Source organism: Thermobia domestica, chromosome 13, assembly GCF_964235325.1.
Source record: "Thermobia domestica chromosome 13, izTheDome1.hap1.1, whole genome shotgun sequence".
Lineage (NCBI taxonomy): Eukaryota > Metazoa > Arthropoda > Insecta > Zygentoma > Lepismatidae > Thermobia > Thermobia domestica.
In genome coordinates this window covers 66,405,800-66,888,557 of record NC_137466.1, presented here as the reverse complement: position 1 = coordinate 66,888,557, position 482,758 = coordinate 66,405,800, and the positions used below count along the sequence as shown (strand labels likewise).

Here is a 482,758-nt window from a genome sequence, read left to right as displayed (position 1 = left end):
CAGGAACCGGTTTTCGGGTCTGAACGGATCCGGTTCTAGAAGATCCGTTTCCGGAACTGGTTTTTCGGATCCAGGTCTGGAACCGGTTCCGGAACCGGTTCTGAAAACCGGATCTCCAAGAACCGGTTCCGCTGGAACCGAAACTTTGTGACCATCCCTACATTAAACCCGAACTGCTGGCAGGCTGTGAACAGTGTGCTAGATGAAATGGTGGAAGCGACAGGCAGGCACCCAGGCTTCGGCCGCTTGTCTCATTTGGCTAAATAAACTGGGTAACTGGCAAACTCATTGGCTAAACAGGCAAACTGACCAACTCATTTGGCTAAACACCCACTGGTAGACCAAATTTTTTTCTGGGGGCACAAGCGGATGGTCCTCTTTGACTTTTTTTAAAGATGAACTTTGTTCTTCCTTTACGGGTCTTTAGGGGCTTTCGAATCCAGGTCTGGAACCGGGTTTTCAGATCCAGATCTGGAATCAGTTCCTAAGATCCGGTTCTGGAACCGGGTTTTCGGATCCAGGTCTGGAACTGATTCCTAAGATCCGGTTCTGGAACCGGGTTTTCGGGTCCAGGTCTGGAACCGGTTCCTAAGATCCGGTTCTGGATCCGGGTTCTGAAAACCGGATCTCCGAGAACCGGTTCCTCGCGGAACAGGTTCCGCCGGAACCGGAAATTTGTGGCCATTCCTACTAAATATGTGATGTTCTAATTGTATCTCATCTTTTGCCTATGAAAACTGCAACACCTGACCGATTATTCAGTAAACTAAAAGCAAATGAAACATACACTGGCCAATAAAAGCATTATGACCACTCCTGAGGCGGCTCGTAAGGGAAGTGACTCGAGTAAAAATTTAAGTTTTATTGCTTGAAATTAAAAGAATAAAATTTTGTTAATGTACTAATTGTTGTATACAACAATTAATACATTAGAGAACTTCTATTCCTTTAGTTTAAAAAGATAAGACTAATTTTTACTAGCGTAAGTTCCCTTACAAGCCGCCTGTGAACAACTCGCTACTCATTTGAACGAAATGGTTGAGCTGACGTAAGGGCCAGGAGGCACAGAACAGCCACTCATCAGACTGTGACAAGTTATCTCACTCGATTAGTCAGTTGTGTTTGTGCGTTGAATGGGGAAGGACGGCGATAGGATTAAGAGTTTAATAGGGTGGCCAGACAGCTGGGAAACAGTGTCGGAAACAGTGCGATTTGTTGGGTTTTCGCAATCTCCCATGTTCAATGTCTTTCAAAGATGGGAAAAGAACGGTGAAACCAGCATCAAATCAAACTACAAGAGTTGAGAAGACCACATTTCATTAAAAATGTCGGACGTCGTAGAGTCTCGAGGTTGGTGCAACAGGATAGGACGAAAACTGTGGCACAATTAATAGCAGACTTTAGCAGTGGACAAAGCACGAGTGTGTCTGAGCATACAGTTCACCATACATTCTTGTATTATGGGCCTTCGCATCTGATGACCCACACGTGTACTAGTGCTAACCAACAGCATAATCCTCAACAACTTGAATGAGCACGTCCCAATCGTCATTGGACCGCAGAGCAATGGCACAACACTGCATAGTTCGATTAATCACGATACTGCCTTCATGACGTCTTCCAAAGTAACAGCTGCTCGAGGCATGTAGAGTAGGATGACGTCTGGCCAGTAATAGCTTCATTACCATTTGGGAAACTTTCACATTTTCATCCTTGAGCCCAGTAGTGCGTGTGGGAGACTTCAGGACGGCTCTTAGCTATGGGCAGGTCATTGCTGATCACTTACACCCATTCATGTTAGACATATTCCCCCACTGGGAATTACATCTTTTAGCAGAACAGCGCTCCATGTCACAAGATCGACGTTACGGTGCAGTAGGTCGAGTAGCACAGTGGTGAATTTCAATTGATGCAATGGCACCGAAAATCATCCGATCTTAACCCAATCGAACACCTTTGGGGTGTGTCATTGGACGTCAGATCCAAACAGGGCCGGACTGGCAACTAGTTGGTTCTGAATTCTCAACCCCCCTCCCAACTACCACTACCCCATTTACTCACCATTTTCCCACAATAAAAGCACAATATTATCTTAGATAAAGTACACATTTCTTTAGTAGCCAAACCGTACATTACACCATAAAGATCATAATGTAGAATCAGGGTATATGCTATGTAACAATATTTATGAGAACAACATAAACAGTAATCATTAGCATATTTCTTTCCATCTCGCCTTGGGATGACTGAGATTTGTAATTTGTTTATAAAGAACTACGGACAAATTAATTTACAGTCAGCATTAGCGGTTTCAGTATTCGTAAACAAGGAGTACGATAAGCTGCAAAACAACGCCCCCTGCTAGCTAGAAATATTTTTCGAGAGAGAACAAGCACAACAAAATATTCTTGTAAGGACATGAATATCAGTAAGCACTTGTGGCTCACGAACTATGTCAAGTACTCAAATTGGGTGAACCTTGTATTTATGCAAATCGCGTACACATATAGGCCTACAAGGTGGTCCTAATGGAATTATCTACTATGGTTGAGACGTGATAATAGATCAGGAAAGAAATTATCAATAGTAAATCTTAATATTACTACCAGAAAGTGGTGTACTGAATTTTCATTTCGACTTAACGTAATTTTATTCCAAATTTATGTGTATATCCAGTTCTCACTGTAATAGCAATTGTAGTAGGCAAATATACAACAACTGTGAAGCCAGATTCAACAGCGGTCACAGTTTCATTTAAAAGAAACACTTACGTACAAAGAATTTACTAAATTTTTTAATTATCAATGCTGTAGATTCAAGAAGTCGGAATTTATAATTCACTCGTTACAATAGCACTAACTTCCGTTCCCATGTTAATTTTCGAAACGACACGATAAGGACATACAGTACCTCGGAGTATGACTTTGAATAACTGACCACGGCACGACTTCTTGACTGATAAAATTGACAACTACTGAAAGATGAAAGCAAACACTCATGAGTGATTCAACAATGCCAAGACCAGGGGATCTTCTTACAGAGGCGACACCGTGATATCATAAATCATGAAAGTGATCTCAGATCTCTTTGTGTTGGGTTTCAAATTGTTATTTTTCCTAGGACAAGAAACTAAACTTTCAAGAATTGTATTGTCAGGCCACTATACTTTCTTCTTCTTTTATATTCCGCACTGCAAAAAATACATAAACTAATTTTAGACACAGTAGGACACTGTACACTTTACCTACACTCTTTGAACACTTCTAGATGACACATACGTATTCACCCCTTGTAGATACTGTGTTGTCCAAGTATGTCTCAGATGCAAGGGCGTCCATGTTGTGGTTTCCAAGGGGGGGCAAGTTGTATAAGCGACGTTTCAAATACAGTTTCAAATTTTGCTGTAACTAATGTAAAAATTCTATTGGGTTTTCGATATTCCCAAGTACAATTTCCTCTTACGGGGGGCAATCTCCCCCCTTGCCCCCCCTGATAGGCGCCCTTGCCCAGATGTATGTACAAAATGTGCAAAATGTATGTCATCACTTTGTTTTCGAACTGTTTGCCTAGAAGTGTTTTAAATATGCCATACTAGATACAGTTGACGGAGAAGGAACGCTTCTGGACACGCAAAGCACACTTTATTAACACACACGATATATTTTCCCCTCAATACCTGACTAAAAGTGTTTAAATGCTGTTTTAAATTTTACAGTGCGCGATAGGAACCCCCTACTGGATTTCACTATTGTTTTTGTTTGCACCGACATGATTCTGAAGCTGGTATAGCCCATTCTTACTTTAAGGCAGCGTTTCCCAACCGGTGTGCCGCGAGTGAGCCATTGGTGTGCCACGAGGAAATTGAAACAAAATTATTAATCATATAGCAATCAAATTGCAAGACATAGGGAAAAATGTACATTTGTATTTCACATTACTATGAACCTCTACTATGAATCTACAATTTTAAGTTTCATATTTGACTTACTTTCCTGTACATTTTTAACGTTGAAAAAAGTATTTGTTATCATTGTTATGATCATTATTGCTTCTTTATTGTTGCAGACAATTTCGTAACTTGAAATTTTAAAATATCATTCAATCCTTTCGACAAAGCAAACGTGCATGCAAATTACCTACATCTGTGTTTTAAAAGTAAGAGATTTGTTTGCTCGTTCATTATTTAGTGTTCTTTCTTCTTTGTGAAAGGTTGGATACAGTCTTCGAAAAAGGAATTGTATTTTTAGAAACCTGAGTCCTATATTTCATTGCAATTGTTGTCAAGTTTTAAATTAGAATGGAAAATATGCATAAGATTTATCACGGGGGAAAACCAGTTATCGAGCTTTCTTCTCTGTGAGGAGATCAGTAATCACAGAGAAAAAAAAAATACCACTGTATTTTATATTTACTAATAATAATAATAATAATAATAATAATAATAATAATAATAATAATAATAATAATAATAATAATAATAATAATAATAATAATAATAATAATATTAATAATAATAATAATAATATCTATATGTGTGTGCCGCAAGAATTTAAGTTACACCTGTAGTGTGCCACAAGTTGAAAAAGGTTGGGAAACGCTGCTGTAAGGGTACGTGAGTTGCAACAAAATAATAATGAAACGCTCAAAGAGCTTGATGTATGCAGATTACCACCGTGACTGTTCACAAGAATATTAATTGTCGCAAGCGTTTTCTACAATTTTCTCTTCCTCCTGACCTTCTCTCTTTATTACAATTTTCATTTGGCCCACTTTTGATTTGGTCCCTATCTGGGCGGCAATCGCCGCCTAGCCACCTGGGCCAGTCCGGGCCTGGATTTAAATTCATCGAATCCTTCCACAGAATAAACAGTAACTAAGTGAATTGTGTGTGCAGGTTTGTCGTATCTCATTGTTTCCATACCAAACAGCATTGTTGCTGTCCTACGAGCAATAAGTGGACACAGGTGGGTATCCAGAAATTTTCAATAGGGGGCTGAAAATTTGGGGTGAAATTAAAGCGTGATGAAGTCACAAAGACGGTCTTTTATTTTTATCCTTTTTACATATATATCTCCCCCTCCCCCTCCCCTAGGTTCCACCGTAAAAGTGAAATAACGAAAACAATCCCAGGCGCGAACCTTATCTATGTTGAAAGTTTGACCAAGATAGGTCTGGTGGCTCAAGATTTTTTGTTTAATTTATTTTTATAAATTTCTCCCCTCCCCTTCCCCTCCTCTAAGTTCTACCGTTAATGTGATATGATAGAAAAAACACCTCACGTCCAAACCACATCTATGGTTTTTTTTTTTTAATATTGGTCGGGTGTTTTAAGCGTGATGAAGTCACAAAGACAGTCACTTTTACTTTTACTTTTTTTACATGTATCTTTCCCTCCCCTAACCCCTTCGTTGCACTGTAAAAGTGAAATGAAGAAAACATCCCTGGCCCGAACCTTATCTATGTTGAAAGTTCGATCAAGATCGGTCGGGTGGTTCAAGAGTTAAGTTTATTTATTTTCATATATTTCCCCTCCTCTAAGATCTACTGTCAAAATGAAATGATAAAAAAACTTCCCAGGTTTGAACTTCATATATGTTGAAAATTTGTTTGAGATCGATCGGGTGGTTCAAAAGTAATTAATTCACGAACACAGTCACTTTTATTTTTATATTTATTGATTTTTGTATATCTCCCCCTCCACCCCCTCCCCTACGATGCTCCGTCAAAGTGAAATGATAAAAATCATCCCAGTTCCAAACCTCATCTTCATTGAAAATTTGATCAAGATTGGTAGGACGGTTCAAGAGATTAACGCTTCTTTCACATTGAAGCGGCGATTTGCCGTCGCCACTCGCGGCAGTTTGCCGCGTGAGAAGTGTACCCTTTCATATTACGCAGCGTTTTGGCGCTAATGAAAAGTATGCGAGCAGGGTTGCTGTGCAACTGAAGAAATAAAATCTTGTGACTCTTGTCGTGCTGTGGTGGTTGCAATGGTCAGACGCAAAAATTGTCTTCTACTCGCCTTGTTAAGACAAAAAAAAGTAAGAGACACATGTGGGTTCACTTTTTTTTTTTTTTTTAATAGAAGTGGTATCTTGGAGGAGATTTTTCTATGCTGTTTTCACAAATGATAGACTTGAGCGAAATAGCGTCCAAGTTCTAGATATTTAAAATACTATACCGATATTCACCTGTTGTGACTGGGAAAACCAGGCAAAGTTCTTTCAAGATAGTCGGTAGTTGAGATCTATCCCAGAATCACAAGTCAAGAAAGAATTTTTTTTTTTTTTTTTCAATCTTGAACATTGAAAGCCAAAAACGTCAACATGTTAATATTGATTAAATAATCAACGAATTCCTCCTCCAAACGATTTACCGGTTTGGCAAGTTGTGAACAAGATTCAGAAGTTTTGATATATTACCTGTAAACATTTTACATGTTATTTTATTTAGAAAGAAGCTGTTTCTGTTAAGAATTTTCTTTTACTTCCATGCAATTGCTTAGTAATAATTATACTAAATTACAATACTGTTATTATATGCAATTTTGTTTCATAATATGAGCAAGTATGGTTACTGATTAGATGGAACATTCAGTCAAAAATATGTTCCCTATAAATTTTACGTATTTATCATGATGAACATGGAAACAGAAGGCCCTTTTGACATTTTTGCGGCGAGGCCCTTGCGTCCTTAGTTACACTACTGCAGGCAAAAGTCGTGATTCAGGCGATCCAATGACTCATGACTTATAGACAAGGGGCGCCCATGTTGTGGTTTCCAAGGGGGGGGGCAAGTATAAGCGACATTTCAAATGCAGTCTCAAATTTTGTGGTAACTATTCTAAAATATCTAGGGGAGACCGGGGCTATTTGAGTCAAGGGGCTATTTGGGTCAAACTTAAGAAAAAAGGTCACTGCGCATTTAATATGCGCACCAGTACGCTGAACCTACGTTCAGTTGTGAGTTCGTTGGCTAAGGGAAGGTTGTGTATATCTTTGATCTTCAAGTTTCTTATCGCTTGCTGTGAATGTGCGACTATTCTGAGCAAGGTGAGTTGCAATACTTCATATTTTGCTCTGATATAAAATTGTGTTTCTATAACATAAGGCGCTGAATCTGTGTAAATGCAAATATTTGTAAAGTTATTACCGTACGCGTAAAACCGAACGTCCACATGTTATAACCGCAAGTTTTGGTGCTCTCCTCTGTTTCGTGTGAAAGTAATACGTTCCTACGTAAGCTTTAGCAAAATGGGGTTATTTGAGTCGAAAAAAATGGGGCTATTTGAGTCAATGGGGGCTATTTGAGTCAGGTGTAAACTGATGTGAATATATTTAATTTATGAATCTTAATTTTGTATTATGATTCAGCCTCTTATATGGTAATGTATGTAAAACAAAACACTTTATTTTCTTTTTAGATGGTACGGACATACAAACCAAAACATAAATACAACAAGTGGAATAATGAAGACATGGAAAAGGCAGTGAAAAGTGTAACAAAAGGTGATTTGAGTTTGCGTGGAGCTTCACAGCTCTGCAATGTTCCTTTTGAAACTTTGCGAAGAAAAGTGCAGATCGAAAGGTTGAGACTAACTTTGGGTGATAATAACGAAATAGTTCAAAATGCAAAACCGAAAGTCATAGGACACCCCACAGTACTGACAAACGAACAGGAGGAAGAGTTGGTGTTGCGAATTATGACTCTTGCGGAAAAGGGACTAGGTTGCACCCCTGAAACCATTCGAAAAGCTGTGCATCGATATGTAACGATAAATCAAATTCCGCATCCTTGGAAAAACAAAGCATTAGCTGGTGAGGATTGGTTCTCAAGTTTCATGAAAAGACATCCGAACTTATCATTACGAAAGCCTGAGGGACTTTCAAGAGCCCGTGCTGAGGGCGTTAATAAGGAAGCAGTGAGTGCCTTTTTTCAACTGTTGAAATCTGTTTCTTCGACGATTGGTGTCAACACAAAGCCACAACGTATATACAACGTTGATGAAACAGGTTTTCCTCTTAACAACAACCCAAGCAAGGTCATTGCCAAGAAGGGGAAAAAAGAGGTGGTTGCTCTCACTGACGTCGAAAGAGGCGAGAATGTCACCGTAATAGTTGCTTGCAACGCAGTTGGACAATACATCCCACCATTTGTTATTTTTAAAGGTCAGCGCATGAGAGAAGAATTCATAAACAATCTACCACCTGGTTCTCATGTTTCCTTATCAGATAGTGGTTACGTTAATGAAGAACTGTTTGTTAGGTGGCTCGAGTTTTTTCAAACAAACAGGGTTGAGGGAAAATGTTTATTAATTTTGGATGGGCATATTTCTCATTGTTCGCTACAAGCTCTGGAATTTTGTGAGCAACATGACATTCAACTTTTGTGCTTGCCACCTCATAGCACTCATGTATTACAGCCTCTAGATAGAGCACTATTTAAACCTATGAAGACTTTTTATCATCAAGAAGCTACGAAGTACTTTTATAACATCAGTCCATCAGAGCCCGGAAGTTCAGGTGATAATCGAATTACGAAAGCCAGTTTTGGAAAGATATTTAAGAATACATGGGATAGAGCAGCAATTCCATCATATGCTATACAGGGATTCAGTTGTACAGGCATATATCCATACAACCCAGATGCCATTCCTGAAGATAAGTTTCTTCCCGCCAGTTTATTCAACACTACTGAATTTGCAAGCAAAAGAACCGATATCACTTGTACAACTCTCACCTCTCCGAAAGATACAAGTTTAAGTTCAACTGCAGGAGTTAAAACAACAGCAGAGATTCCCTCTTCAACCTCAGCATCAGAATCTGAAGAACGTCCATCAGCAACACCATCATGCTCAACATCGACGTTCTTTCAAATTCTTCGCACTCCTACAAAAAATGTCAAAAGTATCTCTACGAAAAAGAAGCGAACTACTCGCCTACTCACTTCTTCCGAAAATGTCCAACAACTTCGTATAAAACGGAAGTTATCAGTGAAGGGATTTGGCAAAACTGGCTCGAAAACGAAAAGCATTAAGAAGACAATACTAAACAGACCTATGACCTCAAGTGTTACGTATGCTGCACGTGATAATGATAGTGATCAGAATAAATCCGAGGACGATGTACCATGCGGATTTTGCAATGTGAAATATTACTCTAAAGAATCAATCGGTAAAGGGGAGTGGATTCGCTGCCAATATTGTAAACAATGGTACCATGAGATATGTGTTGGAGCTTATGGGAGAAAACAGTTTGTATGCGGCAAGTGTCTCTGAGTTTCACATTTCTCGATAACTTTCATTGTCTCGTATTTCAGAAGTTTGAGAAACAGTGATTTCTCTGATGTTCGTATAAAAAATAATTATAATTCTCTTAGGTTTCTCTAGCACAAGGTTTGGTTTTTCTCTTACTATACATTTGATTTTAATGTATAGGACTACTAGTTAAACGTGATTTTAAACACAGGTGTTATTGTCAGTTCAGTTTTTATTTTAAAAGTTAAATTTGAACTAAATTTTTCATTATTAATGTGTGTTATTTTTATTTACTGAAAATTAATGCAGAAAATGTAGAATAGAAAACGATACGACGTTTCTTTTTATGTTATTTTGTCAGAGTTGCCTTTTTTCTTTGCTTTTACAAATGTTTATTTCAAAAAGGATAAGTCAAACTACTCGCAGACGAACCTGTATGTGTATGGTATTATGTAACAGATAAGAAAATAAATAGCCTTGTATTATTAGGACGCTGAAGGAGTTTATTCTTAACACCCTTTCTTAACGCCCTTTCTTAAAGATTTGCTCTACTTATTTTCTTTTCCTCTTGACTTATGTTTTTACAAGTTATATATAAAAGGGTATAATTTAATAATATATATGAATACTAATGTGATTAATGTAAACAATGTTGATACAGTGAAATACCCAAATAGCCCCCTGAGAAACCCAAATAGCCCCGTGATTTTTGCTAATCTCGAATTCTGCCATTTTTATTTTAAATTCGTTTCCTGAATTTCCATGATTTAACAGGTTCTTTATTCTTTAATATGTTGTACTATAATAATGTATGTTGATCATGGTCTAATTATCTAAACTCTAAAGTGCGTCATTTTTTGGAAATTTTGAGTTTTCCCTTACTATACTCAAATAGCCCCGGTCTCCCCTATTGGGTTTTCGCTCTTCCGAAGCACAATTTACTACAAAGGGGGGGGGGGCGATTGCCCCACCTTGCCTCCCCCTGATGGGCGCCTTTGCTTATATACCGTACGTAGTATGGCTGATGAGATGAGACAGAATCCAAAATTATGGTTCTGTTCCTTTAATTTTTGTTTAATATTGTCTAGAGATGGGGTATGGAACAATTGACATCAAATTGAACAAAATTTTGCTTGAAATTGGTTCTAATGTAAAGTTTTTGATAAAATAAATAAGCAAATAAAACATGGTGCTAAAAAGTGCGTCATTTTTTGTCAATAATTCGCAATTGATAGTTTAAGTTAATTTATTTATTTATATACTGCAGCGATTCGTAACCCATTGGTGGTTATCTACTGGTGGATCGTAATGATTTGTTATGGTTCTTCTCTGTTTTCTTTGTTCTATTTACTATACGTTGCTGATCTCAGACTCACTCCTCACGTCCAAGTCTACCAATTCGCCGATGACACAGCCAGAGTTGGCGTGGGTCAATGAAAACTTGACCCACCACCCACCGTGACCCACTCTTACCCACGATCCACCGTGACCCACCACCCACCGTGACCTATTCTGATTCACCAAAATCCATCGTCATCAACTTTGAACATGATCCACGGCCTCTTCTGTACTGACTAAAGAGTTTACACTTGTAATAAAACATGACAGTGAAATTGTCACTAATCGGAGTTTGAATTTCTAGTCAATCGCTCAAGCACCGCTCTGTCAGAATAACGGTTGATCTGATCTTTATGATATAAAATGGTAAAGTATTTGTCAGTGAGGAAATTGAAACAATTCGAGGTGAGGGGAAATTAGTGTGTGCGTAAAATATACTTGCACTAAGAGAGTATTCTTTCAAGTGTTAATTTCTGAACGCATTCCAAAAGAAACTTCTATTCGCAGGAAAATACCCCTGTACAATATGGAAAAAGTTATGGTTTCTCATTTCACAGTATTTTTCTCACAAAAGACTTGAAAAATCAGTTTTTGATAGTGTATAAAGGTGTTCGGGTACCCTATGTGAGAGCATCTCCATAAAGTATGCTCTGCAATCATAGGCGCCGACACAAGGAAAACATTGGGGGGGGGGGAGCTCAACCACTGTAAACAGGAATTTGTTAGATGTAGGGTTAGTTGGTTGAAAACCAACTGATTTTAATCAGTGATGGATTTGGGCACCTTCCAGCCTGATCCCCCACCTCAATTCTGGTAAACAGCTTTCATTCGTTTTCTCCCCAGCGGCGCAAATCGAGGGACGGGCAAGACATTCTGCCGTAGTATTTTTTCATAAGCGATGTTCAAAGTATTTATGAAATTGAAAAACAATGCTGTGGAGAATCAAGGGAGCAGAGTTGTCTTCAACATTGGGAGGTGGGTAGATTTGAGGCTTATTGTGAGGGAGTGGAGGAGATGAGACTCATATTACGGTAGATGAATCTGATTTCTAAGGTGAAATTGTTGTATATTACATAGCAGGTGATGAAGTAGTGGTACATATAAGTATTACAAACCAGTGCCGTGAACACATTCTGAAATCTGAATACATGCAAAAAAATAAAATAAAATAAAATTAAAAAAATACACATTTCAAATCGGATTATTGGGGGGGACAGTCCCCCCAGTTTCAAGATTGGGAGGAACATGTCCCCCTCAGCACCTTAGGTTTTGCGCCAGTGTTTCTCCCTATTTACGTTCCTCGTTTCTGTGCGCCAACAATGAACTACTGACAGCTCGTCACAATGCAGTTGCAGCCTTCCTTGCTGGTGTAGTGGATATCACGTGTGCCTTTGGTGCAGCCAGAGTCCCAAGTTCGATTCCCGGAGGGACAGCATTGAACGACAGTGGGTCGGATTTCACCTTAAATTGTAGGTCCACGTCTCATATAGCCTTGCTGCTGTAAAGATACACTGAATGATAATCAACTCAATTCAAAAATATAGTTGCAACAATTCAGAAACGACAATGGCTAATAAGTCATTATAACCAATAAACTGTTTAGCCTTTTATCTCATAGAATAATAGGTTTAGTTAATTTCTCAACGGATATCGATGGAACATGACTATTTGCCCTTTAATGAGAAGTGTCCGTAAAAGGAAGTGTTTTCTCCCACAACATATTCTTGCAGGAAAGGACAAAAAAAAAAAAAAGTTTGTTCACATTATGGGGCTGTCCGTTAAGAGATGTTTCACTGTATAAATATTGCCAATATTTGAATGATACAGTACGGCTTTCAGCACCTATATTTACCTGTAAAATAGATATAATATTAAGATATGACTAGGGTCTACCAAATTTTAAATTTCTCATTAAATTCTAATATTATGTTAATCTAAACTCACTTATGTTTAATTGACACTTTCTTCCATCCAGGTGCAAGTTTGTAGGCGGCAAACGGAGAATTACTTCTTTTTCATAGCAAAGGTTTGCCTGTGGATTTCGATGCGCGTTATAAATTCGTCTGCAATAAGATCAAGATCGAGTGCTGCAGAAAGTTCTTGATGACAATTTAAAATTGCTAACGCGTTGAGCAGTTTTTGTTCCATAATAGATCGTAGATAGGACTTTAGTCGTCTTAAAGAAGAAAAGGATCTCCCCGCTGTGCAAGTGGTGGATGGTAGCTTAAAAAAAAAAAAAATAAAAAAATAACGGTGGAATATGTATCCCTTTTGTCAATCACGGACAGATTCTTTCTGCACTTTTTTCGTTCTCACTAAAAAACGATCCATTTTCCAAATTTGCAATAAACACTATTTACCAGTAAACAGTGAATGAATAAATAAAACTAAAACACTTCACTAAAACTCACATTCCTCTTCTTCTAGAGAACAAACGATAACAAGTCACCAGAATAACGTTTTCTTTTTTCTGTCAACACCAGCGATAAACTAAAACACCGACACGACACGAAATCTTCGAAACAAGAAACAAGGGATGTATACATTACTGTCTGCGTTTTCTCCACAAAATGATCAAAACCCAATATGTGAAAAATATAGAAAGAAAGAGAATCAGAAGAAAGGGACGGAGGCAGCTTTGATTTTGTGCAACCAAGGGTCATAAACCCCTATTTCTGCAAACTGGGGTCATAAACCTCTACATAAAGTAGCATGTGTATTAAGAGTCTTCATCCCGGCGAAATTAAAATACCTCTAATTTTACAGTAATTATGTGATATCTTCAAATAGATAAAAGATAATTGAAATATGGAACAAGTGCGCCCTAGACAATATTATTTTGCGTGAGATACCGTTATCACAAGTCACTTAGTGGCTTTCCGTTTTCAACTGTTTAGAAACGCGAAAATAAATGCCGATTTTGAAAATGGCTCGAAATCGAAAGCAGATAAGTGAGTCGTGAAAACGGTTTCTCATGTAAAATATTATTGTCTAGGGCGCTCTTGTTCGACATTTCGATTATCTTTTATGTATTTGAAGATATCACATAATTACTGTAAAATTAGCGGTATTTTAATTTCGCTGGGATGAAGACTCTTAAGGGCTAGCAGGGGAAAGTTCAGTGGGCTTCCAGAATTCCTAGGAAAAAAAAGGCACACTATACTTGTCCTTACATCATATACTAATAAAACGACGATAATTCTTTTACTCTCTCTGTTTGCTTTGATACTCCAGGACGACAATGCTCATCAGTCCAGTCACCAGTAAAGAATTGAACCTGGGAGCGGGAGGGAAAAAACTTAAGAACCATATAATCTCTTTTCTCTTTTCAATAAAAATTCTGAACTAAATACTGCTCTGAAAATGAAGATGCACCTGAGTAGTCAGTTTTCAAAAAACACTAAGTCTGGAAAAAGTATTTTGAAGAAATAAAAACACGAAAACAGAACTGAAACATTGAGGGGCTCAGCCCCCTCATCAGTAACATTGGGAAGGGGGCTGAAGGGGACTGAGCCCCCAGGTTCCGGCTCCTATGATTGCAATTATTATGAATATTTATTCAAAGTAGTTTACCTAAAGCAAAGAAGAGGCTTACTAAAAAATAGGTACAAAGTTGAATAGCACAAATAAGCCATTAGTAATACAAGTATACATTTTCCATAAATCGTAATTTTCCACTTTAAAACAAACCTGAAATAGGGTTTATTTCCTGTTGGTAATTTTTTCGTGGTAAATCATCGGCAGCGGAATGATGTCCATCCTTCAGCCAAGAAATAAATAGCTCGTCTAGTTTGAGCTTGTCTAGCGGTGGGCCATTCACATTGATGAACAAGTTAGATAATGTTTGATCACTTAGTCTATTTCTAATATCAGTCATCTGTAAATTCATAAAAGGAAATCCCCGTTCGCACTCTGTCGTGGAAATTTATAATACTTCTACCCGACTTCTGCAACTCCTCATCGACAATCTGCTTGTTAGACTTAAGTCTGATAACGATTTTTCTTGGTCAGTTTTGAAATACTCAGCAAGAAGTATCATCTCTCTATCACCATACAACATCTTTTCCATATCGACCATGTCAGTTGGCAATGTCGACTCATGGAGAACAAACTTCATCTACCACGCCTTCGATAGGGAATCTTGTGAATAAATTATCAATTAAAGCCTGATAAACTGAAGATTTCTTATTTGTTTATAAATTTAATTTTTGTAATTACACATGAAGGTTTGATGCCATTACGAAGTTCCCTCTCCCGTCTAGAAAGCGAAAGAAAACGTGGTTCCTGGAAAGTGTTCAAAGGTGAATGGGAATTTCTCTCCTTTTTCCGCTTCAATTACCACACTGCTGTTTGCCATGTGCCAAATTACGATGAATTTCAATTAAATTATCATAGTATAATTATTTCCTTGTTGAATTATAGATACTTTTCAGTGGAAAAAAGGATGAAATTTGAAAGTTCCAAATCAAGGTAAGTAGACCAACGTAAAGGGAAAAAGTGTAAAATTTTCCATATAATTATGCGTACAATCCAAACTTAAAATTTCCGTGTAATTAAGCTTACAGTACAAATTTTGTTTATTTTTCTCACAACTTTATGGGTTGATTGCCCTGTGCTGTAAGGGCTCCATATAATAAACATAAGCTTCAGCAATTATTATAGTAGAAAGCAATGGATATATGAAGCCATGCACTGTAATTGTTTGTTTCTGATTTATTTCTTAAATAACATCGATCTTAAATAACACCAACTCACTACCAATTTTCCATATATAGAAATTGCCCCCCTCCTTAAAGAAGAATTTAAAAATATGCTAGGACACATTCTGTTTATTTTCAATAAAGAGTTAATACACTGAATTTCACCTCAGTAAGTATAACGGCTTGCGAGATACTAATTTTTTTTTTTTCGCAAAAATTCGGATCTTCACCCTCCTTAGGATATGTAGCTATTATAATGAAAGCAAAACATCCCAATTTGGATTAAGGCCTAACTACATACCAAAAGTAATTTCATTTGACTTTGCAATTCGGCCGTGATGATCAGGCACACATAGTTACATTCAGTTTTTTATATAATAATTTATATATTACAGTGATTCAAAAATGTATTTTTTTCAGTAATTAGCTCCTCTAAAAACTCACAGATCTCGAAAGCCAAGTAGTAGTATAAGTCTTATTGTTATTATTACAATTAAAAATATCAATATCCAAAAGCGCCTGAAGTTCTTTTTTCACTTGGTTAGATATACTCACCTCAGGTAAGTAGACAGAAACAAGTGGAAAAGGAAGGGAAATGAAGATCTTGGAAGTAAAACGAAGACAAATTTACCAGTCTTCAGAAGATACTGTCTACAATGCAGTGAGCAGAGAGAGTCGGTAGATCATACTGAGTCGGTGGTTTGCAGTGGGTCATGGTGGGTGGTGGGTCACGGTGGGTGGTGGGTCGCAGTGAGTCATGGTGGGTGGTGGGTCACAGTGGGTCACGGTGGGTGGTGGATCACAGTGGGTCATGGTGGGTGGTGGGTCGCAGTGGGTCACGGTGGGTGGTGGGTCACAGTGGGTCACATGCCGTTGACCCACTCAGAAAACTTGACCCACTTGACCCACTGACCCACCGATCCACTGACCCACTCCATCTCTGAACACAGCATTTCTCACAACAGCTCGCACTATCCAGCGTATTAATAGACTCTTGCAGCCAGCTATCGACACATTTGTCCGTTGGTTTTAGTTCTGGAGACTCAGTATTAACTCAGCGAAAACACAATCTGTAGTCTTTCTACCCCCACGTAGACGATCCAGAGTGTTTTGCAATCCGAATTTATTAAATATTCACGTGGACAACACGCCAGTTCCTTTCACATCATCTCTTACTTACCTTGGGGTGATATTTGACTCAAAGCTTACGTGGATTCCGCATCTTAAGAAAATTGTTACTCAAGCTAAGAACAGACTAAATCTACTTAAACGTTTAGTTGGCACCAGCTGGGGTTTACGACCACCTACTGTCCTCCACACTTACAAGGCTTTTATGAGGACTACTTTAACCTATGGCCATACAGCTTGGGCCGCAGCTCCCGACAAATTTTATAAACAATTGTCTATAATGGAGTGGCATGCTTTTAGATTGGCCTATCGAATTCACTTACCAAGCCCAACCAGACTTCTCTACGATCTCATAGACTTTCCACCACTGCTCACCCATCTAGAACAGCTTCGCATTCGTTACATCATGAAACGCCTTGATTTACGACACCCCATGCTTCAGGATATACTACGATATGACCGAGACAATGATGCACCGCCACGATACGTCGACACTCCGCTCCAACACTATCTTACACTGTATCACTTGCAAATGGATCCTGCCGATCGAGACCCAGAAGTATTTGCTATATATCATCCACGCCATCTATCACCTTTCATCTATCCATCATATGCACAGTAATAACCAAATAACATGGGCCTCCCCTGTCTACATCAGTTCCTGAATAGCTCCAGGAACAGAAGATAACAACATCCGTTCACTAACAGAACCTAGTGTTGTGGCGTCCAGTACAATTCATCCTCATTTTCATCATCATTTCTAAATATTATTTCTTTGAATTGTAATTCCTGTTACTGTTTTTCTTATTTATTATATTCAAGCACTTAGCCTTCATGCAAAATGCACATATTACCTTTGTGTTGTTATTATTATTAGGTTTTTGTGTCACCTGTTTCAACTTATCTCTATTGTATATATGTTAATTACTTAAAATAATGTATGAATAAAAAGAAAACCCCTTAGACCAACCACAATTTCTGTAGCCTCTACATTTCTAATAACACTTCCCCGAAGAAAGGGCGCAACCCTTGAACCGGGTAGACGACAAAAAAAAATAAATAAATAAAAAAGAAAAAAGAAAGAAAGAAAGAAAGAAAGAAAGAAAGAAATGATTTGTTACGAACTTACGGATTGCTATATTTTTCGGTATATGATTATAGAACGAATATTCGGAAAAATTTGGTCACCCGAAAACGTAAGTAGCTTATTGCACTCTTCCCAATATGATTGGGTGAAACGAGATGACGTTCTCGCATCCAGGTGAAAAGAAAAGAAAAGAAAGAAAAAAATAAATAAAAGTATCAGAATACACTTGACGCATTTTCACAGTTATGATTTAATTGCAATCAGTGGCGTATTTACGATTTTGTTTCGGGGGGGGCTTTGCTAACTTTCGGAGGGGGCTTTGCCTGAAAATGTGAAAATTCTGCAAGATATTTCGTGTACTTTACTATAGTAAGTAAGATTTCGGGGGGGGGGTTAAGCCCGGAAGCCCCCCTAAATACACCACTGATTGCAATTGAGCACAGTCTTTCCCTGATAATTACGAAAATAAATAAATGAGGATATCCATCAGCTACCTCATTCCCTGTTTATTTAAAAAAAAAAAAAGCAGCGAAAATTCGACATTTAATATATTTTTGGAACGATCTACAGTATAGCAATTTGCAGGAGCAAAAGTGTGTACTAGGGATGGCCAAAATTTTCTGGAATAGGAAATTTCACTTTCTGGATTTCGGAAAAATCTATTGGGCAAGATTTTTAAAAGCCGCCCTCACACCCTACCAGAGTTAAAACAGCGGATTATTGACAAAGTGAATGCCATACCCCGCGATATGTGTGCAAGAGCTGCTCGAAACTTCAGGGATCTTCTAGAACAATGTAAGAATTGATGCTAATGGCCGCCATCTTGAGGACATTATTTTCAAAACTAAATGAATGTAAAATTATATATTGTACTAATTTAGAAAATAAAAACATTTTTTCTCTATACATCCAGATTTACTTTTTATTGCTCCTTAAAACTGCTTAGTTGGTTCTGCCGTACTCTTTATGTTCTGATTTGTTCTGTTCTTGCACTCTCTCCGTAGAAAGCCCAACAGTTGCAGCATGTTTCCTTGTAGAACGTTTTGAGAACTGCAAAAATAGACTGTCCCACAGCCTTGATATTCGAACAGTGATCCTGTTTTTCGAAATTTCTCGATTCAGTGCAAGATAGTCTTTCGATCAGGAACATTTTCATTACGTGCAATAGCAGACTCTTTGCACTGTAATCAGAGAACAGCTCGTTTTGAAAAAAACGTTTCGACTGTGTACGCATTGTGAGTTCCTGACCATACCATAATGACGACTAAAAATGGCAGAAGAGATGACCGGAAGCAACTCCACTGAAAATGCTACAGCCGATCAAAAAGTAGGTGATTTTATTGGGCATTAGGCCTATTTAGAATAATTGTATTTTCAATTGTTGTGTAATTTCAAAGAACAATAGAACAGAATTGCAAACTATCTTCAATATCATTTTATATTTTTGAATAAACATGTGACTATCTCCAATACTTTTTTTGTATTATTAACCTTTAAAACAGACATGTGCATGTTGAAACAGAATGTGGCCCAGTCACAGAGTACTTAACTGACGTCGTGGGTCGTATGAGACAATGTGTAACATTTTCATGACAATCGAATGCCCATATTCAGTAGAGAAACTCTATAGGGATGCTCACGAGACGAGTCGAGACAGAATTTTCCTGACAAAATTCGAGTCGAAACACAGCTCTTCCAATAGAGAAATATATATTTTTCGAGTCGAGACATTACTGTCACAGCACATTTTCGAGACGAGACAGTCTCAAATCTTGTCTCGTGCACATCTTTAGAAACTCATTCATTGTATTACTTTAACATCACAGTAACACAAAAGCAAGAACGAAAACATTTTACTAGAGGAGAAAAAGGAAAATCTAGTACTTACTTTCTTACTTTTGACGAAGTTCGAAGCATAAAGATCAGGGAAAAAGGTATCGATGTAGAGAAACGTTGGTTTCTGTGTTGCTTTCTCATCTCTGCCAGGTCGCAAGAGATAAGTCTCACATTATGCGGACGAGAGTTGGAAACTTTTCCAATTTAGTGTAAGAGATTACATAAAAAATACATTTTAAATACTGGATCAGGCTGACCGGATTTACGAGTTCAGTGGGTTGGACCCGGCCCAGGGGCCGGGTGTTGCACATGGCTGCTTTGAAATTTGGATGGTTTTATTGGGTCACCCTGTACATTTAGTCAAAATAAAACCACGTTAATAACAGAAAACACAGATGAGGACATAGGTTGAGAAAGGAGTAACCAATCGACCATTTTATGTTTGTTTTTCTTGTAACTAACTTTGTAACAACAAACAATATATAAGAATTTTTGAAGCTCGGTTCTTCATTAATTACAACATGAAACTAATAAACTACTATCTGCTTCTAATATTTTAGTAGCCAATAGAGAAGAGGAGAAGGTACCAGTCGGATAAGTACAAGAGTTTTAAACTAACATTTAAACTCAATTTTAATACTTTAAAACAAATTTTATTTCAGACAATTTGTATTTTGATATGATTTTATACTACATAGACCAGTTTAACAAATATATGCGGCGAAATTAACAATATTTATTTATTTATTTTTACATTATTTTACTTACCCGTTAGTTTAAAGCATTTCAACTTAAAACAGGTTATTCTGATTCATGTGTAGGCCGTTTTGGGTTACAGTTTACGCTCTATTGGCACACTATTGTACTTCAACATTGAAGCAAATCTGTCTTCAACATTGGGTGGGACGGGTAAGACCGTTCCCATATATATATATATATATATATATATATATATATAGGATCTACTCGTGTATATTTTAAGCGATATTCAAAATAGTATATTTATGAAGTTGAAATGTAATGCTGTGGAAGATCAGGGGAGCAGTTGTCTTCAACATTGGGAGGCAGGCAGATTTGAGGCTTATTGGGGGGGGGGGGGGGAGATGAGAATAATATGACGGTAGATGAATCTGATTTCTTAGGTAAACCTGTTGTATATTATACAGCAAGGGATATCAATTTCATCTCACTTTCCTTTGTGGCAGTTGGATACAAATCATCACATTTCTTCCCCCAAAAAACACATTTCAAATTGGATTATTGGAGGAGACAGTCCCCCCAGTTCCAAGATTGAGGGGGACATGTTCACCTCATCCCCTCAGGATTTGAGCCAGTGTACTTCAAACAATTATAACATTATAATAATCTGAGTGATATAGTCGACTGGACTGTAAACCTGCGACTCTAATCTTTTATAACCCGAAATGGTTGAAACGAGGAAAGGAGAAGATGCTTTAGTGAAAACTCGGACGTTTTAAACTACGCATCCAGATTTGTTGCCTATAAAAATAAATGCATGGAATCAGTTTTTTTTTAATAAAAAGTTCATATAATTACATTTTATATGTACGTAATATAGGGAGCAATTTAATACTTTTGAGTACCTATATTTTTTTTCAGACAATTGATTTATTTAGAAAATTATTTATTCAGTTTTCTTTGAAATGAAATGAAATTTTTACACATTTTTCTTCTTCGAGTTAGTTAAATAAATCTTCCTTGCTCTGTCAAAAATTAATTGGCAATATATCTAAAAGGTAACATTTTAGGTAAATAAAATTTAACTATTAAAATTATATAACTATATAAGAAAATTAAAATGTTCACGAATTAAACTCATTGAAATGGTTTTGAAGCAGAAATTAATAGAATTTGTCCAATCGCATTCCAGTTTATTTCAAAAGAAAGTAGAAAATAATTCTTCCCCATATTCAGTAAATTAATGGTCTGAAAAAAAAAAAAGATGGTGCCAGTATTGAGCACTCTTAATACATAGTCTATAGGGCCAGATCCAGGATTTTCTGATGGGCATACCAATAACTACTACTACATTAAATTTAGTTCACTACACTGAATTAAATTTGAACTTTTAAAATGCCTTTAGACATTTATTATGTGAATGAGAAATATTGTTTTGCTTAGTGAATTCTTTTCCTTCGACCTTCAGAAAATCGACTTAAACTCATAGGTGGAGCTAGGAATTGTCTGCTGGGGGTAGGAAGACCTTTTAGTCAGTCTCGGAGGTTTTGGTAGGTGGCCATCTTATAGGCTGCATTTTAATATTTTGTCAAAAGTTGGGGGGCAATGCCCCTCATGTCCTCCTCCCCATAACTCTGCCCATGCTTAAACGATTATTGCTTTTGCAAAGTTCTGCCTCCTTTTAAGCTCCATAACGGCAGAAAGTTTCGGAAAGTGTTGCTATTTTCAATGCTAGCTTTTACAATTTAGAAAATGTATATTTACAACGAAGGGGGAAAGGAGAGTGCACGTGCACCAGTACACCGCCTATATATGTATGTATTCTTTGTTGTCTTCAAGTAATTCACTCTATTTCAAAGTAATAGAGGAGTTATCTGAAAATCCTAATGTATTTTTATAGATTTCAAATGAATTTATTATGGTACGTAGATTATAGTATCACTATTGTCTTTTATGGATATTTTAGTAAAGCAAAAACATTACGTTTTTTAGTCCCTAAACATACTAGTAATGAATTTATGATTGTATGATAATGCTAGTACTACAATTCCCACTACTAATAATAATACGTAAAAGTATATAGAAATGAATTGACGAAGTGCAACTCTTATACGAGACAACATGATTTTTTTTAAGCGCAATGGACCGATGATGCAATAACATTCCATAGTGTAGAAAATTCTTGATTGCTCGGTCCGTCTCTCTTTTTCATGATCCACGTTTTATCTTTTTCTTCTTTATTTTTTTTTCTCTAAAAAGTAAAGTGCGGCATAACGAAGATGACAAGAAAGAAAGTGAAGGAAAGGATGTTGCAACGAGTTTAAGAGAAAAGACGAGATGCTAGAAGAAGTGGGTAGATGAAGGAATAAAAAAAAGGAAAAAGAAAAGAACTAAAAAATATGATGATGCAGAAAGTGGATATAGTGGTGTCTGGCGCCATTCTTTTGGCTGCCGCCATGTTTTTCGAAACGCGTGACTCTCTTTCTTCCTTTCTCTCGTCTGGCTCCAATATTCTCCTCCTCTTAATCTTTGCGCCACACCCTCTGCATCCAAACACTCCTTTCCTCTTCTCCAAAACCGTCTGCTATCAAAAAACAAAAAAAGTGGAAGACAGTAAAAGGTAAAAGAAAAAGAAGAAAAAAGAAAGGTTCTTCCCAATCTCTGGACGTCTTCTCTTCCATCTGTCCTTAAAATGTTCCCACAACAACGAGGAACTAAATATGTTTAAAAAAAAAAACCTTTGTTATATTTTGCTTCTGCCGACATATTATATCCTATGAAACAACACATATCCTCCCTGAACAGAATCAATGATATTAGACATTGCATTATTTATTATTATTATTATTATTATTATTATTATTATTATTATTATTATTATTATTATTATTATTATTATTATTATTATTATTATTATTATTACTATTATTATTATTGGTGGTGGTGGTAGTCTTATAGCAGCAGCAATAGCAGAATGGTAGATGGGTTACTTTCGGTATGTACGAAAGGTTACCCACGCTAGGAAATAAGATAATTTCCGTAAAAATGAAACGAAATGAAATTTTTCAGTTTAGTGTCCCACGATTATGCCCTTCACGCTAAACGACACGAATAACTCAGACAAGTGAATGATGGTGGAAGAATCGGTGGAATTAAAATGTAGAAGGAAGCGGGAGAACCCGCGAGAAAACCTACTCGCTGAGAAAGTAAACGTATGTGGCGTACGTAGGTTACATGTGTAAAACCTGAAGTTTTGGATTTAACGTACAGCAAACGTATAATTGAAAAGGTATATTTTTTACGTACTTTCCGTATAATGTTCCGAATAAACGTACTTTCCATAACGAAAGAAATGCATGTAGGCGGTCAGGTTCTCACATACAGATGGACTATGTAACATATAGTTAACGTATGTAATATACGTTTAATACGGACAAAATCTCGCGGCCGAAACATCGCCGTCCAAAATCTCGCCGGCCAAAACCTCGCGTGGCCAAACTTCGCCGCCCAAAATCTCGCGTGGCCAAAACCTCGCCGCCCAAAATCTCGCGTGCCCAAAACCTCGTCGCCCAAAACCTCGCGGGATAAAATCTCACCGGGCCAAAACCTCGCGTGGCCAAAACCTCGCCGGGCCAAAACTTTGCGTTGCCAAAACCTCGCCGCCCAAAATCTCGCCGGGCCAAAACCTGGCCACCCAAAACATCGAGTGGCCAAAACCTCACCGCCAAAACCTCGTGGGCCAAAATCTCGCCTGCAGCTTAATAAAAATTCACTGTAGTATAACAATATCTCTGCTTTTCTTATTAGTAAAATGAGAAAAAGGAAGGAAGAGCTTGGTGTGGTGAGAGTAGGGGCGCCGAAATTTCTAGCTACGGCTCTATATAAATATACCCTCCCCCCTCCCTTTTGTTGTGCCGACAAAGAGAAATTGTAAAAGACATCCTAGGCTCGAACCTCATCTATGTTGAAAGTTTGATTGAGATCGGTAGGACGGCTCAAGAGGTATAATGTAACAAACATAGTCATTTAATTTATATATATATATAGATTTCCAAAGCATGCATTAGAATTTTTTTGTCATTATTTTAATGTAATTATGTGTTATTACTAAATATATACATATAGTAATATATAGAACATTCTACATTGAAGAAATCGTCGTGAAGAGGTTTTATCCTGACGACATTTCTTCCCAGGCGACACTACGTCTCACTTAATTTAGACCAGGCGAGATTCTGTGTCGCGAGATCATTACAACGAGGTTTTGGTCAGGCGAGATTTTGGCTATGGGGATATTTTGGGGCGCGAGGTTTTGGAAGACGAAGTTTTGGCAAGGCGAGGTTTTGGCCCAGCGAGATTTTGGCCCGCGAAGTTTTGGGTGGGGAGGTTTTGCCCAGGCGTGGTTTTGACCCCGCTAGATTTTGGCCCGCGACGTTTTGGGCGGCGAGGTTTTTGGTCAGGCGGGGTTTTGGCCAGGCGAGATTTTGTCCCGCGAGGTTTTGGCCAGGCGAAGTTTCGGCCCGGCGAGATTTTGGGCCGCGAGGTTTTGGGAGACGAGGTTTTGGCCAGGCGAGGTTTTGGTGCGCGAGGTTCTGGCCGCGAGGTGTTGTACCCAAACCATGCATATGTGTTAAATATTAAAGCCGTTAAAAAATAGAACAAATAATAGTTCAAATTTTATTAAAAATCACATTGATATTTTTTCTCTTAGCATAATGAGCGTGTTTTCTAAACACTATTAATTTATCACTACTACTAATTTTCAATAGTTACAGTCTACGAAAGGCTGTTTGTCCGAGCGCGTAGTGAATGTTCCACTGGGTAGTACGTGGTGAGCTCATCAACTCTCAACATTGGTGTTACTGATGTTTTTAGACATCGATTCCTGTTCATAACTCAAGTAATTCAGCAACTGACTCATGATTCTCATATAAACAAACGAAGTTTTTTCTCGCATTGGGTATTGAACCTGGGTTCACGCGCATAGGGTTTTCTATACGACAATAGTTTAGGCTGTCTCGTTTCAGAAAGTTGTAGTGAGGATAGTGTCTATTTGTATTTGAAGAAATCTATCTGATTGAATGCCTCATTACCGAAATTGTCTCTTACGTGTTGGGGGGGGGGGGATTCAGTGAGAGAGCTCTTGTCTCTAGTGCATAAAATCTCTGGTTCGACTCCTGGCCAAGTAAGTTTCTGGTAGACAACAATCGTGTCCGCACTGAGAAAAAATTGTTTATCGGACAGCGGTATATTGTACAAATATACGGAATCCTTGTGTTTACTACGGAAATCAGAACGGAGCCTACGTTATACATATTCTACATATGCACATTCCCTTTTCCCTCTTAGATATTACATCATGCAGGATGTCTTACATCTAACAGTCTTTCGTATATTACATACGTATACGTATATTGGTTATACGCATTCGTGTATTCTATTTGGTAGAAATAGTGTAGAAGAGTCTACAAATGAAATATGGTATTTTGGTAGATGCATCCCGTTAGGCAGATGATATGAGTCTTGGAAAACCTAGAGCCAGGCCCGTATCCGCGGTGGGCTAGGGTGAGAAGCCCCCTAAATTTTCACTGGCCTGCTAAAATTTTCAAGGTAGGGTTGCAAATGAACTATAATATGGTTGGGTCGGCCCCCCCTAACTTCCACCGCCCCCCTACATTTTTGGGCTGGCTATGGGTCTGCCTAGAGCTATGGCCGCACGCAGCAGCGGGTAAAGGGTACAATTTTCCCCTGGATTTTAAAAAAGGTGTTCAATTGTTGGAAATACATATTAAAACATATTAATTTGCTCTCACACACTATAGTACTCAAATTTATTTAAGGTACTTAACACGGATATTTCTATGTATGTAAATAATTGTTCTTTTATCTTATATACTGTATATACTGTACTATGTCCACGCGTGCATCAAAGTGCGTGTGTGTGTATTCTCCCATCCTCTACCTTGTGACAGTCTTTTGCTCATTCTTGAAATCGGTCTTTTGCCTTCCCTTGGAATCGGTCTTTCTGCCTTCCCTTTGAAACGTCGTTTGCTTGCCTTCCCTTGGAATCAGTCTTATGCCTTCCCTTGGAATCTGTATTTTGCCTCCCCTTGGAATCAATATTTTGCCTCCCCTTAGAATCAGTCTTTCGCCTCCCCTTGGAATCGGTCTTTTGCCTTCCCTTTTAATCGGTTTTTTGCTTCCCTTTGGAATCGATCTTTTGCATCCCTTTGGAATCAATCTTTTGCCTTCCTTTGGAATCGGTCTTTCTGCCGTCCCTTTGAATCGTCGTTTGCTTGCCTTCCCTTGGAATCAGTCTTATGCCTTCCCTTGGAATCGGTCTTTTGTCTCCCCTTGAAATCAATCTTTTGTCTCCCTTTGGAATCAGTCTTTTACCTCCCCTTGGAATCAGTCTTGTTCCTCCCCTTTGAATCGTCGTTTGCTTGCCTTCCCTTGGAATCAGTCTTAGACTTTTATGCCTTCCCTTGGAATCAATATTTTGCCTCCCCTTAGAATCAGTCTTTCGCCTCCCCTTGGAATCGGTCTTTTGCCTTCCCTTTTAATCGGTCTTTTGCTTCCCTTTGGAATCGATCTTTTGCATCCCTTTGGAATCAATCTTTTGCCTTCCTTTGGAATCGGTCTTTCTGCCGTCCCTTTGAATCGTCGTTTGCTTGCCTTCCCTTGGAATCAGTCTTATTCCTTCCCTTGGAATCGGTCTTTTGTCTCCCCTTGAAATCAATCTTTTGTCTCCCTTTGGAATCAGTCTTTTACCTCCCCTTGGAATCAGTCTTGTTCCTCCCCTTTGAATCGTCGTTTGCTTGCCTTCCCTTGGAATCAGTCTTAGACTTTTATGCCTTCCCTTGGAATCAATATTTTGCCTCCCCTTAGAATCAGTCTTTCGCCTCCCCTTGGAATCGGTCTTTTGCCTTCCCTTTTAATCGGTCTTTTGCTTCCCTTTGGAATCGATCTTTTGCATCCCTTTGGAATCAATCTTTTGCCTTCCTTTGGAATCGGTCTTTCTGCCGTCCCTTTGAATCGTCGTTTGCTTGCCTTCCCTTGGAATCAGTCTTATTCCTTCCCTTGGAATCGGTCTTTTGTCTCCCCTTGAAATCAATCTTTTGTCTCCCTTTGGAATCAGTCTTTTACCTCCCCTTGGAATCAGTCTTGTTCCTCCCCTTTGAATCGTCGTTTGCTTGCCTTCCCTTGGAATCAGTCTTAGACTTTTATGCCTTCCCTTGGAATCGGTATTTTGCCTCCCCTTAGAATCAGTCTTTTGCCTCCCCTTGGAATCTTTCTTTTGCCTTCCCTTTTAATCGGTCTTTTGCTTCCCTTTGGAATCGATCTTTTGCATCCCTTTGGAATCAATCTTTTGCCTTCCTTTGGAATCGGTCTTTCTGCCGTCCCTTTGAATCGTCGTTTGCTTGCCTTCCCTTGGAATCAGTCTTATTCCTTCCCTTGGAATCGGTCTTTTGTCTCCCCTTGAAATCAATCTTTTGTCTCCCTTTGGAATCAGTCTTTTACCTCCCCTTGGAATCAGTCTTGTTCCTCCCCTTTGAATCGTCGTTTGCTTGCCTTCCCTTGGAATCAGTCTTAGACTTTTATGCCTTCCCTTGGAATCGGTATTTTGCCTCCCCTTAGAATCAGTCTTTTGCCTCCCCTTGGAATCTTTCTTTTGCCTTCCCTTTTAATCGGTCTTTTGCTTCCCTTTGGAATCGATCTTTTGCATCCCTTTGGAATCAATCTTTTGCCTTCCTTTGGAATCGGTCTTTCTGCCGTCCCTTTGAATCGTCGTTTGCTTGCCTTCCCTTGGAATCAGTCTTATTCCTTCCCTTGGAATCGGTCTTTTGTCTCCCCTTGAAATCAATCTTTTGTCTCCCTTTGGAATCAGTCTTTTACCTCCCCTTGGAATCAGTCTTGTTCCTCCCCTTTGAATCGTCGTTTGCTTGCCTTCCCTTGGAATCAGTCTTAGACTTTTATGCCTTCCCTTGGAATCGGTATTTTGCCTCCCCTTAGAATCAGTCTTTTGCCTCCCCTTGGAATCGGTCTTTTGCCTTCCCTTTTAATCGGTCTTTTGCTTCCCCTTGGAATCGATCTTTTAACTCCCTTTGGAATCGGTATTTTGCCTCCCTTTGAAATCCGTCTTTTACTTCCCTTAGAATTGGTCTTTTGCTTACCCTTGGGATTGGCCTTTTGTCCCCCTTCTAACCTTTGGAAAAAATCGTGGTGGCATCCCTGTCTATAGAAGAAGAAAAGAAAAGAAAAAAGAAAAGATTAATGTAATAGGAAACTTGAAGAAAAGCTGCGAAGAACTTGGGATGAAAATACCTACTAAAGAGGCAATAACAGTAGTAATTTGATGGAAGCAGTCTGTGTCAAGTATTACATCTCTGATATAGGCTATTTATGTGATGGGCAAGATCGTTGTTTGTTAGTAACAATGATGGAATCAGTCATTAACTTCGTGATCCGGGACTCGGATGACCAAAAAGCAGTTAGACCCATGACCAACCAAACTCGATAACCTGGTCAGAACCATGGCAAGGAATGATCCGATCTGACTCGGATAGGTCCGGAGTGATCCTGTCTGACCCGTAGATGAAACATCATTATACGCACGGGGAGTATGTGTGGGGCTACTCATGCAATTCTAACAAACCCGATTCTCATCTCTCTCATTGCTTTTTCAGTAAATATAATTTTCTTTTTTGCTTGTAGTTTGCATTTGTGTGTCAAACATTACACTGATAGATAACAAATCTTATCAAAGTACAAACGATTCAGGATTACTGAAAATATAAATTACATGTTTTTCTTATGAGGGATCATCAAAGTTTAATCCGAACCACATAAGTTCCTATCGAACCCGGCTCTCACACGCCAAACGTGCGTACACTAACCACTTAGCCATGAGGTATGCTCTGTTAATTATTTTTGTATAGGATATGTTCAAAAATTACACATAGCAAGGCGAATAAACACGAGATTATGTTTGAAATATTTAAAACATCATAGCTTGTTTAAGAAACGTCACACCGAGAATCAAACAAACGGATTTTCAAGTGGTGAATATACTTATATTAATCTTCAATAATCCTGCAGAGCTGATAATTCGGCTACTTCTGGGTTGTCGGGTTTCTTTGGGTCACAGGATCTGCCCGGGTCACCGGGTCTGTCTGACTCATCAGGTCAGACCGGGTCTGAGAAGCGAGATGCAGACCAGACGACCCGAACAAAGTTGTGATTAAGTGACCCGGTGACACATGAACCATTCCATCAGTCTGTGACGAAACACATGCCTACGTTCTCAGAGTGGTTCGAAATTTGGTTTTCATAATTAGTAATGTAAGAGATACATCTGTGTTGTCAGAGTTGTTCGAGATTAAGCTTTTACAGTCAGTGACGTAAGACATATGGCAGAATTCTTCGACAAATTCACGTGAAATTTCTTTTTTGTGCCTAAGTTTTCTTTTTTCTAGAAAATAAAAAGAATAAGTTGAACGTAAAATTTCTGTATAAATAGTTGTGTACATAATTTAAAACGTGTTGTGAATACGTGAAACTATGTTAACTAGGATGAAATATTAACGACAACTAAAACCAAATGACTGATAAGCTAATTGCCTATATGAAAGAACAAACTTTAAACATCGAAGAATATCTAGAAAGCAACATTAACATAATACCTGTACGTATACAATGTAGTTTTGTTCTTCTCTACAAAATTTCAATACTTTGTGCATTGTTTTTTTTTTTTTTTTCAGATTTGCACCAAATTATTTTGTGTGGGATTTTTTTCGTCTCCATTTTCCTCCTCTTCAAACCATAGCAGTCACTTCAACGTATGCAATAATAAAGGAAATGAGTTTCGTTTCAGATTATGTAGCTATGGTAAACTTCAACACTATGAAAATTCAATATTAATACCGGAAGTAGTAGGGGTATAACTTCCGGCTGTAATAGAGAGATAGTGTAGGAGATGGAACCTGATGTGGACACTCAATCCATATTTAAAACATTTTCATCCTATCTCTTACAGTTATTAGTACGTAGGAGTCAAAATTGAAGTCGGAAGAAGTTGTATTTTTCTTACTACTTAATACTTTGGTAGAAGCGGATCTAGGCTCAGACCGAGGACATTAGATCCCCCATGTTTTTGAGTGACAAAATCAAGCTATTATTTATGCTTTTGGAAGTTTATAGTCAACTCATGATATACCTATCATAGTCTCGCTGCCCACCAGTTTTTAGCTTCTAAATCCGACACTGACTTTGGTAGAAGAATATACTTGAGAATATGAAATCTATTCTTTGGGTTCGGAATCCACACCAAATGCCTTTTATCGCCTCCTATTATTGAATTTTTGCACTATGGGAGGCAACTTTAACTTTTGACTTGTGGTCATTCTTATTCCCTATTCTGAGCCAGACTTTTAATTTCCCTCAAGTTTTTTTTTCTATATACGTATATTTCACTATTTGGTCTATATACAGTTGAACATTGATAACTCGAATTCCTTGATAAGTCGATTTTTTTTTCACACTCTCTTGAATTCTCCTTAACACTCAGTGTTTTAAAAAAAAAAACTCTGTAAAGTCGAATGTTTAAAAATTACAACCTCTATAAGTTGAATTTTAAGGGCTTCAAAATTATACTCAAAACCTCAGTAACTCGAACCTTCGTATCTGTGAACCTCTATAAGTCGAAATTTACCTTTATACGTCGAATTTCTCTTGATATGACCTCAATAACTCAAAGCTATAGACCTCTATGCTTTTAACTAATTGTCACTGTTGCTAATGTGTACTGTAATTGTATTTTACTCATGTCTAATATTTTATTTTTTACTAGTTATCTTATTGAATTTAAGGAACTTTGAAACTTCGAGTTATAAACGTTGAATGAATAAGGCTTTGAATTATAGAGGTTATGTAATCACTTTTCATGAGGAATGCGAAACCTCGGTATCTCGAATTTTTGTTGTGGCCACTTTGATAACTTGAACCTTACTCGAAAAACTCGGTAACTCGAACTTTTATCTATTCCCTTCAGTTTCAAGTTATCGAGTTCCCACTGTATATTTCAATTGCAGCATTCCTTTGAATACTTTCCCTTCTGTCATTTCCTCCAAAGAGAGAGCGTAATTCATTTATATCTCATAATATGTCCAATCTCTTCTTGGAAAGCAATCTTTCCTAATTTTTAAAATTCTCCTTTTGTGGATCAAGTATGGTATTCTGTATGCAGCAGAATACCTAGGTATTGTTGCGCAAGAGAAGAGACGAGATAGAGCTCTTCCAATCAAGGACGCCGATTTCTCTGTAACTTTGGGGGAAGGAGGTCCATTCAGATGTGGAACTGGATATTCATAAAAAAATACAAATAACAATAAAAATACATATTCATAAAAATACGTGGGGTCCCACATGGGCTTTGGAGGGGCCCGGGCCCCCAGACCTCAAGGATCAGTGCCCTTGTTTCCAATAAAAACAGATATATATCGGGTGTTGCAAAATAAGTGTTACAACTCTTGAGAGGTGACTCCTGCCACTGAGACAAGAAAAAAGTTATCTTGAACTTTCGGCTATCGAACATAGTTTCGGATCTACAAGGTGCCGAAAAAGTGGGAAAATGACTTTCGGACGCCAATAGTTCGGAAACTATCCAACATAAAGAGGGCGGGTAAAAAATTCACTGAAGAAGTCATACCTGCTGTATTGAATTTTGCATGTTTCACAATCCTACCATGCACGCGCGAGGGATTCCCCAAAGGAACGTAGGGAGTCCCGGATAATCTGCCAAATGAAACTTGGCCTAAATGGATATGAATTGATAGGCTTTCTACCAGGTAACAATAATTCGTTTGTATTAAGTCGATATCTGGAACAAATACAAAATGGCGGACACTTTCATGCCCGTTGTGTGTGGTTGCATAATCGCCAGGTACGGATGCTGGCCAATAACGTTCTGAGTATTAAGTGTAGCGAATTTGTAGTCAAATGCTCTAGAAAGACATCTGGAGTGTCGGTAGAGCATAACAGATGAAGCAAGGTGATTCACATGTGTGGAAACACTTAACGAAAAATGCCCAGAAATGCACTCATACTCAGTAAATGTGAGCTCAAAGCGTCGGAAATGTAAGGATTAGCGTCAAGAACATGAAAGCTATTGCTAATTCAACAATAATATTCCCTCAAACCGATCCAATATGATGTGCGCGGTTGCATACCAATAAGGATGCAACAACTGAGGCCAAGTTGAAATTGTGCAATTGGACTCACAAAGAAATTGGGTAAACTGAATGAATGTCACTAGTGGAATCACATGATCGATATTGAAATGTGGCCAATGTGTGTGTTGATATCAACATATAGCTAATGGACAAATGTCAACATGTCGCACTACTGCTGGGATACCGTCTCACGTGCGAAAAATAGGAAAATAATGTTGTACATTCTGCTATTACATCTGGTGCACCTTTTGGTAGAACGTAACTAGAATACGATTGTATCAATGTCCCTCTTTGTTTGGGACATTGTCCCACAGTCGACACATATGAAAAGAAATCTCTTAATGCATGGTTCAAATTCCGATAGAGCGTGAAAATAACAAACTTGTATCATGTCCCATGTCTTCTGGGACATATGACGTACTCGAAATATAGGAAAATACTTCCAGAAATTCGTATCTTACACACAGTGCACATGCCAAGACAAAGACGAAAATGAATCGATTTGGCACATTTAACACTGCAGCTGGAACACCATACATATGGAAAATAAAACAACATGAGAAATAGGAAGAAATGTCTTAAAGCTCTGTGCAGTAGGGTGACAAAATGAAACACACAAGCATGTCGGGAGGCTGTACAAGAGCGCTTGCCAAACAAAGTGGGTACTCCTCAATAACATGAATACAGAGAAAGTGAGACTCCTTCGAACCTCAGGGCTAGAACGCTCGCTTTTGCTAGCATGGTCGCAGTTTCCAATCCTACTGGTAGCCCACGCCCTCAAATTCAAGACCCGAGTAGTTATTTTCCTATTTTTCGCACTTGGGACGGTGTCCCAGCAGTAGTACGACATGTTGACATTTGTCCATTAGCTATATGTTGATATCAACACACATTGGCCACATTTCAATATCGATCATGTGATTCCACTAATGACATTCATTCAGTTTACCCAATTTCTTTGTGAATCCAATTGCACAATTTCAACTTGGCCTCAGTTGTTGCATCCTTATTGGTATGCAACCGCGCACATCATATTGGATCGGTTTGAGGGAATATTATTGTTGAATTAGCAATAGCTTTCATGTTCTTGACGCTAATCCTTACATTTCCGACGCTTTGAGCTCATGAGTATGAGTGCATTTCTGGGCATTTTTCGTTAAGTGTTTCCACACATGTGAATCATCTTGCTTCATCTGTTATGCTCTACCGACACTCCAGATGTCTTTCTAGAGCATTTGACTACAAATTCGCTACACTTAATACTTAGAACGTCATTGGCCAGCATCCGTACCTGGCGATTATGCAACCACACACAACGGGCATGAAAGTGTCCGCCATTTTGTATTTGTTCCAGATATCGACTTAATACAAACGAATTATTGTTACCTGGTAGAAAGCCTATCAATTCATATCCATTTAGACCAAATTTCATTTGGCAGATTATCCGGGACTCCCTACGTTCCTTTGGGGAATCCCTCGCGCGTGCATGGTAGGATTGTGAAACATGCAAAATTCAATACAGCAGGTATGACTTCTTCAGTGAATTTTTTACCCGCCCTCTTTATGTTGGATAGTTTCCAAACTATTGGCGTCCGAAAGTCATTTTCCCACTTTTTCGGCACCTTGTAGATCCGAAACTATGTTCGATAGCCGAAAGTTCAAGATAACTTTTTTCTTGTCTCATGGCATAAAGTCTAGGAAAGGAAAACGGAGAATGAAAGCCTTCGAAACGTGGTGTTACAGGAGAATATTGAAAATAAGATGGATGGATAAGGTATCAAAGGAAAAAGTGTTGGAAATTGTGTGAGAAAAAATAACTATGCTGAAGACTATTTGGAGAAAAGTTTGTAGGATTATTGAACACATTGTGAGAAATGGATGAATCATACTATGAAGGGAATGGCAGAAGATATGGATGAGTCATACTACTTACTATGAGGGAAGATATGGATGAATCATACTATTGGCTATGGAGAAAATGGCAGAAGAAACAAGTAGCAATGTCACCTGTACACCACGTGAAGGAGTTTGGATTCTATGGAACGATATTATCTCAATTAATATTGAAACAGGAAGTTGTATGAGATTTCTACCATTTCCATTTTAGTAGAGAGATTAGAATGAAGACGGAATACAACTCCTTAGATCGTTTAGTTGGTTGCAGAAAACCGATCCTCGCTATCTACTGTGCTTCCATTTTTACCCTATAGCGGTCAACATTGAAACCGGAAGAAGTTGTTTTCTGCCCTTTTCAGTTTAAATAGAGAGTTAACTCTTAACTACTGTGGTGAAAATAAGTTACACTTATATTTAAGTGGGTTGTGACAGACCCAACTGTTTCATTGGTAAATATTGACCTTGTTTAATTTTTATCTACTTCCACGGCTTAGTCCGTGTTCTTTTGTTTCCTTTTCGTATTACGAAGTTTCCACCTATAAATATAAATTCGTTGAACGATTAAACGCAAATCTGCTGAGAAGTTACTGTTATCATGTTGAAAAATATGAAGCCGAATGAGGCTTTTTCACGAAGGTAAAGAATCTGTTTTCTTCTTGATTTTCTTACTATTTTTATCCTCAGATATTCAAGGTAACACTGGACTGAAAATAAATCACCCTCTTCTTTCAATTGCGAGTATTTCCTCTTCCAATTGTGTTCAAGACTCTCCTTATTATTTTGTTCTTGTCAAGGCGTTTCCAAGTAAATCGTACTCTCACATACATACTTTAACAGATATTTGCACAACGATTTTATTCCTATTTGAAAATGAGCTAGCTGTAGAAGATAACACATTCTATAAAGGCAATGGCGTATGTTGCATTTTTTTTTTATTGATAGCTAGCTACGGAGTAACTAGCACCCATTGCGTACCCTCTACTAGGGAAACAGATTTCATATAACACTGTTAAACAACGAAAATGTAAATTGAACAAAATCAGCTAATTCTTATTGATTTTGTGGTGCTGATCACGAATTTGAAAGTTATTTCCGAATATTAGCTCTACTTTTCGTTTTACAGGCATGTCTAATAATAACGCTTTAAAAATAAATATATTCGCTTCGTTTGGGGTAAAATGTTACACTGATCCGGCAACACTGGAGAAACTATATGAACGCTTGGTTTCATTGTGTTCCTTATCTCAGTAGTGTTCTGCTATTGTTAGAAAAGACAGGTTTAGTGCAGTTATCAGCGTTTTGGGTGTGACGTTTGTGTAGTGCAGGACATAAAAATACAACTACAAGTACGCAATACTGGTATTTCGAATGTATATTTTTCAATAGTTGTCGGAACTATTTTAAGTGACATTTTGAGGATTTCAATAAACAAAAATGCCGCGAAATTGTGTAAACAGTGCGGATAGCTTCTGCTACGTGTGTGGGGAAGTGACATTTTCCTCACAAAAGCAGACTATAACACCACTAATAAGAAAAGCCTATCAATATTACTTTGGTTGTAAAATTGGAGACCAAGATGAATCTTGGGCACCCCACATTGTGTGTAACACTTGTGCCAGCAATCTAAGAAATTGGATTAATGGGAAGGGGCGCTCAATGCCTTTTGCAGTGCCCATGATTTGGAGGGAGCCAAGCGACCACATCAGAGACTGTTATTTTTGTATGGTTCCTTCCGTCAAGAAGGGAATTTACACGAAGAAGCGGGCATTGATCTATCCTAACATTCCTTCTGCAATGCGCCCTGTTCCACATGGAGAAGGACTACCTGTTCCTGACCCACCTAAAGAATACGATCTTTTTTCTGATGATGATCAAGAAGTTGAAGCTCCTGAATCAAGTACTTCGAAGGACCCTACGTTTGTTGTAGAAGAACCTCCATGTGAACCACATAGACTTACTCAAGAGGAACTAAGTGATCTAATCAGAGACTTGGACCTCTCGAAAAGCAAAGCCGAAATTTTAGCGTCACGCTTAAAGCAATGGAATTTATTGCAGGAAAAAGTAAATATTTCAGTGTATCGGAATAGGGAGATGTTCACTTCATTTTTTACTATGGAAGACACACTTGTGGCATGTACAGATGTAAATGGTCTCATGAGGGCACTTAAAATTAATTACGAACCTACGGAGTAAAGGCTCTTTATAGATTCGTCCAAGGTGAGTTTAAAGGCAGTGCTTTTACATATTGGAAATGAACTTCCTTCAATTCCTGTCGGTTACGCAGTTCATATGAAGGAATCTTATGAAAACTTGAAACGTTTACTTCAATCCATTAAATATTACGATTTTCAGTGGCTCATTTGTGGTGACCTTAAAGTAATAGCACTGTTGCTAGGTATGCAGTTAGGGTATACAAAGTATTGTTGCTTATATGTGAATGGGACAGTAGAGATCGTGGATCTCATTACCGCAAAAGTGATTGGAGTACCAGAGAAACTCTTCAGCCGGGAGTGAAAAATGTGCAGCATGAACCACTGGTAGATCGTAACCGAATTTTGCTTCCCCCTCTACATATTAAATTAGGTCTTATGAAAAGTTTTGTTAAGAGCATGAACCAAGAGGATGAGGCCTATAAGTACCTAAGAGGACAATTCCCTCGATTAAGTGATGCCAAAGTTAAAGAGGGTGTTTTCATAGGGCCACAGATTAGGCAACTATTCAAAGATCACAAGTTCGACGAAATTCTCCAAGGTGAGGAGAAAGCTGCGTAAGAAAGCTTGAAGAGTGTTTGTTCACAGTTCTTGGGAAGACACCGAGCAACAAATTACAAACAACTGGTAGCAAAGTTGTTATTGTGCTACGAAAATCTTGATTGCAATATGTCTCTGAAACTCCACTTTCTTCATTCACATCTAGATTTCTTTCCCGAAGATTGTGGAGCAGTAAGTGACGAACATGGTGAGCGTTTCCATCAAGATATTGTAGCTATGGAGAAGAGATATGAGGGAAAGTGGAGTTCTAACATATTGGCCGACTACTGTTGGACTATTGCAAGGGATGCTCCAGATGTAACCTACAAAAGGCAAGCCAAGCGAAGATGCTCAAAATAAAATAAACATAATCCTGTACAAGGGATCACTTGAAACTTTTGTCTACATTGCAGTGTAGTTCTTGCACAAAAAGGTATTTGTACATACTTTTCATTTTTTGATGTTAATACTGATTTTTATTACGGAATTGTTAATGTTTAACTTGACCACGGTTACTTTATTTTCTGTATCGCTGTGAAACTGGTATTTGCGCAATTTTGAAAAAGGAAGTACAAGGGTATAGAAAGCTATAGGTTAGGGTACTTCTTAACTCCCAGCTTATCACATCACAGTGAAATAGATAAAAAAACGTGAAATATAGGTTTTTACAAGGATTTTGCTTAAATGTTCTATAAATATTAATACATTTGTATATATACAGCTACTATTGTACAAGGGCGTTTTTTTCACAACCTGAGGTAAGAAAATTCTTCTATTATCATTTCCTTCCATATTATGCTTAAGTGAATGTAAAAATCGCAATTTCAAAGAGTTTACATACTTTCGATCAAAATTTGTTGAACGGTGTAGTGGGAAGAATTTTTAGCTAGTCAAAGAGATATTTATTTTATTTAGTATCGATAAGCATTTCTTAAAATCAACGTAGATAATTTGCGAAAGGAAATGGGAATGAGGTTCTGTGAACATTGGGTTATCTTCCGTCCAGGGGCGTCTCTGGACGTGATAAGATACGTAAGGAGATCCTGTTAGTAACAAGCGGATTTACTGAGCATGATATGAAGGTGATATGTGCGAAGAGATGTTTGACGTGCTGGGAATTCGGATGAGGTCATAGTCGGAATGATATGGAGGGACAGTATATTTATACAGTGCGAAAAGCAATGAGAGAGGTGTAGGTGCATCGCAGTGGTTTTGTAAGTAAAGAGTGTCGTTATAAACTGTTTCGTAGAAGAGAGCATATTCACTGTCATAGCATTGGTTGATATATTTGAGTCGAAGGGCTTCGAGGTGGTAGAGAAGGTGCGGGAAGGTAATGCAGTCGTATAGTTCACCGGTTGGACTCGGTAATTTAATGCGGTATGCTAGGAGGAGAGCATGTCTTTCAATTATTAAGAGCTTTCCGTAATGATTTGCGCTTGCTGATATCGATGCGGTGAACCCATACGTAAGAACGGGACAGAGGAAGACCTTGTACGTGTTGATGATTGTAGAGGATCGGAGACCCTACGTTGTACCCGTGAGACTTTTAAGTAAAGTCAGTCTGTTCTTGGCTTTGCTTACGACCGTAGCGAGGTGTGGATGCCATGTGAGATGCTGATCAAATGTGATACCCAAGTAAGTCGCTGTTTTCGGGTGGTATATGTCAGCATCATTTACTGTAAGGGCAAGACGAGATGGGTTTCTATGAATCCTTGATCGGCTTTTTGGTGGAATAAAGACTATTGCCTGGTTTCTGGTGGCGTTTATTGTCAAGCGCCACGTCAGAAACCAGTCGCTAAACCGACGAATGGCTTCATTCATCTCAGTGTTTATTTGGGGGATGGTCGTAGCTAATGCCAAGAATGCCGTGCCTTCGGCATATTGGAAAGTGTGGACATTTACAGGTAACGACATAGATCAAATATAGATCAAATAGACATAGACGTAGATCAAATATGAAAGCAGTATTAAGGCTGAGCCTTGGGGGATGACACTATGAAGAAATATAGGATAAGATACACTGGAATTGATGTAGACATAAGCCAGACGGTTGGTAAGAAAGTTATAGATGAAGCGGAGTTATGTGATAGGAAGACGGAAAGAGAGAAGTTTGTAAAGTAGTTCCATGTGTCATACTTTATCAAATGATTTTTCAAGATCGAATAAAACTAAACAGGAAGGCTTTGAAGAATTATAATGATTAGTGATCATGATGAGGCGTAGTAACTGATCATTAATACTATAGCCTGGTCGGAAACCGGCTTGATGCAAAGGAAGTAAATTTTTCGCCGTTAAGTGAGTGTGAATTCGATTGACCAGGATGCGTTCCAGAATTATGCTGAAAGTTGGAATTAATTGGATAGGCCGGTAGGATGATACGGTATTGAAAGGTTTGTGAGGTTTAGCAAACATGAGTGTTTTGTAAGTTTTCCACTGGGCGGGAAGATAACCTGCGCTGAGAATGAAGGTAAAAATAGCTGCTAAAAAGTATAGTAAGACGAAAGGTGTTTCTTTGACATGGCGGTATGTGAGTCAATCCAGACAGGAACAGTGTTACGTTTAGGAGCTGTGACGGAATAGATATATGTTGCAGTGATAGGTGCAGTGAGAGGATGATTGTACAAAGTATGACTCGCGTTTGGTTGAAGTTCTGGTGAATTGATGTTAAACCTGTGTGTGGGATGTCTCCGAGGAATAGAAGCTTCGGCTGGCGTAAAGATAGGCTGCAGATAGGTTGCGAAGACGTCTGCTCTTTCTTTATCTGTCTGAAGAGGTTGATCATTGTCTATTAGAGGATAAGCAACGGAGTTCTTGCGACCGGTAAGCATATGAAAACGGTGTCAGTATCTGGATAGATGTGCAGTATCAGCCAAAGTATTGCAGACTTTTGTCCACTGACGGAGTTTATAGGCCTTAACATAATTGTGGACTGTTTGCTGAAATTGATGATGTAAGCGCAATAACTCTGGATTTTCGGTACGTTTGTCATCTCTGTAGAGTGTTCGTGAGCGTCTGGGAAGTAAATAATTGGACGGTAGCGTTGGATGAAAACCATGGAATGTAATAGTCGGTATAAAACGGCTGGTTGCATCTTAGAGTGCTGAATTTATTGTATCCAGAGAATTATAAAGGTCTTCTTCCGTTTCTGGTAGAGCTGGATTTTCAAAAATGCTATTGAGATAAGTATGATATCCCGTCCAATCGGCTTTATCAAAGCGTAATGTTGTACGAGTGAAGGAAGCTAGCTATGGTGATGGACGATATGAAGATACGAGGGATAATTTGACGGGAACATGATCACTACCAAGCGGATCTAAAACTGTGAGATTACAACGTACGGAGAGATTGGCAGAAGTAATGTAAACATCCGGGGTAGTGTCGGAAATCGGTCGTGTAGGATAAGGCAGATTACGGAATGTGCCGGTTGTTTCTGTTACAATGAAGTCGAGAAATTGCTCCTTCTGATGAGCCGTTCGACTATGAAAATTGGTATCCTCCATGATGATGTAAGTACGGAAAGTGTCTGAAATATATTGAAAGAAATTGAGAGAAATGGAGTGTCCAGAGCAGATATAAATGGTAGCCAAAGTTACATATAATTCTGTATAGCATACACTAGTGATTACATATTCCGGTAGATTTCGTGTTGGCAGAGAATGTTGGCGATAAGCAATTGTGTGAGAAAACCCAATGCGACTCCACCATCTGCACGGCACATGGGCATAGTACTGTCAGCCCGGTGCAGTGTAAAGCGGGCAAGTTTGCAGTTTTGTAATGGCTTCAGATGTGTTTCTTTCAGGAGAAATGCGTTGACATATTCTTCTAGCAATAGTTGTTCGAACAGCGGTTTATGAGATTGAATATGTTAAATAAACAAGAAAACTAAAGCCATAATGATCGGTATAGAGTGAATGAGGTTTATAAGAACTAGATTGAACGACGGTTGCATGGAAGTAAGCATATGGACCTGAATATGTAGCATTAATGGTAACATGAAGAGATGCCTGAGCTGCAAATTGGATTTATTGGAGTATATTGTCGTTGAAATGGATGAATGTTCTGCATTACTACAGTGAAAAATACAAGAAGCTGTTCGATAGTGATAGGTTAGTACACTGAGGTAATAGGCGAAGATTCAGAAGATTTAGTTTCGGATGTTCTGATAGGCACAACAAGTTCAGGCTAGTCTCATCAGCTGGTGGTCTAGCTTTTGCATTTGTAGCTGAACGTGGGATGTTGCTCAGGACATGTATTGCATATAGGTGGTTTTTGTGTATTTGGGCAGACCTTAGTATAGTAAAACCCGAAACAAAACGCCATGTCGGTTGATTTGGACAGTTAGATGTTGGATGCGAATTACGTATATTTCTGACATTTTTCGCATCGAAGCGGGAGAGGTTGGGGAGTGCGAGATGCCTCAAACCGGTGTCTACGTTTGAAGATGAATGCCCCCGAAGTTAGTAGTTCATCAATGGTTTCTTGATGCGAGGTAAGAACACGCATCATGTAAAAGCATCGGTCCCATGTTGTTTTTAATACGTATGCATTTAGTAATGACATGGCCTTCCTGTTTGAGCTCTTCTGTAACCTCGTCATCTGTGATCGACGGGTCCACAAAAGGTATAACAACAGACAATGTAGGCAATTTCCGTGGAGTGGTGGCTGCTTGGTTCGTTTGTCAGTTAACCGTGTCATAGTAGCTGTTTTGCCGAAGATTTCATAGCTACAGCTGTTGAGAATTTTATAGGCCAATTTCTCATTTGGTGATTTGATGATGATGCGATTGCGAGTAGGTATAAGCTCAGAAATTGATGTACGAGGCACGTACTTACAGAATTGCTACAGCAGAATTTTGAGATTGGTAAACTTAGGATCAAACTGTTGAATTAGAAAACTGTATACCGGTGAACATTGCGGTGTTTCTAATGGGGGAAATTGCCGGTCGTCTCCTAGATCTATCTGAAGTTCAGATTCAGAATCGCTAATGGTGTGTGCTTTCTTTGATGGCTGAGACAGAGTTGATCGTGAAACAGCTGGTGAACGTGAGGGAGATCGAGATCCAGTTGGAGATCGACTAGTGCCTTGAACACATTTATGGTTTTCTCTGCGTTGCCTGTCAAGAGCAGCAGAGTCAGTTGGACCTGGGATGATTTGCAGTAATCCGCAATGCTGATATGGTTGTGTCGGAGAAGCCATGGCCCTATGTTAGGAAAACACGCAATGGAAGAGCAAGCATAAGAAGTATTCGTTAGCCGGTAGAGATGCCTAAGTCGTCAACTGATTTCGGTTATCTCTGCCTCCGAAGAGAAGAGTATCAAATAAATTGTGAAGCCAAAAGAAATAGCAAGGTCGTCAAGTGTTAGGATCAATTACGTCTGTTAGCCTCCTTGGAGGTTTAAAATCAACTCTACAATTGTTTCCTTGAACCTCAAAGAGGCAAGTAATCCAACCGTATATAAGATGGGGATGGAAATACTAGGTGACTCCCTGCGCGGGAGACCCAGGTTCGATTCCCGGCGGGAGCTCATGTGGTTCGGATTCCACGTTAATCAGTAGGTCCACGTGTCATATAGCCTCGCTGCTGAACGGGACGTTAAACTCAAACTCAACTCAATTCAACTAAGTGACTCCCTTATTTTTCTCCACCAGCTACGGATACCCTATTTTTAAACCTGGTTAGTGCTCCAGGTGGCCAGTTCGTATGTTGCATCTTTTTCTTTAACTGTCGTTCATTCCCATCTTGCGATGGGCGGGCTGTAGGTTACGCCTTCTCTTTGGCCAGAGTGATGCTTTACTGTTTGGTGATTAATGGGACAACCCAAAAGTACAAAAAGCATAAGAAACATAATAGCAATTTACACTGGTTGGTACCTAGAACATGGTTGTGGTTGTCTAATGATCCACAAGAAACTAATAAAAAAGCATAATTTTAGAAAATAAAGCATAACGGATAATTTAAAATACATAACACAATTCTTCGAAAATTCCATTAGAACAATTCTTGGAAAATTCTCTTTCACTGCAAGTTTAGCATACTGTATTCATATTTTTTTAAAAACAACTGGTATTGTATATAGTTTGTGAACATCTTACGTTCACTGCGTTACGAGTCACCGGTGGCTCGTGCGATACTTCATTTCTATGCGGTGCCGGTGTCGTCATCTGTGGAGAGAAGCTCAAAGTAAGATCTGTGCACGAGTCACTACTGACTCGTAACGCACGGTGGACAAACCTTTAACGAGACACACGGTGACTATAGTATAGCACTGAGATTAAAAAAAAAAAACACCGAACAGTTTTATACTCCCGCAGCGAACGTGTTAAGTGAGTTACTTTCTCTGGTACAAAACTCATGTGTACAAGAATTGTAAGTATGAAATTGTAAGTATGATGATTCGAAATATACAAAAAGTGTACAAGAACTCCACTCTATATTGTTATATGTACCTCTTGAGCTTGAGCACTTTCAGTACTTTTTGGTGGCATCTTTTACTTTCCTTTCTGTGTATATGCACCTCTAAGGCGAACTCCAGTGATTAAAAGCTGACTCGGGTAAAGCGTATCTCTTTACAGTGCATTGAGTAGAAAGTTCATTAAATATGAAAGAAATTGGTTGCATAAAATATTTATAAATAGATCAAGATATTTAGAATATTTAATGTATAGTAAATATTATACATTATACATGATTAATGTAAAACAATGATTGATATTAACAATAAAGCATAATTTGGGAGAAAATAAAGTAGAATTAAACAAAAAAATAAAGCATAATGTGGGTTCCTCTAGTGATTAAAATGGTGATGGTAAACAGGTTGCAATAGATTTTGTAGATTCAATCAGAAAATGTTTACTTAGTAGTAGGAGATTTTCAGTTGCATTATTTGAAGTAACGTGTAAGTAATGGAAGTCTTTGTCTGTGTGTCTGTGGACGGGTTATGGTGAGTTTAGCCATAAAAACGGTGCATAGGTGACAATGTAAAGCGTGTATTGGAGCCAGACTATTAGAAATATGAATGAGAATTGTTTGGGAATATTGTTTGCTCTTTCGTATATTGCTAGGAGAGATGGTCTATAGGAAGATATTCAGTACGGAGGAGAGTAGGAGTCTAAGAGGTCTGTGATTGTAATATGAGATGTAGCTATGTAATGCGTAATGTATCGTATTCGGAAGCTATATAGGTGATCCAATATAGGAGGCATTGTGGTATGTTGATAGATCTCGTCATTTGAAGTTTGATAGGACAGAGAGTAGGCAATGCGTAAACCTGGCGCTAGAGGAGTTGAAGGTGGCCATAAAACTGAGGAGTCGCTAAAAGCCAAGCTAGATGTCCGTAAGTCATAGCTGGTGGAGCGAAAACTTTGTAGGTATGGAGTAATACTTTAGCATTTAAGCCCCAGGCTGTGCCTTTTAAGTTTCGCAATATGTTTAAACGACGGCGGATGTTTTTCTCGAGACCGGCCAGGTGTGTGCGCCATGTGAAATGTTTATCAAAATGGACCCCAAGATATTTAACGCTATTGTTTAACAAGATCTCTGAGCCCAGTACCGTAATATGAAGATGCTCAGGATTGCGTATGGGACAGTACTTGTGATTCCTGCGACCCAAAAGTGCCATTTGTGTTTTGATTGGTTTAGTTTTAGCTTCCAACGTAAACACCAGGAGATTAAGTTATCTATTGCTGCTTGTAATTGAAGATTGATGCACTCTCTAGAGGAGCCGAGAGCGAGATAGGCTGTGTCATCTGCGAACTGTAGAGCATGAATTGGAGGTGACGGAGAAGGCATATCGGCTACGTATAGGATATATAGAAGTGGAGAGAGAACGGATCCTTGAGGTTCTCCTGCTCTTAAAAGAAATACTCTCTGGCGGAGTTGTATAAATGCATGTCTCTGACAAAGAAAATTGGTGATCATTCGGACGTAATGAAGTGGGATAAGGCGTTTGAGTTTGAATATCAGCCTCTTGTGCCAGACGGTATCAAAGGCACGTTGTATATCAAAGGAGGTAAGCACAGATGGAAGGTGCTTATTATAGTGGTTCATTACGAGCGAAGAAAGTTTGAGTAGTTGGTCTCTAGTGGCAAAAAAAGGTTGAAATCCTGCTTGAGTAGGAGGAAGAATATTTCGGTCGGCGAGAAAATGATGAAGCCTTTTAACTAGAATCCGTTCCAAACTTTTACAGAATACGGAAGTTAAACTAATGGGTCTGTATGAGATTACGTATGCCATATCTTTTCGTGGTTTTAAGAATACTATTACTTTATCGAGCTTCCACAGGCTAGGAAAATATCCTGTTGCAAAAATGATGGTATAAATAATGGCTAGCAGTGTATAAAAGATAGGTGGCGCCTGGGAAAGTTGGCGATGAGTGATTGAGTCTGCACCTGGTGCTGTATTAAGCCTGCCGTGTAGTACATCATGGTTATCCAGTGGTTATCCAGGGCTAGGAGGCCATCGGTAGCGTCGATTGGATCACCAAACTGGGCTTGCAGTGATCGTTGAGTCGGATTGCCTTCTAGTTTAGTATGCTAATGACAAGGATGCGCAAAAATTGGATCGGAATGGGGTGTGAAAAGTATGTGGCAAATGCTGTTGCCTCATCGGTGTCGGTAGTTGGAGCCGTGAAATTTACGACGAGAGTATATTACGAACCATGTTTCTGATAAGTCAGTCGTTTAAATAAGTTCCAGAATTTCGTCGGGTTCCGCTCATTCTGTAGCTGGTTACAGGAATTTCACCAGGTAAGATGATGCTATGACGTAATGCTTGACCATTCTCTGAAACTGCTTGTGGAGATGAAAAAAATATGGATCCTGTGTTCTTTGGTACTCGGTAAGGTATGCATGGGAACGATCCAGAGGGGTAATGGCATATGGAGGTAAATTAGGCCGGGGCGAATGAGAAGTAAGTTTAGGTATTGCATGTTCGGTGGCATCAGTAATTACTTCCGTTAGAGTCTCTGCTAATAGATCTATTGATTCAAAAGTGGTAAGAGTGAAATAAGTTTTAGCGAGTCTGGCGGTGGTGTGTGTTTGATACTTGGTCCAATTGGCCTTATGGAAATTGTATTTCGGAGGTGAAGATACTAGAGTTTGGTGCGAGCTGGTTGTTGTATCGTAAGAAGAATCGGAAGATGATCATTCCCTATGGTTCCCAGAACTTCGATAATAGATGAAGTCAAAAGATTATTTAAAAATATTACTACATCCGGAGTGGTTCCACTTTCGGAACGTGTGGGTTGTGGGATGTCAATGAATGATACATTGATGGTTAGTAGGAAGTCTTGAAAGCTTTTTTTTTTTTTTTTTTTTTGAGTTGCAGTACGAGAATGGTAATTAAGGTTAGCCAGTAGAGCGTACAACTAAAAATGGAGGTCCAGATACGTAAGGAAACGATATGGCAATGGCTGTGTTGATCGGACATAAATAGTTGCGACTGTGATTGCTCGGTCTGCAAAGTAGACGTTGGCAATGACGTGTTCCGGATATTGTTCAGAATGAGGTAGAATAATGGAAGGTTTCGGTAGGGAACACTTGAGAGCTAAGGCAGCACCGCCTCGGGCTACATTCTATGGTAAATCGGAACGGAGTAAATGATAATTAGATATATAGTAGTGGCTGGATTTTTTCAGAAATGTTTCGTTGTGAGCTATATAGTCGACATTGTGAGCTGCTGCCATCGTTTCCAAAAGTAATCTGTTGGTGAGTAGAGAGGGTATATTGTTGAACGTGATACGGATTATACTTTTCTGCCGAGTTGGAAAATTCATGCTCTGTACCAGAATGGAAGTGAAAATAGGTGTATAATCCGGAATAGGTAGCTGGCATATGCAAATGGAAATTATCAAAGAATGCCTTTTGGATATGTTCGAGAATTCGCTGGTCCTTCAAGTAAAAATATATTTTGTTATGTTGCATTTTTTCCTTCAGCTAGCCGAGGCTATAATACTCGCGCTGAGTCGTGAAGCTTGACCTAGATCTACCGATTTCACCACCCAATAGAACGCGAGGGTGTGTTCCGGCCATCAACCACCACCCATCAAATTTTGTCAGTGTCGTCTCTCGCGCTACACGGAAAACATCTCCCGAGAGTACTGTGTTGTCGGATTGGCGTCAAGTTCCGTTTTGTTAATTCTTTTTTGTTACATTATCTTTTCGTTGTTACTATTTGTGCTATTGTTACCATTTTAGAATAGTGGTTACAGTAGTTATTGTTGTGCAGTGTTATTATTGGTAATTTTAAATGCCTTTTTTATATACTGGTTTCCTATGCCTTCAAAGTTTGGCAACATTGTTGGTGAATTTCAGCTGTTTGACGTTTCTCCAAGTGTGCGCTCGGGAAGCGGCTCCACGAATTGTTCCGAAATTTTCCGATGTGTTAGAGCTCAAGCAAAATATTTCTATGATTGGTTTAGAGCCCAAGCATCACGAATCGGCGCGAGTACTATAGCTACTATTACCCGAAGAGGGTTACGCCCTCTATAGGGGAAGAGATGTTAAGATGTATTATGCTGTTCAGGAAGCAGTGGTTGGGATATAAGTAGATATATAAACTTTATTGTTCAAACTATAACGGTCATTATGGCCTTTAACCATAATCATGAGGTGAGAGAAAGACATAAACTTCAGTGAAGGAAAAGCATAACTGTGAGTGACATGATGTGAAAAGATGAAATGAAGTGCGAAACACACTACAACACATAGGTTCTGTTAGTTGGACAAATGCAGGCTATCTTCTCGCCTAGGGGCGATGGTAGACATCAATGAAGACATAGGAGCCCTGTTAGTACAGAAGGTGTTACTGTGCATATGATGGCCATATGAGGTAGATGAGCGTCTGTAGAGTATGGTTCATAATAGACGGTGTCAGGATCGTCTGGAGGCAGAGTGCAACGGTATAGAGTGAAGAGTAATGAGAGCGGAGGGAAAAGAGCTGTACTGGGGGAGATACTTCGGGCGTGGTCTTCAAAAGTTTTTGCAGAAGTAGGTGATTGTTGTGCAGGCTCTGGGTGACATATTTGATGCGGAGTATTTCTAAATGATACAAGATGTGTGGAAATGTAAGTCTGTTATAAAGTTCTTGAGTGGGACTCGGTAATTTGATTACGAAAAGCGATTCGCAAAGCATGACGTTCCAGGATGCGTAATTTCTCATAGTAGGGAATGGGAGCAGATATCCAAGCTGTAAATCCGTACGTGAGAACAGGACGGAGAAAAACCTTGTATGTGTTGAGAATTGTGTGAGTGTTTAGTCCCCAGGTAGTTCCAGCAAGACGTTTCAGGAGATTGAGGCGAGAGTATGCCTTCTTGGAGATATCTTTTAGATGTACTGTCCAGGTCAGATGCTGATCGAAAGTGACTCCAAGATATTTGATACTGCGAGTAGGCTGAGCAATACATCTTGCACTGTGAGGTGCAGAAATCTTGGATTTCTGTGGACACGGGAACGATGCTTCGGAGCAAGAAAGACAATTGCTTGAGTTTTCGCAGGGTTTATTTTTAGTCTCCAGTGGGAGCACCAGTCAACAAAGGCATTGATAGAATCCTGTAGAGTCAGATTGAGTTGGTGGAAAGTTTTCCTTGTCGCAAAGAAATCAGTGTCATCGGCATACGGAAAGAGTTTAACTGTAGCTGGAACAACAGGAAAGTCGGAAACAAAGAGAATATATAATAACGTCGACAAAGCAGATCCTTAGGGAACTCCAGAATGTAGAAAAATGGAAAATGAAAAACTGGAGTTGATACAGACGTATGCCAGTCGACAAGTGAGAAAATTAAAAATGAATCTGATGTAAGCAATAGGCAAGCGGAGCTGTTTGAGTTCATAAATGAGAGCGGGATGCCAGACCTTATCGAATGCCTTTTCGAAGTCAAACAGGACCAAACAGGATGGATTGCCTGTGTTAAAGTGATTATAGATGGAATTTGAAAGGCGAAGCAACTGATCATTTATGCTGAAACCAGCTTGTTCGAGTGGAATGACGTTGTGTAGTGCCAGGTACGAATGAAGACGTTTAACAACGATGCGTTCTAGTATTTTACTAAAGGATGACGTTAGTTGAATAGGGCGATACGAGCTGGCAGAGGCAACAGGTTTGTGTGATTTGAGGAACATTAAGATTTTTGAAGTTTTCCAGTCAATAGGTATAAAGCCAGTGCGAAGAATAAAGGCATAGATGAGACAAAGCAGATATAAGACTACGTACGGGCTTTCTTTAATGTGTCGATATGTAATAGAGTCTATGCCAGGGGCTGTGTTGCGTCTATCAGCTACCGCTGAGGTGATGTCACAAATTGAGATCGGGGCAGTAAGTGGATTGTCTTCGGGTAAAGTGTGATGAACATTAGCCTGTAGATGAGGAGAATCCAGATTGATTTTGTCGACTGGATGAGAACGATGTGGATATTCAGGTGCGAGAGGTGTAAAATTGTCCTGGAGATACCTGGCAAAGGCATTGGCTTTGTCTGTATCAGTATGAAGCGGAGTATTGATGTCGATGAGAGAGTATGTTGTGTGAATATTTTGACCTGTAAGTTGCCGGAAACGTTTCCAGTACTGAGTAGGATGTGAAAGAGAGCCGAGATTATTGCAAGTTTTCACCCAGCAGTGCAACTTGTAAGCTTTAAGGTAGTTGTGAACCGTTCGTTGCAATTGCCTGTTATGTTGAAGAGAGTCAAGGTTGCCAGTTGCAGCCTAATTTCTATAAAACTGTCGGGACCGTTTTATCAGTGGTAAGTATTGGGGTAAAGAGGATCGAAAATTTGAAACGGTAGATTTAGGGATGTATTTGTCTGTGGCATTATGCATAATAGTGATGATAGAATCCAGAGCATGAGAGAGTTCGGATTCGGTGGTTGGTAAAGGAAGATCATGAAGATATGATCTGTAGGTATTCCAATCTGCTTTATCATAGAGGAAGGTAATATGGGGAGGAGGTGTCTGTGAAATGGTATTGCCATGAGTCTGAATGACTAATTTGATTGGAGCATGATCACTACCATGAGATCAAGAATGGTAGCAGAGCTACATTGTGATATGTTACTCGATGCATTAACTATTGCATATATTTAACTCGTCAGGCTGTATCGTTTTGAAAGTTATATGTATAAAGCACAAAAGTTGTAGAGAAGCAAAAGCCAATACATATTAATTGAGTTTATCGTTCATAACGTTGAATAATAAAAATACTAACGTTTATGCCTGGTGGAGTATCTCACATTGCAAAAAATAGTGGTACTTGCTTTAGTCCCTATTAATCTAATGGGAGTTCACCCATGCTATGAGAGTAGACAAGAAACTGCGCCATCCATTGAGCACCTTTAACTTTAAGAAAAACATAACGACTGCTGGAGTTTATAAGACCCCACTAGTGCAGTGGTCGTAGTTTGAATGAAATTTAGTACGTAAATTTAGCAAAAAGGGAATGTTTCGCTAAAAAGTGAAAATCCAGGAAAATTTTTCGCGTTGATTGATTGACCAATATAAACCAATAGAATAGCAATAGTTTGTGTATGGGGGTATCTGTTCAAAGTATATAATTTGCATCCATTGTTGGCTGGGTATTTTAGGGTATATTTTTTTGCTAAAAAAGTGAAGTAAAAAGTAAATAGATAGAAGTAAAAGGTGAAGTAAAAAGTGAAGTAAACAGTTAGAAGTAAAAAGTGAAGTAAATAGATAGAAGTAAAAAGTTAAGTAAAAAGTGAAGTGAAATAAAAAGTGAAGTAAATAGATAGAAGTAAAAAGTGAAGTGAAGTAAATAGATAGAAGTAAAAAGTTAAGTAAAAAGAGAAGTAAAAGTGAAGTAAATAGATAGAAGTAAAAAGCAAATGAACAAAGCAAATGTGGTTGGCACTTCCTTTAAATTAATCTTATCACATAACTTCTGTCATATGTATTGAACATTCAACAAACGTAAAGAAAATTTGATAAGAAAAGAGAAAATGTGTCAGTTGAGGGAAATTTTGGAGTATGTTTAGTACAAAGGGTCCAGAAGCACTTAAAAACACAAAATTTACAGGAGACATGAATGATGCAAGTACTTAGACGTAACATAACGTAACCAAATCTAACCTAACCTAACATAAACTAACCTAAGCTAACCTGAAGTAACCTAAACTAACCTAATATTAGTAGAAATAATCGAAATTCTATCATTTTTTGGGAACGTATGCAGAACCCCTACACTAATATAATGCAAACTAAACTAACCTAAACTAATCTAACCTACTCTAAACTAACCGAATGGGAACAGAAATTACCAAAATTGTAACATTTTTTTAGAGAAAAGAGCTGGACTCCTTCTGCTAAACATAGGCCGAAATTTTAAAAAGGAAACCTAGGAAGAGTGCACCAGATTAGTTAAAGATTAAGATAGAAGTTGGTACCTATTCTTAGAACACTAAATAGATTCCAAAGGAACCGCTTCTCGATTACTTTTATTGGTTTTATGCCTTTATGAAGGTCAATATTTGAAACCGGAAGTTGTACTGGATTTCTATCGCTTCCGGTTTCAGTAGAAAGTTAAGCATGGGGATTACGTGTATTCTGGAGAACCTTAATAGCTTACAGAAAACTGCTTCTCACTTTCTGCTATCATTTTTGCTCTCGTATAGTGAGAAACTTAAAATTAATGTTGCCAACGAGACGTGAAGTACATTTGTAAAATCGAGACGAGACGACAAACATGAACAATTTCGTCTCGTTTTCCAGATGAGACAATACATTTCTTGAGTCTAGTGGGTAACTCTAGTTCACCCAAATCTTGTATCTCAAATTCAGTTTTAGTGTCGCATGATTTATAGTATTTTTTTTAAAAGCTATAAATCGATAAAGTAATTGTACGAACATAACAAAGAGCATTTATGAACGTTTAAGTCGTTACATAACATACTCCAACAGTGAATATGATTTAAATGTTGTGATAGTACACCCTTCGTGTACCTCTCGTGACTCGGAAGGGTTCTGATATCTTCTGGATCAAATTAAGAAAATAAAATCAGGACATAGACTTTATATATAAATTGGCAAAACGATACGAGAAACGATTTTCCAAGAACCGAGACGACTTGTACAAAAATTTACGAGACGGAACGAGAAAACCTTATTTATCATCTCGTCTCGTTCCGTGGGTAACGTTAGTTAAAACCGGAAATGATAAATTTGTACCACTTCTGGTTCCAATACCACCTCCATCAACGAACTCAGTCCCGAAACTTTTGACCCTCTTTATCGAGGCCAAAATTGATGATATATCAAGTAGTTCTTAATTTCCTTTTGTCATCTGGAAGGACGGTCAGGCGAACAGATCTGATTTTGTTTCCCAGACGGACGGATATACGAACAGACATGATTGTCTCCCGAATGGGCGGATATACGAACAGATATAATTTTGTCTTCCAAACGGGCGGGTATACGAATAGATATGATTTTGTCTCCCAGATGAACGAATATGCGAATAGATATGATTTTGTTTTCCAGACGGACGGATATATGAACAGATATGATGTTTTCTCCCGGACGGACGGATATACGAACAGATATGATTTTGTCTCCCGGATGGATATATGGTTGAATATTCGATCAGATCTGATTTTGTTTCCCAGACGAACGGATATATGAACAGATCTGATGTTGTCTTCCGGACGGACGGATATACGAAGAGATATGATTTTGTCTCCCAGATGGATATATGGTTGAATATTCGAACAGATCTGATTTTGTTTCCCAGACGGACGGATATATGAACAGATATGATGTTGTCTCCCGGACGGACGGATATACGAACAGATATGATTTTGTCTCCCGGATGGATATATGGCTGAATATTCGATCAGATCTGATTTTGTTTCCCAGACGGACGGATATATGAACAGATATGATGTTGTCTCCCGGACGGACGGATATACGAACAGATATGATTTTGTCTCCCAGATGGATATATGGATGAATATTCGAACAGATCTGATTTTGTTTCCCAGACGGACGGATATATGAACAGATATGATGTTGTCTCCCGGACGGACGGATATACGAACAGATATGATTTTGTCTCCCGGATGGATATATGGATGAATATTCGAACAGATCTGATTTTGTTTCCCAGACGGACGGATATATGAACAGATATGATGTTGTCTCCCGGACGGACGGATATACGAAGAGATATGATTTTGTCTCCCAGATGGATATATGGATGAATATTCGAACAGATATGATTTTGTTTCCCAGACGGACGGATATACGAACAGACATGATTGTCTCCTGAACGGACGGATATGCGAACAGATATGATTTTGTCTCCCGGAATGATATATGGATGAATATTCGAACAGATCTGATTTTGTTTCCCAGACGGACGGATATATGAACAGACATGATTGTCTCCTGTACGGACAGATATGCGAACAGATATGATTTTGTCTCCCAAATGGATATATGGATGAATATTCGAACAGATATGATTTTGTCTCCCAGATGGGCGGATATAAGAAATGATATGATTTTGTCTCCCAGACGGACGGATGTACGAACAGATATGATTTTGTCTCCTAGACGGACGGATATACGAGCAAATATGATTTTGTCTCCCGGACGGACGGATATACGGACAGATATAATTTTGTCTCCCGAACGGAAGGATATTCGAATAGACATGATTTTGTCTCCCGGACGGACGGAAATACGCACAAACATGGTAAATGTATAAAGGGGCTTTGGTAAACCAAACTTCTTTCAGATACTCAGAGGAAGGACATGACAGAACAAATAATACTAGATATAGGCTAAATAAGGGGAGCTACAAGAAAATTAAGAATTCGGTTGAAGAGAGGAGAATGGAAAGTTGCGTCAAACCAATCGAGAAAATGATGATCCAAGAGGAAAAGAAGGTCCTATATGGCCAAATTATTCGCTGGAACCTCCGCTCCGCCATTGTATTTAAAACACTATTCTAATTCTAAAATATGTACTGTATTAATCATCATAATCATAAGTATTCTGCTATTAGTGGCAGGTCAGTTCTCGCAACTGAGAAGCTTTCATGCTCCACAGTCCTCGGCTATTAATGACCTATTAAATTGGTTTGACTGTAAAACCCTTAAAATTGATAAAAACACCTTATTGGTTATGTGTGTCAATAGTTTATAAGTAAATGTGATTTTCTTGTTTAATGACTTCAATAAAGCATATGTTTTAATTTACGGGGGGAAATAATTTCACACTTGCTGCACACTTGCATAAATCACACACACGTTGGTAGTCACTGTTTCTTTTCTCACGCTGCTTTAAATGGTGAATGCTCTTGTCTCATTGGTTTTTCTCAATAGATTCTCCGCCAGAGGTCAGTGAATACAAGTGGCATCGTTGTGGAAAATCTTCCAGGATGACCTAACAATCCGGTTTCCCGCTGGGCTTCAGAGTAAGGGGAGACTCTTCAGGAGGTCCCGCCTGCAGCTACGACTCGTGCTGCGCTCTAGTGGCGTCACGTGGAACTTCCGGCGCACCCTAACTACCCAATTGTTGGTGAGGGAGATGAAGGTGAGTCTTGTCGTCTGCTAATGAAGCCCATTCACACAACATTCTCTACACATGAATGCACCAATGTAGCAGCTACTCAGGGGAGATGAGCTCGTATGTATCTCACAGTGTGTGAACGAGATATGTAAGCCTATGTGTGGGCCACATACATTACGTACACTTCACTATGTCAACGATGCTTTGGAGTGACTAAATTTAAAGTATCACCTTAACCATGTTACTGATAGTTCTACTTAAAAGATGCATTGCTTCAGCAAAGTTCATTGATATATATACCATGTTCCAGAATTAAAGAAATTAAGCGCGAAACATTCTCTTAGGACGCTAGTGCAGTTGAATCTCCATTCTCACACAATTTTATGGAACTTATCTTTTTTGTTTAGCCACCAGGATCAGACATAATAATTATATTTCCTAGCAATTCTTTTAGACCACTTACCAGAATGTCCATTCTTCACACGGCGAGAATACGTTTCATGTTGGACATAAAGAGCATCAAAACTGTCCCCAATCAAGTTAGGGTCCCCAAAAACTATGAATTCGACACTAATATCGGTCATTTTCTTTCATTTTTATATACATATCTTCCCTCTCGTCGTCCCCAAGTTGCACCATCAAAGTGGAATTAATGAAAAAATCCTAGGCCCGAACCTCATCTATGTTGAAAATTTGATCGAGATAGGAGCGGTGATTCAAGAGTTATTAACACTTTGAATGCTGAACTTTGAAGTGCTGGCTTTCCCAAGAATGCTGGGCTTTTTTGCAGCATTTTTAAAACATAGCAGTATCACAAAATCTAAAAAAGCTAAAATAATACAACATGTACCGTTTGAAAGTTTAGAGCTTGCTCTTTATTTATTCCAACCACAAAAGGATTACAAATCACAAATAACATTAACACGTATTGCAAGGAAAAAGGATGCGAATATGAGAATTATTAGGGCTATCTCAAGGTTACTCACCTGACATATTTGATATTTTCGTCGTCGAATAACTTTCTTTCCGCGTCTAAACTGAAGCGTATTGAATCGTCCGACAGGTTTCTTCTCGCCATTTAACATTCAAACAATAAGCACATGGCTTTTGAAACGTCTGTGAAGTTGTCCCGCCCACCTAATGAATTTTTCTTTTTCTTATCTACATCGTTAGTTTATCGTTAGTTTACGTTAGTTTTGCTAAAATTATCGTTAGTTTTGCAAAAATAACGATTTTATTCGAGAAATAAATGGGCAGGCCAACTTCACGGTTCCCCGCCCACAAACGAATTTCAAAAGTTTTTCATATCACATCGTTAGTTTATCGTTAGTTTACGTTAGTTTTGCTAAAACTATCGTTAGTTTCGCAAAAATAACGATTTTATTCGAGAAATAAAGTTTCCCGCCAACTGGGAATTAGCCCGCCCATATTGAATTCTCATAAAATTCCAACTCATATCGTTAGTTTATCGTTAGTTTACGTTAGTTTTGCTAAAACTATCGTTAGTTTCGAAAAAATAACGATTTTATTCAAGAAATAAAGTTTCCCGCCAAATTTGAATTAGCCCGCCCATATTGAATTCTCATAAAATTCCAACTCACATCGTTAGTTTATCGTTAGTTTACGTTAGTTTTGCTAAAACTATCGTTAGTTTCGAAAAAATAACGATTTTATTCAAGAAATAAAGTTTCCCGCCAAATTTGAATTAGCCCGCCCATATTGAATTCTCATAAAATTCCAACTCACATCGTTAGTTTATCGTTAGTTTACGTTAGTTTTACTAAAACTATCGTTAGTTTCGCAAAAATAACGATTTTATTCGAGAAATAAATGGGCAGGCCAACTTCACGGTTCCCCGCCCACAAACGAATTTCAAAAGTTTTTCATATCACATCGTTAGTTTATCGTTAGTTTACGTTAGTTTTGCTAAAACTATCGTTAGTTTCGCAAAAATAACGATTTTATTCGAGAAATAAAAGTTCCCGCCAAATGTAAACACAATTACATAGCAGGCATACGCCTATCATGTTCCCTCAGGTACAGTACATGAGAATGTGTCCAGTATGTGCCTTATATACATCTTACGTATGCCTGTTATGTAAATGTGCTGTTAGGGTTTACATTTGGCGGGAACTTTTATTTGTCGAATAAAATCGTTATTTTTCCAAAACAAACGTTAATTTTAGCAAAACTAATGTATACTAACGTTAAACTAACGATATGAGTAGGAAGTTTAAGGGAATTCAATATGGATTGGCTAATTCACAGTTGGAGGGAAAGTTTATTTCTCGAATAAAATCATTATTTTTGCGAAACTAACGATAGTTTTAGAAAAACTAACGTAAACTAACGATAAACTAACGATATGAGTTCGAATTTTATGAGAATTCAATATGGGCGGGCTAATTCACATTTGGCGGGAAACTTTATTTCTCGAATAAAATCGTTATTTTTGCGAAACTAACGATGTGATATGAAAAACTTTTGAAATTTGTTTGTGGGCGGGTAACCGTGAAGTTGGCCTGCCCATTTATTTCTCGAATAAAATCGTTATTTGTGCGAAACTAACGATAGTTTTAGTAAAACTAACGATAGTTTTAGTAAAACTAACGTAAACTAACTATAAACTAACGATGTGAGTTGGAATTTTATGAGAATTCAATATGGGCGGGCTAATTCAAATTTGGCGGGAAACTTTATTTCTTGAATAAAATCGTTATTTTTGCGAAACTAACGATAGTTTTAGCAAAACTAACGTAAACTAACGATAAACTAACGATATGAGTTGGAAATTTATGAGAATTCAATATGGGCGGGCTAATTCCCAGTTGGCGGGAAACTTTATTTCTCGAATAAAATCGTTATTTTTGCGAAACTAACGATAGTTTTAGCAAAACTAACGTAAACTAACGATAAACTAACGATGTGATATGAAAAACTTTTGAAATTCGTTTGTGGGCGGGGAACTGTGAAGTTGGCCTGCCCATTTATTTCTCGAATAAAATCGTTATTTTTGCGAAACTAACGATAGTTTTAGAAAAACTAACGTAAACTAACGATAAACTAACGATATGAGTTGGAATTTTATGAGAATTCAATATGGGCGGGCTAATTCACATTTGGCGGGAAACTTTATTTCTCGAATAAAATCGTTATTTTTGCGAAACTAACGATAGTTTTAGCAAAACTAACATAAACTAACGATAAACTAACGATGTGATATGAAAAACTTTTGAAATTCGTTTGTGGGCGGGGAACCGTGAAGTTGGCCTGCCCATTTATTTCTCGAATAAAATCGTTATTTGTGCGAAACTAACGATAGTTTTAGTAAAACTAACGTAAACTAACGATAAACTAACGATGTGAGTTGGAATTTTATGAGAATTCAATATGGGCGGGCTAATTCAAATTTGGCGGGAAACTTTATTTCTTGAATAAAATCGTTATTTTTTCGAAACTAACGATAGTTTTAGCAAAACTAACGTAAACTAACGATAAACTAACGATATGAGTTGGAATGTTATGAGAATTCAATATGGGCGGGCTAATTCCCAGTTGGCGGGAAACTTTATTTCTCGAATAAAATCGTTATTTTTGCGAAACTAACGATAGTTTTAGCAAAACTAACGTAAACTAACGATAAACTAACGATGTGATATGAAAAACTTTTGAAATTCGTTTGTGGGCGGGGAACCGTGAAGTTGGCCTGCCCATTTATTTCTCGAATAAAATCGTTATTTTTGCAAAACTAACGATAATTTTAGCAAAACTAACGTAAACTAACGATAAACTAACGATGTAGATAAAAAAATGAAAAATTCGTTAGGTGGGCGGGACAACTTCACAGACGTGCTTTTGAACCCTGGCGGTAACAAGGTATTAATTATAATCTTCACGCCATCTATTGGCGAAATTTGGAAATAGGAAGTCCAAGGGAGATTTTTTAAAACTGCTAATTCCTTATAATAAACGAGCAAACCCATTGAAATACGTTTGTAATCACATCACGTATAAATACGGAATCCGCAGTTTACAAAAGATCAGCTACTCCGTAAAAATACGGAGTTATCACTCAAAATATTAACTCACAAACATAGTCACTTTCCTTATATATATATACAGTGACGTATTTAGGGGGGTGGCTTCCGGGCTTAAGCCCCCCCCCGAAATCTTACTTAGTATAGTAAAGTAAATGAAATATCTTGCGGAATTTTCACATTTCCAGGCCAAGCCCCCCCCCCCGAAATTTAGCAAAGCCCCTCCCGAAACAAAATCGTAAATACGCTACTGTATATATATATATATATATATATATATATATATATATATATACCTATCAATGTGTGTTTTATTTACCGACAACAACGTAATAATTCTTCAATCCCAATCTATTCTCGTTGGTATTCTCGCCTCGAATATAACTGGATTCTACAGGGTTTTCATAAAGTCTGGACGGATTTAATTTGCTTATAATTTTCATTAAAGTGCTCATAATGAAATCAAATAAAGTGCAAACGGTAGCGGAAGGATTAAATTTTTAGTTGGTAACACTGTTAGATAAGCGGCAACTCTGAACACGTTGAGAGAGGGAGAGGGAGGGCAAGGGTCAGTTTCTTACCAAATTCTCCTTTCAGCCATCATGTTCTCAGATGAGGCAACCTTTCATGTCTCCGGGAAGGTTAACCGACACAACTGTCGCGTTTGGGGCACGGAAAATCCAAAGGAATTTGAGACACATGAGAGAGATAGCCCTAAAGTGAACGTTTGGTGCGCTGTGTCCTATGATCATCTGATTGGACCGTTCTTTTTTGAAGAGGAGACCATGAATGGAGATTCGTACCTGGATGTGTTGCAGAAATACCTCATTCCGGAACTGGAGGCACGTGGAATCCAGAACGACATCGTGTTCCAACAGGACGGGGCACCCCCACACTATGCAATCAAGGTGAGACAGTTCCTTGACGAGAAATTCCCTAACCGATGGATTGGCCGCGGTGGCCCGACCGCTTGGCCGCCAAGATCACCCGACCTTACCCCCCTGCGACTTCTGGCTTTGGGGTCGTGTGAAAACGGAAGTTTATGCAAAGAAGCCAAGTGGTTTGGAGAACTTAAAGGACAAAATCAGGGCGTCTGTGGCTGGCATTTCGGATCAAACACGGCGGAACGCTGTGAGTGGATTCCAGCGCCGCCTATGCGAATGTGTGGACGTAAATGGCGCCCAGTTGGAGGTGTGGCGGTGAATGAACTGAGCTGGTGCAGATTACAGGTAAAAATTTAATACTTCCGCTACCGTTTGCACTTTATTTGATTTCAATATGAGCATTTTTATGTAAGTTATAAGCGAATTAAATCAGTCCATACTTTATGAAAACCCTGTACTTTGACAATTAGATTCAGTCAGTACTGGAAATGAACATAAAACTAAAATTTTTCAATTTCGGTAAACTTAGATCTAAGAATTTAAAAGTTGTTTACAGACAAGGAATTCCTAGAATTACTGAATCAATCATTATCAAATTTGATCAGAATGTAGAGGGTGAAAATTTAGGAAACTAGTTAGTTTTTGGACCCGATACTCAAACCGGAAGTGTAGAACTTACCAATTTCCAGTTTTAACGCTATTGAGCAAAAACGATAAGAGAGAGATGTGGTCTTCTGCAATCGATTCACTAGTTAACAAAGGTTTTGTTACATAAAAGGAAATACCTGTTCTTAAAGGAACTTTTTGCGCTGAATTCGAATATGCACTCGGTTTTTCTCCATCACGTACGATTTTCCCGTAACAGAGGGATTTTCGGGAAAATCCCTCAAAAATTTCCCTTTTCGTTTATTTTACACCCCAAGATCTTGTCCCCTTGCATATACTAACATAGAAATTATACCTAAGTATACTTTGATTCATATTTAACAAACCCTCCAAGTTTCGTAATAATCGCTTTATTCTTTCTAGAGAAATAAATATGTTTGTACACCCTCCATTCCAAAAGAAACGGAACGTTTTAAAAAAACAAAAAAGCAATGTACATTTTGGAACAAATCATTTTTATTAATCAATGTATTCCCCTTCTGCATCGATACACATATTTGCACGCTCCAACAAGTTGTCAAACGACTTCTCCATGTCCTTTATTGGAATGGTCTTTAGGACGGCGGTCGTCGCCTTCTCAATGGCATCAATCGATGCGTGCCACTTTCCTTTCATCGCCAAATGCAGTTTCGGGAACAGATAGAAATCGCACGGAGCGAGATCTGGTGAATAGGGCGGATGATGCAACCGAATAATGTGATTTTTGACCAAAAATTCAGTTACAAGTCGCGAACGATGTGATGGTGCATTATCGTCCAAAAGAGTCCAACTGTCGATTTCGCGATATTCGGGCCGAATACGACGATTTCTTGCCAGCAAACGCTTCATGACGCCCAAGTAAAACTCTCCAGTGACTGTCTGGCCGGGCTGAACAAATTCTTTGTGGATAATTCCTTTTGAATCGTAAAAACAAATCAGCATCACCTTAACTTTTGACTTCACCAAGCGACTTTTTTTGGGTGTTCCTTCATCCGGCGCTCTCCATTCAGCACTTTGCCGCTTTGTTTCGGGCTCATATTCAAAACACCACGTCTCGTCACCAGTTACAATCGATTTCAAGAAGTTTCGATCCTGCCGAGCACTTTTAACGATGTCTTTGCAATGCGCAAGTCGATCAACTTTTTGGTCTTCGGTGAGTTTGTGTGGTACAAACCGCGAATTAATCTTCTTAAGGCCCAAAACTTCGGTCAAAATGCGGTATGCGGTTGTTTGAGGAATGCCTAATTCCATTTTAATAACTTTCACCGACGATTTTTTGTTATGTTTGATGAATTCACGCACTTTTTCGATGTTTTCTTCCGATAATCCGGTTCTGGGACGGCCTGATCTTTCGTCATCATCCAGCGTCTCTCTACCCGATTTGAATCGCCTGAACCACTCGTAAACTTGCGTACGGGATAGACACTCATCACCATATGCATTTTGTAGCATTTGGTGCGTTTCACTAAAAGTTTTACCCAGTTTAACACAAAACTCAATTGCAGCTCGTTGTTTGAAACTCATTTTCCGACCGATGTACACAACACACTGACAGTTGAAACGCAATAACTTTGTTGCCGTGCATCCAAATGTCATGACATTTATACCAGTTGTCAATGAGGGACTCCGCCATCTACCGGTAAAATATTACAACAGATGGCACTAGTGGTACTATTTGTTTTCAAAAGTTCGGTTTCTTTTGGAATGGAGGGTGTATGTATACTGTGTGTACTGTTTATTGCACCTTATAGTAATGCTTTCAGATCTCTTAAGTTGAGGTAAAACGTTTTGCTTTATTACCACAAACACATATATAAAATATAATACAATATAATTTATAAGTGCGACAATTTACAATAAACAATAATACAAATGTACCAAAAGGTCATGAAAAGACAATCAAAACTATCACAATATATGAAACTTCCATTGGGTTACAAAAACGTACACTACTTCCTTCTTTTGTAAGAAATGTTGCATTCTCTAACAAGACCCCAACAATAGTCCCCCGTCATTGAAGGATCCCATCGTCCCTGGTACCTTTTCTCCATTGCCATTATATCTTGGTGGAATCTTTCCCCCTGTTCGTCGCTGAGAGCACCTAGGTTACAGGAAAGAAGCTGAGGTGGGAGTGCAAAAAGTGGATTTTTAAAGACATCCTACAACCCAACTCTTTGTATTTCTGTATCATGTCCTGTACGATTTCTGTGTAACTCTCAGCTTTGTTATTGCCCAGAAAGTTGCGCACAACACACTTAAATGCTGTCCAGGCAGCTAGTTCAGCACTGTTTAACTTGCTGTCAAAGCTATCATCAAGCATTTTTTTCCCTAATTTGGGGACCAATAAACACTCCCGCTGAAATCTTAGCATCACTCAGGTTAGGGAACTTATTTCGTAAATACTTGAAACCTTCACCAGATGTGTCCATGGCTTTGACAAAGTTTTTCATAAGTCTTAACTTGATATGAAGTGGCTGTAGTAATATCTTATTAGGATCTACCAAAGGAGCGTATTTGACGTTGCATTCTCCAGGTACGTAATTCACTCTAGGTTCCCATTCCTTCACTTCATAATGTTTATCATCAGCTCGGCTATCCCATAAACATAAAAAACATTGGTACTTCGTGTAACCGCACTGCAGTCCTAATAAGATACCAACTACCTTGAGATCACAACATATTTGCCAACAATGGTCCTTGTAATTTATAAGATTTAGCAAAGTTGACATGGTGTCATAGGATTCCTTAATCTTCACTGAGTGCGCAAGTGGTATAGAAGGTTTTTTATTTCCATTATGTAAAAGGACAGCTTTAAGGCTGACCTTTGACGCGTCGATAAATAACCTCCATTCTTCTGGAACGTAAGGAATTCCTAGCTCCGCCATCATCCCATTTATATCCGTACATACGCACACATTATCTTGCATTGAGAAATAGCTTGAAAATTGAACATGCCTTTTCCTGTACACTGATATGTTGTTGACTACAGCAATACAAGTGTGTTGTTGACTATTGTAAATATTCATTTTTATGTCTGTGTTTGTAGTAATAAAGCAAATCGTTTTTACCCCAACTCAGGAGATCTGAAAGCATTACTATCAGGTGCAATAAACAGTGCACACAGTATACATACAAATATATTTATTTCTCTAGAAAGAACAAAGCGATTTTTACGAAACTTTTAGGGTTTATTAAATATAAATCAAGGTATACTTAGGTATAATTTCTATGTTACTATATGTAAGGGGACAGGAGCTAGGGGAATAAAATATCTGAAAAAGGGAAATTTTTGAGGGAATTTCCCGAAAATCCCTCTGTTACGGGAAAACTGTACGTGATGGAGAGAAACCGAGTGCATATTGGAATTCAGCGCAAAAAGTTCCTTTAAGATCAGGTGATTTTTCTCATGTAACAAACAAAAAGTTTAAATTTGTTAACTAGTGTTATGTATTTCAAAAATACATTACATCGCCATCCTCAACTCTCTACTAAAGCCGGAAGTGGTTGAAATCCACTCCAGCTTCCGGTTTCAATATTGATCTGCATAGAACAGAAGCGATAACAGAAACCAAGAAATGGATATTTCGAATCGATTTAGCGTTGTAAGAATAAGTACTATCTTCTCTCTTAACCCTATGTTCAAACCGGAAAATGGCAAAAATCAATCACTTCCGGTTTTAGCATTGATTCCCGTAATAGATAGCAACAAGCGGTTTTCTGTAATCAATTAAGTGTCTAGAAATTATATTCGATCTCCACTCTAATCTGTCTACTAAACCGGAAGTGGCAGAAATCAACTAAAAACAAAGCATCTGACATATGTTGTACACAGTTTTTTCTTTTGGTTCAAGTAAAATGACGGCCAAATTTGCGTAAGATTTTCTAAAGCAACAAAATCATCCCCGGAAGTAAATTTAAGTTAGTATCTAACTTGGAATGATAATAGACTTTCATTTATAATAGACCTAAGTGTGTGTGTATTATTATGGTGTGCAACATCTTTTGAGAGGGAAAGAGAGGAAAAAAAGTTTTAAAGTCTCAAATAAGCTCTCTGGGGCATGGGACACACCATATTTGATAAGTGTACACTCATGTCCAAAATAATTGTCGTAGGCTATATCTATAACTGTCTTCTTGTAAGAATATAATTTGATAATGATTTTGTGGGATACTTTTAATACTGATACTATGTGTATAATCGGAAAACTTCGGCATAGAAAAAAAAAACTTTCAATTTGTGATATGAGGGGCTGCCCCCATTTTATCTTAGTGTAACTAAAACCTGATTACTGCACAAAACTCGAAGTTTGCTGCACAAAATGGCACAAATGTTCGGCATAGAAAAAGATTTTAATTTGTAAAGTATATGTGTATCTGTGGGGAAGAGACTTGAGTGTAATTGTTTTCGTGTCGCATGTCCGGGTCGTAGTGTCTAATCTCAGATTGCTTCTTTCGTGTTTGCCCATAATCCCTATCAATGTTTCCCACAGTCACACTTCTCCTTCAATCTGTAGCTCATGCTCTTGCATACCCATGTTTTCTCCTAATTTGATTCAGATATTGGACATTTTTCTACTCGAAACAACTTCATTGCGTACAATATAGGGTTTCTAGTCAAATTTCTTCCTTCAGTGGTATGGAATATCCTACGTATCTTATAAGGCTAAACTTGCGCTGTTCTTGCTTATAATAATGAAATATTAGATACGAATGATGCATTTTGCCTTTGACCGAACCTTAATCCGACATTTCATTTTCAGGTTACGGACACTTTTGTCCCACTGCGACAAAATTCCGGTGACCTCTAACGCCGCACTTGGGAGCATTTGTTCCTATTCTCAAATTGCTTCCTTTGTCCTCGCCTATCATTACTCTTGGTCAGTTTCCAGGTCACGGATACACCTGTATAAAAATTGATGTAGCTATGTATGTATGGTATAGCATAACTCTGGAAAGCCTAGAGCAATTTTAACTAAACTTGATGCACGTATTACTTACAACCGGGAATGGAAAACAGCGGGGCCAGACACCCCTAGCACACCTAGTGCTGTAAAATTTCCGGAAATTTTGAACCGGCTGGTAAAAAACCGTTTCTTCCGGTTTCTTTCCGGAAAAATTGGAAAAATTGGGAAAATAACAAATATCTTCGTATTATTTTAGTTTTACTAGTAATGGAACGTTTTTTCTCGAATGCGTGAAAAATGTAAATTGAGAAATTTCAATATTGTGAATATTTAGAAAAGAAGCATTAGAAAATAAAACTGTTGTAATTATTCTTGAAAATTAATAGTCTGCACTCATTTGCTTTATGTGTCTTTTAGTCGTTTATTCATGGTTGTGCATTAATTACATAATTTTTACGATTGGATACACATCTACTATCCTGAAGCGTTTCTGTTGTAACAAATAGGGCTCTTGCATGAAACTGAGTTCCTAATGTGCTCTTTGATTTGGTAAAATTTTGTTAATTTTAACCAAATTACTTCTAAAAGGAAAGAGCAGTAGGCAAATTTCACTAATACTGATGCACTAAGATATATAATTACTATTATTTAATATTCAAATACAGACTTTAATATAAACTTTATGTACAAAATTTTGTATGTAAACAAATACCTGTTTTCTAGTGCGACAAATTATCTACATATATAAAAATGAAAATGACTATATTTGTAACTTAACAACTCTTAAACAACCAGACTGATCTCGATAAAAATTTTCAACATAGATGGGGTTCGGGCCTGGGATGGATTTTACCATTTTAGTACTTCCCGCAAAGTGGAGGAGGAGGGAGATATATAAAAATGATGCAAAATGATCGATATTAGTGTGAATCCATAGTTTTCAGAGCCGCTGAGATAAACAGTGGCATTTCCGATGCAGTTTAAATCCAAATTCAACCCCGAAACTTTAGGGCGGGCGAAGGGGGTGATATATATATATATATAAAATATGATTGAAAATGACCGATCTTAAAGTCGAATCCATGCTTTTGCGGGGTCCTGAGATGAACATTAACATTTCCGATGCTGTTTAAATAAAAATTCAGCGCCGCAACTTGGGGGGCGGGAGAAGGGGTGGATATATAAAAGTGATCGAAAATGGCCGATATTAGTGTCGAATCCATAGTTTTCGGGGTGGCTGAGGTGAACAGTGACACTTCCGATGCCGTTTAAATCAAAATTCAACCCCCATTAGTTACTCCTAAAGGGGGAGAGTGACATGTAAAAGTAATTGAAAATGACTGATACTAGTGTCAAATGTATAGTTTTATGGGTCCCAGTGGCAGAGCGTTGGCTCAGTTGGCGCGGTGGCTCAGTGGCAGAGCGTTCACCTCCGGTGCTTGGGGTCCCTGGTTCGATCCCAGCTCGCGCCGTGTAGGCTTTGTGGTGAACAAACATCGTGCTCGTGGGTTTTCTCGGGGTTCTCCCGTTTCCTCCCATTTCATTCATTTCTCATAATCACCGTCTCCTTTAGCCTAACTGGCATAATCGTGGGACGTTAAACTTAAAGATTTCATTTTATTTTCCATTCTATCACGCTGCTAACTTTGAAGGAGGGGTACAAATATATTTGTTGCCACAAAATTTCCCTATTCTAATTCCCAAGAAACATAACTACTCAATGATCTTAACTGTAAACTAGTAAATATAAAATAGTTTTCATTTTAAAAGCAAAATATAGTAAAATATTCGAAAATTTTAATTTTTCCGTTTTTCTTTCAAGCTCGGGAAAAAAACTATAAAAATTTCCGGTTTTTTCCCAGGCCTTTACAACACTAAGCACACCTAGGAAAAATTCGAAGTGACTTATAAATACCCGTTAGAAGTGACAAATTCATAGTATTGGGGGTCACTGAGGTGAATCATGATATTCCGAATGCCTTTAAGTCCAAGTTCGAATCCATAGTTCCGGGATGGCTGAGATAAATAGTCACAGTTCCAGTACCATTAAAGTCCAGATTCACCTCCATCGGCATGGGATAGAGAGAAGAAAAGATAAAATGTTTAAGATAACCAAGATATTCTTGAATTTATAGTTTTTTAGAGTCGCTAAGCTGTTAGTTGCCAATCCTGATGGCACTTAATCCCAAATTTAGTCAAGAATGGACATACCAGCTAGCATGGAAATTTATAGGGGACACGCCAAAGACGTTGCTCATGATTATTGTTTTACTCAATTCTTCATTTTTTGGCAGGAGCAACATCGAAAGAGAGTTGCTTGTTGCTATTTATTCCGTTTGGTTTTATTTTCTCACGCAAGTAATGTCGGAGGACTTCAAGGTGGTCTTTATCATGTCACTTCGATTAAGGTTTGTATTCTATGGGAGTAGAGATTTACAAGAGTTTTCCCGAAAGTAGAGTATTTTATGGATTTGTATCATTATAGTTTCATTTTAATGCTTATCCTAATGGGGAAGGGGATTAAAATTTCCCGTACACTTATTCTCTCCGTGCGAAGAACAAGCATTTGGTCTAATATTTAATAAGGGGATACGTCGAAAACTATAAGAACATAAAATTACCATAAAACTTTAGGATCAAAAAGTGTCCAATTTCTAAAGTAGAAGCTCCAGCAAATTTGAAAGCAAGGGGAGCATATTACTCGGGGTTTGCGGCACAAAACATTGGCATAGAAAAAGTTTCTCTTTGTCAAGTGGGGAGTTGGGGACGTAGGCCACAGCATAGTTGATAGGAGCATATCTTGTAAAAAAGAGCAGCACGAAACTTGGGGTTTGTGGTACAAAATTAGCAAAAGAGTCTGAAATACAAAAACTTTCAATTTCATAAGTGTGGAGCAATATGGATCTTACATATTTGATATTAGGTGTCATGGGAATGGGGGCAGCACAAAACTCGGGAGTTTCGCCACAAAATAGCACAAAATTTTGGCGTACGTAAATCTTTCAATTTCTAAAATGGAAGAGCTGGGTACGTGGTCTCCAGCATATTTGATTGTGGCAGTCTTGGGAAAGGAGGCATAACATTAGCACAAAACGTTGGCATGGAGGAAAAAAAATCAATTTCTGAAGTGAATGAGTGTGAGGATATGGGCTCTACCATCAAGGGCGCCGATTATGCCAAATATTGTATATTCATAAATACAATATTGAGTCCCACATGAGCTTTGGGGGGCCCGGGCCTCCTGGATCCCCCCAGGATCGGTGCCCTTGCCTATCATATTTTATAGAGGGATATATGGGAAAAGGAATTAGGACATAAGTCGGGCTTTTCGGTACAAAATTTTGGCATAGGAAAAACTCTCAATTTGTAAAGTGGGGAGCCTGAGAACAAGAATCTGTAGTTTCCTGCATTATTTTACAGCGTTGCCAGATTATAATAGAAGTAGAGCTCAGTAGACACAGTCCTTTTCTCGTTTTCCTTTGTTATCGTTTTCGAGTGCTGAAGTGGTTTGAAGAGGAAAATGGAAACAGCAGAAAAACTTCCATACTATTTAATGTCGGTCCGATACTCGAAAATTTGTACGGTATATATAAAGTATTGAAACTCCGTAGAAAAGAATACCCTACACAGCACATATATTAATGTTAATGTTCTTTTAAATATTCTTTAATTTTTAAAGTTCTTTCTGTATATCAAATAATTCCAACAACTGGGTAGTTTAATGTTTGATTTCATTTCACGTTATAAAGTTTCACATGTTCACCACAAAATAGTTTAAAGTATTTACACGATTACTTTCTAACAAAGTTCATTAAGTTCGACTTATCCCTTTATTATCATTATTCTAATATAGACGATAATTATATTTGTTGTACTGTATGGTTGCGAAAAATGGTCGCTTACATTGAGAGAAGAACGCAGGCTGAAAGTAGTTGAAAATAAAATCCTGAGAAATGTTCAGACCCATGATGGACGGGAATGGGGAATAGTGTAAATTTCATAAAGAGGAACTACATAATTTATAAAGTTTACCAATCATTGTTAGGGTCATCAAGTCTGGGAGACTCAAGTGGACCAATCATATAAACAGAATGGAAGAAAATAGGAAGGGTTTCAAAATTTCAACTGGAAGTCCAATCGGAAAATGACTATTAGTGAGATGTAGGCTCAAATGGGAAGACAATATTAAGATGGATCTCCCAGAAATAGGAATACAAAGTAAAAAGTGAATCCAATCGACCAAGGATAGAAATCAATGGAGAGCTTTTGTAATGCGGCATTGAATCTCTGGGTTCCATAGGCCATAGATTTACTTTATTTATTATTATTTTGAAAAACTTGTGGATATGTAATATTTTCACATGAATGCGTAATACTTCCCTGATAACACCATAATCCCTTATGGTGGTTACTATGGTTGATTTCGTTAACTAATTGTTAGTCTCTGCCTAAGTGTGGAGTAGATGTCAGCCATTATCAACTATTATTGTATTGCTCAATTTTCGTAGTGTTGTAAGCTTAATAATATTTAGGTTATACAGAAAATAACCTTTTATTCCGTATTTTTCCGTGGTATTAGTATAATTAAATTTAACTTTTCATTTAATACTATCAGATATATTTTATTAAAATCCTTCTTTGTTTTTAAGGTGGAGTTTCTTAGAAAAGATCATGCTCGGTTGAGCGTAGGTAAGTCATTTCTGTCAAGTTACCTCTGTTTTTGTGAGAAGTACTATCCTCTTTACTCAGTTGGAGGCAAATTTACATACCATTAAGTCATTTTACATGAAGCTTCATGATATTGCACACTCGTCTTCATTTGTACTGACTGAAAATGGCATCGTTCTTTAAACTACAAATCCAAATCTATACCAACATCTTATTTATAAAATCGGTTCAGCCATGTTTGACACCAATGCGAAGATACAATTACTGTTATTCACGAGTACCGAAACACCACCTCCACGCAAGCGTAGGCCGCTGCTATCAGTCTTGAATCGTGGTGTCGATCCTACGATCACAGAGCAAAAAATTCTAGATGAACTAAAGACTGACAACGTCCATCCTACTCGTAAAATTCGCATTAAGAGTCTTCATCCCGGCGAAATTAAAATACCGCTAATTTTACAGTAATTATGTGATATCTCCAAATAGATAAAAGATAAATGAAATATGGAACAAGAGCGCCCTATACAATATTATTTTGCGTGAGGTACCGTTATCAAAAGTCACCTAGTGGCTTTCCGTTTTCAGCTGTTTAGAAACGCGAAAATAAATGTCGATTTTCAAAATGGCTCGAAATCGAAAGCAGATAAATGAGTCGTGATAACGGTTTCTTATGTAAAATAATATTGTCTAGGGCGCTCTTGTTCTACATTTCGATTATCTTTTATCTATTTGAAGATATCACATAATGACTGTAAAATTAGCGGTATTTTAATTTCGCCGGGATGAAGAGACTTAAAAATGCCACAGGATCTACATACATGATTCGTTTACTAATAGACGACAAAACCCTTATCGACGACCTGCTTCAGAATGAAGTTTTTATTTATTGCTGTCACCACAGAGTTGACACCATCTAGAGCACCAACGCCTCTCTCTCTTTACGTTCGTTGCGAGAATTCCCTCATTTAAAACTCGCATCCAACTCATAAGTGTACTCTTGCGTCAGTCTGTTCTCATTGTAAAGGGCCGCATAACTCAAGAACTGTATATCCATTAATTAGCTTTCTGTCTGCAACACCTGCAATGGCAATCATCCAACTTACTCCTACCAATGTAAAAGTAAATCTAAACCTCTACCTGACAAACCTGAGACTGTTGTCCCACTCCATTTCCACACGTCTTCCACTTCAACAAATGTGTCAACTAGAATTCGAACTTCGCTTCTACCTCCTCCAACTGTGGAAAACATATTACAATTTCTTTTTCAGCGTGACACTATTCTTACACATCCCCTAAAGCAGCAAACAACATTTTCCAGATTCATATGACAGCCACTTATTCCGGACTTTAGGTATATTCACATTTCCATTTTCATTCAGAATCTACCAATCATGGACAGAGTGGACAGGAACAGGAATAGAAGAGTCGTCAAACTGCTATGTACTAATATTAGATCGCTTAAAACTAACAGAGCTTTTCTTGAAATCATGGCTTCATTACACCAAGTCTGTTGCATTACACTCAACGAAACCTTAAAAATATCAGACCGTTTCTATTTTCCACATCACCATCCGTTTCGTTTTGATCTTCCTCAAAATATTGCTCGTGGTGGACCCGCTCTTGCTATCAAACACTTATTGCGTCACAAACACTCATCCTGATCGATACTCCGAACATGTCAGCACGAGTTTATTCTCCAGCACTAACTCTGATTTTGGCAACTATTTATGTTCGGCCCATTTAAGCTTTTACGTACCTTGACCTCAATTTTAAAACTTACATTATCATAACCGACATAAACTACCATTCTAGGACAGCGGTACAGCAACAGCGCTTCCAGGACTTACTCCAAACCACTCAAAGCTCTTGCATTCCTCTTCCAAATCACTCTCGACCTGACACTTGAGGTGGTCATAGTCAATAATCTGTTAACTGTGGGCAGGTATCACTTGCCTGTCCTTCTTACAATCACTCCATCTGGCACTCATTTTACAGAATCACAAGTTTCTAGCGTGAAATATAATTTCGCTAAAGCCAACTGGGACAAATATCGTCTTTACATCTCCGAGCAGCTTCTATCTGGTGTTACTAGTGCTCTAAAATCCAAATTCAGCCCCCATTAGTAGTCCTGGGTTGGGGATAGTGACATGTAAAAATAATTTTAAATGACCGATATTATTGTTGGATTCATAGTTTTTGAGGTTCCTAAGTTCATTCGTGACAGCTTTGATGCCCTTTATGTCCAAAATGAAACTAATTCTTCCCGTGCGAAGAACGGGTGTTCTGCTATTATTAAATAAGAATGTGAGATGGGAATGTCCATTACGCTCGGTGGCTAGACATTGCTCAAAATAGTTTTTTTTTTTATCGAATAGAGTTTATTTTCATTAGTCTTGTTCCGCTCCTCTTGCCAATGAAAGTAGATCCGTTGAAGGAAATATCTATTGAGTTATAGTCGAGAAGCTTAGAAGGCATTGACCTTTCGGTCAAAGAGGAAAATATCAAGCAAGGTCTTAGAAACTGTGCTTTTACTAATAAGAAAGATTGGATTGGTTCAGAACAAGATAAATTATAATTGGAGATTTTGTTTATAAAGTAGCCCTATGTATGTGATAGCCACGGATTTCAAAGACGAAAGAAATCTTGAAGAATTTGAATATTGTACAGTTGTTCGTTGTAACAAGAGCCATAAGAAAATTAGGTGTGCAATAATTGCAAATTCGGAACAAGGCGATCGACTTTTATTCATTATTCATAGATTTTTTTTAGTGCCTCAATTGTTTTCGTGAACAAATACAGCATGCAAATAGCAATAGCTTCTAAAAATCGTGTTCGAAGAACAAAACGAAAAGAGCTTCGTCCTATTTCTAATGCAGAAAATTCTATTTTCTACTGTTTAGAATGAAAATTCGCGGGCTAAATGCTTTTCCGATGTGAAGTCTATGCGCATCCCGTTTTTCGGTGATAACTCCTCAATGGTATGTCCAATAGGGACATGCGATCCCTTACAACACTCAGCGCGCTCTCTCGAATCACCATGCATCTCGCCTAAGTCGAGTAAATAGGGACTTCGCTCCAATAATTTCCAAACTTACTGTATGGTGTCAAAACTTACTGTACGAAGAGTATAGAGTTTTTTTTTTTTTTTTTTTTTTTTTTTAACTAAATGGGAAAAGGCACAATGCTTGGGAATAATCGATTAACCTTAAACCTTAAATAAATGAATAAATTCTCGTCAGTTTACCTCAGTGCCGTGCCGTGGGGAGGCGAGCGGGTCGACGGACCCTGGTGCCGAAGTAAGGGGGTCGCGAAATTCGATAGGAAAAAAGAAAGGACATACTATACATACTATATAAAACGGAAGGAAAAGTAATGAAAAGTGCCCAAAGTCAAGGAAAAGCAGGATTTATTTTTGAAAATTTTCTTACACTTCGCGTCAACCACGGTGACACTTCGCGGAGGTCTGTCGATCTCACTCGTAGATATGTACGGGGCGCCGCGCCGTCATATAATCTCGCTCCAGGCGCTGATTTTCCACTGCACGGCACTGATTTGCCTTCCCCGCCTTTCAAACCTTCCTCGTATATGTCAATCACTTTTAATTATTAATGAACATGGGATTGAGTGACTTTTACGTTTCTCGTGCTCTTCTAATTTTAATTGGCAGTAACAATAACGTTCTACGTTGAGAATTAACGATATTTGCAATAAACGATAATAAATTTTATGTGGAAAAGATACAGTGTCAATTCTTAACATGAAATTAAGTAGCAATTCCTGACATACTGTGTGCAAGGCACTACACATTGGTTCGATAAGTTAGCATGAGAATTCCCTTGGGGTCAAGCATCACTTTACTTGTCGGCCTGTTTGGAGATGATTATCAGGGTTCTAATAGTATATTACCTTCATCGTCTGAGAAATAGGAAAGGTTTTAGTAAGGGAAATAGTCTAAACTAAAATTTTAATTACCTGTTAAAAATAATTTCTAGTAACTTTCATGTAATTTGTCAATAATTGCTAGACAATTTCACATTAACATTTCATACATTTAAATCTTTTCCACAGGAATTTTATTATCACTTACTGTAAGTATCGCTAATTTTCAATGTAGAACACTTTTGTTACCACGAATTCAAATTAGGAATAATGGTATAGGTGACATCTGACGAGCACGAGAAACAATATTTGTTCAGAATCCAACGTTTATGGCTAATTGAAAATTATTGATCTACATAAGGAAAGTTTGAAAAGTTTCAACCCTAACATAGAAGGGGGAGTGGCGCCATTTGGACCTTAAGGAGAGGGATTGCCCCTTAAGTTTGAGATACATGTAAATTTTTCAATGATATAATGATATATTCATTCATGAGAAACGTAAACTCTATATTACAAAATTGAAAGTGACTATGTTAGTGGCTTAATCACTCTTGAACCACCCGACAGATCTCAATCAAATTTTCAACATAAATTGGGTTCGGACCTGAGATAATTTTTATCATTTTACTTTGACGATGCCACGTAGGAGAGAATGATATATATAAAAATGATCGAAAATGACCAATATTAGTGTCGATTCCAGTTTTCCGGGTGGCTGAGATGAACAGTGACACTTAAGCAGCGCCGTAACTTAAATTTTTTATGGGGGGGAGACAAGCATTAATACGCGTATTTGGGCCCCCTAGAAAAAGTTGTTTTTCTAATTCTTGGGCCCCCTCTTTCCATCTTTCTCTTACTCTTTATGGGCTGCCCGGAGACTGTGGGCCCTCCCACACGGCAAGGTCTGCGGGGCCGTTAGTTACATCCCTTTGCCCGTTGCATACGTGACAAATTAGTTAAGGGAACAATATTGGCAAATCTCAAATTCACACGAATAAATATTATTTCCTGGGCCCCTAATAATAGACATTTTTTACTGAAAAGGGCCCACGACTCATTTTTGTTTTATTTACCTTTTGTGTGTTGTTTTGTTTATGTATTGTAGTGATCCTGTTTGATGTTTTATTTATAGCCTAATATCATGTTCGTATTGTATATGGAGTAAGAAAATTTTGTCTTAAAGTGGGCCCCCTCGAACGGAGGAAAGCTTAGCTGAGGGGCAGTTGCCCCTCTGCCCCTACAAGTTACGGCTCTGCACTTAGAAAAATAAGTTAGCGTGCCTCGCAACATGGAGGAGGGAAGGGGGATATATAAAATCATCGAAAATGACCGATGTTAGTGCCGAAATCACAGTTTTTGGGGTCGCTGAGATGAACAGTGACACTTCCGATGCCGTTTAAATCCATTTTTAATCACGCAATATGGGGAGGAGGAGAGGAGAAATATAAAAATGATCGAAAATAACTGATATCAGAGAGCGCTTTAGTAATAGTAAAAAATGACTAAGGAAACATATTACTAATTTTTCTTAATTTGACACAGCTAAGCGAGTAATTAATGCTAGTTCTTTATATCAGGAAATCTTGCCTCCCTCAAACCTGAAATGGCGCTACTGGGAAGAAGAGGGAGGACAGTTACACTACAATTGATATTACTTGTCCCTTGTGACAGCTCGCTGCGCGCACGTGGTGCTCAATGCTGCGTTGCCAACTTTTGCGTCGAATATTGAAACTACACGAGTAGAACAAGTGAATTGTTTCTTGTTCCATATTAACATTTACTAAATGTAGAATGCTAAATGACACAAAATTCAACTAAAAGGAATGCTTTCAATAACCACCAGGTCCACTACTCAAGTTGACATTCGACTAAAAGAATGTGCATTTGTTTATATTCAAACTGGCAACGTGCGGAGAGGGTGGAATGTTTACTACTACAGAGCGAGAGAAATGAGCCACTATAATTGGCTGAACGCGCTGTTGCCATAGAAACATTTTTTCTTGACTGATTGTTATAACCACGTGGAGGAAGGAAAAAAATACAGGAAAGCAACTGTCAGAAGGGACAAGTTGTATCAATTGAATTATAGACGAATAGTAATACCAATGTGTTCAGTATATCCCTCTTGCAGTTCAATACATTTCCGACAATAGTCCTTCAAAACTGTAATCGTATGATAAGTTGCTTTTCTGTCTCGAAACCACGTGTTAACGGTATCGATGACAGCGTCATTATTTGCCCAAGTTGACGTTTATACTGCTGTTCAGCTGCACGCCTTGATTCTATTTAACAAACTGTTAACATATTTCATGATTTCTTTTCGCCCAAATAAGCCGTTAATTTATTCGTTGAAGTGTTTTGTTAAAATAGAAGATCTACTTCACTAATTTGTTGTTTGAAATATTTGCTTTTACTTTATAGATAGCCGATATACAATAACTCACTTTTATTTTTCTTTCATAAAAATGTGAGACTTATAGTTGTAAATCCAAAAATATCTATTTTTCTGTTTAGTGTTAGCCACGGCTGAAAGTGAGGGGGGAAGCGGGAGGACGCGATTACCGCACTTCCAAAAATATCTATGGCGTCCCTACACTTTCTAAAATAATAATAATAATAATAATAATAATAATAATAATAATAATAATAATAACGGGCAAAGATAGGCACGTGGGATGGCGTGACGTCATCCGTCTCCATACCTCTTCAGATCCACTTTTACCCCTGGTGTTAACTTGGAACTGAAAATTATTGATTTATCCTTTTATAAAATGTTAGAGTGTCAGCTGTAAACCCAAAATTGCCATTTTTTTCTTTTATGAAAATTAGAACCTCAACTATGATTCTAAAATTACATATTTTTTTGCCTTTTATGAAACTTAGTTTTAACTGTGAATTTCCAAATTGTAAATTTCTGTTTTTGTAAATACGAGAAAGGATCGAAAACTAAGGCCACAAGGCTAATATTTCTGGAATTTCGCCTGTTATAGAGAAACGAAGAGTGTGCGGTAATTTTAATACATGGAATTGGCAACTGTGAAGAGCTTCAGCCACCTGCCACCTCGGCGCTAGTTGTAGGTAAACACAAACAATGACTTGTTTGGAAAATTAGTCTCGCGAAGAAGTCCGCTCAATTATTCGATTTCTGTGGGTGAAACATGTAACCGCGGCTGAAATTCACAGCTGGTAAGGGTTTACGGAGAGACTGTAATGTCTCGTCAGCATGTCGTAGAATATTGTCGAACGTTTGCGGTTGGTAAAGAAAACGACACCGACGAGGAGCGCAGTGGCCGGCTCAGGACGACATCAATATATTTGAACATCATCGAACATCCTCTCTACAATTCGGACTTCGCTCCAAGAAACTTTCATCTGTTCCCGCACTTGAAGGGGCACCTCGGAGACCGTCACTTCGCTTCACACGAGGAGGTGAAACACTTCATAACACCGAGGCTGACACGTAAGGACAATATTTTTACCAGGAAGGAATCTTCAAACTCATCCCACGATGCGACAAGTGCCTTAACCGTTATGAAGACTGTCAAAAAATAAATAAATAAAATAAAATAACCTAATGTATGTATGTATCTGTCGGCTGTATTGATTGTATGAAAAAATACATATACGCGTTTCATTGTAGGGTTTGTAACCTTACTTTCCGATCACTCGTCGTATTAAAATCTTAGCTGTGGATTCAAAATTGTAGATTTTCTCTTTAATAAAAATTAGAACTTTAACTGTTTACATAGATTTGCTGACTTTCCTTTTATGAAAATAGTGTTAGCTGTGAATCCAAAATTACTAATGGGCCCAGTGTTGTAGTGCTCAGCTCTGGTGCTGGAGAACCCTCGTTCGATCTCAGGCCAAACTAGTTTATGATTAACAACATCCAGTTTACAGATTCTCCCATATTTTCCTTTCACCAATTCTTTAGTAATAAGAATTTCATTAATCACCCACTTCCTTTAGACTCAAGACCATAACCATACGACATCAAATTAATTTTTTTATATTATTCTTTCCCTAAATAGTTTTTTCTTTTAATTTTAAATTTACAGACTTACCTGAGAACTCAAAATTGTTGGTCTTTCTTTTTGTAAAACTTGAATTATGTTTTCTTTTTTTCCTTCTTTCTTTTTTCTTTTTCTTTTTCTTTTTTTTTTTTGTAAAAATTAGTATTAGATTAATTATAATCTAAAATTGTTGATTTTCCCTTTCACGGAAATTAAAATCGTAGCTTGAAAAATTAGAATCTTAGCTATGAACCTCAAAATTGTCAAGTTTTGCTTTGGTAGAAAAAGGAAAAGAAAAGAAAAAGAAAGAAAGAAAAAAGAAAAGAAAGAGAGAGAAAATAAAAGAAAGAAAGAAAAAGCATGAAAGAAAAAATAAAAGAAAGAAAGAAAAAATAAAAGAAAGAAAGAAAAGAAAAGAAAAGAAAAGAAAGAAAGAAAAAAGAAAAGAAAAGAAAGAAAGAAAGAAAGAAAGAAATAAAATAAAATAAAAGAAAAGAAAAGAAAAGAAAGAGAAAAAGAAAGAAAGAAAGAAAGGAAAACCTTCGCTCTGAATCCAAAATTGTACCATAAACCAAACCATTAACGTAACAGTCCAGTTTATGGGCCTAAGCCTGCTTCAAAATAGCGGCGAGCACTTGGTCATCGTGCCGCGACGTCCCATTCCCAAACAGGCGTATCACAAGCTTTCTAGACGTAGTGGCAGTCATGTTTTGTTTTCACGTAACCCCCAGTTTGCCTCACGACGCTGGGTAGACATCGAAAATTGGGAAGGACCGGCCGGGAATCGAACCCAGGACTGTGCGGACAAGAGTAAAATTGTACCATAATGATCATAATACACAAATATTGTATCGAACACCCAAGTTTCTGTCCTTTCCCTTATTTTGAGGAGCGAGAGTGGCAGAACCCTTCCGTTAATAACAGACCATTATATGTAAGCTGAATACATCATATAGTTCTGCATGTATACAATATGTAAAACACATAACAACACTTCAACTCTTAATAACAATGGTAAAGTAAAACTTCGATAACAATACTTTCAATTTTCTTTCATATCAATGGAACATGAGTCACGTGTGATTTACTTAGTTCTTTTTTTTTTTCAACATGACAGAAGAAAGAGAGAGAGAGAGAGAGAGAAGAGGAATAAAACATTGTCCATTGTTTTTAATCGTATCCATTGGTTCATTTCACTTTCAATTGAAACGCTCGACCAGCATTTGAGAACAAAATTGCTGCTAATCATATGAATCACCGATAACCATACATTTAATCTGCAGTCACGGGAATGAAGACTCGTTGGTCCATAACCAAAGAGGAGAAGAGATGCCAATTACCTCCCTCCTCCGTCCAACACAACCTTTTTACTATTCACAAAAATCGCTCGCTTTAGTGGTGACTTAAAAAAAAAATAACATTCGCAGTGAGAATTGAACTAAACACAAAATCACAGGATCAGATCAATGTTGCCAACTGAATACAAATTCTGTTAATTTTTTTTAGCATCAATGTTTAGTTTTTAACCAAGTTCTATAAAAAGAAATTCAGTTTGACCCGGTTATATATAGGGATGCGCACGAGACGAGTCGAGACACGATTTTCCTGACAAAATTCGAGTCGAGACACGGCTCTTCCAATAGTAAAACATACATTTTTCGAGTCGAGACATCACTTTTACAGCACATTTTCGAGACGAGACAGCCACCCATCTTGTCTCGTGCGCATCCCTAGTTATATAAAATTATATAAAACTTCTCAACAGTTGACACTGTTCATATCGTAATTAACCTACTACACTGTATGCACGTTCACGCATAATTTCAACACTAATGAGCAGTCCCGGGTTCGATTCCCGGTGGGGATCCTCGATCGAAAAAGTGTAAAAAGCATTTTCAGGCAAGGCATCCTGAATGAGGTTTTCCTGGATTTTCCTCATTCACACCAGGCAAATGCCAGGGTGGTACCTAGGTACCTAACTTACTGGCCCCAGGCCTCTTCCTTCCTTTCCCAATCGTTTCTTTCTTACGGGGGGCGCGGTGGCTCAGTGGTAGAGCGTTCACCTCTGGTGCTTGAGGTCCCTAGTTCTAACCATGCTCGCGTGGTGGACAAACTTTGTGATGGACTCGACTTTGTGGTCGCTCGACTTTGTGGTGGACAAACACCGTGGTTGTGGGTTTCCTCGGTGTTCTTCCGTTTCCTCCCACTTTCTTCATTCTACAATTTCGTCCATTAGTCATCATCGCCATCTCCTTCCACCTAGCCGGCATAACCGTGGGACGTAAAACTTAAAGATTTCATTTTATTTCCTTTCTTTCTTCCTTACCTTTCCCCGGATAGTGTGCTCGCTGAGGGACGTCTTCTCTCATACGTGACGGGCTAACATGGCCATAGCTGCCGAAAGCCCAGAAATCTAATTCCTAAATCCTTCAATGCAGGTGTACCGATTATTATTATTATTTTTTTTTTTCAAAGAGTATACTTTCTCGAAGGTTCCATATATATTTTATCGTGAGCCAGGGACGCAACCACTCGGAGGGGCCACCGGATTCGGACTCCACTCACCAAAATTGATAATTCGACATACATTTGTACGCATTCTTAATAAAACTATTACTTGTTTGAAAGAGAAATGATTGACGTATCCTAACGGTTACATCTTACACTTCATTTATGCTCTTTCCTTTCTTATAAAATACAATTCATTTCGATCATTTTCTCTGAGAATATAATTAGGTGGTAGAACTTAGCAAATACCACTTATCGCCTTTGCGGGTGTACAATACCACCAGTTCAATACCACATAGACATGTTATTTTGTAGTATTGAACCCCAGCAAACCTTGGACCACTCAAAAAAAAAAAAAAATCCTAGGTGGGCGCCTGTCGTGAGCTAATGAAAGTCTTTAGAGTTACGCCATGAACTCTTCAACAGCTGATAGTGTCAATAACGAGTGTATGTCCGCTTATAATTCCTATAATTGCCTGAACCCAATTTTTTAATAAAATATGTTTGTTCATAAATGTTTAATAAGCCGACATACACTATTTTATAGGAATCTAGTATTCCATCTTTAGTTTACCCAGCTCGCGCCAAGTGAGCTTTGTGGTGGACATAGACCGTGTGCGTGGGTTCTCTCGGGGTTCTCCCATTTCCTCTCACTTTCTTCATTCTACCATTTCATTCAGTTCTCATCATCACGGACTCATTTAACCTAGCCGCTATAGCCATGGGATATAAAACTCAAAAAGATTTTTTTTTTAATCTTTAATTTAGGTATCTAACAGCTACTGGGGTAACGAAAGAGTATGAGAAGTAAACCAACTTAAAATAAAATCAATCGAATTAAAAAAAACAATAAAAACAGAAAATAATAATAATAATAATAATAATAATAATAATAATAATAATAATAATAATAATAATAATAATAATAATAATAATAATAATAATAATAATAAAGTACTTTTAAAAAGAAATAATTCATTACTATTTTCAATAAAAAATATTTTAAGGTCTGTCCCAAACAAAAAAATTAATGCCTATATAAAGTCAGTAAGATAACAATTTTATGTGGCATCAATTTGCTTGGATTCGCACCGACTTCAACTTTACACACACATATGACGCTTTGTTAAAATGTGACGCTTTGTTAAAATTAAAGATATGAAATTCGTAAGATAAACTCTTACTTAAATTAACTGAACACATATTTCAACGTTTTTTTTAAAAAGCTTTGAAAATTTCACTCCTAAAGGACGAAAGAAGGCGAGTTTCAACAATATAAAAAATTATTAATTTGTGCAGTATGCAGAAAGTACCCAATTTACTAAGGTTGAAGATGTGAAATTTTATGTATAAACTCTTCACTTAAAAAAAAAAAAAAAAAAAAAAGCTCTGAATTGTTGCAGCGTTTTCGAAAATTATGCTTCTAAAGTTGCAGAAGACGGTCAGTTTCAACAATATCCAAATTTCCGATTAAAAAAATATATTCATTACATCTTTGTCTTCCTGTGCGAAGAACGGACACTTGTACTAGTTTTATTATCAAAACGCAACTTTTGAGCTATCAGTGCGTATGAGTTGGCAATGATGAATGTTTACCATTTATGATAACAGTTAAAAATCATATAGGTGGTACACATATGTGTGGGTGGGTGTTTTCTTCTTACTTATTCTCCTCCTCCACTTAGAGTTTTTTTTTTTTTCAACTATCACGTTTATGAACAAAGGAGGCACAAAACACAATAGACTATTGAGCATGAGTGAAAACCAAAATTGGTATACCTATTCCTTTAAAAGAATCACCCAGTCTCTTCCTCCTTCCCAATACTGTAGCCTACGTGTATCGCTTACTCCCTATATTTAAAGCTAAGGTGTAACTAAACTATACTGGGAAGGAGATGCGTGTATTGTTGATTTGGTAAAAAGCGGAGGATGGTTTAAAAGGAGGGGCAGGTAGATATTGTAGGTGGTATTACAACGAATTTGGTCCTATGAAAAATCAAGATAGAAATGGATGACGTCATTTGTTGGGGGTGATCCCAAATCCTATTTCCCTCTCGACCCCAAAAAAGAGAGAGGAGAGTGCGCTTGTATTGTGGTTATTTTAAAAGGTTCGGAAAGAATAAGCCAATTGCTATTTTAAATTATCGTGTTTGGTATTCCCCGTTTACATGACCAAGTTTTTAAAGCCAATAAGTTAATTATTCTTCATTGTTTTTATCTGTATCGTCAAGTTTCTCTTGCTTATTCGTGGAGAGGAGAAAAGTAAGAAAAACATGACGAAGATAAAGAGGGAGGGAAAGGATAAAGAAGAAGATCGTAGGCAAAAGATAAAACAGCATCCCTCTTATTGGACCAAACAACCTTCATCATTCTTCCCTCATGTTAATAGGAAGAAAGATTGAAATCAAGTGCTATTCTGTGTTCATCCTCCATTTTTGTGTAATTATCTGCAATAATAGTTCTGTTGAACACGTGACTCTTTTGATATCCTACAGATCTCTTAAGGTATAATCAACCTACCCCTCTCTTGCACCTCCCAGACTTTTGCTGAATACTTGTTTTGGTTGTATTTGTCAGTTGCCAATTTCTTTTTTTTTTTCCTTACATACTTGTATATATAAAAACCACAGCAACAATAATTGCATGTTTCGGTTTCATGACAATTAAAAAAAAAAAATGTCCTGTTTCAATCTAGTCTCTCTCTTTCTCCCTCTGTGTATTCTTGAATCATTTTATGGTAGAATGATGTCTTTCAAAATCAAAACAATTACAGATTTATATATAAACTCTCCTTGTGCCACAAATTTCTTTGCGGTTATCGTACAACAAGTAGTGCATTTAACGTTCTTTATGTTGCAAATAGAAAAGAAGGGGAAGAATGCTTAATTCTACATACAGGGTAATTATAAATGATTCATCGGGTTTGAAAGGATTGTATTAAAACTGTATAACACAATAACGAACGATGCATAAAAAATATACAGAAAGTATTCAAGTTTCTGATGTGCTGTTATAAATGTTTGATGTGGCTTCCTTTCGTCACACGATACTGAACGATGAACTCACACTTCGTTAGACTGGACGATATGCTCAAGGTGACTTAAAACTTTCTCCATGGTCTCGTAGATCTCCCGATCTATAAGTTCGTGATTTTTTTCCCTTTGGGGGCATGTGAAAGACACAGTGGATGGACCTCCACTACAAACAGCGTATGTAACCTCCAATATCGCATTACAGCTACTAAGTGGCGGCTTTAGCGGGTAGGCTGGGTAGGCATTGGCCTACCCAGAAATTTTGAGAAAATATATAAGCGCTAAAACATACAATAAAGAGTAAATATAGTTTCCACTATTTATATTAATGGTAGATAATTATTTAACAAATAGCATCAATCACTACTGTAAAAGTAATTTCCTACTGTTATTAACCAATCATATGTGTATATCTATGTATCCATAAGCAAGGGAGCGGGCCTACCCAAAATTAAAATCCTAAAGCCGCCCCTGCACCTACCTATACAACAATTCATAGGGATATGCTGGAGCGTGTGTGAGGCGAACTAGACCGCCACGTGGAGCAGTGATAGAGTGTTTACCTCTGGTGCATGGAGTCCATGGTTCGATCCCTCAGCCAAGTAACTTTGTGGTGGACAATATCGTATCCGTGGGTTTTCTCGGAGTATTCCCGTTTCCTCCTACATTATAATTCCACATGTTTTTACCATTATCATTCACTTGCCTTAATCTTCCGCCTCCCTTAGCCTAAAGGGCATAATCGTGTCACATTAAACTGAAAGATTTCATTTCAATTCAAAGATAGACCACTACATATGTGTGCCGTGTGACGAAAGGAAGACATATCGAACAGTTGTAACAGCATTTCTTGGACATAACTTGGACAGTGTCTCTATATTTTAATGTATCATTTATTATTGCATGTGCAATATATCTATGTTTACTGTAATACAGCCCTTCCAAACTAGATATATAGGGGGCGTGGTGGCTCAGTGGTAGAGCGTTCACCTCCGGTGCTTGGGGTCCCTGGTTCGATCCCAGCTCGAGCCGTGTTAACTTTGTGGTGGACAAACACCGTGCTCGTGGGTTTTCTCGGGGTTCTCCCGTTTCCTCCCACTTTCTTCATTCCACCATTTCATTAATCTCTCATCATCACTGTCTCCTTTATCCTAACCGGCATAAGCGTGGGACATAAAACTTAAGGATTTCATTTCATTTTCAAAGATTTCATTTTCATTTCATTTATATATAATCTCATATATATACACACATAATACCGGTACTACATGAGCTGACATAAATTATTGAGCACTTACTGTAGGGCTACGATAATTAAATTTGGCATGATTGTAGCTTTCCTAAACTAACCAACAGAAACATTATCAAAAGTGAATATTTTTAATTTTTAGGGAATCTAAAGAGGGGATGAAGAATTTCCCACGTTATTTAAATGGGCCTTTTTTTGGACTTATAATCTCATGTTTTATAAGTACTCAGAATTTTAATAAAAACTTGAAATTCGGTATGGTTGTACGTCTTCGTTAGCACTACCTAAGTAAATCAGTAAAAATAAAAATTCCAACATTAGAGTGGTTTTATAGGGAACTGAAAAATCTTTCCCATGTTATTTATATGGGACACCTTTTACACCCCCAAATTATTGAGCACTTCCTGTAGGGCTACAATGATTAAATTTGACATTATTGTAGCTTTTCGGGACAAACCCACAGGAAAACTGGCAAAAGTGAATATTTTTAATTTTTAAGGGGTCTAAAGATTGGATGAAGAATTTCCCCATATTATTTAAATGAGTAATTTTTTGGACCTATAATCTCATGTTTTAGGTACTTAGAATCGAAATAAAAACTTGAAATTCAGTATGCTTGTACGTTTTCGTTAGCGTTACCTAAGCAAATCATCAGAAATAAAAATTTCCAACCGTACAGTGTTTTTTATGGGGAACTGAAAAATCTTTCCCAATTATTTATATGGGACGTCTTCTACACCTCAAAATGTTTAGGCACTTCCGGCATGATTAGAATGATGAAATTTGGCAAGATTGTAGCCTTCCAGGACTAACCGACAGGAAAATTGCCAAAAGTGAATATTTTAAATTTTTTATAGGTCAAAGGGGGAAGAAGAAATTATCATGTTATTTAAATGGACGTTTTCTTGGGAAACAATCTTTTCTTTTCCTATTTTAACTATCTAAAAGATACGATAGAATTGTGGGTTCAAGAGGTGCGAGGCCGTACGCCGAGCAAAGACAGTGTGTGGAGGCGAAGCCCTCGGATGGGCAGATTCAGGAAATATGAAGAACAAGTTCCCGAAATTCACTGTTGATGGAAAGGGTGATAGATAAGAAATGCGAGGCCGTAGGCCGAGTAAATTCGGGGGTCTGGGAGTGAAGCCCCCAGCTAGCCAAAGACTAGTGTATACATATACAGGGTGGTAGGAAACTCCACCGACAAAATTCGGGAGGTGATTCCCGACACCGAAACAAGAAAAAAAGTCCTTTTGCACTTTTCTCTAGGACACATAGTTTCGGAGCTACATGATGCCAAAAACGTGGCAAAATACACTTTAGAGCGCTATATCTTCTCTATTTCGAATGATAGAGGCAAGGCGGCATGGTCACCTCAAAGGAACGAAACCTGCCCTATTCAAAGATGTATGTCGCAATCGTGAAATCAGTGCACAAGGGATTCCCCAAAGGAGCGTAGGGACTCCCGGATAAACTGTCAGGTAAAGATACTTCAAAATAGGCGTGAATGGATAGATTTCCCACCTGGTAACCATAATTAGTTGTACCATGTCGAGATCTCAAACAGAGACGAAATGGTGGACACGTCATATTCGCTATGTGTGGTTGCATAAGGGTCTTCACCACAGCGAAAATTAAAATACCGCTAATTTTATAGTTTTCCTGTAATATGTTCAAAATAAATACAAATATTGGGAAAGCAAAACCTTAGTACGCTAGATATTATGATTCTGCATGTGATACAGTCATTACAACTCACTTATCTGCTTTCCATTTGCAGCTGCCGAAAGATTTAATATTTTTTGCGGATTTTGTAAATAGCGGCACACCCAAAGAAGATAGGTGAGTTGAGATAACGGTATCTCATGCAGTATATTATCTAGTGCACTATGTTTTTGTTTTTCCAATAATGTTATTTGTTTTCAAGATATTATAAAAAAAACTTTGAAATTAGCGGTAGTTTCATTTCGCTGTGGTTAAGATCCATAACCACCAGGTACTGATGGTAAAGAACAATGCAGTGGTATTAATTATTCCTGCCAGGGATACTATGTTATTTTCATGATGTAAGCAAGGAATAATCTCTTACGTGAGGGTGATTTCCCCTGCACTCCATCGTTTATTCGAACATTGCTGACAGCAAAACATTGACTATTTTCGGGAACACTTCACGGTCACCAACAGAGGGCCATAGCTACCATACGGCTAAACCACACTAGATACGTATTTGCCTCGAGAGGACCCCCAAGTTGCCAGTCCAGGTCATTCCGATGCACAAGGAGTTAGCACTGAAGAAACACTGAGTGCACAACCAACAAACAATACATCACCATTGAGCAGACCTACCTTGTCTGTCAAAGTCATCCGTGAAGTTGAAGTGGGCAACTACTACGTTATGTGTTGTGAATCACGTTCATAATGTAGTGTGTTGTGACAATGGCCCATTACACCCATCAGGAACAGGCCGAGATGATTTTTTCTGCATGGAGAAGCACATGGAAATGGTAGGCAGGAAGCCCGATTACACTGTTCAACAAATTTTGATCGAAAGTATGTAAATTCTTTGAAATTGCGATTTTTACATTCATTTAAGCATAATATGAAAGGAAATGATAATAGAAGAATTTTCTTAGCTCAGGTTGTGAAAAAAAACGCCCTTGTACAACAGTAGCTGTATATATACAAATGTATTAATATTTATAGAACATTTAAGCAAAATCCTTGTAAAAACCTACATTTCACGTTTTTTTATCTATTTCACTGTGATGTGATAAGCTGGGAGTTAAGAAGTACCCTAACCTATAGCTTTCTATACCCTTGTACTCCCTTTTTCAAAATTGCGCAAATACCAGTTTCACAGTGATACAGAAAATAAAGTAACCGTAGTCAAGTTAAACATTAACAATTCCGTAATAAAAATCAGTATTAACATCAAAACATGAAAAATATGTACAAATACCTTTTTGTGCAAGAACTACACTGCAATGTAGACAAAAGTTTCAAGTGATCCCTAGTACAGGATTATGTTTATTTTATTTTGAGCGTCTTCGCTTGGCTTGCCTTTTGTAGGTTACATCAGGAGCATCCCTTGCAATAGTCCAACAGTAGTCGGCCAATATGTTTGAACTCCACTTTCCCTCATATCTCTTCTCCATGGCTGCAATATCTTGATGGAAACGCTCACCATGTTCGTCACTTACTGCTCCACAATCTTCGGGAAAGAAGTCTAGATGTAAATGAAGAAAGTGGAGTTTCAGAGACATATTGCAACCAAGATTTTCGTAGCACAATAACAACTTTGCTACTAGTTGTTTGTAATTTGTTGCTCGGTGTCTTGCCAAGAACTGTGAACAAACACTCTTCAAGCTTTCCCACGCAGCTTTCTCCTCACCTTGGAGAATTTCGTCAAACTTGTGATCTTTGAATAGTTGCCTAATCTGTGGCCCTATGAAAACACCCTCTTTAACTTTGGCATCACTTAATCGAGGAAATTGTCCTCTTAGGTACTTATAGGCCTCATCCTCTTGGTTCATGCTCTTAACAAAACTTTTCATGAGACCTAATTTAATATGTAGAGGGGGAAGCAAAATTCGGTTACGATCTATCAGTGGTTCATGCTGCACATTTTTCACTCCCGGCTGAAGAGTTTCTCTGGTACTCCAATCACTTTTGCGGTAATGAGATCCACGATCTCTACTGTCCCATTCACATAAAGCAACAATACTTTGTTTACCCTAACTGCATACCTAGCAACAGTGCTATTACTTTAAGGTCACCACAAATGAGCCACTGAAAATCGAAATATTTAATGGCTTGAAGTAAACGTTTCAAGTTTTCATAAAATTCCTTTATATGAACTGCGTAACCTACAGGAATTGAAGGAAGTTCATTTCCAATATGTAAAAGCACTGCCTTTAAACTCACCTTGGACGAATCTATAAAGAGCCTCCACTCCGTAGGTTCGTAATTAATTTTAAGTGCCCTCATGAGACCATTTACATCTGTACATGCCACAAGTGTGTCTTCCATAGTAAAAAATGAACATCTTCTCCCTATTCCGATACACTGAAATATTTACTTTTTCCTGCAATAAATTCCATTGCTTTAAGCGTGACGCTAAAATTTCGGCTTTGCTTTTCGAGAGGTCCAAGTCTCTGATTAGATCACTTAGTTCCTCTTGAGTAAGTCTATGTGGTTCACATGGAGGTTCTTCTACAACAAACGTAGGGTCCTTCGAAGTACTTGATTCAGGAGCTTCAACTTCTTGATCATCATCAAAAAAAAGATCGTATTCTTTAGGTGGGTCAGGAACAGGTAGTCCTTCTCCATGTGGAACAGGGCGCATTACAGAAGGAATGTTAGGATAGATCAAGGCCCGCTTCTTCTTCGTGGAAATTCCTTTCTTGACGGAAGGAACCATACAAAAATAACAGTCTCTGATGTGGTCGCTTGGCTCCCTCCAAATCATGGGCACTGCAAAAGGCATTGAGCGCCCCTTCCCATTAATCCAATTTCTTAGATTGCTGGCACAAGTGTTACACAATGTGGGGTGCCCAAGATTTATCTTGGTCTCCAATTTTACAACCAAAGTAATATTGATAGGCTTTTCTTATTAGTGGTGTTATAGTCTGCTTTTGTGAGGAAAATGTCACTTCCCCACACACGTAGCAGAAGCTATCTGCACTGTTTACACAATTTCGCGGCATTTTTGTTTATTGAAATCCTCAAAATCTCATTTGAAATAGTTCCGACAACTATTTAAAAATATACATTTGAAATACCAGTATTTTGCGTACTTGTAGTTGTATTTTTATGTCTTGCACTACGCAAACGTCACACCCAAAACGCTGATAACTGCACTAAACCTGTCTTTTTTAACAATAGCAGAACACTACTGAGATAAGGAACACAATGAAACCAAGCGTTCCTATAGTTTCTCCAGTGTTGCCGGATCAGTGTAACATTTTACCCCAAACGAAGCGAATATATTTATTTTAAAAGCGTTATTATTAGACATGCCTGTAAAACGAAAAGTAGAGCTAATATTCGAAAATAACTTTCAAATTCGTGATCAGCACCACAAAATCAATAAGAATTAGCTGATTTTGTTCAATTTACATTTTCGTTGTTGAACAGTGATTATACAACGATCGATATCCCAATAGACGCTAACCGCATCATATATCATTCGCAACGCTGTTTCGTCGTTTGTGTGAGACCGGAGCGTTTCACTCTGTCATGTATGACACGGGAAGACCACATGAGGAACGCACTGTGCATACCGAAGAACGTATTTTACGACATGTGCTCGATGACCCGAGTGTAAGTTCCAGGGAGCTTGCCCATCAGCACAATGTCAGTCATGAGAGGATGCCAACAATTTTTACCCCTATCATTTGCAACGGGTACAGGGATTTTCCTCCCAGGCTGGACTTTTGTAATCAAGTTCTCCATTTGGTGGCAACAGCTGTCGGTTTTCTCTCCTCCATTTTGTTCACAGATGAAGCCCAATGTGGAAGGGATGGTATCCAGAATTTTCATAATAGTCATCTGTGGTCTGTGGATAATCCACATGGAATGGTACAGACCCACCACCAGCACCAGTTTCGTATCAACGTTTGGGCAGGGATTCTGGGTTACCATCTCATTGGATCAGTTGTTCTTCCACGACTCACTGGGCCTATCTATTTGAACTTCATGCGCGAGATACTTCCTACACTTCTGGAGGATGTGCCGTTAGTCTTACGACAACGTATGTGGTATATGCACGATGGTGCCCCGGCGCATTTCTGTCGCCCCGTGTGTGATTATTTGAACACTGTTTTCCCGGGCAAGTGGATGGGCTGTGGTGATCCTATGTCATGGCCTGCCCGGTCGCCGGATTAAAACCCTCTGGATTTCTATTTATGGGGGAGCATCTCAAAACTGTTGTTTATGCTACTCCGGTACCGGATATCCAAACGTTGGAACAACGCGTCCGAGCCGCTTGTGACGCTTTGTGGGAAGAACCAGACACGTTTCAACGTGTGCGCCCGTCTGTGCGACAACGTCTCAATGCCTGTGTTCAGAGTGGTGGACGTCATTTTGAGCATCTTGTTTAGTGTTACCACAGGTAAGACTGTTGTAAGACTTCTGAAACCTTTAGTGTCATTCTTTATGATACTTATTCATCACGGACACCAGTACGAGCTGTAGTGTATCATCCTTGAAAATACAGTGCATGTTTGCCTGTACGCATGCTTACTTTTGTCCATGTCTTCCATGCCTCAGTTGTCTACTCGGTAGGGCCTACAGCGATTCTCGGCCCTGCAATGTCTGCGTACTCTGCTTGTTGCGGACCGCTGCACCAACACCCATGTCCGACGGTGTTCCCTTGAATTGATTCCCGACGCTGCTATGGGGAATCCCCACTTTTCCAGCTCTCACCCCACAATTCGTATGGCCATAGTACTTATGTCTGTTTCACATTTCACTGCCCCTACCATGTCTGCCTTGCGGAATCCCTTTCTTCCTGTATGGACTCCCATTGCGCAGTTCCATTTGCTCCATCTGTTTGCACCATCAGTTCCCTTGATTATGATTTTCATTCTCATTTTGTGGACCGACGTCACTATCTCAATTCGTTCGGGAGATATTCTACTTTACCCACGGTGTATGGGCGATCTTTGCCTCGATTCCTGCTGGAACACGCCGCCTCTTTCGACTTCTCTTCATGACTTCTTTCCTTGTATCCAGTTGTGGAGTCACCTCCCGAAGTGTATTCACCCACACTTCATATCCACAACTTCATTGTTGATCACCATCAGTATCTAGTGATTATGCAACCACACATACCCAATATGGCGCGTTCATCAATTCATCTCTGTTTGAGATCTCGATATGGTTACAACTAATTATGGTTACCAGGTGGGAAACCTATCCATTCACGCCTATTTTGACGTATCTTTACCTGACAGTTTATCCGGGAGTCCCTACGCTTCTTTGGGGAATCCCTTGTGCACTGATTTCACGATTGCGACATACATCTTTGAATAGAGCAGGTTTCGTTCCTTTGAGGTGACCATGCCGCCTTGCCTCTATCATTCGAAATAGAGAAGATATAGCGCTCTAAAGTGTATTTTGCCACGTTTTCGGCATCATGTAGCTCCGAAACTATGTGTCCTAGAGAAAAATTCAAAAGGACTTTTTTTTTTTGTTTCGGTGTCGGGAATCACCTCCTGAATTTTGTCGGTAGAGTTTCCTACCACCTTGCATATATATATAATGTACACGATACCTGTACATGAGCGACCTTTGATTAACAACACTAACCTTTGATCGCAATATTATTTCACTTGATTTAGGATTTAGGATTTAGATTTCTGAGCTTTTTGAGTCTAAGGCCATTTAGCCCGTCACGTTTTGAGGGATGACGTCCCTCGGCGAGCACACTATCCGTGGAAAGGGAAGGAAGAAAGGATAGGGGAAGGAAGCAAACGGCCTGGGACCTATAAGTTAGGTACCACCCCGGCATTTGCCTGGTGTGAATGAGGAAAACCTCATTCAGGGTGGCTGGCCTGAAAAAGCGTTGAGCAAAGTTCAATTGATTAGTGATTAAATATCCATTCTGCATTAGAATGTCTGGATTTTATCAAGAACGATGAATACTAATTCCTAAAGCATCTTAATTTATTCATAGTATTTTATTTCTATGTATTACTGTACTCCAAGAACATTTTCATTATGACATCTTTTAGTGTCGGTACTCTTCTTCACAGAGGCACTGAAATTACTCACTTTAGAAGTGATCTTCTGAAACCACTGGACTTAGTGATGAGAGTGCGCTAATAAGCTCTTATTCTTTTATTGAGTTTTCGGTACATTTTATACTATATTTGAACGAAAGAGAATCATAAGTTAAAGTTTTTACTTACGAACGCAGCACCATCTCTTATACATTCGTTTCAGTAATAAACTGACGGTCCTCAAGCTAGGATTGTATCCTAGATTACATTGGATTAACATTACCTTCTAACATGTTTTCGTATGTGGTAAACAACTTTCGGAAGTATACATAAGTTTAAAATACATATCTACAAATCTGGTATATTTGATAATACAGGCTAAAACTTAGTTGAGTTTAGAGTTGACCATAGACGGAAATAGCCTGCAGGCCAGAGATCACCTGAATTTTTTTAGTAGACGAAAATAATGTGATAAGATTACCTCAATGTACGCAAAATCCTTTTAGTTGCATTTGCATTCGAAAATATTAAATAGTGACCATTTTCTCCGCGAATCAAGTTTTTAAAATACCATGTATAGTCATGGTGCCTGGTAGAAATAAAAGTAGTTAGACCACTTATGATAGTGAGTAGTAGTACAGCGGCCTCCTAAATTGCACTATATACGTTTCTCATTTCACTAACTTCATTTCAATAAGTAATAAAAAAATTTATTTAAATAAATAAATAAATTTGTTAGCTCAAGGAACGGAAAGATAGGAAGTGTTCGGGTTTCCAACTCCGAGATCACATCGGCCATTAAGTTAGGTGTACGAATTGGAAAGGACTCGGCTCTGGCCTTAGGAAAAGTACCATCCTGGCATAAGGCTGACGGGACTGAGGAAGACCAGGCAAAATTCACTTGGGATGGTCGGTCTGAGCAGGTATCGTGTCCATGTTTGAATTATCCAAATGTTGCATTGTAAGCATTGTTGTTTTTATATCATATTTGCTAGGTCTATAAGACAAGTAAATAAGAAATTACATAACATCCTTAAAATAATTAAAACATAAATAGGAGAAATATCAGAGTTTTACGTAATACAAAGATACTTATTTTGAACTCGACTGGACTTATTTATTATTAGACCTACATTTGTAAATTGCTGTAATAAGCTGTAATAGCTACTTATTTTAACTTTTCAAAAAACTATAATTTCTTATACCTTGGAATAAGCACTAATACTACTGTATATACAACCAACAATAAAAATAATAAAACAAAATATTCGGGGAAGCAAACCACAAGCGACAAATAAAATAAAAAAAATGCCTTATATAAAAGAAACAGTTCAAACTTATTGGATTAGTGTGTCTTAAGGCGTCCAAATTTCGATTCCAGTTTTACTTAAAAAAAAAAAAAACAACAACAACAACAACAACGACCACAAGCGCATTTTTCTCCACCTTTCATGGCACACGTTTCGTGGGACCATCTTTTACAAACTGGATATTTTGACCAATATGCCTCCCCTGCACTGAGGGATCATAATTTAACACAAAGTACACATTCCTCATGATTGTCATCATCAGTAGGATCACAAGAACTGTCACTATCTTCGTTCAAGTCACTCGCTGACTCTTCGGATTAACTTTCTAATTTGTAGTCGCGTGATATCCTTCTCTTTGGCTGTTTCGATTGAAGTTTCTTTGGCTGCCGTTGGAAGGCAAACCCATTTCTAAATACTTGCAAGGATGAGGTAAAGGCCAATTGTGATTAAGTAGGAGCAGCTTCTAAATCGTTTTGCTCGTCTGCTCGCAGTGGCGTAGCAGCTGCCCCCGCAACCCCCGCAGTGCGGGGGGGCCCCGAGGTATACGGGGCCCCGAAGTCTTGCGATGAATAAAGATTTAAAGAAGTAGAGCTTTAACCTTACTTCTGTCGGCTTTACAACTAGGGCCTCTTCTCTATACTTTGCGGGGGGGGGGGGCCGCAAAAGTGTGCTACGCCACTGTCTGCTCGTAACTACTTTAGTCTCGCATGGGTTTCAACCACGTTTGTTGCGATGCTGTGGCTGTTGTTGTTGGAGGGACGCAATACTACAATTAGTACTGTCGTGCTGTTCTCTTCGCTTTGCACTTTAGCCCTTTCGGGATCCGGCGTTTTTGGGGTATTTTTTAGACTTTCAGTCAAGCAGCTACTGCATCGTCACTATTTATCCTAGGATCATGGTTTATACCTCATTCTCTTCAGAATGAAGCTGGCTTTCAAATGGTACCACTTGCATGCTCATACTGTATACCAGGAGAGGGAGAAATGATGTCAAAATTTTGGAGGGAATTTTTTTCACACTTTGGGTCCCTCTGGAACGGCCCTGTGTGAACGTAGAGATCTAAAAAAACCTGATAAATAGTACTTGGTATACTAAATGTGTGTGCCAAATTTCAAGTTTCTATCTTGAATACTAACAGCGGGAGAAATTTTATCAAGAATTCCCACAATGCCCCAAATTATCGCAAAACACCATGATCTCAGGTAAAAAATTTCCTCAGACATCTTTATTTGTCCTAGGACTATAATCCGACAATCATTCTCTTCAGAATACAACTGCCTTTCAGGCGGTACCATTCACATGTCTCCATCATGTATCTAAGGCGGGAAAATCCCGAAAAAGGGATTTTTGGTCTAATTATCACTTTTTTAAACTTTTAGCCCCTCTGGACCCCCCTGTTTTAACGCAGAGATCTAAAGAAAATCTGATAAATACTACTAGGTAGGCTGAATGATTATACACAATTTCAATCTTCTAGGTGCAAAAGTAAGCCCGCCAAAAAATATATATACCGACAATGTACCATATTCCCGCATACAGAAGGATATTTTGTAAAAATTCCCTGAGACATCCCTAATTACCCTAGGGTCATGTTTCGCCAATACTTCTCTTCAGAATAGAACTGACTTTCAGACGGTATGACTCACGTGTCTCCATGATGTATCTAAGGCGGGAAAATCCCGAAGAAAGGGATTTTTTGGAGAAAAATCATCCCTTTTTTCACCATTTTGCCCCTCTGGATCCCCCATGTTTTAACGCAGAAATCTGAAAAAATCTGGTAAATACTACTCGGTACATTAAATGTTTGCGCAAAATTTCAATCTTCTACGTACAAAAATAAGCCCGCCAAAAAATATTGAACATAGGCTTCATAAGAGAAAATATATATTTTAAAATTATGACGTCATCACCTCCTATGTCTGGATGCAAGAAGGTGTGAAACCATACGTAACGTGTTCTACAATGGCTCTGGACTTGAAAAACAAAAAAACCGGACGAAAAAGCTCAAATAGGAGAGTTATAACGCAATGTACCATGAAACACCCGTATGGTACAAATTGTACCATAGGATCCCCAAGACGACACGGCAGTTGCGACATCAGCATTCAAAAAGTTTCTTTCATGACACACAAGGGGATTGAGTGCATATATTATTGTTTCTCTGAACTATTAACTGCTATTTTAATAGTAACAGCACGGTTATATGTTTTTCCAATAAATGCGGAAACTTAATACATTGTAAGAGACCGAATAGGGTTAAAATGAGGAGCAAACCATAGACGTGCCTCATCAGAATAATAAGCCTTGCATGGATGCATAAATTTGCTTATATCCATGCACTCAAAAATCCCTTAAATTTCCTTATATCCATGTACTCAAAAATCCTCTAAATTTGTTTATATCCATTCCCTCAAAAATCCCTCAAATTTGCTTATATCTATGAACTCAAAGCGTCCTAGAGAATATTATTTTCCATGAGATACCGTTATCACGAGTCACCTATATATATATATAATCTAAGCTCTACAATAGTATTATTGTACAAAGGAAAGAAGAGAGGAGTAAATATGAGGTAATAACTCTACAATTTAGTCTATAGCATGATTTATGATTTCAACTTTTCGTGAGGGGACGCTCCCATTAAACACCCAGTAATCAAACAAACTATGATTTATTTTTAAGAATAGGAGCGATAAAGTTTAGTCCCATTAACCCGTATTATTATCGATCAAAGTTGATCGCTTTCATCCCTCCACGTTTTTATGTTTGAATGGCACATGATAAACAAAACTGACCATACCAATGCCATAACTTGGAACTTTTCCTCGGAGGGCAAACCCATCCCATTAGAAAAATATTAATGTTCCCTTCCCCCCATAGAAAAATATTAAATTGGGACTCCTATTAAAATATGAAATATGAAATTTGGGTCCCAATAATATTTAAAACCTTAATAATTTTTTTCATTACTTCTAGTGGTTTCAGTTGTCCACTAAGGTGGTTTATTAAAGTAGGGTCAATGTTACAATACATAATAAGTCAAAATGTAAGATCCGATTTCAGAAATTTATCCTGTGAAAACTAATAGACATATGTTATTGTGAGAGATGTGCTAAGAAAGGTATTTGTTAACGTTTTCTTGAAACATATCACAAGTGTTCTATGTGTGAACACCACGGCAGACATCTACCTGATATTCTATCTCCTGCAAAACCTTTTCTGGCATGTTGCGGTGGGTGTGTCTGATTTATTGACCACAACATTTTCTTGGCCACCGCCATAACTATGAGGGCTACCAACTTCACATTGTAACGAAATATACCACTCAATACCACCAATATATCCACCAAATTTCATTGAAATATCTCAATGTTTACTATATATTTACACAGAGAAATATCCGTTCTCCGGACAATGGTATATTGCACAAATAAACGGTATCCTCTTGCTTACTATAGAAATCAGTACGGAGCATACGTTATCCGTATGCTACATAGGCACTGCCCTTAGATGTTACATCATGCCGTTGCAGGATGTCTGACATCTAACAGTTTTCCGTATATCACATGTACTATACTTATGTTACATTCCTCAGCTACGTAAATTTGTATGTGAGATCCTGGCCACATACATTGTTTCATACGGAAAATACGTATAGATGGAACACTTATACAGAAAGAATTATAAAACATCCGTTTTCAGTTACACGTCTACTGTACGTTAAATCCAAAAACTACAGGAATTACGCATGTAACCTATCTTTTTAAGTACGCCACCTACAATTTTTTCTCAGTGTATATAAAAAAATCTGTTAAAATTTTGGTATAACTTGGTCACCGCCAGAATTATGAGGGTTACCAACTTCAACTTATCACGAAATCTATCACTCAACATCACCAATATATCCACGAACTTTCATTGAGATATCTCAATATTTACTATATATCTATATCAAAATTCTGTTAAAATTTTGGTATAATTTGGCCACCGCCAAAACTACGAGGCCCACAAACTTCAAATTTTCACGAAATATATTACTCAACATCACCAATATTTCCACCAAATTTCATTGAGATATCTCAATATTTACTATATATCTATATCAGAAATCTTTTAAAATTTTGGTATAGCTTGACCACCGCCAAAACTATGAGGGCCACCAAATTCAAATTTAGCGGTAGAAAGTGGAAGCACTGTGTGGAAATTAAACTTGAAAATTAACCATTATAAGCGTATGTCTCACAATAACATTAGTTTTGAAATCAGGAACATCATTTTGACTTACCCTGTATTTTGTTCAGATAACGTGGCAGCAGCAGGGTAATTTTTTCAGTTGCTTCTTAAATGGTATGGTGAGCCCATTCCGTGCTTCACAAGTTAAATTGAGCCTAGCTGGCTCCGTCTCCTTTAGCCTAGCTGGCATAATCGTGCGACGTAAAACTTAAAGATTTCGTAAGAATTATCATATAAAGACTCAGGAATCTCTGTAATGCATTTTTATATTCGTTGGTGCACAAATATTTTCAGATCATCAACAATTCTTTGGTGTTTAAACCAAAAGAAAAGAACCGAAGAAAAAATGAGAAAAATAATAAAGAGAACGGGAATAAATAGAATGAGTAAATTCTGATCTTTCCCACTATGTTAAATAGTGTTTAGTATGTAGTATTGGGTGTTGAAATACCGCCCACCCATGTTGACTCCTGGCTTTACTGTTTACCTGCTGCATGAGAAGAAAGAACGGAAATGGAGCCTACTGTGACAGCGAGATGCAGTGGCAATTCTATGTTTACAGGGATTCCCACAGACTTCAACACCGTTGCCCTATCTACAGTCAGTAATTAATCTTCAGTCCTTTCAAGACTCTCTTTTCTTTTTCTTCTTCTTAAATTCATTCTCTTCATCTTTTTCCTTTCTTTTCCGAACAAAGAATCAAAAGTGTTAATACATTCTTCCTGATGTTTCACCCCTTCTTGCCTTTCTTAGCTTTTCTTTTTTTTCTTTCTTTCTTTCTTTCTTCTTCTTCTTCTTATTTTGTAATAAACAAACCACAATTCATATTTGAATGAACTTGACAGGGCATAACAATTGAATATTATTGCACTTTTGTTAAGTACAAAATATATTTAAAAAAAAAAAAGAAACAAAGAAGAAAACCTCCATAAACGAAATGCACCATGAATTGAGGAAAATGTACAGAAGAGGATTCATGACAATGTTGCTAACTTATATAGTTTTTTAAAAATATTTTCCCTTTCTGAATACCTAAAAATTTCCCGCTATGAACTCTTTAAATTTAACGTCCCACGGTTATGTCGCTTAGGCTAAAGGAGACGGTAATAATGAGAGATGAGTGAAATGGTGGAATGAAGAAAGTGGGAGGAAACGAGAGAACCCCAAGAGAACCCACGAGCACGTTGTTTGTCCACCACAAAGTCCACACGGCGCGAGCTGGGATCGAACCAGGAACCCCACGCACCGGAAGTGAACGCTCTACCACTGAGCCACCGCGCCCGCCCTTTCCCGCTATGAGAACACCAAGTACAAGTTTTTGGGACGCTTTGTCAAAAACAGGTTGACTTTCTGGAGGAAAAAGCAGGCTACTTCAAAAAAAGAAGGAGGTTATCAGTTCATCCCGTTCATATAAATGTTCTGGATATATTCACTCGTAACTTCGCGATAGGTAAGACAACTCAGATGATTCATTTTGTTTGTTTGTTTGTTTGAAAGAGTATTATATTTCACCGCTGGACCTATATAGATTTCTTTAGAATCTGATGATAATCTTTGAAGCTTGACTATGAAACATGTCAACGATTGCTGGGTTAATTATGGCAAAGTAGCATGGTTTTAGGCAACCATACAGTCTTTAGCGTGATTTTGGTTGCATAACATCACAGTGGTTGTATTGCAAAGTTTCGTAACGCTTTCATAATACATTATGCGATTCTGTTGTTTGTAATATTTTAAACAAGTGGGTTACATGTGTGGAGTTGATTAAGATTTAAAAAAAAAAAGTTTTATAATTATCAGTAGCCAACGTACTAGGTAACATGCAATGTTCTACAAGAGTTCTAGAGAAGGGATGTCACATCGACAGTGGCATCGAAAACTAATTTGTCCCCACCCCGCTCCCTTGGGTTTTGCGGTTTGCAGTGATTTTTCACTTTGAAGTTATACTTTAAATTCTGATATGATAATACAAATATTACAGGAAAATAACGAATTTGTCATTGCATAATCACGTATACATTATATGTCTTACTTACAGACACTAAACTTAATTTTAAATAATTTAGTCAATTAAAAGATTTCGAGGTATTCAAGGAGGGAAAAATAATTGATGTTGCTTACTCTCCTCAACTTTTTCTTTAACTTGAATTTCTCAATCGATTCTGTGAAAATTATTCGGTCTTGTACATATATTTATTAACAGTGTAATTTGAAACTAATACACACAAAAAAACTCAGTAATGGTAAAAAGTTAAGTAGCTTGGTTTCTAATATATTTAAAATATTTATTAACTTGTAAAATAGGGACACGATACAATGAAATTCAAGTATGTGTTGAATCACAATGCATTCTATTTCGATCATTTCTAAATAAATTAAGTAACTTATTCAACCATTTATTTTCGGCACCAAGCGCTACAAATTTTAGATTTTTGGATTGACTCGAGAACTACGCATGAAAATTTACGATCAAGCATATTCCCAGTATTTAGTTCCGCTTACCCGTTATACCTCATTATCCATACTACGTATTATTTATCTTCTTAACATCATAAGGAAGAGCTTAATGAAGGTGTATTTCATTATCAGTGTAATCGACATAAGAGGCATAGCTTTTGTACGTGCAGGATGCATTTTTAGATTTACGAAGAAATTTCGTTTTTATCCATTTTCTCGTAAGTGACATATGACGTTTTATACTCACGCATACCATTTTGTTCAGCTGAATAAGGGCTATCAATTCGTATGTATCTCATTTTTGGACATTTGTCTCATTAAAAGTTAATAATACTTTTTTTCTTGTTTCCTTTATGCTCCTAACATACTTCACTTTATCACAACAGAAGTCTCCCTATCTAATTCTTAAAACGTGATTTAACACCTAGCGCAATAGCCATTACTGAGCCAGAATCTAACAATCTACTTATGACTCTCATATCTTTGAGAGCAGCACATTGTCTCCCCCTGTCTGTTAATGCTAGCTTTCTAGACCGGAACTCACTATCTTTCTTTCAAGTAGCTCTTCAATTGTCCTCACAACTCTGACTAGATTCTGCAATGCCACAAATGTCTTGTGAGTAAACTGTCACCCATCTTTCCTCTAACTAAACCCGACCTTTCCTTGACTTCGCTAGACTCACTGAGAAAGGGTATTCCAGTGCGGTTCCAGCATTGGTATTATTTAATTCTCACAGAAACAATTTCTTTTGTAATTTAAGTCCCTTCTGGAAAATGGTTAGTTTCCTTGTCTTTGGTTGGGAGACTAGATTTTATTTTCGGTAGGGAGTACGTATGTATGTTTCTGATCTCACACTGTAAATTCACTTTATAGCCTCTGTACTGAAAGGGACCGTTGAACTTTAAAGTAAATAATTTATACAACAGTATTAGCAAATACAGCGTCATGAGAACAATTGAGGAGCTACTTGAAAGAAAGAAGTCGCGACTTTCAGCCTAAAAGGCTAGCATTAACAGTGAGGGGAGTCGGCTAGTATAGGCCCTCGAATTCGAAGGGCAGTTTTGCCTGGAGTTGATTCTTTCTTTCTTTTTCAGCATTAGCTTATAATGAAGTAATTATTGTAATCGTCATTGGGCTGAACAAAATGGCATGCGTTAGGATAAATCGTCATGGGTAGTTTTCGAGAAAGTTGACAAAAAACAAACTTTTATGGCCTTAAAAAAGAGAATCTAATTTCTAATCATCAGTATCAGATGCATTAAAATAATCTATTAAGTTAAAAATTGATGTTAAAACATACCTCATCAAGCCTTTCATTATGGTGCCAGCAAGACGACAGTATATAGTGTAGTTAAGAGATATAATAATCTAAAATTATTATGCTTTCTTAAACTCCACTTAAAAAAAAACTAAAACTTTTAATTAATATTGAAATATTTTTGGTAGAGATAAATAAAAATTGTCCAGCATAAGCCCTTCACTTATTTATTATAAAATAAGTTTCTATAAACAATTTACAAAGTTTCTTTGTCACACAAAAGTGTTTCCAAGATAAATGGATCGTCAGCTCACAGTAGTGGCTTCAGATAATAAAGGTTCTATTAGAGTTTGGTTTACACGGGAACTCCTTCGCTCATTGTAGCCTCCAGGAAGTGTTATTAAGTGAATCTCGTCTATCCACAGCGACCTCGGGAGGCGGTTATAGGGATCCTCCGTCGCTCTTGCAGCCTCGGGACGAAGATTGTAATTAGGATATCTCATGGCAGCCTCCAGAGATAAGGTTTGGTAAGAATTCTCCTTTGTTCATAGTGACTTCTGAAGAAGGTGTTGTTAGGTTAATAATCAGTCATTAAATGATACTTCTGCAATGCCATGGTCGTCTTTTGTGGGTTTCTCTGAGATGTTCCTCCATCTTCGGTTTACTCCGAACCAACTTCGTGTCTTCCTGGTATTCTTCTACTATCGTCTGCTTGTAGCTGTGTTTGTATACAATAACATGAGTTTATAATTGAGGAGTTCTATGTAATAGGGGCCCATACCGGCATAGACCCTTTTTAGAGAGATCACATTTTAAAATTCTTTGGTATTAAATCTATAAACCTGCAAAATTTCAATCCGATAAGTCTCGATGTTGCTAAAGTGAAAGAATAGTGGTCATCGTGTGTTGCAGTTATGTTGGTGGGAAATTTGTTTAAACAGCATTGCACACGTCGCTCTGTGCTAGCACAAGTTCGCACGAGTTCGAATATAGTCCTAAGAAACAAAAGAGACAGTCAAAAAGCAACCATAATTAAGGATGCGCACGAGTCGATACACGCTTTGTAAAATTCTAGACAAACTTATCTATCGACTCGAATTTTCGAGTCAAGGCGAGGCTGCTCGTAAAAATCTCGACTCGACTCGAATGTCTCGGATGTCTTTCTATAATTTTTAATATTATTTTGAAGAAAGTATTCACTCAGAAACAGCTTTGAAACCAATTCCAGCATTTATTACTTTAGAAAGGTACAGAACGCATAAACTTAATAGTTAATCTTTCAAGATCAAGATTTAATTTTCAGCTCAATTCAGTTAATTAGTGGAGTGCTCGCCGTGTGTAGAAAGGGGAAGGCGCTCGATCTATCTAAGTTTGACCGAGGGCAGGTTCTAATGGCCCGGAGACTCGGCACGAGAATTTCGGAAACTGCAGGACTTGTGTTCGAGGGGTGCTGTGGTGAGTGTGTTCAACAAGTGGCGAAACCAAGGGAAAACGACGTCCAAACGTCGAAGTGTTGGGGCCCCCCATCCCATTACAGATGTCAGGCGTCGTAGGCTGGGCAGACTGGTAAAACAGGACAGGCAGCGAACTGTGGCGGAATTAACATCAGACTTTAATGCTGGGCAAAGTACAAGTGTGTCTGAACACACAATGCACCGAACATTCCTAACGATGGGCCTCCGCAGCCGACAACCCATTCATGCCCAAATGTTAACTTCACGATATCGGCAACTACGACTGAAATGAACACGTTATCATCGCCACTGGACCTTTGCGTAGTGGCAGAGCGTTGCATTGTTTCATGAATCCCAATACCTTCTTCATAATGACGATGGGAGGGTGCGAATCCGTCTTGTTCCAAGGGAACAGCTCCTTGACATCTGTACTGGCGGCGGCTTAATTATGCTCTGCGGAACAGTCACTGAGCATCCATGTGTCTAGTAGAGCTTGAACAAGGCACCATGATGGCCGAGGCGTATCGCACACTGCTTGCAGACTACGTACGTCCCTTCATGACGACCATGTTTCCTAACGGTAGTGACATTTTTCGACAAGATAGTGCACCATGTCACAAACCCAGGAGAGTGATGGAGTGATTCGAGGAACACAGAGGCGAGTTCCAAGTGATGTGCTGGCTCCCCAACTCGTCGGATCTGAACCCAATCGAACACATCTGGGATGTGATTGAACTTGACGCTTCACCCCCCTCCCCGGAATTTATGGGAATTAGGTGACCTGTATGAGCACATGTGGTGCCAACTCTCTCTAGGGATCTACCAAGAATCATTGCGTCCATGGCAAGACGCGTCACCGTTGTTATGCTTGCTAAAGGTGGACATACTGACAACTAGGTAGGTATCATAATGTTCTGGCTGATGTGTGCGTATATTTTAACTCTATATTTTGTCTCGACTCGAATGCAAGTCGAGTCGAGACCCGAGTTGAGACAGAAACATATTTTCGAGTCGAGATAACACTTTCTCGAGACGAGTCGAGACAAGCTTAAATCTCAACTCGACTCGACTCGTGCGCATCCCTAACCGTAATGCAAAGGTAAAGAAAAGGAACTCATTTTAGAGCTTTATAACAAGTAGTGGCAAAGATATTTCTGAGAAGCAATTTGCATTAGTGGACAGGTGCTGTAAAGGTAAATGTTGCAAGAACCTAAATGCTGAGAGGATCAAGAAGAGTTGTTTGCCCAATTTTATTGAAGTAGTTCAAAGGAACAACAAGATGCCCTGCTGTCAGGCCTACTACAGAGTAGACGTATTCTACCAAAGAATGAGTCGTACGGAGTTTGTTCTCTTTTCTGGACCTAGATGATGTTGCTTGCTAAGAGGAAGTGTTCCATCAAGCCCAAACTGTAAACCAAGAACCAGACAACGGGGATGCAGAAGATGATCTTCTTGAGTATGTTTTACCAGCCCTTCATAATACATAGACTATTTCCAGTGCCCAGGACTGTTACATGTCCGGTTTCTACATAATACATGGTCTACTTTAAAGTATTATTGTAACACGCATATTGTTCTGTTTACTTTATACTGTGTTCCTTACTTTGCAATTCCATTTCTTAATTCATTTTCATAAAATGTGTCACACACTGCTGCAAGAATCCTGCAAAGTCGTTCTCTCTAAAAAGGGCCTATGCAAACCTTTTAAAAAATATTCATATTTAAGTTATAGTGAAACAAATTGTTATTATTATACTACATTGACTTGGTCCCTAGTCTCCCGTTGCAAGCGCTGCTATCGTCTGAAGGAATTCCACTCACTTTATCTTGCTTAGCAACAGCCGAACCCTTATTGGCTCAACGCGAGGGTGTGTGAGGGTGTGAGCTTTAGTTCGCATTTTTGCCACGGCTCAAGACACTTTGGCAGCACTATAGTTTCTTTGTGTTATGTAGAAGAAAAAGAATAAATCCTGTTTCTCTTGTAGGGTGGACATGTGCGAACGTTAAATAAAATAATATATCTATGTTTGAAATGTTTACATGCAATTTTCTCAAAACATGGTTTCCCCTTATAACATAGGACTCCTCAATTGAGACATATATTTGTAGAAGTTGCATACTAAAAGGGGTAGATTCTTACAAAATACTCAGAGCTGTACATATGATGCGTTCCGGCTGGTAATGGCGAACTCAAAAAAAGGTTACTACTGTACATCCAATCCGAACGCTAGGAAATTAATCTTCCACGTAAAATGTTCGAATTAGTAATAGTAATACCAAACTGCTCTGTGCCAGCCAGTTTTTTCGCCTATGTGTATAATTTGTGAAAGTTTTTCCTCTTCCCCATAGAAAGTACAGTTTCAAAATAAAGGGACGATTATTTCAGCCCAGTCAGAGCTCATTTTCAGGTAACAAGTCTTTGTTAAGTTTGCTCTTTACTATTCGAAATACTTCATATCCAAAGGGTAAATAGAGAGGGGCCAGGGGGAGCAGAACCCCATAAAACACTATTGAACCTAGAATACCATTTGATCATATGTAAGGTTCTTTCGGTTCTCAGAAGCAAGAAGCCATGCTTCCTAGCAAAAGTGCTGATATTCATATATATTTCTTGTAAATACATATATTTTTTACTTTATGAAAGAAATTTTTACTTAATAAAAAGTCCCTTTCTTTCCTTGAAGATAATTACGTTCGTGTAACACTGATCAAGTGTGACACAAGGCTCAAGATGGAAAAAGATGTATGGCAACGATTTCTTAAATTTCCCTCTAATCTAATACTCTCACACGAAAAAAATAAAAAAAGTGAGTTAAAGAAGTTTATCTGAGGAGAAAAAAAAAGAATAATAAATTCTTTTTGGGACAATATGAACAGGAAGTAGCTGGCGTTGATGGACAGGTAAAAGAAAGAGAGAGAGAGAGAAAAAAGGTGGAAAATGAAAGATACAGTAGCACCTGTTGCAGCAGGAGTCGTAGAAACAATGCTGATAGAAGAAACAAAAGCACAGCAGGAGATGTAAAGGAAGTGATGGACCCCTACTGTTAGTGGAAAGATGCCGACGTTCAAATAGAGAAGATCTCACGCTGCTGGCTTTTCTTTCTTTCTTTTTTTCTTTTTTTTTAGGTGAAGAATAAATAAAAAAAAAGAGGTCTTGACAAATGACCCACCGTGATTGCCTTTTTAAACTCAATAAGAAGCCATATTCTTTCGCCTTCATTCTATACAGCACCATTAATAATATTGTATTCTGGAGTACCTTTCAACCTTCCTGGACTAGTGCTTATAGTCTCGAGAGGCAATGTCCTTTCCTTTAACTAATGAAGACTTATATTTTGCCTTCTGTATGCCACAACAGAAATTGTACGCTACTGGCCACAACCAATAGAATGTGAATTAAAATTTGGTTTTAATTTCTCGCTATTTCTCTGTAGGATAAGCATGTTTGATAAATGTAAATAATTGGTTACAGTTTCTGGAAAACCTTCTTATTACCAGTTTTGCCATTTTCTGATTCACTTTCAGTATAAAATTATAGAACAATTACTTATCAATGTAATGGAAATATCAGTGAAATGAAATATTTTAGTTCCATAGTGTATGCTCCTTAGGCTAAAGGAGACGGGTGATTAATAAAAGTGAATGATTGTGAAATTAATTTTTTGGTGTTCTTCCACGGAGAATCGAACCAGAGACCACGTATACCAAAAGTACACATTCTAGCCACTAGAACACCAGATAGGGCTAATGTAAACAACTGTAAAAGTGTTACCAGGTTAATTTGACGATGGAACAACTTTCGCCCTTGAACATTCCTGGTGCGATGTTGAATGGAGCAGCCACGCACCCAGAAATTTTTGTTGGAGGGTCCAATACTGCAAGCCACTACACTGTAGTATTGAACGGGTTTTATTCTGTACCTGATAAGTAATTGTAAGATACTTCCACCTATATTTTCAGGAAAAAGTTATAGAACTAGGTTGTTTTTACACTGCTTGACAAATGCTAAGGAACAGTGTCATTTTTCGGAATAATTCAGAATAGACATTGTGGAAAGAAATGAATGTAGTAGAGACCGTGTGCAATTATTCAAATGGAAAATGGTACAGATTGCGCCACATGGAAAAAGAAGAAAACGAAAAAGCAAAAGGTACTGTTTGGAGCATGTCCAAACAGCTACACAAAATGTGAATCCTGCCAGAAGGACAGATATGAGTACTTCAGTAAGATGTGTAATCTCTGCAGACACTAATGCACATTCTGCATCTGTTTTTCATGCTGTCCACTAAACTAGTGAGAAGTCCTTTGGGGATATTTCCCACTCCTGTCGCAATGTGGTGTCAATTCTTGCACATTTCGGACTCGTCTGCCAAGGATATCCCAGGCATGCTCAATAGGATTAAGGTTGAGAGAGTAAGTTGGCCATTGTATATGTGCAATATCTTCACATTCAAGTATTTCTGATACTTCAGCGATTCTGTGTGGGTGTGCATTGTCGTCCATAAACAAGAAGTCCGGATCTACCGCATCCCCCCAAAAACGAACATGATTCAGAAGAATCTCTCTGCAATATCGCTGCGATGTTACACTACCTCGCTCAAAGATGTGAAGCGTAGTCCTACCATTGTGCATAATGCCTGTCCACACCATCACGCCTTGGCCATAGTGATCACGTTCATGATCATTCTATTGTCATAATGTGATCCCCGCTCTTACAGTAACTGGTGCCCATAATAACTTGCGACAGTGAAATGGGATTCGTCGGAGAACATCACTTTGGTCCACTGTTGCTGATTCTAACCAACATGTTCCTGACACCGCTGTAATCGTTCACGACGATGGCGTGGTTGAAGTGGAAGGCACTTAACTGACTTCCGCGCATACAAACTAATCTGATTCCTCCTGATACCGCCGCCAACACCCAGTATGCTTCGTGATTCCGCGGACCATTTAAATGATTTTTAATAGTCTATTCTATAGTGTATGAAACAAAAGCGTATAGCATCACTTCTATTGTGCATAGACATGAAGTAAAAAGTATTTTGTTGTCTCTAGGGTCTCTAGGGTCTCTAGTTTAATGTTTTGTGGCATTCATGATATTTTTTAAAATTCAGGGGGACCACGGGGCAAAAGCCGAAAATTATAGAAAAAAGGAAATGTTTTTTGGGGAACCACCCCCAAAACACCCCCGTTTTCAATTTGGTTTGTAAATAATTTTATTTGAAATGTAGTTACAAACTTCCCAATGCGAAATCTGTTCGGTTTAGGTGTTAGGACGAAATAGTATTATTACTATAATTTTTTATTTTTATTAGTATTAGTATTATTATTAATACTAATAGTAATAATACTAATACAAATACTAATACTATTAATATTATTAGTATATTTTTTATTACTATGGGTGAAGAGATATTCGACACCCAAACGAACCAAAAAATCCGTTTCCCAACCGGCCAGTCGCATGTCACATCGGACCTTCTGCATACGCCAATATAATGGCTTACTATTTTGCAGTGGCGGTTTCTCTTATGTTTGCATGTTTGTACAAACGTCCTTCCAATATTTTCAATTTTTATTTGTGTTAAATCACTTTTCGTTTTATTGTCAACATCATCTTTTCTTAAACAAGTGCGCATGAAATGGGACTGGCTAGTTGCTTTCTGCTTGAGAGTTTGCCAAACTCCCCAGCTTAACATCTTCTGGACCACTGCGGAGGGTTGCGCAGTAATTGGGGTTATCACGCTGTGCACTGCCTCATAAGGATCCATATGCTTGCAGATCTTTTGCAAACAAGTCTACCAAACAAAAACAGCTTTTCCAAAACATAACGCTTTGGAACTGAAACTTCTCCACCGCCCCTCCTCCTGCAGTATTGGTTGACACGGTTCTCGCCTGAGGGGAATAGTCTGTTCCTTTGTGACAATGTTGCGTACCGTAACCAAGTCGCCACAGAGGGAAAAAACTTGCGCCTTGCTTAAATACGAGATTGGCAAGTGATCGTAACTATTGGTTCTGTCAACCAAGTAAGGTCAAGGCAGCTATGGAGACAGTAAAGGCGACCCTGTGAAGAGTGAAGACAAATTGAGGGTGTCGATATTTAATACGCTCGTATCTGAACTAAAAATTTGGCAGCATAGATACAATGTTTTCCTTTTCATATGTGCCTGGGTGAATGAGAAAGTTGGAGAGCAGTAAAGCGGGAGGCGGACTTTGTAGTGTTATATGTTTGTGTGTATGTATGTGTGCCGGTCTTTGTTGTTTATTGGAATATTGTTTGTTGTAATTACATAATTACGTGTCTGTCCCTGATATACGTGAACTAACAACGCAGTAGCAATGAATTCTGTAACGTCTCTGTTGAATTAGCTGTTTTCGAAAAGAACTTCAGAAGCAAACCTACTTGTGAAAGACATCGAAAGATCGATTCCGACTCTCAATATAACGCAAGTAATTAGAAGTCAGAAACGAACATTTACAAGGAAGTTTAATCTCAACATGTACAAACAGCATAAGTAATTATGTTAATGTGAAATTAAAAATGCTTTGTTTGTTTTCCTTGTTTGTTGTTCGGGGCGGGGGAAGATGCATGGAGTAAAAAAAAAAAAAAAAAGGCGTGGATATCCACCATCTGCACGACAAAATAAATAAATAATTTAAAAAACATGAAAATTCGTCAGCTCCTATAAGACACGTTCTAATCTCACTGTGTTGGGAAGTGTGAATATTGCTGCTCAACTAGATGCTGGTTATAGGCGGTCCATTGAGAATCACAATCAAAAAAGTGACGCAAAACAGGTACGTGCTCAATATAATCATCAATTGCATTTGGTTTCCTGGCACCTTCGAATTCGCTTTAAGAGGACATGATGAAAAACACTCTTCTTCAAATCGAGGCGAATTTCGAAGATTAATTTCAATGCAGAACTTGACAGCGCTCTCAAGTGTCATTTAGAAAACGCAACAATTTTCAAGAGTACATTAAAAATCATACAAAATGAGCTTTTTCACTGTATGTTTGAAGCATGCCATGAAGAAATCGCTATTATTATTTATACTAACTATTATTATTATTATTATTATTATTATTATTATTATTATTATTATTATTATTATTATTATTATTATTAAACTATTATTATTATTATTATAATAATAATAATAATAATAATAATAATAATAATAATAATAATAATAATAATAATAATAATGAAAAAGGAGAGATCATCTATTGTGCACCACCTAAAATTCAAAGCAGGAGCCCCCACTGCTATTTTGTCAATGTAGTGGCTTGCGGTATCACCGATACTTATGCGTAGCATAGTTTGGAACTATAATAAACGTAAAACTCTTATATGATTTTTTAATCTTGCTCCCCCCTCTCCCCCTCTAGCAAAATCTGAAATAATGGTGCTGTCACACGTCCTAATTGTATAAAAGGATGATTAGGTTCAACCCCCCCCCCCCAAAAAAAAGTCCAAAAATCAGACGTTCACCAGTCTATACATATCGTTGGGATACAAATTAAAAAAAAAATGATAATAAGTAAGTATAAATCCTAACAAAATCGAGAGCGAAAAACGAATATTTTTATAAACCTAAAAATGGGATACTATAAGATAATTGCGCCATCTATTAAGAAGAAACTAATGCCTGAAGTATAAGTTCACCAAACTTTTCTCTATGATACTAGCAAGACGACTGTAGATAGTGTAGTTAATAAAATATAACAGAATTATGAATAACTTTTATGCATTTTTCGTTTAAATAGGCCTATAGTATTTTTCAGAGAAGACGTATAGTAGGGGAGCATACGTCATCTCGTGGTAGCTTTCGTGAAGATAAGATGAGGGAGTGATTTTATTATTATTATTATTATTATTTATAGGAGATTTCTGGTGAATAATTTCGATGATGATACTGGTGCGTGGCGTGTAGACATGATGACGTCATCAAAATGGCGGACAACTCGATTTAAGAAATAAGCATTATCTCCCTTATTTATGGACCGATTTTCTTTTCTCATAGCTCATTTTAAAGAGAATTAAATTTCCTATTTTAAAAAGTATCTAAAATTAACAGTATCGGAGTTATTTTTGCGTATTTCATAAATAATTGCTCATTTATTCATCAAATGTCAGTTTTCACAAAATGCCGTTTGAATTGGAGATAAGGGAATAGAGATATCTTTGCTGTGTGGAACAGCTGCTCGGGACGAAAATATGTCAGGGTACTGAAGTTGTTGTCTGTTCTTGTCAGTGTTGGATTTAGGTTTGATGGAGCCCTTGAATATAATGGAGCCCTTTATATATATATATATCTAGCTTTCTTTGTCATTTTGGGGTTTGAATATATGCTATATGATAATTTATGGACCTAATAGATATCTAAATACGTTTATATATCAAATATGTATTTCATTAACTTACACATTGATCAAATTACAACATTTACAACATATTGCAAAATTCTTTAGAAGCAAAATGCAGACTCCTAATCTAGTCTCTGGAAGCTTGCTATAACATGAAATAATAAGAGGTGTCAATATATTACGCAAACTGCTAATACTTGTATAGGGCAAGTCAAAATGATGGACGCGAATTCTGAAAGTTATTCTGTGAAATCTAATAAATATATGTTATTGTGAGACATGCGCTTCGAAAGGTTAACTTGCAAAGTTCAGTTTCACTCAACATTTCCACTTGCTACCGCTAGGAGTCAGCAGCGAGCAGTTAAAAAAAAATGGCGTTGAATGGAAGGCAGAGATCTTTCTGTGTGCTTTATTATCATGTAAACAAATCAGTGATAAGTGTACACATGACTTGACGCCATGTAATTTCTTCATGTGGAGTTTTGTAAAGGACCATGTTTACGTACCACCACTTCCAACAACATTGAATGACCTGCGTATCCGCATCACAGCAGCCATTGCTGATATTAGGTGATATCAATAAAATGGAGAAGTTACTCATTAATCCCAATTTTGTAGTAGTTGGTATCAATAAAAAGAGAACTGAGCACTACTCGTCTCGGCTGACCTCGAAGGAGCCACGCCCTTTTGAAGTAACCACACCTCTATTCTCTAGTCGAGTAACTACTCCGCTTTTGATATCAATAGAAATCAAAGACTCCTCTGTGATGCTAGTAACTTCTCCAAATTTGTGGAGCAAGCTAAATAGGTGACTCCGTGTTAAATATGGCAGAGTATATGATTGTTTTGCTACGTAGAAAAACTTATAAACTGCATAGAAATGTTGCAAATGGAGATTACAAAAAACATTATAGGTTCATGAAAGAAAATGTAGAGTGGTTATTTAAGAGAATCAATCTAGATTTCGGGTGGTGCACTACGTAATGACAAAAAGATGCGGGTTTTCTTGCGTTACGTGAGTAACCCGGAATTCCAGGTCGGATTGTCAGGGGATTCTGGTGTGGCTCAAAACACTGTGTCTATTACTACTACAAGTGTAATGGATGAGATTATTGCGAAATCTGAAAATTGATTGTTTTCCGGAAGTGTACGTAATATGCAAACAGCAAAGGCAGAGTGGCAAGAACAATATACATTTCCGGGTGCTATCGGAGCACTTGACTATACACACGTGGCAATAAAGGATCTAGTATTTTGGAGACGAATACGCTAATAGGAAGAGCTCCTTCGTGGCTAAGCTGTTAGCGTACATGCCTTTGGCATGAGAGACCCGCGTTCAATTCCCGGCGGGAGCTCATGTGGTAGGGATTCCACAAAATCAGTGGGTCCCGTCTCATATAGCCTCGCTACTGAAAAGGACGTTAAACCAAGGTGACCAAACGTCCCGTTTTAGCCGGGACAGTCCCTTATTTTCAACCGTTGTCCCGTTTTTTTTCTGATTCTCAAACGGGACGCCTAAATGTCCCGTTTTTAAGCAAACATGACCCAGGTGTCCCGTAATTATTATTCAAAATATAAATGGTCAATGCTACTTCTACACTCTTCCGTACCAACACTCATTGGGAAGGTTCAGCCGTGCCTAGAACTTCGGAATATTCAAATGAGAACTGAGTGTTCTGTGGTTCAAGTGGGAATTGAGTGTGAATTTTGAGTGTTGAAGTAGTTAAAAGTATTGTTCGGTAGTACTTAAGTTAGAAACGCTGTGTTATCAATCTTACTTGTGTATTTTGTAAATTGAAAACACTGCTAAGTCCCAAAATGCCATGTGGAATCCCCTCCCCCGTCGCCGATTCGTATGCGTCCCGTTTTTGAAATTAAAATTCCTGGTCACCTTGCGTTAAACTCAAAATCAACTCAACTCAACGTTGATTCGAAGGGTGTATACATGAGAATGTATATTTTTTATGCCAAGGTGAAAGGGGACAGGCAATCGGGTGGACGTGCTGTATGATGTGACTGGCTGAACTTTTTTAAAAAAAGGAAACAAAAGGGTCAAGTGTCTGATATCGTTCTTAAAGCCAGTCTACAAAGACCTTGGACAACACGTGATATGCGCTTGTCGTGTTAATCTTGATATTGCTGTATTCAAATCAACATCCATCAGCTCCAATAGGTTCGTTCTCATGGTTTCAGTGTTACTTTCTTGTTTCCCTTTCTTTCTTTTTTCTTTCTTTGTTTTATTTTTTCTTTTTGTTTTATTCTCGCTCGAATATTAAAGATTCTCTTTTGGATTTGTGGCTCAGTCGTAGATGTATTTGATATTTCGTTGCATTTCACTGTAATTGCCTTCAAAACTTCGGCTTTCCTTCGTTTATTATCTGGTAACTGTGACTTTGAAAGTAGCACTGGAAACTCTTTTATATCCACAAATGCACTTTGATTGAAACTGTCGTTGCTACTTGCCCCTTCCGTGGCGTTTAGGATACTACGCGCGCGACGGATCGGAGAAATGAGTAATCACTTCTTTTATTGATACGACTCACTGCTACGCGCAGAGGAAACGCGAGTGAACGTTCGTAAATCTGGAGCAGTCTAGACCTAAGTAGTGGCTAGTTTTATTGATACAAAATTGAGAGAGGAGATTACTCCAGGTGTAGTTACTCCGATTCTTGAGCAGGACTTCTCAGGAGTAGTTACTTATTTTTATTGATATCATCCATTAACCGCAACATGTTGTAAAAGGTTTTGTAATATATAGCCCTATATCATCGGATTAATATGTGCCGTGTTACGCGAGGTGCTCACAAAGAGCATTTGTGAATATGTTCCTTATTTTTATGGATATCATCCATTAACCGCAACATGTTGTACAAGGTTTTGTAATAGATATACTATCGGATTGATATGTGCCGTGTTATGCGAGGTGCTCACATAGAGCATTTGTGAATATGTTCCTTATTTTTATTGATATCATCCATTAACCGCAACATGTTGTAAAAGGTTTTGTAATAGATATATCATGGGATTGATATGTGCCGTGTTACGCAAGGTGCTCACATAGAGCATTTGTGAATATGTTCCTTATTTTTATTGATGTCATCCATTAACCGCAACTTGTAATAGATATACTATCGGATTGATATGTGCCGTGTTATGCGAGGTGCTCACATAGAGCATTTGTGAATATGTTCCTTATTTTTATTGATATCATCCATTAACCGCAGCATGTTGTACAAGGTTTTGTAATAGATATACTATCGGATTGATATGTACCGTGTTATGCGAGGTGCTCACATAGAGCATTTGTGAATATGTTCCTTATTTTTATTGATATCATCCATTAACCGCAACATGTTGTAAAAGTTTTGTAATAGATATACTATCGGATTGATATTTGCCGTGTTACGCGAGGTGCTCACATAGAGCATTTGTGAATATCTTCCTTATTTTTATTGATATCATCCATTAACCGCAATATGTTGTAAAAGTTTTGTAATAGATATACTATCCGATTGATATGTGCCGTGTTATGCGAGGTGCTCACATAGAGCATTTGTGAATATGTTCCTTATTTTTATTGATATCATCCATTAACCGCAAAATGTTGTAAAAGTTTTGTAATAGATATACTATCGGATTGATATGTGCCGTGTTACGCGAGGTGCTCACATAGAGCATTTGTGAATATGTTCCAAGAAAAATTTGACAGATGTTTTATAACAGAATATGTCATCACAGCTTAAAGTAGTATCTGGAACAATATTCAGGTTCCTATTCCGTGGCAAGCATTCTTGCCTCGACTCTAAGCTTATAGAAACAAACAAGTTAGCCATTTAGCTACAAAGAGACATCCTAACTGAAAAAGTGTCCCCATGTTCGGGATAAATTTTATCTGGGAGTCTTTTAATTTGGTGGTAAATTTAACATATTGAAAACACTGTTTCTTTAAAGAGCCATGTAGAGGCGTGGCTATATAAAAAAAAGAAAGAGAAGAAAAAGACGAAAAACTAATATATAATCGTTAGAGACGTTATTTTTCGTGCTCATAGACAACAATGCACCGAATGACGCCAAGAGGTCATCTTCTCACAGACGTGATGCGTCATTGTAGGTAACGACTAAAGCCAGGCAACACTTAAGAGTACGAGCTTCCGTCCTTTCTGACGTTTCTTACACCTCGTATAAAATAAAAAAGAAAAAAAGAATGATGAAATTATAATAATAACAATAGTAAAAAGAAAGAACATCAGTAGCGTTCATTACAAGTTTGAAGACCTCTTCACTGGTCACTTTTTTTTTTATATATATATATATGTGTGTATGTGTGTTACTGACAAAGTTGTCAGATTACTAACACTGTTGTTGTTATAAAAAGGTCTCCCGTACTGCCGAGTGGATAGCAAAAATAATCGAGGTCCGTTTTCGAACTCCTATAGGGGAACATGTTTATGTCTAAGATTGTTCTATCAGGAGGTACATTCTCGCCCAGATAACTACTACAACTATACGCGGCCACTAACCCCATTACAGAGGGGATAGCATTTACAGTTTCTCTGCTTGGTGCTTCAAAAAGGGGTACGACAGACGAAATTAAGAGGCGGAGCAGAGTAACGTAATAAGTTTAGAATTTGGATTAATGATACTACGTAAAGAAGAATCGAGTATTACGAATCTGATATACAGGGTGAGTCAAAATTAGTCTGAGTCTTTGTTATACAGAATCTCAACCTGCCCACCAGCACAATTAATGCACATAAACCAGCGTTCAACAGTACAATTTAGTGCCCGAACACAATATTCGGGCGGAATATTGGATATAATACCTTTTATTCTGGCCGCATCCTTTATCATACCCTATAACCAGAAGTCACTGGGTGTGAGATCCGGAGATTGAGGAGGCCATGCCAACGGTCCGCCACGACCAATCCAACAATTTGGGAAAGTTTGATCAAGATAAACGTCAACAGCACGAGCCAAATGAGGCGGTGCATCATCATGTTGAAAATAATCTTCTCGTCTAAGTTGTAGCGGCCACGGCACAAAACACGTTTACCTTCGGAGATGCACGTTCATGCTCACGAACGATATATGTATTCTCACTACCTCAGAAAATTGTGTTACGATGATTAACATGACCATTCGTATAAAAGGTAGCTTCATCTCTGAAAATCATTTTACTAACAATGCTCGACTGCATCAGTGACATTTCAGCTAGAATCTCACAGCATTCTACTCGTAACTGTTTCTACAGCGCAGTCAAAGCATGAACGATTTGTAGGTGATATAATCGCATGCCAAGGTCCTTGGATAGAATTCGGTCCACTGTCCTCTGTGGAATCCATGTTTTCAGGCTGCAACGTCTCGTCGATTTTGATAAACTCCATAGTATTGAGTCCTGCACAGTAGCAATGTTTAATTCACTTCTGCCGGTTCTGGGTAACCCGGCATTTCAGCGATACTTGTCTGCTACTGATCCAAATGATACAAACTTGAGGTAAATGCGATAAATTGTTAAACGAGTTGGTGGCCATCGATCTGGAAATCGTTCTACAAAGCTTCGACGTATTTCTCTTGCCGACTACACAACTTCCATTAAGCTTGCTACCACTTTTCTGTGCTCCAATTTGAGTCTATCAGCCATGGATCAGCCTGTAATAGAAAACAAAACAAACTTCAGATTGTTCACACAACTTGGACTCACCCTATATTTGATCTGTGCAAATGGCAAGTTTGCGAGCTGATTTCCTTGTTTACAAGTGACGTCAGACGTATGGCACGGTTGCCAGAGGTACTGCTTTTACGTGAGATTTCTTTCTTATGCATCAAAATTTTCAAGATAAACGACAATTAGCATTGTCAAGTGTACACCACGTGAAGAAGTTTTGCTTGTATGTCGTGATATTTTCTTAATTGCACATAATATTACAACTAATAATAATCTATTAAACGGCAATCGATTTCTACCATTTCCGGTTTCAGTAAAAAGAGATCAGAATGAATTTGGAATATACGGATCTGATAATAATAAAGACTTTGTAATATCGTGCTGACATTAATTCAGAAACACGAGACCCGAGAAATGCTGCGGTAGTGAATGCTTAACTCTAGTTGATGAAGTTCAGCAGGAGTTCCAGTCAGTTTCTGATAAATATGGGCGTACTGTGGAAAAGAAATTATCTATGTGAATATTATTGCCAGAAACTCCGACTACAAACCAATTGAAGCCATGGGAAAATATCCTTCAAAGAGGGGTAATCTCAACTTGACAGTAATAAAGATACTGAACTTGATCTTCTCTATAAATATTATTCAATATCATCTATTGATGTTAATAGGTGATTTTCTGGCTATAAATGTCACAAACCGATACCAAAAAAATGAAGAGAAGCATCTTGTGATATACTGTAAGGCTAATTACGGGCTAATTTAAATCCCTAAAAAAGAACTTTTTTTTACGATGGAAATGTGTAGAAAAGTGACCCTTGTATAATTTTGTGCAAAGTAAATGCACTCTAAAATACAAACTGAAGAAAAACTAGAGATCCTGTTCTAGTTTCATCGTTAATGAATGCTAATGAAAATTGATCGTTAATGAAAATGAATGATTCATTGGTGGAATCAGAATGTGGGAGAAAATGGGAAAACTGTTATCAACTTCAAATTCACATGACCTGAAATCGAACCAGAAGACCTCTAACAGCAGAGTTTGAGTGTTCTTTCACTGAGCTGATGTGTTCGCAGGTGAACAGTGTGACAAGTTAGATTATTTCCAGATCATGTGAAATTGTGGAGGAATTTTATGAGTTTTCTTCGGGTTCTCTCCATCTTCGTACCAACCAGTTTTCATCATATTTTCAATTATTTCACTCTTTCTTGCTATTTCAGCAGCTTCATTTTAGGTTTTGTTTCGGGCAGGGCCGGATCCAGGAGGGTGGCGATTCCCTCTTCCCCAGAAGAGGAAACTTTTTTGTTTTATATATAAATAAAACCCATCCTAGAGTTTGGAGCTCTTAAAAGTAGCTCTAAGTAGCAGTATTACATTTCCAACCGTATTGGGTTATTTTCCCATATACGTTTTCCTCAAGCCCAGAAACTGTGGGACATTTCCTCCTCAAGTGCCTTATCTTGATGTTGATCATAAACTAGAAATCCAAGACAGCGGTACAAATCTTGGCCAATAACCAGAATAGGGGGATATGATTTCCATTTGTGATAAAATAAATGCAATATTGCCACTAGTCAGATAAAATTTTACTATTAAATTTTAAGAATGAAGGTCATTTATATCACAGGACATCTGAATATTCTTTAACTATATAGACTACACAAGCTTTCAACTTAGGATTCAATCATAGCAGTTTCCACGTTTTCAGTATCCCATTTTTGAATTACGAAGACAAAACTGTGTATCTGTAGCAAGGACGTACGCAGGAATTTATTTCGGGAGGGGTCTAAAGCGTTTTGGGGGGTCCAAATACAATTTGAAGCTAAATTATATGAAAATTTCTAAAATTGCTCCTAAAAGTAGACTACATTTACCAAAAAGTCCGGATTTTGGGAGGTCCGGATCCCCAGAAACCACCCCCTGCGTTCGCCCCTGATCTGTAGCATTCAAAACAAAAGGTTTCTTTAAATATTTAATAAATAATTACAGGCGATATTGTTTAAAATAATCCTGTACGCAAGATTGCCTCAGTAAATCACATTAGTTTCGTGGCTTGTGTATAATTTGAATGAGCTGTATTGAAGAAAACTATAGTAAATTCTCCAGTATTGAAAACAAAACAATATGGTAATACAGATCTCGATAAAATTCAGTCACAATATTAGTTTTAAAACATTTATCATTGTTTTGACCAAGTAATATACATGCATCACAAGATCTTTTGGTCTAGTTGACAATGAATTATAGGATAGATTTCCTGTAAATAAATCCCTAGGAGTGCTACCCATAAATTATTTATTATTATAGCTATGTTTAATAATAATGTTATGACCTCATAAATTTATCGTGTTATGCTTAGTACCTAAATATATCATATCAAAACTCTTACTATTCTATTTCTTAGTGCTTCCCATGTTCTATAAAGCATAATAATGCCTTTGGCGTATTTTAGATTTATTTCAGAATGTAAAATAACATCAATTCTACGTCGAAAGGCTTTTAAAAGAAAACTGTTAATTTCTTTAGAATTAGTCATGTTTTCAAATGATGAAAATAAATTTAAATAAATAAATAGGTATTATAGAACTTCTTTTGGGGTTACGACACAACTGTAAGTTCCCGACAGTTATAGCTTCAAATCACTGAAGACATAAGCGATTTTAATGATAGAAATAATGTTTCTTCTGAGTGCAAAGTCTTAAGCGCTCAAGGAAACTTATTTACTTTCAGTTTCAGATACTACCTGAAAGTCTTTTCACTCTGAAAGATTAACAAGTAAAAGAAATTTTGGGGAAAAGCCGGCCAGGAAATTATCGTCTTGAAAGGATTCACCAAAGGAACGGAGGGATTCCCGGTCATGCTGTAAAGGAAAGTACTTTCTAAGTGGTGTTTTTAGCCGCACTCCCTACGATGTATTATTTTTAACGTGTTGGCCTCTGAAGTTCATGTTCCCACGCTTTCGACACTCTGTCACTCCTAAATGGGACGGAATTTCCCCCATATTCACTAGGACTTTTGTTTGCTTCTTTTTAGGTGTACTATCACCCGTCCAAGTTTGTCCACGTAGTTACCGTTCACCCTGTATATATTGAAAGTATTATATTTTATTAATCTATTAAGATTGAGAAAATTAGCTGGCGTAATCAGGATATACAGACTCGGAATTTAAATCCAAGATCTCATGATTGAAAAAAACACCGCAAACTGTTTACCTCACACTCTTTTAGCCTGGTCTTATACATACAGAACTACTAGTAAGATTCATGTCAACTATGAAGTTTAATAGCAGAAAGTGTGACCAATAAACTAAAGTTTGAATTAAAATAGATCATTTCCTTCAAAAATGATAATAATATATAATTTATTCAACAAATATTGGAGAAACAGTGTCAATAGAAACTCGGCAATTGATTAATGTAGTTTCTCATTATCCGTGTGACTTATTCCATATCACGCGGTGGGCGCGGTGGCTCAGTGGTAGAGCGTTCACCTCCGGTGCTTGGGATCCCTGGTTCGATCCCAGCTCGCGCCGTGTGGACTTTGTCTTGGACCTCGTACTTTGTGGTGGACAAACACCGTGCTCGTGGGTTTTCTCGGGGCTCTCCTGTTTCCTCCCACTTTCTTCATTCCACCATTTCATTCATCTCTCATCATCACCGTCTCCTTTAGCCTAACCGGCATAACCGTGGGACGTAAAACTTAAAAGATTTCATGGATAAAACGTATTTCAAGGGGACACATTTTTATCATCTCTTTCAATCTTCAACAAGAGAGAAAAAAGTCTTCCCTTGCTCATCCAACCGAGAAATGTCTTTGGAAGTAATCAGATAAGAAATTTTGCAGGTGTCCACTCAGCCGTGGACTCAACACCTCTCGTTATCTTTCGATCAGCTTTTTCTTCAAGGAAGTGATTCATTGTCACGCATTAAAAGTAACAGGAAATCACTAAATAGTTCATTTTTAAAATACTGATTCCATTTCACAGGTAGGGAGGTATATGAAGACACAATTATATATAAATCTCCAAAATTGATTTATAAATTAGATATTTAAAACAAAAAAAATCTGTGCATTGAGATTTATATAAAATTCGTTTATATGAGTTTTACACTCGTAAGCAACAAAAGCTCAAGTTGCTATTTCGATTCAAATAGTCTAATATATATGATAAATACATATTCCTTTTTTGATATGCGAGACGGGACATAGTGGATCTGAACCACTACTCAAGTTTGTATTTCCCCGGTTAATACGGTTCTATAATAATATCCGGAGGAATTGGTGCGTACATAAATAATCATACAAAATCAAATTCCTCGTAACGAGGAACAAATGCATCAATAATTATGTGACCATTAACTCTACAATTAATTAGTAAATCAAAAATCATGTTATATGAGTATATGGTAGATTTTTCTCACTACTGTTTCTCGCTTCCAAGAGATGGCTTAGGGGAGCATTTACATCCATTTGAATATACGTATATACTCGTACTTTGAATTTTCATTATCTAAATATAAGTTTAGAGACCAGATTCAAATAAATGCAATACCTATAAAAAAAACAGAGTTAAAGAATAAGAATATAAATAGATTGTTCAAATGGAAACATAGAACAAATTACTAGAATACTTTACGATTTATGAAATTTTAGAAAAGGAGATGCTAGATGACAAAAATTGCAATTTTTGAATGTGGTTCAAGTACCAGAAGTAGGCTAAAAATACAAGCGGATGTATCCCAACAGTCCTCTCACGAATCGAACACTAACATTTAGTATGTTTAAAGCTTTGAATTAAAAAAGTAAAAGGAAAGAAACTTTTGGATGTTATAGTACGCAAGAGATAAAAAAAAACACATGTTGTACTATATCTAATTATTTATTGGAGGCAGTTAGTGAGGCCAGTGGGACCATAGGTGTTAAAACCTAGGATCATGTGTCTCTAATGGTGTCTTCTCGTTTGACCAATTTTCTTGTCGCCTACTGACTTAACTACCAGTTTACACTATGATTTTTATCTCATTTTAGACGGCGAAATGGTATGTCCATCTCACTGACGCTCACTCAGCAAAGCATATTTAGTCTGATGGAATTTCTAACAGAAATTTATTAAGAAGATGCATTTCTCAGAGTGAACAACAGCACCCACAGCCATCTGTAACAATATATGTAGTGACGAGGTGGAAAATTTTCCGCTATATTTTTCCGGAAAATTTTCCCTTCTAAAAAAATAAATCAGTAATCAAGTAACAATTCCTCAGCAATCATAAAATTGGTTAAATTCATGTACAGAAATGTAAAAAAGTGAAAGATCGTTTAAAGAATCTGAACATTTGCATGGCTCACACAATTTTCAGTAGTATGTAGGAACAAGTTAAACAATTATTCATGAATCGAAATATTTTGTCTTATATGGAAAAATTGAAGAACTTTTTATGAGTCGGAAAATTTTCATCATTTTGAAGCAAAAGGTAAAACAACTTTTTGTAAATCGGAAAGTTTTATTGCTCTGTAGAAACAAGTGAAAGGAATTTTCATAGATCGGAAAATTTTCATCAAGATGTAGAAACAAGTGGAAAAAACTTTTCATAAGCCGGAGAATTTTGGATATTATATATAGTGATGTTAGGTGGAAAATTTTCCACTATATTTAACTGCACATTCAGCTACAAAATTGAATTTCTGTAGAGGAAAGTTAGTCAGCAACAAATTATAATTTTTCAACTAGCTTTCGGGAACCGGAAAATTTTCTAATATTTCAAGTTGGGAAGTAAACTTTTACACAGTGTTTCTCTCTCTCTCTCTCTTCATCTGCGAGCTCCTTCGTTGCTAAGCGGTTAGCATACGCGCCTTTGGCATGGAAGACTTGGCTTCGATTCCCAGCGGGAGCTCATGTAGTTCGGATTTCACGTTAATCAGTTGGTCCCGTCTTATATAGTCTCGCTGCTGAAAGGGATGTTAAACTCAAAACCAACTCAATTCAACCTCTCTCTCTCTCTCTCTCTCTCTGTGTGTGTGTTTATGCAAAGAGCAGAGAACATGAGCTCGTAGAGTACAAATATCCCATTCTATTAATTAAAATTTCAATTTATTAAAAGTCATGAATATTTTCCGATTCATAAAAACATACTCCACTTATTCCTACATCGTTGTTTAGCCGTAGAATTTATTGGTAATAAATATTCTCTTAAAAAGTTTCATGAAATGAAAATTTAACGATTCTTCATTTCAAGAATGTTTCAAAAACTTCAATACGTTCTTCCCTCAGAATCCACCTTTGATCTTACAATATTAGATTTCGTCAGTTTAATACGCATAAGACGGTTTTCTCATAGCTTTACTACTTTTATAGATTTACATTCTGCAACATTTAGAAATAAGTAGATATAAGAGAGAGAGAGAAACACTATGTATTATAAATTTTTACTTCCCAACTTGAAATATTAGAAAATTTTCTGGTTCCCGAAATCTAATTGGAAAATTATAATTTGTTGCCTCTACAGGAATTGTAAAATGAAATGAAATTTTTGAGTTTTACGTCCCACGGTTATGCTAAAGGAGACGGTGATGATGAGTAATGAATGAAATGGTGGAATGAAGAAAGTGGGAGAACCCCGAGAAAATCCACGCACACGGTGCTTGTCCACCACAAAGTTCACTTGGCGGGAGCAGGGTTTGAACCCGAGACCCCTAGCACCAGAGGTGAACGCTCTACCACTGAGCCACCGTGGCCCACTACAGGAATTGCATATCTCAATGTGTAGTTAAATAAAGTGGAAAATTTTCCACCTAACATCACTATATATAATATCCAAAACTGTCCGGATTATGAAAAGTGTTTTCACTTGTTTTTACATCGTGATGAAAATTTTCCGATTCATGAAAATTCCGTACATTTGCTTCTACAGAGCAATAAAACTTTCCGATTCACAAAAAGTTGTTTTACTTTTTGGTTCAAAATGATGAAAATTTTCCGACTCATAATAATTTCTTCAATTTTTCCATACAAGACACAAAATATTTCGATTTATGAAACATTGTTTCACTTGTTCCTACATACTACTGAAAATTGTGTGAGCCACGAAAATTTTCAGATTCTTTAAACGATCTTTCCATTTTTAACATTTCTATACATAAATTCAATCAATTTTATGAATACTGAGGAATTGTTACTTGATCACTGATATTTGTTAAGAACGGAAATTTTTCCGGAAAAACATAAAAGAAAATTTTCCACCTCACATCACGGCTAAACAACGATGTAGGATTAAGTGGAGTATGTTTTTATGAATCGGAAAGTTTTCCGTTTCAAAATACTGAGCAAATGCTAGGTTAGTACCTTGATCTAAGGCTCTGGAGACCTTCCTTTCACTCCTTTTCCAATGTTGTTTTCATCTGTTGATTACTACAGTGTAAAGTGGCCTCTGAGGATGTATCTGGTAGCTTATAGTAAATAAACAATAACGACATAATATATCTTTACGAAACGTGTGGGTTAATTTAACTACGGCCTTACAGTCCCAACAGATAGCTCAAGTTTTAATATCAATTTCCTGACTTTTAAATACTATTTTTATATTGTTTTAGCTTCCAATTGTCTCATGTATGTTCCCACCGAGAATTGAACCTGAGATCACATGAACAAATGCGAATATGTTAAATATTTTTGAACACTTTAATATACAAAACACAAAAGGCTTCAATGATACGATGCATTAATATGTTTTGGTTACGTCCTGCCATGTATGATAAAAGAAACTTGAGGGTGAAGAAAAATAACAGAAATCTCTTTTATATTTACTCCTTCAATAAACTCCCGACCTCAGAAGGGCAAGCCATAAAGTACGTGATAAAGTCATACAACGAACACTTTTATTAATACTAATATTACTACATAACCATATCGCTTTCCTGAAATTCTCGTGTGTATGTTTAAAAATCTACTGTTGTTCCACGCCAACCAGTCTATATTTTTGTTGTACCTTCGAAGTGAAAGATATTCATTATTACATTTGTTGGACTCTAGTGAGTCAGAAACTACAATTAATAAAGTGTTTGTTTTGTCTAGTATTCCTGCGATTAGAAGGGCCTTATCTAAAAGATATTTCATTTGTATATGAGAAAATAGTAAAGTTTATTTTCTAAGAATAAAATAAACATTTTCAATGTGAAGCTAACATTAAGTTTTGAAGAGGAGCTAAACAGAAGAATTTGTTACCATTTACATCAGTTTTCAGACAGTTCACTATACTCTGAAATGGGAAGAAATCAAACTTGGAAATATTTTACTAGACTTCGTCAGAAAGTGCAACATGTAAAGAACATTACAAGGTTAAAATAAAATAAAGAACAAAGGTAGCACAAACGTGTTATGGAAACATTTAAAAGCACAGCAACCTACTATATTAGTGAATCCGAAAAAAAAGTTTTAACGAATTTTAGATATTCAATTTTATCATCACAATTTCAGATGTAGGTTTGGATACGAATCAACATCTGAGATTCGAATTTCGGATCCAGATCCGAGATTCGAATTTTGAATCCAGATCCGAGATCCGGATCTGAGATTCGGATCCGAGGTCCGGTTCTAGGTCCGGATCCGACAAGATCCGGATCCGGATCTCATTGGGTCCGGGATATCCGGATCCGAAAATGTTTGGCAATCCCTACCTAATATTGCTAAAACTTATACTATTCAGAGAGATAAGAGATACATAGTATCAAAAATATGTTTCTCTAAGTATAATACTTGACTCTTTGACTATTGGATGGGCTTCGAAATGGCGATAATAAATGCTTTAAAAAAAGTTTCGGACCGAGTGTAAATGTGAAAGGCTGTTTCTACCTTTTGTCGCAGTCTGTGTGGAGGAAGATTCAAGCATTAGATTCACGAGCTGTATACAAGGAAGATAAATCAGTGCGTACACGTAGTGAAATGATTTGTGATTAGCATTTCTAGCAGTGAACCAAGTTGAAAGTGGCCTGAGATATATATATGTAATGTAGAACGTATTGCAGAGCGTACTGAAGAATGAGGAACAGCAGACAGACTTGATAGATTATTTTGACTTATGTGAGGAAATCTTTTGTTGAACTCAGTAACTAACTAAGGAACCGAACGGTAATGGCATTATATCTACCAGCATAGAATGAATGTTGTCTATCACGTACGAATAAATTCTGCGAAGCGTAAAACAAAGACTTCTCGCACTTGATTGGACATAAGCATGTGAATTGTAATACGAGGTATCAAAGAGGACCCAAGTTTTCGGAGCTACAATACAAGAGCAGACGGAAGTTGGCATTGAAAAAAAAGCAATACTTCGATTTGAAAAAGGTACTCAAAACTTATGCACTAGTCTAATTGGCAATAAACTAAGGAAAACTGATTTCTAGAAAGTGCAATACATATTATATATTTAGATTAAAACGCACCTGAGATGTGATTAACGTGCATTAAATTGTGAAAGTAAATATTTTTGTCTTATTACAGGGCCCACAACAGTTTGTCATATAGACAAGTATAACTAATGTAAAACTTTGAAGATAGAGAAATAAATACGTTCCTTTCTTGGGACATTGAATCCATATGAGAACAGTGGCGGCATTTCAGATTCTGTCAGAGAGGCAAGATTATGCTCCGACAAGAGCTTGACGTTTTTTGTTATATATTAGTATAGGCTACATTTTTAAAAAAATGTATTTCTCAAACTTAAGTAGGAACAATTGCTTCCCTGCCCTCCCAAATGACGGCCCTGTATTAGAAAGTCATTACTCGCTATATTTTACAGTTTTTGATCTTCGGTGATCACATTTTAAACCGGAAGAAGTAAGAAAAATTAAACTCTTCCGGTTTTGTAGAGTGCTACGAGCGCAAATGATATGATTCGTTGAAACGCTGAACCAATTTCCAAAATCCGTTCGTCCCTATCTATTACCGTTTTTATGGTACGGCTATCAACGTTAAAATAAGAAATTGTTGATTTTAACACTCCCGGTTTCAATAGAAGGTTAACGGAGAAGATAGCATGTATTGTTGGAACGTTTAATCGATTCCAGGAAAACATTTCTCGGTATCTCTCGCCGTTTTTGCTTAATGGAAATCAATAATGAAACCAAAGGTACCAGTGAATTTCAAAAATGTTCGATTTTAGAAGAATGTTAAAAGTAGAGATGATATATTTTATTGAGAATTTGATTCAATTCTAAAAATACAGCTTCTAGCCATGTACTATCGCTTTTTGTTCTATGTCAATCAACGTAAAGCCCTAACTTCAACGTCCATACATTTCTACAATTTTATAAACTATTCCCAATGATCAGCAATAAAAAATTCAAAGCAAGAATATTTATTTGAAACATATACTAGACAACTTTAACTGGAATAGCAGTGAAGTTTGGAGATTCATATATCTATATAATTGTGCCTTTATATACCTCACTACCTGTAAAATGGAATCAGTATTTTAAAAATGAACTAGTTAATGATTTCCTGTTATTTTTAATGCGTGACAAGGAATCACTTCCTTGGAGAATGTTTATAGTGATCTTAGAAGAAAAACGCTGATCGAAAGATAACAAGAAGTGTTGGGTTCACGGCTGAGTGGACATCTGCAAAATTTCTTATCTGATTGCTTTCAACGACATTCCTCGGTTGGATGAGCACAAGGAAGACTTTTGCTTTCATATTGAAGATTGAAAGAGATGATAAAATGTGGCCCCTTGAAATGCGATATATCCGATTTCATTTCATTTCATTTCATTTTTTATTTCATATCACAATACTTTACCCAGCACTTTTAAATTTAAGGAATTTAAAGGATAAAGATAAATCAGTGTAGTGATTCTGCCTTGAGATTTGTTTCTAAAGAACAGTTCAATGAATTGATTCTAAAACAGACATTTCATACTGTGCAGATATACCTTACATTCATTTTCCGCTGGATTAATATAAAACATGTAACATTATGGAACATTTGCAATTTTGTTCAATAAAGTATGATTTTATTTGACATCCTGCTATCCTAGTTATCAGCAACAACTCAAATAGCAAGCACTGAAGTATCACCCCTCTTCTTTCATGTATTAGTTAAGAATTTCATTTGTTCTTTTGGTTAATAATCATCAGATTAAGAAGAAAGACAAGACCCTGAGGAAATGACACCATTTCGGAAAGTTGGGAAAATAGACAGTTGAGTAAATAACCCTATTTCATTACAACCCACCACCCCCCTCAAAAGTCCGTCCTCGATCCGCCCCTGGTTTCGGGGTGGGGACAATGAGGCAGTGTTCTCCAACATAAGTTAAATTTCACTATTTTCTTTAGTATATTATTATGCAATTGATAAAAATGCGTATGTGTATCAAACTACCTCTTCATGCAGCCCCAAGTGACAGGCCCGTATCCACGGGGGATCTAGGGGACCGGCCCCCCTAAATTTTTGCTGCCCCCCCTAAAATTTTCTCGGTAGGCTTGAAAATGAACTATGATATAGTGATAAACTATAATATGGTTGGATCGGGCCCCCCTAACTTCCACTGCCCCTCCTAACTTCTACCGGGATCTCCTACATTTTTGGGCTGGCTACATTCTTTTGCCACTTGAATGCTTCTTATTTAATGTAAGGGACATTCAGTGGCGTATTTGGGGGGGCTTCCGGGCTTAAGGCCCCCCCGAAATCTTACTATAGTCAAGTATATGATATCTTGCAGAATTTTCACATTTTCAGGCAAAGCCTCCCCCCCCCGAAAGTTAGCAAAGCCCCTCCCGAAACAAAATCGTAAATACGCCACTGGGGACATTGAAACATGAAACTTTCTTTTTCTTTAACGTCTCACGATTATGCTTCGATTCTGGCGGAGACGATGGTAATGATACACTGTAGGAAATGGTATAATGAAGAAAGTGGAAGGAAACGGGAGAGAACCAAGAAAAACCATGCACATGGTGTTTCCCTGCCACAAAACCTACTTGAAAGAGAATGGATCAAATCAGGGTGCACATCCACAAAAGCACTCTATCACTGGGCCACCGCATTTCTGAAACTGAAATGCCATATGTTACATCTAAATAATTCTTCATTTTATCCAAATTTTTGGAATGTTAAACATAAAAATTAAAAAAATAAAAAAAAAAATCTGATGCCTCTGTTGAAACTGACAACATTTGCACTGAGAAAAAAATGCAACAGATGACATTTCGTACGTATTACTGATACGTGTTTAGAGATTTTATTAGAGAAACATTTATTTAGCAACAGAAGACCTTATAGCTTTTAGAAGTTAAGTATTTGCATCTGAAAATGTACAGATGACTTGCAGTAACTCTTTTTTTCTAATAAATTAATAAGATATTCTAACGTTTGCAGGCAATTGTAGATATAAATTACACATAAGAAATTTGTTATAAGCGTGATTTGTTCTTTAAGTATTTTAAACTGTCCGTGCATAATAGGGTTCTAACACGTCCAATAAAAGAAATAATTGATAGCAACCACACAATTTCAGATTAATATAGTAATAACCAGTCTTGGGAAGTAACGCGTTACTTCTTGAGTAACGTTTCCTAGTAACTAGTAACACCTTACATTTTTTCCAAAGTAACTGCAAGGGTAACCCGTTACAATTTTTTTAAGTAACGTACCTAATTTGCGCTACTTTTGTTTTTGCGTTACATTTCGGATGAGTAACTACAATATCTGTATTATTTTTTTCGGAAACATATTTCTTTCGTATAAGTAAGTTTTTCAGAATGGAGTAAAGGAGTATGAACTATGTCAGTAACCAACAGTCAGTCACCGACACACAGAGAAACAGATATGATCTTAATGCCACTTGCTGCTTTTGAAAGATGAGAACAGCCTTAGGGAAATCACGTGTACCGATTGCAAGCACCTGGAAGATTTTTGTCATAAATTTTGACAGTTCCAAATCAATACATTCAGTGAGTGAACTACATGTGCAATAGTAGTCTAGTTTACATTAGTTGTTGGTTTTATAAAGATAGAGAACGAAAATAGTTTACCGCTAGAACATTTGAAAAAAGTACTTTCTCTTAAAAGCTGAGGGGGGGGGGGTGAACAGAATTTAAAAGTAAAGTGTCCGAAGTGCATCGGCGAAAAATATTTATTAACAACCAGGATTTCGTCCGCAAATTTGAGAAAGCATCTAAAGATAAGTTCTTTAAAATATATATATAAGTTAAATTTCTAGAGTAGACTGAAACAGCACACACAAATGTTTGGGATCAAGTTATTGTCCAAATGTTAATAACTTGCTTACGCGTGCTCGTAATCAGGGGTAAAAGTGGATCTGAAAAGGGTAGAGGGGCGAATGACGTCACGCCGTTCCCCGTGCCTATCTTTACCCATTGTAACTTTTTTAGGAAGTGGGGATACGCCATAGATATTTTTTGGAAGTGGAGTAATGACATCCTCCCACGTTCCCTCTCATTTTTATCCCTGCTCTTAATAATATTATATTGATGCTTTCTTTAATGCTTCATTCTTGCATAGTGCTATTCTGTTTATACTTATTGAGACTTTAGAAGTTGCAATTTCTTAGGGGAAAAAACGTTTCAACTGCAAGTAAGTAAGAAAAAAAAGGTAAGATTTCATTTTCTCGAGAGATTAATACTTTAAGTGCCATGTGCATATATTTTATACACACTTAGTCTATTACTTTGGGCCATATACATATATCGTCGATCCAATGCCAAAACCGCGAATGTGCTAAATTTGATTTTGAGTTATAAGCATTTTAATATTCAACTTACTCCGAACAATCAGTTTAGGAATTGACGATAACTTCTAATATACTCATATTTCACAAATGGGACTTTGGTATTGGAATCGGTGTGCCCCAAATAACATGAAACTGCACTTAGATGAAAATAGCAAAATTTGCACATTCACGGTTTTGGCATTGGACCGAAGCACACTTCAATTCATTCAATAGCCCAACGAATGATTCTGGCCGCGAAATAAACCATGTAACTTTCGGTCTTGGCAATTAAAGTGTTGAATAAAGAAATGTATATTGAGTGTAGGTGAAATAGGACGTGTAATGTGTTGATTGGTTATCTTGAGAATGATATAGTGATTTTCTGTTATATACTCTTTCAACTAGAATAAGAAGGTTGTAAATTAGTCAGAAAAACGTCAAAACTTCGATATAATTGTAAAAAAAAAAAAATCTAGTAAACTGTTTTATAGGATATGATTATCCTTATAAATCAATAATTGAAGACTCGCTGTACAAAACAATGTAAGTGCCAAAAGCAATAGTTACTGTAACAGTAGACACAAAAGATAGTAAATTATGCCCAAGCGTTACAAAATAGAAAATAATATTGCTTAGAAATAACAAAGTGAAGCTATGTATGAAAATCTAACTAAGGCATAAACGTATTTAAAAAATAAAATAAGTGAAACAATTTCAAGGTGGCACTTACATTGTTTTCTACAGCGAGTCTTCAATTAAGAATCATGGCTAATATAAAAGACTGTTTTTAATTTTCCAAATACTTTTTTCTTATTATTTGTCAACAAACATGTTTACATTATACTACAGCAACCACAAATAGGACTGTAAACAATCCTACACTTTTTGTACGCATAGACTGCAAGGGCTTTGAATCACTTCTTTTACATGTATATGTGCATGCAACAGGAATGCAAATTGTGTACAAAATGTGTGAGAAAATGAAGAAACTTCCAAAGGTGCAAGTCATGCACATTTCTTACACGTTCTCACACTTCGCACTGTTCCTGTTGCACACATAACCACACACACACACACACACACACACACACATATATATATATATATATATATATATATATATATATATATATATATATATATATATATACGAGGGGGACCCAAAAGAAACCGGATTGAAAGAGCGCTGCCGTTCCTAGGCGTAGTAGAGAGTTTTCCTGCTAGGTGGGTCTAGTAGAGACCTTTTCAGATCAGTTGGCCAAGCGGCGTCTGCGTAGGAGGTTAACGTTTGATCGTATTATTGTTTTTCTCAACTGTTCTTGTTTGCCGCCTGCGAAATCGTTAAATCGTTTTGGCAGATTCAAAGGAACAAGGAGTGTATTTGTTTCCTAGTTGGAAAATCGGAAACGGAAACTTACCAAATGCTTCAACAGGCTTTCAAGAAGTCACTATGAACCGCAAACCAGTTTTTCAGTGGTTTGGGCGCTTTAAGTGTGATGAGGTGAGTGTTGAAGACCATGCTCGTTCTGGGTGCTCTTCATTATTTCGAAACGACGAAAACATCGAAAAAATCTCCCCCAAATCAGCGAGGATCGTCGTTTCATGATCGATGATATTTCAAAACAGGCAGGAGTGAGTTGGAGCTCGTGCCAGCTGAGGTTTTGAAAATGAGACATGTTGCCGCTAAGTTTGTTTCTCGCCTGCTTACACAGGATCAAATCATTCGTCTGAATTTGAGCCAGGACTTGAAAAATCAGATTGAAAGTGATCCAAACTTTTTGACCAACATGATGACACTTTCCGAGAATTAAACAAAATCTAAAAGGAAAATGTTTTGATGGTGTAGAGGCTGTAAAAAGAACTTCGCAAAGCGCATTGGACGATATAAAAGTTCCAGAGTTCCAGAGGTGCTTCAAACAGTGGGAAAGAAGATGGGAGAAATGAATCTCATTTAATGGAAAGTACTTTGAAGGAGACTGAAAGAATTTTTTTAAAAAATATAATAAATTATTTTTTTTAGAAGCAATCAAAAGTCGTTGCAGTTTACGCGTAAAAAAGTGAACGAATTTTATAGTGGACTATAACATTTCAATAATAAAGCACTATTTATAGTTGCTGTCTTTCTATCTATCTATCTATAAATTATGGATGGGTGCCATAATTTACAATATACAGTAAGGGATTAATATGAATAAACTGTGACTGAGATGAGTTGAGTTCAACGTCCCTTTCAGCAGCGAGGCTATATGAGACGGAATCTAGTGATTAATGTGGAATCCGAACCACACGAGCTCTCATCGAAAATCGAACTAGAGTCTCCCACGCCGAAGACGCGTACGCTAATCGCTTAGCCACGAAAGAGCTCCAAAAAAAACTGTGACTGATGAGCAGGCCTAACCTTTTTCGGTTTTAATCTTGATCGGTATATAGTAAAAATGGTAATAGATTGATTGATTGATTTTAGTTTAGCATCCCTTTCAGCAGCGAGGCTATATAAGACGTGGACCTACTGATTAACGTGGAATCCGAACCACCTGAGCTCCCGCCGGAATCGAACCCGGGTCTCCCACGCCAAAGGCGCGTACGCTAACTGCTTAGCCACGAAGGAGCTCAAAATGGTAATAGAGTTCCACTGTTTCATCTCACTATATTCTCCCTCTATTACAACCGGATCTGGTAGAAATATATTACCACTTCCGGTTTTCATATTTAATAAGAAAATGTCACGCCATTAGTAAATATTAATCTAATAAAAATCACTTGCCATATGAACATTAAAATTTTTGAGCTGGCAATGAAGGATAAGGGTAAATGCATTATTAAGAAGAATCTGGAGGCAGTGTGCAATTTAAAGGACCCTGCATCACCTTATGGACATTGGATTTTGGTGGAATTGCTTGAAGCCGTGATATGTTGTAGGTATTGTGATCCTTAGAAACAGTCTTAACAAGCACAACCATCAATCGCTGACCGTTTGGCCACTACAGGGCCACTTTTCTGAAAACAGCAGAAGTGATATTGTGGATTCCAATGAAAATGGCTGAAACCGCGATATGTTGTAGATATTGTGATCCTGAGAAAAGTCTTATTGGACACAACCACTAATCACTGACCGTTTGATCACCACGAGGCCACTTTTTTTTAAAACGGCAGAAGATAACGGTATTTTGGATTTCGGTGGAATTGCCTAAAACCGTAATATGTTGTAGATATTGTGGTCCTGAGAAAAAATCTTAACAGGCACAACCACAAATTACTGACCATTTGGCCACTACGGGGCTGTATTTTTGAAAACAGCAGAAGGTAACAATTTTCTGGTATTTTTATGGAATAGTATAAACCGTGAAAAAAATTTATATCTCATTCTCTCCTACAACCTGGAAAAGAGATGGAGACATAGACATTTAAACATAGATAACATTCAGAGATTCATCTTGTGGGACAAAGGAAATCCCGAAAAACCCTAGATAGAATGACCAACCCGGTCGAACCTCCATAAAGTGAACAAATTCTCTACCAACTGACCTACTTTGCTCGGTAGTCACAAATTAACAATTTTTTTCAGGATCACTTCTACAGCATTTCACACTTTCATTCATTTTCACCGAAATCAGAATAGGTATATTACTATCTTCGCGTGTTTTCAAAAAAGTGGCCCTCCCTGTAATGGTCAAACTATTATTGATTGGTGGTTGTGCCCATTAATTTTTTTTTCTCAGGACCACAATATATTCAACATATCACAGTTTCAGTTATTTTCACCAAAATCCAGAATATCATTATCCTCTACTGCTTTCAAATATCTGAACCTGCAGTGACCGAACGGTCAATAATTGATGGTTGTGTCCATTAAGACTTTTTCCCACGATTAGAAGATGTACAACATAAGACAGTTTCATTCATTTTCACCGAAATCCAGAATATCATTATATTTGGCTGTTAAAAAAAAAAAAAAAAAGTCCTGTAGTGACCAAACGGTTACTGATTTGTGGTTGTGCACATTGAGATGTTTTTCTCAAAATTATAATATCTACAACATATCACAGTTTCAAGCAATTCCACCGAAATCCAGAATATCATTATCGAATGCTTCCAAAAAAGTGGCTTCGTAGTGGCCAGTGGCGTATTTAGGGGTGGCTACCGGGCTCAAGCGATTGGTGGTTGTGCTCAACGGTCAGTGATTCGTGGTTGTGCTCATTGAGACTTTTTCTCGGGAACACAATATCTACAACATATCATGGTTTCAAGCAATTCCACAGAAATCCAATTTCCATAAGGATTTTACGGGGTCCTTTGTATTGCCATCATCAGTTTCCTCTTAAGTAAAAAATAGTTTCTGCATGATGAATGGTGGGCAGCAGGAAGAACAGTGACGTCATTTCAGTTTTTGCTTGAGGGAGAGGGGCAGAAGCCTAGATGTCAGTAGATATTCTGGTCTTTCATTGGTATATTATTATCTTATGTATTAAAATTGAAACAAATGTCAAACTCAAGGGGGGGGCAGGTTTCACCCCTGGAGCCCTAAATGACAACCCTGAGGAGAAATGCGGATAATTGTTGACCGGAAGTTCGAGGCAGAGTAACTTTCATTCTTGACCGGTTCAAAAATGAATTTTCAGGTTGTATACACTATGACAAACGAAACTTCTGTACACGATGTGCAGTGTGACACTCCAGTTTTTTTCAAGAGCTCTTTCGTGGCTAAGCGGTTAGCGTACGCACCTTTGGCGTGGGAGACCCGGGTTCGATTCCCGGCAGGAGTCATGTGGTTCTGATTCCACGTTAATCAGTAGGTCCACGTCTCATATAGCCTCGCTGTTGAAAGGGATGCTAAACTAAAAATCAACTCATCAACTCCAGTTTTTTCAATGTAATTTCAGCATAAATTTCATCATTCGGGACAGGGATTAATGGTTCACTGCCAATATGGAGGAAAACCCAACAGCATCATTTCAGATGTTGCTTGAGGTGGCGAACCCTAAATATCAGTAGATTTTCAGGTCTATCATTGCTATATTATTATCTTATAGGTTAAAACGTATACAAATGTCAAGCTCGAAGGGGGCGATTGCTCCGCTCTGGAGCCCCAAATGACGCTCCTGGAAAGACCTAAGGCTTCTAATTCTTTTGACTTCGGTACACACAGAAGATGCGTCATTCTCCTGCCACCTTTACCCCTGAGATTTCCCCAGGTAGGTTACCCATTTATAAGAACTTCTGAGGCACTTTGGAACAAGGGTAAAGTAGAAAATAAATCTACTCTCTCAGCACAGAGTTCGAACTAAGACAATGGACCAGGCACGTAGCCAGAATTTCGTGAAGGGGGGGGGAGGTCCGTGACATGAAATACTGTGGTCATCACACCAGGGGATCGATCATTCTAAACAATTTTACTGGAACATATATTGGTTCGTTTAACCAGGATTTCGTAACGGGGGGGGGGGGTAACATGAAATTCTGAAGGCCCAGGAGCTCGATCAATCTGAACTACTTCACTATCAACTTATATTGGTTTGTGAGGATATGTTGGTAACTATTTTAATAAACTATGAAGAAATCTCGAGTAAAATAATAATAAAAAACATATTGAAAAAGATTATACAATATTTACATCCTTCCTCTGTTTATTCAAATATAACAATTTTCCTTTCATTATGACCTCAACCATTATAAAAAGTACATACTCAATAATGTCTTGTAAATATTCTGCAATATCTGTGTTCCTTTTTCTGTTGAATCAAATGTTAACAGAACTTTCTTTCCACATATATTTTTGTTTATATTATTCCGCCAACTATTGTCTGTTTCAAATGACAGATTAAAGGAGCAGTAGAAAATTGTTTTTGAAATAACATGTTTTATATTGCAAGGATGCGATGACGAAAAATTATGATAAAAAATGTCCATGCTGATACACAACGGCACTATGCTTTCGGAAGCTTGAAATCTCCCTGACTAGTAGCAGAAATTCTGAGAATTCCGCAACTTTTCTAGAAATTTCAAATTCTCTGACTCTTCCAGGAATTCTCGGCCACCTCGCAACCATGTATTGCAAGTAATACAAATTTCATCATAAGAAAGAGTAACCAAAAGCTTCCTGTAGTTTATTTTTAACGCTGATCCTTCTTTTTCTCATTTCATTTTGTTTCATCCTTCCCTAATTTTTTTTTATTTCTGGTCTCGAAGGGGGGGGGGTCCGGGGGGTCCGGACCCCCCTCTTGGCTACGTGCCTAAATGGACGATTCAGCCCGCGGTCTGGAGGGGCTAGCCCCCAGTTTTTTTAGTTGCTAAAATAATTGAAGCTACTATTCTTCATATATTTTTGAAAGTTTTATAGTAAGCGTTGCCTTTTATTCTTTATGGGATTTTTTTTTTTTGAAACATTGGAAATAATTTTAATTGCAGTTTTTCTGTTATGCAATATGTAAAGCAATACTTGAGGTTCACAATGTCAACACCCAATCTTAGTCATAATGCCCATCGGGAGAGAGTTAAGTTGGAAACTTCTGCAAATGCCCATGAAAAATTGTAAACTCATGATGTACTTATAGTCTGGATTCTGACTGCCTCTCCCTCAGTTTTTACCTTCTAGATCCGTCACTGAACTAAGGTAATCATTTCTATAGATAAATCCCTTACTGACTACGGCTCCGTGACTTTAACTCATGTTACTTATCTTTGTACTTTAATGTCTGACTGACATTACCTATGACTGGACAGTGATGTGCTAGTTTTCAATTTTTTTCAGAAAATTCACATAGTAGATGGCAGTATCTTGAAAATTAATTACTTGTCAAATAGTAATGGTCTGGATAACTTATAATTTCGTATATTATATGTAAGCATGCTTTCTAAAATACTGGAACAACCAAGTTGCTAGGAATAAGTTAATTTTAAAAATCACAGCCATAATTAATGGCTGTTATCCATTCGCTTTTACATTAATATTGTTTGTAAACAATTATATAAAACATTTGTAGCTTGCAGTCACTAGGTCTATAATTATTTAGTTTTAATTGTTAGCTGTTGCATAATACAAATGTGGAATAAGTGTTGTAGATTACATGGAAAGCATTAACGTTAAGAAAGGCCATGCACCTTTCAAGAGACATAGCTCCCGAACTTTTCAAAAGTTTGTTCGAACAAAAATGAGTGAGGTACAGTGATAATTTCACATCTCCCCCTGAGAGAGAAATTTCATTATATAGGAAATGAAAATACGTAAGAGGTCACATATGGACTTTCGACTATCGGATAAAATAACGTTAATTTTTTAAAAATATTTATTGAGATTAATAACAATTCAAAATCGAAAATATGGCTGGATAAATTCCATAGCTCCGCGGAAAAGGGGAATTTTCCCATGAATCACCCTTGAAATAATTATTGATGTAAATTCTGGTCCTCATGTTCTCGTACATTTATTTCTAAAACTAAAATCTTCGTTATTACTGTCGACAAAGAGCAGGTCACGGTGGATCAGTGGTAGTTTATCTCTATTGAATGGAGTTCGTGGTTTTATACAAACTTGAACCAAGAGTTGGGCAAAAACACAGTGTGTGAGTCAGTCTCCTGTTTTGTTCCAAATTTTTGCCAAGAGGCTATGGTTGGACAGAAAGTTTATCATCGTGTATATATATATATTTGGTCTAGGAATTAATTCGTGCGGGTGGACAAGAGATGGCGCAACGAACGGAGCGTCCCACAGTTCCGTGTATCCACACATGTGTTGCAAACCCCTGTCATCGCGTATCGTTCGTAGTATAGGGCAGTGGATTAAAGCGTCAACAACACCAGTTTGTAATTAAGTGAACATGGCGCAATTTGTGCCTGATAAAGTGTTTTTGCGGGGTGTCCTGCTGCATTACTTTAACATGCAGAAAAGTGCGACTGAAAGTCATCGTATTTTGGTGGAAGTGTATGGTGACCATGCTCTAGCTGAGCGAACGTGTCAGAAGTGGTTTGCACGGTTTAGAAGTGGTGATTTCGGCTTGGCAGACCAAGAGCGAGCTGGACAGCCAAAAAAATTTCAAGACGAAGAATTGACAGCATTGCTCGAGCAGGATTCGTGTCAAACGCAGGAACAACTTGCAGCAGCATTAGGCGTTGATCAAACAACAGTCTCCAAACGCTTGAAAGCCATGGGAATGATTCAAAAGATGTCACATTGGGTTCCACATGAATTGAAAGACAGAGACGTTGAAAGACGAAAAACCATTTGCGAATTGCTGCTTCAACGACAGAGCAGAAAGGGATTTCTGCATCGAATTATTACGGGTGATGAGAAGTGGATCCATTACGAGAACCCTAAACGAAAAAAGGCCTGGGTGAAACCAGGTGAACCAGGTCCATCACAACCAAAACGAGATATTCACTGTGCAAAGGTTATGCTGTGCATATGGTGGGATATGAAAGGTGTGGTGTACTATGAGCTGCTGCAACCGGGTGAAACTATGAATGGAGAACGTTATCGACGACAATTAATGCGTTTGAAGCAAGCTCTGGCCAGAACACGACCAGAATGGGAGAACAGACATGATAAACTTATTGTTCAACATGATAACGCTCGCCCACATGTCGCAAAAACGGTCAAAACCTATTTAGAAAATGTCGGATGGAAAGTTTTACCCCACCCGCCGTATTCACCAGACGTTGCTCCTTCGGACTACTACTTGTTCGTTTGCATGAACAACGATTTGATTGGACAGCGGTTTACTTCTTCAGAAGATATCGAAACATGGGTCTCTGACTGGATCGCTTCCAAGGATGAGGACTTCTTTCGCCACGGAATCCGTACATTGCCTGACAGATGGGCGAAAGTGGTGGCTAGCGATGGACAATATTTTTCTTAAGGTATTTATGTATTTTGTGTTTGTACTACAGCTTCAATGTGTGCGTACCAACCGCACGAATTAATTCCTAGACCAATATATATATATATATATATATATATATATATATATATATATATATATATATATATATATATATATATATATATATATATATATATATATATAGATATATATATATATATATATATATATATATATATATATAGATATATATATATATATAGGGTGTTCTAAAAATAGCGCCCACGGACCACAGAGCATTATTCTACAAGTTAAAATATATATACAAGCAAGGATCCAAGGGGAGGGCTATATACTGGTGCTCAGGTATACACTGGACAAAATGGGCTTCAACATATATATATATATATAGATAGATAGATAGATAGATAGATAGATAGATATGAATGATCCTTATTTTAGACTTAAGAGGTTTTTTCTTTTTAAGTTTCACACCTTAAAATGATTCCGCATCAAGCAAACCATGAGAAAACAGTAAGAAATAAGGTATTAAATGATGCCAAAAGCGAACTAATATTTTCAATGCATTTACAGTATACAATATAAGGGAAAGGTGCCATGTAAGTTTGGAATGACAATTGTACGTTGATAAACATATATTTGAAGGTAATTGCTAGTAAGTAATCACAAAACTAAGTTCAAAATAACGTCAGATTTTTTTTGTGATGAAAAGCTTTATCAAAACGATGTCACGTGATCCTCATTCCATTATTTTTTTAAAATCTGGATTCAATATGGAGGACTTCAAGATGGCCTCCATGATGGTATTATACAGTAACATACACGGTTCTACCTCATTGCCCCTATCCAAGATATGAAGTCACTCCCTAAAGTAATTCCAAACTTACAATGTATCTTTGCCTGATATTGTATACTGTAAATGCATTGAAAATTTGAGTTCACTTTGGACATCATTTAATATTATTCAATTGAGCTAATTTTTATCATGGGATACTTTGGGCTTGTAGGATATGACTTTAAAAAAATCCTTCAGAATTCGAAAAATAAAGACCACCATAATATATATATATATCTACTGTATGTATATATAGGATGTTCCTTGATTAAACAGACAAATTACGCATACATTTTCAGCACATCAATACAAGAAGAAACTTTATCTGTAACTTTGGTCGAGAAGCCTCATTACGGAGAAGGATCCAATTTAAATTAATTAGTGAAATTGGTTACAAAATGACTTCACTGAATAAAGCAACGGACAAACTTTGCATTTGCGTCCAGAAACACAATAAAGTTTGTCTGCAACTTTATCTGAAACACCTAATTACTGAGATGATCCAATTTAAGGTAACTACCCTATATATTTAAAAAAAGTAGTGAATTGAGTCAAATTCTTCCAACATGTACGCAGATAAGTAAATCTTGTTTTCATTCATCAATTGGATCAAATAGATTTACTTGACCAACAGGAAGTTCTTCCTCCCTCATATTTCTAGCCTCTATAATCGTGTTTCACTTGTCATTGCCAATCTAAGAATATCTTTATACCTTTCTTCTTAGAGACTGGAAAATAGTAAACTTTCAAATGATTAGCGCTTGGTACGAAAATAATTATAATCAGAATTGAGCTGGAAGTTGAGCGTGGTTTTCTGTTCAAATTTATTTACATTATGACTTAAATTCAACTCTTTGTTCACTAACCCATTATAAACTTCACTAAGCTTGCTCATTTACAACTTTGATTGGAGTTATACTCCATGGTTACGGAATTCAGCTATTCCTGGAATTTCAATAAAGATAAAGATTTAAACTATATTTTAAATTATACATTAAGTGCAGTAATTTAAAGCTTCAGAAACTACTGTTTATTGTATACAGGCCATTGGTTTTAGTGATCCATATAACGTATACATATAACCACCAAGTATCAGGTAACTCACAGTATATGGTCTAAATTCCAGCGTTAATCTCTGCGAACGACAACGAAAATATTCTTAAGAAACAGTTAAATATTTCCTGGAGACGTGACTGAAGTGTTTTCTCGGGCTATCAGTCACGTAAAAATATTGACTAAGAAAATAATCTTCTTTTTGATTAAAGTTTAGTGTCCCTTTCGGCGGTGAGACTATATGCGATGTGGACCTACAACTTAAAGTGGGTCCGAACAACATGAGCTCCCACCGACAATCGAACCCAAGTTTCGCGCATGAAACGCGTGTACACTAATCATTTAGCCATGAGGGATACCTACGAAAATTATCTTATAAATCAAATCTAAGCTGTAAACAAAATAAAGGTACTGATTTGCGTAGATTTATTGTATATAAGGTAATTAAAAATTAAATGTAGATATAATGAACATTATCATGTAAAACGTGCTTTTAATTTTGACTTCAGTGATAGTATTGAATAATAAATTACAAACAGTTTACTATGTAAAACATGACTTTTAATTTTTACTCCATTGACACAATTTAAAAATGAATTACAAACATTTCACTATGTAAAACATGACTTTTAATTTTTACTCCAGTGACATAATTGAATAATGAATTACAAATATTTTACTATGTAAAACATGAGTTAATTTTTACTCCAGTGACACAATTGAATAATGAATTACAAATATTTTATCATGTAAAACATGACTTTTAAATTTTACTCCAGTGACATAAGTGAATAATAAATTACAAACAGTTTACTATGTAAAACATGACTTTTAATTTTTACTCCAGTGACATAAGTGAATAATAAATTACAAATATTTTACTATGTAAACATGACTTTTTATTTTTAATCCAGTAATAATTGAATAATAAATCACAAACATTTTACTATGTAAAACCTGACTTTTAATTTTTACTACAGTGATAGAATTGAATAATGAATTACAAATATTTTACTATGTAAAACATGACTTAATTTTTACTCCAGTGACGCAACACACAGAAGTATACTTCTATATATTTTGTTATGCAAACCACTGCTTTTAATTTTGACTCCATTGACACAATATGCCTGGGTATAATTAATTCTATATATTTTACTATATAAAAGTTGACTTCTGATTTTGACTTGTAACCTAGATATATTTAAATATATTTTATTAATAAAATATACTTCCTCAATTTGACCCTATAAACATACTATACCGAGGCAATATTTAATACAATTTGCTATGTAAAACATCATTTTTAACTTTGACTTCAGTGAATAATATACCTGGGTACAATTATATACCTAGATACATTTTGCTATATAAGACATTACTTTTAATTTTGACTCCGTGACGCAATAGATCTGAATAGAAATCTATATACTTTGCTACATAAAACATTACTTTTAATTTTTGATCCCAGTGACATAATAGACCTGAGTACAATTCTTTACATTTATATATATATATATATATATATATATATATATATATATATATATATATATATATATATATCTGAATTTTGGCTTCAGTTACACAGTAACCCTTAACAACATTGCATTCATTTTGTTCCACAAAATACGGCTTTAAATTTTGACTATGATTATAAGACAGCTGTCCAAATGGTTGTGTTACATCTCTTTTAATTTTGAATTTGGTTACACAGCTTGCCTAAAATATCATATACAGTTTTCATAAATAAATATGAACTTAATTTTGACTTACTTGACCAGTTAACTTGAATAATAAAATCATACATATTTTGTTACGTAAAACGTTACTTTTAATTTTCATTTCAATGACACAATTGTATTAGAGAAAAATAAATACATTTTATTGGGTAAATATGCCATCTAACTTTTACTTTGGCGACATGATTGATCTGCGTGTGTATAAAAGCAAATATTTATTTCTTAACTTAAAAAATCCCATTTCATTTTAACTCTAGTGACACAGTAGACCTGGATAAAATTCTACACATTTCTCTACGTAAAGCATTAATTTTAAATTTCATTCCAGTGACAAGGTACACCAGCATTAAATTCTATACATTTTATTATTTGAAATATGACTTCTAATTTTTCACTCTGTAATACAGATGTCGTATTTTATGTGAAATATGGGTTATAGTTTTGACTTACGTGGGACAATTTAACTACATAAAATTATGTACACCGTATTACGTAAAGTATGACTTAATTTTTACTTCAGTAAAATATTTAACTTGAACAATATCAGATTTTGTTCTCTAGATCATTGATTTTAATTTAGATTTCGACTGAGATAGCTCTATTAGATAAAATGATACATATTGTTTCTTTAAGCAAGTTCTATAAATATGCCATTTAGTTTTACTTTCTTGGCACAACTGACCTATGTAAAATCAAATATTATTCACATCTAAAATATTCCTTTTCATTTTGACTCCAGTGACGCAATAGACCTAGGTAAAGTTCTGTGCATTTTGATGTACAGCAGACGTGTGAAAAATTGTATCTACTGTGTAAAGCAATATATATATATATATATATATATATATATATATAGGCGCGGATCCAAGGGGGCTTATAGGGGCTATAGCTTCCCCTTGACGCTCAGGTATACACTGGATAAAATGGGATTCAATCCTGCTTTACACTGGATAAAGCGGCAAACCATGTTTTAGCCTCTCCCTTGATCATATAGATAGATAGATAGATAGATATAGATATTGTTTTACAAAACGTTACTTTTAATTCCAATGACAAAACAGACCTGAATAAAATATTATATAGTTATGTTAGAGCTGTCTTATACTTCTATCTCTATCAGGGCAATTAATCTGGATAAAGCCACATAGAAATATACTTTGTTATAGAAACAAATCTAAATTCTGACTTCATTTAACATTGATAGTTTCAGTTCAGTGAGTGGGTAATATCACATACATTTTTCAATGTAAAATATGTCTCTTGACTTAAGTGGTACAGTCGACCTGAATGGAATCACTTTATTGCGTAAAATATTTTTGTTGTGTTAAATATTTTTCTTTCTTCTGTAATTTTAACAGTGGTGAAGTTGACATTTTTAACTCTAGTTAAATATTAATCATAGAACCGGTTGTTAAATGTTAATCATAGAACCGGTATTAAATACTGTACTAACTAAATAACCAAGTGTTAAACACTAATCATGGAAGCAATTGTTAAACGATTTGAATGACACCACTGATTACAATGACGTAATCCTGCTTTCGGTAAATTGCGTTCCATTTGGTTTATATTCTAATTATGTCACTTTTTTGGACTACACTGTATAATAGATTGCATATACAAATTACGTACTATGAAGTTTATATTTGTACAACTAATATTTTATTTTCAATCCAGGTCGATAACAAGGCTCTAGCTAGTGATGGTTCCAAAACCGGTTTTTCGGTTTTCTCCAAAAGCGGTTCGGTTTTCACCGAAACCGGTTTTGGTTTTCTCCAAAACCTGTTCAGTTTTTCTAAGTATCCGGTTTCGGTTTTTTTCAAAACCGGTTCCGTTTTTTTTTTTTCAAAATTGGTTCTATTTCTGACCAGAATAGTGTTTTGTTGTTCTCCGCAAACCGATTCCATTTCCACAGAAATAATTTTATGTGTTCTGCAAAAGTTATGAAGAAAATCGAAACCGATTTCGGAGAAAAATCGAACCGCTTTTGGAGAAACCGGTTTTCGGATTTCGGTTTTTCTAGAAACCGGTTTCGGGTTTTTAAAATAAAAAACGGGTTTTGTCCATCCCTAGTGTAAACTTGAGTGACAATTTCAGTGTCTAACCTTCATTATTACCCTCACTATAGTCATCTTAATTACTTTTACTTTATCTTTTATTGGTGTAAGACTTTGCTCCATTCTTAACATTTACTGGACTCAACAAATTGTCTTCCAAATGTAGTGAATGGTTTGTTGTAATTTGCTAAAATACTTTGAAGTTCACTATTTTGGTTTCTGTAAACATTACTATGTTTCCTAGAATAGAAAAGAAACAAAGAAATTACAAAAACAATTTTCATTATAATATGCCATTATAAATCATTTTGGTAATTCATTTTTCATTATTAAGCTGAAAAATTGCACAAATATATTATCTTCTACTTTAAAATCTTTTATTTTTAACAATTTAATTTCCTACACATTTTCAAAATAATTTGTAGAATTTGCAACATACCATATGAGAGAGTTATGCATTGTGTTAATTAGATATCTCAAACAGACATGTCAGACACCTATTGGTAGCATAAAATATATTCACATGATTGGAAACGTATGAGTAGGCCAATGACGAAACCCGTTAAATCCACTTTGAAAAAAAAAATGAGATAGTGGTTGCCCTGGAAACCTTAGTTAGAAAGCAATTATTTCCAAATAGTATTCAGTAGCAAAAGCCATTTTAACTAGTTGAAAGTTGACATTAAAATATGTGCTAATTTCTAAAACTTGTTAAATCCATAATGGCTGCAGATGCAAAAGCAGGTAAATACACCTTCCACATTCAGTTTCATAAATTGTTAAATCGCAAGCCTGAAAGTAACGTCTGGAGAAAAGCAGAATTAAACCCAGTTAATTCCATATTTCAAACAATTTGAGGTTTCGTACTATCTAAGATTATTTTAGTAGTGTGACTATTTATTGTAACTCTTGTTAAATCATTTTAAATTTTATTTGACAAAATTTCCAATCTGTGCTTTTCTTATTGTTTTGTTTTTGGACTGAGAATTGAGACAATATACGTCTTAACCTAACTGTTCGTGACACGTTTCTGTGCTAATCGGATTTTTTCTAATAATTACTAGATCAAATACACAAAACATCGAAAGAAAACGATACTGTTGGCAGCGATGATCACAATTTTGTTGCTCAGAAAACACCAAAAATGTCTAGAAAACGTGTACGACACCCGGAAAACTGGAAACTGAATGTAGCCAAAAAGTCAAAGTAAGTGAACTATCCTATGGTTTGAAGTTGTTTGTGTTATTTTTCAAAGTAACTCTTTTACTTTGAGGAGAATATTGTTGGGAGGGGTTCCTCTCTAAACAGTCTCTTCACCTTGAGCAGTATCTCTTTTCAAAAAACGCTCTTGTCAATTAATGTTCGAAATTATAACATGCGTCATGGTACAACATGTTAAAAGATTTTGCCACGTATTTACCATTTCTGATTCTCTTTCTGCCACTGTTTTGCTCAAAACTAAAGATTTGCACATTTTGTTTTGCTATATTTTAAATTCATATATTGGGATAATTGTCAAATTGGTATCCATCCTAAGTTAGTCCATAAAATTTACAAACTCTTCCAAAATATAGTCATTCAGTTTAGAAATACATATGAATAGGTGTAATTACCTAAAATTGCATATAGTTGCGAAGGGTGTTAGCATTGAAAGTAGCTCAAAGCTTAAGTTTTACAAAGAGATTATTGCAGAAATACGAAGCCGAAAAAGTGGTGCTGCACCAAAGGACGACGACGATATATGAGTTTCCATTTAGTAGAAGTTGATGGAGAGAAGTATTTATATAATTCAATTTTTTGCTCATTTGGATCAGTTGTTTTCAATTCAGAACAAAATTAATGTAGCATTTGTGTATCAATATTCATTTGTGCCAATCTGTGCAATGTGTAATTGATAATACATTTTTTTTCAATATTTTAGTAGACATAATACTGATTTCTGACTCTGATTCCCTTTCTTTTTAACAGGGTTTATATCTTGAGCTTCAACAAAAATGGCCGGTCATCCAGATGCAAAAGCTGTTATTTCCACTTTCATATGCAAAACCTGTTAAATCCAAACTATTTTCTTCAATAACAATTCAGAGAGTAGTGTGATTATACAGCTTTCGACAGACCAACGTTGACATTATTCTTTCTTTTTTTAAATAGTTTCTAATGCTATTTTACATTTATGACGTGTTTAACCAGTTTTTCTCGATTTGCCACAAATTTTAAAATGTGGGTTTAACGGGTTTTGCTTTACGCCTCTCATATATATTGGATATATTCACAGGCATCGATTCAGCGGGGTCCGAGGGAGACCACGATTCTGAAATGAAATGAAATCTTTGTTTTACGTCCCACGGTTATGCGCCTAGGCTAAAGGAAACCGTAATGATGACAAATGAAATGGTGGAAGAAAGTGGGAGGAAACGGAAGAACCCCGAGAAAACCCAAGCACACAGTGTTTGTCCACCTCAAAGTTCACTTGGCGCGAGCTGGGATTGAACCAAGGATCCCATGCACCAGAGGTGAACGCTCTACCACTGAACCACCGTCCCCTCACCTTTAGTATCCTAAAGTTTGCTTTGCCCTTCATAATGTAATAAATTTGATTGATTCATTCTGGGTTTAGCGTCCCTTTTAGCAAGGAGGCTATATGAAAAGTAGAACTACAGCTTAACGTGGAATCTCAATCACATGAGCTCCTTCCGGGAATCGAACCCGGGACTCGCACACCAAATCCGCATACGCTATCTGCGTAGTCATAAGGGAGCTCTCATTGATGTCTTGTTAGACGATATCTGACAGCTAAACATACAGCTGAACAGCTTGAACGCCCCCCCCCCTCTAAAAATCGGCGCCGCTGAGTATATGACAGAAATTTCATGCTGGATGACGGACAAAATGGGACACGCTGGATCACCTGGCACACCTGGTGCCAGAGGATCAGAGTTCGATCTAAGGCCATGTAAAATTATGGTGGACCACATAATGTACGTGTTGTTTTCGGGTTTCTCTCGTTTCCTCCAATATTTTCATTCCGCCAATTCTATCATAAATCATAACTACTCACTTTTACACGGAATCGTTTTTCTCCTTTAGTCTAATGGGCATAACTATGGGACGTAAAACTAAAAGATTTGTTTTCCAATTTCATATTAGATATGGCAAACAGAAGTAGGCCCTAACTAATAATAGAATAGACCAGCAGTAGTCAATCTATAATAGACTGAGGACCAGGACAAAATAAGAACCATTCTTGAAGGCCAGACAAATTAAAAATAAATAGATAAATTATTTAGCTATTATTTACCATTTACGGTAGCTAAAATAAAAACTTATAAAATGAAATAAAATGAAATCTTTCAGTGTAACGTCCCACGATTATGCACGTTAGAATTCGAGAGACGGATGATTAAGGCAAGTGAATAATGATGGACTAATTGGTGGAATGAGATTGTCAGAAGAAACGGGAGTACCTCGAGAAAATCCACGGACATGATGTTGTCCACCAAAAACTTTGTCGAGGATCGAACCAGGAACCCTAAGCACCAGAGATAAGCGCTCTACCACTAAGCCAGTAGTTGTTCCCCGCAAGCAGGGGTGTAACAATAGAGGGTAAATGATGGTCTGTCACCCCAAACAACTTCTTTCCCCTCAAATGGAATTCGTCGGTTAAATGCTTATTTAACATATTTACTAAAAAGGCTAATGAAGAATGTCTATCTAGGACAAGATGAAGTGTCCATTCTTTGTACAGGAAGAATTAAGTTTAATAATTATAAAACGATAAGTTTGACTATAAAAAATGCCCTCTTTTCCTCTTCAGAAGCGGAACTTTCGGAAACGCTGTTCGTCTATTGTTGATTATGGGTTTATATATCGAATTTCATAGAACTCAAGCAAATCCCCACATTAGGCAATTTCTGAATAAAAAGGGTCGAAAATTTTAATACTAGAGATTGTTCCCTTTAGGATTCGAATTTTTGAAAATACTGAAACACTTTTTCTAATTATTTCAATTAGAAGTCTATAAACTGTATTGTATTATTGTGCATTCAAGTGTATTGTTCAGTCAAGAATAATCAGTTTCATTAGTGCAATGGTAGCTATCAAAGAGCGTCAAGTTAAACTGTTATTCGATAAGCGTACAAGGAGTGTCCGCACAAATGGCAGTCAATTCTATCAATGTCTACTTACAGAACCCTTTACGGGGATCTTTGATAAAATCAATTGAATTCTAAGGTATACGCCATTTATCAGCGTTTTTGCCATACGAGGGGTTTTCAACAATTTCTTCGTAGTGCAGCATCGACAATGGAATTTAAACACGTTAATAATATGGTGAGCCAAATATGTATTATTTCAGCTTGTGACAACTGTTCGTGTTTACGACTTTTCTCTTGAACTTCGGTTGAATTTATTGGAAAAAACCACTTAGTCAATATAGTTAAGTGATTAAAATTGAACGGAGAAATTAGAGCCTGCCTTTTTCTTCAGGTATTAATAGTGGTGTTCGTCTCGTACATTTAAAACTTCAGAAACACGTTTCATCTAAATTGATTGTCGCAGGTTATAAGGTAGGGGTTTCGTACGATAATCAATCTCTCAAATGACAGTTATGGATACTTAACAGGAACTCAGAATTCAAAACAATATTAAGGATCATAATCTCGCCATCAATGATACAGCCAACTTCAGGTATAACTACTAGTCATATACCCACTCTGCAAGGTCCTCAGGAACTTCCGCAATTGAGGAAGAGTACTCTGTTCAGGGGTAGATCCAGGACGGACTTCTGGGTGGGGGGTGAGTTGTAATACTGCTACTTAGAGATACTTTTAAGAGCTCCGAACTCTGGAATGGGTTTTATTTATATATGAAATAAGAAAGTTTCCTCTTCTGGAGGGGGGCGATTGCCCCCCTGGATCCACCCCTCAGGCACATAGCCCCCCCCTTCGAGACCAGAAATGAATAAAAATAAGGAAGGATGAAAAATAAATGAGAAAAAGAAGGATCGCGTTAAAAAATTTTAAAAATCAGGAAGCTTTTGGTTTCTCTTTCTTATGAGGAGATTTGTATTACTTCAAATACATGGTGGCGAGGTGAGCGAGATATCCTGGAAGAGTCAGGGAATTTGAAATTTCTAGAAAAGTTGCGGAATTCTCAGGATTTCTAGAAGAGTTACAGAATTCTCAGAATTTCTGTTACTAGTCAAGGGGATTTCAAGGGAGATTTCAAGCTTCCGAAAGTATAGTACCGTTGTGTAACAACGTGGACATTTTTGTCATAAATTTTCGTCATCGCATCCTTGCAATATCAAACATGTTATTTCAAAAACAATTTTCTACTGCTCCTTTAACCTGTCATTGGAATATACAGTAGTTGACGGAATAATAAAAACAAAAATTTATAGGGTTCGACTCCCGGCGGGAGCTCATGTGGTTCGGATTTCACGTTGATCAGTAGGTCCAGGTCTCATATAGCCGCGCTGCTGAAAAGGGACGTTAAACTCAAAATCAACTTTACTCAAAAATTTATATGGAAAGAAAGTTCTGTTAACGTTTGATTCAACAGAGAAAGAAACGTGGATATTGTAAAATATTTTACAAGACATTATTGAGTATGTAATTTTTATAATAGTGAATATGTACTTTTTATAATAGTTGGGGTCATAATGAAAGGAAAATTGTTATACTTGAATGAACAGAGGAAGGATGTAAATACTGTAAAATCTTTATCAAGACGTTTATTATTATTATTATTATTATTATTATTATTATTATTATTATTATTATTATTATTATTATTATTATTATTTTTACTCAAGTTTTCTTATAGTTTGTTATTAAAATACCAACATATCCTCATTTTATTGTCCTAACAAACCAATATATGTTGATAGTAAAGTAGTTTAGATTGATCGAACTCCTGGGCATTCAGAATTTCATGTCATGTCCCCCCCCCTCTCCCTCCGTTACGAAATCCTGGCTGAACAAAGCAACATATGTTCCAGTAAAATAGTTTAGAATGATCGAATCCCTGTTGTGATGACCACAGTATTTCATGTCACGGACCCCCCCCCCTTCACGAAATCCTGGCTACGTGCCTGCGCCCCTGACTCTGTTAAACTTTTTAACCACAGCCCTCCCAAGTATTATTGTAGCACCTACACCCCTGTAAGTTTGTGAACCTATTCCCCTTCGGCTCTCTCAAATACTAGTCCAGCACATTTATCCCTGGAAATTTCTAATGAGAAAAGTGAAGAATCTCATACATTATTATTGACGACAGACGCAATCTGGAAGATAAAATAGTTTCTCAGCAGCACCCAATAGAAGCAGAGAACAGCAATCAACCTGTACCTAGTATATTACATAATTTGAGTAAATCTCTTCTTTCCCCCTTACCTTCTCCATTTGCGTAACAAATGTCTTCAGTTATTAGCACAGAGATATGTTTAAGTTTAAACTTATACAGTAACGGTTCACATATCAGACGGTGTTGAGCACTCATTGCCATTGCCATTAAAATCCGAGTGACGGCCTCCGTATTAAGGATGGTCTAAAGCCACAAAAAGTTTGTTTCTGTGATAAGCGATGGCGTTGCTATCGCCCTATCTTTTCAATGTAAATTAATATTCACAAAAAACGACTAATAACTTTTACAAATACTGAACTATGTTCTTCACTGTTAGTCTGTTTGAAGATTATGACTATACGCAGCAATTGTTTCGTGCAGATTTTCGAATTGTTGACTCGTTCATTGTTGAGTTCAACTAATTGTTTCAGAGGAATTGAATGCCTCCCCCTTACCATTTGTTCTAGGAATCTAGAATTCTGGTATTTAGTAAAGCATGATGTAGTCTATAGGTTCCAAGGTGACAATTTTTCGACATTTTGTTCTTTCCATTGTTGCAAGCTTTTAATTGTTGTAGAGAAATCCTATGCCTCTCCCGTTATCATTTGTTCTAGGACACTGAAATTCTGGCATTTAGTATAGCGTGATGTAATGTATGAATCACAAGTTGACATTTTTTTGAAATGTTGTTCTTTCCATTGTTGTAAGCTTTTAATTGTTGGAGAGGAATCCAATGCTTCTCGCGTTACTGCTTGTTCTAGGACTTTAAAATTCTGGCATTTAGCAAAGAATGTAGTAATGTATGAATATTACGGCGAAAATTTTATTATGTATTTTCGTTTCCATTGTTGTAACCTTTTAATTGTTGTGGAGAAATCTGATCCCTATCCCGTTATCGTTTGCACAAGGACAATGAAATTCTGTCACTGAGTACAGAATGAAGTCATATACGAACTTCAAGACGAAAATTTAACAGCATTTTGTTCTTTCCATTGTTGTATGCTTTTGATTGTTGAAGGAACCCAATGCTTTTCCCGTTATCGTTTATTCTAAGATTCTGAAATTTCGGCATTTGGTATACCGTGATGTAGTGTATGATTCATAAGGTAATTATTTTTCGATATTTTGTTCTTTCCATTGTTGTAAGTTTTGAATTGTTGTAGAGGGATTGGATGCCTCTCCCGTCATCGCTTGTTCTAGATCTCTGAAATTCTAGTGCAGGACCAAGTGATCTATGAGGTTTTAGATGAAAATTTTACTACAATTTATTCTTTCCATTGTTGTAAGTTTGCTGCTATGGTAGTCTGCTTACCTGCCTGCTATAGTAGGCAGACATATGGTAGTCTGCATACCACACTACATCTTGTGCCAATTTAGCCTTGTGCTTACAATCAATCATGTACGTTACACGTGCCTGCTATTCGAGTTGTGGAAATATTGCATGACTTATGAGTCATCCTTGAAATAATAATAATAATAATAATAATAATAATAATAATAATAATAATAATAATATTTGAACGTCTACTATCATTTTAACTATCTCTATCAGATGGTAGATCTTGATAACGAAAAATAGCTGAAAAAGCTTAAGAATTTACTATATAACTAACTTGCTGAAATTTTATGTAGGAACTTATGGGAACTAAGATTTTTTTGAACATATCTACCGTATATACAAAAGTTGTAACATTGGGAATCACAAGCACTACACGAAAGCAGAATCTATTTCGGGATTACTGTACTTAAGGGAGGAGAGCTTGAGCCGAGACAGTCCCTTGTCTACGCCACTGCATAATTAATCATCAACTTTGGTACTTTCATTTACCTAAACGGGTACAGATAACTGCGATTTTGTTACTACCCTAGTAACTCCTACAATACAACTACAGTATGTCCGAGTATGATATTATTTTTTCTCTTTAACATCTTTTTCGTTATACAAAGGCGAATTCAAACTAATGAACTTCTTAAAACATTTTTTTCTTCTCTTATGAATAGTTTATGGCGCATTTCCTACACCTTATGATTCTAAGTTTGCGCAGTGTCAAAACCTATGTTTCAATTGCAAGTAATAATAATAATAATAATAATAATAATAATAATAATAATAATAATAATAATAATAATAATAATAATAATAATAATAATAATAATAATAAAGTCATGTGTGCCCGGTGTATTAAGTCATGATTTGAGGGCCTGCTTGATCTGGGCCCCCATTTTTTTCTTTTTTTTGTTAATTTTTCATAATCCAGGACGGTAAAAACTAAACAAACTACGGTACAATCCGGTACAAACGAAAATCTTTCAAATGAGCCCACTAAATCGTTTGTACAGCGGGGGACACTTCTAAATGGTACACCTTAGCCGTAAATCTCCATATGGCTGTACCATTTAGAAGTGTCCCCCGCTGTACAACGTGGTGGGTGGATCAGGTTCACACAGCCCCCAACTTTGTTTTCTTAATTTTTCATAATCTATTATGGTTAAACTAACACTCATTGTGGTACAATCCAGTACTAACCAAGTACTTTCATATGACATACAAAAGTCATGTATACCCGGTGTATTAAGTCGTGATTTGAGGGCCTGCTTGACCTGGGCCCCATTTTGTTTCGTTAATTTTTCATAATCCAGAACGGTACAATCCGGTACAAACGAAAATCTTTCAAATGAGCCAATTAAATCAATCCTAGGACATTGTGGGGGGCTGCATGAACTTACCCCCCTCCACTTTGTTTTCTTAATTTCTCATACTGCAGTACAGTACAAACAAAAATATTAGCGGTACAAACCGATACAGGCGAAGTACTTTTTATTGATATGCGAAAATCATTTGTACCGAGAGGTTCACAAAGTTGACTGTCGTGTCTAGGGATGGGCAAAACCGGTTTTTATAAAAACCGAAAACCGGTTTCTATGAAAACCGAAAAACCGACATTTCGGTTTTCTCCAAAACCGGTTCGGTTTTTCACCGAAACTGGTTTCGGTGAAAACTTTTCGAAAATACATAAAACTATTTCTGTGGAAATGGATTCGGTTTCCGGAGAACAAGGAAAGACCATTCTGGTCAGAAATAGAACAAATTTTGGAAAAAAAATTGGAATGGGTTTTGAAGAAAACCGAAACCGAACCGGTTTTGGAGAAAACCGATAACCGGTTTCGGTGAAAACCGAAAACCGAAAAACCGGTTTTTGTGCCCACCACTAGTCGTGTCACATTTAGTTTGTTAAAATCTGGCTACCCTGAAGAAGTCTTGGGCCCATCCAAGACTAACTTACTGGATGAATCCCTTCCCTTTAACCTTCAATTGATCAACAAGTTGCTAGAATGCTAACGACATCTCTTGGTGTCATATAGGAGACAGTGCATCTAGTGACAATTACTAGTCTAAGTGTCAAGTATTAGGAATTCGGTGAGCGACAGACTGAGACGTCTTATGTTTATATGATAGGAGTAAGAATATCTAAGTATTTTCATCTAGATATTTATGCAAACCCTAATTCCTAAATAAGTCAAAATTTGCATATTAAAGTTATTCTCAGATTGAAATATTTGTGCTTTATAAACAAAACAGTACAAAAAAGTACTTGCCCATCTATATGTTTTAAAATTGAAAACTATTTCACTATACTTAACCTCTCAGTTCACTTTAATAGATTTAAAGGTTAGAAAAGGAAGAAGACCAGGCAGGTAATAATTTATATTTATCACTATATTAATTAGTTAATAGATAAACGTACCTTATGTTTAAATTTTAAGTTGAAAATGACCAATATTGTTTTAAGTCCTCAACATTACGTTCTTTCTTCTCGTCACTGAATATATTTTTTTAAAAATCAGCAGTTGCACATTAAGGCACCATCTTCAATATTTTTTTTTTCCTTATTGGCTTGTTCTTATTTATATGTTTTCTTCATCGCTGAGTTTCTGAAATTAATAAAAGATGCCTTAGAAGTTGAATGACATAAAACAAGAAAACATTTTAGTAGTTTCTAGGATATCAATAATTTTTTTTAATGGCATTGTTTAGATTTATGACATAGTAATTATTGAAATACCAATTGTCAGTTACCGAACCCAATAAAAATTTTTAAAAAATCTAAATTTATTATAATTTTGGCAGTACAGACATTCCTTGGAGGGAGAGATAACTAGTCGCAACTGCTCTTTATTATACAAGCTTACTGTTCCTGGCTATTTACGTTAGTATAAATATTCGTATAGAAGACATTCTTAATGGTAAGTTCAGTCATTCTTTTACGCAAGAGAATGTGAACAGAAAAAGTTCAAAGACAGAGACTTTATTAAGACTGTTATTGGTGGAAATTACAAGGAATGAAGGAACGAAAATGCGTCCAAGTTCGTTGGATATGACGCATGAACAACTACAACTTCGGCAGAACGGCTCATACGAAGGCTCAAGCAGTACCCTCAGTTTGGAGGTCATAGTAGTACAATCGAGCAAATATATTTATAATAGAAGCAGAAATTATTTGACTCACAATAGGAGTAGAATTATAATTGCTTTATAGTAAAGGGTGTCCCACAAAGACCGCAACTTTTGAAATGTCCGCCATTTCTGTTCCAGTAAGTTGGTAGCACTGAACGTTCCATGATTTTCATCTGTTGTAATTGGGGTTAGTAGTCATCTGTTTTCTGTACGGGTAGGAATCAGTGTGTTGTCATAGTGAAAAACATATTACGAATATGGTGAACGTTGTGCAGGGACTGTTCGCAAACTCTGTGGAATGTTTGGTCAGGGTAACTCACCGGATAAATCGACTGTGATGAGATTGATTGCTAAATTAGCACTGCACACTTTAGTACTGCAAGAGGGTGATATATCGAAGACTCAGACACTGAAGTGTGGACAAACAAACGAGAAAAATGTGAACAATCATCACTGTGTCTCATCGACGTCAATCGACACAATGTATGCATGCCACTGTCTTTGAGCGGGACCGCATGGTCTCTTAAGAGAAGGTGACTTCTCGCATCACAAAGTTGAAAGTAACATATGTTGTTTTCCCACGAGACGAGAGTCGGAAGGAGAAGTACTTCTTTTTCTAATTCAAGAGGAGTCAAGAAACATGACAAATATTACCTAATTTCCGAAACGAGACGAAATTTCACGAACCTCGTCTCGGAAATTAGGCACCATCACTAACTCACTCAAGTCTTAGATCTGAAACATTGTTTTAGTATTACTTAGTATAAAATCTTTAAATTGATCAAGTGCAGGGCCGTGCCGAGGGGGGGGGGAGCGAGCGGGGCGATGGCCCCGGGCGCCGAAGTAAGGGGGCGAAAAATTCGGGAGAAAAAAGGAAAATATAGGAAAAATTGCTTGGAATATACGTATGGGGGCGCTGTCATATACTCTCGGGGCCCGGGCGCTGATTTTCCACGGCCCGGCCCTGATCAAGTGTTTGCACGAACATAATGAACATTTATCAACGTTTAAAGATTCATAACTCACTACGCCATATACTTCAATAATAAATATGGTTTAAATGCTGTTATATCTCTCTTTGTGGGTCTGTATAGCACAGAAGGATTCTGATAACTTCTAGATCACATTGAGATAAATATCAACCTGGCATAAATTTTGAACGAAACGAGAACAAATTTAGAAAACGAGACGAGAAAGAATTTCTCGAGAACCTAGAGAAGACGAGATCTCTATAAATGTACGAGACTAGACGAGAAAACCTTATTTATAATACGAACCATGTCTTAATACTAATCATGTTATAAAGAATAAGGAAAAAATGCCAGAAACGACAAACATTTCGCAGCTCACAGGATCAGTCGAGTATTTTGCCATTAAAACTGTCGCGCCTATACAGGATGCGCCGCCAGGACGAGTGATGCGTGTGTGCAAGCAATAGACAAGAAAGAACTGTAAGCTGCGATGATCTATCAGTGTTCCGCGCAACCGGACCGTGTTGCACTATTGAGTGATGCATGCTATTTCGACTTCTATTAGCTGAGGACAACCTTATAGTGACAATTATATCTGGGAGATACTAGAGGTCGGCAAAGTCATAACCTTCTTTCAGACTGCTGATACCACATTTCAGCAGGGTAATGCTCGGGCACATGTATCAATGAATGTGAATTCTACCGTTTCCTACCTCTTTCTCATTTACTAATTCTACCATCACCAATAGTATGTATCTGTCATACGAAGCAACTAACGGTTACTCTCTATACATATTGGTTTCCGTCCTATAATCTTCTGCGTTGCATATGTCTTCCAGTGCTATCAGCGCAGATCAAAGGACTAGATATGAAAAAAAAAGTATAGAATAGAAAAAATTTACATCAGTGTTTGTTACAATAAAATTATGTGAAGATCGGCAAAGAGGATAGCATCAAGCCTTAGCCCCGACGAAGAGTACCCATTGGAAGTACTGGAAATATCGGCTAAAAACACATAAAAAGCAATATTATTACGTTAGTTGTTGTTACATTATTAGAATGTGTTCCATACGCCCAACAACCAACCTTTACATGGTTGCCTATGAAACAAGTAGTGCCGTTGGAGGGTAGCATGATAACTTGTAGCTATCAGCAGGTCAATGATGGTCATGTAAACTCATTCATATGAGTCATGTTTTCAGTTGGAAATAGCATCTTTGAGCGGGACAACGCTCCTTGTGGCAACGACAATGTTGTGCTGCAGTAGTTCGAAGAGCAAAGAGGTGAATTTTAATTGCTGCAATAGTCTCTAAACTCTTCCAATTGAACGATTTTGGGATGTCATTGCAAGTAAGTTCTCAGCTCATCTCCCCCTTTGTGGAATTTATAGGAATTAAGTGCCTTGTATGTGCAGATGTGGTGCACCATGTCTCCAGTCACTATCAAGGTCTCATTACTTCCATGCCAAACAGCATTGGTACTATCCTGCCTCCAAAGGCGGACATATCAGATATTAGGTAGATGGTTACAATGTTTTGGTTGGTCAATATATATATACTGGTTCTAATTTAGTTTACAGGTTATACATTACTTATATAGAAACATGCATTCATAATGCACAGTATCATGAACACCCTATATATTTTCTTATAATTATATTTCAGTAGAGGTTTAAACATCGATTCTGAAAAAAAAGAAAAGAAAAAGCACAAAATTTACCCATAGCCGAAAATGCGTCTTTTTAACTTGCGAAACTTTCTTTCTATTATCCTATTTATTAGAGTGTTGTGAATGAAATACCCGCCTTAAGTTAGTCATTACTGAAAGCAAACAAGAAAGAAAAGAAAAAAGAAAACTGCAACACCTTTTAGTTAAAATTATTTCCGGACGCAGCCAAATGCTTTTGTCATCTCTCAGCCAGCGACTAGATTTCGTGGAGAAAGAAGCCTGGAGTGTATGATGCGAAGTCCTTTTCAATAGCACGTTGCACTGCCCGATCATCACGAAAGATCTGCCCTCCCAAAAAGTGCTCGAAACGCCAAAAGAGATAGAAGTTGGTGAGACAGACAACAGGAGAATGCGTTGGATGTCGAAGCGTATCATACTGATACTCATCTAGACTCTGCAACATCCTCTGAGTGACATGTGCGCGTGCATACTAGTGCAACATATGGACACCATATCTTTTGAGCATTTTGGTTGCTTGCAGGCAACGTTGTTGTACAGTTCACGTCTTTTAAACAATTCTGGAAGCTTGCAAGCAAAGTTGTTGTGCATTTTATGTCTTTTGAGCATTTCTGTATGCTTCCGGCCAAAATTATTGTGTATTGCATGTCTTTTGAATATTTCTGGATGCTTGTGTGCAAAGTTGTGCATTTCATGTCTTTTTGAATATTTCTAGATGCTTGCGGGCGAAGTTGTGTATTTTATGTCTTTTAAACATTTCTGAATGCTTACGAACAAAGTCATCGTGCATTTCATAGAGCTTAGGAGTGTAATGTTCTACAATGATGGTTTTGCCTCAGCGGAGAAAGTGATGGATCAATCCCACCTTAAATTTTCATACAAACAACAAGGTTTTCTAGAGGTTTTGGAAACCGTCTTGGACTTCCAATCACTGTCCTGACCGTTCATGATTGTTGTGGAGATCCATTTTTCATCGAAAGTAAAAATCTGATGCAGAAAATTTTCTTGATTATTTCTTTCACTCAGAGAATTCTTGACACGTGTCAATATATGTGGCACCCATAAGTCCAATGTTTTCACATTACCTATTGCACGAAAGCGAAGAACGATAGAGATACGGTATATGCCTTACTCGTCTGCAATAGCACGAATACTTTTCCGAGAGTCTGCTTCCACGGTATTTCTGGATAGTTCATATGAACACGATCGTGTCCACGGGACTCACTTTACAATGCTATGTTACTAGAACGACCTAAGATACTCACTTTGAACTAACTTCACTCAACCTTACTCTCACGACATCATTTCTATCTCACGCTCATAATATCTTTGAGATGTCACTCTCAAAACATTATTTAGACATCACACTCACACGGCTCACAACCTCTTTTCGATATCACGCTCTCTTGACCTCACGCTCACGTCATTTCGACACCATGCTCACTCTACCTCACACTCACATCATTTCGACATAACGCTTACTCGACCTCACTCACAACATCATTTCGACATAACGCTCACTTGACCTCGCACTCACATCGTCAATTCAACATCACGATCAGTTCGACCTTACGCTCACAACATCATCTCGACATCACGCTCACTCAACTTCACACTCACATCATCATCTCGACTTCACCGTCACTCAATCTCAGGCTCACATTATCAACCCAACATCACGCTCACTCAACATCACACTCACAACTTTCCTTTGACATTACGCTTACTTGACTTTACACTCACAACTTAATTTCGACATCACGCTCACTCGATCTGACGAGCGAAAATCCCAAACTTATGAGCGCCGACCTCATGACTTCGGGCACCTTTGAGTGTGAGAAACCAATGGAGAATGGTGCGTTTATCACTATTCCTAACCCAAATGCACTATTAATGTGTCCTCTGTTGTTTTTCCTCGGCTTGCTTTGTGCGAATATGAATTCGTAAAGAAAACTCACTCGCAATTGTAGGTGCACTTTCATACGACTCTGTTCAACAGCAATACACTACCTCCTGACTTTCTGGGTACCCTAGCAAATTTCTTGGACGTGTATATAGTTTATGACTTATACGCGTGACTAGTTCATAACTATTTTGTGTTGGTAAAGTGAGTTTCTTCGTCTCCACAGACGTCAAAGCCGACATTTAATTTGCACCAATCTAGTATATAAATAAGATACACATAAATACAGAAGAATACTCTTACTAGTAAATTTAAATGATATTTTATCAAATAAAATGTTTCAAACTCCTCACCTCTTCTCCATGACACCTCTTTAAACAGAGATTTCCATTTTCTCTAATCCCAATTAGATCAGGGTTTTAAGCCTGTGAAAAAATGGACAGATAAAGTATAAATAAATCGAGTTAACCTATATGATATAATTTATAGAAATTGTGTTTAAAAAATAGAGTTAATGAATGGTGTTAGTTGTTTTAAGATTAACATCCCCTTTTCAGCACCGAGATTGTAAAAGAAGTGGGTCTTATGTTTAAGTTCTAATCTGAACCACCGTAATGCATTCATTTTTTTTAAATGTTCTTCCATCGAATATCGAATCTAGAACCCCGTGTACTGAAGGTGCAGTAGATCAGCGGGGAAGAGTTGACGATTGAATTGTTCTGACGGTAGCAGAGCACTCACTTTCTATTGCGAAGGATCCCTAGTTCGATTCGTTCCATGAAATTTTGTTTTAGATAACATATTGTTCTGTATTTTCGAGCAACGAAAGTTAGTATGGTGATCTTAGAAAAAAATCGAAATTTCAACGTATTTACACGTTTCATAGCCCAAAGATATCGAAAAAAATGATTTTTCGACCTCAGTCCCTCCGTTCGTACTGATGTACACTCATCTAGAGGCCATACCGTTCAACGTATCGAGACCAAATTTTAAATTTAAGAGTTTTATGTGTTTGCCCAGAAGGATTTTTCGAACTTTCTTTCTACACCTAAAACTAAGGGGTAGTGTGTGGAATGGTGAAAATAAAAAAAAAATGCAATTTTCTCGAAAACGGCTCCAGCAATTTTTTTTTAAATTTCAGAAATCGATTTTTCAATAACAATCCCATACTGTGATAAAAGTCATTTCTCGTGAAAAATCGAGAAGAGTTAGTTTACTCTACGCGGGTGAGGTTTCTTTTTTTTTTTCGAAAAAAAAATCCTAAAATAAAGTTGATATTCTTCATATTTCACAATGGGATGCCATAGCCCGTTTCTCTTGAAAAAAAAATACAGGAATACACGAGGGTAATTTATTCTTGGAATTGAGTTTTCTGTATGGTTTTCTCAAAAACGATTCATGTGATGTTGTTTATATTTCATAAATAAACATTAATTAATAACCTGATATATGAGATAACTTTCTTTTTCTGAAGAAATGTACGACACCTAACTTGTTCTTCAGGACAAGAGTTCTCGGTTGATTTTCTGAAAAACAATGGTCTAGGCAATTTTGGTAGTATTTCATAAATAAATAGTTTATTACTGATAATATCGTCAGATGAGAACCAGACGAACGTAACTGCATTTTTGTAGGTTTACAGGCAAGAGGACAAAAATATTACTTTCTTAGAAAGATGTGTTTTTAATTAGATGGTAAATGAGTTACAACAGATGATCGACAAGGAGAACATATGGCATTACGTTCCATTTATACTAAATGGGGCTTTCAAAATTATGTCCAACCATGAAGAAAACTAAAACCACATTTTTGGAGTTACGTTCCTCTGGTTCTCATGCGACTATATGGTATAACTCGTTTGTCTTGAAACAATATACGAGGGGTAGTTTATTCTTGAAGGTGTGTTTGTTCGGACGATTTTCTCAAAACAACTCCGGCGATTTTGTTCATATTTTATAAATAAATATTTCATTATTAATCTGATAATATGGGATAACTCATTTATCCTGTAAGAATGTACGAGGGCTAGTTTATTCTCAAGGATGAGTTTCTATCTAACGATTTTCTCAAAAACGACTCAGATGATTTTGTTATATTTCATAAATAAATGTTCCATTAATTATCTGACAATATAGTATAACTCATTTGTCTTGAAAGAACGTACGAAGTGATGTTTATTCTTGGAGGTGCTTTTTGCTCGATTTTCTCAAGAATTACTGAGGCAATTTTGTTTATATTTCGCAATTAAATATTTCATTAATGACCCGAGAATATGACGTAATTCATTTATCCTGAAAAAATATATAAGCGGCGGTTTATTCTGAGGGCGGTTTTTTTTTTTTCTCGAAAAACGACTTGCGATTTTCTTTCATATTTCATTAATAACCTGTCAATATGTCATAACTCATTCGTTCTGAACAACTGTACGAACGATGGTTTATTTCTGGGATGAAAATTTTCGGACGATTTTCTCAAAAACGACGCAGACAATTTTATTCATAGTTCATGAATAAATATCCGATTAATAATCTGAGAATATGGCATAGCTCATTTGTCCTGGAAAATCTACAATTAGTAGTTTGTTCTTGAGGGTAAGTTTTTTTAAGACTATGGTACTTTCTCAAAAACGATTCAGGTGTTTTTGTTCATATTTCATAAATAAACATTTTATTAACTTTCGTATAATGTTGCAAAAATCATTTCCATCAGAATATTTATAAGGATTAGTTTGCTCTTGGTGGTGAGTTTATTTTTATTTATTTATTTTAGTTTTGTAAAATATGACACGCTATTTTGTTGTTATTTTATAAATATATATTTCACTAATAACTCCAGCATATAAGTTATTTCTTATGAAAAAAAACTACAAGGGATAATTTAATTTTTGGGTGATTTTCTTAGGGTGATGTTTTCCCCGAAAGTGCCTTATAATTTGGATCGTATTTTATGAGAAAATATTTCATTAATAACTGAGGCATAACTTGATTTAATTTAAGAAATTGGAGCGACAAAGTTTAGTGCGGTGGTCCGTATATCTATTTTATTGTGCTTTAGGAGGTAACTCGTTTCCTTACAATTTTATTTTAGATATTGTTCTATCATTGATCTGAAGAGCGTAACTTTAGATTTTTCGGGGGAGGGGATATGCATTATGAGTAGTACATAATCGAATCACAGCAATTGTAAATGTAGCAATACTCCAAATCCACTTTTAACAGACCGGGCAAAATTCGGCTAAAATGCAGTTATGATTAAGTAACTAATTCTGTGGAATTCGAAGGTTTAATGCCACATTCAGAAACGATCTCAGTTGATTTCTGCCCTTACCCAACTGAATCAAGTTTCTACTCTGTATTTCTATTTCTGCAAGATCTGTGTTAAACACAGACGATTAATATAAAATTTAAAGAAATGCATATAAGCTCCCTAACAGCATCCTACTTATTGTCTGGATTATAGTAACAACAATTCAGTGCATATTTGTTTATCTATCACTTTCAATAGATTAGTCTATTATTATTACTTTCCATCTTTTCTAATCAAGATACAATGATATGAGTACAATGTCACATTATAAGAATGATTGGCCTCTGGATCATATGCTACAAAATACATTTCTATAAAGTTATATTGTATAACAACCTTAGAAGTAGGGAAAATTATAGGATATTAGTTGTCTAATTATATTGGCAACTTTTGTCAGAATTTTATTTTATTTGAATTAATAATTGAGTCTTCGTTTGCATTTTCAACTTCTACCTACAAGAATTAGATTTAAGTCTCTAGTATCAGAAAGGAAGTTTAGAACTAGTTTGGACGAAGCTGATCTCTCTCTTTAACGACTTTCGTGAAATATGAGGATTGTGTCGTTTCCGGATACAATGAAACAATTTGATTAGGTATTGGCTGTGCAAAAACTTTCTCTTCCTTGTCCCTGTGAATCTATCGTTTGAGAGTGCAAAAATGCTCTTTAGTTAGAATTAAATTCAGGAAAATGTCATTTTGAGATGAATTCTAGGAACTCATTCATAGTGTTAACCTATTAAACAATTAACTTTGTTAGAAGCTAATTAGATTATGGATCATTAATATGGTCGCCTAACTACAATTTTCGGCAAAGAGAAATTAAAAAATGTTAAGAAAAGGTTTTTGCGTTTACTCTATTGTAAAAAGTATAGTGTGTAATCTTATAGAATGAGAATTCCCTATAATGAAATATTAAAATAATGCTAGTTCAACCCCTTTTATAAAAAGCGTGAAAGATTTGAACAAAGTTTCCTTTATAAATTTATGAATGGTAAAGTTTAAAGTAGTAACATTTTGAATACGATTTCTTTAATGTAGGTCAGTGTAATATAAGAATATGGAACCATTTTAGAAATAAAGTTTCTAAGACATTCCGGTGTAAAAATTCATTATTTTTTCAGGATTTTATGTGATTATAACGAATTGGCAAGAAATTATGATTTGGACTTTAGTTTCAAGACAAGTAAATATTGTAATATCCCATGTGATGTTGTAAACAAACAATTCCACATGTCAGTGTTTACAAACACTACCACGTGGTTCGGCAAGAAGACTTCACACCAGAGAGACCTACAATCACTTGCAGACGACGGCTTCTAGCCCCTCCCACGGAGCAGAAGACGACATCGGAGCAGTAGCGCCACCGCCACCCAAGGAACCCTATAAATTGGATGGACAAAGGCAATTCAGTACCAGTTTTCTGGTGACCCTCCTCTAGCCTGCTACGGGATTTTAGGAGTAACCTACCCCAGGCCTCTAGCCTGCTACGGGACTAGCCTATCCTTCTTCCTGTCTTAGCCTGCTACGGAGAACTGTTGGCCACTTAACCTGCCTCTGCTTGCTACGGAGCATTAGTTCCTTAATTCCCCTCTGCTTAGCCTGCTACGGGGCTCTGTGGAGATCCTGTCTGCGACCTTACGGTCAAAGAAACCTATAACTTACCCTGTATATTAGAAAAATTATTAGTGTAGTATTTTGTAAAAATACTTTTATAGTGAAAGCTTTTAAAATAAAACTGGTAGTGGGAGATCGATTCCGGACACTCTTTTTATTAAATGCTCTACCTATACCTATATGGGACAAAACTTTACAATATAATACAGTAGTAAATTATGTAAAATGCATTAAGATTGCAAGCTAATTGTTATAAATTCATTCAAAAGTTCTAACATAACCTACATGAGTGTTAATGTGTGTGTGTGATATGTATCCGTATATGAATGTATTAATTGAAATTGTGTATGAATAGATGGGTAAATGCGTTAATATGGATTTGTATGTAATAAGGATGCGCACGAGACGAGTCGAGACAGGATTTTCTTGACAAAATTCGAGTCGGAACACGGCTCTTCCAATAGAGAAACACATTTTTCGAGTCGAGACATCACTTTTACAGCACATTTTCGAGACAAGACAGCCACAAATCTTGTCTCGTGCGCGTCCCTAGTATGTAATGTTCATATGTATTATTCCTTCATGCTGTATGCTATTTGTAATATTCATTTACATATACAGTACATTATATTTTATTGTAAATAAACATCGTAAATTAATTTTTGTGAAAACTCTTATAATTCGGGTTCCTGTTGGAGTTAGGTATTATATCATAAATAAATAAATAGTATCTTATCTAGTGGTACGTAAAATGAGGTGATTCTACCAATTTTGAGTACATAAAAGTGACTGAGGTAGCTCTCAACCAAGAAGACACAATTTGAAGATCGGACTGACATCTGTGAAATATGGTAAATTTATGATTTTCGAACATTAATCAACTTCAGGTGGGTATTTCTTGTCTTCAAAAAAGTTCCTAATGACCACATATCACTCACTTTGTTTTATTTCATTTTATTTTTATATATATATATTTTATTTTTTGACACAGAATCTCTATTGTAATAGTGTGGAGTTAACAGTGTGACTGTGTGTATTAACATGAAACTACACACTGAAATACTTACTATTGACATTAACATAATCCTTATTATAATTATTAATATCATTTAAGATTTTAAAAATGTGATTTTTTCACAGTATCAAAGCAAGGACAGTATCTCTTATGTACCGTAAGATTCATTCCAGCGAACTTACTTTGTATTTGTCCGGGTTTCTTCGCTTTCCTCTTCATGATGGTGCTTGCAACACTGGGAGAAAGAACTTTCTTACACCCATGGTGAATCACCATTTCAAAAGTCCATCCAGAATTCGAAACCTATATAATACACAAATAAATAAATGATTAGGTATATTTTTAAATTAATTGCGAGTAAACAGAATTCAAAGTCCACAACAGTTTGTTGACATTATACAAACAAGTTTTGCACCTTTGCAATTCAATGACGCAATCTTTCTTAGAATTCTCGTGCTCTAACCTTTTTCTTAAGTGCCGAACTAGTCATTGTAATCTTTCAAATTCCGTCCTCGCTATTCTTTCTTACCCCCAAAATTAGTTTGTTTCTTTCTGGCTGTAGTTAAAGAATAAGTTGAAGCTTATCTGTTGTAGCAGGTGGTGATCAATATTTTAAATATTGACCTTCATATAGAGTCAAAACGCAAGTTATATCAGAAACTGTTGTTCAGAAGCGTCTCAAGAATAGGTTCCATTTCCTTCGCTTAACTCTCTATTTAAACCGCACTTCCGGTTTCAATGATGATGGCTATAGAACAAAAATGGCAATAAATAGTGACAAGTGTTTTATTATTATTATTATTATTATTATTATTAATTCAGCACATCAAAAAAGATTCTATCTCTTTCTGGCTATCCCTGTGTTAAGACCGTCCAGTTTAAATATTGGTCTATCCATAGACCAAAAAGTGGTAAGAGATATTGAAAAGTGGTCTTTCGAATTTATTGATTCGCAAGAGAATTTTCATTTCGACCTCTACCCTTGAATGTAACCGGAAGGGTGGAAACCTACGGTTTCAGATTTCAACACTAATCACATAATGAAAAGCGGTAATACATAGACAGAGACCTGGTTGTTTAATATTGAGTTAAACCATAAGAATCAGGGGCGGATTCAGGACGGACTTCTGGGGAACGGTGGGTTGTAATACTGCTACTAAGAGCTAGTTTTAAGAGTTCCAAACTCTGAGATGGGTTTTATTTATATATAAAATTAAAAAAAAAGTTTCTCTTCTGGGGGAGAGATCGCCCCGATCTCCCACTCTGGATCCGCCACTGATAAGAATAGTTTCCATCTCCGACTTTACTCCTCAAGTGTAACCAGAAACGATAGAAGTCTAGTATTACTTCCAGTTTTAATATTATTTTCCATTGAGAAAAAAGACAAAAGATTTATATAACAATAACAATAATAACAATAAGAGATAACAAGAAAGAGTTTTTGGCATGGATTCAGCATCCGATGAACATATGTTGCATCTCTCACACTATTCCTCTAACGCTGCCGGAAACTATAGGTGTGTTACAATATTGAATTCGCATAGTGTCAAACGAAACTAATTTCTTTTTATTTATTTATTTATTTTATTTTTATTTATTTATTTATTTTATTTTATTTTTTATTTTATTTTATTTTATTTTATTTTTTTTTTTTTTTTTTGTGTGTGTGTGTAAAGGGTAGTTTTCTTACAGTTACGACAGTTGTTTATGCATGCTGATGAAAGAACATATTTTGTTATTCGAGAAAGAAATGTGTCAAATACAATGTCTCAAAATAGTAAAAATATAATCAGGCCATCCTTTCCAATATCATTCCAGGACTTTCTTCTTGTCTCTTTGTTCTGAGATTCGTTAAAAGTAACATTAACACATTGACTGCGCACAATGATTTCAGATTAGTATCCCGGGCACCCACGTATAGTGGCAGTATGCTCATCAGCAGCCCATAAAGAAATATTCGATCAATAGATGCCTAGAGACATAAATATTATGTATTACTTATTTTATTTTTATAAGATCTGCAACCTGACGCTAAAAAGTGCGTGAACTACATGTGGCTAATGAGGTCTCAGGTGTACATATTTACGTCTAGGCTCAGTGAGCCATCCTTAGAGAACGGAGACACGGGAAGGGATATTTACCAAGATTATGGGACTTCAAATTGAGCTAAAGAAAACTGAAGCTTATGAATTCTTTTCGTAAGGAACCTTTACAGAATGGACCGTTTCCCATCACATTATATGAATTACAGAATCAAACCACCGGTTCTAGCTATAACAATTATTGTGTCCCCAAAATCAAATAAACTTTTTAGTTCGCGTCCTACGATTATGTCCTTTGGTATGAAGGAGACAAATCATTAAGAGGCTCTATCACGGCGAAATTAAAATACCGCTAATTTTACAACAATTATGTGATATCTTCAAATAGATAAAATATAATCGAAAAATGGAACAAGAGCTGCCTAGACAATATTATTTTACATGAGATACCGTTGTCATGACTCACTTATCTGCTTTCGATTTCCAGCCACTTAGAAAATCGGCATTTATTTTCGCGTTTCTAAATGCCTGCAAACGGAAAGCTACTAGGTGACTCCTCATAACGGTACCTCATGCAAAATAATATTGTCTATGGCGATCTTATTCCACATTTTGATTACCTTTTATCTATTTGAAGATATCACATAATTACGGTAAAATTAGCGGTATTTTAATTTCGCAGTGATAAGGTCTCTTAATGAAAGTGAATGATCGTGAAATAATTAGTGAAATGAGAATGTAGAAGTAAAAGGAGATACCCGAAAAAACCCATGGACAGGATGTTGTCTACCACAAAATCGTGTGGCTTGGATAGAAGTAGGAACTAGTGCTGTCGAAATCGGTTTTTGAAAAAAGTGAAATTTCATAAAACCGAAATGTCGGTTTTGAAAACCGCATTTGCGGTTTCGGTTTTCAAAACCGCTTTTGCGGTTTCGGTTTTCAAAACCGCTTTTGCGGTTTCGGTTTTGAAAACCGCTTTTGCGGTTTCGGTTTTGAAAACCGCTTTTGCGGTTTCGGTTTTCAAAACCGTTTTTGCGGTTTCGGTTTTGAAAACCGCACTTGCGGTTTTCGGTTTTCAGAAAACCGGTTTTCTCAAAAAACGAAAACTGCAAAAGTCACAAAAATTCGACAGCACTAATGTCAAGTAATGACGAGAAAACAGCAAAGAATCTTTCCCATCTTCGACTCACAGTTGCCAGATGGAGGAAAAAATGCGCAAAATTTGCAAAGGGAAATAAGATATTTTTTCTTAAAATGTCTTAATGTGTAGGAAAATTCTTGTTTAGTATACTTATACAATTGGCAGAATAAAAAAAAATAAGTTGCAGTTTGTCACAAAGAGGCACGGCTATCGTTATTGGGAAGTAAAATGATATACAGTAGAATAAAATATGATCGGCGTTCCCTTCACGTATGAACTATTGCAGGTGTCTGGGACTTGCGATAAGAAACCAGTCAACACATGCAAAACCACAACATTCTCATTTATCGGAGTGGCAACAAATCAACAATAAAATTGTGTATTGCGATCTATTTTTTTCTTTTCTTTTTTTTTTAAGAAATGGAGGTGGTGTTTTTTTGTTAACATAAGAAAGAGTGGCAGTACTATTTAAAAACAAGGTGAAAGAGTAATGATAATATAAAAGATCTGTCTAAGTGGATGAGATTTCAAGTTGGATTTCATGTGTTGCAGGTGTAGTGATCTTAAATAGGGATACACCTTATTTTCTATTTAGCTTAGTGTTGTCATATTACCCGATTTTTGAGGGTACCACCCGATTTTCAGGTTCTATATTCGTCCCTCGCTTAAACGTATCTTAATCACGAAAAACCACCCGCATTTTGGGATTGAAGAAAAATCTAAGACGACTTAATGGATAAAGTCTTGGCATATTCAACGTAAAGCGCTACAACTCTGACAGTCTTAACCGCTACACCTCTGATTTTTATATATTTCGTAAACTAGATCACAAGGAACACGAATCTGAAGGATTTTTGACATTCCGACTTCTGGAACTCGAGATATTAAAACTTTAAGTTTAATATAGATATATTCTCTATACGAAAAATATTATGTCCTGTGAGATATATAAAGGTAACCAAGAAAGTTCTGTCGCTTTTTGTGGAGGTTTGTGTTCAATTGATCCTCACACCGTGAGTTAAATGCGAATGGAGAAAAGGCGAAGGTCAGATGTTGGTGTGGGTATATCCAACACTCTACCTTTTTGTGGCAGTTCAGTTACAACGTGAACTTGTGTAAGGACAGAGTGAATATGGAACCTCCACAGAGCGTCATAAGGGCGTGTATGCTGTACGAGTTCAAACTTGGGTCAAACGCCATTGCAGCGGGGCGGAAGATATCTCAGGCCTTTCGTGAGGGTGTCGTGATTACGCAGACACTGCAAGGGTGATTTAGAAAGTTTAAGGACGGTGACAAAACACTCACGAAAGACGCACCGCGTGCCGGAAGACCAACACATGTACAAAATGAAAATCTTCAGGTAGCAATTGAGGCGAACAGCGGAAGGACCTGTGAGAAACTGGGGCTAACATTCAATGTGAGTGGAGAAACCATCCGGCAGCACTTCCATCAACTTGGGAAGCAGTACAATTTGAGTCTATTAGTCCCACATGAATTAACTCTGGGCCAGAATTCTACGCGAGCAGACACCTGTGTTTCTTTGCTGTCTCGTCTGAGAAAGGAGATATTTCTGGACAGGATGTTGACATGTGATGAGAAGCTCCATGGCGTCGTCCCCACTGGTTAAAATCCCATGAACTGGTTCCAAAACAGCTGAAACCAGTAATGCAGCAGAAAGTCCTGCTGTGTGTTTGGTGGATTGCTCACGTCATCGTGCATCGGGAACTGTTACCGGCTAGTCAGAGCAGAACATTAATGCAACTGTTTACTGTCAGCAGTTGAGCCGTGTTCAAGAAAAACTCAAAACCCTGGAGCCAGCACTTCTCAATCGCTAAGGGGTTCTCTCGTTACGGGACAACGCTAAGCCCCACATGGCTAGACACCATCCTACGCCTTGGATGGGAAACACTATTGCAACCGCCATACTCCTCGGACATTGCACCGTCCGAATATCACCTGTTCCATTCCTTGCACACTCACCTTAGAGAATTCCAGTTCAACTCCGTAGTAAAAGTGCAAAATACACTTGATACCTTCTTCGCTTCACGGTAAACCAAGTTCTACCGCGAAGGAATCCATGCCCACCCCGAACGTTGGGAGAAGGTCGTTGATACTGATGGGTACTATTTTTGATCTTCCAGGTACGTCTTAGGCAGGGATGTAGCCACGGGGGGGGGGGCATCGGGGCCAGCCTCCCAAATGATTTCCTGGCACTCCTAATGGCCAGATGTTAAAACATCATCGTGAGATTACTTCGCTTCAGTCATTTAAAAATAACAAAGTTTACATATAATTAATAATTTACGCTAAAATAGTATGGAAAAATAGTATTTTACCATACCGATCACAAAATAGTATGGTATTTCTTCCTTATAGCCATCCGAAAATAGTATGGTATACTTTTTGTGACAGCAGATTACTCAATTTACGGCGATTTGTATTTGACAGTTTGAAGACAAACGTTTTGACAAGGTACTATAAATTCTATCATAAAACAATGGTACTAAATCGTAAGTACATTATATTATTTATATGCTGTAATTAGTGTTTTAAGAAAACTTTTATCAGATAGAAAATTTGGTGAAAAGCAACGTTTTTATTCAGTTTTTCAGTTTGGAATTAATTCCCTTTTTTGAATGCTATTTCGTGTAAAACAGTAAGTAAGATATAGCTGTTAATAAAATAATTATGTCTTTTTCGTCACGAATAATAAATAACATTTTTGTCAGAAAATCTTAAATAAATTAAGTGCAATTTCAAAGAAAATCAGTCTTATGTATAAAAGTAACCAAGAAAGTTCTGTCGCTTTTTGTGGAGGTCTGCGATACTTGGCACTCACTGGCGGCGGGGTTTCGTCGAGTCGAAACATATATCTCGGGGTGTTGAAGTTACCACCGCGTAGCAGCGACCAGCGAGAACTTTGTTTTGGTCCGCACTTCTTAGATTCTTTGCGGAGAATCGTGAAGGAACCAACACGAACTATCGCCAGTCATGTGCATGCGGTTATTATTATATATTATTTTTTCCTGGAGAATTGTTCCTAAAGTGAGCTCCGGGGGTCAAGAATAACCTCTGCCTCAACATCATGAAATGAAAAATCTTGAGATAAGTGCGATAATTGCATGAATTTAGATGGCAACTGTCATCGATCATTAGAAAGTGAGTATGGGGGAACTATGAAATAAAGTAAATAGACACGCGTGATTTTGTTACAAAATTACACACATTTTATCTAGTTCCAAACAGTTATCGTCGAATATACACGGTTAAAGGAGCACTCTGATTGACCCAATTAAAAAGATCTTAACGATTTATCCCTTTACAAGCGACGTTTCCTTCATCGCCTTCGTAGCGAAGTAGGAAGAACACTTGCCTAGTAATCATAAGGTTGGTGGTTTGAGTCCCCTGCCGGGTAATTTTTTTGATACTTTTTAAAGTGTTTTTTAGACTCACCTTAATGTAACTAAATCACACATATAGCCGATTTAACATTTAACGTTTGGGGGAGTAAGTTTATGGTTCGTTGGTGCTTTGTCGCGTCTCTGCCGCTGGTGGTATAATTTTCAAAACGGTAGAGGGGCCACCGGGAATCGTCGCTGCGGCGCCGCCAATGTTTGGCGAGATGTCGCTAATTGCCCATTTGTGGTCCACCGACGCTTACGGCATGTGGACAATTCAGTGTGAGTGGCGAAACCATTCAACAGCACCTTCATCAACTGAGAAAACACTAGAAGTTGGGTCGATGGGTCCCACATAACTTGATTCCGGGTCAAAAGGCAACGCAAGCAGACACCTGTGTTTCTTTGCTGTCTCGTCTGAGGAAGGAGCCATTTCTGGACAAGGTGTTGCCATGTGATGAGAAATGGGTCCTGTACGAAGTTCCACGGCGCCGTCATAATTGGTTAGCATCCCATGAACGGTTCCAAGACAGCCGAAACCAGCACTACACCAGAAGAAAGTCCTCCTGTGTGTTTATGAACTGCTCGCGGCATCGTGCATCGGGAACTGCTACCAGCTGGTCATCGCATCAATCAACTGTGTACTGTCAGCAGTTGATCAGTGTTCAAGCGAAACTCAAAACTCTGGAGCCAGCACTTCTGAATCCCAAAGGGGTCCTTATGTTACAGGACAACGCTAAGCTCCTCGTGGCTAGGATGACCCGGGACACCATTTTACGCCTTGGATAGGAAACACTATTGTATACGCCATACTCACTGGACATTGCACCGTCCGATTATCATCTGTTCCCTTCCTTGGACAATCACCTTTAAAGGATGCCAACTCAAATCCCAAGTAGAGGTGCAAAATGCACTTGATACCTTCTTCGCTTCACGGAACACCAACCTCTACCGCGATGGAATAAATGGCCTTCCAGAACGTTTGCAGAAGGTTATCGATGTATTCTTAATCTTCCACATACGTGTTAGGTGACATATGAATGGTGGTGGGTGAGAAAGCGATAGAACTTTCCTGTTTACCTTTATAGATCGGTTCTGTGTATTGAAATAGTTATGAACAAAGGTATAATGTTTGGTCGGGGCAGTAGTTCTTGGTAAACATAATACAAACTATCTGTAATATAATTTATGAAATTATTATTATTATTATTTTGTTATTAATAATAATAGTAAGAAGAAGAAGAAGAAGCAGCTGAAAACAGTGCTTTTAGTTTTCTGGAAGAAAACAAAAAATTTCCAGGTTTTTTCAGGCTTCAAAAACACTAGCTGCAACACATTTTTTTTTTAGATCGTAGCTCGCCCCCCTTCAAAAACGACGAGCCCCTCCTACAGAAACCTGCTGGCTACACCCCTGGTCTTAGGTGACATATCGATGCTCTAAGGTAATAGGTCAAAAAGCGACATAACTTTCTTCGTTAATTTTATACATACCATGTAAAACTACTGTATAAGTTCTAGTATCTCGAGTTCGGGAAGTCGGAATGTCAAAATTCCTTCAGATTCGTGTTCCTCGTGGTCTAGTTTACAAAATATATAAAAATTAGTTTTGGTCCAGTTTGCTTCCGTGGTCACTTTATGTTCGAATATCTCGAGATCGGAAATTCGGAATGTCAAAATTCCTTCAGATTCGTGTTTCTAGTGGTCTACTTTACAAAATACATAAAAATAAGGTGGGGTCTAGTTTGCTTCCGTGGTCACTTTATGTTCGAATATCTCGAGATCGGAAATTCGGAATGTCAAAATTCCTTCAGATTCGTGTTCCTCATAGTCTAGTTTACAAAATATATAAAAATTAGTTTTGGTCCAGTTTGCTTCCGTGGTCACTTCAAGTTCGAATATCTCGAGTTCCGAAATTCGGAATGTCAAAATTCCTTCAGATTCGTGTTCCTCGTGGTTTAATTTACAAAATATATGAAAATCAGGTGGGGTCCAGTTTGCTTCCCTGCAGCCGAAAAGTACATTGGAAGTGTCATCAAAGAAGTAACTTCAAAAAAAAAAAAAAAAAAAAAGTGCGAAGGATCCAAGGTCAGTATTTGTAACACACAAGTTCACATCAGTACTTACGGTTTAGAACTCCCCACTTTTCTGACTTTAAAATATTGCAACCCTAATTTAGCTGTGACTTGTACAACCATCGAACAATCCCTTTCGCACAGTGCTGCATATATTACCATAATAGTCTTGGAGCAAATAAAAAGAGTTAAAACACAGACATAAATCAATACAATTGTCTCGATCGATAAATGCTTTCACAATTGTTAAAAGGCGTAATTAAAAACATCAAACATTGTTTCTGCTTTGAAAAGGACAAACAAGGTTTCGTTCATAAAACCGCAAACACGGTTTCAGGCGGCTTTCGCTTTCAAAAAGAGCTTCTACGGTTTTGGTTTTGAAAACCGCTTTTGCGGTTTCGGTTTTGAAAACCGCATTTGCGGTTTCGGTTTTGAAAACCGTTTTTTCGGTTTCGGTTTTGAAAACCGCATTTGCGGTTTCGGTTTTGAAAACCGCTTTTTCGGTTTCGGTTTTGAAAACCGCATTTGCGGTTTTCGGTTTTCAGAAAACCGGTTTTCTAAAAAACCGAAAACCGCAAATGTCACAAAAATTCAACAGCACTAGTAGGAACCACAGCACCATAGGTGAACAACATCAAAGGAGATTTCAATGCTCGTAGCTAAAGACGAAATAATACTTGCAAGTCACTGATGACGTAGTTGTGACGACGCCAGCTTTATTTCTTCGAGGGGAGCAAGTGGAGTAGCAGAGACATTTTTGGGGGAGTAGATATTTTTTTTATATACTGAAAAACAATAGTTTTGTATTACTGTGCCTACATTACATTACACTAGGGGCGGCCGATGCTACCCGCCCCTTGCTCTCTTCTAGCGTCTTCACTGTGGTGATAGAATGAAGATAATGAAACAAAATAGGAGAACTCAGGAACGAAAGACCAAAGGCGTGATCTTTTCCAACACAGACTAGTATGGCTTAAAATCGATCCAGAAGCGAGAGCTTTACCTTTCAGTGAGTGTACCTCATTCAGGTATTTAAAATATATTAAATAATTATAATTTTTTACATTTATAGATATATTCTTGTTCTATCAATTGTTTTCCTTTTTCGAATTCATACAAATTCATTATTTTTTGCTTCCTAAAATGATGATGTCACACTCCTCGTTTTCTTCCCCATTGACATCCTTGGCGACGTCCCTCTTGTCCTCGAACAATAAACAACAAACAACTACCAGAACCGCGACAACTTCCTGTGCTGGAGGAATAGAGGAGCAACTAACCGTGGAATATGAAAGACACTCCACACAAGGAAATTTCTTGTCACCTCTCAACTTCTCAGAACGAAGAATGAACGAAAGGAAACAGATTAATAATAGGCAAACATATTTTCTCACGTATTATAAACAGTGTATCTCGTCTTTCATGTGTAAAGCAAGCATCACTCTCGTAGGACTTTCATATTGTTTTCCCCTAAAATATATATATACAGGGTGTTAATGAACTATACCGACAAACTGTAAGAGGTGATTCCCCACATCAAAATAAGAAAAAAAGTTCATATGGATCTATGGCGAAGAGTGCATAGTTTCAGAGATAGAGCTGTCCAAAATCGCGAAAAAGCCAAATTTCAACAGGCCTTATTTCGAATTCCAGAAACTGGATGGCTGTCCTTATCCAAATGACAGAAAACTTGAGCAACGATATTGCATTAAATTTTACCAGAAGCTTGGCAATACTCGAACGGAAACTAATCAATCTGATCGGTGTAATGAATTTTGAACGAGAATTTGAGCATGAGAAAAGTGTCCTCGAAATTTGAGTCAGGCTTTCATCACCAAACACAACATTCCTGTTTATCGTCAGGTTCCTTATTCACCCGATATGACTCCGTGTGACTTTTAGCTATTTCCCAAGCAAAAAATGTCACTAAAAAGGACTCGATTTGAGTCAAGAGAAGACATCATCCGGAATGCAATGGCACGGTTCTCACCATTCCAAAAAGTGGGTTCCAGAAGTGTTTCCAACAATGGCCGGTGCGCTGGGAGAAGTGTATGCATTACTAAGGAGACTACTTTGGAGGGGAATAGTGTTTCTGATTCCCAAACCAATAAATGTATTTTTGAACACACCTCGTATATAGGTATAAAATACAATTCTTAGGTATTAAGAAGTAAGAGCTCCGTGGCCTTAGGTCCAATGTTACTTGCTGAGGTTGCATCACTCATATAACCATAAGCTTGAACCGCTGTCTTTCATTATTTTTTAAAATATATGAATTTTTAAGAGCTGTACCAATATTCCCTTGTGCTGAAGAGCACGAACACTTTTATTTTCAATTAAACATTATTTTTAAACTTTACAAAAAACAGTGTTCTTTGTTGGGCAGAAACCAATATGTGTGGGTTTCCTCTTGGTTCCCTCCTTTCCTCCCACTTTCTTTATTCCACTATTTCATTTATTATCATTAGACATAAAATTTTTATTGCATTTAATTTTTATACTTTCATTTTTTAAGGTTAAAAATAAGTGGTTTCGCAACCATCTACGGAACCTAAACCAACAGTCACGCCTAGTAATCACTATCGTCACTGCCAATAGTAACAAACAATATAACTATTTTGGAAGGTAGGTATGCTAAAACTTACGGAGTATTCTTAAATGAGCTAATACATCTTTTAAAAAATCTTTAATATTCTATAATGAGTAAATTTAAGTGCTCGAAAATTAAGACCTTTAAATTTGTACTCAGATTCCTGAACTATAACAAAACGACCTAGGAAACAGCTCATTCGTTGGCATTCTCTGAACATGATATGGTTTACTTTCTAGTTTTCTAATACAGTCGAACCTCGTTAGTACGAACCTCGATAAGACGATTTTTTTCAAATCCTCTTGAAACTTTCGAAACACTCATTGCTAAAAACACCTCTATACAATGTAGTAATTAGGACAAAAACCTCCACAAGACGAATTTTTTGTGATTTGGGCTAGGACTCAGTAACCTCTATACAACGAATATTCTTAGCACAGAACCTCTACAAGACAAACGCGACCTCTATAGGACGAATTTCTCACGCTCCCGACATCGATAGTGTGTAGCTTTCAAAACAAATAGTGACTCAGACGAGTGTCTCGACATGAAATCGCAGCGGAATGCACTCCATCCATCCCTCTTCCTTCCTCTGTCATTGTTTGGCACATACCTGTGCAGTGTTCAGTACCGTTTCGGTTGCGTTTTTTCCTTGTTTTGTGCGTGTGTTAATAAGGCGATGGCGAAAAACAGACAAAAACGGAGCTAACAGTGGAGTTTAAGCGTAAAGTTTTGAAGCATGTGCACTGAGAAAAAAAAATTGTAGGTGGCATACTTAAAAAGATAGGTTACATGCGTAATTCCTGTAGTTTTTGGACTTAACGTACACCAGACGTATAACTGAAAACGCATGTTTTATAATACTTTCTGTATAAGTGTTCCATCTATACGTACTTTCTGTATGAAACAATGTAGGCGGTCAGGATCTCACATACAAATGGACGTATATAGCATATAGCTGACGAAGGTAACATAAGTATATACATGTGATATACGGAAAACTGTTAGATGTCATACATCCTGCAACGGCATGATGTAACATCAAACGGCAGTGCCTATGTATCATACGGATAACGTATGCTCCGTATTGATTTCTATAGTAAGCAAGAGGATACCGTATATTTGTGCAATATACCGCTGTCCGGAGAACGGATTTTTCTCAGTGTGGAAGAAACCTCAATAACACGTACAACGGCAATATCAAACTTCGATAAAACGAACCTCTTCACTAAAATACTTCGATAAGACGATTTTTTTCCCTACCCCTTGAAATTCGTCTCATCAAGGTTCGACTGTATTTATTACTATTGGCTTTAAGTTATTCTTTATTGATTAATTTGTTTATTTTTAATGTAAGGATCCCAAGGAAGATCCTGAGGGTAATAGGATAGATTTCAGTCACGAGCCACGAATTCGGTCATTCGCAGTAAGGCATTGACTAGACTCGATTTGCCTAAATTAGTTCAGAGGAATCTAGAAAGTACAACAAACTGAGAAAACAATCAGATATGAGTAGGTAAAACACAGCCTAACTGCTTTGAATGAGACAATGGAGTTCCTCCTTACCGTCTTTATAACAATAATAATAATAAAATAAAAAGTCGCTTTTTGATTATGATCAATAGTATATTGTAAAATTGTCCTTGTGTAGGGGTACCTAGAGTTTGGTAGAGTAAATTACATGTTCCAAAGCAAGGTATAACTGAGGTACAAACAATTCCGACAGAGTTCCAAAGCAAGCTAAGCGGAAAAAAGGAAAAGTTCAGAGTTTCAAAGTAAACTAGAGGTTTTAGGTTGAGCATCTCTTAAAGCTCCAGGCAAGCTAAAAGAGGGGTGAGGAATCGCAAGCTGGTGACTGTCCATGAAATCTTCTTCGTTATATAGGCACTCCGAAAGGCGGCGCTGCTGGTCTCTCAATGATTGTAGGTGTCGCTCACGTCTCCGTCGTCTGCAGTTTGTGGTACTCCAACGTAAGGTGTAGCACTCTATCGTAAAGTGCACGTGGTTATTGTTTATAAATAGCAGCACGTGTAAAATGTTTTGTGAACATAATCAAATCTTGGGTGTTTGTCAGAGACATACACAGGGGTGGGTCCTGGGGTCCAGACCCCCCTGAAATTTCGACTTTTGTGTAAATTTAGCCTAATTTTAGGGGCAATTTTAAGAATTTTAATATAAAATACTCTCATATTGAGTTTGGACTCCCCCAAAATAAATTCCTGCGTACGTTACTGTTGCTTGTAAACACAATTATGTGGTACGTTACAATATTATTATTCATGGGGATGGGCAAAGCCGGATTCCAGAAAAAAAACAAAAAGTATTTCGGTTTTCTCCAAAATCAGATCTATTTTTTTTTATCGAAAACGATTTCTGTAGAAAAGTAACCCGATTTTAACACCGAAACCAGGTTTTGATTGAAAAGTCAACCTATTTTTAAACCGATTTAATACCGAAACCGATTTTTTTAAAATAGGAAATCGATCTGCTTTTAAAACCAAAACTAATGGTTGATTGAAACTCCAAACGGTGAAATCAACATTGTTTTCCGAAAATTTTCAAAAACTATTTTCAGTTATTCTAAAAAATTGAAAACCAAAAAACTGATCTCTGTTTATTGTTCTTTCTTGAAGTTTAGCATACCTTTTCAGTACTGATGCTATATAAGATGTGGACCTACATTTTAAGGTGGAATCTGATCCAATGTAATGTGTTCAATGCTCTCACACCCAAAATCTAATCGAACCCAGTAACCTCGTACAACAAAGACGCGCGTGTTAGCCACTGGGCCAACCTACATATTCGTGTATCAGTAGGAGGGATAAGTTGGATAACCGTGGTGTCTGATCTGCAGTGATATTCAAAGAAAATTGAAAATGCATGTTGACAACACTTCCGTGTCTCATACACGACGTTTCATACCTGTCTCATTTTTGACATCGCAATATCCCATTGTTGTTTTAGGGAAATACTAGCAGAATACCCGTTCTTCACACGGGGAAAATACGTTTCATTTTGGAATAAAGGGCTGATTTTGGATTTAAATGGCATCGGAAGTGCCATTGTTCGTCTCAGGGACCCCAAAAACTATGAATTCGACACTAATATAGGTCATTTTCGATCATTTTTATATATCTTTCCCCCTCCCCCAAGTTGCACCATCAAAGTGAAATGATAAAAACCATCCGAGCCCCGAAACTCATCTATGTTAAAAATTTGATCGAGATTGGTCGGGTGGTTCAAGAGTTACAGGCCCGTATCCAAAGGGGTTTAGGTTCCCCCTAAATTTTTGCTGCCCCCCTAAAATTTTCACGGTAAGCTTGCTAATGAACTATATTATGGTGATAAACTATAGTAACGTTGGATCGCCCCCCCCCCCAACTTCAGCCGGGCCCCCTTACATTTTGGGGCTGGCTACCGGCCTGAAGAGTTATTAAGTCACAAACTTAGTCTCTTTCATTTTCTTATGTATCTTCATTTATTCTTCTTCATTTATGTATACAGTAGACTATTTTTAATTCGAAGTCCAAGGGCACACGAAAAAACTTCGAATTATCCAAAATTCGAATTATCCAACAACATTCATTTTCACATATATAACAACAAAGAAAACAAAGTACTGTGCATCAAAAACATATTCATATTGTGTAGACTTTACTTTTCAAGTAACTTATTATTTGCGTGATCGAATACCGCAAACTAACAAGCGACATTGACTCCACATAATTCAACCTACGTGTACAATGGAAAATATAGTTACGTACGACACTACAACATACATTGAATAGCCCAAACAATTAAACACCAGTAACAATTTGAATATTCTGTTCTCACTTTTAAGAAGTCGTAAACCTCATTTGTTTAAATTTGATTGTTTTTGTACGGTCAATAAATCTTGAATTTCATGTATTGCGTGGAATACGATATTAATAATTTGGTTGACTTTATCAATAATTCATCTTAAATTTTCAACCAATTCTGAAACAAGATATGATTGGCACACGTTCTCTATCTTCACTTCTTCCCCAACTCACCTTCATCTTTATCATTACATAGATTTTCTATTTATCTTTTGTATTACTCTTTCCTATGGCTGCATCTGGATAACAGAAAACAGGTTAAAACTGTATTTCTCTGTTTACATCTGTCCAACATTAAAAATTTTCAACTGTATTTACTTCGAATTATCCAAAACATAGGTTCAAAAGTTCGATTTATCCACAATTTTTTTACTATTGTTTTCAATACAGTTTTCAAGGGGAATGGACTTCTGTTCGAATTATCCAATATTTCGAATTATCCAAGTTCGAATTAACGAGACTCCACTGTATATCTTCCCCCTCTTTCTCCCCTATGTTGCTCCGTCAAAGTGAAATAATGAAAACGATCCCAGGCCCAAGCTTCATATATGTGGCAAATTTGATCGAAATTAGTCTCGTGGTTAAAGAGTTATGACAAACATGTTATATATATATATATATATATATATATATATATATATATATATATAATTGGAAGATCATCAGCCTAGAATAGTTATTGCACCGTTACTACGTGCTCTTTAATTTGTTGTAAATTTGTAAACTTGGTCAGAAAAGCAAAAATGCATGAACTTAGATTAGGTCTAATTGTAAGAAATAAATTTGAGGTTAGAAATAAGCGAGACGAAAAAAAAAAAAAAAAACTGCTATCTATTCACCATCACACATTGATACAATGCTATGGAATAAATGTTCATAATTCTCAACAGTGCGAACACAGATAAAAAGCAGCCAATGAGAACTATTTCCACTCAGTTGTAACACGTTTTATATCCACACCGAGAAATTTCATTCTTTCCCATCTTCACTCATTTGTTTTCTTTCTTTTGCCACCTTCCGTTTTGCTTCTTAGGTGGGCATTACAACATCAAGAACTAATCTTCACATTTTTAACAATAGAATATACAATATACTCTCTGTATATATACTAGTAGAGTTAGCAGCAATAATAAAAATAATAATAACAACAATAAGAACATATCTTTATTATCTTGAGCGGAAAGTAAGAAGCTCCCGGAATTTCATTAGGATTTGAGAACGTTAATTGTGGTGCATCCGCACCTCATCATTCGTTCGTAAGCATTGTTGAAGAAAACGTCAGAGTACGCTAACACCACTTTGTATGGTCTCTCATAAGGCTAACGAGACGGAGACACGCAATCATAATACACACGCAAAGAAAAATGAATATAATGAAAAATCGTTTTGAGATTCCTTTTAACACAGGGTGGGAAATCGCCAAGTAATTATATGAACAACTACAGTAGCTTCTTCTAATGTTTGTCAGAGGCGAATCTAGAAGGTGAAAACTGGGGGGACCATTCAGTATTCAGATTATTGTATTATAGATATATCATGAGTTTACTATAAACTTCCAAATATATTTAAATAATGGCTTAAATTATTTTTGTCACTCAAGAAACTGAAGGGGGGGGGGCTAGAACTTTCGGTTAGATCCGCCACTGAGTAGTGTTCACTTTATATTATAAAATGTTTCCATTGCCCAGTTTACTTACCTCCTTCGCACGATTTAAAATTGTTAATAAACCCAGATTCAACATACCTATGTATTAGGCTCAGGCGTGCACTCAGAAATTTTTGTTGGGAAAGGTCCAAGTAGTATTAAATAGGTATTATTCTGCACCCATAATTTAATTGTAAAATACTACTATCTATATTTAAAAAAAAAAAAAAAAAAAAAAAAGATAGAACTAGATTGTTTTTATAAAAGAAAGAGTTCAGATAAAGTAAGACCAAAGTTTCGTACTCTGTTAAACACGTATGGCTTTATTGAGAAAGTGAGAAATGTATGTTGAAGTGGAAAGTTTTCAGGAGGTCCGAAGCCGGTGGACCTCCCGTGGCTCCGCCCCTGATAAGGCTATTATCCAGTACCAATAAGAATCCCAATTCTTTTAAGAAGAATCCAATCCTTCAGGTACACTCAATTCTAAGAGTCAGCAATTCTCTAAAGAATCCAATCTTTCAGATGCGCTTAACTCTAACAGATTCGATTCTGTAAATCAGTGATGCTCAACTTATAACGCACTGAGGGCCAGAACAAAGTAAGAACCATTCTTGGGAAGCCATTCTTCATTTTCCTTTACGTCATGAGGTGGTGCTTAGCGAAATTTGCTTGTCATATTGCTGGATTATGGGTAACTTGCTTCTTGTTTTAGGTGTCTAGGTCAATTAGAGTTAGTATTACGAGCATTTGAAACTAATTATATGAAAGCTGTATTTTAAAAACTCGCCCCGGTACCAATGGCCTTACCTTGTAGAACGGACTTGGCAACCAAAATGCAGTATTGGGGAAAATATTATCAGGTTGATTGACTTTTTTAGTTTAGCGTCCCTTTCAGCAGCGAGGCTATATGAGACGTGGACCTACTGATTAACGTGAAATCCGAACCACATGAGCTCCCTCCGGGAATCGAACCCGGGTCTCCCACGCCAAAGGCGCGTACGCTAACCGCTTAGCCATGAAGGAGCTCAAAATATTTTCAGATCTGAAATCTCTATACAGGTATGCTCGGTTACACTCTTCATGTTACGCATGGAATTTCTTTTTTTTTAAAAAAAAAAAGAAAAAGAATAAGAAAAAAGTAACGAAAGAAGAAAAAAGAACAAATCATATGCTTTTTCATTTTTATTTTGCGGACTGCCACTGGGCCATAACCAATGGCGCCCATGTTGTGATTAACCATAACCTGATAACCTGATGGGCGCCCTTGGCCATAACTATTCTCAAGAACCCAATTCTTTGGATGAATTTAATTTTAACAGTCACTAATTCACCACAGAATCCAATCCTTCAGATGAACTGAATTTTTACATGTCTCGGTATCCTCTCCCCGCTGACTCCAGGCCCGCAAGTCATCGCTAATGGAAGTATCACCATTGATCTCAGCGACCGCGAAAACTATGAATTTCACACTAATATCGATCATTTTGGATTACTTTTATATTCTCGGTAATCCCCTTCCCCTGGTGACCCCGGCCCGCAGTCGAAAAGGGTGAATTTGGAAGTTAATGCGATCGGAGTTTCACCATGATCTGAGCGACAGCAAAAACTATGAATTCAACACCAATATCGGCCATTTTTTACTACTTTTACATATCCCGGTAAACGCTCCCTGAGAGCCCCCTGGTTCGAATTTTGAAAAAATCGCTTTGCCTTGGTCTGGGGCCTGGACCAAGGTATCCGTGGCCAAATTTTGGTAACTCTCTGGTCAGTCGTCTGGTCCCCAGACCGCACACAGACAGACAAACACATAAACAAATTCTTTATTTAATTTATATTAGATTAGATAATTGTTTAAAATTTACATATTGCTCAAACTCAGGAGCAATTGCCCTTCCAAACGAAGGCCCTGTTCATTACATCCAATACGATTGTTTTAATCAGTAGAGGATTCATTGTATTCATTATGACTTTTCAGCCAACATTATACATTGGACGAATTATAACATTCTTAAAAAGTTAAGATTAGGAATTACATTTGTGAGCGGTCGGCATCTATGGACTTTTTTTTTAAAAAAAAACCGTCATGTATGAAGGATGATGTCCCTTGGCGATTATCGATGAAATGAAGAATTAAAGGAGTGATCTAGGATCTTTTATATTTGGTTATGATTCCGGCATTTGCCTGGTGTGAATTAGGAAAACCTAGGGAAAACCTTGCTCAGAACGACTGGGGTTTAAAAGGCTTTTACGCCTTTCTGACCTAGTCTTCCCACCGGGAATCGAACTTGGGACCGCCCGCATCAAAGGTAAGAGCGTTAGCGGTATAATGTTTTATTTTCTGTCTCGGCCGATATTATTAATTACATTCATTATTATCTTGACTAGTACAGTATTATTTATTTGTTTTCAGTATAATTGTATCGATTACATTTATTATGATTATTTCGACTGAGTACTATCCTTTATATTCATTATGACTCTGTCTATTATTCCATGGAGTCTATTATGGCATATTTGCCTCTACCAATGCAGTAGAGTACCGAAAACTTGGGATAATGCGGACCGAAGGGTGGCCAAGTATGTGAAAATGCTGGGTTATCGGGAATGAGATTAAAAAAGAATAAATACGAGTGTTTCCTCAGAAAATACAGTACTGTACTTGTATGTATTGGTTGTTTGAGAATATAACAGACAATAAACTGCCCAATTACCCTTAAACATAAGAAAAGTGCGTATTTTATGAAAACATAGAGACTTTACTATACATGAAAATAAAACGTAATGAATACACACTGTATAGTAATTTACCTGAAAAGACAAACCTCAGGAAAAAAATTTAAACGCAGTGGTGCTATTCAGCCGGTTCGCACCGGTTCGCGAGAACCGGTTGTGAAAATATTTCGAGTTCGCAAAACCGTTTGTTATATCCAGACATAACAGTACATTTTAGCCAGTTATGCCCATGAACAGTAAATTTTAATTTAACCATCTTTGTTTTTAGAAATTCTTACAGCTACAGGGTTTAAAATATTGTCTCACAGAACAAAGTATAGTCGTTTATTTCTTAATCTCAAATGCTCAGATATTAAGAATGAGAATTTTGGTTATACGAGCGAGGTGGCGAGGGTTATTTATATTTGAAACACATACATACCATTATCAACAATTGTCGATCCTTTGCTGGATGATGGTCTTCCCAATACTTTTTGACAACCATCTACTGTATCTTGGACAATTCGTTTTCAATATATTCGCAGTGCTACATAATTTCGTCGCATCACCGTGTATTACCGTATGATGCTGTGTAGGATGCTATTGGTCACTCGTGGTATCCAGAAAAAATACTACCACGATAGCGAAAATAAGAATCAAGGTGAAAAAATATTACTATTATTTCAAGAAACTTTTTTTTTTTTTTTTAAGGGTCGGATGCCGCAATAAAAAAATGCTCAGACTTTGGGTTACAAAACAGTCTTCCACTTTGCTTTCAGTGGATCATTCTCCAGACCTTCTCAGGTTTCGGGTCATCCTATCCTTGTTTCTGAGTGTGTAAGAAAAAAATGTCCCTTGAAGAAAAGGCGCATTGGCAGCAAAGAAAACAAGTTCCAACTATAGAAATAAATTAAATACGAAAGTAATTCACAATTCCATTCATAATAAAAGGAATTGTGAAGTATACTTTCGTATTTATTGGGCTTCTTTTATGAAACTATAATTACTCATTACAGGACAGAAAATGCGATACAAATTGAAATTTGTATTTGTAATTGAAATTTGTATCCCAAATCAAGGTGACCAGAATTTTCACTTGCGAAAACGGGACGCATACGAATCGGCTACGGGAAGTGGATATCTGACTTCCAGATTGCATTTTGGGACTTAGCAGTGTTCTCAATTTACAAAATACACAAGTAAGAGTGATAACACACCGTTTCTAACTTTGCGTGTACCACACAACAAATAATGGTTCCCGATTGCAAGTTCTACCCAACAAGTCTTTTAACTAGTTGAACACTCAGAATTCCCACTCAATTCTCACTTGAACCACGAACACTCTATTCCCATTTGAAAATTCAGAAGTTCACGGCTGAACCTTGGCAACGAGTGTTGGTACGGAAGAGAGAATTTGCATTGACGATTTATATTTTGAATAATAATTACGGGACACCTAGGTCATTTTTACTTAAAAACGGGACATTTAGGCGTCCCGTTCGAGAATCAGAAGAAAACGGGACAACGGTTGGAAAAAAGGGACTGTCCCGGGTAAAACGGGACGTCTGGTCACCTTGTCCCAAATTTATATATAGACAGAACCGGTTTCTAAAAATTAGAATAGCACCACTGCTTAAACGGGTCTGCGTGCAAGGTTTTTTGACCCTGTCAGGGTGTGGCTGGGTTATCGAGTGCTGAGTTTTTAGGATTCTACTTTATAATTAATTACGTTCATTATGATTTCTCCAACAACACTATTTATTGCATCCAATATCATTTCTCGACCAAGAGAATACGTAAGTGCATCTATTAATGTGTCATGAACAAAAGCATCCATTATAACGCTTAGGACATTTTCCTTCAAAATAACGTCCAACCATGAACTTTCCACATTCAAGAACATTGCTTATAGTAGCCCTTTCTTCCAGTGATAAAAACAATAACAACACTGCAAGACCTCTTGTGTCTATTAAGAGAAACACTTTAGGCAGTGTGTAATTGCAATATATAGAGTGTACTCACACTGACGAATCTTTTAGTGATATCTCGAATCACGATTTAGAAATAAAAATTTAAGGATGCGGAACAATGTAGATTTTTTCATATTACTATTGTTATTATTATTATAATAATTATTATTATTATCTTCTTTCGGATTCCTTTTCAACAAGGATAACATCAACCGTAATTAGCAATTATTTACATATTAACAAGTTCACACTATAATCTCATATAGATGGGAGTAATGATGAAATCAACACAACTGGTAAGTGGAACAAAAACGCGTTTTTCTTCCAGCGTTTGCAGTTTCAGAGGGAAGATGGGTGGCAAGTGAACACACATGAAGAACACACATAAACGGAAATGAAAGAGTATTGTATTATTTGAATCATATGAGATATTTTTGTAATTGTTCTAAATGATTTATCTTCTGTCAAATACTTCCACTTCCGCTTTCAATACTGGAAATTAACTTCTCGGCATAATCATTGTGTTTATATATATGTATGTAATGTCAGTGTCTTGAAAGTCTGGTGTATCTTTGAGTATAGCAGTTCTAATTCTTCTTTCTCCATTGTTTTGAGGAATCTTAATTTTAATAAAACCGTGAACTTCGTTTTATATTCAACGATTTATATGAGTGATTTCTCGTTTCAAGGATAGAATAAGTGATTTATTTGTCAATTACAGTCGTAAATTGCGTTTTATTGTATAACACTCGCGTTATAAGGATATTACGTTTTAAGCAAAATAGGAATTTACATTTCACTACTTAACAGTACTCACAAAGGAGACCCTAGTTCATTTGTATCCATCTTATCCATCTTTACTACATATAATATCCGGAAATCCCTCGCACCGCCATTGCACAACTGTAGTTAATTGTTTTGCCAATATTCAGCTGTAAAGTTTATTTCCCCACGTTTTTTGGAAGGCTTGTAACTACTCAACTGTTTACTAACTCTATGGCCTATGTGGGTTCGATTCCCGGCGGGAGCGCATGTGGTTCGGATTCCACGTTAATCAGTAGGTCCACGTCTCATATAGCCTCGCTGCTGAACGGGACGTTAAACCCAAAATCAACTCAACTCTATGGCCTATGTATAGGGTTGCTGTGTTTCAGAAATGGAAATCCGGAACACCATTAAGTTACGAGATTCTTTGAAATGTTAAAAATGTAAAGAATTGTTATATACTAATTTACTTTTTTCCATTACATACAACTGTGCAAGTAGTACGTAACCACATTTTTAGCCATTTTAGTAGACCCAGTGTTCATAGTTTGAGGGAAATTTCTCTGATCTAGGGAAATTACATGGGTAAATTTAGCGAAAAGGGAAAAAAGGGAATTTTTGCGATAAAACGTCAAAATCCAGGGAAATTCTCGAGCTGTCTGATTGACCAACATAAATGCTTACATTTTCCTTTGTTCTTTGGAAATGAATCAATGTAATAGCAATAATTTATATGTGTGTGTGTTTGTTCAAAGTAGCATAATTTGCACCCATTCTTGGCTGGGTGTATTTCTGTGCATTTTTTGTTAAAAAAAAAGTGAAGGAAAAGTAAAACATAGAAGCAAATGAATAAAACAAATATAGTTGACACTTCCTTTAATATAGCTGAATTAATCTTATCACATAATTTCTGTCACAGGAATTGAACACTCAACAAATTAGGGAAAATTTGATAAGAAAAGGGAAAATTTTGTGTCAGTCGAGGGAAGTTTTCTTACGGAAATCTACGAAAATGAGTAGACCTCTTCCCTAGTTAAGCAAACGTAAGCAGATGATTTATCCCCTCCCCCTGCTTAATCATTTTTTTTTAAATATCTCAGGATGTTATGTTTCGTTGCTTTCAGAGTCTATTTTCTCTCACCTCATAAGCCTCTATTTAAAAAATATATATATATTAAAAAAAAAACATACTCCAACATTGTTCCATTGTTGTCTGTTCAGTTTTATTAATTAAAACAATATATTTCTATTCTTGAGTGGTAAGCGGAAAATTACAAAAAGCTATCGGTCAGGGATTATTGATTTCAAAATTTCAGAAGCAAGATGCAAATTGAAACAGAGTACTACTAAAGATAACAAAAAAAGATTGAGAAGTAAAACCTTTTGTCTCTGGCCCAATGAAACGAATGCTTCGTTCAACGTCAAAGTAGTTAAATAATGAACTTAATTAAATTCATGTTTTATGTATTCAAGATTTTCTTTTCAACTTTTGACTTGCCATAGTCAGAAGTTGAAGAGAATAATCATATACCTAATCCTGTGATAAAAGCAAAGTATAATATTCCCTTCCTTTCTTCTTCGCTGAAATCCAGGACATTTAAGCGCCCCGAGAAATATTTTCGGGAAGCCGGAACGCAGATCTCACGTCCGTGACGGTCCCGAATTTTCCGGCACGAATGTCAACCCTAGACCTCCTCTGGATACAGGCCTGGCTCTATCTACTGCTGAGCTGCCATGCCACCCCCCACTCCCACCGTTGAGAAGACCTAGGTGGACAATATTAAGATGCATCTTGCAGAAATAGAAGTACAAAGATTAAACTGGATCTAGTTGGCTAAGGATCCAATGCAGGGTTAGTTTGTTTATTATGGTATTAACGATATATATTTTGGAGGCTTCTTGCAGATGTGCTTATAAATAATCTTCTAGAGGTTTGAAAGTGTAGTTATAATCAGCTTTAGGCTTACCGGATATAAGATTAGAAAACAAAATATTCACTTCCATGAAACTTTTATATTACCAGTTCGAACAATTCCTTAAAAGTTAGCTCACACATGTATATAGCATGTTCTGTAGAAAGGTTTTGTTTTACTCATGTAAATTTATTTGCTTGCATAATATTGAATTCGCTGCTACAAGAAAATGTAGTAACAACAGCGATAAGCGCCTTCATGTACGATGCTTTTACAAGCGCGTATAAATCATTAGGTAACCACTCCCCTTTTTTGTAAGGCAAAACAATTGATTAAATTCTGCAACTTGAATTCATGAGAGTTGATTTTCTATCTTCAGACAGCAGGTTGCAGTGACCCCTCGGGAAAGGATATTTTATGTGTAAAGAGAGGGGGGAAAAAGAGTTTTTTCTTTTTTAAATTTATTTGTGCCTTTCACCTTTCCATTGACACGCAGCTGGCTGATATCTGAAAATAACATCTTATTATTGAATCTTATGATAATTAAGCTTATGTACACCTTCGATCAAAGAAAAATGATCGAGTTTGTTTTTCGTTGTTTTAATCGGCTTCTGCTTGATTTTTTAAAAAGTGATTACGATTGTTGATGGGAATAACTGTAAATAACGTAGCCATAGAAAGGCTAAGGAGATGCATTAACCTTCCCTAAATAATTAAAAGAGTTAGTTTTTGATGGCTTAAGTTCCATTATATATATTCAGAGGGTACAACGAGATACTTTGTATCGGTCGATAATTACTTGTATCTTGGGCAGAAAGTGCTTCTACACAAGCACTATACCTGATATAATGTTACTTAAAAATAACAAAAGAAGAATGTTTTAATATATGTAAGAAATATACATTATTATTGTATAGTTGGTTGCTATGTCGTTGTTTATAGATACTTAACTAACATGTATGATTACAAGACAGTTTGTGTGAATATACGTTAAAAGAGAATCAACGAATAAATTATCTAACACTTATCTTGGACTTGTAATTTCAATAGAAAAGGTGATACTACTAGTGAATATAATTAGGGTATACGGAAGATATTTTAAGGTGTAAACGATTACTGCCACTAAAAGATTTACTTAAATTATTAGCCGAACCAGGGTTGACGACTACCTTTGGTGAGTCGTTGTAAAATTTTTGGTTTACCTCACCCGGGATTCTTGTAAATTCAGATCCCGAAGTCTAAAGTAAGGGTGAATTTACCTCTGTAAGAAGGTTCATGAATACGAACTCAACTATTCTCAGAAGTGGCAGAGTAATCACAAGAAAAATTATGATCGGTGAGATAGTAGAAAATGAAACTGTTGACAGTGTTAATAACGAGCAAAATATAGCTCCCATTACACCCGAAATGTTGACCTTAGAAGACAAAATTTTAATGGCATTACAGCGACAGGAACAAAGCCGAAAAGACGATTTAGAAGCCATGAAGCAAAATTTGGCTCAGATGTCCAACGAATTAAAACAGACGATACAGCAGAAATCCGAAGAATCAAGTAGACAATATGAAGAATTGAGTAAAGGATTAGAGCACATAGATCAAAAGTCAGAAGAATTGAGTAGAAGATTAGAGCAAATAGACCAAAAATCAGAAGAAACCAAACAATCTGTTATCCAGGCGGTGAGAGACATCACATTACAGTTTGATGAAAAGCTAAAAAGATTATCAGAAGATTGCCAGGATAATTACAACCATGTAATCCAAGAAGTCAATTGTGTAAAAAAAGATTTGGAAGTAATAGAATCTTCTGTTCGTCAGCAAAAGATTCAGGTCACAGATAATTCTAACCAAATACGTGCAAATACTCAATTGATATCTACCTTACAAGAGGAAATTAGGACGTTACAGATTAAGGACAACGCATACCACAACAACATGGTTAATGATCGTTTGGAGTTCCCTTGTTCACAAGAGATGACATCGCATTCACCCGCAGCAGATCAACGTGGACCTTACGTTATCTCTTCTTCAAGTAATCCATCCGATGAGGACATTATTTTGGAAGGAATTCATCCAAGGAATACAGATGGGCGGAAAAGAGATGGTGGAACCACACATAACGCAGTAGGTAGAAATTATCACTCAACACGTACACGAAATGGTGAAAGGAATGTAAAGTTAAGTGTAAAGATGAGCGAAATACGTGCTATGAGTAAGTTTAGTGGTAAATGTAATGAAAATGCTACTTCTTTCCTAGAAAAATTTCAGGATGAGTGCAGTATAATGTGTATAGATAAATCGCAATATATGAAACTAATCCCTCATTTATTACTCCCACCATGTTCTTTATGGTTTAAAGCAGTACGAGATCACGTCAATACATATGAGGAATTCAAAGCCGCGCTGATTGCAAATTACGAAAACGACTTTTTACTTGCAAACAGAGATGCCACGATTAGAAACCAACCTTTTAATCCTCGTTTGCACAAATCTGTTGTTGATTTTGTTGTAAATACGTATAACGAATTAAAAGTCGTAAATCCACTGCAATCGGAATCTAGAGTGATTGCATCTATTCGAAATCTACTACCGTTTAAATTACAACAGATCTTGTTTTCTACGCAGTGCATGAGTTTTAATCACATTAATGCTTGTCCAATGTTATGAAACTCAATACCAGGCATTGAATCATCAAGCGGGAATAGGTAAAATTAAAAACAATTCACATCACCTTGTACCTGTTCGTAATCTAAATGTCCGTAATGTGAACAATACGGAACATAACCTAAATCGAGCAAATTTAAACAATCAGAACGATCAAAATAGACAAAGATATGTTGGGAATTCACCTAATCTAATTAATCGTGACAATCCTTATGTCAGACCATATAACCAAAGTAGATTCAAAAATAGACGAAATACATGGCGAAATTCCAGAAATACGGTAAACTACATGGATAGACGTAATCGTAATTCAAGAGATGGCACTTCGTACCAAAATCAAGATAATGACACAATTCCTGTACAGATTAACAATGCGGGACATAATCATGATTGTGCGGTACAATGTACTTTATTGGAACCATATACGAGTATGAATTTAAACTGACTGCAGCTGATGTGGTAGGGGTTAAACCCATATCAGCTATAGATTCTCATGAACATTTATCTTCAAATTTATGTGATAATGTCAAACCCATATCAGTTATAGATTCTTATGAACATTTATCTTCAAATTTATGTGTTAATGTCAATAATGAAAACAACCCTTATGACTTTGAAGTACAACACATTAAAGGAGTAGGTAATGGACCCGTAGATACTTTATTACGTCTGTTTCAATAAATGATAATTTTCAAATGATTTTAATTCTTTCTTATTAATGTGAAGAATTATAGTTCGATTCATAATTGATTAAAAGCAAAGGTTATTTATATTATATTGATTTGTGTTGAAACTTAATCGTCAAAGATTATGTTAAGTATAAGGTTCATTCTATTAAGTTAATTATCCGACGACTGTCTACATGCGCCACCTTATATGTTACTTGAATAAGATTCTTCTGTATTCTGACGCCTCATTGATACGATGTATACATTAAAAATATCATCTAACGTAGTTGTTATATAATGCGCCCTAGAAAGATCAAACATTGTTAACACCACCGTTTTTAATAATGATTGAAACTGTTGATCATTGTGATTTATGTTTTAAAATGAAATTATTTCTTACGTTTTTGACTTCGCACCCTTCGTTGATTATATTAGTAAGCGACGACGTTTTTATAATAAAAGATAAATATTCAAGGAATAAAAGACTTATTATAAATGTATTTATATGAAGGAAATTTAATAAAGTTATATACGAGGGTCGATCAAAATGTAAAGGACACAATTAATAGAATACCATTATTATAAACGGACCAGTGGTTCTTAAATATAAAAGTCAAGCTACCTTGTAACTTTTATATTCAGTCCCATCATCGGGCGACATTTTATACAACGAGATACTTTGTATCGGTCGATAATTACTTGTATCTTGGGCAGAAAGTGCTTCTACACAAGCACTATACCTGATATAATGTTACTTAAAAATAACAAAAGAAGAATGTTTTAATATATGTAAGAAATATACATTATTATTGTATAGTTGGTTGCTATGTAGTTGTTTATATATACTTAACTAACATGTATGATTACAAGACAGTTTGTGTGAATATACGTTAAAAGAGAATCAACGAATAAATTATCTAACACTTATCTTGGACTTGTAATTTCAATAGAAAAGGTGATACTACTAGTGAATATAATTAGGGTATACGGAAGATATTTTAAGGTGTAAACGATTACTGCCACTAAAAGATTTACTTATATTATTAGCCGAACCAGGGTTGACGACTACCTTTGGTGAGTCGTTGTAAGGGGAGCAGGAAGATTAGGTATAGGAAATCTCGGCTTAGGAAAATTTGGTGTACGGAAAACTAGGTATGGGGAATGCTAGCTGTAAAGAAAGATTCGCTGTAGTAGACCGTAGAATCCTTAGAAATTTAACTTTGAGGATAAAGGAGCGTATTAGTTTTAAGTTCAAATTTTGTGTAGAATGTACTTTTACTGTCTACTATAAGGAATTTAAAAAATTGTGTTCGGAAAATAATTTGAATTCGAGATTTCGACGTATTTTAACATTTCATGACACTTACATGACGAGAAATTAGTTTTTCCATGTCTGTCCGTGTGATTTAGCGAAGCGACTATCGCTACCAACCGACATTTAACTTGATACTTAAGTTTTTATGCTGTTTTAGAAAGTGTCTTCTAGAATTTTCTACTTCCAAAAATAGATGTAGGCTACTAGAGGAGTAAAGTTGAAAATTGCAGATTTTTTTGGAAAACAGTTTAACTATTTTATTTCTATTTTATAAATAAATATTTAAAAATTCTTCAAAAACGATAGTTTCTTTATTTTCATATGTTACTCAAAGGTGTGAAAATAAATGCCTCAACTAAAGTGTCTACGTCTGATTAGAAAGAAGTGAATATACCATACCACTTTATATTGTCCATCCCACTAACACTTTTTAAAATCAATATCTTCATGATCTTACACATGTATATTTGTTCTATGGTGTATTATATAGAAGGCGCTTTAGTTGTTTCTATAAATTCTGTTTCTATAACAAATTATACTAATCCCTCACAAAAGACATGTAAGAGATATTATACCCAATGCAAATAATAATAATAATAATAATAATAATAATAATAATAATAATAATAATAATAATAATAATAATAATAATAATAATAAATAATTAATAAATAAATTTTATTTACTTGAAATACGTAATAACACTTTATTCGTTGCATTTTATGGTGTTTTCGTTTTCACAATATGAAGTTATCCTATAGCGGTAATATGCAAACAGAATCCATCTTACACCTAACTTTTGCCAAACCAAATCTTCTTACATTGAATTTTTCTAGACCCTATACAGAGACTCAATACAAAAAGACATTTTTCTTTTCTGTGACGCAACATCACTTTTTCGGGACTATACAACTTGAACCGCTGTCTCTAACGCAATCTTAATAGGAAGAAATGTAATAGGCATCTTGAATGAGGAGGCACTTCGTTTCGCCTATCTTTGTAATAGGCCTACTTGTTTTCTTACTTTAAAAAAAACGTACAAATAAACAATTTTTAGTAATGAGTTTATAATTCAACTTTTGTATGATTTTTTTTAAAATTATCTTTTAATATGAAAATTTATTGGTCTCTTCCGATAGTCACGGGAAAACAAAACAAACGTTTTTTTTCATTCATTTGACTCGTTGTGTAATAATAATAAAAATTGTAATACTAATACATGTAATTAGAGAACAAACTGCGTTGTTTCTGTGAGCATTTTTCATCTGAAATGTGAAGAAAACGAATGTTTATTTTGCTTGGAACACTTTTCCCTTTAATATATATCTTTTAAAGCCTTTTCAGCGTTACAATTCGCTGCACAATACACTGGATTTGCATGATCTACGTTTTTCTTTTATCCATATTTTAATGTTAAAAAGGCAAACTTTTTTTTAAAAAAAAATAGTAACGTTATGAATTCACATACAAAGAGATGTCATTCCACACAAAAGAAAAACTTTGTATCTTCCTCTCTCTCTCTCTCTCTCTCTCTCTGTGTGTGTCTATAGTTCATCTTGACACTCCTCCTTGTAGAATCTAAAGTTTACTCTTGACAGATGTTCCCATTTAAAAAGGGTTTTTTCGTAAGTTTGTCTTGGTTAAAAGGGACTTTTTTTTATTTTTATTTTTAAAAAAAGGAACAAAGTTTGTCTTGGTTTCAAAGTTCTACGCCATAACCCTTTAAGTTTTTTTTTCGTGTTTCCTTCATGATTTTGTCATATTTCTTTCAAGCTTAATTATTAGGTATTGTATTTGCGTTTCGTCATAGAACACCCTAACTGTGTCTACTATCATATATGAAGGTATCGCAGACAAAACTGTGTACGCATGTATGAATACATATATATCTGCATGAAAGAACCCCGCTGTTTCTCATCCTCTTCTGCAGTAGTAGTACAGACAGAATCCTCCGTGATGGATTCTTTATAAGCATAATGACCTGTTTCTTTGTGATAATGACAGGAGAGTAGCTTCAAGTGCTACCTGACGGAACGGGGGAAGATCTGGTAACGAAACATTGTAAGTCTCTCAGTTTGGTATACTCTGTAATCAGAGATCATAAAATAATCAGGTACTTACTTATGCATGCATCGATATCCATACGTACGGAATATGGCTTTTCTCGTTTTCCTTTTCTTTTCTTTCTTTTTCTTTTCGGAATGAAACATGGATGGTTTCATTCATTTATGGTACAAACTGAGGCATTCGCCTTACATTTCATTGTGTTTCGCAATATGTATGTATGGCCTCCAACCTTATACTGTAACTACTGTTACTAAGTAATATTTGGATGGTTGTTTGCTCAATATGTTCAAATAAAATGCTGAAAATTTCTGTTACTCGCATGTTGAGAATTGAATTGAAAAAAGGTTCGCGAATTCTGTAGTAGCCTATTATTAGCGTTTAATTCCAATTGATTGATCTCATTAACCTGAACAAAATTATGTTATCTGTCAGTGTACATCCTTATGTGTTGTTTATGAGAAAATAAATTTACAAAAAGAAAATTGTAAACTTAAAAAGTGATAGTGTAAAATAACCACTTCACCAATCACAGTGAAACTAATACTGAAGAATACTCCATATCAAGCTTCATTCAATATGACACAAGGCGACAATGCATTAACAGGTACGCATCCAGAAATTTTTGTTGGGAGGAGTCCAAAGTTTGGGGTGAGGGTCTAAATAACACAAAACCACTACGTTTATTTAGTATCGAATGGGTAATAATCTACAGCAAAATAAAAAGAAAACTCAATTTTACGTACTGCTACCTATATTCTTAACAAAAATGATAAAATTAGATTCTTTTTATCAGAAAAGAAATAGTACAGATGATGAGTGAGATCAAGTATTTAGTTTATATCATCATTTCTCTGATAAATAAGTATTGTTTTATTAAGAAAGTGAAAACTGAAAATGAAATATATCAGTTATGCCGGCTAGGCTAAAGGAGACGATGATGATAAGAATGAGTGAAATAATGGAATGAAGAAAATGAGATGAAACGGGAGAGCCCCGAGAAAACCCACACACACTGTGTTTGTCCAGAACAAAGCTCACTTGACGCAGCTGGTATCGAACCAAGGTCCCCATGTACCAGAGATGAACACAGTACCACTGAGCCACCGCGGTCCCTTATTAAGAAATATATGTCGAGCCATGAAGTTTTTGTTGAAGGGGTGGGGTACTGACTGGATGAACATCCCCACGCAGGTGCGCTCCTGATGCATAGTGTGAATAATGCGATATAGTTCGACATTAGGATTAGTTGTAAAACTTTTATTTTTTAACTATTAATATTGTTTTGACATAAGACATACATGAATTGATAAGCTCCTTCGTGGCTAAGCGGTTAGCATACGCGCCTTTGGCGTGGGTTCGATTCCCGGGAGCTCATGTAGTTTGGATTCCACGTTAATCAGTAGGTCCGCGTTTCATATAGCCTCGCTGCTGAACGGGACGTTAAACTCAAAATCACTCACGTCAATTGATAAACATATTAAAGTAAACAAAATAAAAATCCATAAGGCCAAATTCTCATGCGTAGTTTTCTAGAAAATCGGAAAAAAAATTTTATGACTATAAAATATATTTCGTTCATTGTCAATAATAATTAATACCGGTAGTTTTCTATTCCGCTGAAATAGATTGTTTATTTATACTGTGTAAACGAAATACTCTGTGTGTGTATATAAATAAAATACACCAAAAGTGGCAGTTTGTATTTGTAGTAGTTTGTCTTCCTGTACCGGTGACACATACTGCTACCAATGACGTAAATACAACTTGTAATCAAAAGGGGCGCAGAAACCGCTCACTTCAGAAGTTCATTTAAAGCTCTTTAATTTTGATAAAGTGGAAACTAATTTACTCTACTAACCCATTGCTCTCGATTATAAAGACAGGTAGGATAGGTACCTATAGATTCACATACCAAAGGCTCTTAAAATAGTTTCAACGATAATATGATTACTATAGGGGCATGGTAGCTAAGTGGTAGAGCGTTCACCTCTAGTTCCTGATTCGATTCCAAGTCAATTGAGTTTATTGTGGACAATGTCGTGTCCATAGAGATTCCTGAGGTTCTCATCCGTCTACTTTAGCCTAAGACCCGGCTATTTGAGGCGATCGCAAAGCGTATTTATTGCTCATGCGTACTCTTGGAATATGCTGACCATGTATTTAAATGTAGAGGGCTAATCATAAACGCGAAAGCAATAAAAATCGCTGAGAAAACGTCAGCTCGAGTGTATTTGGTGCTGCGTCTGCTGTTTAACCGCCTGCTGTTTAAAAGATTTCAAAAAGAAGGGGAAAAAAGGAAAGACGTGTTGCCAGGCAAAGGGATTGTAGCAAGAAACAGCTGCTTGGAAGATGGTTTGTGCAGAGTATTAGAACTCTGCTATTACACACCTGGACCTGGCAAAAAGACCTGGAAACCTTGACTGGCTCACAGTATGATTTACACATCTGGTGAAAGTAAAATTACTGAATAGCCACTTTGGCCGCGTTCGCTACAGAGGGTAACGCTTTCTCAACTAGCCTAAGACTTAAGGTAAGACGTAAAATTGAGAGATTTCATAATTTAAGATTCTTCATCTTGCAAGGATTGCAATTCTATTACTTCATTACTTTAAAACAGCATATTCTGTCTAACAGGACTTCGCCATGGCTATGACGATGTTAACCATGCTTCAATCTCTCCGCAAGCTTTAAGGTGAGGGACGTCCACAGGAAAGTCATCTTAAGATAGAAGTTGGTACCGGCGACGCGGGATCCGTGTGTACCCCAGCACTGGTGGAACGTCAAGCAGATGGTCCGACTTCTCAAACATGCAGGCACGGAACATCAGTGGGAGGAAGCCACTACTCAAGAGAACATTTCAGAATGTAATATCTAAAAGGAATTCTTATTGATGCAAAATATCACTCGCGAAATGAGATATATCATAAGGCGTGGGAGAAACAATATTCACTAATATCCATAGAAACTGTCGGTAGGACACAGTACATGATCCAGAAGACTGACGAAGCAACAAATGGTTAAACGCAGGGCAATCAAGAAACAAAAACAACTGTATCCGTCCTCCATACTCTCAAATATGCATTTTCATACAAAGACAAGTAAAGCGCTATTTGCCTCTCGAAGTGACAGTCCGAATTTTTGCGAAAAATTTAGTATTTCAAGAGCCGTTCAACTTAGGGAACTTAGATTCAGTATATTTCCCAACCTTATTTTATTACAAGTATTAACTCTTCAGTCAATGAAGAGAATGGCGTGGATCATGGGCCAGAGTTGATGACGATTGGTTTTAGTGGGTGATAGATCGGAATGGGTCATGGTAGGTGGTGGGTCAGAGTGGGTCATGGTGGGTCATGGAAAGTAGTGGGTCAGAGTGGGTCATGGTGAATCATGGAAGGTGGTGGGTCAGAGTGGGTCATGGTGAGCCAGTGGGCCATTGGTCAAGTTATCATTGTCCTACGCCATATCTGACCAAAATGATCACGCTAGTCAGTAAATAAAGCGAATGCTTTGGGTTCTCGTACGTTGAACAAATGGAAATTAAGTTATATTTTAATGGAGGATTTGAAACGTATTTTTTTACAAGAATACTGCAACAGATCAGATAGTGCTCAGTAACTTAAAAAAAAAAAGAAAAGAAAAGTGCTATTCACAGAGGAAAAGGAGAAGATTGTCCTCAGGGCAAGACGGAAAGAAAAATACGTTGATTTATTCTTTTTAAGAAAGACGTGAGAGGCAATCTCTTTCACATATCCATACGTGTAAAAGGATATTACATGAGGATAACCATGCGTACATACTTACATTCCTTGTTTCTAGCAGCGATGCCACAACCAGATAAGCCTGGGGCATGGTAACTTGAAGACTAGTAGCAAGTAACTCATCCTTCCAATCTCTTGCTAACAATGAACGCGATACCTATAATTATATCACGCAAAGACTCATTTTAAGAACATTCGCCCCTGTTTTCCAAACCATGTGACAGACTTCCCTTCATTCTACCCTCCCCCCCCCTTCACCAGACTCACTCTTTCATACACGCATATATATACTTAAGAATATAAATACATAACTTTACTGAGATTAGCATTTGACTGTGGGAGCTGATGCCCTCAAGTTTTGAATGTGTCTCTTGTAAAGTACGTGTATTATATTATCTTATAATAATTTAGCTTTCATGTTAATACGAAATTAACCTTCAAACTGAACTAATTAATCAAATAATTTGCACATAGACATGTATATAACAGCTTGTTAAATGGGTGTTTTCTTCGTATAATAGTCATTTGAAGACTTTTTTTTTTCGTTTTACTTAATAAATGTGGTACTAAACGTATTTCTCGAGGATCGTGCACAATAAAAAAATTTAGTTAATTTAAGGCAAAATAAAGTATTAATCTAGTAGACACTTTAAATTAGATAAGTATTTCATTTTAAATTTAATATTTTTACAAGCAGGGTAAAAATAGAACTGAGAAGGTAGGGTGAAGCATGAAGTCACTTCGTTCCCCGTGCCTTTCTTTGCCCATTGTATCTTTTTTTATGAAAGAGCGTAAGTGGAGGAACGCCATAGATATTTTTTGGAAGTGGAGAGATGGCCCCCCCGCGTTCATCCTCACTTTTACCGCCTGTTTACAAGTAATATGTTAGTCACTTGGAGAAATGTCATCGTTAACAGAAGACAATCTTCTATTTATTTGTGACTTTACTTCTTTTACAAATCTTCTTCTTTTGCATTACAGCCCATTGTGGGCTTGGGTTAGGGCATCCTTAACAACGCCTCGCAATTGGATCCTACCCCTGCTTTGCCATTCCATCCCTGAATGCCCATTACACACAGGTCTTCCCCGGCGTCTTCTACCCATCTTCTTTTGGGTTGTCCTCTCGCTCTCTTTCTTCCGATAATATTTTGGCTGATCATATTGTATTGGGATTCTTGTATTGTTCACTCGTATGACATACCCTATCCACCTGATTCTGTATGACTTTGCTATGCCTGCTATAGTTTTCATTGTTGACTAGCTGACCTACAGGGTGGCCCGTAATTATATATATGACGTTTCAAGGACTCTAGTAAACAAACTAGCATCATAACTTGAACATAAACACATTAGTCTCATACTTTTTTCCCTTACAGGAATTTTAATATCTGTTCTCTATGGCATAGTTCACCAGTGCGCAATCCAAATCGATACATGCCTGGAGACGAAGAGCAACGTTGCCAGGCCACAGGCAGCTTGACAAACCAGTACTAGTATCATGTGGTACTCTTCTGTGATAGCTTCCCGTAGTTCGCCCAAATTGCATTTGTGATGTTGATACACTTTATCCTTTAAAGCACCCCATAGACCCACCTCGACAGATCCAACGGTTCGGGAATAGTTCATTAAGCCCTACCATCCTGTTTCGCATACACTAACGGTTCTAAGTCCAGTGACCGTTATCCTCACTCTCAGGCTATACAGTGTTGTCATACTGAAACGTTTTGTGTCCAGAATTACAAATACTACAGTCAGTCAAACGTCATATACATAATTACTTGCTACCCTGTATTTCATGATTGTATCTTTGTCTTCATATCTCATCATCGTTCTTAATTGTACCGTAAATTCTTTTGAAAATTTTCCTTTCAGATATTAACAGCTATTCTGTAGATCTGCATGTGAATTCCCACACTTAAAATTTTATACATTTCTCAAATTTGTTTCCCTAAGTGGTATCTTGGTTCTGAACAATTTTTCGTATTTGTAATAATATTTGTTGCCAGCCTGTATTCTGTACCTTATAGTCTACATTACATCATGGACACTCTTATTAAGTATCCTAAATAATTTAACTGTTTGACGCTCTCGAAACTATAAACATAAAAAAGAAAGTTCTGTCGCTTTTTCACCCAACCTTCGAAAATTAAATGAAATCTTTCAGTTTTACGTCCCACGGTTATGCCGGTTAGGCTAATGGAGACGGTGATGATGAGTAATGAATGATATGGTGGAATGAAGAAAGTGGGAGGGAACGGGAGAACCCCGAGAAAACCCACGCACACGGTGTTTGTCCACCACAAAGCACCCAACCTTCGAACATCGATATGTCACATAAGACGTACCTGGAAGATCAAAAATAGTCCCCTATCAACATCGACGACTTTCTGCCAACGTTCTAGAAGGCCATGGATTCCATCGCGATAGAACTTGGCGAGCCGTGAAGGAAGAAAGTACCATGTGCACTTTGCGCCTCTACTAGGGATTTGAACTGGTGTCCTTTAAGGTGATTGTCCAAGGAATGGAACAGGTGATAATTGGATGGTGCGATGTCCGGGGAGTATGAAAGATGCCATAGTATTTCCCATTCAAGCATAGAATGGTGTCTCGGGTCATCCTAGCCACATGGGGCTTAGCGTTGTCCTGTAAAAGAAGGACCCCTTTGCGATTCAGAAGTGCTGGCTCCAGAGTTTTGAGTTTTTCTTGAACACGGCTCAACTGCTGACAGTACACAGTTGCATTGATGCTCTAACTAGCTGGTGGCAGTTTCCGATGTATGATTCCACGAGCAGTCTACCAAACACACAGGAGGACCTTCATCTGGTACAGTGCTGGTTTCGGATGTTTTGGAATCGGTTCATGGGACGCTATCAATGATGACGCCGCCGTGGAGCTTCGTACAGGACCCACTTCTCATCACATGTCAACACCATGTCCACAACTGGCTCCTTCCTCAGACGAGACACCAAAGAAACACAGGTGTCTGCTCGCGTTGCCTTCTGGCCCGGAGTCAAATCATATGGGACCCATCTACACAACTTCTAGTGCTTCCCAAGTTGACGTTGGTGCTGCCGAATGGTTTCTCAACTCACACGAAATTGTAATCCCAGTTCCTCACATGTCCGGTCAGTGTTCACCTCAATTGCTAGCTAAAGATCTTGATTTTGTACATGTGTTGGTCTTACGGCACGTGATGCGTCTGCTGCACTGTCCGCGTAGTCACGACACCCTCACCAAAGGCTTGGCATATCTTCCGCCCCACTGTAGCGGCGTTTAATCCCAGTTTGAACTCGTACAGCATACACGCCTTTATGACGTTCTGTGGAGGTCCCATGTTATCTCTGTTCTTACGCAAATTCACGGTGTAACTGAACTGCACAACCACGTAGTATGTTGGATATGCCTACACCAACAACTGACCTTCGCCTTATCTCCATTTGATTTCAACACACGGTGTGAGGGTCAATGGAACATAGACTTCCACAAAAAGCGACAGAACTTCCTTGGTTACCTTTGTATAATGATTTATCTTTAGTTCTTGTTCATTGGTGCACTTTTCTGTACGGAAAATTTTTATAGCTTTGCTGTTCAAATGAAATAAAAAATGTTATGTGAAATGAGTAATGAAACAGGCTACGAAATTCGTGATTCGAAAAATGCCACAGCCGTGATTCACAGTCGACGAAATATACTCATACACATAGAATGTATTTATGAGGATGTTAGTGAAATTCTAACAAACATGATTCTCTCCTCTCTCTATCTCTCTCTCTCTCTCTCTCTCTCTCTCTCTCTCTCTCTGTGTGTGTGTGTGTGTGTGTGTGTGTGTGTGTGTGTGTGTGTGTCCTCTCACTAAATCTCCAGGACTTCCTTTCTCCCTTGTTGTGTGTATTTCAAAGTATTGCACTGAAAGATAACTATAAAGTCTATCAGAGGAAAAGAATATGAGAATAATATAAAAATAAGGTACATTGTTTTCTTATGAGGGATCGTCAAAGATCAATCGAACGAGTATGCAAAGCCTGCCACGTAAATTGTAAGATATGCCGCAGAGGGAAACTGTTCAAAATTACTGCATTTATTTTCCCTTTGGAAAGGCGAACAAACATAAAATTGTGTTTGAATAAACAAGTTACGGTACTCTTGATTAAGAAAGTCAGACATGAGTATTCGAGATCGAGTAGACATCATTAACTCACTTTGAAAACATTGTACTAATGATGTAGTGCTGATATTACGGCTGTCTCCGGGACATCGGTCGGTTTAGGCTACTGGATTTGAGAAGCAAGACCCGAACTAAACGTTCTGATCCAAGTAAACCGAGTACCCTTGCTTAACAAATGTCATCAGTCATCATCATCATTATAGGTATGCTGCCATTATTGGCAGTAGCTTGCCGAAACTGAGAAGCATCCAGCCTCCTCGGTGTTCCGCTAACCTCTTCCTCTGCACGTACAATTTTTTTCTTTTGATATCGTCCATCAACTGTAGTTTCCCTCTCTTTCCTGCCACCATACTCTCTAAAACGCCCCTCATGATACAGTTCCTTTTTAGCCAATGTTCCAACCAGTTTTTCGTTCTCTTCTCAATAATATCAAAAACTATTCTTTTCTCCCCCACCACTTCTAATATTGTCTTGTTCGTTTTTTGCTCGACCCAGCTAATTTTCTACATCCACATTTTGGAAATTTCTGGTCGTTTTTCATAATTTTTGCGTAATGTGGATGTCTATGTTTTATGACCCATATAGTACAATACTTCATATTACGCATTTTATCAGTCTTTTCCTAAACTCTTTATTCAAAGTCCCATAAAATAGTATTTTCTTCCTCCTAAAGGCTTCTTTCACCATTCCGATCCTTGCTTTTTTTTTTTTTTTCACGTTCACACTTCATATCATATCACTAATAATACTACACAGCTATCGAAAACTAGTCACCTGTTCTATTATCTCCCCTCCTATTTCTATATTTGACACCCACTCCTTCGTTCCAATTACTATGGCTTTTGTCTTTCTAACATTTATTATCATCTAATATTCTTCACAGCCCTTTCTCAAGTTTTCTAATATGCTATTAATTTTCCCTTCAAATTCAGCAACATACACCATATCATCTGCAAAACGTATACACCTACCAAAATGGCGTCTTAAGCTCTTTTCCACTATATCTTCTAGATAAATATTGATGAGAAAATGGAAGGAAGCTAGGGAGATAATGAAGGCAGGAGACAAGGTGATGAATTGGAATGCAGGATTCTCGATAAATAAAGAGTGGGAGAAAATTGTGCTTAAAGAAGAACAAATGAAAAGGAAGAAGGAAGAAAGAGAAAAAATAATAAGGAAAATAATAATAATAATTAATGTGCAGAATGTATCCAGCGAAAAAAGTAAACTTTTAATTGGACACGTGTGCAGCTAAAAAGTGAAAGTGAAAGCCACAAAAGTGTTTCTTTTCAATGAAGGGGCGGAGCCTAATTAAAAGTTGATCTCCGGGGAGTATATAAGTGGTGACAAACTCCCAAGCAGCCAGGAGTGGAGGTCTGATGAAGACACAGTTATTGTGTTGAAACTGTTACGTGATACTGTTTTTTTACATATTATCACATAGCCTTGCTCAGTGTGTTATTGTGTATTAGTACAAAATGGAAACAAGGCTTGATATAATACTTATAAATATTAAACAGTGTACACGAGAGATATCATCCTTGTCGAACTCCCCTTCCAATTGCACTCTTCTTTGTCATTTCCTGGCCTATTCTGACACTTGTTGCTTCGATCTTTCCATTCCAACACAACATTGTTTAGAACTCTTAACAACAATTCTTAATTCACGCGGTCAAAAGCCTTTCTTTTTTTATTAATACGGTAAATACAGCATACACTTCTTTTCCCTTTTCTAAGCCTTTCATCGATCGTGGTCATCACTGAAATATCCTAAATGCTAACTACTAGATTTTAAATAGATTCTTATTATTGTTAATTTCAATTAATCTGCCATCTATCTTCATGTAAGTTTAACATCACTTGCGGATGATTATAAATAACATTATCTTGGGCGAAATCAACAGTCACCAAAGCACATGAAGTCACAATTATCTTACAGAAATTACTGTTCAACCAAAATAGCTTTCTAGAAATCTTTACTGTTTTAATTTAGCAGTTTGTAAGTACTTAAAAAAATTAAGTTGTAAAATTTTAATATATACTAGCTGAACTTGCCGTGTCTACACAGCACATCATTCTAACATAAGCATGAATATTGTTCCCATTTCCTCATTACATCTACCTAGGTATAGAGACACAAGTGAAGGGCAGCAGGAATCATAAAGGGATTGAATTACTATAGATGAGAAAACTTTCAATTACTTTTTTTTTATTATTATTATTGAACGAAACATTCCATAGGCCTTTGAAGCTGCCAGCATTAAATTGGTTTCGCCCTTCAGATAAAAACAAAGCGCCTGCAATGTCCGTCAACCCGCTGTACGTAGCTCTTCTAATGGTTGCATAACACAAGGATCTCAACCTTAGCAATGTTCTAGAGACAATATTAACTTTTATTGGCCGAAAAGAACTACTGAAACGTTGAATAAAAAAATGATGTATGAGAACTGACAAATGTACATAAAGTTTGGAATCGATCAGCGAAAATGTCACATTTTTAGAACTTGTAGTTTCCGAGATTTCATTCTCAAAGAGAATTGCCCACAAACATATAAATATTTAAATATTACTATATAGATTATTTGATATAATAACATGAAAAAATTGATAGATATATACGTTTCAGAGAAAAAACTCTATTCTGTGTGACATGATAAGTGGTATGGTGGAAGGAAAACAAAGGAGGGAAAGACGAGGACTTTAATAAATAGGCCTTGTTAAAACAGATAAACTATTACATTAAGATAAAGAGAAATGAAATTTTTAAGTTTAACGTCCCACTATTATGCCGGTTAGGCTAAAGGAGACGGTGATATTGAGAAATGAGTGAAATGGTGGAATGAACAAAGTGTGAGGAAACGGGAGAACCCCAAGAAAACCCACGAGCACGGTGTTTGTCCACCACAAAGTCCACACAGCGCGAGCTGGGATCGAACTAGGGACCCCAAGCACTGGAGGTGAACGCTCTACCACTGAGCCACCGCGCTAAAATAAAGAGATTAGCTGATGAAGTTGTTGAATAAAAAGCTCCTCAGTTTACGAATGTGAACGTAGCAGGGCCACTTTTTAAAATTATAAATATTTGCATACCATACGTTTGTACCGATCTGTACCGTAAAAATTTTCGTTTGTACCGGTCTCAAATTCAATAAAATCGTAAAATAAAGTAATCCTGCTAAGTTCGCGTGAACATAGAACTATTGACTAGTTTCTTAAATTTGGAAAATATGTGAATTTTAATAACAATTATACAAAAATTTAACGGAAACAGAACACGAACCAAACTTTATTTACGAGTATATTGTAAAAATAAGATCTGTTTTTACATCTACTATTTAAAGTGCTTAAATAGGGTGTATTCCTTAAAATGCAGACAATACATAGTCATAAAATAAAGCGAAAGACTTATACACAACAAATAAGAAAATAAATTCACATCTAAAAATTGTCAATTACTTCAACTGTTTTGTTAACTATTTATTATTTAGCAAAAAAAAAAAAGAAAAAAAAGAAAGAAAAAAGAGAAAGAGAGAAAGAGAGACAACGGAATTCAGTAAACTTTAAAAAAAATATTATTATACCTTCAGAAAGTACTTTAAAGTCCAAATTCACGCAAAATGTATTAGGAATGTACATAAAACATAATTTATGCAAACATACTGTATAATCTTTCTTATAGCAGAAACATTACTTATTTATTATACATGTATTTTAACGTAAGCATTTATGTCATGTTTATCGTTTATAAAAGATTTAATCATACTCTAAAATAAAAGTTCTACTTCATCTTACCTCTGCTACTTTTAAATGAAAAGAAAAACTATTTAGTCTTGGATTCAAAATGTTTTTGAATTCCGATCACTACATTAAACTCAAATGTTAGTTGGGGGCCGCGGTGGCTCAGTGGTAGAGCGTTCACCTCTGGTGTATGGGGTTCCGGGTTCAAACCCTGCTCCCGCCAAGTGAACTTTGTGGTGGACAAACACCGTGTGCGTGGGTTTTCTCGGGGTTCTCCCATTTCCTCCCACTTTCTTCATTCCACCATTTCATTCATCACTCATTATCACCGTCTCCTTTAGCCTAACCGGCATAATCGTGGGACGTAAAACTCAAAGATTTCATTTTTTCATTTTCGAGGTTCTCTCGTTTCCTCCCACTTTCTTCATTCCACCATTTCATTCATTTCTCATCTTCACCGTCTCCTTTAGCCTAACCGGCATAACCGTGGGACGTAAAACTCAAAAACTTCAAGGCGGGAGCTCATGTGGTTCGGATTCCACATTAATCAGTAGGTCCACGTCTCATATAGCCTCGCTGCTGAACGGGACGTTACACTCAAAATCAACCCAACTCATCAAAAACTTCAAATGTTAGTTGTTAACTTGAATGAAAGAAATGGATAATTCCAAAAATTTTCATCATACTCCATTTTTGTGAGTGTTAAAAGTGTATCTATACATTAAACCTTAAATGGGAAAGAATTGCGAGTTTTTTTTTTTTTTTTTTTTTAATCCGAATGTCAAGCATTTACACTGCAGTGTTCAAGCAATTGAACACTGCAAATACACTGTAGTAGTGAATTCTATTGACACGCTGAATTAATATTACCATATAATCAATCTGCTAACATTCATCTGTAAATAAATTGTATACAAACTGTTTGGAAATAGAGGTGGAAGATATTTTATTCGTTTCTCGAGTAAGACTAACCAGTTTTGGAATTCTTCGTAATGGAGATTTGCTGGAATTTTAAAAGATGAATCAATCACTCGTACATTTACTGTTTAATATTTTTCATTTGTAATGTTTAATTATTGTCTTCGTTTGAAGTTATATTGTTCTCATATGCCAACACAGTGACCGAACATAATCCCATATTAAAAAGTGATTTCAAAAACGAAAATTATTGAACATTAATGAATATAATAGTGTAATGATTTTTCAGGAAATATACAAAAGACTGATGTTTAAAAGAATTTGATACACATATTCAATCCTAAAGTCCTGAAAAATTGCAAAAAGCATTTTCGTGAATTTAGAATTACAGAAGATATATCTTAAAATTTCGATAACCATGCTTATAATTGTTGAAATATTCAACAACATTTTTCTTCACTAAATATTTTTCTTCTTTCATTTGAAGAATCACATTTGGAAATCTTTTTGTTTAATTTAAATAGGACAATATTGATTCGTCAATTATGCGCAACAGAAAATTAATTGAGCACAAAGACTTGTTTCAAATGAAACAGTTTCCATACTTTGTGAGTCCTGGTGCTCCCAACGACTATGAAGTCTGTAATTATAACACATAATGTCCTATGTTCAGATAATTTACACAATGTTCTACTCTGTATATTTAATTGATTGCCGCACTGCCTAGGTATTTTTGGTAACGCGGACTACCAAGTGGGAGGGGATTATTTTGCGCCCACCTGTTAAGATTAAATATATCTTGAAAAAAAAACAACAAATTAGAAACTCTTTTAAAAATCTACAGGGACTGAAATGAACCGTACATAGAATAAGACTAACAGCTATTTATTATACTACCATCTAGAAGTGACATTTCTAAATGTCAGTCACATTTCCTACGAACGGGAATGGGGTTACTTTGTGCCCAACAACTTAAAATATCCGTTTATCGGCCGTGCGCACCAACGAAGTTCAAGTGTTGAACGAGGATCATAGCCAAGTTCAGTGAAAATGTCTGTTGCACCAACAACGTTCAAGGATAAGTCTCGGTCAAATGGTAGATGAACTTGGTTTTAGCTTGAACGGCCGACTTTGGGGGTTTAAACTTCGTTGATCCAAGTCAGTCTGTTTACATTTTATAATGTCTTTGTATTTTTCCACTAATGAAATTCGATTCTCGTGATCGGAGAAATTTTCTGCTCGTGGTTTCATTATTTTTTCGTAGATACAATGTATATCAATAAAATGAAATAAATGTTCTGAAGTTCTAGGAATACAGTTCATTTTTTTAATTTTCAGGTAAAGTCTGTTAACTAGCAAAAATAAATAAGGAGGATATGTAGCTAGAAAACCTGCGATGCTGTAGCTTTACAATAGAGAACCCACTAGAAATAAACTACTGTGCGTTTTTTTTTTTTTTTTTTTTTTTTTTGACAAAATTAGCTCAGCATTTTCGACAATGTACTTTCTAAACAATTTTCGAGTAAAGATTAACGTTAGGAGGGCATACAAGTTATGTCAATAAATACAGTATTTCCTATCAAAATTCCATGCAAACAGCGTAAAACATATCCAGTTATTCCTCGTAAAACTCATTATCCAGTTATTTCCAGAGTGTTATCAAACAATTGCGTTCAATTGTATAAGACACATAGAAACTTAACTACTATAGTGAAAGCTACACGTCTCAAAACCACGCACCAAACTTCGCAAGCTACTCATTACAAGCTATTTTTGAACCTATTACGGTTTACGCCCAGGTGAAGCTGCTGGGCTATATTCGAGGTGCGTACGTAGAGAACATGCAAATTTGAGATGGTAGGTATACGTGTAAGCAAATTAAGGGTTCACTCCAGCAGACAGTTCTACCAAATAGAAAATTTATAAATAAAAAACGACGTGAAATATTTTTCATGAAGGAATGAAAATGTGAATATAAGTAATTACCATCTATCACAGCATATTGATGTTAATTATTAGTGATAAAGAAATTATTGTATGTGTGTGCTCTTTCACTGTCCTCGTTTATGTGTATACCCCGTCGCTGACGTGCCTGCTCCCTATGGATGCAACCGCTCGGGCCTTCCTACTGCGCTCCTACTCTAACTCGGTTAGATAGCATTCGTGGTTTTTAGTGGCCACCTAGCATAACTTGCTATACGCCCACATTTTATTTATACATTACTGAGCCATCCTAGTCAATTCCCAAGTAGTAATGGAGCTCTTCATTTAGTGCATGCTCTGCTAAAAGAAAGCTCTAATCTAACCTGAAAATGTAAAAAAGTGTCAAAATTTGGTAGAACCGTACAAAAATACGTACCAATCTGTAGTAGGTGATCACTACAAGCTAGTTTTGCATTATAATTGCATAATTATGAACCATACGTTTTAATGCTGTTTCTATAATCACAGATTACTTACATGTGTAACGAATGTATTTTGAGAAATTGCACCGCAAAACAGGAGAGTGATATTTTCCACAGTGGTCTTTCCTTATGCACACACCACCATCGCTAATGTGCCTTCTTTCGCGGACAAAATCATGAGCGATCCCTCAAATTGTGCCCTGCTTCGAGTCGGAATAGATAAGATAGGTTGTTTTGGCCATTTAGCACAGATTCGTGCGTGGTTTTTGCACTTATTGTATTTATAACATATAAGTTTGCAAATATATTATAAATGTGTGCGTAGCTGGTGGACAGGTGAAAAACTAAAAATGCAGAAGTCGTTAGATCATAAATGGAAAGAATAAATGGTAGCGCTCCTCAACTTTACCTACGCAAACTAGGAATTGTAGGCAAACGCCAACAGAGGAAAGGATGTAAAAGGCATTAGAATAACGTTTCCACGATGAAATATGAATAACTGCTGAATCAATTTTCCCCATCAGTGGATTCCAAGTTTTTTTTTTTTTTTTTTTTTTACTTACTTTTTATTTTCTAGTGGGGAGTATTTTAATATACTGGGGATGAAATGTACTAGGAATCCACATTGAGGGCTATGGTCACGAGGAATTTCATGGTTCTCGCGGAGAAGTTCCCCCCGGTCAATTCATGAAATCACCACTGGTCCATATAGATCCACATTATATTTGTTCTTTGTTATAAGTTTAGTGTAATCTTTATGGTGCAGTTTTACTATAGGGGCTACGGATCCACAGATTGTAAAATATATGGAAAATATTGCAGACGTCTTTAATTTGTCCATTTTATGTCGAGAACAGCGTGCAGTTTTACTATACGTATCCATAGTATAAGTAGTAGTAGGAACGAATCAGAAGCCCCGCAGGGGTTAGTTGGGTTCTCTTCTCGACATAAAATGGGAAAATTAAAGATTTGCCCATATTTCTCTATACATTTTGCAATCTGTATCCGTATAGTAAAACTGCACCGAGAACAGAACCCAACAAACCCCTGCGGGACCTCTAACCCTTTCTTACTACTAATAGTTCTACTACTTACACTATGGGTTCGTATAGTAAAACTACACGCTACAATCTAATCTAAAATATACTACCAATATTGTAACACCAAGTATTACTCGATTATTTTATTACAGGTATAATTTATTAGTCCATTCTTTGATTATGTATTCAGTCGAGATGCACACAATCTCGAGATTCGAGAACCTCGGCACGCGGTATACTTTCTTCATTTGTTACTTTGTTAAACGAAGTTTAGAGACAAAAGATGACAACCAATCAGAGTCGATTTTACAAATTGACCGAAGTTTACTTAAACGAGGTTTACTGAACTTCGATTTTCAATGGTGCAACGAAAGTCTGGGAACCACGTTTAATCTTGAGAGTTTAATGTTGAACGCTCGTTTAAACTTCGTTGGTGCACACGGCTGTCAAAGACAACATTAAACTCTCAAAATTAACAATTAGTTCACAGGAGAAGACTAACCGCCAAATTCAGAAAAGGCAGGATACTGCTATTTATTATACTGCCATCTAGGAGTAACATTACTAAATGTCAGTCACATCCAGGGCCGCCCACAAGGGGGATGTATGGCGCAAGCTGCGCCATTGAGAAAAAATTTGGGGGGGATTTTACTCTACTTTCGAACTAGCAATTTTACTGTCGGAATAGCATTAAAACACGATTTTGAGAAGCTAATTTTCAAAAATTTTCCGGGGTGAACCCCCGTACCCCCTCTTCGATACTCGATGAGTGAAGTACCGCGCAAGTAGCCGCATGAAAGGAAAGGTTGGTTCGTTTTAAGAGAGAAGGGCCGCCCACAGAAGGGATGAATGGCGCAAGTTGTGCCATCGAGAAAAAAATTGGGGGGAATAAAAAAAATTGGGGAAGAATTTTACTCTAATGTCGAATAAGTAATTTTGCTGTCGTCAGAATAACATTAGAACTCGATGCGATTTTTTTTTAAATCTCGAGAATGAATCCCCCTTCCCCCTGCTTAGAAACTCTATGAATGAAGTACCGCGCAAGTTGCTATATGAAAGGATGGGCTGGTGGGTTTATCGCTTTGTGGATATATCTGGATCAGTCTGGATCAGTGGGTGAAGAAAGGATTCATTAGGCCTTACAGGTGTTTGTTGAATATGTCTGGTTTTCCATACCTAACAATATTATACCAGATACTTCTGTCATTACCAGCAACGAGTTGCTCAGCAGAGAGGATTATGAGTAAAGTAAAGATTGTAAAAAATAGACTAAGAAGCAGCATGGGAGATGTATGGCTCTCCGACATGCTTGTCCTTTCTTCCGAAAAAGACATTTTAGAATGCATTCCCAACAGCGATATTATAGACAAATTTGTTTTGTCGAGTGAGCAAAGAAAAAAATTATTACTCTATAAAGGACACCAAGGGTAGGTTAAGGTCACCACCACGACCAGTAATAATTTAATCCAAGAAAATCATTCCTGTAAAAAAAAAAAAAAAAAAAAAAAAAAAAAAAAAAAAAAAAAAAAAGTATGAGCGCCCTTAAAAAGAAGTGAAATCACAAAAATGAGCGCCAAGTTCTGGTGAACAACAGTTACAAACACTCAAGGAATCACTTTCAAATTTAGATTTGAAACTTGCCTATGTTGTCTGTTGAAAATTATAAAGTAGTTTGACCTAATTGTGAGCTAGTGGTAACCATACAGACAACAGCCAAGTTTCAAATCTAAATTTGAAGTGAGCCAGTGAGTGTTTGTAACTGTTGTCCACCAGAACTTGGCGCCTATTTTTGTGATTTCGATTCTTTTTAAGGCCACTCGTACTTGGCTCTTTTACAGGAATGTTTATTGTTGGATATCACTTCTTTTTGTAGGCTAATTTCGAGGATAACATTTTCTTTTGGTATCAAACTCAGTAACTTGTAACTTGCGTCTTACTTTTCATGTATATACAAGGGAATTATATCAATATTTTGTAAAGAAAAAAAATAATACTACTAATTGTAAAAAAAGAATACCTGTGCCATACACAGTGTGTAGAAGTTTTTATACCCTTCAATAACCTTATAGAACATATTTAGTATTGTACACTACCAAGACTACTAATAAAAGTAATGCCATTTTTATAATTACTACTGCCCCTACTACTACTACAAGCATTCTATAATACTACTACAGGAAATAAAAACAACAACAAAAATAACAATTACTAGTACTATAAAAACTACTGCTACACTGGGCAATTGTTTTTAGAAGACTTGAGTTTTGAGGAGGGAAGAGATTATTAGTTTTGGGGGGAGTGCGCCATCAGCTTTGGGGGGGATGGGCACCCCTGGTCACATCTCCTACCAACTTTGTGTTCACCAACTTAAAATAGCAAATTTTATGAGGCACACTTACGTTCAATTTGAACCATCGTAAGGTAAGCCTATATGCTTTAGCTAAACATGTTGAGAAATAACATATTTTCTTATAATTTTAAAGAAACGATTATAAGGGCCCATTGGTAGGCCGAGGATTTTAAGTTGTGAGTATTTATTGGCACTGAAACATGCGATCTGAAAATTATCGGTGCCGTACAAATGAGAGAACTGCAAGTTATTGTTTCTGTCCAGGAAGGAAAGTAATAAAAGATTCGTTTTAATATATTAAAAACAGTACTTTCACAATTGATAAGGCAAACACCGTTTTGTAAAATTTCCATATCAAAATATTCTTTAGCAATCATTGTTCATAATCTATACACGTTTCTACAAACAATCTTAGTTGACATTATTTCTATAATAGAAACCGAATTTGTATCTGGAGTTACACTGTCAACTTGTTCCCTGAACTTCCCACTGTCACAATAGAGAACTTCCCACTGTCACTAAACGCATGCAATACAGAATCAATAGCACATGCATTTTAGTGCATATATATATATATTTTTTTTTTAAATTTCCAACTTTAATAGGACGACATTCCATACCGCTTTCTAAATGACCTTTCTTAGTGTTTATTCTTTTGCTACTTATATCGAGCGTTAGATGTGATTATTATTATTATTATTATTATTCATTGTGTATAAGTCGTTCACTTCAGTTTATTTATATTGTTTGCACTTTAAGTAAAACACCCTATCAAGCATAGTCCATGTCCTTTTACAATATAAATAAAGTTTGTTTTGTATTCTGTATCCGTTGAATTTTTATGTAATTGTTATTGGAATATTTATATTCTTAAAATTTGAGGAAATTAGTCAATAGTACTGTTATCCTCATGTGAACTTAGCAGGACCACTTTATTTTTCGATTTTCCCGAATTTGACACCGGTACAAACGAAAATTATTACAGTACAATCCGGTACAAACGAAAATTATTACAGTACAATCCGGTACAAACTCAGTACAAACGGTTCGTACAAACAAGTTTTCAGATTTCTAGAAATTGGTATTCTGGTCCTGCTAAGTTCACGTATTCACCTGAACTTACTGCTAAGTTCACGTATTCACCTGAACTTAGCAGGGTCACTTTATTTTTCGATTTCTTCGAATTTGAGACGGGTACAAACGAAAAATTTTACATTACAATCCGGTACAAACGCAGTACAAACGATTCCTAAAGAAAAATCTTCAAATTTGTAGAAATTTGTATTCTGATCCTGCTAAGTTCACGTGATCTTTCATCATGCCACTTTGATTACAGGGTTTATATCCTAAGTGGGTAGGGGTTCATTTTGTTGTTGTTGTTGTTGTTTATTCCAAAAGCAGATTATATTACGGGTTTTATCATTATATTTTCATTGAAATGCGTAACCTAAGGGGGGAAGGGGATCAAATACTTTCTTTCCATAAACCTACTCTCCTGTGCGAAGAATGTCAATTTCAACCAGTTATTTATATTAATAGTACTTTTACAGCATCCATGAATGCTACACTTCTTACTATTAAATTATTATTTTCATATCAACACTGTTCCTCATATTACAAGGCACTGTGGGGGACCACGATAGCTCACTGGTAGAGTGCTTATCTCTGGTGAGTGAGGTCCCTGAATCGATCCTCGACCAAGTAAGTTTGCGGTGGACAACATCTCCGTGGGTGTTCTCGGGATACTCCCGTTCCTCCCACGTTTTCATTTCACTAATTCTTCCATCGTCATTCACCCGTCTTCCTTAGCCTAAATGGCATAATCGTGGGACGTTAAACCGAAAGATTTTCATTTCGCGACGCTGTAATTTAACGATATTACAAAGCAAACAAATTGTCAGTTATATTTTGTAATTTTACACAAAATATACACTGTGTAAACGTTACGGTTTCTTTTTTTTTTTTTTTTTAGAAACCTTTGTAAGTTAACGAGTGGGTGAGGGGGGAAGGATGTTGCATTTCCGAAACAGTTAACGAGCTCGAGTTATCTGATTCGATGTAAAAAGTGGTTTCGGTGCATTAGTCGTAACTGATTATAGTGTTTTTAGCCCACTGTTCGTTTACCAATAGTACATTAACGAACTCATCAATAACAATAACACAGATTACATTATAAAGAAAGTGAAAAAACTATAAACAACATAAAAAATCGCATCCATTATACTCACCGGTCATACTTCCACTACCATGATGGTTGTTCTTTCGTCTTCGCTCCACGAAACACTGAAGGCTCTGCACTCATTGTAACTGTCAACAGCCCTCGTTATTTCAGAGAACGGCCATATTTGATTGACCCCTTTCATACATGCTTTGCCTATAATTAAAACAAAACAACGGTAGATTATCAGCGGCAGGCTCTGAAATTACCATTCAAATCAATAAAAAAAAAAGGAATTACCCCCCTCTATCCCCCAAAAAACGAAGGCAAAAAAGAAAAAAACAATACACAACTATGCATGATGCCCTGGCTTCCTTGTAATTTACTGTCATCTTTCCACAAAATGATGGGTAATTTTTTAAGCACCAAAATACAAGAATTAATTAATTATGGAGAAAATTATATGCTATTGCTCAAATTCTAGTGACACGGTGTTTTGCAGTTTTTTTTTTTTAACCATCCAAATAATCACAAGCAAACAAACACAAAAATAAATGTAACAAATTCACACACACAAATACACACGGTTTTCCAAATACGACCTCTGTAATTTGAATGATAATTAGATATTGATTGTATGTTGTTTTGGTTTCTCTCTCTCTCTCTCTCTCTCTCTCTCTCTCTTTCTTTCTCTCCTAAAAGTTTGTCAACAAAACTTAACATCGTAAATGAATAAAAGTTGGTGTTCAAGTGTGAATATCTTTGTAAAATGAAAATGGTACAATTGATATATCAAGTGTCAGCAATTTAAAAAAAAAAAAAAATGCTACATTTCGGAGATATGGTAGTTGAAAAGTTGGTTGTCTTTATTTCTATAGATAAACTACATTAACTTGGCACCTAATCTTCCGTTCCAAGTGCTGCTATCGGCTGAAAGTAATTCCACTCCCTTTCTCTAAGGCTCTCTCACTTAACAACAGCTGAACCCTTATTGGCTCAACGCGTGGATGTGTCGAGGGTGTGAACTTTAGTTCGCATTTTTTTGCCACAGCTCAAGACATTTTGGCAGCACTATAGATAATTATCTTGCAAAAAGGGAAAAAGAAAAGAAATGAAAGAGAAAGAAAAATACATATTTTGAGATTTTAATAGATTTAATGCTTCGTGATCCTTAAAGTATAGAAAGGAAAAAAAATAGTGATTGATTTCGCCATATACTGTGTGCAGGAGTCTGAGTAGTAAACTGTTCAATGAAATTTTAAACAAATATGCATATTATTATTATTATTATTATTATTATTATTATTATTATTATTATTATTATTATTATTATTATTATTATTATTATTATTATTATTATTATTATTATTATTGTCATTATACAACTTCTTCAAGTAAAAATAACAGAAAACTTCTTTCCTAAAATTGCTCTCCTCCCTGTATTTGAGGTGTACATATACGAGGGTGAGTCAAAAATTATCCCCAATTTTGACATAACACTTGTTACATTGTTTATACTGACCTATGTCCTTTTTTATTTTATTGGTATGCTGTTATGGTCATGTCATCCTGTGAAAGTTTGATCCTAATTCCTTTATTTCTCTTGCTTTTGTTGCTTATAGATCATGGCCGCTCCATTAGAAGTTTACACCAAAGAGGAAGAATTAGCAGTGATACAATACGGGAACACAATACGTGAATAGTGTCTTGCCGCAACAGATGGTCTACGAATGGATTTACAAAAATGGTGTGCACAAGTGTTACGAACGAGAAAGGAGCTGGACGAGCATCTACGGCCACAAATGATAACAACATTGAGAGTGCACGTGACATCGTTCCGTTAGACACTCCGTTGCGGCAAGACACTGTTCCCGTATTGTGCCGAAAGTCTTTGATGGATTGCGGCCCCTGATACACCTTCCGGCCTCAGAACCCGGATCACTGCTATTGTGCTGCCAAAATGTCTTGAGCCGTGGCAAAAATGCGAACTAAAGCTCATACCCTCACACACCCACGCGTTGAGCCAATAAGGGTTCAGCTGTTGCTAAGCGAGAGAAAGCGAGTGGAATTACTTCAGCCGATAGCAGCGCTTGCAACGAAAGACTAGGGATCAAGTCAATGTGGTATATTTATAATTGTTCCTCTTTGGTGCAAACTTCTAATGGAGCGGCCATGATCTACCTGCAAAAAAAAGAAAGAAAGAAAGAAAGAAAACGAAAAAGAAAGAAAGAAAGAAAGAAAGAAAAGAAAAGAAAAAAGAAAGACAAATGGAGGAATTCGGATCAAATCTTCACAGGATGACCACAACAGGATAACAATACTATAAACGTGGACAGAGATTAATATGAACAATGTAAAAAGAATTATGTCAAAATTGCGGATAAATTTTGACTTGCTCTTGTATACATAGTATTAATCGATAGAGGGAGGATGGAGGCTCAATGTAAAAATGATTTTTTTTAGTTTTACGTCCCATGATTATGCCAGTTAGGCTAAAGAGACGGTGATGATGAGAGATGAATGAAATGGTGGAATGAAGAAAGTGGGAGGAAACGGGAGAATCCCGAGAAAACCCACGCACACGGTGTTTGTCCACCATAAAGTTCACTTGACGGGAGCAGGATTTGAACCCGGGACCCCAAGCACCAGAGGTGAACGCTCTACCACTGAGTCAGCGCGGCCCTAGGCTCAGTGTAGAGCTCTTACTTCTGGTGCGGATCCTGGTTCGATCTCTGACGAAGTAAGTTGGTGATTTACAACACCGTGTTCGTGGATTTTCTAAGGTACTTCCGTTTCTTCCCATATTTTCATTCTACCAATTCCTTCATCATCATTCACTTACCTCAATGATGTGTCTCCCTTAGTCTAAAGGACATAATAATGAGACGCTAAACTGAAATATTTCATTCCATTTTTTAAAAAATAATAGTATAGTTTTAAACTAAAGTACTTTCAACACATCAGCTTACTTCGTGAACACTGATAAAGGGAAACTTGCTTATTGATTCAAAACAATATATTGCGTTGGAGGAAATATCTCTTACTTAAAGGAAATAAAACGTTATTTCTATTCGTAATCAATCTGAAATAGTGTTTAGCAGATGACATTTACGTGAAACACCCTGTTGACACCACCTTACGATTGAGGGTACTTGTTGTGCTAGTCTTCAAGAAAGAAATTTGTATTTCCTCACTAACTGCTATAACTACATTACATCGGGTTCACTACTTGCCCTGGTATCACAAGCACCTGGACAGATGCAACCCAAGTTACATGTAACACTAACCAGAAAACGACAGTTGGTAAGCCTGCCTTTGTGAAGGAATATATATACTGTACTTACATATTTAGGATTCACTTTCAAGTACAATGCATTTTTGTTTCAAAAGATCAAATATATTTCAGTCAAAAATTTTCTTGTAGGCTTTATATCTGAAGAACTACATATACTGTAACCAAACCCAAACTATCACTTAACTCAGTATGATGCGCTTAGTCCGTAAAAAATACGAAAACTCGATTTAGGGGCTGTTCAAAAAATGTGTGGCCTCTGATTCAAAAACTAATTATTGGTCAAGGCCGCAATCTTTTGATGTATTTTTTGGATTATTCGTAAAATTCTTGACCAAAATCGCAATCTTTGATCCATTTTTTGGATCACTCCTAAATTGTATTAGTTTATCTTGATTTTTGTATAAATGCCATTAACTCCATACAAATGCTTGCTTAATAGCAATAATATGACATTTGTGCTGGACAGAACTTTAACTTCAGGATGTGTTTCATTGATTGCAACATGAGTTCTGTGTTCTATTAGCAGTAGGTCACCATAATCGATCTGTCTATTAAATTATGCATAAAGAGAAGATTTACTAATGAGCCAAAGAAAATAAGTTCTGAAGTTTGAAGCTCTTAGAAATATGGAAGCCCAACACTTGCGGTATCGACATTTGAGGTACAACTGTTCAAAATAACTTCTTATTCACCAAGTTGAGAGAACACATTTCAGTGTGTTCAGTTAGAGGAGAGATACACAGTCTTAACTGTTACATAAATACCTGGCCTTATCAAGTATAACAAACAAGTCAAAATAAGCAACAATGCATTTGTGATTTACTTTCATGTTTTAAGAGTTCAATCAACACATTAGAGATAACAGTAAACGTTTTCAGACAGAATACAATCTATAAGATTTTGATACGTTTTTACATAGGTATATAACTAATAATGAATACTGTACAATAATCATACAAAATAATAATAATAATAATAATAATAATAATAATAATAATAATAATAATAATAATAATAATAATAATAATAATAATAATAATAATAATAATACATCGAGTCCTTTATAAGAAAAATACTCCAGTAATAAAAACAAAATGAAATGAAATCTTTAAGTTTTACATCCCACGATTATGCCGACTAGGTTAAAGGAGACGGTGATGATGAGATACGAATAAAATGGTTGAATGAAGAAAATGGGAGGAAATGGAAGAACCCCGAGAAAACCCACCCACACTGTGTTTGTCCAACACAAAGTTAATTTGGCGCGAGCTGGGATCGAACCAAGGACCTCATGCACCAAAGTTGAACGTACCATTAAGCAGTAATAGTAACAGCTTATAATGAATACAAAATGCGTCTATCGACTTGTCGGTCTATTTTACAAGTAGCTACAAAACAATAGATATAGGGTAACTGGCTACAATAACGCCAGGGATACAATAACGCCAGGGATACAATAACGCCATGTGTTTTTGAACTGTTTACAGTACAGAAACTAAGCAGGTGGCATCAGTCTGCAATGTGCCAATGCATAGGAGGCACATCTGTTGTTTTCGCGCGTGAGTTGATTTCCTATGGTGTAATGTGTGTGTTGTGCAGTTTTTGTTTTATCAATTCAGACCAGAAAATTGAGAAAAAAGCGTAAGTAAAGTTTTTGAAGTCTTTTTTATTACTATCACTACAGGGGCGTAGTGTGTAGGAATTTAAACGGTATTTTTAAATAAAACTCAATGGTCAATAACGAGCGTATCGACTGTATATACATGAGTCAATGTGTTATTAGAGAGCAGTGGAACGATGGTATGTTTATTGTGTTGTGTGGCTGCAATAACGCCGAACGCGATGGATGCAATGGCGTTACTGTCGGAGTTAAAGCTGCCACACCTCAGAATGCAATATCTGCTTTTCAAGCTACTGGCATATACCCATGCAATCCTTTAGTAGTCCCAGAAACAAACTTTGCACCAAGTACCATCTCTTTAGTGTTTCCGACACAAGATCCTACTGGACAACAATCATCAGTTATCCACTGAAAATATCAACAGTCCCCAGCCGTCAACATCATCTGCACGTATCCGTGATCCTGTAGCTAATGCTCCGTCTCAGTCTTCTCACTTTCTTTACATTCTCCAGTAACAGCTATTTCACTGAACTTATTTCAACTCCAAAAATTAACAGATCTCTTCCTGGAAGGAATAGATCAAAAAACGTCGAAGCAGTGGTAGTGACTAGAAGTCTGTGTAACGAACGTCCTAACGTGAAGGATAATGTGTCAACTTTGCAACCGGGTGGACGAAAGAGAGTACTTATAAGAAGAATAGCGAAGGTTCGAAAACATGTCATCGCAAAGATAGCTCCCACTATTGCGTTACTTACAATGGGTATTATTACGATGATACTGGTAAAATTATTGATTGGTTGCAATGTGGAGTCTGTAAGGGGTGGTATCACGAAACTTGTGATGACTATTGCCTCTTAATGGACACCGCTATTCTTGTTCCATCTAATTATACTTGTTTCAACGTATCTCAGTTCATGGGTTTCATGATAAGTAATATGAATAATGATAACCTGGTGCTATTGTAACCATAGTGTATGCAATAAGGCCATTTCACTTTGCGCGACATTTTTGTGTATTACTTACACTACATATATTTTTCCAGGTTCTTTGCACTATGTTGTTATCAGTGAACACCAAGCCACTAAACAATGCAACATTTATTTTTTTCCGTCAAATATTAAGTGTGAAATCCTCGAAAAAAAAAATAAGAATTGTAGCTGCAATAATCAAAGCACTAGACAAAGTAGTTGCTTTTCTAAAACAAACAAAACTTACTCCAACTAATGAATGTATGATATTTTTCTCAAGAATTTCTAAACAATTTTTGAGGTTATATATTCAGTTAATGCATTGTCTATTATTTGGCCCAACCTTATTATACTGATGTCACATACGTTTTCCTTGCAGGTTTAAAGTTATTTTATATTGATAGTCGTTGTACAGTCAACACTAAAGGTAATTCTCTTCTGAGTACTATAACTCTATCAGATCAGGTGCAGTATTCCGGTTTCAGTACTAATTTTTGTAGATCAAAAACTGTAAGAAATATCGAGATGCACTTTTTGCAATCGATTCAGAATCCCAAGGGTAGGAGCCATCTCCTCCTTTAATTCTGTATTGAACCCAGAAGTGGTTAAAATTAACCATTTTAGGTTTCAACATTTCTCGGAATAGAACAAAAATGGTAATACATCGTAACAAGCGTTTTTTTTTTTTTTTTTTTAGTTGATTCAGCGTATTAAGAGAACGTATCATCACAACTCGCAACCCTCTACCAAGACCAGAAGTAGTTGGAATTTACTTTTTCGAGTTTCAATACTTATTTCCAAAGAGCCAAAACGGTTAGAAATATAAAGATGTAGTTTTTTGCAATTGATTCAGCTTCTCAAGAGTAGGATCTATTTCCTGCCCGAAAACTCTATACAAATAGAAAATGATTGAAATTAACGATTTCCTGTTTCAACTTTTATCGCAATATAACACAAATAGTAAGGCATAGCGAGTAATGGCTTTCTGATATGGATTCAGGGTCCGAAATACAGATCTGCTTTTGATCTTATTAATCTATTGCAGCCAGTAATTAGGGTCTATAGATGTAATACTCAAGTCTGAGTATTTAATTCCCATAGTCTAAAAGTCTACCATGGTTTCACACTGTGAAACGAAACTCACTTGTTTAAATAAGGAAAGCTTCGATATTTTGGGAAATTTACTCCCTTTGGCTAATTTCTAATGCAGTCAATATACCTCTAATAGTGTAAAGTTAGTACCTGTATTATACAGCTAAAAGAAAACTTCTATTCATATATCCAACCGTAATTGCGAGTGAGGATCAAGGTTACAAGACCGATATTTCTGGAGTTCCTTCTGTTAAGGAGGAATGAGGAGTGTGGGATAATTTTAATATATGGAGTTGGCAACTGTGCAGAGTTTCAGCCACCCGCCACCTATGGCGCTAGTTGTAGGTAAACAAAAATGGCGAGTCGTTTGGAAAACTGATCTCGCGGAGAAGTCTGCTTAGTTATTCGATTTCTGTGGGAGAAACATGTAACAGCGGCTGAAATTCACCGGTAGCTGATAGAGGTTTAGGGAGAAACTGTAATGTCTCGTCCTCATGTTACAAAATGGTGTCGAAAGTAGAGAAAACTTCACCGACTAGGAGCACAGTTGCCGATCCAGCATGGTATCAACAGATTTCAACACACCTGAGACATCATCGACCACCCTTCCTACAGCCTGGACCTCGCTTCAAGCGACTTTCATGTGTTCCCGCACTTGAAGGAGTACCTAGGAAGTCGTCGCTTAGCTCCAGACGAGGAGGTGAAATACTTCGTGACACCATGGCTGAACACGTAAGGACATGATTTTTACCAAGAGAGAATCTTCAAACTCATCGCATGATGCAACACGTGCCTCAACAGATGTGAAGACTATGTCGGAAAATAACCTAATGTATGTAGTATCAGTTGGCTGTATTGGTTGTATGAAATAGTATTAAAAAAATTCACTGCAGGCTTTGTAACCTTACTTTCTGATCACCCTTCGTAGCTCCTGTAACGGTCGTTAATCTTAAAATGTTATTTGAATTATGTTTCTTCTGGGTATATTAAATTGTGTTGTTTAAGTATACTGTGAATATATTTTCTTCTTCTTTAATAACGCTGCCACGAAGGTTAGCTGCCCAAAGAGTTACATCCTATATTTGGGGTATTTACTATTTGAACTTTTATACATTCAAAGAAGTGCTGGAATCATTTCAACATTAACAACGAAAGGGCAGCAAATAATTATGTTTTTGCTTTGTAATTTCACTGTTTTTCAGTGCTGATGGTTAATAATCTATGGTGGTCACGATAACTCGTGAAGCCTGGGCTATACGCCAATCATAGAACTCGTATGACTCACGTGTAATGTATCGGACGAATAAGGTCGATTAGCGGAGATGTCTTCCGAATGGTTGAGAAAACTTAAAACAGCAGAATTGTGCTAACAATGTTGCCAAATTTAGAAGACATTGCGAATGATCGATAAAAAAAGAGCGAAAAAATACGCTTAAGAACTACGATAACACGAATACTAAGATTAATTGATTAAGAAATTACATTGTGTAGGTAGAATTAACAGACAGCAAGAAAACTACTTTGTAAGAAAAGTAAATGAACTTAGAAAAAAACCTCGAAAAGTGATTCAACATTAAATCAACGATAATGCTTTTCACTGCATAGAATTTTAAAGTATAATGTCCCAAAGTCCGAAATAAATGCTTCATTATGTGTCCAAATACACGTCTCTTTACAATAGTGGTGATTAGTAATTTTGTTCCATAGATAGCAGAAAGTAGCAAGTGTTTCTGATATGTTCAGTTTGAGCTTCACGGTGGAAGTCGTTTGTAATCTCTTTTGCTAAAATGATTCTAATATTAGCGTCTCTTTCTTTTATTCAGTATTTTTTTTCTTTCTTTTATTCAGTTTTTAATAATTAAAGTTGAAAACATATAAACTGCAGAAAGTTACTTAATTTCAATGAACAAATAGAAGTAACCGACCTCAATAGAAGAGTAAGATATCCGTACTCACTTTTGTATGTCTAACCCAACCAGAAACATATAGTGTTGCCAACCTGTGGGAAAAATTCCATATGGTGGGTGTTTTTGACCTTATTTTCTCGGAACGGGATAAAAAGCAGCATATATGGGGGTTTTCGAGAAGATCGAAATTTACGGAAAATTTCGGCTTATTCATTTAGATATTCCAAAAAGTGACTAACACAGAGAAATTTAATTTTTAACATTATAGCATAGTTTTAATTCATATAACGTAGGAAATTCACACATAAAATGGGATTTTCTTTGCCTCTCGACATGGGATTTCATATTGTTTCAGGTTGGCATCACTTTAAATAAATAAATCCGGATATTCCCATTTCTCAATGAAACTACCAGTAAATGAATTCTCATGGTTCCAGAGAAAGCGTTACCTTCTGCGGCCCGTTCATCTTCCTATGGGAATGGAATTGCACATTAAAAATAAAGTTGTACTATTATAGGAGCAAATATCCTCCTGTGTTTTTTTTGGTATTGTAATCAGTGGCGGATTAGCTCAAAGCTGGGAGTGCCTAGGCCCCCAGTTTTTTGAGTGAAAAAAATAATTTGAGCTATTATTCATATATTTTTGAAAGTTTATAGTAAACTCATGGTATAGCCTACCTGTCATAGTCTGGGTTCTGGCTGTCCCTCCCCAGTTTTTACCGTCTAGATCCGCCACTGATTGTAATAGATTTAGTTATACTTCATTGAAACGAAGGATCGTGACTTTTCCTCCTGGTTATGTGGTAAGAATTTTTAAAAATAGTATGAACAATGTCAAATAAAAAGGAGCAGATGAAAGAATGGCAAAAAACAATGATCACAACAGAGAAACCCGACGATTGAATGTGGACGTCTGAAGAATTCACTTTTTTTTTTTTTTTTTTTTTTTTTTTTTACAGAAATACTTCCTCATTCATCGACCAGAAGGTCAATACAGAGAAGCTGTGTGCCATCTGTGCCACAACAAATTAAGGACCGTAAGTCAGAAAAATTTCAAATTGGGCTGGCGCTTTTGTTGCATGCACAAAGGATACAGGCTTCGAAATTATTTGGGTGGCAAGCGTCTCAAAAGAAAATGCAGCACTACGTGTGCAGAACGATACTCACCGCTCCACAACACAATTTTCGAGAACACTTATTTGACATTCACTCAGATCCTTCATCTAGTTTACTTTTGGTTAACAAGAAGACTAGCGGCAAATCGATGTTTTCGAAAGAGCTGACGCCATCTCTACACACGCAAGAACAACCGAGGTCGAAAACAGAGATTCCCTATGGGCTGGAATATAGGATATAGGAAAAGACACTGGATATTGCTTTGTCGAAATCACCGAAACAAGGAATGTAGAAGTCCTGGAGCAGACAATCCGTGACAGCATTGAAGAAGGCTTGACTGTGACAACTGATCATTGGACTGGCTACAACCATACATACAAAGTACTTATGGAAACGTGCAAAACTTACCAGAAAGGATCAAATCATTCACAGTGCTTTTACAAAACTGAACATGAAGATCACAAAGGAAGAGGGCTCACGTAAGTTCGAGCTTATAAAAATAACACCAAATCATTGTGAAAATATGTGGGGAAAATAAGACCATACATCAAATATGTCCGTTTATACAGAAATATAGAAGGAAATCTTATCCAATTCGCATCCACCTATTGCGATCAATTTCTTTACTTCCAGAATATTCTCAGGCCTTTGAAGTACAGTCATAAGGGTTATACCTTGAGAGATTGATAGTTGATCGACATTCGGGACGTGTATTCTGGCATTGGAGGCGTACGAGATGAATATCCTAACGAAGAAGGAAAAAAAAACTTTGGAGTCTACTTCGTTGAGGAGCCTCGTGAACATGACATACCCTCACTTAAGATAGATGTTTCTGGGAATCGCTTTGAATTAGCTATTTTGCCACTAAATTATAGCTACGAGATCGCTTCCCAAAATACCAACATCCATCAACTCAGCCTCGGGGCCAATCTCTCGAAGAACTAAACATCCGATCTCGTGTTGCACTCAGATGCATTAGTTTGCATCACACACCAGAGGATTTTGATGCATTTCTTCCGATTCTTAATTGGGTAGGTGAAATTTTCCAATCTATTCAGCATCAAGATCTCATCTATCTCTGGCAAACTTCACAAGGTCACCCCTCAAGAGACGAACATCATATGCATCGACACCCTCAATTGGCACTTTCTTGTTCAATGATTTCACAGCTCCACATATACAAAGTAAATGGACTTAGTAATTGTTGGTTTAATGCTGTTAGCTTTGCTCTCTTCGGTTGTGAGTTTTATGCCTACTTTTTACGACTCTATACTGTTAAATACATGTGTGAAAATCGAGACTGGATACTCACTCCTCGAAAAGATCCTCAAGACGAAGTTCAACGTATCCAACTCTTCATCGACAGAGAAGATGCTCTCCTGAATTACATATATCATAGTTTTGAGACCGTCTCCGAAGAAAATATAAGTGAAGATGGAATAGCCGAAGAAGGTTGGGGAGCAAATATCCATATGGTTATCCTCGCAAGAGCATTTTGCAGACCAATTCGTTGCTATAGCCCAAGTAGACGAACATGATTAGCAGCGATTCAACACCGTCATACCATTCCAAACGAATTGACGAGAAATGACCACCGATATACACTTGATTACCAACAGCATGATCCCTTAAGAATTTAAGTTCTTGATGCTTACTTGGAGCCACTCAACAAAGTCCAGGAAGAAATAAACCTTCATTTCTTTACTTATAAATTTGACTATTCTATTCATTGTTATACTCTTATGCAGGGGTTAAGAGTTAGGGGAACGCGCGGGAACGCCGTCCCCCACCTCGAAAAAATATGTACGGCGTCCCCCAGTTTCTAAAAAAATTACAATGGGCAAAGATAGATAGGGGGGACGGCGTTACGTCATGCCGCTACCTACCGTCAGCCTACCTTTTCAGATCCACTTTTACCCCTTCTCTTATGTATTAAACGTATGTAGTGCCAGTTTGTATTATTGAGTTAATAAGTAAATAAATATGATATTTATTGAGTTAATAATTAAATAAATTTGATATCAGTATCTGATAAGTTGTTAGGCGAGACGAGGGGAGCACCGCATCAAGACCATATGAGACAAGATCTAGTATTACAAGAGTGATCCGAACCACTACTTGGATTTGTATTCAAGGCAGGTACCCTGATTGGATATCAAACCCGCTACCAAGCGTACAGAAAGCACTCACGTTAGTCACTTGTCCACGAAGAGACGTTTTAGTAAGTTAAGCAATTTTCAGGCTTTGTGCTATACGGTTCATATACGTACCGTGGTTATGATGGCTCGTGAGGTTTTGCGCTTTACATCCATGCGCAACATCGTGGTTATGAAGGTTTTTGAGGTTTTGTGTTTTACGTCCTTGTGCAACATCGTGGTTATGAAGGTTTTTTAGGTTTTGTATTTTACGTCCTTGTGCAATACCCTGGTTATGAAGGTTTTCAGATTTTGTGTTTACGTCTTTGCTCAACACCGTGGTTATGAATGAGAAGGTCATCTATTAATCTGGGTTTTGAACAACGATAGAATTGGTGAATGCACAGACCATTATGCAAGATCAACTTTCAGATAATATAGGCCGTCCCCACCACACTATTTCACCTCCAAGAGGCTTAGATTACAAGACGACTCCACTGGTCCCAGCATTAATAAGTTATGATATGACTTGAATAAACATATACACTTTATTTTCTTTTTTTAAAAAAGAAAGTGTTCTTTTGTAAGTTACAAGACAGTTATGGTTGTTCGTTTTTATCGGAAAGGAGAGGAAAAAAGGAAAATGTTCCATTCAGTATTATTGAAGGGTAATATTATGCAATTTCTTCGTTGAATGACTGACCATGCATGTAACAATCAATCAATCAATGTAAAAAGGTACTTTTTTAACTGTCTCAATCTGGCTGTTCTGTCCGTCTCCCTTTCGCTTTGACACTATACACAACGAGTGAGCTGTTAAGAATTTGTCGAAGGACGTGTACTAGAGCGGAAAAATGGTTACAGTAAGCAAAAATTCAGTCGATTGCCGAAGCCACAGCTTTGCCAATTTGACAGTTGAATGCCCAAAACCACTGGACTGGTTGGGTGGGGTGGAGTAGGGAAGGCGCCACCTCCCATTTCGTTCTCTCTCTCTAGTTCTCTCGGATGGAAGTTCTTGTAGTGAGTGTAGTGGAAACACTTCGTCTTCTTCTTCTTCTACTCCCTCTTTTCACGCTCTTGCAGGGACATCAAAAACGATGACATGCATTTTGCAATTGCCGTGGGAAAATATGAATGCAGAGTTAAGAGTCCTCAACCCAGAATGCAACTCTTGTTGGCACAATACTCAATAATAATAATAATAGTGGTAGCTCAGTGGTAGAGCAGTTACCTCTGCGGCAAGGGGTCCCTATTTCGATTCCTCTGCATATGAGTTTGTAATGGATAATTCTGTGTCCGAAGATTTTCTCGAGGTTCTCCAATATTCTTGCACATCCTCATTTCAGCAATTATTTCGCCATTAATCACTTTCATTAGTCATTCGTTTCCTTTAGCCTTAAGAGTCTTCACTATTGCAAAATTAAACTACCGCTAATTTTAGAGTTTTCCTGTAATATCCTCAAAGAAATAAAAATATCCATAAAACAGAAACATAGTGAACTAAACAATACGATTTTGCGTCTGATACCGTTATCACAACTCATCTATCGGTTTTCGATTTGCAACTGGAGACAGATTTAACAGCTTTTGCGGATTCTGTAAATAGCGGCATACCAAAAACAGGTAGGTGAATTGTAGTAAAGATATCACATGCAGAATTGTATTGTCTAGTTCACTACGTTTTTGCTTTTCGAATATTTTTATTAGTTTTGAAGATATTACAGAAAAACTCTGAAATAAGCGGTAGTTTAATTTCACTGTAGTGAAAACCCATAAGAGACCTCATCCCGGCGAAATTAAAATACCGCTAATTTTACAGTAATTATGTAATATCTTCAAATAGATAAAAGATAATCGAAATGTGGAACAAGAGCGCCCTAGACAATATCATTTTACGTAAGATACCGTTATCACGACTCACTTATCTGCTTTCGATTTCGAGCCATTTTGAAAATCGGCATTTATTTTCGCGTTTCTAAACGGCCGAAAACGGAAAGCCAGTAGGTGACTTGTTATAACGGTACCTTACGCAAAATAATATTGTCTAGGGCGCTTTTCTTCCACATTTCAATTATTTTTTTATCTATTTGAAGATATCACATAATTACTGTAAAATTAACGGTATTTTAATTTCGCCGGGATGAGGCCTCTTAAACGAATACTAAAGTTGTCCCGCGTAGCGTAGTCGCTAAAACTCTCGCCTTTGACTTGAGTAGTCCCAGGTTCGATTCCCGGTAGGGACACTCGGTCGAAAAGCTGTAACAACTTTTTCAGGCCAGCCACCCTAACTGGTTTCTCGCTCATTCACACCAGGTAAATGCCGAGATGGTACCTAACATAGGAGCCCCAGGCTGCTTCCTTTCTTCCTCTCCAATTCCTCGGGCAGTGTGATCATCGAGGGACGTCTTCCTTCATATGTGTGACGGGCTAACATGGTCATAGATGCCGAAAGCCCATAAATCTAATTTCTAGTTCTAATTCTCAAAGGAATAATAGTAGGATATTAGACTATCCATTTTATTCTTTTTATGTTTAATTATGGAACCAGTTCTACTTTCCAGTAAAGCAGGGCTATCTAATTTGCAGGAGCACTCAGAATTTCAAGCACTTTCAGACGATATTCACGATTCCAAAATAAAGAAAGACAGTTGAAAAGTGTCCTTAACTTACACCAACGGCACCCACAATATATATTAATACAAAATAAGCATAATGGCAAATGTAAAATGTATGTTATGCAAAATTAATTAAATTGTTGTTGTTTAATGTTGGGAAATTTAGGCGTCCATTTTCAGCACCGAAACTTCATGAGACTTGAAAGTACAGCATAATATAGGACATCAATGATTTCAGGGGGTGCTCAGAGCTACGAAATTCCCTTCGGTTCAAATCTCCAATCATGCTCAACAAGAATTACCAGTACTTTTCCAGTACTTTAAATCCCTGTGTATTGAAATTGCCCCCGGGGGAAATGATCTGCAATCAGAGGTAAAAGTGCGGGGGAACGCGGGAGGATGTCGTTTCTCTACCTCCAAAAAATATGTACGGCGTCCCCCCAATTCCTAAAAAAAAAATTACAATAGGCAAAGATAGGTAGAAGGGACGGCGTGACGTCATGCCGCTACCTACCGTCCTCCTACTTTTTCAGATCCACTTTTACCCCTGTCTGCAATCATTATTAATGTGGGATCCAGATCACATGACCTTTCACCGGGAATAGAACTTGGATATTTGCACCAAAAGTGGTATTTCTTACCATTTGGCAACAGGGAATTCGCTACTACATACTCTTATTTCAACTAATAGGAAATACTAGCTTTGTATGGATATAATTTCTTTTTCGGAAATAGAAATACTTACCATCGAAGAACAAAAAGAAATGGAGGGAACTGCCTTCAGCTGTAGACGAGAACTCCGTGGGGTTCATGTACCACAGGTTGATTACCACTAAAATAAATGTAATGCAACTGCATGCAGCCTACAGATGCAGTGACCTAATTTCCTGTACGTGAGAGTAAAATATCCCTAATTGCAGATTGTTTGCAAGCGAGAGAACAATTGGCAAAATTTATCCATATAACTGTGTTTACTCTTTCGTTACAAGAAGAAAAGAAATGAGCCTTTGATAGAACATTCCGCCTGTGGATAGAATGGCTCTCGTAATGAACATCGCACACTGATTGCTTTTTTCTCATAACAGCAGGAGATCTTATGGAAGGATTACTAATACGAAAATGTGGCAAATGCCGACAAAGAGATGGCTTTCCCACTCCCTGCTGGCACTCGTGCATTCGTGAGCTACTGTTTGGCTTCCTGCTGAGATGCCACGTTACTGACGAAAAGGGTAATGAAAATCTCAATTCATTTCTATCAGAAGAGTAGCGTTTGTTGCAAAGATTTTGTATGTATTAAAATTTGATATACATAAATCACTAGATAGTATGGAATGTAATTATGTTTTTAAAAAAATGCAAGTAGTACATGATATAATTCCTTGAAATAAGAAGGGTTCAATTTCAATGCAATAAGATCTAGAGAATGTAGCGCTTCGATAAGAATTATTGTGAATGAAGACATATAGTTCATAGGCACATCAACGGTTGCTTTAAACCTTCAAATGGTTTGTTTATAGTTCAATGAATCACGCTACCGTCACCAATGTTACTAAATGAAGACAAGGAAGCCAATTTCTCTGTAAATTTGGAGGGGGGGGGGGAATTCAGATGCAGAAGGTATATATATGAGGATTTTAAGACAAATCGCATTCAAATTATGCCAATTATTGTATATTCATAAATACAATAGGGGGCCCACGTGACCTTTGGGGGGCCCGGTCCCCCTTCCCAGGATCGGCACCCTTGAATGAAAACATTTACGTAAATATAATCAACAAAATGTTGTAAAGCGAATCTAGACAATAATATCTAGGGAACGGTATGTTCCATATCGTTGTTTCTGTCATTGTTGGAGCTAGATATTGTTTGCTATAGTATGATGGTTTTCAATTTAAAACAACTAAACTTTGCTCAACTAGTCATTACAAAGACACAGTGGCGTATTTATGATTTTGTTTCGGGGGGGGGCTTTGCTAACTTTCGAGGGGGGGGGGCGCTTTGCCTGGAAATGTGAAAATTCTGCAAGATATTTCATTTACTTTACTATACTAAGTAAGATTTCGGGGGGGCTTAATCCCGGAAGCCCCCCTCCCTAAATACAACCACTGCAAAGACATCTAGGGAATGTAATGCGTCAAATTTGGGAGATATTTTGTTTCTGACCTTCGTTGAAAAAGGCTTAATGTTGCGAAAGAATTTACCTATCTCCTTATTGTAGTTAGTTTACTGTGAAAAACATATTTCAATAATCTGAGAACGATAAATTCACAAGTATATATACAAACCTTTCCTGTAATCTATTTTTTGTTGGTAATTTTAGCATGTAACAGAATATCGATTTATGAATATCTTAAAAGGGCATGGATGTTTGTTCCAACTACATCTTCAAAGCGTGCGAAAACAGCTATAAAATTCAAGATTTTTTTTTTGGGGGGGGGGTATATAATATCGAATCCTCTTCTGGTGTTTTGTTCAATACATGACAAAATTAGTAATTTTGAAAAGAAAAAGCAATGTATGTTCAAGATGTTATCAGAACAAGGGTTCGATATTACAAACTAAGAATTAATTTCAACTTTTATTCTTATGGATATTATGCACGTCGTAGGTGCAACGCTTATTTCGTTCACTTTTGTTTTCTTTAGTTAAGTAGTCTTTAACAGCAGTGGACCAGTGTGCACTCTAGTTGCATCCATCCAGCAAAAATTATTGCTAGCCAGTGTGTGATACAGTTTCCAGCAATTCGATGAAAATTGGGTCAATATATATTGACTAGCAAGAATTCTTACAGGATCTAGCAAGAGGGCACAGGTGTGTTATTACCGTAAATCTTGTACGGTAATAACACATCTGTGCTTTTTTTTCAAAAACGACCCCTAAATATTACGGTAAATTACCGTAAAATATACGGTACCAAATTTGTTTCTAAACACGGTCAATATCATTTTGCTTCTAAATATACGGTCTGCCGTTTTTATGAAAAAAACGGTGGTCCGTAAAATTTAGGGTAATCGGATGGCAGCGAGAGTTGACGGTAATCGGTCAGTAAATTTAAGGCGAAATTTTTTACAGTGTACAATTGTTGCAAAACATTTAAAATAGTTTTGGTCAAAAAATATAGCTATCTTAATTTGAGCAATTACAAACCAAAATACATAGCTCATTAAAGGAACGTATCCATTATAATTGATGCTGTTAGACATGGAAAAAGCGTTCGATAAAGTCTATAACTAGAACCTAATATAAACTAAAAAGTTTCAACTTACTGTGGAATGCATCAGATTAATATATAATCTCATTGGAATTGCGTATGTTCAAAGATCAATCCTTCCTTATTGTGGTATACCCTAGAGATTTGTTTTGTGCCCTCTGCTATACAGAGTGGTCCAAAAGTGTGGAAACACCCAAATAAAAAAGAGGATTTCAAAAGAATTGCAAAAGTAACACTGTGGGTTAGAACTCCAGGTGGAAAAAGCTTTTTTTTTTTTTTTTTTTTTTTTAAGGATATCTGATGTTGAAGGCTGCCATCTTGAAACCCGCAATTTTGAATTCATTTTTATTTTGTTAAATGGAAACCATATGGACCACCCTTATATTTCTTTCACTACAGATTTCCCACAGTTACCCGATAAAACACGTAATATTTTTTGTTTACTCATGACTGTCATTCTAGTATGTGGAAAATCCACCGAAAATACGTACGAGGCTATTTTCCAAATTTTCCTGTCCGATATGAAAATATCGTGCCATTGGTAATAAGTTGTTAATGACACAGGCATCTTCAGGTCGGAGCTTTTTTGAAAATACCCTCATATATGTGCAATGTCTCACTGCTGCACGACCTTATTGCTTGATTTGTATGATGGTGTAACCTTTGGAGCCTAACTATCAGTGCAAAGAAAACACAAATAATTATTTTTCTTTCGAAACGATGTACAAGTAAAGTCCATCTCAATCCCTTACAGTACAGGTTGCTCGCAAGACGTAACGAGGCGTTACGAAGACAACCCTACTTTCTTGGTGTACATATTTTGCATTAAGTGGGAAAGTGAACTTCGGAAAACACATAGAAAAAGAAATTATTAAGTTTACAGTCAACAGTGTGGGAAAGAGAAAATCACACTGAATTAGCTAGTCGTATAAATTAGAAATGTTAAGGTACTGAGCATTTTTTATTATTTTTTTTTATTTTAATGTATCTCTGTTAGAAAGAATAAAGATTTCTGTATTCTAGAAAAACTTCGGCATTTTCTCAAAGGTACTAACTGAGATATTAAATGTACCTTATGGTCCATTCAAATGTAACTGTGTTTAAAATTTATCTTTAGATGCTCATTATCAGACATACTGCTAAAAGCTTATGGCTCAGAAACGAAGACGATTTCGCCTTTACTTGGTTTCTGAATAGAACCAATTAAAAAAATAGATAACTTAAAAACATAGTAATATGTATCATTTGAGTTAGAGATTTTGTGTGTTATGTCCTTGCGGAGGACCAAGGTTATGAAGGATACAACCAACTATTAACGTAGATTTCGAGTCACTATCAGCGTTTTAATCTGCTACAGTTAATGGTTGCACATACCGTGATGAAATATAAACCCTTATAGTATACGTAATCCATTCCCCACCACACTATGGGGCCGCGGTGGCTCAGTAATAGAGAGTTCACCTGTGGTGCATGGGGTCCCGGGTTCAAACCCTGCCCCTGCCAAGTGAACTTTGTGGTGGACAAACACCGTGTGCGTGGGTTTCTTCGGGGTTCTCCCTGTTTCCTCCCACTTTCTTCATTCCATCATTTCATTCATTACTCATCATCACCGTCTCCTTTAGCCTAGCCGGCATAACCGTGGGACGTAAAACTCACAAATTTCATTTCATTTCTTTCCCATCACACACTATCTCGCCTCGTCTCTAAACGAACTGGAAAACCCGGCAACAGGAATTGTGAAAACTGAACACATATAAAATCATCAAAGTAAAGGCATTGAAATGGCAGAGAGTCGGACATGTTGCAAGTAAAAATAAAATCTTTCAGTTTAACGTCCCACGATTATGCTCTTTTTACAATATGTAAAGAAACACCTAAAGTTATATGAACTTGGGGGCTTGATGAACTTCTTCGTACGCCTCTGGTGTAACGAAATCAGTAAACACTGAGAAATAAGGTGGTAAACAATTGCCCAGAATAGTTATTTGTGATGGACAGCGGGTTGGAAAGACCTTCATCCAGCAATGAATTAAGAATGGTAGAGTTTTTTTATTATTATTTTTATATACATGCCTGTTGCAAAGAAGATGATTTACGTATGTAGATAGTATCTCTGCAAACGGGTAACACTATTCCACCTTTAACATCGCTCCAGCGGTTACATCAAACGTTCTTTGGACTATAAAATGCCCATTGTCCACATTTCTCTCCCTCACGCACTCACACACATACAGGAATATACATACATACATACATATTGAGAGAACAGAGGAGGAGAAGGGGAAGAATTGCTACACCGCAAAAGCGCACACCATGCGTGCATCACAACCATTCGTGTTTCTATTGTTGTTGTACATACAACAATAGTCACTTCATCATTACGGAGTGTGACAATAGAAAGCAATAAGTGAACAGGAAATCGTTACACTGATTCTTTCGTTTTTTCTTTGCTTGGTTTTTCAATGAAAAGTTTACATTATCTTCAATAATAAAAAGCTTTCAAAACATTTTTTTTAAAGTGCTATTTATTTATCGTCATAAATAAGGTAGATATGACATACTTGAAACAAAATCATTTTGACATAAAGTTGGAAGAGAAGCATGCATTTGTCCTAAAAGAATACCTGAAAGTAGTTTAGAAGTTTATCTGACCGCATTGCTTCCAAACGCCATTTTTGGGGGGCTTTTTAAACCAGATTTCACTACTTCTTATTTCAAGTAGATCTTTCCAATTGTCTCGCGATATTGGATCAACACTGCAAGCTATGTATGCCTTTAAGAATCGAATTCGATATCACGCGCTGAAAAGGCACAGGTTATATGATTCGGCTATACGAAACACCAAGAATAAAGTAAAATGTATTATTTTGGGGGCATGGGATGAATTGTCGAGTAACTAACTGAATGACAGGTGTTCTCCCTACTATATTTTTCGTGTCGCTTAACACGCATAAAATAAAGAAAGACGTTTAAAAAGAACACACGAAAATGTACTAAATATTGACAACACAAGAGAACTTCCAATCAGTGGCGTCATTTGATGAGCGCAGGGGGTAGTTTCCCCCCTCCCTGAGTCTCAGAAGTACATACTTTTGTATGCCAATATAGTAATTAAAAACTTGAAATTCTTACGTCAGTTTACCATCTTTCTCCCCCCCCTCCCTGACAAAATCTAAAATGACGTTACTGCTTCCAATCAGCGATGATTTAAGATTTCCACGGGGGGATTCGAACAAACAAGGAGAGAAATGAAAGCAATATTGCTAAAATACTGGCAATCCAAATGAAAATGAAATGAAATCTTTTGAGTTTTACGTCCCACGGTTATGCTGGATAGGCTAAAGGAGAAGAGTTGAGCAATATATGAATAATGTTCCATGGGGAATTTCTATCCAAGCCACCTTTCAAAAAACCATTACAATTTACAATAGAGACAGATAAAATCTTGGGAGACGAGACGTTACAATCATGACACCTTTTCGTGAAGATATATTCTTGTCTCGTCTCTCGTGGGGAGGGCAATCCTAGAGAAATGTATGCGCCTGTAGACCCTCACGCTTAACGCCAAAAATTCTGTTATTTCCACTTCCGACCAGGGACTGTACATACACTAAAACAGAGATTCCTAGCCTTATTTGCTTAGTACCTCCTGAAAACCTTCGTAAATTCTGTATGTTTTTACATATTATTGCAGAGCATTTTTTTTTTTTTTCAAATGGCCATCACAAGTGGTGTATTATTCATAATTTCACAGTTTTTTTTCAATAGCTTGTCCCTCCGTTGTACACTCTGCACACACTCCAGTAGGGCCCTCACCCAGGTTGAGAACCATTGCACTACAGGAATACGCAATAACTAGTCTACTACAGATTAAAAAATTGCTAAGATATTCCTGATGATTCTTAGCGACCAGGTAACTAACGTTCCTTCCATGTCCTCCCATGTTCGCTACCTTGTAAGGGTTCTTGCTTTTGATTTAAAAACAAACGAGTACTATGATAAGAGGCAGCGTTTATGACATTTGAAAGTGGTTTCCTTTCAACTCTGGTGGCAAATGGAGAGGGATGAGGTGTGGCCACGTCTTTTTACAGAGAACTATAATAGATGTAACTGTCACATGTACACCTGCATGTGCTGTTGTCTATTTGCTTAGTAACATCCCTTAACACGCTCCAACGCCACACCACGGTCTTCGTTTCATTCGGCACGCCTACACGCCAAGAACTGTGTCCCACGCTTTAGTTCGGATTCCACTTTAACAGTCTCATATGGCGTTGAAAAGAGACGTTAAACTACAATAAGCCATAATTGTATGATTCAATGAATTGTCCTTTTTTCAAGCATGTTAGCTTGTTATTACATTCATAAATACTGTGTGATTGCTAATATATTACGCGGCAGGCAAATTGACGTTTAGCATGACATGCTATTTCCAAACCTCTACAGAGAAATTTGCTTTGTTGACATTAAGATTGTAGTCTGATCATTAAGAAAATACAGCATGTCATCCGAATCTGACTTCAACATCAAAGTGTTCACAATGTCACTGGAAGCGGGTTGGTCAATGTAACAGCAGCATTCAAGATCAAACGTCAGTTAAGCTGCCGCACAAAATAGTAAAATAAAGTAACTTGAATTTCTTTGCAATTTGTGTTTTAAATAATTTATGAAAAAAAAAAAAACATTAAACTACTTGTTCAGCAAGATATCATTCTCCTTTAGGAATGAACTACTCCTTGTGTATATTGTAGGACACACCATCGACCTGATTCAATTCCTAATTTATTTCAGGAAGTTTGGATTCCACTTTAAATTGCAGGTTTCGTCTGATATAATCTCTAATCTCAGTGCGGGACGCAAAAAGTCCAAATCAACTAACCAATCCTTTCAGAGGTATCTTCATAGTACTGGGGCTGAGAGGTAAAATATGCCAAGTCACTTTTTGGCCAAAACTGAGTTATCATATTTTTTCTTACTTACATTGGCACGAGGGACACTAGGAACGTTTTGAGATGTGAACAACTGGAACACAGTAAGTTTAAAAAAAAAAATCCGTCAATTAACAATCGACGCAATTCTACAAAATATTGACTTGAAAACACTATTTCGCTTCTCCACTTTACTTCTCAGTCCCAAAGATGAATCACCTAGTAAAATACACATTTTTACAGATGACACCCAAATAGTGTTATTCGAGAAACAACAAATCTCGTCTTATATCGAAAGTGGGGCGAAAAGTACCTTTCGAGATGAGGTTATAAACATGGCAATTCTCGTTTTAAACGAGAAATTACACGAGTCTCGTGGGTATACATAACTTCATTCAAGGCGTTAGATCTTTAACACTGCTTTAACGTTACATGGTTCATGGTATGAAAACTGTAATTTCAGAAAGTAATTGTAAGAACGCAAAGAAAAGCATGTATCAACGTTAGAGATACGCAAATCATTTATACAAGGGCTTTCGTATTAAATTTGAGATAGTTGTGTCTTTCCTATTATGGTGTGTTTCACAGCTTAGAAACACGTATATTCCAATTATCCCTTCCTGAATTTCTGGGGATATAGTATAAGATTTATTAAAAAAATAAATAAAAAACATGATATTGTTTAATTAGTGATTTACTTGAGTATATCGCTCTCCTCTTCGGTACCGAGGTCATACGAGACAGAACTTACTCTTTAAATTGAGATTCGAACCATTACAGTTTAGTTCATATCCATGGCTATTACCCCCTCTTAGGGTCGAAATCGAAACCACAAGCATTGAGCGAAATATATTCGGTATCTACCTATTAAAATGCTGCAAAACAATATAAACGCCTTAACTCCAACTTCTAACTTATACTTTCAAACTTTTGATTTACGGTTATTTGTGATTTCACGTTTAACAAGGACAAATATTTTGTGTATGTGTACTTTAACACTGCAGTTGTCGCGCGTTCTACTATTGTAGAACAGGTGTTTTATTTTTAGAATCCTGAGCAATTGGCAACACGCTCGACCTTAGGCGGTTACGTACCTTTCTCCGAAAGCCTTCTGTACATTCGAGTCAATTTTCAGTGCTTGTTGTAGCACCTGCTCAGATTTGTTCCATGATTTCATAAGTGTTCTACTATTGTAGATCGCGCGACTATTGGCGTACTAGTTTATTTCGTATTAGTGAGTTATTTCGTTTTATATTTTCACATTTCTTTTGTGGAATACATGCTTGTATATATTTGAAATGTCAGAATATCAAAGAGAACAGGTGAGTCTTTGGTTAGAACAGGCAGAAAGTGACTGTGAAAGTGCATTTGAGATTGAAGGCATGTAGGAGCTCGAGGAAGATTTTGATGGAGAAAACGTTGAGTGCAGTGATACCGAAGATGTACAAGCAATATACAGGAAGAAAAAGAATAAGAAAACATACCAGTACAAGCCAGCATTGAAGTCATGGATCTTGCTGCACCACCTTCTCTCGATACTCGTGCGTTTTATATCGGTAGAGAGAAGAACATAGAACCTTCTCGCTGGTATGTAGATCACATAATGCCAAGAAACCCACGAACTCGCAATTTCAATATAATACCAGCTTTTCATAGGCTTGGCCCACAAGGAATCTTTTTATGCCTAATTGATGATGAATTGAGGAAAAACGTAGCTGGTGTTAATGCTCTTAATATATTTAGAGCAAATAAGAATAATGAGAGTGTCAGACGAAAGAATTTCCCCCATGATCTAGGTTTTGATCTAGGTCTATAAAAGCAGCAATAAGCCAACGTTTAGCCGTGGAATCCTTGCCAAACGAGCTTCGACGTAGAGGAAGACTTCTGATTGGCTTCAATGAAGGTGTTCCATTACCACAAGACGGAGATACTGGGTTTGGAAAATGCGTCCTTTGTTACCTTTCTCGCAACAAGTCAACAAGTAAAAACTTTTGGAAAATGCCAGAGATTTGTGTGCCCACACCAGCAGAAAATCGTGTGTGACGATTGCTTGGAGTAAACAGTCAGTCAAGAAGAGTACATCATATCATTCTACCTGTACGATGTATAATAAAAAAGATTTATGCTGTTATATGAACACTTATACCGAAACACTTGCTCGATTTTCAGTTCAACATTGTCATATATTAAATACAATATACCAAATGTTTATTTCTGTCAATGTTGTTGTATTAATCAAGCAAAATAATTTTAGATTATTTTAAAACGTGTATAATGCTATAACTAACATACCCAAGACCGAATATCGCTAAAAATCATATCGCTATAGAAAAATACTGATGTTCTACAATAGTAGAACGCGCGACCACTTACGTAAAGGTGGAGGGCGCGACCAACGCAGTGTTAAATAAATTATTTAAATATATCTTTTTCATAAAGTGTATTTTTTAAAATTATTGTTCAAAGCCTTTGTATTCCCTTAACTATTGCGCAATAAAACGTTACATATTATAAATAGTGTACTATAAGATAGAGTTATGTTTCAGCTACAACCCAAGACATTGATTCATTTATCTCGAGAAAGGTAACAAATAAAAGAAAATATTTGATTCGTTTTATAATGAGCACACAAGATGGCACTTACTTCTAGACCTTACTAGAACTGCTCATTTTTATGAAATGTTTATTTGTATGTGAAAAGTATTTTAAAGTAACGATCTAATTACGAAATAGATAATTTATTTGACCGTTATTCGTGTTATGTTTCACATTTTATTCAAATATTAACTTACATTTAAGACAATAGATTTGCAAAGTGGAAACCACGTTAAATGAATCTTGTAGCTGTCATAAAAAAAAAAAAATCAACCCGATCTTTCTATTTACTATTTACATGTTACAACTTCTTGAAGGCAAGAAAGGTTTCTCCACACATGCAGCACTGCACTCTAGTGGACAAACAGTAAACCTTCTCATTAAAAACGTGTATTTTGGCGCACTTCCCCTCCCTGTCCAAAAGAATCCGTTGTTTCGGAAGCGGCGAAGCTGGTTTTTCTTTTATGTCAGCGGTAGGGCAATAGCAGGTAGCAAGAAAGACGTCCCAGAAGATTGCACACTATTCGACTCCTTGCAAGATGGAAAAAATGTTTTATGACCCTTTCAAGACTATGTGTACACGGTGAAATATGGTAGGGTTTCAAGATTTTTTTTTTTTTTTTTTTATGACAGCTACAAGTTCTTCTAATGTCACAATGTGGCTTTAAACAGTAAATAAAACGCAATGTGTATAATGTTCCAGTAGTGAAGCCAGCGGCAAACATAATTTGGTTAAATGAAGAACTAGGTTGAGGGATAGCAACTTATAGTTCACTTAAAACAAGAACATCGGAAGGTGGAATACCATAATTCTTGCGTTGGTACAGGAAAGTATTGAGGGGACAGCGTTGACTCTATTGTAAACCTTTGCTACGTGGAATCCCTAGTACACCAAGCTCTCAGTGGCATGGTGACTCACTGATAGAACGTTTACCTCCGGAGCATTGGGTCTCTGGTTCGATCCCTGACGTAGTAAGTTTGTGGTGGATAACATTGTGTCCGTGCGAATTCTCGGGATACTCCCATTTCCTCCAACATCTCATTCCACTAATTTTTCCATCATCATTCATTTGCCTTAATCATCTGTCTACCTTAGCCTAAAGGACACAATCGTGAGACATTAAGCTGAAAGGTTTCAAAATTTTCACCAAGCTCTCGCCAAGTGGTCTTTTCTGGTGGGCAAATGCAGTGTGCTGAGTTTCCTGGAGGTTCTTTCCACTTTCTTCCAGTATTTTTTTCACAAAATGTTCCGGGAGGCACACTTAATATTTGGAGGAGTATATATTATTTTCACACGGTACTAGAATGTTCCGGGAGCACACTTAGTATTCGGAGGGGTATATATTATTTTCACACGGTACTAGAATGTTCCGGGGGGGCACACTTAGCATTCGGAGGGATATATATTATTTTCACATGGTACTAGAATGTTCCGGGGGGCACACTTAGTATTCGGAGGGGTATATATTATTTTCACACGGTACTAGAATGTTCCGGGGGGCACACTTAGTATTCGGAGGGATATATATTATTTTCAAACGGTACTATTCTATTTATTACTATATTATAGATGTGTTATTTTGGTCTCTTCCGGGGGTCAGTCTCAGAACGCCGGGGATGCAGTGCCCTCCCCCCCAAAAAATAAACATGTCTGGACGAAACACTGATTTCTTCATTCAGTATTATCATTATCACCGTCTCCTATAGCCTCGGAGCGTAACATTTGACGTTAAACTAAGATAAAAGTAAAGGGTGAATGTTAGTGGCAGGCATCTTATTTCTGTAGCGAACGGGCAAACAGTTGATACCGAATTGATAAGAATGCTTCAAACGTTGTTGGAGAAAGCATGTGAAGTTTTTCCTGCTTTGATTATGAGCTCTGAATGATATGCAACTTCAGTGATAATTTTCATCGAACGTTTCCGTACCACTACTCTTAACTTATCTTACATTCAATTGGATCACACACGCTATGTAAGCCAAAACAACAAGCAAGTAGCTATAATACCAAATCGCTGTAAGTTGTAATAGTTCAGCACTTTCCCACTAGAGGCGCCTCAGTACAGATCACCAAGAGCTACTGTCTGTTACTCTACAACTTTACGAAACTTTACATCTGCGCCATCTCTTATCCATTTTGCGAAGCACTTCAGAATGTCTTCCAGACGCTAATTAAAATACTTAAAAACTCATAATGGCGGTAGTTAAAAAATAATTCTTTTTACTGGTTTCGAAAGGGAAAACTTAACTGAATATTCTACTTATTTGTTTCTCATAATTATCACCAGTTAATTTAAAATCTACTTCAATTATATCTTCATTATTTTATTAGGCTCTGGGCACATTTATTGAATACGGTAGACTGTTATCGTTTTAAAACCTCAAAGACAACAGTTAGATCCTTAATCTCGGTTGAAAATCAAATCTATTTTTCATATTTAATCAAACAGGCAAGGAAACAAGCATACACTAAAACAAGCACACTATATGCCATGTAAATAATCATATGAGCACCCTCCTGGCTATATGGTTAGCGTACGATCCTATTCGGGGTGAGAGATCCGCGTTTGAGTCCCGACGGGAGCTCGAAAAACATGTTAAGCCATAGGCCCACGTCTATTATAGCCTTGTTGCTGAAATGAACGCTAATCAATACTTCAACCAACTAAATAATCATATGAAAATCCTATTACGTTAAAACTATTTGAGTCCAGTGTTTCTTGCAGACATATTTTTTGGGGAGCACTGCCCCTCGAGCTGTAAGAGTGTCCCTCGGAGAAGACCAAAAAATACCCTATAATATAATAGTAGATAAAATAGTACCAGCAGTGTGGACCCCCCCCCCCCCCGAAACATTTTTTCTGAAAGAAATACTGAGTCATTGAAAAACTGCGTATTATTAGAGTCTAATTTGTAGGCCTGTTTGAACAATTATTGACCACATATCCGTTATTCGGATAATTATTCAAACAACTATTGGCAGGCACGTATACAGCAATTTATTTTGTGGGTACAAAGCTTTTCGGAGGGCCCAAACTCAATATGATGAAAAATTTATAATATCACTCTTAAAATTAGACTAACTTTATAGCAAAGTCGAGATTTCGAGGGTGTCTCCGGAACTCCAGGACCTATCCGCTGCGTACGTCCCTGAATACTAGTTAACTAATGGTAGTACGTGTGTGAATCTGTTAGGAATATTAGTGTCACCTTCAGAAGATATACAATCTGGTCGCTAACAGCATTTTTTCCCGTATACAATACGTTAATATTTTCTACAACATTATTAGTGTCTAACGAAAAAAAAAAATATCAAAAAATGAGGCATATATCAATTGATAAAACTTATTGACATGAACAGAATGATATGAGTCAGTGTAAAAACCTCATACGTATAGTTTGCGAGAAAATAAAGAAGAACCTATTAATTTGTAAACCTAATAAAAAAAAATGAGTGTTGCACAAGATCCAAGCCTCTTATTGAAGTGAAACTTGATCTTTTAAAGCATAGTCCCATTAAGTTTTTTATTCGGACACTAGCAATACAACAGACAGAACATTGTGTATGTCTACATGATTAATGAAGTAATAAACTAAAATTGTCATTAACTCTCACTAAAATATTGTTCAAATGTAACATATAATGTATCAGTCGATAAGTTCATATCGTGTTGAACATTTTTAAAAAAAATGTTTGAGGGTAAATTTACATGGGTAATTTTTTCATAAAATCAGAAAACACAAAGTTCTGTAGCACTAAAATTCTTTTTGTTCGTTCCTAATAACAATTGACAGATTTTAGTTTGCTGAAATAAATTGTTCATGGACTAACTGTACTGTATTATGTAGTAAAAATACATTGTTTATTAGCAGATTGTATTTTATTTATTTATTTATTTATTTACGCACGTACTGCTTGTAAACAATATGTGTACGAACAGAAAAAGAATTCTCAGTAATTATTGGCAACGAACAGGCGTACACCCAGAATTTTTTGTTGGGAGGTGTTTGAAGTTTGGGGCTCCAATACTATAACATACAATGTCTGTATAGTATTGAACCGTATTATTTTGCATCCAAAATCATCATAAGTAATTGTTAAATGTTACCACCTATATTATCAGAAAAAAGATGATAAAACTAGATAGTTTTATAAGAAAAGAAAGAGTACAGACAGGCCCGTATCCACGTGGGGGCTAGCCCCCCTAAATTTTCAGTGGCTCTCCTAAAATTTTCACGGTAGGCTTGCTAATGAGCTATAATATGGTGATGAACTATAATATGGTTGGGGCGGACCCCCTAACTTCTACCGGGCCCGCCCTACATTTTTGGGCTGGCTACGGGCCTGAGTACAGATACAGTGTAAAATCAAATTTTTCTATGCTACACCGATCATTTCTCTCTTATAAGTATAGTTTTATAAAGGAAGTGTACAATTATATGTCGAGTTACGATTTTTTTTTTGGGGGGGAGGGGTCTGGGGGAACCCTATGAATCCCCGTGTGTGTGAGACCATGGGCAACGAATGACGTACTTCTTAGCGCCATAAAATTTTGATTTTCCTGAAAACTTCGCATGAAAAATTTTCTCTCAAGTATCTAAAATGTTAAACGTGCTGTCATCTATCGTTTGATTTATGTATCAACTTTGGACAATATTTTAGTTAAACACAAAGTAAAGTTTAATTGTAGAGGCCTAAATGATATCTCATTAAGTACACTATGCACTGTCGTCTTGATAGTGTTATAATGAAGAGTATGATTAGCGCATAATTCAGTTTATGTTTTATGTTAATAGGTGGATAACGTTATCATATAATATCCATTTTTAAGTTTACAATAGTTTTTTTTTTAAACTGCACATCAAGTATTATATTCATAATATCTATTGATTGGTATGTCTCTGCCTTTTTTTTTTTTTTTTTTTGTCGTAAACTAATAATGATACGTAGTGTTAATTTACTTTAATAATATTGTTATTCAAATTTTAAAATTTTAAAGTTACTATGAGTGTGTGTCAGTTTCAATTTTTTTTAAAAAAAATCATTTTCCAATTTGTAATTGAGTGTGGAGGTACTCTCTATAACTCTACTCTTTATAACACTATGCTCTTTATAAATCTATTCTTTATAAACACTAAAATTTACTACAGCAGGGCTTGGTTATAGCAACGTCGGTTCTTGCGACACTGCGTCAAATCTTGAGTGGGACCCAAATCATTCTTCACGCAAGGCAAATTACTTTAACCATTCTTAGCAGGATGTTCACAAATGCAACAAACTTGTAGACCTAATTATTATATGAATATATATCAAATTCGTAGCTTGTGTGTAATATATAGGCTTGATCGAGTATTTCCAACCTTCAATGCCTGAGACACATTACATAACAGCTCAAATACTATACAATACTCGTTTATAACGACATTACTTTTTTTTTTTTTTTAAGTGGTGTTGGTGTCGTAAACGAGGCTAACTGTAGTTTAATGCTACAGGAAACATTGAAAGGGAAAACAAAAATACAACTCGTTTTGTCTTGTGAAGTTAATTAGAAATGGAGAATTCGTGATAGCTAGGTAGATTCTTCACTTAATTCTTCCCCATCGTCTTAAAATCGCACGGCACTTTAGTATGCTGCGGCAATTCTGTTCATTATTTTTGAAATAGATTGATATTTGCTAGTGTTTATTTATTTTATTTGCAAGATAATCAGAAAATTATTGTTTCAATCTTGTAACTGATTTAATGCTATTTAATGTGATACAGTAGGATAATGCTGTTTAACACCCTCATTGAAATGTTATTATTGCTTTGAAAGTTCTTTTTAGACGAACCACGATTTTTAAAGTTTCGAGAATATATTTTAATTTTAAAATATTATATCATAAATATTTCTTATTCTAGCTTTCAGACCTATGTATAATTTAAATTTTAAAGAAAATCAAATCAAAACAGACATTTAATAATGATTCGTGTTATAGTTTCTTCAATACTTGATTGTCTTCACTTTATGCCTGTATCTCATGAAGGTAATCATATTTTGAACTATAGTATAATACAAATAATTAATATTAAGTGTGTTCTGGTCATATATTTTATTTAATACATAATATACATCCAACAGTACATTCCCATCTATCCAGCCTAGTTCCAAATAAATGAATAAGAATCTCCATACATGGGCGCCCATATTTTGGTTTCCAAGGAGGGGGGGGGCAAGTATAAGCGACGTTTCAAATATAGTTTCAAATTTTGCTGTAACTAATGTAAAAATTGGGTTTTCGATATTCCCAAGTACAATTTCCCCTAGGAGGGGCAAGCACCCCACCTTGCCCCTCATGATGGGCGCCCTTGTCTCCGTAATAAAACGAGAAATATCTATTTTTTAAAACGATCTGCTCGTCTTTAACGCCTTCATAAGAACACGACTTTACCAAGGAAAACCAGTCATCTATCAAGGATTTTTTTGAAACACTATAAACTATGGGCCGTATTCTGAATCGTTCTTACTTGGGATTAACGTCATACTCAGGGTGCGTTCGTTAAGTCCGTAGTATGACGCTAATCGCAAGCAAGAAAGACTCTGAATGAGGCACTATAAGTTTTGACTTTCTTTTACGCCTACCTTTTGATATTTGTGTAATAGTTTGTCAATGAACAGTATCTAAGGTAAGTTATTTATTTATTTATTTATTTATTTATTTATTTATTTATTTATCTTTTATTTATTTATTTATTTTAGAATTAGGCCTACATTTTACTTGATGCCTCGTTTATTTTAAGATCGTAATATGTACACTGTACGCCATTTTATATTTCCTCCAATCAATTTAGACACTATGGGGCTTATTCAGACTTGTACTTCCTTTTGATTAGTGCCGTACTAAGGGTTTGATTTACCGCATGATCCAATCGTTAGTCAAGCTCTTAGTATAATGCTAATCCCATGCGATAGGCCTATATGAGTATGAATAAGGCCCTATAAAGTTTATCTTAACATGTATAAAATATTTAAGTTCTTGGGCTTCGTTTTTCCGTAATAAATTTTTAAACCGTCCAGTAAAACAACATAAGAAACATTTATAAAGTAGTGACCTAAAAGGTCAGAATAAAGAAAGTCTATGAATAAGAGCAGGTTTTGCATATAAAAAAGTGCATTTTTATTGGTATGGGTGAGTTAGAAAGTGAGAAATATAGAGCTCCAGCCAGGGGCGCACCCACGGGGAAGGGGTCAACCTGGTCCGCCCCCCCAACCCTAAAGAGAAAACTTCTTAACTCAAAATACATTTGTACACTCTCTCAATAAAACTATACTTGTTTAACAGGGAAATGATTGATGTAGCACCAATATTTGATCTTACACTTCATCTGTACTCTTTCTCTTATAAAAACAATCCAGTTCTATCATTTTTTCTCCTCAAAATATAGCTGGAATTATTTTACAGTTACATATCATCTTTTCGGGTGCAGAATAGGCCTAATACCCATTCAATATTACATAGACGTAGTGACTTGTAATATTGGACCTCCCCCTAAAACTTGAACCCCTCCCAATAAAAAATTCTGGGTGCGCGCCTGACTCCAGCTTATCCGGCTTTTTTTTTATCCAGCCTATCCTTCCACCACACTAGGCCAGATAGTCGGGAGTCTACTGTATTATCAATTATATTATAATACGATATATATTTATTTAATTCATTATATAATTGTGTTATATAAGTACCTCAATCTTCCTTGAATTCGTAATGTATCACTGGTGCTACGCGTAGTTCCATCAGGCCAGTAGAATGAATGTGTACGACCATTGCTACACATGGTAGTCAAAGTATTAAATGGAAATTTAAAGTTTCTTGATAACAAAGTTATTACATATACACACTATACTTATTAAAGATAAATTTATATTATTAACTTGGAATGAAAAACACATTACATTACATTAACATACATTAGCAAAGATATCATCTTAATAAGAATGTTTGAAGATTACCTTGTTTACTTTTTAACATTAAAACAGTAGGTAAGAAAAATTCAATGTGTAATCATATATATATATATATAGTAGTTTATGCAGTATATTTATTAGGTATATATATATAAATAGGTTTATTTTATGGATACTAATTCTGAAATATTAATTTGACTTCTTTTGAGAAAACAATCTTTGGGTTCTTTTTATTTAATATGAAATAATATTTAATATATATATGTATTATATTTAAGGAAAAAGAACGTTTAATTTTACTACATTGCACGTAGTTCTGAAAAAAAAAAAAAAATTAGTATAAACGTATTAGAATCACTATGTGTGTCACTGTTAGGATTTTTACGTCACGATTAGGAGAAATCAAACAACTATAAATATCATTTGCTATTTAAAAGTGTATATTTTAATCTTCAGTGCATAAATGAATGAACGATTGGTCCCAGTAGAAGAAAAATCTTCCTTCTCGATTTTCTCGAAAACTACGCCACTTAGCATATTACCAAACAGCAACAAATTTTTGATGCCATAAAAATATTTCTTCTGAATTTTCTCGAAAACTACACCATTTAGCATATTAGCAAATAACAACTTACTTTTTAAACCCATAAAAATTCTTCCTTCTCGGTTTCTAGAAAACTTCGCTACTTAGCATATTAGCACACAACATACTTTTAACGCCAACAAATTTTTCCTTCTCTATTTTCTCGAAAACTACGCTTTTTAGCATATTAACAAACAACAACATATTTTATAATGCCATAAATCATTCTTTCTTCTCGATTTTCTAGAAAACTACGCCACTTAGCATATTAATAGGTGGCGCGGTTATCATTCAGAATCAATTTTTAGGTTGAAAAATACTTATATATATATATATATATATATATATATATATATATATATATATATATATATATGATATATAGCGCTAGCGGGTGTTCTAAAAATTGCGCACACGGACCACAGAGCACTAATCTACAAGTTAAAATAAAACGAGAAATAAGTAGAATTGTATACCTTTCGGGTCCTCGTCTGGAGGTGCGAATTGCATTATGTGGCAAAGACGCAAATAAAGAACTCTAGAAAAGATCTACCAATCCATCAAGTAGTTACATCAATTCTTTCCAGATGGCACTTGAAGTCGACAGACTTCGAGAATAGTACCACTTATTATCATAACAATCGATGTAATTGCTGGACGGATTCGTTACACAGTCTTAATGGTTCGAAGTTAATCTACGATGTTGTCACTTGATGAAATATTTGATTCCCCATAGCGGTTGAAGGAGGCTCCGGAGGGTGCTTTATTTTGATCTGTATAATAGATAACTGTGGTCCGTGGACGCCCTTTTCAGAACACCCGATATATGTATCAAGTACTAATTTTTTTCAACTACATAGTAATACAGTGTGATGAAAACATTTAGTTTGTTAATTTTATAATTATTAACACTAAAAATAATTATCACTTACAGTAATTACTTACTTCATCATCACCAGAGAATGTTATTTTACCAATTATTTACTTTCATGAATTTAAAAAGGATATTAAATTAAATAATTATAAAGCAGTATGTTATTAAGTTGCTTACAAAATATTATAAAGTTGGTTGAACTATTAAAAAAATACTTCTATTCCACTTAAGAACTGCTGCTGCTAGTTTTGCATTGCTTCCAGTTATTAATTTGTGGAGAAGTTGATTTAGGGTTTCATGGCAAATATTCATCAATAAATATAATTGCATTTAGGAATTAATTACGATAAGTATTATAATAACAATTAGGGTCTATTTTTTGATATTTTCTATAATCGTTTTGCACATTTTTATGCGTTAGTTTCGTCAGAGGTGTGCAAACATTTTTTGTTTTCGTGCTCCTAACGATACTTTCCCGTTAAAACAGCTACATCAACATTTAAGCTATCCTCAATCAGGGGCGGATCCAGGGGGGCGATCGCCCCCTTATTTTATATATATAAATAAAATCCATCCCAGAGTTTGGAGCCCTTAAAAGTAGCAATATGACAACCCACCCAGAAGTCGGTCCTGGATCCGCCCCTGTCCTCAATTCAATAATTATTATCGTGATCAAGGCTGGATTAACCATTAAGGAAAGTAAACACAGGGTATTAAGTCATTTAAAGGAAGGGAGCACCACAGAAATTTATCATATGGTTCAATATTGTAAATATGGTGAGGCTGAACCAGAATCCACAAAAGGGCACCCAATATTACAAGAAAACACTGCAAACAAATATATGCAATAATATCAAGGTCAATCAGAGTGCAGACCTACGCCAAGGGTCATGAAATTGAAGGGAAACAATCCCCCTACATTAATCTAAAGGAAATCAAGGGAGTTTGTGAAATTTATATATTTTCTATACCAGGCGTGCACCGAGAAATTTTTGTTGGAAGGTGTCCAAGCTTTCAGAGTGGATCCAATACTAAAGATACGCCACATTGACTTGATCCCTAGTCTTCCGTTGCAAGCGCTGCTATCGGCTGAAGGAATTTCACTCGCTTTCTCTCGCTTAGCAACAGCTGAACCCTTATTGGCTCAACGTGTGGGTGTGAGCTTCAGTTCGCACTTTTGCCACGGCTCAAGACATTTTGGCAGCACAATACAAGTCTTTAAGACTAAGTCTACAATTATTCTGCACCCGAAAAGAAAATAATTGTAAAATACTTCCATCTATATTTTCAGGGGAAAAAATTACAAAATTAGATTGTTTTTATAAGAGAAATAGTACAGATGAAGTATAAGATCAAATTTTCATGCTACATCAATCATTTCCTTTTTTTTTTTTTTTTTTTTTACAAGTATGGTTTTATTGAGAAAGTGTACAAATGGATGTTGAGTTAGGAAGTTTGGGGGGGCCTGGGTCCAGTGGCTCTCGTGGTTGTGCCCCTGTTCTGCAGGACGTTAGTGGAAAACACTCCTACTTCGTCAAAAACACAACCTTTTTAGCAGAAATAAAATTAATAATAAATTAATTTTAGCAACCAATCTGCATCTAATATAGCCTAGTAGCCTAGGTGAAATTTCTTGTGTCCTGGTAACCCATCCCACTACAGAGAAAATACATGGATGTTGAAAGATAAGCAGAAAAAATGGTGTCGGTGTCTGCTATCAGTTCCTTGGTTTATATTTTCGTTGATATTAGTGGCGCAACCCAGTGGCGAAACTCAGTTGCTGTGTATGAAAGGGCTGTTGGCTCTCACTGATATGAAACACAACTCCACTGTTTCCAGTGCTCGAAATAACGTATCTTGCAGTGTAGCTTCTCCATACTTTTGGGCAAAACTAGTTGTGAAACTAGCACTTTTTCCCATAGGTCCATATGAAGTTATTATTATTATTATTATTATTATTATTATTATTATTATTATTATTATTATTATTATTATTATTATTATTATTATTATTATTATTATTATCTTGGTGTCAGTAATCACCTCCCAAACAATGTCGGTGTTATTTGGAAACACCCTGTTTAAGTTATTCCACATCAAACTATGTTTGTCTCGTTCAAAGCAGCTTTTTTAAATGACCCACATCACCGTGCTCTGTTGTTATCTTAATGATTATCACAGTTAATATGATTCTTATAGTGAAATGGCCACATCGATTTCTTTTAATGGGTTAGTCCCATCTGAATTAAATTATCTAAAACAGGTCTTCGACGAAAAAAAAAAAAAAATGTGACTTCTTACTACGACATATTTCAGTTATTCTTTTATTTTTTTATTTTTTTTTCTTTTTTTTTGAAAAAAAAATAATGTTGGTAGTTAAAATGAAATAAAAAGGAAGCTATATTTTAAAGCGTTAACAAATTTTAAAATATTAATATGGTCAACTGGACAGCTTATACAACATATGAATATTCTATGTAGTATTTTTCTAGAGAGGAAGGAGGGGGAAGAGAATGTAAGGTAAGTACGCTCAGTAAAGGAGTGGTCAAGATAGTATGACTTGCTTTCTAATATTGAACAATAAATCTACACTTTGAAGTTTTTTTTTTTTTTAATGGAGTACAGTAATAGCCACGAAAAAAGTTTTTCACGTGTGATTGTATAGGAACTTAACTTACACTTCGTAATTAATTCGTGGAGAAGTGCTCAAAGACTTCTTGGAAAACGACCTACATCAAACCAAACTTCCTCTGGAACTGAATGAGACTGAATGTCGTGCAGGAATTTCTTTTTCTTTCCTTTTTCATAATACAGATGACGCTTTTAAATATGCAAATATGGATATATGTATATGACATTGTTTCACAAATCACGTTAGACAACATTTGAGAGATGCTCAAAAAACTAGGTAAACCGTTTATAGTGTTATGAAGTAATAAGACAATTGTCTTCGTTTCTGAATAACGAGCTATCTACATATATATGAGAGAATAAAATTTCGAGACCTCTTAGCACACTCCATACTCGCCTTACAAACAGGACTGAATTCAATGTGTAGCGTCCCTAGATAGAAAGGTGTTTTCTATCCTTCATCCCTTCAAAACAAAGTTTCAAAAATATGCATTATGTGTATTGCTTTGTTTGAATATTTTGTTTAAATTTTAATGAATTTTAGTTTCAAATTTGTTGTTTAAAAAGAAGGTTTGAATTCTTACGAATTTACTTTTTTTTTTTTTTTTTTGGTGGGGGGATCAAAATATCCAATATATTTCAGGCAAAAAATTTTCCTGGAGCCCTTATATCTGCAGAACTACATATTTTCTATAATGTAGCCAAACAAAAATCATCACTTAAGTCAGTATGATGTGTTTATTCCTTAAAAACTACGGACACTTGATTTAGAAGAAGTTGGAAAATTTTGTGGCAAAAATGCATCAAAAGATCCAACACAATTCAATCAAAAATTTTCTTGTACGCCTTATATTTGCGGAACTACATACTGTACACTATAGTCAAACCCAAATCATCACTTAACTCCATATGACGTGCTTATTCCGTAAAAAAAAAAAAAAAAAAAAAAAAAAAACCCGAAAACTCGATTCAACCGTTCAAAAATTTTGTGGCCCCTGATCCAAAAATTAATTATTGGCCAAGGTTGCAATCTTTCGATCTACTTTTTGGATCATTTTGAAAAATAAAGTTGGAGACATGATTAGTTTCATTGTTACAATCATACTAGTGCAATAATAAAAAAAATTCGTTTTGAATTTTCATCCGTAATAGTGTAAATATTCCAAACACTAAAAATATCACTAAAGCGAATACAATAATTGTTTTGATTGTTAAAATTTATGTTTCTACGGTCAGACAAAATGATTACTTTGAGATTGTATGATATAAAACCACTTCTTTCAGTATTAATTTTGGGCTGCATGGGAGAGCACAATAGTGTTACGCAACCGCTGTTTCATAAATTGCTTCGTGTGGAGTATTGTACTGTATGGGTCAGAAACATGGACTTACGCAAAAATGACGATAAACAACTGGAGGCTTTCGAAATGTGGGTGTGAAGAAGAATGGAGAAAATTACCTAGGTCGAGCAGAAAACAAATGAGAGAGGGTGTTAGAATTTAGGGAGAAAAGAACAATTTTAGATATTATTAAGAAGAGGAAGAGCTAAAAAGAAAATATATCACTAGGGACGTGGTAGAGAGTATGGTAGCAGGAAAGAAAGGGAAGGGGCGCAGAGTTGGCGTAGGTCAATGAAAACTTGACCCACGACCCACTGACCCACCACCCACCGTGACCCACGACCCACAGACCCACCACCCACCATGACCCACTCTGAACCACGACCCACCGTGACCCACTCTGACCCACCATGAACCACTCTCATCCACTTTGACCTACTCTGACTCACCAAAATCCATCGCCATCAACTCTGAACACGATCCACAGCCTCTTCTGAACTGACTAAAGAGTTTACACTTGTAATAAAACAAGACTGTCAAATTGTCACTAATCGGAGTTTGAATTTCTACGGTCAATCGCTCAACAAGCCTCTGTTACAATAACGGTGGATCTGACCTTTACGATATAAAATGGTAAAGTGTTTGTCAGTGAGGAAATTGAAACAGTTCGAGGTGGGGGGAAATTAGTGTGTGCCTCAAATATACTTGTACTAAAAGAGTATTCTTGCAAGTGTTAATTTCTGAACGCATTCCACAAGAAACTTCTATTCGCAGGAAAATACCCCTGTACAATATGGAAAAGGTTATGGTTTCTCAGTTCACAGTATTTTTCTCACAAAAGACTTGAAAAATCAGTTGTTCATAGGCCATAAAGGTGCTCGGGTACCCTATGTGAGAGCATCTCCATAAAGTATGTTCATAATTGTAATTTGTGTAATCACTAAAACAGCACGTTAAATTTAAGTTACAAATATGAGTAATCGCAATTATTATGAATATTTATTCCAAATAGTTTACCTAAAGCAAAGAAGAGACTTACTAAAAATTAGGTACAAAATTGAATAACACAAATAAGCCATTAGTAATACAAGTATACATTTTCCGTAACTCATAATTTTCCACCTTAAAACAAATCTGAAATCGGATTTATTTCCTGTTGGTAACTTTTTGGCGGTAAATCATCCGCAGTGGAATGATGTCCATCCTTCAGCCAAGAAATAGCTAGCTCGTCTACTTTGAGCTTGTCTAGCGGTAGGCCATTAACGTTGATGAACAACAAGTTAGACAATGTTTGAGCACTTAATCTATTTCTAATATCAGTCATCCGTAAATTCATAAAGGGAAATCCCCGTTCGTACTCTGTCGTGGAAATTGATAATACTTCTACCCGATTTCTGCAACTTCTCATCGACAATCTACTTGTTAGACTTCAGTCTGATAAGGATTTTTCTTGGTCAGTTTTGAAATACTCAGCAAGAAGTATCATCTCTCCATCACCATACAACATCTTTTCCATATCGACCATGTCAGTTGGCAATGTCGACCCATGTAGAACAGAAACTTCATCTATCACGCCTTTGATAGGGAATCTTGTGAATAAATTATCAATTAAAGCCTGATAAACTGATGATTTCTTATTTGTTTATAAATTTAATTTTTGTAATTACACATGAAGGTTTGATACCATTACCAAGTTCCCTCCCCCGTCTAGAAAGCGAAAGCGAACGAGGTTTCTGGAAAGTATTCAGAGGTGAATGGGAATTTCCCTCCTTCCCCTCCAATTACCACACTGCTGTTTGCCATGTGCCAAATTACGATGAATTTCAATTAAATTATCAAAATATAATTATTTCCTTGTTGAATTATCAATACTTTTCAGTGGAAAAAAGGATGAAGTTTCAAAGTTCCAAATCAAAGTAAGTAGACCAACGTAAAGGGAAAAAAAGTGTAAAATTTTCCGTACAATTATGCGTACAATCCAAACTTAAAATTTCCGTGTAATTAAGCTTACAGTACAAATTTTATGCCTATTTTTCTCACAACTTTATGGGTTGATTGCCCTGTACTGTGAGCGCTCCATATAATAAACATAAGCTTCAGCAACTATTATAGCAGAAAGCAATGGATATATGGAGCCAAGCACTGTATTTTTTGTTTCTGATTTTTTTTCTTAAATAACATCGATCGTTTTCGATCATTTTTACAAACCAACTCACTACCAATTTTCCATATATAGAAAGTGCCCCCCCACACACACACACACATAAAGGAGAATTTTAAAAAATGCTAGGACACATTCTGTTTATTTTCAATAAAGAGTTAATACACTGAATTTCAGCTCCGTAAGTTTAACGGCTTGTGAGATATTCATTTTTTTTTTTCGCAAAAATTCGGATCCTCACTACCTCCTTAGGATATTATGCATTATAATAAAAGCAATATAACATCCCAATTTGGATTAAGGCCTACCTATATACCAAAAGTAATTTCATTTGACTTTGCAATTTGACCGTGATGATTAGGCACACATTGTTACATTCATTTTTTTTATAAATAATTTATATATTACAGTGATTCAAAAATGTATTTTTTCCAGTAGTTAGCTCTAAAAACCCATAGGTCTCGAAAGCCAAGTTGTAGTGTAAGTCCTATTGCTATTTTTACTATTAAAAATGTCAATATCCAAAAGTGCCTGAAGTTCTTTTCTCACTTGGTTAGATATACTCACCTCAGGTAAGTGGACAGAAACAAGTGGAAAAGAAAGGGAAATGAAGGTCTTGAAAGTAAAACGGTGACAAATTTACCAGTCTTCAGAAGATACTCTCTACAATGCAGTGAGCAGAGAGGGTCGGTAGATCATACTGAGTCGGTGGGTCATGGTGGGTGGTGGGTCGCAGTGGGTCACGGTGGGTGGTGGGTCGCAGTGGGTGGTGGGTCATGGTGGGTGGTGGGTCATGGTGGGTGGTGGGTCACAGTGGTCACACGCTGTTGACCCACGACCCACTGACTCACTCAGAAAACTTGACCCACTTGACCCACTGACCCACTCCATCTCTGAAGGGGCGGAGGAGGGTATAATTGTGGACGGTATCAAAACAAAAAAAAAAATAGTACGTGAAGACCAAGAGGTTAGCGGAATACCGTGGAGTACGGAAGCTTCCACTTTCAGTTGCGGCAAGTGATCTACCAATAATGGCAGAATGCCGATAATGATGATGATGATAATTCAAATTTAAACACAATTTATTTTCAGGTGATATACAGCAAATAACGATATTATAAGGTGTTCCAAGTTTTCCTTTTACCTCACTAAATTTGGCTGAGGGATGACTGACATATTTTAGTGAAGAGTTCTAGAAACTCTCATGTATAGTACTGATGAAATAAAGTGATTTGTATCTTTCGGACTTCGCCTTCCACTAGTTCATTCTTCTTGATATCTTCTTAGCAATTTTAATTAATTTTCTAAATAAGTAATTTATTATTTATTTATTTACTACAACTCCGGTAGTGTAGAGAAAGAGTGGATTCCGGGGGCGGAACTCTGCTCTCTCCAAACCCGGTCAAAATTATTTCAGCCATATTTGATTAATTGTTCGGAGTTTGACGTCTCTTTTCAGCATCGAGACTATATCAGACGTGGAAGAGTAAGCAATGCTGTGGAAAAACAGTTCATACACTCAATACGTAAATATATTTAGTAAACTCCCACTTAACATAGCTATATTTGTTACTTTTCACCACAAATATATATTTCCTACCGTACAAGCCTACTACATAGGCTAACGAAGGCTAAGAAATCAAATTTGTGCATCTCACATTCATTTCTAAATAGTATAAATTTGATGGTAAATTTCACCTAAAAGAACTAGAAATGAAAAGTTGCAAACTAAAATACCAAGTAATAACGTGTAAATTATTTTTGAAAATTGTCCAATTTATTCAAATATTGTTGGAAAAATAAATACTAGTTCCCATTTATTTGCAAATTCTTGGGAAAAGAAAATATGACCAAATTTAATTGGAAAAATAAATATTGGTCAATTCATTTAGAAATTATTGAGTGAACGGAAATTGGTCAATTTACAAGGGAGCTATTGAGAAAAAGAAAACTCGGCAATTCAGTTGGAAGTTACTAGGGAAAGAAAACTCGGAAGATTCCTGTAGAAGTTATTAGAAGGGAAGGAATTAGAAAATCAATTTGTAAATTATTGGAAGGGAAAAGAAATTAATTAACTGAAATGAAAATTAAGGAGGGAAATAATAAGTCAAATCGTTACTATGGTTTCGGAAATCGGAAAATGTGTTCCAAAGTTCTTTTTGGGTAGTAAACATCAACCAGTAAGTAGGCATACTTTTGAATTTATTTGGGGATATAAATTGACAGATTATTTGGGAAAATAAAAATCAAAAAATAGTTCTAAAGCTGTTTAAAAAGAAAAATAAAGGTTGGCGAACTTACAGAAGTTATTAGAAAAAATAAAGTTAAGAAGTGCTACTGAGAAAAACAAGAGAAGAAAAGAAAAGTGTAGATTTTCGGATTTATCTGTACAATTGAGAAGATACTGATTTTGTGATACTAGAAGCATTGTTATTTGTTAAGTCTATACTTAAGCGTAAATGTGATAAATGCCTAGAAGAAAATTTACCATCTAAAGGTGCAGATTTTCGAATTTATCTGTACATTTGATAAGATATTGATTTTGTGATACTATTGTATTGTTATTTGTTAAGTCTATGCTTACGCGTGTGATAAATGAATAAAAGAAAATTTACCATTTAAAGATGTAGATTTTCTAACTTTATCGTACAATTGAGAAGATATTGATTTTGTGATACTAGAAGCATTGTTATTTGTTAAGTCTCTACTTAAGCGTAAATGTGATAAATGCCTAGAAGAAAATTTACCATCTAAGGGTGCAGATTTTCGAATTTATCTGTACATTTGATAAGATATTGATTTTGTGATACTATTGTATTGTTATTTGTTAAGTCTATGCTTACGCGTGTGATAAATGAATAAAAGAAAATTTACCATTTAAAGATGTAGATTTTCTAACTTTATCGTACAATTGAGAAGATATTGATTTTGTGATACTAGAAGCATTGTTATTTGTTAAGTCTATACTTAAGCGTAAATGTGATAAATGCCTAGAAGAAAATTTACCATCTAAAGGTGCAGATTTTCGAATTTATCTGTACATTTGATAAGATATTGATTTTGTGATACTATTGTATTGTTATTTGTTAAGTCTATGCTTACGCGTGTGATAAATGCCTAAAAGAAAATTTACCATTTAAAGATGTAGATTTTCTAACTTTATCGTACAATTGAGAAGATACTGATTTTGTGATACTAGAAGCATTGTTATTTGTTAAGTCTATACTTAAGCGTAAATGTGATAAATGCCTAGAAGAAAATTTACCATTAAAGGTGCAGATTTTCGAATTTATCTGTACATTTGATAAGATATTGATTTTGTGATACTATTGTATTGTTATTTGTTAAGTCTTATGCTTACGCGTGTGATAAATGCCTAGAAGAAAATTTACCATTTAAAGATGTAGATTTTCTAACTTTATCGTACAATTGAGAAGATATTGATTTTGTGATACTAGTGAATATTGTTATTTATTAAGTCTATACTTTACGCGTAAATGTGATAAATGCCTAAATTACACGCATATATTTGCTCCGTGTATATAATTACTCTGTTTCACTTGAACTTGACATACGAAAGCGTCAGAAATAGAAACCAACATCAAAATTCCGTCATTCGTAAAATATTTTTGTGCATCTTCTTTGTAAATAATATATTTCCATTTACATTATCTCCCTTTTTCTCTCTTTCTTTACTTATTTTACCCATTTAAATTTCTTAATTATCTTCATTTTTCTTCCTCCCCAGATGCTTTATGTAGACTTTCTTCTCTCTCTCTTTCACCCTCCCTCTGTCTCGCGCGCGATAAGTTTTATATTTTTTTTATTATTCTTCACATAATTTCTGCCTTCATTCCAATTTCATTATTTTTTTGCCCATTTTTTCCTTCTGATTGAAGTTGTGGGTTTTCAAGCGGCAAGGGGGAGGGAGGACAGACAGACAGATAGAAAAAAGAGCGAGAGAGAGAGGGAGAGAATGCAAGAGAAAGTCCTTGGGTTGGTTGGTTCCGAGACCAATTCAACCCTGAACTTTTGACCCTTGGCGTTGAATAGCGAACCACAGCACGATTCTGTAGGAAAACCACACAACACCAAAACCCACAGGCACTCTGCGTTGAAGCAGACGCCATGTTAGTACTATATGCAACTATATATATACACACATAGCATAAGTAGTCTAGAACAAAAGGCTAAAACAACATGCCAGAATACTAATGTGGGTGGGATTTTTTTAAAAAATATGCATGTCGAATATTAATATAATTTAAACAAGTTTTCTTTATTGCACTTGTTTAACACTATAAATGGAAGCTTTTTTAGCTAGCGTGTCTAAACGAGTTAAGGCATACTACAGTAGTACTTTTATACGGCGAAACGACATGTCGTGTTAGTAGTCAATTGCTGTGTATGTATAAAGAACAGCTACATAATAGGATTTAAGCATTATCATGGTTAACTAACTTATAACTTCAGCGCGCTTTTAAAATTAGGCTGTACGATCTCTTTTGTGATCTATGTGTGTATGTGTGTGATAAACTTTTGTGTCAGTAATGTATACAAAGGCAGATATTTTTATTTTTATTATTTTTATTTTTATTATGTAGACAATTTATGGTTTTCAAGCACGACATTAATGAGAATTTGATCATAAAGTAAGTTGAATATCAAAACCCAGAATATATTTATAACTACGGGAGTCTTTAATAAATATTGTCCTGTGATTAAAATAGGACAATGTAGGTTATGTTGTCAGTGGGAACCGATTCTTAATTGCTTTCTTAGTTGATGTCCTCGATTGTTACCAGAAATATATTCTTTATTGTTTAGTTTTATCGGCATTACCAGCTTGTAACCAGAAGTCACTTATTCATTGTTTAGTTTTAAAAGTATTCTCAGCTTGTCATTGGAAGTTAACTCTTCATTCCTTAGTTTTATAGGTATTTTCAGTTTATCATTGGGAGTTAATTCTTCATTGCTTCGTTTTGTTGTTATCCTCAATTTGACACTGAGAGTCTATTCTTTATAGTTAGGTTATAGGGCCTATAGACGATTTTAGATTGACATTGGGAGTTAGCTCCTTCATTGCTTAGTTTTATTAGTATTCTCAATTTGACACTGGGAGTCAATTCTTCATTATTTAGTTTTATTGTTATTTTTATCTTGTCATTGGAAAATAATTCTTCATTGCTTAGTTTTATTGATATTTTCATTTTGTCAATGGGAGTCAATTCTTCATTGATTAGTTTTATTGGTATTCTAAGTTTATAGTTGTGAGTTAATTCTCCATTGCATAGTTTTATACGTGTTCTCAGTTTGTTACAGGAAGTTAATTCTTCAGTGCTTAGTTTAATTGCTATTCTCAACTTATTGCGAGTTAATTTTTCATTCCTTAGTTTTATTGTTATTCTAAGTTTTTTGTTGGGAGTTAATTCTTCATCGCTTAGTTTTATACGTGATATCAACTTGTCATTGCAAGTCAATTCTTGATTGCTTAATTGTCTGGAGTTAATTCTTCAATGCTTAGTTTTATACGTGTTCTCAGCTTGTCAATGGAAATTAATTCTTCATTGCTTGATATTCTCAACTTGTCATTGCGAGTCAATTCTTCATTGCTTAGTTCTATTGGTATCACTGGAAGTTAATTCTACATTGCTTAGTTTTGCTGGTATTCTCAGCTTGTCACTTGAGAGTCAATTCTTTATTCCTTAGTTTTATGTGTGTATTTATATTGGTACTTGAAATAGCTTAATTTTTAATTTGTATTCGTATTCTTAAGTTGTCTGTTTACTGAAATTCATAGAGTATCACTGAGAATCAATTTTATTTGATTGGCTTCATTGAAATTCTTAGCTTACTACTACAAATCTATTCTTCCTTAATATAAAGGTTAATGAAGACTTATTCTGTAATTTAACATGAAGTTATAGTAGCATATTTGCCAGTGATTCTTTGTATTTTTGTAAAGTGAGATTCAATTCTTTATTGTTGAGATTTAATTGGTAGTACAGTGAAACCTCTCTAAAGCGGACAGCCGTGGGGAATCAAAAATTGTCCGCTATGGAGAGGTGTCCGTCTTAGAGAGGTTTCGATATTTTCTTACGTAAATTAGTAAATAAGGTGATATGTAATTACAAACTATTGAAGGTAATTTATCAAACCGTTCTATGACTGTGGGCATGTCGACATCTGCGGATTCTCCACAAATCCCTTTGAAAGAAATTTTGTGTCTAATCCGAAACTTCATTAACCACTCGTTCGAGACCTTGAAATCTGAAACATTCATTTCTATTGCTACCTCCAAATTCTTAGCTTTTAGCATCGACCCTAACACAGGAATTTTTTTTCATTCCGCACTCTATAAAAACATTCACTTGCACACCAACTTTGTTCAAAGCAATGAGACACTATTTTCATTGTCATTTTCACACCACATCTTTATTAACTTGTCTTGATTTTATATTATCTGAGGTGCTTGTGTTTTACCGATAAAAAAAATTCAGCTATCCTTCGCATACCGCAGTATTCTTCGAAAATTCAATCAATTCGATTTTAACATTAGCGCTTCTCGTGGCATTTCGAAAGCTCACAACAATTTACACCTTACTGCATATTCGATGCAGAATGACTTAAAAAGATTTTCGTCTACAAGTAGAGGCACTAAGACAATATGCGAATACGCGGACAAAAAATACCAAACATGTCTTTCCAACGAAACAGTAGAAAGACGTGTCATCCCAAATGGCAGGCAACTGTCAATCACTTTTGATTGTAAAACAGGTTGGGTGGGAGTGGAATGTAAGCAAAGGATATGAGGGTGTTGTTAAACAAAGACGCTTCATCTGAGTTTCTGAACAGCCAGTTGACGAGGAAAAATGTTATTACAATGCTTTCTTGGTGATACATGTATACATTTCTGAAAATGTATTTTTTCTGTACTTTTCAACTTGTTTCTACAGAAAGTGTCCGTAATATGGAGGTAAATAATACCTATAAGAAACAGAAAAGACTGTCCGTGTCCGTACTAGAGAGTGTCCGCTTTAGAGAGGTTTGTCAACATGGTTTTTTCCTATGACAGTGTTTGGGGATTACAAAATATGTCCGTTATGAGAGGTGTCCGATTTACAGAGGTGTCCGTTAGTAGAGGTTTCACTGTATGAATACTATTAAGCGATATAAATTGATCGATTGGACTTGCATCACCTTATTGAACATCTGCTCTGGCCTTGCCATAGCCTAGCGTAGTGGTTCTCAACCTTTTTTGACTGACGGCACACTTTACTGTATGTCTGGGACATTGCGACACATTTGTTTGATATTATTATTATAAATAATAAAAATATGTATTATAATAGTGAAACCAATTAGTTTTATAATGACTCTACTGCTGGAGGTGTTAACTGATACAGTCTTGTCCCGATTTTAACTAATTATTATTAAATTCTTCATGATTTTTAAATTCTAAAATTTCGCGACACACCTTTAGGAATTGAGTAACACACCAGTGTGTCGCTACACATTGGTTGAGAACCACTGATCATAGCCTTTGTGGTCTGCAATTTCATTATTATTATTATTATTATTATTATTATTATTATTATTATTATTATTATTATTATTATTATTATTATTATTATTAAATAATTTGATAGAACAAATTATACTTCAATAATATCATATAATCAGCATACAAACTTAAAGTAATGATCTCTTTTTGCCTCCTCTGTTCTGACATGTATACTTTTCACAATAACTGAATACAATGAAAAATATATGCACGTAATACATACAATATATATCTGAGTATTATTGGATATGTGTTTTTTTAGTAGAATCTACCTAATTATTACTTATACCGTGACCGTAGCAAGGTTGCAAGGAAAAGGAAAGAAAAAAAATCCACTGGTAGATGAGAAGCGCATTAGAAAGATTTATCCACCCCACCCAACCCCGTAGTTAATTGCACATATGCAATAAAAACAATTAATATTCTTAATGACTGGGTAATTCGTAAGAAATCTTTGAAAAATATTCCCCATTAACAGGTTGATTAAAGCTTATGTTGTTCACTTTATACAACTAGTCCAAACACACACACACACACACACACATACATACACTAGCACATAAGAAAATGTTTAACCTTTTGTTAGTTAACTATGGATTAATTACATGCATCAGTACAAAAGTTGTTGGTTCTAAGAAATAGATTGCTTAGCAACTCACGATTCAACTTAGTGAGAGGCAAACGTTGAATACATACTTCTGTATGCTTTTGTGTGTGTGTTTTTTCCCGTCTTATTCTGGCTTTTTTTGATAAATTTGTATGTTTGCATGTAAGTTTGAAAGGTTATTATACGCATGAGAATATATTTTTCTTATACTCTGGAAGGCCAAAAATTAAAACGAAAACTATATTTCATCATTTGAAGATTATACGCAACTAGGCTAAAGAAATATATTGAACTGTTTATAATGGTAAAAAAAAGAGACAGAAAGAGAGTGAAAGAAAGATTTTTTTGAATAATGAAAAAAAAATACACCAGCACACTTCACTGTCCAAGCAAACCGATCTACAATCCTACGCTCAAGAGACAACAACTATCATATACTATTAAACCATTGTTGCCACAGGCCAGAATTTTTGGTGATACCCTTTTATAACAATAACGTTCTGCAATATTACTATTGTTTATTGAAAAAAGTATCCCAAGATAAAAATATGTATCAAATCGATTCATGCTGAAAAAAAAATGAAAAGCTTGAGGGTAAATAATCCTGTGTAGTTTTCGAGAAAATCAGCAATGAGAATATAGTATCAAATTAATTAATTGATGCTATATGAGAATCATGCCGTCTGCAAGTCTGATACTGGTACTAAAACATACAACAATCAAGAGTCTTTTATTCTGATACTATCAAGAAAGTAGTATACGCTTTGGTTAAAGAGATATAACAAACTAAAGAAAATGCAATGGTCCGAAATTGGATCCTTGTGGTACACTAGAATAAACACATTGTAGAACTTTAAACGTGAGATCATCTGAGCATAACACTTGTGACACTAGATTAATGAATATTCGTAATACGTTAAAAAAAAAAACATAAAAAATCCTGAACCAACAAGTAAGTGTTAAAATACGGGGAAAATGTAAAGAAGAGTGCAATGGAAAAGGGAGTTCGACAGATTGCTGTCTCTCGCCAACATTATTTAATATCCACCCAGAGAAGATAATGAAAAACAGCCTACATAATGAAGATATTTCAGTAGAAGGTAGAAGAAACGGTTTGCAAATGATATGGCACTTGCTACGGAATTTAGAAAGAAAATCAATAAGAAATCTTGAGGATGGGCTGTGAAGAATAGGGGACGAAAATTAACGTTAGAAATACAAAAGACATAATGATTAAAACGAAGTGGTCTGTGTTAAATATAGAAGTAGAAGAGAAGAAAGTAGAACAGGTGACTAATTTTCGATATCTGAATAGTTTTATTAGTCATGACATGAAGTGCAAACTTAAAAGCAAGAATAGGAATGGGTAAAGAAGCCTTCAGGAGGAAGAACAATTTATGTTGGGAGTCCTTGGCTAAAAAGTTGAGACAAATCCTCAAAATACTTCATGTGGAGTATTATGCTATATGCGGTAAAAACATGGACATTACAGAAAAGCAATGAGAAACGACTGGAACATTTCGAAATGTGGGTGTGAAGAAGAATGAAGATAATTAGCTTAGTGAAGCGGAAAAAGAATGAAAGGGTGTTAGAAATGGTGGAGGAGAAAAGAAGAATTTTAGGTGTAGTTAAAAAGAGAAAGAGAAATTCGTTGGGACATTGGCTGAGAAGAAACTGTATCATGAAGTACGTGGCTAGAGGGTATGGTGACAGGAAAGAGAGAGAGGAGATGAAAGAGGCTACAGTTGATGGACAGTATCAAAACTGAAAACTGGTACCCAAAGACGAAGAGGTTAGCTGAATACCTTGGAGCATAGAAGCTTCTTAGCTTCAGCAAGTGACCTGAAAATAATGGCAAAATACCTATGATGATGGTGATCTAATACATACAGCTAAAACTAGGGTTTCTATATGTCACATTTTCATTCTGGCATATTTTTACATGGCTAATTAAATATAAACACATTTCTGACTTTTGCAAACACGAAAATACGTTTCCTATTGATCGTATTAATGCATGTTTGAACTATAGTCTACCTTTAGGTCACATTTGAGGCTAAAGTGATATAAAAACATAGTTTTGGTCATATTTTAGGCAAATATCATCTATTGCTTAGAAATATAGTTGCTAGTATTGGGAACGAAGACAGAGTCATTCGTTTTTTTTCTTTCTTTCTTTTATTATGGGATCAGCAATGTGTTAAATTAAGGAAGGCTTCAGGACTTAAAGATATCTATTCAAGACTGAATAACCTAGTAAAATTGTAAAATTCTTATCCTAATAAATTGCTATTGCTGGAAATTTATGTTAAATGTTTATTTATTCTTTGTGGGTCATTATGTCATATATTTGCCATTTTAGGTCATAAAAAAATTGGGCCCTATAATATAGATAACTAGCAAACATCGACGTGTATCACAAATTGCATAACTTTAAGGCTAGAGAAATTATACTCGTGTGAGAAAATAAAAACGAAAGAAGAGAGGATAAAAGAGGAAGAAAACAATTTTTATCTTTTAATTTTCTTTTCCTTGTCGTGATTTCTTTAATCTGATTCTTTTCAGTTGGACCTCCAGCTGTATCTTCTTTCTTTTTTTTCTGTTAAAAAATTATTATTTCAGTTTTGAGGAATATTTCGACCGACCGACTGACGGACCGTCATGTGTTAATGAAAGGTTCGCATGTCAAGGATGGGATGGCTTGTTGGTCGCTACAATGTTTTCTTTCAGTTTGTGGTCGTGTTTTTACAAGTGAGTTTCTGCTTAGCTTCCGTGATAGTCGCGGAAATACTATTTATATGAATATATATATATATAACCTTTTTTTAAAAAAAATATGTACTTAAAGAAATTATCATAAACGGCTATAACCGTGACGACACAAAATTAAGAGAAAACATGTTTCTCGTATTTAGCACCGTGAATTGGAAAACAACACATGTGAAATAAAGAAATGCATTAAACGTTTATTGACACAACCAGGGGACAAACGCTCTCTGTGAGATAATACTTATTTGTTTTCGCATTTGTATGTACGTACAAAGTAGAAAAGGAATGTTAGTACTTTATATTTCAACGATTAAAAACAAATCGAAAAAGGCATTTGATATACGTAAAACGTTTCCAACTTTCTATAAAGCACATTAATATACGTCAAACGTTTCTTACTTTTTGAAAAAGCTGTTCGATATATATGTGAAAGGTTTCCTACCTTTTAGAAAGGTGTTTGATGTAGTCAAACGTTTCCTACTTTTTAAAAAAGTAGTTTGATATACGTAAAACGTTTCCTACTTTTTCAAAAGCGGTTTGACATATGTAAAACGTTTCCTACTTTTTTAAAAAAAGAAAAATGGTTTGATATACGTAAAACGTTTCTTACCTTTTGAAAAACTATTCGATATACATAAAACGTTTAGTACTTTTCACAAAGCTGTTTGATATACGTAAAACGTTTCCTACTTTTTTTTTTAAAAAAAAAAAGAATGTTTAGTATAGATATAAAATTAAGCATAGTATCATAAGTAGTATGTGCATCAATGTTAGAACATAAGTAACAATAGGTACAATCTGCTGCAACATTTGTTTTACATTAACGCTACATAAATAAATGAATAAATAAATAAATAAATAAACAGTTTATTCAAGCATAATAAAGGGTATCAATTATTACTGACAACGAATGAGATACTTTTAATACCATAAGAGATTCGTATTCATCGATTTTCTCGAACTCTACGCATAAGAATTCACTCTCTCAACTAGTATATCAGTTTATTAGGCTTGATGTTATCTAAATATAATCTTCGGACAATATTCTAGTTTAAACAAAAATTGAATTTTAAAAGTTAATTGCAGTGTTGGTCTATATTGCATTAACCATATAATATACTGTCAGATGTAAGGGGGTTAATTGTTAGATATTATCAGAATGTAAGGGGGTTAACCACGGAATATTTAACTATTAGTTTCATTTTAGTAAATGAGGTCTTTATGTAGAGGAACAACTTTTGGGTTTTCAAAATAATAATAATAATAATAATTTTAGTCAATTTCCTGGAAAACTGCACATGAGGATTTACACTTACCTTTATCATTTCCTTCAACTCTATGAGATAAGCTAATTGACTTATCTTGCATCTTTCGACATTATTTTCACTATACACTAACTATACCGTACATATTATAGAATTAACTCAAAAAAAATCGAACAACAACTTCATTTAATGATATTCGCAATAGAATATCTTGACCGTGATTTAGAGTATTATTGATCTGGAATTTGGGTTTTATAATTTAAATCTCCAAACAGAGGAAAATTGGAAGAGATTAAGATATAATTACTCATGTAACGAACACTCTTTTTCTGCACATCAGAAATTTTTGTTAGGAGGGGTCCAGGCTTTGGGGGAGGGCCCCAATATTACAAGCTGCCGAAGAGATGATTATTCTACACTCAAAGAGATGATAACAAATTGTAAAGTACTTTCATCTATATTTTCAGAAAAAAAAAATGATGTAGCTAGGTTGTTTTCATAAGAGAAAGACTACAAATGAAGTGTAAGATCAAATTTTCATGCTACATCAATTAGTTATATTTACCAGTTAAACAAGTATAGTTTTACTGAAAAAGTATACAAATGTATGTTGTTAGGTTTTTTTTTTTTTTTTTTTTTTTTTTTTTTTTTTTTTTTTTTTTTTAGAAGTCCAGACTCAGTGAACTCCCTGTGGAAGCGCCCTAGAAGCCTACCATAGAAGCTTACTCTAAAGTATTATAGAAGCCAACCATACTCAAGCAACTTAAAGTTCCCCATTAACAATCATCTTACGTGCCTGAATTAAACTATATACAAAATAAAGTATATACAAAGGAATATCTAGGATATGTTTCTGATCACTCTGAAGTATTAACCCGGCGACACTGGCGCCCAGTGGCGGCGATTGGACTTTAAAAGTAGGGGGGCAAGACATTATCTGAATATTTGTATATCAGTGTTAGTTTTCCTGGTTGTTTCAAACACTTTGTATGACGAAAGGCTGTATAACTAATAGGATACTACCTTTTTCAGTTAAAATATTGTATATCGTATTTCACATTTTATTAAGTAAATTAACAAGAGCAACGCAAGTAGGAACGAGCCCTTTGTACTCTTAAACAACGAAGGTGTAAGAAGGGATTTGATTGCTTGCTCATGATCATCTTAAAATTCTATCTGGGAAATTGTGTGATCAGATTACTTAATAACAAATTAATAGAAGGATACAACAGAAAAGTAGAAAGGATAACAATAATCATAGTAATGAACAATGAGGCTTGTTTTGTAGAAGTTACATTGAAACTAGGGAACTGAACAACTTATATTTTTAATTCCACCCATGCCATTAAATGTGTTACTACTCTAGAAAATGAAAGACACTAAACACCACAAGCATTTACAAGTTAAATACTACGACATTTAAAGAAACACACAATTGCTATATTAATTGCTTTGAATTGCAATTAAAACACTATTCCTGTAGCTTTCTTAACTCCACGGGAAGACAAATAACCAATACGATATTATATGGCAATGGCAAATATTATATGGCACCATTTTTTCTACGAGCTAGTAATACATACAAAAACTTTATATTTCCAAATGAAACTATATACATTAAGGGGTCACTTCAAAAAGTGGGGGAGGAGCAACTGCCCCCTCTTGCCCTCCGAATCGCCGCTCCTGCCGGGGCCTAAGTTTCACAGGCCCATTTGTTAAATTTGGTATAATTATAATTACTATATAGTAAAACGTTCAAAAGTTTTAATATGTAATCACAAGGTAATAATAAATCATGTTCAGAAGTGTCCATTGAAAAATAAAATTTTCAGTGTGAACCTCTATCAGAACCAACGGCCAGCTACTATAAAAATGAAATGAAATCTTTGAGTTTTACGTACCACGATTATGCCAGCTAGGCTAAAAGAGACGGTGATGATGAGTAATGAATGAAATGGTGGAATGAAAAAAGTGGGAGGAAACGGGAAAACCGAGAGAAAACCACGCACACGGTGTTTGTCCACCACAAAGCTTACTTGGCGGGGACTGGGATCGAAGCACCATAGGTGAACGCTCTACCACTGAGCCACCGCGGCCCCCAGCTACTATACTAGTAACAGACTACATACGGTAACAAGTTGCTCGGGTCTGTGAGACTTGACGCCAGTGCCTCCGGTTAAAGAAGTGTTTTTGTTTCATAGTGTGAAACTACGGTAGACTTCCAAACTAAGCAAATTTAATAATAAAACCGAAAGTAGACCTACATCTGTAACTTCCGGATATATATATATATATATATATATATATATATATATATATATATATATATATATATATATATATATATATATATATATATATATATATATATATATATATATATATATATATATATATATGTATATATATATATAAACTATTACTCGATCTCTTAGACCCTACTGCTTTCGCTCTATGGAGATTAATATTGAAACTGGAAGTAGTTGTGAATATCTATTACTTCTGGTTGCAAAAAAAGGAATAAAATCGTAGATGAAGCATATTCTTGAGGTACCGAACCCATATCAAAAGACCTGTTGCCGCTATTTCTTAGTATTTTTGCTCTATGAAGAGAAATATTGAAACGGTACTCTAAGTAGTAGGTAACTTCTACCACTTCCGGTTTTAGTAGAGAGATGAGGATGGAGTTAATATCTTTCCTTGACACGCTAAATTAATTAAAAAAAAAAAAGATTGTTGCAACTTCTATGAAGTAATTTTGCATGGAAAATATTAACAAACATAGTTGGACTGCCTACGACATTCAGGCTGTCTCGTCTCGGAAAGTTTTTTTTTCGTTTATTATTAGATGTGTGGTCTCGTCTCGGATGTAATCACAAAAATTCTGTCTCGTCGTGTTTCGTTGGCATCCCTAAATAGGAGGCGGAAAATAATACATTGAAGAATCAGTATGCTATTTGTACTTAATATTCTTTTACAGCACTGATACTGCAGCCTATAACAGTTGGACCTACAGTCGACGTAGGATCTGAACCATAGATACTCCCATCGGGAATCGAATGCTGGTTACGTGTAGGAGACACGAGAACAATCCTAATCGCTTCCAGTCAACACTCACCTGATAGAAACTTTAAAAAAAAAAAAAAAAAAAAGTATAGGGATTCTGCTATACTGGATTGTTGGCCACAGAACCCTAACTCGCGAAATGCTAATTACAAGGCATTAAAAAAAATCACTTGAGCCCTCTTCAAATGTCATATTGACGAAATGTGCCATCATTTTGGCGATGAATAATGTCAATAAATTTGTAACTAGTGTAATTTATTAAGTGGATAATACACATCTACTGGATGCTAAATAAGGTGGTTCTTTTTTGACAATTGTATAAAATATATTTTTTACAAAATTTTATTACAGATTTAGAGGGAATAAAAACTAGGGAATCATGACACAGTTTGAGGCAATTACTCAATGCACCTTGCAAAGTTCTTGTCACCTCAGGGCATATAGAGAGAAATCTACCCCCTTCACTTAAGAAAAACAAGAAAAGGCAATGTTGCAATGTGATCATCATGTTTCTTTCTTCCCTTCCTACAAAGTAGTAATGCTTCACTCTCAGCCGGTCGGGAATCCCCTGAAGGGATTCTTCGTAGCCTTCAAGAAACGGATTGACTCCTACCACAGCACGCAATGGTTTCACGGAAACCTTAAGGGAAAAAAAACTTAAGAAAAATCTCTTTCCCATTCTTTTCTCTTTTTAAAAAAAAAATAAAAAATAAAAAAGCATAGAAAAATGCCCGCGGTGTGAAGTCTAGAAAAGCCTGTAGAAGAGGGTGTTAGCTGTGAGAAGGGGAAAGAGGTTTTCGGCAAGGGCGAGGAGAGGAGAGACTCTGGTTTGGTGCATGTGCGTGATAGCGTGCAGACGTGGCGGGGATCGAAAGAAGGAGTTCTCTATCAGAAAACTAGTCGTCACCTCTTGTAGTATCAGAATATCAGAAAGAAGCAAATCACTGCTTTTGACAAATCCTTCTACATGGCTCTGTTTCAAATTGTATTGTTTCACAGTGGCGGCTCTCGAGAGAAGTAACATCGGTTAAAAAAATGTATATTAAATTTTACCGCTACAAGTTAAAAGAAGAAAACTTATCTATTGTCCTAATCCTTGTATACAGTGTATGGATAAAATTTAACTTTTTAACAATGTGACTTCCCTCTCGAGCTACCCCTGACACAGAGGCTCTGTGGTACAGCACTTACCTCTTGCATGGGGTCCACGGTTCGATCCCCGGTCAACTAAGTTTGTGGTGAACAACATTGTGTCCGTGCGGGGTGCTCCCGTTTCCTCTTACTTTCTCATTCTACCAATTCTTCCGTCATCATTTACTTGCTTTAATCATCGTCTTCGTTAGCCCAAAAGTGCATAAACGTGGGACGTTAAACTCAAAGATTTACTTAGATACGAGCTACCCGTGGTTGCTTGTGACACAAATGGATGGATGGAAGTTAAAGTGGTGTAAATCACTTTGTCACCCCCGCCCCCCCCCCAAAAAAAAATAGATCTAGATAGATCAATATATTAACAGAAAATGTGAAATAAGTCAAAGCTTCATTCTGAAACAGGACAGATTTCAATAGACGACTATGAAAGACTTAATGATAAAGGAAACAAGTGTTTTGTTTATCAGAAAAATGATGTTAGACAAGAAAATATGTCTTACACCACTTCAACTCTACTGTCATCCTACAGATAGTAATGGATGACAATATAGAAAGTTTTTCATTTAAGGTAGTATTGTACACCAAACTATCAGCAATCCTGTAATTTCTATCATATATGGTGCTGAAACGTACCACACGCTCCAGCCGAAACGGTCTGCCGAAGTCAAGCAGCTTGAAACCTGGACAGTGATGGGATGGAAATGCAGTGATGCCAACCCATGGAGCAAATCCTATTTCGTTCCCTTTTTTTAAATCATTAATGTTTAAAGTTAATTAACAAAGTATCAAGAAATATTTGGTCAAAATTGGCACATTTATCGGATATTTTATCCACACACAAGAAAACGTAGAAGTCATCAAGATGAGTTTGATAATTATACGTTCCTGAGCCAGGAAAAGCGCTCAATGATTGTATACTTTTGGACTCGAAAAAATAACTTGAATCGTGCATATATATATATATATATATATATATATATATATATATATATATATATATATATATATATATATATATATATATATATATATATCATATAAAGAGAGAGAAAGAATATACATAGCGTATAGAGTAGTCAATAAACGTGGAATTAGCGTTAATTGTACAATTTTGACATGAAGTGTTTTGCTTTGTTATCCTGAAAATTGAATATTGGTGTGGAATGATATGTAGAATGACTAAACTCCATTAAAGAATTCCCATTCTTTTTCATGTGATACCCAATTCGTCTTTGGCTCGGTGTTCACGGAATCGACTTCAGATGGAGATAGGCTATGTTGAACAATAATGACTCATAATATCTCGAACTCCTTATGATTATATGATCAATGTACTCGTTTTCTGTGCGAGAGACCTAGATTCGATTCCTGGTGAAAGTCAATATGGTTCTGATCCCAAGTTAAGTTCTAAGCCAATCTCTCACTTAGCCCTGGTACTTAAAAAGTGCGTTAAACTCTAATCCAATCTACTTGCCAATCAGTAAGGTTATCAGATCTTACGTCTTTCCGTAAGTTTTACTTTTTTTTTTTTTTTGGCACGTTCTACGTTTTTATTCTACCCATATAACGATTCCTTCCGTTGTTTAAATGAATAAAAGAAATCATACTCCTGGACACTTCTAAAAACTTTTATAAGTTAGTGCGAACAAATATATCTTTTAATTAGAGGAACTGATATTTCACGCACTGTTAACAACAATCCAACTATGCAACTAAGTATTCAGAAAGAAAATGTAACAAGTTGCGTTTTTACCTATCTTCTAACAGGTCCCTAACCTTTATGTTTCGGAATAATTTAGTTTCATCATCTTAGGTTTCGTCTGTCAACACTGTCTCCAGATGAAATTGCTATTTCGGTCGATCCTTGTATACTGATGTCAGAAACAGAAACTACTTTGAACTAGTAAAATCAAAACTCGACGTTGTTGTACACTTCAATACGCAATGCAAAAAAAAAAAAAAAAAAAAAAACGCATACAAAAAGGATGTGAAATTGCTAAGAAACATAAAGTCTTCAGTAAAATACAATTAAGTGACAACAAAAGATTTTTGGAAAATATTTGGTTGATTGGAATGATACGTATATAAAAGAACGAGGAACTGTTGAGACGCAAAATCTTCAATAAAATGCAATTAAAATACAACAAAAAGATTTGTGGAAAATACTTAATCGGATGGATTGATAGTATTAAAAAGGATGTGCAATTGTTAAGAGACACAAAATCTTCAATAAAATACATTTAAAGAGAACAAAAGATATATGAAAAATACTTAACCGCTTGGATTGATAGTATATAAAAGGATGTGAAATTCTTAAGAGACAAAAAGTCTTCAATAAAGCATAATTAAAAGTTAACAAAAGATTTATGGAAAAAAATTTGATTTGTTGGATTGATACGTATAATAAAGAATGTAGAACTGTTAAGAGACACAAAGTCTTCAATAAAATGAAATTAAAAAACAACAAAAGATGGAATATACTTGATTGATTGGATTGCGTTTGCTCCCCTTTTAGCATCGAAGTTACATGAGACGAGAACTACAGTTTTAATGAATATAAAAAGATGTGGAACTGTTACGAGACACAAAGTCTTCAATAAAATAGAATTAAAAGGTAATAAAAGATTTATAGAATATACTTTGCCGGTTGGATTGATTTAACGTCGCTTTCAGCACCGAAACTATATGAGACGAGAACTAGAGCTTAACGTGGGATCCGAACCACATGAGCTCCCACAGATAATTGTAATATATATTTTTTGCGTCTCATGTGGCATAATTATTTTTAATAAAATTGCCATTTCCCATCGAAGTTATTCTATGTTACTGAGTGAAACCATTGACATTTATTTGCTATATATAAATTCTGAATATCACATGTTTCCCTTTTTTTCCCTCTAGAAGTAGAAGCATCTTCCTTTTTTCTCCCTGAAAAATCTGCCAACCTTTCCTACATATACAATATTTTGTTTTCACTTCCTGGCTAGTTTATGACTTTCCCCTAGAGAGGACGCGTCGCCTTGTTTGGGAATCACCGTGCTACACTCTATTGTCTCCAAATTCTATTCTAATACTGTTTCTTTTTCTTCCTTTATTTTGAAAATAGTATAAGATTTTTTTTGTTTGTTTTTGAGAATTCCGAATTGAATTTATAAACATATGATTTATACACTTGCATAGCTGTATGATCTGATACAATCTGTATATTCTAAATCTTAGTAGTAGAAAAATCCATCATGACAGAAAATTCAAAGTTGAGAATTTTCACATATCTTGTATAACAAAAAAAAAAAAAAAAAAAAAAAGTAAAATGGTAAAAAAAAAAGTTACTGATTTTCTTTCACATAGCCTTGAAAGAAATATATATTTTTTAAACTTCTTTCATTCGTTGAAGGATAACTGGGTGGAGTGTTTAAGAGTGAAACAAAAGAAAATCCAACAGAAAAAGAGGATAAAGAAGGGGAGAAAACAGAAATTGTAAAGGATATCAAACCAAAAGAAAAGGAGAAATATTTTATGAATGCGTAAGATATGCAGACGTGACCAGAAGGAATATAATGTTTTACCAATTGACAGATCGTGTTCACTACCGTACCGAAACTTACAACATCTCTTCTTTCATCATGGTCACTGCTGCGAGGACTGTGGGAATTTCTTCAATAGTTCTTTTTGCACGCACGTATCAGATTGTTCACGTATATACTATCATATTATATTACTTTGGAAATATACGAGAAATATATATTTAAGTATTATGTAAAATCTAACGTTTCTCTTTCCTGTTGTATACTAAGACCCAGTTCTTTCACTGAAAAAAGCGTTCAAATACAATTAGGAGTCGGACATGATTCTGAGAAATCTGCAACAGAAAAAGTGTCCAGTCCCCTGGTCTGAAGCTGGCGCACACCCAGAAACCTTTGTTGGGGGGGAGCCAGGGGCGGATCCAGAACCGACTTCTGGGGGGCGGTGGGTTGTCATACTGCTACTTTTAAGGGCTCCAACCTTTGGGATGGGTTTTATTTATATATATAAAATAAGAAACTTTCCTCTTCTGGGGAAGCGATCGCCCCGATCGCCCCCCCTGAATCCGCCCCTGGGGGGAGCAGAGGCAATACAGAGTCGAAAATATATTTTACTCTTATTTAAGTCTTTAAGGACCACGGTGGCTCAGTGGTAGAACGTTCACCTCTGGTGCATAAGGTTCTTGGTTCAAAATCTTTGAGGTTTACGTCCTACGGTTATGCTGGCTAGGCTAAGGGAGACGATGATAACGAGAAATGAATAAAATGGTGGAACGAAGGAAGTGGAAAGAAAGGGAAGAACCCCGAGAAAACCCTGCGCACGGTGTTTGTCCACCACAAAGCTCACTTAGCGCAAGCTGGAATCGAATTAAGGACATAAGGCCTAGTGTTGCCACGAGACGAGACGGAACCCTTTTAGACGAGACACGAGACGAAACAGAGACGAGACACGAGACGAGACGGGACGTCTCGTGAAATGTCTCGTCTCGTCTCGTGTCTCGAAAGTGAAAACGCTGGCGAGAATGGCCAAGATTGAAATTGCCAGTGGTCCTATAGATTGCAAAAGGAAAATCCCCTTTGTGAGAAAACATGTTGAAAAGCCTTCATAGAAAAGTGTCGTCTGTCTATTGAATGAATCGTGATACATGAGCTTCCAGGAATATCATCCTTAATCTCTTGTCCCAAACTCCCCTTGCTGTAAACTGAGGAATTCTCATTTTTTTTCATTTCTGGCTGGAATGATGACGAACAAAACAAAGACAGGGAAGATTTTTGCAAGATCAAGAAACCGAACTACCACCACCATCTATTCAATTTGAAATCTGGGTAAGGTCTACACTCATCACAGCCTGTAGTTGAAAGTTCTGGCTGAGTTGGCAAAGGAGAACAGGCTACACTTGCCTTTATTCTCTGGTGGCGCGGCGGTATTCTTTTTGCTAAATGTACAGAAACGGCAATTGAAGTACGTCATCTTGCAACTAAAATTTTGTCTTCTCTCTTTCTCTCCGTCCCTCTCTCTCTCTCTCTCACACACACACACACACACACACACACACACACATACACATAAAAGAACGCTTTTACCATTTTACCAATCGCCCGCTTACAGCAGTCATGTTGTAAAATTCACCTCTTCGTTTGGAAGCCGGGAGGACAAAGAAATCAACAAACCCTTCAAATTGTTTGCTTTCAGCAGATTTATGGTAGTAGCAATAACACAGGAAGTGAAGAGGTTTTACAGGGGGCCTTCCTTTTGTTACGCGGAAATGTTTGATCTGACCAGAGTGCGAAATTGCCCTCTGCTTCCATGTTTAGAAGAGGGTAATACTTCCCTTTCCTAGTGAAAAATATTCATTAGGACCTGAATTATCTTCAAAAATGGTTTCTTACAGGCGGATAAAACCTTCTGAACTTAATAAATCTAAAGAACATTTGGTATAATATTCATGGAACTGCGTTGAAAGCAGAAAATATCATGAGAATGATCAAAATTCGAACATTGAAGAACATAACTAACAGAAAAGAAATAGGATACCCAAACCATATTTTTAACCCTGCTATAAAATGTGTATCCTATATTTTTACTAATTCCTTACTCCCATGAAAATAACCTGGCGAGGATATTCTCTCCAAATTATTCAGACTGAAATCCTTTTATTCCGTACGATTTCGCCCCCTGACACAATACGGAAAAACAAATGCTGTTAAAATCCATACACATGACCCTTCCGGGACTCAACCCGGGGAATTCAAGCCGATAGTCTATCGCCGCACACCGCTCGGCTTGGTATGAAGGTGTACCTTGTATGATTACGAATAGATCACGACAATATAAGAAACTTTAATCCAAAATGGCTACCCAAAAATAATTTTTTTAGACCACTAGCTCTCATGAGTTTGTTACACAAACGGGGCAACCACCATATAGGGGCACACACCCCGCGGGTATGGGAACAGATTTGTGCCATGGAGGTGTAGACTGGCCCCAAGCATTCTTTTCTCCGATGTGTCGTTCAGCTCCCATTGCAATGGCACTTTAAGTAGAGCTTACTGTGCAGTAACCTATAAAATTTCAATCAAATAATTTCCATTACTCAATAAAATTATTTGGTTCCAAGCTTTAAAAAAAATAATAATTGCAACAAATCTAAACATGCTAAAATAGAAAATAGTTTTTGGATTGGTATGGGTTAACACTACGAAACCTAAAAGCTGGAATATACGAAATCAAAGTGTACACACACATCTATCTATCTATCTATCTATCTATCTATCTATCTATCTATCTATCTATCTATCTATCTATCTATCTATCTATCTATCTATCTATCTATATCTATGTATCTCTCTATCTATCTATCTATCTATATCTATATCTATATATATATATATATATATATATATATATATATATATATACCGACACTATAAAGCAAGTGGGCTGATAGTATACGGTAATGTCGGGCAAGGGAGCCCATCAGGAAGGGCAAGGTGGGGCGCTCGCCCCCTTAGAGGAAATTGTACTTGGGAATATCAGAAACACAATCGAATTTATATTAGTTACAGCAAAATTTGAAACTATATTTGAAACGTCGCTTATACTTCCCCCCCCCCTTGCAAACCAGAACATGGGCGCCCTCGTATGGTGAGACCTTTACATCGAACTTTGTTTGTCGTGTAAACATTATTTGACATTAGTGTTTTCATCTACGTACCTATGAGCAATTTAATATATATTCGTGTATTGAAACTGGTGAAACAAATTTGTTTCAAAATGTTAAAAAAAAAAAAAAAAAGCCAGGGTCGAGAAGCCTCAGACAACTAACAGCAGAGATATATTATCTTGTAAACTATTTGTCCTTACCTTGTGAGCTTATTTGAAGACCTTTAGGCAACTTTGGCCCACTCCGAATTGATGATGATGGAAAAATTAGTGGAATGAAGAAAGTGATAGGATACAAGACAACTTCAAGAAAACACACACACGCGATGTTTGTTCACCACAAAGCTCACATGGCACTAACCGAGATCGAACCGACTACCACACACACCGGAGGTGAATGCTTCACGGTGTAGCCACAGTGACATTTCTTTTCTTGTGTGTTCTGGGTAATAACTTAGTTGTATCTTGATTAGCATGGTGCAGTCTCCTACATTTTACTTTCGTTCCCATGGTATGCTGCTATATTTTTTACGAGACAAGACGAGACAAAACGAGACAAACGAGACGAGACGGGACAGAACCTCTCGAGACGAGACACGAGACGGGACGAGCACATTTTTTCGAGACGAGACATGCTTTGCACGAGACGAGACAGCCTGAAGTCTCGTCTCGTCTCGTCTCGTGGCAACACTAATAAGGCCGCGGTGGGTCAGTGGTAGAGCGTTCACTTCTGGATCGTGGGGGTTTCCTCCCAGCTCGCGACAAGTGAACTTTGTGGTGGACAAACGTCGTGTGCGCGGGTTTTCTCAGGGTTCTCCCGTTTCCTTCCACTTTCTTCATTCCACCATTTCATTCACTTCTCATTATCATTGTCTCCTTTAGCTTAGCCAGCATAACCGTAGGACTTAAAACTCAAAAATTTTGAACCAAGAACCCCATGCACCAGAGCTGAATGTTCTACTACTGAGCCACCGTGGTCCTAAGAGACTTAAATAAGAGTGAAATATATTTTTGACTCTGTATCACCTTTGCAACGTCAGCAAAAGTGGACTTGATTCCGTTGAACACTGAACTGCGCTGTGCCTCTACTTCGGAAAACTGACGTTTTCCTATGTACTACTAAACCGACATTTTTCTAAAACCGGTAAAAAGCGATAAATATTTTTTAAGTACTTGAACTTATAATCTCAGAAGAAGGTCGAAAGTGAGTTTCGTTTCACAGTGTGAAACCACGGAAGACTTCCAAATTATTCGTATTCAATTCTCAAACTTGAAGTAGTACAGTACATCCGTAACTACTAGTTGCAATAGAGTAATAAAACCAAAGATAGAACGGACACTGAATCCGTATCAAAAAGCCATTAGGTCGTATACGAACACCCTATATAACCAAATCTATTTGTATAATTTAAGATGATCAACCACAGGCTATTCTCCAAATCGACGGATATTCTAAATTGAGACATCGTTTTAAACATAAAAGTCAGTATTTTATTTAGTGCAGTTTTACTATACGAATCCATAGTATAAGTAGTAGTAGGGGTAGGGGTAGCAGTAGGGGTAGGAACGAGTTAGAAGCCCCGCAGGGCTTCGTTGGGTTCTGTTCTCGACATAAAATGGACAAATTAAAGACTTCCCCAAATTTTTGCGTACATTTTACAATCTGGGATCCGTATAGTAAAACTGCACCTTTTATTTTCTCAAAAGAATGAAGTATTTACAGCTAATATGGCTGGAAAGTTTTGATTTGTCATAAACTATCAACACTTTCTATTATTATTCTCCAATCTATTAAGCTTTACGGGAAAAATGGCACAATAGCTTACGGTGTAAACAAGATATACGTTAATGCAACTGCAGTTCGTTTTATTGTGGAGTTTTTCCTTTTTCTTTTTTTCTTTTTTATTAGCTTTTCATTATTAATATATCAAATTACAACTTCAATATGCCTTCTGAAGTTTACATAAGTGCAGCTGCATTACACTGAGCCATTGTGCCATTTTCCCTATAAAGCTTAATAAATCGGAGAATAATAATGAAAATGTTAACGGTCTATGTTAAATAAGCTCTTCATCCAAACTAGCTGTATCCACTCTTGCTCTCTCCTAATTAGCGTCTTTATTGTGTGGATGATCATTACGTTTTTCCTAGTTCCTCCAAAAACATGGAACGATAATACAGCAATTTCCATAACTTGAATTTTGATCATTGACTCTCATACTTACATAGCCTCGCTGCTGAAAGGGACGCTAAACTAAAATCAACTCAACTCAACTTAAAATATTTGGAATCAAATAAGTCACTTGAACAATGTTCAATAACGATATAATTCGTTAACGACAGGTCATTGCACGGGCGTCGTTAGCGGGGAGGGGTCGGGGGGACGCGTCCCCCAGATTTTAGTGAAATAAATTTAAAGAAACTATACTACTTTGTATATATAACTTTTGTCGGAACTCGGACAGAAGATTTTAATTTTGATTCATCCGACTCCCCTAGATTTAAAAAGCTAATGACGCCAGTGGTCATTGAATTCCAGGATAGTCTGTTCGTTTTAAGCATTAACCTCTAACACGTCAGGAAAGCCAATAACAGTGTGCTGCTCTGGAGACAACATGGAGTATCAAATTTCATGTCATGCTATGTTAGGGGATTGTTTATCTCTAGTAACGTTCACATTTAGAAACCAACGTGCTGCGAGTAAGGTTCACTTGTGTGGTGAGACGAGGTGATTTCCATTACAAAGAAACCCATGGTTACTGCTGACAACACGCAGGTTATATGTACGGAGTAGATGGAGAGCCCATGTGATTTCAAATGGTTGCAATTCTGTCAATTATTATTTTATATTATTCTAGATTCTCTGAGAAACAAGGAGCACAAAAGAGTGACACCTAGTGTGAACGAGTGACTAACGAAGATGACTGAGGAACTGCCATTGGAGAATCGCGCTAGGGTATCTTCTTGTTTGGAAGTCTATGTAGACCTTTTGCAGGATGATGACGAGGTGTCATGGACCTCATGATACACTTCATCCTAGCACGATCAGAAATTGTCATACAAAATTAATGATAAGCAAGTCTGTGGCAAATCCAAGAATTGAGTTGAGTTGATTTTGAGTTTAACGTCCCGTTCAGCAGCGAGGCTATATGAGACGTGGACCTACTGATGAATCCGAACCACATGAGCTCCCGCCGGGAATTGAACCCGGGTCTCCCGCGCCAAAGGCGCGTACGCTAACCGCTTAGCCACGGAGGAGCTCGCAAATCCAAGAAGTGGACCACATTTCCCAGGAGGTATGTTGAGAGGGAGAGGACCGCATGAATGGCCTGCCAGAAGTCCTGATAGGTAATGTTTTTTTTTTTCTTTTTCTTTCTTTCTTGTGGGGTTGGGCCAAGGATGAAATTTGTCTAACAAAACCACACAATTTGGAAGAATCGAAGGACTGTGTCAATCTTGTGTTAAGAAATGATTTCCAGAATTTCATTCAAAACGCAATGTCAATTTCTCAGCCATCTTTCTTAATCACTAACTCACTCACGCTAGATATCAGTGACGTTGTCTCCTGCTTTGTCAGGGAACCTAGAACCATGAATTTTGATAATTTATGAAAAATTGGTAGAACTACGGGCATTCAAAATCAGATAGTGACTTCCTACCCAGTCTGTCAGTAGATAACACAGAGGAGCTGCCGAGAGTGCTTGACAAAGACAGAAGTGATCATTTCAGTGTTTAATGTTAATCTGTACTGAAATTAACTGATACATATGTATGTAAGGAATGGGTTACACACTTACTGGTAATCTATGCTGACAATTAGAACGATAATATGTAAAACTGTCTAGGAAGCTAGTAGAAGTAAAAAAAAAAAAAAAAAAAAAAAACCTATTCCGGGTACGAATTATGTGATATTTTTCCGTCGTATTCCAGAAATAGGGTAAATCCAAGTAATGGAAACACTAATTTTATCAATTGTAATCTTATCTTCTCCTTGTATAGAACTTGGATGGTTTCATTTCGATAATTCACCACTCTTGAAACAAGGAAACAAATGAAATTTATTATTTTGTTTCATCCTGCTCTGCAGAGTAAAAGATTAGTTATTTGCTTTGTTTGGGGTCTAACGCAGGAGCGTCATTTCAGAGTTTGCTTGGGGGAGGAGTCCCTTTGATATAAGCAAAATTTCGCGTTTTTCACTGATTTACTACTATTCTATTGATAAAAACTATATAAATCTCAAACTCAGGGGAGCAATTGTCCCTCCCTGCCCCCTAAATAACGCCTCTGGTCTAAGTCGCATTTAACATCGAGGATATATGACGGGAGAGCCTACCAGTTTAAAGTAAGATCCGAACACCATGACATCGCATCGAGAGTCGAATCTGGAACAGTTGACTATGAAGAAATTCCGCAAATTAAGAGAGATAAATGAATAATTGAAGTGACTTATGTGGAACAATTGTTGGAATTAAAATGTGTGAGGAAACGGAATATCTCCGAGAAGATCCGAACATGATCTGACATCAAACTTAAAGGACTTGTTGCATCAGAGATAAACGCTCTACCACGTAGACACTTTGCCACCCTAGAAAACAAAGGTTTAGGAGTTATATTAAGGCTGAGATTAGTCAGATATATCGATGTTATTGGTTATGGTATTTGTGTACCCATAATGGCAATACAGTTAAGCTTTGTGTACAACATTGCTTGCAAATATGCATAAAGTTTTGAATAACTACCTGAGTGACTTGTTGCTATAACATTTTCATTCACAAAGGTCAATCTTAATGGCCTTACAATCGTCCACAAAACCAGCTCTTCATTCTCAATGCACTTCAGATGCCCTCATCTATGATAATACCTACAAGAAGAAAAAGAAAAAGTACGTAAGAAATAAGGCTTATCAAACTAAGTTGCATAATATAACGTCAGTGAGTTTAGTTATCACACTCGAAAAAAAGTAATAATCTGTTTTGATGACTCATTATGTGCAAGGCCATACCCATTTTTTTTTAAATGAGTAAGTTACTGCTTTTTTAATGAAGCAAGAACGTTATTACAGGGATTTGAAAATCGTTTAAAATGTCATTTAATCCAGTGTAAAGTTTAGGATTTCAAAAAAGATTTCTGGATCCTCCTCCTTCGTATAGCTTTGCATAAGTACCATGTTCCATTCAATTTATTTGCATTGGATATTTAAAAAAAAAAAAAAAAAATTGTATTTTCAACATAGAATAAATTAATTCTTGAAATGCTATACGGGAAATTGAAAATAAACTATATGTAGTCTTAATTATGCTAATTTTTCAACTCTGATTGAACTTATTTCTAAAGTTTCTGATATGTCGGTTCCTCTATCCGAAAAATATTAGCCCAAGATTGCTTTACTCAATGCTTAAGAAGTGCCCCAAATGCACCTTCATTTCCGAGTGCTCATGTCTTCTGTCTGCCTGACCCTGAGTTGGATTCCTGATGGATATACGAACTTGAAAAGAATTCGAAAAACCATTGTAAAAATGGTAGGTTCCGTCTCATACAACCTCGAAGCTGAGAGGTGAACAACCAACCAAATGCTTAACACAACCCTGTCTGCTTATTGCTTAAGGGCATTTTTTCTAATAGGGTGGATGTTCAAATTGCTGAAAGCTGGTACAAAAGAACAGTTTATGAAGATTTGAAAAGTCGACATACCCAGTCAAGTGATTTTGTTGTTGATGTGAGACCACACTTTCAGAAAAGATTTATATCCCCTATGAATTTCTAGCATAATTACTCGTCCTTCGCATGGGAAGAATAATGTTTATGCAAAATCTTCGAAAGTAAAGAGATGCGGGATATATACAGGGTTATTCAAAAAGAAAGAACAGATTTCAAACATTTGTTTCTTCCAAACTACAAAAGATAGGAACATGATTCGAACGTTACTTGATTATGAAAAGTTTACAATTTATTGTTATTAATTATGGTGTGCATTCAATATGAGCACCGTGTGTTACACGACAAATGCAAAATTCGTACCTTTTGTTGTGGTCGTCAGGATGCAATGCTTGCAATAACTGCAGTTTGTATGGCTTCACGTGCAGACGATGTTTTAGAACTCGCCATACCATTGGTTGAGGAATGTTAAGTTCTTTGCTTGCTTGTGATGTGGATTTCTTTGGGCTCCTTTCGTAAAGTGTACGAATACGCTCGACATTCTCGTCCGATATGCGTGGACGTCCCGTTCTTTTCCCTTTACAGATGCAACCATCTTCTACGAATTTTCGATGCCACTCGTAAATTTGCTTATGATGCGGCGGTTGTTTATTAAATTGACGGCGAAATGCTCGCTGAACTTCAACAATGGACTCAAGTTTTGCCAATTGTAGCACACGAAAAGACTTCTCCTGTGGTGACGCCGCCATTTCACTACAGACAAACAACAAACAACAGCGCTAATCTTCTATCCGGGAAATTGGAACTTCTATCCGGGCTGATTAAATTGTAAACGTTTCTTAATCAAGTAACGTTCGAATCATGTTTCTATCTTTTGTAGTTTGTTCTTTCTTTTTGAATAACCCTGTATATATACGACTACCAGCGATTCCTTCAAGATTGCCCCTATCGATTTTCGGGTCAGCAACCTGAACGGCAGTAGAGTAATGTGGGTTGCCTAAATCATGTGCGCTATGATTTACGACAATAAAGTTTGATCCCCAAATCTCCCTTCGAGTCGAAAATCGAAAGGAACGGTTTTGTACGCGAATAGATCTATCAGTTTACAAAATGTATTGTTTCAAAATTGATTTCTTTCTAAGCAAAATATATTATAATTGACACATACACGTTATTTTATTAACTTGTCTATAGATACGATGTGTGTTTCTACTAAAGTATAAGAACTATTTAATATTTACGCTTATAACTAATACCATAGATCTTTCTTGCAAAGTAATTAATGATATTACCCTTCAAAATATTGTCTGTTACCTCTGAAACTCCTTTTGCATATCTTTTTAAAAAATGCTTCTTAAGAGATAGGAAGAAAAAGCTGGCCATCTTATTACAAGAAAGATGTTCTACTATGTATACTTGTGGTCTGTCTTACTAGCTGTGCTGTAGAACAATTAGACTAAGCAAGCCAACACGTATGCGCTAAGAGAAAATTATTTTCGATTTCATTTCACTGAAATGCTCTTAAAAGTACTACTTGCCTTTTTGAACCATTGCATGTAACGTAATCTAATTTAAAAATTACATATGATCACATCACTGCCACAATAACTTAACAACCACACTTTTGAGAAGTTACCACAAAAACATCTTTCAGTTAGCGTTGTTTGACTTAAACTGAAACTGTCCCTCTTTCAACATTACGAAGAAGTGCTTTATAATAGTCCCCAATTATTTGACGTGAATACATATTTTCTTTTTTTCTTTTAACATAACTGGAATCTTTATATAATAGCACCTATTTAAGAAACACCTCAAACTAAATAAGAGATAATTTGTATATCGTGTGTGTATTCTAAACGACAAAAATAAGCATTTTTTTAAAAAAAAAAAAAGCCGCATACACACAACATATATATATATATATATACATATAAAGCTATAATTCCCAAGTTATCAAATAATTGTGTCATAATTATGGTTACCCACCACCATCATCAGTATGTCTGTCTGTCGGTAGCATGCATGTAACAGTTTGTTTCTACACATGCTATTCTTTTAATTTCTTTTTTTCTTTATTTTTGGTCTTATCACGGATAATAATATAATTTCCCTTTTCTATATCTGTTGAGGTTCTTTGGGCTTCCTTTGTCATTTCGATTCTTTATTACTTTTTTCTTTTATCATGAATATACATATGTTCCTGTTGTTTTGTAGTATGTTTTATATATGTATATGTTTATATCTTGCAAAATAGTCGTATGATAGTCCCTTGAAGGCATATATGCATAGCAGCTTGTGTCCTTCTGTTTTTCCCTTTCTTAAGAAAGGGGAAGAAGAAGGAAGTTCCATTTTGACATACACACACACAAGTGTATATATATATATAATTTTTATTTTGACCAAAGGAATTGTGTATTTCAAACGGATATGTTTCAGGAGATCGTGTGTGTGTGTGTCTTTCATGTTGTGCGTGTGTTTATAAGATAAAATACGTTTGTACATATGTTTGTAGGCTATTATTTTCATTGTCAAGTCTATTACCGAAAGATGTGTGTTCAAAGCAGACTATATAATTTCAATATATATATATAGTATGTTTCGAAACAACACCGACAACGTTTGGGAGGTGATTCCAAACACCAAAATAAGACGAAAAGTATAATACCAACCTAGCTGCACAAATGATTCCTTTTGCAGTTATATGGTGCCGAAAACATTAAAAAGAAAAAAAAAAAACAACTAACTTTAAAGGTCCATAACTCCAAAACTATAGGACCTACCGTAGTTGGGTGAAGATTTAGCTTAGGAACTAGTATCCTAATATACCAGTTTCAGAATCCTATCCAAATATCCAAGTTTCAGAATCCTATCCAAATATCCAAGTTTCAGGATCCTATCCAAATATCCAAGTTTCAGAATCCTATCCAAATATCCAAGTTTCAGAAACCTATCCAAATATCCAAGTTTCAGAATCGTGCGGTACTTCCGCCACAATTTTGATAGGGGTACTTGGTGAGTATTTCAAATTATATGCCCGTAGCCAAACTTCCTATATAAAAATTGTTGCGTGAGTGATTTATTATTCTGAAACATGTATATATATTATACATGTTTATTATTATTACTTCTACTAATTTGAGTTATTGTGTTTTCCCGTTATCCCCTTTGGGCTAAAGGAGACAATTGATTACTGCAAGTGATTGGCTATGGATGCGTTGGTGGGATGAGAATCTGGGAGAAAACTGCAGAACCCGATGTTGTCCACTATAAACTCTTGTTGCCGGCGTCGCACCATGGACCTTTCACACCACAGGTGAGCGTTCCACCAATGAGGCACCAAGTAAACTCACATAAGGTTCTTCTAACACGTTTCATTATAGAATAAGCATGTTATCGATATAGTTACTTCAACATTCAGCAGAAAAGTATAAACATTGTGTGTGTGTATATATATAAAGGATTTAGGGGTAGTATTAGACATCATATAACTCCTCTTAGGCAAAATTTTTGAGTAGCTATCAGTAGAAAAACAAGCCAATGTTTAGTACTCGTGATTCCGGCTAACAGTTCAGGTGGGGAAACATCCGAACTGTTTGCCCTAATCTCCTCTTCTAGCCAAAATTCAGTTAGTCTTTTGGTGTTGGGCCAACATCCTAAGGCAATTGGAGGGTTACTGAATTAACAAGCAGGGGAATCCAGTCTAAGAAGCCTGAAATTATGTCAATGGGAGTCAATATCCTGATCACATATGATCTAGTAGATCATGCACCATCTTGCCTTCGTGGGTTGTAACGCCTCAGCAGAAACTTTGGGGCAGGGAATCTAGTAATTTTGACTGTGAGTTTGTAAAATTTTGATTATCTAATTCATTATTCAAATATTCGTTATTCAAAAAAAATATCCGAATGTCGAATAATAATTCGAACAATTCATATTCGAATTACGAATAATTGTTCAAATATTGAAAACGAATATTTGAATATTCAAATAACAAGAGAAAATTATTCGATAACGGATATTCAAGTAATTTAAACAGCATTGGTTAGAATTTCATCTTGCATTATGCAGTTTCAAATCTTCAAAACAACGTGAAGTTCAAACGAGTAAAATGAAAGTCCGTGGAATGTTAGTCTCAGGAAATAAACAAAATATCCACTCATTGTATGTGCAGATGAAAGGGTGCCAACGCTAGTCAAATTTTCTAAAATTATTCTATTAGCTACAAAAATCTCGGGTCTTCAGTGATATGGTGAAGGTTATATGGATGTTTGTATGGCTAAAAGAAGAGATGTTTCATGAATTACGTTCAAAACAAAGAAGAAGGTTCTTCTTTTTTTAGCTCAATTTAGTAACGTTCTCCACTCAATGTCCTATGTCTAGCTCTCCATTCAATTCTCGTATAATTCTCCGCTCAATTGTCTTACAGTTGTCCGTTCAATTTAGCATGTAGTTCTCCGCCAATTACCCTATAGTTCTCTGATCAATTGTCCTATAGTTCCCAGCTCAATAATTCTATACTTCTTCGCTTAATAACTCTCTATAATTCTCCGCTCTATTGTCCTGTAGCTCTCCGCTCAACAGTTTTATAGTTCTTCGTTCAATAACTCTGCAGTTCTCCACGGATGGCAGTTAGTATCTTTCCCAAATCCATCGACGGTTCCGTACCTGGTACTGTGACTTAAAGTGAGCCGTTGTGAACGACCTCGTTTATGCGTACACTCACCGTCGCTGACGCGCCTGCTCCCTTCGGATGCACCCTCTCGCTGCCAGTCGAATCCACTTGCTGCGCTCCTGCTCTGACTCGGTTAGGTAGAATTTGTACTTTTTAGTAGCCACCTAACACAAGTTGTTTCACAAGTTGTATGCACTGTAATTTTTATGTCATACTATTTATACTCATCACAGTTACAAATATCGAACTGTAATCACTACCAAATGAGCCAATAGCACCAACAAGTGATTTGGGGAAGAAACTAAATAATATCATTTTCCGCATAGTTATTTTATAATTCCCCGCTCTATAGTCCAATAGTTCTTCACTCAACAGTTCTATAATGCTCCACTCAATTGTCCTAGAACTAGTTCTCCACCATTGTGTTTATCGCGTTATTGTGATAATTTTATGTATCATTTTTACTACTTCCAATGCAAAATAAGAAGCTAGAAAGAGACATGCAACCGAATATCTCTTCATTTGCAAAATGGCGGCGTTAATGCAGCGATAAGGAACCTGCTTCGTTTGACAAATGGCATATTAATGACTGCAATATGCATTTGCATAAAATACATTTGTTTCTTACGTAGGATAAAAATAAGATGCATATTTGTATTCTTATCGGTCAAGACGTCCTTCAAATACCATGTTTGCCAGTTTGTGTGTGTGTTTTGTGTGGTATGATGGGATATTTCTTTTTATCCATCATGCACGACTTCTCTTCCTTTCTAGCTCAAGAAAAAAAAAATTGACGTAAACAAATGGTTTTTTAGGAAAGGTCCCTGCATAAGGTCAATTCCACGTTATAATCAACCTCTTCGTAAGACTGACAGCATCACCGCAAGAATGGAGAGGGCTTTTTTTTTTTTTTTTATACGACGTTCGTCATATACTGGAAACGTCAGGGGTTTCAGTTCAATGTTTCTTGTTGCTGAATTTTCTTCACTAATATAACCATCTTGTCTACACACACAAATTCACATCGTAGATAGGCAAACTAAGCTGGAAAGAGGGGGAAGAACAAGAATCAAGAAGCTGCATGAAGGATTCCAAAATGAGGAAAGAAAGGGAAGAGGGATAAATTCAAGTACAAGGTAAAATGAAACAACGAATCAATGTTGCCAAACCAATGGTAAATTCTATCCATACAATAAATGAACTGGATTGCGGTACAGTCTCTTAAAAACTTCTAACCAGGGCCAGGGACGTACGCAGTGGGGTAGATTCTGAGGTTCGGATCTCCTCCCCCCCCAAAAAAAAAACCAACATTTCTGTAAATTTAGTCTAACTTAGGAGATAAATTTACAAATTTTAATATCATTTATCCTCATATTGAATTTGGATTCCCCAAAAAACAAACTTCGTAGTCACTAACGTTCTCACCTTCAGTGCGAGTGGTCCCGTGTTCGATTCCCGGTGGATGCACTCGGTCGAAAAAGTGTAAAAAGCTTTTTCGGGCCAGCCATCCTGAATGATGTTTTCCTGGGTTTTCCTCATTCACACCAGGCAAATGTCGGGATGGTATCTAACATATAGGTCCCAGGCCGCTTCCTTCCTTCCCCAATCCTTTCTTCCTTCCCTTTCCTCAGATAGTGTGCTCACCGAGGGACGTCATCCCTCAAAACATGACGGACTAACATGGCCATAGATGCTGAGAGCCCAGAAATCTAAATCCTAAATCCCTAAAACAATCAAATTGCTCCGTACGTTCCTTGCCAGGGCCGTTTATCTTTTTAAACATTGTTTCAAATAGAACATTAATGGAAACAGTTAACATTGACATAATGAAAAAAAAACTGTGCAGTAGAGTCAGTTAATGGTTACGATGTAAAGATTCTAGTGTAGTTATAAAGAATTCCGTCCCTACTCAGCATAGAGGCTATGAGAAGTGAAACTACCATTTTTAAGGTGGAATCCAGAACGACTTAATGTGTGCAATGTTCTTTCATCGGGATTACGAATCCGAGACCGAAGCTTGCCGACGAGACGAGACGAGATAAGACAATTGCCGTGCTGAAATAAGACGAAACAAAGTTCTTCCAATATAAACACACTTTGTGACAAGTGACATCACTTTCATCACATCTTTTTGAAGACGAGACAGCCTCAATTCTTGTCTAGTACTCTCAGTGTTAGAGCGCTTACCTCTGGTGCATGGGGTCCTTGGTTCAATCTCAGGTCGCGCCATATGAACTTTATGGTTGAAAAACACCTTGTGAATAGGTTTTCTCGAAGTTCTCCCGTTTCCTCACACTTTCTTCGTTCCACCATTTCATTCGTTTCTCATCATCGCCGTCTCCTTTAGCCTAGCCGGCATAACCGTGGAACGTAAAACTTAAAGATTTCATTTGTCTAGTACTCAACTCTAACCGTTTTCACCGGTCATAAACATTATAGTTTTCACCGATACACATCTGGCGTAGAAACATTTAACCATTTTATTTACAGTTTAGTTTTAAAATCATTAATTAAACCTTTGCTTAGAAAATAATCAAAAATCTGTATATTATTTAACGTAATGTGTAAATGATTACTGAAAATTATTATTATTATTATTATTATTATTATTATTATTATTATTATTATTATTATTATTATTATTATTATTATTATTATTATTATTATTATTATTATTATTATTATTATTATTATTGAATATTTTTTGCTAATTGATTATTAGAGGTGGTCAAACATTTCATCCGAACCCTAGAAAAAGGTACCAATCGAACGCTCGTCTTGTTGGACTCAGGAAATCTATGGAAGAATCGGTCAGGATGATCGGTTGTCGGATTCGGACTTAAGACCTCCCGATGGCGGAGCCAAATCGCAATCAATCATCTATATTTCTATCAACTTCAATTATTGTATGTAAGGTAGGAGTTTGTATAACATATTATATTTTAACCTGGCATTTTTTAAAATCTCTAATTAAATATAAACACTTTTCTGGCTCTTGTGGACACGAAAATCTGTTTTTTATTGGTCATATGAATGCATATTTGAACCATATATTAGCAGTAGACCATATTCTGGGCCAGGAGAAATATAAAAGCACATATTTGATCATATTTTAGGCAGATTTCACTTACCGCTCAAATATATTCGTATTATTTCGCAGTATTGGCAACGAGGTTATTAAGAACTTTTTTCTTACAAACAGTTGACCTTGTGTGAGAGGATTTGTAGAAATCAGAATGAAACGGTCAAAATGGTTGACCTGGCGTAATATCAGTAACTTGGAAAAAAGAAACTGACATATCACCTTCCGTCTGCCTCTGTCCTTCTCTTTCTTCTGCCTGTAAAAATACATGAAGTCCGCATATCTTTGTTGTATATTGGAAAATATTCCCATCCACATCCGAGGGAGACTTTAAATACATTGGAGATGAAAGTAGTACTGAAAAAATATTGGTGCTCTAGATGGACCACGATCGGGGATATGACCCTGGGAGAGTTTCCCCTCGAGCCTCCTAAAATCATTATTGGTACTTGTGATAAGACCTGGCCTTTTTTTTTAAATTATTTTCTTTTACACTGAACGTACGAATATTTTTCAAGTACGAGGGATATTTACTATTCCTTGGAGAGATTTTTGTCATAGAATCTGTCATCACTAACAAGTAAATAATAATTTCAAGATACCTTAAGTTAAGTGCTCGAATAGTGTGAAGTTGGTGATTTTCAGAATTAGCATCACTTCAGCATTTACTTTGATGGTGGGAGGGAGGAGAAGAGTCTCCAATTTTATATCAAACTCAGGTTATATTTTTCCCTACTCCTGCATGCGTATTTTCAAAGCTTTTAGGTTGTAGAAAGCCGAACCCTAATTATGAGAATATAACTCAGAGGCCCCAATTGAGAGTGATCGTTGAGCAGGAATCAGGGAAAAAGGAAATTTATGATAGAGTCTGTGCTACATACAGTTGCTTAAAACAAACTTTACTTTGTTATGTTATAGGTTTGAATACTTATTAAACTACGTGTAAAATAAAATAAAATATCTCTTGGTGGATATGGCTGACATTCAACAGAATGAGTTTACTATAAACTTTCACAAATATATATAAACAATAGCTTCAATTTTTTTGTCACTCAAAAAACTTGGGGGGCCTAGCACCCCTGGCCCCAGCCTAGATCCGCCACTGACCATGCAACCGACCCCAGCATGGACACATATAAAGTAAAGTATACGTATATCCAAACTGATTAACAAAAGTTATAAACAAACTATACAACAAGTTATAAATAAACATGTACACTCATTTTTTCTTTTCATCTAATGTTGCCTTCGGTATGGGAAATAGGGTTCCACACAATAGGTATTTTGCCTTCCTGGATCAATTACAATAGCAGGTGACGCTTACGTTGAACATGAACTGGTACATACGAGCAAAAACTATATATATATTGCATTTATGATATCATATACATTTAAGTTTATTACATTTGGTTTCCGTGTCTAACAGGGTAGTTTTCAAGTAGTTAAGACTATTATAATCAGTGCCGTATTTACGATTTGTGTCGGGAAGGGGGAAGGGAGCTTGCTAACTTTAGTCCTGGAAAAGTGAAAATTCTGCAAGATATTTCATTTACTTTAATGCAGTAAAAAAATTTTCGGGGGAGGATTAAGCCCGGAATACACCCCCCCCCCCTAAGTACGGCACTGATTATAATGAACATTCTGTAGACCTATCTTCTTTTTTATGGTGTTATGTATTCTGTAATTTTATTTCACGGCCCAAATGTGTTATGTGTTAAGTATTTAATACTATTTCATCCATTATTATGTTTTGGTCTTAATTTCTGATGGATAATAATTACTAAGGAGAAGTATCTGTTTATTTTATTCATAACTCCTGCCCATATTACACATACACTTCGTTAAATATGAGCAATTGAAGCAAGACCAGTATTTTTAGTTTTCTCACGACTATCCAAATATTTTTGAAAGCAAACTCTATGAGACTATAGACAATGTATCAGTCTACGATTCTGTAATATTTTGTTGTCATTTATAATGTTGCCTTTTCTACCCATATTGGCTTTGGCTTTGAGTTTAACGTCCCTTTTCAGCAGCGAGGCTATATGAGACGTGGACCTACTGATTAACGTGGAATCCGAACCACATGAGCTCCCGCCGGGAATCGAACCCGGGTCTCCCGCGCCAAAGGCGCGTACGCTAACCGCTTAGCCACGGAGGAGCTCGTTTTCTACCCATATTACGCAAAATTACCCTATATTACAAAGCAAGTGCTTGAGATTATAGCGAATTAAATCACATTCATTTATATCTGGAGTTAAATCACATTCTTTGAACTTAGATTAGAAGTTCAATGGCATTAGACAATCTCGTACGTACTAGAATTTAAATCACATTGTTTAAGCTCGATTAGAAACTAAATCACACTGTTTAACTTATACCTAGGGTTAAATCACATAATTTTAGTTCGTATTAGAAGTTAAATCAGATTTTTGAACTCAGTGAGAGTTAATTCAGGAAGGATCTTCATACTAAGAGTTAAATCAAAACATTTAAATTTGCATTAGAAATTAAATTACACTGCTTAAACTCTCTTAGGAATTAATCCACATTGTTTAAATTCATACTAGGTATTAAATCACGTTTTGGATGCTAAAAATTATCTTAATCTCTCCATTAACAGCTGTGTGAATAGTTGAAATTTCCTTTCTACCGATAGCCATCCTCTCAATATTCCCATGCTTTCGTAATTCTCGATGTTTTGAATTCTTGTTATATTTTCTCTACTTTATATATACAAGTAAAACATTATATTTTATATAAAGAATTTACACGTTCATGCATGACAAGATGCTGTCTCCTGCCCTTTAATTTTTACATCCGTTTTAAGAGCATTTACCTTTCAAAATACTTCTTCATTCTAACAAAGTTTCGATACGAGTTTTCAAACGTCTGTGTTGTATATAACACAAGGGTATATTCTATAGTTTAACAGCCACGATTTTTTTTTTTTTTTTTCCAACATTTGGTATAACATCAAAATACAAAATTGCTCCTTCCGACTGCTACTGGGACAGGGTGTAATTTTTCTGCCATCGAATAGGAAGCGTGTCGAACATATGCTATTATGGCCACTGTTACTCCACAAATAAAGCGCTACCTTAAAAAAAAAAAAAAAAAAATCCTTCGTCGTTTTGACAACGTAAATTTATTCTAAGCTGTGTGGTTTGAGTATTCTGTATATGTGTAACACATGTGTTGTCCTACGGAAGCGGAACTACTATCTCGCATATTTTCTTCATAATTACAGCATAATTTAGAGTTTCGGCTTTGGGCAGTATACGGAGTATTGTTCAATGATTAGTAAATTAAATTAAAGGGGGTGAAGTCCTTTGGAAACCGTAAACATGACGGGCTAACAGTAGACCTAGTTATCAATTTTTCTTTGTAAAGAAGAGACCTATAAAAATCTTTCAGTCGTAGGATATGAGATTCTCCGTAGCTGTAGGTCATTTTACCGTGAGTGTGAAATATAGAAGCCCTGCAACCAATAGGATGAAAATTAAGTAACACCATGATTCAATGATTGGAGTGTAATGTCATCGACCAGCACCAAAAATATATAGGAAGGTGTGTATGTTTGAGTAATCTACCCAAAAGCAGGTTCTATCCCACTGACCTTAACGTAGGTGGATTCACTAAGCCAGTGGAGCAGAACCATACACTTACAGATGGTCAGTTCTTTTCTCCGTAGATCAATTGAGACAATTGCCTCTTAGGCAAGACGTAATCTTGAAATTATGACGTTTCTTTCCTTGCTCTTCTCAACCACAGGTTGATGGTTAGCAAACATTAAAGAATAAATTTTGTGATAACTGTTCAATATGTTGATATGAGCGTCCTTTCTTGATGTTGTCCACTTTTGATATGGTCATTCTTTCTAGATATCGTCCAGATGTAAATTCATCCATTCCGAGTCTGGAACTTATTACATAAATAATTATCCTTTCTGACCAGAGTTTAAGACACTTATTTATATTAAAACTAAAATAAAATGTTACAATTTCTACAACTATATGTTGTATTCATCAGACATTTAATCTGTGGTGAAGATAACATAAAGTTGTTGAAATTGTAACATTTTATTTTAGTTTTAATATAAATAAGTGTCTTAAGCTCTGGTCAGAAAAGGTAGTTATTTATCGTCCAAATGTTGATAAGATATGACCGTCCTTTCTTGATATTGTTCAAATGTTAATAATGTATGGCTGCCCTTTCTTCGTGTTGTTCAAACCTTGATAAGACATGACCGTTCTTTCTTGATATCCTCCAGATGTTGATAAGGCAGGACCGTTTTTTCTTGACATAGCTAATTCAGATGTTGTTTTTGTTTCTCCTGTTCTTTTCCAACTTTTCCTTTCATCAGTAGGTTAATCAGTTCTGAATGATTAAAATTACCAATCATATTATTTCTTCTTTGCTCTATTGTAACTAGTCAAAACGTGACCTCCCTGGTAAGTGTACGGTTGGCTTGCGTATTTTAGGTTTGCGAGGCCCGAGTTCGGTTCCAGCGGAAGTTCGTGAAGTTTGATTATGAAAAGGGCACTAAACCTCAATTCAAGCAATTTTTATCAAACGTGTCTGTCTTCGCATGTGTCTGTTCATGGTAGAAGTAGCATTCTACTGAAGGAGTACATCTGAGATATGAGTTAATTTCCAACTGAGGCGCTTTGTGATCCCGTCGATAATCGAACTATGAACCCATACACAAAGAAAACGAAAAGGTACTCGTAATTCAATGATAGAGTGCCCTCATACCTATCTGGTAGGACAGCACCTTGAAATTACTACGTTTTTTTTTTTTCACTGGTCTTCTCACCCAAAGATTAGTAGTGAGGAACATTGAAGAACAAATTTTCTGCTATTTCATATGTTTATATGACTCTCCTTCCTTTATAACGTTCAGGTGTTGATGTGGCCATCCATTCTAGATACCGTTCAGATGTTGATAAGGTATTATCGTCCCGCTTACAGAAGCACATCTCAAGAGTATGTCCAATTGTTTTTCTAACATAAGTATCCATATATCTGATTCATACAAAAACTTAAATATTTAATTTTTTATTTCAGATGAAAAAAAAACAAAGCACTTTAAAAAATTCAGAAATGAATAGTAGTTTGACACACTGAGTCCAAAAGTTGTAGTGGGTGGAGGGAGCAAGAGTAGTCTTCGAGTAGGATGGGACAAGATGCGTGTGGGCGGAGCTTCAGCAGAAGAACAAGAATTTCACGGCTATCTATAGCGTTCATGCACGCCTCATACACGAATCTTCTCTTGTGTACTTATACTCACATATAAATACATTACTAAACAACACGACCTCCCTCATACAATATGATAATTGGTATATTAATTCCTTCTATGTACAGGGAGATTTTTTTGTGCTGCTTTTATTTATTTTTTCATTTTGTTGGTAATAAGAATAAGTGATTAAAATAAAGCTTTTTAAACATTAAGATCATAAATTAACGCATATTTTTTTACCCTTTATTATTATAATTAGTATACTTTCTAATTATATATATTGTGCTGTACCGAGCACTATATGCTATGTACTGCTTGATTTACGCCAAGTATTTGCCAAGCGATTTATTCTCTTCATCCCCTACCCACTTAAAAAAATCGTGAATACCTTAAATACAATAAAGAAAATATAAAAATTAAAAAGTGAATTTTTGCAAAATGCTATAAAATGAACATTTCCAGAGTTTCCTAATAACTCTGAAATCTGGGGTCGCAGTTTATGATGTCATACTTGTTGGTCACTGGATATAGGTCTAGAAGGTCAAAATAGGGGGAAATGAAATGAAATGAAATTTTTGAGTTTTACGTCCCACGGTTATGCCGGTTAGGCTAAAGGAAACGGTGATGATGAGAAATGAATGAAATGGTGGAATGAAGAAAGTTGGAGGAAACGGGAGAACCCCGAGGAAACCCACGCACACGGCGTTTGTACCGAAAATAGTTTCGTTTGTACTATTTTCCTTAAAGAGTTACTTGAGAGGCCAACTGGGTGGCTATCTTGGCACCAAGATAGAGCCCCCGAAATGTCATCCCGTCTTTCTCGAAAACTATCAGGGTACAAACAAAACTTTTTTCGGTACAAGCGATTTCCTTTCGAATGGTGTATTTCAATATTTTGTCCTGTGATACAAGTGGGGCTATCTTGACGTCAAGATAGCCCCCCCTAATGTCATCCCCTTTTTCATAAAACTATCAGGGTACAAACAAAACTTTTTTCAGTACAAACGTACAAACGATTTGCTTTCGAATGGTGTATTTCAATTTTTTGTGCTGTAATTCGGGGGGGGTCTATCTTGGCGCTAAGATAGCCCTCGAAATGTCATCCACTTTCACTCGAAAACTATCAGGGTACAAACAAAACTTTTTTCAGTACAAACGGTACAAACGATTTGCTTTCGAATGGTGTGTTTCAATTTTTTGTGCTGTGATACAGGGGGGCTATCTTGCCATACGTTGATGTAACATCTGGCCAGTGCCTGTGCAGCATCGGATAACGAATGCTCTGTACTGATTTCTGTAGTAAGCAAGAGGATTCCGTTTATTTGTATATACAATATACCGCTGTCCGGAGAACAGATTTTTCTCAGTGCAGAAATATATGCAGCTTTGTCTCCAAAATATTTCATAAAAGTATAGTATTGATTTTTTGTATTATTTAGCAATAAATTTGAAATTTTATAAATCAACCATGTGCAACAACCGGTCCCCGGGCCAGTCCCGGCCCATGGAACCCTTTCATTCAGTTCACCTGACCCCTTATTGAAAATATATTTCTTACATAACCTTAAACTGAATTGAAAATATTTCTTGGATAGTTGATGTTCACCTTGGAAAATCATCAACATCCACATTGCAACATCCAGTGTACCATGGAACAGTGAGAGACTAGTTCAGAACACGAAGAATCAAAATCTCCACTAAAATGATAAATATATAGATTTTTTTCTGGGTTTCTTTAGTAAATAAATATCTTGATTACCGTTATAAGAGTTTTTGTGTTTCTGTGATGTTAGTGTATGTTGAATGAGTTTCTCCATGAAATATGGCCATTCGATTGTCATGAAAATGTTACACATTGTCTCATACGGCCCTCGAAGCCAGCAAGTCCTCTGTTATTGGCCCACCCATGTTCCAACTTGCACATTCCTGATATAAATTATTATACTTGATATTAGACCAGGACGGTAGCCAGCCCTAAAATGTAGGGGGCCCAGTAGAAGTTAAGAGGGGGCGATCGAACTATATTATAGTTCATCACAATATTATAGTTCATTTGCAAGCCTACCGTGAAAAGTTTAAGGGGGCCCGTAAAAATTTAGAGGGGGGACTGGCCCCCTAGACCCCAGAGAATTAGTCCCAGAAGCGACAGTCCTATTAGCGACAGGAACTGTTAGCTGTCCTATGAGCGACCGATTCATTTACATTGAGATGATGGAAGATGATATGATTCCCTCTCGTGAAATATGTTTGCCTCTGGCGTTATTAGCGCCCGAACAACCTTGCTACGAAAAATGTAGGGGAACGTGGGGCATAACGGGGTAGGGGGCATAAAGGGGTATCGGTATTTTTCGAACTGTAATTTACTGCAATCTAGCGATAAGTACCTAAACAACAGTCTCAAGGACGAAGGGCTGTCGCGCTTGAGTAGCGTTCTTATCAGTTGAAAAGGAACAGTGCTGTGCGTCAGTTCATTGTTTTCGAGCTGTGGCATATAACCATTGGGATTTTTCTTTTGTCAAGGTAAGGCAAGTTATTTTTTACACACTTTTAAACTATTGATATGTTGAAAGAATATTTCTTCTGTGTTTGTTTTGTGTTTTTGAGGTTTACGGATTGTAGGTTATAACAGAGATACTCGTTGATTTAACACTACGCAAAACGGGGTGGGGCAAAACGGTATTGGAACCACCCCATTTTGCCCCATTATGCCCTGTAAGAGTATCGATTGTGTAGTTTACTATCCAGCTCCAAACATTTCTTGTTAATGCTGGGATTGCATAAGCTCTTGTTTGCTGTCATTTTAGTATGGTTCGCACGTATAAAAGGAAATCAACGAGGCAAAGTTGGGAGGAAGAAAAGATGAAGGCGGCCATCGAGAGTGTAATACGTGGTGAAATGGGATATTATGAAGCTTCCCGGCAGTTCAACGTTCCCCAGACTACGCTGGAGCGGTGTTGTAACAAGGAACGAGAAAACCCTGGATCTTTCCAGAAACAAATGGGACATTTTAAGCCTGTGTTTACCTATAAACAGGAGTGCGAGTTAGTAGATTATTTAGTGAAAATGGAGAGGCGACTTTTTGGTCTAACTGGCAATGAACTGAGAGAATTAGCGTTTCAATTGGCAGAAAGAAACAAAATTCAACAATTCCCTTTCAACAAAGAAGAAAGAAGGCTGGAATTGACTGGTTAAGAGGATTTATTAAGCGTCACCCTGAAATAACACTTCGTAATCCAGAATCTACATCGGGAGCTCGCGCGATGGGGTTCAACAAGGTAGCTGTTTCCAAGTTTTTTGAGCTTTTGGCTGGAGTCATTGATGAACATCATTACTCTGCAGAAAATATTTATAATGTAGATGAAACCGGAATAACCGTGAATCCTAAAGGACATACAAGGGTTGTCGCAGAAAAAGGGAAACGTCAAGTTGGAGCTGTAACTTCAACAGAGAGAGGAGAAACGGTTACTGCAGTAATTTGTTGTTCAGCTGCTGGAGCTTACATGCCACTTATGATGATTTATCCTAGAGCAAGGATGCAGCAGGAATTTGAGATGGGCCTTCCACCTGGATCATGGGCAGAAGTTAGTGCTACTGGATGGATTACAAAAGAACTCTTTCTGAAATGGTTCAAGAAATTACTAATGTTTTCAGGAGCATCTACAAGTAAACCAGTTCTTCTTCTTCTGGATGGTCATAGCGCCCACACTAAAAACTTGGACTTAATTGACATGGCAAGAGAAAATGGAGTCGTTTTGCTTTGTCTGCCTTCTCATTGCTCTTACCGACTTCAACCCCTTGACGTCGGCTTTGTGAGGCCACTCAGCAAGTTCTATGAAGACGAGGTTAGAAAATGCATTAGAACCAATTACCCAAAAGTTGCTACGCTCCAAGTGATCTCTCAACTCTTTGGCCCTGCATGTTTGCGAGCAGCATCAATGCTGAACGCAATTAACGCCTTCAAGAAAACTGGGATTTGGCCTTTGGACATGAACGTGTTTACAGATGAAGACTTTCTGCCTGCAGATGCAACAGACATAGACCTAAACGTCACTGAGTCAGTAGGAAATGAAAACCCTACACTAATTGCACCTAGCAAATTCCTCTTCAAACCACATGCACAAAGCGTACAGTCGAATACATCTGAATCTTCGATTGACGCAGAAATTCCCGGATGCTCTTACAAAGAACAAACTCCATGAACATCAAGTTTTCCATCTGCTTCGCCTCGAAACATAATAGCTACTCCAAAAATTAAGCAAGGAACAAAACGTACAAACCGTAAAAGGGGTAAAACAGCCATATTAACTGCATCTCCGTACAAAAAGAAACTTCAATTAGCTCAAGAAAATTCCAAACAATCAAAGGTGTATAGAAAAAAAAAAACGTACTATAGCGCAACCAACCTCAAACAAAGGCCTACCAAAGAATGGTCGAAAAAGGAAACTAGTTAAAGAGTCATCAAGCTCGTCCGATGAAGAAGACGATGACGCAGCTTGTCTTCAATGTGGCAACCTTTGGTCCAAATCTAATGAGGGCTGGATTTCATGCACGAGATGCCATCAGTGGGCCCACAATTCGTGTGCGGGGGTTGCTAGCGATGACGATGAAATTGAATACTATTGTAAATTCTGTTAGAAAAAGCATGATTCTACCAATATTTCACATCTACTTCAGACTTAATAGTTGTACTGTATTCTTGTCTATTTTTGATTTACTCGTATAAATTTATATATAAGGTTCGAATTCGCAGTTTTGTTTAAGTTTTTCATGCTCAATTTCAAAATTTGTTTATGTTGATTTGATGTCAGGAAATATTAAGATTTAACTGACAATAGTTCGATGTAATCTGCATAAATTTTGTAGTACAATTCCCAATGATCACATTTTTTAAAATTTTTTTCTTAATAATGCCTAATTCAGAATGTACCTTATACGTTTTGAAGTAATTATGAGCATTTTTTTTTTTTTAAAAAAAAAGAGTACTCATCTTTTGTTATATTTGACTATTGAGTCTAATAAATATTTCATAAAATTCAAGTTGTGTTGTATAATAGTAATCATATATTGTTGTTTTATAATGATAAGTCTATATTAGAGTTGGATATTATAGATGTAATAGTGTACGGGTCAGTATGGGGTAGGGGCATAATGGGGTTGACTGAAATCCAATGTTCCATTATGTCCCCTACGTGGGGCATAATGGGGATAAGAGCCATTTTTGGAATAAGCTAAGCAAAAAGGTCCAAAACAATATTATTGAAAGGATTTGCTTATTGAAATATTACAATAAATGTTCAACGTGTCTACCGCAAAGAAAAATATTGGAATTGAGATATTGGTTACCAATTTATACAAGCAAATATCTTAGTTTCCCCATTATGCCCCACGTTCCCCTACGTGCTAGTAATACAGTTCATCAAATATATTTTCCCTCTACAGTGAGTGCAAATAAAACTTATTTTAATTTTGAGTTAGATTTGACATAAAACATATCAAATAACTTAGCGAGACAGCAGGGACATTTCCATGAAAAGTATATTCTTATGTAATTATTGAAAATCCAGATGTAATATCCACTTTCTTCGAAAGCTCTGTTTTCTGTACTTAATTTGATTCAAATCTAATAACTCACTAAGCACAGTAATATATTTTATTTTGAAAAACTTAAACGTGCAACAGTTTCGCTAACTATCTACTTTATACACTTCCAAAGACACTGAATAAAATGAAAAAAAAAAAGTCAATGATAAAAGACAGCTTTTGAGATCCTTTACATCTGATTGGCTATTCTCAACCAATCTCACCAATTACAATGCAGTTCACTCTAAACAATCCAAAAGGTAAACAAACTCTTTAAACTACCTTCCTACCTATTGTAAGCTACAAAAACGTAAACTAATTGCTTAATTTGCCTTCCTTCCTTGTTTTGACTTATACATAAAAGCTTGTCGTATAGCAATCTGAAATACCAGTAATCCCTTATAACTAGACGAACTGTTAAGTCCTGCGAGAGATTTGTAACTTATGTAATAATTTCTTCGAATACATTTTTTTAGATTTCTTTGATATCCTCAAGTGGTGAACACCCTCTTTCAATGGGCGCCCGATGGGAAGGCAGGGATCACCCCCCTGGTTTACTAAAATGTATACGTAATATAGCAAACCACGTATATTAAATACCAGATATAACAGACATGGTACAGCAACCATGAAGATGCTCCTTGCTAGAAAATTTTCTTCGGGCGGCCCTAACTCTTTCTGATTTCTTTCTTATGCCATAAACATATTCAATCTAAACTTATGCTCCGCATCATTTTAACATGAAATTTTTAATTCGGAGCTACTCTAAATATTTAGTTAGTTTTCCCCTTGATATAGTCATTGTATTCATAGAAAGTAATTCAAAAATATTTAGGAAAAACGTAGAAAATATTGTTAGTGTAATGAGAGTAGTCTCACGTATTAAATTCAGGTAGAATGAAATTTTTCATAGTGCATTTTGTTAGGTTCTAAATCGCATTATCATGAAATAAGTTAAAGAAGAGAGAACGTTGTCTTCTTCCATTATCTTAGTATGAACGAATCGGTGACTCATAGAGCAGTTAACAGATCGAATCGGTCGCTCATAGGACAGTTAACAGTCCCTGTCGCTAATAGGAATGTCGCAAGTGGGACGACACCACCCCAGATATGGGCCAAAATATGGGCTATTGTCATTTATTGAATAGACCTATGCTAGGACCCTAGTATGAAATCGAGTGTCTTTACTACATATCTAAAAATATATAACTATTTTAAATTAAAAAAAAAAATAACAGCCATAAAATCATGTACGCACAGAGTGCGGAATTACTTTATTTCTTTTTTCTTACAGAAAAATCTCCAAAAACAAAAAATCAAAACAGCAGAAAATCGAAACATCAATACAATACAATAAAATTATTGTTCAAATGAGAGGGTATGAAGAAAGAAAAAATGCCCTGAGGTACAAAATGATTACATTGCGGCTTGATCTGCGTTCATGAAAGACTGAAAGAAAAATAGGTGAAAAGAAGTAAGAAGAAAAAACAGGTAGATTGAAGACAGATTGAAAGAGAACACGATAGAAGAAAAAGTTACAAAAAAAGAGAAAAAACAAGAGATAGATGTGAGAATTGGCCCTTAGTTTGATATCAGGCTATGTTAAAAAAAAAAAAAAGGAGAGCAACAAACCGCTTATTTGCTCCTCTACGAAATAATGGTTGTACTGCATCAGAAGTCAACGAGATTTACGATTTCAGGTAAGTAGAAAAGAAAAATAAAAGGAATAGAAGAAAAATTATTCTTTTAAAATAAAAATAAAAAAAGAATCTATCAATCCTGACATTCTTCCTTTTCTTCTTTTAACTTACATAGAAATATATATAGTTACCCCCCTCTAATTATATTCTCTCATAAGCTGTTGTTTTAGAAGACAGTTTTCCTTTCGTTCCTTCGTATACAAGGAAAGGATAAGCTCTTTCAGAATCAGTTACAGTCAGGGTCGCACTCAGTGTTTCTTTCAGAAACTATGTTCAAGGGAGCACACTTCGTATTCCGGGGGGCACTGTTGGTACTATTCTATTTATTATTATATTATAGATGTATTATTTTGGTCTCCTCCGGGAGGGGATTACTCTCAGAGCTCCGGGAGAACTATATTTGTTTTAACAGCGAAATGATTGATATAGCATGGAAATTTGATCTTACACTTCATCTGTAGGCTTTCTCTTATAAAAACAATGTAGTGCTAACATTTTTTTTAAATACAAGTGGAAGTATTTTACAATTTACTTATCGATTTTTCGGGTGCAGAATAATACCCGTTCAATAATACATAAACGTATGGCTTGTAGTATTCCCCCTCCAAACCTTGAACTCCTCCCAGTAAAAAATTCTGGGTGCGCGCCTATTACATACACTACAATAAATTAGAGTAACTCTTTATACTTTCTACAAATTTAATGTTAAACACACAGAATTGAATTTATGCATTTATGTTTTGCTACTCACTTATACTATAGAGGAAATGCAATGGCATACGCACAATTTCATACGAGGGGGGGGGGGGGTCCAAGAACTTAATCTGATATCCTCTTTGAACACGAAATATTTTTGTGTATAGACAATATAGGGTCTTTCTTAATATAGTAAATGTTTATTTTTTTACACATACGGATTGATAAGGCAATTACCCTTAAGGTACATAAACCAAACTCCTTAGAAAAAGGTTGGCGTGGGAGACCCGGGTGGGAGCTCATGTGGTTCGGATTCCACGTTAATCAGTAAGTCCACGTCTCATTTAGCCTCGCTGCTGAAAGGGACGCTAAACTAAAATCAACTCAACTCCTTAGAAAAGGGGATACAAAAGTAAACACGAATGAGCTCCTTCGTAGATCTGTTATCCATTAGATAGATTTAGTTTCTTTATTATTTGTTCTGAATATCTTTTTACTTATATTTTAAGCTCGAAACAGTCGAAGCAAATAAACCCATAGGGTAGAATGTTAAACTTGATCAATGCAGGGATGTATACCTACTTTTGGGCACCCTATATTTTAGATCTTGACTACCGGTACATTTTAATTAAAAGCAGATTCTTTTATGAGAAACATTTAGGCCACCCTGCATGTTATACTGTTTTATACTTATATGGGAAAATGAATTCTAAAGTATGTTAAGCTGTACATAAAATCATTTTCTTTATATTGAATGGGTGTCAATTCACTGATCTAATTCTAAAAGAAGTACATATATCATTAATAATAATAATAATAATAATAATAATAATAATAATAATAATAATAATAATAATAATAATAATAATAATAATAATAATAATAATAATAATAATAAGCATGAGAATTTTTAGAGAAAAAATAAGTTGTTGAAAAGAAAGAAAGAGAGAGTTAAAATAGATGGAGATGATTAGCTGTTGAAAAGAACTCGAAGATGAGGGAAGTGATAGGAAAGGGAACGTGCGATAAGGTAGCACGTAAAGTTGCAATTAGAAGGCGGAGTTCAGAATTAGCGGAAGCCCTCCAAACATAAAACTTACTTAAACTTTCTTCGCTCTATGGAGACGTAAAACTATCTTTAATGTCGGCGAAAATGCATATAATACTGCTCTTTTGTTATTATTACTAGTAGTACATGTACATCAACTTATACCTAAATGCAAATTTATGTTTTTTTGTGTTTTTGTTTTGCGACACGCTTGTGTGACTGTGGCAAGATTTTTTTTCTTCAATCTTAAGTATCAATGTATAAATGAAGTTATCTATTAAGAATTGCGGTGCCATTTTTATTTTCTTTGAGCATAACAGAGGCTAACCTGAAATATCTTCCTTAAGTTAACAATCTATTGTAAAAACATTAAATTTTGTCACTTAACAAATATGTAATTCTTTTCCTGTTAACGAGCGTCAATTACCAGCTTCACTGGGTTAAAATAAGGAAAATTAATAATATGTTCCGTTAGTCAGCCATTTTTTAATATTACTGAAGCGCTCTCTGATAGACGATGTTCTTTGTCTTGCATTCTTCAACCAGAACATATAAATTTTCGGGATTTCAAACTCGAGACATTGGCAAAAAAAAATGGCAGTGTGAGAAGCAATGGGTTCTTCCCCCCCCCCCTTCCTCAACTTGCAAGGGCTGAATTTGAATTTAAAAGGCATTAGAAGTGTCATTATTGATATCAGTGACCCCGAAACGTATAGATTCTATATTAATATCGGTAATTTTCGATCAGTTTTGGATCAAAAGATCTAATATATTTCGTGCAATAATTTTCTTGTAGGCCTTATGTTTGGAGAACTACATACAGTGTAGCCAAACCTACACTATCAGTATGATGTACTTATTCCGGAAAAAAAAAAACTGATCAAAAAACTAATTCTTGGCCAAGATCGTAATCTTTTGATCTATTTTTTGGATCATTCCTAAAATTACTGTTATATATCTATCCCCTCCTACTTCTCTAAGTTGCATTGTCAAAAAGTGAAATGATGAAAACCATTCCAGGGCCAAACCTCATCTAGATCGAAAATTTAATGGAGATCGTTTGGTTGGTTAAAAAGTTATAATGTCACAAACATTATCACTTTCATTTTTATTTAATTTCTTTATCTTCCTCTCGTCCTCCCCTGAGCTGCATCGTCATAATGTGAAATGATAAAAAAAAATCTGTTTTAGGTTCTAACCTCATCTATGTTGAAAATTTGATTGCGATCGGCAGGGTAGTTGAAGAGTTATTAAGTTACGAACATAGTCGCTTTCATTTTTATATATATAGATAAGGCCGTGTAGGTAAAAAACAAAAGGATAATATTTTTTTTCTAATAAAATATATTGTTTTAAGTAAAGACCTACACTAGAGATCCAAGAATTTGGAAAATTTAGTGGTTATACCATGACCAAAGAGTGTTATATAAGTAGTTAATTTTTGCAGGGAACAGTGGCGTGCGCAGAATTTCATCAAGGGGAAGAGATAAAAGCTCCCAAATTCATATTCTTTCAGGATTTTTGTATACACATCTTATCTAAATATAAAAATATGTATTTTTCATAGTAAGTCTATCTTATTGAAAGATGCATTATATTCCCTATACCCCTACTTTTGCCGACGCCACTTTGAGGCGATATATCCTATCTGTAACACTGTAACATAAAAGGGATTAATGACACAACTTGCATCATTGAAATTAGTTTAGGGTAGAGAAATTAGTTAAATAACGAAAAACTTTTATATATATATATATATATATATATATATATATATATATATATATATATATATACAGGCGCGGATCCAAGGGGCTATAGGAGCTATAGCCCCTCCTTGACGCTCAGGTATACACTGGATAAAATGAGCTTCAATCCTGCTTTTCACTGGATAAAGCAGCAATCTATGGTTTAGCTCCTCCCTTGATCATATCCTGTATCCACCACTGTATGTATATAGGCTATGCCGATGTTCTTCCTCAATGCGCGTACAGGGCTAGATTAAAAACGCATTTGTCTTGTATAAATCACACTTTTATATATTTTTAATGGAAGTGAAAACCATTAACAGTGTGGAATACTTGCACCATCTTTGTTTATATATCATTGATTTATATGGAGAATTACATTTATGGCATTGATTTATATGGGAAATTATTATTATCCCATTGTTTTTTATGGGGAATATTTTTTGTTTTCTTTAAAATGAACTCAAATTTTAATAGTTTAACTATACATATTTCTTCTTTAAGTCTATAGTTAAATGATTTTTTTAACTGAATTTACATTGTACGTACATTTAATATTACTTAAATTTGTTTATTAAATATTAAAATTACTATATACTGTATATAACTATATATAGTGTATATAAAATTATAATATTATAATCAAATTTAATTTTGTCAAAAAAAGGAATATTTAAATATTTAGATTTGTTAGAAGAAAACAGTAAAAAATCAAATCATTAAAATTTTACTTCATTAATTAAAATTTCAAAAAATTCAGAAATAAAAATTTCAGTTTATGAAATCATTAAAATTTCAGAAAAATAATTATCTATGTCAATTTAAGGGTTAAAAAGCAGATAGTGTACCACCAAGCAGGTAATGCGTTCTTAGTGTAAACATGTCAGGTGAGTTTAGGAGAGAGTAATTCCATCAGTTTTACTTTGGGGGTGAAGGAGCCAAGTAGAGGGAAAGAGACATTGTTTGGGAGGCAGCTTTTATTGTGTGCGTGTGTGTATATTACTAGACTTACATTAAAATACATCATGTCTAGGGTTGCGGAAAAGTTAACCTCTGAAGGACAACCTCCCACTTGCCGCCCTGCCGTCGTCACTGACTGTGTCATGGACCAAGACGGATTTTGTATGTCCAGTCGCTTTTATAAACTTTACACAAGAAAATTTACAATTAATTAGTCTATATGTTTCTTCGTTTTATTATTATTATTTTTTTACTTTGTACGTTTAAATACACAGGGTAAAAGAAAAAAAGAAAACAGATGTCTCCGTATTAAGTCAATCATCATATATCTTCCAGTTGTAAATTCCGCTCCTTTTCCTAGTAATTATTTCAAAAGATTTATCACTCTAGAAGAGATAAGGTGAGGCAGAAGCTTTATAAAAGGAAGTGCCGATAGATAACGAATGAACACAGTTTAATTTACAGTTGCCCGCTAACATCAGCATCAGATCCATTGTCAATCAAAATTAGCATAACAGAACGCCCAACAATAAAACAATTAAGCCTGATGTTCTGCCTTTTTTTTCTTTTTTTAAAATTTCTTTCTTTTCGTGTCCATCTGCTGCTACTGGTATACAAGTTGGTAGTATACTAACAATGTCTGACTACATAATATTACGTTAGCCTTGCATTCGTAATTAATTTTTATTTTTGTTTCTCGTTCATATACATATGTTCTTGTTTGTATTCGCTACAGCGACATCATAGCTAGTTCGTAATCAGGTAGGGAAAATAAAGTAAAAGTTCCTAATTTCCTTTTCTTGGTTTATAAAATTTATGATTTCTAAATGAAAACCTTAGTTTTTGGAGCACTGTCTCGAGAAAGGTAAACACAGTGATAGCCCACTAATGTTGTACTGATTTGTGCTTCCAGAGTGGTAAGGTTGACAAGAAAACTTCTTGCGCATACACTACAACTTTGTGTAATTAAGTTCGAGTTAGAATAACACTGCAAAAATCAAATAAATGTTTGGACATTTTTTAGAAACACTTTTTTTGGTCATTGTTTAACATGTCCAAAAATATTTGCAAAAATCAAATAAATATTTGAACATTTTTTAGCAACACTTTTTTCGGTCATCGTTTAACATGTTCACAAATATTATGAAATGTTCTATCAGTGAAAAAAAAATACGCAGAACGTATCCTAAAACTGGTTAATACAAACTGGCCTAAGAGTATTCAAAATGTACCGGAACTCTTGATATGCTCCAATGAGTATACGGGCAGAACGACTTGTAAATATGCAAATGTTAATGCAGAAACAACTTGTAATGTGTAAATAGCAATCCAGAAACGACTTGCAAATATGTAAATGGTAAACCAGAAGTGACTTGTAATGTGTAAGTAGCAATGGGGAAATGACTTACAAATATATAAACTATAATGCAAAAATGACTTGTAATGTATAAATTGCAATGCAGAAATGACTTGCAAATATGTAAATGATAATACGGAAACGACTTACAGATGTGTAAATGACAATGCAAAAACGACTTGTAATGTGTAAATGGTAACGCAGAAACGACTTGCAAATGTGCAAATAGTAAGAAACGACTTGTGAAGTGTAAATGGTATTGCAGAAACGATTTGCAAATTTGTAAATGGTAATGCAGAAACGACTTGCAACTGTATAAATAGTAACGTAGAAACGACTTGCAACTGTGTAAATAGTAATGCAGAAACGACTTGTATTCTGTGTAAATGATAATGCAGAAATGACTTGTAAATATGTAAATGATAATGTAGAAACGACTTGCAAATTTAAATTGTAATTTTTAAAGCATCCTAATACTGTCTAAAAGTCGTTACTCTGCCCGTGTACCCATTGAACTTATCAGAAGTTTAGATGCGTTTTGAACACTCATAGGGCAGTTCCTATTAACCACTGCTAGGGCAATCTAGATAGGGGTATATTTGTATTTACTAACAAAACACTTGAAAACATTAAGCAATGACCAAAATAGTATCTGAAAAGTGTTCAAATTATGTCCAAAGACCGATTTGTTTTTGCAGTGCATGTACGAAGGAACAAATATAAATTAGAGTAATCATAGAGGAAAGTGCAGATCTCTAACTAGATGCTGATCAGGGTAGCTCGGCACCCCCTGAAAATTTCAGTTGATTTTCATTCTTTCTTTCTCGGCCTCGGTGGCTCAGTCAGTGGTAAAGCGTTCACCTCTGGTACATGGGGTCCCGGGTCGTTCGCAGCTCGCGCCAAGTGAACTTTGTGATGGATAAACACCTTGTGCATGGGTTTCCTCGGGGTTCTCCCGTTTTCTCCCACTTTCTTCATTCCATCATTTTATTCATTTCTCATCATCACCATCTCCTTTAGCCTAACTGGCATAACCATGGGACGTAAACTCAAAGATTTCATTTCTTTTCTTTCTTTCTTTCTTTCTTTCTTTCTTTCTTTCTTTTTCTTTCAGATCAGTGCAATGCTTCCTAACCTATCGGGAGTGAGGGGAGCGTGAAGAATGAGAAAAGGACCCAAGTTACAGACTAAAATAAACTGTGAAATTTTAAATAAAGTTCCACTTGTAATGATCATACACTTTAGCTTCAGCAAACTTTTTTGACGTCACATGTTTGACATTTTGTCCTTCCCAATCCTATTTTCAAGATTTCTGCATTACTGAAAATTAAATAATTATGCAATTAAAATTCTTTACATTTTTTTAAAAATATGAGTGCAAGAGGATTCAATGCTGCATTTGAAATTGCAGAAGAGGTAAGACAAAAACACTATGACCACCAAGCGGAAAGGAAAAGGGTCTGAAAGCATACAAAGTGTACGAAGTGAGACACAAGAAAATAAGGTTGAGAACTTTTTTTTTTTTTTTTTAGATAAGTATATATTCTAAAAATATGTAGTCAAGAAAGCCTAATAGTATAACTTCTTTCGTTGTAAGCGGAAGAAAATAAAGCTCCAATTTGGCTATGGGGCGGAATGAAGAACCAATTTAAATTTTTAGTGTTTCCGGATCATTGAGTTTTCGTAAGAAAGCGATAGAGTACATTATTATTATTATTATTATTATTATTAGTAGTAGTAGTAGTAGTAGTAGTAGTAGTAGTAGTAGTAGTAGTAGTAGTAGTAGTAGTAGTATTTTACTATTATGTATACCTTGATCTGTTATAGTGGAAGCTCTTGCCCTTATTGGCTTGTCGACGACTCCTAGTGTCTCTGAAGAAGAGATGGATTTAGTAATTTTTTGCCCTCAGAAATTCAAGTACTGTGTCAGATTTATTTTACTAATCTGACTGTTATTATCTTTCATCTTTTCGTGGAAATTCAGAATTGCACGTTGTAGTTCTGATCAAGTTTCTTAATCATTTTGAAATTCATTTTTACAACCTGTTAAGAATTACATTAATGCTAATTGTTCAATGGGTTTTAAATATTTTTTTCAGATAGTTCATTATTTTTTGTTAGTTTAATGTCACACGATTATACATCGAGACTGAACGAGACGGTGATAATGAGATAGAATGTTGATGGTGGAATGAAAAAAATAGGAGAAAAAGGGAGAATCCAGAGAAAATCCATGCACATGATGTTTGGTTACCACCCACTTGGCGGGAGATGGGATCGAACTAGGGACCCCTTTCTCCACAGGTAAAGCACAGTATGACTGACTAACTGCAGCCACGGTAGTTCATTAAGGAGAATTGTATTTCGTAATAGGGGTCTACCAGTGTTTATATATAAGAAATTATGAATTTAGGGTGAACTCATATTATACCTCCCCTCCCTCACTAGATTGGTCCGAGATAGAAAGATACAGAAAAAGTACTTTGTTAGTATAGTTCAGGTTTTTTAAACTGGGGGGTCGCAATCTCTGAGGGGGTCGGGAAGATAAGTGGAAGAGATAAATATAATTAGAACCTAATACCAGAAAATCTTTTTAAATATTATTTTGAATTTTGTTCTGATACTCATATTTTTATTTTTGTAAATACTGTTAAGAACAACAAAAAACAAATCTACTAAAGATTTTCAACAGGTGCAGAGTTGTTTAAAAATCAATTTAAATTAAAGACGTACGATATGAAACTAATGAGAACTGCATATTGAAATACCAGAAAAGTACAGATGCAACAAAACCTGCATATTGAAATACAATTAAAATTGAAGGCAAGTGAGATATCTGAGCATGGTGTGGTTTCACTAGTGCGGCAATGTCCGGTTCAATCTTCATGACGCACATTATCAAGTCACTTAAAATACCGGTACTTAATAACTTTATAACAACTATGCAAGCTTTTAAATCAAAATTAGAAATCACTTCTTTTTTTTTTTTTATCATAGACTCAAAATTAAGGGAGTTGTGAAGTTTTAAAATTTTCAAAAGGGCCTCTATTTTGAAACAGTATGACGGATCGGATTCGATATTTGTAATATGAATGAACTGACCAAATTTGGTTTTAATCCAGTCGCTTTTAGGGAAGTTATACTGTATCCACTATATACAAGAAATGGAGTCTTCTATTATAAAAATAGATGGATATAGTGAGATCTCCGCAATAGGTATATAAAAAAATCCCACACAAGCTTGATTACAAACCAGAATTTATAAGGGAGTCGCTGGCAAGAGGATGGATAAAATGGGGGTCGTAATAGGAATTAGGTTGAGAACCACTGGTATAGTTTGAATTCTGAACTCTCTCCAAGTTCTAAAAGAAATATTGTCATAATTATCTAAGGTAGAACTACAGTTCTGATCGATGTCTTAAAACTATCGAACAAAGCATTGTCAAAATTAGCATTATACTTATTAAAAAAAAGTAAAAGGGTATATTATATGTGGTCTTAGCTTTTACCTTTTCCGTTATGAAGAATCAAATCTATATGCATATTAATAGCAACAACATTTTCTTCTTCTTTTTTATATATATGCCTATATATCAGACGCGCCTTTATCTCAATAAGTGTATGACATATTTCCTCAAAAACCTTTAGTGTAGAATCACCGGAACAATGAGTAAGAAGGTTATTATTTTGTCAATTTGAGTCCGTTATGATTAATGACAATTTGCTCTCTCTCTCTCTCTCTCTCTCTCTCCTTATATATAAAGAGATATGGAAGATAGAGGATGTTAACGTTATATAATATCTCCCTTTTTCTTACTCTATCACTCATTTGAGGTTTTGTGCGGTGTTCCAATAAGACAGGAAAATCATAAATCTGCACAAGAAAGGTAAAAAGGGCGGGGCTATATATATATATATATATACCCTTCTAACTACACACACTTACTATATAACATTTATGCAGACCTATCTATACATGAGTTGAATACACCTCTAAATATGACACATATCATAAATGGATAATGGAGGGGGGGACAGAAAAGAATGACTATGAATGGACGATCAATCTATCTATCTATATGTATATAGTTATGTTTGAATGTGTGTATGCATATATATGAATATGCTTGATTTTTCATGTATATACAATGAGGACCATAAGAAATTTATAGTGGAGTCAAGCCATATGTAACAATGTATTTTGCCATTTAAAAGGCTAATTCGTAGGTTAAGTTATTCATGAGAATGGATTCCTAACGCCGAATGTCTTTTTTTTTTTTTAACTCCTTCGTACTTCTTGATCTCCCTTGAAGCACACTTGTTTCTTGGAGATGTGATGAATTGATTAAGAAAAATATTTCTCTTTGTTGTATAAGGATCCACAAATCTCTGAAGACTTTTTCCTCAATTGTTATGCATTAACTGATCTTCTTCTGACCAATAACCACTTTCCGCTAGAACTATACATGACGGGTTTTGTAATATATTACTTTTCTAGTCGAACAGAAATCTATTATTTTCTTTTATGGCAAGTAGCATATGTTAAAAAAAAAAGAAAAGAAATAAAAGAAAGAAAAAGAACATACGAGATTTTTATATTAAGCATCTGCAGCTCTTTCTTAGTATAAAAGATGTAACATTCTATAATATTGTTAAGGAACAGTGGAGAAAAAGTTCCCAAAGATAATATATATATACCAATCGACAGTTCTCATTGGGCTGAAGAAAATGATATGGGTGGGCGGGTCCCAGACAATCCCGAATTTCAGTTTTAGCAGATACAATCCTGAATTTTCATAATCTTCTCCCTGCTTAAGTTTCTCTCCAAAACGTAAATTCATTAGTGTAATATTTCTTTAACAAAAAAAAGTTTATGTTAGTCGCTTTTAACGAGAGCTGATCAATTATATTTTCTTAATTTTGATACTTCACCAAAAATCACGTGAACAACTATGATTAGTGTTGCTATCGAGACGCGATTTGGGTCAATCCCGTCTCGAAAACGTATTGTCAAAGTACTTTCTCGTCTCCTCGAAAAGTATATATTATTTTCTATTGGAAGACCTCGTATTTCATTTAAAAAAAAATACTGTCTCGTCTCGTCCTGTTGGCAGCACTAAATACGACTATACTATGGAAATTTTCATAGGAAGCATGGGTTTTAGTGTACATTTTCATAGGATGTCTGGATGTCTTAGTCTGGAAATGTGTGAGCCTTACCGTAGTATTAAGCCCTCGCGTTTAATTTTCATGAAAAAAAAAATTAAGGCTAAAGATTGATCTAGTATGATAATTACGTCACAAATTAAGGTAAAAATGATACGTCAAATTTTTCATTATAACACTAGGAAAATGGCAGTGTACAGTATGATTTATGAGATAGTATAGATTAAAATTATTATCAACTCTTAAACTTATATTTTGGTTCGTAATATTGTCCAAAGATAGTAGATACTAATCAGTAAAAGACATCAAACTCAACGAACTTATACTTAAAGGAAAATTTTGATGAGTAGTTTTCGACAAAATCCTACTTTGAAAAAAAAAAACTATTTTTAAAGCGCTAGAAAGTAGACCCTAAGTGAAAGCGCTAGAAAGCCAACGAAGAAAAAAACAGATATTTTTCATTCTGCTCCAATATATATTACTTAATTACGTACTCCATATGTTAAAGAAAAACTCTTAATTAGCAGGTTGTACGTATTCATTGTTGTTTGCCTTGTTCCTAACGGCAATACACATACTCCTACCACTGATGCGTAATATTTGTAAACTTATTTTTATGAATTGTATTAGTCATTAAACTAAATCTAATTCCTAGTTTGTGAAGTGTGGTACCACGAATATTGTTTTGGTGGCAATTCGGTCAATGTGACATTTATTTTATTTCTTTGTATATTTTATTCTTATTCAATAGCAATCTTTATGCAAAGACAGAGTTAATTGGTGTATTTCTTACTTGAGAAAAATTGGACTCACTTTTATTTTCACACATTGATACTCGTACCTGCATATTGTAAAAATATACATACTTGAATTAGTATAAAGTGCGTTTCTTTGAGTTTAATATTTGATAAATTAAAGAAATGTTATTTGGAATCTAATATAAATATTCGTAACTGTCCCTAAGTATTCAATATGTATACTTTGAATATATTGGAAAAAACCATATGTCATACGATATAATGAAATTATGTCGTCACGTTATTTATTATCTGGTCTTATTTGAATATTCATTAATAGACAGACTACTGGAAGCTAACACATAACACACAAGACACTATATATACGTATAATGAGATGAAGGTTTGAAGTACCACTACACGTTATTTATGATACGACTTTCTGTGTTAACATCAGTAACATTTTGACTTTGTTGGATAATTGAGCCTCCATTTAGCTAGTTTGCATAGTTCATTTATATAGTACATACACCATTCTCTGGGTGTCCCCATATTGAACAACCCTTTCTCCTCCTGCACCGTAGGGTCTGTGGGTTCCTGTTCAGCTGCCACTCTCTTCTAAAGTAAATAGCATTTGTACCATTGTATCATTGTTATCATCAACTAAAATTATATGATATAAATAATACTGCAGACAACAAGTTTTTGTGGTACTCTTAGACTGACAAACGAAAAACATCTAGTGAATTCGCACTAAAGTTGAAAATTTTAAACAAGTTTGAATTATATAAATATTAGACGATATATTAATTAAACGAAGATTGTACGAAGTCTAATAGATTACCTAGATGCCTATTTATTATAAACTATTCTTTATTGCGTTCAATGTTTCAAAGAAACTAACATATATCTTATTTAATCAATACTAATATAAAATTAACAGAATTTTAAACAATATGCTACTAATTATAAAATAAGTTTACTTGTATACTGTTAAAGTTCAGAACTTAGAAAACTAATAAACTTACTTTCTAAGGGGACAAAAGTAGTGTGGTCCCCATAATACGTGGACAAATTTTAAATATTCCATCCATAATTATCTTTTCGTTCCTTTCATTTTACAGAAATTCCCTTTCACTTTATGGTGTGTTGATATACCAGCCATCTTGACTTTCTCAATAATTTATGGAATAGTTTGTTGTTACTTACAAATTGTATATGTGATTATAATATTAAGATGGAATCAATTTTTCAACATGTAATACAAATATCGGCGTGCTTCTGGTGCAGTACAGGCTTTCCAGAACCTTATGTAAGAAAAAGTGTAATAAATAAAATCTCTCATTCTGAGAAACAGGAACACATGTATTGCATTATTTTTCTGTTCTTTGAAACATGACAACGCTGGGCGTGAAAAACCAGTTTGAACCCCTTTCTGCGAAACGGGAACATACTTAATCTGACTAATAAATGTCGTCACAACTTAAAAGAAAAAGTTGAGAAACGTTGATATAATACAATATTGTAAGAGTCGTAGATGAGTGGATATCGTCTTTGCTTCTATTTGGAAGATAATGGCTTTGAATCTCGAGATTAGCAATCTTGTCTAAGTTTTTCTTGGGTTTAACCCCCCCCTCTCTCTCTCCTCTGTCCCAGTACCAAGCACAATCTCTTTCTTGGAAGTATTTTGTGCGTGGAAAGAGATTTGATAGATTGTCAGTTGTAGAGCCATCATCTGTGACGAAGTAGCAATGGACTGACCCCAAATCTTGTGAGCTCATGGTGAAAAATGCCATGGCCTTACGGCATCCTCTTTCCTTCCGATCTCATATAGCCTTGGTGCTTAACAGGAGACTTTAAACTCTAATTAATCAACAAATTTATCTTCCTTTCACTAATTTTGCCAAGACCATTTACTTTCATTTCGCGTCCTTCAATAACATTGCCCCTAGACTTAGAACTTAAGATTTCATCCCTTGTGGCTACATGGTTAGTGTACAGAACGGTAGATTGGGATTCGATTCCTGGTAGAAGTTCATGTAGTTTGAATATTATGCTAAAGTATAGATCTAGGTCTCATAGAACCTCGATGCTGAAGGCACATTGAAATCTTTGCATTTTACGTCCCATGGTTATGGTTTGTAGGCTAAAGGAGACGGTAATGATGAGAAATGAATGAAATGGTGGAATGAAGAAAGTGAGAGGAAACTGAGAACCCCGAGAAAACCCAAGCACCCAGTCTTTATGCACTACTAAGCCCACTTGGAGCGAGCTGGGATCGAACAAGCACACCAGAGGTGAACGCTCTACTACTGAGCCCTCGCGGCCTCTAAAAGCACATTGAAGTCCAATAAAATTAATAAATACAGTATTTCATGTATCCATTTGTTATTCACAGCTTGAAAATATGTTGGACATACGCCTCAGATAAAACCTCAAGTAATACATAGTTTGGATCCCATTTTAATACTTAGATATTAACTTGTAAAGATATGAGACCATCAATCAATCAGTTAAAGGATTTTGGTTTATATTGCAAAGAGTTTTCTGAGTAAAACCGTTTACCTTACATATACTATTTAAATACATCCGATGGATTCAGTAATAAATGCATCGGACTTATCATGTATGAAGAGCTTGCAATCATTGTCTGTGCAAATATATTGCATAGTATATTTTTAAAAAATGATAACGAAGACTGATGAATATATTCTGAACATGGACTTTTTTTTAGAATAAGTAAGTAAATTGAACGTAATTAAGAAAATATCATAATTTATCTTTATTAACATCAGATTTATTGTTTTTGTCTACGCTCTGATTTTTCTAATCTTAATTCTTGCAGTTCCCTTTTATCATTTATTCATCTTCTCAGCTAATTAAGGAAAATGACTTCAGAGTACACAGTTCAACAATCCAATATACACAAGCAGAATACTCTCTCTCTCTCTCTCTCTCTCTATATATATATATATATATATATATATATATATATATATATTAACATAACATTCGGTCCAACTTGATCAAACTCAGAAATTAGTTGTTGAGAACAAGAATGAATCTAGACATTGAAATGAAGCTTTTCTGACAGCACACGCAAGATTTCGTGATACAACGATGATCACACACACATACTGTATATATATATATATGGTCTGTATAAAATTCTTTAGTATGTAACATCACTGGTAAAATAAGATTATAATTAGAACGTACAGAAACTTCAGTGATACAGGAATATCCATAAAATAAATAATTAAAGTTAGATTGAAATCGAATGACATCATCATTTTATGTGCTTTGCTTTCAATGTATAGGTATACAGTAGTAAAACATTGTGTGTAGTTCTTATTTATTAAATACCCTACTATTCTCTTTTACGTATCTATTTTCTTTAATACTTTTCAAGAAGTTCGATTATTATAGCCACACTGTAAGATTTTTGGTCAGATTATAATAAATTACTGGCAAATATGCTGTATGACGTCCAGACGCGCACTTAGAAATTTTTGTTGGGTGGTTCGAACTTTGGGGGAATTCAATACTACAAGCCTCTACGTCTATGTAGTACTGAATAGATATTATCCTGCATCCGAAAAGACGATAAGTAATTGTACCTATATTTCAGGGGGGAGAGTGATAGAACTATATTGTTTTTATAAGAGAAAGAGTACAGATGAAGTGTAAGATCAAATTTTCATGCTATGTCAATCATTTCTCTGTTAAACAATTATAGTTTTACTGAGTCAATTATAGTTTTACTCAAATGTATGTTGAGTTAGGAAGATTTTTGGTAGGTCCGAACCCGATGTACCTATCGTGGGTACGCCCTTGGTGACGTGTTTGCTGGCACCCACGGGAGGCCATATATATGGCATCATTTTTGACTCTGAGTCTTACATCGTAAAACCTTTTAGTCATTGTAATGAATCGCTGCCAAGTATTTTGTAATAACATTGCTGTTAATACGAAATCCTTGTTTACACAAACAATTAATGTGGAGAATTTTACACTCCACATTTGCACTAAGATATTACTATTAGATTACAGCGAATCACTGGTGAATACGCTTACAATTACACCATTGTTCAGTTAATCGTTATTGTATTAGTTAATTGTATTCTACGCTTTTAAATTAGCAATGATCTCGTTCCATAGCTTATATTTCAAGTGAAAAGTCTTTACAGTGCAGATGTTTAAGTAACCACATATTAGCATGTATATCACTTAAACAAGTAAATTTCAGCAGACATCAATTATATGGAAGTTAATATAGACTTGTGCTAATTAGAATCAAATGAACAATAAATCTCATCGGCAATTTAATTGCTTTTTTTTCAGTTCTTGTCTTGACGTCATACAAAAACAAAGAAAACAAACACATTTCTTGAAAAAAGTGCATACATTGATAATTGTACCTAATTTCTTCTGGTGTAAGGGTTACTCACAGTTTGAGAGAGACAGAGTTTTCGTGAAGAGACAGCACTCTTCAACAGTGGCGGATCTAGAAGTTAAAAATTGGGGGACCAGCCAGTACCCAGACTATGATAGGTATATATAAACTTTCAAAATATATAAATAATAGCTTAAATTATTTTGTCACTGAAAAAACTGGGGGCCTAGGTCCCCCCCGGCTCTGGCCTAGATCCGCCACTGCTCTTCAAATAAAAAGAGATGTAGTATATTTCTGAGACAAGAGATAACATTTTAACACATTTTGGAGACGAGATAGCTTGTCTTGTCTCGTAGTGTAGTTTTAAACATAGATAGGCTTTCAACTTTTAATATAAAATTCGCTGTTTAGCTTTTTTCGTGTTGTGGAAAATATAGGCCTACAGGGTGATTCAAAGCAACACTGACGTTTGGGAGGTGATTCTTGATACCAAGATAAGGCATAAAGTACAGACCAATCTGGATGCAGAACTTCGTGATTTCGGAGTTATATACTACTGAAAATATAAAAAAAAATAATAATAATAAAGGTCCATAGCTCCAATACTATAAGAGCTACCGTAGGCGGTGCAAGACTTCGCTTAGGAACTAATACCTGCGCTATCCAAAAATACTTGATTCAGAATCCTAAGGTATTCACGCAACAATTTTTATAGAGAGAGTTTGGCTACAGGCATATAATTTGAAGTACTCACTAACGTCCTCTATAAAAATTGTAGAGGAAATACCGCAGGATTCTGAATGAAGTATTTTTGGATAGCACAGATATTAGTTCCTAAGTGAAGTCTTGACCCGACTATGGTAGGTCCCATAGTATTGGAGCTATGGACCTTTAAATTTCATTTTTTTCGTGTGTTTGGCAGGTTATAACTCCGAAATGACGGAGTTCTGCACCCAGATTGGTCTATATTTTTTGTGTTGCCTTGGTGTCACGAAACATCTCCCAAACGTTGTCGGTGTTGTTTTGAAACATCCTGTATACATCCTTGGAAGTGGTAACTTCAGTTACCGGGAATTTAAACAGTGTTATCCTGATATAAAATATATAACAAAAATAACACTATAATTTAAAAGCATTAAGAAAATTCAGTAGATCGTAGTAAAACATATAGTCATATACAGGGTGTTTCAAAACAACACCGACAACGTTTGGGAGGTGATTTCTGACACCAAGATAAGGCAAAAAGTAAGTTATAGACCAACCTGGATGCACAAATGCTTCCTTTCGGAGTTACAGGCTGCTGAAAACATGAAAAAATGAACTTGCGTTGAAAAGGGATAATTAAATTAACAAGTATATATATAGGGGGTGCACCCCTTTCGTTGTAAATATACACTATCTAAAATGAGAAGCTAGCAGTGAAAATAGCAACACTATCCGAAACTTTCTTTCAACATGTTTCCGTTTGGGTCTTAAAAGAAAGCAAAGCTTTGCAAAAGCAATAATTTAAGTCGGTTTTCTGAAGGTTGAAGTAAAAGGATTCACCAAGCAAAGTAATATAACATTTGTCAAGTACGGAAAACTCAGAAGCCAGGAGGAGAGAACTTTTTCTCTGCATAACACGCTCCTTAAAACACTTTCCTCCGTTCTATGTATCAGCGTTGTCAGGGGTAAAGAATATTGTCATATGTCACTTTGAAGAGTTTCAGTGTGACTGGTTATTTTGGCCTCGTGCACCCCCGTCAGAAGATCCTGGATCCGTCCCTATACATACATACATATATATATATATATATATATATATATATATATATATATATATATATATATAGATAGATAGATAGATAGATAGATAGATAAATAGATAGATAGATAAGATACAGATACATATATACATATATACTGAAGATTACGGTACCTTCCTAATGGAGGAAAAAAATGTATTTTTTTTTTTCACTTGGATGCATTCTATACTTTAACTTTATTCAGATAAAATAATATATTCCTGTGGAGAAAACTATAGTATGTTGTTGAGGTTTACTTTCTCGTTTTAGAAGCCAGTAGGTGATTTAGTTTGCTTTTTCGGGATGTAGTGATGAATAAAGTTATTGAATAGAACTTTATAATTTTTATTTTAATTCCATCAGACATGTAAAATAATAAGTATATACACATGTAATTTTAATCATTCTAATCTTTATTATCGAGGATGCTTAAAAGGAAGTTGTAGGATTCCGCCCATGTAATTTTCTTGGGGAAAGACATAATTTATCACTGAAAATGGTACAAACGAACTTTAAAAAAAGTTCGAGTATACAATGATTAAAATTATATACTTATTATTTTATATGTCTGATGGAATTAAAATAAAAGTTATAAAGTTCTATTCAATAACTTTAAAAAAAAGTTCCGTAATCGAATAAAATTCAGTATACGAAGCGAATAATAATAATAATAATAATAATAATAATAATAATAATAATAATAATAATAATAATAATAATAATAATAATAATTATTATTATTATTATTATTATTATTATTATTATTATTATTATTATTATTATTATTATTATTATTATTATTATTATTATTATTATTATTATTATTATTATTTGCCACAATCAACTCCTGTCTTCTCTACTGATTTGGGAGGGGGCAGGGAGAGGAGAAAATGATAAGTTTGAGGGGATGAGCACCTCTGAATATTATCCATTTCAAAATAACCCCTTATTCTTCTCCTGTACGTTATTTGTTAAGTTTTTGAATAAAATAAAAGGCATATTCTGACAAAAGCATATACTTTTTAATAAATAATATCCTTACAGTTTCGGCGAAGTATCTTTACCTTCGTCAGACGCATTATAAACTTCAATCTTTAAGATTACAGCTTATATTGATGAGTACCTGGACAAAGGTGATATGTCCAATTTTTCTTCGAAAATCAGGTTTTGACTGATATGGACACTGTCCGAAGTGTTTTTGCATTTGTAGCACATTACATAAAAGACAAAAGAACTTCCAGTAAATATTCCATTAATTTAAAAAAAAAAAAAAAAGTTTTGCATGAGTCTCTGATTTATGAGATGCCTTGAATTGTGTGTCCTGCAAGAATGAAAGCATGGACATATCACGTTTGTCAAAATACCCATCGATATATCTCAGACGATGAGAGGAGGTCATATCTAGGAAAGTTGTAATTTATATGTTATCAACTAAAAATTGTTTAAAATGAAAGAACGTTATCTTATTGGTTCCTAGATATGATCTCCTCTCATTTTCTGAGATATATAAGCTGTAGCCTTAGAGATTGTTTCTATAATGTATCTGATGAAGGAACAGATACTTTGCCGAAACTGTAACTATATTATTTATTAAATAGTATATTGTTTGGTCACAATTTGTCTTTTATTTTGTACATGAAATTCGAAAGGTAGAATAAGCAGTATTCAGTTATTAATTTTATATTATAAGATGTCTTATATCTAGATACAAACACTAGCAGAACTATACGTTTTTCGCAGAGAGAGAGAGAGAGTAAGATTTATAATGAATATAAAACAGAAAATTTAAATATTATAGAAATTCCCTTACTTTACCCTATTTTTAGAGCCGAGGTGACTCAGTGATAGAGCGTTTACCTGTGCATAGAGTCCTTGGTTCGATACCAGCTCCCGTTTACTTCAACTATCTTCATAGAACCATTTCATTCATTTCTCATCATCACCATCTCCTTTAGCCTAGCCAGCTGGCATAAATGTGGGATCTGAAACTTAAAGATTTCATTTCATATATATATATATATATATATATATATATATATATATATATATATATATATATATATATATAGAGAGAGAGAGAGAGAGAGAGAGAGAGAGAGAGAGAGTTTTCGAAACACGTGTGTTTATTCGTTTCTACTGAAGAGTTTATGCACTTAAGTTCACACCTACAACTTACGTTAGACCTAAGCAAATCCTCAAATTCAACAGTTTGAAATAATGAATTAGGTATTTCAATATAAATTACATTGGCCCCTTTTCCTCTTTTCCAATTTTCGAAAAAAAGAAAAGCAGAAGGACATGTTCGATTAGAAGTTTATGTACTGGGCGTCATCTCCCTAATTTGAAGAAGGGCTTTATTACTATTACTATTATTATTATTATTATTATTTTTATTATTATTATTATTATTATTATTATTATTACTATTATTATTATTATTATTATTATTATTATTTAGGGACCGCGGTGGCTTTGTGGTAGAGCGTTCACTTCTGGTACATGGGGTCCTTAGTTTGATCCCAGCTCGCGCCAAGTGAACTTTGTGGTAGAAAAACACCGTGTGCGTGGGTTTCCTCGGGGTTCTCCCGTTTCCTCCCACCTTCTCATTCCACCATTTCATTCATTTCTCATGATCAGTGTCTCCTTTAGCCTAGCCGGCATAACCGTGGGACGTAAAATTCAAAAATTAGATATTATTGTTATTATTATTATTATTATTATTATTATTATTATTATTATTATTATTATTATTATTATTATTATTATTATTATTATTATTATTATTAACTTGAACCACTCCTATTAGGATATATATTTCAAAACATTCTTATCCCTTGTTTTCGAGATAAAGGGAGTAGATCTATTCTGTATAATTTTCATGCGTATGGCTATAGCAGTATGACCTGGTATTGATAAATTAATTCAGATTACTCTTTTATATAATAGCATAGATTATCAACACATGCATCATAATTTTATTGGGTGTTGAAATTATGATTCATTTATGTTAAGTTCAGGGTTGAGAAATTGCATAACTTTTTTTTTTAACATCAATTGGTAAGGTTTGTTGAACTAAGGTTATATTCCTTTACACCATAGCATTGAAGGGAATTCTGAGTACTCTTAGAAACATTGTTAGCCAACACTTCTTAGTTATTACCTGAACTGTTTTCTCTTAGTGATGTTTACGTAATTTTCAGTGATGAAATTTCCTTTCAACACTTGTCAATAAAAGTCTTCCAATACACTTTTAATTACACTTTAATATGTAATAAAGTTAGCTTTGATATTTTGCACTGTTACGTGCAATTTCCTCCAGCCTTTATTTTATGTACGATGACACCAACTATTTAGGAAGGGGTGCACCGGTGCACCTGCAACCCCCCCCCCCTTCCTTCGTTGTAAATACCCACTATCTAAAATGAGAAGCTAGCATTGAAAATAGCAACATTTTCCAAAACTTTCTGCCATCATGTTTCCGTTTAGGGCTTAAAAAGGAAAAGGAGTTTTGCAGAAGCAATAGTTTAAGTCGATTTTCTGAAGACTGAAGGAAAATTATTCACCAAGCAAAGCAACATAACATTTGGCAAGTAGAGAAGAAAACAGAAGCCAGGAAGAGAGAACAAGTTTTCCTTCATATCACTTGCGACCCTCTCTAAAACACTCCCCCCCCCCCCCGCGTTCTATGTATCAGGTTATTGTCACATGTTACTTCAATCAGTTTCAATGAGACTGGTTATTTTGGTAGTTATGATGCATACCCCTCAGAAAATCCCGGATCCAACCTTCTTTCTCTCTCTCTCTCTCTCTCTCTCGAAACCTCGTATGTTTCCATTCAGAGCCAGAAATCACGTTAATATTATCGCGAATTCTTGCAAAATTCGGCATTACTTGCCATAAATGCGAATGAAAACGAAAAAAGTGGAATTCTTGTTAATTATTGTTAATAATAACTAACAAAAGCACATTTTCAACATTATTTAACTTTTAAAATGTCGCATTTACGAAAGAGCTCTGAAAGTTATTTGATCCAGAAACTGTTTCACTTCGTTTAGTCATCAACAAAACAGAACTGATGTGCCTATAGGTATAAATCGTTGACTGTGTTTTGTTATGAAAATGTTCATGATCTGTTCGTTGCTTACCTTGAATTTAAAAGTAAGGTTATTGAAGTTATTGAACAGTGAAGATAAAGAAGTTGCCGTTGTATCATTGTTAAACAGTTTAAAAGTTAACCACAGATCTTTTGCTGTCAGCTCGTTACGTTCAATATGGTTGACAGTCTCCAGTGTTGATGCCGAGAGATTCTTTTCCAAGTTAAAGAATGCCAAGAGAGTTAAAGGATTAATGACAGGAAAACAAACTTAATCCTTTAACTAAGGATGACGTTAGAGGAAGTGTTTAATTTTTGCATTAATTTCTATATTTCAGTGAATACATTAGTTAGGTAGAATGTGCACTTAATCAAGGTATATCCTCATTTTTGTATTAGATATACACTTTACTACCAAAAATATACTGTTTACAAGTTCTATAATTTAAAAAGAAAAACTTGTGCTACATTTAAACAAATAAGTGCGACATAAATGCGAAAATTGTGACAATTAATGCTACAAAATATCAAAATTGTTGCGAAAAAGTTTCGTCTCTATATATAGGGTGTCCCGAAAGTCCCCGAATCCCTAGGTTTAAGCATCACAGAGAACAATGATAAAGAAATTTTTGGTTGTGGTATTGGTAACACTGCTACAGCACTGTGTGGTATCCCTATGTTCAAAGTCACACCCTTCATGTGAGTGATTTTCTTAATGAACAATTTCCAGGCCGCTCGTCCCCATTGAAATGGTTTCTGCGAAAACCGGACCTTACAACACCAGACAATTCATTGTGTGAGGAAAAATCAAGTCATATGTCTCTCATAAGTATGTAACAAATGAAGAATTGCGCAAAAGTATGAACGAAGCCTTTCGAACAATAACTTCTCAGATGTTCCGCAACTTGTCAAGGAGGACATGGAAACACATACATCTTTGTGTACAGCACGATAGAGTACATACATATCCACTGGATACATAGTAGTTTTTATATGTAAGTATTCAAGCACTATATGTAAATAAGCGTACTTATATATAAAAATTATACTGACATTACCCTGTGATTCATAAACGAAACGGTACCGGCACTTCTCGGATACATTGTATATTGTTTAGTTTAAAAATAATACAGTATTTTTTTCTGAGCAACTTTCTAGTAAGTACAATATATTATTCAGGAAAATAGTCAATATTATTGAGAGATCTTCATTCTTGAAACCAATCATTTCCAACTCGCCGTTTATAGCGTAAAAGTGGGTTTTTACGATCAGAGCCAGGACAGAGAGAAACAATGGGAGGAAACGAGATAGGAACACGTGAATAAACCAGATAATAAAATTGATGCAGATTCTCAATGTCAATTATTAGATATTTATGATACAGTAAGGAAGAGATGGTCCTATGTTGAAATAACAGGTTAAGAGTGGAAGGCAAGTTGAATAACTTTTTTGCTGTGTAAACTAGGAGAATCTGGATCGGATTAATAGGTAGGGTCTATGGTAATCTCCACAATAGTTGTTTGGGTCAGTTGAGCATGGATGGAATGGGCTTCAAGTAGGGCATTTTAACATTTATATCAGAATCATGGAGTAATTTGCGCATGTACATTTTCCCCTTACATCTATATGTGCATGTTTCCCCAAAATAGACAAAAATGTTCAATTTGGCAACACTGACACAGACTTTTATCAGCGTAAGTGAACTGCAGCACACCACACACCGGGCACGATATGTATGCCTCTCGATCTGTGTAATAGCACAATATCTTGAAATTACATTAAACCCTACTGAAATATAGAAAACGATCATGATTTTTTTTTGTTCTATTTACCATCAAAATTTGATTTCTTCTTTGCAATAGCTCTTCTACTAAATACTTTCCCATGCCATTGCCACTATATTGACAAATGTTGCCAATTACGGATTAAACTTAGTACTGTTCAGTTTTTTTTTTTTTTTTCGGTATGCGCATTTCTCATGTAATTACTCTATTTGAGACCATTTGAGTTAAATTCTAACTGGGTGATTTGGTGGGATGCCATGGCTCCCCTGTAATATTAATACAGGAATTCACCCTTACCCCACCTCAATTTAGTCTCTATCCGTAATACAAGTACTCTGAAATTACAAGTAATATTTACTTTTATTTATACTGATGCAAAGAAAAATATAATATTTTTAGTTCCTGGAAAGCAGAAAAAAAGCATATCTCCGTCACTGGATTTAAGAACATAAAGAATTCCCATAAAAAGATATGGTATTAACGGTTTCTATTGCCCTTTCGTAAAGGAAGTTATCAAAGAAGTGATCGTATTAAATGGCCTTGATTGAAGTGTCAATAAAACGTTGCTAAAAAAAAAATCATTTCCGTTTGTCAGCAGCTGTCATCAACTAAAACAGTATGTTTCCTTGTCGGACATTTTTTCCCCCTTTCTTCTTCCGTCGTTGCATGGCGAAAGGGAGAAGGATACGATATATGCAGTTGAAGATTAGTTTCTGGAATCTTTGCGGCAAAACATTATATAATTATAACACACATAACGGGTCATCCTCACAAAGTAGTAGAAGTCGGCTTAGAATGCTTTTTTTATTTTTTTTTTAATTTTTATATCAGATATTAGTATAAGGAAGGGAGCAAAAGAATACATAAAAAGAGTCCGCATGAGCTTTTTTTTTTTTTTTTTTTTTTTTTGTTAAGTCTTTAGTCATAACATTTCATTTGCAAGGAGACATCAACTTCCTTATGATTATTCAGTTTTTTCTTAGCCTGTTTATGGCCTCAATTCAGGATAATTAATAAGTCATTTTAAGTCTCTTGACCGTCTGTCCTCTCCACTAAAAACTAAAAAGAAAAAACTTACAAAAGAATAGTGTGTACAAGGAAATGTACTACTACTGAAGTCTTTTAGCATTTAATTGCCATAAAAACTAAACCGAACAAGCAAGAAAAATAGTTTAATCCGTAGAGGAAATCTGAAATCCTACTTAAAATACAAAAACATATCAGCCTGTGTGAAAGGCAAATATCCTAGAATGTTGTGCAATGTTGTTTTAAGAAAAATGTGTTGTTGGTTGCAGATAGAGAAGGGGTGCAATGAGAATTTCTTATAACGAACGACAATTGACAGCGGGCCGAAGCCTTCGAGATAACAAACTAGTATCGAAGAAATGTATTGTTGGACAGAGAATGAGTTATAGATATGTAATATAACTTACTGAATATTAAATGTTAGATACCTAAAAACCTGTGCAAACAGTGATAGCGGATACCTGTTATGTCAAAGGAAGGTTTTTTGGTTTCGAGACTATAACATGGCGTAGAGTTGTGTGGGCTTACTTTTTTGTGATTTTCAGCAATTTTATATAGTTTATTATTATTATTTATTCATTTAATTTCTTCATAATTAGTTGCATCGTAAATCAACTTTAGCACAATAATGAAAAATACTATTATATAATCACGAATTACTTCAAACATGGGAAACCTACATTTTTAAAAATGAAAATATTTTAGAAGACTAAGAAACAAGTTTTACAAGCAAAAACAATATTTTAGAAGACCAAGAAACAAGTTTTACGAACAAAAACAAGAATTATTATCTTGATTTCTATAATATTATCTACTTAATAGAACTACTGCTAAAGATTATAATCAACGATTAACAATTAAATTAATAATTTAATTACGAATATTAAAACCTGTGAAGTAAAAATCTTAGTAGCAATTGACAGATAAAATCAACTGTAACCTTATGTAATTAAATTACTACGAAAAAAATAATTGAACAAATATTACTTATGAGATATTTAGATATTTGGTGATCAGTGAGTCAACTTGATATTTAGATATTTGGTGGCAGTATACCTACCACCGACGCTATATAAGACGAGAGACTTCAACTTAACATGAAACCTTATGACCACCTATCGGGAATCGAACCCGGACCTTTTCTCGCCTTAGGTGCGTATACTACATATATAGCCAAAAGGAAGTTCGCCTTCGATGTTTAGTAGACACAAATAAATAAGGGAATTCAGTTTCAGTATAGTATAAATCTAATAAATGAAGTTTTTGCACCAAATGACAATGCACCAATGATGGGGATGATAATTATGTTTACACGCCATTGTTATATACCTACGCTATGTGAGTTAAAAATGGCACGTATGTCAAGATAAGAATAAGCATTGGTCATCGAAAGATGTGATATTTCAAGCAGATTGTAAACTTAAAATGTCATAGCAAAAATAAAAATCTACAAAAAAAAAGTCAATCACTTTATTGAAATATAAAATTGTGCCAAATCTAGAATTAGTGCAATATATCGTTTCACGATACACGTAATAATGTATATTAATAGAAAAAAAATATATATGACACTTGGAGAAGTGTCAAATAACGAACTTTGCTATCATTAAGTTGTGTCAAACATACCATTTTTGCGTTATTTTTCTTAGTGTCTTACTTTTAAAGTGGTCATTTCATTTGATAAAGTATTTTTTTTCAATTAAACATGGCGTAAGTTTATATTTTGGTTTGATCTACATTAATTGTCTTATTGTAAACAACAACAAAACACTGAATGGAGCAAAATCCGTCAGTTTCGCAGTTCTATGGTTCAAATATTCGTTTAATGCATTTTGTGTTTCAGTCGAATTTTTATATTGATATAAAACTCAAAATCCATGTGAAACAGATATAAGTAACTTTCAGAAAATAATGTTCTTACGTTGATATAACCTTTATAGTAAATTTGAAAGAAAATAAATAAATAAACAAACTTGATATCAAGGCTGATCTCAACAGTGCCGGTGCTTTTTTTTTTTTTTTTTTTTTTGTTTTTACAACAATCAATTTTACAGACATGTAAAATAGATATTCCATTTCATACAAATTTTGCAGAGACATGAAAATTTGGTATGTTCACTCATACAAATTTTACAGATATATGAAATATGTGTGTTCCAATTCGTACATATTTTGCTGTCATGAAAAAAAAATGGAATGTCCAATTCATTCAAATTCTGCAGAGACATGACAAAATTAGTATACATTCATGCGAATTTTTCAGACATGAAAAACTGATACATTCATTTCATACAGATTTTGCAGAGACATGACAAATTAGTATGAGCATTCATACAAAATTTGGAGACATTAAAAATTTGCATGTCCATTCATACAAATTTTGCAGAGACAAGATAAATTGGAATGCCCGCCCATTCGTACAAATTTTACAGACATGAACAATTAACATATCAATTGACACAAATTTTGAAGAGACATGAAAAATTAACAAATCAATTTACACAAATTTTGGAAAGACATGAAAAGTTAACATACCAATAAATTTTGCGATGATTTGAAAAACAAATTTTCGTAAAAGTAAAAAAAAAAATCTATTAATGTTAAAATTTATTGTATTATCGGTGTCAAAATAATATTTTTGCATCTAATGTACTCATATAAAACAAATAACCTGAAGAGTCATAAGATTTGAAAGTACAGACTTCCTAAATGCAGACTTTTCTTTTGATGTAAGTGTTCTATGGAAATAGAAAATAATGATTAATGAAATAAAACCCTTCTGATAGTCACGACTATTTAAGATTGAAAGCAAAAACGCACACCTAAAAGTGTACAGTTTTATTGCACATACATCATATATACAATAAAACTGAATACAAATTGCCTTGATTAACTTTTATGTTATATCATGTAATGCAAGCTTATAAAGAAGCAATATATTAACATTGGAATGACGTGTTTTCTTCGTGTGAAAAATCTTTTTCCCCTCGTAAACCTGATAGGGAAAGAGTATTGTTATTATGTTATTCGTTCGTGGCCATGTTGGTGTACCTTTAGAGTCAGGGGCGGAGGGCAATGTTTAGATATAACATGTTGGAGTTGACAGACCATGTAGTCGTTTTCTTAACAAATTACGGTAGGTATATAGAGACGGTAATATATTTGACTGCTAGGATTTTTTTTTATTTATTTTTTTTTGTTTATGTTCTGCTATCAGTTTTTCGTGCTCTGGGAAAACTCATTCGTCTTGGCTTTTTTTTTTTTTTTTTTTTTTTTTAAGATCGTAAAACAAAAAATCTCGAAAAGATTATTCCTTGGAGAAACATGGAACCACGTAGCTCTACCGCAGCAGGGCGTGTCGGTATCTAAAGTGACAGCTGCGGTTTGTATGTCAGAGGTCGCCAGGTCACAAACCAAGATTACAGGAGATACCCTTCCGCCGACTATATTCCTCTCAATTCTCTCTTTTCTTTTGCTTTTCTATCTTGATTCGTTTCTTTCTTTGTTGTACGCTGATTCGCTTTCGATTCCGATTCTCTTTCTTAAGATGAACGATTCCGTGACACAACTGTGATTTTGCAGTCGATTCATGTAAGAATGTTTTTCAGCTTCTTTATTTATATGTAATGAATCGGGTTTTTGTACACGACGTACCCCTAATTTGAATGTCCCATAATTGTTGCACTAAGCTCTTGCGCGTTCACTTTGCTCATTGATTGGATTAGAGTTTAACGTCTCTTTCAGCGCCGAGGTTATATGAGACGTGGACCTACAGCTGAACAGGCAATACGAACCACACAAATTCTTACCGGGAATCGAACCCAGGTCTCGTACGTCAAATATGCTTACCATATATAGCCATGAGGGTACCCTACATCTACTTCGCGTTCCTTTATAAGCCAACTTTTGCAAAACGATTTTTGAAGTGTTTTGGTCAAATTTTGTACGTTTATAATAGCCGTAATGGAGATCTAAACCAGTTCTCAACGTGGGCTTTAACTCCCTCCAAGTGTGATCTCGTTCCCAAAGGGGGCGCTGCAACAAAAAGGTTCTGTTGGTGTTTTCTGCCATTGATATTTTGGATGTCAATGTTTCGACTGTCAATCTTTTGGTTGTCGATTTTTCGACTGTTCTTGGTTTAGCCATCAATGTTTTGTGCCATCAATTTTTTGGGTGTCTATACTATGTACATGCCGACGATGTTGTTGCCGTTGTTTATGAAATGTATGTTGGTGTTATTGGGTCGATATTTTGTTGTCATCATTTTGACATCACATTAAGATATGAATGCGCAACGTGAAAGTAAATGCTTTCTACCAATTTACCGTGTTTTATTTGAAGTTATGACACTTCTGTCAGCACTTAGCAGTCAGGTGAACGAAGATGAAGTAATTTGTATGAATAGTTAAAGACAAATTCGCCAGGATAGTAAAAACACACACATTACATGAATTTTATTTACTTTGTTCGAAAGCATATCATCCCTCGAAACTTCTAATACGACAATTAGATATATCTAACTAGTAAGTCCCCTAAAGAGCCTAGATTTTGGCTTTAATACCTTGCAGTAAAAAAATCATACATTTTCACCTGCAAGGAAATATGAACCTCTTAAGAAGAAGGGGTGCAAAAGAGATCTATTCCTATAAGTATCCGTGTTTCTTGATTTTCTAATTGAAATGTTCAAACTTTAACCTTTGGAAGTAAAATTTAACACCGGACTTATCCATGAATTTATCGCTGAAACTGAGTAATGTGATGCAAAATTTCTTTGAGAGGACATTATGTTTGTAGAGTTCTTATATGTAAATTGAAGAAGGATATTTATTGTATATATTTATTCCGACTTTTAATAAATCTGTTGCCTGGAAATAGCAAACCACCCTCCTTTCTGAGAGAACAGCGGTGGTTCAGTTGTAGAGCGTTCACTTTAGGTGTATGGGTTCCTTGGTTCGATTCCAGCTTTGTCGTGGACAAACACCGCATGCGTGGGTTTTCTAGGGGTTCTCCCACTTTTTTCATTCCACCATTTTATTCATTTCTCATAATCTCCTTTTGCCTACTTGGCATAATCGTGAGACATAAAACTTATTAAAGGTTGCTTGGTTTCTGACTACCGGGAACTGGTATTGAATGATATTTAAAAATATCAATCGAGAATTTGTTGAAACTTATAGGTAATTGTTGTCAGCCAGTGTGCCTCAAACTGTGGTCCGCGAATCAAAACTGGTCCTCGTGATCTTCTTTTGTGGTCATCTTAAATTTGACATTAGTAAAAAGAAAAAAGAAAGGAAAAGAAAAAAGGAAATTTAAGTGATTTGCCTATCATACGCTTTAAATGAAAATCTCAAACAGGTATCGTTTAGCTTATGAGATAAAGGTTATACGAATCTAATTGCTTATATTATAAAACCTTCTTTGTTTTATCCTTTAATTATTGAAAATAAAACTAGTGGGTAAGTGTTTTCCGTTGTTAATACTAATATTAAAATAAAGAATTGTAATTAATACTGTTTTAAAAATCTAAGTATACTGGTAACTTATATGCTTGAAACATAAGAAATGATAAATTTACTTTCGAAGAACATAAGAGACTAATCCGTAGAACTTTGTGACTAGTAAAAGTTGTCCCCACTTGAAAAGAAATTGAGTAACGCTGTTGTAAGCGAAAATATTCATATTGTAATTCAATAATAATTTGAGCAGAATATTTTGCCGCGAAATCGGACAGAAACAGTTAACTTTCTAGTTTGATGACTTTCTGAGAAGCTGCTCGCCTAAATGCTATTCTTTAGATATTTCTTCCCTAAATAGCGTAATACACGCAATATTTACTACAAATCTAGCCTACAGCTGTTTAGTTTTAATACAATGCCCAGTAACATGTAAACTTACACGCCATCTTAATGTTGAATATGAGTGAGGAATCGTTGAATCGAAATTTCCGTTCCGGAACCGTGATTCATTCTTCATTTTTTTTAATAATACAATTTTAAAAAAAGAATTTTGTTGGTAAGTTTGCTATGTAAGGAGTTCTAGGTAAAAGCTAGGATACTGTGAGGTAGTGTATAATAATATCACTTGTTCGACAGTTGAAGAAATGGCTTTTGGTCACGAAATCAAGAGATGGAAACGCGTCTGATCCAACTGAGCACGAGTGGCAAATCCAGGAAAAAGGGAGAGAACACACCATCTTTCAACGTCACCCAAAGGATGCAGGGGTGGAGCCCCGACACCGCCAATAATAACCACCTTCGTAGAACTATGTTACTTCCATTTGTCCCTCATCCCATGCCGTCTACCACCCACCCAAACCAAGGACCAACACTACCTCCAGCGGCCACCCCCATTCTCTCTCTTTCTTGCTTTTAGCTTCGGTTTTGACTTCCTTAATATTTCTTTTTCATTTTTATTTCAGCTTTACTTTTCCTTTTTTTATAGACGTTAGCTCTGTTCTTTTCTTTCTTTCTTTTTCTTCGACCTCCCGCGCCTAGATTTCTCGCGGGAGATAGGATATTTGGTAATGGCCGACAACCACATAATCATCCTGAAAATTTTGTACAACTTCTAGTGTTGCCAAGCATTTGCCAGCATAAAATAACGTTTTTTTACTATTAGTGTTGTTGTTAAACAAAACGTGCTCAGCATCACTGTTATTATCAACATTATTGGCTTTCCTGGGTTACAATATTATATGCTGTATGGTGTATTTACGTAATTACTTTGTGTATTGCGAATATATTTATTGACATTTTTGTCTACTCTTCTCTGAGCTGGTAGGAGTGAAAATAATAATCATAATAATTGTTTTATTATATATAAATTCTAAGTTATTATCTGATTATAATTTGAGAAAGGAAAACAAGTTACCCCCACATTTTCGGTTTTTCCAAAGATATATTCAATGTGATTGTGTAACAGATATACAGTTAATGAGACAAGATAAACAACTTTTATTATCAACGAAATTCCAGGTACATTTTATTTCTTAACAAATTTCAAAATGAAATTATTTTTATTTATTTACGAAATTCCAGATACATTTTTTCTTTATTTATTAAAGTTCTAGGTGGAACCATACTTATCTATCAACGAAATTGCAGAGGCATTTTATTTATTAACAAATTTCCAAATAAAATTATTTTTTTATTTATTTACGAAGTTCTTGATACTTTTTTTCTTTATTTATTAGGAAAGTTCTCGGTGCAACCATTCTTATCTATTAACGGAATTTCAGATCCAATTCATTAACGAAGTTTCCAGTTGCAATTATTTTTGTTCACTAATGAAGAACTAGATGCAACTACACTCTTTAAAAATATACTGGAATTCATCTGGTGAAATATCTGGTAATCAGGGGTGCTACTTTTTCACCGGAAAATTTACAGTAATTTCTTTGTATAAAAACAGACACACTCCAATTGAATAAATGGCGCGATAAAGATTTTCTTTTTCTTATATACGATTCAGAATGACATGCACACAAGCTGTAGCGGAAACTGGGTTCATTTGTTCTGTTTAACAACAGTCTTGGGACATTCACGAGATCACGAGATGTGAGACTAAAAATATATAATAACTCTTAAGATTGTTTTACGATTAATCCAGAATAAAGAATAAAAAGTAAGTTATTTTTTTCGTACAACTTAATACGGATTCAGTTACTAGGAAAATGCTAACAATTTCAAGCATCTCAAAATGCAATGTCATGGAATTTGAAAAGTCCAAAACGCGCTTAAAAAGAATTGTGAGAAGTTTCCTGTAATGTGTTAAATGTTGGGTAATTGTTCTCAAGTACTGAAATTTTTTTCTTGAAATATCTATTCTGGTAAAAGAGCTCTAAAATTTACGGTAATTTCTTTGAGAAACTACTGGAATTTTGTAAGAGTGTATTCTTATTTATTATCGAAGTTTCAGATGCAATTAATTCTATTCATCAACGAAGTTCTAGATGCAATTACTCTTGTTTAATACCAAAGTTCCAGATACAACTCTTTTGTTTCCTTTTAACAAAATTTCAGATGCAACTATTTTAATTTAATTAATGACATAATTACTTTTGTTTATTAACAAACTTCCAAATACACCTCTTCTTATTAATTGCCGAAGTTTTAGATGAAATTGCTTTTATTTATTGCCGAAGTTTTAGATGAAATTGTTTTTTTATTTATTGACGAAGTTTTAGATGAAATTATTTTTGTTTATTAATGAAGTATAATGCAACTACTCTTATTGATTATGGAAGTTTGAGATACAGTTATTTTTATTTATTAATGAGATTTCAAATACAAGTACTTTTATTTATTAATCTATATCAGACGCAACAAAAAAATAATTTTTCACTAAACCGTTAACAAGGAAAAATGAAAAATTTGGGAGGTATTCTACGAGGGCTATTATGGTAAAGGTGATCGATTAGTCAATCAAAATCTAACTTGAGATACTTAAATAATTGATTGTTGAAATATTAGATCTAATTATACACTGTCTGTTAGAAATTTCCAAAACTATGTTACAGTATTGTTTAATTTTCCTTAAACAAAATATAAATTATTGATATGAATGGCCCTAAAAATTGGAACTCTAGTTGATTAATATTATCATAGCTCTAAAGGTATTTATTGGTGGAAATATTGGATTATTTTCAAAATACAAAAAAAAAAAAAAAAAAAAAAAAAAATCCGAATAAATCATTTTAATCGTTTGAATTTAATGAAGAATTCTGGCACATGAGGCATAGTATAATAAGAAAGTCCTTATGCCTGACACCTTTACTACAGACACGAGAGTATATGTGCTCTCCGACAGACAATACTAATTAGGTACTACAGTTGTGGTTTAAAATGGAACTGTTAGCATTCTTAGTTTTTAATCCGTAATATCCTGAATTCGAATCTTAATTAGGATCTCTCTCCCGGGCCTACATGGTTAGCGTGCGTGTCTTCTGCACGAGAGATCCGGGTTCAATTTCCGACGGAAGCTCATATACAGTAGTTCGGATTCCATTTTAAACTGTAGGTCGATGTTTCATATAGCTTAGCTGCTGAAAGGGGTGCAAAATTCGTAAGGGAAAAATTCCACTATGAGACACGAATCACTATGACCCTTGTTATCTAGTATCCATTGTGACTCTCATTAACCGTACTGTATCTTGCTATAGTGTCATAATGAAAAATGTAATGTGAGAATAGTTCAGTATCTGTTTCATCTTTTAAAAGTACAGTGGCTATCATAGAGGATCAATTTTTGTTTTATCCAAAAAAAAAAAAAAAAAAAAAAAAGATTTTTTCAAAAACTCGTATGAGGAATTACACTCAGTCATCATTTTCTCAAGCCTGTCTGTCCATGTGTACGTCTGGAAGACCCAGAATCTCATGAATTACTGTATTTCCATCAATTTTTGCCTGGATGTGGAGGGTCAAAAGATATAGATATAGATAATCAAAAATTGCTTGGCCATGCATTTTTTTTTTGGGAGTAATTATTAAACGGTGTGACAAACATCTTGGCATTTGAAGGCGGTGCTCCAAATTCCCTTTAAATGTTGCTAGCAAATGAGAAGCCAGCGGCATTGAAACCTTTCTTTGTACACATCAACTTCTATCCCCTGCCGCATGATCACGCTGTAGTTCGTTTCCTTAGCCATAGCCACACCCCTTAGCACTCGGCAACGTCGCGTCAGAGCTTGCGTTTTATTCGTTTAGCTGAAATACCAAGATGTTTGTCACAGGCTTTAATATCACACTTGCTTGATAGAGTACCCGCAGTACTACTGAGATCAGCGGGTTAGTATAATGCTCAGGAAATGATGGAAAATACTACTAATTTGTCCATGGAATACAACGCTACAATGAAATAACTTTTTATTTCATAAATGTAAAAACTTAAGTAGACCTATGTTCTATTTTCAAATATTCATTTATCTTAAGATATAAAAAGCTAACCAATGATATGACAGCCCTTATGGGCCTGAGCAGTTCCAACGCCATCTGTTAGCGATTGATAGCAGCCTAGAGATAACACGTGGTCAACGCGCTGCGTCCTCCTGTCTCTTAACAGCTGTATCGGGAGGTTTCAATACCTAGTGGCCGCCACGTCTTTTATTCATGTGACTCCCCAGTATGCCTCACGACGCTGGACGGGCATCAAAAAATTGGGAAGCAGCGGGTGGGAATCGAACCGAGAACCACGCGGACGTACGTAAACTTGTTAAGGAGTTCGGTTAACGAAAATGCAAACCAAGTTCCTTCACATCGTGTCCGCTGTGGCACTGTGACACTTCTCAACTGATATATGTCACATATTTGAACGTTTTTCTAATACTTAGAAATATACGCTGATAATAATATGAAGTTATAAACATCAAAATAATAATATCACTGGCAACACTTATCTAGTATCGCCGCCAATAAACACGTGTACGAGCACATATGAAAAAAGAAGCCAAACATTCGGAGAAGTTGGGTAGAGGGCGTGAAAATTTTGATCGTGAACATGAGTTAAATAAAATAGATGGTTCCCTCGTTCTCTTTCCCTTTCTCGGTTCTAACTTTAAAAAAAAAAAAAAAAAAGAGCTTTGGAAGATATAATGCCAAGATGGCGTCCTAGTGCCAACAGGCACTCTTATCTTAACGTCGAATGTGTGGCGCCGCCTGGATGATATACTGTGGCGTTCCTATTTGCGACAGACGAAAATTCGTGATGCAGAGAGCCACACTCCCTCCCCTATTTCCGTTTTGATTTCCCACTGCTTTTGCCCCCCTTTGCTTCACTTCTAACTCTCTTTTACATTATCGTTATATATGAGGGGCATTTTGCGGGAATGAAAATTACAAGTAGTATATGCGAACATGCGTTACCGCTATAAGTATGTGTGTAAATGTTAGGAGCATGTGAGTCAGTCTTAGGACTCTGTGTTTCGCTGTCAGAAGTGTCTGTGTCACCATTAGATGAAAACAAACCAAAGAGAGGGAGAGATTTCTATTAATTTATTATTTAAATATTAGTATGTCCTGTTCGAGACAGACTAATGTTGCATATAAACGGTATCAAGAGCAAGCTTTACACTCCCATGCTTAGGAACAAAGAGAAGATATGTGATCAGCCTCCAACTTTCGGCCAACGTTAAGAATCACTACCGTATAGAATGTAACTGCAGTCGAAATTCAATTTTAACCTGCATTATCCACTACCCGCAATACAGCGTTGTCAAATTGGCTGCATAATAATAGGGATAAGAAGTCCCCGCTGAGTGTCTGATCAACGAATGGGCCAAATTGCTTTACCTAGAAACTTAAAATTTGGATAGTACAAAGAGGAGGCACAAATAGTTCAGTGCTAGAACGCTTATTTTCTACCTCTGGTGCGTGGGGTCCCCAACTCGATTCCCGCCCAATTAAGTTTGCGGAGGACAACATCGGTGTTCGTGGGTTTTCTCGAGGTACTCTTGAGGTACTCCCGTTTTCTCTCACGTTCCACTCACTCTTCCATCCATATTCACTTGCTTTAATCATCGTCTTCTCTCTCAGCCTAAATGGCATAATCGTGGGACGTTAAACTGGAAGATTTTTTAGATATTTCATAGTGTTTGTGACGTAAGACACCACTAAGGAAGGATTTTTATTTTAGAAATTCGACGTGGAAGGAGAGTAATGGAAGTTACAATTATTATATGATGTCCTTCTTGTAATTCTTTACGGTTAGAGACGAAGTTTGATATTTAGATGTTTTCACTGAAAATAATTACACGCATTCTTTTGAGTTTGACCTAAAATAGAAGAAAAAATGTACTGGAGTGGGTCACTAAGATTGCCCATACGAGGCGTTCGAATTTATGCGAGATTTCAAGTTCAGGTAAATTCTGCATGAATAAGATGCAGAAACAAGAATGTAAAACATTGCCCACAGCAGGAGCGCAGCTACGGGGGCTCCACTGGGTCTGGACTACCCCCCAAAAGAACTTCCTAGCTCATCATGCATTTGTACACTTTCTTACTAAAACTGTATTTGTTTAACAATGAATGATTGATATGGCACGAACATTTGATTTTATTTTACACTCCATCTATACTCTTTCACTCACACTCCATCTATCTACTTTTATCATTTTTTCTGAAAATAGGTCTATAGGTGCAAGTATTTTACAATTACTTATTGGATACAGAATAATTCCCGCTCAGTACTACATAGACTTAGTGGCTTGTAGTATTGAACCCCTCCCACAGAGATTGGGCTCCCCCAACAAAAACTTCTGGGCGCGCACATGGCCCACAGTAACACCTACGAGGATTTGTTAGTATTCAATACATGTATGAGTGGACACGACCAGTTACGCTGCACTATGTTTTCGTCAACCAGTCTTATACTACTGATAGACCACGTGGATTTGTTTTGACGGGAATCGACCTTACGATAAATAACGGACAGAACAAAACACGAAATGCAAAAAAAAAAAAAAAAAAAAAAAAAAAAAAAGTAAATAGTAGAGTATAGATACGAAATAATTGAAACATAAAGAATTATTAATGCATGCAACAAAGCACCAATTACTGTTATCTAGGTATAATGAACTACAATACAGGACTAACGAATATTTGTTTCCTTTCGATCAGTCATTATTAGCTTCAACCATGCATCACATTACATGAGGCAACTTTTGTTCATGAAGCAGCGCATGCATGATTTGTTTATCCACTTAGAAAGTTGCCAGTGATTGATTTAACCTTTGCTAGAGCAGTGTTTACTCAAGTAATTGATTTCCTTGGTAACGTAAGAATAACAACAAAATATACGAAAAGTAGGGAAGAGCAGTTTATTTCTGTTTGTTTTGGTCGAGACATAAAACAATGAATGGAAAAAGGGACAAAAAAATCTAGACACTTATTGTTTACGATAAATGGGGCAATTTGAGGAGAAGAGGGGAGAAAGCAAAAATAATAATAAAGTACAAGAAAAAAAAACTGGTATGTATTTCGACGACCGAAAAATTAATTACGCACTTACCTCTATTGCATAATTACAAGCTATTGAACGAAGGAAATGGTTTTATCAGGTCACTCATTCACTCTCCCTGTCTCTCTCGTCTTTCTATTTCACGGTCGTTCGTTTTCATCAATGAATTGAAGGTGGTGGGGGAAGACGCTGTGAGGGAGGGGGGAAAGCATGACGGAAGAAGTTAGTGCTAACTGAACACTGGCGTGTTTTCGGGTAATTTTCAAAAACCTCAGATTACTCGCTCATTCTCTTTTCTCTTATTTTCGTTTCATTTTGTTTGGTCTCTCTCTTTATCTCTCTTTCTTTGTGAGTATATATTTGGGAGAGAAAAATTTTCATATTTATCTATCTTTCATCACTTTTCTTCTTTACCCCCTTGATTTTTTCTCTCTTTCTCTTTTTTTCAGATTTATCAGTTCACCCATCACGTGACATATACATACATACTGTCTATTATTATATAGACAAAAAGAATTAAAAGATAAACGTACTCATAGCATATTCGTGGTAATTCTAAGGGCAATTTCGTTTCAAAAATTTAAGGAAGAGATCATCCAATACCTGAATCTTGAGAATGTAGCTGATTAACTCTATATGGCTATGATTTAATTTATTTACTCCAAAAATTTTGCATCCATAAGTGCAGCTCAGAATTCATATATTCAATGTACTTTATGGTAGGACTACATATAGGTCTATACGTATGTTTACACTAATTAGTTGATTAGGCATGTCACAATAAATAATTTCATATGATAGGTACTTGCTTACGAAATTATTTGTACTGAAATAATTAACTAGGTTGCAAAATTATATATTCAGAAGTATAGTTGATAAATGGAGAGAAAAACAATTAATAAAACTATGTTATTTCAGACATTCTCCTACATCATGATGTCTTAATAAAAATTTCTAACCTTTCTTAAAAAAAAACTCAATATTTTTTCCAATGTTCCGTGGCCTCTTTAGTGTTGTAGTTGTAGAGTTTGGGTGGTGTCTATTTTATTCTTGGTATGTATACAGTATTTCTAGAATATATTGTATATGTTATATATATTTCTAGAATATTTCATGATGGAATAGTGAGAATCTCATATTCTTGGAAATAATTCTTCACATAAATCTGTACGATTTATATCAGCGATTATTCCCAAGACTTGTTTTCGTTTCCTGAAAATGAATATGATATTCTTACCATTCGCCCAGAAAACTATCCCATATCATAAAGAGTGAATTAGACTGGAATAAACTTATATTAAAGATTTTGTATATGTATATATATATATATATATATATATATATATATATATATATATATATATATATATATATATATATATATATACAGGGTAGGATACAGGATTTTCTGAGGGGGTGCACCAATAACTATCAAAATAATCAATCACACTGAAACTCTTCAAAGTCATAAGCGACGATATTGTTTATCCCTGACAACGCTGATACATAGAACCGGGAAGGGGGGGGGAGTTTTTTAAAGAGGGTCGCAAGTGGTATGAAAAAAAATTTCTACTCTCCTCCTGGCTTCTGTTTTCTTCTCCTATTTGACAAATGTTATATTATTTGGTTTGGTGAATCCTTTCCCTTCATCCTTCAGGAAACTATTGCTTTTGCACAGCTCTGCTTTCTTTTAAGCCTCAAACGGAAACGTGATGGTAGAAAGTTTCGAAAATTGTTGTTATTTTCACTACTGACCTTTTATTTTAGATAGTGTATACTTACAACGAATGGGGTGCGGGTGCACCCCTAAATCCAGCCCATATATATATATATATATATATATATATATATATATATATATATATATGTGTGTGTGTGGGTGTGGGTGTGTGTGTGTGTGTATGGCGTTTTTGGTAGTATATATAGTTCAACCAATCTAAGTTTTCGTTTATTTTCAAACCCAAGGATATGTCCCATTTCCTGAGGTGACCTTTTTTTTTTTTTCAATGGAAGAATAAATATTGATTTAGGTTAATTTAAAATTAAACTCATTGCTTTAAACCACCATTTCATATTTTCGTGAACATTTTGTATATTTAGCGATAGTTCCTTTATATTTTCTCCATTGACAATTACGCTTCTATCATCTGTGTATTACAGTTTGGATGTTTGCTGCTATCGCTGACAGATCATTCATGTAAAAAAGAAACAACAATAGTCCCTGGATAGATTGATCTTTGTGATACATCGTGATCTATACATTTGTGATTTTATTGGCATGGTTTTGCTAAGTTTGTATCATGTTAGTTATTTCTAATATCCATCTTCTTCTTTTTAAGTAATATTGAAATAAGATTTTTATGGTTCATGCTCAAATTCCTTACTTAAATCATAAAAAACTCCGGTAGTCAACACTTTTCAAACAATTACTTTCTTCATGTTATTTATTAGTGTGCAAGCAGCTGTTATTATAAAATCTTTAAAGATAAATCTATGGCCTAGCTAATTTTATTTGCATAATAATTTTGTTTTGCTGTTCTGGTCAGTTTTTATAGTGTTTTATGTAGTCCTTTACAACTGTACAGCGTTTATCTTTTCCTTGTACTTTTCATTAACTCATTATTATATTTTGTAGTGTTTTGTACCTTTTGAAAATCCACTGTTTTTTTCTAACTGTTATATGAATTTACTAGGAAAACAATTATAAAGAAAATGGGTTAGTTTATATAAGTTTTCATAAAAATAATCAAAATTTCCCTGTGTATTGCTGATACTAAATATCGTCTCAATTTTTCCTGATTAGTGCTCTGTTAAACGTTCGCATGCTTTTAATACTGAAAATTTATATCCCGCTTTCTAGGTTTTTAAAATGCACAAGCATCAGTACTTATATTTATGCTAAGTACTTAGCAGCTGTGGTCTGATAATATAATATATTATTAGTTATGTCATATTTTAAATTATCTAAGTGTAAGTGCATAGTTAATTGCCGTTTTAGAAAATGGCTTAGTTCTTGTCGGACTATTAATTACGTGATTCTTATAATAAAAGCTAAATAATAATATTTTTCTATAAGTAACTGTTAATTATATGTAGGGTTCTTCAATATTTTGATATACTCGTATGGATATTAAAAATATTACTGATCGATATGTCGATAGTTCTCGATATTGCGATATTTTCATATCCAATATTTTTAAAAATATTTTTTGCTATTTCAATTTTTTTTAGGTTTTCATATTTCATATTATTCAATAATTCAATATCTTCGATATTTCAATATATCGATAAGGTTTTCAACTCTTATTGCTCTGTTGAAACTGGAAATAATAAATTTTCTGGTTTCAACATTGGATTCACATAGAGCAAACACTTAATGAGAGATTTTATCCCTCTAAATCTATCGTTTCCGACTTCAATATTGGACCCCTATTATTTAGAAGTAGGGCTGTGTGATGTTTCAATATATTGATTGATTATTATTTTCAAATTTTGAAATATACAAATGGAACATGTTACTGATCATGATCAATATATTTTTTTAACGATATGTTGATCTTTATAATATTTCGATATTTTCGATTTTTCTATTTCAATATTTTTCGATACATCAACATTTCAAATATGAGTATGTATTTCGATATTTCAATATTTTTCGAGATATCGGTATGTTTCAATAAATTTATTTTGATATTTTGGTAATTTTTAATATTTTTCTACATTTTGTCCTTTTAAAAAATATTCTTATATTCGATATTTTAATGTGCAATATTTCGATATATCGATCAATTTTAATATTTCAAAATAACAATCATTTCCCATTTTTATATTCAATATTTCTATATATCTATTAATTTCAATATTTCGGTATATCGATCAATTTCAATATTTCGATAGTATATATTGACCAATTTCAATAGTTTTCACATTCAATATTCCTATATATGGATTAATTTCAATATTTCGATATATCGATCAATATTAATATTTTTGATGTTCATTATTTCGATATAATGAACAATTTCAATAATTTTGATATTCAATATTTCGTTATATCGATCAATTTCAATATCTTTGATATTTAATATTTCGACACATCGATCAATTTCGATACTTGATCGTTATCGATTTATGATGTTAAAAACCAGATATCGCACAGCCCTATTTGGAAGTCCATAGGAATTTCACAATCTCAAACGAAACTAACTTGTTTATTATTATTATTATTATTATTATTATTATTATTATTATTATTATTATTATTATCCCAAGAATTGGAGTGTACATTAAAGAGTGCAAAATTCTATGTTTAGTTGATTTTTTTAAGTTAGAAGAGTCCATCTTCTTATTCATGACCGAATTAGTAGCCAAATAATACGAATAATTGATACTTAAATAAAACATACATCTGTCTCGTGGAAATGGAATTTTCTTTTCCATTTTATGAGAGTTACATTAACATTCTTTTTAAAAAAAATGTCTAGGAGTGATGTATTGCCCACAATGGAAGATTAGACAGAACTCTTCCAATAAAATAGGTATGTTTCTTGAGACAATATAGCACCTTTAAGCACCTTGTCGAGACGAGACAGCAAGAAATCAGGTCTCGTAACTAATACTACTGTACTTAAAAAGAAATGTTTACCTTACGACCGACTGCATCCTTCCATTTATTTGAAAAGACAATACTCTCATTCATATAGGCTATTGAGTTTCTAGGCTATTGAGGCTAGGCTGTTCTTCTTTTGGGCTATTGAGTTATCTTCATAGGAGCATTTAAGGATACTTATGATAAGCCTATAGCTATTAAAATATTCTCTACAGTTGTTGCTATAGAAAATTTGTTAAAAGAGGTGACTGGAACTTTTGAACATAACGGTATGAAAGAAAGTGTATGTTGTAGGTACTATATGCCTGTAGTGTTGTACTATGTAATCTTAAATGTAAATCTGAATGTAGCCTAAGCTTGTATGTTTATCCGCTATACAAATCCACATTGCTAGATCGTTGGCTTAGGTAACTGTAGAGAAGAGACCTATGTTAGTTATAATTAGAAACGGAATTAGAATTCATACGTTGGCTTGGCAAACTTCTAGGTTGCTATAAGTCAGAGATTGTAGGGTTTAGCATTGAAATTAGAACTATACTGTCTGTATAAAGCTGAAGGCATACCATTGCATTGCCTTGACATATTTCTAGGTAACTGTAGGGAAAGGACTGTGCGCTATTTAGAATTAGAAATTGAATTAGAATCCACAACGTTAGTCTGTCATATTTCTAAGTCCCTATAGGAAAGAGACATAATTTTCAATGTCCATAAAACATTATTAGGCAATTGGACAACTACTTGACTTACAAAGAAGCATTGTGTTATGATCAAGAAAAATATAACTACTTTTAATTTTTACCGTGCATCCCCCACTTGAACATGTGCCGTTTCCTTGGCTAGAACCCATCATACGTTGGGAAAGGACACATCCTAAATTTAACAAATCTACACTGAAAATTAATGAAAAATTATTTTTTTCAGTTCTACGCCCTACGATTATGTCCTGTTCGTTAAAGGAGGTGAGTGAATAATTAAAATGAATGATTATGAAATGAATTAATGGAGTGAGAATGTGGGAGGAAAAGATACAACCTCGAGAAACCCCAAAGAATACCATATTGTCGACCACAAACTGTCATAGCCTGGGATAAAAACCACAGACTCCTTGCTACCACTGACTCCAAATCTACAATGAAGTTAACTTAGTAGAAACCTGAGAATATATTTTTGATATTGGTATCTATTTTTAATATTAGAACAGCATTATTGATATTTTTAAATGAATATATATATATATATATTGCAATAGGGATAAAAATTCTGTTTAATTACTGCTGTTCCTGTTTTTTTCTCTCATTTTTTTCCATAATTTTTCGTTTCCCTTTTCAGTAACAGTACAATTTTGAAAAATTAAAAGGTAACGGGAATGTGCGGTTATATTACAACCAAAAAGCATTGACCGCTTATCACCCTCGGGGCAAATCACTAGAAGGTCGTACACAATAATAATTTCCCCAAACAGCCGGGTAATTGCTCTACCTAACTGCATGTTGAAACTGAGACAAACGAAGGAAAAAAAAAAGGATTTAATAACCACTAAAAATGTGGCAGCAAAGAAAGAAAGGAAAAAAATATGAGAGAAAGTCAGCAAATTTTAACACACAATAGAAAACATATAATATCCATTTTATATATATATATTTGTGTGTGTGTGTGTGCTATGACCATATTTCTAAAATTACTCTTATGCAACACCACAGTATAGGGTGTATCTAAACACATTGAGTGATCTGAATGATTAACATTAGTTTCTTTGAATTGAGTCATCAAGTTCCAAAAACGGCTCTTGTCCATTTACAGCAAATCCCAGAAAACAGAAAAAATGTAAAATCTGCATGTTTTGTAGAACTGCGAATACTTCAGTGTATTCATGTGAATAACTTCAACATCCTCAAATATTTCTAGTTCTACGAAACGTATCGATCCTACAGTTTTTTTTTATCGGTTTTATGGGCTTTCATATAAATTAACAAGAGCCAATTTGAAACTGGACAACTCAATTTATATTATATATTATTACATAAAACACTAAAATATCAGCGAAAAATTAAAATACTTCAAAGACACTTTTTTACTTATTCTCCCTCCCTTATCATATATATTAAGAAAAGTACTCCATGTGGTTTAGACATGCGTGTGCCAGTGCGTTAGTTTGAAATTTTATTCAGGTAAACCCAGTTAGTGCACTCAAAACTAAAATTTAAGTGCGAAGCTAAGAAAGTGGATACAACTAATATTAGATTAATTGAAAATTTATCGGTTCTATGTAATTTTTGAATCACACACACACACACACACACACACACATATATATATATATATATATATATATATATATATATATATATATATATATATATATATATATATATATATATATATATATATATATATATATGTAGATATAGATATAGATAGATAGATAGATAGATAGATAGATAGATATAGATATATATATATAGGGTGTTTCAAAACAACACCAACATCGTTTGGGAGGTGATTCCTGACACCAATATAAGACAAAAAGTATAGACCATCCTGGGTGCACAAATGCTTCCGAAGTTACACTAGTTAACAAAGGTTTTGTTACATAAAAGGAAATACCTGTTCTTAAAGGAACTTTTTGCGCTGAACTCGAATATGCACTCGGTTTTTCTCCATCACGTACGATTTTCCCTAACAGAGGGATTTTCGGGAAAATCCCTCAAAATTTTCCATTTTCGTTTATTTTACACCCCAAGATCTTGTCCCCTTGCATATACTAACTTAGAAATTATACCTAAGTATACTTTGATTCATATTTAACAAACCCTCCAAGTTTCGTAATAATCGCTTTATTCTTTCTAGAGAAATAAATATGTTTGTATGTATACTGTGTGTACTGTTTATTGTACCTTATAGTAATGCTTTAAGTTGAGGTAAAACGTTTTGCTTTATTACCACAAACACATATATAAAATATAATACAATATAATTTACAAGTGTGACAATTTACAATAAACAATACAAATGTACCAAAAGGTCATGAAAAGACAATCAAAACTATCACAATATATGAAACTTCCATTGGGTTACAAAAACGTACACTACTTCCTTCTTTTGTAAGAAGTGTTGCATTCTCTAACAAGACCCCAACAATAGTCCCCCATCATTGAAGGATCCCATCGTCCCTGGTACCTTTTCTCCATTGCCATTATATCTTGGTGGAATCTTTCCCCCTGTTCATCGCTGAGAGCAACTAGGTTAGCAGGAAAGAAGCTGAGGCGGGAGTGCAAAAAGTGGATTTTTAAAGACATCCTACAACCCAACTCTTTGTATTTCTGTATCATGTCCTGTACGATTTCTGTGTAACTCTCAGCTTTGTTATTGCCCAGAAAGTTGCGCACAACACACTTAAATGCTGTCCAGGCAGCTAGCTCAGCACTGTTTAACTTGCTGTCAAAGCTATCATCAAGCATTAATTTCCTAATTTGGAGACCAATAAACACTCCCGCTGAAATCTTAGCATCACTCAGGTTAGGGAACTTATCTCGCAAATACTTGAAACCTTCACCAGATGTGTCCATGGCTTTGACAAAGTTTTTCATAAGTCCTAACTTGATATGAAGTGGCGGTAGTAATATCTTATTAGGATCTACCAAAGAAGCGTATTTGACGTTGCATTCTCCAGGTACGTAATTCACTCTAGGTTCCCATTCCTTCACTTCATAATGTTTGTCATCAGCTCGGCTATCCCATAAACATAAAAACATTGGTACTTCGTGTAACCGCACTGCAGTCCTAATAAAATACCAACTACCTTGAGATCACAACACATATGCCAACAATGGTCCTTGTAATTTATAAGATTTAGCAAAGTTGACATGGTGTCATAGGATTCCTTAATCTTCACTGAGTGCGCAAGTGGTATAGAAGGTTTTTCTTATTTCCATTGTGTAAAAGGACAGCTTTAAGGCTGACCTTTGACGCGTCGATAAATAACCTCCATTCTTCTGGAACGTAAGGAATTCCTAGCTCCGCCATCAACCCATTTATATCCGTACATACGCACACATTATCTTGCATTGAGAAATAGCTTGAAAATTGAACATGCCTTTTCCTGTACACTGATATGTTCGTTTCTGCATCCAATAAGTTCCACTGCTGGAGCCTTGATCCCAGAAGTTCCGCCTCTTGTTTTGTCAGGTGCAAATCACGGACTAGGTCATTAAGTTCATATTGCCGGATGAAATGTGGCTCGCGAACACAGTCAGGGATGAACGTTGGATCCTTGGATGTACATGTTGATGTCGATTGTTCATCAAGGTCATGATCATCATCAGAGCCTTTTGGCCATATCTCTTCCCAGTTGGTAGGGGGCTCGGGAAGTGGAAGTTCATCCCCGTGCGGAATAGGTCTAATTGCGGATTTAACGTTGGGATAACTTATTGTGTATTTGCTTTTTTTAGAATGTCCCTTAACTACTGTGAGACAAAAATAACAATCATCCAGATGGTTGGTGGGTTCTCTCCACACCATTGGTACAGCAAATTTCATGAACCTCCGTTTCCCTTTGGCCCATGCAAGTAAAGTGACGTAGCACGACGCACAAATTATGTTGGGTGCCCAAGTTTTGTCCTGATCTCCCACACGACATCCGAAATATATATAATATGCTAGTTTCACCGATGGCGTAATGGATCTACACTGTCCTTTAACTACAAACTGGCCACACACATAACAAAAACTATTTGGTGAGTTAACACACGAACGCCGTCCACTTGACGCCATTGTACTGATCACAAACTAAACTTCTGGTCTTAGTTGGGTATAATGCCGTTAAGATCAAACATGAAAGCACTCTTAGCAGCAAAGACAACTTTGAAAGTGAAGTAGTGTTAAACCACACGTCAATATAAAAATGTATAAAACTCCCTCACCATGTGTCAAGAACACAAGAAAGAAGGAAATGCGCGGGGGGAGGGGGGATCAGACTGCATTAGTTCATTGTTGTCAACAATGAGTCTGTATTCCATTCTTTCTTTCTTTTGCATTCTGTTACATTTGATAACAAATATTGATAACCATTTCATGAACAAAACGAAAAAACTTGGAGAATTGTATATATATGTATTAAGATATACATATACTGTACGTTTAAAAAAATATACGTTGGAAATACATTCTATTTTTATACACGTTTCTAATTTACAGAGAGCAATACAAGTGTGTTGTTGACTATTGTAAATATTCATTTTTATGTCTGTGTTTGTAGTAATAAAGCAAATCGTTTTTACCCCAACTCAGGAGATCTGAAAGCATTACTATCAGGTGCAATAAACAGTGCACACAGTATACATACAAATATATTTATTTCTCTAGAAAGAACAAAGCGATTTTTACGAAACTTTTAGGGTTTATTAAATATAAATCAAGGTATACTTAGGTATAATTTCTATGTTACTATATGTAAGGGGACAGGAGCTAGGGGAATAAAATATCTGAAAAAGGGAAATTTTTGAGGGAATTTCCCGAAAATCCCTCTGTTAGGGAAAACTGTAGGTGATGGAGAGAGACCGAGTGCATATTCGAATTCAGCGCAAAAAATTCCTTTAAGATCAGGTGATTTTTCTCATGTAACAAACAAAAAGTTTAAATTTGTTAACTAGTGTTATAGGCCGCCGAAAACATGAAAAAAATGAACTTTAAAAGTCCATAGTTCTAAAACTATGAGACCTACCGTAGTCGGGTAAAGACTTCACTTAGAAACTAGTATGTGCCCTATCCAAAAATCGATGTTTCAGAATTCAGCGGTACATCCGTAATAAGTTTTATAGAAGCAGTTGGAGAGTACTTCAGATTATAGGACGGTAGCCAAACTCCCTCTATAAAAATTGCTTCGTGAGTACCTAAGGATTCTGAAACATGGATTTTTGGATTAGTTCCTAAGTGAAGTCTTGATCCGTCTACTGTAGGTTCCATAGTTTTGGAGCTATGGACCTTTAAAGTTCATTTTTTTCATGTTTTTGGCAACCTATAACTCCGAAAGGAAGCATTTGTGCACGCAGGATGGTCTATACTTTTTGTCTTATCTTGGTGTCAAGAATCACCTCCCAAACGTTGTCGGTGTTGTTTTGAAACACCCTGTATATACAGGCAAAGATCCAATGGTAGGCTATAGCCCCCCTTGACGCTGAGGTATACACTCAATAAAATGGGCTTCAATCCTGCTTTATACTGGATAGAGCAGCAAACTATGGTTTAGCCCCTCTCTTGGTCATATCCTGGATCCGCCACTATATATATATATATATATATATTAGAATAATTCAATGCCACAGACAGATACGTTGATCCAACTGTGCGGATGGAAGCTTCATATGCACAATAAATAAAATAAAATGAAATCTTTCAGTTTAATGTTCCATACTTATGACGTTTAGACTAAGGAAGACAATGATTCAAGCAAGTGATTGATGATGGAAGAAATGGTGGAATGAGAATATGGGAGGAAACGGGAGTACCCTGAGAAAACCCACGAACACAATATTTGTTCACCACAAATTTACTTGTCTGGGGATCGAACCAGGGATCCTACGCACCACAGTAAGCCCTCTACCACTGACCCACTATGTCCACTCTTCATGTGTAGATTAAAGCTGTAATTTATGATGTTGAGAATCGACTCTATAAGGAAATCGATATCAATATAATAAACAAGAACTTTAATATGTCTCATGAACCTTCAATTTGAACTATTGTTCATTTAAAAAAAAAAAATCAAAAGCAAATAAATAAAATTTTATAGACTCGATACATACAACAAGAAGTGTTTATGGCTCACGCTAGAAACTCAGTCTTTCCTCCCACTCCTGTTCCCTCTTGAAAACAAAGTTGTGTACACAAATGAGCGGCTCGGGGGATGACAATGGTAAGCGCCAATTCCGCTAAAATTGAGTTGTTTGGTGGAATGGGTTAGGATCGCACCACAGAACAGCATGTATGTAGTTTAATTTCAAAAATGTAACTGCAGATGGCAGGGGAAGCTTGTTTGGTGTGTGTCATTGCATTGCATTACACGGAAATGAACTTTCTTCTCTAGTTCACTCGAAATTAAGAAATGCTACATACCATTGTCTTCTTCCGAGTCGCTCAAACATATATGGCCTATATATATTGGCCCACGGAGTACAGAGTACTATTCTACAAGTCAAAAGAAACCGAAAAATATATATAATTTTATACCTATCGGGTCTTCGTCTGGAGACACGAACTACACAATGTGTCAACGTCGCAGATAAAGAACCACAAAGTAGATCTACCAATCCATCAAATAGTTACAGCGATTCTTTTCAGATGGCAATTAAAAGTCAAAAGACGTTGGCACTAGTATCACTTGTTAGCTTAAGAATTGTTGTAACTGCTTGATGAGTTCGTAGAACAATACTAATCATACCAACTTAATCTACGACGTTGCCACATACTGAAATTTTTGACTCATCATAGCGGCTAATGGGAGCTCTGGCACGACCGTCTCTTGAGACGGTCGTGGCTCTGGAGAGGTATACCATTATATAGCATTTTTGCTTTATATTGACCTAAAGAATAGCGCTTTGTTGTCCGTGGGCACCATTTTAGTAGATCTACGAATCGCTGCGCCTTCTAATCAACTCAATATCTCAGGAATGAAGCTTCCGTCAGCTATGATTCTTAACAGCCATTGATAGATACCATAAAATCAGAACGTCACAACTCAAATTTTGAGATAAGAATATTCTTTACTCCAACGAAGGATGAACCTTCAATTTAGGCAAGGAGTCGAACTAAGAACTGTTACTTAGGAACTAGCAGTATAGTACACTTGGAAATTAGGGGAAGATGGGGTAGTAAGAGACACTCGGGGTAATAATGGACAACAGTAATATAAAATGTTAACAGTTTTCAAGTCACATTTCTGATTCTTTGTGTATATATACTTTTACTAGGTAACTCAATAGAAAATTATTTTATTTTTTCCAATGTACAGGAAGACTGCGAAAAAAGTTTGTTTTAAAATTTCAGTTGTTGTCTCATGGTAATTACAGGTAATTAGAGACGCTGCCCAGATTTCTTTCATGCTGTGCCTTGTTATTCAACTGGGGCTACAGGTGCTAGCCTAAGATACATTCTATTGCCCCACTTTTTTTTACATGTTTTTATTCTTGCTATTTTTCTCTCAATTGCCATGTGAAAATTAAGGTTAGTGAAAGTCGTATTTGAATGCTTTTGATTACAAACTAGTATATAGTATAGTCTTTTATAATTTGTGAAGTTTTTCACTCATTCTGAACATTCTAGAATACCAAAATTACATATTGTAGTCATATAAACCTTTTTTTTATTAAAAAGGTAAGACCTATATCGTAAAAGAACTCTTTATGCTACAGTGACTTCTTAGACAGTAGTCTATACAAAATTTAATAGGCTACACCAAAATGAAAAATAGCCTGTGTGAATACTTTTAACACTAATGGAATGGAACTTTAAGCACTAAAACAGAAAAATAGACCTAGACCAAAACTTTTTAAACCAAAAATTCTCTCTTTTTAACAGAATAAAACCTCTTAATATTTAAACGTTCTGTTCTTTTAACAATGAACAGATCATTTCCTAACAAAATAACAGAACCATAAAAGATAAACACTTTATTCACTTTCTGAATATTATCATGAGAAGACCAGTGGAATTTTAATGTTCAGTTAATTAACCTGGAAATACCAAAGGACTGTCTCTTAATACCCCGAAAAACAAAAAAAAAAAAAAAAAAAAAAAAAAAAAGGAGGGGTAATAAGAGACAAGCATTTTGTGGTAAGTTCATTTATCAGAGAAAAACGGGAACAATTCCACTTTGAACTGTCACTAATGCTGTACAAATTCATGCAACCATTTTATAGAAATATTTAAAGCTGAAAGTTGTAAAAAAAAAAAAAAAAAAAAAAAGTCTTCCCGAAAAAGACATAAGAGTTTTTGTTTTAAAAAAAATTGAAAGGCAGAAAAGAAGGTAAAGAAGTTGCCTAAAAGCAATGAAATTTTTTACATAGAAGGATACAGAAAGTTGTGGATTTTTTTTTTCGGTTTTCCTGATGATAAACAAATATACCAGCCATTTTGTCTCTTATTACCCGATCTTCCCCTATACATTTTGATTTTTCCTCTTTTCTTTTTGTTAAAAACGAATATAAGTATCCAGTTGTTTCAGTATCTGTACTGAATGTAGGCTTATCCTGTACATACACCTAACGCCCTTCTTGTACGTGCAAAAATAGTTTGTTTATTCGGTTTTTTAGCAAAGTTCCTTTTTCCTTTGTCACGTTATCGAACACGCCCCTGCAAGCAAAACAAGAATAAAGACACATCAAACAAACAGAAAAGATATAATCGTACGTATTTATATAAACGTGCAAAAGTATTTTTTTTTCCTTTCAAATTCAAAACAGGTTTTCCTGAATTCAAATGTTATATGTTATCAAATGTGTATTGTTTTTTCTTTCCTTAATCTTGTTTTTTTTAACATTTGTTTTCTTTAGATTGTCTCTACTGTTTTCTTTGTCCTTATTTTCTTTCTCTCTAACCTCCGCCATAGTTTCCTGCTCCATCCAGGAAACGAGGTGCATGATGGGACTGATTACATTTGTAAGGAAAAAGGAGGGAAGCCTTTTTTTCTGTTCTTCCTTTCTGACAGGCAAAAATTTATTATGATTCATGACACACACAATGAATTGTGAGGAGAAGTGAAGGAAGGACGCCTCAGAAAGAAAAAAAAACTTATGATAACGTTTCGTTATACACGTACAATGGTTTGAATTCTGATTAAAAAGACTCAAATCGCATGTAAAATGGAACATAAAAAAAAAAATAAAAGAAATGGTAAGGAATATGGATGGATGAGTTATGCTCGAAATTTCCTGCAAAATTTTTGATATATGTGTTTTTTTTTTCTATCTCTTTCCTCCCCTACTCTTTTTGTTCTTTAATAAGTAGAGGGAGTAAATGTTATACAGTAAACCATGTCTTTAACGGAATATCACGGTACAGTGCTTTATTTACGTTTGCATATAGGATTCGGCTTAATAACATGAAATTTAACTAGTTTAAGTTAACACATTTCCAGAATTTACTTAGCAAACTTCTAGATTCAATCTTTGAAGGCAATGACTCTTGAGGAAACTCACGTTTAATAACAAATGTAAATTTTATCGCTACAAACAAAAAGAAGAAAATTTTAAATTTTTTCGCTACAAACTAAAGGGAGAAACTGTTGATAAAAAGAATTAAATTTTATCGCTACAAATTAATGAGACATTGATTTTTTAAAAAAAATATCCCTAGAAACTAAAGGAAGAAAGTTTTGATAAAAAAAAATAAATTTTATCATTACAAACTAAAAGAAGGAACTTTTGATAAAAATTTAAATTTTATCGCTACAAATTAAAGGAAGAAACTTCTGTATAAAAATTTAAATGTTATCGTTACAAACTAAATGAAGAAACTTTTGATTAAAAAAATATAAATTTTATCGCTACAGACTAAAGGAAGGAACTTTTGATTTCAAATATTTAAATTTTATCGCTACAAACTAAAGAAAGAAACATTCATGTTGCTTTAGAAAGCAATATACAAGAATTAGTTCATTACTAGAACCAGTGTAACAATCTAACAAATCTCTAACAAGAGTTTAGGGATTTGAATCCAGCAACTCTTGATTGCTAAGCAAGAAGGCTAACCACTATCTTACGTCTAGAAGTTCATTGAATTCTAAAGATTCTATGAATCATCTTTTCTGATAGATGAATAGTCAACAGATGTCCTTTGAAAACAGGTTTAATTATAAACAAGCACTCTTCGTTCGTTTTGTCTTTATTACACTGTTTCAGTAAGCGTAATAAATAAAGCAAAACAGTGTTCAGCGAGTATCTTTGTCTTTAATGTAAAACAACACAGTTTTTCATGATCTAACGCGTCTTGGCGAAATTCTGATATTTTAGTGTTATAGTTTTGTAATCTGCGCCACGTTTATTGTAGAACATAAATCTCTTGGTTAGGAATTATAGTAGTTATCGCAGTAAGCATACATTTCATAACTTGATATTATAAAGAAAATAAAGCCATATATTTGTATGATAAGAGGGAAGGGACAACATTAGGCAATGAATGCCTACCGACATGTAAAATATGAAATAGGCAATATAAAAGAAAATGTAAAACGGACACTTTGAAACGCCTTTCTTCATAAATTTTCAAAATCTTCCCACGTAAAAATTGCGTCTTCAACACTGCTACATTTTTCTCCCCATCCAAAGTAAAGATACCGTTTTTGACCCAAAAGAAAAATCATAAGTAATTTTTATAACTATAGGTACTATTTTATTTAGTCGATTTTTATAGAATGCTTCAATTTCACCATATACTGTGGACTAACATAAGTGTTGTCAGACTTACTTCGCTTATGACATTTTTAATTACATATAACCAGCATATTTCATATGCTTTTTGTTGAATAAATATGGGAGGAACTCCTACCTCCTTTCGTCCATAATGCATACCCTAAACTTTCTCAATATGTTTCCTCCCCTTCCCCCCCAAAAAACTTTTAAATTTACATCATGCCTATGACCTCCAGTAGAATAGCTTCCCCTCTCATCCTGTTCCGATATGGCCTTGATTAAAACGTGTTGTTCTTGAATAAAGTACAAACACTTTTTTAATGCATAATTTTAGTTGGTAACTAATTTTAAATGTTTCAGCTTTGTTTTTGTTTTTGTTTCTTGCTTGAACCCACTCCTCTAAGATATCAATGACGTACTTTATGTGATGAATCTTCTTACATTCACCATCGTATTGTACCTGGGTATATAAAATGATTTTGATGCACATTAGATTAATTTATTGTTATGTCACAGAGGTTAAAAATGTGATCTATATGCAATACCCAATGTGTTCTGATTACAAGACATGCTTGTTACACCTTGACCAACCTTTATGCAGTTAAACTATTTGTTTGGACGACTTTTTTTTTTTTTTTTTTTTTTTTTTTTTTTTTTGTAAGTGATTAATTCATTCAGTGCTGGTCTATAGGTCGTCAATGAGATTCGCTGAATTGAAACAACGTTTTTAAAAAAATCGGTTTTGTTTTTTAATAAGGCTATTGCTATGCAATGAAGAGGAATAAATAATTAAGAAACCAAAACAAAATAGAAGACAATCTGATAGTAAAAATCTGGCAGAACGAAGGTCCGTCTATTCCTTCCCCTCCCACCTTCATAATGTTTGTTGCTCGTGGATTGGACTAGAAGGTTAAATGGGTGGAGTTTCATAATGATTTATGTTAATTTAGTCTTTCTCTCTTTTTTTTTTATCTATCTATCTTTTATGATGAATGCCAGTCTCTTGTTGTTGTATAAGCATGCATATATGTATGTATGTATCAGCATGTGAATAATTTTTCTCCTTCCACTTCTCCTGCTACAGACAGACCCCTGCCTGATGAACAAGAAGACTGAATCAGCGAAGGAGAAATTAAAAGAGCATAAGAAAAAAAAAGGCAAGAATAGGTGCAAGTCTTCAATGTTACCAATGTCACGCTCTAGTTTCATCCGTGTCTGACAGTTCATTTATGTTTTCTTTCTTTCTTTTTTCCTTTCTTTTTAGTGCTTGATCACGATATTATGAGGTGCTATCTTCAATGAAGAGTTACACACAAAGAAATACCACAAGATTAAAGAATAGAAATGTTATAATTAGTAAAGAGAGCTAAGTGTGTACAAATTACCGACGAAGGATTGAGAGTGAAATGAAACGAAATTGTCCGGTTTAGCGTCCAACGATTATGTCTTTTAGGCTAAGGGAGACTTTGATGAAGGCTGTAGAATGATGATGTGGGAGGAAACGGGAAGTTTTCCTCGGTTTTCCTCATTCACATCAGCAAGTGCGGGATGGTATCTAGCATACACGTCCCAGACCTCTTCTTTCTTTCTCCATTTCTAACTTCCTCCACTGTCCCCGGATGGGGCCGCAGTGGCTCAGTGGTAGAGCGTTCGCCTCTGGTGCAGGGGTCCTTGGTTCGATCCCAGCTTGCGCCAAGTGAGCTTTGTGGTGGACAAACATCTGTACATGGATTTTCTCGGAGTTCTCCCGTTTCCTCACACTTTCTTCATTCCACCATTGCATTCATTTCTCATCATCACCATCTCCTTTAGCGTAATCGGCATACGCGTGGGACGTAAAACTTAAAGATTGCATTTATTTTTTCCCCTGATGTAGGCTTGCAGGGGGACGTCATTCTGCTACGTTACGGGCTTACGGCCGTCCAGTAATGACCATACAGATATGTACAAAATAAATCAATCAAATATTAAGAACATTCCAATATTGTGGTTAAGCAAACAAATTAATATGTGGTCAGTAAGAAGAAAATAATCCAGAATTATTCATTTTTTCTTAATTCTACTTTAATTTGGAAGATTATGAATTATGTTGTGGGTCAAGTAGAACCTTTAAGGAGGCCCGTCTGGCCTGCAGGCAGTAATTTGTCCATCACTGAACTACGTATACTACTTTGGTGCCACTGAGTCGCTCTGCCTCTCCCCCTTTCATACACTTTGAGTAGATTCTGGACGAAGAATCTTATGATTTTGACTGAGCAAAATAATGATAATCTCTGAGAATTCGTTTAATCAAATACTAGGAAGTAAAGGGTGTTAATGAGAAACAAGAAATCCAACAAACTTGTGATACAATCAATTAAATTACGAGTATGATTCCGAATTTAGAATGAGTGTAAAATGTGGAAAGTATATTGCTAATAACAGTAACTTTTACATCAAGCTCTATTCTAGAGGTAGTTATTGATTACAATATCTTCCTGTCTTCCTATCTTATTATTACAGGAAGATTTTTTTTTTTATTTTATTTTTTAGATGACATATGGCATTGCACTGGAAAGCTGGATACCGGTGCATCGATGACTGAAACGTCAAGCATTCCGAACAGAAATTATTATAGTGTTGACCAAATGTTCTTGCAAAGGTCGAAACTTCAATAGAGAGAGAGAGAGAGCAGCTATTATAAACTGACAGCAGTGTGCCGTACGGCATTTTTTCTCCCCTTCACCACTTGCCAATTAAATTATACCAATATTCTCTCGGCAGATGATAGTTAGAATAGGTAACATACGTAGCAGACATCTGGTCTTTTTTTTTATATTGTGGACTACTACGTGCGAACATATGAAAAGAGGGACTAGGAGGTAGAAACCTTGAAACTGGAGAATTAACTATCTTTAAAATGACTTTAATTAATAGTTACCAACGTCTCTAGTTTGTGGTCTTGTTTCTTTTTCGACTGTAAGAAATTTTGAAGAGGGTTCGATAAAAAAAAATAATAAACATTTGGCCCTCCTGATGAGGTATTAGCTTCATAGTCACCATGAATGATTACGGAAAACTCAGGAAAAAATAGCTACTGGTCTCAGCAGAATTCGAACCCAACTTGATTTTCAAATTTCTTGCGAGCTCCTTCGTGGTTACAGTACTGAGAGTGCAGAAGGCTGAGATTCGATCCCCGGTTGGAGCTCATATGGTCAAGTGTCCATGCTAAGCTGTAGATCCATATTCCATATATCCTTGGTTTGGTGCCAAATTGACGTTTTTCCGAGGTATCCAGCTTGATTTTTTTTTTTTTTTTTTTATTAGGGCACGTTGCTATAAATTATGTTTGGCTCATTGTTGTTTCAATAAAGTATTAAAGTATGTACACAGTTATCGAGCAAAACTACATGTATAAAAATCTCCATTCTCCTACAACTTATTTTACTAATAACTTCGAACAAATGGACCTATGTATAGTGTCTTTAACGATGTTGCGTACTTTCGCTATATGTTATTTATTTTTTACCCGATTGTTTTTTTATAGGAAATTATTTTTCCTCTTTTCTTTGAAATGTATTGGTACTGGAATTTTAATAGTTTGATTTTACAAATTTTATCTTGAAGTCTAGTCAAATGTCCCTTAGGGACCAGGCCAACCAGAAGGCGTGTGGCATTCATACTTTTGGGGGCAATGTGCTGTTAGAATATAAGCTCCCTCCGCCGTTAATAAAGGATTTTTATTACCGGAATTCACTACTAATTTCTTTTAAGTAGCTCCCCAAAAGTCCTCATGACGCTGGCTGGACGCCGAAATGCCACTACCATTTGGTGAGTACAAACTATCACACATCCTTCCTCGGATCGAACTCGATTCTGATTGACATCACTGATCTCACAAGAAGTGGTATTCTAATGACGTTGGCAGTTAAATGACTATTGATTTTACGAAATGAATTTACATTATGTATATAAATGCTGAGAACCACTGATCTAGAAGATGAAAAGAGTACCGGCATCTTGTGAATTCGTTAAATAAAGAATTATGAAATGAAAAAAAAAGGAGTAACCATTTTGTGTGTGTGTGTATCTGAAGTATTGTACTGTACCTGACAGTAATGTGAACATTAACAGAAAGCGATGAAAAGCAAGTGGAAGAGCTCCAAATGTGAATATGGAGAAGAATGAACAAAATTGGTTGGTGTGGAAAGAAAAACACAAGTAGTAGTAGTGTTCGTTGGTGTATATGGTGTTAGATCTATGTTTAATCAATGAATATTGAGATCAGACTACTTCCGCTTTTAATAGAGGGAGTGCAAATGAAATCTATTCTTGGTACGCTCAATTGATTGTGGAAAGCCACTTCTCGCTATCTACTACCATTTTTACTCTATAGTGATCGACGTTAAAAGCGGAAGCTGTTTATTTCTCCACTTCCGGTTTAAATAGAGAATTAAGAAAGCATATAGTATTTTATATATTTTTAAAACGCTGAAGCGTTTTTTTAAAAAAAGAAAACGCATCTTACTATCTGTTATTGTGTTTGCTTCATGTCAAATATTGAAACCGGAAATTGCAGTAGATTTTTATCACTTCCGGTTTCAGCAGAGAGAAGGATGAAGGTAGAATGTATTCTTGGAATCGATTGCAGGAAACCTCTTTTTGCTACCCATTACCAATTATATTCTATAGTGATAAACGTTAAAACCGGACATGGCTGGTTTCTACTACTTCCGGTTTGAATATAACTTCCATCAACGAATTCTGTTCCTAAGTTTTGATTCTCTACATGCTGGCCAAGTGATACAGCAAGTAGTTCTCGATTTTTATTTATTTATTTATTTATTTATTTTTTACTTTTTATTTATTTATTTATTATTTTTGTATTTGGGACGGACGGATGCAAGGACAGAGTAGACTAAATATCCAGAATAAAGGAGTTTTTGGTTGCTAAACCAAAATCATTAATAAAACTAATGATTTAGAAATAATAGTCGAGCATATGCTTCTTTTACGAGCCAAACCGTCACAGAAGTTTCGTTGGTTGCAGACGAATAAACAGTCTATTGTCTTCATATAAACAAGTTTGAGCATAAAATATATAAGATCAGACACACACACTGTAATCATATACTGTAGTATTTTTTAAATAGTACTATAGTATTTTAAAGGAAATTAGGAGTAAAGACTTGATTTATGACATTTTTACATAAGATTTTCAAATTTTAGTTTAGTTTAGCGTTCCTTTCAGACAGCGAGGCTATATTAAATGTGAATCTACAGCTTAACGTGGGATCCGAACCATGTGAGCTTCAGCTGGGAAACAAACCTGGATCTCCAACCCCAAAGGCAATTAACGACGTATATCTGTGTATGTATAATAGTTTATGTTAGATAATTATGTACACGACACTATAACTAGGCATTAAGCCTGTTGTGTTGTGGATAAGCACACATAATTGATTTATCTTTTTTCTTTAATTTAACAAGTACGGTTACGCCCTGTAGTCTAAAGAAGATGAGTGATTAATGCAAATGAATGATTATGAAAAAATCGGAGGAATGTTAATACGGGCGGAAATGGAAGACCATTGTAAAAACTCACAAACTCGATGTTGGCCTTTACAAACTCGCATGTCCTGGGATTGAACCAGGGACATCTCGCAGCAGAGATAAGCACTGTATAGAAAGCACACAAGAAAATTAAGGGCTGAAAAAGTGGAAGGAGAATGAATCAGACTTGCTTCTTAGCGGGTAAACAGTGATAATGTATGAAAATGAAATAATTTCAAATATGTACGCGTATGCAGCAGTCATTTCAAAATAACAGCATAATATCGTATTGCCTGCATGAAATTATCGATTGAAGATTGTGGATGTTGTTTAGAATGAAGGGATAATCAACAAAGACAGGAAACTTAGCTCAGTTAATGGCCCAAAAAGTGAGGAACCTAGATTTAATTCCACACTACTAGATTCCGAAACAACTTTTTTCAATTCTTTTCCTTATGTAATTCATCTTATTAAACATAATCAGTAGTATTTTTTTTTTCTGTCTGGGTTTCAGAATGCGGATATATTATGTAAGTAACAATTTAGTGTCCAGTACCCTATAATATACGCATACATACAGAAAAAAAAAGTTAAAATAAAAGAGCAAACAGTAATAATTAGTAGTAAAATACAAGTATTTCTGGTTTACCTTAAACAGACGTAAAATACATAAAACTTACGTATCTTCCCTGTTTATGTCTAATGGAGTTACTATACCCAAAGCGAAATTAGAAACGAGTTGACATTTGGAGGACCATGTGTTGTCCTGTTGCCACGTCGCGAATATTCACTGAGGTCTCTACTATGCTCCTTCCATCTCGGTTGACAAATACTTCTGGACATACTATGTTACAAGGTAGCAACATTGTAATGTTCTTGTCCCTTTCTACAGAAATCCTCCGTATGTAACTATCAGATGGCATTTATGTTTGGTCCCTCTCTCTGTGATCTTAATGCCCCCGTGACATAGAGTCCCTTCTTAAAACTAATTTCCACGTGGCTTTGATCTGTCAAATTGTTTCTAATTTTGTTTGTGATATAAGTACCGTTACTGAGATGCAAATACTCACCAGTAGCTCTTAAGTCTCGGGTCCATAATATTATATGTTCACCATTTATTGTTCTGAAATAAAAATCGAAATAGGCACTATTAGAATAGCAAATTAAGACTAATATTAAAGCCTAAAATATATTGTACTCCACACAGTTTCGTTTTTTTTTCTGAGAAAGAAATATATTTTATTTTGGGTAACTGGCTACAATAACGCCAGGGATGCAATAACGCCATTTCTTTTTCAACTCTTTACAGCACAAAAACCAAGCACATGGTAGCTCTCTGCAATGTGTCAATGCATAGGAGGCACATCTGTTTTTTTCTCGCGGGGGTTGATTTCCTGTGGTGTAAAGTGTGTGTTGTGCAGTTTTTGTTTTATCAATTCAGACCAGAAAATTGAGAACAGAAAACGTAAATAAAGTTTTTAAAGTTCTTTATGTTAATATCACTACAGGCGCGTAATGTGTAGGAATTTAAACGGTATTATTTTTATAAAACACAATGGTTAATTACGAGTGTATCGACTGTGTTTACGTGAGGCAACGTCTTACTAGAGTGCAATGGAACGATGGTATGTTCATTGTGTTGTGTGGTTGCAATAACGCCGAACGCGATGGATGCAGTGGCGTTACTGTCTGGGTTAAGGCTACCACACCTCAGAATGCAATATCTGCTTTTCAAGCTACTGGCATATAATCATTCAATCCTTGAGTACTCCCAGAAACAACTTTTGCATTGTTTCCGACACAAGCTCCTACTGGCACTGCATTGGACATCAATAACCAGACATTCACTAAAGATATCAACAGTCCCCAGCCATCAACATCATCTTCATGTATTTGTGACCTTGTAGCTAATGCTTCGCCTCAGTCTTCTCACTCTACATCCTCCAGTGACAGCTGAACTTATTCCAACTCCAAAAATTAACAGATCTCTTCCTGGAAGGAATAGATTAAAAAACGTGCAAGCGCAGCGATAGTGACTAGAAGTCTGTTAAACGAACGTCCTAACGTGAAGGATAAAGGGTCAATTTTGCAAGGGGGTGGACAGGAAAAGGGGGTACTTATAAAAAGAATGGCGAAAGTAAAAATTCAAAAACATAGCAAAGATAGCTCCTGCTATTGCGTTACTAACAAAGGATACTATTACGATGATACTGGTAAAATTATTTATTGGTTGCAATGTGGAGCCTGCAAGGGGTGGTATCATGAAACTTGTGACAACACACTGCTTCTTACTGTATACTGCTCTTCTTGTTATAACTAATTGTACTTGTTCCAACGTATCTCAGTTCATTGGTTTCATGATAATATGAATAATGATAACCTGGCGCTATTGTATTCATAGTGTATGCAATAACGCCATTTCACTTTGCGCGACACTTTTATATATTACTTGTACTACATATATTTTTTCCAGGTTCTTTGCACTATGTTGTTATCAGTGAACACCAAGCTACTAAACAATGCAATCTTTATTTTTTCCGTTAAGTATTAAATGTGAAATCCTCGAAAAACTAAGAATGGTGGCGTTATTGTAGTCAGTTACCCTATTTCTTTACCAACCATCCGAAGAACCGACTAATTATCACTAGGATCGTTTACACTGAAAAACATTACAAGAATAACAATGCAAAAGGAAGACGGTTAGGGCTTATGTTAAAAGTTACCGTCATTTACCTAGAAGGACTAAAGAAAACCCTGTGAAAAATTTAACCAGAATGATCGAAAGTCGGATTTGAACTTGGAACTGTCCAATTCGAAGCAAAATTGTTAAATACTATATATAACATATGCCTGCTCAGTAAAGGTAGACATGAAGACTCTAACAAAGCGCATCAGTTGTAAAGAATAGACACACGACATTTGATATGATTTTCTGCCTAAAACAAGTTTTAAGATTTGACAACAGTTGGTTTCAACTGACCTAGGTATGACGTAAGAGTCATAATTTTACGATCAGAGAAATGACAGAGAGAAATACCAGAGCAAAAGACGGGACGGGACGAGACGGTATGAGAATGGAATAAGCGAGTGTTGGCTATGTATGAGTAGTGATGAATCCATGAATAATGTGCCAGCAAAATCATCGACTACATTACGGATGTTGCTAAGTAGTTTGGTATACCAATCAAAACACCTTTTAGATCTTTATCCTGTCTGTCCGTCATTCCGGGAAATAAGAAATCTCAAGAACTTGATGGATTATTATAAATTTTGGCCAGAATGTAGAAGATCAGTAGTTAAGAATAGGGTTCGTTCATGGAGGTTATGTTCAAACCGGAAGTGGTAAAAAAATCTATCATTTCCGGTTTTAACGTTGATCACTATAGAGCATAAACGGTAATATCTAGCGAGAAGCAGTTTGCTGCACTCGATTTAGCGTCCTAAGACTACAGTTCATTCCCCTCTTTAACTCTCTATTAAAACCGGAAATAGTAGATATTTATTTCCACTACTGGTTTTAATATTAGTTGAGAATATACTACGTCATACAAATCAACTCCTTCATGTGGTTGTTATTGGTGTTGATTTGATTTTTAATGTCTCGTTCAACACCAAGGCAATATGAAACGTGGGCCTACAGTTTAACATGGCATCTGCCGGGAATTGAACCCGGGTCCCTCACCCTAAAGGCGTGTACGCTAACCGCTTAGCTACGGGGGAGATTTCAACTAAACGACTGGCACTGCATCCTTCTGGTTGGTACCTCACTACAACAATGCAATCCATCAAGTGTGCAACGTTGTTACTCAACATTTCGCATGCAGAAACATTGAATGTGCCCCCATCCTCCATACTCCCCAGACTAAGCTCCCTGTAACATTTTCTTTTCCCCTGTCTGGAAAAGGAGCTAAAAGAATTGCGTTTTAGGTCTTTGGAGATCCTAGTGAAGAAAACTAAGGCTAATTTTGAAAATATTAAAGAACAGTTTCCGGTACGTGTTCCTCCAGGATTGACAAATGCGTTGGGATAAGTGCGTTCAGCTAAACGGAGAATACTTTGAAGAAAACCATATGAATCTGAATCCACCTTAATGTCTTCCATGACGAAAAAATATTCTGAGTCTTTCTTGACTATCCCTCGTAAAATATTTTTTATATAATAAATTAACTGATCAAACGAATAAAATATACTTTGTGTCCGTCTTCATAGGGAGTATATATTAATCAGTTCAATGATTAACCAATAATTGACAGATCGAGAAATTTGATTAGGAAAAAATGATTGGAAACTCTAGTAAAGGAAATTTTGCTATGAAGAAAATATTTTCTAAAGAATTATTCTATGTTTCAAGAAATTTCTATTCCGGTAATAAAGTACAAAGGCATTCTATTCACTTGAGCATTTTTGTCAAAGTTAAAAAAGGAAGAAGAAGAAAGTTTGAAATAAATTATAAAAGTTTATTTTTTACTTTTCAAAATAACAAGTTTAAATTAAATCCTGCTCATAATGAAATCAATGTTAATATTTAATGCTCTTTTATCCCTGATCCCATCTAGTGTTGTCAAAAAATACAGTTATATTCCAAAAATAGCACCCTGCTGCATCCTTTGGAAACCTCTCTACTCGCATTCGTGAACAGACTGATTTACTACATAAAATTATAAGAAAGTGGAAAGAAAAAAAAACTTGAAAATAAGAAAAATGTACAGTACGCTTTGATACAATCTCATTTAGGAATCAATATACCAGGTGTAACAAAAGTCCGAAGTCATAGGCTATTATTGTTATGAGTAAAACATATAATACGAAAAAATGGACAGAGAGGAAAGGTCTTAAAAATGGATACTTTTCAGTCTAAAAAAAGCACGATTTTTTTAAGTTACCCAAGCCTTTTTTGATTCATATTGGTAATTCGTCCAATATTAAATAAAAATGCAACGTTGTCAGCTCAGCAGGCTAGTCGAACGGAACGTAATGCCACAGAAATACAACACGAAGAATTTGCAAATTGATGTGTGAGGAGATAATTCCGGTTTTTTTTTTTTTTTTTTTTTTTTTTTTTTTTTTTTTTTTTAGTGAAGTGCTAGCCATAGGCTAGCTCCCTTTTAGAGAGCTCCACCCTCTCTTAGGTGGGAGAAGTGAAGGGATTATGGTAAAGAGTAAGGCATGGATGGGCTAAGAGTAGTTTATTAATTTATTAATTTGTTTATTACTAGAACTAGGACATTATGATCTTTTCGATCATAATCATACTTGAATGGTAGGTGCAGTTTTAATAACATAAGAGCTGTAACATAAGAACAAGTATAATTGAACACAACATAAATATAAATATGGTAATTATAGAATATATTTAAGTGAGAAAACAAAGCAAAACATGCGAACAATAGAAGTGCGAAAGTTAAGATGAGATAGATTATATAAATAGATGAAAGAAAGATTACATACATATAATTCCGAATCCCTCGTATTGTAGATATAGTGAGGTTTCAAGGAACAACCTGTTGAAGGAGAAACCTTGCTTTTTTTTTTATTTAACATAAGGTGCATTACCAATATGGAGCCGAAACGGCTGATGTAATTTTTTTTTTAATTTTAGAAGTGGCAGATCTAGAAGGTAAAAATTGGGGAGCCAGCCAGAAGCCAGACTATGATAGATATATCATGAGTTTACTATAAACTTTGGTCCATGTTCCGTTAAGGGGGGCCAAAATTAACCTAACGTAATATAACGTTATATTATGTAATCAAACGAAAATCAATAGAAAGAAGTGGAGAAATTGCAAATTTCGTGTGGAAGAAATTACTGGACCCCCTTAACGGAACATTGACCTAAACTTTAAAAATATATAAATAATATCTAAGCCCAAGACCCCGGGGTAAATCCGCCATTGTGTTTTAGATTGAAAATCTCAACTTTTTTTCTCTTTCTAATTTTTCATATCTTTACTCATAAACCTGCCTATGAGTAAAGAGATAGCCTATGACCTTTTTTGTTTGTTTGTTTGTTGTTACACCCGATGTAAGGACTCTGACGTGAGATCGACTTGTTTTTATTTCTTTAACGTAAGTATTTGGGAAAGCTTGGCAGTTCAATTGTTATCAAAAAGGCAATTGTACGTAGGAAATATTATTAATTTGGTTGAAACAGCAAACATCTGAATTGGTCAGAAATTATTCGGGTTTGTTCGACTTAATTCTGTCTATGAATAAGTATAAAAAGTTGTTCAAAGAGAGGGAGAGAAAGTGCTAGATTTCTTAAACTTTTAGACAGTGTAAACCCTTTAAAAGTTCTCGTGTTCCCTATTGAGAATCACTGATGTACGTATATAAGATTGTGTGTGTGTGGCGTCAAAGATTGATCACGTGAGGACATTGACGTACGACAAATTGCATGACAACATGAACAGGCAATGTCACTCAACACTCGTTCATTGAACAGGCTACATTGTTCAACGTACATTGCTCTGTTTTTTTTCTTTTTCCTTTTGTTTCTCGCTTTTAGTCGTCTTGGTCGACCACGAGTATATTGATTTTGTTTACTTCTACATTTGTAATGTTTAATGACATTTTCTGTACTTAGATACTTTCCCCAGAGATATTCCTGAGCTCAATCGGTCTCAAACGTTCTTGCGGCCCTCTTTCTTCGGGTTGTGATTACGGGTCTGCTTGGCCCTCCTTTGCTTCCAAATGAGTTTCACATTACGTATGCACAAGACACTCAAATTGTGCTCCGAGCGTAGTTATTACAGTGGGTAGCGATCTTTGGGTGACACCTAGGTTCAAACCCTAGTGAGTGGTCGCGGGTTCGATTCGCGGTCGGGACACTCGGTCAAAAAAGTGAGCCAGATTTTTTTTTCAGGCCGGCCATCCTGATTGAAGTTTTTCTGGGTTTTCCTCATTCATACCAGGCAAATGCCTGGATAGTACCTAACATAACGGTCACAGGTCTCTTCCTTCCTTCCCCATTTCTTTCTTCCTCTCCAATTTCCCGGGCAGTGTGATCACCGAAGGATGTCACATATGACAGGTTAACATGACCACAACTGCCGAAAGTGCAGAAATCAGATTTCTAATCCTAATCAATCCCTAGTGAGGGATCACGTAGTTCAGATCCCACTTTGAGTTGTGACCAATCCCATATAGTTTCTTTGCTGGAAAAGGGTGTTAAATTTTAAACAAACAAAAAGTATATTAGCATACCTTTTCTATGGTTCAGCGGCTGGTGCAGCAAGTGCCTTTGATACATGAGGTCCCGGGCTCAATTCTCGATGGGAAAGCCTTCAAAATTGAACGGGTGTGGGTGGAGATCAGAGGTAGCGTGAGCCTCATTAATATTAGTGAGAGAGACCTTCATTGAAAATTAGTGACTCTGAGCCCGCGCAAGCTCGGTCGAACTTCGAAAACAAAATAGGGCCTAATCATGTTTGCTTTTAACTATAGACATCTAAAACGCTCAGTTCACTCCAGAGTTGAGACCTCACTAGTGTTTAATAAACAATTTATTCAACATCGTTTGCTTAATAGGATCATGCAGTGTCACTTACAATATTGTACTGTTAATACGTACTGTAGGTCTATACGATAACTCTTGAATGAAAACGAGTTTTTGAATTCAGCTGATAGGTAGCGACATGAATCACAGACGCAAGCGCTGGCCACTAGATCAGCAAGAGGGGCTATGTACTTAACTTGGGAGACTCGAGATATACTCCATTTTTGGCAGAAATTTTGAGAGAAATCAAGTCCAAGGTTCTATGTTCAAAAACTTATTTCAAACGGTTCAACCATTTTCCCGTAATGATGAGACAGACATAATCGATTTCATGTTTATATATCTAGTATATAAGTTCATATAGATGCTTCTTTTAGCTCCAATTCATTTAAAGCAGGGTTTCTCAACCTGGGGTAGCGACCACCAACAGGTCGCGAGAGGGTTTCATGGGAGTCTTAAAAGATAAATATAATTAGATAAGCTGAAAAGATAAATATAATTAGAATCTAATACCGGAAAATATTTTTAAATATTATTTTGAATTTTGTTCTCATAGAAACATTATTATTTTTATATATACTCTTAAGAACAACAAAAATAGTTCTATTCCCCTGGCCCCAGAGAAGGCGTTACCTTCTGTGGCCCGTCCAGTTTTGACTGGAAATGAAATTGCAGTTTTTTTTAAAAAAAAAAATAGGTCTATTAAACATTTTCAACAGATGAAGAGTTGTTTAAAAATCAATTTAAATGAAAGAGGTACGATATGAAACTAATGAGAACTGCATACTGAAATACCAGAAAAATACAAATGCAACAAAACCTACATGTTGAAATACAATTAAAATTGGAAGCTAATGAGATATCTGAGCATGGTGTGATTTTACTAGTGCGGCAATGTCCGGTTCAATCTTCACAACGCACATTATCAAGTCATTTAAAATACTCAATAACATTTTTAACAACTGTCCAAGTTTTTAACCAAAATTAGAAATCACTTTATTTTTTTTATCATATGACCCAAGATTAAGCGAGTTATGAAGTTTTAAATTTTTCAAACGGCCTCCATTTTCAGACAGTATGACGGATCGGATTCGATGTTTGTAATATGAATGAACTGATCAAATTTCGTTTTAATCCATTCACTTTTAGGGAAGGTACTGTATCCACTATATACAAGAAATAGATTCTACTATTATAGAAATAGATTGATATCGTGAGATCTTCGCAATAGGTATATTAAAAATCCTACGCAAGCTTATTACAAACCAGAAATTATAAGGGGGGCACTGGAAAGAGGATGTGACAAAATGGAGGTCGTGATAGGAATTAGGTTGAGAACCACTGATTTAAAGTAAATCATTTTATCAAGCTATGGAAACTAAACCAAGTAAGGGTAGTCCAGAGTTGGCAATTTTGAGAATTCTCTCCCTTTTCCTCCTTCTTTATCTTATATTTTTGTATTTCTATCCCACCTCTCTTTCTCTGAGTATGAAACCAACCACAACATCCTCCCTGTTCCCTCCTTCTCCTCATATTACACACATACATACAAATACGTAGCACACACACACACACTCACACACGCCATGGATTTTCTTCCAGAAAACATTCACAACAGACTCATAAATTCAACCCATTATCTTCTACCTCATCTGCCAGCCCTGTCTGACGGGCGGCCAGTAAAGTGAGTGAGAAAAGGGGTTTTTTGATGTACGTATTCATATAAGACTTCGGCGTATGGTAGGTAGGTAGATAGATTGGTTGGCTGGTAGATAGATACAGACGCACACACACAGAGAGAGAGGAGAATTTAGACTTTAAAAACAGCAGAACATCAAGCAACGCCCTTGCTCGTATATACAAGGCTTTTACCTTGAAGGTGGGACGCTTGCTGTCAATGTATTACTGACGGATGGATATTGCATTCGTTTTCAAATACACCATGAGCATATTTTGTTGGTTATCTTTCTTCTCTTCAGTTATTATACATTCTGTTTCCCGTCCTCTTTAGCGTTTTTTTTTTTATTATTTTTCCTCATCAATGCATCTATCTGGTACAAGCTCATCAATCATGGCTTTTGTTGGACGGAAAAGGATAGAAGACGTTAGACAAGTATATAAAGAATTTTTCCTGTCTATGCGTGTATAAGCCTTTTCTTTTCTTTTCTTTCTTTTTTCGTTACTGAAGCTCTCGTACAAGTTACTCAGTCTTAATCAGAATATATCATAGAAAATATATGTTCAGTTAAGAATTAGTTTATTTTATATCTTTTTATTTTAAATTACCTAAATTTCCAATTTCGCTGGTGAGAACATTAGATATTTTTAACTATAAATGTCGAAGTAAGAAAAAGAAAACGCTTTCAAAATTCCTTAATATACTTTACTAAACTGTTACCTCACCAGAAATTACAATGCATAAATTTTTCCTCATTTTTAAGTAAACTTTCACGCTCGATTGAAGTTTCAATATATGTTAAACTGTGCTAATTTAAAGCAGAGTCCAAGTTTAATATAATAATATGAAAATTGCAAATAATAGCAAATACTTAATACTCAATATAGACTTATTAAAAATTTGAAAGAATTTGATAAATAAACATAAATCTACAATATAAATAGCGCACGACGTAAAATATGTAAAAGGTAAGAGATTATAATTGATACGCCTCATAGATGTGAACCAAATAATATATCCTTATGCGTAATTTTCAAGAAAAATCGAGCAAAGTTACTTTTAATAAACCTAAAAATCGATGCTGTATCATAGACATAGGATTTTTACGTACTTAAAATTCATGAAATATGCAAGTAACCATGCTCTTAAATGTGTTAAAATATGCACTTAATAAGCACTAACAGTGCAATAAAAGAGAGCGTTTTCAAAAATGCAGCAAGTTGTGACAAAATTTTGTAGATGGAATGTAATATCGAAGGTGTACTTTATCTATTAGGGACTTCTCTTCCGAATTTATTTGTATGACAGTTACGGTTTATATACTCCTAACTTTTTAAAACATAAATTATGAGATTAAAATGAACACAGTGATATGGAAACAGGATCTCTAGTTTTTCTTTACAATTGTATTTTAACGTACATTTACTTTACACGAAATAATAACGAGCCTAATTTTTATACACGGCTCCACTGCACAAAAGAAAATCGTTTTTAAGGATTTACTCCTTTTCGCAATTAGCCTTACAGCATATCACAAGATGCTTTTCTTCATTTTTTGGTATCAGTTCGTGACATTTGTAGCCGCAAAATGACTTGTCAACATGAATAATATTTATAGAGGGGAGCAAGTTTAGTATCTATGTTTTCTGACAAGTTGAAATTTAAACCTTGAAGGCATTTTTCCATGACTTCAACTGTTTTGAAGTCAGAGTTTCTGGCAATAACATACAATTTCTTTTCCACGGAGCGCCCAAATTTACCAGGAACTGACTAGAGCTCGTGCTGAACTTAATCAACTATAGTTAAGCATTCATTGAGCAGTATTCATCGTGTCTCTTGTTTCTAAATTGATGTGGACACGATATTAGAATGTCTTTATTATTCTCTTAACGTCTGAAATTCCTGAAATTTCTGAAATTTCTCTTAACGTCTTGACAATTGTAGAGTATGTGTGTTTGCTCTGCTGATCGGTTGCTAACATTATTGGTCCTCCATAAACTAGGCATTCTTCCATCCTACCATGAAAAAAGCTGCTCTGTTGCATAGACATGTAAATGCATTGAAAATACAAACTAAAACTGGATTTATTTTATGCTATAAGCCAGTGGCGGATCCAGGATATGATCAAGGGAGCGACTAAATCATAATTTGCCGCTTTATAGAGTGTAAAGCAGGATTGAAGCCCATTTTATCCAGTGTATACCTGAGTGTCAACGGAGGGGGGCTATAGCCCAGCACTGCTATAAGCATACATCTGAAATGAAAAAAAAAAATATGGCATATGCTGAATATGCTCTTAAGCACTAATATATGCTCTAACCTTTTAAATATGTATTTATATGCACTATAAAACTTTAAGCCCGAGCTTTACTACTGTCGTTAGATGCCCCTACTAACTTTAACAGAGGTGCATGTAAGCAAACAAAACATGCATTTCCATAAAAATCCGATGTCTAATCATAACCACTTCACCTATTAACCTCACGCCAGAAATACTGAAGTATACCGCTAATGACTATTTTTCGTCATACTGATAACACTATTAAGACAGTACATAGTATGGTTTACAAGATATGCTAATAATTGTGATTAATTCTTTCTTTTTTTTTTTTTTTAAGTATTTCCTTAGTAGTGGAAAGATGAGACATACGAGTGCATAAATCGATTGATCACCTCGAATGAACAAAATTACAAATCTTGAAAGTAGATTCTAATTCTTATACTTAGTCTTAAAGACAATAAACAACGATTGAGTTGAGAAATTCTGAGATAACTACATTTTGAGGTGAGCAACTGGCGTAATGTTGAGCTTAAGTTAACATTGAAAAACGAAATTCTCTAATCGTTTATCACTGCTTTTGCGAAGTGATGATGTTTCCGTTCCCTAGAGTATAATACTCTTCAGGAAGCATTTTATGAGTTTTTATTCTCTCTTTAGTCATAATCTCACATATATGTTTTTTTTTTTTTTTTTTTAATTTCTAAAGGTTTCTTCCATTATTTCTATCGTTGTCTTTGATTTTCATTCAACTAATTGTAAGTTTTCATTCACACTAAAGTACATAACAAAAAATAGTCATTTGTTAGTAAGTTCTAGGACTCACTCTCATAATTATTGCATCAAGAAATTATTCGAGAAAATAATAAACCCAGAGCAGGGCAAAAGTTTAACACAAAATACTTAAGAAAAAATGTATAATCAAATAATGAAAATTAGAAGTGAAATTGTGTTGTAAGTATTAACTTTTATATGGAATTATATAGTTATTACAAAATATTAAACTATAAAACAACATCTTGAGTCTAGTAGGCGGAAAAGAATTTAATATATGATAGGTTTGTTCTTTTTATATATATAAATGAAAAAGAAACCAAATTAATGCAGTGTTAAGATGAATTCAATGTCATACTAAATAAACAAGATTTAATTCGTAACGACAATTTCACACATAGCAAAGATGTCAGAAAATAGAAACATACTAATGCAAAGTAAAAATTTAAAAGAATGAAAACTGTAGCACTATGAGAATCAAAATCTATTAACGAAGATAATGCAATATGAAAAATAAAATAAGCTTGTACAACAGTAAGAATTTAACAATATGAAGTATAAAAAAATCAAAGCAGAATAACATCTTGCTAACATATAATAAAATGTAATGTGAAAAGAACAGTCTGTAAGATTAAAATAAAGGGAGAGAGTATATATATATATATATGTGTGTGTGTGTGTGTGTGTGTGTGTGTGGGTGGGTGGGTGTGGGTAGGTGGGTGGGTGGGTGGGTGTATGTGTGCGTACATAATCGGCGTAAAAAAATAAAATGTTTTATAGCACTGTAGCAATTTAACATACAACAATAAGTTACGAGAAACATGATAGAGACAAAATTATGACACAAAACACTCTACCACTAATTATATTTAATAAAGGATGAGACTTTCAAACAAAAATTAGCAAATATAAATGAAACAATAACTTAAAGATTGAGAATTTAAAATAAAATAAAACAAGAAATAATGATATAAAAATACTGTAACATGAAATTAAAACAAGAATTTAATACAGAACAGTAATAAGAAACAAATAAAATGGTGAAAGATTTTACAAAATGTGGTATAAAATAACAAATAATAGAGAATTCCAATAATGAAAACGATAAATATTCTCAAAATGAAACAATTTTAACATAGTGAGCCATGAGAAAGAAAATAATTTAACTCACTTTTTCCCGTTGGATTGTTTTTGACCCACCTATACATATCCTCCCACGGGGTCGAAAACGACCCAGAGTATTAGCCACGATATTCCCAGGGGGTCGATTTCGACCCATCGCCATACAGATGATCTCATTAGAAATATCCAACAATTTTCACCATTTTAGCAATTATTGACACTAACTAATTAATATTTATAAATATGACCGAAATTCGTGACGAAAAATAATTCGGGAATATGTGGGTTTTTATACAGGGGCAAATATACAACATATACCGAGTAGCCCATAAGCCGCTTTATCCAAGCAGCTTATTTACTAGCGTAGCAACTACTTAACGAGAACTTAAAAGTACGAGCATATGTGAAAAGTTATGACGATATTCCTTAAGTTTGTGCCTGTTTAAAAAATGTTTTACTTTTACAAGTTTTAAAAACTATATATATATATATTTTTTTTTGTATTGTTATGTTAAATTTGTGTACAACTTGACAATGAGTAGAAAAATATATCAATGGAAGTGTATATTTTCCTCTTTCGTAACACAAGTGATGAAAACGTTATCTAAATTTCAGTGAAATGCGTCATTTTTTTTAAATCTCCGCATCGTATTATAAACACTGAATGTATCGGTAAAAATATGAAATCTAGATAGAACGCCGAGACGTGCTGGTTTACCCGAGATAATCCAAGTTTTTTCTGCAAAGCATAAGTTAATACGCTTCGTGTGATGTTCCAGGCAAAATGAAAGCGACACTGTACAGGGTTAATGGCATATAAAGAAATTGTGAAAATACAGATACCACTATTAATATATGATAGTTCATCACTCTAATCATTTTAGCCATTTATTCTTTCTCTCTCTCGCTCTCTTGCGTCTTTCTTTCTTTGCAAAATCTGTTTCAATTGGCTTTTCAAAGTAAAAATTCTTGACTTCCCTATTTTACTTCAAGAGGAAAATAGTGGGGACGAAGAAACTATAGTCAACCTCCTTTCTCTTCTTCTTATTTTCATTATTTTAAGAAGAAAATAATAAATCATCAAATCATAACGTTTCTTTTTTTTCTTTCAAGTTGATAATATTGAATGTATTTTTTTTTTTTTACAATACGCCATTGCTGAGTCGTTTAAAGAAGAGGCAAAATTACTTAAAAGCTTCAATAAAACAAAACGAGTATAGATACGTATAATGGGATGAGAAGGGGCATCAGTAAGCACAGAAAAGAGAGGCAAAGAAGAAAATGAAGGGGGAAAGGAGAATATAATTTGCCGGCAATTGGGTATCGTTATATAGGAAATTTTCAACACGCCACACACGCTTTCAGCTTCACAAAACGACATAATGTAAGAAACACTGTTATCTTAATCTTTTCCTTTTCTTTTTTCTTTTTTTTCTTTTTTTAAAAGGTGATTCGCTCCATTGGAATAGCTCAAGCCATTGAACAACAGTACGGGGCACACACAAAATGATTTGTCAGATCGTTAGGTATGGAACGATAATAGCGGTATTACCCGATAATCATTGGCTACCGTTAAAAAAAAAACTAAAATAAAACTCCTTTTTGTATATTTTCTTTTTCTTTTTTTTACTTTTTTTGGAAAGAAACTACTTAACTGAAACAGTTATTTTTCTACTTTTTTTTTTTACTAATACATGGGAGAGAGGTTTTATTTAGTGATATTAACGGGATATTTTTCAGCTATTACTACAGTTTTATAATTCATAAATTCTCTGCAATTTCACGATATACGATAATCTGAAAAAGTTTTTTTTTTTTTTTTTTAATGTTTTACTTTGTGGAGCTAATGTGTTATTTTAAATGTCTTATTTTATATTTACTTTTAAAAGTTACATGTTGCGCTCAAATCTTCGCCCCACTGTACACTGACTATAGTTTAAAATCAAGATTAATTAAAAGCTCTAATTGCTGTTTACATTTAACAAATTTATTTATTTAATTAAAAGCTCTAATTGTTTACATTCCAAAAATATTTATTTAATTAAAAGCTGTAATTGTTTAAATTTAACAAATTTATTTATTTAATGAAAAGCTCTAATTATTTACATCTAACAACTTTATTTATTTAATGAAAAGCTCTTATTGTTTATATCTAACAAATTTATTTATTTAATTAAAAGCTCTAATTGTTTATTTCTAACAAATTTATCTATTTAATGAAAAGTTCTAATTGTTTATATCTAACAAATTTATTTACAGTATTTAATGGAAAGCTCTAATTGTTTATATCTAACAAATTTATTTATTTAATGAAAAGCTCCAATTGTTTATATCTAACAAATTTATTTATTTAATGAAAAGCTCTAATTGTTTATACTTAATAAATTTATTTATTTAATGAGAAGCTCTAGTTGTTTGCATCTAACAAATTTATCTATTTAATGAAAAGTTCTAATTGTTTATATCTAACAAATTTATTTACAGTATTTAATGAAAAGCTCTAATTGTTTATATCTAACAAATTTATTTATTTAATGAAAAGCTCCAATTGTTTATATCTAACAAATTTATTTATTTAATGAAAAGCTCTAATTGTTTATACTTAATAAATTTATTTATTTAATGAGAAGCTCTAGTTGTTTGCATCTAACAAATTTATTTATTTAATGAAAAGTTCTAATTATTTACATTTAACAAATGTATTTATTCTGAGAAAGATCTTCGGGTACAGAATACTAAAGAGGTCGTGGGTTGACAGCACAACAGAAAAGTGTTATTTCGTCCAGACGCTCCCATAGATTCGCGAGGCGTCTCTTTCAGCAGCGAGACAATGTGAGATATGGATCTACAGCTTAACGTGGAATTCAAACTACATGAGTTTCCTCTGGGAATCCAACCCGAGTCTTCCACGCCAAAGGAGCGTACGCTAACCGCTTATCCATTATCACGCCCGAAAAAAAGAAAGAATATTTATTTATTTGTCATCAACACAACAGGCATAAGCCCAATTGTAGTGTTGGTGTATTACATAATACATACATTTACAATAATTTTCTTAAATATAGAGTTCATATTACATATGTCAATTTCTTTGTGTTCGATACATATTTTGTTATAAGAAGAGCATATTCTCCAGATTAGTGATTTCAATAATACATTGGTCTTTGCTTTTTTTTTTTTTTTTTTCAATAGAACAGGCCAGAGTTATCAGCACGAGTTTTAAGTGACAGGACATGAAAATTTAGTGTCGGTAAGAGATCCGTACAATTTAACTCGTTTTGTACTATTTTATGGAGAAAAATTCGTCTTTGTTCAAATGTAGAGATACAGAAGTTGTTTATTAATGTTAGATAGTTTTCATAAGATGGATAGACTCCAGTTCTCTTATATGCCAAGTATTTGATAAATTTAGATTGGACTTTTTTTTTTTTTTTTTCAAAAACAGTTGGTGTTGATATTGCTGTTGTGATGGGTTCCTGATCACAGCAGCATATTCCGGTTTTGATCGTACACAGGAATAATACATTTTTGTTAGTATGGTGATATTGTTAAATTGTTTTCCAGTTCTAATTATGAACCCTAACATCTTGAGAGATTCAGTAACTATGTTCACTGTATGGTTATTAAATGTCACTCTCGTATGTTGTTGGAGGTACTACTTCGAACATAGAATGTACGGAGCAATTACATCGCACAGCATGTTCTGTTATTTCTCCACAGTTGAACTTTTCCACTTAAAAATAGAAGTCAGTTGTAATCTAACGTAAGGTATCTTATATCATCTTATATCTAATTATAGTTTTATGTAATTACAAGTGTCCAATAATTTTGGGGAGTTTCTATTGATATTTGTATTTTTCATGAACTGGTAAATATTACGGGATTAACAAAGGACATTCTGTGTGCAAAACGGAAAAGAAATATGCAATTGAGAAATGTGTACATTGCATAGTTATAATAGCCAGATAAAAGAATAATAACTTGAAATTGTTTCATACCTAAGCAGAAATATGCATATATGTGAATCTTGTGCAATTGTGCTGGAAAAAGGGTGTTTAAACCTCGTATACATCCATAAATTTCTTGGATTGTAAGTTATCAAGTTATAGTCGAAAAGGTGACTTGGTTCAAGTTTTATAATACGTATATGATGATACGCAGTTTTAAAATAAAACGTACTTAACAAAATTTTCCAGAATTCAGAAATTAGCTATGTGTCATAACTAAATGCATTTATGCTATTATTGACATATGAAAGAGCGGAGATTAGAAAATTGATTCAGTTGATGAAGTATACAGAGATATGAAGTATTTAATATGAGGTGACCATGCGTCGCTACTCTAAAACTAAAAATGGTTTTAAAGAAGCAACTCCGAAAGTGCTTAATATGTATTGATCATGCATTACTACTTGAAAAGTTATTTAAAGCACAGTTTTAAGTTCAGTCACAGAAAATATATTTAGTCAATATATCACAATATCAGTGGCGATTCCTCTATGGAACGGACGGAACAGCCTACCTTTTGTACCTCTAAATAACATTTGCTCTATTCTGAAATCTTTAATAAAGATTAACAAAAATACATTAAACCCACAATCAACTCAACTCATTCTATAAGCTTGCAAAATAAATAGATAACGTTCCATTTTAATCAACAATTTAAAACCACTAGCCAATGTTCTATTATTTTTTGTTTCGAAGAAGGTGAAACGTAAGGAATAGGAAAGACAGTGAGTATGGCATTTAATTAAATGTACCAGTACTCCATTATGCTCGTGTGATTAAGGTAACAGCAATTAGGAAGACACGTGTGAAGAATCAAAGACAGGATCGCCAGAGAAGAACATCCTACTCATTATGATATGGTTGAAACCCGAAGGTACATCCAAAGTCAGTTCAGGTAGTGTAGAGGACAAGAGTTGAAGTTGTCCCCCTCCCCCTGTCTAGGAAGCGTGCCGTGAAAGTGGTGTGTCTCGGAAAATGTACATGTTTTTATTATAAGAGTTCTATCTTCTCTTGTTCGTATCTTACCACTAAAATTCTGTCTTGTCTCGTCTCGTCACGGTGTTCCTGCCTTCCCCACATACACATACATTGATCATGAGTTGAATTAGAGATAGCAAACTATTGCAGAAACCGCCCTGCAGAAGCTCCATAAATGCATATGAATGAAACGCACCTTGCGTGTGCACTTGCTGTGTGCTTTCTCTCTTGGTATCCTTGTCAGTGTAGTGTGTGATGGGCACGACGAAGGACCTGAGTGCATATGACCGTGATCAAATCTTACGGGCCAGACGACTGGGTGGCTCGATTTCAGAACTGGTTGTGGCACTCGGATTTTCAAAGGCAACTGTGTCAAGAGTATATCTTGAGTACCAGGCTTCCGGTAAAACCGCATCCGCACGGGCAAACTGCCGCGGTCAGGGACATGTCGACTATAGGGGTAGGCGTCGACTGGTCTGCATCGTAACAGCCAATAGACGGGCCACAGTATGTCAAATCGCGGAGAGGTTCCATACAACATCGCCGTGTTAGCAACCACATAATCCACAACCACCTACTCGCTATGAGGTACAGAAACCATCAGCCCAAACGAGTACTCCTTCTAAGCGCTCAACACAGGAAACAACGTCTAGTATGGGCAAAGGAACACCGCCACTGGACCGTGGAAATGTGGATAAACGTTACCTGGACAGATAAGTCACGTTTCATTGATACATGCTGGTGCACGGGTACGGGCGTGTCTCCAACCTCACGAGGCAATAGATCCACCGTGCCAGCAGGGAACTGTGCAGGCCATTGATGGTGGTATTCTCATGTAGGGCACTTTACGTGGGCTGAAATGGGTCCCCTAACATATGTGACACGGTCCCTCACAGGTAAACATTACCGCGATTCTCTGGATGGTCATGTCCTGTCATTTGCTTGGCTTCAACATCCGGATGGTGACCTCATCTTTCAACAGGACAATGCGGCTGCCCACCGCTCTAGGAATGGCAGCAGATTGGGTTGGATTGATTTGGTCACACTTCTCTGGCCATCACGGTCACCGGACCTCAATCCCATCGAACGCATCTGAGACGTCATGGAACGACGCCTTTTGGCTGTGGACCCTCTTCGACCGACCTACGGGTTCTGTGGGGCACTTTGCAGTAGATGTGGATACCAGTCAAAGCTTCTGCACGCGTTGCACGAATATGATCCGGACCGGTGTGTTGGTTTCTCATTCGGAACGAAGCTGACAGAGACTTCTGGAAACGATTTACTTCAAGATGAACGGTCGCTCAAACAGAGACAATTGTGTTTATTGGAGTGATACCATTACACACGAAATTGTGACTGAAGAGTGAAACGTTCCTGGTATCACTGTATGGCATGGTATTTGGAGTGGTGGTGTCATAGGATCATTCTATTTTCAAAGGAACTGTTACCAATAACAAATACCTACAGATGTTGCAGGAATTTGTCATTGCAGAACTTAGAAATAAACCTCGTTACATAAACATGTAGCAACACGATGGAACACCGCCTCAACTTGCTGTGAGGGATTTCTTCGATCAATATTTCGATCAATGGATTGGTCGTCGTGGCACGAAAAATTGATCAGCCCGTTCATGTGACCTCACACCAAGTGACTTCTCCATGTGAGCTATTGTCAAAGATTAGGTGTTTTCCGGTCAATTACAGAATTTGGATCACACAAAACAGCTAATCGAACACAGATTGGATGCCAATCCTTGATTGTATCATGGTATTTGCAAATCAGTGCTGAAGATATGTACCTTGTGCATTGAACATGGTGGTATATAGTTTGAACAGTATTTGTAAGTACACTGAAGTCACCTAGACTCTTTCATTTTCTCACAAATTGGGGAAACTTATGTCCATCCTGTAGATAAAGTGGTTTTGGTAAATCAAACTTCATCAAAATTATAATTTCAGAACACATTCAATTCCAATACTTCACTTAGCCAGAAACAATTAACTCCTATGATCTTCTATCCCGAACCCGAGAAATAAAATTTGTAATGCTGAAAATAAAATCAATGCATTATCGGCTTGTCACCCTTTTGCTTGGTAATATATAACTAAAACGTTTGCAAAAGTGTGAAAATCATACCTAGTGTGGTGTGGAGCCTCCTTTTGCGTCCAAAACAGCTTGGATCCGACGTGGAATGGACGTATATAGCTCCTGAATCGTAGTGTGTGGAATTTTGTATCATTGTTCCTCCAAAACATGCTTCAGTTCCTTAAGGGATGCTGATGGAGGGTAAATGAGACCGAGCACGCCTTTCTAACAAACCACAATGGCTCAATGATGTTCAGATCTGGTGATTGTGGCATCCAGGGGAGGTATGATAGCTCCTGGTCATGCTCCTCAAACCATGATTTCACTATTTTTGCAGCGTGACAGGGTGCCAAATCATCTTGGTAGATGCCGTCACCATCATGGAACAATATTTGGGCCATGGGTAGAACCTGGTCCCCCAACAATGACCTCATACGCCTTAGCATCCATCATTCCATGCAGGGGTATGATGGGACCTGCAGAAAACCACGATATCACTGCCCATACTGTAGCAGAACCATCCCTATGCTTTACAGTCTGTATCATAGGCCTGCGACGGTGTTCTCCATACGTAAACACGACCAGTTGTTGGAAACAAGGTGGAAGTCGATTCATCGGACCACATTACGTGTTTCCAGTGCTCATGAGTCCACGCCTTGTGGTCCTTGCACCACTCGATACGCCTCATCGCATTTACTGCTGTGACCAGGGGTTTGGCGGTAGCGGCCCTGCCATGAATTTTCATTTTATGAAGTTCCCGTCACACTGTTTTCAATGAAACCGGGTTCTGTAGGCCGGAATTGAGTTCAGACGTAATTTTCATTGCAGTTGTCTTCTTTTTAGCTGCTACAATCCGTTTTAATGCCCTGTGGTCCCTATCTGACAGGATTGTCTTTCGACCACTGTTGTGCTTTGCAGACGTCGTTTGCCCATGAATTGTGTATGATCTCGTGACATTGAACACAGTGCCTTTCGATACCCCCACAATGTTCGCCACTGTTGCCATTGAAGCTTCAACCAGACGGGCACCAATGATCATGCCTCTTTAGAAGTCCGTCAGGACGCTCATTTTACCGCACCACTTTCACACCACGACACTCACAGGTGAACTGGTTACTGCTGACCGAAGAGGAAGGTCTACATGACGCATTGAAAACAAAACACGATCGGCAACCGCTACACGTGTTGTACAGTGGAGGGCCAAACTTACGTGTCATGTATGAAATATTTTTAGATTTTTTGTCTAACCCTGTATATATATCACGGCATGACAGTCCTTTCTGGGACTAGGCCGCCTCAACGCCATCTGTTAGCGATTGGCTGAACTATGCCCAGTCTAGCTACGAACACGTGGTCAGCACGCTGCGTCTCTCTGTCTCTAATAGGCCTATCAGACTCAGTGGCCGCTACGTCTTTTATTCACGTGACTCCTCAGTTTGCCTCACAACGCTAGATGAACGCCTAAAATTGGGAAGCACCAGCAGGGAGTCGAACCTGGGACCACGCGGACCCAAGGACCAAGCCCAAGGCCTAATCACTAGATTATAATGTTCTTTAGTAATAGGTATCTAAGTGATATAAAGGTAACCAATAAAGTTCTTCCATTTTTTGTCGAGGTCTGTGTTCAATTGGTCCTCACACCGTGAGTTGAATGCTAATGGCGATAAGGCGAAGGGCAGTTGTTGGTGTGGGTACATCCAACATACTACCTAGTTGTGGCAGTTCATTTACACCGTGAACTTGCGTAAGAACAGAGTGAACATGGGACCTCCACTGAGCCTCATAAGAGCGTGTATGCTGTACGAGTTCAAACTGGGGTCAAACGCCGCTGCAGCGGGACAGAAGATATGCCAGGCTTTTGGTGAAGGTCGTGACTATAAGAACAGTGCAGTTCTGGTTTGACAAGTTTAGGGACTGTCACGAAACACTAGAAGACGCGCCACGTGCCGTACGACCAACACATGTACAAATGAAGATCTTGAGGCAGCAATTGAGGCGAACAATGGTCAGACGAGTGAGGAACTGGGACTACAATTCAGTGTGAGTGTACAAACCATTCGGCACCACCTCCATCAACTTGGGAATCATTACAAGTTGGGTCGATGGGTCCCACATGATTTGACTGCGAGCCAGAAGGCAACGCGAGCAGACACCTGTGTTTCTTTGCTGTCTCGTCTGAAGAAGGACCCATTTGTGGACAGGGTGTTGACATGTGAAGAAAAGTGGGTTCTGTATGAAGCTCCACGACGCCGTCGTCATAGGTTAGCATTCCATGAACCGGTTCCAAAACAGCCGAAACCAGCACTGCACTAGAAGAAGGCCCTTCTGTGTGTTTGGTGGACTGCTCACGGTATCGTGCATCGGGAACTGCTACCAGCTGGTCAGAGCATCAATGCAACTGTGCACTGTCAGTAGTTGAGCCATGTTCAAGAAAACCTCGAAACTCTGGAGCCAGCATTTCTAATGACAAAGGGATCCTCCTGATACAGGACAACACTAAGCCCCACGTGGCTAGGATGACCCGGGACACCATTCTACGCCTTGGATGCGAAACACTAGTGCATACGCCATACTCCCCGGACATTGCGCCGTTCGATTACCATCTGTTCCATTCCTTGGACAATCACTTTAGAGTTCGCCAGTTGAAATCCCTAGTAGAGGTGCAAAATACACTTCATTCCTTCTTCGATTCACGACCCACCAAGTTCTACCGCGATGGAATCCATGGCCTGCCAGAACGTTGGCAGAAGGTCGTCAATGTTGATGGAGGCTATTTTTGATCTTCCAGGTACGTTTTAGGTGACATATCGATGTTCGAAGGTGGTGAAAAAGCTACAGAACTTTCTTGGTTACCTTTATATATATAACAGCTGGGTGTGGCGATACTGTTTTAGATTTATTCTCAACATTGAAACTGGGATTATAGTGAGTGATTCCAATAAGAGCTTGACATTGTTCTTGATATCTATTATTTTTTGCCCGAACGAACTATGAATAAACGTGATAGTTGGCTCTTTTGAGCATATTGTTGGAACCATCTTTTAAATCAATCAGTCAATTCACTTTATTTGTTCATTGCAACATTTCATAACTTACATTACTTTGTTTCCATAGAAGAAATTTTATTTTGGTATTAAGCATTCTGTCAGACTAATTGCGTGGATTAATAAAAGTGAATTTTAAAAACAAATATTTTAGATTTTGTTTACTAGATGGATGATGTTTCAGTTTATCTTTCTTGTGCATTCTAATGCATTTTTGCAATCCAACATGTAGTTTGAAAAAAAAACAGTTATAATAAAAGCTAAAACCCTTACTGGAAATTATAATTTTACCTATATTTCCTATTATGTTCTTTTCAAATATAAAACATTCAACTGTAGCTATTGTAGAAATAAAAATGTCAGGTATAATTTTTCTTCACAGACGTTGAGCAGGGAGTAATATTTTGATAAGTCTCGATCTCTATGTTTTGTCCTTTTGGGGATGTTCAAGTATTTAATTATGAAGGTGTTCTTTCGCTACAAACAAACCGCGAAGTGTTATTCAACTTGGTACGAAGCTATCGGAAAAGTTTAAATATCTCACAGAAATTATTGAATGATTTTGATGTAACAGCCTATATAGATAGTAGTTCTTAAACGTATGCTTTAGTGAAAATAATTCATATATATTTAGCCTACTTTCTTTACAGGTGACTCCAGTTGTCCGGAAGGTGCAAGATGGAGAAGATAGGAGTTCGCAGCGTGATTAATTTTCTATTTTTAAAGGGTACAGCGCACGGCAAATTTAGGACGAAATGAAGCATGTGTATGGTGATGATTGTGCGTCCTCTGCCACTGTCGTTAAGTGGAAAAGGAATATCCAAACAGGTCACATGTTCCTTATATATGGGGCTAGACTTCCATGAATCACGGACACCAGAGTGAGGAAAATCCAAGAAGTAATCCTGGAAGACCGAACAATAACCATCCATAACATCATGCAGCAAAGTGGATTACAGTTACTGTGGTGCATGAAAAATAATTCATGAAAAATTGCAATGTCTAAAGTGTTACCACGTTGGGTTCCGCGTTCGCTGCTCCTCTTCGGAGACGTACATGGCGTGAGATATCGAGTCACTTGCTGAATCTTTCTGGAGTAAGATTAGGATTTTTTTGCCCGTCTGATAACCACGGACGAATGTTAGATCTATATATATGGTCCTGAAGCAAAAGAAATTAACAAGGAGTGGAAGCATTGCTCCCAAAAAGCCAAAGGTGCAAAAGTCTGCAGGTAAGGTCATACTCTCGTTTTTTTGGGACTGTCATGGGACCACCCTTACAAACTATAATACCTTCAGAAGGACGGTAATATTCCCGGCACATATTACTACTTATTTCTGAAGATGTTACGAGGTGCTGTCAAGCAAAACTCGTCGCGTTATACTTATCGAAGGAATCTGTCTCACAGCAGACAATACATCCACTAATGAATCCGAAACAACATCAGATTTGAAATATTGAAGCACCCGTCGTATTTCCTTTATCTGGCAAATAGTGACTTCTTCCTATTCTAACAGGTGAAGAACCCACTTAGAGGTAGCAATTTTGAAATTACAGATGACATCATAATGGTTTTCCACGTAATCTGCATCTACAGAGTTCAACAATGAGGCTCTCGACAGGTCAAAATAAATAAATAAAAGCTAATAGAAGTGCGAGCAGTGGCGGATCTAGAAGGTAAAAACTGGGAGGGCAGGGCAGCCAGAACCCAGACCATGGTAGGTATATCATGAGTTTACAATTTTATGACTTCTGCAGAAGTTTCTAACTTAATTATTTCCCGATTGATTTTATGGCTAGGTTGGACGATGACATTGTGGACCTCACGTATTATTTTACACACTGTATCACAGAAAAACTATAGCTGAAACTATATCTAATGTTTAAAAAAAATCCAATAAAGAATAAAAGATACTCCCTATAAACTTTCAAAAATATGTAGTATGTAAATAGTAGTTTCAATTATTTTTGTCGCTCAAAAAAACTGGGAAGGTCTAGCCACCCAGGCTCCGAGCTAGATCCAGCATTGAATGTGAGTATAACTTCGCACGGAGACTATGTAGAAAAGTCTTAAGAAAGGATATTACACCTTTTATTAGTTCCTGGCGATAATTAGTTAAAATTTTCCGATATCTCTTCGTATAAGCACAATTAACGAACAAAAGAGCTTTACTTTCTACATATTCAAAAATATTATGAGCATTTGACAGAAAAAAGAGGTTTCAAAACAACAGCGACAACGTTTGGGAGGTAATTCTTGTCACCAAGATATGACAAAAAGTACAGACCAACCTATAATCCTCATTTATTTTACACTAGCAGCGTTCACCCCGCTTCGCTGCGGTCACCCCGGAACGCAATAAACTTTGTTACTTAGATAATTTTTACTTTTTCGCTTTCAAGTGATATGATAAAAACCATAGAAGATTGCAGTAAATGTTAACATTATATCGCCTGTCATTTATGTTAACCCGCCCCGCTTCGCTGCGGTCACCCCGGAAGTTTTCGCTTTCAAGTGATATGATAAAAACCATAGTAGATTGCAGTAAATGTTAACATTATATCGCCTGTCATTTATGTTAACCCGCCGAGTTACATGGTCATGCGGGTTGCATATAAATACGTTTATTTTTACCTATGATGAATAACTAACAAAGGATTTGTACGTTATGGACACTTGAATGGTCAATTATCTCAAGACACTGGTAATTAAAAATTAAAGTGATATGATAAAAACCATCTAGGGTCCAAATCCTAATAACCCCCCAAAAATAAAAGAAATTGGTTCAGCCGTATTAGCGTGATGAGGGAACAAAGGATTTTGTACGTTCTCTTTTATATATAAGATTTTATTTAGATCATTTTCATCGATGTTAGTATTACCTATAACAACTTATTCACGAATTAATTTTGATGATTAGAATTAAATTTCGTTATTGTAATGTGATAATATCAACATTATCCAGTAGACAAATACCGGGATGTAATTTGAATTTAGAGTTTCTTTCAGCTGCGAGGCTATTTTGTTTATTTTGATGGTTTAGTGTCCTCTTCAGCACCGAAGCTATATGGGATGAAGACCTAATACAGCTTAGCGTGGGGTCCGAACCACATCGCTAATGCTCTCGCATTTGGTGAGAGAAGTACCAGCTTCGATTCCCAATGGGGACACTCGGTCAGAAAAGTATAAAAAGCTTTTTCAGGTGAGCCAACCTGAGTGAGGTTTTTCCTCATTCACACCTGGCAAATGCCGGGATAGTATCTAACATACAGGTTCCAGGGTGCTTCCTTCCTTCCCCAGTCCTTTCTTCCTGCCCTATCCTCAGATGTGATTGCCGATAGACGTCATCCCTCATATGTGATGGGCTAACATGTCTATAGATGTCGAAAACCCAGAAATCTAAAAGTCCTGGTCCCATCTTAATCCGAACCACATGAATTCCCACCGGCAATCGAAATCGGGTCTCTCTCGTTGAAGTCACATACGCTAACCATAGCATGTAGCAACGAAGGAGTTTTCGTTCTTTGTTTGTTTGTTCTCACCATTTTCAAATTATGATTCTATGTCCAACATTATAAAAATTACTTTTATAATGTTGAGAAAAAGTGTAATATTTGTTTTACATAAAGACGAGAAAAAAGAAAACTTTAAATGAAATGAAATATTTACGTAAAACTGAAATACAAGTATTTATTTCATTTCATATAAAGTTTTCTTTTTTTAATGATGTTATGATACATTCTCATTCTTTTATTTAACTCTGTCAATAAGAAAAGTCAAACATATCGAAATAAGATATAAAACAAAAGAAAATAAGAGAGAGTTCTTTTAACTTTTCTATGTATTCCTCTTGTGTGTCTGACTATATATATGCATGTTTGTGTGTGTGTGTCTGTGTGTTACACCATCAGACCTTGACACTCTATAGTACGTCCAAGTAGATACCCCCACGAGATAATTACATAGCCAGTTCGTTTTACAACGAACATTAACAGTTTTGGTTTTGTATAGCAGAATATATATATATATATATATATATATATATATATATATATATATATATATATATATATATATATATATATATATATATATATAAAGGCAAAAACATTGGTATCAGACAAATAGCTGGAGTCTTTGATGATGCCCCGCCCGCCAACAATTAACTCTTGCTGCATTCTGGAGAAATACATCCATCACTTTTTGAAAGAAAATATGGCAACATCACATCATTCCCACTCCCTGTACTATCTCCTCAATTCCTTTTGCTTATATTATACTTCATTCTCTTCCCTTCTCCATTTCTGTTTCTGCTTCATCCCACAATCTAGGTTCTTTTGTTGTGGATTGTATGTGTATTTTATTTTTATTTGCTTACTTTTCTTTGAAATTTCCTCCTTCTCTGTGTTTCTACCCCAACAACATAACATACTTATATTACTAGGGTTACCATCTCTTCAAAGTGAAAAAAATCGGGATATGCAATACATCGTTTCAGTGGCGGTTGGAGACGGGTGAGGCATTTCCCGACTAGCGTTTGGTAGCACATCTTACTCAGCAACGACCTAGGCTCGATACCCGGCGAGAACAGGAGTTATTGGAATCACCCTATTTTCCTAAGACTTTAAAGTTTAGTCCATTCGTACGCTACTCTACACGATAACCCTTGATCAAAAGCGAACTATTATTATTATTATTATTATTATTATTATTATTATTATTATTATTATTATTATTATTATTATTATTATTATTATTATTATTATTATTATTATTATTATTATTAAATTTTAGAGCAAATCAATATTCCTTTAAATATTCAGTTTACTGAATAACAAGCGAACAATTCTAAAACGTACAAGTTATTTTGTAATATATTATATAGTAAAGTTTCCTGGAATGCATTAAAAACCAGTTAAGATTGCTCCAAGAGCATTGATAGAACGAACTTAAAAAGAATTAATTTTTCTTATTAACTTCTGCAGGCTTTATAACAATTGTTCTATGTACTTTATTATTATATTCATTAAACAATTCTTGTAATATATCTATCCATTTATAATCTCCTTGAGTACTACATTTTTTTCCACGTGTTTTGTTTAAGAGTTTTGTTAAAACGTTCTACGATGTGTTGTTTCGTGAAGACACATGCTCAAAATTGAAAAGTTCACAAAATATCATCTCTCTCTATGACTTACGGTTCCCGAGATATGACTTCTTAAATCCCCAAAATCATAACTTTTTTGGCCAATATCGTGTGAACGGTAAAAGTGACCGAAACAATTCCATCACTTCGATAGTTTTTGATGCTCTATCGAGTGGTGGGCTCAAAATTGAAAACTTCGGAAATAGCAGGCACCCACATACACTGATATAAAAAAAAATCAGTAACAAACATTTTAAGTTCGTTGAAAAAAAAAGCAGCTTCTTAAAAATAATTAAACTGCCAACAGGTCTAGATTATAAATGATTATAAATGAATATATTCTGTTTGTTTTGTCTCATGGATAGAACAGGTAACACAGTAACTATATCAGGTATTCAATGTCTATACATCACACAAGAAACACGAAGAAATCACCGCAACTACCACAAAAACAGAAAAAGAATAGCAAAGATTAGAAAGATGAAAGGAGTGACGGATATTGTCTGAAAATAAACGCATTGGACCGGACATACTGTAAAAGAGAAACAATGATCGGTTGAATAAAAACAATCCTTGATTATATATCAAGAACTGTTCTATAAAACGTCCTAAAATAAAATAAAAGACGAAACCAAAAGGCGCGGCGAAATGACACTGCAAAAACTTGCTCAAGATCAGTGCTATTCAACCCTGGAGTTCGGTACTCCTGGAGGTGCGCGAAGATATTTCTCGGTGTACATAATCCTAAAAATAAGCATATTTCCAAAATTTATTAAATTATCATAGTTGGAGAATTTTTTTCTTTCCAATGGTTCTTCTGCGTTAACATCAATAAAAACGAAGCACAGAAATTGCTTGAATCCAGAATCAGTTCTGATTCTCGCACTTTCGAAGATTCGACCAAGAATCGAGGAGTTGCCGTCCCGGAAACAAGCTCAGTCATCTCATTAACAGGTTAGTTCTATGTGCCAATTATTAGGGAGGATGAGGGGAAAATTCCCCTCAGTAGAACTGGATGTCTCCCATATGTTTTGAAAATTTCCATGTTAATATTTTCAGATGTGCACTTTATTCCCCTATAAATAGTCTTTTGATTGGCACACTGATTGTCCTTTCGTTGAGTCTCTGTTTGTCCCTCTTTTTAATCAACAGAACACATGTATTAAGTTTAATAAGTTCATTTCAATTTAATTTGTTTTAAGCAGCTTCAGGGGTATACAATTGGATGACGATTGTGTGCTGGGATACGCGAGAGAAAAAGGTTGAATAGCATTACTCTAGACAGTTCATTGTGAAGATTTCCACTAACCTTCATCCAGCGTGGATTGATAATGCTTGATTGCCTATAAGACAAGAGTTGAGTCTGTCTCGTCTCAAAAAATCTGTCCTGAAAGTGGTCTCTTGTGTCGGAAAGTTTATCTATTTTTGTATTGGAATAACATTGTATATCGCCACGAAAATTCCGCCAAGTACTATTTCGTCACGAAAGCCCCTTCAAGTCTCATTTCACCATGAAAATTCTGACAAGTTCTATTTCATCACGAAACTTCGAAGTCCATTAAGTCACGAAGATTCTGTCAAGTCCCATTTCGCCATGAAAATTCTGTCAAGTCCCATTTCGCCATGAAAATTCTGTCAAGTCCCATTTCATCACAAAGCTTCGAAGTCCATTAAGTGACGAAGATTCTGTCAAGTCCCATTTCGCCATGAAAATTCTGTTAAGTCCCATTTCGTCACGAAAGTTTTGTCTAGTTCCATGTCGTTACGAAAATTCTAGCAACCCTAAAAGAAAAAGAAGTAAGAAATTATTGAATTTATTCACAATATCAACTTCAAGATCTTGCGGGCAGGCGACTGGGGAACATAACATAGCATATCAAATTTCACATTTTACAAATGATAGTTTTTTTTTTTTTTTCACTTCACCCCAAGTAATGGCGTAGTGCAGTTAATGATAAAATCGTCATCATTACATGAAAGCATCCAAGGTCGAAAATTTTCTTTCCTACTCTTCCATTATCACTGGTCGAACAGCCTAGTGAATATGTTGTTTTTCAGTGTTACCTAATTCAATAGAATATGTGAAAAAAGTAAGAAAAATTGTTTAAAATAGTAGTAAACGCTGCGCTTGATATTTCGAAAGGTTCTGTTTCTTGGCATGTTCCAAGTCTTATCTTGCTCCTCCAGAATTCAGATTCTATCCCATTTAACTAGCGTAACTATCGGAACCACTAAGGTAGGCCGGCCAACCCTTTTTGTCTACTTTTTAAGAAGTATACAAAAACTGATTAAGTAATATTACTCTTCTTAAATAATAAAGTGTATACTGTAACTTAAATAAGATTTCTTATTCCCCACTCCTATAATTTAAAATTTTGCGCTTGAGGTGGAAAGAGCAAAGAATAGAACACGAAATGCACCCAAGCAAAGAATAAAACTGAAATTAAATCTCTCAGTTGAATGTATCACAATCACCTTTAGGGTACGGGAGACAGGTGATTAAAGCAAGTGTATAATAATGGGAGAATCGGTGGAATGGGAATGTGAGAGGAAACGGGAGAAAACCCCACGGAACACGATGTTGTTCACAACAAACTTATTTGGGTGGAGATCGAACCAGAGGACTCACGCAACAGAGGTAAGTGCTTTACGTGCCACTTTCAAGGAACAAGGATACATTTTATTCTGACAAATCTTTCAAATTGGGCTACCCTTGAAACGATTAAAAGTTATGGAAACAAAGAATAGCGGATAGAATTGAATTTACGTGAATGTTAATGCTTAATAGAGTAACAACTAAAATTATACTTTTTTTTTTTTTTTTTACTAAAACAATACATAATAGTTAACTTTTAAGAAAGTCAGCAATAAGCATCAAAAAGACAAGTAAAGTGTAATCAAATGAGCCACTTGTGCTGAATATGAAGAAGAAAACAATGGAATGAAATATTTCAGTTTAATGCCCCACGATTATGCCCGTTAAGCTAAGAGAGATGGAAGAATTAAGGCAGTGAATGATGATGGAAGAATTGGTTGAAAGCAAATGTGGAAGAAAACGGGAGTAGACCGGCAAAACACACAGACACGATGTTGTCCACCACAAACTTCCTTGTCGGAGATCGAACCAGGGATCCCACACACACCACAGGTAAGCGCTCTACGATTGAGCCACCGTGTTCTCCGAAAAGAAAAAGAAAAAGCATAATATGGAACAACATGACACTGAATGTTATTTGACATATATTGGTGCGTCCCTGGATCCTTGTTGTGTTCCTGTTGGGCTAGTGGCTAGCACACAAGCCTTTGATTGACGTGATTTTTAGTTCCGTTCCAAATGTACGAGAATTGAGCAAATTAAAGTGGTTCGAATTCCATCTTAAACTGAGGTCCACGTCTCATATAGTCTCAGGGACACTAACTTTAATAAACAAACAGCGTTATCATAATGTTTTCTAAGTATATTTTCTTTATTTTACACAATCGCCTCTTTATTTCAAGAGTGGCATAACTCAAAAAAAAAAAAAAAAATCATTTATGGGCAGAAAATGAAAGCTAATCTTGGTGTCTGTCTCTGGTAAAACTTTCACAGATATGCTTCCAAAACTGGGCGCTAGACAGCACTTGTGTCGTTCTTGCGTCAAGTTGTTTTCACTGCGTTTCGAATCTTCCAAACGCTTCTCCTGAAAATGAAATGAAATGAAATTTTTAAGTTTTGCGTCCCACTGTTATGTCGGCTAGGCTAAAGGAGACGGTGATAATGAGAAATGAATGAAATGAAGAAAGTGGGAGGAAACGGGACAACCCCGAAGAAACCCACGCACACAGTGGTGGTCCACCACAAAGTTTACTTGGCGCGATCTGGGATCGAACCAGGGACTCCAAGCTCCAGAGATGAACGCCCTACCACTGAGGTACCTCGGCCTCGCTTCTCCTGAAAAGCTGGGAATTTTGAATTATGTCACTCTTCAAATAAACAGGCTACATATTAACTTATAATTGAAATCAGGCTCAAATATGTGAAAGTCGGGATATTTTAGTGTTCGAACACAATCAAAATGGAAACTCGAGGTATTAACGTGAAAAACTAGGACCGTTCCAATTAAATCGTGGCAGGTGGCAATTCTACATATCACACACACTCTCTCTCTTTCTTTCTCATGCTTCCTCCTTTGTTTGCAACCCTTATACAGAAGAAATCGTGCTTCGAATTATAATTATCATGTGTATAACCAAAGACTGTTTTTCTTTAGTGTTGTATTGAGTGTGTGTATATGTAGACACGGTGTTTCTCTATCATATGTCTTATAAAGTCTCTCTCTCTCTCTCTCTCTCTCACACACACACACACACACACACACACACGTACATACATGTACAGACATTGTGAAAGCAGATAGATAGGCTACATATCCTTTTACATTCATCTATCTATCTACCTACTTCTAACATTTCAACTTTCGACGTTTTCCCGCTTTTCTTTAACCAATGTTTTTCGGTTTTCATGTTCTTTTTTCTTTCTTTTCTTTCTTTATTTCTCTCTCTTTGTTGTAGCATGTAATTTTATGGTCTTGGAAACAAAGAAAAAGAAGCATGATACCCTCTCATTTTATTGCCAACTAGACCCCTTTTCCTATCTGAAATATATAGTATATACTTTTTACATATACGTATATATCTTATATATATATATATATATATATATATATATATATATATATATATATATATATATATATATATATATATATATTGATGATGCTCCCTTGTCACATGTTACATGTTATACTACCAGCTAAGCTACAAATGTGGGAAATTTCTTCTTTTTTTATTTTCTTAAAATACAATTTAATACTCGTTTCATTAATGGTCAAGTTCGGTATCTTTTGGACCTTGTATCTGTGTATCCCCTTGGACAGGTTAAATAGAGACTCTTGCTTTTAAAGGGTAATTTTTGCAGCTAAATTATTATTATTTTAGATTTTGATACACAATCATTTTTTCCTTCATTAATACAATGAAACTGACATTTCTCTCTCTTTTTTTTGGGGGGGGGGGCGCGGTGGCTCAGTGGTAGAGCGTTCACCCCTGGTGCTTGGGGTCCCGGGTTCGATCCCAGCCCCCGCCAAGTGAACCTTGTGGTGGACAAACACCGTGCTCGTGGGTTTTCTCGGGGTTCTCCCGTTTCCTCCCACTTTCTTCATTCCACCATTTCACTCATATCTCATCACCACCGTCTCCTTTAGCCTAACCGGCATAACCGTGGGACGTAAAACTTAAAGATTTCATTTCATTTTCTCTCTCTCTCTCTCTCTCTCTTTTATTTTTTATTTTTTATTTTTTTTAATGTGAACAGTATCTTATTTCAATGATCATTTATTAGTTGTGGATACTCTCGTTCAGGCGCGTACCCAGAAATTTTTGTTGGGAACAGTCAAAGCTTTGAGAGAGGAGATCCAATACTATAAGCCACTACGTCTATTTAGTATTGAACGGGTATTATTCTGCACCCGAAAATACTATAAGTAATTCTAAAATACTTACTCCTATATTTTAAGGAAACAATAATAGAACTAGATTGTTGTTATAAGATAAAGAGTGCATATGAAGTATAAGATCAAATTTTCATGCTACATCAATTATTTCCCTGTTAAACAAGGATAGTTTTATTGAGAAAGTGTACAAATGCATGTTGAGTTAGGACGTTTTTTGGAGGAATGGATCCGAACCCTGTGAATACTCCCCTGTGGGTTCGCTCCTAGTCTCGCTGCTTGCTCTGAAAACACTGAGACAATGAAATGTATTCAAGCATAACATACTTAAGGTTAACAAATATTGGGAGTGTAGCGGGCCCTCTTTTTCAGTCATAATACGGTAATTCCATTTAAGAGGCCTCATCCCGGCGAAAATAAAATACCGTTAATTTTAAACAGTAATTATGTGATATCTTCAAATAGATAAAAGATAATCGAAATGTAGAACAAGAGAGCCCTAGACAATATCATTTTACATGAGATACCGTTATCACGATTCACTTATCTGCTTTCGATTTCGAGTCATTTTGAAAATCGGCATTTATTTTCGCGTTTCTAAACAGCTGAAAACGGAAAGCCACTAGGTGACTTGTGATAACGATACCTTACGCAAAATAATATTGTCTAGGGCGCTCTTGTTCCACATTTCAATTATCTTTTATCTATTTGAAGATATAACATGATTACTGTAAAATTAGCGGTATTTTAATTTCGCCGGGATGAGGCCCCTTAATGATTCAGTCCCCCTTGGTTTAGTATAAGTAATGTTCTTCTATAAGAAGGTAAGATTTGCTTCCGCGTGGAATTAGTGAGTTATATAAATCAAAGAATGTGGATCTCGGTTTCGAATCTCGATTCAAGAATCAACTTATGGACACGAATCTGACTTCAGGATTAGATTACAATATATATATGCATGTATATATATATATATATATATATATATATATATATATATATATATGTAGTGTATAGTACTTAACTGGATCTGGCTGGATTCGCTGTAATCTAATCTTGAAGTCAGATTCGTGTCCCTGTTGATTCTTGAATCGAGAGTCGAAACCGAGATCTGCATTCTTATGATTTAACACTTAAAGACCCATGGACAACTATAGTTGCCCTCTTGTTACGAGGCGTTCAGTCCCGGAGACAACTTTAGTTGCCGTGCACCCATCAAGGCCAGCTCCCGCACTTCAGCACGCAGTTGACGAAAGAAGCCAACAGCTTCATACAGCTAGTCCCTTCTGTTTACTTTTCACTAATATTTATCACCTTCATGCCTACAGGTAACGTACTGCGTAGATTTATATGAAATGCTGTGTCAAATGTATATACCCCAAAAAAATATGAGTACTCAGAAGGAAAAAAAAACATGTAGTTATTTTTTTATCCTGTTTTATAAGCCAGTGGAAGTGTGTGTGGTTGTTTCGACATCCTTCTTGTAATTTGCTTAGGCTTCATTTCCTCTTTTTAGTTGAGCTTCTGGCGATGAATACCACCGCAAGAAGTCGTGGTTCTTATGATAGTGGCGTATTTTCGCCCGGAGAAATTACGGAAATAATAGATGATAGCGACTCCGATGCTTTTGAAACGGACGATGAATCTAACGTTTAGACATTGCTACAATATTAGAATAACTAGAATCTTCCGACAGTGACACGAAAACAACACTCGATGCTGTTCTTAGCACTAGTTCTCAACCATCGCGCCGCGCTTCTAAACGTCCTCGCACCTAACATGTCACCAAAAGGGACAGGAGGGGGCAGAGTGACATATTGTGATATGTAGTGTATATTTAAACTTATTTATATTTAGTTGTATGGTCGTTTGCAATTTACACGAAATTATCGGACAATATATCTTTCGATTGGATTTCCAACATGCAAAAAATATTCCTTAAAGTTTGCAACACTGTGTATTCAACGGTAATAATGCTAAGTGCATTAGTGTTTTTCTGTTATATTAGTACATTTTTATTCGATTGAATCTGAAAGTTTCATTTACTTTAAAAGGGTAGTTTCTGAGTAACAAAATTTTAAAAATACATTTAAATTGGCCGGGATCCAAGCGTTTCTACATTTAAATCCCCTCCGGGTCTTTAAGTGTTAAATATAACACACTAATTGTTTTGCCCAAGCCTTTAGCCCACTACATTATCACAATCAACACATTAAAATAGGTGCGAGTCCAAAGAATACATTATATAATATCTTTGTCTTTTATCCACTTACAAATGAGAGTGGTTGTAGTTTGTAGTAACTACACCATATATATAAAATGCACGTAATTACGTAGCTAAATATATGCAATTATTTAAATATTATTGCCCAAATCTAAATTAGATTAAGCCTACACGTCTTGTCTTATTTTGAAATACATAATTAAATTTAAACATTACAATGGCAAGTAAATCATCACAATAGTTTCAGATCGGCAAATTAAGTACAGAGTTTAACACCTGATAAAGCAGAGTAGCAACATCTGTTAGTGTCAAGCAGGCAAGTGATAGCACAAATAGCAACCTATTAGCGTCAGGCAGGCAAGTCAAAGCGCAAGTAGCAAACATCTATTAGCGTCGGGCAGGCAAATGATAGCGCAGGTAACAAGAACTATTAGTGTCAGACAGGCAAGTGATAGTGCAGGTAGTAACATCTATTAGCGTCAGACAGGCAAGTGATAGCGCAGGAAGCAAACATCTATTAGTGTCAGGCAGGCAAGTGATAGCACAGGTAGCAACATCTATTAGAGTCAATCAGGCAAGTTATAGCGCAAGTAACAACATATATTACTGTCAGGCAGGTAGGTGATAGCGCAGGTAGCAAACCTTTATTAGCGTCAGACAGGCAAATCAAATCGCAGGTAGCAAACATCTATTAGTGTCAGGTATTCAAGTGATATCACAGGTGGCAACATCGATTAGCGTCAGGCAGGCAAGTCAAATCGCAGGTAGCAAACATCTATTAGCGTCAGACAGGCAAGTGATAGCTTAGGTAGCAAACATCTATTGGCGTCAGGCATGCTAGTGATAGCGCAAGTAGCAATCTATTAGTGTTAGGCAGGTAAGTGAATAGCACCAGTAGCAATCTATTAGCGTTAGGCAGGCAAATGATAGCGCAGGTAGCAAACATCTATTAGCATCAGGCAGGCAAGAAATAGCACAGGTAGCAATCATCTATTAGCGTGAGGCAGTTCAAGTGATAGCGATCTGCTAGCGTATTTATTATTAGAATTAGCTTGTCGCTTAAGACTTTGACGTTTGCCGTTTATTATGACGAAATCCGAAATTTTAGTTTGAGGTGAAAGGTACCCAGATTCATGCTTTCTATTACCTTGAGTATTAATTCTCAATGCTCATTTGTATTATGATTACTTTTTTTTAAAAGTGGTTTTGCATTAAGATGTTTAAAATTGACTGTAGAAGGCAAAAATACTACTTTGTAACTAAGTTTTTGATCCGAAGGATTCTGATCTAGTCGAATTTACAAAGCTAATAAGATCCTGATCTTGATACCTAGTTTGGATTCTGTTCCAGCATTAGCTCCATGTCTGAAAAGAAACTTTCAAATCCAGACGTTCTTCTCCATATTCATTTTTCAAAAACTTCAAAAGTCGCTTTCTATCTCTGTTTCGTGATTCGTGGAGTATCAATTTGTATTACTTAAATAATTTACATTTAAAAAAAAGTGTGAAAATGCCGGGTGGGGAAGTCTTTAAGAGACTTAAACACATAATAGATGTTTTCATTTGTATCCATTAGTTACCTCTAATTAATATGCCTAAATCATTGTTATTAAAATAACACCGTTTACCATTTGCTATTCATTGTTATTATTAGAGAGATATTAATAATTTGTTTTGTTTTGTTCTTAAAAGATAAAATGCAGTTAAGTTATTAAGTCATTATTATTATATGTAGTTTAATGGGAATGTAACAACTTAATCCGCCCCCTTCCCCATTTTGAATTACTTTAGAAGATTTAAGTCATAAATGGCTTTTGACAATAACTATTCTTATTAACTATCCACTGTTATTTTATAATTATTTGAAGCAGTGAAACAAGGTGGATATATAAAAAAACTAACTAACTAAAACAATATTTAATGAAGGTAATGAAACGTTCCTCTTATACTGGTATTAACTTTGTGTCATAATGTGTGTGTGTGTGTGTGTGTGTGTGTGTGTGTCATAATACTTTCGTTTTCCAAACGCATGTGGGTCAAGGTTGTTAGCATAAATGTTGTTCTGCACAGATTTTTCTTTCTTCTTTCTTCTTCTTTTACCTCCGATCTTTAAGTAAATTAAAAAGACAAATATACCCCTATTGACATTTTGTATAGTGTTCTATCAAAGATGTTTAGGTTTAACAGTGACAAGTACCTATGCCATCTTTGATTTTAGCCTATTTTAGCCTAGATTTATTTCGGGAATTATTTTCCTGATTTCTTTGAAATGAACTGGAATTCAAACAATGTGATTTTATTGATTTCTTTAAAATGAACTGGAATTTAAATAATGTGATTTTATTTATTTCTTCGAAATGAACTGGAATTTAATTATTGTGATTCATTGACTTTTTTAAAATTAACTGGAATTTAAGTAATGTGATTATATGATTTTTTAAAAAAGAACTGGAATTTAACTAATGTGATTTTATTGGTTTCTTTGAAAGAAACGGGAATTTAAATAATGTGATATCATTGAATTTTTTGAAATGAATTAGAATTTAAGTAATGTGATTTTACTAATTTTTTTAAATGAACTGGAATTTAACTCAAGTTATTTTATTGATTTCTTTGAAGTGAAATGAAATTTAAATATGATTTTACTGAATTTTTGAAATGAACTGGAATTTACATAATGTAATTTTCTTGATTTCTTTGAAATAAATTGGAATTTAGATCATGTGATTTTACTGATTTCTTCTCCTACAAGTCTATTACAGTAAATGTCAGTTTCTCCTTTCAAAATGAATTTGAATTACATCAAAATGTAATAATTATTTAGTGTTACCCACGAGACGAGACGAAACGAGAAACAAGGTGTTTATAGCCCCGTCTCGTAAATTTTGTAGTAGTCCCGTATCGTCTCGATTCTAAGAAAACCTTTCTCGTTTCGCGATTCGAATCTCAGAAACTTGCTTAGATTGACAAGTTTTTTGTACAAAATTTATGACCTGATTTTTTTTCTTAATTTCATCTCAGAGGCGGATCCAGAAAGTAAAAACTGGAGCGCAGCTAGAACCTAGACTGTAGTTGGGATATCATGAGTTTAATATAAAATTTAAATTATATATAAATAATAGCTTCAATTATTTTTGCCAATCAAAAAACCAGGAAACTGGGGATGGCCTAGGGTCTGGCCCCGGTCTAGATCCGCCACTGTTAAGACTTACTTTAAGCATACAACAATATTCCTGGATAGAGACCAACCAGTGGCGGATCAATAAGGTAGAAATTGAGGGGGGCAGTCAGAACCCAGACCGTCAACTTAATTCTCTTCCGATGGATATTATGTCTAGGTTCGACGTTGACATTCTGGACCTCAAGTCTGTTTTACACATTGCATAACAGAAAAACTGCAACTGAAAAGCTATATCTAAAGTTTCAAAAAATGTACAATAAAGAAGAAAAGATAAGACTTGCTGTAAACTTTCAAAAATATATAAATTCTTTCAGTTATCCTTGCCACTGAAAAAACTTGGAGGCCTAGGTCCTCCCCCCGTCCAAGGCTAGACCCGCCACTGAGGTCAACCCTAGGACAGGATGCTCGCCAAATCTCTCTCTCTCTCTCTATTACAGTAAATGTCAGTTTATATATATATATATATATATATATATATATATATATATATGACTTGTATAAGGGCTATGGTACTGATGTTTGTTTTACGGTTCGGTTACTGAAACACAAGGTGCCGTAAAATTATAGAAAGCGAAAGAAAAATCAGGTAAACCATTTTACACAAATGGACTATGATGAAAAAGACTAGAGATCAGACAAGTTCATTTGTAAATAAATACTAGGCCACAGGGCAAAATGGTCAAAAAAAAACTTCTTTCTAGCTCTCTCTTACCATTTTCCAAACAGCCCTTCATAAATATCTTTTTCTTATTCAGGTATTCGATTACTTAAGCGAAGTTATTAAGGTTAGTGTAAAGGGACAAGTTTTGCCGATAGATGTCACTGCAGTCTTCCTATCTCTCTCATGTATTTTTTACCTTTCACGAAAATTTACAATTTCTTTTATAAATTTCAACCTAGAGACTTCAAATTTTTAGAGAAGGAACTTCATAACCTATTAAAGGGAACAATCCGTGCCAATTTTTTATTTAGAATTTTCTTCATTGTTGAAATAGTTTGATTGTTATAGATTTGGATATCCATTTGAACAATCAAACCATTTCAACAATGAGGAAAATTTTAAATAAAAAATCGGCACGGATTATTGCCTTCGATAGATTATGAAGTTCCTTTTCTAAAAATTTGAAGTCTGTAAGTTGAAATTTGTAAGAGAAATCGTGAATGTTCGTGAAAGCTAGTAAATACATGGGGGAGATACGAAGACTGTAGTGCCATCTATCGGCAAAACTTGTCCCTTTAAACCAACCTTAAACACGGTCTCCGAAAAAGCATGTGGTATAATATAATACTAAAAAGGTAGCGTAACTATATGTTGTAAACTAAACGAAAATCCTCCTTGAGGTGCACAATGATAATGGTGATAACTTATTAAGTACCAAGTTGAGCAGTCTAATTCTCGATGTAGAATTATTGCAGAATTCAAATTCATTAGGATTCAAGAATCACACAAACAAAAGGACGAGAAGAAAACAGATATGAAACTAGACATTTTTAATCAGTTGCGACTGCCCTCTACAAACGAACAATATAACATTAGACTAAACTTTGTTCGTTTATATTTGAATTTTGTAAATAATAATAATAATAATAATAATAATAATAATAATAATAATAATAATAATAATAATAATAATAATAATAATAATAATAATAGCTAGAATGTGTTCTGGAGTAAGGAGCAGCTCAGAAGGATTAGAAATACAATGTACAAATTTGTCGAAAATAAACTGTAAATTTTTCTATGTGATTGCAGTATACACGTAGGGTACTATAAATATAGTATAGGTCTATTAAATGCAACAAGGGCAAATGTTAAAGATACGTCTAACAACAATGAAAATATAATTAGTAGCCTAACATATAAGCTATTAAGTTAGCATTATATCTACATTATATCTAGAGGGGGAGGAGGAAGAGGAGGGGAGAGAGGACATGAACTATTATTTTCTTCCACCCACATCGCTGTCTCTAATTATGATCCCCCTTTCAACAGTTAGAATTGAATATGTAAAATCTACGGATTGATTAAAAAAAAAACCTTAGCTACATGAATATAGAATCTAACGAAGTATTCGATTCAGAAATTCAATGATTCAAACCGGAGTTTTACACGATATTATAGGCTATATTCATACATACAGAAATTCCTTATAATTCCCAATCTGTGGACGCAACCCTATGGTGTACAACAAGGAAGATGCAGAGTAGTAGGGTCTATATAGAAACATTGTTGTGAAATTGTGCCATATTAGCTGAAGGATATAATAATAATAATAATAATAATAATAATAATAATAATAATAATAATAATAATAATAATAATAATAATAATAATAATAATAATAATAATAATAATAATAATAACTTTTCACTGTATGATCTGAAATAGGATCCCGGATGACGCACCAAAAGCCCTAGGTCTATATGTATACCCTATGGTTAGAGCTCCCAGACGTCCCGGTTACACTGGGACAATCCCGGGTTAACATCATCTATCCCCCCTCCAAAATTGTTCAAAATTCCAAATGTTCCAGTTTTTCTCCAAAACATGTCAAAATTATCCGTGCGATATTAAAAAAAAAAAAACATTTCTTAGACACCGATACCCAATACTCAATTAACAGGAATAATCTACTCTGTATCAGTCAGTTTTTGTTAATGATGAACTATTATTAATTATTTCAATAGAATGAGTATAGGCCTATATCTACTGTAAACTTTCATAGCATCTTCCAGCTCTTACTGTAATTTTTCATAGTGTGTCCCAGTTTTTTTTTTTTTTTTTTTTATCTGGAATCCTTATTATACTATACCAAAGACGGGTTTAGAGCATAGGCGGCTGCACAATGAGTCAGTGCATTCATGTGCCACACATACTTTAACTCCGATCTTCATTTTTCTCCTATAACGATTCATTCTGTTTTGAATATCTATTCTTTTCTGTGTTAAGGTATATTTGAGTAACTTCTTTAAGTCTCTCATAGATTGTTTGTTTATTATACGGTACTTTACGTTTTTGTTTAGTCAAATTGAAAAATTTAATTTTTAGTTCTTTTACATTTAATACGTATCAGGTAGATCTGGCAACAATGTCACAATGTATCGGCAATAATTATCTGCATTATAAAGTTCGCACAGAGCGAAAGGACTGCGGGGCTGTCTAATTCGTTTCCACCCTGCACTCATATTCAGGGGTAAAAGTAAATCTGAAAAGATAGGGGGAAATGACGTCACGCCGTCTCCTGTGCCTATCTTTGCCCATTGTAATTTTTTTGGAAGTGGAGGGACGCAATAGACCCATTTGGAAGTGGGGGAACGGCGTCCCCAGCGTTCCCCTCAATTTTACACCTGCTCATATCATCAAAATTCTGCGTCCGTTTATGGTATATCCAAAATCTACGAAATAGGGCGAAATATTAAAAAGAAGGAAAGAAAGCATGGAAATCTAACCCTTAAAAATATTTACATATGAATTTATTGTGACATAAAATCTAAATAAATGTTAGTTTTATGAAATAAATGAACTTCCATACAAATACTATTGTTTTACAAAATATATTGTACATTATGTGTATTAGATTATATGGACGAAAGGTTCAGATGAAGGATCGAAAGTTCAATATTGTACAACTATTGCAATGTATATACATTCTTTTCTTTTCTTTTCTTTTCTCTTTTCTTCCCCCTAAAGTCAATCTTCAATTCTGAGAAAAAAGAAATGTCATGAACACAGAAATAAATCTTGTATTTTTTTCTTTTATTTTTTCCTCTCAAAGGATAAACCACAGGCTATAAATAATTGATGATAACGCTGCAATTTTAGATATAGTGTTTATATAGTACTTGGAAATAAACACAGCAAATGGAAAGGAATAAATCACACGTATAAAATTGCCAAAGATAAACATAGAGTAGAAATATCAACCTGCACGCTCTTTTACGGTAACATTTGTCTTTTTACAACAGAAATATATATGAAAGAAATGGTAAATTTCACGAGAAAAACAGACCGAAACAAAACACAGCATGATTCTTGTAAAGAAACAATTTCTTATTTTCTCTTATAGATGGCAGCACAAACTGGCTTGAGAGCAGTTTTTTCTTTTGTTTACTTCTTTTTTTTTTTTTTGGCTGAAAGTGGGTTGGGCATTACTTTATGACGTAACCTTCCAAGCAAAGCCCCTCGTCCCACCAATGGCGCCACTTGTCTCCGCCTTCAACTTGTGAAAGGTGGTCAGACAAGAAAAACACAGCCGTCGGAAGGTGGAGCGAAAGGCAAGAAGAGCCTGAACATTGATGGCGCTGCTGGTGAACTTAGCTTATTCGCTTGCCTTCTTGCGAGCTTAGCGGACGAAGGTGAAAAATTAAATCAATTCTTTTCAGTTGTGAAGTGTTTATGCATTGGCAGATGTCACATCGATAATTTCCACTTAATTGCACACAGAGAGGCAAATATATGGAATTTAAATCATATTATTTTTATTATTTTCATTTTTAAAGTATGGTGAACATAAAATGCTAATCTTTATGAAAATAGAGTTAACTGGTAATATGCACACACAAATTATTTTTTATAAATAATTATTCAGTAAATTAATATTTTGTCCCAATGAAGCTACTAGAATAAATGATAATAAAAATAGCCAGCAACCAATCATAATCTTGATATATTCTTTGTGAAAACCTATAGGAACTAACGGAAGAAAGTAGGAACACTTTGGAAGTTTTAATTGGAAAATCCAATGGGAAAACGACCATTAGGAAGACCTAGGCGCAAATGGGAAGACAATATTAAGATAGATCTCGCAGAAATAGGAAAACAAAGTAGAAACTCGATTCGGTTGGCTAAGGACAGGTCAGTGGAAAGCTTTTGTGTGAAAGTGGTATTGAACATCAGGGGTTCTATAGGCCATATAGTGAGTTAGTTAGTTATAGGTTGTAATTTGAGTCATTTTGCTTAAAAAAAAAAAAAAAAAAAGTTTTTCAGTGTAGGCCATTGCAATTTAAGTAGACCTTTATATATGAAGCTTACTATATCTTGATACAAATTAGAGGTTTAAAAATAAAAAATAAAAAACATTTAATAGTGGAAGATTATAAACTAGTGTAAATATCTATAGTAAACATGTAACTTATTTATGCAACTCAATTTATTTACGGTTGACATTGGATATTTATTTCCTATACTAACTAAAATATTTTTGGTATGTTTTCCTGCTCCCTTGATACCATTTTTTCTAGTTAGGCATGCACTATGTGTGTCACTGTTAGGAGCAGATATGTCACTGTTAAAGAAAATAGACACAATAATAAATTCAATCTACTACTATATAGTGCATAAATTTCATGAATAATCTCTTCCAACAGAACAAAAAATTGTCAATTGCATTCGATTGACAACGAAACGATGTATGCATTCTAAACACCATAAACACTCGGTTTTTGGTCGATTTTCTCGCAGGGGCGGATACAGGGGGGAATAGCTCCCCTCCCCCAGAAGAGGAAACTTTCTTATTTTATATATAAATAAAACCCATCCCAGAGCTTGGAGCCCTTAAAAGTAGCTCTAAGTAGCAGTATTACAATCCCCCCCCCCCAAAAGTTCGTCCTGAATCCGCCCCTGTTTTCTCGAAAGTTCCACATGAAAATTTATCTAGTACTTCACATTTTTTGTTCAAATCAATCAATCTATTGATAGGACCTATAGGTCTATATATATAGTGTGTTCTTCTTTTATTATTATTATTTAATATTATAAACAAATATTAAAGTCCTAAAGCGTAAGTCATCATTTTCGGACTATATCTCTAAGTATTTTTCATTATTTTGGTCTATGTACTGTTTACTGTTATCTTGTTAATGTAATAATTAAAGAAAGTTTGATTAAGGAAATACTTCATTGTCGGTTCCATCTTAATAGAGGGTGTAGCTATCCTACATCATCAATTTTTAAGTTTTCCAAAATGTTTTATTTTTCGATTATCTCTAAAACTACGCATGAGGATTTAAACTTAGTCTTATCATATCATTTTGTTTGTTCAGCTCAGTGAGATCTATAGATTGGCATATCTTTAGATATCCTCCCTTCCCCCCGTTAGACGTTAATAATATTTTGTAGAATTTATTTTAGAATAAAAATGCTGCTACGCTACAGTTCATGATGTAGTATTCAGATTTCAACAATGCAACAGCCTCTCCTGTATTGAAACAGGACATAATAGCTTTAGGGGCGTCATTTGTGGGGGACATGGGGCCCAATTGCTTGCCTGTCCCCATTCAATCTGAGTTTGAGAAACATCATGATCAATACTAATAACAAAAATTCGTGAAATTCTTATTTCGGTGTAAACTCTTGTCCCCCCCCCCTGGCAAAACTTGAAGTGACGCCACTGAATAGCTTGTGCTTTGTTTTCTCATTTATTTATTTTTTTTATTTATTTATTTATTATTAGTTTTACCGCAAACGGTGTTCTGTTTCTTTGATAAAGGTTTACAAGCATCTGAAGCTTTTTGTTAGATCACTGAGTAGAGATTCCTGGTATCCCAAAGTCAATATTCATGTTCTTATAAACATGTTTATCATGAAAATAAGTCAACACTAGAGTTCTCCGTTGGCTTCAATTATTTGATTATTGCTATTAGAATTTTCTTCTTTGAGACTTCAATCTTTCTCGTACTTATTTTTTATATAAATATTTCGTTTCTATTAGACACGTTAAAATTACAAGAAATTATGAGATAACAGGGAAGTATTTAAACATTAATTCTGTACTACACACTGAAAATAAATAAAGCAATGCTATATTTGTGGCCCGCCCATCTTTGAATCTGAAGAAAATTGTAAATTTCAGAAACATCATAAAGTTTTCGTACAGGTCCCGACAGTATTAATATTTTTTTTTCTTGATGGCAAATTAGATTTAGAAAAAAAAATATCGTGTGTGATCACTATGGTATGTAGTGTTTCCTCTGGGTATGCTTGCGGTGACTTGACCCCATTCTCTCCCGTCCGAGGATGGACAACCGTCCTCCCTGAAGGTAAAACTAAATTGCGATTATGTCACTCATGTGTAAGACACATCTTTTAGCAACAAGCATCTTAGTACAGCTCCATTTCATTTTAATTTTACCCACCAGTCTAAAATTTTCTTAAAAAAAAAAAAGCCTGATATTGTATGATTCAATATGTGCATTTTTTGTTCTGTTTCATTTCAATACAGAAACATTCAGTAATCAATCTGCCCACAGAAACCATTTTAAATATTATTTTTAATATTACAGTAGTTATGTGATAACATTAGTTTCTATTATTTTGTCATAAATAGAGTACCCAGTAGGTCTACTCGCATCTTATTATAGTAATAGTATACGTATTTAGCAATGGATGATTTGGTTTTCGGGTAACCACTGAAGATAAGTGGTTCTCAAACTTTTTCGGTAATGCTTCTTCGAGAACTGTCTATCAGAGTAGTCCTTACAATGAACAAAGAAGTGACAAATAGGCGTGACCATATTTGGAAAATTAAAGAAAAAATAAAATAAACAATCGGCAAGCTGGCAAAATTTGACAACTCGCCCAGTTGCTATGTTTATCCATGGCGTTGAAAAAAAAAAAGTCTTTAGCTTTTCAAATGAACTGGATTTTTTAAATTTATTTATTTAACCTTATTTCAATTTTAATTTTTTGCATTACTTTTTAACATTTAACAGAAACCAGGATAAGAGCCTGCCTTACTAAAAATAATACAAAATTTACCATTTTTCTTCTGCTTGTTTTTCATAAGTGAAAGGAAATAATGAAGTGCAACTTACCACAATCATAGACAATGTTATTCTACAACAAAAAATATGAACCTGAAGAATTTTCAGTGTTGCTATCCATAGATATTACAGTGTTGCCAGAATAACATTTCCTCCAAAATCTAAGTTAAGGCAATTACATGATAAACAGTGCTACCATCTCCTGTGATTATTTAGACTAGAAACATGGCTCATAACATTATATTCATTTAAATGTCAGAAAATGCATAAACCTCCATAAATAAACTTTCCTTCACATTTCTCTATTAATTCATGTAGTATCCATATTTTAATAACTGTTTTCCTATTTCTTCGGACGTATTCATATTTATTAAGTTTTCGTACTTACAATTGCAAATGGCGACGTTGCTCTTTGTGCTCCTAGTAATGTAGTGTTACCAGTAAACAAGTTCTGGAGGGTTAAATTTACCTTGTGTGAAAATCGATTGACAGCAACAGAATGTTTTAAATTAAATTAACCTTCTTGAATTGGTTACCTTCTTCTAACTTACTTTATAGGTTAATAACAACCAAACACTGTATTGTTTCTACGCATTTTTCAGTAACCTTTTTCGATTGGTTACCAGTGATCTCGTAAAATTAATCTTTTTTGTTGCAAATTATTAACTGGTTCTATAGCAGCCAAATTGTCCATTAACCTCGACTAAGTTACCGCTTATTTTTCTCAGTGTGGAATTATGTTTTGACATATGTATATTTCCAAAAATTGAACACCCTTCGAAAATCCAGGGGGCAACTTCATCAGTGGCGTATCTAGGAGCTATCAGGCTCAACCCCCCTTTACCCCTGACATAAATTTGTTACTTTTCACATTCCATGTACAGTATAACAATAATCCTTCTAACCATTTCTAAGAATTTCATTGACTTTCCATTTTCTTATGCTCTTTGTTCAGAGATAATACTGTATCTAGGGTATATTTGTAAAATTTCATTCCATTTAAGAACTGTGTTCTTTTTTTTTCTTTCTTTCGTCCACTTTACTCTTCTGTTTCTTTTTCTTAGTTGTTACTTTCTTTCGTTTTTCCTATCATACTTTCGACCGTTGTCAGTTGCGATTCAAGTCGGCCGTCAGTAACACCAAAACTAAGAGAGCTAATAAGCGAAACTGTTGTTCCACACCGACTTGCACGGATACCAACATAACGGGACTTTAATTATTATAGCAAAGGAATATTTACATCGTTTAGTTATAAAGAAAGGTAAATGTTTGAATTAAAGAAAATCAAGAGGGGGAAATAAGTATCCCAGGAAATGAAGTAAGCCAAGAGGTTCCTTTTTCTTCTATGAATAGAATAACAGGTTATATTCACTGTTAATTTTTTGTGTGTATCACATCTCATAAGATTCACCAGTCTGCAATTTTTGCATTAAAACTACAATCAGTATATTTCAGCTTCAACTTGTCTCAGCATTTTCTCTCTCAGGTAAAAATGTAAACAGATAAGTTAAAACTGAATATTTCCATTTTTTTTTCTAAGTTGAAATGAGATTACAAATATTCAACGTGCGTTTACAGGAGCGTCATTTCAGTTCCCCCCCCCCCTATTATACTAATAGACAATCGATTAAAATATATTTAATTCTCAAACTCTGGTAGGCAATTGCCCCCGCCCCGTGTTGTGTATATCCTTTGAAACAAAATCCTAAATACGCCATTTGATGTCATTAATATCGTATAATTTTACTTAGTCTTGCATAGTCCAGTATTTATATTGTGCCATGATAGATATGCTTAGTTGCTGGCACTGTTTTTTTTTTTTTTTTTTTTTAATTCTAATCTCTTCTCGTTTTGTAGTTATGTCGGAAAATTTACAAAATGGTACTGCTTTTATTTCAAATCAGTCAGGTATATGAAAATAATTTGTTGTTTAATACTTACTTAGACATGTTTTAGCAAATAAAGAATTAATATATCATTTCTTATGAACATTTTGTCAAGAGTAAGCAGTTTGTAACTAATTGCTTCTCTTGTAAATAATTGAAGGCTCACTGTCCCAAATTAAGTGCCAAAAACAATAGTTACTGAAACAGTCACAAAATAGAAAATACTATTGCTTAGAAACACAACCAAGCATATAACGAAGTGAAACTATATATGAAAATCTAACTAAGGCATAAACGTATTTAAAAAATAAAATAAGTGAAACAATTTCAAGGTGGTACTTATATTGTTTTCTACAGTGAGTCTTTAATTTATAGGCAGATGATTATAACTCTTGCTTTTAGGTTAACAATGTATCATATTATTTGTAATGAATAGAGAGCGGATTTTAAGGTGCAACATCTTTTCTAAAAATGTGGTTGTTATAACAATCAAAGTTCAAAATTTGTATTTCTGGGCATAAAACGAGTTGAAATGAACGCACTTTGTTGCACGTTTTTAATGAATGTTGCACCTTTTTTCCTAGATTAATAAAATTTCCTTTTTTTTTTTGTTTTTTTTTTACTTCTTTTAGCCTTCAGTACCTTTATTGTCCATTTCTCTCTCTTTTTTTTTAAAAAAAATGGACAGAACAATATATTTTATTTTCAATCTAGTTTACCCATAACATTTTACAAATTTAGACGTAATCTTGACGGATTTGCTAGGGATATATTTGAACTGAATTTGCAAAACAATCCGGACATAGAAACCTTTGTCAACGTCAACTGAACTTCCTGTCCATGTGATTACAAGATATGTACCACTGGTTTCCGTTGATGTCGAGCGAAGTTTCTCAACATAGAAGGATCTCCTGAGCTCAAGGGACAGAAACTAACATTCGAAGCCATAAAAATGTTGTGCATAATCAAGTATAACCAGTTTCTGAAGACCCAGTTAGTATGTAAGGATTTCTCAAGTCACAATTTTGTTAAATTAAAGTTTTCTTTTTTTAAAATACCGACTTGGTTTTAACCACAATTTTATTACAAGAATGTTGAATGTTGTACAAGTTTGAGATTTAAAAAAAATAAAACAATTTTGCAATTTATGTCCAATGTTTAAAGCCAAGTTTTAAACAATATTTGCTGGTGTAATGAGTAAAGAATGTTGATGTAACTGTATACTATAGCATTTAATAAAGATATCCTGTTAGCACCTTTTTTTGTACCTTTTTGAATGATTTTTCAGCCCCTTTTATTCCCTTTTTCCTGCCACATTTTTGCACCTTAAAGTCCGGTCCCTAATAATGAATATTGATAAAAATGTATCAAATAAAATTTGTCTGAAATGAAAGTTTATTTAAGAAAGTTTTCCCTTTTCATGCATAGTTAGATTGTTCTCTACCAAACACTGGCTCAAACACAGGGGGGATGAGAGGGACATGGAACTGGGGGACTGACTCCCCAATAATACGATTTGAAATGTGCTTTTTGGAGAGAAATGTAATGGTTTTTTTGTCCGATTGCCACAAAGGAAAGTGAGATGAGATTGATGTCCACTCCCCAGAATAAGTCTCAAATCTGCCCGCTTCCCAATATTGAAGACTTATCCTCCACAGCAATGTTTTTCAACTTCATAAATATTTTGAACATCGCTTTAAAAAAAAATGATTATGGGAACAGTCTTACCCGTCCTCTCCAATGTTGAAGACAGATTTTTACCGCTGCTACCAAATAACATAAAACTGGAAAGTGTTAGGTTTGTTTTCACAATTAGTCATACAGTTTCTCAATTCATTAAAAAAAAAAAAAAAAAAAAAAAAAAAAGAAAGAAAGAAAAGAAACTGAAACCTAATTTTGATTTTAATATCTATATTAAATTGCCTTGAAATGTTAACTTTTTTAAAATTGAAAGCATGTTTTATGTTTTGATCGAATGAGGCACTTTTAGTCTACAAATTCGTTTCAATAACAGGAGACAAACAAAAGACCAACCGTAGTTTTTGACTCATTTGCAATTGTCACTAATATTTTAATTTATGATATTATCACATATCATACGAAATTTTCGTTAGCCTTATTTCCTGTTGTTTTTAACTAACAAGTCACAACTGTGATCTGAATGTAAATAGTCTTAAATCTTTTGTTTTTGTTTCGTAATATTTAAGTCATTTTTAGAAAGAGGAAGTATGTAGAAATATTAATTTCATAATTGGTCAAGGATATACCGTTATATTTGAAATATGTACTATTATTATATACCTAAAGAGAAATATTAGCTAAACAACCGAATGAGGGAAAAGCTAGCAAACTATAAATATCACTATATCAAAATACAGTCTACATGATTTATTGTTTTCTTTTCTTTTTTTTTTTTTTTTTTATTGTATTACCAGAAATACGTACTTGAAGGTCCTTCTACAGTTGACACTGCAAGGCGCGCAAGATTTTTTTTTTTTTCGATTTCGATAACAACAACGCCTAGAAGACATTGCTAATTTTGTTTTCAAATGAACCGGTTTCGATAACTTCTTTTAAAATAGCATCAGTAAATAACTCCCCTGCAATTATTATTATTAATAACTTTTGATAATCAAGTAATATTTTTTTTTAAAAAAAATAAGGAAAAAATATGTTGTTTCTGATTTGAATCAATTTAGTCAATCAATCAATCAGAATCAATCAAGTGTAAGAGAAATATTAATTTATGAAATGAAATGAAATATTTTGAGTTTTACATCCCGTGGTTATGCCGACTAGGCTAAAGAAGACGGTGATGATGAGAAATGAATGAAATAGTGGGATGAAGAAAGTGGGAGGAAACGGGAGAACCCAGAGGAAACCCACGAACACGGTGTTTGTCTACCACAAAGTTCACATGGCGAGAGCTGGAAACAAACCAGGAACTCCATGCACCAGAGGGAACGCTGTGCCACTGAGCCACCGCTGCCCGCAAATGATAATTTAATATATTCATAAAGTTATTTTTAATGGTATGTTTGTGATTTAAACCAATTTAATCAATAAATCAATCCGAATCAATCAAATGTAAGAGAAATAATAATTTAAGATATCGATAGAGTTATTGTTAATGGTATATTGCTTGTAATTCAATCAATTTAGTCAATCAATCAATCTGAACCAATCAAGTGTAAGAGAAGTAATAATTAATTATATCCATAGGGCTATATTGTTTGTGGTATGTTGTTTTTGATTTGAATCAATTTATCAATCAATAAATCCGAATCAATCAAGTGTAAGAGAAATAATAATTTAATATATCCAGAGAGTTATTGTTAATAGTGTGTTGTTTGTGATTTGAATCAATTTAATGAATCAATCAATCCGAATCAATGTTCATAGGGTTTACGGTTTATGGTTAAGTAGCCTACTGAAAAACATTTTTATTCCTAAATCCGAGACCTCTTAGTGGGCACTATACTAGAAAAGAGTCATTAGATTACAATGTTTTTCTATATTATTACGTATTAGAATTGGAATTCTTATTACAAAACAGCCAAAAGTAGGGTTGTCTATTAGGATAGGCGCAGAAAACCTTTTTTTTTTTTTTTTTTTTTCGATTTTCGATTATGGGTAGTGCGGAAAAGGTGCCATTGGTATCACTAAGTTCACACAAAAAATTTGAGATTTTTAGGACAACTCTTTGATTTGCCGAAAAGGTTAGAAATATCAAGCCTAGATTATAACAAAAATAGTATGTTAGTTATTGTTTGAGTTACGTGTACTAGTAGAATATATCAGAAAATATCCAACAACAATACACGCAATCCTACTTAACAGAGAATGTATTTTGTATGCATGAGTGAATAAGTAATGATCAATTTCACCAAAATTAAAAGAAAAGAACCATCAGATTGGCAATGAACCATACATTTTTTTGCCACAAAAATTATCTTTCTTCGAGTTTCTCGAAATCTACTCATGAAAATTTACCCTCATCTATAATATTTTGTTCAGGCTAGTGAGATTTACCGATTTATCCATTAGACGTTAATAACATTGTAGAATACCTATCGTAGACATATAATAAAATCATTTAAACTATAAAGACCAGATATATAATTGCGCTTACGATTTGTAGTGTAACTTATGAAGAATTTTGAATGAGAATCAGCCGCGGTACTGTGAATGAGACATAAACAATATTCGAATTTAGAAACTTTTTTAAAATTCTATATTTATTTAAGCGCCATTTTGCTTTTCTAATTCTGCATTCGTTCTTCAATGTAATATTTCATAAGATACATCGTTTATGTAATTCTCAGCAGCTACAGGAATGTTTAACTGACAATGTGGAATATATTTGTAAAAGTAAATAATGTAATTCGCATTCTCCTTTGTTTCAAAACAACATAATACATAACAATACAATATAAGAATCTAGCTTGGAGCAAATTCTACCTTTTTCCCTTACGAAGTTTCTTTTCTTTCGTTTTTTTTTTTTTTATTTTTCCTCTCCCTTAATTCCCTAACGAACCAGCAACCTGCAGCTAACCAACCCAACCGTCACGACTCCCAACTCCCCTCCCAAAGGCGCCTTCCCGTGAACTCCGCCCTTAGGCAGAGCCCTGAAGCACCACCGTCCCTTTCTGAAACCCATTGCATGTGAGAGATACACCACAAACACATAAATCTCTGAAGGCAGATACGTTACGGCCCTCTTTCTCTCACACACACACACTCACACTTTTTCCTCTGTGTATTTCTGATTTTTTAATTTTTTTTTTTTAACCACTTTCGCTTTTGCTTCCTTCCTGCGTTCACAAGGAAGGCTATCTATCCTTTAGTATCTCCTCTTTGTGTACGTTGAGCAATTTTCTTTCCTGTTTCAAATAAAATTTACAGAGAAATCTGTATCGAAGTTTTCAAAACTAGCCGTTTCTGATATTTTCGCGCAGACACAAATATTTACTAATTTACGACCAAAGGTACATAGGAACGTACAGTGGCATTTTATTTCAGACACAGTACTTATAAATACAGTATTATTAAAACAGTAACAAATGCCTCCGTGTATATTTTGGTCCTCCTATTTCATCACCCATACTAGCCGTGTTTCATTTTCAATAATAATAATAATAATAATAATAATAATAATAATAAAAATAATAATAAAATAGTCCCTTTTGACCTCAAATATACTGAATAAAATGACACTTAATGCTTGTTTTGACCTCCAAACGTACTGAATAAAATGATACCTACTCCTATAGTTCTTTTGGATCTCCAAATATACCGAGTAAAATGGCACTTATAGCTCTTTTGGACTTCCAAATATACTGAAAAAATGTCAGTTACAGCCCTGTTTGATCCGTTATACCGAATAAATTAACATTTATAGCCCTTCTGACATCCAAATATATTGAATAAAATGGCACTTATAGACCTTTTTGAACTCCAAATATCGGTATATTGAATAAAATGGCACTTATAGCTCTTTGGGCTCTCCAAATATACTGAATAAAATGGCAACTTATAGCCTTTTTGAACTCCAAATATTGGTATATTGAATAAAATGGCACTTATAGCTCTTTTGGCCCTCCAAATATACTGAATGAAATGGCACTTATAGCCCTTTTGGACCTCCAAATACCGATATATTGAATAAAATGGCACTTATTGCCCTTTGGCCCTCCAAATATACTGAATAAAATGACACTTATAGCCCTTTTTGACCTCAGCTATACAGAATAAATTGACATTTACAGCCTTTTCTTATCACCAAACATACTGAATAAAATGATATGATAGTACTTGATCCAGTACAGTATCTCTTCTGGTACAAATCCTTAATCTACGTTTGTCTAAGAGCATTGGGTAGTTTTACTTTTCTTTCTCTCACAGTTAACTGAGGTGGAAGATAATTTTACTCAAGAATCAAAGAATAATGACATATTGCCCAGTGAATTCTGAGATTGTGATTTCATAACTTTGCAGTGGAAATCCACATAGATATATACGAAAATTCTCAAATCTGGAAAGGGAAAAGTAATCTTTGAAGACCGACGCATGATAATGGAGACTTTTCTCCCTCTTCTATCATTTAGTATACTATGAAAACACTGTAAAAGTGTTAATAATTAGTACAATATTATAGCAACTCACTGGCAAAATAATAGTCATTCCATCACCGATAAATTTCAACTAAGTGTAATACGAGCAATACTACAGATAAAGTATAACTCTATAATGACTGAAATTTTATCATCAGTAGATTGAAACACTCTAATAATAATAATAATAATAATAATAATAATAATAATAATAATAATAATAATAATAATAATAATAATAATAATAATAATAATAATAATAATAATAATAATAATAATAAAATATTGTAAAACATAATGAACAAAGATAAAATGACAACATGTTTGCGTTAGTCAGTCATTGTAAGTACGTTTGATTTCCTGTGTTATCGAAATTCTATTCTCAAGTCAACAAATACTTTTTTTTTTTTTCGTCTTCTCTTTCTTGGAACGGTAAATGATTTATGGTTATATATTTATATAATTTATTTTATTACGTATTTTCTGAAAGAATAATTTTTCTTCCTTTTTAACTACAGTACATTAGTATTACAAATGAAACGCGAGTTGATGATGAGAAGCGATAGTCACGACAAATTATTAGCAGTAGTTCTGCAGTAAAATGATACGACTATTATACAATTAGGAGACAATAGTAATGTAGTTACGCTATGTACGCTCAACTGAGAATTTCTTATAAAATATTCGCAAACAAAATGGAAAATTGCAAGAAGAAGAAAAAAAGATCCTTCGTCGTGGGATATAAGTGTACAGATTAACGAAGTTCTCACAGAAACTGCTTACAGCGGAACTTCATTCAATGTGTGTCTTCCATTATGATGTTAAGTAAAATATGAAAGGAAAAACAAACATCATAAATCATTGTATAATATCATAAATACGTAATATCATTATATTCTCGTAAAATATGCAATCTCATATAATATATAGGCCTACTTATTTAATGATAGTGATATGAATACAGTATATTTCAAGAAATAATATTGTCAATTTCAGAAACAAGGTTCATTTAAAAAAAAAAAAAAAAAAAAAAACTTTTGATACGCTATGGGAGGCGCACACCTGTGGGAGGACATGAAATTCTTACAGAGCACAAAGCACTTAACAGAAAATAAATTGTGAAATTATTCAGTGATATGTCAATCTGAAATTAAAGACTAACACGAACCGAAGATTGTTAAGATGGTTAACCATATTCCTCCATAGCCAATTTCTCTTTCTGTTTTTCATTTTATCTTATATTGTCTTTTCTCCCCTACTATTCCTAACACTTCGTCATAGTTCTTCTGTTCCACTCTAGTTTACTTTCTCCATTCTTCTCCACACCCACATTTCGAGAGTATTTTTTTCTCTTTCTCGAATTCTTCCAAACTACTACTCTATCTTTCAACAGGCGTATAGTTTCCCAAGAGAGTAATGAGTTCTGTCCATTATCTTTTCTACCTTTTCTATCTTGTGCACTGCTTTCTCATAATATCGATGTTTCTGCCCCATTCGACACAAAATATTTTGATTAACTTCTTTTTTTTCTTAACTCTTTTCAAATTCCCACGAAATACGTATTTTCTCTTCTTAACTGCTCCTCTCGTCATTCCTATCCTTGATTTTATTTCACACTTGCAACTTCGTGTCCTCACTATTAAATAAGGTTAATGATTACACAATTTCAGTTTTTAAGCATATGAACAATCTATGGAAAAAGGGGTACACATAATAGAAAAGATTGAAAAGCTCTGTAGTAGGATGATGAGATAGAAACGTATAACATGATGGACAGAACATATAAGTCTTTTGGGAAATATGCGCCGGTTGTAATTATAGATACAATTCTCGTTTCGAAGCTTTGTTCGAAAATTTTTAAGAAAGAGACATTTGTGAAATAGCGCGCTGATTGCAAGATACGGTTCTAGTTTGGAAACCTTTGAGGAAGAAACATTTGTGAAATATGTGCCGGTTGTAAGATAGAGTTTAGTTTCGAAGCCTTTGAAAAAGACACATTTGTGAAATAATGCACAGGTAGTAAGATACAATTCTAGTTTGGAAGCCTTTGAAAAAGAGACATTTGTGAAATAATGCACTGGTTGCAAGATACAGTTCTAGTTTGGAAGCCTTTGAAAAAGATACATTTGTGAACTAATGCGTTGGTTGCGAGATACAGTTCTAGTTTGGTAACTCTTGAGAAACAGATATTTGGGAAGGCCAGGCATACCTAATAGTGCATAGCTACAGATGAGATCTTAGGGAGATGAACAACAACAATCATACCTGAATTATTTTGGCACATAATATAACTACAATACAATAACTAGCGTTTGTTTCTGCTACGATAAACTTTTGGAATTCTTATGCCATGTAGTTAATAAATGAAAAATTAGTGTAAAATATTGATTGTTTTTAACTATCACATGATTTTTCCTCCCTTTCTTCTCAGTCAATGATCACTGACTCGAAAGTAAAAAGAGAAAACATGACACGCATTCAGATCACACGGAACAGAGATGACTGTTTTAAATACACACACTTAAGCAAGCTATATATTACTTAAACTACTTAGTAATAAACTTAATTAAAAAGCCCAACATCACAATCCAGATTTAGAGTAATTATATAGCTACACACACCTGAAATTCAACGTTCTTATTACGTTTTTTTTCTCTCTTTCTTTATGGCTTATGTACGTAATATAATGAACTTTTCAGACAAAAAATTACTCTTTTGATATGAAAATGAATCCATTTTATTATTATTATTGTTACATTCACTTAAAAAAAAAACTACCATATTTTCAGACATTCGTATGTAATGTACAGCCGCAATCATAATAATCTAAAGATGTCTTTTTTTTAATGGAATGAGCAAAAATAAACTAAAATTTTTGCAATTAGCTACTGTCTGGTTCACAGCAGCTATCTTTACGTTATCATTTCAAGGCAATTTACTAATGAGAAGATACATTGAATACATTTTTTTTTCACTTGTCTCAAAAAAAAAAAAAATACAAAAACAAAAAATCTCAAGGGTAAGAGAACGATAAGAGTTCTTTGCATGTTATAGCCTCCAGTCATGTAGCATTTCTTTTTTTCTTTTTTCTTTTTCTTTTTTTTTCTTTTTTGGTTTTAACATTGTTAACCAGTAGGTAAAAAAAAAAAAAAAGAACATTGAGGTTGTGTAGCATGTGAATTAATATAATAAACACATATTCTGATCTATGAATACTCATGGATACATCGAAATAAATACTTAACAACAAAAAAGAAATACAAAAATTTAGGAAGACGAGAGGAAACCCCACAGTAGCCTATAATTTCAATAAACATACAAATCGCGCTAATTAACATACATATAAATTTAATTATTTATTACTAGTATTAGTATTATTACTACTACTACTACTAATATAATAATAATAATAATAATAATAATAATAATAATAGTAGTAGTAGTAGTAGTAGTAGTAGTAGGAAAAGTAGTAGATAGTAGTAATAGTAATAGTAGTACCAGTTGCTGTAATAGAATTAGTAGTAGTAAATTTAGTAATATTTATTATTAGTCCTGGAAACATGGATTTTATATTTTACTTTTGGGTAATAAACAAAAGAATCTGCGACAATGGCTATATTAAGCCAGATTGCCATATATAGAGAGGGTGTTTCGAAACAACACCGACAAAGTTTGGGAGGTGATTCCTGACATCAACCTGCGTGCACAAATGCTTCCTTCCGGAGTTATAGGCTGCCGAAAACGTGAAAAAACTTATTGTATATATTCCAATAACATTAACATCCCTTTCGATAGTGGAAAAATGCCATTCCTATTGTCACCCAAAAGCTACGTACCATTTAAACCGTACCGTAAAAGTTTGCTAAACCTGAATTGTAAATAGTCATTACAACTGATGTTTTATTCACAAGTTCATGGCTTATTTCTGTCAGTAGCTCTCGTACTCCCTTGATCGCTCATCAGCCCAGCCAACCCAGGAGGAGTGCCCCTCAATTTGGCAGTCACTGTCTTAGATTGTAAATTTTGATACGATTATATCCAGTAAATATGATGCAGTTGGTAGTTCTGTAGCCTATATTGCAAAATGAAAATGAAATCAATATATTAGTTTAACGTCACAATGAAAGCAAATTTTCTCTGCCCTTCAAGCGGGAATCGAACCCGGAACCATGTGTACAAAAGGCACATACGCAAGCTGCTACTAGACCAGATAGGGGCGCCTATATAGCAAAAGACATACAGCCTATTATAAAACGAATGACACGGTGGAAGTAAGGATTATGTTCAGCTTTCATCGGAACCCTGGAAGAAGTGTAAAGTCAGTGTGTCAGATGTGAGATCATGCATCAGTTTCAGTATTTTACTGAATATTTGTAAATAATAACTAGTTAACTGAATATTTTATAAGAGCAGAGGCGCAGCCACGGGGGTTCCACTGAATCCGGACTCCCAATAACTTTCTAATTCAAGATACATTTCTACACTTTTTCAATAAAACTATACTTGTTTAACATGGAAATAATTGATGTAACATGAAAATTTGATCTTACACTTCATGTATACTTTTTCTTTTTTAAAAAATCTAAAGCCTGTAACAAACATCTTGGCATTTCAGCTAAACGAATAAAACGCAAGCTCTGAGGTAACGTTGCCAAGTAGTATAGGGGTGTGGCTATGCCTTGGCTAAGCAGACGAACTACAGCGCGATCAGGTGGCAGGAACAGAGTGAAGTGAATCTGTACAAAATGAACGTGGCAATACCGCAGGCCTCTCATTTGCTAGCAGCATTTAAAGGGAACTTGGAGCGCCGCCTTCAAATGCCAAGATGTTTATCACGCCGTTTAGTTCTATCATTTTTTTCTGAAAATATAAATAAAAGTATTTTACAATTACTTATCGTCTTTTCGGATGCAGAATAATATCCGTTCAATATTATATAGACGTAGTGGTTTGTAGTATGGGACTCCCCCCAAAATTTGGCCCAGTCCCAACAAAAATTTATCGGTGCGCACCTGAGCGAGAGCATCCACGATTAGTAAATGATCATTGAAATAAGATATTGTTCACATTAGAAATTGTCAGTTTCATTGTATTAATGCAGGAAAAATGAATATATACATATCATTTCAACCGTATCATAGCAAATTTTTCTTTATATTTCTTAAGTATACAAATGTGCATTTGTAGATCCTACATAATAGTGTTCAGCTGTGACATGATTCCAAACAAGCAAAATCTCTCATGAAGTAAATATGATGTTGGAAATTAATCAGCCTTGTGATTCGGAAAAAATCTTTTAAGTTTTACGTTCCACGGTTATGCTGGCTAGTCTAAAGGAGGCGGTATGATGAGAAATGAATGAAAACGCACGTGGTGTTTGTTCACCACAAAGTTCACTTGGCGCGAGCTGAGATCGAACCAAGGACCGCATGCACCAGAGGTGAACGCTCTATCACTGAGCCACAGCGGCCCACTACGTACATTTGTAGATGTCATAAAATATCATTCAGCTGTAACATGACTGCAAATAAACGAATTCTCTAATGAAGCAAATATGATGTTGGAAATAAGACTGTCTTGTAACTCGGAGTATACAACCTTTGACAACTCATAATATAGAAAAATATCTTTGAATTTGGAACCTGTCCACTGCTGATTATGATATATTATCTTATGGTATAATACGCAAGATGTAGAGATTGAATGGTATAGTTTATAATGCCATATTAGATTTAAAATTATTGATCTCTTGTCTGAAGTATGTGCAAAAAAACACAATATGGGCAATGATAGTATAAAGATGTCATGACTGAATCATTTATTTATCAAATAACCAGTGACAACATCATTTTATATGCTCTTGATAAAATGAACAGATACACATAAAGACGCATTACATTTCGCCTTTGAATGAACAAGCATCCGCTCTTACATTTATAACTTGTTCTTTTATTTAAAAACTAGATAAAAATATTCCCTTTATTCTTCCACGTCATAGGGACATTTGTTTTGTGTATAAAGGTGTATGATATATTTGATTCACAGAGATTTCCTATTGAATGTTAGATAAGAAATAGTTTATTATATGTTGTCATAAAAGCCACTTCTATCGCTAAATGAATAATAAGAAGAAGATAGAGGAGAAAAAAACTGTCTGTTAGCCTGTTTCCCATATTGAATAAATAATAGACGGGGTCACGCGAATTACAAGTAAATATGTCCACACCCCTCTCCATACGTATAGGCACGCATGAACACGCAACTTATATACTTAAAAAAATGACTAGATTCTTTTTTTTATTATTATTTAACCATCAGCTACATTAAGTTCTTTCTTTTGTGGTATCTGTGGTTTCTGAATTGTATAATATTCTTTTAATATTTTCTTGTGCGTATGGTGTTGTAAGAAAAGTGGTTGGTTACATTCACAAATTGAGATATCTTATTAAAAATTAATTTTTATTTTTTACATTTTACTGAAGGTTTTGCTCTTAATAGAATATGTTGTTTCTTTCACTGGAAGTATAAACGGAAACAAATCTTTAATCTTGTATCAAAATGAGAGAATTGAAATATGCCAAGGTTAGAACCATAAAAAGTTTTGTACGGAAACAAGAAAATAGTATGTAACCACATAGTAATATACACAAAGATACGAGTACGCAATATATATATACTTTGAACAATCGTAAATTTAACCTTTATATTCCGGGGCACACTAATGAAATATTTACATATTATGTACAGTCAGAGACAAAAGTTTTTTCCATTTGATGAAATTACTTTCGTAAATAACTTCAGAATGGAAGGAACATTTGAGTACAGTTTTCAGCAAATTAAAAAAAATGAAATTTTCTGTACTTTCCAGCCATACCACAGTTATTCCCAAAATAAATTTTACCAAACGGAAAAAAAAAACTTTTGTCGCTGGCTGTACAACGCTCACCCTTTAGACTAAAGGAGAAAAATGAACATGGAATAGAGAGGTGAAATGAGAAAGTCGGTGAAAGTGCCAAAAAAAAAATCGAAGAAAAATTAAAGAAATTGTCTATCACAAATTTACATGTCCTAGGATCGAACCTTGGGGAAACCATAGGCTAATTGTAAAACCGTTGGACTCAAGTCCACGTGGTTTTGGATTCCCGGCCGGTGCATCTACCCAGCGTCGTGAGGCAAAGTGAGGAATCACGTGTTGTAAAAGACGTGACGGTCACTAAAGCCTGTGACAAACATTTTGGCATTTCAGCTAAACGAATAAAACGCAAGCTCTGACGCGACGTTGCCAAATTGTAAGGGGTGTGGCTATGGCTAAGCAGACAAACTACAGCGCGATCAGGCGACAGTGGATAGACGGTGGATGAATACAAAATAAATGTGGCAATACCGCTGGCCTCTCATTTGCTAGCAGCATTTAAATGGAACTTGGAGCGCTGCCTTCAAATGCCAAGATGTTTGTCACACCGTTTAGGTCTAGAAAGCTCCTGATACAGGGCGACGCAGCATGCTGACCATATGATAGTCGCTAGGGTAAGCCTAGTTCAGCTGATCGCTAACAGATGAGGTTGGAGCGGCTCAGGCCGAAGCGTTGTTACGCCAATGATTTGTTTTTCTGACTTCAAGATCGAACCTGAGACTCATCGCAACAAAAATGGGCGCTCTATCATTGAACTACTATTTCGCTTTACCTACGTATCATATTTACTAAGATATACCACGGTCAGATTAGTATTCTAGTATGATATTATACTTTGCGTACCCATATTAGTTATAATGCGTTATTTCCCTGTTTGTGTTTATGGCACTCTGTTACAAGCAGTGTTTCTTCCAGAAAAAAAAAATGTTCCGGGGAGCACACTTAGTATACGGAGGGGGACAACATTATTTTCACACGGTACTATTCTATTTATTCTTATATTATAGACGTATTATTTTGGTCTCCTCTGGGAGGCCACTTTGAGAGCACAGGGGGGCAGTACCCCCCAAAGAAACATGGCTGGGAGAAATACGGGTTACAAGCAGTATAAGCGCCACCATTAGGAAAAGACAACAGAAGATACAGGCTGCTGCTTAACATTTTTTAACATATAGAGCTACAGTTCATAAATAAATAAATAGGGTCTAAATAAATAATCTGTTCCTGCAAAAAAAAAAAAAAAAAAAACTATTATAATTGACAATAAAGACATACGTTTTAGCAAAAAAAACATCTTCTTTTTAAATGTTCTCGAATATTACGCATTAGGTTTAACACCCATTCATATCATTTTGTCCAGCTGAATGAGACCTTATGTCTCATTATTGGATATTTTAATCATATTGTACAAATACAAGTCTGACAACTATGTAGCCTATGTAGGACACTAGCAGTGACATTACATCTATAACTGCATACTTGCATTTTATTTAGATATGGAGGAGTGGGTATGGGGAAAAACGCATCATTTGAATTTTAAAAGGGGAGAAAGCAAATAATAATAATAATAATAAATAACAAAGTTCAAAAATTTAAGCCAAATAATAATTAAAAATTTGTAACATGTAAGTAACAATTTTCCCAAACGTTTTATCAATTATTTTCCTTCTATTAGGTTTTCCTGGTTAACTAACCACCACCATCAATAATAATAATAATAATAATAATAATAATAATAATAATAATAATAATAATAATAATAATAATAATATTATTATTATTATTATTATTATTATTATTATTATTATTATTATTATTATTATTATTATTATTATTATTATTATTATTATTATTATATAATAAATATAAACGAGAACAAAGCGAAGGTAGGTTGAAATGGCGTCAAGTGCTTTCTTTCCATATTAGAGCGACTGCCAGCTAGCAGCTCGATTCGGTTAGCGTGGGCTCTGGTGCCGAAGTGCTGACGGGTTTGGTTATCGTTATAAAAAAAAATCCTCACGGCTGGTCTTCGTTCTCACGATAAGCGCTCGCGTATTATTGTAACCATCATATGGTTTTTAATATAATACGGTTCTTTGAGATCAAATCGACAAGTCACTGCCAAAGGAAAAGGGGAGTGTGGGGTGGACTCACTTGACGTATTCGTATATAAGATTTAAAAAGGTTATAAGAATGATCTTGATTTCCTATGTTAAAAAGAAAGAAAGAAAAAAACGAAAATATATATTTTCTATCACTCATTTCATTCACGTCATCTTTCGTGGTTAGCTGCCATTTTGGTGGAAACACTTTTTATATCAGTCACCCCTGTAACTTAAAAAAATGAAAAGAAATATGTAACTTGTATATCGTTTATTACTTCCGACAGGCCATCACGTACAATACTGTATACATTTAAAGTATATATATATATATATATATATATATATATATATATATATATATATATATATATATATATATATATATATATATATATATATATATACAGTGGTGGATCCAGGATATGATTAAGGGAGGAACTAAACCATAGTTTGCAGTTTTATCCAGTGTAAAGCAGGATTGAAGACCATTTTATCCAGTGTATACCTGAGCGTCAAGGGGGGCTATAGCCTTTATAGCCCCCCTTGAATCTGCATTTATATAGGTCTATATATATATATATATATATATATATATATATATATATATATATATATATATATGAAAAATAAGTGAGTGGATTGTAACTAAATAGGGTGTTTAGAAATGTAATTAACAGCTATGAAATATGAAATGAAATGTTTCAGTTTTAGGTCCACGGTTATGCCGATTAGGCTAAAGGAGACGGTGATGATGGGGAATAAATGAAATGGTGGAATGAAGAAAGTGGGAGGAAACCGAAGAACCCCGAGAAAACCCACGCGCACGGTATTTGTCCACCACAAAGTTCACTATATTAAGTTTATACTAAGGCAAACAAAATATTATCAAAGATAGACTCATAGTTCCAATGGTAATCTTATTAGACTATCATTTTCTTGGTTTATTACAGGTTTCAAATTTTCTTTTCACTGATAATACTGACATTTTAGCGCTTTTAAAAATTATTTTCTCCTCTTTTAGCGCTTTTCATTTTCTTTTTAGCACATTTTAAAAGCCAGTTCTCTTTATAAAAAGCTTTTATTTCTTGCCTTTTAGGGCTTTTTTAAAAGTTGTTTAAGATATATTACCTTAAACGAAAAAAATGAAACAAAATTTAGGGCCGGGTACTGGATATATATATGGCCGGGTACTGGATTTTCTGACGGGGGGTGCATCAATAACTACTAGTTCATTTGAATTTGAATTCTTTTAAAGCTTTTAATCATCTGTGGTGTGACTGAGTAATACTGTGTTGCTTCATGGATTCTTTTCCTACATCTCTATTTTTTCCTTCCTCTCTCATTCCCATGTATATCTACGTATGATAATAATATTCCGCCCACGTTTTATTTTCCTTAGTAACAACAATTTCAAATACTCGCACTTTAATAAGAAACTACACAACTTTTGTTACTCAAACATTGTAATTTCAAATAAAATCTTTTCTCAACATATTCGCAATTATTTATAGCGGTACATATTCTTTTTTAATAGCCGTAGTTTGAAAGCAATGACCTTCAATAAGATGAAAACACAATACTAAAACATTTTTCTTTAATTCACACTGCAATGAAGCTTTTTGTTGATGTAATATTCAAAGTGTGAAATTTTACAAATGAATGTCGCAAAATACATAATACAAAAAACGTGTTTTCAACGTTTATGCGTCATTAATACACGTGTTACTGCCCTGTTGAATTTTATTTTCTTCAAACTTTATGAATCTCTTTCTCTCTTTCCCATACCGTTTTGTTTCTTCCTTGTGTTCAGTTAGCACCAAGGGAGAAAAATGGAAAAAATGTTCATACACGTGGCAAGAACAACTTTATCAAAGAAAACTTCGTAAGGAAAACAATGAGAAAATTAATATATATATATATATATATATATATATATATATATATATATATATATATATATATATATATATATATATATATGAAGAGTTTGGGGTAAGCCAGTGATAAGCGCCACTTCCTGTGAAATTAAGTTATTAGGTAGAATGGTTTGGGATTGAACCATAGAACAGTATGTAGGTAGTTGTATTTCGAAAACGTACCTAGTGCAGATGGCAGAAGAAGCTTGTTTGGTATGTATCATTGCATTGAATTGGATGGGAATGTTGAACATTCTTTCCCAATTTACTCGATAGTTAGAAAACGTGACATACCATTATGTTTCTCCGAGCTGCTCATGTATATATTTGTGAAATTTAAGTGATCGAACCAGAAACTTTGGACGCTAATACAGTAATCGTACTTACTTTAGCTTGTTTACTTTATTTTTCTCTCATTTTGTTATTACTTTTGAGTTTTTCTAAATTGTTACTTCTATCCACTTTGTGCCTGGAATATTGAAATGCTACACTATAATTCAATTGCTACAACTTGTCCCTTGTGACAGTTGCTTTCCTCTATTTTTTTCCTTCCTGGTCATAACAATCAGCCAAGAAGGACTGTTTCTATGGCAACAGCACGTTCAGCCAATTATAGTGGCTCATTTCTCTCGCTCTGTAATGGTAAACATTCCACCCTCTCCGCACATTGCCAGTTTGAATATAAACAAATGCACATTGTTTTAGTCGAATGTCAACTTGAGTAGTGGACCTGGTGGTTATTGAAAGCATTCTTTTTAGTTGAAGTTTGTGTCATTTAGCATTCTACATTTAGTAAATGTTAATATGGAACAAGAAACAATTTAGTTGTTCTACTCGTGTAGTTTCAATATTCGACGCAAAAGCTGGCAACGCAGCATTGAGCACCACGTACGCGCAGCGAGCTGTCACAAGGAACAAGTAATATCAATTGCAGTGTAATGCTGAGCTGGAGAATTCAAAAGTTATTTTTTCCAATTGCAATGTTGCTTTAGAAGTTAGAAACATATAAAGCAGACGCTTCCTCGTAAAAAAAAAAAAAAAAAAAAAAAAAAAAAAAAAAAAAAAAAAAAACTTGCATTTCGGTTCCCATCCCGTGGTAATACTACTGTCACCGGCCCACGGACGTTTTAAATGCCTTGGTACTAGTACGATGTTCGCGTTCAAGGTGCTATAGAAGGAACAAGGATAAACTTAACCTGCTGCAGATAAAAGGAAGGTTCTCTGTTTGACCTATATGTATGTGTATATGTTTGTAGGGTTGTACGCAATTATATTGAAAATCGTTGTTTATATTTCGATGTGGTTTTAACTAATCCAGTAAGCTATTCCCAAGGAGGATTTTTACATACGTACCTGGTATAAAATATTTGAAAAAATAATTTTAAAAAAAATCAGTTTCTGCGTCTGAAAAAAAAAACATCCCAATATATTCTGCAGCCAGAAATTCAAGACCGTAAGATGGGTTGCGCACAACTAAGGGGTTAAGTGGTTTAACTATGTTCGGTGATTTCGGCGATGTCATGACTTCTTACTGTGTCTTGTTCAACTGTTGCCATATCATGCACTTTTTCTGTGATTGGTAGCACACTGCGAGCAGCATCTTGGATATCGAAATTTGCAGAACGAAACCGAATGATCAATCTTCAAGCTGCTGCTTTTGATAACGTATTTTGCCTATAGACAATACAAATTTCTTCACGGACTATTTGAGAATTTATCGAAATAACATTTTAAAATGTAGCAAAATTTTGCTGAAAGTTAATTCATGTTCACGGCACAATACTTGGCGTTTGATTCTAACAGGGCGGCTATTTGAAGCGTTCGCAACGCGTTTTGATTGTTCATGCGTACGTTTGGAATACGCTGACCATGTATTTAAATGCGGATGGCTAATCACAAACGCGAAAGCAATAAAAACGCGGAGAAAACGCCAGCTCGAGCGTATTTGCTGCTTTCGGAACCATAGACCACCTGCTGATTAAAAGATGTCAAAAGGAAAGGGATTTTAGCAAGAAACAGCTGCTTTGAAGATGCTTTGTGCAGAGTACTGGAACTCTGCTACTATAGACCCGGACTTGGCAAAAAAGACCTGGAAACCCTGACTGGCTCACACTATGATTTATAGCTCTGGCAAAAGTAAAGTTACCAAATAGCCACCTTGGTTGCGTTCGCTTTAGGGGATAACGCTTCGAAAACGCATTCTCAAATAGCCACAGACTAAGAGTTCCAACACTTTTTCCGTATCTAGTAGCCTCTCAAGTTTCAGCTGTTAAATGACGTAAACTCAAACCCACTGCGACTGATATATTCTGTGATTTGGGAAACAAACGCCATCTCGTGCGCAAAATGATAACTACGTATTAAACTACGTGACATTTTGTTGCGGTTTTCCTTATTATAATGAGTATTCTCGTATAATAAAAATTTCAATAATTTTGATAATTAATTATTACACATTTCTTCAAGCTTGTTTCGTAGGGAGGTCTTATTTTATAGGAGTTAATGTCCTACCTTTAGTTTAGATATCTCACTAAACTACTGAAGTAACAAAAAATGGAAAATTAAAAGATTTAAAAGCAAAAAACTGAACTGACTTTAAAAGAACAGTAATAAGCAAAAAAAAAAAAAAAAAATGCACCGACTTCATAAAAGGCACTGAAAGGCAGAAAATAATGAAAACGCTAAAAGGGAGACAATAATAATAATAATAATAATAATAATAATAATAATAATAATAATAATAATAATAATAATAATAATAATAATAATAATAATAATAATAATAATAATAATAATAAAGCGCTTTAAAACAGAAAATAACTTATTAATATTATACAAAAATATTTCAAGTCGTGCCAAAACAAATTTTAATACCACATACAATTACCATCGAAATAATTGTATATTAGGCATTAATTTGTTCGGCTTGGCTTGACTTATTTTTATAGGTAGCCTAAAAGTGATAAAACTATTTTCTGCCTCTTAGTGTCTTTTGAAATCTGTTCATATTCGTTTTTCTTAAAAGTTTTTTATTTAGTACTAGCAGCGTTCACCCCGCTTCGCTGCGGTCACCCCGGAACGCAATAAACTTTGTTACTTAGATAATTTTTACTTTTTCGCTTTCAAGTGATATGATAAAAACCATAGAAGATTGCAGTAAATGTTAACATTATATCGCCTGTCATTTATGTTAACCCACCCCGCTTCGCTGCGGTCACCCCCGAACGCAATAAACTTTGTTACTTAGATAATTTTTACTTTTTCGCTTTCAAGTGATATGATAAAAACCATTATAACGCCTGTCATTTATGTTAACCCGCCGAGTGACACGGTCATGTGGGTTGCATATAAATACGTTTATTTTTACCTATGATGAACTAACAAAGGATTTGTGGACACCTGAATGGTCAATTATCTCAAGACACTGGTAATTAAAAATTAAAGTGATATGATAAAAACCATCTAGGGTCCAAATCCTAATAACCCCCCAAAAATGAAAGAAATTGGTTCAGCCGTATTAGCGTGATGAGCGGACAAAGAATTGTACGTTCTCTTTTATATATATAGATTGTAGTAGGGTAAAAAATAAATTTTTGTGAATTTTTACGTTTTACTACTACTATTATTAATGTTAATAGTAATAATTACTAAAATTGAGTAGTTTTTGTATGCTAGAATTGTTAGGAAAAGTGTTTTTTTTATTATTATTATTATTACCATATTCCGAGTTTAATTTCTTGTGTGGGCACACAAAGAAATTTTCAGTATTGATTCAACGTTGTAAAGTAATTGGAAAATTATTTTCTAAATCATCATCTTTCAGGTATTGCTTTAAGCATATCTTATATCCTTTTAAATTTAATTTATGTTAAATGCGTGTGTGGTAAACATAACTGACCATGGATAATATCTTTGAATTTTTTTAAATGCTTGAAGCTTCACTGATTAGTCTGGAGCCTAGCAAACGTTAGGTCATCAACGTTCATGAGAAAATTAATACAAAGACGGGAAAGAACGATATTATTTTTCTAAAACATGATAATAGGCTATAATTCAGGGGTATAGAAGCAAAATATGTTAGATCCATTTTTCAATTTTGTCAGGAAACGAAAGAAAAGTTTCAGAATTGTTGAACAATTGTTTTTCTTTACTAGTAGATTTCACTCATCTTTATTAAGTAGTGACCACTAAACAAAAAAATTGTTCAACAAATCTCAAACATAAGGGAGTCAGTTTGTTTTGTCTCCTGACAAAATTAAAAAACGAATTTAGTAGATTTTGTTTCTATACTCCAGAATTATAAAGGAGAAAAAGAGTAAAATGAAATTAAATATCTATTTTAATGACGCACGATTATGCTTTGAAGCAAAGTTGGAAGATGGTGAAATGAAATGAAATGAAATCTTTAAGTTTTACGTCCCACGGTTATGCCCTGTTAGGCTAAAGGAGACGGTGATGATGAGTAATGAATGAAATGGTGGAATGAAGAAAGTGGGAGGAAACGGGAGAACCCCGAGAAAACCCACGCACACGGTGTTTGTCCACCACAAAGTTCACTTGGCGGGGGTTGGGTTCGAACCCGGGACCCCAAGCACCAGAGGTGAACGCTCTACCACTGGGCCACAGCGGCCCCTGGAAGATGGTGATGATGATAGTAAATGAAATGGGGAAATGAAAATAATGGAAGGGAACGGGAGAACTTCGAGAAAACCCACTGTGTCTGTCTGCCTGGCACGATCTGGAATCTAACCAGGGACCCTACGAACGAGAGGTGAGGGCTCTACAACTCAGCCACCGCGACCTCCTCCAAGAGAAAGAGAAAGATATAGTAACACCGTCTGAGTTACTGTAACCTCACTCTACTCGGGTAGTTTCTTCTGTTACCAAATGTGCAGTTTTCTCTAATAAAAATAATTTTAGCATGGATGTGAGTTTCTCTGAAAAATTGTATATTCTCATTCATAAATTAAATTAAATCAAATATTTATTTTCATTGGACAATTGATTTTTTTTAAAGTCAAAACTTAATATTTTCTATGTACGATTGCAATGTCCTTTAAAAGAGAATAAGGTAGCCATTTAAGAAGAAAGATCAAAAACCTCTTCTAACTTCGCTTACTTTCATTCGTTATTTACGAAAAACAAAAAAAGATCGAGAACATTTTCCGGTAAATCAGAAAATAAATGTTAATCTAATTATTGCAATATTGTTTGAAATCTCTCAAACGGTTACCTTTGTATTTTACATTTGTCTTTTTGCCTTTCATACGAATACGGTCGGTGATTCTGTATATGCAGTAGGATACCTATAGGATATTTTGCACATAAAATTCCATCTTTACTGTTCTTTACCTAATCGTATTACTCAATGCTTTTTATTGTTGTTGTTGTAGGCTTACTCTGCTTACGTCACATGATTCCAGACAAGTTTTTCTCTGAATGATTTATAGGTAATTAAATGATCATAAAATGTATATAAGTGTGGAAGGAGGGGAGTATGTCTGTCTCCTGAAGCCATTTTTCTTTTGTCACGACTCGTGGTGTTCAAGTACCATAATATAAATGAGATAATAGGAGTGTTGTTGATTGGCTACTTCCAAAAAGCATTTTAGCAAATCATTGTCATGTCAAGTGAATCGACAACAAAAATCCCAGTCATTGCTTATTATATAGACTACACATTTATATACTATTCTATTGTTATCGTACATTTCTGCTTTTCAAAGTCTTAGTGGAATGGATTATTTGCATATGAAGGCAGTAGATTTAGGAATTTCATATTGTAGATTTGGACCCGCGGTAGCACAGCACTAGAGCTTTTACTTCTGCTGCATGGGGTCCTTGGGTCGATCACAGCTCTCACGAAATGAATTTTATAGTGGAAAAACACCATGGGCGTCAGTTTTCTCGGGGTTCTTCCGTTTCTTCCTACTTTCTTCATTCCACCATTTCGTTCATTTCTCATCATAACCGTCTCCTTTAGCCTAGTCGGAATGAAAGTGGATCGTAATACTTAAAGATTTCATTTCTAAAAGTCAGCTTTGTGCACTGACGTTCTCCGAACAGCTTATATTGTGTAAATATATGGAATCCTTTTGCTTACTACAGAAATCAGTATGGAGCATACGTTATCCATATGCAACATACTCACTGCCCTTAGATGCTACATCATGCCGTTGCAGGATGTCTTATATCTAACAGTTTTCCGTGTATCACATGCATATCCTTATGTTACATTCCTCAGCTATATGTTATATACGTCCATTTGTATGTGAAAACCTGACCGCCTACATTGTTTCATACGGAAAGTACGTATAGTTGAAACACTTATACGGAAAGTATTATAAAACACGCGTTTTCAGTTATAAGTCTGCTGTACGTTTAGTCCAAAACCTACCTTTTTTAGTACAACCTACATTTTTTTCAGTGTGGCTTTAAACAAATTTCAGGACAAAAGAAATACAATGTTGAACTTTTGATGGTATTCTACAGTGTTCCTCAAACTTTTTTAACGTTGGGTCATCCTGCTCTTCTCATTTAGCAAGCAAGTTTATCGTTCTTTCGGGATCGCGCTGGTTAGCAGTAGAGCATTTACCTCTGGTGCATGGAGTCCCTGGTTCAATATAATCTCGCCCCAAGTGAGCTTAGTAGTAGACAAATATCACGTGAATGTTTTTTTTCGGGTTCTCCCGTTTTCTCCCACTTTCTTTATTCCATCATTTTAATTCAGTCTCCTCTAGTCTACCTGGCATAATCGTAGAAAGATCCATTTTAAACATATACCAATATATATAAATTATATTAATTAAACATCTCTTAATTTTATATATAGAAGAAAATACGCTTAGTTTAAAAATATAATATTTGAAGGCTATGAATAATAATTTGTAACTTCTATATAAGCTATTAAAATTTGCATGATCTTCACATTATAAAATTGTACAACTATAGTGTGTGATGTGTAATTCAATTGAATTATATGATATTTCGTCTGTCATTTTCAGATTAAATGTTCAATCTAGAAGAACTAATAGGGCATAACTCGAGGGTCATTTGTGGTCTGAGGACCGTAGTTTGCGGAACGTTGCTCTAGTGTAAAGACTGGGAAAGTGCTTCAAAACAGAAATTCCGAAAAGTAAGAGACTCATTTGTTGATTTCTTATTCGCCTTGCGTGTCATAATAGACCTCTCTGCTGATATAGCGATTAGCGCGAACGACTTTAATGGACTGGATTCCAGGTTCGATTCTATGGGAGAGTATTAAAAATTTTGTAAACATTACGTTTTTTTTATTCCACTTTGAACTGTAGATCCACATCTCATGTAGCTCCTGTGCTGAAAAATGACGTTAAACTCCAATCCGACCAACCAATAGAAATATAAGAAATTTTCTTATAAGAACTCTTTTGAAGAGAGACTACATTTGAAAAATTATATTAAGCGTATTCATGAAATGTCACACGTTATTTTACTTAGGTTAAGGGAGACGGATGATTAAGGCAAGTGAATGATGATGGACGAATTGGTGGAATGAGAAAGTGGGAGGAAACGGGAGTACCCCGAGAAAACCGACAGACAGACATAATCCATCATTAACTTACTTGGCCATGGCCCTCTTAAGGGTATTCATTACTGACAATATGTTCACTATTTATATAACGATCAACTAGGACCGCGGTGGCTCAGTGGTAGAACGTATACTTCTGATGAGTGAGGTTCTAGGTTCGCTTTGCGCCAAGTTGGCTTTCCAGCGAGCAAACACCGCGTGTGAGGTTTTTCTCCGGGTTCGTTCTTGTCTTCCCAATTTCTTCATTGCATCATTTCGATTACTGTACTCAACGCCGTTTTCTATAGCCTTAGAGCAAAATCATGGGACGTTAAACTGAAGAAAGCTCTACTATGGAATTGAATAACCACTCCCAGTATCGCTGTCACTATTATAGGTATGTGCGTAATTCTTACCTTGCTGCATCGGCACCACAAGTGATAGCACATTCCCTGCATTCTATATGCCTATTTAATAGCTACTTGCGAATCAGTAGCAATGTCATTCAGAGCGGAGTTCCAACCCATGGTGTTCCTGCTGTCAATTGATGGTAAGTTAAGAGTCTTCATCCCGACGAAATTAAAATACCGCTAATTTTACATTAATTATGTGATATCTTCAAATAGATAAAAGATAATCGAAATGTGGAACAAGAGCGCCTTAGACAATATCACTTTACATGAGAAACCGTTATCACGACTCACTTATCTGCTTTCAATTTCGAGCCATTTTGAAAATCGGCATTTATTTTCGCGTTTCTAAACAGCTGAAAACATAAAGCCACTAGGTGACTTGCGATAACGGTACCTCACGCAAAACAATATTGTCTAGGGCGCTCTTGTTCCATATTTCAATTATCTTTTATCTATTTGAAGATATCACATAATTACTGTAAAATTAGCAGTATTTTAATTTCGCCGGGATGAAGACTCTTAAGCATCATTTATGAGATCTTGTAGTTGTTGTCATTGTTACAATTTCGTATTCGAATTTAAATAACTTATTTAGTTGAAAGGAAAAAAAAAGATAACCGATATTAAATTAGTTTAAAACACATTTTAGTCAAAAGTTTCCCATTATAATTAATTTAGAATTGAACGCATATTTGAAATGCGAAATTTGAAGCTTTGTGGTAGAAAATCTGTAGTTAGTAATCGAAGACGCCAGGAGATCGTAACATAATTATTGATACGAATACCCGAGTGCGATGACAATTTAGGATTAGAAACTTGACCCTCATGGGAAAGAATATGATAAATCAGACTTCCCTTAACTTTTACCAAAGTTTAACCAAGTTATCCATAGAGATCTATGCGTTTGTGAATATCCGCATTATAGCTTTCTGTAGATATTTTTTTTAAAGTTTGAGTGCAGATGGCGGATAAAGTGCGGATGGCCTTATAAAATGCGAATGGTAGATACTCATGAAAAGAAGAAAATTTTAGTGATCGTTCTTGTAAATACTATTAATTGTTTATATCTTGTAATAAAATATAAACACTAACAACCATAAGAACAAAATTGAATTTCGCTACTTACTTCCTCTTTCATTCTGTTTTGAAAGCATGATGTGAAATGCTAATCTGATTTTATGGCTGATTGTGAGGAGGCTTATCTGTCTTTCTGGATTTTTTTTTTTATCTCCACTTAACCTTTCTTTTGTAAGCAAAGACGTGTCTTATCAGATAATAATAAGAAAGAAAAGGATTTACTCTTAAAGTAATTGACAGATATGATATTTCCAGCTTTGACAATTTTCTTGTCAGAAATCTTCATTTGCGGAGATCTTTAGGTATACTTTCCATTAATACCGTAGGGACAGACAATATTGAATGTTTAGCTTGTGAATTTCGTTTATATTATGTTATAAAATTTACGAAACTATAGACATATTAACATTTGTTATGTAGGAACTTTTTTGAAATCACAATTGTCATAGAACAAAAAAATTTTAAATACAAGGTGGTTATAATTAAAGTACCGCTATTCACGCCGGTCTAGCGCGGGGTGTAATCAACGTATTACATTGAATTTTGGTAAATATGCTAATGAGGCCATGCGGAAGCAAGTTATGCTGGAAACAATATTAGTTCCACTTTCCGTCATCAGGGGAAAATGTGGCGCTGTGCAGGCCGAAACACACTCGAGCTCACACTTCATAAGCATAATTGCGTGAGGAGCAGCATGGATATTGATCAAAGAGACCGTGCACTGTTAGTAAAATTGGTCTCTCAGAACGGGAGCAATTAGAGTGCAACGTTGAGGGAATATCGGCGTCTGAAAGGAATGAGAAGAGGACCGCTATCGAGAAATGGCTTCAAGAAGATGGTATTGAAATTTGAGACAACGGGTGAGCTGCGTGTGGCTCCAGGAAGAGAAAGACGATACATTCCAACGGAGGTTGTTGACAAGGTTGCTGTAGCTGCTGTGGACCACGCAGCATGTGCTCCATATTCCGCTACCAGTTCTAGAGCTGTGTCAAAAGAATTGAACATCCCATGGTCAACAGTGAGGAAAGTCCTTAGAACCATTTTACACTGGTATTCGTACAGACTCACACAGTAGAGCAACTGAAACCCCAAGATCCCCGCAACGCCTTGACTTTGCCCTTCGTTTTTGTCACGAATGGAAGTGAATGACATGTGGCCGTGGGATATGCTGTGGACTTATGAGACATATTTTACACTAAAAGTGGCAGTAAACACGTAAAACTCTTGGGTATGGAGCTCGGATAATCCGCATGTTGTGCAGGAACAGCCATTACACACTCTGCGTACATGATTGTGTGATGTGGGTTCACAGGAACGTTCATTATTGGCCCGATTTTCTTTGAGGAGATAAGAGTTCAAGGAGCTGTCACTTGTACTGTGAAATCGGCATGTTATAGAGGCCTTTTAGTGCAACATGTGATTCCTGCGCTACAAGTACGAAACTGTTTGAGACGACTGTATTCATACAAGACGGGGCAACACCGTACATCGATAGCCACGTGAAAGATATGCTTTGTGAAACCTTCACTGCCGATTACATCATCTCCAGAGGTTTTCAGATGAGTGGCCAGCAAGATCCTCTGACCTAAATCTGGGACTTCTGGCTGTGGGATATCTGAAAGCTCGGATCTACCAAAGAAATGTCCAGTCGCTGGCGGATCTCAAGGAAAGCACTAGGTGACATGTTGCAACAATTCCATCGGAACTGATGCGAACAACTGTTGCGCACGTCACTTTACGGATGCAACATGTCGATGTGTCTGGTGGCCGTACGGGATATGTTGTGTAAGTTGGTCACTGTAACCGCAAATATTAATAAAGTTATTCCCATGTCACCTTTTGTTACCATTAAATGGAAATAAAGTTTCATCTTTCGTTACCCTCACATTGTTCCTAAAGTTGTTCCCTTTGCATCATTTGTTACAATAACCCGCCCTTCACCTTGTTTGCATTATATTTATCTCACATGTTTGACTCCTTCAATCTAGATAATCGTCTTATCCATATATTCACGACCATTTCCAGTGCGTAATTCATGTACATCGCCACATTTTCGCCTGGTAGAAGAAAGTGGAACTAATGTTTTTTTTCCAGCATAACACTCTTCTGCATGGTCTCATTAGCATATTTACCAAATTTCAATCTAATATGTTGATTATAGCCTGTGCTGGACCGCTGTGAATAGCCCCTCTTTAATTGTAACCCCTCTGTACTTGTTATCTCATTATCTGCGTAAGCGGATAGAGATATTGCGGATGAGGTACGGACGAGGATGCTAATTTTTTTATCTGCGAAGACCTCTAGTTGCGGGATATTATTTAAAACTGTATGGTTTTTTTTTTTTTTTTTTTTTTTTTTTTTTTTTTTTTTTTTTTTTTTTTAATCTTGGGATAAACACAGTTGATCGTTTCCTTAAAGACAAGTGTGATATATAAACACATTTTCTTTCCGGAGAGGACGGATGTTACATAAACACAATATCTAGACGAAGAGGAAGGACGCGGTTTATACACACATTATCTGGCCGAAAGGACTGTTGTGGTTTATAAACAGATTATTTGGCCGGAGAGAACAGATATGGTACATAAAAACAACGTCTAGACGTGAGGACGAGTGTGGTATATAAATACCTTATCTAGAAGGAGAGGGGGAATGTGGTATATAAACCAATATCTGGTATATAAATATAATATATAGTATATAAATATAATATCTGGACGGAGAGGAGATGTGGGACATAAACAGAACTCTGGACGGAGAGGACGGTTGTGGTTTATGTTTCATTTGCGTTTAATTTGTAAAATAAGTCATTCAATAGCAAATCATAGGTTTGGATGGCTTTGAGGGCGTCGAACTTTTTGGTCTCTGAAGAAAGATTGATACCCATCTTTAAAGTACAAGAGGGCAGCTAATATTCGAAGTTTATTCCAATATACTATTCCTATATTCACACTCACTAATCTCAATTAGGATCACAAAATACGCTACCTCAGGCTCACACTTTCTGAGATCGGGTAGGTATCCTCCATGAAACTCACACTCACTAATCTCAATGAGGATCACACTAGCTCAGACTCACACTATATTGAGCTTGAGCTCGCTATCCTCAATGGAACTCATTGGTTAATCTCAGTCAATTTCATGATAGCTCAAACTTTCATTCACTCGAGCTCAGGCTCGTTATCTTCAATAAAACTTGCACTAGGTCTATCACATGGTCATTGGCCCATGTTCACTATCCTCAATGGGGCTTGCAATCGGACGTGGTTGCGCTCAGTAATCATTTGGACTCGGGATCTAACTCAGTATCGATTTACAGAGCTCAGTCTAATTATTAAGCTTGAACCCGATTGAACAGGGCTCCCGAATTTGGCATCTGTTCCAAATTTTGGTCCGCAATGAAGACCCTGAACATGACATTTTGGTTCCCTAATACATGCTGTCAAAGATTCTAACAAAACCTAACGTGCATTTCTTTTTTTAACAATAATACAACTGTACTTACATAATTGTATGATCTAAAAGTTCATGTAGTTAAACAGTATTATCAAAGTGCGGAAAGCACATGACGTATTACTCAGCAATGAGGAACTGGCTAATTTAGTTTTATTACATTATTATTATTTGAGGAATTTTATTATCGAAAAGACGAGTTTTGGAGTATTACTCTAATTAGGGCTTTCATTAAAATGTTTTATTCTCTTTCACGCAGATGGTCGTGCCATCTCTTCGGTACATTTTCGATGATTAGGAAAGATGTCCGGAAAGAATTTGTAGTATTAACCTTCACAAAAAAGATCATAATGAGTTTCTGTTATGACATTGAATAAAATTACATAATTAGTCTTTGTCTCCTAGTTTTATTGCTTGTGCTCTTAACTAACTAACTAAACAAGAATTTACTCTGCTTGTGCAGAGAAGGACGTCTAGCATAATATGCTATTTTGTCCGGGACAAAAGTATATGTAGTGTGTGGAATGTTGAGGGAAGTCGGAAGTTGGATGTATAAGTAATGGAGAGTGTTAATAGTGGAGAAATGAGGGTAGAATCAGAGAGGTATCAACCTAACGTGCATAGGTTAGGTTGGAGTACGGTGAAAGGATGACTTTTCTTTTATTGCATAGTTAGGAGAGAGTGGAAGAAGGTTTTGGGAGATCCGTTGGAGTTCTAATTGTGAAGTTATCTGTGAAGAATTGTTTTTGGAGAATTTTATCCTTGTATCTTCTGTTGAAGTTGATGATGACTTTTTTGATGGGTTGCAATTTCATTTGATCGTAGTAGGGATGACATTATCTTGGTAGTTGTTAAAAATTTTCCTGAGCCAGTAACGTTCTGTTCATAAGACTCAGATATGTTTTGCAAATGTATAAAGGTTGACCAAACAGAAGCAAGTTCTGATGGGCATTTTGTATAGGTAGGTTTGGTTTTGAAGCTAAGCATAGCATTTCTTCCTAATCGGTTCAGATCAATGATGATTTGTATGGTTTGTTTTCTGATATCTTGTACGTGGTCGTTAAGAGTCAGTCTCTTGTCGAGCAGAATACCTAGATATCTTGCCGTTTAGCGAGATGTCTTGGTTTTGAATTTTGATGCTGTTACGAGCGTAATTAATGGAGTGTCTACGACATTGTGGTGGGATGAAGATTATTAGTTTTTCTTGGATTGATCAGTAGTTTCCATTTAGCACACCAGTGTGAAAATTCCGTAATTTGTTTGCGTAATCTGATAACTACATTCGTGTGAGCCGAGTAGACGTCCAGCAGGCGGAATCATCGGCAAGACGTCCAACATGAGTAGTCGTAAAGCAAATAGATGAGTAGTGCAATTGTAGATCCTTGTAGGACTCCATATTGAATTGAAATGCTGTCAAAGTATTTGTTATTTATTTGAATTTTAGTGGTCGATCCAGAAAGGAAATTGTAGATCCATCTTATGGTCGTGGGTAGATTTTAGTTGATTAACTTGCAGAGGAGACCATCATATCAGACTTTGTCGAAATCTCCTATGAGATCCAGGAATGCTGCACCAGTAATATTATCCTTGGTGAAAGCCTTTTGGATGTCATGGCAGATTCTTAAAACTTGGTCGATGGTGGTACGATTAGGCCAAAAACCTGCTTGTTGGGGTATGTGAAGGCTGATTTCTGTGAAGTATTTGCAGAGATGATTTACCAGAAATTTTTTCATAAGTTTTGAGAATACATTGGTGAGAGCGATTGGCCTGAGGTTACTGGAACTATTCGCTGATTTACCAGGTTTGAGAAGAAGGATGGTGCTTGAGGTCCTCCATGAAGTTGGTACATATCCTGTATAAAGGCTGGTGTTGTAGAGTTCGGCTAGCTTGCTGTGTAGAATCGGTGGAGCAGCCTTCAGGTGCTGGGTTGTGATTTTATCGGGACCTGGTTCAATATTCATCCATCGTTTGATGGCATCTTCCACTTCAAGTGATTGTATACGTTCAAGTAAGTCGGCAACTGTAGGTTGGTGTGAATCTGCAAGGTCGGCAGCTGATAGATCTTCATGATTGGAGATGATGGTCTTAATGTTGTGCGTAAGATTTTCGATGTTTGTATTGGACAGGAGTGGTTGACAGTGGTTCCTGGAAATTATTAGTGAATACTGTAGCCAAATGCTAGAGTTTATCCGTATCTTTGGGAAGATGTACATTCTCAATGGCGTTTGGGAGTTGTGCTCTTGCGAAAATTTTTGACGCTTTTTAATTTCTTGCCAGAACTTGAATAGACATATATTGCTTTTGTGCAGTTCGTTGAGTTTTATACAGAAGGAATTGAATTTATCTTCTTTATACTTCTTGATCATGATCTGGATGGTTCTATTCAGGTTATTGAGCCGCAATTTGGTGACGGGTGAGCCAGGCTCGTATCCAGGGGGTCTAAGGGGCCGGGCACGCCTTAAATCTTTGCTGGCCACCCAAAAATTTTCATGGTAGGCTTGCAAATGAACTATAATATGGTTGGATCGCCCCCCCTAATTTCAGCCGGGCGCCCCTACATTTTTGGGCTGGCTACTGGCCTGGGGTAAATGGTGTTTGTTGTATAACCGTTGTATAACCGCTTATGACGTACATTATTGAGGATGTCTCGTGGAAGACGATCTATACCTGGAATGATTTTAGTGGTGGAAATGAAATTCTGATCCTCATTATGGAAGAAGTTGACAATTGAATATGTAGTTTCTTATATGGAATGAGAAGTAGGTGCTATGACGATCTGATGTTAAGCTTACTCTGTAGCCATCCCGTTCTGTGTATTTGAAGTTTTTGATAGTAGTATATTCCGCTGGTAGCTTAGGGTTATGGATGCATTGCGAGATGGTCTAAACTAAACCATGATCGATGTGAGTTCTTGGTCAAAATTGTAGTAAGCTTGTAATGCAGAAAACCTATCTACGTTTTAAAAAATGTTCATTATATTAAGAACTTATACTCATGAATTACAAATGCGAAGAAGGTATTTCTAATTTTTAGCTATTCATATTTAAACACACATCTGCAATTTATTTGAGATATTTTTTCACTTATTAAACAACTACAAAGGAATTAATAGATAAGAATTGCAAAGGGATATACAGTTGACAAATAGCTTTACGAAAGTAAAGTGATATCTAGTGAGCATTACCTGAATTATCATTAAATAAACACTTCTCGTTACAAGAGCTGTGAATAAAGCCACGGAACTTTAGTAATACACTCTATAAAATGAGTGTGTGTGAATTGAATTAATTGGCTGTGTGTTAATTGAGTAAAGTTGAATGTTGACATGTACATGGTATTCCTACAGTTCCATTGAATTTTTGAGGAAATTGTTAAAATGGCAGTGGTAAGATCAACTATCTAACATGGCCTTTATAGGTTCAAGTACACCGAGAACAAGTACATTACAAGAACACAGAAAAAAAGATGATAGCAATTTTGCTGTGTAAAATTTGTGAAGAAGTTCATACATTCACAAAATTGTTTATGTAAAAGATTACAGACAATATAATACGCTGTTCATTACTTAGTAAAAATGTAAGATATACCGTGTAAAGCTTTGTTTATAGTTCAATGTAAAAAATTCATACAAATTCTCAATGTTAATTTTTTTATACACTTATTATGTCATTTAAGACAATGTGTAAGCCACAAATTACACAGAATTTTCACGTAGTCGTGATACCTTTCTTATGTTCTTCTTAGTAAATGAAAGGCTTGTCTGTTAGCCGACGAGACGAATAATACAGTTGTCAATATTAGTACCTAAGTAGGTTGCCTTCGTAAAGTTAGCTTGTGTGTTACTAGTAATACAATGCATATATACTGAAAAATCATCGTCAGTGCTATTAAATTTTCGCAATCCTTCGTTCATTCACCTAGTATTTTTAACACTGCAGCTGTGTTGTTTTCATACTGCTCAACATTGGCTCTGTATCAAACCGGTAACACCGGGCTTGTCTTAACAGCAACATTGGACTCGTGTTAACCAAAACACCGGACTCTTGTATGTTGAAATAACACACTAAAGTGGTAGTCATGCTGAAATTACTAGTCTGTGTTAAAATTAACTTGTATTAACACAGTTAGTTAATACAGTTAACACAGTTTTGTTTAGTAGCCAAAGATATACATGTACAGAAAAAGAAAGAAATGTTAAATAAAACTCTGCCCGCCCACGTCACTTATTCCTTTAAAAATATATATTATCAGAACAGTTCAATAATGCGGCTTCATATAAAGTTCTTAAACATCAAAAACCAAAGTCCAGAGTTACTCGATCTATTCATGAATAAGAAAGAGTACATGACTTTTAACAGAGATGTGGGTGGCAGAGTGTTTTGAACGAGACTATACAGTCAGACACAAAACAAACAATATGTTTATCTTTACAGAATCATTGTACTAACCGGCGAAGGAGTAAACATGCCCCTGCCGATTCCGGTGGAAATAAAATGCTTTACAGCTCAAACTTGCACCGCATAGTGTCACTAGTATCTGCAGTAAGCTGAAGTGGCACAGACTTGCACCGCATGGTGTCGCTCGTATCTAGGTTGTACATCCCAGCAACAATAGCTAGCTAGGTTGTACATCTCAATTGTTGTTAGAATGTACAACAACATCTCTATTGGAAGCAACAGGAACTGTATCTCTCCGCACGATTAACTTTTACTACTGATAAGAGCAACATCATTCGGTGCAAGTCTGTGCCACTTCAGCTCAATGCCGATACTAGCGACACCATGCGGTGCAAGTTTGAGCTGTAAAGCATTTTATTTCCATCGGAATCGGCAGTGACATGTTTACTGCTTCGCCGGTACGAGGGGCATACTGAAAGTCGCGAGCAACATTTTTCAAAACCGTAGTAAGTGAAACCAAATATACAATTTCAATAGTAAGACTATTCATGGCTTTGGATTATAAGTTACAAATTATAATTTAAAATAAAGTGAGTTTTAAGCTTTGGTCAGTGTCTATTTTGTTAAAACCATTTCAATCTACAGACCTTTCTTTCACTTTTGTACATAGTCTCCGTTTTTTTGCACACATTTTTCCTATCGTTCTGCAAGTTCGAAAACACCCTTGCGTTAGAATTCCGTTCCAGCTGCCAGTACACACTGAGGCACTGTTTGCCAAATATCCTCCAGTGACTCCAGTCAAAGCCTCGCATCTGTTCCTTCACAACCCGAAAAGATGATAGTAGGAGGGTGCCATGTCAGGACTGTAGGGAGGATGTGGAAGTGTTTCCCACCCAAATCTCCTGATCTGCCTCATAGTGGCACATGCAGTGTGCGAACGCGCATTAGCCTGTTGAAGGATGGTCTTCTTTCCAGAACATTTATCACGCAAGGCCCGACAGAGCTTCAAAAGTGTCTGCATGTAGCGGACAGAATTATGGTGTGTCCAGGCTCAAGAAAGTCAACCAGAATGCAACCCTGTGCATCCCAGAAGACACTTCCCATAACTTTCCCTACCGATTGCACTATCTTCGCTTTCTTCTTCGCTGGCAAATTCATGTGATGCCATTCCATACTCTGTCGTTTTGTTTCAGGTTCAAAATGGTGGAACCAACTTTCATCTCTAGTCACAATACTCGTCAAAAAGTCATCACCTTCATGTCGAAATCTCTGAAGAAGAGTTTGGGCACTGGTTAATCTCTGACGTTTGTGGTTCTCGGTTATGAACGTGGGACCCAACGGGCATAAACCTTCCGATAACCTAAGCTGTAAACCATTTCTGGCACCGCATTATGTCAACACCAAGTTTTTCAGCGATTTCATTCACAGTGATACTCCTATCTCCCTAATCAGCTCATCAACCTTTACCTTGTTACCTTCCGTGGAGACAGTTCGAGGGCACCTGCTGCGAGGCACATCTTCGATACTCGTGTTTCCATCCTTAAAATGTTTCACAAACTTCTTAACACTACTGGCACCCATGCACTCATTTCCATAGCCATGTTGCAGTCTGCAATGAATTTTAGAAGCAGATTGGGCCTCTTTAACAAGGAATTCAATCACAGCACGCTGTAGAAATGAAACATCGGTGCGTGTCATTTTGGAAATCCTGCGTGTGGTCACGTGCTAGCAACAAACAGCGTCAACGTCTGGAACGAAAGAAAGAAAGGTCTGCAGATTGAGTTGTTATACTTGGTTTCACTTACAACTAAGGATTACGGTTGCGAAAATATGTTCTTCATCACTTTCAGTATGCCCCTCGTTAAATATTTGTTTTCCATCTTTTGCTCAAAGGGGTTAAACCCCCAAATTCTCTTGCGTACGCCACTGCGCCACTGATCCAAACACATTTCATTCAAAAATTTCCTATTATAATTAGGTTAGAAGTAAGTTCGCATTTTAGCTGCGGGATCTATAGGTTTGGTTTCATAGAAAATCGGGAACTTCACTAACATTAAAATAAACAAAATTAAATCATTTTTGTCTGTGAAATCAAAGATCCCTGTATATGTTTATATTTATGGTATAATCTGTGTATAGTTATGAATACAATGATTCTTTTAAAAAGTGAATTTATTCTTCCTTTTATCCTTTAAGCTAAAAGAAAGAAAAAGAACAGAGAAAAGGAAAGAAAAGAACAGTATCAAATTTATTTTTCGTCACATCTCCTCGGGGATGGCATTATAGGTGAACAGGAGCAGCTACAGACTAATGAGGAAATGCAGTCCAACAAGGAGCTTTCAGCTAATGAGAAAACACGATTACCTCTACCTCCAGAAAGAAGAAAAAAAGTAGCTTGAAGAATGAAGTCAAGTTTTACCTGTATTGTGTATACTGGAGGGGGAAATAGTAGTAGTTGTATCAGATGTTCTGATAAGCTTTTCAGCGTCTTCCACCATCAAGTGATATGGTAGCATTTCTACCAATGTTCCAGTACTCAATGTATATGCATAATCTTTAAAAGGCTGGATAGACTGAGCTAAGAACTCAACTACCTTTTGTTCCTTACTGAACTCAGCTTATGACAAGTAACGGGAGATTGGGCTTTCGTCCGGGCCGCGATTGCTCAGTGGTAGAGCGTTCACTTCTGGTGAATGGGGTCCCGGGTTCAAACTCTGCTCCCGCCAAGTGAACTTTGTGGTGAGCAAACACCGTATGCGTGGGTTTTCTCGGGGTTCTCCCACTTTCTTCATTTCATTCATTTCTCATCATCACCGTCTCCTTTAGCCTAGACGGCATAACGTGGGACGTAAAGCTCAAAAATTTCATTTCATTTTTGGGTTTTTGTCCTTCGTTGTCCAATCTCTCTGCTGGAGTCCGCAGGTTTACTAATTGTTACAATTTAGATATTGTATAGTTTTCCCTGTTTGCTAAGTTTACGTCATTTCTACTTTAACACTATAAACAATTGATCTTGATCTTTATCTTTCTACTTTGAGCCCCTTAACCCTTTTAGGATTTTTGGTAACTTTTGTTATCATGGCGTAGTATCGTCTTTGACCGTTTATTTAGGTTCTATAACAGGTATTTAAGCCAAGACTTTTTTTATTAGTCAAGTCAAGGATGGACCAAAGAACACCCCAGGTGCGTTTTGGAATGGGATGGTCAACTGGGTGGCGCCAAATGGAGGTGGAGGGGTATGATTTCTTTACTTTTTCTTAAGGCAAATTTCAAAAATTTTTCACACCTTTAGTTTTCACGATATCAGATTGGATCTTTGCATATTGATTTTCTGTATCTTTGGATATTTCTCAGATTTTTTTTCAAGATCCGTACGTGAAACCGGACCCGGGTCCGAGGGGGTGATTTTTAAGAAAAAAATCCGGTTTTCCCGATTTTCCCGGTTCAGGAATATGATACGGACATAAGAATAGTATCGTTGGAAAAGACTTGTTATACTGAAGAAAATACTGTTTGAACCATGACTAGGCATGTTACTATTTGGCCTAGTCATGGTTCAAACAGTATTTTCTTCAGTATAACAAGTCTTTTCCAACGATACCATTCTTATGTCCGCATCATATTGATTTCCGCGCTTTATTTTCAAAATACAAGATTGAAATGTTGCACACTTATTATGTGCATAACATGTTTTTAGAAAAAAATTCAGATCCCTATGTGAAAGTCCAGAGGGGCACAAAAATTTCGATTTTTTTCGAAAAATCTCCGGATTTTTTTAAAAATTCCCGTTTCTAGTGTATAATACGGACAAGCGAGTGGTTCCGTCGGAAAGTATGATCTATCCTGAAAACAAACAAACAAAAAACGAGATATGAACCATGATCCTACAATAAATAGTAAGGAAATACTAGCTATGGGTGTGAAAGTCTAAAATTTACCTCAAAAAGTGGAAATTCTAAAAGGGTTAAAGGTGACATGTGGAGGGTGTTAGAAGTCAGGTATTGTCATTCCAAATCGTGGGACAAACTTGTAGCATTTCTAGACGAAAGCCTGAGAGCCAAATTAAGGGAACCCAGAACCGGGTACTGCGTGTTTATTGCGAATCTAGCCTTTCTGTTCTTGTATAGCAAGAGAATGAAGGATGATGAGGCATGCTATTATGAAGGGAAATATACACTTGTTTCTCAATAAGCTAAGTACATCAGTTTGATAGACGGCAGAATATGACCCATGAGGCAATGATTTCGTTTTTGATTCATATTAGAAATGCCAAATGACCAAACTGGATGACTGCTGCATATGTTGGAAGTGGCGTGTCGATGATGGTGCCTTTCTGGACAGATGATCAAATGATCAAATGGACGTCGAGTAGATTCTGGATGTCTGTATAACACAGACGCTCGACGATTGCAAGGACAAGGAAGATCTCATAGCGTTTACGAATTGATACGAGCGCGATCCGTGGAAAATGGATTAATCGCAGGACACTATGAGTATCCATATTCTTACAACGACTTGCACTCAAGTACAACATCATTCTACGAATATATCACACGTGATGTCGCAATATAGTCACATGATGATTGGTAATGTTTAAGGATGAGAACAGATTCTACCTTTGTATCAGTATCTGCAGCAGCAGTGAATAGTGCACGCGTGTATATACAATAGAGTCCTTACGAGCAATATCTCCAAACTATATTCGCTCGCAGCACAGGCAGAACTTCTGATATCGAGGTCTACTGCGCCATGTGATAGCACTGTCGCTCGATTGTAGTGTTTGTCAAAAGAACATGAACAGCGCTGGTAACATCCGCAACATCTACCCAATCTACGGCTGTTTGTGCAACAAAAAGTGGATGTGCGATTAAGAATGAAAATGACTATCATCCACGTACTGCTTGGGGTAATTAATATGCTCTGCACGATTCTATTAGATTTTTAATGACTTCTTTGGTTGGATATCTCTTCCACTAAACATTGGAACACGTTGAATTGATACCTAACTTGTTTAGCTTACAAAACAAAAATTCTATCTGACTTGCGTTAAATAAGCACTAGAGGTAAAACTACTATTTCAGAACAGTATTCGCCATGTATGATCATGTGCACGAGATAATCAGTGATAGTATTATATCATATTCTCATATAAGTGTAATTAAACCTTCCCCCAGTGTTTCCTGGAAGTCCATATACGGCTAAGACAAATGGGCTTTTAATTGGCGATATTACGTCTTTAATTTAATACCTTATGTACGTACATGAATTCAGTAATCATATTTTTAAAAACTTAATTATTAGTTTAAGTTATGAACTTGCAAATAACAAAAACCTTGTATGTATGTCACACAAAGTATTGTGAGAACATTAAAAATGTCCAGCTAGCCTTACCTAGATGTTAGTTCCACTTCATACAATGTGATCCTTTTCACATCCAATTTGTTAATTTCTAAGAAACTACAACCTAGTCCCTAACACTTATATAGAAACAGTCATAACCGTTGAGTTTTTATATACTGTCTGAGTCATAAGAATTAACTATATTGCAGGGTAATAAATGGTAACTGAACTGATAGACGTAAATGAGTACCACTGAGTTTCGGTTCCGGAATCGGAACTGACTTTTCCCGAAGAGAAATATAGGTTCGGGTCCAAAACGGAAACTGCTTTTCAAAGAAAATTTCGAAAGTGTTTTGGAGAACCGAGTTTTTGGAGAAAATGTTCATTGAGTAAGTTATAAGAATTAATATTGCGAAGAAATGAAAGCGAAATTTAGAAAATATAAAAAAATTGATTTTGTCACAGATCCGACCGTTCTAAACATAATTCAATGTGACATTTATTTTTGGTTTCGTGTACAGAACCGGTATGTCGAACACCGAATTAAAACTTTCATTTAGGTTCCGGATTCGGAACCCCAAATAATTTATGTTTCGTTACATTGCCAGTATTTAAAGCAGAGAATGATTGTAAGGCGTCAGTCTAACATTATTGTTTTATCTCTGAACCAGTGAAGTAAAATTATTTCTGAGCAGTTTGAGAAATGAGTAATTTTAAAGAAGTGCTATTTCCATTTCTTGGGAAATAATTATAATTACCGAAAACGTAAGTAATATAAAAGGCGAGTTGTTAATTAACTGTTACATTCATCAATTTTAACTCTGCAAAAAAGTATGTTGTGCAAAACAAATGGAAATATTATTAATAAAGAACACACTGACTAAAACACTAAATATATTTTAAACACTTGTGTAACAGTTTCGGTAACGTATCATCACCTTCATCAGACATGTTAGTAAGATCAGATAATGCGTTGTAGCTCTTTTAGCCAGATCCAATTCCCAACACCTACTTGTTGTAATACAATTTTATGACTCTTTACATGAATCCAACTAGTCTCCAACTACATTTCCATTGTCGGATTTATGTTTTTTTTTTTCTGTCCTTAGACCGAAAAGTTTTGCCTCCCCTCATTCCGGCGTAAAAAAATTTAACACAAGAGATTTTTTTTAAAAAAATAACCTACATTATATATACTTCTTATTTTAACATTTTTCTATAAATGTTAATGAATTTTCATATTCAAATAAATATTGGAATAGGTAGAAACTTACAGAGATTAGTTTTAATTTTACAATATACACTACTGTAGTGCAATAATAAAAGAAATTCGTTTTGAGTTTTCGCTCATAGTATTATGAGTATTGAAAACACTAAAAATATCAATAAAACAAATTAATAAAATGAATTTAATGATTGTTTTGATTATTGACATTCATATTTCTATTGTAGCACAAAATTATTATTTTGATTGCAAGAAATAAAATCATTTTTTCAATATTAATTTTTTATATTCACACTAGGAATATAAAAGTAATTGAAGTAAAGGAAAAAGATAAATGATGAAACAGTATAAGGATTTTTTTTTTATTTTAATCATGTTTCTTATTGTTGTTATTCAACTTTTGCAATTTTTTTGTCTTAGTTATGAAATTTTCGTTCAATTTGTGCCCCTGTGCCCAAAGCAAGTGGACCTATGGGTAAATCCGGCCCTGTTGTATTGCTATACTGCCCAGGTCATCAAGGTAATGGGTATTTTTCATACACGGAAATGAAAGGGGCTACAGAAGATAGGAAACCATGGCTGCAAAAGCAAGGCTTAGCCTTTTTGCAAGAAAAAGAGAACAAGTCATAAGAAACTACTCAAGGAACATATGACGATTTTTTTAATTTTTAAATTTTTTTAAGAGGAGAAACGAAATAAAAAAATACGCGTTATCTATATGACACAACAGAAAATCATAATTGTCTGCTTTCATGATATAAGAATACGTCCACAGTATGAGGCCAATGACTTTTAAAACGCTGAAGCACGTTCTAGCCGTCAATTTCAACACATAACAACGTCGAAAACCGGTTCTAAAATATGATTATTGATTATGTAAAAACATCAATCTGTTTCTTTTATTTTTCCTGTTTTTCCTTTTCAGAAGTGAAATCATATATTTAAAGATAATAGTATTGTCCTATCCATACTGAATATTGTACAATTAATAAATGAAAAAAAAAAAAAAATACGTACTTCTCCATAACGAAAAAAAAAAAGATCCAAATTACTGTCATATTACGTTTCAATGTTTGATATTTAGTGACTACTTTCTTTTTTCAGTTTTTTAACACATTTTTTTAAAAATTTGATTTTAAACATTAATTTTGATAGCCAAACATAAACAATTTTAAAAATTACATCCAGCATAGCTATAATATTCGATTTCTTATTGATTGAACTAATACAGCAAAATTGAAATTCGAAGAGAGAGCAGGGGAAGGGAAACAATTATTTTTGGTTGTGAACTCTGTTAAATTACCGTACTCCAACATCTAATTGAATACATAGGTTTCACGTTCAGATGAGAGATAATTGCCCTATTAACCCATCCCCTTCTGGATCCCCAACAATGACCAAAAGGTAAATTTTCCCTTTTTTAGTTGCATTAGTTTGCCAACACCCTAGCCACACTGGAATATCACTTCTCGTGAAATCAGCAATGTCAAGCAGTGGAGAGGTCAGGTCAGAGGAAAGATGGGTGACCTTCCATAGTCATTAGATGGTATTGTGCTGTCCAGTGTCCATCAGTGTCGTGAGGGTTATTAGGGAGCTACTTAAAAGAAAGAAGACGTGAACTTCGATCTCGAAAGCCAGCCAGCATTAACGACGAGAGAAGACGATGTGCTAATGATCACACGTTACCTAAAAGGTATTAAGTACGACAACTCGAGGGGTAGAATTTGGTCTCCCAAAAGCTGTTTCCTAAGGAGTTTATATATATATATATATATATATATATATATATATATATATATATATATATATATAGTATAGCTCATAAGTTAGTACATAGGCCAAAATTATTGTTCACTCTTAAACTTATTAATATTTGTTTAATTATAATATCTTGTAAAGATAAGACATACAGTATATCGAAGGGCGTCGATCCTGGGGGTTCGAGGGGGCGGGACCCCCAAAGCTCATGTGGGCCACCTATTGTATTTATGAATATACAATATTTGGTATAATTTGAGTGCAATTTGTCTTAAAATCCTAATATATATATATATACCTTCTACATCTGAATGGGCCCCCCTAATTTACAGAGAAATCGGCGCCCTTGAGTATATCAACGGGTTGATTGCATCAAGATGAACAAATTGACATCCTTGGGAGGGCAAATTGTCATGCGCAGTTTTCGAGAAATAATTGTTTTTATGCTTCTAAAACGAATTTGTTCGTTGCTAATTTGATGTAGTTGATGAGGTCCACTGGTAGAGCGCTTACGTCTGGTGCTCGAGGTCCCTGGTTCAATCCCCGGTGAAGTAAGTTTGTGGTAGACAACGTCATGTCCGTGGGTTTACTCCCGTTTTCTCCCCCTTTCTCATTCCACCAATTCTTCCATCATTATTCACTTGCTTTAATCTATCGTCTCACTTAGCTTAAAGGTCATAATTGTGGGACGTTAAATTGAAATGTTTCATTTCATTTGATATAATTGATAGCTTTTGTACGGCTAGGATAGATTATGTAGGGAATATTTATTTATTTATTTAGTGTATGTGAGAATTACAGTATGCATTGTTAAGTAGTAAGTTTTATCTTTTGTTTTTTGATTCCTCCTAACAGTGAGACACATATCATTTGTAATAATAATAATAATAATAATAATAATAATAATAATAATAATAATAATAATAATAATAATAATAATAACATTCAAGAAAATACGTTTTTGAATAACTTAACTATGGTCTTGAACAGAGGTAAAAATAATTAGAAAATTAATTAACTTCATATTTTTTCTCTCTTCAGTATTGAAGCAATTCCATCCATGAAAACCCACGACGTTGTACTAGGTCAATAGAATATACTTGCAGGCACATCCACATGAATTTTATATGGTTACCAGCATATGTGAAAGTGGATGTGTAAAATACATTAGTCAATGCCTCCATAAGTACCTCCCAGCACCATTATGAGATATATATTGGAAGAGGAATAAATAAATAAATAAAAAAGAAGTTAAAGCTCAAAGACCGAACAGAAGTAGCTACCATCATCCGTAGAACCCCATTATATGAGTGTCTATGTATGAGAAATTGTTAAAAAGGAAAGGAAAAGCCCACATTGATAATACGGGATAGAAAGCCAAGCAAAAATGATTATAATTCTAGATTGTCAGCGAGCTACCGTACGTATGTGTACCCGAAGGGGAAAAGGAAAACGAGAGAGAGAGAGAGAGACCCGTGAAGTCTATAATGTTGAAGTCCGTGAATATTTGCGGCCGCCACTAAGACGATCCATTCTTTTTGGTTGGGCGCCGTCTGCAGCACCAGCGACCAGCCACAATGCCTGGAGGAAGCACCCTTGGAGTATCTAACCAACCGATTAATTACAGCCCGCGAGTGACATACAACGCGTAAGTAGTAATTAAACTCTAGCGTAAGAAAATAAAAATTCTTTAAAAAGAAAAAAAGAAAAAAGTACGAAGCATCATCTTTGCTCATGGCTTTAGTACCACCTCTTCGCCACCAGATGCCTCCCGGTGTTTCTGCATTTGACTTCTGAGAAAGGTCCTAAGTTTGATTCACAATGCAAGATAGGGCGGAGTAAAGTTAACCACATCGTATCAAAGACTCATTGCTGATATGTGTGTGTGTGTATATATAGGAATACAAGTGTATATAATTCATGACCCTCCGACATAACACAGCAGTAGCCTTCGGAAGCGAAGTCCGTTATATGTGCCAAAGAATTAGAATTAAAAAGACTGAAGGAGTTACTTGCTTTCGGCTACTGTGAGAAAAACCGTCTTCAAGAAAACAAAACAAAAGGCAATGAAATTGATAACGAAGGGGATCTGTCTGACGCCGACACTCCGGCACCACAAGCGGAGATATCTAATGTTGCATCTTCCCACCCTTTCTATTCTGTAACAACAACAAAAAAGAAAGCATTGTTGATTCTTTCATTCAATAATCCAAACCTCCTTCACTTTTTTTTCTTTCTTGCTTGCTTTTGTTGTCATTGTTATCTCTTATTATTACTTCTTTTTCTCCATTTCATTTATTCACACAAAAGGAGGAAGGGTGAGAGGCCGAAAGGAAAACTTGTTTATTATGAGTGCTCGTGTTAAAGTGGATACATAGTGAACATGGCGATTACTTACTTTCGAACATCTTCATTTACAAGTAGCCAACACAATGTCAGAAATGCATTCAATGTTAAAGGGAGGACGAGAACAATGCGTACAGACAGAGAAGCTAACGTCAACAAATTTCCTTTTATTTTAAATTTCAAGGACAAAATCAAATGCCGTGTAAAATATAGGACAGGAACTTCATACAGCTTAATTCTAGTAAAACTTAATTCGGTAATAATTTGCTACGTTGGATATTTTAAACACAATTTGTTGACATAGGTTTTGTACTTTTTTTTTTAATCCCATTTAGAAATTGTTCACTCAGATCTTCACAATTCAGCTTCTATCCTTCAAGTTATTTAGACTTGGGACAACTGACGTACAAGTACTTGTATGGGCGATACTCACGAATTAACCCTTAACGCATCAAGCCTAAATCGTCAACGTTGTTTACCAAGCTGGGGTCTTCTAGGGACCCAAGTATTATTTTAATTTCTCATTTTTTTTCACCTTTTTTAACAAACGTATCATTGATCTAATTATGTAGCAGATATCCCAAAAGGATGCAGGGCAGATATTAAAATCGAGAATAAATTGGTTCATGTAGTTGCAGCAGTAGAATATAACCAAATATCACTCACTCTCTGGGATCCCTAGAAGACCCCGCTTGGTGTGTTAAGGGTTAAATACGATAATTCCCAAACTTTTACTTTTATTTATTTATTTATTTATTTACACTTTTGATTTCTTAAATGTTTTAAATGACAAACGTCGACTAGAAAAAACAGTAAGGTATATTTGTAGGAGCGAGGGGTAAAACCAAACTACAATAAAATATTATCGCATATTAGTTTCCGCTAATCCCTCTCCAAATATAGATATTCCCAATATTTCATAGTAGTCATTTAAAAAACAACAGCCTTGAAAAAATATTTTGTAGAAATTTAAAACACGAAACAACACTTAACCATTGGAGGAGGAGATAATCTCCCTTAGAAACAATGTTGGGGAGACTGAAGGATTCAGATTCTCCAAATTCCGAATATGTTGATAGATATGGTACTTTTATTTAAGAAAGTTTCTAATCTTCGGCGGGACGTACAATTGTGTGGGTGTTTAATAGCCTATATATCTGTTTGTTTGATGAAAACTTTTGTTAAAAAAAAAAAGGCCTGATTTCAATTAGCTCTGTTTTCTTTTCGAGGAGATGCTCCCGATAATCCTTGGGCTTGAAATCAGACTGGATAAGCGAATAAATTTATTCCACCTCCTCTTCTCAACCAACTTGCACTCTGCATTACTAGAATTAGATTTAGTCCTGACTATACCTCTGTTCAGGGATGTATCCTGGAGGGGGGGGTCCGGACCTTCCCCTGAAATCCTGACTTTTCTGTAAATTTAGTCTAATTGTAGTGGTGATTTTACCCATTTTAATATAATTTATTCTTATATTGAATTCAGACCACTCCCAAAATAAATTTCTGAGTACGTGTTAGCCTATATCAAATGTAAAGTTTTGTACATTTGTACTTTTAATTTTCTTTACTACCCTAAATGATGGACGCTAGTTACTGAGCAAATGGAAGATAAATTCAAGATATGCGAATAATAATGTTGAAGTATGTGATGATCGAAATGGCAATTATATCTAGCGCATTGTAATTGTTGGGTGGGAGACCCGGGTTCGATTCCCGGTGGGAGCTCATATGGTTCGAATTCCATGTTAATCAGTAGGTCCACGTCTCATATAGCCTCACTGCTGAACGGGACGTTAAAATCAAAATCAACTCAACTCAACGCATTGTAATTGTGCTTAGCTTCCGAATAGATTCATGCGTTCATGGCCATCTTTTTTATTATATAGAAGAAGAAATCCTGAATAACTGATTGATCAACGCCCAGGGCAAACCACTTAAGCTAGAAACTTAAAATTTGGACAGTAAATAGGATATGTGACGTAAGGTACCACTAAGGAAGGCTTTTTGGGAGATTTGGCGAGGAAGGAGGCTAATAGGGATGGAAACTATTATATTTACATGTCCATGTCTCGGATCTCTGAAGGTTAGAGATATGAAATTTGGTATTTAAATTTCTCATTTAAAATAACTAGACACGTGTTCCAACGTTTTTATATACCCTATAAATATACCTTTGACCTAGAAGAAAATAACAGGGGATTGGGAAGAGAAGAGGATGCGAATTACAACAAGTCCAAATTCGGGACTTGGACTTCTCACTTAAGTAATTAGGTACATCTTTCTGCGTTTTTCATATTTGATCGACCAAGTAAGAAAAAAAAGAATTGAAAAGTGGAAATCAAAAAGGGTTGGGAATTACAATTATTACAATTGTAAGAGTTCATAATTCGGAAACTGAATGTTCCAGACATAAAATTTGGTATTTGGACTTCTCATTTAAAATAACAAGAAACGTGTTTTACTGATTTTTTGATATTTGACATAGAAAAGAAAAAAATAAGGTAGGAAGGAAAAGGTGAAGGGATTATAATTATTATTAGTCTACACAAGTTAATAATTATTATCTCGTAATAAAAGAATCCATACATCGGAATCTCTTAAGGATAGAGACGTGAAACTCGGGACTTAGACTTTTCACTTTTTTTTTCAGTTTTTTCTTAAATATTTGATCTAGAAGAGAAGAAAAGGGCTGCGAAAATAGTATGTAGTATAGAATAATCTATCTATACTCAGGGTGTCCGCAAAGTTCCACAATCCGAAATTTGAAACATCAAAACTTTTAAATCGTAAGTGCAAATGAAATGAAACTACCACAGAGGAAAAACCTGTCTGTATAGACATTTTTGAGACCTGAATCATGGGGAATGGGCTCCATATTTCTTCTTACGAATGCCAGGAACATATATTTTTCTTTTTCTTTTTTATTTTTTCTTTTCTTTTTTCTTTTTCTTTTTTTTAACGAAACATTAAAAAATCAAAGATTGGAGAGAGATGTGGCATTGTTTGTGGATGAACGAGAATATTAATAGGTAGGATGGAAGGAAATATATCGTTCTCAAACAAGAACGAAACATGACGCCAAGCGCAGATATCCTACAGCAGTGACAATGGTGTGTCTTTCTATATATATAGTGACGGTGCCATCAACTATCTTACGAATAGTCTGTTACATACAAACAACAAACTTGGAAATCACTGAGAAAGCCATTGCCCGGGGCAGATAGATTCTTACTTTTCTTCAGTGATTTGGTGGCCAATAACTCAAGAACCAAGTCTTGCACAACATAATGTTTCGTATATGTACGGTACCAAGCTCGTGAAGTTCTATTACCGTATCAGGCTTGGTCAAAGTCGGATGATTTTCGTTGATCGTATGCGATATATTGCGTCCTAATGTTAATTTTTTTTATTTTATTTTACCAAAGAAAAAAATTAAAGACAAAAATAAGGCAATCCGTATTTGAGCGTGTGCGAAAATCTAAGCAAGGTAAAAGGGATTCAAATGTTTTATCTAGAATAATTCCACTGTTCCACTGTTTTACCTAGAAGAGTTCCTTAAAGCAAAGGAGATGAAATTCAGCGTATAATTCGTTAAAAATAAGTGAAAACATACCCAACATTGCTGAAAATCCCTATTTTAAAGGTAGTGGAAGTATTTTCTATTTATTTTTCTCCACGTTGAAAGCAAAGCTGTCTTTGTTTGTGATCGCATCATGGAAAACGGCTTACTCGATTTTTTTTTTTTTAAATGGTGGAACATAGTATCTACCTCAAGTGTTTTTTATCATGTCAGATTGATTAATGGGTGTATCCTGAAGGAATAGAAGAGTTCAAAATTTATGCCACGGATGCAGTATTTTATGGATTTTAGTAATTAAACTTTCATTAAGAAACGTATCCTAACGGCGAAGTGGGTTCAAACATGTTCCCTAAGCCCATTCACCCGTGCAAAGAACAGGCATTTCAACCAGTTGTGAATAAGTATAGAATATTTCTTTAGTCATTTGCTTAACAGCATTCTCATATTGTATCAAGGTAGTATGTAATAGGTGAAAAAACAACACGAAAATCATAAGCTAGCTAAGCCACGGAGTTAATGTGGTTTTAGGTTAATAAGATGACGTTCTAAAATTTGAAGCCTGTTATAAATTTCTCAAGGGAGACGGGTGGAAGTGGGTATGGGGAAATGGGATTCAAATGTACACTCATGTCTAAAATTATTGTTGCATTTCTATAAAGATGTTGTTCTAGAAATGTAATTTGATAACGAATTCGCCCGGTACTTCTTATAATGTTAGTATGCGTATAATCAGCAAAGGCATGTATGTGGCAAATTTCGTATCAAAAGAACAGTAAATAAGAACAATAAAACGACAATATAACTTTCCTGTCTATTTAGCAACATTTTGTTTTTCTCATTCTAATTTTCGTATTTATAATTCTTTTCCTATGAAATTCACCACAAATATACATTTCCCGATTATACACGTAGTATCAGTATTAAAAGTACCCTGCAAAATCATTATCATATATTCTTACAAGACGAGTTATAGATATGCGACAATAATTTTGGACATGAGTGTGTCTGTCTTTTTTTTTTTTTTTTCTTATAAGCGTTCTTCTTTCCGTGTGAAGAACGTGGATTTCATCTAGTTTTGAATAAAACGTAACTCCTAAATATTTTGCAGTAAAGCGTGTTTCTGAGCTGCATGGACCATATTACTGAACGGTTAAGGAATTCTGGCGTCCGATAGTTGTACAAAATACATGGTGCATTAAAAGCGTTGTTTCTAAAGGCTCTGCAATAAAAAGACAGCATATCTGGCGACAAACTTAGAACATTTAACAAGTCATAATTGTATAATCGCAATAATATGACAGGATGATTTGTAACGTATGGTTTCCAAATAGCAGAAATAATAGTATGACTAATATTTGGAACATTTGACAGAAGATTCAATATTCAACAACCGGCAACACCATGGTCAGTGACCTTGATAACCTACAAACAACTTGAAATTTTGTTTACAGCGCTAGCAGCTATCTGTCAGACGTCAATTTGTGCTCATCGACATCGACATCAGAGAGAAGCTGGAGTCACCACCAATGGCGCATCATGAAGGAATTTATATTGATGAAAAATTAATGTTTGATCTCTTCAAACTAAGGGAAGGAAAGTTACAAAACTTACTAAATCATGTATACAAAAGTTAGTGCATTAGTGAAGTTTTCTTCCCTTAGTTTAGTGATAAAACTTAGGTGTTTACCTACCTAACTTCCCTCATGAGCCGCTAATGAGCACTACAAAGGTAAAAAAAATGGCATTGTTGGTAGACCCCCTATGTCACTTGAATAACGCATAGAAAGGTTGTCCCAAAATAACTGAGAAAATCTGTATCGACGTATGGCAACACTGCATATAACTTTAATACGTTTTCAATGTGTAGACTGGTTATGCTAGTATCTATTCGAACAGAGAGCAGGTGCTTTCCTGAGTATTCTGTTTATTAGGTGAATTTGAGTGAGTTGTTTTCTGTGCTTTTACAAGTGTTTGTGATTTCCAGCAATACATAGATACGAAAGATGAAAAGAGGTATGTTATTAAATGTTCTTGTTTAATGACGAAGCCTGTAGGAGTCTTCTGCAGGAAGCTAACAAAGAAAAATACATGAGAAAATCAAATAGTGTATACAGGTGATTCAAAGAGTTTATAGACGGCCGTGAATCTATCACTTTAGTCTTGCAAGGAAAAATACCAGCAATGACTGTATTAGCGGTGAATATGAATATTAAAAACACTATTATATGGAACAACGGGCATTTAACAATTACAGGAGGGTAGAACAGAGCTGTAGACATTAGGGAAACATATAAAACGAAAATTATCAGACATAAGTACCAATTGGGCGTTGCACCATAATAATGCCAGACCACATATGACCAATCGTTATTTCTGACTTACAGAAGTGAATATCACTGTAATGCCATTACATTCATACGGTAAAAATTTATCACCATGTAACTTTCGACTATTACCAAATAAAAAAAATAACAGTTACCTGGAACCGATTTGAGAGATTGATGAATAACTCATAACAGCTTGTCAGGAGTTCTTAGACAGCTTTCCACAGAAAGTATTTCAGAAGATGTTTGAAAAATGGCAGAGACATTTGCATTCGATTCAATGAACAGTACTTCGAGAAAGGTGACTATATTTCATTGGTTGTTAAGACAAGTATTTTTCTTCTTTCGGCATTTTCGCAATTGTTTTGGAACACTCTTTGTATTGATACCATAATGGAGATACCTTTAACCTTAAGAAACTCCTTAGAATTTAAATATGGGGTAAGAGCAACAAGTTTTCTTTAATGGAGATATAAAGTGTTCCATTATAAAGAAAGTAATATTAGGCGAATGTATTTATAGAACACTGGTTGTCAGGAAAAAAATGGAGTTTATATTAGTAGATTAACCCACTAACTTAGATGTTGTTGAAGACTTTCTTCAGGTCAAATAGTGAGAAACAAATTGAGTGATTTTGGAAGAATTTGATTGCTGATTAAGAAACTGAGACGCAGGGGTTTATCTAGAAGACAATAATAAGAACGATATCCTGTTTAATGTAATTAAAGTAGCGATTTTCAAGTGTTTTTGAAGATTTTTAAAGAAGCAGTTGATCGGTTCACGATACCCAATGATTCTGTAGACTCTATCAATGGAACATGTAGGTTGTATCGCCAGATTGTCAGGTTGTACGTTTGTCCTCTATTTCTTCTTCCTTTCTTGTTTGCCCCCAAAATATGCCTTAAAGTACCTAAAGGTTCCAATTTTATTAGAGATCTCTTCCACTATATTATTACATACCTCAAACATTTTTTTTAAAGTAGAAATATGCAGGGTGTTAATGAACTATACCGACAAACTTGAGAAAAAAGTTCATATGGACCTGTAAGGAAAAGTGCATAAATTCAAAGCCAGGTTTGTTGAAAAGAACGGGAAAAAATAAATTGCAGCACTCGTTACTTTGAACACGAGAAATTCTGATGTTGCAGTTTATATCAGTATAAAGGCAATCATATACACACCACCCATAAATCCATATTTCAGCAATGTGGGAGGTGTGCGCAAGAGGTTCCTCACAGAGAATAATTTCCAGATATGTCACATACAGGATTCCGATCCTATGCACTATCTTTAAGTGGGTCCAAAGTAACCTTGACACCAGCGAATACGGAATGCGTCAACAGAACGTCGGAAGTGTTGGGAAGCGCCAGCCTAAGAGTTCGGAATAACGTGCTGTTATGTATTTTTTTCCACGTTTTGGACAGCACTGATTCCGAAACTATGCACTTTTTCCCCACAGGTTCATATGAATATTTTTTCTTTATTTTGATGTGAGGAACTCTCTCTCAAAGTTTGTCGGTAGTTCATTAACGATCTCTGTATGCAGTAATAATGTATAATACATAGGATGGATAAAAAGTACTGGCAACCTAGCTGGCACGCGCCATCTAAATGACGGAGAACCGCGAGGTGGCAGCGCCTGCGAAGGGAATGTCAGTTAAGGAACTGAGGTGAGTGGAAATGCTGTAGTGTCAGTCAACGAGGGCAGTGGCGTGAAATTGGTATCGCGAGTGGGCGTGCTCTAAACGATGTTCACTAAACAGGAACAGCGCTCGTGGATCAAAATTGAAGTCGCATGTGGTCGCAGTGTACGGAGATGTTATCAGGGACTCCGCGAAGCCTGTCGTGACGCAGCGTTGCCATACCGTACCGTGGCGCGATGGGTTAAAATGTTTTGTAAGGGCAGGGAGAACGTGGAAGACCGCCAACGTTCTGGATAACACGATGATTCAGCTTCTTGCATCCTTGCTGGACGTGGACAGATGGTGGACTGGCAGAGGTCGGGGTATGCCATAAAACTGTGCTGCACATTCTGCACAACATCCTTGGTTTCCGCAAAATTGCATCACGTTGGGTACCACGTGCCATTACCGAGGTGCAGAAATGACACTACTATACCTTGGCACGGGAGATGCTGGGCCGCCGCCGGAGAGTGGGTGACAATTTCTTAGGCACGATCGTCACCATTGATGAAACCTGGATTCGATCGTAGGAACCATGCTTGAAGCGCCAATGCAACGAATGAAAGCATCCCGATTCCCCTTGGCCAAAGACTGTTCGCCCTGATCAGGGAGGATTGAAGGTGATGTTGATTGTGGTGTATGATGTTCAAAGGGTTATCCTGCACCATACTGTACCAGAAGAGCAGACTGTGAATGCGCCATGTTACTGCAGTTTTTAGCAACACCATCTGCGTCCCACACTTCGGAGAAAGCGCCCTGATCTTTTGGCACGGATCCCCATCATCTTGCATGACAATGCACGCTGTCACACAGCCAATGTCGTGACGAATCTTTTACGTGCCTGGCAATGAGAGATTCTGCATCATCCATCGTATATGCCGGATATGTCTCCCTGCGATTACGACCTTTTTGCCAAGATGAACAAATCACTTCGTGGACAACGATACAACACCAGACAAGCCATTCTCAATGCCGTAGGGTGGTCGCTGCTAGACATCACCCCTGACAAGAAAGTGCTGACGGCGCCTTCCATACGTGTGACAGAAGGTTGTGGACATGGGGAGTGAGTACATTGAAGACATGTAGCATGTACTTTCCCCCTTAATACAGCCATTTGTGAATTATACGTAACAGTCGTGCCATTACATTTTATCTTGTAATATGAAAACGGACTTGTTTCAGATTACTTCAATTTCTCTTACCAGAAAAAATCCTGTCATTATTGTAGTCACGGACCCTAATCTAGAAATATATTCGAGAAAAGTGCATACAAAAAATTGTAAGTACTCGAAAAGTTGGTTTTCTTTACTTTCAACATAAATAAGAGAGGCATCCAGTTTTTTGGTGTTAAATATAAACAGCAATTGATGTATGCAAAACCGTAATTGTACTCTGTTGCTATCAATATATTCAAACTGTCACCAGTGACCCTTGAGCACTGAGAAATATCCGTTCTCCGGACAGCGGGATATTGTACAAATGTGTGAAATCCTCTTGCTTACTACACAAATCAGTGCGGAGCACACGTTATCCATATGCTATACGCACATGCGTTTTCAGGCATTACGCATGTAACCTACCTTTTTAAGTATACCACCAACATTTTTTTCTCAATTAGTTCACTAGTGATTTGAGTTCACCAATGACGGAGAAATGTTTTCTGGGCAGTCTTTCAACTTCCAGATCAAGTGGAAATCAAAAACCCTGTCACGCTCCACACCTCACAGTTAACACTATCAATTTTGTTGCATATATTCAGGTATCTCAATCTAATAATGTCTATGTTCGCATCTGCATCATCTCACAGCTCGGCTCAAACTCAAAGATCGCAGGTGAAATATACTGAGTGTTACAGTCCAATATTCTTTCTTTCCGGAAAGCACCTTCCTACTGCTGATAAATTCAGAGAAGCTCTCATTACACATTCGCCGTACGCGTTCAAGTACTTATCATGCCATGATACCAGTTTACCTATACGGTCATTGTGTTCTACTGCTGCAAATGTATTCATCGATGTATGGCAACGTCTGTGAATTCATCAGCAAGAGGCTGAGAAGGTGCTGTCCGAAAGGACGAATACCTTGAATATTGGTATGGTGCCAGGATGTTATAAAGCGTACGTGGGCAGGAGCGCGCCGCGCACCAGCACAACATCCTTACGTTAATAGATGTTGCTACCTGAGCTAATACTTGTCTGCCTGATGCTGATAGATGTTGCTACCTGCGCTATCACTTGCCTGCCTTAAGCTAATAAATGTTGCTACTTGTGCTATTACTTGTATGCCTGACGCTAATAGATGTTGCTACCTGTGCTATCGGTTGCCTGAATGACGTTAATAGAACTGCTACCTGTACTAACGGACATTAAACTGTGCCTGCAATTGCCGATGTATAACTATTGTGACTATTTATTTGGAAAATAAAAACTGTAGTGTTACATTATATTCATTTCAAAGTAGGACAAAATCCGCAACGATATTTAGATTTGAGTATCAATATCATATTTGCATAACCGCATGTTTAGCCACCTGATAATTTAAAGTACGTATTTGGTACACACGTGGTTTTTATTACAACCATTCTCGTTTTGTTCCTGGATGCAGAACAAAAATATTTTTTAAATATTGTGTGGTTTCTCACCTATTTTGATATATCACTCTTTAATGATGCCAGAGCCAAAAGCTTGGATGGAACAACCAGTATTTTGGAAAAGATACGACAGTAAGGTACACACACATCCAAAATTAGTGTCGCATGTCTATAAATATGTTGTTGTAGGAATAAAATTTGATAACGAGTTCTCCCAGTATTTCTTACAATGTTAGTATGTGTATAATCGACAAAGGCATATATGTGGTAAATTTCATGTCAACAGAGCAGAAAATAAGAACAATAAAACAAAAATAAAACTTTCTTGTCCATTTAGCAACATTTTGTTTTACTCATTCTAATTTCCGTAGTTATAATTCTTTTCCTATGAAATTTACCACAGATATATATTTCCCGATTATACACATAGTATCAGTATTAAAAGTCCTGCAAAATCATTATCAAATTATATTCTTACAAGAAGACAGTTATAGATATGTGATAATCATTTTGAACATGAGTGTACCTATACAGGAACTTGGTGTATACTTTTGCAGTTAAATGTAGGAAATTACGAGCCAAACTACTAGGTTGAGTATTAACTTTTTTTTGTACGTACTTGATTTTTCACAATATCTTAATTGAATACATTTAAGTAATGTTTAAATTAAAGGTCATCTACTCTTGTTGTAAACAAGTCCATCTATGATAATTAATAAACATGTTTAAACATCGCGAAACTCTAATAACCAAAACTGTTAGAAAATTATACACAGTAGATAAGAATATCTAACATAACAATAAAAGTAGAACAAACCACCAAACAATTTAAATATTAGTAAAACGATTTATTACATAATAAATGTATTTTGCACCATTTAATGAGCTAATATATACGTTCAAATGTGTGCTTTTGTTTAATAAAATCTTTACACTGCAGATAATCAAGGAATTGGAATTTGTTTTTCATTATTACGATATGCTAGCTGAAACTCAAAAAGGATTAGGTTTCATAATTTTATATTTAATAATTAGAAATATATTTTCACAAAGACAATTAGAGCTATATAATTTCCACTTCTTTTTTAAATCTCACAATCAGTTCAAGTATTCCAAGATACCGGTTTGAAAGTAGTTCTTATTTTTAAATAACTGTTAATATTTCTACGAATTATAGAAATCTCGAAATACAAAAGACCTGTAAGTAAATGTGGAATGAATTTTAGATTATTATTATTATTATTATTATTATTATTATTATTATTATTATTATTATTATTATTATTATTATTATTATTATTATTCCAAAAGCTCTTCCGCAGGTTTAGTGGCTATCAGGTGAGTCTTTGGTTCACGTGGTCTAGGGTTCGATTCCCAGTTGGGAAGCACGAAAAAATAATTTCACAATCATTCATTTATTAATCATAAGTGTCATTTAGCCTAATCAGTGACGGCTCTAGCCCGGAGCCTTGGGACCTAAGCCCTCCAGTTTTTTGAATGACAAAAATAATTTAAGCTATTATATTTATATATTTTTGAAAGTTTATAGTAAACTCATGATATACCTATGATAGACTGGGTTTTAGCTACCTCCAGTTTTCACCTTCTAAATCCGCCACTGAGCCTAACTGGCATAGCCGTGGGACGTAGAGCTTTAAAAAAAAATAGTAATTTCATCCCATAATAATTCTAAAAATTCTAAACTAAATTAATAAAAATAATTTAATTTGATCCATTCCGGTGGCACCGTAGGAATTATTTATGACACACAATGAAATTTAAATTGTGTACATTCTATCATATTCTATCAATAATCCAAATCACTGTAATACACTTGATTTAAAATTTCATTTATATATATATATATATATATATATATATATATATATATATATATATATATATATATATATATATATATATATATATATATATATATATATATATATATATATATATATATATATAATATTTTTAAAAATATTATGTATGAATGACACATGTTGTTGTTGCTTTTTATATGTTCGGCGTTTTTTTATTGTGTTAATGGTTTCATCATAATAAGTAGCCTACAATACACTTGGACAAATGAGTAGGTGGGGTTGTGTTATTTGTTACTGTGGAAGTCCCAAGTGTTAGGACAGTACAAAAGAAAGAAAGCAAGAGTGGGCTAACGGAAGGTAAGGGGCGGGGGAGAGAAAGGTTAGATAGGAGAATGTTTCACAGTAGAAGAGGCGGGAGCTTGGGGAGGAGGGGGAAAAGTGTTGCCCAATACCAACATGATGTTCGGCTTCTTTTGGTAGTCATTTTTTTTATTCACAGACACAAACATACATACACACACAATTCATTACGCATATCATAAGAAAAAGAAAACTTTATAAAAGGAACATTTGAGAGACTGACAATGCACAGAAATATCTATTGTCGTTCAGAATAAAAGAAAAATGAAATCTTTATAATTGGAAGAAGACGTGAAAGAAGATTTAACAGGAAGAAAAGAGGATAAAAGAGGCATAGACAGAGCAATGAAAAGCAGAAACAGCGGAGAGAGAAAAAAGAAAGAAACAGAACATTGTACTTACCAGAATCATCCTGGCAATTGTAGAACATTACACAAACACGTGGAATATATTTTGTGATTTTGTTCAAACATAACCAAAATGGTTATGATTGGATAATGGTAAAATAGGAAAAAGAAGATTGAGCTAAATATGGCAAAGGAAACGAAGGGGATATATTTACTATTCTTTTTAAGGTAAGATTACTTTTTGGAATATAAGAAAGGACTATAGGACGATATGGAAGATAAGGAAGCTTTAGAGTGTAGAATGATAATAGGAATTAAAGGTAAAATAGGAATTGAAAGTAAAACAGGAATTAAAGGTAAAATAGGAATTAAAAGTAAAACAGGAATTAAAGGTAAAATCGGAATTAAAGGTAAAATATGAATTAAAGGTCAGATAGGAATTAAAGGTAAAATACGAATGAAATGTAAAACTGCAATATCAGGATGTAGAGAAAATATGTGCTCATCCACTAATAGCTGAATTGTTTTGCAGAATCATATTACGGAGCTTGTTGAACGTACAATATTTGCACAAACACGTAAGCACACTTATATACACACTAGTTAACGATTTGCTATTGTCACAAATTGACCCCTTCTTAACCTTACCCCTGTTACTTCTTTCGATAGATCAAACACCAACGAATATCATCCCCTCGTTTCTTGACGCTCACTTCAAAATATTCAGAAACGGAACGATTGTTTCTTTCCAAAAAAAAAAAAAAAAAAAAATTAAATATCATCCGCCGTGTTTAGCTAGACATCGGAACTTATGAAGAAAACACTGTTTTCAATACGCGTCTACTTGTTCACTAGTGTCTGAATGAAAACACTTCTTCTACGGGAAAAAGGCGACCCCTTCACAAAATGAGTCTTTTGTATAAGTGTACGTCTTTTACCCTCCCCCTCCCCCTCTACCTAGAAATAAAGGGCTTTTTTATTCGTTATTTTTTTTTTTTCGTCTTCTCGTTTCTCGTCTTTTACTAGCGAACGAACAAACTCAACTCTACCATATAATGATCAATGCAGCCGGCGACGTAATGAGTATAATTTTGGACCGACTATGTAATGCAGCAATTTTGTACTACGATTATAATTTTTATCCAGTTCCCAGTAATTGGAGAGAAAAAGACTTTGAGAGAGTGAGAGAGAAGGTGAGTAGGAAATTCGGGTCAAAACCTGGCTCGCCCTGTGTGTGTGTGTGTGTGTGTGATGTGATTAGATGGAAGAAGCTAAGCCAAGCCATCCGGCAATGGCAAGCTGGTTGGGAGCGATCCCGCGCGGCGGGCGGGGAGAGAGATACGTACTACCATTATGAGACACGTAAAAGCCGTTGTTGTTGTTGCTACCTTTACCAATGGCTGGCTGGGGGGACAAATCATGTAACTATACAGTGCTTTACAACCATCTATAATAATAATGAGACGATCTTTTCTGTTGCTGAAAAACTACCTCATTGCATGGATGGCTTCATGCCTTTAAAAAATAAAGAAAAAAAAAGTACTTTGTGTATTAACAGCCAGCACGCCAGCCACAGACCTCAGGGAGAAGACCCAACATTATGAGGACTTCAATCTGCTTAAATGAACTGGCTTTTGACTTCGCTTTTGTGTGTGTGTGTGAGAGAGAGTGAGAGTTGTTATATCGTCGCCTATGTTTCTTTCTTATGGTAGTTAGAGGATATTAAAGAGAAATTGCTGCGACCGAAGATTATATGTTGCGCAAGATATTTTGTTTTTTTCTTAAAGGAAAATTATACTTTAAAGAAAAAGAAAGAAAATAACATATCGATGATTTGGTTGGTTGGTTACCCAGTTTTATATAAAATGCAGTGAATAACAAACGCGAGAACTAGATCATCGCAGGAGACAAAAGAACAACTTCACTTTTCTTTCGATGCTGAGGTTCCCAACTTGTGCAAGAATCCACGGAAGTCCTCAGTATAGGGGAAACTTTTCTTTCGTGCCCTCCCTGCTGGTCAAGTGGTTAACACATGTGATTTTGAGGGGCACGATGGCTCAGTGCTGCCCCTCCCCGTTGGTCTAGTGGCAAGCACGTTTGCTTTTGGTGTACGGGGTCCCAGGTTCGATTCCCGGTGGGAGAGCCTTTGGAATTTTAACTGTCCTCGATGTTTCTATGTTCGTGTCCTTGTCGTTCTAGGTTACTGGAAAAGTGAGTTAAACGAGTAAAATTAAGTAGAAACTAATAATAAGTAAGTACGAAGTTACTAAAGCACGTTCAGTGAATCAGTTAACTGTAAAAAAATTGGTAGACCGCTTACCTCTGGTGCGCGGGGTCCCAAGTTCGATTCCCAGCGAAGTAAGCTTGTGGTGGACAACATCGTGTCCGTGGATCTTCTCGGGTTATTCACGTTTCATCCCCTTCTCTCATTCCACCAATTTTTCCATCATCATTCAGTTGCCTTAATCATCGTCTCCATAGACTAAAGGGCATAATCGCGAGACGTTAAATTGAAATTTTTTGTTTTCATTCATTTATATGCGATTTTGGTATACATTATCCTGTATTCTATTTCCGGTTGAAGAACATTGAAATTTGAACTCGTTACGATGGTTTCGATTCCATCTTGAAATTGTAGGTCTATGTCTTATATAGCCTTGGAGCTGAAAAGAGATGCTAAACTTCGATACACAAACCAAACCAAACAAGTTATATTGAAACCGATTTTAGGAAAACAGTAACTGCAAGATATAGTAATGGTTCCAAATAAGGGACTAACACATCACGGATTGTCCTCCATCTCCGGTGCGAGTATCCTGTGTTCAAATTCAAAATTATGAGATATCTAGAGTGACCGCGATGACTCGTGAAACCTGAAATCTACAACCATAGAGCGAAGGAGAAGAAACCACCCGACATCTATCGGGAACTTGTGGAGGTGTATGACAACAACGTGTTATCGAGGAAATAAGTGTGGTGTTGGTGTAGGGAGTTTGATAATGGGAGGACTGACATCACTGATGAGCATCGAAGTGGCAGACCGTCAACGTCTGCTAGCGACCAGAACATTTGTCAGGTGGAGGGATTGATTAGGGAGGATAGACGAATCACACTGTCACACATTGCAGAGATAATGAACATTTCATATGGGTCCGTTTACAGTATTGTTCACAACACGCTTGGCTACCGCAAACTGTGTGCACATTGGGTACCACGGAATCTCATAGAAACAGACAAAAACAGACAAATGGGTATTAGTCTGAACTACCTGACCCGTTATCAACAAGAAGGGTCTGCGTTTCTGTATCGCATCATTACGGGTGATGAGACACCTATGCCATTGTGGACACCTGAATCGAAACGTTCCTCCATGATGTGGAAACATCCTTCATCGCCCCATCCAAAAAAGTTTAAAACAGTAACATGCGCAAGGAAAACAATGGCCACTGTCTTTTGGGATCATCTTGGTGTGATTCACCTGAATTCCTTGCACCGGGTACCACGATCACTGCTCGGACCTACTGTCAGACGTTGGACAGACTGAGAGAGGCCATACGTCGTAAAATTCCTGGAGCACTAAGGGAAGGTGTCTTGTTGTTACTCGACAATGCTCGACCGCACACAGCCCATCTCAGCCGTGATCGTGTCACAAGTTTCAACTGGGAGGTTTTGGTACACCGTGTATACAGCCCGGACCTTGCACCCAGCGATTTCCATCTCTTCGGACCAATGAAAAAAGCATCTTCAAGGACAATGCTTCAACACAATGCAAGAGGCACAGGATGCAGTGAAAACCTGGTTGAACAGCCTTGACACACATTTCTTTCATAGTGGCATTGATGCATTGGTCACCCTCTGGAACAAGTGTTTAAGCAAATATGGCGACTATGTGAAATGTTAGTTTACAGTGTCATGTATATTCTGTAACAGTTTAGGCAACCGAGACATAATAATTTCTAATCAAAAAAATAAAAAAAGTTATATTACTTCGTACCTTATATGTAAGCCGATTACTAAAGTTGCTGATCAGTAAGGAGGGGTAAATACGAAATTTGTAAAGCGTCAATCATAGCTCTCTTCCACAATGCTTCGGATATTACATGTACTGGCGGTAGGGGAAATTTAACGAAGCGTTCCTCTAATCGCTATCTTAGGGCCTGATTAAAATACGTTGCTATTTGGTTTAACATCTATAATAAAATTTGTGAGCTCCTTCGTGGCTAAGCAGTTATCATATGCGCGTGGGAGATCCGGGTTCGATTCCCGTTGGGACTCATGTGGTTCAGATTGCACGTTAATCAGTAGGTCCCGTCTCATAAAGCCTAGCTGCTGAAAGGGACCTTAAATTCAAAACCAACTCAATTACAACAATTTGTGAGAGCTATAAGTGAGCATGAGTTCAGAGTTTTGATTTAAGAATGGGTCAAAAATACTTTTCATTACATGGGTGGACATCTCAATTGGGGACAATTTTAGAAGCACTTGGTGGCAAATAATGAAAGTGGTAGTAAAAGATTTACCAAATATCCCCAATGTAGCTTTGAAACTCTAGTATTGATTTTTGCCATTGCCCATACAATCCAGTTCATAGCTGTCTTTAAAAAATATATACCCATACATCTTATTCATTCACAGTTGTGACATTAGGAAATAAATATTTGGACACATCTTAGAAATGAAATGGAATGAATTGAATGCCAAATTAACTTCTTCAAGAAACAAGACCATAAAATACAAAATATCAAACTTCATATATTACTTCATTACTATTGTATATATTTTTACCAAACTCGTGTTTCCTTACTTTTTTTAATAATGTTTGTACAGGTGCAGTACCAAAGAATAATAGTGAAAGAGAAATAGCCAGGAAACCCATTACATACTAAATTATCCCCAATTATGATCTCTCTGGTTTTTGAAGTGATTTGGAAAAAGTGGGACAATAATTCCATGTAAACGACAGAAAGCTTAATGTATGTGTGCCGATGGATGCTTTATGGACATATTTTTAAAAATATCTTATTTATTCTGTTAATAACAGATTCCCTAATGGGGTTTTCGATTAATATTATAATAATTCACAATTTCAGTATGCTCATGAAACTGCCATCGGTACAGCTACATGTGTCTGTAGTAAATATGTGGAACTATATTGTTCCATTAAAGAAAAAAATAATTAACCCGAGATGTTTATGTTCTACATTAAATCAAAATTCTTAACCCATGCAAACTGGATCCACTTCTGCTCTCTCTCAACTGCTAAGCATTACTTACCCGTTTTAAACAATGTCCTTGGAGACAAGACATCTGCAAACTGATAGCTTCCAAGAAAGGTCAGTCGTCATTAACCTACTTACTAATGAAGTTTTAATATCAGTTAAACGAAGTTACTTAACTCTTGGTGAACACATTGTGTGTTGTCATATATAACAATGTTTATTTCATTTGTTCTTCGAAAAAGCTGCCTATGTTACCATACACACACACACACACACACACACACACACACACACACACACATATATATATATATATATATATATATATATATATATATATATATATATATATATATATATATATATATATATATATATATATATATATAACACTGCTTAAATGTTATGCCTCAAACGATACCTTTTTGTAACTATACAAAATCTGAACTATTAGTGTTTGTTTTGTTTATAATAGCTGAAGTGACACGTTCTAATTTCTTCTATTTTTGCTTATAGGGAGAAGAAAATGAAGAAATGTTATTCATTAGCAGCCCCAAAAATAAAAACAAAGAAAGACAGAGAAGAAAAGAAGGACACAAAGTATGGTGAAATGAAGAGGTTCCCGATGATAGTAAAAAACAAAATCTGCTTTGTCATACCTTTCGGCATTTCTTCCTCCTTGCCCTTGTTTATGGACGTCGCGCCAGTTCATCTGTTTCTTCAGGTAGTTATAGTGGATAGAGAGAGACCTGTCTATAATTGGTGACCGCACACTCTGTAATCAAACTTTTTTTAAAAAAAATCCCTCGCCCTCAAGTTATTGTCATTAGTAGAGTTGTTAACGGTATTTTTTTTAATTGCCAGTCTCTCTAGTATAGAATATATGGTACCAGATGATCATCAAAGGTGGTGAGGTTGCATTGCTCGCACCAGTAGCGTACGCAGAATTTTGTCAAGAGGGTGGTAGGTGGGGTTCAAGCTCCCAAATTCATATCGTTTCATGTGTTTGTATACATATTCTAACATGGGGCCGCGGTGGCTCAGTGGTAGAGCGTTCAATTCTGGTGCGCCGGGTCTCTGGTTCGATCCCATCTAGCGCCAAGTAGACTTTGTGGTGGACAAACACCATTGAGTTGAGTGTGAGTTGAACGTCCTAAATCACATGAGCTCCCGGTGATAAATTTTGATGCCATGGACTACAGTGACCTGATAAATTGGAGAAAATGTAAGCTGTTGCCCCTTCCTGTGCTCGAAAGCTTGATAACAGAAATTATCTTATCACTTATGCATGACAAATCTGCTCATGAATTTGACTTCTTAAATTTTCCATGCCACACTCAAGAAGTTGAAAGATGTTTCAAACTTGTCAAAGAGTTTGCAGGAAAAGTGTGCAGACAAGAAAACAGAGATGGCTACAGTGGAGCAACTTTGCTTTCAAGACTCACAATGCCAAAATTTGATTTTTTTTTTTTTTTAATGAGTTTAAGACAAGTTCTTCACTAAATCTACATAATTTAGCACACCTTGATTGGTAGGGTGTGAGAGAAACTCATTTGCAGCCACCTCCTAGTAGTGAGTTCTGGGTCATTTCATACAAAAAAAAGAGAGAGAGAGAGAGAGAGAAAATGTATAAGGTCACTCACATTAACAAATTATTAACAGACATGATCTCACACAACTAAAATAAAGTACTTAGACACTACATATATTTTAAAAAAAGTAATTTGTATATTTCTTGCGTAAAGGTAAATTTCGTTTTTTTTTTTTTTTTTTTTTTTTCATTTTGAGCCCTATTAGATTCGATACTCGAAAATCTGATTTTTTCCTGCTCCACTCTACTACTTAGCAGCAAATTCAATATGAAGATAAACAAGAGAAACAAAAGTTGAGATGCGCTAGAAAAGAAACAACAAGAAAAAAAATGAAAATCAAAATAGGAGATCTCCTGGTGGAAGAAATGGAGGAATTCTGTTACTTAAGGTGTAAAATAACAAACGATAACAGGTGCAAACAAGATGTAAGATCTAGAATAGCTCAGGTGAAGAAGACATTCGAAGAAAAATAGAAGCTTCTAACCGGAAACATCGGTGTAGAACTGAAGAAAAGGCTGATAAAGGCATATATATGAAATGTTGCATTATATGGATGTGAAAGATGAAGACTAGGAGAAGAGGAAAAAAACAAAGACTGGAAGCAGTTGAAATGTGATACTATAGAAGAATGACGGAAATCAGGTGGGGGGACAAGCCATCAAATAAGAGAGTATTAAAAATGGTCATTATTAGACATGGAAGAATCACGTTAGTAGTAATGAATGGGTTTGTAGAATGAAAAATACGCAGAGAAAAGCCTTGATTGAAATATACGGACCAATTAATCCACCAAGATATAGGGAAGAAAACTACAAAGAAATGAAAAATCTGGCCCAGGATAGGAAAGGGTGGAAGGCTGCATGAAACCAATCGAAAGACTGATGACCTGAGATGATGATGATGATAAAAATGTATGTTGTAAAATTTTATAATTTCAAGAACTTACATTGTAACATTTCATTGTACCAAAATAACAGTTGTAAAATTTTATGAGTATTAAAAAAAGAAGTTACATTACAAAAATACTAGAAGTACTTAAATGACAGTAGGATCTAGGTCTATATTGTAAAATTATTATATAAAGTGCCAAAAAGTTACGTTGTAAAATCTACAAACAGTACTAGTAAGTTGTTCTATTGCAGAAAAATTCCATCCTTCATTCATTTTAACAAACTTTAATTATAAATACACGTTGCTTTTATAATATGGCTAAAAGGTCGTCTTATAATTAATTTTCTAATGCATCAAATTAACACTTAACATGTTCGGTCCACGTACTTTTGTTCTAAAGTGCAGTTAGATATAATTTTGCGAGAATTTTATGAAGCCCTAGCCCCAGCTTTGACAGTCTGTAATACAAGACCAAAAGTGTGCACAGTAAAACGTCTCAGATTCGTACTAAGAAGGTCAAGCTTTACCAAGTTTGATGACTACCGAATGAGTTCATCTGATAACGTTGGAACCTGATCCTGTTTTTTGAAGCCCTCCTCACTGGCCTAGTGGCTAGAGCGTGAGCCTTTGGTGCACATAGTCGCGAGCAGTGTTTCTTTCAGGCATGTTTTGAGGGGGGAGGCAGTGCCCTCGGAGCTTTGGGAGTGCCCCTCCTAAAGAAGATAAAGTTAATACATACTAGAAAAGTACCAAAAGTCGGAGATAAATAGTTCCAGAATACAATAGTCTAAATAAATATACATTGCTACTTTATAAATGTTCTAAAGGTAGTGCTGAAGCTAGTTATCTGTATATAGGGTGTTTAAAAACAACATCGACAACGTTTGGGAGATGATTCCTGACACAAAGATAAGACAAAAAGTATAGACCAGCCTGTGTGCACAAATGCTTCCTTTCGGAGTTATAGGCTGCAGAAAACATGAAAAAATTAACTTTAAAGGTCCATATCTTCAATACTATGAGACCTACCCTAGTCGGGTCAAAACTTCACTTAGGAACTAGTATGTGCCGTATCCAAATATCCATGTTTCAGAATCCTTTGGTACTTCTGCAGCAGTTTTTACAGAGGTAGTTGGTGAATACTTCAATCATATGCCCTTAGCCAAACTCTCTCTTTAAAAATTGTTGCGTTAGTAGCGCAGGATTCTGAAACAATGTATTTTTGGATAGGGCACATATTAGTTCCTAAGCGAAGTCTTGACCCGACTGCAGTAGGTCCCATAGTTTTGGAGCTATGGATCTTTAAAGTTAATTTTTTCATGTTTTCTGCAGCCTATACGTCCGAAAGGAAGCATTTGTGCACCCAGGATGGTCTATACTTTTAATCTTATCTTGGTGTGAGGAATCACCTCCCAAATGTTGTCGGTGTTGTTTTGAAAAATCCTGTATATTTACCTTGTGTCTGTAACTGCCAACCTTGTGACAGTTGACGATAAGTGACAATTGAACGTGTTGTGTGTACTTCAGAAAAATATAAGACAAGTAGCTGTAGGGTTTGTTAATACGTAATTTTAGAGTATCCCCCTCCCCCGCACATGTTTTCTAAAGAAACATTTGTCCTTTGTTTCGATTCTC

General features: G+C 35.7%; 1 long non-coding RNA gene across 2 annotated transcripts; it reads right to left on the bottom strand.

The window, feature by feature from the left end:
* Positions 1–141,629: 141,629 nt before the first annotated feature.
* On the bottom strand, positions 141,630–474,373 carry LOC145668204 (uncharacterized). Of its 2 annotated transcripts, XR_014127985.1 has the most exons (8): positions 473,477–474,373; positions 368,033–368,085; positions 286,479–286,600; positions 217,688–217,833; positions 166,449–166,569; positions 160,685–160,756; positions 155,062–155,248; positions 141,630–145,210 (listed from the first exon to the last, which is right to left on the bottom strand). It is a non-coding gene; the product is annotated as an uncharacterized LOC145668204 (long non-coding RNA). The 2 variants fall into 2 exon arrangements; XR_014127986.1 differs by lacking the exons at positions 368,033–368,085; positions 473,477–474,373 and adding an exon at positions 288,933–289,059.
* Positions 474,374–482,758: the final 8,385 nt, after the last annotated feature.